General features: G+C 44.4%; 6 protein-coding genes and 2 long non-coding RNA genes across 15 annotated transcripts in view; 4 read left to right on the forward strand and 4 right to left on the reverse strand.

The window, feature by feature from the left end:
• Positions 1–2,230, forward strand: part of MC2R (melanocortin 2 receptor) — a gene marked incomplete at its 3' end in the record, with an annotated part of 20,224 nt that extends 17,994 nt beyond the window's left edge. The window contains exon 2 of the mRNA XM_082668430.1: positions 1,237–2,230. Coding sequence (XP_082524556.1) covers positions 1,337–2,230 — 894 coding nt within the window. The 5' untranslated portion in view covers positions 1,237–1,336. The remainder of the gene's footprint in view (positions 1–1,236) is intronic.
• A 6,769-nt stretch (positions 2,231–8,999) lies between these two features.
• Positions 9,000–35,503, reverse strand: RNMT (RNA guanine-7 methyltransferase). Of its 2 annotated transcripts, none has more exons than XM_082667398.1 (11): positions 35,448–35,503; positions 32,518–32,976; positions 29,982–30,117; positions 26,729–26,854; positions 24,149–24,264; positions 22,921–23,102; positions 22,230–22,394; positions 19,120–19,237; positions 17,607–17,708; positions 16,645–16,678; positions 9,000–13,516 (listed from the first exon to the last, which is right to left on the reverse strand). In XM_082667398.1, exons 2-11 carry the CDS (start codon positions 32,932–32,934, stop codon positions 13,479–13,481), a joined length of 1,434 nt encoding a protein of 477 aa, XP_082523524.1. In that variant the 5' UTR covers positions 32,935–32,976; positions 35,448–35,503; the 3' UTR covers positions 9,000–13,478. The 2 variants fall into 2 exon arrangements, with proteins under 2 accessions (XP_082523524.1, XP_082523525.1); XM_082667399.1 differs by lacking the exon at positions 35,448–35,503 and adding an exon at positions 34,409–34,437.
• Positions 35,504–35,590: 87 nt separating this feature from the next.
• On the forward strand, positions 35,591–73,109 carry FAM210A (family with sequence similarity 210 member A). 3 transcript variants are annotated; one of them, XR_014297542.1, is made up of 5 exons: positions 35,854–36,184; positions 60,509–61,022; positions 67,225–67,336; positions 69,288–69,583; positions 71,937–73,109. XR_014297542.1 is itself a non-coding variant. In XM_082667714.1 (4 exons), the coding sequence occupies exons 2-4, from the start codon at positions 60,550–60,552 to the stop codon at positions 69,519–69,521; spliced, it is 819 nt and encodes a 272-aa protein (XP_082523840.1). In that variant the 5' UTR covers positions 35,591–35,775; positions 60,509–60,549; the 3' UTR covers positions 69,522–71,905. The 3 variants fall into 3 exon arrangements, 2 of the variants coding, with proteins under 2 accessions (XP_082523840.1, XP_082523839.1); XM_082667714.1 differs by lacking the exons at positions 35,854–36,184; positions 71,937–73,109 and adding an exon at positions 35,591–35,775 and having other exon boundaries at positions 69,288–71,905; XM_082667713.1 differs by lacking the exon at positions 71,937–73,109 and having other exon boundaries at positions 69,288–71,905.
• A 920-nt stretch (positions 73,110–74,029) lies between these two features.
• LOC309831149 lies at positions 74,030–76,111 on the forward strand. Its single transcript, XR_014297560.1, has 3 exons — positions 74,030–74,318; positions 74,539–74,635; positions 75,064–76,111. It is a non-coding gene; the product is annotated as an uncharacterized lncRNA (long non-coding RNA).
• A 1,692-nt stretch (positions 76,112–77,803) lies between these two features.
• LOC309831148 lies at positions 77,804–84,406 on the forward strand. Of its 2 annotated transcripts, XR_014297559.1 has the most exons (4): positions 77,804–81,487; positions 81,743–81,992; positions 83,509–83,710; positions 84,312–84,406. It is a non-coding gene; the product is annotated as an uncharacterized lncRNA (long non-coding RNA). The 2 variants fall into 2 exon arrangements; XR_014297558.1 differs by having other exon boundaries at positions 77,804–81,992.
• Positions 84,407–85,159: 753 nt separating this feature from the next.
• On the reverse strand, positions 85,160–336,709 carry LDLRAD4 (low density lipoprotein receptor class A domain containing 4). Its single transcript, XM_082668133.1, is given in 7 exon segments — positions 85,160–85,241; positions 85,243–85,707; positions 86,778–86,828; positions 99,613–99,764; positions 201,201–201,341; positions 241,991–242,453; positions 336,593–336,709. Coding segments are annotated over 6 exon segments (969 nt in total). The 5' UTR covers positions 242,088–242,453; positions 336,593–336,709; the 3' UTR covers positions 85,160–85,178.
• A 69,175-nt stretch (positions 336,710–405,884) lies between these two features.
• On the reverse strand, positions 405,885–485,319 carry CEP192 (centrosomal protein 192). 3 transcript variants are annotated; one of them, XM_082667576.1, is made up of 40 exons: positions 484,074–485,319; positions 481,478–481,527; positions 479,271–479,391; positions 477,645–477,793; positions 473,446–473,806; positions 472,879–473,022; positions 467,033–467,097; positions 466,257–466,466; positions 463,946–464,072; positions 463,221–463,339; positions 458,565–459,393; positions 458,348–458,474; positions 452,342–452,513; positions 450,439–451,312; positions 449,339–449,487; positions 447,680–447,910; positions 446,192–446,317; positions 445,856–445,999; positions 445,692–445,755; positions 445,131–445,270; positions 444,939–445,031; positions 444,268–444,386; positions 443,169–443,345; positions 441,783–441,873; positions 441,415–441,591; positions 438,079–438,339; positions 437,706–437,821; positions 436,071–436,180; positions 433,248–433,398; positions 428,952–429,127; positions 428,215–428,338; positions 426,667–426,772; positions 426,025–426,232; positions 423,716–423,795; positions 422,527–422,622; positions 415,487–415,606; positions 414,973–415,094; positions 413,404–413,530; positions 412,911–412,969; positions 405,885–406,282 (listed from the first exon to the last, which is right to left on the reverse strand). In XM_082667576.1, exons 2-40 carry the CDS (start codon positions 481,493–481,495, stop codon positions 406,144–406,146), a joined length of 6,822 nt encoding a protein of 2,273 aa, XP_082523702.1. In that variant the 5' UTR covers positions 481,496–481,527; positions 484,074–485,319; the 3' UTR covers positions 405,885–406,143. The 3 variants fall into 3 exon arrangements, with proteins under 3 accessions (XP_082523702.1, XP_082523701.1, XP_082523703.1); XM_082667575.1 differs by having other exon boundaries at positions 413,404–413,533; XM_082667577.1 differs by lacking the exon at positions 412,911–412,969 and having other exon boundaries at positions 413,404–413,533.
• A 16,856-nt stretch (positions 485,320–502,175) lies between these two features.
• Positions 502,176–524,566, reverse strand: SEH1L (SEH1 like nucleoporin). 2 transcript variants are annotated; one of them, XM_082668512.1, is made up of 9 exons: positions 524,348–524,566; positions 521,756–521,806; positions 518,511–518,657; positions 515,491–515,702; positions 509,845–509,943; positions 508,194–508,334; positions 507,168–507,325; positions 505,797–505,947; positions 502,176–502,946 (listed from the first exon to the last, which is right to left on the reverse strand). In XM_082668512.1, the coding sequence occupies exons 1-9, from the start codon at positions 524,456–524,458 to the stop codon at positions 502,745–502,747; spliced, it is 1,272 nt and encodes a 423-aa protein (XP_082524638.1). In that variant the 5' UTR covers positions 524,459–524,566; the 3' UTR covers positions 502,176–502,744. The 2 variants fall into 2 exon arrangements, with proteins under 2 accessions (XP_082524638.1, XP_082524639.1); XM_082668513.1 differs by having other exon boundaries at positions 502,803–504,546.
• Between the last annotated feature and the right edge of the window lie 22,365 nt (positions 524,567–546,931).

Consider the following 546,931-nt stretch of genomic DNA (forward strand, 5'->3'; position numbering starts at 1 on the left):
CTGTAACAAGAGAAGCCACTGCAATGAGAAGCCTGCGCACCACAGCGAAGAGTAGCCCCTGCTCGCCACAACTAGAGAAAGCCCATGTGCAGCAACGAAGACCTAATGCAGCCAAAAAAAAAAAAACCGAACAGTTCATACAACTAAATAGCAAAAAAAAACCCCAAACAACTGAATCAAAAAATAGGCAGAAGGTCTAAATAGATATTTCTCCGAAGGAGACATACAGATGGCTGACACGCACATGAAAAAGTGTTCATCGTCACTAATTATTAGAGAAATGCAAACCAAAGTACAATGAGGTGTCACCTCACACCAGTCAGAATGGCCATCATTAAAAAGTCTACAAATAATAAATGCTGGAGAGGGTGTGGAGGAAAGGGAACCCTCCTACACTGTTGGTGGGAATTGGTGCAGCCACTATGGAGAACAGTATGGAGGTTCCTTAAAAAACTAAAAATAGAGTTGCCATATGATCCAGCAGTCCCACTCCTGCACATATATCTGGAAAAGATGAAAGCTCTCATTCAAAAAGATACATGCACCCCAATATTCATAGCAGCACTATTTATAATAGCCAAGACATGGAAGCAACCTAAGTGTCCACCAACAGATGAATGGATAAAAAAGATGTGGTATATATATACAATGGAATATTACTCAGCCATAAAAAAGAATGAAATAATGTCATTTGCGGCAATGTGGATGGAACTAGAGATTATCATACAAAGTGAAGTAAGTCAGACAGAGGAAGACAAATATGATATCATTTATATGTGGAATCTAAAAACATGATATAAATGAACTTACAAAACAGAAACAGGCTCACAGACATAGAAAAGAAACTTACGGTGACCAAGGGGGAAAGTGGGGAGGAATAAAAGGAGTTTGGGATTAACAGGTATACGTTACTATATAGAAAATAAACAAAAGAGTATGAAAAATAATATATATATACACACATATATATAACTGAATCATTTTGCTGTACACCTGAAACTAACAAAACATTGTAAATCAACTATACTTCAATTAAAAATAAAAATATATTTAGGAAAGATTTTTAAAAAGATGAGGGTCCAGTAAATTGTTTTATTTAAATATTCCACCATTATATTTTGCAGAGGCAATAGAGCTTCCTCAAAGCTAACATGGCTTGTTTTTATTTTGTGATCTATTTTACAACTGATATTCCTACATACACTTTTTTAGGTGACTGTGTGGTTTTCACCTCAGGTCTTCAGCAAGAACTACAGAGAAGAAAAGATTCTGAAGAATCAATCAAATTTTCTGTCAAGTCCCAGTAACATCCCTGTCTTAACCACGTGCAGGAGAGATGAAACACATTATCAACCTGTATGAAAGCTTCAACAGTACAGCAAGAAATAATTCAGACTGTCCTCCTGTGGTTTTGCCAGAAGAGATATTTTTCACGATATCCATTGTTGGGGTTTTGGAGAATCTGATGGTCCTTCTGACTGTGATCAAGAATAAGAATCTTCAGTCACCCATGTACTTTTTCATCTGCAGCTTGGCTATTTCCGATATGCTGGGCAGCCTGTACAAGATCTTGGAAAACATCCTGATCATGTTCAGAAACATGGGTTACCTCGAGCCTCAAGGCAGTTTTGAAACCACAGCAGACGACGTGGTGGACTCCCTGTTCATCCTCTCCCTCCTTGGCTCAATTTGCAGCCTGTCTGTGATCGCCGCTGACCGCTACATCACAATCTTCCACGCTCTGAGGTACCACCGCATCGTGACCCCGCGCCGTGCCCTTGTCGTCCTGATGGTCATCTGGACGTGCTGCATGGGCTGCGGCATCACCATCGTGACCTTTTCCCATCATGTCCCCACGGTGATCGCCTTCACAGCGTTGTTCCCGCTGATGCTGGCCTTCATCCTGTGCCTCTACCTGCACATGTTCCTGCTGGCCCGCTCCCACGCCAGGAGGACCTCCACGCTTCCCAGAGCCAACATGAGAGGGGCTGTCACACTGACTGTTCTGCTCGGGGTCTTCATTTTCTGTTGGGCGCCCTTTGTCCTTCATGTCCTCTTGATGACATTTTGCCCAGCTGACCCCTACTGTGCCTGCTACATGTCCCTCTTTCAGGTGAACGGTGTGTTGATTATGTGTAACGCCGTCATTGACCCCTTCATATATGCTTTCCGGAGCCCAGAGCTCAGGGACGCATTCAAAAAGATGACCTTCTGCAACAGGTACCAGTAGAATTATTGGTCCCTGATTTTAGGAGCCATGGGGAAATACTGTCAAGGGACAGAGTAACGTGACATACCAACAATACTAATGCTCCAACTGTTCTTTCCTTCCCTAAAGCACACGAGGAGAATCTCACTGACTTGTGTTGTAATAGCTCAGTTCCTTGTGCACAGCCTTGCTGTAGGTACAACTTCTATAGCTAGAGAGACAAAATATTTACTAAAAAGAAGGACAAGATACAAAGCACATACAGCAATACACATATGAGAACTCTGGGCTGAGGAAGAAGTTGTTCTTCTATAGATATCTAGCTAGCCTATCACTGGGGTGGCCTTTCCAAAGTACTAGGACAAGTACTCAGTGTATAAACTACAGGGTCTTTGTAAGCCAAGGTGCCATTAAGTTGCTGTAGCTGAATTTGCCTGTCCCAGACTGCCACACAGAATCCCTGCTCGCCTGCTTTCCCTTCTGCCTGCCTGCTTTCTTGTATGCCATCTCAGATCTTTCTGGAGGCAGGCAGGATGCACATTATAAACGTCAAATAACCAGTGTTGAGTTTCCAATAATAAAGAAACCTTCTCCGTTAGTCTTCTTTGCTAACTCAGTATCCCACTGGCCTTAAAGTATTTTCCTGGTTAAAACTCCTCAAGCTTTAGGAGAATAAATTTCAAAGGAGGAAGTAAAAATTTAATCCATTTGGTTCCTATGTAGGAATAAATAAAGGTCAGAGGAAAATTGTGAAGTTTGTAGAAGATATAATCAATCCTTGTGTATCTGTCCAAACACAGAAGTAAATGAAAAGACGTCCCAAGCCCCAATATGCATTTTGTGGACTAAGTCAAGAGTGTGTGTGTTCACCATGTTTTTGGACTATGGGGGAAACCAAGACCAAAACATACTTCAAGACAGTGCTATTATTGAGACCCAAGCCAGAGAGTGATGAAAAACACTTAAACTCATTCCACAGATGAGTCTGAGAGGCAGATAACATCACTGGAGAACTTCATCCTACCATCATCCACAGGAAAAATGCCAGATAGCGAAAAGCAACATCCCAAGTAGGGTAAAGGAAGCATAAATTGCAAGTTCATATGTTTTTAATAGCTAAAGATAAAGCTTAAAGAGGAAGCAAATTCTGATCCTAAGCCCTTGCTGAGATGGAAGAGAGAAAGAGGCCAGGTCTGCAGGTGCATGGAGCTGAAATGCTCAGGATCCACAGTGAGGGACGGCGTCTCGGGATGAGGCAGTTCTTGGCCCTCGGAGTTTTCCCTGAGCTGCTGAAAGGAGAAGCAAGCCACAAGCAGGACTGCTGGCTGGGTGATGGGTTGGATATTAGGTGTGGGGAGGGACAGGGGCTTAAGAAGCAGAAGAGAAAGCACAGAGTTAAAGGGAAGGCAGCTGTGGGCAGGTGTCCAGAAAGCCTGTGACACAGCTTGAAGGTGAAACCCACAGTGTGTCTTCTGGTCTTCCATTCTCTAGAAATCCTTCTTTGGTCCTTCCCTCTCACCAAATGAATGATGATACCCTTTTTCTCCTCTTATTTCTCTGGCAGAACCTCCAGGACAAAGGCAAAAAGAAGCAAAGATTGAGGGATTCCTTACGCTTTTCTTCACTTTAATAGAAATGCTTTTAAAAATTTCACCAATAAGTTTACTTTTTGAAAATTACCTTTCATCAAGTTAATAATGTTCTTTTTCTGCCTAGTTTCTTAACAGTAATTTTTAATCACTAATCAATGTTGAATTTTATTTAATGCTTTTTCAGCATCTATCAGATGATCAGTTTTTCCTCCTTTAATTTCTTAAGGTGGTATATCACAATAGATTTTTAACAGTTGGGCTATCTTTGCAAACTTCAAATGAAGATTGATATGTAGTATACCAACCATGGTCATATTTACAAAGCTAAAATATACTGTTTGACAAACAACTTATTGTGAATTATACTTTTACATATTTGAAATTACCTATAATGATATAATTTAATTTATATTTCATGAATGACCTCTAGTGAATTTTATGAAAAATGAGAACAGTACCAAAAAATACAGATTCAAGATATGTGGTTTTGAGGGAATTCCCTGGCTGTCTAGTGGTTAGCGCTCAGGGCTTTCCCTGCCAGGGCCTAGGTTCGATCCCCGGTCTGGGAAGTAAGATCCTGCAAGCTGTGCACTGCGGCCAAAAAAATAAACAGATATGTGGGTTCCATAAATATTCCCTTTAAAATAAAGGAGAAGAAATTATACATGGAATATTTAGTTGGCTACTCCTTTACGTATATTTAGTGATTTTTAAAATCTATTTTGTGCAGATCCCTATTTGCTACACATGCAACAGTTTGTAGCTAGAAATTCTCACACTCAGGGTGACAACCTCCCATTGACATTACAATATGATCATTGAAGAAACAGCAAACAACTGTTATTTATTTTGCCAACATGTGTTGTATATTTAAGATCTATTATTTGCAAAGTATTGCTGAAAAAAGAATCCAGTTAACTCTTCTTTGCAAATCTACATATATGTTTCTTTTTTAAAAAATTTTATTTTTATGTATTTTTGGCTGTGTTGGGTCTTTGTTGCTGCACGTGGGCTTTCTCTAGTTGCAGCGAGTGGGGGCTACTCTTCTTTGCAGTGCGTGGGCTTCTCATTGTGGTGGCTTCTCTTGTTGCGGAGCACGGGCTCCGGGCGCGCGGAGTAGTTGCGGCTTGCTGGCTCTAGAGCGCAGGCTCGGTAGCCGTGGCTCGCGGGCTTAGTTGCTCCGCGGAATGTGGGATCTTTCCGGACCAGGGCTCGAACCCCTGTCCTCTGCGTTGGCAGGTGGATTCTTAACCACTGCGCCACCAGGGAAGCCCTACATACATGTTTCTTTATCCACATAAGTGTAGTCTGTATTACAATTAAAATTTTTGATAGTATGTTAAGAGCCCCTAAATACCTATATACCCTCGTGCAGAGAAAGCACATCTTTTGTCACATCCCCTAATGTCTCAGGTCAGACTTCGACCATGTTCCTCAGAACTCTGAAAATAAGGAGGGCAGAGGGCAGGAGGACCCACAAAAGATTAAGAATACCCTTCAGAACAGTGAGTGTCCCTTGTTTCCATTAGGATATTAATAAATGTACCTAATTTAATTTTTTTAAGAAAGTTTTATGTCAGTAGAAGCTGTACTATATCTGAGATAACAAATCCCATGAGCTTAAAATCTGTTAAAAGTCTTCATTTTATCTGTCCCTACTTAATCCTTTTCAATTTTCTACAGGTTCTAGCAGTCTGGGGTTTGTTGAACAAGACTGTGATGTCATACAGACTTTAAGCAGGACCCCTTACCGCCCTTGCTGAAGAGCGCTGAAACTTTTCTCCTGCTCCCTTTCTCCTGATTCTTTGATGATATCCAACCCAAGAGTGTTGGACACATTGAAAATTGTCCCAATACCAATAAAGCTAAAATGTTGATCAAGTAAATTCATAGAATATGTCTAAAAGTGGCAAGAACTTCCTTTTACAGATAGAAAAGCACAGTCATGAGAGGTAAGAGAACGATTCAAAATTCACGTCATTGAGTTCAAATCCCAGCTCCATGTGTACTATTTGTTTTTGTTTGTTTGTTTGTTTTTTTCGGTACGCGGGCCTCTCACTGTTGTGGCCTCTCCCGTTGCGAAGCACAGGCTCCGGACGTGCAGGCTCAGCGGCCATGGCTCACGGGCCCAGCCGCTCCGTGGCATGTGGGATCTTCCCAGACCAGGGCACGAACCCGTGTCCCCTGCATCAGCAGGCGGACTCTCAACCACTGCACCACCAGGGAAGCCCTACTTAGATCTTTAATTTCCCTCAGCAATATTTTATAGTTTTAAGTGTACAAAACCTATACTTTTTTGTTAGATTTATTCCTAGGCATTTTATTATTTTTCTTAAGATCATTTTTGAATTGTTCAGTACTAGCACACAGAAATATAACTGTTTTTTGTACATTGATCATGTATTATGTAACTTCGCTGAACTCATAGTTTTTTGATGGAGTTTTTAGAATTTTCTATATATAGTTATCTGCAAGTAAGACAGTTTCACTTATTCTTTTCCAATCTGAATGCCTTTTATTTCTTTTTCTTGCATGATTACACTGGCTAGAACCTAAGTAGCAAGAGTGAACATCAGTGCCTTATTCTCAATATTCTTTCAACAAGCATAATGTTAGCTGTAGGTTTTTGTAGATGCCTTTTTGATCACAGTGAAGTTTCCCTTCTATCCCAAGTTTGTTGAGAGTTTTATCATGAAGGGATGTTGGATTTAAAATACTTTATCGAAATGTTCACGCTGTTTTCTCCTTTATTCTATTAATAGTGTTATATTGATTTTCAGATATTAAACCTTCCTTGCATTACTGGAATAAATCCTACTTAATCATGGTGTATAATCCTTTTTATATGCTGCTAGATTCTGTCTACTAGTATTTTGTTGAGGATTTTAATCTCTATATTCATAAGAGATATTGGTCTGTAGTTTTCTTTTCTTGTGATGTCTTTTCCTGGCTTTGGGTGGTATCAGGGAAATACTGGCCTCAAAGAATGAGCTGGGAAGTATTCCCTCCTCCTCTGTGTTCTTTTTATAAAAAATATTTATTTATTTGGCTGCACCAGATCTTCGTTGCAGCATGTGGGATCTAGTTCCCTGACCAGGTATCGAACCCAGGCCCCCTGCATTGTGAGCTCAGAGTTTTAATCACTGGACCACCAGGGTAGTCCCTCCTTTGTGTTCTGTAAGAGTTTGTGAAGGACTGGCATTATTTCTTCTTTATATATTTGATAGAAATCACCAGTGAAGTCATCTGGGCCTGAGTTTTTCTTTGTGGAAGATTTTTAAGTATTAATTCAATTTCTTTACTATTCAGATTCTCTAATTCTTCTTGAGTGTTTCAGTATTTGGGGTCCTTTTGTCTTTGTAGGAATTGGTCCATTTCATTTGTCTGATTTGTTGACATAAAATTGTTCATATTATTCCCTTATAATCCATTTATATATTGTAAATTTGATAGTAAATTCCTTTCATTCCTCATTTTGGTAACTTGTCTTTTCTTTTTTTCTTGGTCAAGTGTGTCAATTTTGTTGATGTTTATAAAGGATTTATTTCACTGATATTCTCTGTTGTTTCTCTGTTTTCTATTTCATTTATTTTCCCCTCTAATCTTTATTTCCATCCTTCTTACTTTGCGTTTAGTTCTCCCACCCCCTCATTATTTAAGTGGAATCTTAGGTTATCGACTTGAGATCTTTGTTTTCCTTCCCAATATAGGTGTTTACAGCCAAAAATATTCCTCTAAGCAATGCTTTGGCTTCATCCCATACATCCTGATGTGTTCTGATTTTCATTCAGTGCAAAATATTTTCCGATCTTCCTTGTGATTTCTTCTTTGACCTACAAGTTATTAAAATCTTTTTTGGTTTAATTTCCAAATATTTGTGGATTTCCCAAATTTTCTTCTGCTGTTGACTTCTAATTAAATTCTACTGTGGTAGTAAAAATACTTTGTATGGTTTTAATCCTTTTAATTGTATTGATATTAGTTCTATGGTCTATTCTGGAGAATATTTCATGTACACCTAAGAAGAATGTACATTTTGCTGTTGTTGGGCGAAGTGTTCTATAGATGACATTTAGTTTAAGTTGGTTGATAGGGTTGTTCCAAGTCTTCTGTATCCTTGCTGGATCAGGGTTATCTTTTAAAAACAGAATAAATGACCTCATTCATATAATCTTCTTGTGGCTTTCTACTGACTTTAGAATAACAGATTTCTCCCACTCCTACCTATCTCTATGCATTCATCATGTACCACTCTCCACTTTGCTCAATTAACTCAATTAGCAAGCTAAAGCTATCCTTGTATTGTTATCGATAAGATCCATTATAAAGATACAATTAAAATGGTGTGGTACTGGTACAAGGAAAAACAAACTGATCAGTGAAACAGAATAGAGTCCAGAAACAAATTCACACATATATGATCACCTTTTACATGACAAAGGTGGAAAACTGGTATCGTAAGAGAAGGATGGTTTTTCTCAATAAATAATGCTGGGACAACTGGAAATCCATAAGAGAAAACTTCTACCTTAAATCCTATTAACAAAAATAAATTCAGTAAGATTTCTGATTTAAAAGTGAAAGGTAAAACAAAAAAGATTTTAGAAGAAGACACAGAAGAACATCTTCATGATCTTGGTTGGAATATGCAAAGACTTCTTAAACAAAATATGCCAACTATAAAGGAGAACATTGGTAAATTGTATATTAAAATTAAGAGCTTCTTTTCACCAAATATATCCTCACAATATGATACATTCCACAAAGGATTCATATCCAGAATAAACATATTTTAAAAACCAACAAGTCAACACAAAAAAGATAGTCTACCCAATATAAAAATGGGCAAAACTTGAACAGATATTTCACAAAGGACAAAGGCCAATAAGCATATGAAAAGTGCTCAATGTCATTAAGAATCAGTAAAATGAAAACTAAAGCCACAATGAGATACCACTATGTGACACTACTGAGTGTTGGTGAAAAGTGGGACAACTGGAACTTGGAAAACCTGTTGGGTAGAGTCCAATAAAGCTTAGCATGATGTCTGTACTATGACCCTGCAATTCTACTCCTAGGCAGAGAGGAGTACCTGTGCCCCAAAGTTCACGGACTAGAATATTTGAAGCAGTGCTATTAATAGTATTTCCCAAACTGGGAATGAACCAAACATCCATTGGATAAATAACGTGGTTTATTCACGCAATGGAATACTATACAGCCACGAAAAAGAACCATGTACAAATACATGCAACAAAAATCTCACACACTGTAGACCAAATAAGCCAGTACAAAAGAATATATACTGTTTGATTCTTTTCATATAACATCCAAAAACAGACAAAAGTAACCTATGCTCTTAGAAGTTGAGATAGCGGTTACCCTTGGGAGGCAGCTACTGGAAGGGAGCAGGAGGGGCTTCTGTATTGTTTGATATGGGTGCTGACCATATGCATGTTTTCCGTTTGCGAAAAACACCAACTTATATATATATATGTTACTCTTCAATAAAAAGTTAAAACAAAATAATGTGCCTCTGCCTGGATAATCAGCTCAGACTGAAGAGATGATTCCTCTCGGCCATCCTCTCAACTCCTAACTGCCACTCCCAAATGGTGTCAGCCCCTAACAAACTAGATTTGCTCTAGGTCTGGCTGCTAAAGGAATAGGCCTACCAAAATGTGAAATCCTAGTTTAAACCTCTGCCTTCCTGCCTATGAATTATTCACTTTTTACCCTCCTCCCTAGTACACTCAAGGGCCCTCCTGCTCTCTCTGCCCCAAATCCTTACTCAGGAGTAAATGCTCCTTTCAGGGAACATTTAAGTAAGTATCAGTTTTGCACCCAAAGGATGGAGCTCCAATAGTTAATGTTTCCAGTTGCAGGTAGCAGATGAGCAAGGAGTCCTTTAGGCCTAACGCCCTGGAGGCATGTAATGTGCAACTGCAGTGCAGGCCCGACCTGGGGGTTATGGGGTGTTCAAATCTTGGCTTTGCCGTGGGCAACTTTGTGTCCTCTCTGTCTCTCGATTTCCTCATCATTAAAACAGGGATAATGGTGCTTACCTCACACAGTTGTTGTAAGGATCACATATAATACATTTAGAAAAGTGACTGACATAAGGGAGGAACTTAGTAAATGTTAGCTGTCAACATGGCTTTACCCAGGGTACACTGTCCCCAAGAACACATGGCCTAGGGTAAGTCTAGGTAGCAGAGGGCTTTGGAGCTCACCCAAGTCTCGCCAGGCAAACCCAGGAGAGTACTCCTGTGTGCCCTATATTTGTTAGGTAGTGCAGTGAGAAGCAGGCACACATGCTCCAGGGCTAAATGGGAACGGGGGAGGAACTGGGAAGGACATGAGGTGGAGAAGAGCTGGCTGTCCCCCAGCCCCACGTATATCTACTAAATAAGTCTATCATTAAATAAATGCATGCATCAGCCACTGTTATTGACTGCCTTCAATGAAATGCTGTTGTCAGAGGTTGAGAAATGAAGAAACTTCCTATCACGTGTGTAGCATTTGATGTAACATCGACCAGGGAGGTGGTGATATCATACATCCATGCTTCCTGTTTGACCAAACGGCCATGGGCATTACGGTACAACTGTTACTACAGGGCCGTGGTCCCTGGGTCTGGCCTCTACTTTGAAAACCTGAGGTAGACAACAAAAAGTCACTTCCTATTAATCATGTTCAGTAGCTAGAATATTTACACTGGCAGTACTTCCCCACAGGCAGATTTGCACAAGAAGCCAGATCCTCATTAGGATACTTGAAGACTTACCAAAATAACATAATGCAATAAACTAAGACAGGCTGAATAAATACCCAGAAGAGCTAAAGGGACTGCAGATCTAGACAGCTGACAGCTGACAATGCTTCTGTGGTCTCTCCTCTGCTGATGCACATCACTCCCACCTACAAGCCCATCTCACTTGTACCCCACCACTCTGCTCTGATGCCCTATAAATACTATTAACGTGAATTCAGGCAGCAATCATACTTCCTCAATTTCCAAGTTTGGGGAGGGGTAGGCTAGGAAACCCTGTACTGATAATCTACCTTTCAGAGTCATCACAAAGATTAGTTAATTTAAGTCACAGTCTCTAATCAATCCTCTCTCTGAAGGCAAATTTCTCTGGGAAGTCACACTGGAGTGGAGGCTTGGTGGCCCAAGTGCACAGTCACCACCCGCAGGTTACGACAACCCCCTTAGAATGCAGTGGGAAACGGCCAGGTTCTCTCCGTGAACACTGGCTACGTGGGGCCCTTGCTTTATTGGATTCCAGGCCCAAAGAGTTCCATTTGTATGCTCTCAGTTACACCACAACCAGCCAGTTTCCCAGCCCATTCCTCACGATTTCTTTCCACAAATGCTGTAGCTGATTCTCACTTCTACTTTCATCCGCAGAGGACAAACTGAATGGCAGGTCTGAAAATGCCCTTGAGCCACTTCCAAGAGCAGCTTACATCACTGGCTTGACAATGAAAAGCCATCCTACCACTCCTAACAGTTTCCACTAGTCTTGGATAGAAAATCACCAAATATTTAGACTGCAGATGTGTGTGGAATCGTCCCACAAGCTTTTACCCTGGTGATGGCAGTTCTTCGTCAATCACTGCCCAGACACCTAACTGCAGCAGGAGACGTCAGGAAGGAAGAGCAGAGAAGGCAACAAGGCCACCAAAGCTCGAAGGGCAATGGCTGGGATGCCGCACCCTCTGGCGAGGCTCCACACACCCCTCCACACATGCCAGACCGCTCAGACCGAGAGCCCACTCCAGCTCTCTGTGCACCTTTCTATCCACTAAAGGCCTGGGGACCCCACCTTCCTTTCCTCTTGGTTTTGCCATCACAAATTACTCCATCCTTTGGGGATTCTTCTCTCTCCCAAATTACCCATGGAGTAGGAGAGAGCAGAAGAAGGTTAAAAATATGCCTTATGACTTGCTTAGAATAAACTAAGACCATTACATGAGGACAGTGGTAGGAAATAACAGAGAAGTTTTTCATACTCTACCCAAACTATCACAATACTTTCTGGCACCTCCCCCAGAACTGAAATGAACCTGGGCATGTAACACCAAGAGCTCACCACCCCTACCTCCCCAGCACCAGCACCAAACTGTAGCTGGTGAATGGCAGCCACCAGGCAGAACTGCTACTATTTATTTTCCCCAATGACTTATGGTGAACCACCACTAAGGCAAATGACCATCTCTGTCAGAAATGGTAACAGTCTGGAGATGGACAGATTGTGGAAGGAATGGAAGTTAGGTAACCTGTGTTGTCCTGCTAGAAGGTCTGCTACTCTAACACCGTGAACAATCAACACACATAAACAAATTAAGAGACTACAGTTTTTTAACAAGTTCTCTGGATAATTACAGAAAGAAATGTCTTTAAAAACCATGCATGAAATAAGTGATTTTTAAAGGAGCATGTATAAATTGCTCTGCTTTGCTCTTTAAATTTTTCACTACATATAAAAAACTGGCAAGTTTTCTAAACAGTGATAAATTAAGAAAAACAATTCACACTGGTGTCAGTTTCCGAAGAGTCACACAAGAAGCCAGGGCTGATAACTCTTAAGGGTTCTGAAATGGCACATGCAAATTGTGAATGGGGACGAGACGCCAGACCCACTGTGCCAAGTACAACGTGGTGACAGAGGAGCAGGTACTGGTTGTTTCTCGGCCAAAGGGGGTAACGGATCTACAGCATGCAGCACTCGTAACCCAGACCCATCATCAGGGTGAATTCCTACGAAGTCTCTCAGTCAGCTTCCTTTACCACCACGCTGCCGCCTGCTCCCCACCCCGCCACCCCAACTGCAGTTCCATATATAAAGCTGAAGAAAATGTGCAAACAGGTTCACATGGGAGAGGTTCACCAAACGTTGAGAAAAGCACCTACGGCATTTTGGTTCAGTAAAGATATGAATTACATCCTTGATAATTAGAAACATTCATTGCTATTGTAAGAAACTCTTAAGAGAAAGCTCCCCAAATCCAAAACAATTTTATGCTGGAATTTGAAATGTTCTATCTAGTTCTAAAACTGCATCATATTAGCAAATGAAGTAGTTATTATTTATAATAAAATTTAATAACTGGTTAAAATTCTAGGTAATTTTTATGACCATCTAAAATTTAGTTTTAAACTTATAATTTTAGCAATACATATTGAACACTTACATTCAATTGTACAGAACGCAATTCATTTAATCTTGAAAAACACTAACAAAACTAAGGAAATAAGTACACACACCTCCGAATCAGTACACTCTCTCACCAGTTCTACAACTGCAATAAATTTAATACTGTAAATAAACACTGGACAAAGCAGAGCACTGGCGAAAGAACTCAGAGGTTTTAACAAGTCATTTTATAATTTTTATGAGCTAAGAGAGTGGAGGCAAATGGAATTCTTAGAACATTACTTAAAAATAGATTTTTAAAGACAAAGGTCCCGACTCACTCTTATATACACACACAAAGTTCATCTGTCACAGACAGCAAATGTTGAATTTATACACTGTAGTTTCCAGCAGCATCCTGCACGTTGAGAATAATTAAATTAAACAAGGATGTCAGATCTATGGAAGATGGACCATTCAAATCTGTACAAGAAAGAACACAGCTGTTCTGGTGCTACTGCATATGTGATGTGCTCACTGCTGCTTCTCAAATGCAAAAACCAAGTAAATACCTGAAAAGAAAACCAATAAAAGTTAGAGCTTGGTTTCTCACATCCTCAGGGCAACAATCTTGGTCTCGTTCATAATTTGGTGAAAATTCTCAAGCAGCTTTTGAAAAGGAAAAGTTCCATTATTTCTAGGAGTTCTTCAATAATTTTGAGTCATACTTAGGCAGATATGGGATCATATCTGCTTACTTGAACACAAATATCCACTTACTCCACATCACAGCCCTGGAGAAAACCAATTTAACAGCTCTAAAAATCTCTACTGACCGTTTGAGGAAAAAAAAAAAGTATAAAAGCAAAGAAAATGAAAACTGGAAAACCTTATGATTTAATTCTTTTTACCTGGAATAACTGCACTACTATGAGTGCAGGGGTAATCTAAGTTTGCTACTCAGGAGGGGAAAAAAACCCTAATAAAAATGGTAAGGAACACATATAACGTGCATGTTAAAATTCATCCAGTTATCCAGTGGTTGTGTCGTAGGGCCTGGTAAGGAAAGTGAGCCAAAAGCCACATGACAATCGACAGTCCCAGCCCCAAGAGCACTCTCCCTTAAATAAGGTTTCCGGCTTTGATGTGTTCACTCAAAGACATCTAAATGCATCTATGGTTCCCCATTCTGAACCACACTGAAGTTCAAACTTATTATATCTTCTTTTAAGATACTGATAGATTTTATGATTATGAAAACGACTGAGAAGACAAATCCTCAAAACATCACAAAAATGTTCAGGGTGTTCACTAGAACATTCACCCAGCAAGTCGAGATAAGAAGCCACGTGATGAGGAGGCCTCGCCCCTTGGGTCAACTGTAGAACAGGGGACGGATGAAGGACAGCAGACCACATAAGGGCCTCCCAATCCTCGAGTCCTCGGCCTCTCCAACCCAGCCTGCACAGGAGCACCACGGCAGTCTCCCCTAACATCATTCTGGTCATGCTATTCTTTACTCATTCTCTAGCTCCTGAGTCTTTTAGGAGAAATAAATATGGCTGGCAGCAGAATAGACAGATGGGGAGAAAATAGGCAGGGTGATCATCAACACTGTGGATTCTTCTTGAGGGGAAGGAAGCAGAGCAGCCTAAAGCACTCACTGGCAAGTCCTGAGGCTCAGGACAGGCCGGCATTGCTGAGCTTGCCGTGCACTCCAAGTGCTCTTTCTGCAGCAAACGCTGCCAAACCCACCTCAAACACATCTATACCCACTGCAGATAACCTGGCAGTCCTGACCTGCCTGGATCTAGGGTCATATAAAACCAGCGCTTAATTTCAGATCAGCAATGAATAACTTTCTCTCCTTTCTTACTCAAAAATTCTGGAAGTCTCACTAATTATATAAAACACCTTCTGTGCCAGCATTTCAACTGGGATTTAAACAAAAGAAACTTAAACCACTTCTAAAAGCAGATCAGCAACAATTCTCTTTTCTTCCACATTTAAAGCATCTTCTAGAGGAGCAGCAGGCTCTGGTAATACGAGCTAAATGATTAGACCAGTAGGAGTCTAAAATATAGCTTCTTAGACTGTGGCACCAGCCCACAAAGCCCTCCAGGTTAGAAAAATGTAATTCATCACAGGGCAGATGGACCCTGACACACTGACCCTGGTTGCCCTTTGGCCATTGTTCCTTTCCTATTGCTTTTCTCCTCTCTAACCCACCTCTTCTTCAACTGTCTGGGAGCATCTAATTCTTCACTTGTATATTACTGCTAAAGTCCATGTTTAATATAAAAATACAGTGCTCATCTGCAGCCAGCACCACCATCACGACCTTTGACCTAGGTCGTTCTGTTACACGGCACTTTGGAATTGGTGGGACATCTAAGGTAGTTGGCATATCTCCACTCCAGGGAAACCAAAGAAATGTGTCGGTTTCTGCACATATTTCTACGTTTGTCAGAGATTACGTCTCTAATATCTTCCAATCCCATTTCTACCGAGGTCACCAATATTCTGAAACTGGATCAAAGTGTGCCTTCTTCCCTTTTCCTCTCTCTCCAATTCAGCAAGTTCTAAGAATTTTCCTTTCCGTGGGTGTCCATGAGGCCATGGCTACGAGTGTGGAGCACCTGGGCTAGCTCTCTGACCTCAGCCAAGCTATTTGCCTGCTTTCCTATCTGTGAAAAGAAGACAGAATTAATAGTAGTCTACTGACAAAGCTGTGAGGATTAAACGAGGCATAACACAGGAAAAGTTTTGAACAGTGACTGGGCCCAAGCTAAACACTCAGTAATACGAACTATTATTATTTTCCAGATTTCACTAGTTTTTATTAAGCTCTCCTTCATCTGTTTTCCCCATTACAGGAACTTCAGCATGTAAAACAGTGTGCCCAAAAGTCACTTATTTATGTCTGTTTCTTCTACTGGATAGTACACTTCTGGAAGGCAGAGAGGTAACATTTATTTTTTTTATCGTCCAAAGCCCTTTCATAGATCTTTATGTAAGTTAATATTCAAAATGTTTATCAAATGGGTTATCTCTGATTACCTTTGATTTTTCCTTCAACATAATCAACAAATATTTAACCAAAGAGTGGGAACTACCTTTTAAGTCATCAGGGCAACCATATAAGGGTATCACCATCCTGGCAGGGAGGCTCTGGGACTTCACAGACTGGCCAGGCCTCTGACCTCTCCTCCAAAGACAGGTGCCTCACTTCAGAATGTCTCTACATCATGGCTGTTCCCAACCACACACCCTCTAAAACATCCTGCTCAGTGCTGCTTCACTAAATGTTCTAGTATTTATTATGACCTCACTGTCAACGCCAGAGAGGCCAGAATCAAATAAAATACACGGAACTGCTCCATAAGCCAAAATTTCCAGCAGAAATGTAAGGTAAAGACGTCAAATACAGATGGCTTCACAGTAACAAGTAGACAATGAAAATGTTTAAGAATGCTCGTCAAAGTTTACGTTAAGGAACATCCTGCATATATTTTCTCTTGGCACTAAATAGCCGTGCAAGATGGGGAATTAGACATTTATAGGAATTTTGTGCATAACACAATCACCCCCTCATACAAATTAATATATGTCAGAAAAATTCTAAAGTTTTCAGATTTTAACAATCACTTTGAAGCAATTTTTGAAAATGTCAGTAAATCTACACTGATGATATACTCACTTGTAGCTTCCCATTCTGATTTACTTAAGGTTCCCTAAAATTTAAAAAAAAGAAAATTTCAGATTGAATATGCAAGTACATATATACTTATTTTTCAATAATGGACAGAGGTCTCCAAAACCCTAACTTCATTATAAATACACATACAATTTACTGTTAATATTATTGTGATCTGAATATAAAATAAATCAATGAGATTAACCTTTAATGCCATCTTCTCACCACTTTTGCGCTCCTGCCAATTCTCTAAACCACTGATTCTCAACCAAAGGGTGAATCTGCATAAAGAGGGTATTCGTGTGTAACTGGAAAAATTATCTAGCTTACATTTTTAACTTGGAAAATGGAAAAAAAAAAAAAAAAGAGGCCTATCTTGAAACATCAAATAATACTGCAGGAGGGAATAAGATTTTTGTGTTTTTACAAAGGAAATCACAAAATAAAGTATGTATCATACAAAGGAAATAAATTGTATTTAGTGATGTACTTGCTACTTTGCAAAGGCCCTGAGTAACAAGATATACAGTGGCAAGTTTAGTGACTAATATAATTTTGAAGAAGTGATAATTATGTAGCATTCATAATTAAGGAAAATGTGAACTTCCACATAGAAGTCAGAGAAAATGAAGATGTAATTTTTCCCCATCTAAGTTCATAAGCCCCTGAATTTTATCTATGGAACACCACGAGTCAGTAGTGTCCAGGTAAAGATACAATGGTATAGCAAGAAAACTCTCAAGCCAAGCCTATAACTTTTCTCCCATCCTTATTTCCTCCATTCTCAGTTCGTTAAAGTACATTTTATTCTATATTCTACAGTTATAAAAAGTTATCACAACTTAGGGGAAACAGACTACTGTATATCTGATTTGCAACTCAGTGAACTCAAGTATTATAAATCAGTGAAATAATTTCCTAAGTTTCCATTTTTCTATAAAGCATGTTAAAAAATAAAAACTTACCAATGGCAACCTCACTTGACTGTTCTTCATGTACTTTGCTGCATGTTCATAGTCATCCGCCTTCTCAGATGCAAGTTTGGAATTCTCGTTTGCAGGATATGGCTAGGGAAGCAAGTGAAACTCCTAGTTGAGACATTACACTGAAATTTACAATTCAGAATTAAACACACAATCACTGAAATAAAATAATTAAGACAGTAATCTTTAAGTATTACTTCAGGAATACAAACTACACATGCTTTTGAAATATAAAAAAAAAGGAGTGAAGGGAATCCTCTCTGAACAAAGCAGCTGCCATGGTCAACACTGAGCATGATCAGAGTATCTACAATCACAGAGTCTACACAGGGACTGAATAGCATCCTGAATTGCCACCAAGGACCACTGGCTGCAAACACCTTTACCTACCTGACTCCTGGTCAAAGGCTTTTTCTGTTATGACTCTAAGCTGAAGGAAGTTATCAGAAGGGCTAAACATTCATTTGAACATTATGGTGACTTAGCAGCCATGGAAGTATGAACAGCAACTGGAAATAATACAAATGAAATGCTCAGTCAACAGAACCTTGGGAGTTCCAGAAGAGAAAGAAAATATGCAGCCTCCAATACAGGTCGTCTCCATATTTACATAAAATCTGAAGAAGGGCCTCAAAACAATGCTGTTCTAAAAGGTATGCTGGACAAATGTTTATTCAAATTACTTTGAGCACTATTTTTAATCCATTTTAACATCTCTTTATACTACAAAGTGCTTTGTAATGCATGTAAATAAAAACAATGAATTACACACTCATGTAGCAACCATCTGCTCTGTAAAGGTTATATACTCTTTTAATTCCTTTCTTTGCCCTGTTACAACAAACTAGCTAGCAAGGAACCACTTTAGATGTACATCTTCCTGAAGAATTTTTAAGAAACTGATCCAGGAATGTTTACCTTGCTATCTTCTTTTTCCCCTTTATAAGTATCCTACAGTAAAATCAGACATTAGAAATTTATCTACGTGTTTGCTGTTTAAAAAGTATTTAGTTTTTTGGACTTCCATAGTGGGGAGAGGCCAGGGTGCTGCTGAACATCCTACAGGGCACAGAGCAGCCCCAAATGCCAACAGTCCTGACGTTGAGAACTCTTATGTTAAAGCTCTGTCCTAGGGCTTCCCTGGTGGCGCAGTGGTTGAGAGTCCGCCTGCCGATGCAGGGGACACGGGTTCGTGCCCTGGTCCGGGAAGATCCCACGTGCCCGTGAGCCATGGCCGCTGAGCCTGCGCGTCCGGAGCCTGTGCTCCGAAACGGGAGAGGCCATAACAGTGAGAGGCCCACGTACCGCCAAACAAAAAAAAAAAAAAAAAAAAAAAAAAGCTCTGTCCTAGGTGCTGAAGAGTCTAGAGTTGGCACCAATAAGCTGTGTAACTTATATAAATACTGAGTGTGTACATGGCCTTGAAAGAAATCTCAGAGACAGCCAAACAAGTTTATTACCACCTGGAATTTTTACACCTTTTCTAAATACTCACCTCCAGGGCCTGCATTCGTTTTAACAGCATTTTATTTTCATTGTTCTTAATCTTTTCCTCATAGAATTCCAGAAATGTTTTTTTGTAGACTAGTTTCATATTGTACTTCTTCGCCATTCTGTCCAAAAAAGATTATTTAATGAAAAGGCTTCCAAAATATTTGTAATTCCACACGCAACAGTAACACCTTCTGGGCTTAACTAAAAACCTTTACAAATTCACAAGAGGACCATGGAAAATGAGTGAAGGGCAACACACCACTGACCTGAAGGAAATGTGCAATTAAATCTCACTGGGTCACAGGGAACTCCAGTAACATAACAGGCCAGGAAATGAAATGAAAGGCTGTGAGATGGGGACCACAGGCTGTAAGGAACACTTTTCTACCAACTCCATTTCATTTGACTCGATCCCTCACAGTGGCATTGAAAATAGTGGCCAATTTCCTTCTTAAAATAGTCTCTTTCATCTACTGGATTCCCTGGCAAGACACACTATTAATTTTTATCCTACATCTTGAACTGCTTCTTCACAGTTTGTTTTACAGGTTTCTTTTCCCAACTTCCAAAGGTCATGGTTCTGAAAAGTGGGGCCCAGAACCTTGCTCACTGTCACTCCCTGATGTATACAGCTTGCCAACAGCTATGGTAGCTCAGTCCTGGCCTCTGTCACTGCACTGCTCCCTAGAAATCTCCACCAGGACTGTCACAGGTGTGCTCTAACTCTCCACCTCCAGGGCTGAATCCCACTAGCCTGTTCTTCTGCCAGTCTTTGCTATTTCAGTAAATCTATCTAACGATCCACGTCTCCCCCTCTCTATGCCCAGTGTTCAGCACACCACTATGTCCTCTCCATTTACCTATACAACACACTTCAAACAGGCCCACTTCTGACCCCGTCACTCGCCACCATCCTGCTCCAACACCATCACCACACAGCTGTACCACTTCGCTCGTTTCGCTGCTATTCTTACCCTCCCTCAACCAATTTTCCAACTGCAGCCAGATTATGCTTTTAGCAGTGCACAGGTCACGTCCCTCCTTCACACCCTTCACTGGCTCTCCAGCACACTTAGGGCACAATTCAAAAGCCTTTAACATGGCCTCTAAGGCACTCATTTATACAGGAGTGCTGCCTCATCTTGAGCCAGCTGGGCCCTGATTCCTTAAGGCCCAGTCACAGTGGCTTTCCTTCAGCTCCTTGAACTAGCCAAGCTCTGTCCATCCCACTTCGCGGTCCCTTACGCCTGGAACACTCTCCCTTCCAGTCTCCAACTGGCCAACTAGACAGCCTTTAGATGTTGACTTAAACATCACTTTTTCCAAGGTGGCTTCCTTAAATCCTCAATGACATTAGGTCTCCCGTTATGCTTTGCGTGTGTTATTTTTTCCGAGTGCATTTGCTGAAGTTGATTACTATGTAGCTGTAGACAACAAAAGGGAACCTGAGGATGATTTCAGGTAGCACAAAAGGAGGAGAGGAAGAAAGGGAAAAAGTCTGAAAGGGGACTTGTGAGGTGACAGATGAGGGGACAGAGTGAAGGAAACATTTGCGGGCCACTTGGATTTGCATGTAAGAGGCATACGTAAGGCAGGAGTCCCTGTAATTAGCATTAGCCCTCCTTGGAAAGACAACATGAGTAAATATAAAAGCCTCTTCTATTCCAGGTAGTTCATTTTCTATCATAAATATCCAAAATGAGACTTTACAAATGAAACCAAGCTTTAACCCTAAGACATACCATAATTACAAAGAACTGAGACTCAATTTGACCAATCTGAATAGGTTTGCCATGTAAAAGCTAATTAACGAAATGGCAGAAGGGTATCTCAAAATCCCTATGCATTTTCTGATTGTCTCCCTGAATGAATACCTGTCTTAAATAATTTAAAAAAATTTAAAATATTAAAGTGATACTTTATGACTTTATATGTTTATAATCATTAGGCAATATAAGCAAAAAAAATTGTTAGTGTATGCCTAGCATTTTTTTAAAAAAAACTTTCATTTTATTCTTTATATTTTGGCGTATACTTAAATCACCAACTTTGTCAACCCCAAACACCAAGCTAACATACCAAACATATAAAACAACATACTAAAAATGTTTAATATTTTTCTTTCATAAAGTTGAAGAGCATAACATTTCCCCAAAGTTTGCTAATTATAAGGAAAATGTGATATAAATTTTTTAATTTTATAGTTCATATTTATAAATTGTGCATAGTATTTTCCATGTTTAGTCACATGCTACTTCATTTTCTCATATTATTGTATATAATTTTTATATATTGTAGAACTCCTGAAAATCCTACACCCATAATTTTACAAGCTGCCTGAGACACAATTCAAATAATCAGCAGCCAAATATAAGTAAAAAAAGTAAAGCTCTTCCTCTTCCTCAGTTAATAAAGGCTTTGTTTTAAAAAGAAGGAAATGCAGTTTGGTCAGCTGTGACATGGCCTGCATTTAACTGGACTCTTCCACGTTCCCTATCAGGGAGATCCCCAAGACCAAGAAAAGGCCTTGGGGCCTTACCTGAAACCCCAGCTTTCCCTGTGCCTGTGGTTTGCCAGGACTCCTAGGAATTCAGGTGCATGAGTGAATACATTCCTGAATCAGGAATTCCTGATTACTCATTCCTGAATAATCAATTTATTCTTGCCATTGCCCGTGAGACAGAGGCCATTTCATAAGCTATAGCGAAATATAAAACAACTTTTAATACCTATCCCTGTCAAAAGGAGGATCTCTACTTTGGGAAGACTCATTTTATGTTACCAAAGTACCAGCAGTTACCTAAAAACAAGTCTTTTGCTATTTATAGTGTCAGTTATTTTCTTCCACAACTTGCAGGCAACAGGCTCCCTTTCTTGCCTACAGGATGAAATAATTCCAGGAATAAAAGAAACTAAATGAGTAAGGCTGCAAGAGACCTATGCCACCAACCCTGGATTTGAAGTTATTATTATTATTTTTTTTAAATAAGGCTATACTTCTTCTTAGGATTCCACTTAAAATAAGAAACAAACATAAATACTGATTTTTTTTTCCTTTTCTTTCTCTCTTACGCAAAAAGAGAATAGTTAACAGATTAATGACATTCTTACTCATTTAGCAATGGAAAATAGACCAAGAATTCAGGGACATCCACAACACCTTCCAAGTTGAAGTCATATTTGCAGCCAAATAAAGGATAAGCTCCTTTCTTCTGAAATTTCACAGTATATATTTCATTTCCGAATGATTCTGTTTCTGAAGCTTCAAGGCGTCTTCTATAAAAGTTATCCCCAAACCAAAACAAAAAGATTAAATTTGTTATTAGGTCAAATTTATTTTGATCAGATTAAATATGGGAGGGGGACACACACATGATGCAATTTTATAAAGATTAGCTTTTAATTGGATTTGAGCTACTTTTAAGAAGCGATACACTAAAAGATCATTAACAATCTCACTAATAAAATTATGCTGGAAGTAGGTTTCACTATCATGACAGCTGGTTAAGTCCCAATGCCTCACATCTGATCTGGAGTTTGTCTAGCAATACCACCTCTGGCTTTTTGGCTGGAAGTAACATCAATCTCCAACTTACACAGAAAGATGTTTTAAAGGTTCATCTGCAAATCTAACTTTTTAACTTAAAATTTGAGTATCTACTCAAATACATTATCAAAGTGCTCAGCCCTTATAAGATCAACACGGCATGTTCTGTAAACTTTATTCCTAATAAACACTTGCTACTCTAAAATAAGCTTAATTTTGAGTATTTTATAAACCACAACATATAAAAGTACTTACATCAATTCAAAGCTATTGGGAGTGGTACCAATAAAATAGCCTCCAGGGCTCAGTCTCTCACATGCATTTCTGAGCATGACGTCAGCCTGCTCATAGGACTCGAATGAGTAATGGCAGACAAACTGACAACTGCAGATGTCAAAGCACATTTCTGGGTCACGAAACTTATCAATCAAAAGTTCCTGAAACAAATTAAAATGGGTCAAGACTTTGAAGTTGGCTGCGACATAAAAATTTAGTGAATTAATTTCTAGAATTAGGATCCTTAAAAGTAGACATGACCTCCCACCAACCTACTCTTTCTCATTACATATCATAAAGATCATAATAAAAACGTTCTTTCTTTCTGATTCAACAGAATTTGATTCCCATTTTCACAGTAATTTTAAAAACTAGGGATTCTGAAATAATGCTAAAAAATATATCAAACGTGACATTTAAAGGAGTTGAACCTTTAACTGGCTTTACTTGAAAACTAAATAAAATGATGTTGAACAGTAACTTGGGTTTAAAAAAAAACACAAAGCTGGTCTTTGGGACATTTTTTACTTTTTAGGCTGCGCCATGCAGCTTGCGGGATCTTTAGTTCCCCAACCAGGGACTGAATCCAGGCTACGGCAGTGAAAGTACTGAGTCCTAACCACTGGACCACCAGGGAACTCCCTGGGACATCTTTTTAAAACGTAGAAGTGTTTTTAAAGGTTTCCAACTTTCTAGCACTTTTCCTTCCACTTTCACAACTGCAAACAAAATGTGTAGGGTTACAGGTATCTATAATAGTTCAATGAGCTAAGGAGTCAGAAAAGAAATGTTCAAGGGGGGGACTTCCAGCATTTCGAGTGCCTCTATAGTCTTGAACTTCAGCTGTTAAAGAGATTTGGAAACAGGTGTCACCAGACTGTGATATGTTGGGAAACCACCCAAACAAATTACAAGGTAAACAAAATGAAGTGCAGATCTATTTCAAAATACTAGAAAATAAATCGTGTCCAAACAGAGAAGCAACAAATGATTTCCAAAGTAAAAGTATTAAAAGCTAAAAATTCCCAGAAGTATTCACTGGGTCATTTAAGGAAATTTATCATTAATGGAATTTCTAGTTGAAACTCAAAATCCATGTCCTAAAGATTTTTAATGTTTCAAAGCAAATTTTTAAAAAATGAGCTGATTTTTAAAGCAAACCATTTACTCATACTAAAATATAAAAACAAATAAAAAAAATACATACCTTTGAACAATCAGCAGTTATAAATTCTGCACTGAAAATATATTCATTATCACGACAACGATTTTTCATGTCCTCGTACCGTTGCTGACACTGTTTGACAGAAACATCAGCAATATCTGGAAGGCGGACGGGTATTAGTAATGTCAACAAAGGCCCACAGAGTTAAAACGGAAATGCAAAAATGGCACAAATCTAGACTTCATCTCAACTTTTAAACTTTGGCAGCGAATCTAGCCTTAGAAAAGCAAAAAACGTTCTATTTCCTTCAAAACAAAAGAGAAGAAAGTCTTTTGTTCCAATGGAAATGCCCTCTTATTTTTCAAAAGGAATTAACCACTTTCTCAATAGGTAGTGACAACAGAAAAGTTCTACCATGATTTTTAAATGCTTATTCAAAGTTAAAAGCAGAAAGTTTAAATTCCAATTTGGATTATAAAACCTAACACTATACGCTCAGCTCTTTATAGTTTCTTAATAAAATGTTATTTGCCTTTTCCCAGTGTTGACATTTGCACTGCAGGTACAAAAGCAACGGTGGGTACTTTGTCATGAATACAAGGTAGGGGCACCAAAGGTACTGGTAATACTTGATATATTCTTCACTGCTATAAGCCAGCACAGAAAGAAAAAAGGGGGAAAAAAATCCAATTTCATTTAAGAATGTCCTTGATAAGCAGTAAAAATTAATTTTATGAAATCTTCAAAACATTTCTGCTACATAACAAAGTCTGCCTGAACAGGACTGGTGTGACTGCACTGTAAGCTGTACTGCCCACTTTTTTCACACAAAATTGTTTCACTTAAAGAACCACTGACAGACAAACTGGTTATTCAGACTTCGGAATTTGGCAGACCTTTTCTTCATAGTGAAAAAAATGAGCCTGTCATTTCATGAAAACTACAGACTGTATTTGTTACCAATGATAAATTTGAGCTTTCAAGTGAAAGTTCCAACTCTGATAAACTTTTATCTACCACCACCGGCTGGGCATCTTCCCAATACTTAAGACTTTTCTGACCGATGGTAATATTAAACAAATGTGATTTCCTGATGTCAACATTTAGAAGATTTGCATAACTTTAGTGAACATTGTTTTCCAAATATTACAAAATCTTGCAGGGCGAAGTGCAAGATAGACCAATGGATTTAAATATAACAGAACACAAAAAGTTCACCAATATGGTTTCAGATTCCACACTGTAACTAACCTTTAAAGGAACTACCACTTGCCGAATTTTGATGTAGTATCAAAGATGAATATCCTCAATTATCTGAAAAGGCTATTAAAATACTCCATTTCACAACTACTCATCAAATAAAATAAGACATCAAAACATATTGATGCAGAAACAGGTGTGAGAATCCAGTTGTTTTCTATTATTCCAGACTCTAAAGGAATTTGCAAAAGTACTTTTAAAATGCCAGTCTTCTCACTACATTTTATCTGTAATAAATATTTTTTAAATTCTTGGTTTTAATGTCTATAATCAGCAGATATAACCACATATGCAAAAGCTTTCTGGGGTCCTCAATCATTTTTAAGAATGTACTGTGGTCATAAAACCAAAAACTCTGACAAGTGTCGATTTAGGCAATACTACTCCACAGGTGGTGCTGGGCACTTCCCACAGCAAGGAACATGACATCATCTTGTCCCTCTTCAGGGTTAAGACTGACCAGCAGATTCAGGCACTTGATTCATCCAGTTAAGTTCCTATCAACTTTTCACCTAATAGCTTAGATCTATTATTTTACCAAGAGTGGAAAAATTTATTCATCATGATTTTTCAATAAAGAGGTATTTTTCTTTTCAACCATTTGGTTACGTTGAAATATGGTTTATACAGGGTTAGAGAAGATAAATACTCGCCACTTCCTCCCTTAGTTTATGAATTTCAGAATGAGTAAGTTTCCTTGCTCCCTCCAAGTGTGAACGAGATTTTTCCCCTTTATTTCATGTTTCAATCCACTGTAATCACTGTCTTTTTAAAATAATTAATTAATTAATTAGTTAATTAATCTTGGCTGCGTTGGATCTTTGTTGCTGTGCGCGGGCTTTCTCTAGTTGCGGCGAGTGGGGGCTACTCTTTGTTGCAGTACACAGGATTGTCATTGAGGTGGCTTCTCTTGTTGTGGAGCACGGGCTCTAGGCACACGGGCTTAGTAGTTGTGGCGCACGGGCTTAGTTTTAGTTGGTCCGCAGCATGTGGGATCTTCCCAGACCAGGGCTCGAACCCGTGTCCCCTGCATTGGCAGGCGGATTCTTAACCACTGTACCACCAGGGAAGTTCCTTGTAATCACTCTCTTTTTTAATGAAGAAACTATCCTATCTTTGACCAGTGAAAGCCTTTCCAAGTTTATGCTTCAAACATGGAGTCCAACATGACTCCAATCATCCTTATTTTTAACACCATCAGTAAAGTCTCATTACTCATTTTAGAAAACACCCATCTCATGCCTAGCCCCCAGACATCTTCTGGTAAGGTATTTTGGTATTATGTCCATAATGAGGTCTTTCTTATTTACATTTACCTGACAGACCACAAATTATTCTTTCCCATGCCATTATCTGTCTTACCAGTACAAACGAGCTTGTCAATTCTTCCCTTTTTCCACTTGAGCAAATCTCCACCTTTACCACATCCCAGGTCCAAAACAGTGATATCACGTTTTTTTTTCAGTCGCACCTTTTCTAAAAATTCTCCTAAAAGAGAAAATTAAGTCATAATAAATGATCTCTTCTCCATTTTTACTAAAGCATAAACTGTTACTCCTAATAACCTACTAACTTCTGCCTGACACGTACAGTAAGTCCCCTACATTCAAACTAGAGAACTTTCAAAGATGTGAATGTGTGTTCGTTATGTCCAATTATGTAAGTTAGTTCATGTGTCTGGCGTACATTGTCACATGCATGCTCTACAAGTGATTGTGCTTTTGTGTATTTTACGGTAAAGTACTGTACAGAGTACAGTAGTACAGTATTATTTCAAGCCCCGAAGGTCCAGAAGCTATTGTAAAAGCAGTGGTGATGTAGCTGGTACTGCTAAGAAGGGCAGGTTGTTGTAATGTACTACTGTACTTTTCAAGGAACTGTACTATAAGTTTAAAAATATTTTATGTTTGTTTTTTATGTATTATATGTGTGAGAAGTTATGATAACCTATTACAGTATAGTACTATAAAGCAATTGTGTTAGTTGGGTACCCAGGCTAACTTTGTCGGCCTTACAAACAAATTGGACTTATGTACATGCTCTCAGAACAAAACTCGTTCTTGTGTAGGGGACTTAGTGTAATATAAACACATTCATTTATGTAATTAATTCATAACTTCTAGAAAATATTTCAAAATTTGACTAAGAGTTAATTAACTTGATCCTTCAGCATTAAAGATGAAAGAGTATGTGTCTGGTATTTTAGAAGCTAAGACAGGTTTTTGAAGGTTATTTTCAGAATTTGATTCAACATTAAATAGCAAACATTTTATTTTTTCTCTCTCATTTTATTAAAAAGAAGTTTAATAGTACAAAGAAGCCACATGACCTTGGTGGGTCAATAGCAAACATTTTAAATTCTAATTAATACAAGAATACCCAACACTTGCTCATGATAAGAAAAAAATTATTCATAATTTTTTGTAGTTCTCTTTCCAAAGCTAAGTGTTTAGCTTACTATACATGTAACAATTATGGGATCACAAGAGACCTTGGTTTTGATAAAAGATGTCAAGCTTACCTCTAAACTAGTCAAAAAACTATACATACCTCTTAATTTTACTATCATCAGAATTCTTAAAACTCTGAAATAAAAATGGAGTCTTTTATCCCAATCTACCAAATCACATTAAGATCCAAGGAATAACATTAGCATGTCCCTTACATCAATAGCCAAATGGTTCAAACATAAGTTAAAGGCATATTAATATTCTTAGACAATGAAATATTCAGCAATTCTAAAATTGGATAAAATACTGAATCCTAGATCTACTCTTCCTGTCTATCATTCTGAGTTTAATGTTTTCTATTTCTTATGTGTACTATTTTGACTGCTAGAATATTCTGTATAAGTACTTCTGCCTTTCTCTGTCACAGAAGTACAAGTGTTCCATATTCAACTTTCTGCTATGAATCTTAAAAAAAAAACAGCATAAAGTATAATACGGAAAGAGTGAAAATAAGAATTATAAAATCTCTTTATTTCCACATAAGATTAATGAGAGGGGAAATCTTCATGAAACATTATTCAAAGATATCTTTATCACATTCAAGCATCATACTCAACTATCACTAGCTATAAGTAGCAACAAGGAAGCGAAAATGAATGACAAAGAATGGGTGTTGAGAAGAAAAAGAAAAAAGGCAGCAAGGGAATTTGGCACAGACCACACTGATTACAGCAGGACCAGAAAGACAGGTGCAGATAGCAAAGCACCCATTGAGAGAGTTGCTGGAACAGCTGAAGAAGAAATAATACCATAAATATGCAGAGAGATAAATTTTTGCCAAGTCTGACATACGTGTTTTTAAAAACTACCCATTTCCCTGTTTATAAAAATAATACAACTAACAATGTGAAAAATAGTGAACTTAAAAATATTTACTCAATGAATAAATACATAAATAAACAACACATTAGGAAAAATACTCAATGATAACTTATCTGCATTACTGAGGATGATGAGGAAAGGAAGAGAAAAACTGAAAAGAAATTAGGAACAGCAACAAAAGATTACGAGTATAGAGCAAAAATGCCATAATAAGTAACCTAAAAAAAAAATAAATAAATAAAAAGAAGTTCGTTTATTTATTTACCCTGGCTGACAAGTAGCAGAGTCAAATAAGTCTTATTTTTATAATAAAACAAAGAAAAATATTAAAATGTGTTCGAAATAATGAGTCTAGTTCCCACTCCTGACACTTCTCAGAACGGATAATTTATCTTTTAAAATTACTAAATTATTGTTAAAACTAGTAGAAAGTAGCCATAATTAGCACTTTATTCTTTTCAGTGTAAATATGAAAGCATTCTCACTTTTTCTGAGGTTGGCTTTTTAGAAAACAAAAACAGAAACCAAAATTTAAAAAAAACCTTTTTGTGAAAAACTCCAAAATCTACTGGCTTTTAAAAATTCTCTAATCTCAGGTAAGTGACTATTTAATATACTTGATACACAAAGCAATAAATATATTCTGAATCATATTTCCTCCACTGACTTCCATTTTAATATCAAAGGTGAGTTTCCATACATAAAATGCTGTCTAAAAAGCTGAATGTCTTCATCAATCCTCAAAGTAAACTTTATTTCTCCCCAGAAGAAAAAACAAGTTCAATGGACAATCAATACACATGATGACCTTTACCAACTCATTAAAGGCCTAGAGATAAAAGATCATGGCACTGTCCATTTTCTTGACCTAATGGAACCCAAATGTTTAATTCAACAATATATCATTGCTCCAAAACTATTAGAGTAAAATAGATTATTTAATAGCACTAGGTTAGCTTGATTCTAAATGTAAATTAGAATCTGAAAGAATCTAAATGTAAATTAGAATCTGCCTTCTGAAAGCCTGATTAACTCATCAACTTAATATTAATTAAACACTCATTGCTATCTTATGTAGTCAATCATAAGTAAATATGAAAAAAATTTACCTAAAAGGCTTAGTTTCAGTTTTGGCTCCAGTCTTATAAAGCCAAGCTTTGATGATTAAATGAATGGTAACTAAAGACCTAGTAGCTTTGTGTATGATTAACCATTTGGGGAGTAAAAATGAGACATAAGCTGAAATTAAAAATTCAAAACTATAAATCAAAAAACAAACATACCAATGAGGACACTTTTCATCCAATTATTAAAGTTTCTTAGGTAAAAAATTCTACTTTGGCTACGCTTCTCCAAACCAACTTCCTGGAGTTCATTGTAGTGAGCGGCCACTGCTGAGCTGTGTCCTTCTTCCAAGTTCTGAAAATAAAAGAATTGAATAAAATTAAGAAGCTGAACATGAAAAAAATTAGTCTAAAAGAGCATCTGACCTATATACGGATAAAATACTACTGAAATTGGTAAACTTCATTAAGCAATGGCATAACCACAGAAATCCTAATTATAATCACAAGGAAGATTTTCCCCTGTTCCCTATTTTTAAAAACATCTCCTGATTTAAAAAATTTTCATCTTGATTTTCATCTATAGAATTTTGGTGTTAATGTATTAATAAAACCAGTACTCTTCCAGAGTTCTGATTTATTCAATTCAGTAAATGTCAGTCAGTGGATGAAGTTCCTACAAGAATATAAAATAGAAATAATACATTTATTATATTACTATAAAATTGTTGTGGGCATTAAGTGAGATAATATACACAAAGAGATGGGAACTCAACAGGCTATGTTCAGTGTCAGTGATTTCTATTATTTGCTATTAACCTAATTCAAGTTTCAATTTGTGCTCTCTATCTAAGACCCTAAGCATTCTGCAAAAATGCCAGGAAGGTAAAGGGCTTCAGATCCCCCCACTCCCCTGCTCAACCAAAGTGTTTCATCTGACATGTAAAATAGGTAAAAGGTTTACGATTTTCACTTGAAAAAAGGGTTCCACTGCTAGTAAAAGTTTAAAAACTACATTTATGATACAAGCTCCTCTCTGTTACAAAGATTTGCATTCCACCAATGACAAACATGTGGCTTATCTGCTACTTTCTTCCTGAGGAGTGATGGCAGAATTTTACTCATTCATTGAGTAATCCAGATTCCAACTCAGATCCCGCCACAATATAGTATTTCCAGATGAAAATGACTTGCTATCCCTTGCTTTATAATATTCTTGCTAAATACCAGGCTTAGCTAAAATTGTATGTAACTACCCTAATAAGAAGTGGAAACACCATAGTTTAAGGAATTACATTAAGAAAAAAATGTAAAGCTGGGTATCATCTTGATATTTATCATTGTAAGTGATAATCTCAAATACTTCAGACACAAAAGAGATGAACACCTAATTACGAAGGAAAAAAAAGGATGAACACCTAATTAAAAGAAAAAATAAGAGATGAACACCTAATTAAAAAGGGAAAAAAATGAACACCTAGTTAAAAGGGAAACAAAATTTAAAAATTAATTAGGAACACCTAATTAAATCATCTGGACCTTACACTGTTGTGTTTTTGAAAGTACTAAGAAAAAGCAAACTATAAAAACTACCTTTCAAGTTTCTAGTTAAATAAGATTTCCGAAATAAGATAAAAATTATCTCATTAGTAGAAGTTGTACCTACATAGAAAATAACTAAATTACAAGAGTTAAAACCCTACTCTATCTTAAGGTGATGTCTATTAAAAATAGAACATTCCTACAGATGGTCAAAAAGCACATGAAAAGATGCTCAACATCACTAATTATTAGAGAAATGCAAATCAAAATTACAGTGAGGTATCACCTTACACGGGTTGGAATGGCCATCATCAAGAAGTCTACAAACAATAAATGCTGGAAAAGGTGTGGAGAAAAGGGAATCCTCATACACTGTTGGTGGGAATGTAAACTGGTACAAACTGTACAACCACTATGGAGGTTCCTTAAAAAACTAAAGATAGAACTACCATATGATCCAGCAATCCCACTGCTGGGCATATATCCAAAGAAAACCAGAATTCGAAAAGATACATGCACCCTAATGTTCACTGCAGCACTATTTACAATAGCCAAGACATGGAAGCAACCTAAATGTCCATGACAGAGGAATGGATAAAGAAGATGTGGTACACATATACGGTGGAAAATTACTCAGCCATAAAAAAAATGAAATAACGCCACTTGCAGCAACATAGATGGACCTAGAGATTATCATACTAAGTGAAGTCAGTCAGAGAAAGACAAATATCATGATATCACTTATATGTGGAATCTAAAAAATGATACAAATGAACTTATTTACAACACAGAAATAGACTCACAAACTTGGAAAACAAATTTATGGTTACTGAAGGGGTAAGGTGGGAGGGAGGGATAAATTAGGAGTTTGGGATTAACATATACACACTACTATATATAAAATAGACAATCAACAAGGACCTACTGTACAGCACAGGGAACTCTACTCAATATTCTGTAATAACCTATATGGGAAGAGAATCTGAAAAAGAATGGATATATGTATATGTATAACTGAATCATTTTGCTGTATACCTGAAACTAACACAACATTGTAAATCAACTATACTCCAATATAAAATAAAAATTAAATTAAAAAAAGAACATTCTTAAGTTATTAAAATTATGTAAAAAAAAGGTATTATTTCACAACTGCTCCAGATTTCAATCTGACATATTCCATTATGAATAAAAGAAAATACACTCAAAATACCTTTTGCTTTTCAGGAACATCTTCAAGTTCTATTTTTCTCCTTTTCTGAGTGCCATCTCCAGTAGGTTCATCTTCTGGAAAACCATCAGTTTCCATTCTTCTTTTCCTTGAAATGCCTTCATCACCACCAGAACCTTTTTCCTCTGGGGCAATTTCAGCATCAAGTTTTCTTTTCTTGGATGGAGTGTCTTCCCCACAACTAGAACTTTCCTTTACAAGATCATCTTCAAACTCCATTTTTCTCTTTTTTGGAGTGTCTACTTGCCCACAATTAGGAGCCTTTTCAGAAAGCCCAGTCCCAGGAGAGGTTGCGTTTTCATTAACAATGCATGAAGACTCTGTTTCTGAATCTACTGATGTTTTTGCCTCTTCACGAGAGATCTTTTCACATTCCTCTGCTTTTGCAGAATTTTCCATTTTTGATTACTTAAATAGATGGTAAAACTTCATGAACTAACACTGGAATGGCAAAAATTTCATATTACTTGTAAACGTAATGCTAAGACTTTAAAAACAATTTAAACCAGAAACTAGTCATTTAATTTCAGCGATCAACTAAGAGTTTAAAAAACCTCATTAAAGAATATTGAAAACAATATTGATATATATTGCATATGAATTTCTGAAAATGCTAATGTGGAAGTACTAATTATAATCCCGGAACACTTCTACAATCTTGTCCATAAAAGTTACCATTGGCATTAAAACTGACGAAGTCGTGGTAAATGAAGTCAGTTCCATTTCTATCCTGATTCTTACCCTACAGCCTTGGTTCCCCAAATGTGCGATGGACACTATAACAAACTGATATGGGCACGGGAGAATATTTCAAAATTTAAGGCAAAGGTAGTGACATCTGACATCTGGAAAATATCACAGATACAGCTTCAAATAGAGCATAGTTTTAACTGAGTAGATTGCACTACATTTCTTATGTATACTACTATATATAAAATAGACAATCAACAAGGACCTACTGTACAGCACAGGGAACTCTACTCAATATTCTGTAATAACCTATATGGGAAAAGAATCTGAAAAAGAATGGATATATGTATATGTATAACTGAATCATTTTGCTGTATACCTGAAACTAACACAACATTGTAAATCAACTATACTCCAATATAAAATAAAAATTAAATTAAAAAAAAGAACATTCTTAAGTTATTAAAATTATGTGACACCAGAACCTTGTGAAGCTGAGACTGGTGGTACCACAGAAAATCAGTGTAAAACAGGAAACGAAGTTGATGTCAAATCCTATCTCAAGGCTTGAGAAGATATCCAGTACTCAACAGATGTACATATTCCACTAGTATGCATTCGTGGTTAGCTAAGAATTAAACACAATTTTTTTTCAATCCATGCATTATTTTTAAATACAAAGTTGTTAGGACACGCTTATTAAATTGTTTGGACTAAACTATTTAATAAGGGAAACTGCTAGGTATTTCTTTTGGCCTAGGGACACTGAAAGCCAAGAACAGGAGAAGTCTGGGAACCTACAGTTGACTTCTAAAATCCTTACTTCGTAATGGGTGTCAGAATTAGGTAGAAAGTGAAGAAAGTAGAAATGGGTGGACAAGAAGTTTCAAGACCCAGCCTGCAACTTAATGACCATTAGTCTCTTTCAAATGTTCTTAAGCCTATGTGTGAAATGGGAGGGGGAGAAAAATAAGTGAGCTATTTATTGGACAGGAATTTATTAAGTCATTCAACAAGTTGAGTGAACGCCTACTACAGAGAAGCTCAATAAGACACTATGTGAATTAGTCTTCAAGAAGTTTACAGTTGATATACTATTAAAATGTTAGGCTGTATTATTCAATCCAAATGTAAAAGAAAAAGCAAAAGTCCAAAAATCAGTGAGATTCAGCAAATTCAGAACCTGAAAATTATGAAGCAGGGGGTGTTCCCTGTAAAGAAACAGAATAAGAAATAAAGTCGCTTAATGGAATGGGTAAAAACAAGTCACTCTAAACCGGGAAGGGTTTCAAGGGATATTAACTTTCACTACCCAAGGTTTGAGGTAACAAAATACCAAAACGTGCCAAAACAGGAAGAAATGACTCACAGAGAAAAAAATTACCCAGAAATGTAATTTTATGAATACTACTTAAAATGATTATCTAGTAAAACTATCCACCAAATTATCAAGTCCCTATCCTCTCCTCCCTACCATTTATTTCTTAATAAGGAAATAGAAACTGGTTTTAATTTCAAATAAACCAATGTAACTTATCCTTAGCTATAAATAATTTTAGCTGTAAATGTAATATCTAAATTCACTGTTGGGAATAAAAGTTAATTTTATTTATATTTATCTGTGATATTTCCACAGATGAGATGCTCTAAAGACAATTCGGTCAGAATAAACGACACGGATTTCCAAACGAACCCAGAGATGGATAAGCCTGAGGCCGAGCGTCTAAGGTGAACAAAGAGTAAGGTCCAGACCCAAGAGGGCTGTCCTTCGGAACCCTCGAGGAAGAACTCAGGTACAGAGTCGACAGATACACAGATGCGCATGAACGACCACACCTGCATCTCGGTGACCTGCGCGGCAGTCACACCCGAGGTTTCACGGGAACCGCCGGCCTGGGGACTCGAGCTCAAGCAGGTGAGCTCCACGCCCAACCCGCCGGCGGGCCGGGTCTCCTCGAGCCCGAGGACTCACTGAGCTGCCCCGGCGCCGCCCGGCTCAGGTTCCAGTCTACTACGCAGGCCAGGCGGCCGGCCGCTCCGGCTCCGGCAGCCCGGCGGGCCTGAAGCCGCTCTAGGGCCTCCCGAACCCGGGCCGGCTCTGCGCGGAGGGGCGTCAGCGCCCACGGACCCGGCACTGCCAGCGGTCTGAGGGCCTCTTCCACCGGGTCGGGCGCGGCTACACACAAAGAGTACGAAACCCAGCGTTGCAACCAAACACTCACCGTCCAGCCATCCGCGACTCTGTTTGCGGAAGCGGCTCCGCGCCACGCGCACGCTGTGACGCCACTTCCGGAGACCGCGGGTCATGCGTCCCGGAACCCCGAGTCCCGGCGTGCCGCGCGCGCCGTGCTGAGGGCGCCGGCAAGCGCGGTGCGAGCCAGTGGTTGGTGGGGCCGGTGTGTTGGGCGGGCGGGCCGGAGACTGGGTCGCCTGAGCACGCGGCTTTCGGCGCCCTGACCCACGCTCGGCTGGTGGCTCTGCGGAGGGACACGGCGGGGGCTTCAAGCGGCCGCACGGCGGGGAGCGGCGGCGGCGGCCTCAGGTCCTGAGGTATCCTGGGTCGAGGCCTCTGGGGGCGGGGCCGGGCAGTCGGCTGGGCCTCCTCAACGTGGTACGCGGCGGTGAGCGCCCCCCGGGGCGGACAGAGGTCACCCCGCCCTTCGCTGTGCGCCGGTGTCCTGCAAACCCTGTCTGTGGAGCGGTTTTCCAGCCTCCGCTCTGCCACCTTCACCCTTTGCTCTGCCTTTACTTGGACGCCGGCCGGGAGGGGCCTGAGAGCCCCCGCGCTCGGACTTGATTCGGAAACGCGCGGCGCCCTACTTCTCCCCGGGGACCGCGTGTCGCTCCCTACCGCCGCATTCGGGAGGTTCAGCCAGACTTCTCTCGAGAGGGCCGTTCTCATCTGTCAGACTCTGAAGGAAGGGGCAGCCCACACCTGTTTAGGAGAAACACCTTCCTGGTAGTATCTGTGTTTTCTGGATTTTGGTATGGGATGGTTGGGGAGTCAACACGCTTTGTTTGTCCTTTCCCTTAAATATCTACTGGAGAGTCGCAGGTACCTGCTTACCACCCCAGACTAGGGTCAAAACTGTGCCTGTGGACCTAAAATTGTTGATGCTTTGTGCCTCAGCACCTCCCACCTGAAGGGTGTAAAACGGGATCAGAAATACGTTTTCCATTATTCTTCACCAAAATTGATCCGTTTAAAAGCAGCTTTGGAAATAGGTTCACTAGCCTGCATACTTGTCAGTAGACGCAGTTATATTGGCCACTAGACTTCGCCTGGGGGAAAGCAACATTCGCAGCATGTACTTTACAATCGAGTCAAAATTCTAAATTGTGGGCACTAACCTTTCTGAGGTTGTTGACCACTTATAAACTTTGGACCAAGAATGAAGTCTGTTTTTAATGAATGAGGATGAACCATCCATTTCAGATGACTGTACTTGTATTTTTTTTTATTATATGCAGTGAGCTAAGTTGAGAATTAACCAGTTCATTATTTTTTTTTTCGAGGTTGATTTTTTTTTTTTACCATAGTGATGCATGCACCTTTGATACTTACCGCCCTCATAACACAAGTAAGATTACTTGAGTATGTGTCTGTAAATACTCTTTATGCATACAAAATAGCCAGTGATCCTTCCAAGAACGTTTAAGCATCAAACCTAAAAATTCAGTTAAATGTATCCTTATTTATTTCTCTAAACATAAATTAGTGGCCTGCCACAGCTGACGTGTAGAAAATCACTATGACGAAATGTCTCTTCCTCAGTGTGATTTAGTAGTACTTGTTACTTTTCACAGCGTATTGGGAAAATATATTTTTCTACATGGCATATTTTTACTTTTCTCTTTGTTGTTTATTTTTATAGTAGGTTGTTTTGCTCTCCACCTGAGTTCATTATTATTGACAACTGCAAAGGTTATCCTAGAGATTGAATGTGTTATTGCGTATTCATGCATTTAGAACTGGCTAATTACATATCCATACATGCTGGTTCCAATGCTAAAGTTTCTTATGATAGTTGCTGTTGTAATTTTATGGAAAAGGAATCTAATTTTGACTTTTTAAGAAATTTTCTCATTAGATTAAAAGCCTCCTAACTATATGTTTATACAAACTCTACCGTGAATTGATGTTGTGAATGAGATATATAGAGATCACATTTTGTAGGTTTTATTAAAGTTAACTAGAAGTCAAGTAGATTCCGTTGAGAATATTTCTGAACCAGGTTCGTTTTGCCCAACTCCCAGCAAGCCAAACACTGAGATGCTGAGGTTCGCAGCAAAGAGAGGGTTTATTCACAAGGCAAGCAAGTGAGGAGACAGGAAAACTAGTCTATCTATCCTAAAGCGAAGGGCTCTGGGTATTTATGGGATAAAGAATAAAGAAGTAGGGCTGTCTGAGGTGGGAGTGTGGGGAAAGGTAATTGGAAAAGGGTGTAAGGCAGGTTACAGGTGAAATGGATTTAATGATTACCCACTGGTTTCAAGAATAGAGTATGAACTCTTGAAGGTAGTAGTGATGGAGAGAGTAAATGGGCTAGATAAGAATATTTTAAAAGTTACCATTGGTGTTATGTTTCCCACCATTGCCTGAGTAATAAACGGTTTTCTGGAAGTTGAATTAAAATAATAATAGCTGATAGTTTAGTACCTTCTGTGTGCCAAATTAAGTGCTTTATACATTTGAAGTCATTTAACTCTTACATTTTCAGTGGGATAGTTGTTATGATTATTTTTGTTTTATAGGTGAGGGGTAAGTAACTTGTCCAACGTTATGCAACTGGGAAGTAGTGGTGGGCTAGGTTTTGGATCCAGGCAGCCTGACTCCAGAAATCAGACTCTATGCTAATGATGAAACAGTGCCAGTTTAAGGCCAGACTCAGAACTGGAAGTTGACTGAAACATAGTAGATTTTCAGAAAATGTTTTGATACTTCTTAATGCTTGGGTTATTATGTTCAGAGAGAAAATAGCTGGATAAGGATGTTGTCTTGCTAGCGTATGAACTCTAGCAAGACAGGGATCATCATTTTGTTCAGTGGTTTAACCCTGGTGCCTTGAACAGTGCCTGGCACATAGTGGGGTGGTAATGGATGAATGAATAGCCTAGAGAGGTTTTTAAAAATCCCATTTTTTTTTTGAAAGGACATACAGGATTTATTTCAGCCTATTTATAAGATTTCTTTATGTGCTGTTTTGATTATTTGGTCCATTATTCACCCAGACTGGTTTGGATTTCTCCTGGTTTGTATTGGGTTGGCCAAAAAGTTCGTTTGGGTTTTTCCATAAGATGTTATACTTTTGTCAGTGAGAGAAAATGAAGTAGTAATTTGTAAGTTTTCTGGTCAGACTAAAGGCAAGCAACAGTTTCAATAGATACCATCCCTTAAAGTGAGAGCACTCAGAGGTGGGTAATTTTAAGGTGTCATTTCTGTTGTGGAGTTGAAGATCACATTTTTGAAACATAAAAATTGTTTTTAAAATGTAGATACAATATTATAGCTTCCTAGGAATGATAGTGTTCTTGGAGGTAGGAAAGAGAGGTGGTTGTAGAAGCTGTGTTTCTCCAAATAGTTTTGGAAGAACTGTTCATTCCTTCAGTCCGCTCAGCCGAAGTGTCCCTACTGAAATTTTATTGCCTTTTTTGAACACATAAGATATTATTGTTTAAAAGGTTTTTCCTGTAATAGAAAGTAAAGATTTGCTTTAGAAATCTGTAAGTTTATATGTGTGATGATTAGTTTTATATGTTAACTAGACATGGCTATAGTACCTATTAAGTGATACTGTGATGGTATTTTGAAAATGTGTCAACATCTGTAATCAATTGACTTTAAGGAGATTACCCTTCATAATACAGGTGAGCCTCATTCAATCAATTGAAAACCTAAATTTCAAACTGAGGTGCCTCAAGAAGAAAAAAATCCCAAGGCTGTGGCATCAATTCTTTTTTTTTAAAATTTATTTATTTAATTTATTTATTTTTCGCTGTGTTGGGTGTTCATTGCTGCACGCGGGCTTTCTCTAGTTGCGGCGAGCTGGGGCTACTCTTCGTTGTGGTGCACGGCTTCTTACTGTGGTGGCTTCTCTTGTTGTGGAGCATGGGCTCTAGGCGCACGGGCTTCAGTAGTTGTAGCAATCAGGCTCAGTAGGTGTGGCTCGTGGGCTCTAGAGCACAGGCTCAGTAGTTGTGGCGCACGGGCTTAGTTGCTCCGCGGCATGTGGGATCTTCCTGGACCAGGGATGGAACCCGTGTCCCCTGCACTGGCAGGCGGATTCTCAACCACTGCATGTGGCGTCAACTCTTGTATGAGTTTCCAGCCTGCAAATCTGCTCTACACATTTCAGATGTGTAGCCCTCACAATTGTGTGAGCCAGTTCCTTAAAATAAATATATCTATTTAAATAAACAATCTAATAATAGATTCCCAATAGGTAGATATAGATATATGTATATGTTTTTTCCTGTTGGTTCTGTATCTCTGGAGAACCCTGTCTGATTCAGATTTTGGTACTGAGAGTGGTTCTAGAGGAACAGAATCTTAAGGATGAATTTTCTGGATTGGGTATGGCATTCCTGAAATTGGTTCTCTAATCTGATTAGATTTAAAGGCACCCTTGACTATTTTCAGTGGTAAAGAAGGCAGGCACTGTAGCCCACGATGTGATATGACAATAGAGATATGCAAAATACCACCATTGGATACTACTACTCAGATACTTAATGAAAGACCAGGTTCTGGGTGATCATGTATTTGAAGATTTAAAACATTTTTCCCAGATGATGAACAAGTGTAATGAGACTGACTGGTTGCTCTGTTTTCGGAGAAAGGGGGGTGGGAGGTGGAGAGTGATGAGCTCAGGTCTTGAAATTCCCAGCTCAAGCTCTGTATAAATGACCAGAAAGTTTCTATGTCTGCCCTTCTCACATAGATGCAGAGCTGAGATTGCTGAAAACCAAACTCTTATCCTGCAGAGTGGCTGGATTACAATGCAAAATGAATTCCCATTCTAACAGGGTGTCTGCTGTTAAAATGAGAGCATTGACTGGGGAAGGTTGAGATCCTCAAATTTGGAATGGAGTATTGAACCCCTAAGTTTTCATTAGTCTTCTTTGGCGGTAGAAGCAGTCTTTCCACTCCTGTTTGAGGAAGTTAACCTGTAATGACCTTCCCTGAAGACTAGACATTGCTGATTGATTCTCCTCAAGAACTACCTCTACCACACTTCTTTGCTTCTAGACCTATAAGTAGATTCCCACCCTAACAAGCCCTCAAGGGTCAGCTACAAAGTGTGACCTGAGGGGGTGTGCCATACTCTTAAAAAATGGCAGGAATGTTTATTTGTTTATACACATGGAAATCTGGGGGATATGTTTAGGAATGGATATTAAGGATGTGGGATAATGGTGGAAGGAACATAAAGTTGGGCCGGGCTAAATTTACTGATATAGGCCCACTAAGCAGAGATTCTTGATTCACTTTTATAGCTTGAGGGGTTAGAAAGGGCTCTCAACAGTTTGGTTGGCTGAAGCATGGACCAAAAGGTAACCCACGCTAAATGAAGTTGAAATGCCAGACCTGCCTTGGTACACTAAAGAGGAAGGGGTCCAAAGGTTTAGAGACACTGGAATGGTAGAGTGGATTTAACACATAAGAGCAGCTCACCCACTCTGGGGGAGTCCAGAAGAGAAACTTTTCACCGTGACTGGGAGAATTAAATTTGTGAGGGGAGCCCCAGCATCCATGAAGAGCTCTATGATTGCTCTTCTCTGTGGGTCAGAAATTACAGTGACTTTGCTGCCACTAAACTGGGGATCCTTAAATGAAGTGAAGGTAATTGGAAATTGGGCAGATACTATAGAGAGACATATTTTCTTAATTGCATATGTATATGCTGAAGGAAAGAAGCCAGAGGAGAGGGCAGTTGGAGTACAGGAAAAAGAATAGCAGTAGAAAAATACAAGGAAAACTTGGTTGAGCAGAATTCTTGGAAGACACAGGAAGAGTTTAGATCTAGAACACAGATGGAGGAATGGGCTTTGAATGGAGGGCTAGTTCATTTTCTGAGGAGGCAGTTAACTAACGCTGAGATGGGTTTGGATGCAGGTAACTGGAAGGGAGAAGGCTGAAGTTGAGAAAATTCATCCCCTAATAATTTTGGTTCATTTTTAAGGGGAAGTGGAGGATAGCTTTATCTAATTATTCATTTAACAAATATTAGGTGCCTCCTATGTGCCAGCCAACCTTTGTTGTCGGCACCTGAGATGCAGTAGTGAACAAAACAGGGGAAAAAAAATTCTGTCCTTGTCAGTCCTTAAATGGACTTAAATGATAATAATAAGTGAATAATAATTATCCTAAAACAATAATAAATAAGTGAATCATGTAGGGTGTTAGACAATAAGTGCTATGGAAAAAGAAACAAATAGAGCAAGATAAGCAATATTGGGATGACAGGGCTGGAAGAGAAAGGATTGGGAGCAGTGACCCCATGGAGCGGGTACCATTTGAACAAAGACTTGTAGGAAGTGAAGGAGTTAGTCATGCAGATATCTGGAGAAAGACTCTTCCAAGCAGAGGGAACAGTTAATGCAGAGTTCTTAAAGCAGGGGCCTTTTTAGCATGTTCGAAGAGCTGTAGGGGGGCTAGTGTGGCTGGAGGAGAGTGAGCAAGGCACAGACTGAGAGTAGGTGATGTATTCAGTGAGGGAAAGGTAGAAGGTTGTATAAGGCAGGGGTCCCCAACTCCCTGGCCTCGGACCATTACCGGTTCACGGCCTGTTAGGAACTGGGCCACACAGCAGGAGGTGAGCAGCGGTGAAAACCTTCATCTGCCACTCCCCATCGCTTGCATTACCACCTGCACCTATCCCCACCCCCGATGCCCCGCCCCCAGTCCATGGAAAAATTGTCTTCCACAAAACTGGTCCCTGGTGCCAAAAGGGTTGGGGACTGCTGGTGTAAGGCATTGTAGGCAGTTGTAAGGACTTACCTTGGGAGAAATTGGGGAGCTTTAAACAGAGGAGAGACATGATCTGATGTATACTTTATATTTTACCATCTGAAAGTGAAGTATGAGGCTTGAAGAGATTGGGAAAAGTGAGGAATGGTGGAGGAAGCTCATCTGATCAGAAACCATCATCGGTTGTCACAGCACTCAGAGCCTTTCTGAGGTAGAATGATGTACCATCAATGTATGCTGGTACTAATTTACTCAGTTATGTGGCTTTTGTTAGTGCTCAGCTATGATTGTGGGATGTAGTTGTGGGAAAAACAGATGGTTGGACTGGCTCTGGATTAGATTTTGTGGTCTGGTGTTGCAGAAGGACAAAGTAGTGATTCAAGTAATGCACTGTAGAATCCAGGCTGGATAAAGACTTAAGAGTGAAACCAGGAGGAGCTGTTGGATTTGAAGGAAAAGGAGGGTAAAGTGGGACAAGGTCCTGGAACTAGAGTCCAGAGAGAGTAAAGGAGTGGAAGCTGGAAGAAGAAGAGGCTGAAGAGAGTGGGATAGTATAGTTTGAGGATTTCAGTTGTGGGTCAGTAACAGATTATTTCAGTGACAAAGGTATGACCAGTGGAGTGTATTGCTAGAGAGGCTGGGATTTTGCATGGGTCAAACAAATGGAATAATGGCAGAAGTTTAGATGAAGGAAGACTGTGAGCTTGGTTTGACCAGGTCAGTAGATGAGACGATGAAGAAAGAAAGCTAGAATTAATTATTGATCCAGCATATTAAGTGCTAGATACTATACTTTATCTCATTTAATCATATAAATGCAATATGATAAAAGTGTATTTAACTCCATTTTAGGAATGAGGAAAAGAGCTAAGTAAAGTAATTCCAGAAAAGGTCGGAACTAGTCTTTCTGACTGTAAAGCTTGCATTCTTCCCATTGCAATGGGATAACACCTGCCACAGCCCAAAAGGGAAGTGGGTGGAAGTCTGGAACCACGTGGATTCTGGACCAGTGTTACCATAACAAATCACCCTGACTTGCCTTGTTGAACTTAGAGCCTCTGAAAAGAGATAAAAAAAGAGAAACATTTTGTGTAAATTAAGATATTTGTGTAGTAATTTTGGAAAATTTGATTTTCTTTACAAGCTGGGGAAATCAATGAGTCATTAATGAAATTCCTTGGGAATTCACTAGGGGGCATAATTTAACCTTTTCTGAAGATTAGAAATTTAACAATGGCTTCATCATTGCCACAGCTTTAGTGGCTCAATTTTGGTAATAGAAAGCGTAAAAGCAGAATAGATTGAAGAAGATGGGTTATATAATAGAAATTAAGTTGAAGCCATCCAGTGCCTTACGGAGCAGGAAAGTAACAGCCCAGAAAGTGCTGCAAATAAATTTGCATCCTGTGACTTTTTCTAAACAGCAAACTCAATTTGATTTGAAACAGCAGTCAAGGTGTGATTAAGAGAGAGATCAAAATGAATAAATTAGAATATTAATCTGTTGAAAGGAGAAAATTCGAATTTCCTCCTGTTTGATGGTAATTGAGGACTTTGTATAAGTAGAGGCAGTTCTTTCCTTCATTTATCCTTTTTATTATGTTTCAACCTGATGAGTTCTACGTTTATCCTGTTCTCATACCTGTACTTCAAGTTAAAGTTATACTATGTATCAGTTGTATTGGGTAAGGCCACAGTGTACTGTCTTTAAAGAAATTAATGAATGGACTATTTTAGCGAAGTTTAGGTTTATAAAAACATGGCGCAGAGATAGTACAGAGAATTCCCCCCTTATCCACCCCACCCACCCACACACTGTTTCCCCTATTATTGACATCTTGTATTAGTGTGGTACGTTTTTTAGAATTGATGAACAATATCAATACATTATTAACTAAAGTTCATAGTTCACATTAGGGCTCACTCTTTGTGTTGTATATTTATTTTTGTGGGTTTTAGCAATTGCATAATGACATTTATCCACCATTACAGTATCATACAGAATGTTTCACTCCCCTAAAAATGTCCTGTGCTCCTTCTATTCATCCCTTCCCTCCCCCACCCTGGAAACCACTGATCTTTTTACCACTGATCTCTATAGTTTCACCTCTTCCAGAATGTCACACCTCTTCCAGAATGTTGGAATCATACAGTATATCAGTTTGTTTATCCACTCATCTATTCAAGGACTTCTTGGTTATGTCCAGTTTTTGGCAATTATGAATTAAGCTGCTGTAAACATTTGTGTGCAGGTTTTTGTGTGGATGTAAATTTTCAGCTCATTTTGGTTAAGTACCTAGGAGTGCTATTGCTGACTCATTGTAAGCCTACGTTTAGCTTATACGAAACTGCCAAACTGTCTTCCAAAGTGACTGTACCATTTTGCATTCCCACCAGCAATGAATGACCGTTGCTGTTGTTCCACAACCTCCGCAGCATTTGTTGTCAGTGTTTTGGATATTAGTCATTCTAATAGATGTGTAGTGGTATCTTGTTTTAATTTGCAATTCTCTAGAGACATGCTGATGAGCATGAACATTTTTTCAATTGAGATATAATTGATATGTAACATTGTGTTAGTTTCAGCTGTATAACATAATGATTCAGATATTTGTATATATTGCAAAATGATCACCACAGTCTAGTTAATATCCATCATCTCACATAGTTACAGAATTTTTTTCTTGTGATAAGAACTTTTAAGATCTACTTTCCTAGTAACTTTCAAATATACAATGCAATATTAATTATAGTCACCATGCTGTGCATTGCATCCTCATGACTACTTACGTATTTTATAACTGGAAGCTTGTACCTTTTGAACACCTTCATCCATTTCACCAGGCCTTCTTCCCTCACCCCCCTGCCCTCCCCAGCAACCACCACTCCATTCTCTGTATGTACAAATTTGAGTTTGGGTCTTTGTTGTTGTTTTTAAGATTCCACATATAAGTGAGATCATACAATATTTTTCTTTTCCTTTCTGACTTACTTTGTTTAACATAAAGCCCTCAAGGTTTATCCATGTTGTTGCAAATGGGAAGATTTCCTTCTTTTTTTTTTTTAAATTGAGGTATAGTTGATGTAGTGTGTAAGTTTTAGGTGTACAACATAGTGATTCACAATTTTTAAGGTTATATTCCATTTATAGTTATAAAATATTTGCTATATTCCCTGTGTTGTACAGGATATCCTTGTAGTTTATTTTATCCATTGTAGTTTGTACCTCTTAATCCTCTACCCCTATTTTTCCCCTCCTCCCTTCCCTCTCCCAACTAGTAACCACTAGTTTGTTCTCTGTGTTTCTTTTTTGTCATATTCACTAGTTTGTTCTTTTTAGATTCCACATATAAGTGATACCATACAGTATTTGTCTTTCTGTGACTTATTTCACTTAACCTGATATCCTGCAAGTCCATCCATGTTGTTGCATATGAAAAAATTTTGTTTTTTTATGGCTGAGTAGTATTCCATTTATATATACCACATCTTCTTTATCCATTCATCTGTTGATAGACATTTAGGTTGCTTCCATATCTTAGCAATTGTAAATAATGCTGCAGTGAATGTTGGGGTGCATGTATCTTTTTGAATTTTTTCAATATTTTTCATGTTTTCATTTTTTCAGATATATACTTAGGAGTGGAATTGCTGGGTCATATGGTAGTTCAATTTTAGTTCTTTTGAGAAACCTCCTATACTGTTTTCCACTGCACCAAATTGGCTGCACCAATTTACATTTCCATCAGCAACGTACAAGGGTTCCCTTTTCTCCATATCCTCGCCAACCTTTGTGCATTTCTCTGATGATTAACAGTGTTGAGCATCTTTTCATGTGCCTGTTGGCCATCTGTATGTCTTTGGAAAAATGTCTATTCAGGTCTTGTGCCCATTTTGTAATTGGGTTGTGGTAGTTTTTGTTGTTGTTTGATATTGAGTTTTATGAGCTATTTATATATTTTGGATATAACTCCTTATCGGTCACGTCATTTGCAAATATTTTCTCCCATTCAGGAGGTTGTCTTGTTCATTTTACCGATGGTTTCCTTCGCTGTGCAAAAGCTTTAAGTTTAATTAGGTCCCATTTGTTTATTTTGCTTTTATTTCCTGTGCTTTAGGAGATGGGGCCAAAAAAATAATGCTGCAATTTATGTCAAAGAGTGTTTTGCCTGTGTTTTCCTCTAAGAGTTTTATACTATCTGGTCTTACATTTGGGTATTTAATGCATTTTGAGTTTATTTTTGTATATGGTGTTAGAGAATGTTCTAATTTTTTTACATGTAGCTGTCCAGTTTTCCAGCACCACTTACTAAAGAGACTCTTTTTTCCATTGTATATTCTTGCCTTCTTTGTTGTAGATTAATTGACCATAAGTGCAGGGGTTTATTTCTGGGCTCTCTATTTTGTTCCACTGATCTGTGTCTCTTTTTGTGCCAGTACCATACTGATTGATTATTGTAGTCTGAAGTCAGGGACTGATTCCTCCAGCTCTGTTCTTTCTCAAGATTGTTTTGGCTATTTGGGGGTCTTTTGTGTTTCCATACAAATATTGAAATTATTTTTTCTATTTCTGTGAAAAATGCCCTTGGTATTTTGATAGAGATTGCATTGAATCTGAAGATCGCCTTGGGTAGTATGGTCATTTTAAAAATATTTTTCCAATCTATGAACATGGTATATCTTTCCATTTGTGTCATCTTCAGTTTCTTTCATCAGTGTTCAAGTACAGGTCTTTCACCTCCTTAGGTATGTTCTCATCCCCTTTCTCTCTGTCTTCTCCTTCTGGGACCCCAATAATGTGAATATTAGTCCACTTGATGTTGTCCCAGAGGTCTCTTAAACTGCTCTCATTTCTTTTCATTGTTTTTTCTATTTCCTGTTCAGAACAGTGATTTCCACTACTCTGTCTTCCAGCTCGCTGATCTATGCCTCTGTATCACTAAGTATACTGTTGATTCCTTCTAGCGTATTTTTCATTTCAGTTATTGTATTCTTCATTTCTGTTTGGTTGTTCTTTATATTTTCTAATTCTTTTTTAAAGCTTCTAACTTATCTCTCTGTGCATCCATTCTTCTCCTGAGTTATTTGATCATCTTTATGATAACTGTCCTAACTTTTTTTTTTCATTTTAACATCTTTATTGGAGTATAATTGCTTTACAATGGTATGTTAGTTTCAGCTTCACAACAAAATGAATCAGTTATATATATACATATGTTCCCATATCTCTTCCCGCTTGCATCTCCCTCCCTCCCACCCTCCCTATCCCGCCCCTCCAGGCGGTCACAAAGCACCAAGCTGATCTCCCTGTGCTATGTGGCTGCTTCCCACTAGCTATCTACCTTATGTTTGGTAGTGTATATATGTCCATGCCTCTCTCTCGCTTTGTCACCGTTTACCCTTCCCCCTCCCCATAGCCTCAAGTCCATTCTCTAGTAAGTCTGTGTCTTTATTCCTGTTTCACCCCTAGGTTTTTCATGACATTTTTTTTTCTTAAATTCCATATATATGTGTTACCATAAGGTATTTGTCTCTCTCTTTCTGACTTACTTCACTCTGTATGACAGACTCTAGGTCTATCCACCTCATTACAAATAGCTCAATTTCATTTCTCTTTATGGCTGAGTAATATTCCATTGTATATATGTGCCACATCTTCTTTATCCATTCATCCGATGATGGACACTTAGGTTGTTTCCATCTCTGGGCTATTGTAAATAGAGCTGCAATGAACATTTTGGTACATGACTCTTTTTGAATTATGGTTTTCTCAGGGTATATGCCCAGTAGTGGGATTGCTGGGTCATATGGTAGTTCTTTTTGTAGTTTTTTAAGGAACCTCCATACTGTTCTCCACAGTGGCTGTATCAATTTACATTCCCACCAACAGTGTAAGAGGGTTGCCTTTTCTCCACACCCTCTCCAGCATTTATTGTTTCTAGATTTTTTGATGATGGCCATTCTGACTGGTGTGAGATGATATCTCATTGTAGTTTTGATTTGCATTTCTCTAATGATTAATGATGTTGAGCATTCTTTCATGTGCTTGTTGGCAGTCTGTATATCTTCTTTGGAGAAATGTCTATTTAGGTCTTCTGCCCATTTTTGGATTGGGTTGTTTGTTTTTTTTGTTATTAAGCTGCATGAGCTGCTTATAAATTTTGGAGATTAATCCTTTGTCAGTTGCTTCATTTGCAAATATTTTCTCCCATTCTGAGGGTTGTCTTTTGGTCTTCTTTATGGTTTCCTTTGCTGCGCAAAAGCTTTGAAGTTTCATTAGGTCCCATTTGTTTATTTTTGTTTTTATTTCCATTTCTCTAGGAGGTGGGTCAAAAAGGACCTTGCTGTGATTTATGTCATAGAGTGTCCTGCCTATGTTTTCCTCTAAGAGTTTGATAGTTTCTGGCCTTACATTTAGGTCTTTAATCCATTTTGAGCTTATTTTTGTGTATGGTGTTAGGGAGTGATCTAATCTCATACTTTTACATGTAGCTATCCAGTTTTCCCAGCACCACTTATTGAAGAGGCTGTCCTTTCTCCACTGTACATTCCTGCCTCCTTTATCAAAGATAAGGTGACCATATGTGCGTGGGGTTATCTCTGGGCTTTCTATCCTGTTCCATTGATCTATATTTCTGTTTTTGTGCCAGTACCATACTGTCTTGATTACTGTAGCTTTGTAGTATGGTCTGAAGTCAGGGAGCCTGATTCCTCCAGCTCCGTTTTTCGTTCTCAAGATTGCTTTGGCTATTCGGGGTCTTTTGTGTTTCCATACAAATTGTGAAATTTTTTGTTCTAGTTCTGTGAAAAATGCCAGTGGTAGTTTGATAGGGATTGCATTGAATCTGTAGATTGCTTTGGGTAGTAGAGTCATTTTCACAATGTTGATTCTTCCAATCCAAGAACATGGTATATCTCTCCATTTGTTTGTATCATCTTTAATTTCTTTCATCAGTGTCTTATAGTTTTCTGCACACAGGTCTTTTGCTCCTTAGGTAGGTTTATTCCTAGATATTTTATTCTTTTTGTTGCAATGGTAAATGGGAGTGTTTTCTTGATTTCACTTTCAGATTTTTCATCATTAGTGTATAGGAATGCCAGAGATTTCTGTGCATTAATTTTGTATCCTGCTACTTTACCAAATTCATTGATTAGCTCTAGTAGTTTTCTGGTAGCATCTTTAGGATTCTCTATGTATAGTATCATGTCATCTGCAAAGAGTGACAGCTTTACTTCTTTTCTGATTTGGATTCCTTTTATTTCCTTTTCTTCTCTGATTGCTGTGGCTAAAACTTCCAAAACTATGTTGAATAAGAGTGATGAGAGTGGGCAACCTTGTCTTGTTCCTGATCTTAGTGGAAATGCTTTCAGTTTTTCACCATTGAGGACGATGTTGGCTGTGGGTTTGTCATATATGGCCTTTATTATGTTGAGGAAAGTTCCCTCTATGCCTACTTTCTGCAGGGTTTTTATCATAAATGGGTGTTGAATTTTGTCAAGAGCTTTCTCTGCATCTATTGAGATGATCATATGGTTTTTCTCCTTCAATTTGTTAATATGGTGTATCACGTTGATTGATTTGCGTATATTGAAGAATCCTTGCATTCCTGGAATAAACCCCACTTGATCATGGTGTATGATCCGTTTAATGTGCTGTTGGATTCTGTTTGCTAGTATTTTGTTGAGGATTTTTGCATCTATGTTCATCAGTGATATTGCCCTGTAGTTTTCTTTGTGACATCTTTGTCTGGTTTTGGTGTCAGGGTGATGGTGGCCTCGTAGAATGAGTTGGGGAGTGTTCCTCCCTCTGCTATATTTTGGAAGAGTTTGAGAAGGTTAGGTGATAGCTCTTCTCTAAATGTTTGATAGAATTCGCCTGTGAAGCCATCTGGTCCTGGGCTTTTGTTTGTTGGAAGATTTTTAATGACAGCTTCCATTTCAGTGCTTGTGATTGGTCTGTTCATATTTTCTATTTCTTCCTGATTCAGTCTTGGCAGGTTGTGCCTTTCTAAGAATTTGTCCATTTCTTCCAGGTTGTCCATTTTATTGGCATAGAGTTGCTTGTAGTAATCTCTCATGATCTTTTGTATTTCTGCAGTGTCAGTTGTTACTTTTCCTTTTTCATTTCTAATTCTATTGATTTGAGTCTTCTCCCTTTTTTTCTTGAAGAGTCTGGCTAATGGTTTATCAATTTTGTTTATCCTTTCAAAGAACCAGCTTTTAGTTTTATTGATCTTTGCTATCGTTTCCTTCATTTCTTTTTCATTTATTTCTGATCTGATTTTTATGATTTCTTTCCTTCTGCTAACTTTTGGGTTTTTTTGTTCTTCTTTCTCTAATTGCTTTAGGTGCAAGGTTAGGTTTTTTATTCGAGATGTTTCCTGTTTCTTAAGGTAGGATTGTATTGCTATAAACTTCCCTCTTAGAACTGCTTTTGCTGCATCCCATAGATTTTGAGTCGTCGTGTCTCCATTGTCATTTGTTTCTAGGTATTTTTTGATTTCCTCTTTGATTTCTTCAGTGATCACTTCGTTATTAAGTAGTGTATTGTTTAGCCTCCATGTGTTTGTATTTTTTACAGATCTTTTCCTGTAATTGATATCTAGTCTCATAGCGTTGTGGTCGGAAAAGATACTTGATACAATTTCAATTTTCTTAAATTTACCAAGGCTTGATTTGTGACCCAAGATATGATCTATCCTGGAGAATGTTCCATGAGCAGTTGAGAAAAATGTGTATTCTGTTGTTCTTGGATGGAATGTCCTATAAATATCAATTAAGTCATCTCGTTTAATGTATCATTTAAAGCTTGTGTTTCCTTATTTATTTTCATTTTGGATGATCTGTCCATTGGTGAAAGTGGGGTGTTAAAGTCTCCTACTATGAATGTGTTACTGTCGATTTCCCCTTTTATGGCTGTCAGTATTTGCCTTATGTATTGAGGTGCTCCTATGTTGGGTGCATAAATATTTACAATTGTTATATCTTCTTCTTGGATCGATCCCTTGATCATTATGTAGTGTCCTTCTTTGTCTCTTCTAATAGTCTTTGTTTTAAAGTCTTATTTTTTCTGATATGAGAATTGCTACTCCAGCTTTCTTTTGGTTTCCATTTGCATGAAATACCTTTTTCCATCCCCTTACTTTCACTCTGTATGTGTCTCTAGGTCTGAAGTGGGTCTCTTGTAGACAGCAAATATGTGCGTCTTGTTTTTGTATCCATTCAGCCAATCTGTGTCTTTTGATGGGAGCATTTAGTCCATTTACATTTAAGGTAATTATCGATATGTGTGTTCCCATTCCCATTTTCTTAACTGTTTTGGGTTCGTTATTGTAGGTCTTTTCCTTCTTTTGTGTTTCTTGCCTACAGAAGTTCCTTTAGCAGTTGTTGTAAAGCTGGTTTGGTGGTGCTGAACTCTCTCAGCTTTTGCTTGTCTGTAAAGGTTTTAATTTCTCCATCAAATCTGAATGAGATCCTTGCTGGGTAGAGTAATCTTGGTTGCAGGTTTTTCTCCTTCAACACTTTCAATATGTCCTGCCACTCCCTTCTGGCTTGCAGAGTTTCTGCTGAAAGATCAGCTGTTAACCTTATGGGGATTCCCTTGTGTGTTATTTGTTGTTTTTCCCTTGCTGCTTTTAATATGTTTTCTTTGTATTTAATTTTTCACAGTTTGATTAATATGTGTCTTGGCGTGTTTCTCCTTGGATTTATCCTGTATGGGACTCTCTGTGCTTCCTGGACTTGATTAACTATTTCCTTTCCCATATTAGGGAAGTTTTCAACTATAATCTCTTCAAATATTTTCTCAGTCCCTTTCTTTTTCTCTTCTTCTTCTGGAACCCCTATAATTCGAATGTTGGTGCGTTTAATGTTGTCCCAGAGGTCTCTGAGACTGTCCTCAGTTGTTTTCATTCTTTTTTCTTTATTCTGCTCTGCAGTAGTTATTTCCACTATTTTATCTTCCAGGTCACTTATCCGTTCTTCTGCCTCAGTTATTCTGCTATTGATCCCATCTAGAGTATTTTTCATTTCATTTATTGTGTTGTTCATCATTGTTTGTTTCATCTTTAGTTCTTCTAGGTCCTTGTTAACTGATTCTTGCATTTTGTCTATTCTATTTCCAAGATTTTGGATCATCTTTACTATCATTATTCTGAATTCTTTTTCAGGTAGACTGCCTATTTCCTCTTCATTTGTTAGGTCTGGTGGGTTTTTATCTTGCTCCTTCATCTGCTGTGTGTTTTTCTGTCTTTTCATTTTGCTTATCTTACTGTGTTTGGGGTCTTCTTTTTGCAGGCTGAAGGTTCATAGTTTCTGTTGTTTTTTGTGTCTGTCCTCAGTGGCTAAGGTTGGTTCAGTGGGTGTGTAGGCTTCCTGGTGGAGGGTACTAGTGCCTGTGTTCTGGTGGATGAGGCTGGATCTTGTCTTTCTGGTGGGCAGGTCCACGTCTCGTGGTGTGTTTTGGGGTGTCTGTAGACTTGTTATGATTTTGGGCAGCCTCTCTGCTAATGGGTGGGGTTGTGTTCCTGTCTTGCTATTTGTTTGGCATAGGATGTCCAGCACTGTAGCTTGCTGGTCGTTGAGTGAAGCTGGGTGCTGGCGTTGAGATGGAGATCTCTGGGAGATTTTCGCTGTTTGATATTATGTGCAGCTGGGAGGCCTCTTGTGGACCAGTGTCCTGAAGTTGGCTCTCCCACCTCAGAGGCACAGCACTAACTCCTGGCTGCAGCACCAAGAGCTTTTCATCCACACCGCTCCTTAATTTGGGATGATTCGTTGTCTATTCATGTATTCCACAGATGCAGGGTACATCAAGTTGATTGTGGAGCTTTAATCCGCTGCTTCTGAGGCTGCTGGGAGAGATTTCCCTTTCTCTTCTCTGTTCTCACAGCTCCCAGGGGCTCAGCTTTGGATTTGGCCCCGCCTGTGCGTGTAGGTTGCCGGAGGGCGTCTGTTCTTTGCTCAGACAGGACGGGGTTAAAGGAGCCCGCTGATTCGGAGGGTCTGGCTCACTCAGGCGTGGGGGGGGTGGGTAGGGAGGGTCTCGGAGTGCGGGGCGGGCCTGCGGCGGCAGAGGCCGGCATGACGTTGCTAGCCTGAGGCGCGCCGTGCGTTCTCCCGGGGGAGTTGTCCCTGGATCCCCGGACCCTGGCAGTGGCGGGCTGCACAGGCTCCCCGGAAGGGGGTGTGGATAGTGACCTGTGTTCGCACACAGGCTTCTTGGTGGCGGCAGCAGCGGCCTTAGCGTCTCATGTCTGTCTCTGGGCTCCGCACTTTTAGCCGCGGCTCGCGCCGGTCTCTGGACCTCTCTTAAGCAGCGTTCTTAATCCCCTCTCCTCGTGCACCAGGAAACAAAGAGGGAAGAAAAAGTCTCTTGCCTCTTCGGCAGGTCCAGACCTTTCCCCAGACTGCCTCCCGGCTAGCCGCGGTGCACTAACGCCCTGCAGGCTGTGTTCACGCTGCCAACCTCAGTCCTCTCCCGGCGCTCCGACAGAAGCCGGAGCCTCAGCTCCCAGCCCCGCCCGCCCCGTCCGGCGAGCAGACAAGCCTCTGGTGAATGCCGGTGAGTGCCGGTGAGTGCCGGTCGGCCCCGATCCTCTGCGCTGGAATCTCTCCGCTTTGCCCTCCGCACCCCTGTTGCTGTGTTCTCCTCCGCGTCTCCGAAGCTCCCCCAGTCCGCCACCCGCAGCCTCCGCCCGCGAAGGGGCTTCCTAGTGTGTGGACACATTTCCTCCTTCACAGCTCCCTCCCGCTGGTGCAGGACCCGTCCCTATCCTTTTGTCTCTGTTTATTTTTTTCTTTTGCCCTAACCAGGTGCGTGGGGGGTTCCTTGCCTTTTGGGAGGTCTGAGGTCTTCTGCCAGCGTTCAGTAGGTGCTCCGTAGGAGTTGTTCCACGCGTAGATGTATTTCTGGTGTATCTGTGGGGAGGAAGGTGATCTTTGAGTCTTACTCTTCCGCCATCTTCCCGGAAGTCTGTCTGTCCTAACTCTTTATCAAGTAGATTACCTGTCTCCACTTTTAGTTCTTCTTCTGGGGTTTTATCTTGTTCCTTCATTTGGTATGTGTTCCTCTCTTGCCTCATTTTGCCTAAGTTGCTGTTTTTGTTGTAACATAACTGATAAGTTAGTTACATTCCTGACCTTGGAGAAGTGGCCTTTTGTAGGAGTCATCCTATGTGTCCCAGCAGTGCACTTCCCTTTCATCACCCTAGCTTTCTAGGGCTTCCCCCTATGAGGGCTGCATGGGTCCTTCTGTTGTAGTGGGCTATGTGGGCAGTCTGGTGGGCTTGGTTGGCCCCTGGTCTGGTTGGTTGCCAGGCCCTGCCTTGTGTGGAGGCTGCTGGCCACTGGTTGGCAGGACCAGGTCACAAGGTGGCTGACGGCAGAACCCAGGGGGCCCTGGGGCTAGGGCTGGCTCACTGGTGAGCAGAGTCAGGGTCCAGGAGACTCTGGGGCTGCTGCTCACCCACTAGTGGGTGAAGGTAGGTCCTGGGGTTAGTGCCAGCCTATTGGCAGACAGAGCCAGGTCCTGGAATCTGGTTGCAGGGCCCAGGGGTCTCAGAGCTAGTGTCAGATAGCTGGTGGATGGGGCTGGTTCCTGACACGGTTGGGTATGGAGTCTGGGGTGTCGCAAAGCTTGTGTTGTCCTGCTAGTGGGCAGGCCCCAAGAAAATTCCAATATCTGTTCAATTTTCCTTGGAGTTTCTTATCTAGCCTGTGGAGCTCAGGAGCTTCAGTAGGAATAAGTGCCTATGTTGTGACTGGTGGGAAACTGGCAATTAGGCAAAGTAGGACCAACATTCACAGAGATTTTGTTTTCACTGTTAGGGCTTCTGTGGCTGTGCCCTGTGAGCTGGAGGAGGTGGGGGCAAACCAGAGGCTCCATTCCTCTCACTCCTGCTTTAATCTGAGCAACTTTGCTTCTAGTTATTTCCTTTGTTGGACTTACAAATAAGAATTTGTTTGACAAAAGAGTTACTTTGAATTCACATAATAGACAACCAGGTTCTGCTATTGAAATTTGTTGCTTCAACTCTAACTTTTTAGTCATTGTTTTTTTATTTCTTATGTAAGAACAGAGTATAAATTAGTTAATTTTTGCAGCTATTGTATTTCTAGTGCTGCTTGAATGTTTTAGGCTTCCAGGTGTGAGGAACAGAAACATGCTCATATAACCTTGAGCAGTATGGGTATGGTAAGGATATAGAGGGAGGAAAGGAGTCTCATAAACTAACTCATTTGGCCTTATGGAACTGCAATTTCAGGATATAGTGGCCCTAGAATCCCAACAGCACTCTAATATTTGTGCTTTCTCACTGGCATTTGTTTCCAGTCCATCTACCCTCCCCTTCATTCCTTTAACTCAGCTCCCCTCTCCCTTTCCCCATCCCTCTCCCTCTCCCTCTCCCTCATGGTTCCCACTGCTTCCTTATGCCTTTCTTCTTTTTTAAAAAAATTTATTTATTTTTGGCTGTGTTGGGTCTTCGTTGCTGCATGCGGGCTCTCTCTAGTTGCGGCGAGTAGGGGCTACTCTTTGTTGCGTGGGCTTCTCATTGTGGTGGCTTCTCTTTTTGCAGAGCACGGGCTCTAGGTGCATGGGCTTCAGTAGTTACGGCACGCAGGCTCGGTAGCTGTGGTTCGCAGGCTGTAGAGCGCAGGCTCAGTAGTTTTGGTGCACGGGCTTAGTTGCTCCGCGGCACGTGGGATCTTCCTGGACCAGGGCTCGAACCCATGTCCCCCGCATTGGCAGGCAGGTTCTTAACCACTGTGCCACCAGGGAAGCCCCTATGCCTTTACTCTTGACCACTGTGTCTTCACTCTACTTTGCTCTGCCTCAGGACTACATGAGAGGCTCCTGACTTTCAGACATGTGTGTTACTGCTTCCTCATGCCTGGTCCTGAGCCCTGTCTCTGAAAGGTTAGGTATTAGGGAATTGATTAGTTACAGTTTCATATAAATTTTAAATTTTGGGCCAGACCCATCCTAAGCAACTGTTTATCCTATAGAACCTCCTTTTGGCTCAAGCACTGATCCTCAGGCTTTACCACTGCAAATAAGGGCAATAGGCTATTTTGCTTACTTATAATAATAACTTGTAACATTTCCTGAGCACTTGCTGCATGCTAAGTATTTTCTAAACCTTTTACATGTATTCATTCATTTTATCCTTACAACAACCCTATGAAGTAGGTTCTATTATTAACTCCATTTTACAAATTGGAAACCGAGGCATAGGGAGGCTGATAAACTTGTCCAAAGGTTACATAGTTTATAAATAAGGTTTTCAGAATTTGAACCCAGGCAGTCTGACCTCTCAGATTCCAAGCTTTCCATTTTAAGTTAGATGCTATAGCCTGCTTACTAAAATTAAGTAGGTCATTAAAAGAACCAGGCTTTACTTAGAAATTATTCTAAGCAATTCAGAACAGTGCCCTCATCTCTAGACATGAAAGTTTCATGCTGCTGGAGCAGGAAAATAACGTGTCACCGTTCTGTAGGAAATAAGCTAAGTCTCATGATTTAAATATTTATTACTGGAATTACTGTATTTCACTGGAAGAAATTCAAAATTAAGTTCTCCAGATTCTCCCTGTGTATCAGAAATATTTTAGGTGCCTGTTAGTTCACAATTTCTTCAGGCCCACTCATTCACCTGTCCAGATATAGCTGACTTGATCTGGGTAGGGCTTAAGAGGAATGGCGCCTCCGTTATTGGCCAGTAACCAGAAACTTTTATCTTTAATTGAAAATATGAGCAGACTAGTAAAATCAAGAAATGGAAGCTGCCAGTGAGCTGAGGCCATTATACACAGGTGCTGACTGTGAGACAAGAAAATTTCTACTTTGTCATTTTATGTTCCTGAAGCCTGTTCACTCCAGAATATTGAATATACTACTCAGTCTCTGCCTGCCCTCTACTTTTTTTTTTTTTTTTTTTTTGCGGTACGCAGGCCTCTCACTGTTGTGGCCTCTCCTGTTGCAGAGCACAGGCTCCGGACGTGCAGGCTCAGCGGCCATGGCTCACGGGCCCAGCTGCTCTGTGGATGTGGGATCTTCCTGGACCGGGGCACAAACCCGTGTCCCCTGCATTGGCAGGCGGACTCTCAACCACTGCGCCACCAGGGAAGCCCCTGCCCTCTACTTTTATTTGCACTCATCTGAAGTAGGTTTGTTCCTTGAAATCGCATGAGTCTTAATGTGTATGTCACCAGTATTGTGATTGGATACCTTTGGGAGTCTAGCCATCACCCACCCATTTAAATTTAAATTGATTTAATTTTAGTTTTTAATGTAAAATTTGACTCATTTTTTGGGCCCTGTGTTTCCTTAGAGAGCTTTGACCATGTGTCTTATATGACTTGGTTTGCTGAAAATTGGCACTGTCTCTTCCTTCTAGAAGTGGCCATGTTAGCTTAGTGACCCAGTATGTATGGGCCTGGGATTAAACTGGGTTTGAATCCCAGCTCCTCCACTCAGCAGTTGAGTGACATTGGGCAAGCTATTGGTTCAGTGTCCTCAAATGTAAAGTGATGACAGTAGTCCCTCTGTCATAGGGTTGTTACAAAAATAAAACGAGTTAATACGTGTAAAATGTTTGTAAAGCACCAACCCCATACTAAGGGCTCAAAATCAAAAACATCTTACCATTATGATGATGATGGTGATGATGGATGATATTTTTGCTGCCATGCTGCATCTGGCACTGAAGCCATTTGATGGGCTTAGAGAAATGGTTCTTAAGTTCATATTGTCAGGTGTGATTTGACTGCAGGACATTCTGATTTATTAGGTCTAAGAGAGTCCAGGAATCTATTTTCAAACCACCTCCACTCCCCCCACAACATCCCCAGCTCCCCATGATTCGGAACAAAAGATAACATAGTGTGATTCCATTTATACGAAGTGTCCAGAATAGACAAGTGTAGAGACAGAAAGTACACTAGTGGTTGCCTGGGACTGGGAGGGTGAGGGAATGGGCAGTGACTGCAATAGATTTGGAGTTTCTTTTGGGGGTGATGAAAATGTTCTAAATTTAGATTGTGGCGATGGTTGCACAACTGTGAATATACTAAAAATCAGTGAATTTTACACCTTGAATAAGTGACTTGTATATTATGTGAATTATATCAATAAAGATGTTTTTAAAAATGGGAGGGGAATAGTTGAAACCGGGGGAAAGGATGCAAACTGGAAGCTTGGAAAGAGCCTTTTTAAAAAATCCTTTTTCTTTTTATTCACTAACACAAACACATAATAATCCAGTTATCTGAAAGTTAGACTTCTGGGAACTTCACCTCCTGGGAAACTGCCCTGTAAAGGAAATAAGTTTAAAAGAGAAAAAGAAAGCCTTTTGAGTTCAGAAAACACCTGTACTCACACCAGGGACCGGAATCATTCAAAGGTAATGAATGGTGCTGGAGAAAAGCCTCAAAATAAATTCATCTAAAATAGAGACCAAAAAATTCATAGTAAAAGTTTCTAAATGAATTTTTATATTTGACAGATTTTAGGTTATAATTCCAACTGAGCTAATTCTTAGAATAAATAACCAGTTGGTGTTTTTTCCCCTTGGCATAGGCATGGCATGGATTTATAGATAAAATAGGGGTGGTAGGTGAGCACAGTAAGATATCCTTTACTTACTGTCTGACTCACAACAAAAAAATAGTCAGTTTTGTAAAAATAATTACAGACTTAATCATTTCTCTGAATGGCCTTAGTCATTTAGTGTTTAAATCATTCTTTATTTGAAGCACATGTCATTACCCTGTAGCTTTTCTCTTTGGTTATTAACTGGTCTGAGTCTTCTGTCACTTTTCACTGGCTTTGCTTTGATTCAGCCATCTCCAGTATCACCTTTAAAGGCTTCCTGGGAGCCTGTTTGTTTTGCAAGATTTGCAGTTTCATTTCACAGCCCATTTGCCTTGTGTTGTTGGATCATCTGTGAGAGCCTGATAGAAGCTAAGTTAATTATTAATTAGGAAGGGATGAGTCTGGGATTAATTTTATAAGGAGACAGTTTGTTAGTAGTTGTTTTAAAATGACAGCTTTGTATCCCAGGTAACAAACATTCATGTAAGATGGTGTATCTGTATTTGTTGGAGTGCTTAATTTACTGAGGTGCTAACTCAAAACTTGTGATTCTTATTAAGTACACAGTTTATAAAAAATAAGATCATCTATTCTCAATGTATTAGAATTGGAGAGGTAGCTGTTGCAAGGTGCGGGTGAAGATTAGGGGTTAGGTGGCACTGCCTGATGTTGAGGGAAGGGAACTGATTTGCTATATAATAATGCATACAATAATTCTATTTTACCAGTGGGGAAACTTTGTGTCTAGAGATGCTAAGTAATTTGCTCAAAATAATACCACTATTAACTCAATTGGGCCCATCTTATTTCAAAGTCCATGTTTTTTTAAAATTATACTAGCCTGTCTTTTTTTTTTTTTTTTTTGTGGTATGCGGGCCTCTCACTGTTGTGGCCTCTCCTATTGCAGAGCACAGGCTCTGGACGTGCAGGCTCAGCAGCCATGGCTCACGGGCCTAGCCGCTCCACGGCATGTGGGATCTTCCCGGACCGGGGCACGAACCCGTGTCCCCTGCATCGGCAGGCGGACTCTCAACCACTGCGCCACCAGGGAAGCCCTTCTATCCTGTCTTTTAACAAAGTTGTAGCTATCTGGAAAATTCTGTTCTCACCAGTTAATAACATATGTAATTTACAATTTTATATAATTTAGTCTAAAAGCATTATAGAATAAATGGTATTGATGTCAACTGTTCATCAGACCTTAATATTTTAATAACTAACACTTATATGATGCTTGTTAGTTTACAGAAGCACTTCTTTTCATCATACATTTCATATAATTCCTGTAAAAACCTATGAAGTAATCCTTGTTTTACTAGTGGGTTTAGGCTTCAAATCTAAAAGACAGTTGCATAGAATTATGACCCCAAAACATTAGGGCCCAGCTCTTTAGCTTCCAGATCTGATTTTTCTGTTATACTATACTGCTTCTTTGTAGAATGACAGAAGCCCTACAAATATGCCTTTTGTGGCAATAAAATAGCCTGGAAATCTTACTGTCCATGATGTCTGTTGGACTGGTTTACTATATCATATTTAAATGATGTGTTTTAATGAAATTCTAAAATTTGGTATGGTAGAACTATATACCTTAACATTAATTTCTGTGGATTTGGTAACAATGTCTATCCTTTTACTTCTTAATAGTTAATGATATATGTTGAAGTAGATTGGTTTATAATGGAAATCTATGTATAATCTAATTTTTTTTAATCTAGTCTCTATAGAAGCTGAAATCCATCAAGCTCCGTTCTTCAGAATGCAATGGAACGTACCAAAGACTGTATTCCGACTGGCACATAGGACATGCATGGAACCAGATAAAGCTGGTCTTTTGGGACACTGTCAAAACATGAAGGGACCATTACTTTTGTATACCTCAGAATCCAGAGTGGTTTGGGTACAGGGCCCTCAGAAACGATGGCTGCACTTACCTGCTGCCCAGTGTGTTGCAAAGGAAAGGAAGCCATTCATTGCTCACCCACCCCAACCAGGGATCCTTCATAAACAGTGGGAGCAGGATATCTTATCCAAGAGGGTTCTGTCATCCAGTGCTACATCCCCAGGAACTCCCTCTGAAAAAAAGGAAGAACCTGATCCTTTACAAGACAGATCAATTAGTCTTTATCAACGATTTAAGAAAACATTTAGACAATATGGAAAAGTTTTGATTCCAGTGCATCTAATAACTTCTGGTGTTTGGTTTGGAACGTTTTATTATGCAGCCATAAAGTAAGTTTTTGCTTGATTGAGCGCCTTTCCCCGTTTTATCAGAATGTTAATCTTAATTGTACTAATGAAAGCCTTTAAGTAGTTTTTTAAATGCTTTAATGTCTTCAATTGATAGAGGATGACTATTTTTTCATAGCAGTTTTCCACATTTTAATAACAGTAGCTAACATTCGCTTACTGTGTACAGCAGGTATTATGCTAAAATTTTTATAACTGTATCATCTCATTTAATTCTCACAGCAACCATATGAAGCAGGTAGTGCAATTATTCCCAGTTTATTAATGAGAAAACAGATTAAGCAGGAATAAGTCAGAATAACTTAGTTTTTCCCAAAATAACTCGGAGTCTGATTTCAAGCCTTAATCACTATGCTTGTGTCCCATCAACATATAGGATAGCATAGGAATAAAATGACAGTTTCCAGAGATTTGGCAGCACCGTGAGTTAGTTCTGTACTTATATGTTTCTTACAGTGCTTATCAATGTGAAAAGATAACTTATTTTGCCATGTGTATGGTTTTGGTTGGAAATTAGTAAGATTTTGCAAAGCCTGGCTTGTATCTGTTGTAGACACAAAAATGAACAAATTGCAGACTTATGCTTTAATGTTACATCTGATGAATGTCAAGGTAAGGTCTTTTGTTCTGATCAGAAGTTGATTTGTTGTCTGCTTAAAATCTTAAGAGGGTATATCTCGTGTTAGGTATTTTTTACTACAATAAAGTAAATGTTTTTTAAAAAGTTAATTTAGTGGTCCTAGCCTCCAGGTATATAAAACGTTGAATTTCTAAATGCACCTTTCTTGTTAATTACTCTTCCTTTCTTTTAAAGTGAGTTGTATCATTCACACTGTTTTAGGAGCAGGAGTACACGTAGAAACAGATTATCAATGATTTCCAGTTTCTTTCTGCCACCAGCAGAACTGAGTGTGCCAGCGTGTGCCTGTCCCGAGTGCTGTGTGGCTTTTCTTGCTGTGGCCTGGGTGTGACCTATGAACAGTATGCTCACCATCCTGCAGGCAATGAGATGCACAGTGAAGACCACTTTGATGTTTTTGTAAACTCCTCTAATGGGTTTAGAATTATTTTATACTTTCCAAAAGTCCACTGATTGTCAGTTTTGGGTTATATTTAATGGTTTGACAGTAAGGTATTAAATATTTTAATGTAAAGCTCACTCATTGGAAAAAGCTTATCATTTATTAAATTAAAAGATGATGGAATGGAGACTATTCTTATTCTTGGGAAACATGGGATTAGAAATGTTTCTTTACAAAAGTTCTGTTGAATAAAAGGATTTTTTTTTAACCTTGTATAATTGATGCTGTTCTGTTTCTTTTCATATCTTTCTATTTAGTTCTTGTTATTCAGTTATTTCCTCTTCATTATGTATCATTATTTTCTTTAAGAATTCCTTTCTTTGCAGAGATTCTTATATGTGCATTTTATGGAATTATTTTTTTATTAATGACATTTTCTGGACATGTATAAAAATATTTATAGAAATCTTCAGAACTGCCTTTAGTTTTTTAACAGAGCCTAAAATCGTGTACCATTTTGAATAAAAATTTCATAGGCATTCAGTTCTTCTATTTAATGAATAGTTTTCTACATATTGAATTTTCTTTTTTGAGCCATTTAGGATTTTTCTGATTTGGTGTTGTGGATGATGATGAGTTTCTTCCATGTTTCTTTTGCCTTTGCTAGGTTGCCTTTAATAAGCATTCAGCCTCCTGGCCTCAGGGGGAGAAATCTAAGTTTTTAATAATTGAATATGAGATTCTTGTTTGGACTATTAAAAAGAGTACTTTTGTTCCTTTTACTTTTCCTTGCCTTCAGTAAAAGAGTTCTATAACCAAAAAAACAGACCTTCAAATAACCTAGTAATATTAATTAGACTTAGGACGCTTTCGGTGGTGTCTGCACTGATGCAGTTGTGGTGACGTTCTGCTGTCCCCTGTGGAGTCCACCTTTCTTGGTTTTTTCCTTCCCCCTCTTTTTTCTGTGAATGCCTGTGTGTAAATGTGGTGGGACTGTCCACTTTAAAGTCGTATACCTCATCCATCACCGCCTGACTTTGGCTCTTTGTCAGCATGGAAATTTGGTTCCCAGACCCAGCTCTACTGCCCCACCGTGACCACTGGTCCAGTTCTGTTACAGCATCACATAGCTAAGTTATATTAGGTAGGATGTGTTGCTTTCCAGAACAGTCCTTAATGTTTTGTTAAGTCCTTAATGCTTGAGAAATTGAAAGTTGATTTGTTCTAAGGGAAGTGATACTTAGAAAATATTAGTTTATGCTTGTATGGCACTGTATCTTTCACTGTGAGATGATTTTATTGTGATGTTGGAGTTGATTGTGTTAAATACAGGTTTTCAATTCAACTGACTAGAGGCTGGGTTTATTTTATTTGGTTTTAGCTGAAAAAAGTTCTCTGTTATTTGCTTGTTGCCTACTTACTATTAAAAGAAAAGGGAAAACATAGTTTGTAACTTGAGGGACAACTAGCATTACTGCCTCTCAGCACCACAGAGCAAAATGCCATTCTGTATTTAGGTAACACAGTGATGAAGATCTCAGGCTTTTGAAACATTTTATTTCAGGGAGATCTAAATTGTGCGTCTTCATAGATTTTATTTATTTATTTATTTTTTAATTAATTTATATTTTTGGCGGCATTGGGTCTTTGTCGCTGCGCACAGGCTTTCTCTAGTTGCGGCGAGCGGGGGCTACTCTTCTTGCGGTGAGCGGGCTTCTCATTGTGGTGGCTTCTCTTGTTGCGGAGCACGGGCTCTAGGCGCACGGGCTTCAGTAGTTGTGGCGTGTGAGCTCAGTAGTTGTGGCTTGTGGGCTCTAGAACGCAGACTCAGTAGTTGTGGCTCACGGGCTTAGTTTTGGTTGGTCCGCAGCATGTGGGATCTTCCCAGGCCAGGGCTCGAACCCGTGTCCCCTGCATTGGCAGGCGGATTCTTAACCACTGCACCACCAGGGAAGTCCATACATTTTATGTTAAACTAAGCTTTGTTGTTGCTTCTCTCTGGAAAAGTTGCAGAGATCTTTCATCTTCTAACAAGAAGTTCTCTGGTCAAATGAAGCTCTTTGAGGATGGTTTTGTCTCTACGTTTAGATGCCTTGTATTTGGGCCTCAAATTTCTAAAGTTACAGATCCATTTTGAGGCACAGTCCTGACTGGTTTTCACTGCACTTCATCCAGACTGTGGATATACTTTTGCATCATTTGGAACATCCATAAAGCTGGTGGTTTGTGAAGCACAGGTTTCTGTCAGGCTGAGGGAACTTTTGTGACAAGAGTGGATATTACTATTTGGATCAGACCCTCATTAATGCTTCATGTTTAGTAATTCCAAAGGAAATGAAAGTTATTTTTTAAAAGTTAAGTCATCAAATCAATAGTTTAGAAAAAAGTGGGACCAGGTGGTTGCTTCTTTATTTTACACAGGATACTTGTGCAAGATATCTTGGTCATTATTATTTGTTTTTATGATAGTTCTTTTTTTTTTTTTTTTTTTGCGGTACATGGGCCTCTCACTGTTGTGGCCTCTCCCGTTGCGGAGCACAGGCTCCGGATGCGCAGGCTTAGCAGCCATGGCTCATGGGCCCAGCCGCTCTGCGGCATGTGGGATCTTCCTGGACTGGGGCATGAACCCGTGTCCCCTGCATCGGCAGGCGGACTCTCAACCACTGCGCCACCAAGGAAGCCCTATGATAGTTTTTTTTTTAGATTTATTATTCATTTATTTATTTATTTTTGGCTGTGTTGGGTCTTAGTTGCAGCACATGGGATCTTTGTTGAGGCATGTGGAATCTTTCATTGCGGTGCGAGTGCTCTTCGTTGTGGTGTGCGGGCTTCTCTCTAGTTGTGGCCTGCGGGTTTTCTCTTTAGGTGTGGCGTGTGGGTTCCAGGGCACGTGGGCTCTGTAGTTTGTGGCACACGGGTTCCAGAGCGTGTGGGCTCTGTAGTTTGTGACACGTGGGCTACACGTTGAGGCGCACAAACTGAGTAGTTGTGGCACATGGGCTTAGTTGCCCCGTGGCATGTGGGATCCTAGTTCCCTGACCAGGGATCGAACCCGCATCCCCTGCATTGTAAGGCAGATTCTTTACCACTGGACCACCAGGGAAGTCCCAGTTGTTTTTTTGTGTTTTTAAATCACTCGGTTTGGTCTTATATTTAGCCACATGTTGTCTTTTTTCCCCCCTGCATGATTGCCGTTAAATATGTAGATTTTACATACAGGGCTTAGTCTGAACTAAGAAATGATTAATGAAATAATTTGGTAATTGTACGGGTACCAGAAGAGATGATTAGCATGTTATGGTAGGATGTTATTGTACCTAGTGACTTGATTAGATCCACAGAATCGCTAAATCTTTGTAGTACTAAGTCTTGCTTCAGTGGGGTTCTGTTGTTTAAGAGATTTGAAAAGGAAATGAGGGTGGAGATAAAAGAAACTGGATTGGACTTGTAGTTGATTTTTAAATCTAACTCTTTAAAGTTTCCTTCAGTTATCTGGTTTCCTCTTGTATAGATGGCCAGTAATTCCTGGTGATGATCATCCGTATCTATTGAGATTAGTCTCTAATCTCCTAGTATTATAGTGAAATCAGAGAGGGACAGCTTTTCCCCAGTTAAGCAAATTATTTTTTACTATTAAAAATAAACTAGGAGATTACTACTACAGTAATAATAATGGATCCAGGCTGTTCCCTTTCTTAATTACAAAGAGAAAGAGTACTTGTACAGAGGAGCAACCTGTGGACCCGACCTTAACCACAAGTCAAACTCACACAAGTCAAACACCAGGTCAAACTCACAGGACAGACTGAGTGTGTGGCTCCTGTTGTGATGCTCTGAGATGGACATAGAATCAATTCTGCAGCTTTCCTGTCTGAAAACATTTACCTCAAATTTAATCATGAGGAAACAATCAGACAAATCCAAATGAAAGGCTGTTCTACCACAAAGCTGGCCTGGGAGTTTCAAAAATCTCAGCATCAAAAAAGAGGTCCTGCCTTCCTCCTCAACAGAAAGTGCTGAGCAGCGCTTCTGGAGAAGAACTGGAAGACATGACAAGATAGTGACAAGGGACTCACCGGACAATTCAGGGAATTTTTTTTTTTTTTTTGCGGTACGCGGGCCTCTCCCGTTGTGGAGCACAGGCTCCGGACACGCAGGCTCAGCGGCCATGGCTCACGGGCCCAGCCGCTCCACGGCACGTGGGATCCTCCCGGACCGGGGCACGAACCCATGTCCCCTACATCCGCAGGCGGACTCTCATCCACTGCGCCACCAGGGAAGCCCCAATTCAGGGAATTTTAACATTAAATAACGTACTTTTGTATTAACTATATACTGTCCTACATGTTAAGTTTCCTGGCTGTGATGATTATATTATGTTTATGAAGGAGAAGCACAGAACAAGAACCTTGTGATTTGAGGTGAAGGCTCACAATGTCTGCAAAACTACAGGCAGTGAGGGAGAGAGTGGGAGAGCACGAGTGTTCCGGCGTGGCAAACTTGACACTCAGGGAAACTAAAAAGAAATTAGGGTTTACCAGTTGGATTAGAGACTTTTTCTGCCTTCTTTCCCTCCCTCCAAAAATTTGTTGCAATTCATGGTAATTGCTTCTTTACCTGCCTTTTAAGTCTGATAATAGAATAGAAGCATCTTTTTAGAATAATTGAAGTTTTCATGAAACCCATAGAATCATTTATTTTTTGCATAATACAGTAAGTGGTGTTATAATATCACTTGTTTTTATGATAATAGTATAGTTTGACATGTAATTTTAGAGGTAAAAAATCTTAGGTCTTAAACTTTGAGTTGGATCATTCTAAGGAACTAAAGATTATAAGATCAGGAGAATGATTAGAATCATTTCTGATCATTTCTCTTAGGTTACTTAATGCTATTAATTTTTCTCTGATAAATGATTCTATTTTTCTCAGTGTGCTAATTAGGGATGTCCATGAACAGAAGCTGTGAACAGTGAGACACAGCAGGACGCTGGTGTTCATGCACATGTTGTTCCTTTAGAGTGAAATTAGAGTGCTTGGTGGTGCAGGATTGACTTTTAAACAGAATTTGGTTTTGATGTTTTCAGATAATCTTTTGAAAATATTTATCCCTAAAAGTTTATCTATATGTATATATAAATTACTTTCTGTTTCTTTCTTAGAGGAGTGAATGTCGTTCCTTTTCTAGAACTTATTGGGTTACCTGACAGCGTAGTAAACATTCTGAAAAATTCCCAGAGTGGAAATGCACTGACAGCATATGCCCTGTTTAAGGTAGGTACTGCTGTGGGTAGATGGCTCCTCACACTGAACCTCTGTAACACTCTGTGCTTGCTCCCAGGGTTACGTTTGTAACTTAAAATACCGTGTTTCATCTCTTACATGTCTAATGATTAAAAGTAAACTAAAATTTTTAAGGGTAAATAAAATGGTGGTTTAGGAAGAATTGCCTTAAGAATAGGTAGGTTTTTCATAACCTGCTGTGATGAGACAAAGTGAGACTTCTGAATTTCTAATGAACAGGTTGTCTCTGTGACATTTCTCCTATTGATAGTACATTAATTTTCCTTATTCAGAGATCCACATGCCACCTGACATGTTAGTGAAATTTAGCATTTATTTTACTGTTTATAATAGTTTATCTTTCTAAACAGTAAAATAGTAAAGTTTAATCAAATTGTTTTATGTGATAAACCTTAGACTTAGTTGTTGATGTAATGTATGTTTCATTTTGGAGTTCATTGTCTTTACAGTTGTTGTCTGGATTCAGAGAATGACATCTTTGTAAATAGATAGTTTTTACAGTTATGGGTCTTTATTTTGGAAGAGAAGACTCATATTGTAAATTGTGGAATTTAGCTATATTAATCTAATTTTTCTCAACTGACAAAAAATTAGGTTCTATGTAGCTTTATCCTAAGAAAACAGGTAGAAGAGATTGGGAAACTAGATGTTATTTTACTACTGTTATGAAAATACTTAGAATTATGGGTTTATAGTAGTATTCAAAAATAATGTTGTTTTATTCTGTCATCCTCATTAAAATCCTCTGAAATATTGGGAGATTTCTTATATGATAATTTTGACTAGAGGGCTAAAGCTTAATTGCTGAGTTTTTCAACATTAAAACTTATTAAATTAATAAATTATCAAGTTTTTAGTTACAGTGTATATAATTTAACCTTAATCCAACTGTCATGATGGTTGAAACCATTTCCCTAATTATAACTGTTCCTTATCCCATGCTCTCATTTCACAGTCTGTGTGTTAAGTCTTTTTTTAATGTCTTGTCTTTGATCATGAGCTCCTAGGAATTTAGAGTTATGTCTTCTTTCTTTGTATTTCCACTGTGCCTGTGCTGTGCTCTGGAGGCACATCAGTGCTCAGTGCCTGTTGGCCTGCTTGGAATTGAAACACATGGTTGGCACGCAGGTGGGCTGGCGTCAGCAGGGGCTCTGCTCATGTTCCTGTGCAAGGAAAGAGGTGTGGAGGGTCCACCTGGGTGTTTGGTTTCTGTAACCTGGTTTCTCAGGTAGAGCAGCAGACACTGAGGTTTCTTGCCTCAGAATGTGATGCAGCCTGTGCTCTTACAGTTCTCCCTTTGTACCAGTTCATCTACTAGTTAGTTTGGGACCTTAAACCTCTGGTCAGTTGACATGTGTACATGTCTCCTATATGTGTGCCATTTTACCACTTTTTGGCCTCATGGAAGTTCCTGGTTGGGATGCCAAGCCCAGCATGGACTGTAATGAGAAAGTAGCATAAAGCCTGGAAAAGCCAAAGAAAAGAGATTTGGAAGTGAAACTAAACTAAACTCAGTGAAGAATAAACATTTGGCCCGTGCTTGTCCCTCAGTTTGGTTCCGGTTTAGATGAATAGTGTGTGCAGGTCGGCAGGGTTTCTGGGGAGTGGAAACGCATGTGCCTTTGTTATAGGGAGGGTCCTGAGCCCTCCCTCTGGTTCTCAGTGAGTCTGCCCCCCAGGTTCACTAGCACATGGGTACAGAACTTTGGTGCTGCCCCTGTGAATGTTCTCTAATCCTGGGTCAGTGTCTAGGTGACAAATACGGAATGTTAGGAGGGAAAACCATATAGGATGTAACAGCCTTATGAAGCAATAAAGTAATTGATAGTTTGGTTATTAACAAGAATTTTAACGTCACACTGTTTTTGCTTTAGACAACAGTTGTAATCAGTACTGATCTGTCCATTTCATTTTCCCACAGATTGCAACGCCCGCGCGGTACACTGTGACCCTGGGGGGGACCTCCTTCACTGTGAAGTATCTGCGCAGCCGTGGCTATATGTCGACACCACCCCCTGTGAAGGAGTATCTGCAGGACAGGATGGAGGAGACAAAGGAGCTCCTCACAGAGAAAATGGAGGAGACAAAGGACAGACTTACTGAAAAACTGCAAGAAACCAAAGGAAAGGTTTCTTTTAAGAAAAAAGTGGAATAGGGTGCCTTATATACCAGATTATAGACAGTTCCTGCACTTTAACCCTTGGGGACTGGACAAAGGTACATGCTCTTGATTATATTTTTGGTTAGCAGCCTAAATATAGCAGTTCTCTGAGGGTTAAAGAACTAAGATAACTTTTTAAAGTTGAACATCACTAGAAAAATCAGTGTTTTTTGAAAAGAAAAAATGAACCCAGTATAAGAATTTCATGTCAGTAGCAGCGTTAAGCAGTGGTCCATGTCTTCAGTCATCCTTGCTTTGTGTTTAGATAGCTGCTGACTCCTTGAATAGCTGGTGCGGCCCTACACAGATTTAACACTAGGTCTTCATCTTTTTTGTTATTTGAGGTTTTAACGATATTCACTTCTCAATGTGGAGACAAACTGTTATCATCAGAACTGCCTGTGAATAAGAGGATATTTAGTCTTTCTCTAAAGATAGTATATAACGGTTACATACCAGTTAAAATGTAGACTTCATATAAAGAAAGCTGAATGAAAATTGGGTCATATATATGTAAATAAGATGTATTGGTTATATGTAAATGAAAAATTGACCCTTTAAAAATGATTTTTACCTGAAGCTTGCCATAATCAAATTTTTTAAGCAAATCTGTGCGGTCATAGCACTTTCTCACCTAGAATGTAAAACTGTTATTCCTGCATCATGTCCTCTCCAACTGATCTCTCAGAGGAAAAGGGAAAATCATCACACCTTAAGTTTATGGTGGAGATCAGATACGCTTAGCAGTGCCTGCAGCTGTGGTTCTCGGCAGTGCAGGTTTGGGAGGATGGGACCTGCCTGTCCCTGCCACCTGGTCTCCACCAGCCAGAGTCGGTCTTGATTCCATTATGCAGTAAAATTATAAGATTGTAGGCTGCTGTTTTCCTCTTGCATTGAAACATCCTTACTTGAGCATTTTACTTGAATTTTTTAAATAGCAAACTGTCATTAAAACCTGCTTGGAATGAAATTCAGTTGTTTTCAGATGTGAAAGTTGCCACAATTTGTGTGGGTGTGTTTGAGGATGTGTTTGTGTGTTGCCTTTTGCTCTAACTGCCTTTACTTCAGTTCTAACCTTTGAGTTGAAAGAGGGAACGGCCTCTTTCTAGATTGTCTTTGTTGTGAGTGATCTGATAAGGCCGCAGGCATCACTGCTGTGAGGCAGGGTTTCCGTATTAAATACTGAGTTTGGCCAAATTTAGAGAATACTTTAAAGGGAAAAAAATGTTTGCATTTGATATGTCTCATCATTATATTGGCTGTGCTGTGCTTGGACTCTTCTTTGTGGGGGTGGGTAGAGTGGTGAGGGGGCAGGGCTCACTCTGCCACATGCAGGCCCGATCAGGCAGGATGGTTTGTCTCCTGATACAGATCAAACGTGTGATTTCAAATTGACAGCACATTTTCAAATTCAAAAACAGTGAACATGTTTTAGCTTGTTTATTAAATAATTCACATTTTTGCATATATTAAATGCTAAGATGGATATTAACAAATTTCTTGTTTGTTTATTTTTAACCACTGAGACTGCTCGGTTTAAAATCATGTGTTATGTGAAACTTTCTTTTTACTTTTCACATTGCATAGGGCGTGTTTTCCAATGAGGATAAATTGTGGGTCTTAGAAGCACTAATAACCCTGAGTTTCCACCTTTGGTTCAGCCTGTTTGAGATTTGTTGCCATCCAGTTTCATAATTGTGTTGTGTTTGTCCAGTTACAGAAAGTGAGATAATAGGGAGTGCTTTGAAATGCTCTAGTAAAACATTCTCTGAAGGTGTAAGAAGTTCTTTTGTCATTATTTGGTATCAGGAATATCTGATCTTGTCAAATGCTGCTGCTCTCATCTTACTAACCTAGTCCTTAAGGGAAGCTACAAAGAGCCGAAAGGGGGACCCCTGGAATATGCGTGTGGAGTATTCATAGCAGGCCAGCAGCACATAGTGGGCATTGAGTTAAATTATCCGTGTGTGTGTGTGTGGTAAATATCATAACCATTTCATTTACAATAAGCCTTATACTTGCTGTGTCTGGTGTGCACATCTGTATTTAAGTAGGATTTTTGACAGGGTGAAGACGGAGCCATGGCTGAGATTTAATTTAACACCTATAAAATAGATAAAAAGTGTTTGCTCAGCAAATTAACAATTGAAATGAAAAATAGATTAGGTAAAAAAAGACTTAGTTTATTCAAGAAAAATAGCAAAACCAACCTTTTAAAGTACCACAAAAATGTCTCTTACTGAACCAACATTTTGCATACAGTAGGGTGCTATTTGCAGATTCCAACAAAGGAGAAAGAGTTCATGTATTAAGGTCACCTTCCTGCCACTAGTAAAAATAATAAAACTATGCCTTCAAATATAATCTTCAGCTTATTTGTTATAGAATCTGCCTTCCATTTATTTACAGATGGAAGACGTTACTGTAGTCCTTTATGCTCTAGGAAGCAGTGGAGCTATTGGCTGTCTTATTTCAGTGACCTCAGAAGGTAATTCCAGGAATTTTATAAACATCTTAACAGTTTGGGCAGAAGAGGTGTTTGAAGAAAAGAAGCAAGTTGTACGTTAGACATATCTAGCTCTTTCTTGTGTTCTTTCCACTTGGTTCATCTTCAGGATTTCTTATCCAAATTCAGATGTTCTGAACAAAGCCACTGTAGAAGATTGTAGAGTATGGTGATGGTAATGAAATGGACAGAAAATGTTTTAGCAAATGAGTCAGAAAGAGTACGTGCATCTTTCCTGATACCTTTGAGATGATACCATTTTTATAAAATGCGTTGGTAAGATATACATTTCTGAATTATTAAAGGATTCTGTCTGAAAAATACTTGCTTTCATGGTAATATAGACATATTTCTTCTGTTGGCTACATCTTACTTTTTAAAATGGGGACCTTCATTTATTTCAGATTTTCAAAATTGAATCTCCATAGGGAAGATATGGAGTTAGTTTAGAAGAAAGTAAAATACATTTAGATTAAGTGTTACCAACATTGGTTTGAAGTGGTTTTTGGTATTAGATGCTTACTCAGTGGGCTTTTCCCAAGCCATGGTCTACGGTGCGTCCAGTCACATTGGCCTAGAGGCCGGAGTTGCACAGGAGTGTTTATAAAAAGTATGGGCCTCTCTACTGCCTTGGAATTTAACCACCTGAACCAGAAATCTGCAGAACCAGAGGTGGGTGCTTTTAATTATTCACTCCGCAAATAGGAGCTTTGTTTGGTCTCTCCTGGTCCATCTGTATATTACGGAGTACCCAAAAGATTCTGCCTCCTTGACCCAAAGGAACAATAGAGGCAAGAATTCTCCTTCTCTTAGAGACTTGGCCAGAATTTGTCTTCAGCCGTGAATTTTGGCCTGGCTTTCTGATTTTTGAAAGATATTTGTCCTGCATTTTGAGCTTGTAACTTACATTTGAGAAATGCTAAGTTTGTGCCGATTGGGTATAGTTTTCCCTCTGAGATTTTTTTCCTTTGTGACTTCCATGTCAAGCTGGTTCATTTTAACTCATTAAAACAAGTTTTTGGTTGTCTTGCTTCTTCGGGGTTAGGCTTTGAAAATCAAGCTGTATTCTTCCCCGTAAATCGCTGGCAGCCACCAACAGTAATGATGACAGATCATAATTATCTTGTGGCAGTTATCTGGCTATTTTGATAAGAATGATTCTCTCAGCAGAGAGAATGTGGCTTGACTTCAGAAGCCTTCAAGGCAGAGTATGACATTATTCCACTGACTTGGATAGTGCTCGTGGGAAGTGCACAGGCAGCCCCAAAGTCCTCCTCAGCGCTTGTGTTTTCTCTCTACAAGTAAGAGGGCTCATGGAGCCTGAGACGAACAGAAAGCACTTTCACGTTGTGTTTTCTCTGAGACAGCATGGTCCATAAGAGCAGAAGTTGTAGGACAGGTCAGAGATGTTCCACGTGTAGCCACAATATATTCTCATTCTTCCTGGCTGTGAGGTATGCATAGAACCTTTCTTCCTTCTTTCCTCACCTCTCCCTCCCTCCCTATGTCCAGCTTTTTCTGCTTTGAATTTTGACCATTTTAAATGGTAGAAAACTCTCTTTGAAGTGAAAAAGAAAAAGGCAAGTTTGCATGCAAGCGTGCCTGGTTGTCCTGCGGTAGCCGGTATGTGGTTCTCCCTCCCTCTGGTGGGCAGGCGCTATGGCCCACTCCTTAGTAAGAGCGGGACAGAAAGCTTGCAGGTGTTTCCTGACTTTCTAATCAGGTACCTGCTGAAAGTCAGCCTTTTACTCCATTTGGGTAATTTCGTAAGATTACTTTTAAGTGTACCATATATGAAATATATCTAATATAATCTACATGAAATCTACCTAATATAATCTAAATAGGGTAAAACAATGAGATGTTTCAGCTCCTTAACACTAATTGAGGGTTTGTTTGTTTTTAAAAAAAGAACATACAGCATTTCCTCTATATACACAAATATTAAGCTGTTATTTTGTATGCACCTCTAAGTATGAGATTTGAGATTCTGTAATGATTTGAAGCGCATTTTGACTAATTTGTATTTTATTGAGTTTGAGTCAGTATTTTCTTTGGATACAATCTTGCGACTTACTTATGGCTGTTGCTTTACTTCTCTAAGAATAGTGGCTGTTTGGGTTCTCTCTTTGCAAGGGTCCCAAAGGCACAGTTTGTCCAGTCCTCAAACACTGACTGCCCTGCCATTCACCTTGGTCTGGAGGTAGAGTTACAGGGCTTGGTTGCCATCGTGCTCCATCACCATGTGCTTGTTATTCCCCTCCTGAAGAAGATGGAAGATACTGGTAGGTTGTAATTGCATTCCTCACTTCTTTTGGTTTGGAAATAAGGGACAAGTTTTACTTTCCAAAAAAAGTTGAAAATATTATTATCAGTAAAACACTTGTCCACAAAACCTAATGCAACTTCTGTTGAGAAATCTAGATCATTTTGTAACTGCATTATTTTGGAAGCATTTTAGATTAATAGAAGTTTTCTCAGTCATAAACCCAATTTTCCCTCTAGTGGGTCACTTCAGAATGTTGAGGCCAGTAGCTGTAGTTGAAGAAAGGCACAGGAGAGCCGGGTCAGACGTTCAAATCCAGGAACTAAGAAAGGTAAAGTAAGTACCTGCTTTGGAACTTGTAAAATTCTTTGTATTTTTGGAGCTGAAGCCAATTTATGAATATTCCTAATCCTCTGTCCTCTTCTGGTGACTTCTATCGTCTTTTCCCTTTTAACTTCATAATTTTCTTTTTTTAAATAAATTTTTATTTGTTTGTTTGTATTGGCTGCGTTGGGTCTTCGTTGCTGCACACGGGCTTTATCTAGTTGCTGTGAGCAGGGGCTACTCTGTTGTGGTGCTTGGGCTTCTCATTGCAGTGGCTTCTCTTGCTGCGGAGCACGAGCTCTAGGTGTGCGGGCTTCACTAGTTGTGGCTTGTGGGCTTAGTAGCTGTGGCTCACGGGCTCTAGAGCGTAGGCTCAGTAGTTGTGGTGCACGGGCTTAGTTGCTCCGTGGCATCATAATTTTCTTTAATTCTTTCTTTAGAGTGATATTTCATTATCCAAAGAGGATTCAGCCTCAGAAAATACCCCATCCTCCCGTGGTAAGAAAGTGAGTTTGCTTTTCCTACTGAACTTGTGTGGAGGGTCATGGTGGTGGTCACAGCACCTGAGCCTGCATTTGCGACACTTGGAACAGCTCAGATTGGAATTTTCCTTTTCCTTGGGGTCAATCGATGGAACATCTGAAGCATCAGGAGCTGGCTTTTGTGGTTACTTTTCTCACTGGGAAGTTCAGTGTATCCCCGACTAAGAACTGTTAGGCTGGCCTCTCTGGGAGTGGAGAATGTGTGTGCGGGAGGTTTACGGGAGGTTGACAGTGAGGCAAAACCATGTGCTCGTGGATGGTTCTGGAAGGAAGGGAGTGTGCCAGCATTGGTGAAGAGGATGCATACGTGGTACAGGATCCCGGCACCAGGAGCCTGGGGTCCTTGCGGTTTCCTTGAGGCTGTGACAGCGCTCAGATCAGTGTTAGCTCCCCCACCCCTCACAGAAAGGAAGCCAGAGAAGGAAAAAATGGGGGCAAGGTGGGAAGTTATTTTTTTAAAACTATTCTTCCTTCAGATTTTCACATTTTATTGCTAAGGTTGTAAGAACACTCCCCGACACACACACAACATGGTTTTTTAACCAAAAATACTGTCCACATCTAGAGTAATGAGAAAAGAAACAGATGTATTTTACTTAAAACCATGGCGAGGAGGTTTGGGTCCTGGTGGTTCAGTCTCTGCCTTGACACAGGTGCTCCAACCCCCTTGGCACTAACTTGGCCCGTTTCCGTCACTGGCATTTTAAGCTGCAGTGTTAGCGTAGAGAGCATGCCAAGGCAGAGTGCTATTTACAAGTCTGTAGGAATTGGGTGAACCTGGAAAGTGAAAGCTGAGCAGCACAGCTCCCTCTGTGGGGGCCGCATGTGGCAAGCACACCCTCTCCTCCAGTCTTCGCGCAGGTGACCCTGTTGTATGCGTGACATTTGAAGACATTAACCTGAGACAGAGCTAATACTTGAGGCCACCAGGTCTGTAGGCTCCAAAGCCTGTGCTGCCCTTGAACTGTAAGCAGGAAATCTCAAGCAGGACTTCAGGGTCCCCCACCGAAGCCAGGGTGGCAGACACAGCCTGGCTCAGGTGGGGCCAAGGGGATGGGTTCCTGGCCTGACACGTGGGAGAGGCCAAAGTCAGCACTTTGATTTGAAGGCATGCTTACTCTGTCTGCTAGTGTAGACTGCTAGAATATTTTGTGCTTCCAGATTCTGGTGGTAGTACCACAGTAAACTCTATAAATGCAAATGGCTTTGTAAACAGGTTAAGTCATATAGGAGCAGTATACTATACACAAGTGTGTGTAAATGTATATATACTGCTTCCTGGTAAAGCCTTTTGAAAGTCTGTATTGCAGTTAACACCATGCTGTGTTCAAATGACTAAGACTGTAGCTTTTGATTTTTTTAAAGTAAGGTGAATGAGGTTTACATTATTAGCACAAAAGCCCAAAGTCTGGACAGACACATGCCATCAAAACAATGAAATTTACAAATGCACAACTTTTACCTTTTTGGCTGTTATTTTTAAAACATGTATTTTAATTAGAATCCATTCAAAGCAAAACGTCAAAACAGTGTAACGAGAGAAATTATGATGTTTTAAGTAACAGGCTCGTTATAAACTGTTTTGTGCAAGTGTCATCATGGAGAGTCAGAAATAAGTGTTTGTTCCAAGGCCACTGTGAGTGGCTCTCTGAAGGATTCTGGAGGTTTCTTTCGAGCACACTGCTTTTCTAGATGTCCTCGAGGGTGCAGGGAGAGGGCTGCCTGAGTTGCTAGTCCGTCTTAGCTGTTGGCAGCTCTGCTGTTTCACAAACGATCCAATGAACAGAAGTTGGTCCAAGAAAGCCTGAGACTGGTGGGGTATGGGATCCGGTGCAGGCCCTGAAGTGCAGTGGGGGCTCCCCATGTACCAGGTGGGTCAGCAGGGAACCTATCGCCAGGGAGGGAGGTGTTGGCCTCTGTTATGTCCTGTGCTGAGTGTAGCCTGAGCAGAAAACAGTGGGTCCAGACCTTGGCGTCTCTCTCCCTGGCTGGCGGTGCCTCGGCTTTCGAGGGCCCACAGGGCCTCCTTGGCCTTTGGCACTTCAGCTCCAGCCTGATGGACAGCTCCTGGGTCACGGGCAGCCTCCAGGCCTATTGTCTGTTTTTGGCCTGGGGCTTCTTCTGAAGTCTTCAGAGCCTTCTCAGTGCACAGCCAGGGCTGTGGGAAGGGCTCCCACAGGCCCCCGACAGTGGAGATCAGTGTCCCGCCTCCTGTCCTGCAAGAGTGCAGTCTCTGGTTTCTCAGCGCCACACTGAGCCCCGCTGCCCAGATGGACACCAGTGGGCCCCCCCTGACCATCTCCTGCCTCCTTCAGAGCAGCTCCAAGTAACCTCCCTGCACCCAGACCCAGCCAACCAGGCGACCTCATATAGAAATGGGTTTACTGAACCCAATCCAGTAGGAATCAAGCCTGGAATCTCCTCTCCTTCTGTGACGAAAGTTTATACTGGTCTTACCTTCACTGAGGGATATAAGTTTGGGGAATATTCTTTAAAATTTCTCAAATATCTGCTGAATAAGAGATTATAGAATTTATTCAAGAGCATAATGTGGTTTATCAGTGACTATTTGCTGTTTTAATAGAAAGAAATCCTTTTCTTACAGCTGTTTTCCTCCTTATAGCTTTCTAATCCCCTTTCCAAAATTGTCTTAAAAAATTAATTCAGAATCTAAAATGGGTTTTATGGGAGCTCCTTGGCGGTCCAGTGGTTAGGACTTGGCGCTTTCACTGCCGTGGCCCAGGTTCAATCCCTGGTCAGGGAACTAAGATCCCACAAGCTGCGCGGTGTGGCCAAAAAAAACGTTTTATAACTAGAGTTTGGGGCCCATACAGTTATTTAAATGGTATTTTAAGATTTCAGTTTCCAAAGTTCATTTGTTTCCACAGTTCATTAGTAACATATAGAAATGCAAAAATATTTTATTTGTATTTCCTGTAACCAAGCTAAACTCACTTATTCTAGTAGTTTGGTAGGTTGTATGAAGTGTTTTTTTGTTTGTTTGTTTTGGGTTTTTTTTGCGGTACGCGGGCCTCTCACTGCTGTGGCCTCTCCCGCCACGGAGCACAGGCTCCGGACGTGCAGGCTCAGCAGCCACGGCCCACGGGCCCAGCCGCTCCGCGGCACACGGGATCCTCCCGGACCGGGGCACGAACCTGCGTCCCCTGCATCGGCAGGCGGACCCCCCAACCACTGCGCCACCAGGGAAGCCCTGTATGAAGTTTTATACATTCACAGTTAGGTAATCTGTGAATCCATATACTTACTTAGAGCTTAGAGATATCATTCTAATCTCTCAGTGAAGGAAACTTAGATTCCTTTTGCTCCATCATCACGAACTGAAAACCTCTGATGCCAATGACCTTATTAGCCTCTGAGGGTGTCTGCTGAACAATTCTCTTTAGAAGTCTTGCTCACGTTTTGGGCTGAGTTGACTCAGTTTGTCTGTGACAGCTTCCAGAAGCCTGAAGGTGACACCTCAACTCAGGTGACGATCCCTGAGTGTTCTGTGTAGAACCCAGAACTGTATGATGTGATCTGCCGGGGTTTATAGCAAATATAATGATTTCTGAAAAGTCAGAGTGAGTAAGAACTGAATGGGACGGTTACCTGGGGAACCGTAAGAACCGTTTCTGAGACGGGTTTTTAAATGCAAGTAGTTTCCCCCCCCCCCAACATATGCTTTGTCTGTGAAATATTTTTTTAAAAAAACAGGAGACGTGTATCAGTGATCTTTTTTAATGATTTTGAGCTGTGGTTCGAACACAGCATTAAGAACAAGCAGAAGAGGCTGATTTCATAACACACAGCACTTAGAGCAACATCTTCCTTTAAAAGTCCGGATTGCGGTTACAGACCTTGGGTCTAAGAACTACATCCCCTCGCTCAGTTAAAGAGGCAGATACATGACAGCTGGAAATCTTTCTCTGTGTATAAGTGGGAATTATGTTGAACAGTAAGCACAAATGTCTGTTTAAAAAAAAGACTTTAACAACTTCAGATTATTATAGATCACGTGAACAACTGTTGAAAAGTTCAGATAAAGTTGTACTTTTTCATTATAAAGCAGCCTAGTGAAAATTAAGTGAATTAAATGCTATGAATAGTATTGTACATATTTAAAAATAGCTTTTACACCAGAAAGTGATTTTTGAAAGCCATGAAATGAAGAATAGCAATATACCAGCAAGCACATTAAGATGAACCAGTATAATTAACAGTAAAGTTTAAGCCTCTATTAGTCCTGTAGAAAAGCCATGACGTGGTAACAAATTTAGTGCCTTTGAGTCCAGAACGTCCTCAGATGACACTCCTGCTTAGCAGTCCTCCCAAGAGATGAAGCCTGGGGGAGTTTTTCTAACAGGGAGGAGCCTCCACCCTTGACCTGAACCACCAGGGCCACTGCCATTGGCAGTGAGCAGACAGCGGGGGCAGTGGGTACAGAAAACACAGATCCCCATCTTCTTGTGGCCTTGCAAAGCACAGTCAAAGAAGGGCTGACCTCTGGTCCATTAGCATCAAGAGTTGCAGAGGTGTTTTCAGTTTAAGGATAATCAGTAATTGTTTTGTGAAGGACAAGAGTATGACTCCGTCGTGATTCTCAAAATCAAAACATACACCACGGAACAAATAAAAAACAAGGAATTATTAGAATTTACATCCTCTGATGACAGAATAAACTGGAAATAGGGATCAGGTGGGCAGAATTTCACGAAACTGGATGGCACTGGGAAGGATGCCCACACCCACGATTTCATCCACGGTTTTGTGTTTTTTTTGGGGGGGTTCGCGGGCCTCTCTCACTGTTGTGGCCTCTCCCGTTGCGGAGCACAGGCTGTGGACGCACAGGCTCAGCTGCTCTGTGGCATGTGGGATCTTCCCGGACCGGGGCATGAACCCGTGTCCCCTGCATCGGCAGGTGGACCCTCAACCACTGCACCACCAGGGAAGCCCCTCATCCATGGTTTTAATGAACATTGTCATAGGCTCTTCATTTTTCTATTTTCAATATTAGAATATCTGAAGATAAATGCAGAGGTCACCGTCAGACACTAAAGACAGAGCTGTAAGCAGATGCTGAGTCAGGGGGTGTGACATGGTCCCTGGTCAGTGGCAAAGCCTAGTTTGTTTCTGGGGTCGTAATCACCAGGAGACACCAAAAGGAAGGGACAGGACATGAGAATTCACTCGGCTGGCTGATTGCCAATCTGCTAATTATAACCCATAACAAATCTTTCTGAGACTGGGGTCTTCTCAAGTGGACTGGTTTGTCCTAAGTTATTTTTCCTGCAAATGCTACTGTTCATTCATTGGTTCCACAGCTTCCGTTTGTCAAAAAGGCACAGAAAGACAGATGGTCACAAATGCGTCTGGACTGCACAGTCCTCTGCTGCACGCTAATGTGCTCACTCTGACCTAAGTTTTGCAATTTCAGTGAAAAGTGCACTCTTCACTGGGTTTGCCCTCTTCATTCTACAACATGAAACAGAATATTTTTTCATAAAGCAAGTTGAAAGATCCACATTTTTTTCTGATTATAGCTAATACTGGTCCAACTGAACATTATCGAAGGGATTAAAATAAGCATCTGGTGGCTCCAAAAGGCTGTGGTATTTTAAAAAATTATTTAAGTGTTTTCACAGCAAAGATGCAACTCTGATTGCTGTACATATGTTGTTCATAGGCTGTGCTTGCCTGTTCAGACTTGTTTCCCTTGTGTTATAATACTGATATTTATTAATAAACTACATAGACTTTTATCTGTATGCATCCATTCGCACATTTCCTTATAAAAGAGGACAAAGCACATAGGCATTCACAAATTCTATGCCATTTCTCTTAAAATTGGTATCTATACCTTACATTGCAGTATTAACAAAGTTTTGTTCTACCCATTGGGTAGGATTATGTGCGTAATATAGTCAAGTTATATACAGCACCTTACAAATGAACGCCTGACAGACACTGAAAGCACCATTGTGAGTGAGGCACAACAAAGGGGGCTGGGTTCCTGCATCTGCAGAAGTTAGAACATGAAACATCTTGGCTGCTTAAAAACTACTGCCACGCTGAGCTCTATGAAAGGACGTGGATCTTCACCATCTGCATCTCTGTACAGCTCTCACCCCAGCACCTCACACACACTGAAGACAGCGCTGCTCACAAGGTGTCCCTCCCTGCACACCAGCCTGAAGGCAGGAGCAGCAAGTGGCCGTCTAACCCTGGCCGTGAACATAAACTTGAACTGTGCAAGATGCAGCACTTGGGGAGTAAAATAAGCTAAAGCTGAAATCCTGATTCCTGTGGAATTCGCACAATTCAGGTGAGCTACTGGGACCCACTTGTGGTCAGGGTGAGAGCAGGTCTTTCATCTGCTTTTGTTGGGCCCCTTTAGACACAGCGTCCTTACACTGGGGGGGACTTGCCAATGCATCTCCATTTCGCCAAGGCCAAGGTGACCGTGCAGAAGGGGAGCCTGGTCCCTGCTTCTCCACCAAGGTGCGGGGTGGGGGTGGGGGGCTGTCACCGCAAGGCCCCGCGCCCAGCACAACTATCTTTCCTAGTTTTTCCTTCACAGACACTGCTCAGCTCTGGAAATTTTAAGAAAAATGAACCGTACACTAACATGTTGCTGTTCTAAGCAGCAGACCTCAAGCAGCAGCCTTGGCACAGCAAACACAAGGCTTGGGGAACAGCCCCTAGCCTCTGCCTCACAGCCAGGCCAGTGTGGGAGCCTGGTGGCCAGCAGCAAATGGAAGCTGCTTTGGAGGGGCTCGTGGACCTGGACAGTCTCTGCAAGGACTCTCTGGACAGAAGAGCAGGTGGAGGTAAGATCCAGGCCCAACTGTCAGGATGCAGCCACTGGTTCTGAGGAGGGCGGGGATTTGAATGGATTCTCCCAGATCTGAGCTGCTTTTGAAAAGTGCTTGCCTTTGAGCCCTTCTTATTCTTATGATGATAAAATACAGGTGAAGAGGGGGATAATTTGAAGCTAGAGACACGCTTATCTGAGTACAGGTCCCTATGCTGGGGTAGAAGGCCCCCCGCTTCCTGCTGGCCCCTGTGTCCTCCTCTCCCAGCTGCAATTAGTGGACTTAAGTGTCATCCTCATGACAAACCTTCCCAAGTTTTGCACATTTTCCTCTGCTGTCTGAGCTGTGTGTCCATGTGTATTTGTGGTATGGAGGACAGAGGGTATATGCTTGTCAAGCTTTTTTAACACTGAATTTTGGTCCCAGATAGAACGTCGTGTTGGGTTGGCCAAAAAGTTCGTTCAGGTTTTTCTGTAACATGGAAAAACCTGAACGAACTTTTTGGCCAGCGCAATAAATGCACAATTTCTTCAGCAAAATCTCTTTTGTAGTAAAGGACAACCTTAGTGTCTGAGGAACACTAGGCTTGCTGAAAAAGCCAACAGACACATGAGTGTTCCTATAAGTGGGACTCAAGGTGCCTGGGGTTCATATCCAGGGAGTCGCTAAGACGATGGAGCCCAGCTCCCCACCCACTGCTCACTGATCCCCTAACCCTCTGGTTTCTAACCTGGACCCTTAGGCCCCACTGATCAAGCTGCAGCTTCACAGTCACGCCTCTTTCCACACCATGTCAGCCACAACCTTCGAAAAAGCAGAGGTCTAAATTACCTTTTTCCTGTGTTGAAGGGAAATTGACTATTAATTCAATTTATGACCTTGGCTTTTAAACTAATTCATTACAGAGCCCCAGCCTCAGAGACCATTCAGGTCATGGTTTGATATGTCTGCCTCATTAAATAACTATTTACATTAGAGGCAATTATCTAATAGGGTGGCCAAAAGGGAGCAGTCTCGGTTTTGAAGAACAATTAAAGTTATTTGAATTAAATAATTGTTTTACCAGTACTGTGAACATCTGCAAAATGTTCAGGTGCTTGCAAAGTGACTAAGGAATTTATAAGTTTCTAAGCATAACTCACCATTTTGAGCTAGAACTACTGGGTGTGTTCACCCACTCTACCAGAAGTGCAGGTGAGGTTTGGAATGATGACACCATCAGCCAACCTCCTCATTCTGCACCTAAGGGGGAACGCCTGACCGATAATCTGCCCGAAGATGGGGAGGACAGGCAGTTTCCCACCTTCACCAGCAACACAAGGGGAAACCTCACGCCACGCAGAGTCCCAGCCTCCTTTAAGCACAGGCTTGAGGTCGAGGCCATCTGATAACGGTGGGTGGGTGGGTGTCCTCTGGTCAGGCCCCCAGGACTCTGCCCGTCCCAGAGCTCCTGCCATGGCCCTCAGCGTGCACACTGCTCAACAGGGTCTGAAGCATGAGTGACAATTGTTGACCACCATCTTCTTTTAAGAGATTGACTACTTGTGTGGATGTTACTGTGTGAAATGGATGAAGATTCCAGTTCTCCAAACAAAACCCAGGGACCTACCAACCAAGAGGAGCCTTGGAAAGGAGCAGCAGAAAGCAGTTTGAGAGCTTTCTGCCAGCAGCACGAGGGCACCTCACCGGGCAGCCACCTCCGAGACCACAACAGCAGACACCCGGAACTGCAGGTCAGGGTCCCAAGTCATCCCTCCAGCCCTCGGTCCCTGTGAGAGCAGGCAGGGGCTGCACAGAAGCACCCCATCTGGGTGCAGCAAAGGCAGGTGCTTCTGTGAAGGAAGTTACTTTAGGTGAGAATGAATGTTACAATAATTAAGGTTAGTTTTCTAGTTGATTTTAGCTGCAAGTTGTGCTTTTTACCCTGTGCTCTGAGTTGCTCCCCGCCCAGTTCTGGCCTCCACTGCAGAGGCTTAGTGACCCCTGGGAGCGCATCTGGTTCTGAGCACTGCATTCCTCCCGGGTGCTGGTCCGCATACTTGGCCACATGGGTCCCTTCCTCAGTCCCAGGGGCTTCTACACAGTATCTGCAGCCAGTGTCACGCACATAACAGGGCGGTGGGCTGCACAGAAGCGACTGCTGAGTCTTGTTGACCAGCCATCCAGGCCTGAACTCCACTATCCAGGGAAGGAGAGACCGCAGGAACACACTGAAGTCATGTGTTTCAACAGTATAAAAATAGCCACCTTGCATTTTAAACAATTTATTGCATAAAATAGTGTATTATCTGAGTATATTTCATGCTACAGTGAAAAAAATCTAAATTACCACAGAAACTGCACTGCTGGAGGGCCAGGGCAGCACTGCGTGGTGTGTAAATGCAGGTGTAAAACACGCAGCCTGAGGCTGGAGGGACTCAACACACCAGGGATGCAGGAGTTTCCTCTGCTCCATCCAGAGTCTCCAGGTGCCTCAGTGACGCATTCACTGCTGTGTGGTGACTTTCTTGGTGAATGTAAGTAAGTGGTGTACGTTAGGCTACCTCCCCTAACACCCTTTCCTGCATGATTATGGGGGAGATGATTATGGGGCCTAATTTTAATCCACAGGTGAAAAGACAACATACAGAACTTCGAGTAAAGCTTCCTCATTATCTTAAACATGAAGATAGTGCAACTTTTAAAACACAGCATCACAACACTGATTAACCCCTTGCATTCATCTGACTTCTCCACTTTATACCTTGGCACACAAAACAGGAATTTAGAATCATATTTTTAAAATAAAAAAGAAGTTCCACAGTTTAGGGGTGGGAAGCAAACTGGCGATTCTTCCCCATAATGTATAACAACATTTTCCTCTGTATTCAGTTAATTGTAAAACAGGCCATTCTGGCCTCTTCCCCTGCTGCGTCTGCTTTCATAGTCAAGTCAGATGCCTCTGTGGGTTTTATTTCATAATGTCTTCAAAGCACCCCTTTGTGTTCTCATGCCCACCCTTTGCCAAAACCTGCCCTTTCCTATCAATCACTGCCCCAGATGAACACCGTTTGCGGCCAGACTGGAGGAGGTTTGTACTATTTCAGCCTGCGTGCGGCTCCTGTGGAAGGAATCATTGTTTTACTGAACTTTCTGTGCTGGGGACGGAGGAGCAGTGCCACCGCCTCCCTCCTCCTTTCTTAAGTCAGGTATGCACGCAGGTCAGATGAGGTTCCCGGGCTTCCTGTCCTTGCCCTGAACGGGCAGCTTGGTGCCCCCCAGGGCCGTCCCGCTGGAGTGGCAGTCTGCTCCCCCTGTGCGTGCTGTGCTGGGGGTGGAAGAGAGTGGCACCCAGGCAGTGGCCCATCACCTCGCTGTAGGCCGGGGGTGGCCCCTCCATCCTCCTGTTACTGCTGCAGGTGCTGGCACTTATGCCTGAATTGCTGCTGGGTGGGCGTGGGCCCCCGCTGTAGACGGACACGTCTATCAAATCGCTGTCAAATATGGTTCGGTTGGGTGGGGCCCTCACAGACTCTCGGTTGAGTTCCATCTGCTGTTCGGGGTCCCGGAGCTGCAGGGTGCAGGGCCCCTGGTAAGGAGGCGGCTCCTCCCCGTCCGACAGGGAGATGGTGGGGGGAAGGTCGATCTCGTGCTGCACGTAGGGGTAGGTGGGCTGGAAGCGGCTGAACCGATCCCTCTGGAGAAAGGTTGGGGCAGTCCCCCCATTCCTGGACCGCGGTGCGTACATGATCTGCAGGGAAAAGAGCAACACCTGGGAGATGTTCTTGGCACAGTGATGACCACGGACGTGATGGCAGCAAGGAAATTCACGTCTGTTCTCACCCATCTGAAAACTTTTCCCCCCAAAACACATGTAAAGGCTATTCCAGAAAAACAGGTTTTTCGTTCCTAATGACTTTACATCACTCACCTTGCCAAACCCAGGACGGTTCAGCAACGGATAATTGCGGTTACCTGAAAATGTAGGTTTAATGGAGTTATTGTGTACATTTCCCACTGGTCAAGGAGAACACAGGAGCCCCCCCACCCCCACCCCGGCCTGCCCACCATGTGACCTTCTCTGGGCCCGGCTCCTGTGATTCAGAGGAGTATAGAGGGTGAAGAATTTTCATTGTAAATGTAAGTTGTAACTTCACAGGATGGTACTTGGAGCAGGTACAAGACATTGGGTCAATTTATGAGTTATTTATAGGAGCTGTTGCCCTATCAATTACTTAAAAATATGAAACAAGTGACTTTCTTTCTGGATAAAAGTTTCCTGTAGTTATTTTTAGCAACTGACATGAAAACTATTTTATATTCCAAAGTAAGTATAATTATACTTTTTTCCCCCCAAAAGAATCCAGGTACTCTCTTGCATAGCTTCTCATCTATTCCACCATCTCACTTTCTTCTAGGGGAAGGACATATGTATATAAAGATATACATCCATCTGTCAACTTCTCTCACTTAAAGGCAAAAAATGTTATTTTTACAATCATACTGTTAAACTGGGAGATGGGGTGAATCAAGCGGTGATGTTTATAAGCTACACCGACAGCCACCACCTCATTATCAGCAGCCTAAGGCATCAAGTGAAGATCCTGGATTCTCGACCTGTTTTCCGGAAGGAGCTCTGGCCAGGCACAAAGAATCCTTGGGAGAGTCTAGGGAAGACCCCTCCCGCACCTCTTAAACCAAGTTACAGGCACAGGCCTTGATCTTCATCTGTGCTGACACGTTCAACCCTTCCACCAATTTTGTTCATCCCCCTCTATGCATCTCCTGCCACCCACACCCCACCTGTGTCCAACCCCTTACCTCCGAGGTGGGCCGAGGTCCAGATCTGTCTGAAGGCCACAGGCGCCCTTCCTGGTTGGGGGGTGGGGGACATCACAGGAAGATCATTAGTTTCATGCAGCAGCACCCAAAGCCAAGGGATCACACTCAGCTGAGCGCAGGCTGTTTAACACCCGGAACCACAAAGCCCCAGCCTTTTGTTACCTGCACCCCCAGAGGAGTCGTGGCCACAGGAAAGCCAAACAGTTCGGGTCTCCCCACAGTAGCCTTGAATGGCGTGCCCATCTACACCGCTGGCTTTCAGACTGAGTTTCCCAAACCTAAGAGCCCTCTGTGCCTCTTCTTATGAATTGATTCCTCAGTACAAATGCTCACGAGGAGTGTGGAACCTGACATCTAGTTGCTTAGTAATCTTTCAAAAATGTTTGGCCAGGGACTTTGCTGGCGGTGCAGTGGTTAAGACTCCATGCTCCCATTGCAGGGGGCCTGGGTTCAATGCCTGGTCAGGGAACTAGATCCCACACGCATGCCACAGCTCACAGTTCGCATGCCGCAGCTAAGGAGCTGACGAGCCACAACTAAGGCCCAGCGCAACCAAAAAAAAAAAAAAAAAAAAAAGCCAGACCAGCAAGGTGATGAGCAAACAGTAGGCATGATTAAGGATCACTTCTAACACCATAAACTTGTCTACAGAGCATTTCAGTGTGGTATCCCTTTTGAACCCCCATTGTAGGCTATAGCAGGGTCTGCGGGGCTTTTGTGACTACTAAGAGAAGAACGGGGTGGTGGGTAGAGAAGTGCCTGTATTTTTGGATTCCCAGGAATGTGCACATACGACCTCCTGCCATCATGGCCTCCTGTGACCTGAAAGTGCCCACCGGTGGACTTGGGAGGTCAAACAGCCCCAGGTCTTAAGAAGTGAAAGCGACCTCCCCTGCTCCTTGCAGGCAGGCATCCACCACGGCCCCCCTCGCCGTGAGCAGGTGGCATCCCTAGATCTGACTATACAACTATGTAACGGCAACAGAGTGGCTCTAACCAGGTGTCCGAGCCCTAGGCAGTGCTCCTTTGCGTCAAGGGCGATGTCACTCCCGCGTTGAGAACAGCACAGAGCATCCTCCACTGTTCCTAAGAATTCCACCCTTGGCAACAGCAGATTAAAGCACAGGGCACAGCCTGACAATCAGATATCACAGCACCAAATGAAGTGGGCAGGAAGGGATCCAGAAGACGGGTAGTAGCACGTTTTCTGAAAACGGCAATAACTATTCTCAATGGCTTTATTTTCCCAGAAATTAGCAAAACTGGAAAAGTGCCTAAAAGAGATCCACACCAAGCCTTGCACAAGTGGAATGTTGTGGTTCTGCAGGGACCCCCTCCTCTTCAGGGGCCATCGTCACGGGACGGGTCTGCACCACCACAGCCTCCGCAGGGCACGCACCCGCTCCTCGGCCGCCGCCCCTACTGCTCACTCAGCTGCTCGCTGGCGGCTGCCTTGAGCTCAGGCTTCGCAGGGGAGGCCATGAGGTTGGCCTCTTCTGGTGCACCAGAAACAGCCCGGCGAGACCAGGGCCCAGCCACCCCACCACCCTTCGCAGGAAGCCGGGTCCTCTGACCACGACGGAATAAGCTGGGAAATAAGATAGCAGCTCACAGAGTTTTGAGCAACAGGAACAAAATCTTGCTAGTATCGCTATTGCGGGCCCATACACACTGCGTCTTTCGTAGCTGTTTGCTTGTGAGAACTGTTCCCTCATGCCGCATTGCGTCCACAGAGCACCTCCGGCGCCCTTGCGTTCCTGGTGGCCCTGAAGACACCCCTGTGGGTGCCCCGGGGAGCATGGCCACCAAGATCCAGGCCCACGAAAGCCTTGGGCCACCCTGAGGGGCTCTAGTGAATCTGCATCTTCTGAAAAAGGGACACAGGACAACTCCGGATCTCACAGGCTTGAAGATGTGCATTTTCAGGTTCCTTTACCCTCAAGGAATCTGCATTGTATTTTCCCCCTTCTGAATGGTAAACAGCCACGTGGCCAGAAAATTTTCCCATAAGTTGAATCTGCCTGACACTAAAACGTCTGCATTAAAGATAAAAAAATCACGTGCTCTTCCAAGTGCTTGTCTTTATGATCCCAACGATCCAGATGTGTCGTCTGCAGACCTGGAATACAATGACTGGAGTTTTTCCTTTTAAATCTGTTTGGCACTTTCTGTGGGCTGGGTGGTGAGTGGAAAATCAAAATTGTCTTTTCTAAAGTTGTGGTAAATTATACATAACATTTACTATTTTAATCATTTGAAAGCATACAGTTCTGTGGCATTAAGTATATCCTCGTTGCCACGCACCCATCACCCCCATCCATCTCCAGAATTTGTCTTCTTCCCAAACTGAAAACGCTGTACTCACTGAACACTAACACCCCATTCCTTCCTCCCCTCATCCCCTGGTGACCACCATTCTACCTTCTGTCTCTATGAATCTGACTATTCTAGGAACCTTGTCTAAGTGGAATCATACAATACTGTCCTTATTTCACTGAGCATAATGTCTTTAAGATTCATCCATGTTGCAGCCTGTGGCAGCATCTCATTCCGTTTTAAGGCTAATATACTCCATTTCAGGTACATACCATATTTTGTTATTCATAGATATCTTGGTGGTTTCCCCTTTTTGGCTGTCATGAATAATGCTGCTATGAACAGGGGTGTATAAATATCTCTTTGAATCTCTGCTTTTCATTCTTTTGAGGATACACCCAGAAGTAGAATTTCTGGATCATACGGTAATTCTATGTTTAATTTGGGGTTGGGGGGAACCACTACTGTTTTCCATAGCAGTGGTACCATTTCGGTTCTAATTTCATCACATCCTTGCCAACACTGGTTATTTTCTGGTTTTTTGCTAATAGTCACTCCAGTGGGTGTGATGTGGCATCTCACTATGGTTTTTTTAAATAATTAATTTTTGGCTGAGTTGGGTCTTTGTTGCTAAGCGCGGGCTTTCTCTAGTTGTGGCGGGCGGGGGCTACTCTTCGTTGCGGTTTGCGGGCTTCTCACTGTGGTGGCTTCTCTTGTTGCGGAGCATGGGCTCTAAGCACGTGGGCTTCAGTAGTTGTGGCTCACGGGCTCCAGAGTGCAGGCTGAGTAGTTGTGGTGGACGGGCTTAGTTGCTCCACGGCATGTGGGATCTTCCCGGCCCAGGGCTCGAACCCGTGTCCCCTGCATTGGCAGGTGGATTCTTAACCACAGTGCCACCAGGGAAGCCCCTCTCACTATGGTTTTGATTTGTGTATGATTAGTGTATTAAGTCAGGGTTCTCCAGAGAAACAGAACCAATAGGAGATTGATTGATTGATTATAGGAATTGGCTGCCTGTTTCTGGAGGCAGAGAAGTCCCACAATCTGCTCTGCGCAAGATGGAGACCCAGAAAAGCCAGTGGTATAATTCAGTCCAAATACGAAGGGCTGAGAACTGTGGGGGGGGGTGTCCACTGGTATGTCTTGGACTCTGAAGATCCAAAAACCAGGAGCTCTGATGTCCAAAGGCAGGAGAAAATCGACATCCCAGCTCAAGAAAAGAGAGAAAGAAAGAACTTGCCCTTCCTCCATTTTTTTTTTTTTTTTTTTTTTTTTACTCAGGCCCTCAAGGGGTTGGATCATGCTCACCCACATTGGTGAGGGCAGATTTTCTTCACTCCGTCTACTGAGTCAAATGGTAATCTCTTCCGGAATTACTCCCATAGACACATTGCTTAGCTCAGTCAAGTTGACACATAAAATTAACCATCACAATTAGTGATCTGAGCTCTTCTCATGTGCTTATTGGCCATCTGTATATCTTCCTTGGAGAAATACCTACTCAGGTCCTTTGCCTATTTTAAAATTAGGTTCACTTATTTTGTTGCTGAGTTGTAAATGTTCTTTATATTTTTTGGATATTAATCCCTTATCAGATACCTGATTTGCAAATATTTTCTCCCATTCTATGAGTTGCCTTTTCACTCTCTTGATAGTGTCCTTTGACAAATTTAAGTTTTTAATTTTTGAAGTCCAGTTTACCTATTTTTTTCTTTGGTTGCTTGTGCTTTTAGTGTCAGATCCAAGATATCATTGCCAAATCCAATGTCATGAATCTTTTGCTCTATTGTTTAAGAGTTTAATAGTTTTAGTTCTTACATTTAGGTTTTGATACATTTTGAATTAATTTTTTGCATATTGTAGCAGATAAGGGTTCAATGTCATCATTTTGTAGTGAATATCCAGTTTTCCCAACACCATTTTTTAAAAGATTGTCCTTTTTCCTTGAATGGTCTTGGCACCCTTGTTGAAAATCATTTGACCATACATCGGAGAGTTTATTTCTGGGCTCTCTATTCTATCCTGTTGGTCTAAATGTTTGTCTTTATGCTGGCACTACACTGTTTTGTTATTGTAGCTTTGTAGTAAATTTTGAAATCAAGACGTGTGAAACATCCAACTTTGTTATTCTTTTTCAATATTATTTTGGCTGTAGGTGGGGATGGGGGTTCCTTGTGATAGCACATGAATTTTAGGATGGGCTTTTCTATTTCTGCAGAAAAACATCATTGGGATTTTGACAGGGATTACACTGATTTTGTAGATTGCTTTGGGTAGTACTGACATCTTAACAGGATCAAGTCTTCAGGTCCATGAACACAAGATGTCTTCCATTTATTTGTGTCTAATTTCTTTCAGCAACGCTGTATAGTTGTCAGTGTACAAACCCTTCATATCCTTGGTTAAGTTTACTCCTGAGTATTTTATTCTATTTGATACTATTGTAAATTGAACTGTTTTCTTAATTTCTTTTTGGATTGATCATTGTAAGTGTAAAGAAATGCAACTGATTTTAGGGGGCTGACTTTGTGTCCTGCAACTTTGCTGAATTTATTAGTTCTAGTGGAGCTTTTTGTGTGTTTATTAGTTAATTGGAATGTTTAGGATTTTGTACACATAAGATCATGTCATCTACAAAGAGAGATAATTTTACTTTTTTTCCTTTCTAACTGAATACCTTTTCTTGCCTTGTTGCTCTAGCTAAAACTTATAATAAATACTATGTTAGACAGAAGTGGTGAAAGCATGCCTGCATCCTTGCCTTTTTCCTGATCTGAGAGGGAAAGCTTTCAGTCTTTCACCATTGAGTATGATGTTCGCTGTGGGCTTTTCATAGATGACCTTTATTATGTTGAGGTAGTTTCTTTTTATCTTAGTTTGTTGAATGTTTTTATTATGAAAGCGTGTTGAATTCTGTCAGATACTTTTTCTGCATCGATGAGATGATCATGTAGTTTTTTTCCTTTCATTCTGTTAATGAGGTGCATTACATTGATTGATTTCATAATGTGGAACCATCCTTGTATTCCAGGAATAAACCCCACTTGGTCATGGTGTATAATCCTTTTATTATGCTGCTGAATTCAGTTTACTAGTATTTTGTTGAGGATTTTTGCATCAGTATTCATATGGGATATTGGTCTTTGGTTTTTCTTTTCCTGTTATGTCTTTGTCTGGGGCTTTGGTATTGGAGTAATGCTGGCCTCATAAAATGAGTTAGAAGGTGTTCCATCCTTTTCAATTTTGGGGAAAAATCTGAAAAGGACTGGTGTCAGTTCTTTAAATGTTTTGTAGAATTCACCAGTGAAGTCATCTAGTCTAGGAATTTTCTTTGTTGGGAGGTTTTTGATTATTGATTCAATCTCCTTACTAGTTACAGATCTATTCATATTTTCTATTTCTTCATGAGTTGGTCTTAGTAGTGTGTGTTTCTAGGAATCTTTCCATTTCATCTGGGTTATTCAATTTGTTGATATACAATTGCTCATAGTACTCTTATAATCTTTATTTCTGTATCTCTTAGATCTTTTTCCACCCAAAGGATACAATGCTTAGAGCGTTGAAAGAGAGTCATCTGTGACCATGACTCACGGGCTTCTGCTGTGAGCTGCGGCTGAAGCCTGCTTGCTGCCTTGGGTCCTTGGGCACCACATGTGAGAGCACCCCATGCTCTGAACTTTCTTGGTTTAGCTCTTAGCTGCTAAACTCTCCTTTCCACACACAAAGGACCGCAGGGATCATCAGATTTGGGGAGTGGAAAGACCCAATATAGTGTTTTTCAAACTGTGAGCTGCAGCCTCTTAGAGAGCTGGAAAATCAATTTAGGTGGGTCACAGCCAGCATTCCAGAGATAAAACAGACAGAAAACATCTTGAGTACATTTTAAGTACTGTTTGGTGAAAGTTCTGCCTCAGTTGCATGTGAATATTGTGGATTGTGATGTAAAATGTGTTTCCTACACATTTGGTCAGAGGGGTCAGAAACAATCTGAAAGGTCTCTGATCTAAGCCAGTTCTCCCTCATTTTGGATGGAAGGAAACTGAAGCCCAAGGAGGGTGTACGACTCACTGGAGGTGACATGGTCAGTTTGTGTAAAGCAAGGCCATTGCTGGATATTCTGGCTTCTACCCAAGGGTTCCTCCCAGAGAATGAACATATCATATGGCCTCAAATATTTGAAAATCGATTTTACTCCCTTTCCCAGGGTGAATTTCAAAGCATAGGTAAAAATGATGTTTGGATATTCAGCAACATCTTTGCCTTCTGATAAAATCACTTTTCTCTTGTTTGTTCCCTTTTCCCAGGCAACCTCTCCACCATCCAGATGCTTTAGTAGTTCTCACTTTTCCACCCTTGACAGCAGTAACAGCTTAGATGCCAATGACTCTTCTCTCCAGCATTTCCCCTTTATCCTCCTTGGGATTCCATCATCAGACTTCTCAAGACTATTTCCCTCCCAACTCTACTCAATCTAGGGCACGTCCCTTAAGAGAAAGACAAATCAAGAAGGAAGTTCTGCTGGGAAGAAAAGAAAGGGAATCCTTTATATTTCCACAACAATCAATAGCTCAGGGAGGCCCACAGGCCCCTAAGAGCAAGCAGAAAAGGAGGAATGTGATGCCTCCGGGGGTTGGTGGTGGGGGAGAGTGAGCAATCAGGCTTCAAGAGAAAGCAGCCTGGAATCAGAAAGCTCAGGGCAACGTGGAACCACACACTGTGAGCCTCCTTTCACGCGTGAGGGGCACAAGCCAAGTGCCTTCCCCGCGGTCTCGGAGTTGGTAGGGGAGTAACAGAGCCGGATCCCAGCTTCCTCCCATGCAGTCTCTGACGGTCCTGTACACCTCCCCAGCAAGGGCCTCTCAGAATTAGGGTAATTTAGAGAGCCATTTTTTCCCCCCAGAACAAACCACACCAGTTTTTAAGGACTAAGTAAAAACAAAACAAACTTTACCATTAGATTATTAATGCTAATGCCTATTTAGAAGGTTACTAAAAATTGTTTATGAAATTTTTTATCAATTTTATTAAAAAATCTGATTTTAGCATACCTTTGTCACAATACCAGCTGTGTTCAAATGCGTTACCTTGGGAATCTACAGATTACAGATGCTCAGAATGTTATTGAAACTGTCTTCAGCATCAGTTTATGTGAGCATAGTGTGTCTTTTAATTGCAAAAGTAATGCATGAACATATCCTCATCACAAGAGCCTTAACAACACAGACCAGGCCCTCTGTCCACCTCCCCCTTCTTGGGTCCTTCCTGGCCTTTCTCTGCACCATCAGCTTGCAGCGTAAACATCAGCCTTACTAATGGTCACACTTGACTTTGCACCAAAATTGTATCAGTAACTTGATGAGCTACATCTAAATGGATTTTGGCTGGTACCAAAAATCAAACCCAGCCTCAGAGAACAAAGTAAAAAAAGGAAGGCTTGCCAACATTGAGAATTTTTTTAAAATGTCTCTTGAAAATTTTACTAAAAATGACCTGTAAGCTTTGAAGGTAATTTAAAAACTCTTCTGAGCACCATCAACAGCAGAAGGATGATCTAAGTTACTAGCTTTAAAGATCTCAGAGATTCTGCTGTGTAACAGCTATGGCCCAGGATCCTTATCCAATTTTCGCCAGCAACTTGGCCTCCTTTCTCTTACTTGAAGGAGACATTCTCATTTCAAGCTGTTAAAATTGTTTATCTTCTAATGCTTCAAGGGTAAAACCTTTTAAATGGCCAGTCTGCAAACGCCCTGCTCCTGCTGAGACAAACAGGAGGTAGACAGTAGGATCCCATGCTTGATGCTTAAAGGAGGCCTGACCTGCTGCCCGTGGCCTCTGGACACTTGGAAATGCTCATGAAACAAGGTGGGCAGCAACCCCCCCAGTCTCACAGTGCAGCAAGAATCCACCTGCTCGCAGGGAGCCTGCGCCCTGGACCAGCCGATGCTACACTCAGACTGTCACAGACTCGCCTGCTCCACCTGCATTATCAGGCAGGCCCTCAGCTCATTTTTTGCGCCTTCCTGAAAATGGTTCCTTCCTATCGTTTTAGAAATGCTTTCCTAACACAGGCTGAAGTAGGTAGAAATGAGACTAGGCAGGTGCGCAGTTGCCGGGCTCTCAGCCACAGTGGGAGTGAGCTGTGTGGGGCCCCAGGACACACCTGCACGGAACTGCCGGCCCTGGTTCGCAAGGCGTCCGGGCCAGTGGAGAGGAGCCCAGGCCCCGTCAGAGAGGAGGGCCCTGCTCCGAGCGCGGGACTGGTCAGCAGGCCCGGGACACACTGTCCTGTGACCCAGACTCACCTCACCTGGCCGAACCACTCATCTCATAGGAATGATCTTTACTTCCACAAAGAAGTTTCCCCATTTTTCGGAAGCCAGTGGCCCCCTTGGTCCATCTGTTTTCACCTTTGTGGTAGAGGCATGAATGCAGAAGAATGTTTGCTCCAAAAACAATCACCTCTGTGCAAACCGGCCCACCTCTGAGGCCCGTGCAGGGGCTGGGACCACAGCGGAAGGTGAGCACAGGCTGCTTGGCAGCCCTGGCCTGGGGGAGCCAAGCGGGAATACAGGCCAGTGTGGCTGATATGCTCACTTTTCAAGGAAAGATGTAAATTTCTATTTTTACGTGAAATCTCCCAGTTTTTTCAAGTTGGATCAAGTTTTGTCAAAACACCCTGCGGGGGGAACCACACACACACTGGCCACACCCTCGCCCAGGTCTGGCCATCTGCAGGGAGGGTCTTTGGGCCCGGACTTCCCCCACACCTGAGTTTCTGCACCACAGACCCGTCCCTCCCCGCGGGGCTGGTGCACCCACTGCCCGCCAGGCGCTGCTCTGGCTCCAGGGAGGCCGGGCACCGGGCACCGCACTTTTACAATTGATTTAATTCCTGTAGCATTTGGTCATGAAGAAAAATGCCTGATGTGACTCCTTTTGTTGATTTTTAAAATTGAAATTGCTGCTTTTATAGGTCAAAATGGCTGAACACCCACAATTTTATATGATTCAAACTAAGTAAAACGTTCCCATCCTTCTGCTGTTCCTAGTAGATGGGCGGCCACCTCCGCCTTGCCTGCCGTCCAGGCAGGTTGGTGGGCCCTGCGGGGTGGCCTACAGGCAAGGCTGTCAGAAAAGGCCATGCGGGCCTCCCCTGGCTCGGGAAAGAAAGGCTCCAGCGACGTGTGTGAACATCTCTCAGGGCTGTGTCTGGAATATTTATGCCCTTTTATTGTTTTCCTATTACTTGGCGGTCTAAGATGATGAAAAGAAACCTAGACAGTCTCAAAGTGCCGAACTCACATAAGCCAGGCTCTAAACACTAAGGCAAGGCTCCCTCAGAAAGAACACGTACGGCTTTTTATCACAAACCCACTCACTGCTGCTGCCACTATTTAAGCATTTACTTTTGTCGTAACTTAACTGAAGCGGATCACTCTTTTTCATTTTCATCCAGAAGTGGCTGCTTCCACCAAATTCAGGGCCGGTCCATCCCATCGCCCTGCTCCCCTGGAATGGCGTCTCAGGGACGCTGTGGTGATGCAGGCCGACTGGCCTCGGCCAACACAGACTCCATCCGTCCCTCCCTTGGCACAGAAGTGTGTCTGCCCACAGGCAATGGAGGTGGCAAGGGGCCACGTGAGGAAGGGGCTGTGACTGCACAAAGCAAACCCCCCGAATCAGAGCAAGCTGGGCCCAAAGGGGCAACTGGTCCAACCCACCTTTTTCCAGAGGACTCTCCCTGGGAACCAGGGAAAGCCCATTAGTGCAGAGAGGGAGTCACGTTTCCTCAACCACATCAGAACATCTACATGTTCAGCCTCTTTCTCAAGAACAAAGGCCAGGGACTTCCCTGGTGGTCCAGTGGTTAAGAATCCGCCTTCCAACACAGGGAACATGGGTTCGATCCCTGGACGGGGAACTAAGATCCCACATGCTGTGGGGCAACTAAGCCAGTGCGCTACAACTGTAGAGCCCGCGTACTCTAGAGCCCACGTGTCACAACTAGAGAAGCCCGCGTGCCGCAACGAAGATCCCTGTGTGCTGCAACTGAGACCTGACACAGCCAAAAAAAAAAAAAAAATCCCAATTACTGTCCTATATTTTTCCATCTTGACTATCAAGTCTTCCATAGGAAATACATAAAAGTAACCTTAACCAATAGTGTTAAGCCAGATCACCTAGAAGCTGACAAATTAGATGCCCAGCCCTTCTCACAGCAGTTTAAAATAAACACACTTTTTACTGACATGGTCGTGGAGACCTCACACAGTTCTGGAACAAACGGGCCAAAAGGCCCCCAGAAGCGTGGGGGTCCCAGCAACGCACAGGCTCAGAGCCATGGATGCTCATCCACGGTGAGGCCGGCAGGGGGCACCCCACACCCACCAGCTGCCAAACAGCAGGCACAGCAGCTCCTGGGATGCTCTGACAGCAGACATGGAACCACCTTGACAACGGCGACCCCAGGCACCTCCAGCCTCGGCCACCTTCTCCCTAGGAGAGCACAAACCACACGAGGCCACGGGCAGCCTGCCCCTCTAAGCCCCTCGGGAGGAGGCTGGTTGGATGCTGGGAGCGGGGCAGGGGGCCACCCAGAAGGGCACCTTGAAGCTGCTCCACCCCACACCCTTCTACGGTTTACGGCCTCCTGATGTACACCCCTCCCCACACACAAATGGCCCCTGGAGACCCCTTGGCCTCCCCTGAGATTGAGAAAATACCACCAAGCCAGGTGGGCGCTGCTGATGGGGAGAGGCTGGGGCTCGCTGCATCATTTCTTCCTTGTCTGGTGGGTGCCAGGCTCATATCCACTGATTGACAGTGAGCAAAGGAAGACAGAGCCCAGACCAAAACCGTCTGATGGGGCAGGTTCCCTGTGGACACCTCCCACCCCCACGGAGCTGTCAGCAAGGGCTCTCTTCACTCTGCTGACGCCCCTGAGCCTGCCATGAGATCCACGTGTATTAACAGCATCCCCGTCTCACGCTGAAGGGCCCCCGGGGAGGAGGGCAGGGCCGCCCCATAAGCTGAGGACGTTCAGAGCATCCCTGCAACACCGTCCCCAAGCTATGACAGCCAAAAACATCTCCCCGCATCGCCGAAGGTCCCCTGGACAGTGAGTATGAAAGAAAGGATCACACTGCTCTCCCAGAGCGTGATGAAGGGAAGCAGCATCTTTTAGAAATCGAGAGGGAGGAGGAGGTACTTAGGAGGCAAGAAGCCCAGCCCGGTGGGGGGCACGTTCCCAGGCAGTGACCCCCAGTGCTCCTGGGATCTGGATCTATGTCCCTGTCCAGGAGAGTGAGGCTTCTCCTCTGGACTAGACATGAAATGGAGGTCCGGCCTGCGCCTAAACTGTCTCTGGTCACCGTGTAAAAGTACATCATGAGTTTGTGAAACCTTGATGAGCAGTATCCACAGTCCCATTTTATCAGAAGGAAAACCCAAGCCTCGGGACACACCTGCCCTGCACTGGCCGGGCCGCACGGAGGAAACAGCAGGGAGGGGACGGCGGAGGATGAGGGGAAGCCAGAGGGAGAGAGCGTCTTCCTCAGGGCTGAGCTGCAGCCCCCAGCACCCATCTCGTCCCTGTGGGTCTGGGGGCGGCACACAGCAGCCTCACCCTTCCCCCCAGCTCTGCCTGCCATGGACACAGGACACTGGGCAAACCTCAGCTCTACCCATGGGGACAGCAGACCCGAAGGCTGGCCGAGCGATTCTGGCCCCGATGAAGTGTGAGGGGGTCACCCCAGGACAGCTGCCCCCACACTCAGGGCAGCCTCCCTAGGCCAGTCACCAGGCAGCCCTGGTCCCAACATGCTTGGGGATTCAGCCTCCTCCATCCACCACAGAAGCCAAGAATATATAATTGTTTAAACTCAGTGTCCCCAAGCTCTCACTGACAGCCACTGGAACCACAGACAGCAAAGCCAGCTTGCACCTGAACCTTCCATGGCCCCTGGGCTCCTGCGTTAGATCATAGAGCAGTTTAGCTGAATATCAGTGTTTTATTTCCCAGAAGAGGGTAGTGATTCAGGGCAGGAAGTAGCTAGGAATTTTTTTTTTAAAAAAACCAACCTGAAGAGCCTTGCTGTTCTGTGAGGCCCACACAACCTGCCCACCCTTGTGCCCCAGAGGGTCCAACCCCCTCCCTGTCCTGCCCCGCTGAGCCCCTGTCTCATGGGCGTAGGTGGGGATGCAGGATGCGTCGCTGACCCTGGGCCATGTCCCAGCATGGATGGAATTCACACGTATGACACTGAGGGAAGGAAGCCAGATGTGGAAGGGCAGGGACTGCACGGTCCATAGAGTTCAGAGCAGGAGAAATGAGTGTGCTGACTGCCGTCCAGGCAGTGGTGACTGTGTTGGGGGGTGGGGGTGGGGGACTGGCCTCATGGTCGGGCCCCCGGACTGGGCTTTCTGTGTGTGGGATTCACACGCCGAGCCCAGGGCCGTCCTGCACCCAGGCTCCCGGCCCCGCTCAGCCCACACTTACCGGCTGCGGCCGGTCCTGCCTCCGGCCCTGCCCCGGGTGGTGGATAAAGGACCGGGTGGAGACTCTGTAGTGGTTCAGCAGGCAGACGACAACCACGACCATCACCGTGACCACCACCACCACGACGACCACCTGGGCGAACTCCAGCTCCGCTGTGACGAAGAGGAGAATGCGTCAGCCAGGCCCAGGGCCACCCTGCTCCCCAGACCGTCCTGGGACAGAAACGACTTCCCCCAGGCCTGCTGCCCGAGAGCCCCACTGTGTGGCTAGCAGATGATGGAGGGAGGCCCAGCTGCACAGACAGACCTCATCTTCGCGGTTCTGTCCTGAGAAGGGCCTGGTCGAGCGTGTCCCACTGGCCCCATGGGACCTCCCGAAGGCCTGCGCTGTGATGGGCCGGCATCACACAGGACACCAGGTCCAGCCCCGTGTGCACAGCATGGGGAGCCACCACACAGGGACCTTCCCCAGGGCAGGCAGCTCCTGGGTGCCATCTCCTGGGACACAAGAAGCTCTGGGGCCCCATCCCTGCCAGATCCCCCAACCCCCAGGGGGGTGGAAAGTATGATTCCCAAAGCACCTCCACGCAGGGGCCGTGTAGCACACTGGAGGGAAAACACGCTGACAAAGAGCCCCAGCTCCGCTCTCAGAAGGCCCCACCAGGGGAGGTGATTGAGGAGACGCATCCCCATGGTCTCCAGTCCTGTGGCACCACTGGGTTCTGACCACACCGTTACAGAAGCCTGTCTAAACCGCTACCACGTGCTCCCCACTGGGCACCTTCACGGGCAGTTCGAGGAGAGGGTGCCAGCCCTCGGCTTCTCAGGGGAAGCAGAGCCCAGGGCCAAGGTCAGTCCAGACTTCCCGCTCCCGCCGGGCCGAGTGCTGCCCTGTTCTCCTCACACTTGGAGCGGAAGTGGCTGTGCAGGGGGTGGGCACAGTGCAGGAAGGGCAAGAGGGGGACAGCCCTGTCTGCGGTGGTGCTGCCTGGGACGCACACACGTGTGGACACGGGCACACGAATGTGCACACACGTACACACACACGTGCACGCACGGCACACCCTCTTGCTGCAGCAGGGCTCAGGCCACCGGCCAGTGGGTACACTGCTCTCAAGTGCAGGCTCACACCTGCGCAATGCAGGCAGGGGCTGGGTGCCGCCCCACATCCACCCTGTTGGGGTAGAGGGAGGGTCTTCCTGGATCCCACTGTGTCCTGTCCTGTGGAGCCATCCTCCACCCCAGCCCTCCACCCCGCACACCTGATGGACAAAGACTGACAAACATGCCTGCTGGACCGGGCGGGAAGGCCAGTGGCCCCAGGCAGGGGAGGGGGTGCGCTGCAGAACAGATGATGAGTGTGAGGCCTGAGGACCCCACAGCCCCCCGTGGGGAGCAGCAGGGCCCAGGCGGGTGTGCTGGACGCACCCCTGGCTGGAGGCTGAGCAGGTTCAGGAGGCAAAGCCCCAGCAGCAGGAGGGGCGGGGCCGCTGGGCCCACACGTTGGGCTCCCCACCATAGTTTTCTGCTCTGGACGCCCAGAGGCCTCGTGACTGATGGGCAGGAGATTGCGCTTGTACTTCCTCTGGGGAGGGAGCCCCCAGGGAGCCACCCAAGTGCCTCCCAGGGACGATCAGAATCTTCAAGGTGGAGTCTCCTGGAAACTGAAATCACTCTCTGTCGGAGGGTCTAGGCTGGGACTTTGCAGCTGGAGTACAGACACCAGCGTGACCTCGTTTATCCTCATGCGCTATGGGGTGTGTGACACACCTGTGAGGGAGAAACACGTCTTCACAACCCCCTGCCTTTGCAGACAACTGTCCCGTGTCCAGGACACCCTGTGTCACAAGGTGCCCACGCATCTGGACCCCAAACCTCGTCATCGGCGACACAGGATGAGGCTGTGTGCGTAAGCGATGAGGGACCTGCCTCCATCACCTTGTGTTCCTGGCATCAGGCATGGGTGGGCCCAGCGTCATCATGAAGAGGTGGACTGAGGACAGGCTCTGGAGCCCACTGCACAGGTGCCCACCTAGAGGACGGCTCCCGCAGGCAGGGGTGAGGCCCACCCTGGCTGCCAAGCACAAGGGGGCATCTCAGGAGATGAATGGAGGGTGAGCCACCAACCCACAGACCCCTGCTCCAGGGACAAGCAGATAGGAAGCAGGCAGTCAAGGGCGACTAATGCAGCATGAAGACTGAACCCAAAATAATGCTTTGTTTTACCAACTTTTATTTTTATTTTGTGAATGAACAGCAGAGTATTCAAAACTTGCCTTTCAGGTTAAATCGTGCCCTGGAATTGACAAATGTTTCCTCTTCTTAAGAAAACTGCTTTGCTTTTTGGATGATGATTACGACGAGGGGCCCCGCACCCATCTTTGCGTGTTAATTCTTCACTGGGAGGATGTCATTCTAGGTCATCTTTTCCTGAATATGGAAGGCTATGCAGATGACCATTTGCAGCAAAACAATCAAATTACATTTTCATAATTCTATGCACATTTGGGGGTATATATGTGTTTCACTTGAAAAGCATTTTTATTATAAAAATAATGAAGACTTCTTTAAAATTCAAAGAACATAGATGGAAATAGTGTATAATGTGTAAGTTCCCCTGCACAGGCCAGCAGCTCTCACTGCGACCCCCGCACCCACGCCGTCCGGGGCACAATTCACCCGTTGTGTGTATCTGTGTGTTGCCTGTTGAATAAGGGCTTTCTTCTTTTTAATGAATGGAATCACTGTACAAATATATTGTTCTTTTTTCCACTCAATACATCACAGACACCTTTAAACAAGAAAATACGTGAACCAACATCATTCCCCTGTGGTGCTGCCAGTTCCTAAACACAGAACACTGGGACTTGCATTCTCCAAGCGATGGGTGTTAGGTGGTTGGGTTTTGTTTTTTTTTCTACCGTGACCAAAAGATTGTGTGTGACCCACATTTGTAAGCATCCCTATGAAAAAATTCCAAAAACTGATACAGCCTTGTAAATGCTCCTCTTGTCAAGGAGAGGGCAGGGCGTCTCCTGCCTCATGGCCCCAGACCCTCGGTCCTTTCCACATGTACTAATCTGATGGGCAAAAACACGTATCTTGTTTTAATTTGTATTCCCCTGGTTACTAGTGATTGTGATCTTTCCCTATGATTACTGGTAAATTTGTATTTTTCTTTTTCATAATATTAGTTTATATTAGTTTATTTGTAGTTTTCTCATTTATTTTATTTGTAAACAGTCTTTACATATTATGGCTATAAATCTTTATCTGCTACATGCGTTGCAAATATTTTCTCCTGGTCTGTCACTTCTTTAAACTTTGGTGTGAGTTTCTCTGTAGATGATATAAATTTTTTTAATTTTTATGTCATCAAATATTGTCTCAATCTTTTTCCTTTATGGCTTCTAAGCTTCCCATTGATTAGGAAGGTCTTCTCTCCAGTATTCTAAAAATATTTTTCTTCCAAGATTTTTCTGTTCAGATCTTTACTTGCTCTGGATTTTATTTCTTCTGGTCTGAGACAGCATGTAGAACCCTTTATGTTGTCTGATAGGCATGAATCTTCTGATCTAATATCAAACTAAAAAGTTCAGCACAAACAAGGGTAAGACAGACTTCAGCTGTGGGAAACTGTTATAGAAGCTCCCACCTTTCTTTCAAAGGGAACCACCTGCTCTCAGGCTGTGGTCGGCGTGCCCTGTGCCCTGGGCCCTGCTGCGTCCCTGCTGAGGCGCCAGCACCAGAAGTGTCCCCCCGCCCCCACGTGTCCAGACTGGCAGAGCTTCCTCCCCAGGCCCTCCCTCCTGCTCTGAGATCAGCCGCCCTCAAGGGCTTTGGTCCCAGGGCTGCTCTGTACCCCAACATGACCAATTACCCCAAAGAGCTCTGTGTGGATGACGTCTACCAGTCTTTGCCATATTTGAAATTAAAACTTGAAGATGTTAAATATTTATTCATTAAAAAATAAACTCACCACATGTTAACACATGTAACAAAATAACTTCCCGTTGCCACACTTTACACAGTGCTCACCTCTTTACTCCCAGTGGCCTCCCCTCTGCTTCACCTGCACCGGCGGGACATGTGGCTGAGGTACAAGGAGGAGGTCCTGCCTCACTGACCCCTGGGAGGGTCTTGGGGTTCCTGGGGGTCCTGTGGCCACAGTTGGAGGACGGGTGGTCCACACGGACTGATGACAGGCCCTCTAGTACAAATGCTAACGCCGGGACTCGAGATGTGCTCAGAGCAGCTCCTGGGAGCCCGGGCACAGGATGGCAGGAACCGGCCCCCAGGGTGCCACTAGCTGAGGCCGGCAGCCCTGGGTGACAGAAGCCCTTCACTTTGAACTCTGGGTGAACCAGTCCATGAAAACAGACTGCTTTTTCAAACGCTAACGACTGGAAAGTGCGAGGCTTTACTCTCTTTGGGGCCACACATACTCCCCCTCCCTCCCCCCCAAGAGTGGTCCAGAGTGAAAACTGGAGGAAATAGAGACGGTTCCTGGGGAGAAGCACGGTGTCATCCAGACCCAGGTCCTGTGCTACCAACAGCCCCTCCGAGCTTAGGAGGGGGTGTGTGGGCACCCCTGTCCTTCCACGGCCTCCTTCACTTTAAGCAGGAACATCCTACTAAAAACACCTCATAAAAGGCCAACTATGTAAAGACCACACATGGCAGGACATCTGAAGCTGGGATGGTAGGTGGGAAGGGGCTCAGAGACCCCCAAAGCCAGCTGCTACCCCCGCATACATTCTGTAGTAACAGTGACAGATGAGTGACTCCTGTCCCCTCTTCCTTCACGATTCCTGAGCCCCCCTCCCCCTCCCGCCACCCCGCTGTGGAGACGGCTCAGAGGCACTCAGCCCCAAAGTGTTTACCAGCCCCCCAGATGTGGCTCTGTCGCCAACGGCCTGATTTTACACCTTCTCAAGAAAATAACTTCCACAGAACAAGTAGAAGAAGCTTCCCATTAAAAAACAAAAACAAAGCCCTGCATTCCCCACTTTTGAATGCAAGAATCGGATGAAATTCAGCACACCTGTTCGTCACGGTGTCCGTCTCCAGATTTCTCACTTCTGGTCTCAACCACAGACGTTGTGGGGCTTCTGGGGCCCGAAGCCCAGCCACTCCCTGGACTGCAGTCAGGCCTCCCCGCGTCCTCTGAGACCACCGCCCTCCTCAGGAGCAGTTTCCCCACGCGGGTGCACACACACCCCCGCCACCTCACACCGCATTCATTTCTGCCCAATTTCCCCCCAGCCCAGGGGGCGCACACACACCCCCGCCACCTCACACCGCATTCATTTCTGCCCAATTTCCCCCCAGCCCAGGAGGCCCAGGGTGCCGGCTGGGCACAGCGCTGCAGAAGGTGCGGTGAGGCCTGTCACCTGCCCCCCGGGGAACTCCCAACAGGCCCTGAAGAGCTGCACCCATGGGACAGACTCGAGCTCACCACGGCTTCCCGAGAACCAAGGGGGCACCCAGCCCTGGGCCCGGGTGACACAGAAGTGTGGCAGGTGGGGCCCTGCTGCCTCTCCCGCCCTGTCCGCCCGCGCCCCGGCCCCGCAGGATGTGGCGGGGGAGGGGATGTGCAATGGGGGTACACGGAAAGGAAGGGTGGGGAGGCCAGGGGAAGAAGAGAATGAATTCTGGAAGAACTGTTAAAACAAGTATACAGGAATCATAGCATTCTGAGAAAATAATAGGATCCCTCAGGGTTTCCAAATTTTCAAAATGGAGTCTGGACACAGCCCACTGGGCAGTTCTTGATTCCAACAACCACCGACGTCAGCAGAAGGACGCCAAAAAGCAGGCCATGAAGGGAAGACTTTTAGACCAAAGTCAAATGTTTACACCCCCTGCTTTCCAGGGGCTGTAGGCTGATGATGCTGTAGTGATGAGTCACTGCCACCCAACCAGGGGTTTTACAGCATCGCGTCTCAAGTTCACAGGAAGACATCTCAGACCCTGATTTCATCTCTCACAGTGACAGGGACAAGGTGATGATGGCATCTCCCTATTTTTATGGAGACATCTCAAAGAAACTCCAGGCTGCACGGAGAATTCCAGCAGCAAGAGAAGCACATCGTCCAGGGAGAAGCTGGGCTGACTCTGCCAGAGGCACGAGTGTCTGAGCTATTTTTAAAGAACGCGGGGCCTGGCTCTGCTGCCTGAGGCTCCCAACACGACACTCGCTTCTGCTTTCGGGAGGGTGGACCCCCCATTCCACGAGGCCTGTCCCCCAATGAACGCATCATCCTCCACACACGCCCTCTTCTCAACATTTAACTACTCTGAAGCCCCAGATGTATAGTTTATGCCCTTACAGCCCTGATAATGGGGCGGGGGGCAGGCGGACACCTCGGCCTCACTCAGAGGAGGCATCACACAAAACGTGACGTCACAAGGCCTGGGGTTGCTGTCCCCACCCCCCATGGCAGCACCCCCATCGCTCCCCCAAGTGCTGGAACCTACAGGGACATGGAGACCCCAGGGCTACCCTCCAGGTGGCTTCTCCCAGGCCCCCCGTGTCCACTGGGGCACAGGAACTGTGCCCTGTCCCCCTGGGCATGGGTGTGGTGATGACAGCCTTGGGGTGTCTTACTCTTACGGCTCTGTGACACTTGTAAAGTGCTAGATGTTCCTAAAGGCCAGTGAATTCTTTCCCAGATCCTATAGACATGGGGCAGTGGGGGGCAGGAAGACTGTGGGAGCAGGGGGTGGAGTCTACAGACTAAAATTGCCTCAAGTCTGTGAACTCAGTATAAAAATACTCTTGGAGACTTTAGCGGCTGAATGAAAATTCACACTCATTATACACTGTGGTCAAGGAGGGAAATTCAGCCTGTGTTATATGAATAACTTCACAGTTTGAAGTTCAGAAGGCAAAACAGTTAAGAGCCATCATCAGGATGATTATATTCCATACTTTGAATTTTCTTTTCCTTGGGGTGGGCTGGCTATTCTCATCCATCCTACGACAAGTAGAACAACACAAGGGGCAAAGAGCCACCCCCAAAACCCCAGCTACGGTGCCACCCTGGCTTCCGCTTCCTTCAGACGCCCCCTCACGGCCCCTTAAGAGCGGACTTGCAGCCCCGGCCCAGCGCCAGCATGGAGTGACCCTGGGACACATTGCGCTCTGTTGCAGGGTCCCCGGCAGGCAGCACACCTCAGGGCTTGTGACAGACAAAGCGAGGAAGAAATGCCACCTGCTCTGGACAGTGTTGGCACAGAACCGCACTCCACCAAACCCTCGCTGACAAATTCCGTGCTGCTCAGGTTCTGCTAAAGCCTCTCACCTGTAACCACCATCCCGCCATCCCGCTATGCTGTTACTACTCCGCGGGACCCCATGGTTAATAAAAGTTACTGTTTCTATTCATATGTTTACCTAAAATGTCTTGCCTGATAATAGAAGTGGGAGGTGACACCTACTGTCTGTGGGAGGAGAGAGGGGAGCCGAGCACAGGGATGGCACAGGGCCACTGGGGCAGGTGTGCCCGCACCACACCTGCTGACTCCAGGCCAAGGCTGGGGGACGTGGACGCACCAGCGGGCAGGCGGTGACAGTTGCACTGCGAGTCCATCTAGCTAGAAGAGCATCTTTCTAATCTACTGAGGTCCAAGCAGGCACCCAATACAGCTCTTCATGCATTTTATAATCTAGAGCTTCATGATCTCTTCAGAAAGAAATTTAGTTAAATATGTTCCCATCAAAGATGATTGACAGGATTTTCTGAAAACACAGAAGAGGACTAAGCAATTACAAACCTTTTAAACGTCTATCCCTTTGCTATCAATAGGGGAAAATGCATACATAAAACCATAATTTCCTCCACAGCGTTCACTTAAAATCCACCCTCACCTCCACCCCCACATCATTAATTTAGGAAAGTGTATCAGGAAGAAACACAGCTGCACAAGTCACCGCCTTGTTCACGGTTAAGAGCAGTCGCCTCTGAGGGCTCCCAGCTGGCATCCATCTGTCTGTCCGTCTCTCCCTGTCAGGGTCACGGTTCTCCTTCCTAACCTCTGCTGTTACTGCACTGCTGACCTGAGAAACTGCCCAATAACCCCCCACATCCTGAGAAATGCATCTTTCCTTTAAAATGCTGTTTTCAAAGAGTCAGGGTGAAAAGAACAGTACCCACACGTGTGGCAGCAAGTGACAGAATTTCCAGGGGAGGTTTCAGCCTCAGGCACAGAGCATCTGAACAAACAAAACTCCAAACTGACAACCGTGTGCACTGTGCTCCTCCCACTATAGGAACCAAAGAGCCTAGAGCACACCTTCCTCAGGAGGGCCAGCCCTGCAGGGTTCCCAGGGCGACAGACCCTCCAGGCAGACGCCAGCTTCTCGGGAAAGAGTTTCTACTCTTCTCAGCTCTGTTCTCAGACCAAACTCTGAGAACCACCGCAAGCCCAAGAGCAGCCTCCCCGGCTGGTCTGGAATGTACCTTTTTTCAAGACCAGGTTTTTAAATGGGGCTTCCTTCAGGGTACCATTGCCCAGGGGCTCAGTGGACATAATCAGTCCTCTGCCGGGGGTCCTGCCCTGACGCAGCCCCCTACCCCCCTGCTGAAAGCATCCCTTCGGCTCCAGGCCGCCTCCTCGACTCTCGGAGCTACAGTGGGAGACAGCTCGCCTCTCGGAGCTACAGTGGGAGCCGGCGGGCGGGCGGGGAGGGAGCCGTCTGCCTGTCCCCGCCTCACCTCATCACATCATATCGGCGCCCAGCCCGGGTGCCAGACTCAAGCGCTGTGGCTCCAACCACAGGCCATGGCCACCAATTATCAACAGCCGCCCAGGAATCAGGACTGTGGCGGGAAGCAGGGTGTCACAGGGTCTCGGAGCGCCCCGCCCCCCGGGGCAGCTGACCACCCGGCGACAGGCTGACAACACAAAGCAAGGACCCGCCTGCACCAGCCGCCTGACCTCCCTCGGGCCAGACAAGGCAGAAAAGGGGGAACCTGCCCGTCAAATACCACACTCCTGCCCTTGATCTCCGCTAGAAGCTCGCCGAGTTGGAGAAGTGGAGAGAGCGCCCACGGAGCGCTAACCTTGGCAGGTTGGGTCCCCTGGCTGCGTGAGCACGGCATCCCTCCCGCAGCCCAGAGCCTGGCCAACCGGCTCCTCATGCCCCAGGGCCGCTCGCCGCTGAGAGCAGCTGTAAGGCCCCTGCGGCTAAGCTCTGGCAGCCGCAGCCCAGCTGGCAAAGTCAGGGCCACAGCAGGGAACCCTCACTGGCTGCCTCCCACCACCCCCTCCTCCCTCCCCCCGCCACGCGTGTGTCTCTCTCTCTCTCCCCTTTCTCCACCCCCCACCCCCGCCTCGGGGAGCACAAATAGACCACAGAGAAGTGATACAGTGAGGACTCTCCTTACTACCCAGTGTTACTTTACAAGAACCACAGGTAATGAGAAGAGCAGACCTTGTCCCCGGAGGAGACTTCTCCCTCTCCCCAGGGTCTAGACAGCTTGTTTCATGCACAGAAAATACCTCCAGTGGTTCTGCTACCCTGGGGCTGCGGGGAAAGGGCATCAGGCCAGCCCCCGCCCAGTAACGCCGCCACAAGCTCTGCTCGGGGCCCAGAAGAGCCTCTGTTTTCCTTATTTAGGGTATATAGCGATGGCACGTGGGCCATAGGACGTGTGGTCAAAGCAAAACTAAACTCGTTTGGAACAACCAGCAGAGAAACAGGACAGTGAGTCGGCCCCGCCCCGTGGTCAGCCGTCAGGGGCTTGATGTCCACCGGTCCCGGGTCGGCCAGAGACACCACCCCTCTGTTCTAACTACTGGGGGACAGGCAGGGAAGGTACAAAAGGATCATCTAGAAGATTTTTCAGAGATTTCACGTGGATAAAAGAAATGGGAATCTCAGTAGGAAAATTAACAGTTGTACACATTTGCACGTGCCACTCAACACAGCCTGACTTTTCTTTTTTTTTTTTTGCGGTACACAGGCCTCTCTCACTGTTGTGGCCTCTCCTGTTGCGGAGCACAGGCTCAGCGGTGGCCATGGCTCACGGGTCCAGCCACTCTGCGGCATGTGGGATCTTCCCGGACCGGGGCACGAACCCACATCCCCTGCATCGGCAGGAGGACTCTCAACAACTGCGCCACCAGGGAAGCCCCAGCCTGACTTTTCTTGAGCAAAAATCCTAAAACGTAACTCCCTTCCCTGTGTTACACTTTCCCTGATTTCTTCGCAGTCACAGGCTGGGTGAGGACCCTCCCCGTCCCTGCAGCTGAGGTCCTGGCCGGCAGTTCTGGTCAGCTCAGGCAGGGACATTCGTAAGACCCCAAGTGAATTGGTTCTTGAAAAGTAGGGGTTTCATCAACTTGAGACCTGAAAACCTGTCCTTTGCTGAGAGACATAATTGCATGTTGAAATGGCTGCAAAGAGTCCACTTTGGGGTTTAACATTATTTATTTATTTTTATTATTATTATTTTTTTTGAGGTACGCGGGCCTCTCACTGTTGTGGCCTCTCCCTTTGTGGAGCACAGGCTCTGGACACGCAGGCTCAGCGGCCATGGCTCATGGGCCCAGCCGCTCCGCAGCATGTGGGATCCTCCGGGGCACGAACCCGCGTCACCTGCATCGGCAGGCAGACTCTCAACCACTGCGCCACCAGGGAAGCCCTAACATTATTTAAGATGTATATTTCATGCATCAAAACAATCAACATTTTTTCATTTTTGGTGGCTGCTGGGCCCCCTCTGCCTTTACACACCCACTTGTTGGGCTAGCTTCCTCACCACGGGGCATTTGGAGGCAGGGGAGTCTATCTAAATTAAGCTCCTTGTGCATTTTGTTTAATCGTTTAAAAATCACTTAAACAGGCTTGTCCTTATGGATGGCAGGCACCCACACCCCAGAGCAGGTGCACGCTGTCTGGCTGCGCCCGGCCGAGGGGAGCCCAGCAGGGCCGGTCTGGCCTGTGAGCCTCGCTGCCTGGTTGATGCGGGCCTGGCCCCGCTCCTTGGCCTCAGTGAAGACTGGCAGGGCTAAGCCTCAGGAACTGGTCTCACTTTTGTTCCTCTGCCCTTTTAAGCAGTGGCCTCAGGAGGACGCTTCGGGAGGAACGCAGGACTGCCTGACCTGATCCAGCAGTCCGGCCCTAACAGTCACTCACTCCCGCTGACCCTGACAACATGTTTTTAGCTGACAGGTGCCAGGATTTCTTCTCCCTTCACTCAGAGAACACAGCAGCACCCATGCAAGAAGGGTGTGGGGAAAGTGCTCAGCTGAACACAAACACACAAGCAGGAAAGTGTAAAACCACACGCGGCCAAGAACTCTTTCCTCCCTCCTCACTGTACATGTACATCTTTAAAATGAGTGCTCTGATGGGCTGATTTCACTGATGTGACAAAACGTCTCCGAGCTGCCTGAGGCTGCCTATGTGCAGCGAGGCCCTGGAGACGGTGCCAGGAAGGGGCACCTAAGACACACACTTTCACGAGGGGCTGCGATGGCAACCAGGACCAAAGCCTCTGCCTTCATCCCCAAGATTCCCTCTGCAAAGGTCCTCCATTCATTGATCCGTGTGACACATACACACCACGTGGACAGTCCTTAGGAGGAAACGTATGGACCTTGAACGTGACTGACAGGCAGGCAGTCGCTGTCGGGTGGACTCGTCCTGGGTTCTGTCTGCAGACAACTGCTGATCTAAGGAACTGAATAAGCTCCAGGCATTGGCTTCCAGCCAAGATCCAAACATGACAAGCGGAGTGACCTGAATCGCCAAACGAGGCAGCACAGGGCAGGGATTTTACCTCAGAGCTCATAAGCTTCAGAGAAAATCTCGGGTGGCAAAGAGCTGCTCTGCTAGGCCGGAATCTCTGTCACAGAGAACCTGGGTCGGCGTCCAGCCTGGTCCAATCTTCCCATTTATTCACCATGGGCGTCTCGGCCCTGCCTCCTGTGTCCCCACCAAGTTCCACACCCCATGGGTGTCCCACAGAGACTTTCACAGGTAAACACCATTTGGAGAGTTAGGAATGTCTTTACGTGGCTGCATAGCAAATTAGCATCTGTAAACCTTCAGGAAGAGGCACTGCTCAGTTCTAGGTACTTTCAAGCAGGGCACATCACCTCATTCCCACCTTACAGGGGAAGGAGCGAGGCTCGGGGAGGTGAGCATGTTGTCCAAGGTTCAAGGGCTGCCGAGAGGCAGGCTGGGAGCTCAGAATTCCCCAACCACAAACGAAGGGCCCTGAAACTAACCGGAGGAGGTCAGCAGATCGCTGTGGACTTACTTGTATTCCTTTGAGGCACTAACTTGCAAAACCATGTTAAAGATTCTGTATCTCTACATGTTGCCAGAGGCCCTTGGAGCCACTTACGTGTCTCGTATGCCTGTTAACGCGACTCCAGTAAGAGTCGATGCCTCTGTCCATTACAAATTCCCGTTCTCTGAGGTTTATGACTACGCTGTAAAATTCTGCCCTGAGATGAAATTTTCCACATAAAACTTAAGCCCTGGAATTTGGCCTTTAAAAAACAAAACAGTACATTTTAGTAAGTTTGCAACACTTAAAGTCATGAATGAGGATTTTAAAAGAACACAAACTTTATATTCCTGCAGACTCAAAACACAGTAATAGTTTATTTGATATTTGTGGACTTCAGCCTATAGCAGGGAATAATTCACTAATGTATTCTTAGTGCTTAAAAAACTGCAACACAGAGAAGTTCTTGTATAGAAATGCGAATGCCCTATACGTGCTCCGACCACAGCACCTGACGCCCCTCATTTTGTAGAAATATCATGCAGCATGACAGAGCTAGCAAGCTGACGGCGGATTAAACATTTATTAAATAAATCAGTCTAAATTAAATAGCCCTAAATAGTTTCCTAACATGCAACGATACCCCTATATTAACAGACCATGGAGTTTACCTACACACTGTCGATGCTACTATGGTACTTTTTCCCTCTATTGGGAAAAAAAATTACTGTTATTCTGCGTTTATGGCAGTATTGATTTTCACAACAGCTAAGCTACTCCCTACTAAGTGGCTTTTACTCCTGTGAGAATAGCAGCTACTCTTGCAAACCCAGAAGAAAATGGAAAGCAGTATGAAGTCTTTATAGTGGATAAATTCAGGGCAGTTAGACCCCAGTCTGGGTTCCAGTCCTGCCACCTGACTCTATCAGCTGTGAAGCCCGTTTCCTCATCTGTAAAATGAGACTAAGAGTCCTCCATCAAACAGCCATTGGGAAGGTGAAATAAAACAACCCATCTAAGCCTTGTACTCAAAGTGTGGTCCAAGGAGCTGGTTAGAAATGCAGGATCTCGGGCACCACCCCTACCCTGGCTCAACCAGAGCGTGCGTTTAAACAAAACCCCCAGGTTGCTTCTGAAACTTTGGACCAATCCAAACTCCTCATTTGGATTAAATTAGCAAACTGGGGTTCGGAGAATCTGTGACCTGTGCACATCACACAGAGGAAACGAGGCAGAATCAGGGCCCAAGTGATTGCTACTCAACACAATTTTCAAGAGTGGTGCTCAGCATGCACACGTCTGTGTGCACATGTGTAAACTGGGCATGCTGCGAGGGCAGCCCTGTTCCACAGGGCAGGTGTTTCCCGCTGTCCTCCCACCGTGCTGACCCATCACACCCTTTGGGCGGACGGTGCTGTCAGGGCTCACGAGAACGGCACAGCCAACCAGCTTGTGGTAACAGAGGCTATGGTGTCGGAATACAATTTCTGGGATATTTAGCACTCTTCATAAGAACTCCAAAAGTCCCTCAGGAAAGAAGGAAGAATTCTAATTTTGCCTCTGGAAAAACTCAATTGCCAGAAGTAGACTCTTTCTAAAGACAGAATTATGCAGCTGCCATCGGTCCACCCCTATGAACCGGCCTAGCTCTCTCACCAGCCTCCCCAGCCTGAGAAAGCCAGACGCCAGGAAAGTAGAGTCCTGGCTGGAAAGTTCCAGAAACAGCTTCCACGTCTGCTGCATGCGTTCTGCCAGTGGTCAGCTCAGGGCACCCCCAAGCTGCCTTCCCCACCAGCAGGGCTGTGTCGTGGTGCCCTCACAAAACTGACACCAGGGTCAAGGGAGGCTCTAAACTGACACCAGGGTCAAGGGAGGCTCTAAACTGACACCAGGGTCAAGGGAGGCCCTAAACTGACACCAGGGTCAAGGGAGGCCCTAAACTGACACCAGGGTCAAGGGAGGCCCTAAACTGACACCAGGGTCAAGGGAGGCCCTAAACTGACACCAGGGTCAAGGGAGGCTCTAAACTGACACCAGGGTCAAGGGAGGCTCTAAACTGACACCAGGGTCAAGGGAGGCTCTAAACTGACACCAGGGTCCAGGGAGGCCCTAAACTGACACCAGGGTCAAGGGAGGCCCTAAACTGACACCAGGGTCAAGGGAGGCCCTAAACTGACACCAGGGTCAAGGGAGGCTCTAAACTGACACCAGGGTCAAGGGAGGCTCTAAACTGACACCAGGGTCAAGGGAGGCCCTTTCAAGAGGTGGTGGAAATGGTCCTTCCTGCCACTTCACATTTCAGGTGAAAGGTATATGTATCGTAGTTTAAAACACACTGAATATTTTAATATTTAAAATATTCAAAGTGGCTATTCAGAAAAATGTTTTATTTTGCTTTTCAAATATATTACATTTCTCAATTTCATCCAAAAGCTGGAAGGCTGAAAAACCTTCACAAGTCTGGGCGGGCCATAACTATGGTGTAACTCAGATCCTAGACACAACTATGCCAGTTCCCACTGAACTCCGACTGTCCCTGGAGAGCCGGCACCCACTGCATTAGCCTGCACTCCACGTGGGTGCCGTGACTCTGCACACACGGCTGTGGCACGCGCGTGTCCACGTTTGGTGTGTGTTGTTGCTAAATTACAGAGCAGCGCTGGGATCGCTACTCTGGAAGATTCTAAGGCAGTGATCACTCCTCAACCACAAGCCTTTCTCGGAGGATCTGAATGTGGAGAGAGGTGCCCGCAATTGTCTCTGGGGCTCCTCTTCATCTTGCTTATAAATTCTGGGACGTGTCCAGACAGTTCTGAGACCTTTTAGGTTCCTGGTTTTGGCAAAAGCATTAATTTCTTCAAAAGTTGAGATAAAGTCATGGCACATTCCAGGGTTTTAGTTACTGTGTTAGAGCACAGGCCAAACACTGGAAAAATCACAGGCCAAAATACCGAGTTAACCTCAGTCTCCCCAGACTGGACACCTGCCCTCTGCTCTCACCCTCGGCTCCTCCAGCCCCGCGAGTCACACAGATACTCCAAGACAAGAAGCACGGCTCTCCGGTCTCAGTCACCTTTGAAAACGGGAGGTCAGTCCAGAGCCGAGCAGTGACCACGTGCCAATCAGTGTGAGGGGACAGGGGTACAAAGAGAGACACAGCTGTCCTCTTCCTTGTCCAGGTGAGTGGGCGGGTGGGTGAGGGTCCCGTGGGAGCAGCACAAAGCAGGACACTTAACCTAAACAACCACATAAACCCCGCACGACGGGCACAGTGCTTCCTTTGTGTCAGGCAGTGTTCCAATGCACTCGACTCGTTTAATCAAGCCAGGGAACCCCTACGAGTGTCTCAGGAGACCGAGGACACGTGACTGCCCGTCTCACAGAGAGAGAACGTGTGACCTGCCCGGTGTCACACAGTGACTGTGGCCGTGCCGGGACCTGAACCAGAAGTCTCCCCTGGCATCTACTCCTGACCACTTGTCAGAATGGCTCTGCTCATGGCAGGTCCCAGGATGACCCCTGAGCCAAATCCTATTTTTAGAAGGGCCCTGGTATACAAGCCCCATGTAGAAGATTCAAGGAATGAATCACCCCTCTGAGACCCAGGCTCCTGAGTGGGCTGGAGTTGCACAGACAGAACCTTGACCTCCAGCAGTGGAGAAGGCAGTCTGCACACCTCAGGGGAGACAGTGCTAGACGCAGAATGAACTGTACCCGTGAGCATTTCCTTCCTGTTAAGTTAGACCTGCCCTCCAGTAAACTAAGTATCTATCTTACAAATGTAAAAAGGATTATAATGGAATATACATAAACAACGGTATGCCAACAAATTAGACAACAGATAAAACGGAAAAATTCCTAGAAAGGCACTACCAAAACTGACTCAAGAAGAAATAGAAAATCTGAATAGACTTATAAAAAGAGATTAAATTAGTAATTTCATAACTTCCCACAAAGAAAAGCCCAGGCTAAATGACTTTATTGGTGAATTTTACCAAATATTTAAAGAAGAATTAACACTAAGTCTTTACAAATTTTTCTGAAAAATATAAAAGGAGAAAACACTTCTCAATTCATCCTATGAGATTAATATTACCGTGATAACAAAACCATAAAAAGACATCACAGGAACAGAAAATCACAAATTAGATGCAAAAATGTTCAACAAAGGTACAGCCACTATGGAGAACAGTATGGAGGTTCCTTAAAAAGCTACAAATAGAACTACCATATGACACAGCAATCCCACTACTGGGCATATACCCTGAGAAAACCATAATTCAAAAAGAGTCATGTACCAAAATGTTTATTGCAGCTCTATTTACAATAGCCCAGAGATGGAAACAACCTAAGTGCCCATCATCGGATGAATGGATAAAGAAGATGTGGCACATATATACAATGGAATATTACTCAGCCATAAAAAGAAACGAAATTGAGCTATTTGTAATGAGGTGGATAGGCCTAGAGGCTGTCATACAGAGTGAAGTAAGTCAGAAAGAGAAAGACAAATACCGTATGCTAACACATATATATGGAATTTAAGAAAAAAAAATGTCATGAAGAGCCTAGGGGTAAGACAGGAATAAAGACACAGACTTACTGGAGAACGGACTTGAGGATATGGGGAGGGGGAAGGGTGAGCTGTGACAAAGCGAGAGAGAGGCATGAACATATATACACTACCAAACATAAGGGAGATAGCTAGTGGGAAGCAGCCGCATAGCACAGGGAGATCAGCTCGGTGCTTTGTGACCGCCTGGAGGGGTGGGATAGGGAGGGTGGGAGGGAGGGAGACGCAAGAGGGAAGAGATATGGGAACATATGTATATGTATAACTGATTCACTTTGTTATAAAGCAGAAACTAACACACCATTGTAAAGCAATTATACCCCATAAAGATGTTTAAAAAAAAAAAAGTATCAGTGGGAGACAAAAATAAAATTACTTTTCTTATTATAAAAAAAAAATGTTCAACAAAATACTAGCAAACTGAATCCAGCAATATATAAAAAGGATTATGCATCATGACCCACTGGGATTTATTCTAGGACTGCAAGGTTGGCTTAACACCCAAACATCAATTAAAGTGATACACTACTATCAATAAACAAAGGACAAAAACCACATGATCATCTCAAAAGATATGGAGAAAATATTTGGCAAAACTCCAACACCCTTTTATCATAAAAACACTCAACAAACCCGGAATAGAAGGGCATCTATAAAAAGTTCATAGCTAATATCATACTTAGTGGTGAAAAGTTGGCTTTCTAACTAGATCAGGAATAAGACAAGGATCTCCACTCTTACCACTTCTATTCAACATTTTAATGGAGGTTCCAGCCAGGGAAAGTAAGCAGCAAAAAGAAATAAAAGTTATCAAGATTAAGAAGGAAGAAGTAAAGCTATCTGTATTTACAGATGACATGATCTTGTACGTGAAAAATCCTATGGGATCCACTAAAAAACTGTTAAAACTAATAGGCCCATCAAGGTTGCAGGACATTAGTTCAATAGACAAAAGCCAAGCATATTTCTATTCACTAGCAATAAACAACTTGCAAGTGATATTAAGAGAACAATTCCACTTTCAATAGCACCAAATAGAAGAAAATACTCAGGAAGAAATTTAACAAAAGAAGTATAAAACATATACTCTTCCAATTGCAAAATATCATTGAAAGAAACTGAGGAAGACCCAATTAAACGGATTATTCCCCATACTTATGGATTGGAAGACTTAATGTTGCTAAGATGCCAATACTTCACATATTAATCTAGAAATTTAACATAATCCCTATCAAAACCCCAGTTGGCTTTTTTTTTTCCCCCAGAAATTGACAAGCTGATCCTAAAATTCATATGGAAATTCAAGGGACCCAGAATAGCCAAAACAAGTAATCCAATGATGACGTACTGGCATAAGGCTGAGCATTATCAATGGAATTGAACTGAGAGTCCAGAAATAAACCCTCACATTTGCAGTTCGTTCATTTTGACAAAAGTGCCATGACCGGTCTTTGGGGAAGGAGAGTCTCTTCAACAGATGGTGCCGGGAAAACCGGATGTCCACACTCAGAAGAGGGAGGCTGAGTCTCCTCCCCACACCAAACACAAAAAGGATCACAGATCTAAATGTAAAAACTAAAAAACTAGAACTCTTAGAAAGAAACACACCAGTAAATCTTTGTGATCTGTAATCGGGCAAAGCCTTCTTAGTTATTCCACAAAATGCATAAGCAACAAAAGCAAAATAGATTGGACTATACCAAAATTAAAATCTTTTGTGCTTCAAAGGACACCATCAAGGAAAAGGGAAAAGACAGCCCACAGAATGAGAAAATTTTTTTACAAGTCATAGAGCCGATAAGGGACTTATATCAAGAATATATAAAAAACTTTTACAACTCAATAATAAAAAGGTGCAATTAAAAATGGGCAAAGGTTCTAAATAGATAGTTTTCCAAAGAATCTGTACAAGTGGTCAACAAGCACATGAAAGATGCATTATTACTCATCAGGGAAATGCAAATCAATGCCACATTGAGATTCCACTTCACACCCACCAGGATGACGAGAATCAAAAGACAGTAACAAGTGTTGGTGAGAACATGGAGAACTGGAAACCTCCTGCATCATGTGTGGGGTGCGAACGGGGCAGCTGCTGTGGAGAACAGTCTGGCAGCTCCTCACCAAGTTAGACAGACAGTTACTACACGACCCAGCAAGTCCACTCTAGGTATACACCCAAAAGAAATGAACACATATGTCCTTACAAATCCTGTAATACTCATAACAGCCAAAAAGTGGAAACAACTCAAATGTCCATCCACAGGTGAACGGATAAACAAATGTCACATATCCAGAGAATGAAATATTGTTCAGCCATCAAAAGAAATGAAGCACTGATACATGATACCACATGAGTGAACCCTGAAAATATCATGCTAAGTGAAAGAAGCCTGTCACAAAAGACCATTTATATGAAATGTCCCAAATAGGCAAATTTACAGAGACAAAAAGTAGATGAGTGGTTGGCTAGAGCTGGGAGCTTGGGAGAAAAGGTAGATGACTGGTAATGGGCTGGAGGTTTCTTTTTAGACTGACAGAAATGTTCTAAATTTAGACCATGGTGATGGTTGTGCAATTCTGTGACTATACTAAGAACAACTGAATTGTACACTTTAAATGGGGGAATTGTATGGCATATGTGAATTATATCTCAATAAAGCTGGTATAATAAAAAAGAACTATGAAATGAAATTACTTTAAACACTAACAATTAACAATCACTTTTAATTGATGTTTACAATTTTTGTATTTCCAGGTTTAATAATCAATGGGCTTGTTTTTGTAATATTTCTGTTTTGTGCCATTGATTGCGAGCATCTTTCTAAGCTGTGGATGATCTTTATTCTCAATAAATATAAAATTAACCTGCATATAATTATCAACATATTTTTCCTCTTTAACATTAAATTTTGAAAAATCAGAAACCAGAAAAACCAGAATAGTATCATTATTCTGATATTCCATTATCAGTATCATGGAACACAGAGACCTGAGACCACACTGAAAGAAATCTGCAGAGTGATTATGATTTTTAACATCCTCACTAGTATTTCAACATTAGTGTTTCTTTGTTAACCAGTGGTTCACAAAGGGTATAAATTAAACAACATTGCTTAGAGGAAGGTCTAGTTGAACCAGTAGGGTCAGAATCCACCGTGGTGGCTGGCAGTGTCAGCTGAGTGGCAGACGGACCAAGGGACAGAACCAGGAGCTGCCTCAGAGGGGCGAGCGGCCCCCCAGTACCGCTCTGGAGATACAGGCTCTCTGGGACCCTGGGACGGGTGTGCACATACGATATGGGCGAAGGTTAAATGAGGTCAGTGATGGAAAATCAGGGTATAAGGAAGTTCGGAGGGAAAAGAAAAATGTAGAAAGGCTGCCGATGCCCCCACCCTGTGCTCCTGCACAACCCTCCTCCATTTCTGCCTATAGGCCAGACCCCCAGGATCTGTAACCACCACCGTGCAGCATGTGGACGAACAGGAACTGCCACGGCCAGGCGAGCTCACAAAACCTCACAGTCTTGCTGGGGAAACAATATTAGGCCCCCCCCAAAAAATGTCAAGCTATTAGAGAAATTTTAAAAAATACTATTATTTTGCAAATAGCACTTCATAAGTTTAAAAATATCTCTACATGTAAATGCTCATTCCTACAACCAAGTTTTAAACTATAAGAGTCAGATAATAAATTCATAAGAAACAGCTCGAACTTAGATCACTTCACCAAGTTCTGGTTTCCTTCTGTACTCCAACTGGGAACCATGACTTCCAGAAGAAACTAAATTCCTTCTAAACTATTTGTAGATTATAAATTTTATCTTTTGTGGCCCTGTTTCTCATCTTGGATTTCCAAGAGTTAAATGTAACATTAAAAACTGAAGGGCTCACGCCGTTCATCATCCCACCTTGGAAAAATCATACCTACACTCTTTATCGTGTAAGAATTTTCCTTAAAAGGGTTAAAAGCCTAGTTGACCACCCAGTGCCAAGCCCATCAAGCATACAAGTGACAATACATCTTATACACTCTACCAAATACTACTAATGCTTTGGCCCAAAGCACATCTTCCCACGTGGCTGTGGAGAGAAAGGAAACCGAACAGTGATTTTTAAGCCCAGGCTCGCTATCCACTAGGCAGTCAGTGCAATAGTGCATTTCAAGACACAAAATAGAATGGAAAATATCAGAGAGCAAATAGTGAGGATAAGCACTGTGGAAGGTGTGCTTGGGCTCTGCATGTATGCATCTGTGTTTGAACTGGGTTGGGATAAGAGATGTATTTCTCACTGTAGGTCAGGGTTAAAAAAGTTTGAAAGGTACCCATTGAAAAAGTAACTGACTATTCAAGTATTTCATTTCTTCCAATTAAACAAGGTAAGTCAGCTTCTTCCCCAAAACTCCATCTTCATGGGAAACGTACTATAAATACATTGATGATAGTCTGACCTGCATGAGTCACACAACCTTCTTCCTCTTCACCCCTACATGCACTAAGAGTGTCATAAAAGATCAAATAAAACCACGTGTGCGTGTGTCAGACAACTACAGGATGCGTCACGTCTCACTGCCTCAGCCACAGGTGACCGCTGAGCTCTGCACTGTTGTTGTCATGCCTGCTAACACAACAAACATTCTGCAGCCCAAGGATCAAGGAGTAAGTTTTGACTTTCAAGGCTTATCATTTAAGAAATACATTTCTTAAGACTATAGCTGCCATGGTGATTCCTCTGATGGATCTGGGCACAGTAAATTGAAAACCTTCTGGAAAGGATTTACATTCTAGATGCCATTAAGAACATTCATGATTCATGAAAAGAGTTCAAAATAACATTAATAGGAGTTTAGAAGAAGGTGATTCCAACCCTCAAGGATGAGTTTGAGAGGTTTAAGACTTCAGTGGAGGGAGTAACTGCAGATGTGGTAGAAACAACAAGAGAATTAGAATTAGAAATGAAGCCTGAAGATGTGACTGAATTGATGCAATCTAATGACAAAACTTGAACAGATGAGGAGTTCCTTCTTAAGGATGAGCAAAGAATGTGGTTTCTTGAGATGGACCCTACTCCTGGTGAAGATACTATGACTAGTGTTGAAATGACGACGAAGGACTTAGAATATTGCCTAAACTTAGTTGACAAAGCAGGGGCAGGATTGGAGAGGACTGACTCCAATTCTGAAAGAAGCTCAGTGGGTAAAATGCTATCAAACAGAATTGCATGCTACAGAGAAATCGTTCATGAAGGGAAGAGTCCATCAATGCAGCAAACTTCATGGCTGTTTTAAGAAACTGCCAGAGCCACTCATCCTTCAGCAACCACCTCCCTGATCAGTCAGCAGCCAGCAAAAACGAGGCAAGACCCTATAACAGCAAAAAACTGTGACTTGTTGAAGGCTTAGATGATGGTTAGCATGTTTTAGCAATGAAGTATATTAATTATGTATTTTTTGGATATAATGCTACTGTACACTTAATAGACTACAGTATTGTGTAAAAATAACTTTTATATGCACTGGAAACTGAAAAATTCATGACTCACTTTATTGTGATATTTGCTTTCGTGCAGTGGTCAGGAATCGAACCTGCAATATCTCTGAGGTATGCCTGAATATACAAATAGCTAATCATTATTTTGTATACCTGAATCTAATAAAATGTTATACATTAGTTATTTCTCAATAAAAAAGAAGTTATCATGGTTTAAAAAAAAAAAAAGACAGTAGGGGCTTCCCTTGTGGCGCAGTGTTTGGGAGTCTGCCTGCCAATGCAGGGGACACGGGTTCGAGCCCTGGTCCGGGAAGATCTCATGTGTCATGGAGTAACTAAGCCCGTGCACCACAACTACTGAGCCTGCGCTCTTGAGCCCGCGAGCCACAACTACTGAAGCCCACGCGCCTAGAGTCCGTGTTCCGCATGAAGAGAAGCCACCACAACGAGAATCCTGCGCACTGCAACAAAGAGTAGCCCCCGCTCGCCGCAACTAGAGAAAGCCTGTGCGCAGCAACAAAGACCCAACTTAGCCAAAAATAAATAAATAAATAAATTTATTTATTTTAAAAAAGAGACAGAGTGACCAGAAACAGTAACCCTTCAGGTACCCAGGGTAAGCCATCAGGTCTGTGCCCAAACAGTCAGAAATGGGAAGTTGGGGTTTAAGCTTCCTCCACTCCTAACCAAGGAATGACCGTGCTAGGGACACTAGAGCAAGCGGAACAGTCTCAGCCTAGAGGGGAGAGCTGTTCAAGTCTCATCTACTTTAAGTCTGCAGCACAGGAAACCTGGCAGCTGAACGTTTCCAGAAGCCAGCGCACCACTTCCCGCCTTCAGCTCACACACGAGGGCACAGCCTGGGAGAAACAGGGGTTCCATGCGCGGGGGGCGCCAACTCAGAATTTGCATCTCTCATAAGTTCATCAACATCCTGTCAATGGCCTTTACTGAAATTTTTTTTAATTGAAATTCATTGAAAACAAATTTGAAACGGAAAGGACATAATTAAGAGGGTGGAGAAATGAGAGGAGCTCAGATTGAACTGAGTTACGTCAGTTTCAAAGTCCCAAGGTGGCCAGTCTGGGGGCCAGGGATGATGTCGTCCAGGGCAGCCCCTCGACCAAACACAGGGCTCATCATCATCGATGCCCACGGTCTACCTATAAAGCAGGCATGCTGTCACCTTTCACAGATGAAGAAACAGAAGTGTACAGGTACCAAACAACTTGCCTGAGGGCACACAAAGTCATGAATCTGGGGCCTGAATCTCCTTAACCCCAAGGTTTTCAATCACTCTGCCATCCCAGAGGTGATGCCAGACAGCTGAGTGAAATTAAGGACGTATATAACGCTCACTAGATATTTTAGACTTTCTACTTTTTCTTTCTTACTATTATTCGCTGTTGTACATCCTCGGTTTTAAAGTTTTTTCTAGTATATAAAACAATAATTATTTATAATTACACGAGAATTTGACAGTCAGAAGAACCTTTAGGTTCATAGTGTATCCTCCTAATATGCTGGATCACTAGAGTAAACCATGCACATTTTCATGCCTGATCTCCCACAAGGCCCAAGGACCATCAGTGTAAATCCTCCATCAAATAAAGGTAAGTTTCACGGCATGTGCTCGTAAATGGGCGTCACCACACTCTAGGTCTCTGGACAGCTGTCCTGAACTACCATTAGGACAGCCCTTGGGATGGTGGTGAAGTGCACTTCCAAAAACACCTCCTCTGCTCATCAAGCATCTCAGCCGCACTGTTTAATCACATGGCAGAAACCGCTTATCCTCTCATATACTTCTTCCTGAAAAATCTTAATTATCTCATCTACTCCAATATAAAAATGGTGCTCAAAAATTTAATTACAAGCACAAGATCTTAAGGAGCTGTAAGTGTGCATCTATCTCTCATTGAGAAATTTTCAGAATTCCAAATTCTATGACCTGAGGAAACATAAGTGGGTGGTGCCCTAAGGAAAGGGTAAAGTGCAACAGGTACACTAAGAGGCCCATTTCAAAAGGACAAACAAAACAAATTATCTACTTATTGTCCCCTAAATAACTTTACCAGTTCATGTCCAGTTAAAAACCCTGAAGTCTTTCAGCCCTTCAAACACAGAACCTAAAGAATAGCAGGGCCCCTAATACCTACTTGGGACGTCCCCTGAGACGGTAAGACCTGCAAACTGGGGTGTTTTACACACCCCCGAGGCACAGGACACAATCAGAAGCCATTTTACAAGTGAGAAAACAGAGCTCTCTGGACTCTCCTACGGTCATACAGGTCATGTGGAAACACAGGATGAGATTCATGGTCTTCCTTTATTCCACACATACTTGACAGCTTTGTGTCAAGAGACCACAGTTACAGCACCAACCAGCTCACTGCTCACCCGCAGACTCTGACGGGTAACTTCAACCCCAGCTCCACGTTCTAGGCCCCACATCTCATCAACCACATCAATAGGAGCTGCTGCTTCCTGCACATCAATGCTGAGGTTGGAGTCTTCTTTAAATATTATTCTCAAAATAAAAGGTCAAGATTGAAAAAGGAGGCTTGATCTCATTAAGACCCTTTCACAGACAAGCTAAGAAGATAAACTGATTTCTTGTCTTGGGAAAAAAGATTAAATTCAAAACTCATGGAAGAGGAAAAAAAATTTTTGTTTTCAAAATCCTGTCACTTTAATGACCCACTTAGTCCTGCTGGGTCATGTGAAATGCACGTCCTCAGGGGTCCCCTGGAAGAGGAGCGAGCCCCACTTCTTCCTGCCAGTCCAGAGACAGTACTTAAGATGCAGGCTCTTTGGGGGCTGGCAAAGACAGAATCACGGCCCAGGAAGTAAGAACCAGATTCCCTTTGGTTCTGAGATTGTGCCGAGTTACCTATCACTTCCGAAAACCTGCTCAGAAGCCACAGAGGAAAAGCCAGCAGCCAAACAGACTCTTAGTGATTTGGGGTTCTTGCTGTAGCCGCCTGGCCTACAGTATCTGGGGACGTGGCTGGCACCTGCCAACAGACACAAAAGCAAAGGGACACTCGTGCAATCACCTCACCTACTGAGGGCTTCAAATCCCTGAAGATAATTCCCTGGTTCCTCTATTTGTTTTGAACAACATAATTTTGGAAAGAAAAAATAAAACCAAACCAGGAACTGAGGAGTTCTACCCTTTCTGCTAACACTTAACCTAAAAGCTAGAAAGTGCCAAGCAGATGAGAACACTATCAGACGGAAGGACTGGTCAAGGGATCCTTGCTGCAGGTTTCAACACCCAACCCGGTAGATTCCGAATGGCAAACTGGACATTTCACAGGCAGAGACTGACACCCTGCCCTGGTTAGAGGGCATTAGGGCGCTGCCCAGATACAGGAGTAATCTCAAAAACCATGTGATCTTGGAACTAGAAGAGGCCTCACTGATCTCTATCAGCTCCTGAGACGAGGAATCTGAGGCCAGGAAAAGGCATGATTTAGCCAAGATCATTGAAAAAGTAATTTGTGGAGCTGCTATGAGAACTCAGTTTCCTGATGCTCAAGCAGTGTGACCTTGGTATCCAGACTTCGAGGAAGTAATATGTAGATTATATGTACATATATGCACACACACACATACACATATATACAGACATGTGTTTATCCATATGTGCATATATACATACAAACATGTATATGCACACACACATATATATATTTAGAAATTCCAATTCTAGACAAATAGAGGCTAATACTCCTGTTGCAGTTTTTAGTGGACTGGGCTTCATATGTAATTAACAATTTATAAAAATAACTTGGCTGAAGCATCTAGACATTTTCCATGAATGCTGTTTTAAGGCAGGTGCCATTCCCAGGTCCCTGCTGTTCCTTCATCCCTTCCCAGGCCAGGAGTGACTCCCACAAGAAGCTGGCAACGCCTCAGAGCCCTGTCGTGAAGCTGCTGTTGTTCTAATCACCACTGGGCTCTGGAGGAACCCTTCGTTAGTAATTAGTCAACAATTATTTATTGAGGAAAAATCAAAGTAGGGATTCGCTCTTTTTTTCAAGAGACCTTCAGAGCCACTAACGATTGGTGATTTACCGTCTAGACTCGTGGGTTCCTTTCGGCTACAGAGCTCACGGCGGCCTTGCCGACAGCAGAGGCAACCGCATTCCCCAGGAGCAGCGCCTCTCCCCAGCACTTCAGCAGCTGCCCCGCTGGCCAGAGAAGCCGGGTGAGGACTGAGAAGCAGGGCCACAGCAGTGCCCATCCTGGGGTGGTCTCCCAGGGAGTGTTCCTCCTCGTGAGAACTCATTGCTTCTTGTTTTCTTCTTCCAGAGACACGCCTCCTGGAAGGTATGCTTGAGTGCAGTCCTGCTCCATTCTCCCTGGTCTATATTTGTACAAGGGTAAAAATTTCAACCAGCTTGGATAACATACAAGTTGTATGATGTGCAGATAAATCTGGCAGTGGTTGGTTAGGAACTGATTAACAGTGCAATCAACAGGCAATCTCCCAGAGTGGCCTATACCAACACCTTTTAAAGTGCCAAAGTTTGCAAAAACCATTCATTATGTGAATGGCTTCAACATATGAAATTCCTTATACCTTGAAAAATGATTAGATTTTGTTTTTGTTTAAAAACTTTTTTAAAAATTCAAATTCAAAGTGGAAATAATGAGATTAGTTATCAAGAATTTGGGTATGCTGGTGTCCAGTATCTGGGAGCTTCAGCTATTCAATGAGAGCGAGGATGATGATGATGATAAAGGTGATGTTGGAAATGAAGCCTGACATTTTACACAGTAATGAGTCCACACCAGTCGCTAAGACAAGTGTCATTTCTTAACTCATTTCTTTAACAACTTCTGGTCTCCCTATAACAAACCTTGCCTAAAGGAAACTACCTTTAGGTACTAGTTTTTGAGAAGGTCAAGTTTAGATGAGGATCTTTTTCAAAGTGTACGTAAAGTTTAGTGTTTGTTTACTATTTTCTTAGGCCTGATAACTGGTCTGGAATATCCATGATTTTCATCACAATATGTTGATAATACCTATGTTTTATAGAGCATTAACCACCCCTTAAAGGGTGGCTCCCTTTGGATAAGGGGAAGACAGTAACTTTACAGTGAAGCGAGCTGACAAACACGACCTCAACCAGGTTGAGGGCCAGCATCCACAGTCATAAATCACATTGGCAATATCACCCTTGATCTGATGTACGAAGACTAGGAGGTTCAGCAACAGCCAATCCCCCATCATGGAATTTTCCAAATATATTTCAACTTTCCCCAGTGGTATGTCTTTCTTTAACAGCTGAAATTCCTTTCTCTCCAAAGGCATCCTGCACCTCTGGAAACCTACTGACACTGAAGACCAAGCCTCCAGGCCACCGGCTCCACAGAGCCATCCTTGCTCTCAGAAAGAAGTCCCTATGTGGCCATCTGATCTAGGCCCATAACTCCTCCTCTTATGAAAACCTTATCTGATTCAGGCAGAGCCAAGCCCACCTCTCCCAAAGCATCCTCGTTACTCTTCACCTACGTATTTCACACGCTTCAGGAGACATATATTACAAGTAATCATGTGCTTCTTTGGACTGCAAAGTTCTTGAAAGCAGGGTTTATACCTATCTAATTTCTGCCAATTCAAACGTACTCATTCCAGTGAGGCCCTGTGACCTCCTGACAACATGAAGAAAGGATGATGACCCCATCACAAGAAGGAAAGCTCTGCTCACTAAAAATGTTCCCTGATTGAAATGATAACCAATAGTTTCAGAAATTCAAAGTGAAAATAAATAGCTCATACTTAAATCAAGTTTCCAGACATGACGAATTATAGAAAACAACATACACTGATGCTTAAGAAGATAGGGTGTTTTTACCCAATTTATGAGTATGCAAGTTATCGCTCTCAGTGACTGACCAGATAGGGCAGGAATGCTTTCCAAAACCATCATCTGCCTCAGGCCAGATGGGTAATAAGTCTAACGCTTAACACAGACTCACGCTCTCTCTATAATAATGAAGCCACAAGGAAGACTCTGATGAAGCTATTAAAACAGGATGCAAGAGACTAATCCATACACAAAAAACTACTTACCCACCTTCTCAGAAGATAATACAACTGCCAAACAAGCTCTACGTTATCATCTAACTCTGGATTTACTCCACCTATGAAGTAAGATAATTCAACTATATACCCTATAAGCTTCTCTCTCAACTTATAATTCTGAGTCTTTGTCTGAAAACAGTGAGTTTCTCTGAGGCATGCCTGGCTTGTTTATTAGGACAGACCAAGTAATTTTTCAACTCAAAACCCAGCTCATCTACATTTCTTTGTGCCCTAAGGTAACAACTGCTTTCCATCTTACTGAGCCACACAACAAAATTTAGACACTTAGAGTCTACTATCTTCTAGCCCATTTCAAATGAAAATAGTAACCTGAAAATCAGCAGTTTATCTAATATTGCATCCCACAGGTAAGAGAACATCAAGACATTTCACCAGAAGTAATCTAGCAGAATAATTTCTTAAAAAAGGAAGAGGAGAGAAAGAGATGAGGAGGAGGTGGGAGGAGGCGGGCCACGACGGATCTTATCGCAACCATTCTGGATGCTGCGTCCCGAACTAGCTCAGAAAGGCAGCAGGACTCAACTGGATGCCAGCCTTCCTCTTATGGATCACAATTCAAAGAAAAATCAACTGAAGTCCACAGTGTATTTATATTTCCTTTTTTACATAATGTCCTTTTTCTGTTCCAGGACCCCGTCGGGGACACCATGTTACATTATGTCACCACATCTCCTTAGGCTCCCCTGGCTGTGACAAGTTTCTCAGACTTCCCTTGTTTTTGATGACCTCGGCGGTTCTGAGCAGGGCTGGTCAGGTATTTTGTTGAATTCCCCTTGACTGGGATTTGTCTGATTTTTTTCCCCTGTGTGATTAGAATGCATGTTTGGGTCTTGTGGAGGAAGACCATAAAAGCCCAGAGTCATCTCTGTCATGTCATATCAAAAGCCAGTGCTCTCAACATGCCTCATCACTGCCATCCTGCCCTGGCCGAGCTTGTGGCTGTCAGGTCTCTCCACCGTGAAGTTCCTCTTCCCCCTTCGTGTGCCACACACTTGGAAGGCAGGCAGTACGTATAGCCCCTCCCTAAGGAGTAAGGAGTTAGGCTCCATCCTTGGGGATGCAACATTTACATAAATTACTGATTACCTTTTGCAAATATGTGCAAGTTACTCATTAAAATATTATTTTTAGTGGTCAAGGTACCAAAATTTAAATTGTTATCATATTCCTGAACATCAGTTTTCCCTAAAGGAAATAATAATATTAAAGGGCAATAGTTCACTGTAGCAAAAATTAAATAGCTCATTTGCAGGTGTCCTTGGCCCCTGAGCCTTTGGTGTCCAGACAGCCCACACACTCCCTTTCCAAATCAGACTTGAAGGTGAACTATCAACAGAAGAGGCCCCGTTTAAAGCCATGTTTGAAACTAAATGCTTGAAATAGCACTAAAAATGTACAACTATTTTATTGAACATACATGGGCTTCCTGACTTAGAAAAACACATAAACAACTAATCTGTTACATTCTCAGTTATATACATTACCATGGTCTAATTTTCAATTTTGGCCATAATTTGTAATATTTTTACACGGGAATTATGTTTTTAAGTTCGAACACCTGATGTTGAGCTAACAGCTGGAATACAGAATGTATGTAATGCCTGCACGGTCTCTGACCCGTCCATCAGTCTATTGGCTTAATAATCATTCGTGTATGAGCGCCCACTGTGCACCAGGCTCAGGGAAGCAGAGAAAAATAAGGCAATTCTATGATCTATTCAAGCACAAGACAGACAACAAGTGGGATAATGGGATTAAATTCCAGCCATGTGACTAGAATAATTAGAAGAAATAAAACATCCTGGGGGTGAAAATGGGCTAGGCAGAGACATCCAGACAGAGCCTTGGACGGTGAGACTTACTCAGTAATTTGCCATATGAATGGCAATTTCAGTGAACAAATACCAGATAGACTTACAAAAGGGACAGATCAGCTAACCTGACCTGCTCCCAGGTCAAGACCACATCATGAGAGCAGCCAGGACTGCCACCTGTCTTGACACCCAGGCTGTGGTTTTATGTTGAAGGACACTGCTGTCAGCAGGAGAAATGGAGTAGAGCCACTGTGTCTGAGCTGGTCAGGATCCAGATAATCAAGGTACCAGAGAACTGAAGATTAATCAATTTCCATGTTTTTAATAGTAATTGCCCCTGTTCTTGGTTCAGCTCACGGAACATAATGTTTCAGCTTCAGAAGAGGAAAAAGTGATGTTCAAACCATGCAAATAATTATTTTCGAAGACACAAATCCTTTTAATTTAAGATATTTCTAGGTCTGTAATTTAATTTACTTCTGTGTTAAGAGGCAGTTTGCAGACATATTTTAAGAGTGTCATTCTTTAAAATCCTGTCTCATATTTTCAGACGGTTTTCTGTCACTATAACCAGAGTCTAGACACCCAAATTAAGTACTGCAAACCCAGCAATGACCAAAATGTCCTAGTGCCTTATATAGTGTGTACACAAGGTCATAAACACTTCAGTGTACAAATATTTTCAACATGCACAAAACAAGGGACCTTTATTTGTGGACAAAAATATTGATGTTGCTAAGTGATACTGAACAAATCACTAACTATAAGTCTTTTTTATTTACTTCCATCTATTTCCCACTCATAAACAATTTCAACACTGTTCCAAGTCTTAGACTTAACACCACACTTACTAAAAATATAAAATAACAAAATACCAACCTTTTATCATTTTTCAATCCTTTCTTAAGAATATTTTAAGAATGGGTGAATTCTCAACTAATCCACATAATAAAGTAAATGAAACAAATAAAATGATTATGGTTAGTTTCAACCTAACTCCATGTCCTTTTGGCACAGCAAACTCTTACTTTTTCTTAACAAGAGAGAAATAAATTCAGGGAAAGAAAACCCACAGGGCAATACCACCAGCTTTGACTTATGCCAGCATCAAATCCCTCCACAGATCCATTACAGGTTCCAGATCTTCGTTTCTATCCATCAAAATTTGCATAACACAAATCAGGTGAAGCTTTTCTTTTGCTGGCTTTTGCTTTCTTACAGAAATTAAACAATTCTGTGGGTGAAGTCATCCCCTGTTAATGAGCAGAGTCTCTGCTCAGGGCTGTGTTTTTAGCTCCTCGCAAAGCCATGCTTTACTCTCCACAGAACCAGCACAACATTCTGTTGGAACCTTTTATGTGGTCTTTCTCACTTTCTGATGTAAACTGTTCTCAAGTCTTACATTAAGTAGATAATAAGCCCTCTGAAGGCAGCAATGGTGTCTGATTTCTCTTTGTGGACATGGCCAACAGTCCCAAGGGAAGGTCTGAATAATGAAGAGGTGCTGGTTGGATGACGGCAACAGTTCAGAACTACCCACGAGGCAGGTCATAGCATCTCCATCCTACAGGGTAAACACAGCCCAGAGAAATTAAGAAACTTGCCCACGTTCTCTGGCTTCTCAAGGGCAGGGCCCAAATTTGAACTTAGTTTTGCTTGATAGCAAAATTGCCTTCTTGACCACCCTGCTGATGGCTCCACTGGAAAAACCCAAAAAGCAAGAACTAGAAAAGCTGGGAGCTGTGAAAGTCCACAGGCTAACCCATGACAGCCCTGCCTGACCAGGGCACTGTCAGCACCCGCACCCCGGCTGACCTGGACGCCCTCGTCCTCCTAAGTTTGTCCCCCGGGGCTTCACAGAGCCTCGCGGCCACAGCCTTTGAACGTGTCACTCTTCCAGCCCAAATACTCAGACTCAGTTCCCTTTGCTTAGATGCGTAAAAACACAATTATGTATTTGTTCCTCAGTTTAAATACCTCTCTGTGAGTAAAATAAATTCAACAGAACCACTGGTCTTTTTGAATTTTACTCACAAAATCCCCTGCCCTTTGGCGCCCTGGCCAGACATACCCCCAGCACCTCCCAGGAGCTGCATCTCAGCCTGTGCCGGCTCCCCATCCAGTGCTGATTCCTCCACCGTGTGACTTTCACTGCTTCTGAGAGATGAAGACAGCTGTTATCATTATGGTTTTAGCCTAAACAAAACTCCAACTTCTTATTATAAATGTTTAATAAAATCAACAGGGCATTAAAAACTGCCAGCAGGGACCTTAGCGAATTAGAGGCTTGCATGGTGCCTCCCTCTGTGCCTTGATGCAAATGTTTCTTATCTAGACTCAGCTTCTCTGAGGCACCACCGTGCTCTCCCATCCAGGCACCCCCCAAATGTGACTGCCTCAGCACCACTTTACAACGACAGTGAAATTCAACTAGGCGGCTGCTTGCTTTGGGGGAAATTCAGGAAGTTGCTTTAAGACTGGAAATGCTTACGAGAGCCCCAACTGGGGAAGAAGAAAGGGGAGCATGCAGTACTCCCTCCACGATGCCATCTAGGACTTATCACAGACTAACTGCTAGACATTGATGGATTTTCCAACAAGTTTAAAACTGTTCTCATGCTCGAGTAGCTTCTGCAGAAAGTTAATTTTTCAGATAGTTGTAGTTTTCAAAGACCGGAATATGTAATTCCAACTTTAAGGTATAAAGAACCATGTGTTCTAAATGGATGCTACTCAAATAAACAATGGATTGCATTTTCACCAAAGTTCACCAAGCCCCTCCCCAACTTTTACTTCTGAGGAGCAGCGTGGCTCCGTCCAGGCCCAGCAATTTAGACTCTGGGCCAGGACTGAGGGTGCGCGGGGCTGGGCTTGGTCCCATGGCGACTCCCAGCGCGCGCGCACGTGGGCCGGCGTCTTCAGCCGGCCTCGTCCTCGCCTCCCTGGGCACCCACCCCATGTCAGGGCTGCGCTGGTTCCCCTCACAGACGTTTCCTTAACTACCGTCCCAGCAGCCCTGCTGGAGGTAGTCGTTAGGTTGTTGAAGAAACTGTGGCTCAGAAATGTTAACTGACTTCCCTAAGGGTGCAAAGCTGATGATAAAGGGTCGCGTTTGGATTTGAACCAGGGTCTGGCTGACCCCACAGGCTGCCTCTCACTCACCAACAAATTCCAGGTGACTCCACCAATCCAGCTCTGAGACCTGATGTAACACAGACCAAGAGGGTCAAGGCACAAAGGCAGCTTATAAATGCTCATCAAGGGATGGGACACTAAGTTTAACAATAATGCAAAAGTGCAAATTCTCTCCAGTTGAAAAAGGTCTCTTTCTTCAGTCTGTTAAGCCTCCTTCAAGGTCCTCAGACCTTTTAGACCCTTTAACCACCCACGTCCCTGGCCCCTGGCCCCACCCGCCCACATTCAGTAAACAAAAGCACTGCTGCACATGGTCGGTCCAGGGGCTCAGGAGCAAATGGATAAAACCCTAAGGAAAGAGCCAGATGATCTTGGAATTCACATGGCTCCGCACCCAGAAGGCTCCCAGCTGCTGGGAGTGTGCCTAACAGGAGAAGGCTGCAGAGGCAGGTGGAGGTATTTTAAGAGCAGGTGCCCAAGGCCTTCAGCTCCAGCCTGACTCAGACCTGTGCTTGTCTCGGGAGGGCACCAGGACACAGGAATCTGCTGCTCGCCTGCACACTTGTACCCTCATCCGACAGCTTCCAAGGGGGGACTGAGATTTAACTGGTAGGACTGAATAGGAAGAGCCACACTCAATAAACCTGCAAGGAACATAAACGCATGATCCCTGACCTGCCTCCATGAGCACCCCCCCAGCACAGCAGGGGTGCCCTATCATCCAGGTAACGGTCCTGATCCATCCAGAGAAGTGATTCTCCCTTAACACCTGGGCAACCAGGCTAAATGGAAAGGGGAACAACATCAGGAGGGACTCAGAGGGGGTACGGGCAAAGAAAAGGGAGGCACCTTCTATGCCTTGGAGCTTGGACGCACGAGAGGCCTCTCTCTTTGCAAACACAGAGAACCAGCAGATCTGTGCTCGAACCAGCCTCACTGGCCAAAGGAAAACTCCAGGGAGAGGTTTTGTTTAAAAACACCAAGGACTCACAAGAAAGAGCAACACGAGAAGGAGGATGGAAGGGGTTTTGTGTTTCTGGAGCAGAACGCCTACCCTCACCCCCACCCCAGCTGTTCCTGAGGCTGCCACGGAGAGCACAGGTCTGGAGGGAGACGGTGCCAGGATCGTCCTAGACACCGTGGAGACCGAGGAGGAACCAGCCGGTTCTGCCTGCAGGGTCAGGGACAGTGTTGCCAAGGACGGGACCCGATCCCATTGGGGGAAAGAGGTGCATGGGGTGGAGGGGAGGCGCCTGGGAAGCAAGTGGACAAGAGGGAGCAAGGGAGGTGGTGCTGTGGATGGCAAGGCCTGGTCCAAAGTGGCTGTTAAAGAACTTCTCCACGAAATACACTGGCTCACGTTCTGAATCAAACAACTTTTTAAACCACTAACTGAATCCCCAATGTAAACCACACAACATCAGTTCTGTGAGTAGAGCCTCACTACTGTTGGAGGTAGGATTTGAGTAAATTATTTTTTCACATTATATTGCATATGCTAAACTTCTCAAAGCAGACGAGGTCCAAAGGTAGCGCACACTTTACAGACTGAGAGCATTTCCAGGCACTGTGCTGGTGGGAGAGTGTCCCGAGACACCTCAGCTGCAGCAGCGTCCAGTGTCAATTGGAAACACGCTGGCCACTGGGCACTTCCAGTGGGAAACATCAGTGCAGGTCTCCGTGAGCTCATATCTCAGAGGAAGCCAGGCACTCCCACCACCTGAAAAAGCCACCACCCACGTTTGGTGGTTATTCTTCCTCACATCTCTGTGCACACTTGTGTGCACACACACTTTTACATAAGAGATCAAAGGGCTCTTGCTGCCTTTTTTTTTTTTTCCACTCAACAATCTGTGCTGAATCTCTTTCTGTAATTTCCTAAACCAAGTCCCCATTGTTGGCACTGGTGTGTGAATATGAGTTCTCAGTAATTTAAAGGGAACCATTTTAAACTGTTATAACAAGCACCATTAAATATTTATCTTTTTGCACTGGTCTAAACTGCATATTTTACATTTTGCTACACCTTTCCCCAAATCTTCAAAAATGGCAGCCCCAGTTTATACCCTGGTGGGAATGCCTGTTGGGTCAGGTTGGTCCTGCAGGTGAGGGAGAGACCTCGGCTCCCTGCCTTTGGAGGGGGACCCCAAGGGGCAAGCCCGTCACAGAGAGTGGACAGTGAAGACCCCGTGCATCTCACGCCTTCCACCCCATGCACAGGCGGCGGCAGCGCCCACGAACAGGAGCCGGCACTGCCTCTGCCCCGTCCCCAGGTGGGAGCGTCAACAGACTTGACGGAACCAGAGTGGGCAAATCTCCCGGCAGCCCCGGAGTAAGAGCAAACACCGTGCTGAGACACAGACAGAGACTCCCATCTTAGATCCTTCTCCTGACACACTGTAACTAAGAACACTAACAACATGTGCAGTTTCCTTCAAATTACCTTTCCTACTGCTCCTTACAGTCTGAAGCGATTTACAATGTTCCCAAGAATCATACTGGTTTAGTTCCAGCCAGCAGCTGTTGAAGCCCAGCTGTAGAAGCCCCACTGAACTTTCAGAAAGCTGTAAATATATTTAACAACCCACAGCATAAACACATCTCCAGCCCCCAACCAGGACTGAATCTCTTTCAGAAACTGTTACTTAGGAACATACATGAAGGAAAAAAGACTCTATGGGACACATCTGGAATGCCGATTTCTTCCAGAAAAAATACAAGTCCCAGTTCCCCTTACCCTGCCCTTAACAGATGCAGACATCTGCAAGCATGAGTGCCCTTACACACACTAAGTTTATTCAATGTCCACTTAATTTTAGATACAGATCTGCTTTACCTTAGAGATTAAACAAAGAATTATGGAGTTCTCAGTTTCTTGGCCCAGGGCTCTTACCAGTTTTTCTTTAACTTATATCTTTTAACAAAAAATAAATACAGATAAATCAGAAAGATCTGGTGCAAAAACCAAAAAATCAAACCAAACCAAACCAAACCAAAAAACCAACCCTGTTTTACGTAACCTCCACTGGTAGCTGGTCGTGTAATTTTTAATTGTGTTTTTCTTATTTCCTTGTTCTTGGGCCAGAAAGAACCCTAGCATGTTGATGCCTGCCATTCGGTCTTCCCACACCCCTCAGGGATGTCAGGGCCTCCAGAGCTGTCCCAGTGGGCCTGGCCGTGGTTTTCAAGGGCCCAGTAGGCCACAGCTAAGCCCAGGGCACAGCCGCCTGGCCTCATATCAGGACATCTGTCTACCATCTCAGCACCTATTCTTCCTCTCCAGTAGGACACTGATTATACTTCCTTTTCACGCACCTGAGATTGTCTTTTTGAAATAAGAATTATATTTAGAGTGTGGACTCTTTACCTGTTGCATGCACTTAAATCCAGGACATGACTAAGCAAACACGCAAATATTAATCCTGATGTTAGTCCCATAAATCTCTGATGTAACTTCTTTCCTCCAACAAGACACAGCGATCACAATATCTAATTCATGTGTTATTCCTATTTGGGCAAGAAAGAAAATGCAAATACTCTAACAGTGATGAATACTGAAATAGGTGGAGGTGGGAGAGGTAGTATAGATTGTCTTTAAAGAGGTGAACCGGGGTGGAAAATAATCTCTGTTTATCTGCAGCACACACAGAGCTTTCTACAGTGAAGGACGCTGAGTCAGAAGAGCTCAAGTCTGCGTTTCCTGTTGGCAAAACTCAAGCTTCTTCAAGCTCTGGTTCCTCCCTTGAGTAGCTCTATTTCTATGCCAATAAAACAAGATGAAATTGAACTGCATTTAGTGACTGAAAAACTACTCTACTAAACTTCCTCCTTCAGCTCCTCATTCCTCAGACAGGCCCCCAGCTGCTCATGGTGTGGTCTCCACATGCACTCAGGACCCCAAATCCCTCCAGAGGCCTCAAAATAAAGTGCTGCTAGGAAGGCATTACGAAGGCTTTCACTACTCCAACAGACCTGTAAGAGTAATCTACCTTGAGAAAAAATGTGGCAGGAACCACTTGAGCTTTTTTTTCCCCTTTGTGATCAGGGGAGGAGAATTAAAACCAAAGCAAAGTTACACCAAAGGAAACTGAATTTCTCATTAAGAACCTCAATGTACCTTTTAGGGACAAATAAGGAAAAGATGAGTCATCACGCCTTCAAAGGTTTCATTAAGTGGATAAACTCTACGGCCCTGAACACTAACCAGAGCCAAATTTCCCTAAAGAAAGCTTTTCACGGTCACAACAAGAGTCAAAGAAAGAAATCAGAAATTTAAATGACACCCTTCACATAAAAAAAAATCTATGAATGGAAAGCTGTCTTTTGCTCCCATTTACACTATACTGTCCCACTCTTTAAAATAATTCTTTAATGGTGCTTGGTAATCTGCACAACTACCCACATACATGAATTTGGTTTGAGATAAATACAAATGTATTCTTATCCTCACTTCACAGGTGAAGAAATCAAGGATCAAGAGTATGATCAAGATTACACATACTATATTTATCCTGGATTGCAGCAACCAGGATGCCTGATGAACTTGGTCCAGAAAACCCTGACGTGGGCTTCCCTGGTGGCACAGTGGTTAAGAATCTGCCTGCCAATACAGGGGACACAGGTTCGAGTCCTGGACCGGGCAGATCCCACATGCTGCGGAGCAACTAAGCCCGTGTGTCACAACTACTGAGCCTGCACTCTAGAGCCCGTGAGCCACAACTACTGAGCCCGCGTGCCCAGAGCCCGTGCTCCGCAACAAAAGAAGACACCTCAATGAGAAGCCCGCGCACTGCAATGAAGAGTAGCCCCTGCTCGCCATGACTAGAGAAAGCCCGCTCACAGCAACAGAGACCCAGTGCAGCCAAAAATAAACAAATAAAAATAAATAAATAAAGTTATTTTAAAAAAGAAAAAGAAAAAAAGAAAACCCTGACCAAAATGCCGGTTCTCACTTCCCTCAGTTTCCAGGCAGTTTCTCAGTCTCCATTCCCATAAGACACTTTTCACTTTTCTCCATACCCCATCTAATTCTTTAACCAAATATCACAAATAAACAACAGCTTCAAGTAAATCGACTGAAAAGATATACAACACAAATAGTGAGAAGGCTGGAAGGACAATGTTAATATCAAGTACATGGACTCCATGACAAAAAGTATCATCAGAGATAAAAAGGGAAATTTCACTATGATAAAAGGTCAATTCATCAGGAGAACACAGCAATCATAAATGTGTATGCAGCTCAAAAAAGAAAAACAAAACACACAAAGCAAAAACAGAATCAAAGGGAGAGAGAGATGATTCCAACTATCATTAAAATAAGGTTTTAATCCTTCCTCTCACCAGTCACTGGGACAACTTGGAGACCAGCAAACTTTTTCTATAAAGGACCAGACAGTAAATATCATAGGCTTTCTGGGCCATACAGTCTCTGTCACTATTTAACTCAGCTTTGGTAGTGCAAAAGCAGCCAGAGATGATATATAAAAAAATGAGTGTAGCTGTATTCCAATAAAACTTTATTTATAAAAATAGGCAGCAGGATACATGTAGCCCTGTAGTTTTCTTACTCCTAAACTAATACTAATACTAATACTAAAAATGAGAAGACGAAGAAGAAGAAGAAGAAGAAAATTGCAAATACATAAAAGATCTGAAAAACACTATCAGCTACCAGGATTTTTTTTTTTTTTTTTTTTTTGCGGTATGCGGGCCTCTCCCATTGCGGAGCACGTGCTCCGGATGCGCAGGCTCAGCGGCCACCGCTCACGGGCCCAGTCGCTCCGCGGCATGTGGGATCTTCCCAGACCGGGGCACGAACCCGTGTCCCCTTCATTGGCAGGCAGACTCTCAACCACTGCGCCACCAGGGAAGCCCCCGCCAGGACTTTTAAAAACATTAAAACTGCATAATAGACATTCTTTTCAAGTATATGTGGAAAGACCATATGCTAGGCCTAAAAACAAGTAGCAATTAATTTTAAACACCAAAGTCATACAAAATACACTGTCTGAACACAATGGAATTAAATTTGAAGTTAACAACATTAAGATACTAGGAAAGCCCCAAATACTCGGAAATTGAACAATTTATTTCTAAGTAATCCATGGGTCAAAGAAGAGATCATGAGGGAAATTAGAAGATATTCTGAAATGAATAATAATAAAAATAAAACATTTCAAAATTTGTGGGATACAGCTAAAGCAGTACTTACAGGCGTATCTATAGCTTTAAATGCTTATATTAGAAAAGAAGATATAGGGCTTCCGGGAAGATGGCGGAAGAGTAAGACGCGGAGATCACCTTCCTCCCCACAGATACACGAGAATTACATCTACACGTGGAACAACTCCTACAGAACACCTACTGAATGCTGGCAGAAGACCTCAGACCTCCCAAAAGGCAAGAAACTCCCCACGTACCTGGTCTGAGCTCTGTGGATGAAAGGCTCCTGGTGCTTCAGCCAAGAGTCACTGCTGTGCCTCTGAGGTGGGAGAGCCAACTTCAGGACACTGGTCAACAAGAGAACGCCCTGCTCCACATAATATCAAACGGCGAAAATCTCCCAGAGATCTCCATCTCAATGCCAGCACCCAGCTTCACTCAACGACCAGCAAGCTACAGTGCTGGACACCCTATGCCAAACAACTAGCAAAACAGGAACACAACCCCACCCATTAGCAGAGAGGCTGCCTAAAATCATAAGTCCACAGACACCCCAAAACACACCACGAGACATGGACCTGCCCACCAGAGAGACAAGATCCAGCCTCATCCACCAGAACACAGGCACCAGTCCCCTCCACCAGGAAGACTACAAAACCCACTGAACCAACCTTAGCCACTGGACACAGAGACACCAAAAACAATGGGAACAACAAACCTGCAGGCTGCAAAAAGAAGACCCCAAACACAGTAAGATAAGCAAAATGAAAAGACAGAAAAACACACAGCAGATGAAGGAGCAAGATAAAAACCCACCAGACCTAACAAATGAAGAGGAAATAGGCAGTCTACCTGAAAAAGAATTCAGAATAATGATAGTAAAGATGATCCAAAATCTTGGAAATAGAATAGACAAAATGCAAGAAACATTTAACAAGGACCTAGGAGAACTAAAGATGAAACAAACAACGATGGACAACACAATAAATGAAATGAAAAATACTCTAGATGGGATCAATAGCAGAATAACTGAGGCAGAAGAACGGATAAGTGATCTGGAAGATAAAACAATGGAAATAACTACTGCAGAGCAGAATAAAGGAAAAAGAATGAAAAGAACAGAGGACAGTCTCAGAGACCTCTGGGACAACATTAAACGCACCAACATTCGAATTATAGGGGTTCCAGAAGAAGAAGAGAAAAAGAAAAGGACTGGGAAAATATTTGAAGAGATTATAGTTGAAGACTTCCCTAATATGGGACAGAAAATAGTTAATCAAGTCCAGGAAGCACAGAGAGTCCCATACAGGATAAATCCAAGGAGAAACACGCCAAGACACATATTAATCAAACTGTCAAAAATTAAATACAAAGAAAGCATATTAAAAGCAGCAAGGGAAAAACAACAAATAACACACAAGGGAATCCCCATAAGGTTAACAGCTGATCTTTCAGCAGAAACTCTGCAAGCCAGAAGGGACTGGCAGGACATATTGAAAGTGTTGAAGGAGAAAAACCTGCAACCAAGATTACTCTACCCAGCAAGGATCTCATTCAGATTTGATGGAGAAATTAAAATCTTTACAGACAAGCAAAAGCTGAGAGAGTTCAGCACCACCAAACCAGCTTTACAACAAATGCTAAAGAAACTTCTGTAGGCAAGAAACACAAGAGAAGGAAAACACCTACAATAACGAACACAAAACAATTAAGAAAATGGGAATAGGAACATATGTATCGATAATTACCTTAAATGTAAATGGACTAAATGCTCCCACCAAAAGACACAGATCGGCTGAATGGATACAGAAACAAGACCCATATATATGCTGTCTACAAGAGACTCACTTCAGACCTAGAGACACATACAGACAGAAAGCAAGGGGATGGAAAAAGGTATTCCATGCAAATGGAAACCAAAAGAAAGCTGGAGTAGCAATTCTCATATCAGACAAAATAGACTTTAAAATAAAGACTATTAGAAGAGACAAAGAAGGACACTACATAATGATCAAGGGATCGATCCAAGAAGAAGATATAACAATTGTAAATATTTATGCACCCAACATAGGATCACCTCAATACATAAGGCAAATACTAACAGCCATAAAGGGGAAACTGACAGTAACACATTCATAGTAGGGGACTTTAACACCCCACTTTCACCAATGGACAGATCATCCAAAATGAAAATAAATAAGGAAACACAAGCTTTAAATGATACATTAAACAAGATGACTTAATTGATATTTATAGGACACTCCATCCAAAAACAACAGAATACACATTTTTCTCAACTGCTCATGGAACATTCTCCAGGATAGATCATATCTTGGGTCACAAATCAAGCCTTGGTAAATTTAAGAAAATTGAAATCGTTTCAAGTATCTTTTCTGACCATAGCTATGAGACTAGATATCAATTACAGGAAAAGATCTGTAAAAAATACAAACACATGGAGGCTAAATAATACACTGCTTAATAATGAAGTGATCACTGAAGAAATCAAAGAGGAAATAAAAAAATACCTAGAAACAAATGACAATGGAGACACGACGACTCAAAATCTATGGGATGCAGCAAAAGCAGTTCTAAGAGGGAAGTTTATAGCAATACAAGCCCACCTTAAGAAACAGGAAACATCTCGAATAAACAACTTAAACTTGGGCCTAAAGCAATTAGAGAAAGAAGAATAAAAAACCCCCAAAGTTAGCAGAAGGAAAGAAATCATAAAAATCAGATCAGAAATAAATGAAAAAGAAATGAAGGAAACGATAGCAAACATCAATAAAACTAAAAGCTGGTTCTTTGACAAGATAAACAAAATAGATAAACCATTAGCCAGACTCATCAAGAAAAAAAGGGAGAAGACTCAAATCAATAGAATTAGAAATGAAAAAGGAGAAGTAACAACTGACACTGCAGAAATACAAAAGACCATGAGAGATTACTACAAGCAACTCTATGCCAATAAAATGGACAACCTGGAAGAAATGGACAAATTCTTAGAAATACACAACCTGCAAAGACTGAATCGGGAAGAAAAAGAAAATATGAACAGACCAATCACAAGCACTGAAATTGAAGCTGTGATTAAAAATCTTCCAACAAACAAAAGCCCAGGACCAGATGGCTTCACAGGCGAATTCTATCAAACATTTAGAGAGGAGCTAACACCTATCTTTCTCAAACTCTTCCAAAATACAGCAGAGGGAGTAACACTCCCAAATTCATTCTATGAGGCCACCATCACCTTGATACCAAAACCAGACAAGGATGTCACAAAGAAAGAAAACTAAAGGCCAATATCACTGATGAACATAGATGCAAAAATCCTCAACAAAATACTAGCAAACAGAATCCAACAGCACATTAAAAGGATCATACACCATGATCAACTGGGGTTTATTCCAGGAATGCAAGGATTCTTCAACAGACGCAAATCAATGAATGTGATAAACCATATTAACAAATTGAAGGAGAAAAACCATATGATCATCTCAATAGATGCAGTGAAAACTCTTGACAAAATTCAACACCCATTTATGATAAAAACGCTGCAGAAAGTAGGCATAGAGGGAACTTTCCTCAACATAATGAAGGCCATATATGACAAACCCACAGCCAACATCATCCTCAATGGTGAAAAACTGAAAGCATTTCCACTAAGATCAGGAACAAGACAAGGTTGCCCACTCTTACCATTCTTATTCAACATAGTTTTGGAAGTTTTAGCCACAGCAATCAGAGAAGAAAAGGAAATAAAAGGAATCCAAATCGGAAAAGAAGAAGTAAAGCTGTCACTGTTTGCAGATGACATGATACTATACACAGAAAAGCCTAAAGATGCTACAAGAAAACTACTATAGCTAATCAATGAATCTGGTAAAGTTGCAGGATACAAAATTAATGCACAGAAATCTCTGGCATTCCTATACACTAATGATGAAAAATCTGAAAGTGAAATCAAGAAAACACTCCCATTTACCATTGCAACAAAAAGAATAAAATATCTAGGAATAAACCTACCTAAGGAGACAAAAGACCTGTATGCAGAAAACTATAAGACACTGATGAAAGAAATTAAAGATGATACAAACAAATGGAGAGATATACCATGTTCTTGGATTGGAAGAATCAACATTGTGAAAATGACTCTACTACCCAAAGCAATCTACAGATTCAATGCAATCCCTATCAAACTACCACTGGCATTTTTCACAGAACTAGAACAAAAAAAATTCACAATTTGTATGGAAACACAAAGACCCCAAATAGCCAAAGCAATCTTGAGAATGAAAAACGGAGCTGGAGGAATCAGGCTCCCTGACTTCAGACTATACTACAAAGCTACAGTAATCAAGACAGTATGGTACTGGCACAAAAACAGAAAGATCAATGGAACAGGATAGAGAGCCCAGCGATAACCCCACGCACTTATGGTCACCTTATCTTTGATAAAGGAGGCAGGAATGTACAGTGGAGAAAGGACAGCCTCTTCAATAAGTGGTGCTGGGAAAACTGGACAGCTACATGTAAAAGTATGAGATTAGATCACTCCCTAACACCATACACAAAAATAAGCTCAAAATGGATTAAAGACCTAAATGTAAGGCCAGAAACTATCAAACTCTTAGAGGAAAACATAGGCAGAACACTCTATGACATAAATCACAGCAAGATCCTTTTTGACCCACCTCCTAGAGAAATGGAAATAAAAACAAAAATAAACAAATGGGACCTAATGAAACTTCAAAGCTTTTGCACAGCAAAGGAAACCATAAACAAGACCAAAAGACAACCCTCAGAATGGGAGAAAATATTTGCAAATGAAGCAACTGACAAAGGATTAATTTCCAAAATTTACAAGCAGCTCATGCAGCTCAATAACAAAAAAACAAACAACCCAATCCAAAAATGGGCAGAAGACCTAAATAGACATTTCTCCAAAGAAGATATACAGACTGCCAACAAGCACATGAAAGAATGCTCAACATCATTAATCATTAGAGAAATGCAAATCAAAACTACAATGAGATATCATCTCACACCAGTCAGAATGGCCATCATCAAAAAATCTAGAAACAGTAAATGCTGGAGACAGTGTGGAGAAAAGGGAACACTCTTGCACTGCTGGTGGGAATGTGAATTGGTACAGCCACCATGGAGAACAGTATGGAGGTTCCTTAAAAAACTACAAAAAGAACTACCATATGACCCAGCAATCCCACTACTGTGCATATACCCTGAGAAAACCATAATTCAAAAAGAGTCATGTACCAAAATGTTCATTGCAGCTCTATTTACAATAGCCCGGAGATGGAAACAACCTAAGTGCCCATCTTCGGATGAATGGATAAAGAAGATGTGGCACATATATACAATGGAATATTACTCAGCCATAAAAAGAAACGAAATTGAGCTGTTTGTAATGAGGTGGATGGACCTGGAGTCTGTCATACAGAGTGAAGTAAGTCAGAAAGAGAAAGACAAATACCGTATGCTAACACATATATATGGAATTTAAGAAAAAAAGAATGTCATGAAGAACCTAGGGGTAAGACAGGAATAAGGACACAGACCTACTAGAGAATGGACTTGAGGATATGGCGAGGGGGAAGGGTGAGCTGTGACAAAGCGAGAGAGAGGCATGAACATATATACACTACCAAACGTAAGGTAGATAGCTAGTGGGAAGCAGCCGTATAGCACAGGGAGATCAGCTCGGTGCTTTGTGACCGCCTGGAGGGGTGGGATAGGGAGGGTGGGAGGGAGGGAGACGCAAGAGGGAAGAGATATGGGAACATATGTATATGTATAACTGATTCACTTTGTTATAAAGCAGAAACTAGCATACAATTATAAAGCAATCATACCCCAATAAAGATGTTTAAAAAAATGGAAAAAAAAGAAGATATAAAAATAATAATCTGAGTTCACACTTAAAAAATCAGAAAAAGAACAAACTAAATCCAAAGTAAGTAAATGGAAGGAAATAATAAAGATAAGAAGTGAATCAATGAAATAAAAAACAGAAAATTATGAAGAGAAAAGCTGGTTATTTGACAAGTTCAATAAAATTATTTATTTATTTATGGCTGCGTTGGATCTTCATTGCTGCATGCGGGTTTTTCTCTAGTTGTGGCGAGCAGGGGCTACTCTTTGTTGCGGTGTGCGGGCTTCTCTTGTTGTGGAGCACGGACTCTAGGCACGCAGGTTTCAGTAGTTGTGGCTCACAGGCTCTGGAGCGCAGGCTCAGTAGTTGTGGCACACGGGCTTAGTTGCTCCGCGGCATGTGGGATCTTCCCGGACCAGGGCTTGAACCCGTGTCCCCTGCATTGGCAGGCGGATTCTTAACCATGCGCCACCAGGGAAGTCCCAAGTTCAATAAAACTGATAAACCTTTAGCTAGACTGGTCAAGAAGACAGAAGACACAAATTACCAATATTTGGAATTAAAGAGGAAATACCACTAACAGATCTTACAAATATTGAAAGGATAATATGAAACACTATGAACAATTCTGTGCCAATAAATTTGACAATGTAGATGAAAAGGGACAAATTTCTTGAATGACACATGAATGCAAGAAAGAACAGAAAAAACGAAGAGCCCTACATCAATTAAATAATTTGAATATGTAATTAAATATCTTTCTCCCTTCCTCCCTCCCTCCCTCTCTCTCTCCTTTTCTCTCTCTCCCCTTCCCTCCTTCCCTCCCTTCCCCCCTTCCCTCATCCCGCCCTCCCTCTCCAGGCCCCAGATGGCTTCTCTGATGAATTCTATCAAATATTTAAAGAAGAAACAATACCAACCACACACAAATTATTGCAGAAAAAAGAGGAGGGATCATTTCTCATATCATTTTATGAGGCCAATATTAGTGTAATACAAAACCTGATAAAGACATCACAAAAAAAGGAAAATGATAGGTCAATTTTTCTCATGAACCCAGATGCAAAAATCCTTGACAAAATATTATCAAATAGAATCCAACAATATATAAAAAGAATACTACACCTGCCGAAATGGTTTTTTTTTTTTTTTACATCTTTATTGGAGTATAATTCTTTTATAATGGTGTGTTAGTTTCTGCTTTATAACAAAGTGCCAAACGGGGTTTATCCCAAGAATGGGAGGTTGATTTAACATCTGAAAATCAATGTAATTAATCACATTTATAGAATAACATTTTTTAAACCGTATGACCATTTCAATAGATGCAGAAAAAGTATGTGACATATTTCAACATCCATACATGATTAAAAAACAAAATAAACTCCCAGCAAAGTAGAAATAGAAGGGAATTTCCTCAACCTGATTAAAAGTGTCTAGAAAAAACATACAGCTAATATTTTATATTCAGTTGTGAAAGGTTCAGTGCTTTCTACCTAAGATTTGGAATAAGGTAAGGATGTCCTTTTTTTATTTTAACCACTGTCATTCATCATTGTACTGAAGATCTGGCCAGTGTGATAAGGCAAGAGAAAGAATGGGAAGCATATAGGTTGGAAAGAAAGAAGTAAAATAGCCTCTCTGAGCACATGATATAACTTTGTACAGAGAAAACTCTACAGAATCCACCAAAGTGATGCTAGAACAAACAAATGAATTTACCAAGTCCCAGGGTATAAGGTTAATGTACAAAAATCTATTGTATTTCTTTAAACTAGCAATACTGACTTTAGAAATGAAAATTTTAAAACAATTCCATTTACAATAGCATAAAATATTCCTAGGAGTAAATTTAATGAATGACCTGTATGCTGAAAACTTTACATAGGAAAATCAAAGTAGACCTCATAATATGGAGAGATATACAATGCTAACAGACTGGAAGATTCAATATTATTAAGATAGCGATTCTTCCCCAATTAATATTTAAATTCAGTCAATCACAATTAAAATCCTAGCATGCTTTTTCGAACAGATTGACAAACTCAGTTGAAAATTTATATGGAAAGGAAAAGGACCTAAAGCCAAAAGCATCGTGAAAAAGGGTAAGGTTGGAGGACTTGTACTATCTAATTTCAAGAGGCCTTATAAAGCTGCAGTAGTCAAGAAAGTGTATTTAGTGTCAGAATAGATATACAGATCAATGGAACAGAATAGCGTGTCCAAAAAAAGACCCATCCTTCTATGGCCTACTGAGCTTCAATAAAGGTGCCATGGTTTTTCAATGGGGCAAAGACAGACTCTTCAAATGGAAATGTATGGATAAAAGTGAATTTGACTCTTACACCACACACACAGATTAACTCAGTAGGGATCATGGAACTAAACACAAGAGCCAAGACTATTAAACTTATAGAAGAAAATATAGAAGAGAACCTTTGTGACGTTAGGTTAGGCAAATATTTCTTACATAAGCCACAAAAACTACAACCTGTATTTTAAAAATTATAAAATAGACTTCATAAAAATTAAACTCTGCTCTTTGAAACACAGCTAAGAAAACAAAAAGCCAAGCCACAGCCTAGGAGAGACTATTTGCAAAATATATTTTTGACAAAAGCTTATATACAGAGCATATACAGGTGTCTTACAAATCAATAAAAAAGCAAACAACCCAAATAAAAATGAGCAAAAGATTTTAACAGACACGTCACAAAACTAAATACAGAAATAACCAATAAACTCATGAAGAGATGCTCAACATCAGAAATGCTCAATCAGGGAAATGTGTTCCAAAACAGCTTGATGTATTACACAACCACCAAAATGACTAACAGTAAAAAGACTAACCATGTCAAGTGTTAGAATGTGGAGCAACTGGAACTCTCCCTCATTGCTGGTTGGGATGCAAAATGGTATAGCCATTTTGAAAACCAGTATGGCATTACCTTTTTTTAAAAACATATACTTAAACATACACTTACCATAGGACCTGGCCAGTCAACTCTTGGGTATTTACCAAAAAGAAATGAAAATATATGTCCACACAAAACATATATTTATAGAAGCGTTATTCATAATCGCCCCAAACTGGAAACAATTCAAATATCCATCAACTGATGAAGGGATAAACAAATTACAGCATAGCCGTACCATGGAACACTACTCAGCAATAAAACAGAAAAAACATTGATACATACCATCACATGGATGAATCTCAAAATGTCATACTAAATGAAAGCAGTAAAACTAGAAGGATGACATAATGTATGCTTCTATTTATATTATATTCTACAAAAGGAAAAAAGAGAGTGACAGACAGCAGATCAGAAGTGGCCTGGGGCCAGGGGAGGAAGTGAGTACAAAGGCAGAGAGCAAACATAAACACGTATGTGTTGACTGGCCCAGTGACCACTGTGGTTAAAAACCCATCTGTTCAGTCAGTGACAGTCTCCACGGTCAAGAGCAAAGGAAGTAACCCTCTGGGGGTCTCCGGAGTGTTCAGTGGACAGGGTGGCTTCTCAACGCTAACCAGAGGCTTTTATGTCTGTCTCTCTGCCTACCCTTCCTTCCTTTAAAGGAGCCAACTAACATGTAACTAAAAGAGATGAGGATCCAGCAGGCCTGACGCCTTCACGGAGAGAGCGAGCCATGCCTCCAGCTGCCCCACTTCCCCCTCGGCTCGACTGGACCCGTGTGGAGCAGCCAAGCAGAGACAGGGATCGACTCCAGCCTCAACCATCAGAGGTGTTGCTGGAGCATTTCTGCTGCTCTTCAAGAGAGATCATAAAACTTTCTAGTCCTCTTTCTTGAAGTCTTCCCTATTTCAGGGTATTTTCCTTCAAACTGCAAAGGAATATAAGCAAACCTTCTCATTTATTTAGGCTAAAAAATGACATTCCTCTTTACAAAAAATATAAACAGTTTCTGTTTACAGGGTAATTTAACTATGGGTCCCATTAAAAATTTAATCAGGTTTCTGAAAATAAATTTGACACGTGGAGCATCACCAGGAAGCCCAAATAGCAAACATACCCAGACTTGCAGTGAGCCAACTACCCTTTGATTTTAAAAAGTGTTGATATATTCATGCAGATGCTACATTAAAGAGAAAGAGAGTTACAGGGAAGTGCAGGTAAGAACTGCCTTGAAATAATCATCTATAAAAACTAAAGAAGGCAGCAAAGTATAAAAACGCCGGGAGTTTCAGTGGCAGAAACCAGAAGGTAATGGCTGGTCCTAACAATCCACAGGAACTACAAGGAGGAAGGCAGCTGGACATCCAGGAGACACACCTGAAGTTACTCCAGGGAACTAAACACAAACACAAACAGGAACCCAACAGCTTCACGGACCACTCAAACTAAATGCACCTTAAAACTGCATTTTAAATTACTGTGTTTCATACAGTTTTTACAGCATCATTCCATTTTGCCTCTTGTCAAGTAAGAGAGCTGTGCAAGTTTCCTTAGACTTCCCTCAGTTCAGGGAAAGACACATTATGTTCAAGAGAGAAACTGAGAAGTCCCTTTAATCCCCAATATAGAACATCATTGAGGCAAGTCTTTAAACTCAATTGAAAAAAAGCCTACCCATCCCTCCCTCCCTCCCTCCTTCCAGCTATAGACATAGACATTTTTAAGCCTCTATTATATAAATTCAGATACATGGAATACTACTTGATGGTAAGGATCAGAGCACAATCCCTTCCAAATTATCAATGGTCATGGGCAACTGGGGGTACCACCCATAAATAAAATTAATATTCAAATTAAAGCCAGATATTTAAAAACTTGCTAGGCATAGTGGGGAAATGCTCTAGTTTGTGCAAAAAATGTGAAAAATTGAGATCATAAGCTAAATGTAAATATTTAATTCTGTTTCTACTTTCTTTCCCATTAAGCCTTTTCTCCTTGAGATGTTCCACAATCCCCAAATCTACTAATTTCAATGTTATTTTATCTTCCCTTCCTTCCTTACTCTTTCAAAGAAATCATGGAGAGCTAAGCAATCAAATGTTTGACAACAGTTGGGGACCAAAAATGTATCAAAATGAATGGATTATCACTCTGACAAATCAATTTTGGTAAAAAAAAAAATATCCCTCTATGCAGATTAATGTACACAAGTTCATTCAGACAGAGGCTCCTCTGGCTGATACTAAACCTGAGCCCATAACTAGAACAAAGAGCGTTAGAGGGGCCCTTGTTCACCAGCTTATCCCTTAATCCTTGACACACAGAAAACATGCTCAGAAAACATGCTCAGAAAACATGATGGATGAATTAATGGAAACAATGGATGAATTAATAGCTGTTATTAACCAAAACCAAGAAAAACACGATGCATACTATTTTGGTCAAGTGAAGCTCACTTCTATTTCACTGTTTTGTTTTGCTTTCCAGCCAGCAGATCTGACAGGGGGACTCTGAGCTCCTGACCAAGGGCTCCTGCTACCGCCCCCGCCCAGGATGGGACCCACTGGCCCTGGCTTTGGGGCCCAGGGCCGAGTGTGCCACTGCGTGGTAGGAACCCAGGCACAAAGAGGGCTATGCCCTAGGGGCTAGGAATCCAAAATGTTTTATAAGCACTCCTGCTATTAAAGATGTTACACTGATGAACACACCTCTCTTCTGCTTCTGCCAAGTCTGCCAGCGGCTGAGTCTTCTCCACGAACATAAAACCACATTCGAGGCAATAAGCATCAAAATCTGGGGGTGAGATCAGACTAGTTATCAAGGTCATCTGGTTGCCTGACTGTTTAATTCCTTGGACAAATGTCCTTACTCCAATGCCATCCACCTACCCCTTTCATGCTTCTTTAGCCTGTTAACTTCCAATGGTGTTGGTAACATTTCTCTGCGACCAGTCGAGTTTATGGGAATATGTTTGCCTGGGGACCCTGACTGGCTAGTGTTCCAGCTGTCCAGGATTACTGGGATGATGTCAAAGGCAGACCTTCTAAAGTGTTTAAATTTTGAGACTTCAATGGGAGATTCCAAGGGCTGACTGAACACTACACTCTTCATCATCCAGCAAAACACAACGTTGATGTTCGTGTCTCCATTTTACAGACAGGGACACGAACACTCTTGGATGTTAAGTCACTTGCTGAAAGGGACAAAAATAAGAAGTCAGGTCTGCCAACTCCCAAAGCACTCTCTCTCCACCACCATACACTGTTTTCCAGAGGAACACAGCTCAGTGCACCTGAGCACCAGTGTGTCCATGCTTGCCACGAGCATGCACCCATGCAAACCAGGCACACTCATCCTCTCAAACCGATACTCAGTCACGGGAGGAAAAGCAGCTGTAACTAGGGCAGCCTTAATTTAGAACTGGGGCAGGGTGGAGAGCGACACAAGCCAACTTAACTGTCATTTTAATTCTCTTTAACATCAAAAAGATCAAGTCACACTTAAAGCTTCAGAAGCTGAGCATAAAATCGTGGGCTTAGTTGTGACTTAAAGAGTGAAGGGCTTCAACCACAGAGGTCCTGCATCGATCAGCAGCCCCCAGTGAGGTGCTACACAGTCCTCTCCCCAGATCCAACGCCACCGCTCCTGCTGGAATGAGCAGGACTTGCAATGAAGACGGGGGGGTGGGGGGGTGGGGTGGGGTGGTGACTGAGTGATAGTAAATGATCTTTTTTTTATGAGCCCCGGCCCCAGGGTTTCTGGAGTGGTTTGCTACGTGGTATCACTGAGGTACCAGCTAAGTGATGCTGACGCTGGAAGACAGAAGCTTCCCTTTCCAGCACTAAGACGACTCAGCAAGTCAGGGCCAGCCTTCTTCAGACTCTACTGCCAAACAGGAGTAACCACTCTGCTAAAATACGAATCAGAAGATATGCCTCTATTTAACTGGCTTCATTTTTTAGAAACATCAAGAAACTTATATTAGTTTTCTTTAGAAAAAAAATTAAACAAGTATGACAGGATGTGAAATTGGAAGTTTTGAATGAAGCATCAAGATGCAATAATATGTCAAAGGGAGGGTACAGATCAAGTGCATATTTTCAAAGGAAAGCATAAATTAAAAATAAACAATCAGCACCAGACAGCTGTAAAAGCCTTCAACGCCCACCTGCACCAAAGCACGGAAGGGCCAACAGCATCGACTGGGAAGGCTTCTCTGGCGCTCGAAGGGGAAGAGGAGGGGGCGCCGGGTCCAGACTAATCCAGGGGCCCTGACTCTGGAAGAACTCCGAGAAGAGAAATTCCTCTGGAGAACGTGTGCCGTGCGCCTCACTAGGACCCCTGCCAGGGCACAGGCTCATGGGACCATCCAGAAAGTTTCCAACAGGCCAGGGAGGCTCAGTGGACTGCTGCCTGGTTCCCACCTGAGAAATCTAGAGACAGAGAACCGGGCTGACTGGCTGCTTTGGAGGCAGGGAAGGAAAACAGCTGCTCCTGCTGCCTGGGGTGGGGCAGAGGGTTTCCCAATCTGTCAAAGCAAAAGACGAGGGTCACGAGGGATTAAATGCTCCCCAAACAGTCCAACCGGAAAAGCAACGGGATCCCGATAGAAAGGGTCCACTTGCAGGGGGGTCATCCAAACAGCGGGGGTGTGGCCACACCAAGGAAGGGCAGGAGAAGGCTCCCAGTGGGGCCTGCAGAAGCAGCGGGGCGACTTCCCACTGCTGCACAACCAGTCTCCAAAACACGGTGCTTAGCTCTCAAATCACGGTGCTGCAGGCCAGCCCTCTGCTCAGGGTCTCTGAGGCCGCCTCTCGGCTGGAACTCAGGACTCCCTTCCATACTCCTCCACACTAGTGGCAAAAGCTGGCTCCCAGCTGTCACAGGACTAAGGTCCTCACTCATCTCACTTCTTCAAGTTGCTTCTTGTCTCTTTTAAGGACTCATCTGATGAGACCAGGCTCAGACAGGACCTTCCTCACATCTGCCAACTACTATAACCCAATCACGGGAGTGACAATCCTGTCACGGTCTCAGCCCCCACCCCACACTCAGGGGAGAGGCAGGAATGTTGGGGACCATCTCAGAAATCTGCCTCACATACCATGAAAGCACACAAAAGAGTCAGCTATAAACACACAGAGACCCAAAGAGTGCAACTTGCAAACCATCCCAGGGCCTCGCCAGGCAAGAAGGGCATTTCTGCCCCCGCCCCCCCCACCATGTGCTCAGGACGTGGGCAGGGGGTGGAAGGATAGCTGCTCCCTCCACCGCCCCCAACTCACACACACACACACACACACACACACACACACACACACACCAGCTGGGGGGGGTTGGCGGGGCAGGGGATGGGTATAGCCTTCAACCACTGGTTGTGACTGACCAAGGTCCTGTTTATTGCCTGAAAATGAAGAGGCAGGGGATGCTCCACCTAAGCAGGAAGGTGGAGAAACCAGATGAAGATCTGAGTCCAATCCTGCACCCAAGCAGTGGGTTTAGAAGACGTTTAGTTTTCTTCTTTATGCTTCTGAACTTTAAACACCTAATAAATGTATTAAACACATAGTTCTATACCTTATATATTTAAGATAATATTGTAAAATATTATTTACAAAAAAGGTTGGTAATGAGTTTCTTACTAAAATTCCAAAACCAAAACTAAAATCAAAAGCACCCTAGAGGGCTTCCCTGGTGGCGCAGTGGTTGAGAGTCTGCCTGCTGATGCAGGGGACACGGGTTCGTGCCCCAGTCCGGGAAGATCCCACGTGCCGCGGAGCGGCTGGGCCCGTGAGCCATGGCTGCTGAGCCTGCGCGTCCGGAGGCTGTGCTCTGCAAAGAGAGAGGCCGCAGCGGTGAGAGGCCCGCGTATCCCCCCCCCCCCAAAGAAAAGCACCCTAGAATTCACTGCTGGGTTTTTATGAACTTGGGCTCATTCAAAGAAGTAAAGCTACCTCTGGCCCAGATAAAGAAGACAGGTCTAAACATACAGGATATGGCTTTGTGGCTGACGTCGCATCACTGGCTCCTTTCTGCTGTGGGCAAGCTTCCACCTGAACGACGTCGACAAGGACCGGTGAGTATTTCCAGCAGGTGCCCTGCTCCCCAACGCCTCAGAACACACATCTCATCTGCACAGTAATTTCTTAACTGGAATTCAGCCCTCAGTACCACCCAGTGCAGACATGAGGACTGGCCCTCCAAGTATCTTGGAAAATAGGATGTGTACACACATGCTGTTAAGTGCAGTATCATCTACACAAATATAAAAAACTAGTCTGTTGTAGAAGATTGTCTAGACCCATTTGTGGATAATGTTCCATCTCAAGGGGCTCCCTGGGCAGTGGCATCAGAGGCCCGTTCGTTCTGTGTCACAGCACGGCCATCAGACAAGCTTATCCAGGGAGCAAGAACTCAGCCTGGTGCCACCAGTGCTAAAGAGTAGATTAGACAGGAAAATGGAAGCATTTCTTACTTCAAACAAAAGAACCGGATCAGAAATATCTTCTTTTTTCCCCTGCTTTAGGTAAAAATGACATAAGCCAACATAATCAACAGGTAACATTTGCTGGTGTGTTGAAAGAGCCAGGAGCAAGCAGGGCTTCAGGGGAGCCACTGCCTGTGACCCCATGAAGGAGGGACAGGAGGCCCGGGCATGGTCCGTAGAAACGAAGCCCCGGGTCAGAGAGGTTTCCTTGCCAGCCTTAGAGAAAGCAGGATGGCTACGCAATTTCAAATTACAGCTCCAGGAATGACTGTTACTATTTTATAATTTAATTTTTCCACAGTTCTCATTCTTGTCCTAAGTTATCTCCCAAATTTAAGGTATTTTCAAAAGTCCAAAACACAGAGCAAGTAAGCAACAGGGCTGAGGTAACGCATATGACTCCTGGTGGTGTGTTCACTGCTGTGGACCCCGGGGCAAGGACGGCCCCAGACCAGAGGCCCCCCCTGCCCCCCGCCCACTCACCATACACCAGAGCAGTGACCAAGGGTGACTGTGTCCTGGTGACTCTGCTCCCACCACCCCGTTCATGCCCCTGACAGGAGGCCCAGCACAGGACTCATGGAGGAGGTGGACAGAGGCACTAGCGGGCACCTGCCATCTCCTGGTCTGGTTTAGCGCCTCCCACCTCTGACGAGAGCAGGAGCCAAAGCCCTCAAGGCTGCGGAACGTCTCCCACTGGTGTCAGTGTGTTTCACAAGACGAGAATCCATCTTCCCAACCCATCTCCCAAACAAGGATTCATAGTTAAGACACAGAACAGCTCCGTTGAGGAGGTTCAGAGAATACACACACACACACACACACACACACACACACACACACACACTCTCTCTCTCTCTCTCTCTCTCTCTCTCTCTCTCTCTCTCTCTCTCTCTCTCTCTCTCTCTCTCGCTATCTCGTTACCACAGAAACACTGGAATCTATTGATACAAAAGCAGAACCTGAGGATAAGGGTCAGTCCTGCGTGGAGAGCATGGATCCAGATCCATCACAGGCACATGAAGGGAGTAAAAAAAGGATGCCGGGAGGGGAGGGCACAAGTGCAGGACGCTCGTCCCACATCTGGCTCCAGTGAGACCCTGTATACATGCGCCACCAGCAGGCAGGGCTGGGACGGGGCCGAGGGGAGTGCGTATTCCCCATCAGCAACATCCTCTCTGTTTTTTGCCAAATTACTGTCTTCTTAGTCTCATGTAAAGTTCTATGTGAGTGCATTTTTCAGTTGCTGTCCTAAAGAAAAGGCATTCCTAGATTAAGTCACCCCATATTTTATACTAAGTATAAAATAAGCTACAAGGATATATTGTACAGCACAGGAAATACAGCCAATATTTTATAATAAATGGAGTACAACCTTTAAAAATTGTGAATCACTATATTGTACACCTGAAACATATAATATTTAACTCAACTATGCCTCAATTTTTAAAAAGCTGTAGAACACTATATATAGTGTATCATTTATGAAAAAAGATAAATATGCTTATACAAAAACAAGAATAGCCACCCCTAAGCATTTCCCAGGTGGCATTCCTGAGCAGCTGGGTGCATTCCCACTGTCCCCACCTTGTGTGAATATGGCACTCATTTGTCAGGAGAAACCTATTAACACGTCAGCAAACAGTGCTAAAGGCTGGTGGGACACAGCTCAGGAAAACCCAGACAGGAACTACTGAGGTGCTGACTGCCACTCTGTCTCCACCACTAGTCCAGCTCATGCTTCTCGTCACCAGAGAAACCCAACTGGGCCACTTTCCACTGACACTGGAAGACAGTACTTAGCAGACTTGGAAAGCTGCCTCCAACTTAACGGTTAAGAAACCTGGACTCATCCTCTTGAATTCCTCTGAGGGATTATTAGTAGCTTACTTCATTGCCCAAGCTCCTAATAAGTGTATTTTCAGAAAGAACTGGTAAACTATAGGGCCTTTAGAGGATACTTACAGTTAAGGACTATTCTTTGTTTTCAAACTCATACACCCTTCCTACTCTGTTCCCATGTATTCATCACCTGTTGCTAGCACGTTTCATTTTACCTAGTAGATTCCAGATATCTACTTTGCACAAGAATACTTGGTTATAAAATACCCTTACAACAACTTGGAGCTCATGATAATGAAAAAACAGTACGATCCAAAGCTGAGTGAGGGTGCACCGAAGTATCTGGAGGATGCAGATGCATGTAGCCCCTGGAAGAACCCACCTTCAGCCTAGGCCTCAGGAATTCCCACAGATACAGTTCTAAGAAATATAAGCTCACATTAAAAAAAAAAAATTGCATAACAAACAAGAAACAAAGCTCTATGAATGATAGCCAGCAGAAGCATAAAGTTGAATAAGACCCACAAAGACTTCAGAAATGAAAAGTATCAGATCCAGAAGGTAAAATTAGTATGTTAAAAAGAAGGGATTTGGAAACTCTGTATAAGGAGCAAGACATAATTTTTAAAAATGACCAATCCAATTTGAAAAAGTACCCAAAAAAACTTCTAAAATGAAAAATATAATAAATTAAGCAAAACTTTATTGGATGGATTTAGTAATATATTGACACAGCTCAGGAGTGACTAGAAGACATTATCCAGAATGAAGCACAGAAAAACAAAAATGAAAAACACAGAAGAGGATGAGCCATGGAGGACAGAGTCAGAAGGAATAACAGCAAATCACAGGAAACAAGAAAGAACAAGGCAGGGACAGTACGTGGGGAGGCAGAAGCTGAGGATTTTCCAGAACTGTTGAAAGATATCAGTCCACAGATTTGGGAATCTCACAAAACATGGAGGAAAAGAAGGTGAAGGTGTGTGGGGGGGTGCTGGGGAAGGCAGGAGTGGAGGAAGAGGAGGAGGTTGAGGAAAAGGAATCTATGCAGATGTATTATAGGGAGAACAGAGTATCATATATGAAAACCTTAAAAACAGCTGGAGAGAAAAACTGCCCAACAACTGTAAACACCACTTTCTTTCCAGGGGCCCCTCATGTGCCTCCAGGACTATGCTTCTTGCCACCCTCTCCAAAACTGTCACTTGCCCCTTAGAGGTGGACGTAGGAGACCTCAGAATGTCTAAGGAAACACCAGCAGTAGATCCTGTAACCCTCAGGTCCCTGCAGGTTCTCTCCAAGATGAAGCTTCCCTGGGTTACACAGGGGACTTCTTGGAGGAGTAACCGGTATGTTATTTACATGGATCCTACAAGGGGAGTCATCCAACTAGAAAAAGTGGAACAAAATTTGTCCCTGAACTTAGTGAACAGTGGTCACCCCCGGGGGTCCCAGATGAGGAAAACTTGAGAATCTGCCGAGGTTCATGCTCTTTGTTCTATGAGCAATAAAGTCTCTAACCCAGGAGTCTGGGGTCTTCTGCCAGCATCCCTAAAACTGGTGACTACAGTAGAACTCAGACTCTTCACAGATCTTGACCCAAACAACCCACAAGAAAATGGGCAAAAAGCCCTGAAGAGGCATTTCACATAAGAAAAACCAGAACCAATAAACATAGCAGGTAGATGCCAATTAGAGCTGCAGTGAGTCATTCTTTTACCCTCGACAGCCTGACAAAATCAGAGTCTCACGGTGCTGGCGAGGCACAGAAGGAACTCACCACTGGTGAGTGTAAACTGGCACAGGCCCTTTGGAAAACACTTCACAACTGTCTATCCCCGCATCCCAGCAACATCATTCATGGCAGGTACACGAGTGACTCTCTTGCACACGGACACCGAAAGGCTGCCCTTGCTTTACACAGTTCAGATGTGAAGAAACTTCAGTGACCACAGTTTAGTTAAATAACACCATGCCTAGCAACAGGGTTCAGATTGCAGCCGTCAGGGTGTGTAACTGTACCTGCAGGAAGCACCAGTGGACAGCCAGCTCCTGGGCCCACAGGTCGCTGTGTGATCAGCCGATGAGGAGGATGACCGGGACCAGTCACAGCACTTCTGGGAGCCGCCGCGACACCCAAACAGCCGAGCGGTAGCTGCTGTGCCCGCCTCCCAGGGACACACAAGACGCTCCCCAGAGATGGGTAATCAGAAGAGAGAACCGGCCACTAAGATAAAAGCAAATGGAAGTGACCATGCCTGAAGTGAGATGTGACTCCACCATAAACGGAGGCACAGAAGAAACAGCTGCGGGGGCCGGGGAGACGGGCAGCCAGAGGGACCCGCCAAGGTAGCCTGGCGTCACAGAGAAGGGGTCGGGGACAACTGCAGAAGCCAAGACAGAAGTTAGGAGTGACCTGCTCCTACTGCCTAAGGCAACAGAGAGACACTGTTCCATTTCTTTACTCAGAAGAAACCACCATACCTTGGAGTCCCCACCATGTCCGGGTCTCACCGTGTCCGTGTGAGACAGGGACTCGGAGACTTGTCCAAGCCACATGGTGGAGCTGGAATCCAAAGCCAGTTCTCCAGACTCCAAGCCATCCTCTCTGCCCACCCGCCCAAAGCCAGCCCAATCCTCTGGCAGGAAGCATGGATATTCCCAAATCAGAATCCATCACAAACAGCAACGGCAAGGAACGGGGCATCTTCATGGGAACATCACCACCGGATTATTAACCCATAGCCAGGCCAGGTCTCACACTCCTGCCTCTCACAGAAGGAAAAAATCTGTCTTCTACACAGTTTCCTTACCTCTGAGTACGCAGCTGCTCACTTAAAGACGACGGATACTCTGCTTTAAAGCATGGCCTTTCCTTTGTCATCTTCTGCTGACATAGTCTACAATGCTCTCCCAGAATGAAACAAAATCCCCTTCAGCCCAGGCTCTGCTGTCTGGTCCCTCCAGCCCACATGGATTCCCCCCACCTTCGATCCTTCTGTTTATGTGGAGCTGCTTTAAACTGAACCCACAGTCTCCTTTGCAGCAAGAAAGCCCCTTCTGATCTTTCTTCCTCTTTCCTTTTCATATCTGTTTCCCTTATTTGATACTTAAAGAAGAAAAATGCAGAAGATATTAAAAAGTCTCAATTCCCATTTAGAGTCTTTAACACATTTTTACTTAGAGAGGGAACCTCACACGTGTCGGCTCGTGTTCTGGTACCTGGTGATGGGATGCACGTTGCCAACCGTCTGCAGAAAAGGGTTTCCAAAGGTTGCACAGAACAGGAATAGTGCCGGAGCACAAGGTTCAGTGTTCTTCAACAACACCATTTATAACAGTATGCTGCACCATGTTCCATGTAACTGAGGGGAAAAACCATGGAGTAAAGTAACTTAAACAAAAACCCTCTTAGTGTCCTTTCCAGTATATAAATTGTAAACATTCTTATCACACATCATCAGTTGATAGTGGCCACAGATAAACGCAGAAACAGAATTCACACACAGCCAAAATTTAAAGCTCCACATAACACCCTCAGCACTCACACTCGTGTCAATACAAGCAAATAACCCTGACTCATACACCAAACTCTGCTGTTGCCCTTCATTCTCACACATTTCCTCCAAATTCTTTCTACAACAGCAGACGCTTGCTGTGTCCACTGACCGACAACCACCATCTGGACATGAAGTCCCTGCAGGACAGAAAGGACCCACCCCATGGGGCCTTGGGGAGCCGTCTGAGGAGGTTGGGGCTCAGCCTGTGGACCTGGGGCCGCTCCAGGGACGACCACCCGTTCCAGGGACGATGTCCTACAGCTGAGCTAGCTCTCGGAGGCCCCTGGGGAAGTCGGAATCCGCCCGAAGCATCGGGAAGACCTGTTCCTTAAGCAGATCACCTCCACAGGCTGGGCCTGGCAACCCTCCCCGCGGGCAGTCCCTCCCAAGATGGCCGAGAACACGTGAGAAGCAAGCTCCAGAGCTGGGCCCACTCTGCCAACAGCAGGAAGTGACTTCATCTTTTCGCCAAGATATATCTGTCTTCTGTAAAGAGTGATTAAGAATTAAGAATTTATGGGCTTCCCTGGTGGCGCAGTGGTTAAGAATCTGCCTGCCAATGCAGAGGACACGGGTTCAAGCCCTGGTCCGGGAAGATCCCACATGCCGCGGAGCAACTAAGCCCGTGCACCACAACTACTGAGCCTGTGCTCTAGAGCCCATGAGCCATAACTACTGAGCCTGCGCGCCATAACTGCTGAAGCCCACATGCCTAGAGACCATGCTATGCAACAATATAAGCCACCACAATGAGAAGCCTATGCACCACAACGAAGACCCAACACAGCCAAAAATAAAATAAATAAATAAATTTTTTAAAAAGTAATACCGTCAGTGAATGGATCTGTATAAACATATGTACCTTCACATGCACTAAGACTTAGTAAAAAAAAAAAAAAAAAAGATAAGAATTTACTAGATGGCCATCTTGTATATCTATGAGCTTAGTACTTACATTACTAACATTTTTTTTAATGATTTAGTGGCCGGAATGAACGTCATACACAAAAATTTGGTAATACTCAGGCCAATAATTAGTCTTCACTTGTGGGTGTGTAAAGAAATTAGTACAACTTAAACTCAAATAAGAGCATTTTATAAAAAATTTTCACAAAATGCACCTCAATACAGTCCTAAGAGCTGGTTAATAATCAGGGCCAACACGGAGGCGATTTAGGAATTTTAGAAGATGTGACACCAACTGATAAAACTAAGTCACTTAGTAGTAATAGCACAAAACCTATGTGATGTGAAAGTTTGAGTCAAGATCTAAAGAAAACAAAAGGCAAGCTGGTCCTAGGAGCAGAAGCATGTTTTTCCATAACCTTTTTGGAAAATTTACAAAATATTTGGTACTTTAGTGACAGTTCAAAGGCTTCTCAATATTTTCAATATTACCCAAAGATTTTACTTTCTAGCTCAGATTTGCCTACTGTGCTTACCTAGAACTTCTATACAGTATACAGTACTAATTTCAGAGAGGTTTGAGGCCAGTGGAATAAATTATTGTAACTGTTATGTTTTCTTAGAAGTATCAAAAACACATTTTAGCATAATTACAAATGTTTCAAAATATTATTTTAGTTGCTAATTATCTTGAAATTAAACCTCCTTCATTGTGGAATGCCCCATGTATTTATCATGAATTAAAACAAACCAAAACAAAACAAGAAACCTGTTTCATTAACCTGTCTCTGATTCTTACAAAGTGAGAGAAGCATATGTGCCTGAGTGTGGGGACGTCTGCACACACACATACAAGCACACATGCACATACACACACACACACACACAGGTACTTCACTTTCCTCCCATTAATTCTGATCTTTCAGCTCTCTATGTGTATTAATACCTGTCCACCTGGCTGGCAGATCTTTTCACAATGTACCCTTCAAGATTAAAAAAATGTGCCCTTCAAGATTAAAAAAAAAAAAAATCAGCAATTTGAAAACAGACAATGACAACCCTAAGGAGGGCTGGAGGGAGAAAGAAAGGAACTAAGGGTAAGACCCAGACAGACAGACAGAGACGCTCAAAGAAATAGCTTCCCACCAGGGTCTGGGCTATGTAGCCAATCAGGCAGGTACACGCAGCTCTTCACTTCTGCAGACTTGCTTAGCATCGCAATCGGCTGTCTGCCCAGGAGGATGAGGTAATGTCTAGGTTTAATGCCAAAATCTCTCTAACTGGCAGGACACATTGGGTAAATATTTCTACCACAGGAGACCACATTCATTCGATGCTGCTGCCAGTTTTATTATTGTTATTATGCTCATTAATATTAATACTTAACCACTGTACCTGTTTAAGACTGAAGATGGGAAAGTCAGGGTTTTGCTGAAACCACGTTAGCAGGTATGGGAGGAAAAGAGTCAGCCTCCCGCCCCACTCCCCACCCTCCAGTCTCCCTGAACGATGAGGGAGGCAACTCTGGCCTCCTGCAATCCCTTTCACACACCCTGGGTCGCACACAGACCCCTCTCCCCCTGCCTGCAACTGCCTGTCCTAGTGGCTATAAATCTGGAAACTGCTGGGGTTTCCTCCATTTCATCCTCTCGGTGAGAATGGGAGAGGGTCTTGAAACCTACTTCAAGCTGCCTTGATAGTTGTAATATCTGGAAACACAGTAGATTGCCAAGTTTCTTCTCCTGTCCAGAAAACAATCTAAATCTGCTCCACCATCCATTTTTGACAACCTGCTTTATGGCCTCACAAGTTACAGCACCACAGTGCGGGGACCCACGGGCCTCCCTTGATGGTCCATCTCTGCGGTTACCGTCAACAATGCACATTTCTGCTGTAGCAGATCAGCTTAGAGAAGAAGCATTGACAGAAATGCTCAAGGCTTCTTTAATTTAAACGTTCCCTGTTGTTACTGGATGAGGCCTCTGACATCAGCCTTAGTTCAGTTAAAAAGACAGGACTTCTGCTCTGGGAGTCAGCACCTAAGTGCCCATCTTCACACAAGTTCACGAAAGACCCACTACAAGGCACAGTCAAAGCCTTCACCAGTCTCACCTCCGCTCACCAGAGAGTGGGGAATAATGTTCCCCTCCCACAGGTATTATTCCAGGAAGGGGCAAGAAAGTGTGATATCGAGGCAAAATCTTCCCCTAAAGGCACTGAGGGCAATTTGTGTGTGAACTGCAGGAACAAACACCTGAGGCCCGAAACCCTCCATCTGCGTCTGCACTCTGACATGCCTACATTGCCGCATGGGGAGAGGGAGCCAGGAGCCCACTCCCCACATGTGCCAAGGGTCTTGGTCAGGGCTGCCCAGCCCAGCCAGCTGCTAAGACCACGTGCACAGTGGTTCCTGAATGTTTTTTAAAAGAGCAAAACATCCTCCATACAGAAAGAGTCTCAAGTCATTCCTAACTTGTCCAAATTTCAGAGTCTTGGACAACATGTCTATACACCAGAGGTGTGCCTCTGAGTGGGAAACCAAACTTCCCTATGAATCAGGAAAGTAATGGAAGGTAATCCATTGTCAACGGGAACAGGAACTGGAGGTGGGAAGCAACGGGACTAAGGTGCTGTCTTTCACATCATCCCCCCTTATCCGAGTGGGATATGTTCCAAGACCCCAGTGGATTCCTGAAACCGCAGATAGCACCGAACCCTAAATACTCTGTGTTTTCCTATATATACTTACCTGTGATAAGGTTTAACTTATAACTAGGCACAGTAAGAGAATATCCGAATTACCAGCATCACTACTCATGTGTCTTGGGGCCATTATTAAGTAAAATAAGAGTTACTTGAATACAAGCACTTGGATACCATGACAGCCCATCTGATTGAGATGGTTATTAAGTGACTAACAGGCAGGACAGGGGCACAGAGGGTGATTCACATCCTGGGAAGGAGAGCACACGGTTTTGTCAAGCTACTCCAACGGTGCGCAACTTAAAGCTCATAGATTGTTATTTTCCATGTAATATTTTTGGACCACGGTTGACCACAGTAACTGAAAACACAGAGAGCAAACCTGTGGATGAAAGGGGACGACTGCGTCACTGGCAGAACAGAGAGCTGGCTGCTCGTCCCAAGAAGAACATTGGAAAGAGAGCTGAGAATGAAAGAGGAAGGGCCCAGGAGGGTCCCCATGGCTGGGAAGGCACGTGGGCAGAAGGGTCTCTTCAATGGCCCCCTCACCAGGACTTCCTCTATCCTGACAGCTGAAAGGACCTCTCCTGCCCCCACCTCCAACCCCCTAGCTGACAAAATACTTCTCATCATAGCTTTGGTTTTTAGAAGTCATCCTCCTTTCTTCCCCAGAGGGGGACTTTTGCCACATGAAAGAAAATTAAGGCTCCCCAAATGTGTTTTGATCTCATGTTATGACAAGAAAGGTTGAAAGTGTACAGCATTCACCCTTTTAAAAATGCTAAAAGACCCCTTTTTAAAGCAGTGATGAAGAGAAGCGATAGGAAGTTCCCAGGAGCTGAGAGCCTAAACTTTACTTAGACCGGAGAACACCCAGTATGAGGCGGCGACAGGCTGGATGGAAATTACTGATTAATTGAACATTAGAGCTTTAAAACTCATCGTTTCATCCTACTTAACTGCGTTTCCTGAACATATGCACATTTTTAATGTTTTTTTAAACTAATAAAAACACAGTCCTAAGATTATTAATGAAGAGGCTGGATCCCGTGCTGCCTGGTGACCATGTCCCGGCGGTGCTGCAGGCCTGGCCGCCTCCAGACGTGCTGGAGCAGGTGGCTGTGCACCTGACCTTCTACACGCTGGCTTCAGCCCGGGCCAATGGAACACAGCAGCGTGGCCGTAACCACCACAAACCTTGAAATCACACTCTCCCCCGAACTCCCAATTCCTTTACTGACCTCAACACGGAGACCTCGACTCGAACACCAAAACCAAGAGTCAAACTCGTGTGATGTCTTTCTCTCTGAGACCATCACATGATGGGACCCAGTTCAGTGTGGACTCGAGTCCCCTAACTCTAAACACCCCCAATTTAACTGGACACATTAAAGCTGAATTTCTATCTCCTAGATTCTTTATCTCCACTGGAAACATGGCTTAACTTCCACAGGAAAGATTCAGGTCAGATGGAAAGGTCAACAAAAGACTTGTGAAGCATGAGGCTGCACTACTGACTGTGAAACCTCAGCCCATGAAAATCTTTTACTAGAATTGAGAGTGAGGATGGGGGGCATCTGGGTCACCCCGACCTCCACACAAAGACCCCACTACACTCATTCTGGGTAGGGAGGCCGCCCGACTTTAAGGTGGTTGTTTTCCCACGATCTTAACAATCTCCTCTAATTCCTGACAGTCTTCAGGACTCAGGACTCATTTCCCTGTGCTTCACAGATGGCGCGTCCCTCATTCCCTGTGGGGCCCCCCTCCCACAATGGAAAAGGCAGAGACCCTGTCCAGCCTGCTGCACACCATGTAGGGACGTTAACGATGAAGGGTCGAGATGTGCTGTGTTGATACGAGACTGTTTTGTTACAAATGTCTACCTGGAAGGCACCTGGGATAATTTTAAAATTCCAAGAATTATTTTTTCTGGGACCCAAGCCTGGTGGCTGGTGGTCACTGACTCTCATAGAATGCATCCATCATGTTCACTTACAAACATGTGTGTGTGTCCAGCTTGAAGACAGAGGCTTTGGTCAGATGCCCTAAGACAGACACATTTAAAGCTGAATCAGTACTTTATATGTTTGAAAACCACTGAATCTAATTCGTGTACTTCCCTGGTGGCGCAGTGGTTAAGAATCCGCCTGCCAAATACAGGGGTCATGGGTTCAAGCCCACGTCCGGGAAGATCCCACATGCCGTAGAGCAACTACTGAGCCTGCGCTCTAGAGCCCGCGAGCCACAACTACTGAGCCCGTGTGCCACAACTACTAAAGCCTGTGCGCCTAGAGCCCATGCTCTGCAACAAGAGAAGCCACTGCAATGAGAAGTCCACGCACCATAACGAAGAGCAGCCCCTGCTCACCGCAACTAGAGAAAGCCTGTGCACAGCAACAAAGACCCAACGTAGCCAAAAATTTAAAAAATAAATAAATTTATTTAAAAAAAACAAAAGAACCTAATTTGTGTCTGTTTCCTTTAAAGATCAGTAGTGTGGAAAGTGTAATATAGTAACCTGTGGTTAAGATGCTAACCTTTGATTTTACAGCAGAAGCAGTGCTGGAGTGTACCGAGGTTTGTATATAGGCAGTAATAAAGTTAATGTCACAGGGCCCAAAGGTTGAGTTTTATACCCATTTTACAGACAAGGAATAGGATCTAGAACTAAAGGGCAAGAAAATGGATCTCCTCTTTCTCAGTCCAGTATTAGGGGACAGTGTGAAGGTCTGTGCCTTCTCAGCCAAAGCTGATGAGCACATTGGTGCTCTTGGGTCACTGGCTGTGCAGGACAAAGGGGCTTGCATTAGTCACTGACGGAGAAAAAGAGGTGTTTCCACCACCAGTTTGTGGATGGCCAGTGGTTTGACTGGCTGTATCAAGCACCGCATACTATCTTTTATGCATATAACAACACAATAGAGATCACTGACGTTGCTGCATAGTTCTGACCCCGATTCACTGTCAGTCCACAGCAGAGTGAATACAGGTGGACAGGCATCCAGGGAGGACTCAGACATGCAGTTCGTCATTCTGTAAGGTTCGCGGCCCCACAGGCCAAATCTGGCCAGGAAAAGGTCATGTTTATGTTCCTTCAATGGTGGGGGTGACTCTCGGAGACCCAGGTGTTCGTTCAGAAGGTGAATCTCCGTGTTTCTCCCCCACGTTCCTGAGCTCCAACCAAGCAGCAAAGCCTGAGGGATGCCTGCAGCCAAACGCCCACCTGCAGGCATCCTGCAGGTAAGAGGGGTGAACGGCCGACCAGGCTGGATGGGCGCCAGGCCACCATGGAGGCCGGTGCCATGCTTCCTGGAGATGGGGACCAAAGTCTGTAAGTTTGCTGAGCTGGAGTCTGGCTGGGAAATGGAAGAAAAATGACTGCCCTCGTAGAAATTTTACAAAGGAAAAAAAGGTCTTTATTTAAAACAGAATTACAAAAATTAAAATGACTAATAAACATAGGAAATAGTCACTAAGTCATCTAGGAAATGCAGAATGAAGCCTCAGTGTAACACCACTGCCGCCCCCACTAGCGGCTGAAGGATGAGGCCTGAGGACACCCGGCTTGCGTCTGCCGCCCCAGGGGACGCCGACACCACTTGGCCCCCGCAATTCTGCTCCCATATTCCCAGAAAAACCCAGTTCGAGGGAGCTCCATAGGTGGCTGGTCCAGTTCTGCTACTGCTTTTTTTTGGGGGGTGAAATTCACATTAATATAAAATTAACCACTTTAAAGTGAACATTTCAGTGGCATTTAGTACAGGTATTCAATGTATAAAAAATACAGGGTTTGATATATGCACTTTTCTAATGTATACACTAATTTAATAAAAAATTTAAAAACAGAGAGACATAATGGGAATGAGGGCTCTTTCCTTGCTTCCAGCCCTTGGAGAACGCCTACTGCAGACGGGGACAAGGCACATGCGGTACTTCTTCTTTTGCCATCTCTCTGTCCTTTCTTCACTCTCCCTGGCAGAACAAGCTTTGGTCACTTTTGGTTACATCATATCCCTTCTCCTGAACAATTTATGGGTTTTCTGTGCATGTGACAAAACCCATCTGCAACCTTTTCCACACGGCTTTTGTTTTCAGTCAGCTGCAAGTACACTTCCAATTCTTTGGAGAAAGCAAACTGTTTCATTCAGTTCAGGGACAGCTCATAAAAAAGTAATAATAACCAAAATAAATGTGTAGCAAAATTATTTTGTATGTGAAAATCACCTATAATGTCACATATCCCCAGGAACTACGTCAGCAACATGCAAGAGCTTTCATACCTGGCACTGGCCATGCTAACAGTGCTCAGGGTGCCTGGGGAAATAACGGTGTGTATTTGGTAACTAATTCCTCATTAGATGGTCTCCAAAGCTCCATCTGGTTAGTATTTGGAGAGCAGATAGTGAGGTTAAAATTCAGTTTCCAGGATTACTTCTTAGTTCTTGATCTTTCCAAGTGGCTGGCACATTCCAGACCCTGGGTAATTATCAACAGCTACTTCAGCAGAGGCAGCTTCTGGATTACTACAACACTAAGCCAGGAGAAAAGAAGGGAAAAGGCTCCCTTTAAAGCAATTAATAAGACTTTATCTTTTTGTATTTTCAATCACAATTGATGATTCCTGTTCTTCTTTTTTGTGGTGATATTATTTATCCTGGGTCCTTAATATAAAAATTATATCACACAGTACTCTCTGACGTATGGGGAAAATTATTACATTTCTAGCACTGAAGCACCTAAGCCTGTCAGCAGTGAGAACCCAGTGAGCGGGCAGGGCACCCAGGCGTGCTGGGCCAGGTTAACCCCAGGGTTAACCTAAGAAGTCAGGCCACTGCGGGAGCACAGCCGGAGTCCAACCTCAGCCTCCATCTGCAGAGACCTTGCTCCTCAGGGCTGCGTGCAAATCACCTCATCTGTCCAGCGAGCAGTCATGGGTTAGGGTCTCCTCGTCCACGCTTCCTCAGCCAGACGCCCTCTTCCCCGGAGGCAGTGAGCCCACCCAGCTCAGGACGGCTGTGGAAGGAGTCGGGGGACAGCTGGACATGCTCAGGACTGAAGCCAGTTCCCCGCCGGCACGACACGTCTGCCTCTGGCCCTAAGACCCGCACTCACTGCGTCCAGGTCAGATCTCCTGGGAAGGCTGACAGGGCTTCACCAAATGCTGGATTTCTGCTCAGGTGATCGCTGTGTGTTCTTCCTTGGATGCTGATGCTGGCCGCGCCCCTCTGGCTGACGTGGCGACAGACTGGACATAGGGGATGTGGGTGTGTATGCAGCTGAAGTGACTTTCTATGTTCTACTTCAGGTCCTTTGTTTCTGACACGTGTCATCACATGTCATGGCCCAAATCTAACTTAAAAAAAATTATTCTACATTATGAAGCTCTATTCAGGATGTTGTTAATTAAGAGGAAAAATTTGAAAAAAAAAAAAAGGAAAAATTTGAAAATACTGAACTTTTACATGATAGTAAATATTTACACAATATTTTTAGTAATTTTATTTTGGTATAAGTTACTCTATGATTCCCTCCTTTGCCAAAGTAATCAAATACTTCCCCAATGAGAATAAGAAACCTAATTTGATTTTCCAAATTACAATTACATAGTTATATGTCAGACTCATTTGAAATAGAAATCAATAACCACAGCAACAACACTGCACATGGCATTCTAGCCCCAGGGGCAGAAATGGCCGGAGCCCCCGCGTGAGGTGATACATGTGCCTGGGACAGTCGGCTGGACCCAGAAGACCCAGCCATGAGAGCCGAAGTGAGTGCCTGCGTGGTTTGACAGTGTCTTACCCCAAGTAACTTTCAAGGCAAGGAAGCCATATAATTTCATCATGAGAGATTATTTTCCCTAAAATAAAGAAGCCAAAAAAGCACCTAACCCTGCTTGTTAGAACAAATCTTTAGTTTTTTAAATCCTGAAAAGTACTATATGATGAAGTCCACTCTTTAAGTCATTCACCTTGACACCTATCCGTCTACTGTGCTTCCTGTGAGTCCGCAGCTCCTGTCTACACGCGTCCCCTCCACGCGGGCCTCTGTGCTCCCCGAACACTCAGCATCAGGGATGATGACACAGAGCTGCCCCTCCGAGGCCCAGCCTCTCTCCCTTTCCTTCCTCAGTCCCCGGACGACCCCAAACCCGCAGCCACATCAGACTCCACTCCAACCACAGCCTTCAAAGCTCTGGGAACAGTTCTTTCCTTCCTCCTGAGGTCTGGGCACCCAAGTTTCTATTTTTAAAAAGGCAAAATCAGAGGATATTGGTTTAGACCTTGTTAGGAGGTGAGACATTTACAAAGAACTTCCCAGAATCTCCGAGCTCAGGGGCTTGGCTTATCTTGGTCGCCACTCAAACCAGCATCATGAAGGCAGGCCAGGCCACCCAGCACCACTGCAGAAGATCCTCATCCAGAAACCTCTGAAAGGCCCAGGCAGCTCTCCAGGCAGAGGGATGCACAACACTAGTGACTCTCAAGCTTTTCTCGCGGAAAACCTGATGCTGAACTTGGGGTCTAATAATCCACTGCTGTGGCTCTTTTGAAACAGCCCACTCGGCTATGGGGGCTGTCACCACACCCTCAGAGCAGCCTGTGACCCTGCAGAAAGCATATACATGCTGGCATCACAGCAGCCCGAGGGCCACGTGGACAGCAGGCACAGAGCCCACGAGGGCATGGCGCTCCAGAGGGTGAAGTCTGAGCAAAGCCTCGAAGCAGGATGGGTGCTGAGCTGAGGGGTGGGGGGAGGGGAGTCCTCCATAAGCCAATCAGTGCAAGGGACTCAGGAGATCACAGAGGGATGAGGGGTGCCGGGGAGTCAGGTGGGGGCCACTGCCAAGGGGCTCATGTGTGGTAAGCAACACGGAGCCTGGTGAGGATTCCAGGCGAGGAACTGGCACAGCTGGACTGTTTTCCAACCAGAACCCTGGCTGATGGTCAGAGGGGATGGAAGGAAAACAGGAGTTGGGGGCTCACCCAGGGTGGCATATCTCAGCCTGGATGTGCATGCTCACCACCGGGGCCCATGTTCAAGGGAGGAGTGGGATGCTGTGGGTCTGAGGGGGGGGCCCAGGGTTCCGGGCTCCTAACAAGGTTCTCAGATGACACAGAGCCACCAGGCCTCGGGGAGAGAGCGCACAGTCCGAGCCCAGGCAGTCAGGGAGGAGGGGACACTGCCTTGTCCCTATGCTGTTCCCCTGCACCCGATTCTTAGAAGTGGGTCCAGAGCAGGACAGAGGGAGCCCAGGGGGTCTGTGAACAGTGGATGAAGGGAACGCGCCTTTGGTGCCCCTGGCTGGCCTGAGACGGGGCATCAGAGCCAGGGACCAAGGAAAAGCCGCTGCCGTCCCCCCAACCACGGTGCCTGCACTGATGTGAAGGATGCCCTAGCTTGCCCATCATGGAGGGCGTGTGCCTTTCTCCCTCCTAAATGTGCGCATAAGCTCACCAAGAGGAATGATGACCTGATGGTCAGAACAGTGGTATCACATCTGTACCTGAACAGCCCCCGGGCTCACCACCTCGCTTCCAGACCACAGCTTTTCTCAGCTATGAAAAAAGGGGGGCTGGACTAGAAAATGCCTCCAGTCTTCTGTCCATAGTCCTAAAGCTTTCGAAAGCCCCCCCCCTCTGCCCTAAGCACCCTCCCATAGGCTGCTCTGCCTGCTCAGTCGGCTTCACAGCTCTCAGCCTCCAGGTGGTGCACAAACTACTCTCCCCAGAAGCATTCCTGCTTCCGCACTGGTTCTAAGGGTGGATGGGTGGGTGGGGAGGAGCTGCGGTGCTACTTTCCCAGGCAGGCCTGTTTCCCATCCACAAACACCTCTTCCTGGGAACATCAGAGCCCCTGCTTCACCCAGACCGAGGAAAGGAAATCTAACACCATAGCCATCTTGCTGGAAGGCAAAATGGGTTCCCCTCTTGGGGAAAATCAGGGCACAATCAGGGTTTCTCACTCCTGGTGTTCCTTCTTTTATTCTTTACCTCAGAAAAACTCCACCAAATTATTAAAGCATTAATATAAATTTAGTCTCCTAAAAAGCTTAGTCCAATTGTGGGGTTAAGTTCAAACATGTCTGTAAAAATTGATTTAAGTAATAACCTTTTTTAAAGATTGATACACAGTTGACACGTAACATTAGTTTCAGGCGTGTAATACAGTGATTCTATATTTGTATTTATTGTGAAGTGATCACTACAGTGAGTCTAGTTAACATCCATCCCCACACACAGTCAACAATTTTTTTTCTCGTGATGGGACCTTTTAAGATCTACTCTCCTAGCAACTTCCAAGTACACAATACAGTTTTGTTAACTGCAGTCACCATGCTGTGTGTTACATCCAAGGGCTTATTTATTTTGACCCCCTTCATGTGTTTTGCATAAGCAACTTTACTTGATACGTCCAAAAGGATAAGACAAAAAAAGTTAGTCAGTAGAGAACCTTTCTCATATAAGGCATGATCTAATCTAACAAATACTATCCACATCACTTCATTCTCTTATTTTGAAATATTAGGCCAGGCAAACACATGCAGGGCCAGATGCACTCACTGCCAGTTGTCCGGCCCGCGATTCAGCGAGTGAGGTGCGCTGGGTGGGAGGGAACAGGAGGACATGTTCCCCATGACACCCACCCTTAGCTTCTGTCGTTCACGTGGAGGAGAACCGGCTGCTCCTCAACCCCCACCCAGGACCACCAACAATGCTGGCCCAACGGCTACTACATCTGCCCATTTTTCAAAAGAGAAATTTGACCAGATTAAAGTTAAATCTCCTAATTTTTTCAATGTTGACAGTTTATTCATAATTTTTAAAACCCTCAGAGACAACAGCATATACAGTAAACCAAACACGTGTCTGGATCCGAAGTGGCCCGAGGCCAGTGTGCAGCCTCTCACAACAAAGCGACCCCATCCTCAGAAGCCACGTCCAATGGCCACATCGAGGGTTAATGCTGTCATGCGCTGGAAGATCTTCACTGTCTGAGCCCCGGATTAATCCAATTTATGGTGCCTATTCCCCCACAAACTCCATTCTGGTGAAACCAGCCTTTCACCACCACCAACACGCCGTCCTCCTTTCCAACTCTGTTCCTCCCCACATACTGTTTTGTTCCCAGAAGTGGTCTCTCCCCACCTCCAGTCGTGAGGTACCATCACACAGTTTTCCATGACGCCTCGGTAAACAGACCTTTTCTCATCAGATCCACTGGGACGTTTCACGTGGATTCATTCTTTCCTGACAAAGCTGTGAGCTCTGGGTGGTGGGGCGAGGTCTAGATGGCCATTCGTAAGGTCTCATGTTTTTTAAGAGGGTAACAAGGATCCACATGCACCCTATGACATGAAGGCCTCTGGGACATGAGTCCCAAAACACACGACGTTAATTAACCCAGAAGAGATCAGCCACAGCTAACCTGGCACTCCCTCAAGTGGGAGGCAGAGTTGTCCAGCCCATGTGAAAAAGGTCTGGTTAACAGTGCAAAGCACAGAACTGAAAACAGCACCACGTCCACGCCCCTGGATTCGCCCACCTGCCCTATTTCCCTTTGGAGACAGGTGAGCGCTTGACTGGTCTAAACGTTAGGGACTTTCCAGAAACCAGAAGGCACCATGGCAGACCCAGGGCAAACTCAGGCCCCAAAACTGCGGTTGCCCAAAGACCATGAACCCCTTAACCCCAGACCAAACAGGACCCATACTCTTGCCAATTAATAGACTCAACTGGAATCCTGAGCCAACCCCACACCCGGAGTCCCCGGTCACCCGTTTCCTAGATCAGCCTGAGTCCTCAGAACCGCCAGAGCATATGCTGAGTCAGACACATCCCGCCTGACCTATGGATGCCAATACCCTGAAAGTGTTTGAATTTGTCTGGGATGCTGCATTCATTCAGAAACCCCCGACGATGGACAAGTGCCTACAACAAAACTAGAGAAGGCGGAGAGGGCAGAGGGCACAGGGCAGGAAGCACCCAGGCAGCATGCGCGTCCCTTCCCACCCAGGGCTGCAAGTGGGGCAAGATGACAACTCACCTGTCATATGATCATTAAGCTATAATTAGTTTTGGGTTTTCATTAACTATATTCTGCCTTCAAGTGTTTAAATCCATCTGATGCCCTGGGGCGGGGATGGGGTGGGGTGGGGCATTTGCTATACTCCTGTAAAGTATTTTCATTTCAGTTGGGAAGCTTAATTAATGTTGATTTCTACAAACAAATGCTGTTCAGAGAACGTTAATGACATGCTAAGATTATGAGTAAATTAAAAACATTATCTTTGAACATTTTTATTTATTAAAAAAATTTTTTTTAATTTATTTATTTTTGGTTGCGTTGGGTCTTCGTTGCTGTGTGCAGGCTTTCTCTAGTTGCACTGAGCGGGGTCTACTCTTCATTGTGGTGTGCGGGCTTCTCATTGCAGTGGCTTCTCTTGTTGCGGAGCACAGGCTCTAGGTGTGAGGGCTTCAGTAGTTGTGGCATGCAAGCTCAGTAGTTGTGGCTCGCGGGCTCTAGAGCACAGGCTCAGTAGTTGTGGTGCATGGGATTAGTTGCTCCGCGGCACGTGGGATCTTCCCGGACCAGGGCTCGAACCTGTGTCCCTTGCATTGGCAGGCAGATTCTTAACCACTGTGCCACCAGGGAAGCCCCCAAATATTTTTTTTTCCCCAAATATTTTTTAAAAACAGGTAGACATGGGCTTCCCTCTCCATCCCCTTCTGCCAACATTCAGGTCCGGCACGCTAGGCAGGTGCATGTTAGGTAAGAAGCCAGTGAGGACGGGAACAGAGGAGGAGCCCGTCTCATCTCGGGGGCTGTGCGTCAGCCGGGGGCGCCCACACCCTCAGGTTCGTCTCCAGCCTCCGCAGGTCAGGCTCCTGCAGCTTCCATGGCGCCGCTGCTTTGTTCAGACTCCAGTGTGTCTCACAGGGCAGAACGGAAGCCACACGTCGGGCACCCCCTCTTCTGCTGCCTCCCCAGCTCCCTCGTGCTTCTGCCCTTCTGCCGAGTAGTCTGTCGAGCGTGGTCCCTGCAACATGGCGGTGGCGGCAGCAGCAGCATCTGCAGACTCGTAAGAAACACAAACGCTCAGAACATCCCAGGTCTTCCGAATCTCAGAGGATGGAGTCAGCTGATGCATGGAAAATTGGAGAACCTTTTTCCAAAATGCCTCAGCCCTTTCCTCCCTCTTTCTCCCCCTTAAAATAGAAAAGCAGTGCTTGGCTTCTTCCTGATGGTGACGCCGCCGCCTTCTGTGGGGGAGCCTGCTAAGTGCTTCACACCCTCATGCGTGCGGCACTCATGCAGCGACAGACTGTTACGGTGGGATCCTGATCCACGTTCTATGATGACTGCACCTGGCCTCAACCAGACCAAGGTCGTGAGCCTGAGTCTTAGAGATGCCCATTTATGCTGGGCCCCTCTGAGGCTACAAAAGGCAGCCTTCAGTCTGCGGCAGACACTGGTGGTAAGACACAGGCATAGGACCCACTGAAAGGCCACAGATCAGCCCACAGGGAGACCAGCACCCGTCGCTGGAACACACTAAGGGCTGCATACCCATGATGCCACTGTCAGTGATCCAGAGGACTTCCCACAAAGCTCTGCACCTTCAGGAAAGCACCCCGGAGGAGGGCGTGCAGACAAGCTTCTCCGCCTGTCAGCCTGGCAGGGGGCAGGGAGCGGGCAGCACTGAGCATGGCTGCAGCGTCAGCAGCAAGAGGAAGGGGCACGTGTCCCGGGAGGGGTCGCAGTGGGCTTGCTGGCCTCCCAGCACCTTGGGGAGAGATGGAAGCTGAAGGCAGGGTCAGCACCGGCCAGTGAGGAAGATGCTTCTGCGGCCAAGGGGCAGGCGTCAACTGGGGGAGGGGGACATGACCTCCTCACACCCTGTCTTTCAGCACTGGCATGGGGTGACAGAAGCAAGAAGCTGTGTCCCCACGGCAACACTGAGCTTTTCAGATCACACTCCTAATTTCCACTCAGAACCTTGGAAAGTAATCCTGCACAGAACCACCACGAGCAGGCACAGATTGAGGGCTGAGGTTTCAGCTCCTCGAGAGTGAGGAGCCATCCACTCACTGCAGGTACCTCCATGTCCCACGCCCAGCGGGGCAAAGGTGACCGCATCCTTCGTGGAGCTTCCGACCCAGGGGCCTCAGGCTGGGCCATTTTGCTCCAGCTTGAATCCGAGTCGTGAGCTGTGAGGGTTGTGCTCAAACCCCAGGCTGGCGAGGGAGTGGCTGGAGGGCTGGGACCTGCATTTCAACCTGACGATTTTACTCTCTAACCATCCTTACACACACTTGCAAAATGCTGAAAATGTTTCTTCTTCATGAAACATGACCGTTAAACTTGAGGGTGAGAAAATACACAGGAAACACTTATTTCTCTGAAAATTCTGGACAGAAGGAGACTCTACAAACATTTCTGCAGCCTCCTATTCAGAGATCTGCAAAAGTCTTCAGGTACATCCCTTCAGATGTCGAGGGTCTACAGAATATTACTTTCTTGTCAAATACAGTCACAGCAGAAGGAGTTTATTATTCAATCTCTTTCGATCCCCAGATCTGTGAGACAGACTGGAGAAGGAGAAATAAAACTCAATGTTATTATTTCCATTCCAAATAATTCCGTTCTTTTTTTAATCTTTTGTGATAAAATATATATAACAAATTTTGCCATTTTAAGTATACATTCAGTGGTATTAATTACATTCACACTATTGTCCCACTATCACCACTATGTGTTTCCAAATCTTTTCCAGCATCCCAAACAGAAACTCTGCAACCAAGTAAGTTCCCACTCTCCCCTCTCCCAGCTCCTGGTAACCTCTAATCTACTTTCTGTCTCTATGAATTTGCCTATTCTAGGTATCTCATATAAGTAGAATTACACAATAATTGTCTTTTTGTGCCTGGCTTATTTCACTTAGCATGAAGTTTTTCAAGAATTATCCATATTGTAGCCTGTATCAGAATGTCATTCCTTTCTATGGCTGAGTAATATTCCAGTTTATACCCCATTTTATTTATCCATTCATCAGTTGATAGACACTTGGAATGTTTCCAGCTTTTGGCTGTTGTGAATCATGCTACAATGAACACTGGTATACAAATATGTGTTCACGTTCCTGTTTTCAACTCTTTGGGGTCTATAACTAGGAGCAGAAGTCCTGGGTTATATGGTAGTTCTACATTTAGCTTTTGAGGAGCTGTCAAACTTTTCCACAGCAACTGCACTTTTTTTTTTTTTGCGGTACGCGGCCTCTCACTGTTGTGGCCTCTCCCGTTGCGGAGCACAGGCTCCAGACGCGCAGGCTCAGCGGCCATGGCTCACGGGCCCAGCCGCTCCGCGGCATGTGGGATCTTCCCGGACCGGGGCACAAACCCGTGTCCCCTGCATCGGCAGGCGGACTCTCAACCACTGCGCCACCAGGGAAGCCCAACATCTGTCATCTTACACAGACAAAAACAGAAAAAGAAAATGGTTTTTCTCCTTGTGATGAGAACTCTTAGGATCTACACTCCTAACGACTCTCATATAAACCACAGAGCAGTGTTAAGTACAGTCGTGTTGTACATTACATTCCTTGTTCTTATTTATCTGATAACTGGAAGTTTGCACCTTTTGACCACCTCCCTCTCATTCCCCCACCCACCCTCCGCTTCTGGTAACCACAAGTCTGATCTCTGTTTCTATGTTGAGGGTTTTTTCTTTCTTTCTTTTTTAGATTCCACATATAAGTGAAATCATACAGTATTTGTCTTTCTCTGTCTGACTTATTTCACTTAGCATAATGCCCTCAAGATCCATCCATCATTTTGCAAATGGCAGGATTTCCTTCTTTTTGTGGCTGAATAATATTCCAGACACACACACACACTCACACACACACACCCATTATCTTTATCCATTCATCCGTTGATAGACACTTAGGTTGTTTCCATGACTTTTTTTTTGGGCTGTGTTGGGTCTTCGTCGCTGCGCGCGGGCTCTCTCTAGTTGTGGAGAGTGGGGGGCTGCTCTTCGTTGCAGTGCGTGGGCTTCTCACTGCAGTGGCTTCTACTGCTGAGGAGCACGGGCTCTAGGCACGTGGGCTCAGTAGTTGTGGCACGCGGGCTTAGTTGCTCCGCAGCATGTGGGATCTTCCCGGGCCAGGGCTTGAACCCGTGTCCCCTGCATTGGCAGGTGGGTTCTCAACCACTGCACCACCAGGGAAGCCCCTGTTTCCATGTCTTGACTACTGTAAATCATGCCAATAAACATGGGGTACAGATATCTCCTTGACACAGTGTTTTCATTTCCTTCAGATATATTCCCAGAAGTGGAATTGTTGGATCATATGGTAGTTCTATTTCCCATTGTTCGAGGAATCTCCATACTGTTTTCCATAGAAACTGGACCAACTTACATTCCCACCAACAGGGCACAAGGGTTTCCTTTTCTCCACATCTTCGTCAGCATTTGTTATCTCTTGTCTTTTTGATGATAGCCATTCTGACAGCTGTGAGGTGATACTGTGGTTTGGATTTGCATTTCCTTTATGATTAGTGATGCTGAGCATCTTTTCATGTACTTGTTGGCCATTTGTATATCTTCTTTGAAAAAATGTCTATTCAGGTCATTTGCCCATTTTAAAATGGGATTATTTGGGTTTTTTGCTACTGAATTATATGAGTTCTTTATATTGGACATTTGGATATTAACCCCTTATCAGATATACCATTAGCAAATATTTTTTCCCATTCAGTACGTTGTCTTTTCATTTTATTTATCATTTCTTTGCTGTCCTATGCCCATTTTTAAATTGGGTTGTCTTTTTGTTAAGTTTTAGTAGTTCTCTATATATTCTGGATAGTAAGCCCTTATCAGATATATGAGTTACAAATATTTTCTCCCATTCTGTAGGATGTCTTTTCACTTTCTTGATAATGTCTTTAGATGCACAAGAGTTTTTAATTTTGATGAAGACCAATTTATTTTTTCTTTTGCTGCTCATGCTTTTGGTATCATATCTAAGAATTCACTGCCAAATCCGAGATCATGAAGATTTCCCTCTATCTTTTCATTTAAGAGTTTTGTGGTTTTAACTCTTATTAGGATAATTTTTGCATCTGGCGTGAGGTAGGGTTCCAAGTTCATTCTCTGGCATGTGGAAATTCAGTTGTCCCAGCACCATTTGTTAAAAAGACTATTCTTTCCCCATTGAATGGACTTGAAACCTTGTCAAAAATCAGTTGGCCATAGATGTATGGGTATACATTTCCAGACTCTCAATGCTATTCCACTGAGAATAGAATTTATGTCTATCCTTATACCAGTACCACACTGTTTTGATTACTGTAGCTTTATAAATTTTGAAATTGGGAAGTGTGAGTCCTCTGACTTTGTTCCTTTTCAAGATTATTTTGGTTATTTAGGACCCCTTACAATTCTGTACAAATTTGAGGATCAGCTTTTGCATTTCTGTGGGAAAAAAAGGCTGCTGGAATTTTGGTAGGGGTTACACTGAATTTGTGGATCGTTTTGGGTAGTACTGACATCTTAGCAATATTAAGTCTTCCTGCCCATGAATATGTGATGATGGCTTTCCATTTAATTAAGGCTTCTTTAAATTTCTGTCTGCAGTGTTTCATAGGTTTCACTGTACAAGTCTTTCCTCCTTGGTTGAATTTATTTCTAGTTATTTTCTTCTTTTAGATGCTATTTTAAATAAAATTACTTTCTTAATTTCCTTTCAGATTGTTCACTGCACACATATAGAAACAATGGGTTCCTCTGTGTTAATCTTCTTCCCTGCAACTTTGCTGAATTTGTGTATTAGCTCTAGTACCTTTTGTGCGGATTCTTTGGGATTTTCTGCAACAGGATCGTGTCATCTGCAAATCGGGATCGTTTTAGTTCCTTCTTTGTAATTCGAATGATTATTATTTCTTTTTCTTATCTAAGTGCTCTGACTAGAATTTCCAGTACGATACTGAATAGTAGTGGTGAAACTGGCATCCTTGTCTTGTTCCTTATCTTAGGGGGAAAGCTTTCAGTCTTTCACCATTGAGTATGGTGTTAGCTGTGGGTTTTAATAAACGTCCTTTATTTTGTTGAGGAAGTTCCCTTCTGCACCTGTTTTTTAAGTGTTTATATTATGAAAGGATGCTGGATTTTGTCAAATGCCTTTTTTGTTGTTTATTGAGATAAGCGTGTTTTTTTCCTTCATTTTTTAAAATGTGGTGTATTACACTGGTTGACTTCTTTATGTTGAATTACAATTTCATTATTTCTTAAAAAGATAATTAATTTCAAAAGATGTATTACTATATAAAAACTATGCTCTGAGCATCATTATTTCATTCAACACATGTTAACTGTACACTCTGGCACTGTTCTAAGTACTGACTGTAGTTCACACCAGTAAATTAAACATACATATCTACCCTCCTGGAGTAACATCTGGGAGAGGGGACAAAATAAGAAAGATAAGTAAAATACAGAGTATGTTAATTAGTACAAGTGATAAGGAAAGAATATAAAGCAGCAAAGGGGGCAGAGAGCATGACGAGGTTGAGATTTTAGATAGAGAGGGCTATCTAACTTGCAACATTACAGTTTACAAACATGTCCATAACTCAGCACTGCTTGAGAAATAGAGAAAAACGCTCTTAGTGAAGAGGAAGAAATTGCCTCAACAAATGTAGTGTCTTTCCCACAAAAATCCCCTGCCAAGCCAAAAGCCTTATTAGGAAATCCCGTTTCCTTTTGGCTCCATGTCCTCCACCAACAGGTACTGAGCCTGATGTCAAATATAATGTGGGTTTTGTGTGTTGTGAGCCAGTGAGGGCATAAATGGCACAAAATACTGCCCTCCACAACCAGAACAAGGATGCAGAATCCATCAAGTGATAAAAGAGTAGGTCTCCAAAATCATAACCCACCCTTCTAATTGTCATCCCTTTTACTTATTTTTAATAGCTGAAAATATTCAGGACTGTGCATTTGTCCGTAACTCCCACAGGCTAGTTTCCTGACACTGAATGATTCTTTTAGAAGTTATAAGAAGTTAAGTCATCTTTTCATTTCTGACTCCAACATGCTAACAGAATTTGAACATATTCATCTGACCTTCAGAATAAATGAAAAATATAGCATGAGAATGAAGAGCAGGCATGCTGTTTGATACACTGATTTTAACATGGAAGCTGCAACGGAGTGCCAATTAAGTGAATCACAGAAATAGACAGAAAATATATCCAGGGTTTTTAAGCAGATATTATACAGGTTAAACATGGCCTAACTTCAATTACAAAACAGCAGCATACTTCTCAATAGCCATGTAGATTTTTAATAGGGAGCTTCCTAGAGAAGACAATCATCTGACTTTGCATCTGAGCAATGTTTCTTTCAGCCTCTTCCAGCTCACTCTCCTCTCTCCCATCACAGCAGGCAGGATGGGCCATGAGCAACGGGAAACTGCACTTCCCAGCCCCGTGGCCAGGCCGACGCCAGGGACAGGTGCACGCGGGGATGTGAAGTGTAGCCCGTCAGGCCATGAATTCACTAATCCAGTTTTGTCTTAAAACCCTGGGGTGGGGTGGGGCTGAAGGGAAGGAGGGTTTCACACGCCCCATCTACAGGCCCCATCTACAGGGATGTACACCTCAAGCAGTCCGGCTCTGAAGGCCCCAAAGGGTACTTCTGTAGGTAATGGCTCCATCCTTCCACAGCCAGTCACTCCGAGTGGAAGGCCCTAGGTGCACAGTGACCTCCAAACTATCCCCGTGGCAGACAGTCTTGGTTACGTCGTTCATTTACACACAGAGAAAAGAAAGACTTGCTGTTAAGATTTTGCGCTTTAAAAGGCAACAAGTACAACCAGACATTTAATAAGGAAAACTGAAGCACTGAAATGAGGCTACTGGTTGACATGAGCTCAAAAAAATGTAGGTGAATGAAAATATGCAATGCCTAATTTTATTAATCAGATTAGAGCAACTCTGTAGAAAATTACTATTCTTTGCTCATCAACACAGATAAGGCAATGTAAACACTTCCCTATTGCTACTGTGCCCAAACACTTCTCTGCTGAGCTATTAGCCAGTGTTTCATATTATAAAAATCGTAATAGAAAATTGTGGCCCAACAGCTGGATGCAGAGTTCCCAGCAATATGGAGAAACAGTTGTGTTTATGCAGAGATCAGTCTTTCAAACTGAGAGATCTCCAAAGCTCCATTTGTACTTAAAAGGCTTGTTTTTTTGTTACCCAGTAAATAACTCATTCATATTCTACAAAGAAAACCCTCTAAAATGGGAGAAAAACCCGTATTTAACATTAGGGAGGGAAATGGGGCTGAAAGCAAGAAAAGCAGTCTATTTCCCCCAGCTTCTTGGACTAGATTAAAGCTTGTCTTTATAATTTAAAGTAGCCTCTACTTTTTCCACATTTGTAAGAGGCAGAAATTTCATGAAAGGCTGAGAGGCACTATCCACAAGTGCAGAAATTATGCCAGAGAACATGCTGAGAAACACATTTTTAAAAGAAGAGATCATGCGTCCTTTTCTCTTATTCTGCAGCACATTTTCCTTAGCTGCTGTGTTTCGCCAGGATGGAGGGGCAGTTGTCAGGATGGTCTGAAACCTAGCACCCTGCCAGTGGTCGTCAGGAGTGTCAGGGAACCGTGCCGAGTCAGGATCAAGCGTCAGAGTTGTGCTGGGAGTGCCCACCACAGGGTGTAAATCAGAGTCTCTGGAAGACACGGTGTATGTATGCTCGTCAACTATCTCAAAAAAAATGACAGTTTGGGAGATGAGTGTCAAGAAGTGTTTTTAAGCCTGTTTGAATATAAAATAAAACAACAGAACAGAGCTGCTTGTTCACAGGCAAGAAAGGGAGTACATCCTGTTCGTCCTCAGTCCCGCGGCCGCTGGCTGCCTGGCTCTTCCAGACCCAGGCTGGGGGATGGTGCCAACAACTGGACGGCGGGGCCTGGCAGGCTGTGCCCTTCCATAGATGAAGGAAGAGAAAGGCGTTCTCTTCGGAGACCAAATAGAGGCCTGGGGAAAGGAGGGCCCGAGAGTCTGTCCTGCCCATGCAGGTCCAGGAAGAGGTCAGCCCTCCCCAACAAGCACACACGGCACTGAATCTGGAAACTGCTGTCTGCAGGGAACCATCAATCACTTCAGAGATTCTGAAAGGCGACGGGCCTGAGGGCAGCAAGTCACCCTCGGGCTGCCGCCAAAGGGCTGCACTTGCCTGTCAGCTGCCCCCCAAGAACCAGGGAGGCCCTCAGGGCAGCCCACCTCCACACAGATCCCCCAGGATCTCCCCCCAGAGAGCACCTTTGCCCTCCTCCAGTCTTGGCAGCGAACTGTTCACCAAAAGGTCTGAGCCCTCTGGCTCCTTCAATGGACAGGAGTTCCTGGATGGGGCTTTGCTTGGGGTCTCTGTACTTCTGGCCACATCCTTACTGTCTCCGCTCCGCCCCTGAAAAGCCACCAGTACCCAGTCTGCCTGGCCTCCTGGACCACCTCCCTGCTGTGCTTTGCGGCCATGTTCATCTCAGACCACACCTCACTTCTCAGTATTTATTGACTGACAGTGTCTGAGAAGATCCTAAAAGGACAGAGGCCATGGACAGGGCAGGCTGGGCGCAGGGCTTCCTGGGGCCGACTTCCTTCCCTGGAGGTTGAGGAGCACTGATACAGGGCCGCACACCCTCTGGGCATCTCCCCTTACCCCTGTGCCCTGACGCCTCTGCTGAAGCCCTCCTTACACATTTCATTTGAAACAGCCCAAAGTGCAGATGGCAGATATCACTATCCCATTTAAGAAAAAAAGAAGGAAAAGAAGGAGAGAGAGAAGTGGAGGGGAGAGTCAGATGGGAGAGAGGGAAGAGGAAAAAGATGAGGGAATATATGTGTGTTTCGAAGTTTAACTCTGGTGCAGGAAGGTAGGAAGCAGAAAACTAGACGTGTTGTAGCAAAACCTCCTCCCAAAACACTGGGAAGATGTGTGAGGAGAGCCTGGAGAAGGGGTGCCTGGGCTCTGACCAGGATCCACGATGAGTTTCCCACACACAGTAGAGCCCTATAAAAAGTTTCCTCAACTACAGTAGTGACTTGACTCCAGGTGGGGCTCTCTGTAGAGAGATGCTCCAGAAGAGCTGGCTCCCAGCACAGACCCAGGCTGGCAGTGGCCCCTTTCTGTCCCTGCTCTTCAGGTGAAGGGGCACCTTCTCCCACCCCCTGATGTGTGCCTGGGCCGGGCTGGGTGCTGGGACCCAGGACACCTTCCTGGGCAGGTAGAGCTGTGCAGAAGCCTGGATGCCCGCCCAGAGGGGCTGGGCAGCTCCTCCCTAGGGAGCAGGTGGCACTGCAGGCTGCCCAGGGCCACGCCAGCACTTTCGGGGGCCACACCACATCCCATGGGAGACGATGGCTGGGGTTGACTAGTTGATGTGCTGTTGAGTCCTGTGACCTTTCGTTACATGTGTTCATTTCCATTTTGCAGCTTTCTTCTCCTCTCGTGGGGCAGTATCATTTTTTCCCTGTTTCCGATATTTGCATGGGCCCTCGAAAAGGTGGGAGACTCCAGGCTCTCTGCCTACATCCTGCTCGGATAGAAACCCGGGTCCTGGAGCCAGGACGCACAGCAGCTGAAGGGTCCTCCGCCCGGCTCCGCTGTGTGCGTGTGCGTGTGCGTGTGCATGTGCGTGTGTGTACACAGGTAACCCAGCATCAGTCTACTTTCTATCCTCTGCAGGTGAGGACCACCAAGTCTAACAGAACCTGGATCGCCCAGCACAGTGACAGGTGCACACGAACCCACTCACTGAACACTGACGGGATACCTGCGAGTTTCCATGCCCTATGCGTGCCTTGGGGACCCAGCAACGTGCACCAAGAGGAATACCTGATGAATGGATGAGTGACCCACAGGTGATCGTGACTGTAGCTGTGGCCTCAGGGCTGCTGTACGAAAGCAGGGCTTCCTCACTCCCCAGCAGGTATGCCCGAGCCCTAAATGCCATGCACGCGGCACCCTGCCCACCTCACTTCTGTCAGGTGCCAGGCCCTGAGGCTCAGGTGAGCTCTGGGGAGGGCCAGGTGGGCTCCTGCACCCTCCTCGCAGAAACAGCCATCCTCCAATTTCGACAGACCCAGCGATCTCAGCAGACAAGCCCTGGCTGTCGCCCACTCACTCGGGTGTCTTTCACCTGACTGACTACTGCAAAGTGAAAGCAAGCAAATAGGGGAGGGTGCATCTTGGTGTTCAAGATTATGAACAGAATGGAGTCATTGGTTAATATGAGCCAGGACAAAACTGCAAGGCAGAAATTCAAAATTCTATATATTTAATTTACTGTACGGCATTTAAATCATCCCTTTAAACTTGGTATACTGGAATTCTTTTGCGCATTTAAGTGACACATTTAGAACCTCTTTCTATAACTCAGATCAACATGTCATCTAGAGAAACATCAACCACGAACAGGACAGAAACTGATCTATTTGGTCAAAAGGCCACCTCCTGTCGCCACTGCAAACATCTCTCCTCCCCGTCAACTGCCTTCAGCCCCAACAGTCGTACTAAGAGGCTCTTCTGTCTCCGTAGTTCCAGAAAGGCAGCACAGCTCATCAAGGAGCTGGGCGGTCCCTTTCAGAGACCACCACCACGTAAACAGAACCCACCACCCAACGTGGGGCGGGAGTGGCGCCCTCCTGCTCGGCCCCATTCGAGCCACAGCAGCCCCGAGCCCCCGCGGCTTGAGCGTACTTCACTGCTGCGATCACAGATTTCCATCTCCGCCAGTGTGCAGCTAGGTGCCAGACTGGATTCACACACTGCATCCTGACGGTCCCCCGTGAACAGATTACACAAGAACACTGCGGGCAGGGGCTGGCAAGTGATGAAAGGGGTCACAGTGGGAAAGGCAGACCCGGTGACGACGGCCGGAATGAGGGGCACAGGGAGGCACTTGTGTGACACCAGGAAATGCTGTCTGCCTGGTGACTTCCAGCAAACACCTGAAAATAATCACATGATTTACAAAGAAACACCTCTTCTGGATAAATGTTGTGTCCAATATTTATCTCATTCAAGTTAATAACAGACATAAAGTCACTGATTCAGGTGCTTTTTTGAGCCACGGGGATTCCAGGGATCACAATCGTTTTCCCTGCCCAGGTGGAGAAAACCCAGGCCCAAGGCGGTAACGAACCAAGATCACTGCCCAGAGTAGCAGACAGAGCCTCTGACTCTGATTCTAAGCCACTCGTGTGACAGGAGCAATGCACAAATCTATTGTCATCCACGATAAAAACAAGTTTCAGTGCTGGGCTTCCAAAAAAATATCGTTAAGGGTCCTTCCCCTTGCAAACGTCACACCCAAAGTTCCCAAGTAACACCATGATACCATGTCACACTGCAACAACTCCCAGGCCTCCTTACCTCTACAATGTGGGCACTTGAACACACGGCAGCAGCGAAACAAAGTCCATCACTTGTTTCCAAAGGGAAAAGAACTGGACCGTGTATCTTTCCTCAAATACAGCCCCTGCTGTTATTCAAATGTTAACATTCACACACAATAAAACCCTGTGACACACTCTCACACACATGCGTGCTCACACACATGCGTGTGCACACACACACCACAGGAGTTAGGAGGGGAACAGGGAGGAACTAACTGGTAAAGGAAACAGACATCCGGCTGTAAGATGAACAAGGTCTGAGGACCTACCGTACAACACGGTGACTACAGGTGGCAACACTGTTGTACAAATGAAACTTTTGCTAAGAGTAGAACTTAAATATTCTCACCAAAAAAAAAAAAGGGACAAAAGCGGTAAATATGTGAGGTGATAGATGTGGTAATTTACTAGGTGGCGGGAATCCTTTCACAATGTGTACATATATTAAATCACCACAATGTACACGTTAAACATCTTACAATTTTGTCAACTATACCTCAATAAGGCTGATGTTTTAAAAAATTTAAAGCAAGCTGCAAAGTACAACCATGACTTTTGACTGTTCTGACTGTGTTTCTTCAACTCCCAGCCCTGGCTGACTGATAACCGCAGACCCCAGACCCAAGCTCCCTGGTGGCTCCGCTCGTCCCCCAGCCCATGAGCTAAGCGTCTGCCCGAGTCTCCCGGGATCAGGCCTCTCCCCTCGGAGGCTGGATCACCCTCCAGTGACTCCACTCCACAGCCTCCGCCCTGAAATAACCACACTCCCCTCCCTCACTCCCCAGCAGTGAGACCCCCGAATGGGGGCAGGCTGGGGGGGGACCCCTCCTAGCTGGTGCAGCTCTGACTATATATCTATTCAACTCCTGATGTGATTTCACACCCATTCCTTCAAACTCTTTTTTTTTCTTTTTTTACATAATCATATCACAGCAATAAGACTCTTCTCAAAACCTGTTGAAAAGCCAGACCCCTCCCCCCTTTACCTTCCCTGTCGTGTCTCAGATGGCAACTTCGAGTTCACCTGAAGGTCACCTGCTCTGTGGACAAGGCAGGGTCCTTCCAGGGGCTCCCCCTCTGTTCTCCGTCTATAAGTTTCCCTTGCCTATAAGGTGGGGCTCAGAGCTACGTGCTCTCTCAGGACCTGCATGGGTATAACTGCCTTGTCTCACAGCCTCACTCTCCTACTCAAAACCCTTCAATGACTTCCTTCAGAATAGAGAATAAAAACTACTTGGCCCGACATCCTGGCTTTCTGTAATCTGGCCCCAATCTACCTTTCTAGTAATGCTCCTTAAAATCAGCCCTGACCTCCAAGCAAGTTGGCTTTTTGTGACCATTCCCCCACATGCCAGGCTGCTCAGGAAAGAGAGTTCTCCAAGGCCCCCACCCACGATGGGTCTGCCTTGTGCACCCACGCACCAGTGCTGTCCCACACTTGGCACTGGAGAAATTGCCCCAAACCTCTATGGATCTTCTCAAGGGCACCAGTTTACCACTAGATGGAGACCACATCCTGTACCCCGGCACCCCCCCATACTCTGCATCCTGTGCCCATCACATGCTCAACAATCACAAAAATACTCTCCACGAAATATACCCCCCAAAAGGATGTGTTGCTACTACTCAGGGTACCATTTTCTATGAGTAACCACCCCAAACACATTTTCTCTAGAGCACTCTCCAGCCCCCTGTCCTGTTCTGAAAATTAGTCCTGGCACCTGGTTTTTCTGGGAGAAGCTACCTGCACTGTCCATCAGTCCCTGTTACTCCAGGTTAAATGTCCTGACACGAGAACGAATGCAGAGCCACAAGGGACTGAGGAGGCAGCAGCCATTGCTCCTGCGGCCTTGTGGGGTTGCAGGTGCCCTGGGACATCTTTAAAACCCTCTCCATTTTTTAAGGTCAGACTGGTCTTTAAGAACTTGGATTCATGCAAGTTCCCTCCGCAAGAAGCAGACGACACTCGGAATTTCTATCTTCCAAGCACACATAACAGGAAGGGGCTGCACTTTCTTGGTTGTCCTTCTGTAGAAACTATATCAAGTCACAGACATAGACCTGAATCAAGTCGCAGAAGGTATATCACTGTCCTTGCCTGGCTCAGCCGCCCGCACCTCCCAAGACAGGGAGAGCAGCCTGCTTCCAACCCTGATGGCTGGAGAGACTGCCGGTCTGAGCACGTTCCCAGGAACAACACCTGGGTTCCCCCAGAGATCTAAGGAGAAAAGGGTCAGAGGTTAGTTCAAGTTCCTTTTTCTCCCATTTTTTAGAATAAGTGAATAAAGGAAGCCCAGAAGCCCCAGTGAAGATGAAGGGATAAAGATAAGGAGGCAACACGCCCAGGCATCCCTTCGGAAACAGGTTCTGCCAATGTGAGGGTGGGGCCTCTTCCCAAAGAGGGGAACCACACCTCATTGTTCCAGCCAAGTCCCCCCAGGAAATCTCGGGGGCCCCTGACACGGGCAGACAACGTTCTGCTCCTCTGATGACGTGAACAGAACCAAGAGGTGTTGCGGTTCACTCTCCAGACACCCAGGCTGTTGTCAGCTGGTATCACACCCCGCATGGCACCCAGATGCCACGATGAGCGCTCCTTGCAGCTTGTCCAAAACGGGGAGAATTTATGCCCTACATGTAGCTGAGGGGATGGCAGGCAAGAGATTCAGGGAAGGGCGAAGCATCTCTGAGAGATGGCTATGCCTTCGGGACGACCCAGAAGACACTTCTAAGAGCCACTCTGGGAGGTCGGCTCGCTTGCTGCCTGTGGCTCCAGCTCCCGAACACAAGAGCTCATTCCTTCTTTTCCAGGGATCGTGTGCTTCATGATTAGTTTTCACCTTTGATTTCCTTTTTCTTTCCAGGCAGGATGAAGCAAAGACCACCTAGCTTTCCCGCTGCTGTTAGCTCTTGGGACATGACAAGAATGGATGAAGGAGTGAAAAAATGATTATTGCTAAACTTAGGTTGCTGGGAGTTTTTTCCAAACCAAAAGCCTATGTTGGCGTCTGCTCTGAGACGTAACTAAAAGAGCTCCAAGCCAGGTGGCTGATTCCGTGGTTGGGCCTCCGGGGCGGGGGGGGTGGGGGGTACCTTCTGCAGGACAGGACACATGCTGTGATAACTGAATCTCAGTTCTATTTCTGCAGTTCCTCAAAGAGGGTCCCTTCCAAGCTTTACTGCAGACCCTTTTGGGTAATTTTTCTGAGGCAAATACATGACTAAGGACATGGAGTCCAACAACAAGGCCCCTCCCAGCTGAGCTGCATCTGCTCCGCCTGTCAGTGCCCCTCCCCCCATAACTTCATCCTGAGAGCACAGACCCACCCCGCCCCCACCCCATTCAGACTGTGAGTTTTCATGGGTATAAAGTCACTACTTATGTCACATAAATCCCACTCCTAGCACTGGGGAAACACTGAGCAAAGCGACCATCGGAAGGTGCCGTGTCCCAGGGTGCAGCCGAGTGGGTGCTCGTGAGGGCTCCACCTCTCTGCCTCCAGCACCATTAGCAGAGTGGCCGGTCAAAAGAGCCAGCTCTGGAACGTTCTCAGAGATTCATCAGAAAAGAAAGCATGCCAGGTGAGTCTCTAAAACCCTCCCTAATTAAGAAGCTAAACCCTGGAAGAACAGTCAGGACACACAGTGTCAACCAGAGCAGCACCAGGCTCAGCAACACACACGACTGATCCGGTCCCTCGTCTGTGTCCCACCGTTCAGGGCAGGGCGTGTCTGGGTGAGATCACTCGGCATCCTGCAGCGGCGGAGCGCAGTCTAAATCAACAGCACCATCCACTTACACCTCTCCCTTCACGCTCTCTCTAATGCCTGATATTAGTTGAGTTTGTACGAAAACTGATCCGAAAGAGAGGGCCTCTTCTCTCCCCCGACACTGCATCCCCCTCCCCCAGGAAGCAGACTCGCATTGATTTCTGTCTGATTACACGAGGGCCTGCCCTGACTTTCCCGTTACTTAAGCCGGCGTCTCAGTGCGTGTCCTCAGAGACCGGGCTCCGCTCAGGCAGGGCCGTCTAGACAGTATTCATGACCCATCTGTCTGGCAGGCCTGCGGACGGCAAACTCTATTAGAACTGAAGCCGCGCCTCCCGCCCGCTCTCCCTTTGCAAAGCAGGAATCTGACACTGAAAATTACTATCATTGTTGCAGTTCTCAAAATAGCACTGCCAGACTTTCATTAACATCCACGCTAGACTACTAAATATTTAAAGAAGTGGCTAAATTTCATCTGAAGTGGGACAGCCCCGTACACATGAAAGCAGTAACAGAATCAAAATGTAAATCTAAGAGGTAGTTTTTATCCAGTAAATTTAGTGTCACAGCAGGAGGAAAGGAAGCCTAGGGTTTACTGAAAGTCCCTCCCATTTGTTCTCTGCCTTTGTTTATTTGAAAAGGCAGAGTTGCCTTCCAAGTTCTTACAAGATTTTAATTGACAGAAAACCGTCTTGGAGAAACAGAGGCACAAACCAAAGGGGCGGGCGGGGAGGGGCCCTTCTGGCATGAAGGAGGAGGGTGAGCCTGCCCCTCTGTGGGCGGCGGGGTAGCTGCTGCCCCCTGACCTTGTTTAAATGCCATCCTGGGTCATTTACACACAAGCCAGTAATTGTTTTGCCATGGATTCCTTTTTTAAGTTGAAAAAGGGGTGGGCAGCCCTGTCAAAAGAACACACACTGCTGTGCAGAACAGCTTGGTTCAAGCCGAGCGGCCTCTACTACTGACCTTGACCAAGGCAGGAGCCACCCCAACATCCCTGCCCTGGGGCTACACAACGCACTGGGAGACCATCCCACCCTCCCTGTGGAGGCCACATCAGAGTGTGATCCACTGAGGGCATCTGGAGGGGCCACAGAGCTCACAAGACCCAGCGGTGCATCAGGGGTACAGGGCTAACAGTCCACGTCTGACCAAGGCGGGGCTCTGTGCTCACAGCAGGTGAAGGGGAGTAAGCAGTGGCAGAAATGGAGGCACCCTGTTCACTGGATCCCACCAGCTCCCGTGTTCACATTTCCACCCTCCTGATCAGAAAGGAAAACGGAAAGGGGAACTGACTTCCTGCAGGTCATATATATATAGGACACAGCCGGGCGGAACTGAAGAAGGGATTAATTACTCCAACAATCTGTAGAGGAAACCTGAAGGAACTCAACAAAACCAATGATCCCTGATACAGTAGGGATCCTGGGTTAATATTTTGGAATCTACTTGAAAATCCAGGATGAAACGAAGATTACCATCGTCTATATATCAATTAAAAACTGCCATATAAACAATTGCTCTTGGAGCCCTCACTTCTATGGGCCTTCATAATAATACATTGTTTGTTTGATCTCCACCCTACAAACCTTTAAAAACTGATGCGTAAATCCTTATCTTACTAAAAAAAATCATGAAAAAACAAAAAACAAACACCTAGAAGCAAAAACAAACAAACAAAAACCACAGCCTGAATTTAGTTCCTCGCTTCAACATGTTCTAGCTGGGTGACCCTGAATAAATTACTTAACCTCTCTGAGCACTGTTCCCTAGGCTAGATTTCTAGGTTTTGAGATAAATTACATGATGCATGTAAACAGCCGGCACTCAGCAAATGGCAGCTCTCTGCCCACCTCATCCCCATCCTAAGAAGCCACAGGCCTTCAGATAAACTCCTTGCACCGCTAATCATCAGAGAAGTACAGCTATGTTGCTGCTTTGCTTTTGGTAAGTGGTGATGAGATGAGTGGGAAGCAGCAGCGGGTGAAGCCCCGGCTGGTGCGTCCTGGCGCCCGGCTGTCAACATATAAGATGAGGAGGGAGTGGAGGGCTGGCCCAGCACAGCGCCCTCCGCAGCAGCATTCGGGCTACTCTTCCACGGGGCCTTTGCTGAGAAACACGAACTACTTCGAAAGACAAGATTGAGGGCAACAGCAAGAGTTTAATGTGGACTGTCTGTCAGAAAGTAGTACTGTGTCAACGTTACATTTTCTGGGCTTTGGTAACTATACTATGGTTATGGAAGAGAATGTCTTTTTCTTAGGAAATACACATTTAAGTATTTTTGGGTGAAGAGACATGGTGCCTGCAACTTACTACGTGCAAGGCATTATTCTAACTGCTTTACCTAAACTATTTTACTAAATCCTTAGAACAATCCTTTGAGGGAGATACCAATACTATTATTGTCTTTGTTTCACACAGGAGAAAAATCAAGGTATAAGGAGGTTAAGCAACTTGCCTAAAGCCACAATCAGTGAGTGGGGACTGCAGACTGTAACTCAGGGCCTCATCTTGGATTTTCTAGTTGGAACAAACTGCAGGCCCAGCACCGTTTGCAGGGCTGTTTACAGCACAGCCAGCAGCAGTACAAAGCCGGTCCCAGGGACACACTGGCAGGAAGCGGGACCTGCGCTGGTAGACTGACCAGGTCACTGATGCGACAAGCAGCACACCCACACGTGCCAGCACACGCGCACCTAATCTAGTCAAGTCACCTCTGGGCCCCGCACAAACCAGCCCTTCCTGTGCCCCAGGAGGGCTTGTCTCCCAGGGGCTCTGCACTGGGAAACCGAGACCCCAGTAGAGCACAGGGCATCCTGCCACACTGCTGGCCACAGAATGAACCCCAACTAGAGTAGGGACATACTCCAGTGAGTTTGGGTGTTGGCAGTAACCAATATACACCGTAATGACAGACAATTTGGGGAACAGACCTTATGTCCCCTCTCTCTGTGTCCTATCACGCAGGCTTCCAGGGCTGAATAAGTATTCTCACCCTCCAGGTCTACTTGCAGGGCACTAGGCCACGCAAAACACAAGTTTTTTTTCATCCTCCGGTCCGACTTGAGTTTTCAAAAATAATCACATTCAATAATCTGCAAAAATACTGATTCACTATGCTGTACACCTGAAACTAACACAATATTGTAAACCAACTATACTTGCATAAAAAAATTTCTTTAATTTTTAAAAAGCTTATCAAATAGGAACAGAGCCCTATAGCTAATATAGAAATTAAATTTGTAGTTAAAAGCATTTGTACAAAGAAAACCCTAAGCCCAGATGGCTTCAATGGTGTATTTTATAAAATATTTGAAGAAGAAATAATAGCAATTCTACATAATCTCTAAACTATTGATGCATATAACACAGAGGAAAATCAAAATAATTATGCTGGATGAAAGAAGCCAAACAGAAGAGTGTGCACATTATGATTCCAGTTATATAAACTCTAGAAAATACAAGCCAATCTATAAAGACACCAATCCATCAGTGGTCGCCTGGGGTGCAGACAGGGAGCTAAGACAGGAAGGGACCACAGGAGAGTGACAAAGATGTTGGGCAGATGGACACACCATGGTTAACTTGTGATGGTTTCATGGGTATATTCCTATGTAAAACTTACCAAATTGTAATTGCTAAATATGTGCACTTTCCTGTGTGTCAATTATTCCACAAAAGCTGTTTAAAGATAGATATATAGCCAACTGAAAAAACATAAAGTAAAAAAAAAAAAATCACATTCATCCATTCACTCAGCACGTATTTACAGGGCCACTCACTGAATATTGTATACACCACACACTGTATACTATATATGCCATGCAACGTATACTATATATGCCACGCACTATGGGAGGCACTAAGGCTACAGCTGAAACCCTTGTAGTCACTGTTCAACTAAGGGCCATGCTGACAGCTTGCTGGGAAGTAACAAAGGAAGGATAAATGGTTTTCAATTCAATTCAACAGATCCTTTTCAAGTGCCGACATGTACAGTCCATGCTTCGTTAGGAGTGTCAGGGCTTCCAAAGATGTGAGCACAGCCCCTGTCTTCAAAGAGCTTAACACTTGAAATCATTCTTGTCCACATGTGATGATGAAGCAGAACAGTCAACACCTTAAGAGGGACACAAGATGTTGTAGGGTTCCAAGCAGGAGAAATTATTTCTGGTAAGGGTTAGTGACCAATCAGGAAAGTGACCAACCTGATGTAACTGGCAAAACACTAAGAGACAGAAAATACCAAAAGGACGGTCTGGTCTGGGGGTGGAGGAAGAAATAACTGCTTCAGCTTTGAATGCTCAGGAGTTGGAGAGGTTTGGGAGAAGCCTTACGAGCAGAGTTGGATACTTCGTCTGAGCTGGAGATAAGAATACGGGCGTGGCTTTGATGGCAAGTGGTGTCTAGAATCCCACAGACAAGGGCAAGGACCAGGCTGGAACCTGGTGGACAGAGGAGCCGCCACAGAGAAGGAGCAGCTGGAGGTGTCCAGGGAGACCTGGACCCTAAGGGAACGGAGAATCTCAAAGAGAGGATGATAAACCTTACCGACTATGGAGAAAAGGCCAGAAAGAGAAGAAATGGGAAGAAAAAAAAAAAAAATCCATGGGATCTGGCCGTGAACAAGCAACCCAGCAAAAGCAGCCAGGGGAGAGCAGTGGTGAGTAAGAAGGGGCTGGAGAGGGCGGGTCGGGGCGAGCTGAGCTGCTCCGGGAGGGAAAGGGACAGGGCAGGCCCAGCAGGGCAAGCGCAGGGGAGGGCAGGGGAGGGCTCCACCCAGGAATGGCAAGGACCTGAGGGCTGCTCGGGCCCTCCCTAACAGAGGCCACGCTGCCCTTGGGTCTGCGAGGCTGATGCAGCAGCGGGCAGTGGGCTCAGAGGCACAGGGCAGTCAGAAGGCACTTGGGGAAATCAGAGGGAGGAAGGTGAAGGTGAGGGGCCTGGAGGAGAAGGAAGGATCAGCCAGGGGAGGTGACAGAGCGGCTGGTGAGACCCCTAGTGCTGGGGAACAGGACTCTGCACTCCTGGAGTCTCACTTCCTTGAAGTTAAACAGGCCACTGAGAATCACAGAATCCTAGATAAAATTGTAACAGGGAGGAGCCAATCCTGACTCCATCTTGGATCTGTTTCTTTTACTTTAACCTTTGCTGCCCGCTGCTTTTGTTCACTAAAAGGATACTGTCTAGCAGACCTACTAGAGAATGGACTTGAGGACGTAGGGAGTGGGAAGGGTAAGCTGGGACAAAGTGAGAGAGTGGCATGGACATATATATACTACCAAACGTAAAATAGATAGCTAGTGGGAAGCAGCTGCATAGCACAGGGAGATCAGCTCGGTGCTTTGTGACCACCTAGAGGGGTGGGATAGGGAGGGTGGGAGGGAGGGAGATGCAAGAGGGAAGAGATATGGGGGGATATATGTATAGCTGATTCACTTTGTTATAAAGCAGAAACTAACACATCATTGTAAAGCAATTATACTCCAATAAAGATGTTAAAAAAAAAAAAAGGATACTGTCTATACACAGTGGCCTGCCTCAGGGAACCCTGTCCCTCTGCCTGAATGTTAAACCAAAGTGCCTTTATTCAGCGAAGCATTCGGACCCTGTCCACCTGTGGATGGCTGCAAGGAAGAAGAAATTAACACATCCCCTCCCCAAGGCTGGCCATTCCAGGAGATATTTGCAAAACTTACGGCCTTTTTACTTTACTTCCTCATCTCCTCCCCCTCTCTGTTCTATGAAAGAAACAGGCATCCAAACCCCGATAAGATGGGTTTTCGGACACACTAGTCTGTCATCTTCTCTGTCTGCCGGCTGTCCGAATAAAGTCGTATTCCTTGCCTCAACACCTCGTCTCCCAATTTACTGGCCTGTCATGTGGTGAGCAGAGCGAGCTCGGACTCGGTGACAAAACCTGGGAGCTGGTCACACCCAAGTGCAGCAGAGGTTGTTCCTAAAAAGGTTCCATGTACACAACTAGACATTTTAATTCATCCGTTCAGAATGACACTGATCACCTCTGAAGCGCTAGAGGGAACCTTCTCGTTATTAAGAAAACTGATGCAGTATGAGATCTACTTCCTGGTAATCACATAGCAAATGGGAGTTTCTCTTTATAGAAGTATCCCCACTAGTAAATGGAGAAAAAAGGGCAGAATGAGGTCATGACTGCTTTGCAACCCCCCAATGACTGACGATAATCACATAACAGAACGAGCCCCCCGAAGTGGACAGCAGGACCTCAGAGTGCCTTCATTCACACCTGAGCCTCCCCAAACTTGGAGACCCGACCATTGACAGACAGGAAGCCTGAGAGGTGGTGAGCACACGTCCTGGGGAAGCGGGGCACAATCTGGAGCGTGAGACACTGCCACTAGACAGTCCAGACCTTCCACCCAGATCAAGGCGGTGGCTGGGGTGTGTGTGTGTGTTTGTGTGTGTGTGTGTGTGTGTGTGTGTGTGCGCACGCGCATGGCCCAGATAGGAAACACTCCTCAGGGGACAGCACAGCATCCTGGAACAACGCTTAGGGCCCCTTTGGATCCTGCTTCAAACAAACTGTAAACATAACAAAACAATTTATAAGACAGCTGGAGGAATATGAATGTTATTAGAGAATTATCGTTAATGAAATAAACAGAAAAAATAAAGGTCCGGTCTCTGTGAAGCCTGGTTGTGAATAGGTTTCTACATGGTTACGAACATGGTCCCAAATACACAGTGCTGATGTTCAGTGACTCACTGTGTGGATGTCTCTGTACACTGCACGCGACTCAAGATGCCACGCTGACACCTTGAACTCACAGTGCTGTGTGTCGACTCTATCTTGACAAAGCTGAGTGAGTGGGTGAAGGAATAAAGTCCTGGGGAGGCAGGGAGCAGACAGCCAGACATGGGGCACAGGGGAGCACAGCTCGGTGACAAGGAGAGTGCCAGTCCCTTTGGAAAAAACTGACGAAGGTGGGAAGAGCTGGAGAGCTGGTTTGGGAAGAAAGACACTCAGCTCAGATTTTAATGTGCTGAGTTTATCTTATTTGGTAGTTATTACCCTAAACAGCCCTGGGCAAAAAAACAGTTTCCTTCTGAAAAGTCCTGAAGTTAAAATCCTGGCTGAATCGGGGAACTTTATTAGCATCTGCTCATCTGACTTTGAGATTAGGTTTACTAGGCCACCAATGAAGAAAGAAGCAAAGAGCCACCAGTAACGGTGAGAGTGCCACCCTCTCCTCCCACCGCCCGCCACATGTCGGACCCCCTCATTCACTGGAGGTGAAGCTGTCGCAGGGACCCCTCTGTGCTCACCAGCTCCAGGGCATGACTCCTGAGCAGTGACTGAGGAAGGCCTGCTCTTGCCAATGCCTTCAAAGCACATGGTTCCTTCAAGGCTGCTCAATGCCTGCTTCTCAGAAGTCAGAGAAACTGCTCCCGCCACCAAGATGTGGCACAGGGGCTTCAAAGAGTAGTGGATTTGCGGAGCCAAAGCCCAGTGAGGAGGGCCAGCATCACAGGCGACAGGCAGGCTGTGCAGCTGGGGACCCGAGGTCCGTCCCTTCAGTGACAAGGGCAGGAGGTGTGGCGTGACTGGCTCACTCTCTGCCTCCAGCCACCCGCCAAGGCCTCGCTCACCCACACTCCACCGTCCTTGGCCCTGACACCCAGCACACCTCCTCTGCGAAGCCACCGTGACCACGTCCCAGCAGAACGGTCCTCTGTGGACTCCTGGACCACGAACTGCTGGGACCACTCGGCTTGGCAGCCTGTGTTCATGTTGAGTCGTCTTTGTACGAGTGTCTTTCAGTTCCCCAAAAGACACTGCTTCTCATTGAGGTGGCTTCTCTTGTTGCACAGCATGGGCTCTGGGTGCGTGGGCTTCAGTAGTTGTGGCTCGCGGGCTCTAGAGCACAGGCTCAGCAGTTGTGGCGCACGGGCTTAGTTGCTCCGCAGCATGGGGGATCTTCCCGGACCAGGGCTCGAACCCATGCCCCCTGCATTGATGTTCAGTGACTCGCTGTGCGGATGTCTCTGTACACTGTACGTGACACCAGGGAAGTCCCTCAGAAGTACAATGTTTTGATGGAGGAACAGAAAAGACATGGGAAAAGCTGGCCACAGCATTCCCCTCTTCTGTAAAAAGATGAACCAGCAAGACGCCTTCCCCGTGAAACACTCGGCACAGCCCCGTCCCCACATCTGTGCAGGGCCTCGGGGCCCACTGAACCAGGGCCTCACCTCAGGCCACGGATCAGCAAGGCGGAGAAGCAGTGAGACCACTCAGGAAGGAAAAGTTTCTTACAGCTACTATAAGGGCTTCTATTATCATTAGCACTGCTGCCTTCACAAATGACAGTGACATTTTCTTTCTAACCTTAATTCATTCTAAATTTTAGCAAATATGAAATGAGAGAGAGGACCAAGACACCTGAGCCAGGGCGCATGCCCACAGCCAACAACACAGGCAGAAAACTGATTCCACCCTGCTTGAACCTAAGTGCGATCAAAGAATAGAACACTGAGTGTTTCCCTTACTTGGGTACAAAGCAGATCAAGTAAATGACTCTTGTTCTTAGACAGGAATAAGGAGAAAGCACTCTTTGTTTTCTTAGAATGCATCAGTCTGTAGACAAGAAGTCCTGTAATATTCCAAGTTCCCAAGGCAGGGAGGAAGTGGCGCCCCCAACAGAGGTACGCCTGCTGCAGCCGCAGGCTGGTGGGCCCTGCAGACCCCCTCCCAAGTGGAGAGCATCCAAGCCCTGCCGGGCAGCTGAGGAGGAGTAGAACAGCCTTTGCTCTGTGCTCTTGCCTGGCAGACCAAGGGAAGGAGAGTACAGTCATTCGGTACCCAATCACCCTCCAGCAGCACAGAGGACAGAGCAGCCACAGCAAACCCATATGTGATGAAAGGCCCCTGAGCCAGCAGGGGAGCGAGGACTGTGGGCCAGGCCCAGCAAACCCCCTTCAGCTGGCGGCTCCCCAGCAGGCCTTCTGCAGGGGCAGAGGAAGTGGGAAATGCCCAGAACTTCTGAGGATGAACTCGCCTGTGGATGCCTGGAACCCATGCTCCACCTGAAGGAGGCTCTGCCGTGCAGACAGACGGCAGCAGTCACGGAGGTCCCCTCCCCAAGACGTCCCAAACGGCAAGCAGGGACGAAGACAGCAATGAGACGATGATGCAGACCGCACTCTTCATGTGTGTTATTTCATGTAAATCCTCATAGCAACCTTATATGGCAGAAATTATTCTCATTTTGCAGACAGAGAAACTAAGCCTTAAAGGGGTTCAGGTGCTTCCTTAAGCTAGAACTAGAACCCAGGTTAACCTGAAGCCACAGCCCTCATCCTGCCCTTTGTCATTGTGTCTCCTGACTTTCCAATCTTCTTAAAAGACAGCATATTGTAAACAGCCTCCCATTTTGGCTACAAGGGCACAAGCCTAGTTACATCTGAACACTAGGGACCAATAGTTTGCCAACAGGATCTTAAGATTCCTCTATTAGGATACAAACTACTATATATAAAAAAAATAAACAACAAGGGTCTACTGTACAGCACAGGGAACTATATTCAATATCCTGTGAGAAACGAGAAACCATAATGGAAAAGAATATATATATGTACAACTGAATCACTTTACTGTACAGCAGAAATTAACACAACACTGTAAATCAACTATACAGACTCTCAGAGCTCCCTGGGCAACGCTGAGCCATTTACAGATGTAACGGCTTCACCTGGCTTCTAAGCAAAATTAAAGTGTTCACATTTTAAAAAATGAATGGAAAAGAGATCTGGAAATCCGCTTTATAAACCAGGAAATACTGATGAGAAAGGGGAAGAGGCTGGGAGGAAGGGACACCGCAGGACTGCAGCAGTGGCACGACCTACGTGAAGGGGAAACACCTCCGGGAAGTGCCCCTGGGCAGAGGCCAGAGGTGCGTCCTGCCTGCTTTTCACAGGAGCTCCGACCAGGCGAGACCCCACGCAGGGTCCTCATGTCCTACCCACCATTTGCTGTGTAAGTGTGTACGTTACTCAAGTCTAGAGAACACAAGTGAGATGTTGCCTCCACTCTGCTCTTCTCCTTCTAAGACCCCGGCCTGAGGCTGACTGGCCTGTATCAAGTGCTCGGTACCAACCAGACTCTAAGTGCTTCCTGTGGACCATCCCACTTAATCCTCACACCCTCCATGCAGATGAGGCTCAGAGCTGCCGGACGGGGCCACTGAGGGGTCCCTTCCTCCCCTGGGTCTAGGCAGGCATACTGAGCAAATTACAGTGTTGACGACCACAAAGGCTACTGCAGAAAACATCGCCAGAGGAAGCATATGGACTAAACACCAAGGAAGCACACAGCTCACCTTAAACTGTCTTCTCAAAGTATCAAGATGGGACTCTATAAGAAGGCTCAATACAAGAAAATGCAAACTGACACAACAGAAACGACAGCACAATTAGACTCCCGATTTAGCAGGAATAAGTAGCAGGCTTAAAACTCACAGCTTTCCCCCAACATAAAAACACAGTGGGAATAGAGAAAACTGCTTCTCTTTTAAAATCCCCTCCCATTTCACATTATAGGATCAGTATTACATAGTCTGATCTCTAGAACAAAAATTTTAGAATCTGTAAATAAAAACAAATATAACTTCTCACAATAATGTCAGTAAAAGTGGGGAGAGAAGTCACATATTTCCTGAGATGATCTCAGTGGGAAGACCCCTGACGAGGGTCAGTGCTGTAAAACATCCGTGACCGCAACCCGCTTCCCTCAGCCCAGGAAACACAGGAGGCAACAAGCCACTTCCCTACGAGAAGTTTTCCCTAAGAGAAGTTCGGCAGTGTTTCCAAACCACCTTCTTGCTCCTTCCGCTTCATAAAAGCCATGAGATCAAAAATGAATGAACTTTGTACTCGGATTTCACCTTCTTCCAGTTCAAGAAATGCTCACAGCCTCAGTCTGGGAATTCACACAGGGAAACATCTCACTCAGGGTTGCTTTCCATCCAATACCAAATAGAAAAACACATCATCGCAACCTTTTTTAAAAGTCCCATATAAACTTTTTCTATTTTCTTATTTTAATTACAAGTTTAATTGTGGACCCTCTATGTACCTTTCTTTGCTTATTTAAAATTATTTTTAAATTACTGTTTAAAATTACTCTAAAAAATTCTACAAAACCAGTAGGAAGAATACTAAGTCAATATATTATTTCTTGGGATCAGTCACTGCTTCTAAGATAAGCAGTAGAAAGCCTCTACCAAAACACAGGCCGCTCAAAGTGGAAGAAACTTCTGACTCTCAGACACACCATATTTCTATCCTAAAAGAAAACATTCCCTTTGTGAAAACACAAACCTCTTCTCTTAACCAAAAAACAACATCCTTCCCACTTCCCCAGGTCGCTGCCTCCTAACCATCCCCAAACACAACCAACTGAATGATACCAAGGTGAGCGGGAGGGACTTACAGCTGAAGATGCCCGGAGGTGGATGTTCAGTCACCAGGAGACAGTTTTCTTCATCACTGTTGTCCCCACAGTCGTTCTGTTGGTTACAGACCAGTGAACCAAGATACAAGCATTGCCCGCTGGTGCAGGTGAATTTGCACTCTGAAAAAGCACAATATAAAGCATGCAGTTGTCAATGCCAGCCTGATGCTCTTCAGCTGCTACTTCTCCTTCCCTATCTGTGTGCCGTGATGGTCTGGGCACTCAGTCTACCTGGGGAGTCCAGGGAACAGAACGCAGACACGGACTCTTTCCGTTAAGAGCTCAGGGGCACTCGGGGCCTGCCATACCTCACTCACCCCACGCTTCTGACCCACAAAATAGTAACATGATGTGCCCAGCAAATCATGACTATGGGACTCTTCCTTTGCTTGAAAAAATCCTTGGCGGTTTTCCCCGCCACCAAGGATGAGGGAGCTAGTGCAGCAGCAGCCCGGGCGGCATCAGGACTCAGGAGCTCAGGCTGGACAAAAGGAGGCTCATACATTTTATTTCCAACTTGTCACTGGATGTTGTGAGGCTCTGGGCAAAACATTTAACCTCACTGGTGTTCGTTCATCTCGTGACTAAGAAGAACCAGGTTTATTACCAGGCAGGGGCAGCACTGACTTTATAACATAAAACATGGGAACACAACATGTGCCCTCTGCTGAGAAGCATCCGTACCAAGGGCCCCGTAAGTGACTTAAAGAACAGGATGGAGCCCAACCCAATGCCTGTAGGCTTACTGAGCATGGGATGTCTGCAACCTGTGAAAATCAGTATTTGAAAATAGAATTTACTTTTATAAGACAAAATAAATTTGCAAACTTAACACATTACTATAAATTTAAGCAATTAAGGATAAAGGAAATTACATACACATGGGCGCATAAACATCTATGTATATCTTACATCGACTATCACCCTAATTCTGACCGAGAGCTTTTCCCTAGGAGCACCCACAGAAGCTGGTGGGATTCACACAGGACATCCCACTCAGTGAGCAGCCAGTAGAAAAAACCCCACAGAAAGAGACCAGGACCCCCACTGACACTGACCATCACAGCCTCTTCATTTCTCCTTGGTTTTGTCTGTCTAGAACATGGGTGGCAGGTCCTTTCCACTCTAAAATTCCATTATTCAAATAAATAATAAAAAGCTAGACATCAGCACACAAGACCTCCACCCACTATGCTAACGACACAGAGGGGCTGCAAAGAGAACCCCTTATCTGCAGTAAAGAGACAAGTTAAATCCTCAGTATTTCTGCAACCCAGTATGAAAATGCCATCACAATTCTCTGTGTTCACATCTTCCTAACAGAGTCTAGAAAGAGACAACAACCAAAGCCCTAACCTAGTTCAGACCCACACGTAAACAACCCCCAAATGCATATCCACAGCTGGTGACTGGCTGCAACGTCCAGGTGAAAATTCCATGTGCTGACTGTGAACCAGGCCACATGTCAGGAGCTCTGCTGAAGCCCAACTCTGCTGCCATAAGTGGCACAGACTCAAATCCAGCTGCTTGAAATTACATTGATGAAGTGACTTTCTTTTTTTTTAACTTAATGGAGAAAATGGATGTCAAGGAAAGAATTTATCTTCCTTTCCAAAAGAAATATTGGAGTTTGGATTACTACCCAACATGAAAAGGACAGTAGCCAAAAACAGTACTCCTGATGTTGTTGAAACAGTGATTGGAAAGAAGGGAACACTAACCTAAACTGAATCGAACTCCAAGTAAAAAGTTAAGCACCGCTGCGGTTTGAAAGGATCCCAGGTTAAACTCCCACGTTCAAGTTCGTGTGGAACTTTAAACGAGCGCAGAAACGAAACCACATCCACACTTCACTCTGATCTCAGCTTGTTTAAAGGAGACCCTGTCTAGAGTTACAAAATATTTTCAAGGAAATGAATTATGTGATTCAGTTATTCATACAACCAGTATTTTAGCTCCTTCTGTGTTCACTGCCAGGCCCAGAGACACAGAAACACAGAGATGAAAGAGCAAGCCCTCTTCAAAGGACTACAACACGAACTTTTGTAAATGTGAGCAGCAACTAACACATGTGCTCACTCCTTCCGAGGACCCATTTTCCTTCTTTGTGTCCCTCACAGTGAGACCGCTGCCCAGCGAGGAACGGGCCCTTGGTGAGTCACCTGTTTGTTGAATAAACATATGACCTCATCTGAGCCTCATAAGAACCCTGTGAAATTATTAGGGTAGATACTATTATTCCTATTTTACAGATGAGGAAATTAAGACTCAGATTAAGTGACCTGCCCATAATTAAACTGCGAATAAATGGGAAAATGCAGACGTGTGTCCAGATCCACCACCTCTGGTCTTAGGCTCTCTAATTGCTGCCTCTCAGTTTCCAAATCTGTTTTCATGAATGTGCAAAATTCATTTGTAATGAGGATGACATGTATGTAACAAAGTTCTCAAAACAGTTTATCTTAAGTAGGCTTAACATTACTCAGAATGCATTAAAAAGGCCTGTGCTACTGATGTGCTTAGAAAGCTTTTAGTTCTTAGATAATGGAAATACCAACATCAACCCACTGAATTTCAATTTCATAATATCTAAATCTTCTCAGTGGTGAGTCATTAGCTGAATATCAAACTAAAAAATCTCTCCATCTCATGGCCACTTGAATCAAAACAACTGAATTGAAATTTTGCACCAACTTCAGCTTCTTGATATATCTAGAAATCTGCTATAATGTTATTAAGTGTTAAAGATTAATGCTAAAGCTGGAATGAAACTGCAGACCAGAGTCAAACGCCTGTCCAAGGTAACCTAATTGTATTGATCAAGGCAGGCTTCCAACTCAGTCCTGACTCACCCTGCAAGATCATCTCTACCACACTTTCTACCCCAAAGCCCAGTGTGTTCAGACATTAGGGGTGGTCCCTAGTAACTAGGTTATTGTGATAGTTCAAACAAACTAAGAACCCCAAATGAGAGGCTCTAACCATGGCTGCCTATGGAATCCCTGGGCTGATCTTTCAACACCAGCCTGGACCACTGTGCTCCCTGGCGTGAAGTGTGGCCTGGATAGTGGGTGGTTCCTAGGGATCCTTAGACTGATTCTGATGGGCAGCCAAGAAAAGCCACTGCCTCGTAAGAAGCAGAGAACTCATTCATATGAAGCCCGCACTCTAGCTAATAGTATTGTGTAGCTAGTATTGGAATGTTTAGTTGGTATTTGCTAATTTACTTTAAAAAAAAAACACCTAATATCTTAAAATGGGCAGGTATTTTGACGACTCCAGGATATAGGGCCTGGTTGCTATAACTTTGTACTGTCAATGGGATGTTTCAGAAACTTTGGGACTACAAGTATGACCCGCAAACTACATTTTGACACACTATAGAGCCAGGAGTCATCCTCAATGAAATAAAACAAGTCAGAGAAAAAAGACAGAAGAATTTTTCCAAATGTTTTTTTTTATTTTGTCCATTCTTTGTGGAGCTTGTTGAGTATTCCTGCTAAGCAAGAAGTTGAAGGAAAGCAAAGACTGTTAACATCAGAAACATTTTGGTTACAAATTCATGGTGATTTCAGATGTATAATATTGGAACAGAATATAGAATCAACAACCAGGAACCAGCTTTTCCTGCAAGAGCTATATATTTAATTTTAAAATTTGTAATATTTAAATAATTCCTCTTCTTTAAAGTCAGGGTTTTTTAGGTAAAGAAAATGGCATTCCCTTCTGCCATAATTCTCTTTGATTTATTTTTAAAAATCTAGAATCAGCAATAGATTTTAGGATCACTTTATTTGCTTTTAGTAATACAGAATTTTCTCCAAATTTGGAGAATTCTTTAGCTTCTCTACACTCCTACATTAAGCTTCTGATGAATTTCAGTGACTTTGAATTGTCACAGATTCATAAAATTCTAGCGCTGAGAAGGCCCTAGAGACACAGTGGACCGCCCTCTCAGGTCACAGATGAGAGAATTCCTGACTCACCCAAAGTCAGGGAACAAACCTCCTGTAATGGAACTTAACACCCACAATTTCTACCGAATTTGGGGAAAAACACTTTTTGTCCTAAATGTCATTCCTATTAGGTACAAACTAGTACTAACCATTTGGAGTATACCATGTGAAAAAGGAGAAAGGAAAAGAATGATTAAGAGAATTTCCTTTGTTACTTTGAATTTTATTACCGTTGGAAAAAACAAGCAATTTTAAGAGCCCTGAAAGCAGGAAAGAAATGGAATATCCTAGAGTGGTCTGTGAATTCCAAACTTTTACACACACAAAAAAAAACTATATTAAAGAAAATTTTTAAGGACCAGTAGCTTAACAATTTGAATATTCTAAAACTAAACTTGGACAGGGGTAAATACTCAATCTTGACTTGCAGGAGAACAAATCTGCATCTCAGAAGCCAAAGTTAATCCACTTGGTAGAGTCAACATTCTATTAGTTAAAAGGCAAAAAACAGGTACTTGAAAGTTGCTAAGAATAAATCTTAAATGTTCTCACCACAAAAAAAAGAAATAGTAATTAGGTGACATGATGCAGGTGTCAGCTAACCACTGTGGTCTTCATTTTGCAATATACACGTGTGTCAAATCACGTTGTCCACCTTAAACTTACACAATGTTGTGCGTCAATCACATCTCTATAAAGCTGGGGGAAAGGGCAAAAAAAGTTGTTCTCAATTTTTCCTATGCCCTTTTTAAAGCCTTAGTTTTCACAGATATGACCTCAGTCACAAAGTAACGCAGCACTGCATCACAGCCATAGAATCAGCCTCTTTTGTGAACAGGCAAAGCGGTCCACGGCAGCTATTTCTGTGAGAGTTCATACAGCACCATGGGCTCACTCAGCTCACGTGTCCGTCACTCACACACCAGAAAACTGGGAATGATTCTGGCTCCAACATTTCTGATGTTAAATCTAGAACTTGCTCTCAGTAATGGGGCCTTCTTAATATACTTACATTGTAGATAACAGAGACTAAACTTAGCTGCTAGGGACCTATAAGTGAAGGACTAATAAGGTTCTAAAATTAGCACAAATAATTTTACCACGACCAATATAAGTTTCCTACTATCGCGATGACAATACTTTTATTGATTTATTCATACACTGCCTACTCCCCTGCAAGGCACAAGATTATCTACCATAAAAGCAAAGTTGCACAGAAATGAAAACAGTGAGTAAAAGACAAAAACCACGAACCTAGAAATGCAGGGGACGGAGGAAACCTGTGACCGTAGAGAGCTCTAGTGACCAGTCACTAAACCCAGCTCCAAGCAAAGGGGCTGCCGCGGACCGGTGGAGACCAGAGGACCGGTGGCGAGCACTCACTGGTCCACAGCAGGAGGCGCTGCAGTCAGTCGGAAACAGACTTTCTCCTGCTTCTCAGACCTGAGAGGATCACTCTTCTTATTACAGGGCGCTGTACAACAACACGGAGGTAATCTTGACACCAACTCTGTCCAAAAAGGGAAAAGTGCTCCTCTTTCCTGTGTGACCTCCTGTGAGGCTGGAATATTAGACTGGTTTCTATTGAAGGAGCCAGAATGACAGGGTCCAGAAAGTAGCTATTTAGCAAATTATGAAGATAGAGCTTCGAGACTCTTCAGAAATGAAAAGTTAATCCTTAGGGCTATTCATCTCAAATGTCAGCTTTTGACAGCATGTGAAAGGCAGATGGATGATAAATGCATGTTCTTCTGCAACATTTTTCAACACAAGGAATACATTTTGAGTAACCCGTAAGAGACTCAGTATCTCGCATAACATCAACACTGATCTCCACGCACGTCTGAGGAAAGACGTCTGAGACACTGTGGGTGCCTCACCTGGCATCACACGGTGACCTGAGCGGCACACCGAAGGCCCCACATGAAGACTGCGCATCACTAACAACGTGCTCCCCTCACTCAAAGACGGTGCTGACTTTGCCGGTCATAAATTTGAAACAAAGGAGAATTTAATTTGAAGGTTTACGTTCTATGTAATGAATTAAATTAACAAGCACTTAATAAAAGTCGTATCTTAAGTGGTGCTATTGAAACCATAGTTATCCTCCAGAAAGATGACTGTGACATGATAAAAGTACATTTGCCCGTATAGTAAGATTAACAGACAAGAATCTCCCATCAAAGGTAGTAATAAAATTTTTTTTAACTCAATCCATTTTATGATGTGGCTTATTGCTCTCACTATGGTGCTGGAAAGATGGTGCTGAAAACATTTTTAATGTGTCTAAAATTCTCTAACAACCATGAGTGAAAAATGTGCCTTTAAAAGTCCAAGGTACTTTGGCTTTAGACTTCCAGTCTTAAAATTATCCTTTAGAGCAGCTTGAAAAACTTACCCAACTTTCATCAAAGAACGATCAGGTATTTTAAAAGTCAGTAAAAGTCCTCTAGGACTTGAATTGGCAAATAGCACTATTTCTTTTCTATGTTTAAAGGCACTGAATGAATGAATTCTTTTCTGCGCTTTTCTGTATATAAAATGCGAAGAGGGGTTCTCAATTAGCTTTTTAGAACAGTACTGGAAGCAGGTAAGAAACACCTTAAAATACTCTGCAGAACAAAAAGGTGTATCAATATATGCAACGCACATGGGAAAATACTTTGAAAAGACGCTGAGCAAAATACAAACAATGATACCTCTGGGTGCTGGGATCATTAGTAATTTGTAGTTCCTTGTGAGTTTTATGTATGATTTTATAATCAGGAAAATAAAAAGCCTATTTTAAAGAGGGAAATCTCTGTGAAAACCAAATATTTGTAGAACTCTAAATCCACCATAATGAAGTACCTAACTCCCCACGACGTCATCCAAACAGAAATCCAGACATACAGCTCCAGCCCCACTATCTCAGTCACATTTCAGCACGAAGCACATGTGGGACACCCCCACGGGCGGAGCAGCAGTAACAGCACACACACCAGCTGGCAGTTCCCACCTGAGGACCTGCTGGGGGAGCTCTGGGGGGTGGGGGAGCCAGTCCCATAGAGCTGCAGCCCACAATGTGGAAGTAAGGCCGAGGGCCAGATGTGCGGTCATGGTGCGCCCTGGACACCCTGCTGAGGAGCAGGCCCAGTGCTCCATCCACAGGCTTTAAGTAAAGGCCTCTGAACAGGATGTAACCGCACAGCCCTGAGCATTTAATGCACACCTGTAAAGACTAACCCTGCACACCCCGCTCAATACAGCTCCACGGAGCAGCAACAAGAGTTCTAAGCTGTCCAGTGACATACACGTTTGAGGTGCACGGCCGTGAGGACCACACTGCAGGACCCACCTAGATGGATGTACAGGTGTTTACTGCACAAAGTTGGACCCCAAGGGGGAACCACAGGGGTGAAAGGGTGGCATAGATTCTCAGGTACTGAAACTGCTGAGCCTCGGGACTCTTCCCCTCAAGCCACTCTTTCATTCATTCTTTCACTCAAGAGTCCTCCACTGCTCTAGCGAGGAGCATGGCCACAGATGCCAAGGACAGAATAGACAGTCCATTGTCCTAAGACTCAGGAAACTGGCTTCTCCTCCAGCTCTTAAACTAAATATTGTGTTTATCCTCAGGCAAGAATAAGAATCTTAACCTCTAAACTCCTTCCTGGTAAATGTGGTACCTGGATTAGAGCAGTAGTTCTGCATCTTTCCCTGACAGCCCCAGGGACCCCTTGAGGACTCAGGGTCTCCAGCAGGAGGTGGGTTGCAGGGTCAGTGAGGAGTCCCTGCAGGATTGCTAAATCTGTGTGCAGGGTACCTTTCCGTGAGATTGCACTGGAAAACAGCATCCCCCAGCTAAAAAATCTGAAAGCTACCTACTGCCTTACATTCTAAAAGTCCTTTCAGTTCTTAGGATCCATGATTCAACAGAATTTTAAGAAAGAAATTTTAAAGAAAGAAATTCTACTTGAGCCCTTTGGCACTTCTGTTGCCCACTCTTGATTATTCTAATGATTATCCAAATAACAGGTGCTTTCAAAGTTTCTGAGTTCTGGACATTTGGTTACACACTGAGTATCAATACCACCTCTAGGGGATCTTTCGCATCAGCTTTACAAACATGCTATAACCTCCCCCATCTTTAAAATAAAAATGCTTTGGGCCCCACTCTCCATGTCTCCACTCCCAAGGCTCAAGCCTGTAGCTGTGCAGGCTTTGGCCCCATCACTGCACACCCTCCATCACTGCGCCAAAACTGTTTCTCCAGGCCGCGAAATGACCTCCATGTCATTAACTCCAGTGCAGCCATGCAGGCCGCATCTCACTAGACCCGCCTTTGACAGCCAGCCACTCCTACCGCCTGGAACCAAGTGCTTGGTGGGTCCAAGGACATGTTACCCCCTCACCAATCTCCCTCCCTCCCTGATTTGCTGCCCTCTTTTCTTTGCCATACACCCAGGCCCTGTGGTCTCAAGCCATCCAGCCTCTCCATGCCGATGACCACATGTCACCCGTTGGCATCTCCAGGTGGTGTAACACACCTGAACTCACCACAGCCTAGCCCAAAGCACCATTTCCCGTGCCAGCTGGCTCTGCTCACAACCCCGCATGTCTCAAGAACACATCCTCCCAGCTGCTCAGGGAACAACAGTGCAGTCACCTGTGACTCTTTCCTTTCTCTAATCCAGTAAGAAATTCTGTTAGCTTCACCTTCAAAATATGTCTGGAAACCGGCCCCTTCCCACCATCTCACTACAGTCACCCTGGTCTAAGGGCCATCACTGCTCACCTGGATGACCCCAACAGTCTCCTGACCAGCCCCCCAGCTGCTCCCCGTATCCTTCCCACCAGAGTCTGGTCCCGAAAGGGGACCCAGGACGACTCTGCTCAAAACTCTCAAATGGCTTCTTCTATTTCACTCAGAGGGAAAACCAGGGTACCTACAATGAACCCCACACAACCTCCCATCAACAGGCCCCATCCACTCCCTGGCCTCTCCTGTCCCCGAGTTGGCCCTGGGCACACGGGCCTCCTCGCTGTCCCTTGAACACACCCGGCTCACTCAGGCTCGCTGTTCCTCTGCCTGGAACACTCTCTCCTGAGGAATCTGCTATGCTAATAACTCCCTCACTTCCGTCAGGCCCACGCTCAGACGTCACATCTCTGTGGGCTTTTCTCTGACCACTCTGTTTAAAGTTGGATCCCCTCCCCAAAACCCCACCCCTACTTCTGGCCCTTCCTATCCTGCTTTCCTGCTGGATTTTTCTCCACAGCTCTCTATTTCCATCTAACATTACATCTAATGACATGCATAACATTTCTTACCTTTTTTTCCCACTAGAACATGAGGGCAGGTAGGGATTTTTGTCTGCCTGGTTTTACTGATGAATTCCCAGAGTCTGAACAGGGCCTGGTATACAGTAAGCATTCAATAAGTATTCGTTAAATAAATCAATGAGCAAAAGTAAAAGCTTGTCAGGAAGTTCTTCCAGGAACCACAATTTACTACTGCTATCCCTTTGAGTGAGAAAAGTGTTCTCTGCACATATATCCTCAATAGGGTGCGTGCGTGCGTGCGTGCGTGTGTGTGTGTGTGTGTGTGTGTGTGTACATATGAAAAATGAGGTAGAAAGAAGACAAAAAGATGAAAATAAAATTCAAATCTATCATTAGCAAATTACACGAGAATTTTTAAAGCAAAGGGTTAGTTAAAATTATTAGCCAAAATAGATCTTTAATTACCTGTGGTCTTCATTGATGGAAGCAATCTCTCTCTAGTTGTCAATGTCATAAACGTTTAGGCTTTTTCCCATCTGTCCCTTCCCTGTCCTCTGGCTTAATTCCTAAATCACAGAGTTCCCTCTCAGGGCAACCCATGTGTTCTGGCTGAAGCACTGGCCTGTCTACCCAGGAAGCAGCAGCCCCTCACACACAGCTGCCAGCATTCTGAGAGAGAGTTGGGCATGGGCACCGACCCCCGCCCCCCCGGCCCGCCACCGCATGTCTTACTTTTAATTGCCACAAACAGGCTCGGGGGCCGGGGAGCAAGGCAGGTGTTTAGGATTCATAGCATTGCTGACCCTGCGTCGTCCTCAAGGTGACCCCACCTAGCTATTTTTACTATTTGGGTGAAAACCGCCTCACCTTCTTGCCTTGAGCCTCCTGTGGCTGTCTGCCTTGGGTTCTCCAGCTGCCATCAAATTCGCCCTTTACGAATTTCCCTTCTTGAAAACGTCCACCTTTGGAGAACTCCACAGAATCAGACCTGGCTGCCCAAGTGCTGCATGAACCCCTGTGTTCCCTGCCACCTGAACGTGTGCGGTGGTATCCTCGTGCTTTCCGATGGACAGCATGGCACTCTACTGCGAGGAGAACTCCCCTGCCCCGTTTTGTCTTATTTCCCCTACTGGTTCCTTAGAAGCCCTTCTTTGTCCCCTCAGATAAACTTCCTACTTCAGGCCTTATTCAGCCCTCCTGTCCCCCAGGAGACGCTGACGGCTGCATGTTCTTGATGGCGCCCCACCCAGCCAAGTCCCCAAGCTCCCCCACCACACACGGCCCTCAGGGATGTTGGTAGACAGAGCTGTCCCTTCGTCCCCCAAGGGAGACCTTCAAATACTGAAAATAATGGCCTTTGGTTTCCATAACTAATCAAACTCCAAGTCAGGGATCAGTGTGGGTGGGAAGCCATTGCTATACTCCCTGAATGCCACACGTTAGAGGGAAGAGGCTCCCTCTGGCCCTGCACTCCACCACCCCCTCCCCATGCTCACTGCTTTACTGGAGAAAACGGTCTATGTCTGATGATCTAGCCCAGGTTAGAATCCCACATTCACAAGGACAAGACTTTTGTGCCCTGAACATGCTCATCTGAGGCCTTTCATAAAGAACTTTTCTTTACAGCACAGTGGGCCAATCTAGGATTTCTGGAACCCCTCTGCCCGTCTCCCCAGTAACCAGAGAGACTGCTTCTGGTAGAAGATGTAGGAGACTTCAGAACAATCTGACTAATAATCAGGACCAGGGTCTTAAACCTGCCCTCCCCAGTGGAGAGCACGTGCTGGTAACATTCTTACCTTCTGAAATTAACAGCCCACCTGACTTTCTGCTCACCTCTCCCAACGGCACACCAGCAGGGTCCTGTTCCATGGGTGGTGTGACTTGACACCCAGGACCCAGAGCTCTGGGCATCCTGCTGCTCTTGGTCATCTGGTCTCAAATCTCCTCCCGCCGACCGCCCTCTTGGATCTGTGTCCCATCCCAGGCTGTCACCACGCTCCACCTTCACCCGGCTTCCCTGCTGGCCTCCTTGTGACAGGACGGGCCTCAAATACCTCTATGCCCAACTCCAGGGACCCACTCACTGCTGCTATGGCTGAGCCCCAATCAGCTGAACTGGTCACCAGAGCAGTTCACAGTGACCCTCTAAGTGTGGAAGCATGACCACCCACTCCTGTGTAGACAACACACGTCTGTCCTCACTCCAGCCTCGACACTCCCACTGAAGCAAGCCCTTTCCATCCTGTTCTGTCCTTAATGCAGACAGAATAGCTTGTCCAGACCGAAAACTCCTCCCTCGAACACAGTTCCGCTTTCTTATCTCCAGACTCCAACCTGTCATCCTGTCCACATCACTGGAAGGAGCAAACACACAAAGTAGACACAGAGTCAGGGTCTAATTCTATTTTACAGCCAGTAGAGGAGGTCTTCCCAATACTTTTTCTGTAAACATGGTTATAAAACAGCAAGAAGAATGGACGTGAAAAAGAGACAAATGTGGGTAGAATCTGAGTTCTAAAACACACACTGAAAAATTCATTGAAAAAATACAAAATAAAGTAATTTTTCTTTATATTCAAGTATAACAAAGCACCCTGATTAAAAACGTACCCCTTATCACCTGTGTCCAAGACTCCCTATCTACATTCTTTGCTTTATTTTTCCGTAGCACTTAACACCTTTTAATAAATCCCATAATTATTCTGTTTTGCTCACTGTCTCTCCTCACTAAACTATAAGTTCACCTCAATGTACATAGGGCATTTATTGTTTACTGTTACTCTCCTGAGGCCTAGAACGTCTGCATGTAACAGCTTCTCAAAAAACATTTGGTGGGACTTCCTTGGTGGCACAGTTGTTAAGAATCTGCCTGCCAATGCAGGGGACACGGGTTCGAGCCCTGGTCCGGGAAGATCCCACATGCTGCAGAGCAAATAAGCCCGTGTGCCACAACTACTGAGCCTGCGCTCTAGAGTCCACAAGCCACAACTACTGAGCCCGTGTGCTGCAACTACTGAAGCTTATGCACCCAGAGCCCATGCTCCGCAACAAGAGAAGCCACCGCAAGGAGAAGCCTGCGCACCGCAATGAAGGGTAGCCCCCGCTCACCGCAACTAGAGAAAGCCCGTGCGCAGCAACGAAGACCCAACGCAGCCAAAAATAAAATAAATATTTTTTTTAAAAAACAGACTTTAATTATACATTTAAAAAAATTTTTGGTGGATGAAGGAAAGCTTATTCTATCAATTGTTATTTCTAAAACATAAATATCATGTCATCCCTTTACTTTAAACCTTCAGCACGTAGTTTGTGTTAGCTGGGCACGTAAGAGCCTTCCTCCTGACATGGACCTGACCATCTTTCCAACCTTACTTTCCAGCTCCTCTACACATGCCCTGGAAGCCAGACACACCAGAACACAAGGACGATCTTCAGCACATACAGCTCCTGTCACAGTGCCTTAGTGCACACTACTGCTCCTGCCTAGAGTGACTCACTCCCCCCACTTGACAAATGCTGACCACCTTTCAGCCAAAAAAAAAAGGGGGGGGGCGTGTCTGTGACACCTTCCCCAACCTCCCCACCCCATCCACAATTAAACACGGCTGCCTCTGTGCACCCATGGCAACCTGTGCATCCGTCCAGTACAGCGTTTGTCACATGGCTGTCATTATTTCTCTATTTGTCTGTCTCACCCACGGCAAGACCTCCAGAGCCCAGAATACATGACATCATTGTACCTCACCTCTAGCGCGGTAGGTAATTAACAATTGCTTTGACTTAACTGAATCAAGAGCATGGGGGGCGGGGCAGAGAGAAATGCACTTTGGGGTCAGTTTTCTTTCTTTCACCTGAAATCTGTCCTTCCACACAGACACACCAGGTAAAGAGAAGGGTGTCAAGAGAGCAGGATGTGCCCCACGCCACAACTTTCAGGCTGAACCAGCAGGGCCATTTGTCTTTGATAATCCGAGGGGTCAGAGCTGTGTAATCACACAAACTAGCATCCACGCCTCCTCTGCACTTCATGTCCAAACCAGGAGCCAAGAGACACTAGAAGGTAACTTAAGTGCATACGTGCGCACACAGAGGAAGAACCTGAGATAAACCAAATACAGACTCAGAACCAGGCAAAGCAAGATCACTGGCCAAAGGAAACCCGGAAGAAATGCCACACATAAGTGATTCAGACCACCACGAGGGCGCTACTCTCTCTCTGAGCCCACCCAATGTGTCTATCCACATGTACTCTTTTTCCTCCTAACAAACACTTTACTTATTTCAGTAGTTTCTGCCTCTATGTGGAAATTCATTTCTATTCAGCTGATGGGCCAGGGCCTTGTCCCTGGTGGTCTAGTGGCTAGGATTCAGCACTCTCACTGCCACGGCCTGACTTCAATCTCTGGCTAGGAATTGAAACTCTGCTTCAAGCTGCCATATGCCGAGGTCACCGAAGATCAGAACCAGAAGCCCCTTTCTAACTGTGGCTCTCCCCTTCCCCTACCAGTGAGACCCCCTTGGGACCAGGGCGCTGAGGTGTTTTTCGATAATGATGAATATTTGATGAATAAAGGAATGGCCCGTCCTCCCCTGAGAACCACAACAGCAGGGCTGGAAGGAGCCCCTGAAGTTGTGCAACCCAACTCCCTCACTTCAGACATGAGGACTTTCAGGCCCAAAGAAGGGAGGAGCTGAACACGGTGAAACTGAACCAAACTGCCAGGCTCAAACCCCGGAGCGACCTTTCTCACCTGTGCAAGCTTGGGCAAGCTGGGTCACCTCTCTAGGTCACAGTCTGCATGCCTGGACAATACAGACCACAGTCTCTACCTCACAGGAATGTTTTAAGGATAAAATTATATAATTCATGTAAAGAACTTAGAAGACCCCCCAGATACACAATATTATACTTGAAATGAAGTTTGGGCCAAACCATGATCCAAAACTTTGATTTTTCAATGACCTCCAGGCTAACTGCTTTTCTACTTGGATCATCACTTATAATGCACAAACGTGGTAAAATGACACAAAGACTGAACATCAAAGCGTATATCCATGTTACTCACGTCTGTATACAGAGGTCCTTGCCCCACAACTTACGTGTATTCCCAAATACCACTATAGCATATTATTTCCCCAATAAAGTGCAGCAAAGTATAACTGAAAATTTTAAGGGACCCCTTTAGACAATGATTCTATAAATAAAGCCCTAAGATAATTTATGAAGCTAATAAAACACATTCCACCTGAAACATTTATTGCAAGTTTATACTGTTGGCAACAAAAGTACATGAGGAAGTTTTTCTGTCATACAATCAAGCCACTACTGAATTCAATAATCTTTGCTTTCATTTATACAAAATTTCTATTTTCTGGTCTTGAGACCCATACAGAGTCTGAAGGTGGCAGGGCTGGACTGAGAGCCCCGAGGTGGGAGTCACGTGTGACTGGCTTGCACACCATCTCTGGCCCACGAATAGATGCTTCTGAAACCAAACTGTTGTCTGGCAGGGGATGCTGGCAAACCATGCTCAAAATGCGTGTTCATCAGCCGCTGTTAAACTCTGAACCTGGCACACCAAAGGTGGCTTAGGGGCCTCAACATGCAATGTGCAGGAGTTCAGCTTATTCTAAAGCTGACCACATTAGCCCTGAGGGCTCTCCACAGGGACAAGGGCCTGCAGCGAAAGACCCAGAACCATAAGACATGAGGCTGGGGACAGAGAAAATATGAGAAGACATCCAGAGCAGCAATGGAAGACACAGTTTTAAGGGCCCTTCAGGCAGAAAGAATGATCTGGAAGAGGCCTGTCTCAGGCCAGGTCCCATGGCGTGAGCCTCCATGTCCCATGTGGCAAGTCAGATGGAGCACAGGGCCTGTGAGTCACTGGAACCAGGTGCCTGGAACCAATAAAGATGGAACCGAGCTGGCCCCTGGAGGCGAGTGTCCAGGCAGGGTTGCAGTCCTAGCACAGACTCAGTGGCCAGGAATGGAGAGTACCATGGAGCCTGCCCCCCACACCACGAGCACCCCCAGGGCTGGGCTGGGTGGCGGAGGAGAGACTCACAGGGAAGAGGCTACAGACGGGGTGGGACAAAACTGTGAGGGTCTCGGGTGACCAGCAGGAGTGCCAGGGCTCAGCGGGGACACAGGACTCCTAACCATCTGGGAAGCCAGAACTCCAGGACTACCGATGCTTAAACAGAGGTGAGCTGGGGTCTGCAAAGGCCTCTCATCTCCGAGGCCTCTCCTCCTCAGTGGGTGAGTGTGGTCGAGCAACACAGACCAGGCCAGTGGCATCAGGATTTGGCATGTTGTAAAACGTACAGTAAAGAAGGTAGATAAAAAGAAACACACAAAAAATTACCTACAATAAATGAATTGAGCTAAAAGGAGTCCTGACACCTCCAGGCAACTGCAATGAGGGCATGATTTTGTGTGGTTTGAAATATTTCAAATCATTAAATTATTTGCAAATAAAGAGATATGTTTAGGCCATCATGCCAAAGTAGAAAAAATGGTTTGGTGGCCAGCTGCATTCCTGTCATTTGGCCCGAGAGCGGCCCTCTGACCTCTGACTGGCCAGTTACACCAAAGGAGGGTGACCGTGGACAGAGACGCTGGCATAGCCCCTTCCCGGGGATGGAGAAGGGTGACTGGAGACACCTGTGTAGCCCATCGCAGGGTTAACACAAAGCCTCAGCACTGCCGGAGTGCTGCAGAAACTGGGTCAAAACTACCCAAGACAACCCCACCACCCTCAATAAACCCACTGTTACCAGAAGGGGGACCGTGGCATTTCCCTGTAAGCTAGATTACGTGTATGTCTCTAATAAAAATGAAACTAGAGCAGCTGTGGAACCACACTCAGGTCGGCCTTCATGGTAAGCAGGTGATGTACAGCAGTGATGCACAGTAACACATGCGTTTAAAACAAGCCTGGGTGCCGTCCACAGAGCTTTCTCCCACACTTGTTCTCAGATTCTCCAACAACCTCTTCAGAGGAAAAACAGTCAGAGTCTTTAAAATCCACAGCACCACGAGCTTTGTTTATTATCCTCCGCAGTGCTTCAGACCACGTTAAATTTATGAGCCCCATGGAAGAGCAGAGGCCAACAGTCCTGGCCTGAAATTGCCATTAATAAACAGTCACTTGCTGTTATTGCTGAATCAGTGTCTGGGCTCCAAAGGTCAAGGACTCAAATCCACCTTCAATCGCTGCACCACCTGATCCTTAGCACCCTGACAATCGTAACTCACCTCACAGACCGACGGCCTGGAGGACACGCACTTGGCCCTGTGAGCCACCTCCCACATGTCCCCTCGCCAGTGCACGTGGGGACCGCACCTGAGGTCCCAGGGCAAGCAGGGGCAGGCGAGAGTCACTGCGGAGAGTGGCGGCTCTGTGGCTGGCTCTGCCCCAGCCCCACGCAAGTTTCCCCTTCGGGGCAGCAGGACAACTGAGCGCGTCTGGGGCTCCAGGGTGGGCAGGTCCAGCACTACAGGAAAGCACGCTCCCCAGAAAGCAAGGTCTCCATGTGCTCCCCAACGTGGGTGGGACGGACAACAGTGTTCTCTCAACATACCATGCTGTCTGGGTTTTGCACAATGCTAGACCTTCCGTCGTCCCTGTAACAAAGAAAATGTCCCGCTGGCATTGCTCGTGTCACCTCTTAATAAATATGGGTTTACAGGCCACTGTCATTTCAGAAAACCACAAAACCTCAGGACCATTTCCCAGTCAAGACACTCGATCCTCACCAGCTGGGGTCTCGAGGTCACCTGGGGACTGGGGACTCGCCAGGTGTCAGTGGTCAGGAAGGCGGGTCTATCTGGGTACCAGTCAGACCACAGCATGAAATGTGCTGTACAACCAGAGGCGACTTTATCAGCTGCCATAAAGACACGTGAAATTGGTGTTTTGAAAGTTGCATAAGGATCATCACAAAACCTTCACTCAGTCCAAAGAAAAGGATTTAGGGAGGAATCATCTCTCACAATGAAGTAAACCGTCTGCTTTAGAGGAAAGAAAAGAAGTGTCAACGGAAGAGGGTCCAGGAGCACCTGGGTGCTCATGCCCACCCTGGCACCATAACACACCTTCCAGGTGGGCAAAGGCCAAACAGGTCAATGGTGAAACACTCACAAACCCACACACCAACATTCTCTCACTCAAAGTAACTTTTGTGCCCACGGTACTGACATATGAGATAGAGAAAAAGACTTGTGGCTGAGATCAAATTATTGTGACAGAGTTGTCTTTAAAGAGGTGGTGACACCCTCTTGTGAGTTTATAGCCTCCATTCTTTCAGAACATCGTATATACTAGTTAAGGTTATGGGTTTGCATACAAATTCCAACTCTGCCATCAACAAGCTGCACTGCACTGTCTCCTTAAGCCTCAGTTTTTTTCGTGAATGAAATACCTACTTATTAAGGTTGCTGCGAAGATTAAACAAAATACTATACATGCAGTGCCCAGTACAGTGTCTGACCCATGGCACATGTACAATAAAATGGAAGATAACAACATATTTGATATTATCATTATCATCACCTCAAAAAACAAATTGGGAGCTACAGTTAAGACATCCATGCAATTTCCCCAGTGGTTCCCTCTGCATCAGGAGTGGCAGTACCATCCTTCAAGAACAAGGCTGCTACATCACATCTACTTTTTTGTTGTTGTTGTTGTGGTACACGGGCCTCTCAGTGTTGTGGCCCTTCCCACTGTGGAGCACAGGCTCCGGACGCGCAGGCTCAGTGGCCATGGCCCACAGGCCCAGCCGCTCTGTGGCATGTGGGATCCTCCCGGACTGGGGCACTATGTAAGGAAAGAACTGCCAACATACCCGTGTCCCCTGCAGCAGCAGGCGGACCCTCAACCACTGTGCCACCAGGGAAGCCCACATCTACTTTTATATCAAATAAAAGTATGTCTTCACTAGGTTTCTCTCACACTACATTTTTCTTTCATTACTTTTATAACCCATGTATTAGTGATTTCTGTTCTTTGCATGCATTTCTAAAATATTACAGACAACTGAAATGAACATTTCAATAGTTCCTGAATTTGTATAATTACTTTAAAAAAATCTAAACGTAAATTTTTTTTTGTTTCAATTAATTGATTGATTGGTTTTTGGCTATCTTCAGTCTTCGTTGCTGCGCGCGGGCTTTCTCTAGTTGCAGCGAGCAGGGGCTACTCTTCGCTGCAGTGCACAGGCTTCTCATTGCGGTGACTTGTCTTTGTTGCAGGGCACGGGCTCTAGGCACACGGGCTTCAGTAGTTGTGGCACGCGGGCTCAGTAATTGTGGCTCACGGACTCTAGAGTGCAGGCTCAGTAGTTGTGGCGCACGGACTTAGCTGCTCTGCGGCATGTGGGATCGTCCTGGACCAGGGCTCGAATCTGTGTCCCCTACATTGGCAGGCGGATTCTTAACCACTGCGCCACCAGGGAAGCCCCATAAATTTAAAATAACAACTAAACGTAGATTTTTGGGAGAAAATCTTGCGAAACAACAGTTCCCGTGGACCACGCTCTGACAGGTGAGCATGTCCGTTGACTCACACCATGACCAGCTCCACGCCTGGCACAGTGGACGCTCTCGTGAACAAGCCAGGCCAGGGAGGGTGCCAATGCTGAGCCCAGGTCGAGGGCACAGGTCACCGCACCCCATGCCCTCAGACATCTGGACACGGCTTTAGGGGGCACAGCAAACAGCGCAGATACGGAGCAAAGTGACAGCAAAGCTGCCTAAGACACAGAACACACCTCTGACTAGAGGGTTCAATTCACAATGTAAAATCACACATCCAAAATGTTCAAGAACGGATTCCAGTCTCCAAGGCACCTCTCAACCCTATAGGACATTGATCAAGAAATAACAGAATTTGAAATCTCTGGCTTCTTAGTAAAATATACTTAGAAGGGGAAGTAAAAGTCATTTCCCAGACCACACTAACCATGGGAGTGAGGGCTGGGACTGTGACCTTGAGATTTATAATAAGAAATATATATTTGGTCTTAGTCACAGTTTCTGGCACAGAGCTCCTAAAACTCTTGGAATTTCCTAAGTGATAAGAGCCGTAAAGGTATCCTTCGTTATTCATAAAAAGGCCCTGGTTAATGAGGTGACTTTTCGGAAGCCCCTAAGGATGGGGCTGGTTGCCAGGGGAACCACCTGTGATCAGAGAGGGTTGGCACTTTCAGTCCCACCCCCAGGCCTCTGGGGAGGGAGAGGGGCTGCAGACTGAGCCAGTCGCGAATGGCCAGTGAGCTCACCATTCCTGCCAGTGTAATGAGGCCTCCACAAAACCCCCGAGGACAGGGTGGGTGGGCTGCCGGGTTGGTGAACACGGGGGTGGGGGGAAGGGGGGAGATTTAAGGAGGGTGGTGCCTGGAGAGGGCATAAAGTTCCGCACCCTTTCCTTATACTACCTTGCCCTCGTTTTTCCCTGAGTTTCATCCTTTAAAATAAATCAGTAATCTAGTAAGTAAACTGTTTTCCAGAGTTCTCTGAGCTGTTCCAGCAAATTTATCGAATCTGAGGAGGGGCCATAGGAGCCTCCAATTTATAGCCAGTTGGTCAGAAGCACAGGTGATAACCCGGACTTGCGACTGGAGTCTGAAGGGGGCAGTGCTGTGGAGCCGAGCCCCGGACCTGCGGGGTCCAGGCCACTCCGAGCAGACAGGGTCTGAACTGACAAGTCGCAGGACAGCCAGCTGTGTCGCAGAGTTGCCTGGTGTGGGAAACACCCACACATGTGGCGGCCAGAAGTGTGAGTGTTGTGTGTACACACGGAAAACAGAAGAGTTCTTTCCTTTACCAACAAAAACCCGAGCCCTGGCCACCAGCCTGCATTCAGCACCAAGGCTGGCCAGTCTATTGTACCCGGACGTCCTCGTCCTCCTCCCGGGCCCTGCCACTCTCCCGTCATCCTGGGCTTACACACAACAGGCAAAACCCACTTTAGGGCCACATACTCCCCATGCCTTTCTTGTAGAAATAAAACCTATGAGGAAGAATCTAAGCTCTGCTGCTTATACTCCGGGTCCTATAAAGACACAGCCGTGAGGTTTCTGCACAGCAGGAAGATATCCCCCAATGAAAGACAACTGCAGAAGGTCGGGACACAGTGGTACAGAATCATACAAATCACACAGTTCACCATCATATTAATGCCTGATTTCACAGAGAAACTGAGGTCCAGAGAAGTTAGGTAACTCACCCAAGTTCACAAAACTACGTAAGAAAAGAACTGCCAACATACCCCTCACTGTCCTCCGGTCCCAAAGCAAACAGCCAGGGTTTTAGTATCTGTTCTCAGACGTACTCTTTTAATAATAATAATATTACAAAGCAATAATATTAAACTATACTAGGCACATGCAAATGATTGTTTTTTTACCACAAAGGAACAGTTATTACTGGCTCATTATTTTTGTAAAGCATTTTTATTTTTACTTAAAAAAAAATTTGGAGGATATGGATAAGTAAGTCTAAGAAAGTAAACCTCACATCTAATGCTATCGCTCAGAGGTAGCCACTAGTAATGTTTTGGTGCACATCCATCTATACTGTCTTTGTTCCTTGAGTATAAAAAAATAAAAGGATCATCCTCTTCATATTGCTTTATGACCTACTTTTTTTGCTTAAAAATATAAGTGTTTCTCCAGGACATGAGATACTCTGCTCAAACATCCTTTGTAATAGCTGCAGGGAGTTTCATCATAAGGACGTACCATTATTATTTAACCATGTGCTATTCTGGGACTGGTTCATCATATTTTAATATTGCTATGTTTCTAAATTTCAATTCTGTCACCAGTGATAGCAATTCCTTTTAGTCTCCTGTCATCTGCAAATCTGATAAGCATGTTTTTTATCACCTTCGCCCAAGTGCTTGACGAAAGCATGGGGATGCAGCCATTAGAGAGTCCCTGCCTGGTTGATGCTATTCATTCATCGACATGCTTTGGGATCACCAGTTAGGAATTCAAACTATGCAAGAGTTCCCCAATCATGACAAGTATCTGGTGTTTCATTCATTCACTATATGTACTAACTGCTCTCTATAAAGAGCACTGACATAGGAGCTATAAAAATGTCTGCAAAGTGTCAGGAATACTTACATAAATGAGAATTTCTATGGCTCCTGATCACAAAAATACACCCAGATTTGGCATTCCAAAAGTTATAATGTATTTCACTTAAAAATCAAAGAGATTTAAAAATTTTTTCATAAACGTCTTTTTGATTAAAAAATATCCCTGCAATGCCAGAAACTGTTTTGGAAACATATCTAGATTATTAAAATCGTTCAAGTTACTAGAGATAAAAATCTTATAATTCAAGATTTAGCTATTGGGCAACTACCATTGCTAAGCCATGAGCTTCTGGAAATGGGTGATTATATGAAAGCATGAATTCAGACCACAGTAGCAAGGTCCTGTAACCAGAGCTACAGCTTTGTTTTTGAAAAAAGGGCAACAAGCTGTAGCGACTTCTTCAAAGAAACAAAGAAACTCACATGGTTAAGGCAAAAAGGAACCAAGAGCCAAAAGCCTCGAGAGAAGAGCTGGAAGAGAAGGACAAAGAATATTTTTGGTTCATATCTCTTTAAAAGGCAGTATTTAATCCTGAAAATATCATGAAAAGTGCATCAGATGTTCTCATTTTAACTGAAAAGAGACAAAGTATGGCAAGATTAAAAACGGATTTGGCAAAGTCCCTTGGTGCTGATTCCCATCACTATTTTATGATGTCGTTTTCCCGGATAAGGACAAACTACGCTTGGAAACTGCCTGTGAGGTCAGTCCAGCAGCCCAAGAGCAACACATCCAGTGTGAACTGGTGGTGCTACCTGCCAGCAGGGTGGCGTCTGCAAGGAGGCATAATGAGACAGCCTTGGTGTTGGCTGAGGGGCCCGGTTTGGAAGAGAACCAGAGTTGGAAACAAATCCTGTTCTCCACCTATCTGGTCCAAAATGACGCCCCTGCCCCTGAGGGACAAAGTTGGGGTTCTGGGCCTGATCAAAGTGTCTTTCCGGCCCTCTTGCCCCTGGGCCTCTGCCCAGCCCTCACGAGCGTCTTAACGCCCATGTCTCAGGGACTGAAGAGACACTGCCGAGCCTCGACATGCGCTTGTTCATCTCACACTTGTACCAACACTGCCTGAGCAGTGTGCTTGGAAAGTGCCAGAAAATAGAGACTGAAGGCCAAGAACTGACTTCGAATATATAAGTCCTTCTAGTGAACTCAGTGTTTGGGAGATGGACAATATTTAAACAGCAATGATTCAAAATGAGACATAATTTAAATGTACTAAACATATAGCAAACAGTGCTAGCCAAAATCCACAGATTCTCACCCGCATTTGAAGCGGACAGTGCCCCGAGCCCTCCGCCCAGAACTCCTTCCCTCCCTTTTCCTTGGGGAGGCCTTCCCTGGTCACCCCTTCAGTAATGGTCACTCCTCACCATCTCTCATCTCCTTCCCCACTTGATTTTCCACCTGAAATCACATGATTTGCTTATTTATCTGTCTCCCTGGTCAACTGGTAAATTCCTTGAATGCAGGGACTTTCTCTGTCTTGTTCACCCCTGTATCCTCAGTACAACTACAGTGCCTGATATACAGCAAGTGCTCAATAAACATGTGTTAAACAGATAAATCTAAGAGTGAGCCTCATGCTGTGGACCCATAAGTAAGTCACAGCCCATTCCTCCATCATCCCTCAAAGTAGGGCTTTGTCCTGGTCAAAGCATTTTCAGAGAACGTACGAGAGAAGAAAGATCTGCTCCCACACACGGTCTCAATCCTGATCAACTTATAAAAATACAGGTGAACACAACTGGGTTTGTTAGCACCTGGTTCATTTCCAGCCATGGGCTCCCATTGTAAAAACTCTTTTCTTGGAGTGTCTCCTTCCCTGTTATAACACTTAAGAGTCCTGTCTGCTCACCTGTGAACGATGCTACTTAAACACAGGGACTCGCCCGGTGCCAGCAAGTCTGGGCTCCACACCAAGTACCAGCTTCCTGGGGGTGCAACCCGAAATTCACCCCTCTGGACTTTGACCCAAGCCCAAATTCCTGCTGCAAACGGAAATTCCTAAAGGCCTCCAGGATCTTAAAGGGACATAGGGAAGTACATAAAAACCCTCATGGCGCTCTTTTAAAATGCAGAAATAAAATCACCAGATCGTGCATGCTTCTCTTTCTCTTTCTTTCCGCAGTTAAGAATAACTTAATTGTACAAACGTATATGACATGGGCATGCTGCCCAGGAGAAGCCTGCGTTCAAGTAAACTATACAGTGCTTTTATTAAATAAAACGTTGTCCTGTTTTGTAAGTCATTTCGCCATTATAGTCCCAGTGCCTAGCTTGGTGCCTGCATGAAATTCAGTAAAAATCAATGAGAGAAATAGCGCTGATGGGCTGGCTCTCCAACCCAGGAATGTTCTTCTGCACATCAAGCAGGAAGAATAGTAACAGGAAAGATATAGAATCTAAACTGCTTAGCAGCATGTATGTTTAAATTACATTTATGCTTTATTATAAACTATAGCAAAAATGTATTTAAATGACAAATATGTACTAAAGGTTCTCACTGTGGGGGGAAATCCATCTTCATAGAACTCATTCAGGACAATTAATTGTGTGAGAATATTAAGTTCAACTTACAAGGAGTAACCAAGATCAGAGGTTTGCTTAGCAAATGAACTAGAAAGGCATATATTCACATGGTATATTCACACCACAAATTTCAATACCGTCGCCATCATTCAAAACCCTTTCGAACAGCTCTTCTGGAAATGTCCTCAGATCCCATAGGCAAACTCCACTGACAGTGGGTTGAGGTTTTCAGAGGCAGCAAAATTCATTTGGAGACCAAGTCGTGTAAATGAGATGAGTCTACAGCTAACAACTGCCTGTTGCCGTACAGTCAGGTGTTGAGTAACAGCAGCATCCTTGAGATAACAGTAACTATTTATCACATATTTACCATATGTCTGAGTTTACCTGCATAAACTCATGCATTTTCCAAACAACAATGATAATGAATATTATCATTATTCTCATGTTATATGTGAGGAAAGTGAGGCACAGAGAGGTTAAGTTACTCACCCCATGCCACACAGGCTGCTATGGCAGAGCTAGGATTTGAATCCAGGTAGTCTGGAAAAGAGGTCACGTATGTTTAAGCACACTACTGTCCTAACTCTCTCTAAAAAAAAATAAAATACGCACACACACACATACATGGCATGACTTAAGATGACTACTACTTAGAATATCACTGATTTAGATATCAAAGTTTTAGATACCTTGTGGAAAAGGGTCATAAATGAGATATGTGTATGTTATGGTTGGGGAGTGGGTAGAAAGAGCTCTTTCTTCTTCCAGTGAGACTCCTGAGAAGGCAGCCAAGAATCTAGCCACCATCTCACTGGTGGGCTTTACATCCTGGTTTTGTGAGAATTAGCATGACCAATCTTATAGGCAGATAAGAAACACTAAACAATCAAAGCAATCTTAAGAAGAACAAAGCTGGAGGCATCATGCTCCCTGGTTTCAAACTATATTACAAAGATTTACTTAAGACAATGTGGTATTTATTGACATAAAAACAGACACACAGATCAATGGAACAGAACAGAGAGCCCAGATATAAACCTACACATACATGATCAATTAATTTACAACAAAGGAACTGAGAATATACAATGCGGAAATGATAATCTCTTCAATAAATGATGTTAGGAAAATCGGATATCCACATGCAAAAGAATGAAACTGGACCACTACCTTACACCATACATAAAAATCAATTCAAAATGGATTAAAGACTTGAATGCAAGACCTGAAACCATGAAACTCCTAGAAGAAAATATAGGCAGTAAGCTCCTTGACATCAGTCTTGTTAATGATTTTTTGAATCTGACACCAAAAGCAAAAGCAGCAAAAGCAAAAACAAATTAAGTGGGACTACATCAAACTAAAAAGTTTCTGCACGACAAGGGAAACCATCAACAGAATGAAAAGGCAACCTACGGAATGGGAGAAAATACTTGTAAGTCATTTATCTGATAAGGGGCTAATACCTAAACTATATAAAGAACTCATACAACTCAACAGAAACAGAACAATCAGATTTTTTTTAATGGGCAGATCTGAACAGACATTTCCCCAAAGAAGACATACAGATGGTCAACAGGCACATGAAAAGATGCTCAACATCACTAATCATCAGGGAAATGCAAACCAAAACTAGGAGATACCACCTCACACCTGTCAGAATGGCTATCATGAAAAAGAAATAACAAGTGTTCGCAAGGATGTGGAGAAAGGGAGCAGTTGTGCACTGCTGTGGTAAAGTAAATTGCTGCAGCCACTGTGGAAAACAGTATGGAGTTTCCTCAAAAAATTAAAAATAGAACTACCATATGGCCCGGCAATTCCACTCCTGGGTATTCATCCAGAGAAAATGAAAACACGAATTTGAAAAGATACACGCACCCCAATGTTCACTGCAGCATTATTTACAATAGCCAAGGCATGGAGACAACCTAAGTGTCCACTGAAGGATGAATGGATAAAGACAGTTATGTGTTAACTGACTTTCCAGACATTATATATATGGTGTGTGTATGTATGTGTGTTTGTATGTGGATGCATAGAGTGAGGAGAGAGAGTTAATATATATACTGTCTACACATTTTATACCATTTCCCACTACAGGCTTGTGGTGAAAAGGGGCCGGTCCCCCTTGGCCAAGCTAACACAGCCTTACCCGACACGCGCTTCTAGTGGGTGCAGTCTGCCCTCGATATAACTGATTCATACTTTCCTTCTCATTTTCACTCTCTTCTTTCCTCTCTAACTATTCCTTTCACTGTTTATCAATCTTTGTCTTTTCTTAAATTCCCTCATTTCAGAGTCCAAAATGTTATACCAATGGAGAGATTTTATCAGGGTTAGGTTAGGTTTGGGGTTGGTGCTGGAAGAGACAGTTTCTGGTATAAAACAACAGGAACAAAACCCAATGTCCTATCCTCTCACCATTACTTCTGGCAAACACAGTAATGCTTTTCTGTTCACCAAGCTAAGCCCACTGTCCTCTTTGTAGCTAAATGATCTACATACAGTCGCCCCTCCATATCCTCGTGGGACTGGTTCCAGGACCCCAGCAGACACCAAAACCTGCGGATGCTCAAGTCCCACAGTCAGGAGTCTGCATCTTTTGATTCAGTATCCAGAGGCCATGGACAAGGAGCCAACTGTACATAAACTTTCAAAATATTATGAGGAAAAATATTACAAGAAGCTTAATAATACAGATATCAGTATTCCTTAGCTACAAGCAATAGTAACAAATTCAGTTGCTAACTAAAGGACAGAAGAAAGAAAAGAGAAAAAAAAGAAAGAACAAGCAAGCTGGCCAGGTGGATTTATGGTCTGGTGGCTGAAGAGCCAGGCACGGGCACTGAGGTGATCTGTACAGCAGGAGCTGCCATCAGATGGTCTGGTTCTAACTGCCTTCCCGGCCTGCATGTCTGTGCTCTTGACCGCTCTGGCGTAGCTGGTCTCTGGGGCCCGTGGCTGACAGCTCCCTAGAACCAGGCAGAGGGCCAGAAGGACAGCGCCCATGAGGAATGGGTGCTGGGAAAGAGACAGAAGTCCACACATTCTAACAACTGACTGGACAACATACACACATGCCCTTCTTTCCATAAACACTATTTGTAAATATTTCCAGTATAATGCAAATCTTTCAGGAAAAAATACACTAAACAAAGAAAAAACAACTCCCCCTACCCCACACTGCCTGACTGCCAACCTCATGTTGTCATGTTGCTGAATTCCCATGAATCGGCTCTACAGTGGTTCTGTCCACCACAGCTGGAGTCACTGGGGGCTGAGAAGTGCGGGGCGGGCAGTGAGGAGGTGGTGCAAGGGCAGAGCTGGCCCAGGACCTCTCTCTCCAGACCCGGAGGGGTTGGTGGGTTGTCTCCAGCACACGTGGCCACACACGGAACCTCTCCTTAGCTATTCAGAACCAAGGCGTGGACCTGAGGAGTCCGGTCAGGTCCGGTTGGTCGGACCTTTCCTAAGAGAGCGAGGAGGCTGTGGCAGCTGTAGGGGTTGAATGGGGGGGCCCAGAAACAAAGGCTACTCTCTGCTAACTTCAAAGGCAGCCAAGGATTGCCTGGGCTGGAATAACACACGGGGCACCGGTACGGAATTCCTTCTCCTGCTCCAGGCCAGACGGCCTGCCTGTCTGCCAACGAGCTCCCGGACGTGAGGTGAACGCTGGGAAGGAGGGTCTCAGTCCCTCCCAGAATCTGGTCTTTTCTCTCCCTCCGGCCTAGGGAAGGGCTTCATTTCCACCTCACAGCCATGCTGCTCCCCTGTGGAGCCTCCTCTGCGAAGGTGGGAAGAGGCAACGATCTGGCCGCCAATTGCTCTGAGGGCACCCACGACCCCGTGTGTCTGAATCTAACATGTGCTTTCTGGCAGCCTGGTCCCCGTACCTCCTTCACCCAGCCCTCCCCCTCAGCCCTTCCTCCGGCTTTGAACTTCAAGAGACAGCATTGTGCACACTCCCTGACTCTGCTTCCTCAGTGCCCAGCCCCACATCCACCCAGTCCCCTTGGGCCGCATCCTGGCAGCTGCCCTGAACAGCCCATGCCCTGCTGAACCCTCCATGGGGCACATTCCACCCCAGCCCCTCTCTCTTTGGCTCTGAGCCATCGCTCTGTAACTTCATCCCCTCTTGCCCTCACTGATTACCCGATGAAAAGTACCCTGTTGCTTCCATGCAGAAGCACTAGAAATAAGATGAAGCTTATGAAGCGTGTTATCCAAGATGAGGCCCATGGAGTGGACGTCTCTTTCAGAAAGGCCCAGTGCAGGCTCCACCTCTCAGATGCCAGTGGGCTCTGGGCGAGGTCTGGAAGCATGTGTGTGATGATGGGCAGCAACAGAGCCCATGGGCTTGACGGTCTCTGGGCGGTAAATGCAGGGTCCTCGGGAGACGTTGAGTGTGCGCACATGTGCACATGGCTGCAAGGAGAGCCGAGGACTCGGGAGAAATGGGGACACAGCGTCAGCTCCCATGGTCCCGAGACCACGGGGGAACATGCTCTGGGGCACCACCCACAGGGACCTGGCGGCAAGGCTCCACTTGACGGTGGAGTTCGTGGGTCCTGCTCCATGATGGGGGGGCGTGGATCCCAGGGTGACGGAAGCAGGAAGCGGGGTCTCCTGGAAGGGAGGAAGGCATTTTACAGGGAAGGCCTCAGACATCTCTCTGAAGAGGTAGAGACAGAGCTGCGTCCACACAGGAGGCAGCAGGAGGAGGCTGTGCCCGTGAGAGGGTCACCTGTGAAGCCTGCAACCTGCTTTTCTGCCTAAGTCTGTAGATCTCCTTATTTGATGTATTCAGTGCGCATTGTAAATGTTTTCCTCCTATTCTGTAGCTCCAACCGCTACCTGCAGTCATTGGTAAAGCGCTGGCCTCACCTCTGCGAGAACGGCTGGCTGGTCAGCATGGGCATCGGCTGGAGGGCAGCCCCAGGCTCGCCTGCGGGAGACATCGAGGCGGTGGGGGGTGGGGGGCGAGCAGGCCTCTGCGGTGCACACAGTGCTCAGCCACACACTGCCCATCCCAAACCCCACGCCCGGCCTTGATGACAACTGGACACGCAGGTTCACACCCCACCACATGCCCAACGTTTCCACCAACACGTCCCGAAGTACCTCGATTCAATTCAACCGTGACTATGCGAGGCGTCCCTGCCACACTTTGTCCTCCCCGTCCCACCTGGCTCAGGAGACCCCCATCTGTCCTCCAGGCAGCTCAGCTGGACATCTCGCCCCAGCCTTGGCACGTCCTCTCCCTCGTAGCCGTCTCCAGGCAGTCTCTGCGCATGAGCGCCTGCCCCAGAGTTGGTCGTCTCTCGCTCACACCCCTTCTTCCCAGCGCCAGCAAGGTCTGGCCCTGCTCACAGCCTACCTCCCTGCAAACTCTGCTCCTCCTGGGATCCCCCTACCCCACCCACTCCCTCACTAGGTCAAGGCCTACCTTTAACTCTGTTCCCTGATGCCCTGATGCTGTGCAGCTGACCCTACCAGCTAAGCCTCGCAGCCTGGACAGGGTGCTGGGGACGGGAGCAGTCTCCCTCTTCAACCTCTCTCACACCCTACACACCTGCACACCCCTGCAGCAGAGGGGAGCCTGGTCACCCCTCCTCACCAGGCTACCTACGTGCAGCCACCGTTCCCAGTGGCGTTTAACGTGGATGAGCTGAGGCCACGCACATACTCTTCAATATGAAAGTCCTCTCTCCAGCGAGAGCCTCTAATATTTTGATAACTTCGTTGAGCAATTTTCTTTTTAAGGAAGATACACAAAGTCTACCAATAAAAAATAGGAACATTGGGCTTCCCTGGTGGCGCAGTGGTTGGGAGTCCGCCTGCCAATGCAGGGGACACGGGTTCGTGCCCCGGTCCGGGAGGATCCCACGTGCCGCGGAGTGGCTGGGCCCGTGACCCATGGCCGCTGAGCCTGTGTGTCCGGAGCCTGTGCTCCGCAACGGGAGAGACTGCAGCAGTAAGAGGCCTGCGTACCGCAAAAAAAAAGGAACATTAATCCCAACTTGGTTTTGACCGTCCCACTTCCTTCTTCCAAAACACTGAGCTGAGTGAAGCGCCCAGAGTTGTCCGCCATCTCACAGCCACCTGAACAACCAGATAAAAGGTGCTTTTAAGACAATGCGTTCCATTCTATTAGCTAAACTTATACAACTTATTATTTGCAGGTTATTCTACTTCGGGGTAAAAATTATATTTATGATGTACGTATCTTAACTGTTTTTCATCCTGACCACTCTCTGAATGCTGACAGGTCTTCACCAATCTTAGTCATGCTCTGGCTCTGAGCAAGAGGGAAAACAGGTTCTTTACACTCAGAAGAAGTGTGTGCCTTTGAGATGGAGAGACACAGCTTTGAGCCTTGCCTAGGAACGTGGAGGAGAGGTGAATGGGAACAGAAACATGCCCCCGAGCTGAGCAGCACCTCCTCCCTCCTGCCCGGGCTCCATCCCTGTGCCCTCTGGGGACGTGGCTGCCACGGCAGCTCTGAGACAGTCACTGCACCTGACATCTTCAAAGGCTCTTCACTCGCCTCTGAATGAACCCCGAGCCCGCCTCCACGTGCCTGCCCTGCTCCTGCCTGCCTCTCCCTCTCAGGGCTCCGGGCTCCCCTCCTCCTCCCTGAGCCCCCAGGAGCCTGCAGAGCCGCATCAGGGCATTGCCTCGCACCCGGAACCTTCTGCTTCAGGTTGCAGTTGTTCTGTCCACTGTGCTGGTTCTCTCTCCTCACTGCTCCTCCGTCTCTGGCCAAGCACAGCTGATCAACAGAGGCCGGCAACAAGCAAACAGTGGCACTAGGCACTGAAGCAAGACCAAGGCCTCTGCTGATGAAGCAAAAACAAACTGAGCAGTTTCTGTGGTTCGTGATGAACTCCTTGGCGCTTCCCCTCGGCTGCCTCTCCCCTTACTCATGACCAGGCACCCAATTCAGCAGTTCAGTCAAAGTGGAACATCATACTTACCTAGTGGATAGTTTGGCTTATAATTCTTTTTTTTTTTTTTTTTTTTTTTTTTTTTGCCGTACGCGGGCCTCTCACTGTTGTGGCCTCTCCCGTTGCAGAGCACAGGCTCTGGATGCGCAGGCTCAGCGGCCATGGCTCACGGGTCCAGCCGCTCCACGGCATGTGGGATCTTCCTGGACCAGGGCATGAACCCGTGTCCCCTGCATCGGCAGGCGGACTCTCAACCACTGCACCACCAGGGAAGCCCTGGCTTATAATTCTTAACGTTAAAAAAAACCAAACTTTAATTCCAACTAACATTTACTTGCACACACATGTGCTTATGCAAGGCATTCTGCTGGGAACTTTGACAAACCCCTGAGGTACAGGGGTGGACCCCACTCTCACCGCCACAGCTGGTCTGGGGCCCGGATGCTGCGATGGTGGGTCAGCACCACTCCCACCGTATCTCGTTGCTGAGAGTTGACCTCCCAGTTACAAATGCTTCACTGACTAGAAACCTTTATTTCTGAGAAAGCCATCTTCACACATGGCTGTTGCTGACGAGGCAGAGTGAAGACAGGCCAGGAGAGCCCAGAGGAGAGACACTACTCCTCAATACTCAGAGCCAGAGGAGAGTCGCTCCTTTGTGGGGCCATCAGCCACTCTGGATGGATTTAAGAGAGACAAAGCTGCCCGTCAAATGCATCCATATCTAAGCCCCTCACCCCGTCTGCCTATGGGTCCCAGCACCTCAGTCACCAGGACAGGGGCAGCACTAGCCAGAACTGATTCTTTTTTCATAACTTTTTGTTTTTATTGTAGCAAGATATGCGTAATACAAAATGTACCATTTTCACCACTTTCAGGAATATACCACCCTGCGGACTAAGCACGTTCACAGGCTGGGCAGTCACCACCACCCTGGTCCACACTTGCTCCCACCCCTCAGCACTGCAGGAGCAGGAGGACATGGCCTGGGAAGGCCACATCAGGAGGCAGCCACAAAGCGGCTGTGTTTTCCAAGATGGAACACAGACAACACTGACAAGCGCTTCACCAGTGAGCTCAGCGTGGGGCGTCACCACCTGTCTCTCCCCACACCACCCCACTCTGCACTGGATTCTGAAGGACCCAAGTCTCGGGGGAGCTGAGGCAGCAGGTGGGAGACACCGGGATCCAGCTCCATCGCGGGCAGAGCTGCGGCTGCTGGTCCACGTGGCCTCAAGCAGGCCTGCTTCAGGCTGTGCTGCTCCCTCATTGATAAACCTGGGTCGCTATGCACATCTCCCAGGGCTGTCACAAGGGAGGTGAATGAGACCACGTGTGTGAAAGCACCTGGCGTGACAATTAATGTTCACTCCCATCAGCCCTGTGAAATATGACATCTGAGCTCAATGAGAGCATAATTCCAAAAGGGCAAGGAAAACAAGTTTAGACAGTTTTCCGTCTTACTCCTGGCAGAAGGAGCCTGAGCCCAAACACTGCCACCAGGTGTGGACCATCCACTGCCCTCCTGCATCTGGAGCCAAGAGGTGCCTTCCTTACGCTATTCTGGAAACATTCTAGAATAATACCAAAGTGATTATTCTCTGTTACCAGATTCATTGCTGTTGGTTCAAATTTTAAAATGGAACCACAAAACATCCACCCAGACGGTAAACGTGTTTATTTCTGCATCCCGTTTCTGGGTTTTCACGTTTGAATATGGTGTCCCAAAAAGTAGCAGATGAGATCTGTGACCCCATCTTAGGCCCAACGAGGCACATGACACCCTCAGCCTGTGTGACACCTGTATAGGTCACTGCCCCCAAGGCCTCTGGAGGAGAAACCATCCTCCAATGGCCATCTCTGAGCACAGGCAGGTCGAGGGTCCCGAGTGTGAAGGCAGAAACCCTACCACATGGAATATAAGTGAATGAGAGAGGAAGCCATGCGCTGGAGATTTCCAGGAGCAGAGGCCGGGGTCTGAGCAAACTCCTCAGCCCTCTGGACCACGCTCCCAGCTCCAGGACAGCACGTGACACGACTACACTGCACCAGGTAACGGTATAGCTCAGGATGCCATCAGAGCAGGCACCTCAGGGAGAGGCGTCAGAGCGCCGGTCGTGAACCCCCCACAGGTATGGCGTGAGCTCCCACCAAACATTGGCTCAATGAGCCCCCAGTTTTTCTAAGGTCTTTATGTGTAACTAACCTCTTGAAGGTGGTGAGGGGAGAAAAAGAACATTTACTGAGCAACAACTATATGCCAGGCTCTATGTTTGATACTTTGCATGCCACTTCATTCAATCCTTCTCAAAACATTACTTCGTACTTATTATTATTTCCACTTGGCTGTTGTAAAAAGTGAACCTCTGAGAGGTCAGCCACTTTGTCAAGGTCATAGAGCAGGAACTGGGGGGAGGACTACCCAGGACCTTCCTGCTGGAAGCCAGGCCCTCTCTGGCCTCGGAGCTCGTCCTGCAACAGTAAGCACGGGAGAGTCCACGTGAAGACTCTAGAAACACCTGCGCACCAACAAAGCAAGAGTCTAGGACCCAAGAAAAAAATTCAGGAGGCCACACGGTGAAGCAGTCGCTTGCCTTCTGCACACGTCTCTGACTTCTCCCAAGCTAAATGGCTCCCTTCAGGGGTAACTTTGACATCCAAGTTTCAGAAATATGATGGACAAAAGCCAACATTTTTCCAAGAACCCAGTGAAATTTGTAGGTCATTTTTGACCCTGGATATCCAACGACAAGGAATTCATCTTAAACCAACACTGATTAACTTAACTGATAGTAAAAAGCCCTGACTTTTGTGTATATATCCTAAAATCTAGCAAGGAGTTGCTAGATTAGAGTTGCCCTTTAGGATTTACTGTTATAAATAAAAAGAACTAGAAAATGGAAGGTTTCAGCAAAACAAAAACATCTGTCAGACTAAATAATAATTTGAATGTTTTTGACCTTGTAATCCTTATAATATTTATTTTAATGTTATAGCTATTTAAGAGCTATAAAAATAAGGAGTTTATAATTATCTTTATGTTGTACGTATTTAAGTAACCTTAAAATGAATACAATTTCAGGCAACATTGCAATTTCTTCCTATCCTTATTTAAAATGGGTATGCACACTCTCCTCAGACATTAGGCTACCGTAATACCATAATGCCTCTAGAAAAGAAGATAATCACACTTGCCACAGCAGGAAAACCCTGGGAACAGTGGTGAATGATTTACAAGGAAGACAGTAGGGCTGCGTTTGGGACTGTAAATTATGTTACTTACACAAAGAAACGACGTTATTAAGGAAGGGGCAGGTTTGTAACCGAGGACCAGATGCCAGCCTATACGGGGTGACCTAAGACCAGGCACGCACCAGTGTGCTCTGACATCTCTCAGTAAACTCACTTCCTTCAAGCCAGAGCATGTGAGATTTTACAGAATGCCATTGTCATCTATCTTTTTACATCTATTAAACCACAATGAAGAAGATCACCTGGGCTTCTCCCATGCACATCACAAAAGATTCCATGGACCTGAGACAGACCTTGGAGACAGAGAGGAAGATGGCAGAAGGACAGAGTCTAAGTGAAACTGCACAACCCAGATTGGGACTTGAACCCACTGTCTTTTAATTGAGATCATACACCTGGTCTCAGGACTTAATGAAGCTCAGGTTCTTTATCACAGAAGCTCAGGTTCTCATCACAGAAAGAATTCAGCAAGAGGCAAAGTGATAGGTAAGAAGTGGATTTATTTAGAGAGAAACACTTTCCACAGACAGGTGGTCTGTCTCAAAAGGTGAGAGCAGCCCTAGGGTATGGGGTCATCTTAGAAAGTGAGAGCAGCCCTGGGAGAAACATACCCCACAGACAGAGTGTAGGCCATCTCAGAAGGCGAGAAATCCCAAAACATGGGGTGGTTAGTTTTGGGTTTTGGAGGGCTTTTGGGTTTTTTTTTTTTTTCCGGTACACGGGCCTCTCACTGTTGTGGCCTCTCCCGTTGCGGAGCACAGGCTCCGGATGCACAGGCCCAGTGGCCATAGCTCACAGGCCCAGCTGCTCTGCGGCATGTGGGATCCTCCCGGACCGGGGCACGAACCCATGTCCCCTGCATCGGTAGGCGGACTCTCAACCACTGCGCCACCAGGGAAGCCCAAGGGGTGGTTAGTTTTTACAGGCTGGGTTATTTCATAGGCTAACGAGTGGGAGGATTGTTCCAACTATTTCGGGGAAGGGACGGGGATTTCCAGGAATTGGGCCACCACCCACTTTTTGGCCTTTTCTGGTTGGCCTCAGAACTGTCATGGCACTGGTGGGTGTGTCATGCAGTTGATGTATTACAGTGAGTTCAAGGTCCACTACAAGTTGAATCTTACGCCATCTTGGACCTAATTGGTTCTAACCAGTTTATGTCACACCCTCAAGGGCTATGTCATTCTTTTAGAGGTTGTGCCCTGCCCCCTTCCCTCCGATTTCATTAGGGGGATGAGAAAGCATCACTAACAGTATCAAGGTATTTCAAAATGCAGAAACCATCTGCGAATGGACAAGGGGTCCACTTTGTCCAGAACTTCAGTCACAGCAAGAGAACGAAGAAAGACATCACCAGGGGGCCTTGAACTGTGGGCTGAGGAGTCTAGACTCCTTAGGAAGCAAGAAGAAGCCACGGAAAGTTTGGGGGCAAGAGCAGGTATAATTAAAGCTGCACTTTCAAGAATATAGGCGGAACTCAGACAGGGGAGAATGGAGACAGTAAAGCTGCCTAGGTCCTACTGGCAGCACCTACACACGTCTGGCAAGAGCTCCCTGAACGGGCCTGGGTAAAAGCAGCCCCCCTACGGCCCAGCACCAGCAGGACAGGGTCGCCTGAACTACAGACACAAAGAGAAGCACATGCTGTGGGGAGCTGTCCCTCTATGGTTTTCTTTCTAAAAAGCCTTCAAGGTCTTGTCACGGGAAATATTGCCCACTGGCTGCCCATTTGGAACCTTCATACTTTCATACTGTAGTCTCTTTCCTAATAAAGAACTGAAAAAAGTTATGCAGTAAAGAAACCAATTTTTCTTCTAGAATTTGGCCATCAATCCATCAATCCCTTTTATTGAAAAACAGCTCTCTATCTCCTAAAACTAGCATCCTCCAGGCAGCTTTGGAAAGCATGGGCTAATAACCAACCTGGCAGCCTTGAAGGGCTGAGTAATGAGCTGAAGGTCAGGGTGATGGGAAGCGGGTGGTCAGGATCCCACAGGGCTGCTCCACGCCTGGAACAGTACAGACCTGTTCAGGCCACCAGCAGGGTCCCGCGCCCCTGCTGGTGTGAGAAAAATCCCACTGTGTGGGGGTGCGGACAGGCATCCCAGCAGCTCAGTTCAAGTGCTTCTTGCATTCTGCTCATTAGGCTAAGAAAACCTCGTCAGCAGCATCCTAGAATGGCTCTCTTTCAGATGCCTGAAGACTTATATCCACTCTCATCTTTCTCCTTTATGAGTAAAATAACCTTAATTTATTTAACAACTAGGTCTGGTTATCCGTTTCACAAGAAAGACTTGTAAACTCTGCAGAAATTTGGTTCATCTACCCAGTTATCCAAAGTTGAACGTCTTTCTGCATTGAATGGAAAGATTCAGAGCCTCAGAAGGTTAACTGAGCATCTAAAGGCGGCCCTGGGGGCAGGGAGGAGCAGGGTCTCAAACCCGCATCAGCTTTAGGTGACAACCCAGGCAGGATGCTTTCCACGCACCAGAGTACAGTGAACCTCAGAGGAAATCTCCCACGGCTGGGACGCTTCAGCAGAGGGCTGGCTGTACCCCGCTGGAAGGATTTCCATTTCTCTCTGCCCAGAGGCGCTGCAGGTTTGATGTCACAGGAGTCTATCCACTTACATCACTGCCTGTGTGAACCAAAGCTCAGTGGGAGGAACCAAAGCAGAGACCCCAGGTCACCTGCCTTCTCACCTGCCTGAATGAAATAGCAGCACTGTCGTTGGGCCTTGCCATACTCAGGAGACCCTCCTGGGGGGGGCATGCTACAGAGTCACCAACATGTGTGACTCTCAGGACAGGCTGCAGCCGCCGTGGACGGGCACCTGGGGACTGAGCTCAGCCAGCCTCAGAAGCTGGGACCAACCAATCCCTTCAGAAATTCAAACACACACCTTAATAAAGTTCACATCTTTGACCCAATAATTCTTTTTCTGGGAGTTTATCCAAAGGAAATAGCCCAATATACAGAAGAGATTTTGCACAAAGGTGTTCACCAAAGCATTATTTATAAGGATAAAAGCTGTCCAAAACTGCAATATCCAACAATAAGAGCACAATTTTGAAACTCAAGTACACTTACATAAAAGAATATTATGCAACAATTTAAAATCAAACTTATAATGAAAATACTCATAATGTAAAGTTAAAAGGGATTGAGCAGATTACAAAATTGAATATATATTATGAACACAGTTCTGTAAGAAGAAACTTGCACAGGAAAGATTGAAAGGACACAAGCCAGAATGTTAACAATGGGAAAGCTTCATATGGCAGGACTGTGTGTGGCCAAGTATTTGTCTTCATTCAACTTTTCTGTGCTTTCCAAATTTTCTTACAATGAGCAGGCATTACTTGTAAAAGGAAAAACTTGAGTTTGTTAAAAAGAATAGTATCTAAGTGATTAAAATAATTTCTAAATTACATGTGCTGAGAAAATTTAAAACAATGTATAAATTCCTGTATGCAAGGATTAGCCGAAGAAAATCATAATTAGAAAGCTGCCTTTACAGTACGTATCCACGTGGGTACACCTGCATGCACACAGGGAGCAAGACATAGAGGGGACTTCTAACCACGTGGGCGGGCAGGCAGCCAGCAGTGCATGGGGGAGGGGACTTCCCAGCTTCTACCACCTTCAAGGTAATTTCACACGCTCCAAACAAGCATGGACTTGCCATGCAAACACAGCTTCACACAGGCCTCCCAGGCTCCCTCCCAGCCAGACTGCAGCCGCTAAGCCCTTCCTTACATCCTAAGAAATCTGGAGCCCCTCCCACCCCTACTTCCAAGAGAATCAGAACATAAAATACAAACTGATAAATTTTTTTCAGTGGAGGTATGGTTAACTGTATAGTGACTTTTGTCTAGCAAAAACAAGATTTAAGCCAAGGAAAAATGCCTTAACCCCTTTATCATTTAAGATACGTAAGGCAAGACTTTTTTCATTAGCATCTTCAATTCCAGAAGCTAAGATGATAGTTTTCAGTTGCCCTGGGATAAGAAAGACTAAAGTCAAAAAACATAAGAACAGTAAATCAGGTGGGGAGGGGAAGCCCCCTGCTCACCTCCATCTGAGACCACAGCTCAACCCGCCCACGGGGCAGGGATGCAGGTTCAGCCCCTTCATCCTACGCCACCGTAAGTAACTGTTACCAACTATGCGGACAAAGAATGACGAAGAGCAGACAGAGAACAAATCCGTAAGCTGAGTCCCCAGGGACCCACCCTGAGAGAAGGCCATCACTTAGGTCTCCTTCCTTTTATCACTTGTTACTTCCTAGAGATACTGGGAAGCTAAAACCACTGCCCCGGTGTACCCAGCTCTGATAAATAACAGTCAGCACTCAACAGCTTTCTGAAGGGTGGGCCGATTAGTTAATTCAATCATTCCTGTTGAAGGAATAAGGACAAGTCGGTTTCTTTTATCAAGAACTGACTCTGGAACCTGCCCCTCAACTCTGACACCTGCCCCACGATGCTCCCGGTGCTTCCCAGACTTTCCTGTGCCCCAAGCACCTGAGCTCTTGTTAGGATGCAGCCCTAACGTAGCAGGACTAAGTGAGCAGAGACCAGTTAGCTTCCCATCTCTGAGAATGAGACCCAGTCAGTGGTAAGGCTCCCCAGGTGACCCCCGTGTGCAGCCAGGGTCGCACATACCACTAGGAGGTTTGGAAAGGCCACCGGCTCAATCTAACTCCTGGCTACTCTGAGTGTGCCCCCTGCGCAGTGACACCGGCACACCAACACCGGCCTCAGAGCTGCGGTGAAGAAGGGCGGGGCAACACAGCTAGAACATTAGGTCGGCCACAGTTATCGTTTCACTATTGCCAGTAGTATGATTATTATTCAGGTAGGCTGACACAGCTGGGACAAGGCCAAATTTGTAAAGAAACAGAGTTCTTGGGAAAACTATGAGTTAAAAGCAGATAAGAAAATAAGAGCTGGGGAGGAGCTCCAAGACGGTGGCTCAGGGCAAGTGTGTGGAGAGCTGACAGAGGGCAGTGTGCATGGCCCACAACTGGGGCAGGAACAGTCACAACTGCAACCACGTACCTGGGCCTGAACTAACGGGGCAAGCACTGTCCTAACTACCCCCAGTTCTCCAGGCTGAACCATTCTTGCTTTCCATTCTTTAGCGCCTACTATCCCAAGGCCCCCCGACGGGCTGGGGGCTTCCCCTCCCAGGGGGCAGAAGAGCTGACCACCTAGGAGAAAACGGCAGTGAGCTGGGAGCCTCGGGAGCTAGGCGGGGCACGCTCTTCACCCCTGCGGGGGCAGTAACACAGCTGAGGAGTGTGGGGACAGGCTCGTCTACATTTTGGACTGTGAGCTGCGTGCCCCTCCTCAGGTTCTTTCTGTCCCACCCTCTTCCTTCTCTTCTTCCCTCTTCCTCTTGGAGCTGCTTTACGAGCTGCCTTCCATGGCCTCACAGGCAACTCTCTCGGCAGCTGCGTCCCAGGGCTGCAGCTCCTGGGATGGACAGCTGAGGCACGACCCCTAGGGAGGACCGGAGGGGGGGTTTCCGGTTGGGCTGGCCAGCTGAGGAGGGCCTAGAGAGCTGGGCTCCACGTACTCTTCTGAAACAGCCATCTCACTCGTCTTCCTGGGCCCTGACCACTCTGGGGGACCTTCCCCAACTGGCCCCCAGGAGGGGGGTCCCCTGTTACACATGCCCGGCTCCTCCAGCCCTCATTCTCCTGTGAGAGCTGCACGTGACCACATTCACTGTCAAACCAGCCAGGGGAGCAGGAACAACACGTGACTATCAGCAGCAGAGCTCCAGCCGGAGGGAGGAAGAGCCCCACGCTCTCTCCCCAGCAACCCGAGCTGCCCGCTACACACGACTGGAAAACCTGCCAACTTTTAGGACTCACAGGGCCAGAGAATACAGGCACTTCTTGTAATTTTCCTATCATCCTTCCTTTAAAAAAAAAAACAAAACTCTTTTTACATAAAATTGTTTTCCCTGGATTCCACGAGGTCCTTCAACTTCACGGCCCACATTCTATAAATAAGGAGGCAGAGGCCCAGAAGCATTAGTGGCTTCCTGGGATGTTAAGTGAATCAGACAAAGAACCAGGATCCAAATTCAAAAGCTCCGTGGCTCAAGCCCTGGCTCTGGGCACCAGCCAGACTGAGTGGTTCCCTATGAAGGGAGCAAATCAGACCTGGGGGGAGAACATCCACGTGGAAGAGTGACACGGGGCTTCTCCACGAGTCCTTTACAGGAGAAGGTCAGTGCTCAGAGTCGCCACCCCACTACCGTCTGCACACGAGCGAGTCTCAGGAAGAAAACTAACGACGCAGAGGGAAAGGTTACTCATCAGCCATAACTATTCCCTCCAAGTCTTCCCAGCTCTGGACAGAAAGACACCCCAACACACCGCTCTGCAAGGGATGGATTTTCTTCAAGGAACGGTGGCTCGCCAGATACTATGTGCGCCCTACAACTCAACAAAGCAGAATCGTAAAATGTCTGATGCGCTTTCAAATTCCTCTCTACAGAAAAGGAGAACATGCCAAAGTTTTGCCAAAATCAGTCACCACGGCAGCCTGAGCCCCTTGACGTTGTGTGGGCTTCAGTTCCTAAATGTAGACATACATTCATTTCATAGAGTTGTTTGGTATCTTATTACCTATCGACTAAGAGATGAAATAAAGTTTTCAGTTAAGTGGCGGATTCTCACCTGTGAAAGCATTTGTGGCCTGAAAGCCAGCTTCCTGCATACTGCTCCCCGGCAGGCCTGTGTTCCAACCTGTCAGCTGTCCCGTCACCAGGAACATCCAGGAGGCCTCAGGTCACCTCCATCTCAGCTTGCAGGAGGCCATCACTCTGCCTGTCTGGTTTCTGGTAGCATCGGACACCAATCTGCCCTGCTCCCAGCCTCTGAGAGCAGGTGGTAGCTGGGACGGCACCCAGTCCAGCAGTGTGCACGCTTGGGGCACCGGTCACATCAGCCGTCTAGCCAGAGAGTGGAGGCCATGGTGGGCCCAGGAGCGAGGAAGCTGTCCCACGGACACCGGCCTACCCACCTCAGAGGAAGGACTCCTTCAGCCGCCTGGAAGCCAGCATTCTCCAGGGGTCTCACTTGCTTCGGGGGGTTCAGGAGGGTCTGATCTGCAGCTCTCTATGCTTCGCCTCTCCCCTTGCTGAAATTAAAAAGAAAGAGATCATTTTCCTGATGACCAGTAGAACATGAAACTCAGTAGACCCACAGAAGCCAAAAAAGAAAAAGAAGCAGCCCCCAGAGCTGTGCCCATGACCACACTGTGTGGGAAGTGGGGCATGTGTAGCACTTCTCCTGCTGCCCGAGAAGGGGTGGGGGGCCGGGGGGACTCCTGCACCCAAAACAAGATGGGGCCAGCTGCTCTGAGCCATTCTAGGAACAGTTACAAAGGTCACACGCATTCAAATGTACTCCCCAGGCTACACTAGGCCACAGACACCTGAAGGAGAAATCCATTTCCTAAGCAGTTTTCTGAGGTCTTACAAGTGGGATCTGAGGTTCATGCCCACTGCTGTCAGCACGCCAGAAAGGACTTGGGTTGAGCTGTTTCACAAAGTGACTCTTGGGACTTCCCTGGTGGTCCAGTGACTAAGACTCTGGGCTCCCAATGCAGGGGGCCCGGGTTCGATCCCTGGTCAGGGAACTAGATCCCACATGCTGCAACTAAAGATCTTGCATGCCCCAACTAAGACCCCGGTGCAGCCAAATAAATAAATAAATAAATATATTTTTTAAAGTGACACTTAAGTGGGAAGAAAAGGTCAGTGATAATTTTTTTAAAAGAATAGGAAGGAAAAGCAAATTTAATCTATCAATATAAACTGTTCCATATATATTACATATCCCATAATAATAAAAGCATTTTACAAATACTTATCATATATTTTAATGTTGTTATACTAGCAACATTAACTACAAGAATGTTAGAAGTCCAAAGGACCAGACTTTTTTTTTTTTTTTGGCTGCGTTGGGTCTTCATTGCTGTGCACGGGCTTTCTCTAGCTGCAGCAAGTGGGGGCTACTCTTCATTGTGGTGCACGGGCTTCTCATTGTAGTGGCTTCTCTTGTTGTGGAGCATGGGCTCTAGGCGCATGGGCTTCAGTAGTTGTGGCACGTGGGTTCAGTATTTGTGGCACGTGGGTTCAGTAGTTGTGGCTTGTGGGATCTAGAGCACAGGCTCAGTTGTTGTGGCACACAGGCTCAGTTGCTCCGTGGCATGTGGGATCTTCCTGCACCAGGGATTGAACCCATGTCCCCTGCATTGGCAGACGGATTCTTAACCACTGCACCAGCCCAAGGACCAGGCTTTTGTTTTTTTCAATTTTATTTTTATTTATTTATTTATTTTTAACATCTTTATTGGAGTATAATTGCTTTACAATGGTGTGTTAGTTTCTGCTGTATAACAAAGTGAATCAGCTATACATATACATACATCACCATATCTCCTCACCCTTGCGTCTCCCTCCCACCCTCCCTACCCCACCCCTCTAGGTGGTCACAAAGCACCGAGCTGATCTCCCTGTGCTATGTGGCTGCTTTCCACTATCTATCTGTTTTACATTTGGTAGTGTATATATGTCCATGCCACTCTCTCACTTCGTCCCAGCTTACCCTTCCCCCTCCCTGTGTCCTCAAGTCCATTCTCTACATAGGACCAGACTTTTAAAATAGAATCCCAAATATGAATCTCTGGTATTAGAGAAAAGGAACCTTTTCCATTATTATCACTTCATCCTAAACAATTTATAGCTAATTTTTTAAAAATGTAACTTTATTCCTCTTTTTCACCATCAAACTAGAGAAAAGAAAAAAATTTAAGAAAACAGCACATAACAGAAAGGAACCCTCTGTTAAAGCCCTCTTGCTGTAAACATAAGGTAATAAAGTAAAACATCACTAATACAGACTAATTGGAAGGAAGCCCTACTGGATTAAGGAAGCACCTTAATTACATTAAGAAAGAAATTCAACTGCATTGCCTTCATGTACTTGCAGTAACAATCTCAGTTAATAAAGTGCAGCCCAGTAGGAGTCCTCAAGTTTAATGAATAGGTAAAAAATTTAATTAAAAATCATTTATGTAAATGGTGGTTCTGAAGTGCTTGAAAATGTGAGAAAATGTTTGTTCTCTGAATTTAAACATTCTGTATCAAATGACCAGTACAGTTATCAATGTCCCAAAGTCCTACACCAACATCCAGAGTAAAGGACCATGTGCACTGTAGTTATCTACTTTAGGGAATGGAATTGCCAGTTAAAAATGAAAGCCCACCTGCCCTAAAACCTTGATTCTCTTTACTCTTTCTATGATGCTTTCAACGCACAGAAATACTAGACTGTATTTGTTCTCTTTTCCTGAACTCAAGGACAAACTAAAGTGTGGTGATGTTTTTGTTGTTTTATTGAGGGGTTTTGCTTAATTATCTTGTTTCATTGCAAAAGGCATGCTCCCACAATTTTTTAAAAAACCAAGCTATACATTTCAAAAGGCTATGGGAAAGATTGAGGCTGATGTGGATAGAAATAGAAGAAACAACAAACTCTTCTTTTTTTTCTCTTACTGTCTCTGTCACACTCACCAATACTTAACTTTACTTCTAAAAGAGAGGGAAGACGACAGGTGTGTAACAGCTCCCCCTGAGGTCTTGGGCATGGTCCTGGCCTGGATGTTTAGAGCATGACATGTGTGGTTCCCAATACAGGCTGAAGGGCCAAAATTTATTTTAATTATCTTCATTAACTGATGACGTGCATATTCCTACATACATTTGGAGTCTCCTTAATATGCAATTTTCAAGTGAAAGTGAACCTGTAACTGCCATAAAATGTTTTTTTCTCACCACTAACAACACAGATAAGATACCCTTTCTAGAAACACACAAAAAAGAGGAGCGGGTCCCCAGAACCTGGAGTCTGTTTTGTTCAGCGAGGGACTGACCAAAGGGAACGGGGCCAGGCAGCCATGCTCAGGAGGAAAGTACAGATGATCCAGCAGGCTGGAGAACAGGTGGGTAATTGGGACCTAGAGTTGGCAGAGGTACCACATGTCGGCTTTCACAGCTCGGCAGCCAACCAAGAGTCAGGAAAAAGGCGCAGAAGCTGAACACATCGCTGTCCTGCCTGCCTCCCACCTTCGAGGGCCCTGCTTACCTTCTAGTCTCAGAGGTGGCACCTCGCCCACCCCTGGGACTAAATGCAGAGCCCGGTAACCTGGCTCGCTGGCCCTGGCCGCAGCTGTGGCTGCATGCAGGGGTGCTGATCACTCAGCACCATCTCTCCGCTGAGTTGTAAGCCCCACGGGGACGTTTCCCTTGAGCACCTAAGGCGTTGCCTGGTGCCCAGTGGACGTCAGTAGGACGAGTCTACTGAACGATGGATGGGTGGACCAAGGCTGCTGGTGTTTGGACGAGGCACACAGAGAGGCTCGGCAGACCCTGCAAACCAACCCACTGCCCCGAGCCATGCTGATGGATGCCATCCCTGGGCTGAGAGGCTGTTCACACCTCTGGCTCTGAGCCTCTGAACTGGCAAGGCTTTTGCTACCACCCCACTAGTCAAGGTGAGACAAGGATAACGAGCAGTGACTCCCCTGCACTCACACTTCACAGCAAAGTACCCAGCACAGGACCATGGAGGTCACTGCTCTAAATCCTCTCAAGCCACAGAGAAAACTCTAGCCCCACAGAGGTTACATGACTTAGTCCCAAACTAGCGCTCAGGAACTGGGACTAACACCTGGTCTTTTGCCCCTCCAGCCACTGTTATTCCCATGCTACTTCTGAATCTCAGGTAGTTTCCTAAACCGAAGTGCCTTAACGCTGGTAATGCTCAAATCAGGAAAATCTAGAGGGGGAAAGAGGAAAAATAAAGAGAGAAAGAGGCAACTTACCCAGGATGCAAGGTCACAGAGTAACCCTGAACCCATTCAAGAGCCCCTCTACAGCAAGCACACTACCACCATCCTGTCATGGACATATGGACACACACACACGCACACACACATGTTCTACTTACACTGGGAAGATGGGCAGGACTAACCAGGAAATAAATTAATTCAATATTGCACTTGAAACATGTTGTTAAGTCCCTCCCATAATGGAGCAACAGTTACTAAGGAAATAGAGCACACAAAAGGGAAAAACACCCCCACAACAAGGGACGTTCTTAAAAACATGAACGCCCACGAAACCTAACCAAATAAGTTGTATAGGAATATGTTTGCTTTACCACTTGTTCACAAAAACTCATACGACACACAGCTTCTCTAGAATCACTGGGGAGTGAAAAGAACTGCATTCCACAGATGACACCTATCGTGAAAGTTCAGTGCGGAAAGACTTGCGATTCAGGAAACATAGGGTCACACGCTGGGCACAGAGGTCAACTCAACAGAGAAGTCAAACAACCTTTTCTCAAAATCTGGTAACACTAGTATAAGTGTAGTGCATAAAGAATCAATATCGTAGGCTTCCCTGGTGGCGCAGTGGTTGAGAGTCCGCCTGCCGATGCAGGGGACACGGGTTCGTGTCCCGGTCCAGGAAGATCCTACATGCTGCGGAGCGGCTGGGCCCATGAGCCATGGCTGCTGAGCCTGCACGTCCAGAGCCTGTGCTCCGCAACGGGAGAGGCCACAACAGTGAGAGGCCGGCGTACCGCAAAAAAAAAAAAAAAGAATCAATACCGCAGTTTCATTTCTGATTTCCTCGCACCATGGACAGACTGCCTCGCTGGTACATTGGTTACCTAGGTGACAGCCACCTGGGTGATTGCCAGACTGAGCAGCCGCAGGCTCCAGGCCGCAGAGGTCCCACGTGTCTGAGGACGGGCGCTGCTCCACCCTCGGAAGAAGGAGCGTGGAGAGGTGAAGGGATGGTCCCAACCCCGACAAACCATGACACTGTTGCAAAACTCAGAAAACAGAAATAGGTTGAGAGTGTGCCACACTGCTTACTGGAAAAAACTCAACTACTGGCTTGTTCACCTAAGGTCAAAGTGGCAATGGATTCTGAGCGAGACAGAGGTGAGGAAAAGTGGGACAAGAAACCTGAGGGTCTGCTTCTGCCCAAGCTTGGAGCCCTCCGCCCTGTGGATAGACACGCAGACCTGGGAAGTGCCGGTCAGTCTAGGTATTCCTCATGGCAGCCACTGGCTCTGCCCTGCCCTGGGCCAGGCTCAGCCAGGCTACCACATCCTCATGCACCATGAGGGGTGAGAACTCGAGGTCCCTTCTGATCTGAGCAGGCCCCAGTGCTCATGTCTCCAATCAAGGGAGACAGGACAGATGTGCATGAAAAGGACACTGTGAACCAGCACAGAAAATCTGCACAGAAACCAAGTCTGAGAACAACTCAGACAAAGGGCCATCTGCACAGCAGTACAGATCCTTCTCACTGCTCTTAATTTCTGTGATTTGGGGTGTATGACAATTGCAGCTTTTATAACACAACCTCAAAGCCATCGAGCCCTGGGCAGCTCAATGGGCTCCAGGTACTCAGGTCACCACTTCAGGAAGCAAGTACAAAATCTAAAACCCTCTTCAAATATGCACACAAGATGCAAACAGGGAAGGTAGCAATTCTATTAGACCATCCTTTAAAATGTCACCTCGAAAATCTGACACTTGATAAAACCTGAAGAATCTACAGTCTGAGCTCTACTCAAACCAAGCTGGAGAACATTTCCCCCAGATAATTAAGTAGGAAAACTGCCCCTAATAATCAGTACAGGTACCACTACCTCCTCACACTACCTATGGGCAGGGGGAGGCCATGGGGTCGCCGTTCATTTCATGGAGGAGGAGACGGTGGCCCAGGGAGAAGAGGGAATACACTGTAGGATGAGGGCAAAGCTGGACCAGAACCAGGTGTCAGTCTGGGCCCAAGCTCCAGGCTCTCCCGTAGATGCAAACTGGTCAAAGGAAGAAGCTGAGAAAGGGGCACAGGGCACACATGGACCCCTGCCTGTGGGGCTCAGGGGATCCTGAAACGATACCCACTTTCCCAGGCCCAGATCGGGCCATGCCCATGACACCAATACACCCCAAAGAGAAGGCGCAGAAGGGCCAGGGCCTTGGGGCAGGGGCAGAGTCAGAGTCCTTGGGCGGACGTGCACTGACCGGAGGTCCCCTGACCTAGTCTGAGCACGTCACAGTCACCTCGACAGTGGATGCCAGCTGAGCAGAGGTCACTCCTCCCAGCCTGGTGTGAGGGATGCAGACCGGCTCTGCTTAGCACTTAGCTCTCTCCTCCACCCCAATTTTCTTCAGATAAAACCAGCTTACAATGGGCATGGCAGGCCAAGAAAAGGGGGGCCTGCAGGGGTAACGAGTATGAACAGCAAGGAAAGGGGGCTGAGAGCAGAAGGGAACATGGGCCCACAGTTCCACCCTCCCTGCACATGTTCCTGGCACCCCTGTCACCCATCAGGGCTGCTGGGCCAGCGCCTGCACCCCGGTACCTTGCCCGTGACCTCCTCCCTGCTCTCTGGCCTAAAGAATACCACACAGCTGCATCTTCTCATTCAGCTGCTTGTGGGGTCACTACTCTAGCACGGCACTATTTGAGGTGCCTGCACTCTCCTATCTCTGTCTATGGAGGTATTTCTAACGGAAACCTTTTCTTGCTAATCTTTGCATCCACAGCACTGTCCATGGGGACTAGCATACAGCAGGTACCCAATAAATGCTGGTTATACTGCACTGAATCACATCTGAGCTTCAGCTGGGTCACCCCCTTGTCACTCTACTCTCTCTGCCCTGCCTCAGCTGCACGAAGCACCAAGGGCCTGCGACCAAGGAGGCTGCTGGCCAGAGGGCATATACACCGGGAGGGTGCTCCTTGTGGGAGGGTCAGGCTGGGCGTCTGGAGCACAGGCAAGGCCAACCCTCCACCACTTAAAACACACTGGAAGGAGAGCTTTCCATGCAAACAGGCCAGAGGACAAAAGGCCAGACTCTGAGGCAGACCGCCTTGGGTGCACCTCATTCTAGGCCACATGCAACTCTGGCAGTTACTTAACTCTGAGCCTCAACTTCCTCATCTGTAGAGTGGAAGCAACAATGACACTCATAGATTTATTGTGCATTTAATGAGGGGCCATGTACAAAACACTGGTCTCCAATCAATGTTAAAGAACAGTGCACCTGGGCAGATGCCTGATGCAGGGTTGGAGAGCATGGCCCACCCTCCCTCCTCCAGCTCCATCTCACCCAGCCGAACACGACAGAGCGTTCGACCTCATATTTCCTCACATGATTTGTCTTGATATTTTTTAAGTTCTTGACAGATAAAAATCTAAGCTCACAAAGCTCACAAACACCCTATGTCAGCTAAAGTTAATAAAAGGAAGAAAAGGGAAAGGATACAAAAGTAAAGAAAATGTGTAGGTGAGGTATTTGGTATGAAATGTGGTAGAATAACCTTTTGTTATTATTATTTAGTTAAACAAATGACAAAAAAGAAACTCGTCTTTAAAAGGAAAAAGAGTCTCGATATTCAATTTTTCTAAATGTTTACATATTGAAATATCAAATTTTAAAAACAGCAATAGATGGTAATAAATAAAGTTGACCCAGGTTTTACATCTCCTTACTAGAAAATAACCATGCAGGGTCCAATCTGCCTTTCTTCTGTCCTTCACCCTGTTTGGTTTGTACCTTTGTAAAGTGCTGACTTTTTAAGTCCTTTTATGTATATTTCTGAAGCTTTCCCAAGGCCTCAAGAATGAAATTCTGCACAGAGAGGACATCTCACCAAGTGCCCTCTGCATGACAGGAAGTGTTGGAACAGGGCCACTGGCACCTGAAAAGCTAATATAATGACCAACAATGAAACAGCCAGTGCTCCTACAGAAACGAACCATCTGCACAATGCCAGGCACTCGTGTTAGCAAACGTTTCCTAAGTGTCCCTTGTGCACGAAGCCCCAGACCAGCTCCACATCTGCTTTCTAATCACACAGTGGATACCTAAACGTTCATCAAGTAGCTTTGCCTTGTATGCTCATATTCATTTTCTGAAAAATATATTTCTCTAGGAAAAAGAAAACTTTCCACATTATATTACAATTCAATAACCTGTTTGAGGTGGGTGGTAGTGGACTGAACACTCCAATAATATTCTTCTTAGATGTTTCCAAAGAAAGGTCCACATGGTCTGGGACAGACATGGGAGAAGGGAGATGCGTGCTGTGAGCCCTGATAGGCACTTGCCCACACTGGGGCCCACGAGGCTCCGACCAGAGGCCAATTTAACACAGGTGCACTGAAGGTCACACACACAGGGCTGCTTAGTGACCGGTGCCCTGGCAGAGAGACAACGAAACTGAGGAGGAGCCCGCTTAGCTCTGCAGAGAGGAGGTGGGCAGAGAGCTCATGGACGCGGACCCACCTGCACCCTCTCAGGACCTGCACTTCCTTCCACTTAACCACCCCGCTGCCTCTCTCGTTTAAGGGAAGCAGAAGCAGCAGCACACGCCACGTATCCACCATCCGAGGAGGAGGAAGACCCTGTGACTGCCCCAGACAGACCACAGGTTCACAGAGAACTCAAAGATCATCTCTGGACCAGCCTCCCAAGACGACGTGGAATTCAACCCAGAAAGCCACCACGGGAGCCACGCCAAATTCTGGAAGCAGAACTCATTTAGCCCAGTCAGCACTGGTGGAACAACTCAGTCTGATCACAGAAGCCCAAGGACACATTTCAGCAGACGTCCAAGGATACAACACAAAATGGTACAGTCTGAGGTTGGCCCCTGGAGCTGATGTCACTGCAGCAGCTGGCCCGAGAGTGTGACACAGGGGCTCTGGGTGGCAGTGGAGCACAAGAGTGAGCTCCCACTCTGGGAAAGGCCCCAGCACACTAAGCCACAGACGAGCGGTGCCCAACTCCACAGCCGTTAGGGAAACTCTGAGAGAGTTTCCCGGCCTCCTGGAAGGCTGGATGGGGCAGGGCCATGACAGTGCACCTGTCCTGAAGAGCAGCTGCTGAAGGGGCAGAGAATTCAGGGGAGAGCTTGAGTGGTATTTGAGTAATGGGACTACACAACCCAACCCCGTGTGTCTGGAGGCCTCCAGCCAAGCAGACAGGGCTCATCAGACCAGTTTCCGCTGCCTTGGTAACAAAGGCCCACGCGTGTGCTCGTCACAGCAGAAGCAAACAGGTGTTATTCATGAGGGAGCCACCACCGCAGGTACCATGTGTCCCACCAAGCGTCCCCAGTGGGGGAGACATACCTCCTGTAACACAGGATTGGCCCTCCTGACACGGTGCCCCGCAGCACCTAGGCCTGTGTGTTTGCAGTCCGCTGAGTTTCTGCAGCTTCAGAGCACGTACCACCGCTACAGAAACCACCCCACCCTGAACAGTGCACCAAGCCCATGTCAGTGTTCCTGACACTGAGTGAAGCTGTTTGTTTAACGTGTCCACCATCAGATCTGGACAAGAGAGTTCCTATGAAACCACCCAAGAAAACCACAGGGCTCTGGGCAGCAGGAGGAAATTTTTTTTTTTTTTTTTTTTCTTGCGGTACGCGGGCCTCTCATTGTTGCAGCCTCTCCCGTTGCGGAGCACAGGCTCCGGACGCACAGGCTCAGCGGCCATGGCCCACGGGCCCAGCCACTCCGCGGCATGTGGGATCTTCCCGGACCGGGGCATGAACCTGTGTCCCCTGCATCGGCAGGCAGACTCAACCACTGCGCCAGCAGGGAAGCCCTTGCAGGAGGAAATTTTAAGCACCAAGTTTGGAGCCTGACATCACTGCTCCTGTTCTCATCACTCCCCATACTTGGCCAGTGTCTGATGGTGTTGCAGGACTAAGTACTCTGCGGCCCCGCCAGCATGACCGGCAACTTTCTTCCCATTGAAAAGAGCATCTTCTTTCAGTTCTTCCTTTCCCTCTAAAACCAGCCCTTATTTATTCCCTTCCCCTCTGGAGCCAATGAGTAGGAAGTGACCCATTCCCTCCTGCTCTGCAGTGGGCCCTCAGGAGCCTCCGGCAGTGGTGGGGTGGAGGTCGGGGGGAGCAACAGGAGGCCTCACCACAATCACAGCAGCACCTCCCGTCCCCTGGCCCCCACTGTGCCCTCTAACAGCGAGGAGGAGGATGTGATCGTGCTCCTCACAGAACGGCAAGCTATTACTGCTTTTAACCCAAACACTCTCTCTAAGCCAGTGTTCCCCCTAATGTCCCTAGAGGAAACATGCAATCATCAAAACTAAATTTTGCCTGTTTTGACTGAAAAACTGAATCCATTGATAAATACATTTGAAATAGGAAAATAACCGTAAGTAAATACACCAGACTAATGTCAAAGAGCAAGGAGCTGCCTGTTTATTTGGGCTGGGGTCAGAGGCCACGATAGAGAGAGAATGAGGGTCGGGGCTGACAAACTCTGACACAGCCGCTCACTCCACAGAGGTGCTGTGCTCAGAGGAGCAAGCACAGCTTTGGGGTCAAACAGACGGGGCTCAGAATGACCATTCTGCTGAGCAGCCTGCCACCCTACCCGGGCAGGCTACACAGCCTCTCTGAGCCTCAGTCTCCTCATCTGTCAAGTGGGACATTAATGTAGCTGTAAGGCAGTGGTGCTGAGAAAATACACAACAGCATGGACACAGCCTCAGAACACCCAACAGGCCCTCAAAACACAGCAAAGGGAGGAACGGGGAGCAGGGAAGAAGGGCAGGGGCAACACTGCCCTGGATGTCAGACCCTTGGGAGCCGTGTAGATGGTGTGGTCAGTCGACTGGGCTGTAAGCGGGTGGGGTCCACTGAATGTCACTCCATGGATGACCACTCAGAGTTAAAATCTAGGGCGTGCTAGACTGAAATTTAACATTCTCATCTTCAAACAATTATTTAAATAGGTCGCCATCAGGTACGCTTCTTTTTCCTTACCACAGGTCAAGACTTCCATCTGACTTGGCCCTACTGTTCACCCCACGAGGCCCTCATCTCCACCCCAACACACGAGCCAGGCAACATTCACAGCTCATCCACCAACCGTAGGGATTCCACACATCAGAGAAATCACCACTATTGAAATGACTCATCTCTTCACTTCCTCTGAATAAAAACATGTTGTTAAGTTCAACAGAACCATACAAGAAATAATAGCTAAGGGTGACACTTCAGTAACTTAAACCAACACCTAGAAATGGTGGCCTAGGAGAAAATGAAGCGACTGGCACCTTCAAGGGTGTTCTATGAGCCCTGTCTTTCCCCTCCCTGACCCACCGTCCCCGGGTGAGTCCCAGCCACACTCAACCACATAGGCCCTGAGCCCAGAGGTACACTTGGGCAGAAGAGGGTTGTGTGTGAGGACGAGGCTGCTGTTGAGACTGAAAAGCAGTCTAGCTATTCCACTATCATCCCTTTCCCTTCTGGTTCCCATGGTAACAAACAGACCTCAGATCCCCAAAACAGAGTAAAGATAGCACTGTGCCCAGTTTCCCTGCAATCTGTTTCCATAGGAACTAGAAGAGAAGGGGATGGAGGCTGGGTAGCTGGAGTGCCTGTAAATCTGTGTTCCCATCAGGTGAGCTGCACATGGTGGCTGGCACGCTGGTCCAGTGGCCTGCAGGCCTCCAGGGCTCTTCAGGAGTGACACGTCCACTCAGGGATGGAGGCCCAGAGAAAGGGAAGCTCACAGCAGGCTAGACGTGGGTCCCTCCCAATGCACACTCAGAAGGTGATTCACCCTTTCTCTCAAAGGGCCCTCACCAGCCAGGAGTGATCCATTTCAGACCAGCAGTTCCACATCTGGCTGGGTCACCCCAGACCTATTGAATCAATCTCTCAGGGGGCTGGGAATAGGATTCTGTAGTTTTTAACCAGCTCCAAAGGTGATTCTGATACTCAGCCGTCTGGGACACCAATGATCTGGACCTGAGCTTCCTGAAGTTTGAGGCAGTCATGCAACCCGAGGGGACCCTGGTGAAATGCAGATTCTGGGTCTGCAGGTCTGCATTTCGAACCAGCTCCCAGAGGATGCTGATACTGCTGGTCCTTGGGCCACATCTGAGTAGCCAGGATCTAGACTCCAGTGAGTCTGGCTCTAGAACCTTCTCACAGACCCAAGACTCAAGCCATTCCCATGGGGCAGCCTATTCCCATCTTCAGCCATCAGTCCACACTGGGCTGGGCCACAAAGGCAAACAGCTCTGGGGTCAGGGCCTACAGAGGAGTTGAGCCATGCTTCATATTACCCTCCCTCTGCCTGTTTTCTCAGCCTCCAGAGACAATCCTGTGTGGATAAGAAGGTAACAGAATAGTCAAAATTTATGTACAATCATCAGGGAAAACATGATTGCCTCCTCTAAATCTGATTCCTCGAAGAAAGGTAAAAGCAAATTCTGCGTAGTTGAGGATTACACTAGTGGTGGAAAATGTGTAAATAGTTAGAATATTTGTAAATATAGATGTATCATCAAAGAAGAATGGAAGTGTTCACATATTTTAAAAGAAATGAAAATTTTGAAAAACTGTACAATTATTATAAAGTAGCTCAGCTAGCCTTAAAATCCCTATCCTAAAAAAAGACAGTAAACAAGCCAGACTGCACTTTTCAGCTAAAAGTATGCAGAGTAATCAAAAGTAACAGTTATTTCAATATTGAACCCACAAAATAGTTTTAAACCACATAAAATGCCAGTGTGTTACTCAAAAGCAAGCTACTGATTTTCTGTAATATTTTAAGAAATCTCCATTTTGCTTATATATAAAAAGGGAGCTTTCAGTTTGTTTCATTTAATACATTTTATATCTTTTTCTTCAAAAAGCATAACATAGGGACTTCCCTGGAGGTCTAGTGGTTAAGACTCTGCACTCAGTGCAGGGGGCACAAGTTTGATCCCTGGTCGGGGAACTAAGATTCTGCATGCCACACGGCGTGGCCAAGAAAGAAAAGCATAACATATACCAATCTTTGAAAATTAAAATATGAACAAAGAATCCAGCTATAAATCACTGAATTATGTTGTAGCTTACTTGAAAAGTAATCTTCCAATTCTAAACATGTAAAAGGGAAAAAATCAGTTCTTTGATTAGTCAGCACACAAGCAACAAAGAGAGCTCAGCGTCTGCACAGCCCTGTAACTGCGGGCCGCCAAAGAAAACTTCACACACACAGTCTGTGACACACATTTTCATTCCCATGAGGCAAAAATATACATATATTTATTTATACATGCATGTATAATGTCACACATAAACTTTAAAATAAACATGAGTTAGTTTCGAGACTCAGTTGTTTTTAGTAAAGTTCCCAAAGCACATGAAGCCAGTGTGACAAGTGCTGTGATGAGAAAATGAAGTCAGAAATAGGGATTTCTGCATTTGCTTAAAAGACAATAAACACCCCCCCACAAAACCACGGGTGACACAGCCACAGTAGAGGACACCGCTGGGGTGTGGGCTATCAAGTGCGCCATTAAAAAGGATGAGAACAGCTGGGAATAAATGCAGAGACATGCTCACACCCTGCTTCCTGAACCCTGGGAGTCCAAGACACTGGCCAGAGAATCCGCGGTGGTGTTCACTGGGTCCGTGAGTTTACTCCCTATTGACGTGAAGAAGCAACACTTCCTGTGAATGGCCGGACTGCAGCTGGTCTGCAGGGCCCGCAGTCTCTGTCCCTACACCCAACACTGTCTTCACAGTGCAGACCACACAGCACAAGCTCGACGCGTCACAGGGAGACTCACTTCAGTCAGACAAGCAGCGGCCAGGCCACGGCCTCTGACGGCACACTGCCTCTTTGGGGGGAATGTCTCATTCGACTTCCTCATCACAGCTTCAGGTACGGGGAGGGTGGGGGAGGCTGCTGGATCTGTCTCAGATCCGGTTCCCGTTGCCCCAGGAGCCCCTGGGCTCTCAGGAGCCCGAGTGTCCCCGCGCTTCCCTGGGACCCCAGCCCTGCGCGGCCTCTACTGATGGACATCTGATGGTCTGCCGTGTTCTGTGCTCTTCATTTATCACATCTCCTTCACAGATTCTAACAGTCTCAAGGGCAAGGCTTTTTTATTTGCATTTTCCCTCCAAATTTAGCCTAATATTCAGCAAAAGATACTGCTGACAAATTCTCCCTTCTTCTCAAAGGGTAGGTAAAACTACGGCTAAACAGAAAAAACCACCACCACCTTTTATGTTGACTCCCATGCACCCGCGGCAGAGGATGATGGCAGGTCTACCCTGTGAAGGCCCTGAGGCTACTGCTCGTGGAAACACCCCCTGAGTTCAACAACACACACGTAGAGGGGGAACTGCATGGTGAACTAATCTGACTTCATACACTGGAACAAAACTGTGGGATCTGGGAAGAGAAAATGCTCTAAGATATCATCCAGTTCAACTCATCGTCCCATGTAAATAGAAATTACAGCTCAGATATCACAAGTCATGCAGAGCTGAGTCTAGAACAGAGTATAAAATTGGGCTAAATCCAATGCCCTTTAAACATAACACAGGCATATCTCGTTTTATTGCGTGTTGCTTTATTGTGCTTTCGCAGATACTGTACTTTTTACAAGTGGAAGATTTGTGGTAACCCTGCATCAAGCAAGTCTATTGGCACCATTTTTCCGACAGCATCTGCTCACTTCGTGTCTATGTCACATTTTGGTAATTCTTGCAATATTTCACTCTTTTTCATTATTATTATATTTGTTGCAGTGATCTGTGATCTTTGATATTACTATTACAATTGCTTTGGGGCGCCATGAACCACACCCATGTAAGATGGCAAACTTAACTGGTAAATGCTGTGTGTGTTCTGACTGCTCCACTGTTCCCCCATCCCTCTCTTCAGGTCTAATTCCTGAGACACAACAGAATTAGAATTAGGTAAATGAGTAACCCTACAATGGCCACTAAGCATTCAAGTAAAAGGAAGAGTCACACATCTCTCATTTTAAATCAAAAGCTAGACATGGGCTTCCCTGGTGGCGCAGTGGTTGAGAGTTCGCCTGCCAATGCAGGGGACACGGGTTTGTGCCCCGGTCCGGGAAGATCCCACATGCCGCAGAGCGGCTGGGCCCATGACCCATGGCTGCTGAGCCTGCACGTCCGGAGCCTGTGCTCCGCAAGGGGAGAGGCCACAACAGTGAGAGGCCCACGTACTGCAAAAGAAAAAAACCTAGACATGATTAAGCTAAGTGAGGGAGGCATGGCGAAAGCCAAGAGAGCCCAAAAGCTAGCTAGCCTCCTACACCAAACAATCAGCCAAGCTATGAATGCAAAAGTAAAACTCCTAAAGGAAATGAGAAGTGCTACTCCAGGGAACACAGGAATGATAAGAAAGCAAAACAGCCTTACTATTGATATGGAGAAATTTTTAGGGGTCTGGATAAAAGACCAAACCAGCCACAACATTTCCTTCAGCCAAAGCCTAATCCAGAACAAGGCCCTAATTTTATTCAATTCTATGAAGGCTGAAAGGTAGGGAAGCTGCAGAAGATAAATTTGAAGCCAGCAGAGGCTGGTTCATGAGGTTTAAGGAAAGAAGCCATCCCATGACATAAAAGTGCAAGGTGAAGCAACAAGTGCTGATATAGAAGATGCCACAAGCTATCCAGAGATCTAGCTAAGATCATTAATGAAGATGCTACACTAAACAACTGATTTTCAATGTAGATGAAACAGGCTTCTATTGGAAAAAGGTACCATCCAGGACTTCCATAGCTAGAGAGGAAAAGTCATTGCCTGGCTTCAAAGCTTCGAAAGACAGGCTGACTCTTGCTAGGGGCTAATGCAGCTGGTGACTTTAAGTTAAAGCCAATGCTCATTTACCATTCTGAAAATTCTAGGGTGCTCAAGAATTATGCTAAATCTACTCTGCCTATGCTCTAGAAATGGAACAACAAAGCCTGGATGACAGCAAATCTGTTTATAACATGGTTTACCTAATATTTTAAGCCAGTTGTTGAAAAAGCGGTTCCTTTCAAAATATTACTGCTCATTGACAATGCACCTGGTCACCTAAGAGCTCTGATGGAGACAGACAAGGAGATTAATGTTTTCATGCCTACTAACACAACATGCATTCTGCAGCCCATGAATCAAGGAGTCATTTCGACTTTCAAGTCTTGTTATTTAAGAAATTCAGGGAGGGTGGGAGGGAGACACAAGAGGGAGGAGATATGGGGATGTATGTATATGTATAGCTGATTCACCTTGTTATAAAGCAGAAACTAACACACCATTGTGTAACGCACCATTGTAAAGCAATTATACTCCAATAAAGATGTTAAAAAAATTTTTTAAATCAAAATCAAATCAAATCAAATATAAATGATCAAAAAAGAAGAAATTCAGTTCATAAGGCTATAGCTGCCATTGACAGTGATTCCTCTGACGGATCTGGGCATAGTCAACTGAAACCCTCTGGAAAGGATTCACCATTCTAGATGTCATTAAGAACACTCATGATTCATGGGAAGAGGTCAAAATATCAATGTTAACAGGAGTTTGGAAGAAGTTGATTCCAACCCTCATAGATGACTTTGAGGGGTTCAAACCTTCAGCGGAGGAAATAACTGCAGATGTGGCAGAAACAGCAAAAGAACTAGAATTAGAAGTGGAGCCTGACAATGTGACTGAATTGCTTCAATCTCATGATAAAACTTGAACAGATGAGGAGTTACTTCTTATGGATAATCAAAGAAAGTGGTTTCTTGAAATATAATCTACTCCTGGTGAAGATGCTGTGAAGACTGTCAAAATGACAATAAAGGATTTAGAAAACTCCATAAGCTTAGTTGATATAGCAGCAGCAGGGTTTGAGAGGACTGAATCCAATTTTGAAAGAAATTCTACTGTGGGTTAAATGCTGTCAAACAGCACTGCATGCTACAAGGAAATCGTTCCTGAAAGGAAGAGTCAATCAATGCAGCAAACTTCATTGCTGTCTTATTTTAAGAAAAAGCCGCAGCCACCCCAACCTTGAACACCACTGCCCTGATCAGTCAGCAGCCAGCAACACTGAGGGAAGACCCTCCACCAGCAAAAAGATTATGACTCACTGAAGGCTCAGATAATGATTAGCATTTTTTAGCAATAAAGTATTTTTAAATTAAGTTATATACCTTGTTTCTTTAGACATAATGCTGCTACACACTTAATAGACTACAGTCTAGAGTAAACATAACTTTTATATGCACTGCAAAACCAAAATATTCATGCAACTTGCTTTATTGTGATATTCACTTAATTGTGGTCGCCTAGAACCAAACTTGCAATATCTCCAAGGTATGCCTGTATAGAAATTCCTGATGTCTTAAGGAATCCTATAATGAATCTCCCCTCATAAATAAAAACATATGCTTGCAGCAACATGGATGCAACTAGAGATTATCATACTAAGTGAAGCAAGTCAGAAAGAGAAAGATAAACACCATATGATATCACTTATATGTGAAATCTAAAATATGACACAAATGAACTTATCTATGAAACAGAAACAGATTCATGGACATAAAGAACAGACTTGTGGTTGCCAAGGGGGAGGGGGTTGGAGGAGGGATGGAGTGGGAGGCTGGAAATAGCAGATGCAAACTAGTATATATAAAACGGATAAATAACAAGGTCCTACTGTATAGCATGGAGAACTATATTCAATATCCATGATAAACCATAATGGAAAAGAATATTAAAAAAAGAATGTATATATATGTATAACTGAATCACTTTGCTGTGTACCAGAAATTAACATAACATTGTATATCAACTATACTTCAATTTTAAAATTTTTTTAAATTAAAAATTAAGGGACTTCCCTGATGGCACAGTAGTTAAGAATCCGCCTGCCAATGTAGGGGACACGGGTTTGAACCCTGGTCTGGGAAGATCCCACATGCCATGGAACAACTAAGCCCGTGTGCCACAACTACTGAGCCTGTGCTCTGGAGCACGCTAGCCACAACTACTGAGCCCGCATGCCACAGCTACTGAAGCCCGCAAGCCTAGAGCCTGTGCTCTACAACAAGAGAAGCCACCCCAATCAGAAGCCCACGCACAACAAAGAAGAGTAGCCCCTGCTCGCTGCAACTAGAGAAAGCCCGCACACAGCAATGAAGACCCAACACAGCCATAAATTAATTAATTAATTAAAAATTTTAAAATTCATACTTTATAAAAAAATTTTTAATAAAATAAAATAAAAACATATGCATTAGTAAAAAGATGTCTGTTCCCTGACTGAGCAGTTCCTTGAATCTAGGTTCTGACAGACTAGGTCTGCCTACTGGAAGGCAGTGTTTCCACAGGGGATTAGGACAGTCCGCAGTGAAGCATAGGAGATGACATCAAGTTGTGGCTTGGGGTCCAGCAGCAGCAGGGATGGAATGCTGTGCCGCTGGGGACGGCCCTGATCTTAGTGCACACTACACCATCCCGTGTCTTAGCTGCATTTCACAGACCTGGCTCCTCAATATCCATTTCTCTGTAGACTGTTCCCAATAAGCATCAGAGAGAGATGAACACAGGCAGCAATTCAGGAGCCATCCAAACCCCAGAGGAAAGCCTCCCCAACAGCCATCTCTACTTCCTCCATTGAAACCTGGTTTCTCAAGGAGAGCAAAACCTTCCTGGTGCCACTAGCTTAGTCTGAACACCTTGGTAGCATATTCTGATGAGAAAAGGTAGAAGGACCAAAAACCATGAAGGAGACATTGCCCACATCTAAAAATGAGGCAAGTCCTGATGTCACAGAAAGCAGACAGCTCCATGTACCATTCTACACTTTCTCTTGGCCACTCTGGCAGAAGAGAAAATGGACAGAGCATCGCCTCTTGCACTTTCATTATGAATAATATATAAAAGTGGCCCTATAGGGCTGATGCAAACACTAAACTACGTAGGGTCTACGTTAAGTGCCTGACAGGAATCGCTCGGCAGTATTATTATCACACTGAGCATCAGCACAGCAGGAATCATCCAGGACAGTCTACATGGTCAACTCAAGTGAATAAAGGCAAAGTGAAAACTTGTTTTCAAATGTGTTCACGTGGGCTCACTGACAACTGCATTCAGCCCCAACTCAGACTCCCCGTGATATCTAACACGGATGCACATGTCCCCCTGCATCCTCCGCTCTGCCCACACACACAAGGAAACGCCACAGCAGTGTCCGGTACCCAGGACTGTACGTTCCTACAGCAGCAGTCCCCAACCTGTTTGGCACCACGGACCGGTCTCGTGGAAGACAATTTTTCCACAGACCTGGGCAGGGGGATGGTTTTGCGATGATTCAAATGCATTGTTTATTGTGCACTTTATTTCTATTATTATTACATTGTACTATATAATGAAATAATCACACAACTCACCATAATGCTGAATCAGTGGGAGCCCTGAGCTTGTTTTCACTTGCCACTCACTGATAGGGTTTTGATATGAGTTTGCAAGTAATTGAATAATTATGGTCTCTGTGCAGTCAAACCTCTCTGCTAATGATAATCTGTATTTGCAGCCGCTCCCCAGCACTAGCATCACCACCTCAACTCTACCTCAGATCATCAGGCATTAGATTCTCGTAAGGGGCGCACAAACTAGATCCCTTTCATGCACAGTTCCCAGTAGAGTTCGCACTCCTATGAGAATCTAATGCTGCCACTGATCTGACAGGAGGCAGAGCTCAGGCGGTAACACGAGAGACAGGGAGTGGCTGTAAATACAGATGAAGCTTCACTCGCCTGCCTCTCACCTCCTGCTGTGCAGCCGGGTTCCTAACAGGCCACAGACCTGTACTGGTCCATGGCCCAGGGGTTGGGGACCCTTGTCCCACAGGACAATGTTTTCCAGCTTTGGATTATGATCCATTAGTGAGCTCTGAAATTAACGAAGTAGATCATAACCAATACTTTCTAACAGAGGGAAAGAGTACATCTTAGTAAGTAAGAGTGAGGACTGCTTCAAGAAACTTCCATCCAGGGGACTTCCCTGGTGATCCAGTGGCTAGGATTCCACGCTCCCAATGCAGGGAACCCAGGTTCAATCCTTGGTCAGGGAACTAGATCCCGCATGCCACAACTAAAAGATCCTGTATGCTGAAATGAAGATTCCGCATGCAGCAACAAAGATCCTGCATGCTGCAACTAAGACCCAATGCAGAGGAAAGAAGGGAGGGAGGGAGGGAGGGAGGGAGGGAAGGAAGGAAGGAAGGAAGGAAGGAAGGAAGGAAGGAAGGAAGGAAGGAAGGAAGGAAGGAAGGAAGGAAGGAAGGAAGAAAGGAAGGAAGGAAGGAAGGAAGGAGGGAAGGAAGGAAGGAAGGGGGGAGGGAGGGAGGGAGGGAAGGAAGGAAGAAAGGAAGGAAGGGAAGAAGGAAGGGAGGAAGGAAGGAAGGAACTTCCATCCAGTGGTGTGTATGTGGGGACTGGTATGTGCGCACTGGGTCACAACATAACATTTATTTCTTACTGTGAATCTTGGTCAGGATATAAAACTCATTTCTCACTGATAAATACTATGTTATCAACACAGATCTCTGAGTGAACAGTCACTTACAATCAGGAATTTGATGACTGTGTTGGCTGAGTATTAAAGATGTCCATGCACCAACTACTCCAGACTAATGGGGACACAGTGTAGTGACAAGAGCTCAGAAATGCCCCAGAACCTCCAGAGCTCCAAGGCTGAGCCTGCCCCTAGGCAGCAGAGCTGGGCTGAAAGGGACAATCTTCACAATTACCCCTGATGTGAAAATGAGGCAGTCTGGCTGCACAAGCCTACTCAGTGTTTATTAGAAGTCTGACATCAGTGGAAAAGACACTCAAGGAAAGGCTATTTATCTACAGAACATGAAGTTCATTTCCAGTACTTATTAAGAGATAACCAGAGCACTTATCAAAGGTCTGGGGCATAGAAGTGGCTCTCTGAAATGCAAATTTCATCAGGCTGCTTCCCTGCTCAATGTTCCTCAGTTGCTCCCCGCTGTCTTGAGGATGTAGCTCACCCTCGGGAGCATCCACGGCCTTTTGTAGTCCAGCCGCTGCCTCCCTTCCGGTTCTCATCTCCCTCCACTCCCACTGCGACCCCCACGCTCCAGCCAATCCTAAGCATCTCCACGAGGCACCCCTGCCAGCAATACCCTCACCTGGACCTGGCCCCCACGCCACCGTCAGCCTGGGCCTCTGCCCTGCAGGGCTCCCATCACACGCAGCCCTCTCTTACAGCACTGCTACCCCATTTCACTTTCCACTTTTCGGTCTCCACCAGGCAGGGTAGCTCCTTGAAGGCGAGAAATACACATCATTCCTATGTCCCCGGCACCAAACACAGGGCTCCAGTGATAACAGGTGCTCTGTAATGCTGAGCAGAATGAAAACCCTGAGTTATAAAGCAGAAACTAACACACCATGGTAAAGCAACTATATTCCAATAAAGATGTTAAAAACAAACAAAAACAAATGGAAACCCTGAGAAGGAGGGTGAGCGGCTGCCATTCCTCAGTCCACACGTGCCCGGCCTGTGTGAGCCTGGCCTCAGCATCCAGTTCATGTCCACTGGCCTAAGGCCAGGCTGGTCTCCATTCTTCATCTTGATGTCCAGCTCACTGTTGGACACACATGCACTGACTTGAGCTCTCTCTCACAGAAAGAACTGTGGCCTCCTTCTCCACTGACCCTCTGCCCCACCTTGAGAGAAAGTCACAACACACACCAATGGGGTGACCAGAAAAGAGAACAGACAGCTGCTAAGGCCAACACACATCTCAGAGATACGGACTTGAGCTGGTAAGAACTGTTACAGGGAACAGGTGAACACATCTTCCTGACATATAAAGACAGTATATTATGTACAAATTATACATGTTATATATTGTACATTATGTATTATATACATAGAGCATTATGTGAGTATGTGAGTGTGTGGAGACAGAGATAAAACATACCCATCAATAATGATGAACTGGGCTTCCCTGGTGGCACAGTGGTTAAGAATCGCCTGCCAATGCAGGGGACACGGGTTCGAGCCATGGTCCGGGAAGATCCCACATGCCATGGAGCAACTAAGCCCGTGCGCCACAACTACTGAGCCTGCGCTCTAGAGTCCGTGAGCCACAACTACTGAGCCCACGTGCCACAAGTAATGAAGCCCACGCACCTAGAGCCTGTGCTCCGCAACAAGAGAAGCCACTGCAATGAGAGGCCTGTGCACTGCAAGGAAGAGTAGCCCCCGCTCGCCACAATTAGAAAAAAGAAAGCCCGCGTGCAGCAACAAAAAATAACTAAAATAAATTTAAAATAATAATAATGATGAATTAATACATGGCTTGGGGAGAAACAGTCACACATACCAGGTTCATCTCAACAAGATGACAAATTCATTCCCAAAATCCAACAGACAACTGACTCTTGTGAAGTTATAATAAACATTAGAAACAGCAGCCATTACAAATGACAAAGCCATTATTGAAAAACACCCCAAACCTGTATCTGGCAAGCTTCTGGGGACAACGCAACATGACTCCACCCAGCCATCGTGCTCCCAATGGCACTCTCACCCGTGACGAGCCTGCTCTGCCCACATTCTGGGGAAGCGGAAACTCATCACACCTGCTCAGCCATGCCACTCACTCACCTGGGTGGGCCATGGGCAGGAAGGCAAATCCGACCTGTTTTTGAAGGACTGCGTGCGATTAAAGGACAGGAGAGCCTGGCTCCTGGTCCTTGTCTCTGAAACAGGAGAACTTTTAAGCAAGAGAGTAAATCTTATCTTCTCGCCCATGATGGGCCAAGCCCACCCTTCTGGCCCGGTCCCAACCCACAGGGGAAACCCTGCCTGCTTCTTCCTAAGGACAGGGGATATTACTACCCAAGAAGACAAGAAGGAACAGGAGCTGCCCCCATAGCTGGGACTGACAAACCCCCAACACAGGTGAAAACTCAGTGTGTCTAATCCAGTGCGTGACTTGTCAGAGCCTGGACACCATGTTCCCTGCTGCAGCACACTTATCCATGGAGATTCAGAGCACTTAGGAACCCTTGTTAACCCCTGCCAGCTTTCACAAAGGAAAGGGAGAGGGGGTTGTTCAGGATGGCACTCAGCTACAAACCATTCTGCACACCAGCAGCAGCATGATCAGCAGCGCTAGGGCATCTCAGAGCTTCCTGCCCTGTGCCCCACCTAGCTTCCTGCCACATCTGCCTCCAGGGTGGGGAGGGAAGTGCGGGGTGAGGCGGACATGCACTCCGTGGGGCTCAGTAGAAGCTCCGCTCCTTCCCAGTCCCCGCCTCTGTGGTGACCCCCTCCAGTCACCTATCCCCAGACGCTCCCCATACAGACTCCCTGAATCACAGAACTTCAAGCTGTCAAACACCTCATCTTAAAGAAGACCCCTGAGTCATTTCTAAGTTCTGATGGGCATTTCAAATAATAACAAAATAATACCTGATTATCTGTATGTATTTCTTTACACTGTAATATTGTTTCACATCTATTACATGGCTGGTCTTTCCCCACAGTCAAGTAATTTTACCCACCTCTCCTTTATAGACAGGTAAGACCAGAGTCAGAAAGCTGAAGGCTGCAAGGTTAGACTGTCACAAGATTCAACTTACAGGATTCTTCCCACTGGAAAGCCAGCCTCTGGACCACACCAGCGTGGCTTCTCCAGAGAAGCAGGACCAGGCTGCAGCACCCTCATGACCTCCCCACCACAAAAGAGAAGAATAAGAGCCCTTCCCCTGCCCGGGGGACTCAGGCCCTCAGCCTCTGCACTCCACACCCCTGGCGACCATGTCTACGCAGAAGCTGTGCAGCTGGCCAAACACCCACAGTAACAAAGAATAAAGAGAAATAAACCAAGAAAGACATACAGTTTGTCCTCTACCTCTCCAACTAAAGTAGTCCAGACAGCATGAACAGCACAAAAAAAAAAAACCACGGAAGAAAGTCCTAGCACTTTGCTGGACAAACAAATTCAGGTGAAAGAGGGGGCAAGCAAGAGGGAGAAGGCACTTGTCAGGTTAGGAGTGCAGACAACGGGTCACTGAGGGTTAGGCTCCTGCCACCCTCCCCGTGACCTTGACAATGAAGCCAACTTCTCTATTTTCAAGTGTCCCCCCAGGTAAAGGGCCAGGTGGAACTAGAAAGCCTGTCAGAGGTCCTTTCCACCCCAAAATGCATGAAAGAAGAAATCCATGGACAGCGCAAATTAAAGCACTTATCAATAGTCTCTATAAAGTTCAAACACGCCTTCCAAAACTTAAGGTGCTCCTAAATGACCTGGTCCCAAAACACGTACAAGAAAGTGCCTAGAGAAATAGCATAAATGAAGTGGATCAGGAGCCATCCAGGAGGAGCCAGGGAGGAGGGGAGGAATGGAGGCTGTTTGCCCCACCCACGCAAGCCCAGGAAGCCTGCTGGGCTCCCAGGTGAGGTCCCCCGCCCTCTGAGACCAGGGGTAGGAGGCACACCTGGGCCCCTTTTGTTCCTTGAGCCTAAGCCCCACCCCCCACAGCCCCCAGGGCCTTTTCCAGCCCTGTGGGTCCTAAGCATTGGCCCCGCCCACCACCCAAACCTCACCCTTGCTTACACCCCACCCTCCACAGCCAAGGCTTTTCCCCGCCCACTTTTTTTTTCTTTTCCCTTCTCCTCTTTTTACTATTTTGGTACTGTTGTACCTTCTGGTTATTGATTCATCTATATTTTTATTTTTATATTCTTCCTAACATAATTGTTAGTTTCCTAGTCTAATTTTATTTTTTGCTTTATTATTGTTCTCTCTTTTTTTTTTTTGGCCACCCTACTTGGCTTGCAGGATCTTGGTTCATGAGCCAGGGGTCGGGCCAAAGCTCCTATGGTGGGAGCTCCACGTCAGAACCACTGGACTAACAGAGAACCTCAGACCCCAGGGAATATTCATCGGAGTGAGGTCTCACAGAGGTCCACATCTCAGCACCAAGACCCAGTTCTACCCAACAGCCTAAAAACTCCAGTGTTGGAAGCCTCAGGCCAAACACCCAGTAAGACAGGAACACAATCCGACTCATAAAAATAAAAAAAAAAAATGACATGGCAAAAAAATATGTCACAGATGAAGGAGCAAGGTAAAAACCTACAAGACCAAATAAATGAAGAGGAACTAGGCAATTTACCTGAAAAAGAATTCAGAGTAATGACAGTGAAGATGATCCAGAAACTTGGAAACAGAATGGAGGCACGGACTGAGAAAATACAAGAAATGTTTAACAAAGATCTAGAAGAACTAAAGAACAAACAAACAGAGATGAACAACACAATAACTGAAATGAAAAATACACTAGAAGGAATCAATAACAGTATAACTGAGGCAGAAGAACAAATAAGTGAGCCGGAAGACAAAAATGGTGGAAATAACTGCTGAGGAGCAGAATAAAGAAAAAAGAATGAAAAGAATTGAAGACAATCTCAGAGACCTCTGGGACAACACTAAACTCACCACCATCTGAATTATAGGGGTCCCAGAAGAAGAGAAAAAGAAAGGGTCTGAGAAAATATTTGAAGAGATTATAGTCGAAAACTTCCCTAAGAAGGGAAAGGAAATAGTCACCCAAGTCCAGGAAGCATAGAGAGTCCCATACAGGACAAACCCTAGGAAAAACAGATGACACATATTAATCAAACTAACAAAAATTAAATTCAAAGAAAAATTATTAAAAGCAGCAAGGGAAAAACAAAAAATAACATACAAAGGAATCCCCATAAGGTTATCAGCTGATTTTTCAGCAGAAACTCTGCAGGCCAGAAGGGAGTGGCAGGATATACTTAAAGTGATGAATGAGAAAAACTTACAACCAAGATTACTCTACCCAGCAAAGGATCTCATTCAGATTCAACAGAGAAATCAAAAGCTTTACAGACAAGCAAAAGCTAAGAGAATTCAGAACCACCAAACCAGCTCTACAACAAACACTAAGGAAGCTTCTCTAGGCAGGAAACACAAGAGAAGAAAAAGACCCACAAAAACAAACCCAAAACAATTAAGAAAATGGTAATAGGAACACACATATAGATAATAACTTTGAACGTAAATGGATTAAATGCCCCAACCAAAAGACATAAACTGGCTGAATGGATACAAAAACAAGACCCGTATATATGTTGTCTACAAGAGACCCACTTCAGACCTAGGGGCATATACAGACTGAAGGTGAAGGGATGGAAAAAGATATTCCACACAAATGGAAATCAAAAGAAAGCTGGAGTAGCAATACTCATATCAAATAAAATAGACTTTAAAATAAAGACTGTTACAAGAGATAAGGAGGGACACTACATAATGATCAAAGGATCAATCCAAGAAGATATAACAATTATAAATGTTTATGCACCCAACATAGGAGCACCTCAATACATAAGGCAAATGCTAACAACCATGAAAGGAGAAATCAACAGTAATACAATAATAGTAGGGGACTTTAACACATCACTTATACCAATGGACAGATCAGCCAAACAGAAAATAAATAAGGAAACACAAGCTTTAAATGACACAACAGACCAGACAGATTTAATAGATATTTATAGAACATTCCACCCAAAAATGGCAGAATACACTTTCTTCTCATGTGCACACACAACATTCTCCAGGATAGATCACATCTTGGGTCACAAATCAAGCCTCAGAAAATTTAAGAAAAATTGAAATCGTATCAAGTATCTTTTCTGACCACAGTGCTATGAGATTGGAAATCCATTACAGGAAAAAACTGTAAAAATCACAAACACATGGAGGCTAAACAGTGCGCTACTAAATAACCAAGAGATCACTGAAGAAATCAATAAAGAAATGAAAAAATACATAGAAACAAATGACAATGAAAACACGAATGACAACCCAAAACCTATGGGACGCAGCAAAAAAGCAGTTCTAATAGGGAAGGTTTATAACAATTCAATCTCACCTCAAGAAACAAGAAAAATCTCAAATAAACAATCTAACCCTACACTTAAAACAGCTAGAGAAAGAGGAATGAAGAAAACCCAAAGTCAGCAGAAGGAAAGAAATCATAAACATCAGAGCAGAAATAAATGAAAGAGAAATGAAGAAAACAATAGCAAAGATCAATAAAAATAAAAACTGGTTCTTTGAGAAGATAAACAAAATTGGTAAACCCTTAGCCAGACTCATCAAGAAAATAAAGGGAGAGGATGCAAATCAATAAAATTAGAAATGAAAAGGGAGAAATCACAACTGACACTGCAGAAATACAAAGGATTACAAGAGACTACTATAAACAACTATATGCCAATAAAATGGACAACCACAAAGAAATGGACAAATTCTTGGAAAGGTACAATTTTCCAAGACTGAACCAGGAAGAACTAGAAAATATAAACAGACCTATCACAAGTAATGAAATTGAAACCATAATTAAAAATCTTCCAACAAACAAAAGTCCAGGACCAGATGGATTCACAGGTGAATTCTATCAAACATTTAAAGAACAGCTAACACCCATCCTTCTCAAACTCTTCCAAAAAATTGCAGAGGGAGACACACTCCCAAATTCATTCTATGGAGCCACAATCAGCATGATACCAAAACCAGAAAAGGATATCACAAAAAAAGAAAATTATAGACCAATATTACTGATGAACATAGACGCAAAAATCATCAACAAAATACTAGCAAACAGAATCTAACAACACATATTAATCATACACCATGATCAAGGGGGATTATCCCAGGGATGCAAGATTCTTCAATATACACAAATCAATCATGTGATACACCACATTAACAAATTAAGGAATAAAAACCATATGATCATCTCAACAGATGCAGAAAAAGCTTCTGACAAAATTCAACACCCATTTACGATAAAAAACTCTCCAGAAAATGGGCATAGAGGGAAACTACTTCAACATAATAAAGGCCGTATATGACAAACCCACAGCAAGCATCATACTCAATGGTGAAAAACTGAAAGCATTTCCACTAAGATCAGGAACAAGACAAGGATGTCCACTCTCACCACTATTATTCAACATAGTTTTGGAAGTCCTAGCCACAGCAATCAGAGAAGAAGAAGAAATATAAGGAATACAAATTGGAAAAGAAGAAGTAAAACTGTCACTGTTTACGGATGACATGATACTATACATAGAAAATCCTAAAGATGCCACCAGAAAACTACTAGAACTAGTCAATGAATTTGGTAAGGTTGCAGGATACAAAATTAATGCACAGAAATATCTGGCATTCCTATACACCAACAACGGAAAATCAGAAAGAAAAATTAAGGAAATGATCACATTTACCATTGCAACAAAAAGAACAAAATACCTAGGAATAAACCTGCCTAATGAGGTGAAAGACTCATACTCAGAAAACTATAAAACACTGATGAAAAAAATCAAAGATGACATCAACAGATGGAGAGATATATCATTCTTGGATTAGAAGAATCAATATTGTGAAAATGACTATACTACCCAAAGCAATCTACAGATTCAATACAATCCCTATCAAATTACCAATGGCATTTTTTACAGAACTAGAAGAAAAAGTCTTAAAATTTGTATGGAAACACTAAAGACTCCAAATAGCCAAAGCAATCTTGAGAAAGAAAAATGGAGTTGGAGGAATCTGGCTCCCAGACTTCAAACTATACCACAAAGCTTCAGTAATCAAGACAGTATGGTACTGACGCAGAAACAGAAATATAGATCAATGGTACAGGATAGAATGCCCAGAGATAAACCCACGCATATATGGTCACCTCATTTTTGATAAAGGAGGCAAGAACATACAATGGAGAAAAGAGAGCCTCTTCAATAAGTGGTGCTGGGAAAACTGGACAGCTACATGTAAAAGAATGAAATTAGAACACTCCCTAACACCATACACAAAAATAAACTCCAAATGGATTAAAGACCTAAATGTAATACGAGACACTATAAAACTCTTAGAGGAAAACATAGGAAAAACACTCTGACATAAACCACAGGAAGATCTTTTTTGACCCACCTCCTAGAGTAACTGGAAATAAAAACAAAAATAAACAAATGGGACTTAATTAAACTTAAAAGCTTTTGCACAGCAAACATAAACGAGATAAAAAGACAACCCTTAGAATGGGAGAAAATATTTGCAAATGAAACAACAGACAAAGGGTTAATCTCCAAAATATACAAACAGCTCATGGAGCTCAGTATCAAAGCACCAAACAATCCAATTAAAAAATGGGTGGAAGACCTAAATAGGCATTTCACCAAGGAAGACATACAGATGGCCAGAGGCACATGAAAAGATGCTTAACATCACTAATTATTAGACAAATGCAAATCAAAATGACAGTGAGGTATCACCTCATGCTGGTTGGCTATTATCAAAAAATCTAGAAACATTAAATGCTGGAAAGGGTGTGGTGAAAAGGGAACCCTCATGCATTGTTGGTGGGAATGTAAATTGATACAACCACTATGGAAAACAGTATGGAGGTTCCTTAAAAAACTAAAAATAGAACTACCATACGACCCAGCAATCCCATTACTGGGCATATACCCTGAGAAAATCATAATTCAAAAAGAGACATGTACCACAATGCTCAGTGCAGCACTATTTACAATAGCTAGGACATGGAACCAACCTAAATGTCCATCGACAGATGAATGGATAAAGATGTGGCACATATGTACAATGGAATATTACTCAGCCATAAAAAGAAACGAAATTGAATTATTTGTAGTGAGATGGATGGACCGAGAGACTGCCATAAAGTAAGCCAGAAAGAGAAGAACAAATACCGTATCCTAACGCATACATATGGAATCTAAAAAAAAAAAAAAAATGGTACTGATGAACATAGTTGCAGGGCAGGAATAAAGATGTAGACATAGCGAATGGACTTCAGGACATAGAGTGGGAGGGGGAAGCTGGGGCGAAGTGAGAGTAGCATCGACATATATACACTACCGAATGTAAAATAGTTAGCTAGTGGGAAGCAGGAGCATAGCACAAGGAGATCAGCTCGGTGCTTTGCGATGACCTAGTGGGGTGAGATAGGGAGGATGGGAGGGAGGCTCAAGAAGGAGGGGATATGGGGACATATGTATGCATATGGATGATTCACTTTGGTGTACAACAGAAAACTAACACAGTACTGTGAAGCAATTATACTCCATAAAGATCTATTAAAAAAAAAGAAAGAAAACTCATTGGCTTTGAGATAAACACATAATTTACTGTGAGTCCAGGACTTACAGGAACAGATTTTTACTTTGAATTTCAAGTAATCAGTGTATCCTTATGGTCAAAAAAATAATAAAACCCAGCCAGGGAATCTCTGTCACTTTGAGACAGACAGCCTTCGAACAAAGCGACTTCAATCTAACAGGCTTTTACTATAAGTACATTTCAGTGTTCTATCAGTTTACTCTTATGATATTTCCCCATGTCTAGATACAAATGGGTGTTTTCAGAAGAGGAAACTGTCCGTGGGAAGGATTCATATGCACAGGCTGTCTTCTAAGCGACACTGCTGAATTCTTACAAGCGAAGGGTGAAAAACGTTCTTTATAATGAACTTCACCACCCTCCACAGAGTACGACAAATCCTGACAGTGCTCATTTCTGTCACAGTGACTCCAGAACGAAAAGCGGCATGACTGTGTGGGAATGATCCGTCTGCTTCCCACAACCCCACATCCACTCTCAGGTGGCATCAGTGAAGATGCAGGAGGGGACAGCGTCTTCCCTGGGTCAACAAAAAGGCAGCACCCAGATCTGGTTAATAAAACTTTCCACCCTAGTAACTCTCTGAACTTCTGGACACTGAGCTGACTCCCAGGGACTCCATGCCCTCACCTTCGGCCGCCACCTGCAGAGCTGCGCCACATTCATTCATGCTCTGCGGCCACTCCCTGTGAGCACTTCAAGCACACAGTTCCATAGGCCTGCTTGCCGGACTCCCAACCTTCCTCCGATGAGGAATTACTGAGAGACTCCTACATAAACAATACTATTCAAAGTACCGTTATCTGTGGGAATGCAGGAAACAGAACAAAGTGCCTCTGCTGAGAATTTTTAAATGGACTTGCTACTTGTATAACATGTGCTCCAACACAAAAAATCAAATAATACCTGTCATTAAAGAACACTTTTTTTAAAAAAGCAATAATGTTCAGTGGGGAAAACAATGGAAAAAAACAGATAAATTTTAAAATGAATACATATAATCCCATCACCAAAGCTAACCAGTATTAGTATCATGACGTGTATCCTTCAGTTAACTATGTGTGTAATATATATACTTTTAACAAAAGTAGTATCATATTATAGACTTGTAGAATGTCTTCATTTAATATATATTTAAACTCATTCTACGTTAATTATTCTTTGAAACAGAACATTTATATGACCTCAGTATATTTGAGGACAATCTTTTTGTTTTTTTGTAATTTATTTTATTTTATTATTATTTATTTTGGCTACGTTGGGTCTTCGTTGCTGCACGTGGGCTTTCTCTAGTTGTGGCAAGCGGGGGCTACTCTTCGTTGCGGTGCGCATGCTTATTGAAGTGGCTTCTCTGGTTGCGGAGCACGGGCTCTAGGCCGGCAGACTTCAGTAGTGCAGCACGCAGGCTCAGTAGTTGTGGCACGCAGGCCCTAAAGCATGTGGGCTTCAGTAGTTGTGGCTCACAGGCTCTAGAGCACAGGCTCAGTAGTTGTGGCACACGGGCTTAGTTGCTCCGTAGCATGTGGGATCTTCCCGGACCAGGGATCAAACCAGTGTCCCCTGCATTGGCAGGTGGATTCTTAACCCCTGCGCCACCAGGGAAGTCCTGAGGACAAACTTTTAAAATTCAGAGTAAAACTGATCTTCACTCGCTGCTGATAACAAGACCAGGCCTTGGTAGAGAACAGGCACAGTACATGACTACTAAGAGAACTTCAACACTGACGGGCACTGCAAAAAGTGAAGTGTCGAGCTGTATAATGACTCCACTTAAAAGAGCTGTATAATGACTCCACTTAAAAGAGCGCTCCAGTGCTGTTAATTTGGCAATTAAAATGTTTCACATTTTTTAAAATGATACTTAATTATAAAGACTTAAGGTATCTATGAGGCCAGAACCAATATTTATTTTATTTTTATTAAAGTACTACTCCTGACACTACATATTTTATCATAGAAATGAGAACTACTATTATCTTTGTCAGCTGCCAAAACACGTCCTGAAAGCCAAGGTCATAAGTCAACACTAAGTCGAAGGCAACACGATAGTTAAAAATGCAAAACAGAGATGAATGGATAAAAAAGATGGGCACATATATACAAAGGAATACTACTCAGCCATAAAAAGAAATGAAATTGAGTTATTCATAGTGAGGTGGATGGACCTAGAGTCTGTCATACGGAGTGAAGTAAGTCAGAAAGAGAAAAACAAATACCGTATGCTAACACATATACATGGAATCTAAAAAAAAAAAAAAAAATGGTTCTAAAGAACCTAGGGGCAGGACAGGAATAAAGACGCAGATGTAGAGAATGGACTCAAGGACATGGGGAGGGGGAAGGGTAAGTTGGGACAAAGTGAGAGAGTGGCATGGACATATATACACTACCAAATGTAAACAGATAGCTAGTGGGAAGCAGTTGCATAGCACAGGGAGATCAGCTCGGTGCTTTGTGACCACCTAGAGGGGTGGGATAGGGAGGGTGGGAGGGAGATGCAAGAGGGAGGGGATATGGGGATATATGTATATGTATAGCTGATTCACTTTGTTATACAGCAGAAACTAACATGACACTGTAAAGCAATTATATTTCAATAAAAATGTTAAAAAAAAATGCAAAACGGCCCTCAGAGCTGACTCCTAGACTCCTCTGACATGATGCATAGCAGATTTTGTTCTGTTTGAACAAAGCTCTTTTTGATGCTGGAATAATTAAACCACACAGACACACTTGGGAAATCTGCATTTTAATTTCTACTATCATCTTCCTCTGGTTCAGTCCTAAAGAATTTCATTAAGGGAAGTAACTTGCAGCCTGTCCACTACCCACCCCAATTCTCTATTCTTATTCTCAAGACTTTCTGCCAGTTGGTTTTTTTTTTTTTTTTTTTTTTTGCGGTACACGGGCCTCTCACTGTCGTGGCCTCTCCTGTTACAGAGCACAGGCTCCGGACGCGCAGGCTCAGCAGCCATGGCTCATGGGCCCAGCCGCTCTGCGGCATGTGGGATCTTCCCGGACCGGGGCACAAACCCGTGTCCCCTGCATCGGCAGGTGGACTCTCAACCACTGCGCCACCAGGGAAGCCCTGCCAGTTGGCACTTTTATGGTTAACCTGATAACTACAGCACATAGAACTGGTTAGAAACATGATTAGTTTTCCCCAAAAGATGAGTTGGTCTCTCGTAGTGCAAGCAAAGAAAAAAAAAACAGTAGTTTTCCAATTAAGCTCTTCTCTGAAGGCATAAAATATCCAGCAAGCTCTAACACAGTGATCCACCAGCTTCTCATGTGATTTTCATAATGGAAGTCAGAAAGAACCTTCCTGCCCTTAACACAATTAAAAACTAAATATCACTCAAGAATAATTTATATTTATCATCTTTGCGTTCGCCTTTTCATTTATATTGTACTGGTTTCCATACAGTTAGATCTGTCAAGCTGTTTTCTGCTATATTCACCTTCTGAATTTTTTACTTGTTTTATTCAATTTGTCTTCTAAGGTGTGTTCACATTTCTACTAAGGTCCAGCTGGAAACATGAGGAAGCATACCTGACACAAGCAGATAGAGGCCCAAAGGTCCTCTGGGCCATGTCCCGCCAGGACAGTGGCTTCAGAGCCAGACGGCCACAATAGGTCGGCTCTGGGTTATTCCTAAACAGCAGCTCCAAATCGCACCTTGATCTCATATGTGTCAGTCTCTCTACCCACAGATGTTATTGGCACATCCCAAAGCTCCAAGCATAAGTCTACTGGGCCTGCAAAAGACTCTGAATGATAAGGTCACTAGAACACTAACCTGACACAAATGTATGAAAGTAAAATTGTGATTCACATGCTGAGAGCCCAAGAAATGTTCCCTGACAAGCCATGAGAATGTCGGACTAGAACTGCTGCCTGACGGTCCCACTACACACATCAGCACAGCCCAAAAGCAGCCTTAGCACAAGTTCGTGTATCAGGCAGAGTACCTACAACAAATCCCAAAGCGGCCTCTCTTCTCTCACACCTCTGCTCACACTGTAGTCCAAATACACCTCTGTGGGCAAACAAGCACATGTTTACGCCTTGCTTGCCCACTAGACCATATGTGGTCAACACAAGCCTACTCCATTAGCTTGCCGCCACAGCATGGGGGCAGGGGTCTGGTTCTGCCACAACATACACACACACACACACCCGCTGCCACCACAACTGACGGGGCGAAGCCCAGGAAGGACAGCACGGTGTGCGGCTCACACCACGTCAGCAGAGAGAGGCCCTGAATGGGAAATACGTGCCTCCTGACTCCTCACCCACCGGACCACCACCAAGGCTCCACAGCCCTACCGTGTGGCCTTCATCACTGCGACCACACCTGACATGGGGAGGCAGCACAGGAGCATCCAGACGGCCTGAAAGATCAGGCCAGAGAGCTGACGTCCTCATCTCCCAGTGGATGAGGCTTGGGGCCATGGCGACATGGCTGTCCTGCCTGGGGCCTGTCCTTAGAGCCATGGAGACACCCCCCAAAGGGAAGTGCCCCAGCAAGTGCACACACCTCTTCAAACCCAGGGTCCCCTAGTAGAAAGTGTCCCCAAGAAGGCTGGCAGGCAGCACACACCAGAACGACGGAAGAAATGGGAATGTACATTCAGAGGCCCATTTTGAGTGAACTACAGAAGGGAAGTCTGTGGCCTCAGTGAAGATCTTCTTGACGAGCAATGGGCTCCTTTCACAGGGTTGCTTGCTGCCCAGAAGCGTACACCTGCACTCCTACTCCTCCCCCACACTCTACGAGCCAGTATCTACAACGCATTCAACACCCAAATGTCTGCTGCAAACCTTAAAGGCAACGCTTAATGCAAAATTCAGTGGGGTTGCTATCCTCATCTCCCACCCATCTGCCTCCTCCTCTGGGGAAAAAGGGACCAAATTTAGTGGGGATAAAATGGCGGAAATGGTGGCATAGACCAATAACCAGTTCTCCCCAGGGCCAGGAACGGACACCTCCACACCCCTCTCACTTGTACTACCATCTCTTCTTGTGCTCAGTTTCCACTCCTGAGAGGCCTTGTGTGAGAAGTTGTCCAACTGCCCTGCCTCTCAGTGGCCTTTTCACCTTTTGAAACATGATACTAGACATTTCTTTTTGGGTCAAATTATCTTTGTAAATAACTTTAGATGGCCAGTACATTTAAAGGTAGGAAAATTGCACGTTATATTGACTTATATCCTTTCCATGACTATTTACCATCATTTTGTATGTGTAACCTGGAAATTCCATGACTTAAAAATTCACAGATCTTTTGGCATACTGACTGATTTTAGTGCTGATATCTGTAACAGAGGCCCAAGACCCAACCAAATGAAACTCACGATAGCACAGAGAGCAACAACTCAACAGGATCATCACTGGTAAAGGCCAGTACCTGTCTTTGCTGGGTACAGTGTAATACTGTATATCTCCTCACCTGTATTTACCTTCCTATATCCCTCATTAGATTACAACCTTCTTGAAGGCAGAAAACACATTTTTCTGACCAAAGAAGTTCTACAGGATATTCATTCCTAAAATAAACGTGTTTCCAAAGTGGCTCTGAGATGCGATTTTTTCTCCACTGATAATAGGAGAATGAAGGAGATAAATGTAATACAGAAAAGCTTAGGTAAAAACCCAGTAATCGTGAAATCCTAAATTAAGTTGAGTACATTAATATGAATTCCTAAGATCTTTCATCTTGTGATATGTATATATGCCCAGCTCTGTCCACTGGAAAGGCCTAAAAACAATGACCTAGTATAGTGAGTATCCCTAGTACTCAAACTATATGCTCTTGAAATGCAATTTTCCATTAAAAGAAACCAGGGATTTTTGGAAAAAATGGCTGTTTCCAAGTCTAATTTGCAAAATGTGCAAGATGAGCCTAGAACACCTTGTCATACCAGATAACAAGGAAACCACCAAAGACCACTGCGGTCACATCAAAAGAACTCAGCAGACAACTGGAAGAGGTTCACACTGGTCAAGCATGGGACTGTTTGGACTTTAATAACAGTAATAATTATAGTGAATTGAAACCATTTGTTTAAATCCATAAGTTCAGAATTACTATACTTTAAAAACTAATCAGTCATCTTTTGAGGATGACAGGAAAACTTGGTAGCTAAAACGAGTATCAAGCATTTATATGACCTATACCATTGGGTAAATGAGGGGAAGCATCTCCTTACAAAAATGCTCCGGCTAATAAAAAACCAAAATAACGGAATTACAACTTGACCAGTTTATAGTCCAATAAATAACAGAGCAAGGAACATAACATAAAAACATGGACACAAAGACATTACATGCCTCCTGATGAAAGAAAAACAGCATAACTTCTAATCTTGCCAAAGTGAACAAATTCTGATCAAGCTCCTGGATACAGCTACAATTTACAAGAATTACAGGTAAAAGAAACATGTGCAACTGCACTAGGGCTGTGCAGGTAGCACAACACTGAGTGAAGAAAACTATGGGTCATCAGGCCCCAGATTTTTAACAAATAATCTTCAAGGAAAACAAAAGGATAGAGAGAGAACCTGTATATTAAAAGAAACTTAAAAGACATAGCACTTTTTTTAATTGGGAAAGATTAAACTTGGATGATAAAATCATAAAGAAGTATCAGGAAGTCATTATTATAAAAGTCACTAGTGGCTACTTTCGGAAAGAAGAGGGGAGGAATGGGATGTGATGGGAAAGGGGCACCTATAGGGGCTTCTTCGGGGTGGGGGGCAAAGTTCTATTCTTGACTTCAGTGGTGGTTACAGGCATAATCACCAGAGAACATTTTACTAAACTATGTGTTTGTTTTATATGTTTTTTATCTGTTTTATTTTACAATAAAAAGATAAAACTTTTGGGACTTCCCTAGTGGTCCAGTGGTAAAGAACCCGCCTTCCAATGCAGGGGACGCGGGTTCGACCCCTGGTCAAGGAACTAAGATCCCACATGCTGCAGGGCAACTATTGAGCTCGTGCGCCTCAATGAGAGAGCCCAGGTGCCACAAACTACAGAGCCCACGTGCCACAACTACAGAGCCCATGCGCCACAACTAGAGAGAGAAAATCTGCACGCCAAAACTAGAGAGAAGTCTGTATGCCACAACGAAGAGCCCGTGCTGCAATGAAAGATCCGACATGCTGCAAGTAATGTCCAACACAGCCAAAAATAAAATTGATTAATTAATTTTAAAAAAGAGAGAGAGCAGACTGCTCCATCTCCTAAAAAAAAAAAAAAAAAAAAAAACAAAGTGGGGAGCAGAGATACAAACGAGTAGAGTAATTATATGCAATTGATGTTAAATTCATGTCCATTTAAAATAAATTGTTATGACTTGAGGATATTTTATGTAATCACCATGGTACTGACAAAAAAAATCTACAGAGTATACACAAAGGGAAATAATGGACAAAAATTCTGTAAGACATACAGAAAACAAATTTTAAAAAAACAAAAATAAGTCCTTCCTTAAATGGATTAAACTCCCCAGTCAAAAGACACAGATTGGCAAAGTTTGGAATAAAAAAAGAAAAAAAAAACAAGATCCAACTATATTCGGTCTGTAGGAGACTTACTTTGGATATAAGGAAACAGAGTGAAAATGAAAGAATGGAAAAAGATATTGCAGGCAAATACAAATGAAAAGAGAATAGGAGTGGCTGTATCCGACAAAATAGACATTAAGTTAAAAACAATTACAAGAGACAAAGAACATCATTACATATGATAAAAGGGTCAACAAACTAAGAAGAGGGACTTCCCTGGCAGTCCAGTGGTTGAGACTCCAAGCTCCCAATGCAGGGGACACCGGTTCCATCCCTGGTCAGGGAACTAAGATCCTGCATGCCACGAGGTGTGGCCAAATAAATAAATAAATCAACTATACTTCAATAAAAAATAAAACAAATATTAAAAAATAAAATAAAATAAGAAGATATAACAATTATAAACATATATGGACCAATCATCAAAGCTTAAAAATATGAATCTATATTGACAGAATTGAAGAGAAGAATTAGACAGCTCTACAATAACAGAAGACTTCAATACCCCCCTTCAATAACAGATACAAAGAAGTCAATAGGGAAATACAGGACTTGAACAACACTACAGACGAACTGTACCCTAGCAGACATGTACAAAACACTCCACCCAATAACAGCAGAATGCACATTTTTCCAAATGCACATGGAATATTCTTCAGGATAGAACATTTGTTGGGCCAGAAAACAAGGTAATGAATTTTAAAAGACTGAAATCACTCAAGATATCTTTCTGCTCACAGTGGGAAAAAACTAGAAATCTATACCAGAAGTGGAAAATTCACAAACCTGAGGAACCTAAATAACATGCTATTAGACAACCAATAGGTCAAAGAAGAAATCATAAGGGAAATTAGAAAATAACTTGAGACAAATGAAAATAAAAACACATATCAAGGGCTTCCCTGGTGGCGCAGTGGTTGAGAGTCCACCTGCTGATGCAGGGGACACGGGTTTGTGCCCCAGTCCGGGAAGATCCCACATGCCGCGGAGCAGCTGGGCCCGTGAGCCATGGCCGCTGAGCCTGCGCATCTGGAGCCTGTGCTCCACAACGGGAGAGGCCACGACAGTGAGAGGCCCGTGTACCGCAAAAAAAAAACCAAAACAAACAAACAAACAAAAAAACGTATCAAAACTTGTGAAATGTAGCAAAGCAGTGTTAAGAGAGAAATTTATAGCTATAAATACTTATATTTAAAAAGATCTCAAATCAACAACCTCCCTTTACACCTTAAGAACTAGGAAAAAAGAACAAAATAACCCAAAAGCTAGAAGGATAGAAACAATAAAGATTAGAGATAAATGAAACAGAGAATAGAAAAAAAAAAAAAAATCAATGAAACCAAATGGGTTCTTCAAAAAGATCACCAAGATTGTCAAACTTTTAGCTAGACTACCCAAGAAAAGAAAAGATTCAAAATAATAAAATAAAAGAGGAAAGTGGAGACATTACTGCCAATTTTACAAAAATAAGAAGGATCATAAAAGAGTACTATGAACAATTAGATGTCACATATTGGATACACAGAAGAAATGCACAAACTCCTAGAAACACATAACTAACAAAGACTGAATCATGGAAAAAATAAAAAATCTAAACAGACATATAACAAGTAAGACAACTGAATCATTAATCAAAAAAGCTCCCATTAAAATAAAAAGTCCCAAACTAGATGTCTTCACTGGTGAGTTCTACCAAACATTTAAAGAATTAACACCAATCTTTCTCAAACTCTTCCAGAATATTGAAGATGAAGTTAGGAACACTTCCTAACTCATTCTATGAGAACAGAATTACTGATATCAAAGCCAGACAAAGACACTCTAAGAAAAAAAAAAAAAGGAAACTACAAACTAATACCCCTTATGAACATTGATGCAAAAGTCCTCAAGAAAATACTAGCAAACCAAAATCAACGGCATATTAAAAAGATTATACAACGTGACAAAGTAGGATTATTCTCTGAATGCAAAGATTATTCACATAATTGATAAACATCAATGTGATACAACACATTAACAAAATGAAGGGAAAAAACCACATGATCATCTCAACTGATGCAGAAAAAAAGGATTTAACAAAATTCAACACCCATCCATGATTTAAAAACAAAACAAAAACAAACAAACAAAAAAACCACTCAACAAACCTAGGAACAGAAGGAAAATACCACACATCATAAAGGCCATTTATGAAACACTCACAGATAATATCACACTCAATGATGAAAGACTGAAAACAAAACTTTTCCTCTAATACTGGGAACAAGACAAGGATGCCTACTTTCACCACTTCTACTGGAAGTCCTAGCCAAAGAAATTTGGTAAGAAAAATAAATAAAAGACATCCAAATTGGAAAAGAAGTAAAATTATCTCTGTTCACAAATGACATGATACTAACATGTAGAAAATCCTAAAGATTCCACATAAAAACAAAAAAGAAAAACTACTGGAACTAATAAATGAATACAGCAAAGCTGTAGGATACAAAATCAACACACAAAAATCACTTACATATCTATACACTAACAATGAACAACACAAAAAAGAAATTAAGATAAAAATTCCATTTACAATAGCATTAAAAATAGTAAAATACTTAGAAATAAACTTAACCAAGTAGATGTACACTGAAAACTAAAAAACAATGCTGAAAGAAATGAAAGACACCAATAAATGGAAAGACATACTAAGTTCATAAATTAGAAGACTTAATATTTTTAAGAAGACTTATTATTATTATTCATTTTTTTTTGCGGTATGCGGGCCTCTCCCTGTTGTGGCCTCTCCCGTTGCAGAGCACAGGCTCCAGACGCACAGGCTCAGCGACCATGGCTCATGGGCCCAGCCGCTCTGCGGCATATGGGATCTTCCTGGACCGGGGCACGAACCCATGTCCCCTGCATCGGCAGGCGGACTCTCAACCACTGCGCCACCAGGGAAGTCCCAAGAAGACTTATTATTGTCAAGATGTCAATATAATCCAGTGATCCCACAGATTCAATGTAATCAGTATTAAATTCTAAATGACAGTTTTTGCAGAAATAGAAAAATTTATTCTAAAATTCATATGAAACATCAAGGGACCCCAAATAGGCAAACAATCTTGGAAAAGAAGAACCAAGTTGAAGATCTCATCACACTTCCTGATTTCCAAACAAGCTACAAAGCTACAGTAATTAAAACAGTGTGGTACAGGGCTTCCCTTACTTTAGGGGTGCCAGGGGTCTACTGGTCAGATTACCTCAGATAATTCAAAATTGGCTAGTTTAAGATTCCACTCCTGGGAGAGGCTGAAACTGTAATTAACTTAGGTATTAAGTCTTGGTTTGGTGATGAGGACTAAGCACAAGTGACTCCACTTTAGGCTTGTTGTCTCTTTTTTAACAATACTCAAAATATATAAAGAACACTACAACTCAAAAATTCAGAAAAAAGCAAACCACCTGATTAAAATATGAACAAAAGACTTGAATAGACATTTCTCCAAAGAAGATATACAAATGGCCAATAAGCACATGCAAAGATGTTTAACATTACCAATCATTAGGAAAGTGCAAATCAAAACCACAGTGAGCATCACAGGGTTCATCCGCCCGGCAGCAGGTGCGCCCTCCACAAATCCCAGCCACCTGGGCCTGGGTCTGGCCTAATACTGGGCTGTGGGGGTGGGCCACCCCGGAGCGGACCCAAACCCTGGGCCAAAAAAAGCTCAGGGGCCACCCAAAGGCTTCCCGGGTTCTGAGGGGCTGTGGCATCCAGCTTCCACCAGTACACTGCAGGGGCCTTGCCTCAGGAGGAGAAGGAGGGGAGGATTTACCTATATTCACGGGACAGGCATGCATGGACCTGCACATCCTTCTAGACTGGTTAAAAGGAGAGCACCAGTAAACCAGTGGACTTTGACCCACCCATAGAGCAAGTGGAAAAGATCCTAGATGATCTCCATGATGATACAACAAAAAGGGCAAGAAGATCTTGCAATACATTTGACCATGAAGACAGCTGAGCAAACTCCAAGCACTGAAGATCTGGATCTTTGGCTTTCCCTGAATTCGTCAACCTCCAGGAAATGAGAGAATGGTCAAAAGCAGGGACCAAGAGATTGAATATACAGACAATAGCCAGACCAAAAATAAAAATACAACTCCGATCTACAGTCTGCAGCAATCAGTCCAGGAAGCCAAACAACCCCAATAGCAATCAACACAAAATGGCCAGGACTTGATTAATAACTGACAGCTTTGCTAATTTTTGCCCCTGATATCAACTGAGGAACAACTGGGAAAGCAAAATATGCCTAACCAATCACATATGATGCACAGCTTCTAGTTAGCCCACCTACAATTTCCCCAAGCCAACACTTCCTCCTTCCAGCACACCTTCCTTCACTTTATATAAAGCTTTCCCTCTCCTCTGCCTGCTTTTGAGACTCTGCCAAACACAAGTGATGGGTGGCTGACTCACTTGTAATGGCAAGCTCTGAATAGCCTTTGCTTGATCCCATAAAAAACAAATAAACAAAAAAAAACCCAAAACAACAACAAAAAACCACGAGACACCACTTCACCACCCATCAGATTGGTTATTATCAAAAAGAAAAGAGACCTTCAAGATGGCGGAGGAGTAAGACGTGGACATCACCTTCTTCCCTACAAATACATCAGAAATACATCTACATGTGGAACATCTCCTACAGAACACCTACTGAATGCTGGGAGAAGACCTCAGACTTCCCAAAAGGCAAGAGACTCCCCACGTACCTGGGTAGGGCAAAAGAAAAACTAAAAAACAGAGGCAAAAGAATAGGGAAAGGACCTACCCCTCTGAGAGGGAGCTGTGAAGGAGGAAAAGTTTCCACACACTAGGAAGCCCCTTCACTGGCAGAGACTGGGGGTGGCAGGGGGAAAGCTTCAGAACCATAGAGGAGAGCGCAGCAACAGGTGTGCAGAGGGCAAAGCGGAGAGATTCCCGCACAGAGGATTGGTGCAGACCAGCACACACCAGCCTCAGAGGCTTGTCTGCTCACCCACTGGGGTGGGTGGGGGCTGGGAGCTGAGGCTCGGGCATCGGAGGTCAGATCCCAGGGAGAGGACTGGGGTTGGCTGCGTGAACACAGCCTGAAGGGGGCTAGTGTGCCACGGCTAGCTGGGAGGGAGTCCGGGAAAAACTCTGGACCTCCCTAAGACGCAAGAGACCATCGTTTCAGGGTGCGCGAGGAGAGTGGATTCAGAGCACCACCTAAATGAGCTTCAGAAACAGGTGTGAGCTGCGGCTATCAGCACGGAAACCAGAGACGGGCATGAAATGCTAAGGCTGCGGCGGCAGTCACCAAGAAGCCTGTGTGCAAGCACAGGTCACTATCCACACCTCCCCTCCCGGGAGCCTGTGCAGCCCGCCAATGCCAGGATCCCGTGATCCAGGGACAACTTCCTCAGGAGAATACACGGCGCGCCTGAGGCTAATGCAACATCACCTCTGCCGCCGCAGGCTCGCCCCACATTCCATACCCCACCCTCCCCCAACCCCCACCCCCCGGCCTGAGTGAGCCAGAGCCCCCCAGTCAGCTGCTCCTTTTAACCCCGTCCTGTCTGGGCGAAGAACAGACACCCTCAGGCGACTACATGCAGAGGCAGGGCCAAATCCAAAGCTGAAACCCAGGAGCTGTGCGAACAAAGAAGAGAAAGGGGACTCTCTCCCAGCAGCCTCAGGAGCAGCTGATTAAACCTCCATGATCAATTTGATGCACTCGGGATCTCTGGAATACCTGAACAGACAACAAATCATCCCAAAATTGAGGTGGTGGACGTTGGGAGCAACTGTAGACTTGGGGTTTGCTTTCTGCATCTAATTTGTTTCTGGTTTTATGTTTATCTTAGTTTACTATTTAGAGTTTATTATCACCGGCAGATTTGTTTATTGATTTGGTAGCTCTCTTCCTTTTTTTTTTTTTTTTTTTTTTTTGCGGTACGCAGGCCTCTCACTGCTGCGGCCTCTCCCGTTGCGGAGCACAGGCTCCGGACGCGCAGGCTCAGCGGCCATGGCTCACGGGCGCAGCCGCTCCGTGTCATGTGGGATCTTCCCAGACTGGGGCACGAACCCGTGTCCCCTGCATTGGCAGGCGGACTCTCAACCACTGCGCCACCAGGGAAGCCCCCTTTTTTTTTTATATATAGATTTTTTCTTCCTTTTTCTCTTTTTGTGAGTGTGTATGTGTATCCTTCTTTGTGTGATTTTGTCTGTATAGCTTTGCTTTTACCATTTGTCCTAGGGTGCTACCTGTCCGGTTTTTTTTTTTTTTTTTTTTAGTTTAGTTTTTAGAGCTTGTTATCATTGGTGGATTTGTTCTTTGGTTTGGTTGCTATCCTCGTTCTTTTTTCTATCACGTTTTAACTTTTTATTTTTAATAATTTAAAAAAAATTTTATCTTAATAATTTTATTTTATTTTTTCTTTCATTCTTTCTTTTTTTCTCCTATTTCTTCTGCGACATATGGCTGACAGGGTCTTCGTGCTCCAACCGGGTGTCAGGCCTGTGCCTCTGAGGTAGGAGAGCCGAGTTCAGGACATTGGTCCACCAGAGACCTCTTGGCCCCACGTGATATCAAACGGCAAAATTTCTCCCAGAGATCTCCACCTCAACGTTAAACCCAGCTCCACTCAATGACCAGCAAGCTACAGTGCTGGACACCCTATGCCAAACAACTATCAAGACAGGAACACAACCCCACCCATTAGCAGAGAGGCTGTCTAAAATAATAATAAGGTCACAGACACCCCAAAACACACCACCTGACACGGTCCTGCCCACCAGAAAGACAAGATCCAGCCTCATCCACCAGAACACAGGCACCAGTCTCCTCCACCAGGAAGCCTACACAACCCACTAAACCAACCTTAGCCACTGGGAGCAGACACCAAAAACAACGGGAAGTACAAACATGCAGCCTGCGAAAAAGAGACCTCAAACACAGTAAGTTAAACAAAATGAGAAGACAGAGAAACACACAGCAGATGAAGGAGGAAGGCAAAAATCCACCAGCCCAAACAAATGAAGAGGAAATGGGCAGTCTACCGGAAAAAGAATTCAGAGTAATGATAGTAAAGATGATCCAAAATCTGGTAAATAGAATGGAGAAAATACAAAAAACGTTTAACAAGAACCTAGGAGAACTAAAGAGCAAACAAACTATGATGAACAACACAATAAATGAAATTAAAAATTCTCTAGAAGGGGGCCTCTCTGGTGGTGCACTGGTTGAGAGTCTGCCTGCCGATACAGGGAACACGGGTTCGTGCCCCAGTCCGGGAAGATCCCACATGCTGTGGAGCGGCTGGGCCTGAGAGCCATGGCCGCTGAGCCTGCACGTCCGGAGCCTGTGCTCTGCAACGGGAGAGGCCACAACAGTGAGAGGCCCACATACTGCAAAAAAAAAAAAAAAAAAAAAAATTCTCTAGAAGGAATCAATAGCAGAATAACTGAGGCAGAAGAACAGATAAGTGATCTGGAAGATAAAATAGTGAAAATAACTATCACAGAGCAGAATAAAGAAAAAAGAATGAAAAGAATTGAGGACAGTCTCAGAGACCTCTGAGACAAGATTAAATGAGCCAACATTCGAATTATAGGGGTCCCAGAAGAAGAAGAGAAAAAGAAAGGTACTGAGAAAATATTTGAAGAGATTATAGTTGAAAGCTTCCCTAACATGGGAAAGGAAATAGTTAATCAAGTCCAGGAAGCACAGAGAGTCCCATACAGGATAAATCCAAGGAGAAACACGCCAAGACACATATAATCAAACTATCAAAAATTAAATACAAAGAAAACATATTAAAAGCAGCAAGGGAAAAACAACAAATAACACACAAGGGAATCCCCATTAGGTTAACAGCTGATCTTTCAGCAGAAACTCTGCAAGCCAGAAGGGACTGGCAGGACATACTTAAAGTGATGAAGGAGAAAAACCTGCAACCAAGATTACTCTACCCTGCAAGGATCTCATTCAGATTTGATGGAGAAATTAAAACCTTTACAGACAAGCAAAGCTGAGAGAGTTCAGCACCACCAAACCAGCTTTACAACAAATGCTAAAGAAACTTCTCTAGACAAGAAACACAAGAGAAGGAAAAGACCTACAATAACAAAACAATTAAGAAAATGGGAATAGGAACATACGTATCGATAATTACCTTAAATGTAAATGGACTAAATGCTCCCACCAAAAGACACGGAGTGGCTGAATGGATACAAAAACAAGACCCATATATATGCTGTCTACAAGGGACTCACTTCAGACCTAGAGACACATATAGACTGAAAGTGAGGGGATGGAAAAAGATATTCCACGCAAATGGAAACCAAAAGAAAGCTGGAGTAGCAATTCTCATATCAGACAAAATCGACTTTAAAATAAAGACTATTAGAAGAGACAAAGAAGGACACTACATAATGATCAAGGGATCGATCCAAGAAGAAGATATAACAATTGTAAATATTTATGCACCCAATATAGGAGCACCTCAATACATAAGGCAAATACTAACAGCCATAAAAGGGGAAATCGACAGTAACACATTCATAGTAGGGGACTTTAACACCCCCACTTTCACCAATGGACAGATCATCCAAGATGAAAATAAATAAGGAAACACAAGCTTTAAATGATACATTAAACAAGATGTATTTAATTGATAATTATAGGACACTCCATCCAAAAACAACAGAATACACATTTTTCTCAACTGCTCATGGAACATTCTCCAGGATAGATCATATCTTCGGTCACAAATCAAGCCTTCGTAATTTTAAGAAAATTGAAATTGTATCAAGTATCTTTTCCAACCACAATGCTATGAGACTAGATATCAATTACAGGAAAAGATCTGTAAAAAATACAAACACATGGAGGCTAAACAATACACTACTTAATAACGAAGTGATCACTGAAGAAATCAAAGAGGAAATAAAAAAATACCTAGAAACAAATGACAATGGAGACACGACCACCCAAAAGCTATGGGATGCAGCAAAAGCAGTTCTAAGAGGGAAGTTTATAGCAATACAAGCCCACCTTAAGAAACAGGAAACATCTCGAATAAACAACTTAAACTTGGGCCTAAAGCAATTAGAGAAAGAAGAATAAAAAAACCCCAAAGTTAGCAGAAGGAAAGAAATCATAAAAATCAGATCAGAAATAAATGAAAAAGAAATGAAGGAAACGATAGCAAACATCAATAAAACTAAAAGCTGGTTCTTTGACAAGATAAACAAAATTGATAAACCATTAGCCAGACTCATCAAGAAAAAAAGGGAGAAGACTCAAATCAATAGAATTAGACATGAAAAAGGAGAAGTAACAACTGACACTGCAGAAATACAAAAGATCATGAGAGATTACTACAAGCAACTCTATGCCAATAAAATGGACAACCTGGAAGAAATGGACAAATTCTTAGAAAGGCACAATCTGCCAAAACTGGATCGGGAAGAAGAAGAAAATATGAACAGACCAATCACAAGCACTGAAATTGAAACTGTGACTAAAAATCTTCCAACAAACAAAAGCCCAGGACTAGATGGCTTCACAGGCGACTTCTATCAAACATTTAGAGAAGAGCTAACACCTATCCTTCTCAAACTTTTCCAAAATATAGCAGAGTGAGGAACATTCCCAAACTCATTCTATGAGGCCACCATCACCCTGATACCAAAACCAGACAAAGAAACTACAAAAAAAAAAAAGAAAACTACCAACCACTATTACTGACGAATATAGATGCAAAAATCCTCAACAAAATACTAGCAAACAGAATCCAACAGCACATTAAACGGATCATACACCATGATCAAGTGGGGTTTATCCCAGGAATGCAAGGATTCTTCAACATATGCAAATCAATCACTGTGATAAACCATATAAACAAACTGAAGGAGAAAAACCACATGATCATCTCAATAGATGCAGAAAAAACTTTCAACAAAATTCAACACCCATTTATGATAAAAACCTTCCAGAAAGTAGGCACAGAGGGACCTTACCTCAACATAATAAAGGCCATAAATGACAAACCCACAGCCAACATCATTCTCAATGGTGAAAAACTGAAAGCATTTCCACTAAGATCAGGAACAAGACAAGGTTGTCCACTCTCACCACTATCATTCAACACTGTTTCGGAAGTTTTAGCCACAGCAATCAGAGAAGAAAAAGAAATAAAAGGAATCCAAACTGGAAAAGAAAAAGTGAAGCCGTCACTGTTTGTAGATGACACAATACTATGCACAGAGAATCCTGAAGATGCTACCAGAAAACTACTAGAGCTAGTCAATGAATTTGGTAAGGTAGCAAGATATAAAATTAATGCACAGAAGTCTCTTACATTCTTATACACTAATGATGAATAATCTGAAAAAGAAATTAAGGAAACACTCCCTTTTACCACTGCAACAAAAAGAATAAAATACCTTGGAATAAACCTACCTAAGAAGACGAAAGACCTGTACACAGAAAACTATAAGACACTGATGAAAGAAATTAAAGATGATACAAACAAATGGAGAGATATACCATGTTCTTGGATTGGAAGAATCAACATTGTGAAAATGACTCTACTACCCAAAGCAATCTACAGATTCAATGCAATCCCTATCAAACTATCAATGGCATTTTTCACAGAACTAGAAAGAAAAATTTCACAATTTGTATGGAAACACAAAAGACTCCGAATAGCCAAAGCAATCTTGAGAAAGAAAATCAGAGCTGGAGGAATCAGGCTCCCTGACTTCAGACTATACTACAAAGCTACAGTAATCAAGACACTATGGTAGTGGCACAAAAACAGAAATATAGATCAATGGAACAGGACAGAAAGCCCAGAGATAAACCCACGCACATATGGTCACCTTATTTTTGATAAAGGAGGCAAAAACATAAAATGGAGAAAAGAGAGCCTCTTCAATAAGTGGTGCTGGGAAAACTGGACAGCTACATGTAAAAGAATGAAATTAGAACACTCCGTAACACCATACACAAAAATAAACTCCAAATGGATTAAAAACCTAAATGTAAGGCCAGACACTATAAAACTCTTAGAGGAAAAGAAAGGCAGAACACTCTATGACAGAAATCACAGCAATATCCTTTTTGACCCACCTCCTACAGAAATGGACATAAAAACAAAAATAAACAAATGGGACCTAATGAAACTTAAAAGCTTTTGCACAGCAAAGGAAAACATAAACAAGACGAAAAGATAACCCTCAGAATGGGAGAAAATATTTGCAGATGAAGCAACTGACAAAGGATTAATCTCCAAAATTTACAAGCAGCTCATGCAGCTCAATATCAGAAAAACAAACAACCCAATCCAAAAATGGGCAGAAGACCTAAATAGACATTTCTCCAAAGAAGATATACAGACTGCCAACAAACACATGAAAGGATGCTCAACATCACTAATCATTAGACAAATGCAAATCAAAACTACAATGAGGGGCTTCCCTGGTGGCGCAGTGGTTGAGAGTCAGCCTGACAATGCAGGGGACACGGGTCCTGCCCTGGTCTGGGAAGCTCCCACATGACGCAGAACGGCTGGGCCTGTGAGCCATGGCCGCTGAGGCTGTGTGTCCGGAGCCTGTGCTCCACGACGGGAGAGGCCACAACAGTGAGAGGCCCGCGTACCACAAAAAAAAAAAAAAAAAACTACAATGAGGTATCACCTCATACCAGTCAGAATGGTCATCATCAAAAACTCTACAAACAGTAAATGCTGGAGAGGGTATGGAGAAAAAGGAACCCTCTTGCAGTGTCGGTAGGAATGTAAATTGATACAGCCATTATGGACAACAGTATGGAGGTTGCTTAGAAAACTAAAAATCGAACTACCATATGACCCAGCAATTCCATTACTGCACATATACCCTGAGAAAACCGTAATTCAAAAAGTCATGTACCACAATGTTCATTGCAGCTCTATTTACAATAGCCAGGACATGGATGCAACCTAAGTGTCCATCAACAGATGAATGGATAAAGAAGATGTGGCACATATACACAATGGATTATTACTCAGCCATAAAAAGAAACGGAACTGAGTTATTTGTAGTGAGGTGGATAGACCTAGAGTCTGTCATACAGAGTGAAGTTAGTCAGAAAGAGAAAAACAAATACCGTATGCTAACACATATATATGGAATTAAAAAAAAAAAATAATGGCTCTGAAGAACCTAGGGGCAGGACAGGAATAAAGATGCAGATGTAGAGAATGGACTTGAGGACATGGGGAGGGTGAAGGGTAAGCTGGGACGAAGTGAGAGAGTGGCATGGACAGATATACACTACCAAATGTAAAACAGATAGCTAGTGGAAAGCAGCCGCATAGTACAGGGAGGTCAGCACGTTGCTCTGTGACCACCTAGAGGGGTGGAATAGGGAGGATGGGAGGGAGACACAAGAGGGAGGAGATATGGGGATATATGTATATGTATAGCTGATTCACTTTGTTATAAAGCAGAAACTAACACACCATTGTAAAGCAATTATACTCCAATAAAGATGTTAAAAAAAAGAGAAAACAATGAAACAGAAAGTAACAAGTGTGGACAAGGACATGGAGAAATAGGAACACTTGTGCATTGCTGGTAGGAATGAATAATGGTACAGCTGTGGAAAACAGTCTGGCAATTCCTCAAAAAATTAAATAGGGGCTCCCTTGGTGGCACAGTGGTTAAGAATCCACTTGCCAGTGCAGGGGACACGGGTTCGAGCCCTGGTCTGGGAAGATCTCACATGCCATGGAGCAACTAAGCCTGTGCGCCACAACTACTGAAGCCCGTATGCCACAAGTACTGAAGCCTGTGTGCCTCGAGCCTGTGCTCCACAATAAGAGAAGCCACTGCAATGAGAAGCCATCGCACCACAACAAAGAGTAGCCCCCACTTGTGGCAACTAGAGAAAGACTGCACACAGCAACGGAAGACCCAATGCAGCCAATAAATAAATAAATAAATAAAATCTATTAAAAACAAAAATTAAACAGAATTACCATATGCTCCAGAAATTTGACTTCTGGGTATATAACTAAAAGAACTGAAAGCAGAAACTTGAACAGATATATCTACACCAAGGTTCATAGCAGCATTATTCACAGTAACCAAAAGGTAGAAACAACTCAAGTGTCCTTCAAAGTATGAATGGATACACAAAACATAGTATATACATACAACGGAGTATTATTCACCCTTAGAAAAAGAAGGAAATTCTGACATTTGGTACAACATGGATGAACCTTGAAGACAGTATGCTAAGTAAAACATCCAAACACAAAAGGACAAATACTACCTGATTCCACTCAGATGAGGTCCCTGGAGTAGTCAAATTCATAGAGACAAAGAAGAATGGTGTTTGCCAAGGGGTTAGTGGAGGGGGAAAGGAGGACTTAGTGTTTAATGGAAACTGTGTTTCAGTTTGGGAAGAAGAAAAAGTCCTGGAGATGGATGGTGGTGGTATTTGCACAACACTGAGAATGTACTTAAATGTCATGGAGCTATACAATTAAAAATAGTTAAAATGGGGGATTCCCCTGGTGGTCCAGTGGTAAAGAATCCACCTTCCAACAGAGGGGACATGGGTGAGATCCCTGGTCTGGGAACTAAGATCCCACATGCTGCGGGGCAACTAAGCCCATGAGCCACAACTAGAGAGTCCACGTGCCACAAACTGCAGAGCCCATGCACTCTGGAGTCCATGCGCCACAACTACAGAGCCCACACACCCTGGAGCCCACGCACCACAACTTGAGAGAGAAAACCCACACGCCACAACTAGAGAACCTGAGCAGACCGTGAACCATAATAGAATTTAAAAAAAAAGATCCCACATGCGTCAACAAAGATCCATGTGCCGAGTGCCACCAATAAGAACCAACACACAAACAAAAAAATAAATAATAAGGAAAATAAATTAATTAAATAAATATTTTAAAAAATAGTTAAAATGGGGCTTCCCTGGTGGCGCAGTGGTTGAGAGTCCGCCTGCCAATGCAGGAGACACAGGTTCGTGCCCCGGTCCGGGAAGATCCCACATGCCATGGAGCGGCTGGGCCCGTGAGCCATGGCCGCTGAGCCTGCGCGTCCGGAGCCTGTGCTCCACAACGGGAGAGGCCACAACAGTGAGAGGCCCGCGTACCGCAAAAATAAATAATAAAATAAAAATAAAATAAGTTAAAATGGTAAATTTTGTTATGTATATTTAATCACAATGTTAAAAAATTAACAATTTAAAAAACATTGATGGTTACCTCCAAGAAGTAAGATTATTTCCTTTTTAAAATCGTTTACTCTATTTTCAAAATGTTTTCATAATCTTTTATTATCATCTTAATAATAAAAGAAAAAACCTTCTTGTTTCATTGCTTTTTTCTTTGTTTGTTTCTTCATTTTTTGTTTGTTTGTTTGTTTTGTTTCATTGCTTTTTAAAAAACAATTTCAGGGCTTCCCTGGTGGCGCAGCAGTTGAGAGTCCGCCTGCCGATGCAGGGGACACGGGTTTGTGCCCCGGTCTGGGAGGATCCCACGTGCTGCAGAGCGGCTAGGCCCGTGAGCCATGGCCGCTGAGTCTGCGTGTCCGGAGTCTGTGCTCCGCAACGGGAGAGGCCACAACAGTGAGAGGCCCACGTACCGCAAAAAAAAAAAAAAAAATTTCAGCATTACACTTTGGCACTGTATCTTTTCTAGCCATATGTAGTTTTATTTTTTTTTAATTTATTTAATTTATTTATTGGCCGCAATGGGTCTTCATTGCTGCGCGCAGGCTTTCTCTAGTTGGAGCGAGCGGGGGCTACTCTTCGTTGCGGTGTGTGGGTTTCTCACTACGGTGGCTTCTCTTGTTGCAGAGCATGGTCTCTAGGCACACGGACTTCAGTAGCTGTGGCACGCGGGCTCAGTAGTTGTGGCTCGCGGGCTCTAGAGAGCAGGCTCAGTAGTTGTGGCACACAGGCTTAGTTGCTCCGTGGTATGCGGGATCTTCCCAGACCAGGGCTCAATCCTGTGTCCCCTGCACTGGCAGGCGGATTCTTAACCACTGCGCCACCAGGGAAACCCTTTACTTATGTTTTTATGCTAACTTTTTACCACTATATACGAAAAGGGCACAAAATTGAGAAATAGATATATAAAAGGAAAACAGATTTAAAGAGATGGCATGCTCACCATATAATGCATTAATTTTTAAAAAGCCATTATTTTCATCAGTGAATGTTATTCTCAGCTGCAATGGAAAGTAGTCCCTGATATATGGGAAATAAACCTATCAAATGTTTCCCTCTTACCTACCGATATATGCAGCTATGTCATAAGTATTATAAATTAAGCATAAACAAAATTTTAAATTATTTTATGAATTCTTAAAAATTGTGTCTTTTCCCTCGTCCAATCCCAAAACAGACTCATACCCACAAAAAATAATAATACCCTAGACTCACCTCTGTCCTCTTCAGAGGAAACAAAGTCAATGGAAAGCATGGTTTTGAAACACCATCATCTTCTCTGTCTACTGTCCACCTGAGTCTCTCACAAATCTACCCAGCTAAAAACAAAAAAAAAACACAAGCCAAAATTTGTATACAGGACCCGTACGTACAAGCAACTAAGTCTGATCCTACAATGACCCTAAGTGTTAGCAATTAAGCCTTTTTTTCTTAAAATAGAGTAACAACCACCAATAGTCTCTGAAAACTAGACTGTTCTTCACAGAAATACTAAGATGGAGAACATGGCACAGTCCAATTCGATTTTCACCAGAACCTTATCTTTACAGAGTAAACATATGTGTGAGAGTAACCTTTATACTCTCAGAAACATTCACAAACAAATCCACCAGCACTGTATTTAAGAAGGGCACAGCAATGTTCAGGACTGAGAAGCCTGTCAGAGTCAACAGCAGCAGTTACTCTTTTTAGATCTCTCTGTTTCAGGAAGCTCAACCACTCTAAACTTGTGAAACCAGACAAGAAAAGAAATCTGATATTACCCACTCATCCCGCAGCTCCACAGAAAGTCTGACTGGAGTTCCCCTTTAACAAATCAAAGGGAGAACACATATTAATGAGTCCAGTTTGAAAAAGGAAAAATCAAAAGAAAATAGAAGATGAGAATGAAGAGCTTTATCTACCTATAGTCTCCTTTTTGGGTCACACAGAAGGAACGAAAAAATGAAAGTGGGGGTGGGGGCGGGTGGTGAGAGGAGAGGAAACTTGAAGCTATAGAAGACCATTAAGTTCTCAGTGGTCCACTAAATGAAATTTCAAAAATGTTCCAGGACCATCACTTGCTACTTAGATGCATCTACCTCTGTGACAAATATCCAATGAGACTAAGGTTCCTTTGACCATATAACTGCTCTCTTCTATATTTCCAGTCCTAAAGAAACACCATGGTACAGTAACAGAGCATAAGCTTTTAAACTCAGTTTTGAATCCTCACTCTGCCTTTTGCTGGCTGAAAGGATCAAGTTACTTAATGTTTGTGAAACTACTTTCCTTATCCAGAATAAAAGAAACAAAACTGTTTCCTATTTCGTCTGAATATGAAAAAGACAATGAAAAAAAGTTGTATGAAATTTCAAACTCCATTTTCTTTCTTTTTTTTTTTTTTTTGCGGTATGCAGGCCTCTCACTGTTGTGACCTCTCCTGTTGCGGAGCACAGGCTCCGGACGCGCAGGCCCAGCGGCCATGACTCACGGGCCCAGCCGCTCTGCGGCATGCGGGATCCTCCAGGACCGGGGCACAAACCCACGTCCCCTGCATCAGCAGGCAGACTCTCAACCACTGTGCCACTAGGCAAGCCCTCAAACTTCATTTTCAATGGAACTAGGAGACTTAAATCCATGTAATGAAAGGGCACACAGGACATCCCATGTGACAAGGAAACTGACCCAGAATAATTTAACTGATCCAGACATATTCTAGTAAAATTGGACTTATTAAGCTTGGACTTCCAAAATAAGAAACAACTCCTTGGGGCAGCTGGGCAAAAAGAAAGAAATCAAGTCACCTATCAGAGGTAAATGCATTAATCTGGCTTCATACTTCTTCACAGTAATATACAATGCCATATATCAGTAGAATAAATCTTCAAAATTCTTAAAATATTGATACTTAAGAAAATAAAGTGTGAGCCAAGGATTTCATATCCAGCCTGGTATTCCTTCAAGTATAAAGACCACAGACTAATAGTTTTGAACACATTGGAACTCAGAAACTATTGTCCCCTTGAACCCAAAAGACAACTGGGGAAGCAAAGACAAAAGAACCGGCAACTGAATTCACTTCACTGTAGAACTAAGATTAAAACAAATATAAAGATTAAAGTGATAAGCCAAATGTAAATTTTATAATGTGTGATAATGTAAAAATGATACAACAAACAAAAATTATGACAGTGTAGGAGAGCAGTGAAAGATGGTAGGAGACACGGTAATGCCACTGCCTAGTGGCTGAGAATCAAAAGATATTTAAATTTGACAAAAAAGTAATAGACAGATAAGCATAGGTAACAATATGAAAATAAATACTAATAAGATAATATAATTGACTAACATCAAGCACAGAAGGGGACAGATAGGACAAGAAGGAGGAAGACGGGTGCTAAACATCATTGCTCATAGTAGGAGTTTCTCTCCAACAAAAGAGAGGAGTAATGGCATTTAATTAGGTTATAATCAAAAAAGTTACTACTAGAAAAAGATACAAACAACTGTAAATATCAAAAAATAAAACATAAATTTAAAAAAGACTCCATAACAAGAGACTTAAAATTTTCTTAACAGAAAACATAAAATAGCATGACAGAACTCAGGCCAAACATATAAGCATAAATAAATAGGTCACATGAAAATGACTTAAAGAAAACCATAAAAACATATAATGGAACAGAATTTAAACCAAATATACCTATCATATCAATAATGAACTTAAATACAAAGTAAATAAACAATTCACCAATTTAAAATTTTTTCAGATGAGGCCATGAAGCAAAATTCAACTCATTCTCACCAAACTAGGAATAGAGGGGAACTTCCTCAACTTAATAAAGAACATCTAGAAGAAACCTACAGCTAACATCATACTTAATGGTGAGAAACTAGCTTTCCTGCTAAGATCAGGAACAAGGCAAGGATGTCCTCTCTCATCACTCCTTTTCAACATTGTACTGCAAGTTCTAGCTAATTTAGTAAGACCAAAAAAAAGGGGGAGGGGAGGTCAACAGATTGGGACAGAAGAAATAAAATTGTCTATGTAGAAAATTTTAAAAAAAAAGATGAAAAACTCTTGAAAACTGATAAGCAATTATAGCAAGGTGGCAGGACATAAGGTTAATATATAAAAGTCAATCACTTGCCTAGTGCCCAGCAATAAGTAGAATTTGAAATTAAAAACAATATCATTTAGATTAGCACCCCCAAAATAAAAAACTTAGGAATAAATCTAACAAAATATGTACAAAATCTATTTGAGTAAAACTATAAAACTCTCATGAATGAAATTTTTAAAAACTAGATAAATGGAGAGATAGTCCATACTCCTGGAAAGGAAGACTCAGTATTGTCAAGATGTCAGTTCTTTCCAGCTCAGTCTAAGGAGTCAATTAAAGCTCAATCAAAATCACAGCAAGTTATTCTGTGGACATCAACAAACTGATTCTAAAGTTTATATGGAGAGGTAAAAGAACTAGAATAACCAACATGATATTGAAGGAGAAGGACAAAGTCAGAGAATAGACACTACCTGACTTCAAGATTTACTATAAAGCTATAGTACTCAAGACAGTGTGATACTGATTAAAGAATAAACAGACAGATCAACAGGACAGAATAAACAGCCCAGATAGACCCACATAAATACAGTTAGCTGGCCTTTAACAAAGGAGCAAACACAATACAATGGAGGGGAAAAAATAATCTTTTCAACAAATGATGCTGGAACAACTGAATACCCATATGCAAAAAATAAATCTAGATCCAGACCTCACACCTTCCACAAAAACTAGCTCAAATTGGCCTATAGAGCTAAATGTAAAATGCAAAACCATAAAACTCCTAGAAGATAACATAGGAGAAAATCTAAATGACATTGGGTATGGTGATGAGTTTTTAACACAACACCAAAGTCATGATCCATGAAAGAAATAATTGAGAAGCTAGACTCTGCTAAAATTTAGAACTTCTCTCTGTGAAAGACACTGTTAAAAGAATGAGAAGACAAGCCAGACACTGGGAGGAAATACTTGTAAAAAACATATCTAATAAAGGACTATTATCCAAAATATACAACGAACTCCTAAAATTTAACAGTAAGAAATGAACAGCTTGACTAAAAAATGGGCAAAAGACCTGAGCAGATACCTCACCAAAGAAAATATACAGATGGCAAATAAGCATATGAAAAGATGCTCGACATCATATGTCATTAGGGAATTAGAAATTAAAACAACAATGAGATATCACTAAACATCTATTAGAATAGCCAAAACCCAAAACACTGACAACACCAACTGCTGGTGAGGATGTAGAGAAATAGGAACATTCATTTATTGCTGGTGGGAATGCTAAATGGTATAATATTCTAGAAGACAGTTTGGTAGTTTCTTACAAAATTAAACATACTCTTACCATATGATCCAGCAATTGTACTCTTTAGTATATACTCAAATGAGTTGAAATCTTATATCCACACAAAAACCTGCACATGTATGCTTACAGCCACTTTATACAACATTACCAAAATTTGAAAGCAACCAAGACGTCCTTCAGTAGATAAATGGATAAACTGTGGTACATCTGTACAATGGAATATTATTCAGCACTAAAAAGAAATGAGCTATCAAGTCATGAAAAGACATGGAAGAACCTTAAATGTGTATTATTAAGTGAAAGAAGCCAATCTGAACAGACTACATATTGTATGATTCTAACATTATGACTTTCTGGAAAAGACAAAACTATGGAGACAATGAAAGAATCAGTTGTTACCAAGGATTGGTGAGAGGAATGAATGAATAGGCAGAGCACAGAATATATTTAGGGTAGTAAAACTATTCTGTATGGTACTATAATGGTGGACACGTGTCATTATACATTTATCAAAACCCACAGAATGTACAAAACCAAGAGTGGACTGTAATGTAAACTAAGGACTTTGGGTAAGAATCACGTGTCACTGACAGGATATCCCAGGACAGCATAAGAAGTAACACTGATTCTGCAACAATGTGGACACCACTGTTTCAAGTCAAAACAAAAATATTTCAGGAATTCCCTAACAGTCCACTGGTCAGGACTCCATGCTTTCACTGCCAAGGGCGAAAGTTCAATCCCTGGTCAGGGAACTAAGATCCCGCAAACTACGCAGTGCGACCAAATTTAAAATATATATATATATATATATATATATATATATATTTTTATGGCCCATGAATTAGCCATATACAGCTCTTTTGGTCTTGTTTTCTTCTTCATCCCCTCTTTCACTGGGGAATATAAGTCAAGAATTCTTTTATTTGTAAAATTATCATTAAAAAAATAGTAACAATTCAACATAGTGATCCTGAGTAATGCCTCCTGATCTGAGCATTAAACCACATCAGTTTTAGAGCCAGAAACCAACCACGTCCTGAAATACACACACTGAGAGGTCATTTCATTCAAGGTTCCCAAAATTTCAGTCACTTGGGTGCCCTCTTTTCTGTTTCTACAATAGCTACAGACCAAGTGTACTATTTACTATAAATCTAATCACTTTCTGGCTGAAAATAAGATTATGTAAAAGAAGAGTTCTTGTTCCCGGAGCTAGTGGTGCCGTAGCTGACTGGCTTCAGCCTCAAGCCCTGTGTGAATTACCCACCCCAGTGGGCACAGACGCACCCGTGAAGGCTGAACACCTCTTTCGGAAGCAGCTGCATCTGCTTCAAGAAGGATGTCAAGGACAGGACTTCTCATCCTGAGCTCCTAGGAAAGTACAGCTTTGAGCCCACACAGGAAGTCAAGCTCTTCCAACCATACCCCCAAGAACTTCCTATGCCAGGAGCAGAGAAGCAGTGACCACTGGGTTTGCCTGTGACTTGAGGACTGCTCAGAACCATCCTCACCAACCACTAATCCTGGGGAGGGCAGGGTACACATAGGGAGACATTTCCCTCATTTAGTTTCTATTAAAGATCTTGGCTACAATACCAAAAAAAGGGAGCTATCAGTACCATAAACAGAAATCCAGTATCACCAGTCATAAATTAAAAGCAAATCTAAAAACAGATAACAATGAAAAAAATAATCCAGTAGGGCTTCCCTGGTGGCGCAGTGGTTGACAGTCTGCCTGCTGATGCAGGGGACACAGGTTCGAGCCCTGGTCTGGGAAGATCCCACATGCCATGGAGCAACTGGGCCCGTGAACCACAACTACTGAGCCTGCTCATCTGGAGCCTGTGCTCCGCAGCGAGAGGATGCGATAGTGAGAGGCCCATGCACTGCAATGAAGAGTGGCCCCTGCTCGCCGCAACTGGAGAAAGCCCTCGCACAGAAACGAAGACCCAACACAGCCAAAAATAAATAAATTAATTTAAAAAAATCCAGTAATAACTTTTAGGAAGAAACACTTAAACTGAATGTTAACAAGTGTCTCAAATGAGTAATGAACTTGGCTTCTCTGCAGGGAGAGCGTTCAATTCCTGCTTTCTTCAACCTCTAAAACTCCAGCTTTCCCGATCCACTGGGGGTCCAGAAGCAGCTTGATATCTGCAAACAAAGTATCATCAGACCAAAACTAGAAAACTCAGGCTCTACTCCTGGCTGTAGGACCCTGGGCAAGCCATTCTACCCCCGCACACCTGTTTCCTGTCAGTGAACTGGGACTAATAACACCTCCCATCGCTACTTCACAGGGCTGTTGTTCATTGTGAGGATCAATTCATGCTTTTATAAACCATAAAGCCCACACACACAAAAGGTGGTGCTGCAGAGAGGAGTAGCAACAGATTAATCGATACATGTAAAATATTTAACCAACATTAAGGGCTTTATGAAGAATAAGAGCAGCAACAGCATTTTAAAAAATCCAACCAGTGAATGACCTCACACACTAATAAGCTTGATGTGTTACAGATGCAGTAGGACCCGAGTCCCCCAACAATTCTTGCAAGCATTTTTCCCTATTAGTTCTGGGCTTTCCTCATTTAGACCCTGAGAACTTTGTGCAATAGTCAAGTCCTCCTCCAACTCCAAGCCAAGATGGGTGACTGTTAGGGCCAGGGCCAGGCTAAGGAATCAATAAAGCCGTTAATGCTCAAATGAAGAGACGTTCCTTCAGCCATCACTCTCTGCATACAAACTGAGCTCTTCGGGAGGAAGTGTGGAACTCCAGCTGCCCGGAGGAGATGCGATTGCAGGGGAGCTGCACCCAGAACCAGTAACCAGAACCAGGAAAAACAAGCTTCTGATGTCCCCCCAGAGATAAAAGGGGACACTGAATCCAGAGAAAAGAGGGGACCACTATCCTTGATGGAGAGGAAACCTGATTTAGTCCGAAGCAAGAGGGCTTTTCTAACCTGGGTGGCAATAGCACTGCCCACGTTCACCCACGAGTCCACTTGACAACAACTCCAGCAACAACTCAGGACCCAGCATCCTCCTTGGGTCTGTGGCCTTTGTGACACCACATCACCACATTGGTTTGGAATCACTGGAACACCTAACATCATATTAAAAGTAGCACGGGGCTTCCCTGGTGGCGCAGTGGTTGGGAGTCCGCCTGCCGATGCAGGGGACATGGGTTCGTGCCCTGGTCCGGGAGGATCCCACATGCTGTGGAGCGGCTGGGCCCATGGGCCATGGCCGCTGAGCCTGCGCGTCCGGAGCCTGTGCTCCGCAACGCGAGAGGCCACAGCAGTGAGAGGCCCGCGTACTGCAAAAAAAAAAAAAAAAAAAAAAAGTAGCACGAAGCTTCCCATTTTCATCCAGGTCCATTTAACAGTCAGATGAAGAAAAAATAAGAACTTTTAGCCTTACTGATGGGCATTTATTCTAATTTTTGAGGACACACTGAAGATCCACCAAGAATTAAAGCTCCATGCCTCAAAACGCAGATGGCCACAGGCAGAAGGGAAGGCAGGAGTGGTGCTATAAACTGGGAGCTACAGACAAGGGCATAGCCTCACCTCTGAGGGGCTCCACTCCTGTGTCAGAGAAAACTCCTAACACTGACAGCTAAAGGAACAATCCGCTTAGCAAGGGACATGAGGAGAGGTCAGGTACATTGTACAAATGGGTCAATTCATCCAAAACAGCAGATATTCAACTATGTGATAATACAAAATATTCTATTTTTCCAAATGACATTAACAGAAAAATATTTAACACAATGTGAAATCTAACTATGTACATTAATAAAGATTAAAAGAAGACAGATTCTCCTGGTAGAAATAGCTGGTGTCATATAATAAAGTGTTTTTTTCTCAAATAATTTTTATATTTAACACCTGAGTAATAAATGTTTGTTGGAAAAAATACAAAAGTACCGAAAACAGGGAAGATAAAATCACCCATAATCTTTTCATTCAGATAGAAACATTATTTCTATTTTGGTGCATTCTCCCAGACTTTTTTCTACATGAATATAACAGACACATTTTTAACTCAAGTGGGATCGTAGTGTACATACTGTGTTGTAACTTGCTTCTTTTAACATTTTCCATGTTCAAAGATTACACATCAACAATACTGTAAGGTCTTTCTAGCGGTGCCACAGAACAGACACAGGTTTACTCAACCAATCTCTAATTGTTGTGAATTTATTAAAAAGATAGAGGATAACCAATTTCAATTGTTAACTTTTTTTAAGTGATACATGCCTCCCAGTGAAGAAATGCTGTTTGTAAATCCATCAAAATGAATTCAGACACACTTGAAACACTCTTTCTCCTTTAAAAATAAATAAATAAATAATCTCAATAGCTGAGCAGGCAAGTCTCTTCTATCCAAATTGCCTTTAGGGATGTGTGCATTATGCTTAAGGCTGAAGAAGTTGGGAGTCTTTACTGACTGAAACTGTCCCTAAGAGCTGGGTATATCTGGGAGAAATTTAAGGACTATCCCTTTGTGGCTACAGATCCTGCCTTTAGGTTAAATTATCTTCCTTGGGAATTCACCTTCCCTCATTATAAAATGTCTCTATCTTTAGCAATGTTCACTGCCTTAAAGTCTACCTCATCTGGCATTAGTGTACAGCTATAACATTGTTTTGGCTGGTGTACTGGCATAGTGTATCTTTTTCCATCCTTTTACTGTCAAATCCTTCTGTGTCAAATACCTTTTATTTAAGGTATACCTATACTAAACAACAATTGTTTGTTTAAATACCCAGATCTACAATCTTTGTCAAGTAAACAAAGTATCTAGTCTAAATGCATTTCATGTCTGAGTGAAAATCGACCATGCTGCTATTTGTTTTCTGTTCAGTCACACTGTTTGTTTCTCTATCTCTCCTTTCTTACTTTCTTTAAATTGATTAAGTACTTCCTACCATTTCAATTTCCCTTCTATTACTACCTTAATTATACATGATTATCACAGTGATTACGATGGAGATTACAACATTAACAACTTCTCTTAACAATGGAAGTGCCTTCAACTCCACTCTCATCTTTTATGCTATTATCAAGTATTTTAAGTCTACATACATATTACACCCCCACAAGACATTATAGCAGTTGTTGTTCTATGTTCAATATTCATGCAGAATTATCCACATATTTATTGTTTGTGTTACTGTTCATTTCTTCCTTCATTTCAATCATCCATTTAGGACCATTTTTCCCTCTGCCTGAAGAATTTTCTTTAGTATGTCTTTTCCTACAGGTCTTCTGAAAATTCTCTCTGCCTTTGTTTGTATGAAAATGGCCTTCAGTTGCCTTCATTTTTTATTTTTATTTATTTTTTAAATTAATTATTTATTTTCATCTGCATCAGGTCTTTCTTAGTTGCATGACAGTGCGCGGGCTTCTCTCTAGTTGTGGTGCATGGGCACAGGCTTCTCTCTAGTTGTGGTGAGTGGATTCCAGACCACGTGGGCTCTGTAGTCGTGGCGGTACACGGGCTTAGTTGCCTTGCGGCATGTGGGATCTTAGTTCCCCAACCAGGGATCGAACCAGCATCCCTTGCATTGCAAGACAGATTCTTAACCACTGGACCACAAGCGAAGTCCTGCCTTCATTTTTTAAAGATATTTTCAGAAGGAAGTGAATTCCAAGTTGACACTTTCTTCATCACTTTAAAGGTTAATCATTTCAGAAGAATGTGTTTGAAATGAAAGAACAAGGAAAGTAGGTAGGGGATTAAGAGGTACAAACTATTAGGATAAAATAATCTACAAGAATATACGGTGTAGCCCAAGGAATATAGCCAATTTTATGATAATTATAAATGGAGTGTATAACCTTTAAAAATTGTGAATCACTCTGTTGTACACCTGAAACTTATATCGTAAATCAACTATACCTCAAAAAAAAAAACACCTACGGGGGGCAGGGGAACCCTAATGAAACTGAGATAGTTTACCTAATAAAGAGTTCAAAGCAACAGGCATAAAAATGCTCATCAAAAAGTGAACTCTCGGGCTTCCCTGGTGGCGCAGTGGTTGAGAGTCCGCCTGCCGATGCAGGGGACACGGGTTCGTGCCCCGGTCCGGAAAGATCCCACATGCTGCACAGCGGCTAGGACCGTGAGCCACGGCCACTGAGCCTGCGCGTCCGGAGCCTGTGTTCCACAACGGGAGAGGCCACAACAGTGAGAGGCCTGCGTACCGCAAAAAAACAAACAAACAAAAAAAAAGTAAACTCTCCTACACTGTTGGTGGAAATGTAAATTGGTGCAGCCACTAAGGAGAAGAGTACGGAGATCCCTTAAAAACTAAAACTAGAGTTACCATATGATCCAGCAATCCCACTCCTGGTCATATCATATATCCAGAAAAGATGAAAACTCTAATTCAAAAAGATACATGCACCCCAATGTTCACTGCAGCACTATTTACAATAGCCAAGACATGGAAGCAACCTAAATGTCCATCTACAGATGAATGGATAAAGCAGATATGGTATATATATATATATATATATATATATATAATGGAATATTACTCAGCCATAAAAAAGAATGGAATTATGCCATTTGCAGCAACACAGATGGACCAAGAGATTATCATACTAAGTGAAGTAAGTCAGACAAAGGACAAATATTATATCACTTATCATTAAAAAAGTGATACAAATGAACTTATTTACAAAACAGAAAGAGACTCACCAACACAGAAAACAAACTTATGGTTACCAAAGGGGTAGGGGGGAGATAAGTTAGGAATTTGGGATTAAAAGATACTATACATAAGGACTTCCCTGGTGGCACAGTGGTTAAAGAATCTGCCTGCCAATGCAGGGGATATGGGTTCGATCCCTGGTCCGGGAAGATCTCACATGCCGCAGAGCAACTAAGCCTGTGCACCAAAACTGATGAGCCTGCTCTCTAGAGCCTGTGTGCCACAACTACTGAAGCCCGCGTGCCCTACAGCTTGTGCACCACAACTACTGAGCCCACACACTGCAACTACTTAAGTCCGCGTGCTCTAGGGCCCACGTGCTGCAACTACTGAGCCCACATACTGCAACTACTGAAGCCCACACGCTGCAACAAGAGAAGTCACCACAATAAGAAGCCTGTGCACCACAATGAAGAGTAGCTCCCACTTGCCTCAACTAGAGAAAACCCATGCACAGCAACAAAGACCCAATGCAGCCAAAAAAAAGACACTACATATATATATATAAACTAAATAAACAACAAGGACCTACTGCATACCACAGGGAACTTTATTCAATATCTTGTAATAACCTGCAATGGAAAAGAATCTGAAAAAGTATGTGTGTACATATGTATATGCATATGTATATATGTATGTATGTGTAACTGAATCACTTTGCTGTACACTTGAAACACTGTAAATCAACTATACGTCAATAAAAATATAAATTAAAAAAATGTTCAATGAACTCAGGAGAACACAGGAACACTAGTGAGAACTTCAACAAAGAATTAGAAAACACAAAAAAGAACCAATCAGAGGTGAAGAATACAATAACTGAAATTAGAAAAGTACACCAGAGGGAGTCAACAGCAGACTAGGTGATACAGAATAATGCATAAGCAATATGGAAGACGGAATAGTGGAAATCACCCAATCAAAACACCAAAAATAGAAAAGAATTTTTTAAATTACCTTAAGGGACCTCTCAGACAACACCAAGAATACTAACATTCACGTTGCAGGGATCCCAGAAGGAGAAGAGAGAGAAAAGGGGGCAGAAAACATATCTGAGGAAATAATGGCTGAAAAGTTCCCTAACCTGGGGAAGGAAACAGATTTCCAGGTCCAGAAAACACAAAAAATCCCAAACAAGATGAACCAACGAGATACAAGACAAATCATAATTAAAATGGCAAAAGTGAAACATAGAAATAGAATTTTAAAGGCAGTAAGAGAGAAACAAACAGTCACATACAAGGTAAACTCCATAAGGTTATTATCTGATTTAAAAAAAATTTTTTTTGTAGTTGATGTACAATATTATAAAAGTTACAGGTGTACAATACAGTGATTCACAATTTTTAAAGGTTATACTCCATTTACAGTTATTATAAAATATTCACTATATTCCCTGTGCTGTATAATGTATCCTGGTAGCTTCTTTTATATGTAACAGTTTGCGCCTCTGAATCTACTACCCCTATATGTCCCCTCTCCCACCCACTCTCCCACTCCTCTCCCAGCCCCTCTCGCACCCGCTCTCCCATCCCCTCTCATCCCTCTCTCATCCCTCTCCCACCCTCTCTCCCACCCCCTCTCCCACCTCCTCTCCCACCCCTCTCCCATCCCCTCTCCCCACTGGTAACCACTAGTTTGTTCTCTTTATCTGTAAGTCTGTTTCTTTTTTGTTACATTCACTAGTTTGTTGTATTTTTTAGATTTCACAAATAAGTGTTACCATACAGTCTTTGTCTTTCTCTATCTAACTTATTTCACTTAGCATAATACCCTCCAAGTCCATCCATGTTGCAAGTGGCAAAATCTCTTTCTTTTTATGGCTGAGTAGTATTCCATTGTATACATGTGTGTGTCATCTTCTTTATCCATTCATCTGTTGATGGACACTTGCTTGCTTCCATATCCTGGCAATTGTAAATAATTCTGCTGTGAACACTGAGGTGCATGTATCACTTCAAGTTAGTGTTTTCATTTTTTCAGGATATATACCCAGGAGTGGAATTGCTGGGTCATATAGTAGTTCTGTTTTTAGTTTTTTGAGAAACCTCCATACTGTTTTCCACAGTAGCTGCACCGATTTACATTCCCACCAATAGTGTACGAGGGTTTCCATTTCTCTACATCCTTGCCAACATTTGTTATTTGTGTTCTTTTTCATGATGAACTATCAGAAAGAGAAATTAAGGAAACAATCCTATTTACCATCACATCAAAAAGAATAAAATACCTAGGAATAAACTTGCCTAAGGAGGTAAAAGACCAGTACTCAGAAAACTAAAAGACACTGATGAAACAAATTGAAGGAATACAAACAGGTGGGAAGAGATACCATGTTCTTGGACTGGAGGAATTAATACCATTAAAATGACCATACTACCTAAGGCAATCTACAGATTCAATGCAATCTCTATCAAAACACCAGTGGCAGGCTTCCCTGGTGGTGCAGTGGTTGGGAGTCTGCCTGCCGATGCAGGGGGCGCGGGATCGTGCCCCGGTCCGGGAAGATCCCACATGCTGCGGAGCAGCTGGGCCCGTGAGCCGTGGCCGCTGGGCCTGCGTGTCCAGAGCCTGTGCTCCACAGCGGGAGAGGCCACTGCAGTGAGAGACCCACGTACCACAAAAAACAAAAACAAAAACAAAAACCACCAGTGGCATTTTTCACAGAACTAGAACAAATAATTCTACAATTTATATGGAAACACAAAAGACCCTGAATACCCTAAAACAATCTTGAGAAAGAAGAGCAGAGCTGGAAGAATCACGCTTCTTGACTTCAGACCATTCTACATAGCTATGGTCATCAAAACAGTATGGTACTGGCACAAAAACAGACACATAGATCAATGGAACAGAACAGTAAGCCCAAAAATGAACCCACACTTATACAGTCAGTTAATCTACAACAAAGGAGGCAAGAATATACAATGGGGAAAAGATAGCCTCTTCAACAAATGGCGTTGGGAAAACTGGACAGCTACCTGCGAAAGAATCAAACTGGACTACTCTCTCAGACCATATACAAAAATAAACTCAAAATGTATTAAAGCCCTAAACGTAGGACCTGAAATCATAAAACTCCTAGAACAAAACTTAGGAAGTATGCTCTTTGACATCAGTCTTAGCAATATTGTTTTCGGGTCTATCTCCTCAGGCAAGGGCAACAAAAAGCAAAAATAAACAAATGGGACCACATCAAATTAAAAAGCTTTGGCACAGCAAAGGAACCTATCAACAAAATGAAAAGGCCACCTACTGAATGGGAGAAGATGTTTACAAGCAATATATGCAATAAAGGGTTAATACTGAAAATATATAAAGAACTCACACAACTCAGTATCAAAAAACAAACAACCCAATTAAAAAATGGGCAGAGGACCTGACTACACATTTTTCCAAAGAAGACATACAGATGGTCAACAGACACATCATGAGAAGATGCTCAACATCACTAATCATCAGAGAAATGCAAATAAAAAACACAGTGAGATATTACCTCACACCTCTCAGAATGGTTATTATCAAAAAGACAAGAAATAACAAGAGTTGGCAAGAACGTGGAGAAATGGGAACCCTCATGCACTTTTGGTGGGAATGTAAATTGGTGCAGCTACTATAGAAAATAGTATGGAGGTTCCTCAAAAAACTAAACACAGAATTACCATATGACCAAGCAATTCCACTCCTGGGCATTTATCAGAAGAAAACAAAAACACTAACTAGAAAAGATACATACATCCCTATGTTCACTGCAGCATCATTTACAATAGCCAAGATATGGAAGCAACCCAAGTGCTCACCAATAGATAAACGGCTAAAGAAGATGTGGTATATATATACATATATATATATATACACATACAATGGAATATTACTCAATCATAAAAAGAATGAAATCTTGTCATTTGCAATAACATGGACAGACCTAGAGAGTATTATGCTAACTAAACTAAGCCAGAGAAAGACAAATGCTGTGTGTTTTCATTTATATGTTGAATCTTAAAAAAACAAAACAAATGAGTAAACAAAACAGAAACAGATTCAAAGATACAGAGAACAAATCAATGGTCTCCAGAGGGGTGAGTGGAAGAGAAATGAGTGAAATAGGTGAAGGGGATTAACAGGTCCCAACTACTGGTTATTAAAAAAATAAGTCATAGGGATGTAATGCACAGCAAAGGGAATACAGTCATAATATTATAATAACTTTGTACAGTGAATAATCTATAAAAATATCAAATCACTGTTTTACATCTGAAACTAATATATTTTAAGTCAAATATACATCAAATTTTTAAAAGATTAATCATTTCATTGTCTTCTGATTTTTTCTGAAATGTCAGCTGTCAGTCTTATAATAGCCTCTTTAAGATAATGTGTGTTTTTTCCCTCTGGCTGCCATTCACCAAGAAAATGAAAGACTCTAACAACTGGGGTATAAAAAGAAACACAAATTAATTTTAACATTAACTATAAACTGAAAAAGTCACTACATTTTCCCCTCCAAAAAAACATGAGCATTCCAGAGCCAGATAAAAATAATCTTGTATTTTCCCCCTACCATATATAATATAAAAACAAATATATTTATACTTTTGTCTTAAGAATGAAGGCATTTTTGAGCCTAGAAAATATGTGCTTTCATATTTTGCGTAATATACTACACAGTTGATGCTTATTAAATAACACTGATTTTAGCACCAGTAATATTTAACATACAAAAATATTTTAACCCATATATTACATAGCAACTGTGTTCTAAGGTTTGCCAAATTTTTCCCATTTATATCTAACAGGCAGACTATGCCATTTTCTAATAAATGGAGAAATTTAATCCTTATTTTCTTTGTTTTTCAAGACTGGACTTTTTCAGTGTATCCCACACCTGAGGGTCTTCTCATAAACTGCTCAGGAAGCTGAACTTAAGGGAGTCAGCAGTCGTTTGAGCACGATTCTGTCCTCCACCACGGCAGAAATCCTCATTTACACATATGGGAATAACTTGATGGACTGACTTTCATCCCTAAAGCCCAAGGATTCAAGTTGGCTTTAGGTCCTCAATGTCACAAAGTTGTCTGGGGACAAGGGCCTTTGTCAGAGGAACTCCTCAGAGTTGCTGTGACATGGTGTCACCTCCCCAGGGTGCAAGGAGCAGGCTGCCGCTGCTGGCAAATGTGCAGGCCACTTAGTCATGCTGGCTGCACTGAGAAGGCTACAACCACAGCCTGAGGTCTATATAGGTGGATCACAGGGTCACAGGATCCTTTAAGCAAGGGTGATTCTCAAGTGAGAGTCCTTCCAGGCTGCTATATATACAGGTAGAGGTGAAGGGAAGGAGAATAAAATAAGCTCTCTGAGGGTCTTATTTGCGTACGTTCCTGGAACCGACCTTTTGCCAACTATGCCCAGGACTTCTCTCTCCCTTTTTCTGTGGTAAGGCTGGTGCCCCTCACTAATCTGAAATTAAGCAAAGGTAATCACAATCTGCATCTCAGTCTGACACATGAAGGTTCTCCTCTGTGTGCACAGAAATCCCTTGTTGGTAAGGTGTGCATACTTGAAGGTACTTATTGTATAACATGCACGAGGCCACACTATCACAAAATTGGCGATTTGTTTGTCTTGACTTCGCTCTGCAATCAATTTAAACACCTTTAAAAACAGAATCAGAGTATATCATTATTTTACTAGGTACTGTGGATTGAGGTTTGGGTAAAATAAGAGAAAACACATTCCTATTTCTCCAAAGACCACAATCCAAATTTGACAAGAAAGGCTCGTGACAGACAATACACTGCGATACAACCTATTTCACTTCCCAACACAATAGCACTGGTAGGTCAGCCATAGGCTGAAAAGATTTACTCAAAGGTAAGACGCTCCTCTGAATTCTGACCCAAGAAGGGGTCTTTCTAAACACCAAGTTGTGCTGAGCAGTTGTCACTGGTCTTATCACTTTGAGCACATCGCTGCCTCTTTATCTATGAAATGTTTCTGAGGACATTATTCCTAAGGACTTGACAATGTTTACTTTCTATAAATCAGTGGACACAACTGCTGCCCTGACACCCTTAGTACCCAAGGTCACCATCTATGTGGTAAGTGAATCGACAACCCTCCACCTAAGAGATGTGTGTACTGAGAGGATTCCAAAGGAAAAACAAAAATTACCTATAGATAGGGTCAAAATGCAGGAAGATATCTGGAAGACGACAGCCACTGGATTATTTTAAGGCCCAAATGGCTAAAGTCTGAGCTGACTGGACAAATAGCAAAACACCTTCTGAAAGTCATTCAGAGCCTCCTAACAGCCGAACCATTAAATTAACATCAACCCCAAAGACGAGGGAAGGAAGAAGGTCTTCAAAGTTTAACCACCACCTGCCAGGGAAGGCAGATATGGCCCCAGTTCTGAAGTTGTTGAAAAAGCGAAGGAGAAGGAATCCCAAGGGAACATTTGGGGGAGCCCTGAGACATAAGACAACAGTGAGAATTTTTTAATGCATTTCCTGGTCCACATTCACACGTGGAACACTGGAAAGGGAAGGAACTAAAACTGAATATGAATCCAACTCCCTTCTGGCCAGGTGAAAAAGCTCCTGGCAAGAGAAATGTCTCAGAGCTTGGGAGCTAAAGCGTCCACAGCCTCCCCTTGAGGGAGGCTGTGGACACTTCGCACGACTCCAGACTCTGGCTACCCACCTAGAAGCCTCAGAGAACGTGTTCCTATGAATTCAATGTTGGGAGGGGTGGGGAGCAGCAGTGACCTGTTTACACCCCTCAAGCAGGTCTCTTCTTCCCCATGGACTCCAAGGCACACAAGCCTGTGGTCCATTGCTCCAAGCACCATTCCCTCTGCTAGTGAACCCACTGTGCTACACATACACTAGTGCACACACTTGGCTACAAAGCCTGCCTTACACATCACAGAAACAGGAGTTCTATGGGACTTTGGGAGTCAGCAGACTCGTATTTTGAAGGCTTGGTGCCTCGTTAGTAACTCTTATGGCCTGAAGGAAATACACAAGAAAAAATCGGTGAAGCTTGCTTTATTCAAGCCAGTGAGCTAAGACGCTGTGAGATCCTCCAGGAAGGTGAGCAGCTCTGCTGGGTCACACAGAGCCAGTCTGTGCCCCACTTAGCAAAGTTCTGCTGCCTAGACGCAGAGGGCACAACGTTCTGATGGGAAGTTGAACAGCTGGTTTCATGGTCATCTCTGTGACGTGCACCCAACACGATGAGCTACCATTCAAGCAGCTCTAAAGTGCACTGGGCCGACAGTTCATGACACTTTTCCATCAAATATATGGGGTTTTATGTTTGTTTATTTATTTATTTATTTATTTTTGGCTGCATTGGGTCTTTGTTGCTGCACGCAGGCTTTCTCTAGTTGCAGCGAACAGGGGCTACTCTTCGCTGCACTGCGCGGGCTTCTCACTGTGGTGGCTTCTCTTCTTGCAGAGCACAGGCTCTAGGCATGCAGTCTTCAGTAGTTGCGGGACTTGAGTTCAGTAATCGTGGCTCGTGGGCTCTAGAGCACAGGCTCAGTAGTTGCAGCGCATGGGCTTAGTTGCTCCACGGCATGTGGGATCTTCCCGGACCAGGGCTCGAACCCATGTCCCCTGCATTGGCAGGCGGGTTCTTAACCACTGCGCCACCAGGGAAGTTCTATGTTAATTTTTAAAATGTAGTTAAGACTCCCTCTTGCGAGAGCACCGGAATCACAACTAACTGCTGAACAATCACTGACAAGAAGACACTGCAACTCACCAAAAATGATATCCCACATCCAAAGACAAAGGAGAAGCCACAATAAGATGGTGGGGGGGACACAATCACAATAAAATCAAATCCCATAACCGCTGGGTGGGTGACTCACAAACTGGAGAACACTTATACCACAAAAGTCCACCCACTGGAGTGAAGGTTCTGAGCCCCCTGTCAGGCTTCCCAAACTGGGGGTCTGGCAACACTAGGAGAAATGCCCAGAGAATTAGACTTTGAAGGCTAGTGGAATTTGACTGCAGGACCTCAACAGGACAGGGGGAAACAGAGACTCCACTCTTGGAGGGCATACACAAAGTAGTGTGTGCATCAGGACCCAGGAGGAAGGAGCAGTGACCCCACAGGAGACTGAACCAGCCCTACTTGCTAGTGTTGGAGGGTCTCCTGCAGAGGTTGGGGGTGGCTGTGGCTCACTGCAGGGACAAGGACACTGGCAACAGAAGTTCTGGGAAGTGCTCCTTGGCATGAGCCCTCCCGAAGTCTGCCATTAGCCTCACCAAAGAGCCTGTAGCCTCCAGTGCTGGGTCGCCTCAGGCCAAACAACCAAGAGGGAGGGAACTCAGCCCCACCCATCAGAAGACAAGAGGATTAAAGTTTTACTGAGCTCCACCCACCAGAGCAACACCCAGCTCTACCCACCACCACTCTCTCCCTTCAGGAAACTTGCACAAGCCGCTTAGATAGCCTTATCCCCCAGAGGGCAGACAGCAGAAGCAAGGAGAACTACAATCCTGCACCCTGTGGAAGGAAAACCACATTCACAGAAAGACAGACAAAATGGAAAGGCAGAGCACTATGTACCAGATGAAGGAACAAAATAAAACCCCAGAAAAACAACTAAATTAAGTGCAGATAGGCAACCTTCCAGAAAAAGAATTCAGAATGATGACAGTGAAGATGATCCAGGACCTCAGAAACAGAATGCAGGCAAAGATCAAGATGCAAGAAATACGTAACAAAGACTTAGAAGAATTAAACAACAAACACCTAAAAGAATTAAAGAACAAACAAACAGAGATGAACAATACAATAACTAAATGAAAAATACACTAGAAGGAATCAATAGCAGAATAACTGAGGCAGAAGAACGGATAAGTGACCTGGAAGACAGAATGGCAGAATTCACTGCTGCGAAACAAAATAAACAAACAAGAACGAAAAGAAATGAAGACAGCCTAAGAGACCTCTGGAACAACATTAAATGCACCAACACTCACATTATAGGGGTCCCAGAAGGATAACAGAAAGAGAAAGGACCCAAGAAACTATATGAAGAGATTATAGTTGACAACTTCCCTAACATGGGAAAGGAAACAGCCCCTCAAGTCCAGGAAGCGCAGAGAGTCCCAGGCGGGATAAACTCAAGGAGAAACATGCTGAGACACACAGTAATCAAACTGACAAAAATTAAAGACAAAGAAAAATTATTAAAAGCAACAAGAGAAAAATGACAAATAACATACAGAGGCACTCCCATAAGGTTAACAGCTGATTTCTCAGCAGAAACTCTACAAGCCAAAAGGGAGTGGCATGATATACTTAAAGTGACGAAAGGGAAGAACCTACAACCGAGATTACTCTAGCCGTCAAGGATCTCATTCAGATTTGAGGGAGAAATCAAAAGCTTTAAAGACAAGCAAAAGCTAAGAGAATTCAGAACCACCAAACCAGCTCTACAAGAAATGCTAAAGGAACTTCTCTAAGTGGGAAACATAAGAAAAAAAAAAAAGGACCTAGAAAAACAAACCCAAATCAATTAAGAGGGCTTCCCTGGTGGCGCAGTGGTTGAGAGTCTGCCTGCCAATGCAGGGGACATGGGTCTGTGACCCGGTCCGGGAAGATCCCACATGCCACAGAGTGGCTGGGCCCATGAGCCATGGCCGCTGAGCCTGCGTGTCCGGAGCCTGTGCTCTGCAGCGGGAGAGGCCACAACAGTGAGAGGCCCACGTACCACAAAACAAAACAAAACAAAACAAAACAATTAAGAAAATGGTAATAGAAATATACATCTCGATTATTACCTTAAATGTGAATGGACTGAATGCTCCAACCAAAAGACACAGGCTCACTGAATGGATACAAAAACAAGACCCATATATATGCTGTCTACAAGAGATCCACTTCAGATCTAGGGACACATACAGACTGAAAGTGAGAGGATGGAAAAAGATATTCCATGCAAATGGAAATCAAAAGAAGGCTGAAGTAGCAATATTCATATCAGATAAAATAGACTTTAAAATAAAGAATGTTACAAGAGACAAGGAAGGACACTACATAATGATCAAGCGATCAATCCAAGAAGAAGATATAACAATTAAAAATATATATGCACCCAACATAAGAGCACCTCAATACATAAGGCAAATGCTAACAGCTATAAAAGAGGAAATTGACAGTAACACAATAACAGTGGGGGACTTTAACACCTCACTTACACCAATGGACAGATCATCCAGAGAGAAAATTAATAAGGAAACACAAGCTTTAAATGACACAACAGACCAGATAAATTTAATTGATATTTACAGGACATTCCATCCGAAAACAGCAGATTACACTTTCTTCTCAAGTACACATGGAACATTCTCCAGGACAGATCACATCTTGGGTCTCAAATCAAGCCTCAGTAAATTTAAGAAAATTGAAATCGTATCAAGCAACTTTTCTGACCACAATGCGATGAGATTAGAAATCAATTACAGGGAAAAAATCGTAAAAAACACAAACACATGGAGGCTAAACAATACGTTACTAAATAACCAAGAGATCACTAAAGAAGTCAAAGAGGAAATCAAAAAATACCTAGACAAAAAAAAAAAAAAAATACCTAGAGACAAATGCCAATGAAAACATGATGATCCAAAACCTATGGGATGCAGCAAAAGCAGTTCTAAGTGGGAAGTTTATAGCAATACAATCCTACCTCAAGAAACAAGAAAAATCTCAAATAACAATCTAACCTTATACCTAAAGGAACTAGAGAAGAAGAACAAACAGAACCCAAAGTTAGTAGAAGGAAAGAAATCATAAAGATCAGAGCAGAAATAAATGAAATAAGAAACAAAGAAAACAAGAGCAAAGATCAATAAAACTAAAAGCTGGCTCTTTGAGAAGATAAACAAAATTGATAAACCTTTAGCCAGACTCATCAAGAAAAAGAGGCAGAGAACTCAAATCAATAAAATTAGAAAGGAAAAAGGAGAAGTTACAATGGACACCGCACAAATACAAAGCATCCTAAGAGACTACTACAAGCAACTCTATGCCAATAAAATGGACAACCTGGAAGAAATGGACAGATTCTTAGAAAGGTATAACCTTCCAAGACTGAACCAGGACAAAACAGAAAATATGAACAGACCAATCACAAGTAATGAAACTGAAACTGTGATTAAAAATCTTGCAACAAACAGAAGCCCAGGACCAGGTGGCTTCACAGGTGAATTCTATCAAACATTTAGAGAACAGCTAACACCCATCCTTCTCAAAATCTTCCAAAAAACAGCAGAGGAAGGAACACTTCCAAACTCATTCTAGGAGGCCACCATCACCCTGATACCAAAACCAGACAAAGATACTACAAGAAAAAGAATATTACTGACCACTATCACTGATGAATATAGATGCAAAAATCCTCAACAAAATACTAGCAAACAGAATCCAACAATACAGTAAAAGGATCATACACCATGATCAAGTGGGATTATCCCAGGGATGCAAGGATTCTTCAATATACTCAAATCAATCAATGTGATACACCATATTAACAAACTGAAGAATAAAAACCATATGATCATCTAAATAGATGCAGAAAAGGCTTTTGACAAAATTCAACATCGATTTATGATAAAAACTCTCCAGAAAGTGGTCACAGAGGGAACCTACCTCAACAAAATAAACGCCATATACAACAAACCCACAGCAAACATCATTCTCAATGGTGAAAACTGAAAGCATTTCCTCTAAGATCAGGAACAAGACAAGGATGTCCACTCTCACCACTATTATTCAACATAGTTTTGGAAGTCCTAGCCACGGCAATCAGAGAAGAAAAAGAAATACAAATTGGAAAAGAAGAAGTAAAACTGTCACTGTTTGCAGATGACATGATACTATACATAGAGAATCCTAAAGATGCCACCAGAAAACTACTAGAGCTAATCAATGAATGTGGTAAAGTTGCAGGATACAGAGTTAATGCACAGAAATCTCTTGCATTCCTATACACTAACAACAAAAGATCAGAAAGATAAATTAAGGAAACGATCTCATTCACCACTGCAACAAAAAGAATAAAATACCTAGGAATAAATCTACCTAAGGAGGTAAAAGACCTGTACTCAGAAAACTATAAGACACTAATGAAAGAAATCAAAGATGACACAAACAGATGTAGAGATATACCATGTTCTTGGATTGGAATAATCAATATTGTGAAAATGACTCTACTACCCAAAGCAATCTACAGATTCAATGCAATCCCTATCAAACTACCAATGGCAATTTTTACAGAAGTAGAACAAAAAAATCTTAAATTTTGTAATGGAGATACAAAAGACCCCGAAGAGGCAAAGCAATCTTGAAGGGAAAAAACAGACCTGGAGGAATCAGACTCCCTGACTTCAGACTATACTACAAAGCTACAGTAATCAAGAAAATATGGTACCGGCACAAAAATATACAATGGAGAAAAGACAGTCTCTTCAATAAGTGGTGCTGGGAAAACTGGACAGTTACATGTAAAAGAATGAAATTAGAACCCTCCCTACATCCATACACAAAAGTAAACACAAAATGGATTAAAGACCTAAATGCAAGACTGGACACTATAAAACTCTTAGAGGAAAACATAGGAAGGACACTCTTTGACATAATCACAGTAAGATCTTTTTTGACCCACCTCCTAAAGTAATGGAAATAAAAACAAAAATAAACAAATGGGACCTAATGAAACTTAAAAGCTTTTGCACAGCAAAGGAAACTATACACAAGACGAAAAAACAACCTCAGAATGGGAGAAAATATTTGCAAAAGAATCAATGGACAAAGGATTCATCTCCAAAATATATAAACAGCTCATGCAGCTCAATATGAAAAAAAAAAACAACCCCCAAAAAATGGGCAGAAGACCTAAATAGACATCTCTCCAAAGAAGACATACAGATGACATACAGATGGCCAAGAGGCACATGAAAAGCTACTCAACATCTCTAATTATTAGAGAAATGTAAATCAAAACTACAATGAGCTATCACCTCACACTGGTTAGAATGGGCATCATCAGAAAATCTACAAACAACAAATGCTAGAGAGGGTGTGGAGAAAAGGGAACCCTCTTGCACGGTTGGTGGGAATGTAAATTGATACAGCCACTATGGAGAGCAATATGGAGGTTCCGTAAAAAACTAAAAATAGAACTACTATATGACTGAGCAATCCCACTACTGGGCATATTATACCCAGAGAAAACCATAATTCAAAAAGACACATGCACCCCAATGTTCATTGCAGCACTATTTACAATAGTGGAAGCAACCTAAATGCACATCAACAGATGAATGGATAAAGAAGATGTGGTACACATATACAATGGAATATTACTCAGCCATAAAAAGGAACAAAACTGGGTCATTTGTAGAGACGTGGATGGACCTAGAGCCTGTCATACAGAGTGAAGTAAGTCAGAAAGAGAAAAACAAATATCGTATATTAACGCATATATGTGGAATCTAGAAAAATGGTACAGATGAACTGGTTTTCAAGGCAGAAATAGAGACACAGATGTAGAGAACAAACGTATGGACACCAAGAGGGGAAAGCAGTGGGGGGATGGGTGGGGGTGGGGGTGGTGGGATGAATTGGGAGATTTGGATTGACATATATACACTAATATGTATAAAATAATAAGAACCTGCTGTATAAAAACAAAATTAAATTTAAAAAAATAGTTAAGTCATTTTTATTCCTCACACATACATATATATTATTATAGGAGTAACAGCCATGTCATAGAAGTGTTAAAATTAAGAGAGCACTTTTAAAATAAATTATTTGGCATGGTTGAACAATATAAAAACAATTACTTAGAACTTTTCCAGAAAACAACTCACAGCTCTTTGCTACCTCTAATTCATAAAACATTCCACTGAGTCAGGTCAAAACAGTCTCTTTTAAAGTGTCCCTTGGGACAAACCACTGGTGACTGAGAAATCCCAAGCCATTAGGAAATGCAACAAAACCACCATAAATCGCACCAAGATATTTCCCGTTCAGCCCCACTGATTCCCAAAATCATTACAGAGAAGACCTGAAGGTGTTGCTTCTTCACCTGATAACAGACATTTAAATACTGACTTTGGGCTGAATCTCTTCAGGCCACATTACTAAAGCATGGATAGAGAGCAGTGGAAAGACATTTTTTGGTTGCATTTAGTTCACAGTAAAACAATTATGATTTCTCCTGCTTTCCTCCCTTTCTGATTTCTCAGACATAAGAACTGGAAAAAGAAACAACTCTCCTGAACCCAAGCACTGAAATATGCAGGTAGGAGAGGAGCGGGCCACCCCAGCACGCAGCTGGGTTAAGAACACAGCCATGCAGACTGGCATGAAACCGTCACAAACCGTCATTGTCCTCAAAGTCCTTGTGGTTTAGGAGAGGAAAAAAATTCAAAGAAAACAGCTGTGAACAATTAAAAAGCAGTACATCAACAGGTGCAAAATGTTCTTGTTCAAATGAAATGCACACAAGAGTGCCAAGGAAACTAAGTTCATGCTCCCCGACAGGGAAGAAGGCAGTCCTTTAAACAGCTGTTTACCTCGGGGAAATCAGGGTCACCCAGATATGGAAACACCCCAAATTTGCACTCTTGACACAGGAAGAAAACGGCTCAAGGCCACGTCTGAATGGTACTTGCAGCCCACATCCACCTCCTTTTCACTGCACAGCTGAGGCCCGGGGGACTCAGTAAGCTGCCTGCTAGCTGGCTGTTTATGGCACAGTAAGAATCTGGAATAACTGACTCCAGTCTCTGCTGCCAGGCTAGCAAGGCAAGCGTCCTAACCCAAACAGAAAGGCCGGACACCACACGCTGACTCACTCAGTCTCTGTGCAAATAAGGACACAAAAAGCTTTGCAAGCTTGTCCTTCCCTCCAGAGACTAGAGGTGATGTAAAATGAACGCAGTAACAGATCCCTTCCAGTGGCCCCAAAATTCTATGAGGCACGTGGCCCTCTTTAGCACTTAGCCTTCAAAAATCCTTCCCTGTGTAGACCAAGCCCTGCAGCTGAATGCAAAGCAGACCAACCCCCACCATTGTTAACCAAGTCAGTAAAAAGATCATAGGTAAAAAACAAAAATGAAAAACACAAACAGAACTTTGTGTTATTTTATTACCATCTTTTTCAAGCTCTAGGCTTAAACAGTCAAAAAATGTCTTGTGGGCTTCCCTGGTGGTGCAGTGGTTGGAAGTCCGCCTGCCGATGCAGGGGACACAGGTTCGTGCCCCGGTATGGGAAGATCCCACATGCCACGGAGCGGCTGGGCCCGTGAGCAATGGCCGCTGGGCCTGCGCGTCTGGAGTCTGTGCTTCACAACGGGAGAGGCCACAACAGTGAGAGGCCCGCGTACCGCAGAAAAAAAATGTCTTATAAGACACATATAATGCAACTGAGGCTTAGAGTTTTCCCCAGTGGTTTTATAATTATGATTATTTAAGATATCTCATTCATATAAATGTAATGGGAAAATTATGCAGTGTTATCTTTAACCCTGAACTCATTTTTTAAAATTTATTTATTATTTATTTTGGGCTGCGTTGGGTCTTCATTGCTGCACGCGGGCTTTCTCTAGTTGCGGCGAGCAGGGGCTACTCTTCGTTGTGGTGCACGGGCTTCTCATTGTGGTGGCTTCTCTTGTTGCAGAGCACAGGCTCTAGGCACCTGGGCTTCAGTAGTTGTGGCTCGCAGGCTCTAGAGCCCAGGCTCAGTAGTTGTGGCACACGGGCTTAGTTGCTCCGCAGCATGCGGGATCTTCCCGGACCAGGGCTCGAACCCGTGTCCCCTGCATTGGCAGGCAGGTTCTTAACCACTGCACCACCAGGGAAGCCCCTGAACTAATTTTTTTAAATGATGCTCTCCTATAGCTCCTTTAAGTACACAGCTATTCCTATGGACTTTTATTTTCAGGTTAGCCCAGGCAGCCTGAACGACTAGGAGGATTTTTTCACAGCAACCTGACCATGCAGGACTCCCTCTGGACAGGCCTGTGAGCACTTCCTCCACCACCAGGCTAATCCACCACCTTCCCTACAGAGTGTGACAAGGAAACCAGACACACAGCCAGTTGTCACTGCGCCAACACAGTCAGCTTTTGAAAACCTCCATAAAGGTTATTCTGAAATCTCCCCTGAGAACACTGTAATAACCAACTGAAAACAGCATTCCATTCAGTGGTTTGCATTCCTGAGGATGACACTGAAGTAAAAGTCACCTCCGCTGGCCAATGCAAGGAGTGCCACCTACGACCGGGAAGAATAACGAGAATTGATGGACATCAGAGCTTCTCGCCGCCGCCACCCCGCCTGGTGTTGTCACCAGGACACACAAGGACCCTCCCCCATGAAGGACGGTTCTACAGGTAGAGAGTGTCTCAGGGCCCGGAGGGGACTCCACTGACCCACGCTGACAAGACTGAAGTCAGTCCCCTGAGTATCTCTTTGTCAGTGGGACAGAATTTCATTTGTGTTTGTGTCCCACCCATCACAGATCCTGGCATATAGGAAGCTCCCCATAAACTCTGACTCAACAGTAAAATGGATAGATGAATGAATGGATTTGAAATGTAAAACAGGAAAGGTCATGTGGACCCTCTGCCTTCCCCGAAAATATAGTCATAGCTTTTAATTTGTTCCGATCTTAACAATAGCCCTCCTGGTAGGCACTGCTCTCCCCATTCTGTGGAGTAGGGGACTGAGGCTCAGTGAGTTAAATAATTTGTCTAAGGCCACAGTAATGCTACGGGGTAGAACACAAATGTGAATTTATATCTCTCTAGTTCCAAAACCTGCACCTTTCCAATATACCAAATCGTCTTAATGAAAGTATGACTCTGCAAAGTTTCCCAAGTAAAACAAAAGAATAAGCAAAGTAAATATGTTAATTTCAGAATTAAAAAATATTTCTCATACTGTCCACTGTAAATAATATAAACCAGGGGCTTCCCTGGTGGCGCAGTGGTTGAGAGTCCGCCTGCCGATGCAGGGGACACGGGTTCGTGCCCCGGTCCGGGAAGATCCCACGTGCCGCGGAGCGGCTGGGCCCGTGAGCCATGGCCGCTGAGCCTGCGCGTCCGGAGCCTGTGCTCCGCAACGGGAGAGGCCACAATAGTGAGAGGCCTGCGTACCGCAAAAAAAAAAAAAAAAAAAGGCCCATCTGGAAGCTGTTATTCCAGATGGAACAGCAACTGAAGCCTGGAAACCTCAGGCCCAGTGAGGAAGAACTCAGGTCTGGGCGAATGAAGAGGAAGAATCTAGGGGATGAGAAAGGAGCATGGCTAAGGCTGCCTCCGCCCACCCTCCCTGAGGGAGAATTTACTGATCGGTCCACACCAGTGCCCATGGCCTCTCTGATCAAATCAGACTGTAAAATCTCTGAGGGTAAGAACTGTGTCTTCTACCTATATATTTTTTCTGACCAGATCTATCACCACACTGTACATATCACAAAGGTTCAAAAACAGTTGGATTAGAATTAGCAAATGACTAAATGAATGGTGAACTCTGTAAGCAAATCGAATAAAGTAAAAGCAAGAAAGAACTGAAGTGCTCACTGGCAACTGAAAGGGTTATGCTTTCTTTTGGTTATTAGAGCAAACACAGTCCTGCTCTTCCCTCTGCCCTGACCGCAAGCCCAAGTGGGCCTACCCTCAGCTCCTCTCTCCATTCTGATAGTAAAGAAGTGGGTAATGTCAGTCTGAAGACCACAAACACTATCATCTTGGCCATTTATCTAGCTCTGTGACGTGTCCTGATGCATCATTCAGTGACCTGTCATCATTCTATCAATGGTTTAAAGTTCAGTGATGGGCTTCTCTGGAGAATATACATCCTGTAGAGTGAAGGCCATGACAAAGGGCAATAATCCACCCAAATTCACTCCTGGGTGTCCTCATAAATCTCAAATAGAAGCTATTTTTTTAAACTCCATGTTTGGCAGTTGGTTGGAGGTAAATCACATGGGAATTGTACATTCCACCAGCAGACCCAATGACAACTTTGTGAGCACTGACGGAGTAGTTCGCAGGCACGGACACTCTTGAATGAACGATGGCCTCCACGGGTCAGCCTTTCCTTTCAACAGTGTCTGTGAGGCAGGAAATCATGAAACTGAGCAGGATGTTCAGCCTTCATCCCACAGCCAGGCTTCTGGAAGTGCTCTGGCAAAGCTCTCTGGCACCCTCCTAAGCTCCAAACCCAAAAAGCCTCATCAGGTCCCCGTCGCCTGTGCCTCTCAGAAGCACCTCATGCGCTGACAGCACCTGCCCGGCCCTCCACAGTCACCAGGACTCCACGTCGCCTCCCTCTGCTCATCCGCGTCTCTGACACCCTCACCAGCATCTTTCCTCCACCGAGCCCCTAAAATTTGCTGCTGTCTGGAGTGCTGTCCTCAGCAAAATCGTCCTTGCTGAATTTTACTGACTTTACCTAAATTTGCTCACCAGTGGAGAAATGCTACCTGGACAGCAGGAAGAAGGGAGTGAGAGAAGGAGGAAGCAGGAGAGGATGGACCAGAGGCTTGCTCAACTACACCCGTGTAACTGCACCACACGGCTGACATTCAACCGTGTACAAATTTAGTTCTGGCTGTCCTGTGGTAGGAATTCAAAGCCTAACACTGAGAAACAACCTTCTGTTGCTTTGTCATTGTATTTGGTTAAATGATATACAGTTAAAAGGGCCGCCTGCTAACAGACAAGCACAGCAAGAGAACCTCACTACAGGTGACACAACAGTGCCCAGGACAGGCTGACAGGAGCCCCAGCAAGGACAAGCTGAGTCCTCAACAGATCATTCTTCAAAAAGGCAGGCACGGGACCACCCAGTGTTTTTCAAGTCTTAAATACAATCATCCCAAAGTCCATCTCTCCCATCTCTCCCACATCCCTCCCTGTGTCCCTGAGACCCAACTCTCATCCAACATTCCAAGTCGCAGAAAATGCTTACTCCACAGAGACAGATCCTACATAAGATCTTATTTTAAGTGGTCAAGATCTAAACAGTTTTCCGACTGATGTTAATTTGTTTTTTAAGGTCCTTAACATCTTTAATACATAGTATTAAGAGTGCTGAGAGCCTGCTGGAGGTGGGGTGCTATGTCCTATGAGACTCATCCCCACAAAGCAACTCCCAAGTCCTCAGTTAACTCACAGAGAGAAAAGTAAAATTATAAGTAATAAACATAACAGGCTGGCACATCTAATAATTACTTGCAAGAGAAACTGGAACCAGACTGCACAGAGAACAACCTACCTGGAATTAGATTTTCATTGGCAAATCATCCTCATCCAACTTATCAATTCCCAAAGCCACTTGTTAGGTATTTGTTACCAGCATTCTGAGGCCTCAAGAGCCACATTCAGAGCCTACTCCCCAGCAGAGCTGAAGGTCTCTCCAGTGACACTGCACTGTCCACGCCAGGGGGCACATGGAGGGCAGGGCGAGTCACTCACAGGCCTCCTGGCCACGTACACCAACAAGTCTAATCCACCAGACTGAGAGCGTTTCTACTCTGGGTGGCAACTACAATCTCTTTCCAGTTATGGGGAATGGAAAAATGCAGCAAAGATATCTTATTATATTAGATAAAGTCTAGCAGAGAGGACAAAAGCAAAGTATACAGGAAACAAAAAGCAAATATAACTTGAATAACCTGTGTTATTTTGGGGAAACCAACAAAATATCTAAAACCAGCTAATCCTAAACAACAGGGTGGTTCTGCAGCCATATTGCAAATTCCTTCCTAACGATAACTCAAAATCCAGAAGCCACAAAAGATTGATAATATAACCACATAAACATCAAAAACTTCAGCCTGGTAAAAATCAAAGTTAAAAGACAAATGACAAAAACTTGGAAACAGTATTTGCAAATTTCATCACAAAATCTACTTCTCTAACATATAAAACGCTCCTAGAAATCCGAGAGAGAAAAAAAAGTACAACAACCCACAAATACAAACGGCTCTAAAACTCATATGAAAGATGCACACTCACTCATAAAAACAGAAATGTAAGTTAAAAGTACATTTAGATCACATTTTCCACCTATCGGGTTGGTAAACTCCAAAACCGTGGTAACATGCTCTATTCCTGAGGATGTGGTAAAACAGGCACCCTCATCCACTGCTGACTGATGGGGTGTGCTAGTGTCACCTCAGGGAGCTTGACTGGCAATGTCAACCAAAACCACAAATGCACCTGCTCTTCGACTTGACAATTCCAGTTCTGGTAACTTATCCTAAAGGTACACTTGCACATAATTAAGTACAATGAAATTAAGCAAAATAAAATATTTACTGTATTTTGTTTGTATAAGCAATTTGGAAATAAGTCAAACGTTCATCAATAAAGAACTGGTTCAATAAATTATGGTGCATCTATTAAATGGGACACCAGACAGCTGTAAATAGGGGGAAAGGGAGGGGAGGGGAAAGGAGGAGAGAGGAGAGGAAGGAAGCTTTCTATGTGCTGATGTGAAGGGTCTCCAAACCATGTTAAGTATAAAAAGCGGTGCAGGAAAATGGGTGTGACACGTTCTAGATAAACAGAGGTGGTGATGGTCAACACACTTTCAAGTCTGTCATGAATGATTAAAATGATTCTAGAAAGATACGTAAGAAACTAATGACAGTGATTGTGGGACAAGACAGGCACAGAGTGGACAGAGTAGACCTTTGAATCAATACTTTTTTTTTTTAAGTCTTTAATGAATTTGTTACAATATTGCTCCTGGCTTTTTTTTTTTTTTATGTTTTGGTTTTTTGGCCGTGAGGCATGTGGGATCTTAGCTCCCTGACCAGGGATCGAACCCGTACCCCCCGCATTGGAAGGCGAAGTCTTAACCACTGGACCACCAGGGAAGTCCCAAATCAATACCTTTTGACAACTGATTTTATTTTTGAACCATGAGATGATATTGCCTAATTGAAAATAAAATAATAATAATAGTTTTTTACACATGACATGATAGCTGTCTTTCAACCCAGACTCCACATCAGCAAGCTGCGGCTCAAACGACTGAGTCCACCTTCCTCAGACGACCCTCTGTCTCCCACATTGTTTACAGCCCCCCATCCGCAGGGGACCCTTAACATCCTTTCACAGTACTTGGTTTGCCAGTCCTCTATCCTCAAGTCTGTTTCTATGACAAGGATTTTCAGAAAACATAAATTATTCTTGAATATCATAATTTGAAACTAAAACAGAAGGAATCCCTTTTCCTAAGCCTGCACCAGGTAAACCTGAAAGAGCTGAACCCTCTTGGGTTAATCGTGAGAGCAGCTGGCTGATCTCCTTACACTGAGTGAGTCTGAGAGACACCCATCCTACCCAGAACTTTTCCAGGAGCTCTAACCCACAGCCTGCACCGTGCTGACCTTCAGGGACATGTAAGGTCCAATGCCTTGAACAATGTCAACCAAGACTGGGGCTGAGCACAGAAACCTGGAAGCCGTCCACACCCCTAGTGGGAGAGCCTCTGCACTGGGGTCCACGACGACCACCAGGACGCAGGTGCCTACATCTTCCCCCACACCACAGAACTGCACTCAAACCTTTCCAACTATTCACCTTTGCTTAAAAACCCAGAAACTACTCTCCCTGCTGGCAAACTGCACTGTCTAACAACACTTCAGGCCATAGTTTTTGCCTATGGCCTCTGTACAATCTAAGCTAGCTCCTTCTTATCATCGTATCCTACAGAACAACTAGGACCATTTTAATTCTTTTACTATTAGAACCTAGCGCCCATACATCTAAACCGTTTTATCAAGAGCTGCACAGAACAATACATATGCATCCCTTTCACAAGAGAGTTTTGTTTGTTTGTTTTTTAACTTACTCCCTCTTTTGTAGAGTCGGGGAGAGTAACGGCAGGAGGGTCAGTTTAGAAAGATTTAGCTCATGCATAAAATAGCTTTTGATGAATGAAAAAAGGAATTAAGTCCTCAGAGGGCAAAGTTACTTTATTTCCCTCTCAGTGGAAAGGAGAAGACAAATGGGAACCCCCAAGACAGCTGGGCCTAAGGCATGCTCGCTCTGTGCTCTACTCCCGCCCGCCTGTCCTGTTGGCAAATCTGGGGTCAACAGAGCAGGCAGAGTAAGACAGCACACACCCTGGAGAAATCCAGAGAACCCCTTTATTCATTAAATACTACCCCAACAAATCTTCTAAAAAGAAGGAACCAAAAGCTTTCCTTTGGGACCATGGCTGAGTTCTCTTATAGTCAGATCCCAGCACTCCAAAATAGAAACGGTCACTTCATATTTTCCTCTTTTCCCTCTGCAGCTGGAGGGCTAGCATGAAGTCCGGAGGGAGAGGCCACAGGGGCCCCGCAGGAGCCTCTTGCCCGCCTGCCCCTTTCCAAGGAACCACTGCAAACATTTTCCTTTCACTCCAGAGAACAAAATCCCAAAAGGCACTCATCTGCATTTGGCCTCCACGAACATCAGTAAATATATAAACTACAAATGTGAAACATCTCCCAGGAATAACAGTGCAGCAAATAAAACAATGTAAGCCTCTTTACCCTACCCCCAAATTACCTGTTCTCCTCCTCAAGAATCACTCTCCTCAGGTAGCATCAAACCATCCTGAAGCAGTTGCTTCTAACAGTTTTCTTGGAAAGTCAATACCACCCAAGCAAGCTGTTACTCCCCTCCGCAGAGCTGCTGGAAACGAGTCCCCAAGCTGCCAACACCAGGTTTGGCAAACTTCGGCTCCAGAAAACCATTAATCTCGTTATGGCATTTGGAGGTCTCAACAAAATCACATTTCCAAATGAAATAAACCCAGTCTCCCAAACTGGGCTGCATTGGAACAAGGAAACAAACAGCAGGGAGACAGCAATGAATTACAAATGGCATGCTAATTACCAGTCTACTTCCAGAAATAGCTGAAGACTGCAGGATTTTTGCTGTTGTTGTTGTTAAAATAACTACAGCCTTTATTCTAGGGCTGGGCAAAAGCATCTGATTTATTCAAATGCTTCAGCTTCTAAACATAATCACATTTATATGTACTTATCTGGGAGGGGGAGTAGGTGGAGACAAACCTTGGGGGCTGGGGCATGGGTCCCCAGAGACAGCAGTGGGGGCCAGGGGAGAGCGGACCAGCCGTGATTAGGCACGTCTACCGGCATCACCAAACCCACCAACAGTGTGGCTGACAGAGAGGGACCCTCCTGCTTGCTCTCTCAGTGGAGCCCATCTCAGACCATATGGAGAAAGGAGGGGGGCAAAGGTAACCATATCTCGACAAAGTGTCTCAGCACTTTCAGCACTTACTCCGAGTGGTAGGTGGATGAGCAGCAATGGTGCCTAGCGAGTTTTACAGAATTTAGATTAGAGTCCTGCTTTCAAGAAACAATCTGCTAAAGAGAAAAACAGGAGAAAGTGCAAGAGCACAACAGAAACATGGTCATTTCATGCCACTGCCCTCGGTTCCCTAAGGACAAGATGCACACCTCTCCCTGTGTGAGTGCAACTCAAGGGATGAACACCTCACCCCAGATTCCTATTTGTGCTATGGATGCAGAGCCTACAGGTTTAACTGCAGAATTTGGAGTCTGAGCCCTGTTTAGAGACCAACCCACCGCGCCCCACCCCTGCCCCAAACCTACTGCCACCTCCTTATGCCTCTAAATATGTCCCATCCTCCCACCCCGGCTCTCAAATTTCAGAATGTTCCAGCAGGAAGTCTCCTTCAAGCTCATCTCTTCCAGCAAAAGTTCCCCCAGGTTTAACAAAGCCATAGGAAGAGTGTTCTTGGGTCAAAAATGTTTAGGAGAGGGACTTCCCTGGCGGTTCAGTGGTTAAGACTCTGCACTTCCAATGCAGGGGGCGCAGGTTCCATCCCTGGTTGGGGAACTAAGATCCCACATGCCACGCAGTGCAGCAAAAAAAAAAAAAAAAAAAAGAGAGAGAGAGAGAGAAATTTAGGAGATTCTGGGTTAAACAACACTACAGCTTTCTTTTCCGTCAAACTTCTCCGAGCCTCTAATATGCTAAAGGTACGTTAAGAATCTCCAGGAAGGAGATCTAACAGGCAACTTTTATAAACTTGATGGACTAGAAATCTTTTCTCTTTGCCACCTCCTGAGACCAGTACTCCTCTGAGTGCCACACGCTCTCCAGCCACCTTCACTGCCGAGCAAACATCTGCTGAGCACCCATTCCAGCCAGGCACACAGTGGCTGCTGAGGACACAAAAATGGAGAAGACAAACGGGCCTCCAGGCACTCACGGCTGAGGATTCTGAGACTCTGAGGGGTGAGCGGCTCAAAGCCATGCAGATAATTACTGGCTGGTCTCAGAGCTCAAACTAGTGGCCAGCTCCCAGTCCACCACACTTTGTTCCTTGCCACATCCATCTCTGATTAGAAGAGGTGTTCAGCCGTGGAAATGTGTTGATCAGATGGAGTTCTCACTCAGCCTCTCTAGGCTTCAGGTTTTCTTCTTTGTACAATGCAAAAGATGGAATCGGTGACCTTCACAGTTACTTCAAGTTCTGAAACTTTAATTTTATAATGTCTGCCTTTGTCAGTGTGTGCAGTGCTCAATCTTCCACACAAACACAAATTAAACTCTTTTTGTACAATCATTAAAAGCACACACACCAAAATATACATTAGAGTTCACTTTTACTGGGAAAGTCTTAGAGCCTCATAAGAATATGTATATTAAACAACAGTGGCTATGCCCTTTGTTCCAAATATTCAAGAACAGGTATCACCCGAAACAACAGTATAAAGATTCTCTACCCACTTAGAAGCCAGCAGACCCCCACCCCTCCACAGTGTACTAAGTATACAGTGCTGACCACTTCAAGGTGTCAGCTGATCCTTTAAAATTCATTCTACTTCTACAGGTCTAAGCTCACATACAAGCCATCTGGAGCTATGTTTCATGTTGAGTGAAATCCCAGCTACAGGCTGCCCTGTGCCCACACTTGGACTCCAGAGGCAGGAGCCGCTGGTTTTTCCTGGGTAGGGCTCGGGCACCTCCGGGGGGATGAGTCTACAGAAGGGTCAACTTCTAGGTTTCCCCAGTCACCAGGTTCATCACAGCTCCCCAGGATGTTGGGCACATTACGCAAGGTCACAGGTGCTGAGGGAAGGTCCCCTGTATGAGGGAAAATTCCAAGCGAGAGAGTAAATGTCTCGAGCTTCTACAAAGTCCAGATGCCAACAGGGGCTTCACTACTGCTGATGCTTCTGTCGAAGCCACTTCCCTTAGAAAAGCGTTGGTGTTTAACTCCTCAGTTGCAAACAAAGATTGCACAGCTCATTTCTTTAAGGGAAGGAAGGTTTACCTACAAATCAAATGCTTGATTTTCACTGTGCTTGATTACTATATTTTTATGCATGTCCCAAATCTGACCAGCCAGTTACCAAAATGCTCTTTGCTCCTAAGCATTTTCTAATAACTAATGAACAAATCTGACAGAATTCACTTTTATATCCCTTGAGAGTACTGACAATCTCACAGCTATTCCATGTAAGACCAAACTAAAAAGATACACATTTTTGACTACTCTAAACAATGGGCTGGCACGCAGACAAGTAGGTAGGCTGTTCTAACGTCAATTACAATGTAAAAAAGAGTGTAACCAGAATTTTCCTAGCAACCATTAAAAATACCATTTTCAGGGTTTCCCTGGTGGCGCAGTGGCTGAGAGTCTGCCTGCCGATGCAGGGGACACGGGTTCGTGCCCCGATCCGGGAGGATCCCACATGCCGCAGAGCGGCTGGGCCCGTGAGCCATGGCCGCTGAGCCTGCGCGTCCGGAGCCCGTGCTCCGCAACGGGAGAGGCCACAGCAGTGAGAGGCCCGCGAACCCAAAAAAAAAAAAAAAAAAAAAAAATACCATTTTCAGCTGGCCTTACAACATCCTCCATCCATATCCTCCAGTGTAGGATGGGGTCTACAAGGGCAGAGGCTGCAATGAAGCCTCTCACGTCAAGGCTTACTCCACCACTTACTAAGGGTCTGACCTTAGGCAAGTCACTTAAGGTCTCTGACTTCCACTTCCTTACTTGTAAATGAAGTTTCTGAATACATATGATAGCTGTGGTCTCTTTCCCTCTAAAGAAAAAGACATAACTTCCTTTCCAGTTAATAATAATACCACAGACCTCATCCTTCTGATGAGAAAAATCTCTTGCTATGTATTTAGATTGAGTTATTAAGACTTTTTAAGAGACCATTTGTCATAATTATCTCCTATTTAAGCCATTTCTGGTCCAATCCTTCTGATGTGCTCCCAGCCTAGAGCCTCAAAGTGACAGTCACCTTGACCATCATCAGCCCTTTCAGCATGGGCAGAAACTAGTGTTTAACATGTATATTCCTCAGCTTACTTCATAGAATTAAATAGCCAGAGGTTAAAAGTAGAGCCACTAGGACAAATCTGTCATTCCAACCTCAGAAATCATTTAGTGTAAACTGAGAAAGAGCTAGCACTGAACTTGTTCTAAAGGACTCCTCCAGCCCCCAGCCTGTGAGCCTGACTCCTCCAAGATCCCTAAGAAGGATGGGACAAGCTTCCAACAGTGCACGTGGAAGCAAGCTTCCAACAATTTACATGTGATTTTCTGGGACTGAAAGCAAGGTAAAATGCAATTTTTAAAAATGCTTAAAAGGAAATTTTAAAAGTAGCTTCAAAGGTGATCAGGAGAGATGACAATGACTAACGAGGTAATACTGACACCTGAAAATTCACATGCAATGTGAAAAAAATGAAGAAGGAAGGTGACATCCATCTAAGACTTCTTACTTAGTTAGGCAGTCACTTTTTAAAAGAAAAAGTATCCTAAAGTTATGATTTAATCCAAAAGTGAACCATAAGATAACTGTACTCCTATATTTCTTCTTCTGTGATACAATGAAGGACTGGTGTGAAACAATATTCCAGTCCAGCCAAGCCAGCTCATTTGTACAGGATTTGCATGTATTTGCATAACTTCTGCATGAGTAGGTATTCTCGTCATGCATCTAAATTTTTTAAAGTATTTTTTAAGATATTTATTTATTTAGGCTGCACTGGGTCTTCGTTGCAGCATGCGGACTCTTAGTTGCAGCATGCATGTGAGATCTAGTTCCCCGACCAGGGATCGAACCCGGGTTCCCTGCATTGGGAGCACGGATTCTTACCCCCGGACCACCATGGAAGTCCCCATGCATCTAAATTTAATTAAATAATTTCCATATCTGTAAAATGCCACAAACTACTGCCGACTTAGAGAAAATGCACACACACATACACCAACACATAGGATCAGCTACAGTTTGTAGTCTACATGGCAACAGCTTCCCAGCAGCAACCTAGAAATAACGTCTTCTCTCCACCAAATTACTCTGTCCACAAAAAGACCAGGTTTCCAGAACTGGAAAACTGATTACTTCTACAGAGACCATAGAAAAGATGTAAAATTGAATTACAAGAAATGCCAACCCATGCCAACTTGTCAAAAAATACGTAACTTTGCCAAGACCTAAACCAGTGATTTCAGGTTCACATTTTCATTATGTGTCTACCTTAAAAGAAGTCAGCAATGAAGGTTCACAGTATTCCTTTGATGGGGTGCCCAAGCCCCAGAACCAAAGCACATATGGCATCTGCCTCAGGAGCCACCTCACCAATGCCCAGGAACCAAAGCATCTGCCTCAGGAGCCACCCCACCAATGCCCAGAATTGACCTCCTAGAGTCCACACTGCCTCCACTGTCATCCCATTCCCAAGTGGCCCCTGAATTGGAAAGATCCCAGATCTCTCTCCAGTGGTCTTTGTACCCCGGAATGATCAGGGAACAAGCAAAGGGGTAGCAAAGAAAAAATCTTAGATCAAGACTGTTGATCCTAAGTCAAATGTCTAAGGACATTTCTAGATGCTAAAAATGTTTTATAACTCAAGTTTCCATCATCTATACTCATCTCAAGCCATATGATCACCTGAAGTGGCTGGCGAAAACAACAGGAATAGAGTATGGGTCACAGAATCACAAATACACACAGAACACACCCAGGAATAATGTCAGCAGCCTACTCACGGATCACCTATGTTCGCACCCAACACTGTTGTTACTGTTTGCCATCTGCTTTTGAAACACCTAAGACAATGAGCCAAGGAAAACATCAGGCCTTCAGAAATGCTGCATTATTCTCTCTATCCACTCTACCATCCAGCCAAACAGCAGCCAAATAGCTCCCTGAGGCCAGGAAACTTCTGAACCCCACCGCACTTCCTTATCACCTGCTGAGCCCTTGATGGCACACAACTAGTGCATGAGGACTGACTAAACTAAAACACCCAACGCTGAGCATTTCTTTTTGGTACCCTAGAAGGGAAAGTTTTATTTTACTGGATATTTTCCAAAATTTCATCTGATTGGCTCAAAAGTACCATAATCAGCTAGACCAACAGATCTTGGGGCAATATTTCCCTGGTAAACAGGAAATGCCCTATGCTGTGGCCTCTACTTGGCGACACCCTGTCCACCTCAAGCATAAAAAGCACGATTTTCAAAAACAGAATTGTAAGAGAAATGGAAGAGAAAATTACACTGGCCATGAGATGACACATTTCTATTCCTCAGAAACACTGCTTTGTCCAAATTCAGTAATTCTTAAAGATAAACCACATTTACATTGAATGTGATGCTCACTGTTCCCAAGAATCCTAAGATCTTAGTGGCTAAGGTTTGGAACAGAGCAGCTGCGATTCAGACCAGGCCAGTCTACAGGGTCTTCTGTGGGAGAAAGAAGGGCTGAGCCTGAGGTGAGGCAAAAGATGCCCGAGGGCCCCAGAGACCTGAGCCAGGTCCCTGCAGCTCCATTCGAGGGCGCTGTGGCCGCGAGCAAATCGCTGCACCTGCCGGAGCCACAGCCTCTCTAACCACTTCATTCCATTTGTAAAAGGCCTTTGCCAGGACTAATACTGTATGGTTTCAATCAAGTACGCAGTAATTATTTGCTGAGTGAATGCATGAGTGAACATATAAAAAGAATGAAAAAACTAACAGCCGATTTTGCCTTCAGATGCCTTTCCTGGTGGCAGAGGTGCTCTGCTGCCGATTATACTGTTCATCATTCTGTTTGCTGGAGCACAAGAGGCTGAGCCTGAGTTGCGAGGTGTGAGGACTTCTGTGAACACAGACTGGCTGGGGTAGGAGGAGGAGCAGGGTGTTCACGCACCTGCTCACACATACTCCCTGGAGGGGCCCAAACTCCATCCAGGCTTGATACACGGTCCCTTTCAGTTTTGTTTAGGTTCTTATTGCCTGGAAACTGAGAAAATACTTCAGAATTTAGTTAGCCTCAGGAAATTAAAATCCCTGTGTGTCACAACAGGTCCAGATGTGGCCCCTGCGTGGGCTGACTTTCTCAGGGGGCCGCAGTGCAGAGCGAGGCCTCCGATTTGCCCACTGATGCTGGCAGTGACAGTCCTTATGCCAGTGACTGTACCCTCTTATATTCTTACAGGTCTACCTTAGAGGCAAAGGTTTGGTATAAATCAGCTACGGTTTAAATTTAGGAATAAGAGACTTTTTCATTTGTGTGGTATACTGTAACTTCTTAGAATATACACAGCATTTGACTTTTACTTAGTTTTATATCTCACTAAGTGCTTTGCTGCTGCCCACGAATAAGCAGTAGGTCACACATCTGATGGTAGACAACAGAACTCTTTCAAGATACTGTGATTTTTGCTTCTTATCAAAAAAGAAAATACACACACAGTCATACAGAAATAAGGCATAAAAAGATGCCTAAAACAAACCCTTTTCTTTTTTTTTTAAGAATACTTGCCTGGAGAATAAATAAAGAAAATGATAAAACTGTAGAAAGCAAATAAATAGAATCTTTATTAGTTATCAATTCTAGCCAAGCAAAGTTTGGATAGTATTCTAATGACTTCAGGATTATTTTATCCAAAATAAGTTAGATATGCAAAGAAGTAGATGTTGAGATAGTAGGAGAAGACTTAGAATATAAACATAATCAGATTAATGAAGAAGCTGCTGAAAATTCTCCAGAGAAACAGGACCAAAAGGACGGACACACACACACACACACACACAAAGAGAGAGGAGAGAGAGAGATTTATCATGAGGAGCTGGCTCACACAATTATGGTGCCTGAGAAGTCCCTCGATCTGCCGTCTGCAAGCTGCAGATCCAGGGAAGCCAGTGGTGTCAAAGGCCTGAGAACAGGCGAGCCGACGGTGTAAACCCCAGTCCGAGGGCAGGATGTCACACCTGAAGCAGGCAGGCAGGAAGCAAGAGGGCCAAATTCCCCTTTTCTCCGCCTTCTGTTCTATGCAGGCCTTCAACGGACTGGACGATGTCCACCCACACTGGGGAGGCCATCTACTGAGTCTGACTCATCTGGAAACACTCTCACAGACACACCCAGAAATGTTTAATCTGCCCACCTGCAGACTACAATGGGTGCTTTAAGACCCACTTCACACGTCACCACCTCCGTGAGTGTATCCACAAACCTTCCCAGTAGGGTGCACACGGCCCTCTCTGCCCTGGGCCCCTTCGGCACCACGTGTTGAGCGCAAGTCACTGTGGACTGTGACCAGGGACATGTGGGTCTCCTCCATCAGATCACGAGTCCCTCTGTGAGGCAGGGCCTGTTTCCCAGTCATCTTTGTGCTCAAGCCCCCCAGAGGGCCAGCACACAGCTGGAGCTCTGATGTGGGTTAAAGATAAACTTTATCACCAACAGCTGGTGGTGACCCTGCTCATTGTCCCACTGCTCCTCTTCCAATAACAGCTTCTCTGTCTTCCCACACTTTTGAAAGCCAAGGTTTGCCCAGATTGAGACGAACTTCCCTATCCTCTCACCTGTTAGCTTTCTTTCTTGATTTGACCAGGCAATTCATGCTCTAAAGACAATGGAGGCACAGGAGGGAGGGTGAGGCTCCCACCATGCACACAGACGGCGCTAACACTGTAGAAAACCTTCCCACTGCACAGGATTCTAGAAGTCATTCCAGTAAAAGTCTTGTGGAATTCTTATCACAAATAATGTACTGTTATCCATAAAAGGTCACAATTTAAAATTTTTCCAATTCTCAGGAAAAACAAGAGTCTGACCAGAAATTCTCCCGTTTTTCCTTTTTTTTCACATTTCCTGTCTGTCTCCCCATCAGCACCCCTGACAACACAAGAGCAACATGCAGGCCGAGTGCGTTGTTCCTGGAAGTTGGCCCTACCTGGAGTCTTGTGTAGGGAATAATGCTTCACTCAGAACATGTACAAGAGGCCTGCTGGCCCGAATAATATTTATTACCTCTATAGGAAAGGATAGTTCTCAATTCTATTCTTCCACTTCCCTTTAATTAGTTCACATTTTCAAATCTTGTAATTTTAAGATCACCTCCATACTTCAGCATATCTTTCTTTTGGATTCCTAATGGTGTCTAATCGAGAGTGTGCTTTTAAAAATAAGTTTGGGGAGTATTTTTTTAAAATGAGGATACCCAAAGAACTGAAAGCAAGGACTTGAAGAGATATTTGGACACCCATGTTTAGCACAACAGCCAAAAGGTGGAAGCTACCCAAGTGTCCACTGACGGACAAATGGATAAACGAAATGTGGTCTATATAGACCATGGAATATTATTCAGTCTTAAAAAGGAAGGAAATTCTGACACTTGCAATAACATGGATGAGCCTTGAGGACACTATGCTAAGTAAAGTGAGCCAGTCACAAAAGGACAAATACTCTATGATCCCACTTGTATCAGGTCTTGAGCAGTCAAGTTCCTGGAGACAGAAAGTAGAAGTGGTTGCCAGGGGCTGGGAGTGGGGGGAATGGGCATTAGTGTTTAATGGGAATAGAGTTCAAGTTTTTCAAGATGAAAATAGTTCTGGGGATGGATGGAGGTGATGATTGCACAACAATGTGAATGTACTTAATGCCACTAAACTGTACACTTTAAAATGGTTAAAACATACTGTTTTCCACAGCAACACTATCTTTCATAACCACCAACAGGGTTCCAAATTCTCTGTTATATATTTTCCACCACACTTTTTGAAAAAGGGGAGCAGCAGGATGTTTGAGAACCAATTAAAGATCAAATAATAGACAACTGATTTAAATACCACAATACTAAGTGGTAAAAAGTTCTTTTAATGATGACTCAAAAGCATCCTTATATCTCGCAAAGTACTAAAAAATACTTCACAAACCCACCTGAACCTGTAAAACAAATTTTCTCAAATGACTGAAGAATCTCAGCACATTCTCTTATTTTTATGAAGTCAACAGGGGTACCGAGAGATAGGGACTGAGGTGACAGGACATGTGGCAGCTGCCAGACTAGCACCACAGGAAGCAGAACTCCCTGCCCAGTCATTGCACTGGGCAAACATGGATCAATCCAAGCAGAGAAATAAAGAAAGCCAAAAGCATCATTATTCTTGGAATATAACTGCATAGGTGAAATATTACAACAGAACAGAACCTGCATATCAGGTAGCAACTTTGGAACTTTTAAAAAGCAAAAGTAGACACAGGTCGTGTTTGGGACGAGTCCTCCCTGCTCTAATTTGCTCTGGCTCCAGGGCACCCCTGACATCCTGCTCCGAAAGAGAGGTGCCTGGGTAACCTTCCCGGCTCCTCCGGCTCCACCCGAGGACTCAAGAGAAACATTTCTGCCCCTGGTGGACCGTGAGGCCCAGGCAGCAGGGGCACCACCCCTGACCTGGCTGAGGCACTCTCGCCCACACGGTCTTCGGGCAGCTGTAACGCTTTGTGTTTGCAAGTGATCTGCACACTTATCCAGCAATCCTGTCCCCCAAAGGCGACTGGCCACTCAGACAGAAGGCACTGAAGTGGGCACCACTGAGTAGCAACAAAGCCACGGCGAGCTGTGGATGAGGAGGTGAAGCACTCGTTGCCTGAGGTTTCCTCCACTGTCCTCTGGACAGCTGCTGGCCTATCATAATCACCCCCAAGCAAGTCGCCAGAAAAACTAGAGAACAAGGCACAGCAGATCCAGGGAAAGAGGGGGAAACTGCTGATTAAATGCTGGGCTGAATCCACACAGACCCCAGATGACCTGCGAGCAGCCGGCCCCCCTTCCAAGCACCAAGCTTGCGAAGGTAACCAAGCACTGGCAAGCGGCCTTCGGCAGGAACCATCCCCAACACAATATTACAGGAAGTTCAAGAAGAAAGCCCACAAAGAAAACCCCCAATTGTGTTGTCACACAATTTACTAAGCGGACCCCTCTCCTCCTCTGCCCGTCCTCTTCAATCCTGCCAACACCTCCCTCTCCCGACACTCACTATGCTTCCAAAATGATTTTCCCGAGTTAAATGAACTTTACCTTATGCTCTACTGCAAAAGCTCTTAACCTTTCTGGAGGTCAAAATCTTACCGAGAATCCCATCAAAGCCCTGGCCTTCTCTGCAGGAACAGGCACAATTTCCAGGAATTCACATATGTCCTGGGTCCCATGGGGGTTAAAAGCCTCTGCCCAGTGGTTGCCTCCTTCCATTTCCTTCCTGCATTGAATCTGAGAAACACTGGGCAACCGACCTCCATCTGTAAGAATTATGTAACTCTAACAAATGTCAAGAATCCTTCAGGACTCCTTTTGAAGGGGTGGCCCACCAAACCCGCTGGTATTAAGGCTCGAAGGGGAGGCCATCTCACAGAGATTCAGGAGGCCCAGCCAGTCAGACACTCAGAAGCCTTGGAGGACGCCCTCCCAGATCACGACCCCTGTGCCTGGCACCTGCCCTCGCACGTGCACCAGTGTGACTTTGTGGGGATCACTGAGGCTCCGTCTGCTACAGCTGGCATCCGCTGCCACAGGCACATCCTCACAAGAGCCTGACCTTGGCGAGCACATTCACACGTGAGCGCCATTCACCCGGGTGACACCCGCCGGGGCGGACGGGCAGGAAGACAGATAGGCGCTGCCCCCACCCCACGGGCTGCAGGAGCCGTCTCACCCACACACACAGATTGAGCCCACGAAGCCACATTTTTGAGCTGCTGCTGAGAATCCCATAAAAAGCAATGCTATTTCTAACCTCCTGCACCATGGAAAAATACACACGCCACCAAGCAACCCAGGATCTCTGAAAGATTTATTTTTATACTCTCCCCCATGCCCCCCACCTTTACCTCCCCGACAAAATTTTTAGGTGGAAAATTTGCTAGCTTTTTAGCAGTTTAACGCTGTGCTAGGCACTGACTGATGAAGTTGCTGTGTTTCAGTTTAAAGCGAAACATAAAGGTGTTTCTCTAATACAACTCTGAATGTCTACTTAATAACAAAATAATATAGTCTAACAATAGAAGGACAGCGTCCAACACACAGGCAGAGAAAATTCCCAAGTTCCCAGGCCACAGGCAGAAACAGCAGAGGTAACGAGGTTCTCTTCCCAGCCTCTAAGTGGTGTCCTGCCTGCTGGCCTTCCTCTTTGCATTGCTGGGTTTTCCTAACTCAAACACAGCACATGGCATCCCTGATGCCCTTGCTGAGTTCCAATTTTTCTCAGTGCCACTCTTAACCTTAAAGTGGAAGAATGAGGGAAAAGCAGTGAGATGGGGCTCAGATCTGAATCCCCTGACGCTGCACAGACATGGGGTGGGCAGGAGGAAGGGAGGAGGAGGAGAAGAGAGAGGAAGCAGGAGGTGGAAGGGCCTGAATGAGGCCTAGAGAACCCAGAAACTCTATCACAAGCCAAGAGGGACCCTGGAACTAGTCTACCTGGGATCTGTCCCAGGACCCCTCCCACTGGAAACCTTGGTGTCACCTTGGTTTCAATGTGCTCACCTTGACTTCCTTGATGACAACCTGGAAGGCCAGAGAGGCACCAACCCACCACTGCCCAGCTTCTCACACAGCCAGTATGTCTTGGTGCAGCCTCTGAATGACCCCAACCTAACTGTGAGGCAGAGTTTAAATCCTCCTTCAAGTTAGGGAACTCCCAACACAAACCTTTCATGGTTTAATCGACTTTACTGGACACTGGCAAAAATACATTTGGAGAAAATAAGCATTCCTGTAGACAGTGTAGACAGCAGAGACCTACATTCAGAGGTTATGCTTCTCGCAACACTACTGATCCTCTGTGATGTACCTTGAAAGTTTAAATTTAACACAAAGACAGAAGTTCAGGTCAGGTTGCATCACCTGTATCTACGGTTATTTTTTGACTGCTAGAGCATCTCCCCACTGGGACCACAGGTCTCACAATGCGGGACTCCCACTTGGCTCCCTGGTCCTCACCATCCACTTCAGATCCCTTAAGGACATTGAAGGAAACCAAAAAAAGAGATGGGACTTTCCCCATCTGAACCTTTCACATCTGTGCTGAGAGCCAACCGGGTCTAAGTCTCACAAAGAGGACAGGAAAAGGTGCAAAAAGCTCGAATTAATGGTTTGTTTACCTCCATCCCAGCCGCTTTGTGCTTGGCCAGGGCACAGGCACTCCACCCACCTGACTCCAGCAAGATGCCCCATGAAATTACTCAGCAAACCTCCTTAGTCCTGCAAGAGGACAGAAAGCTCCGCCCCTGCTCTCTTCCTCGGATCCAGCCAGCCATGGTCCTTGGATAAGAGCTGGCATTTCGATGGAAAACAATAACTGACATTTCATCAAGCTCCTACTACGCACTGAATGCTAAGTTAGGCATCTTCACAACAATTCCACAAAACAATTACTATCCTACTTAAAGATGAGAAAACCTGAGACTCAGAGGAGGTTAGGACTTGCCAGAGTAACAAAGTGAGTAAAAGCACAGAATTCGGGCCAAAGGCCATGTTTCCAAATATACCTTACAGATATGATAAGGCAAAGAGGGACCTGTCTTCATATTTATCAAGGAGGTAAAATTTTTGAAATACACTTAATAACAACCTAGACATGGGGACCCAACCCGATTTTAAAACCAAGTCCAAAAAAATCCACTGTACAGTAAGACAGGCACATTCTGCAGTTAACAAAAAGCCCAGAATTCCTTGGGCCTTCCCATCCCAGCAGACAGAGCAGAGTGGTAATGCCTCCAGTCTGTCCTATCAGCATGTAGGAATGTCTCCCGGTCCAGCTGTGAGCTTTAAGGGACAGAATTTTACAAGTAACGGAACAAATATAAATTCCAGGACAATCAGCTGTAAGAACCTATCTTAGAGGTGCGAAAGCTCTTACAACACCTCTGAACCCAAGTATGTACCTGGAAATGACCTGTACTGTACCAGGTGACATGCAGTTCTGCAGAAAGGAATCTGTTCTTAACCACTGTTATGTTCAGAAGGAGCAATGCACTTTACTTTTAATTTAAAATCCATATACAGTAATGTAGTCAAGAAAAAGTTTTCCATTACCAATTCTGAAAGTTGCTTAAAATAGCTGACAGAATGAGGTAACTCCATATACGGGAGAGAATAGGGTAGTTATGTAATTTGCAAGATTTCTACTTCTGTCAAAATTCTGCAAATCAAGCTGCATAGTCCTTAGGGGCAGAATCAGTGGTGTGTTCAGTTACCCAGTAGAATTCTACATGAAGACAGTTCTAGTTTGTGGTGGGCAAAGTCAAAGAGGACTACATCTGAGATGATGATGAGAAACCACGCTGTGCCCACACTCTCTCTGGCTCTGGTGTAGACAAGCTGCCACCTCCTGCTTCAAGCTGGTGGTGGGTATGCCAATTTATGGAAGAAAAATGGCGCACCTCAGCAATACCATGTCTGGGAAGGTAAGGGATTCTCAAACATCACACTGTCCTGTCAGGTAATGAAGAACCACGTGAACGAAAAGTGTTCCATCAGTCACTGACCACTGGCGAGGCGTGCGGCCTGAGTGCCCCCCACAGAAGCTTACCACCGACCCTGTGAGACCCTACTGAATGGGCTCCACATTTGCATATCCCTGACTGTGAAATCCACTCAGGAAAGAACTACGTAGGAACTGCACCCAACAGTGACTCAGGGAGTCTGTTAAGTACAGCATGGTTCTGAGCACCTACAATTTCAGGAAGCTTCCAACCTGTGAAAAGTCCACATAAGTTCAAGGGTCTGTGTGCCTTAGTGAGGAAGCACATTAAATCCCTCGTGATTCTCCAACTGCCTCATCTATTTCCAACAACCACCATGAATAAAAAGGCTTGGGTAAGCTCTGAAAGCCTCCGGGGGATCTCCATCAATCATTTCCTCTGACAAAAGTCTCATTGAACTCCTCCTAGTTAGCAGGCACTGTTTCAAGCCCTGGAGGAAAAAACAAGTGGGAGGGAGGGACATTCTTGCCCTTATAAAGCTTACATTCTAGTAAGGAATATGGCATAAACAATGAGTCATGCCTGGCACATTAAAAATTTAGGGAAGGGACTTCCCTGGTGGTGCAGTGGTTAAGAACCCCTCTGCCAATGCAGGGGACATGGGTCGAGCCCTGGCCTGGGAAGATCCCACATGCCCTGTAGCAATTAAGTCCGTATGCCACAGCTACTGAGCCTGCGCTCTAGAGCCCGCAAGCCACAGCTACTGAGCCCGCGTGCCGCAACTACTGAAGCCCGCGCACCTAGAGCCCGTGCTCCGCAACAAGATAAGCCACCGCAATGAGAAGTCAGCACACCACAACAAGAAGTAGCCCCCACTCTCCACAACTAGAGAAAGCCGCGCACAGCAACGAAGACCCAACACAGCCAAAAATAATAAAGAAAATAAATAAATTTTTTAAAAATTTAGGGGAAAAGAACCTTATGTTGTATAGAATGTTTTTACTTTGCTGAAGACTCTCATATATTTCTTCATTTGATGTTCTCCACAGCCTAGCAATTAGGCAGGACAGGAATCACTAAAATACTTAAGAGTTGACAAAATAGAAGCAAAGAGAGGTGAAGAGACATGCTAAAGGGTAAAGCTGGGCAGGTAAGCTGAGGCAGGTAGGATGCTCCTGGTACCATCCCCCGCCAGGCACCTTCACTAACTGTCCCCAACTGGGGCTGGCTCTGAATTGGGCTTTGGGTCTGAGGATGCGCAGAGGTGACCAAAACATGTGTGTCATCTAAGCTTCTACTTCCAGATACCCTGAAATTTATACCCCAGGCCACTTACTCCCCACCCTTCAAGAAGAAACACACAGGAACACAAACACAGCAAATTAGGAGGTCAACGCCCCCCTACAGTACAGATCACGTGTGCTACCAACACACAGAGAGGAAAACCTGCTCACTTGCTGTTATAACAGCCAGGAGAGAGAGAAGCTGACATCCGTTCAGTGTGCACTACATGCCAGGTGCTGTATGAAGCATGGTGGCTCATCACGTCCCACGGCAATCCCGTGATTATTCCCATTTTATGAAGTTGGAAACCAAGCAGAACAAAAAATTTAGAATGAGAAAGAAAGAATCCCGTTTCTCACCAATCTTAAATGTTTTTAAACATCTGGGTATTAAATGCTCAGGCTCAGCAATAAATAGAAATTGAATAGTAAGATTATTTTCCTTCAGATATTCTAGTAAATCTAGAAATATGTATTTTATATACATTCACAGCCCACTATGAATACACTTGGGTATTAAACAAAAAAGAAAAGTCACATTTAATCTGATATCATGCAACTTTCCTCCAATCAGAAAAAGTTACATTGGGAAGATAGTTTTTGCACCTTGGAGTTGGGACCACTTTCTTGAGAGGGACACAATCTCAGAACAGTCAGTGCTGTGACAAGCTCTGCTTCACAAACATTATCAAAGAGAAGAGTCTCAAGCTCTACTCACCTTTTAAGCTGTTATGAAAACTGATGCGAGTTCCTGAAAACGGTCCAATCAGGAGACGGCACTTTGATGTTACAGATATAGAGCTTGAACTGCTGAAAGGAAAAATAAAGAATTCCAGTGAACCATTTCTTGGTTTCTTTAAGTGTACCATCCCCTTCTCCAAGTTCTGAAAAATACTTGAGGACTGTCACAATAAAAGGCACAGATACCAAAATGAATAAAATAAGCATCATATAATAAACAGAAGAGAGAAGACCCCCAGCACACAATCTGGGTACGGGGTATGACTGAACTGGGGATAAATTCTCCAGCAGCCACAGGGCCACAGGTTCTCAGCTTCCAATCAAAGGACACACATTTGTTCCTTCAAAGTCACACGCTTTTTCTTCAACGAGGGGTCATGAACATGTAATTGACAATGTCTTTATTGGATTAGGGATTTTTTAAATTATAGACATCCTAAATATGGCTGTCTTAAGAACCCAAAGTATCTTGTCGACCACATGGATCCACTGATCCTTAACTATAAAGGGAGGCAGGCCCAGCAGCACTTTTTCCTCCCCTGAAACACATGTTTAATTTTGTGGGAGCAACAGTGACCCCTGCTTAGTGAAGACCTAGCTAAGGTGACAACTTCCGTGATTGTGTCTGCTAGGCTATCTTAACCCCTGCCCTCCACCCTGTTGGCAGGACGTCCTCCCGACTCTGTTTGGTTCCAGTTCACACAACCTGTCACCAGCATCCTCCTCTCAGCCTGATGAGTACACTGTCCTTCTCGCCACTCCAGGTCATGTCAGGTGACCACCTCATGCCTGACAAAGCAGTTCCAGGTAAACTCAGTTGGCTCTGCCTCAGATGGCACAAGCACCTCTCAGCACCCAGCTGGCCAATGTGCAGGATTACACTCTGGTCCAAGGGTGAATAAGCCACCATCTGTCTAGTTTGTGTGCTGCAATGTACTCTCCAGGAGACTTGCCCCCCCGAAGCATGTTCCTGCCATATGTCACTCCTGAGTGATCAGCCAATGCTAAGACATTCAGATAAAAAATGACTGCGTCTAGCCAGAGGACCCCTGTGAAATTCCTGTGGACATCCACCCCAAACATATGAGCCAGACACCCCACTGTTTTTATATAACTCCTTCCTACCAAAGTGGTGAACCTACAGACATTACTTTGTCCTCCTGACTTTTACCTATACTGAGAGAAGAAAACAACCCACTTCTGACTTTCCGGATGATAGTTTTATTATTCAACTGGGACTACTCTCATCAGTCTTCCTGAGATTCAAATGCTGATTTTGAGGGAACAGAAGTCAGTGGAATAACCAGAAATGTATGTAGTCAATAGAATTCTAAGGTGACCCCCAGTGGGGCCACACCTTTGCATAATTCCCTCCTGTTGAGTGCAGGCAGAACCAAAAGAACATGACAAAAGTAAAGGGATGAACCAAAAGAACATGACAAAAGTAATGGGATGCCATCCCCTTTATCAGGTTACGCTATGTAAGACTCCACGTCAGCCTACTAGAAAGTGAGGGACTCCCTTTCTGGCTTTAAAGAAGTGAGCGACCATGTCTGAAGGGCCTGGAGGCCACATGGCAAGGAAGTGCAAGGGCCTCTAGGAGCCAAGAACAGTCCCCAGCTGACAGCAGCAAGGAAACAGGGACATCAGACCTACAGCTACAAGGAACTGAATTCTACCCACTTAAATGAGCTTAGAAGTGGATTCTTACCACACTCACACCTCCAGAAGAGAACACAACCAGGCTGAGAGCTTGTCTGCAGCCTTCTGAAATCCTGAGCAGAGAACCAACTAAGCCATTCCCGCACTCCCAACCCATGGAAACTGTTAAGATAATATGTGAGTATTGGTTTAAGCTATTAAGTTTTTGGTCATTTGTTTTGCAGCAAAGGCAAATAAATTTAATTTGGCAATTAATTAAATATAGGAGTATATAAAACACATATGTATATATTAAATGCACACATAACTAACACATCAAAACAGCCCTCCCTACCTGCCTCATCCCTCCATAAGCAAAAACTCATTTCTCCTACTTGACTATGAGCTCTCTGTGGGCAAGAACCAACATCACCATGACCCTGGCATCACCAAGACTGTGAAGAGTATGTGGCACGTGGGATGCCCTTAATATATTTTTTTAAATAAGCCAAATTAAAAGAGTTATGGGGCTTCCCTGGTGGCGCAGTGGTTGAGAGTCCGCCTGCTGATGCAGGGGACACGGGTTCGTGCCCCGGTCTGGAAAGATCCCACATGCCGCGGAGCGGCTGGGCCCGTGAGCCATGGCCGCTGAGCCTGTGCGTCCGGAGCCTGTGCTCCGCAACGGGAGAGGCCACAGCAGTGAGAGGCCCGCATACCGCAAAAAAAAAAAAAAAAAAAAAAGAGTTATGATTTGTCAATCTCTCATTACTGCAATAAGGCCAAAACAATAGAATTTGTGCAATCCTTCAAAGCAGAGCTCAGAGCCACAAAATTAATGTCAAAATAGGTGGAAGATACTAAGCCTCATATTCTACCCCCAAATGATGAATGGACAATTTCTCCGGGACTGGTTATGTCATCTTACCTGTGAACCTGAGTCACTGCTTAGAAATTTTGCTCTGCAGTTACCACGTTAGCCAAATATCCTTGCCCCTTCTTGGGCATTTAGCTATCAGCTGAAGGTTAAAAACAAAAAAATTCCCTAAGAAAATTTCCGAAGTAAAAATGTGTGAATCACTCTTTTTTAAAAAATAAATTTATTTTTATTTATTTATTTTTGGCTACATTAGTTTTCGTTGCTGCGCGCTGGCTTTCTCTAGTTGCGGCGAGCGGGGGCTGCTCCTCGTTGCGGTGCGCGGGCTTTTCTCACTGCGGTGGCTTCTCTTGTTGCAGAGCACGGGCTTCAGTAGTTGTGGAGCGTGGGTTTCAGCAGTTGTGGCGTGCGGGCTTCAGCAGTTGTGGCGTACGGGCTTCAGCAGTTGTGGCTTGCGGGGTCTTGAGTGCAGGCTCAGTAGTTGTGGCGCACGGGCTTAGTTGCACCGCGGCATGTGGGATCTTCCCGGACCAGGGCCTGAACCCGTATCCCCTGCAATGGCAGGCGGATTCTTAACCTCTGCGCCCCCAGGGAAGCCCATGTGAATCACTCTTAATTTTCCATTTGTATTGATAATTCATTCCCAACCACAACGGAAAAACCTGTGTAGGTCAAATCCCCTGACTCTAATTCTGAAACAAAATGCTAACGTCAACTTCATGACAACCTATTTCAAAGGTTCTTTAAGATTTTTTATTTTTAAACTGCTGATTTGTAATTCTTTTAAGCAAGATTTTATTTAAGCTCTGCTTAAAATAAAAGTTGAATGCATAAATCATCCAGTTTCTGCTATCCTCGAGAGATAAATTATTGGTTTTTTAATTACAAAGAATATTGCAACTCAAGTTGTGTCTATTTTAGATGTCAAAAGAACTAGTATAATAAAAGAGAGATTTTAAAATATTCAAATCAGTTAAATTACTGAAGGGAGTACAAAATAAAAACTCCATTCATTACAGAAGCACATCATACTCTCTTAAAATCTATATTCAAGATCTTATTATAAAAAAGAAATCTTATTATATATTCCTACTCCCTCATAAATCACTCAATAAACCTGAACATTATCTCCAACGTTTACCCCTTGGTGCTCAGCCTCTCAGGCAGCAGAATGCTCACACTCAAGCCAAGAAAAACTAAAAACACCAGTTCCATGACATATGAGGCAGAGAATTTCAATAAACTCACCACTTCTCGGCATAATTTTAACTCTCTTGGGCCCATCTCTATGTGTGAAAATAGCCAATGACCCACAGCAGGGAACAGGAGGGGTCACTGAGCAACCCCTCCCCAGGCAGAGGAAGAAACAGGCCCAGAGGACAGAACCCACCCAGTTCCCTCCACACTCATCTCTAGTTAAGTGCAGGCCTTTTCCATCATCTCACAAAGCACAGCTCCACACAAAGCCCAATGCTTCAGAGAAAGAAAACTGCGCAAGAATATTACGCCCACACCCAGGAAACTAAGCCTTTGCGAGAGTGGTTCACTCAAGAGAATTAGTAAGCACAGGCGCTCATACAAGGAGCTGGCGGCGGTCCTCCTGTACCATGCCCCGTGCTCCGATCACCTGCATGTGGTCCTGCGGGGCTGAGGATATCACCAGCCCCAAACCGCCTCCTGAAAGCCACCTCCTGACCCGTTTCCAGCAGTCAGTGGCTACAGCTGGGGAGCCGGTAAGAAGCAGGGCGAGAAGCGGCGGGGCGCTGGTATCCCTGCTGAGGAGCACGCGGACAGAGCCCCTCGCACGAGAGGGGCCCACACGAGGGGCAGAAGGCTGAACTCACGGGGGAAGTGAGGCACGATCCTTCTTAACCCTCACAACCTCCTCGCTTTCTCTAAGGTAACAGAATACTGAGGTTGGGAGAGAAGCCCGGCCGCGGATCCTGGGCCCCAGGACGAGGGGCCCCTGAGAACATGACGTCCCCGGGGACAAGGGCAGGGTCTCCGCCATGGGCGGCCGGTCTGTGGGACGGGGACGAGCACGAAGCCGTAGGTGTGGACTTCAGTTACGGAGAGATGAGGGAAACAGAAGGCCTCTCCTACCTAAACTGTCGCGGAAGGCAGAGGCGGCCAGTGGCACGGCCCGAACGGACGCAGGACCAGGCGCAGGCCGCATCCGGTCCTCTGACCACGCAAGGGTCGTTTTCTCCCTGGGGCCAAGCTGTTCCAGAGCAAATGGACCGAGGTGGTGCCGGCCTCCTGGGAGCCAAGCCGAGCCCAGGGCAGCCCCTGCACAGGCCGGGCCCACAGCCGGAGTTGCCTCCAGAGAAATGTCGGGCCTTCTCAGAGCAAACAGCCGGTCACCTGAGGCGAAACTGCACAGGATGGTGTTCTGTCTCCGTTCCGCTCCGGACCGACTGCCTTGAGCTGTTCAGAAGCTCCATCGCCCAACCTTACACAGGCCAGAACCACCCGTTAGGGAACCAGGCCATGGCCACCAGGGAAACGCTGCACTGCGAAGCCACACCATGTCCGACATGGCAGCCGTGCGGCGCTTCTGAGGCGTGCGCAAGCACGCAAGCACACGCACGCCCCCAGGGGAGCGCGCACACGGGGGCGCGCACGCATTTGCGCACACGCAGCAGGGTCTTAAAAGCCCTTAGGGCGGAGCCTTCCAGATCCCAAAAGCCATACGTAAACGTTCCGAAGCCAGAAGAACAAAAGTTTTCAGCAAAGCCAGAAAGAGCACCTTAAGGAAACATCAAAAAAGATGCTGGTTTCCTTTAAGTGATGTTCTGGTCCAAGGGGGTTAGCTTCCTGCTTACAACTGACCCTTGAACAACAGGGGTTTGAGCGGCAGGTCCCCTCAAATGCGGGGTTTTTTTCCAGCTTCCTCTTTACAGATCTTTAAGGTCACTAAGTGTGGGGGAAAATCTGTGTTGGAGTAGAGGTCACAGCGTGAGGAATCAAAAGGAGGAGGGTCCAAGTCCTGATTCCACTCAAACTGTTCATCTTCCTGCCCTTGGGCCGTTACCCGTCCATCCCTTTGTTTCGGGGGTAGTTCGCGGGTTGGCGCCCCAACCCCAGAAGCTTGATTTCCAAACTCAAGGGAAGAAGAAAGGCAAAGCCCGACGCCTCCACAAAAGATCACCAAGCACTTGAACGAAAGTGTGACGAGGACCGCAGGACGTCAAGGTCCTTCTCTGATCTGGAGCCGTGCTGTCTGGTGTCCGGGCCTCCTGGAAGGACCTCTCGTCCAGCTGTCCTCTGTACAAGAGGCCTTGCACACATCCAAATGCAGATGCTGTGGACCACGTGGGTGGGCCAGAGTCCTGACCCCCAAAGGCTGGGTGGGGTTGGGGCCACAGCAGGCTCAACCCAGGCTGGAGAAGCAGCGGCATTTTGAAGACCTCTTATGTCCCAAACTTCCTGCAACGTGCTCTCAGAAAATAAGGAAAACCTAGGTTGTCATTCCCCTGATAACCCAAAATGTAACGGGAAGCAGGACAGACACAAGCAAGCCTGTGCTGTCATAATAAAATGTCAAGACCGGTTTTCATAAGCCAGAGATAAAAACTGTCCTCCACTTTTTACCGACCTCTGTTAATAGTTAACATCCAAAACAAACCCAGTTCTTGGTAGAGAGCTGTTCCTATGAGCCAGGTCCCTGGTCCTGGGAGGGAGCGGATGCTCAACACCAGGAAGAGACGGGAGGCGGGAAGCAGCAACCCGAGCGCGTCCAAACCCACCCGAACCCCTGAACCAGCATCAGGCAGGCAGGTGCACGAGTGCCAGATGCGACTCAGCCTCACTCCCACCCCCGGGCACCTGGGGGTGGAGGTGGCCAGACTGTGGAGGCGCCCGTGCAGGCGGGGTGAGCGGGCGCATCCCCGCAAGGCTGGAAGGAGGCCAGAGGTTGACGGGGGGTCTTGGGACGAGGTTCCAGAACAAGGACAGGTGCTGATCAGACTGAACGCAGACGAAGGTACCGGAGATGAAGTCGGAGAGGCCGTGGGCCCGAGGCTCGTATGCAGTCGTAGGGACTGGCTTTGACTGGAGAGGAAGGAGGAGCCGTCATTCCACAAGGGCTTCCACACCTCAACAACCGGGCCCTGGGCCAGATGGCTGAGGCCACGGGAAGAGGCAAAATCAGGCTCTTCCACCCTTAGTGGCGGCTACGGTCTCTATTCAGTGGGCTGAGTAGTGGGGGCCTGGGAGCCAGCATCCTGTTGGCTCCTCTCCACCCTTTACTCATACAGATGCTGAGCCTTCACCGCAACCAGAGATACAGGAGGTCCTAAAGGTGTCCAAACCAGCATGAAGCAAATTAAGTTCAAGATCATTTTAGTCTTGACTATACCTAACTGAATTCTAAATATTTAAGTCTATCAACGGTAGTTATGCTAGTTCTATATTAACTACAAAGGTTTGAAAATCATAACATCCTATTTCCCAACATTTCTGAACAGCAAAAAAATGTTTACTGTTCACTGCTATCTAGATACGAATTTGTCATTTTGGTAAATTGAGCCAATAATAAACATCTATGCTTGGTCTTTCTCCTTCATTAAACTACATAGACTATATCTTGTAATACTTCCTCCATAACCCCTCCATAATATTAGTCACGTTGTACTTTCATTTTTAATGCAATATATGTGTGCATGTATATGCATACACACCTATATACACATGCATAATATATAAATACACATGCATATATATGTGATAGTAAATATTTATATACACTTATCACATGTATAGCTTAAAAGTTTCTGAAACTACTCAGCCTTACTATGTGACCTACATTCCACCTTCCACTGCAAGTCACTTTTTTTAATTGCTGGTTGTGAACTAATGAGTTCATGACCTGCCAATTAGTTGGGAGGTAGTTCTCAAACCCTGGTTGGGCACTTAAATAACTAAGGCACTTAATTAATGACTATTAATGAATTAATAACCCCATGTTCATCACAACATCAGCTGTCCCCTCCTGTCCCCCCTACCCTCCCAACCCACAGAGAAGAGCAAACTCCAGTCTACCAGGAAAACTTCAGGGTATCCTGAAGAACCATCCCTCACAGCACAGCCCTGCAGACTAACCAGAAAGCAAAAAGGAGCCAAACAGAAGTCACCCATCTGCAATAATCTGTGCATAAGCTCTTCACATAAAGTCTGGGATCCAGTATCCTGAAATAACTTAATGAAAACACATTCTACTGCTAAAGGATCTTTGCCTTTGGCTTTCAATGCTTCGATAAACTTGTAAATGGTCATTAAAATAGGCCCAGCATGGGCACTACTTTGTACCCTAGAACAGGACAGATTCACACTCAGTTGGTCTGCAGTGAGCCCCAAGAGTCTGTATTTCTTACAAGCTCCCAGGGGTCCCACTGCGGTGACCCAGTAACAAAGCACTAGACAGCCCTGGTCGTTGTCAGGTCAAGATCCCCCCTTAGCCCCCTAATAATATGTGTTCATTGCACAGCGGACCCCTCAGCAGAGAGCACCTGCTTGAAGGCAGGTATTCAGGTGACACCCACAGCATGTTCATGTTGGCTTCAGGTGACGGGAGCACCACTGACGGTGATGGAAGGGCCACCTGGCCAGAGTGGAGGTCAGCACCCAGGTGAAGGAGTGAAAGAATGCAGGGCCAGGCCCAGTGCAGAAACCTATAAACCGCCCAAGAATGAAAAGAGACATCTGTTTGTAAGTAACTCAGACACAACAACTCGGATACACTACACGTGAGCCACGTCCCATCAGATGGGCTCGCGAGAGCTGCAGCAGCTGGAAAACGTATGCTGATGATGAAACCATTGTTCAAAGAAACGTCCATCTACCCCATTTTATGTGAAAGAAATACAGATGCTCCCAATACTCCCATGTTAATCAATCATTTTAATTGAAAATAGATACATGGTTCTACTACCTCATTAGAGGTCAAGTTCGTTAGAGGTCAACGTCTGGTGGTAAAGACTGGTTGGTCATCAGCCAATTGCTTATATTCCATTAGGTCACAGTTTTTTCTTAAAAAATTACCACACTCCACTTCATTTTAGACTATTCTTAGAAAATATTTCCCAACATTTTCTCCATGAGATCATCAAAAAATAACTATTGAAGTTGAAATTCTACCCACTTGGAAGCAACTATTAACCAACTAGAGCCTGAACATACTGTTCTACATGCTACTGAATTAATAAGGATAAAAATAAAATTCCAGAAAACCTACACAATTCAGCCTTCTCTTATTTGAGGCCATGGAGTCTTTCATCGTTCTTGCGGGTTTCATTAAACTAAGCACAGGACACTGTAAACTGATTTGCTAGTTTCCATACTTGCTGCCAAATTTCCACTTCTGCAAAACCGATTTCAACCAGAAAAAAAAGTAAAGCTAATCTTCTAGTTCTTCACATGGTCCAATTTATTCAGAATGTGGGGTAAAAAGTTGGAAGAAAGGAAATCAATCGTTGGCAAATAATGCAAATGTTAATTTATTACCTTTATTATTTTAATCACTACATTGTCTCAGATCATTTCCTCCTCTGAGTTCTGGAAAGCTTTAAAAACATGAACACTGCCAAACAATGACCTTGTTATAAGCCAAAGTTCAGTTATTTTAAGGAATTTACTACCTTTTAGCTAAAGAAGTTCTCCTGAAAATCCTTCCAAACCACTAACTTTGTTAAGAATTTATACAGGTTTACAATATAATACTGCATAGCTTCTAAACGTTTTAGAGTTTTACTCTGTGCATTACTTTAGCCTTTAACAAAGCAGTACAAGCTAAGATTAATGACATAGGTGAGGGGAGGGGAGATAGGGAAAGCAGGAAGTGACTTTAGCACAGCAACGCTAGTTACAGAGAATCAAGCCAAGGGCAGGATGCGATGTGTGCGGGATGCTTCAGCTGCGAAGTACCAGAAGGAAGAGTAGTTTTGAAAGCATAACATTTTGCATCCACTGACTTATCAAAAATCTCCCTTCCTCAGCGTCTTCAACAGTAAACTCAGATAAGCACCAAGTTTTCAGATCCTCAGATGAAATTAAATCCACTTAGCCAGAACCCAAACAGCTGAGAAATTCAAATAATTGGAATTTTTGTGAGAAGGAAAATCATTACAACCACAAGACCTTAACACACAAAACGACTGGCCAACTTCCCAGTTACAGTGGCTGCCAGGACCAGGAGCGAGAGGGGAGAGGAAGGGAGGGCCAAGCCAAGAGCAGAAAGCCACAGGAAAGGGACCAGATGCCCCCATTTGGAGAAAACTGAGGCATAGGGAGAGGAACAGACTGAGGGGAAAGGCCAGGAGTCAGCCCTGTCTGCACCCATCCCCAGAGGCACAAAGTATTCTGCCACTGACGAAGATCACAGAAATCATCGTGACGCTGGGGGCTCAGCTTGAAAAGCACGAGAATAAAAAGTCTGGTGAAAGAATGCCCTGGTCTGCACGAGACTTAAACCCAAACTCAGAAAGGACAGTTAGTTTACATCCATTAATCCCATACTTCGCCACCTCCCTCTTCCCTTTGACATCTATAAATTTGTTACAATCTGCCATACATAAAATAGGTAAGCAACAAGGATTTACTGTATTAGCACAGGGAATTGTAGCCACCATCTTGTAATAACCTATAATGGAATATAACCTACAAAAACACCACAAAAACAAAACCGAAGTACTGTGCTGTACATCTGAAACTAACACAATATTGTAAGTCACCTATACTTTAATGAAAAAACACAAAACAAAAAACCGACAGTTAGTGACTCACAATCCAAAGCAAGCCACTACCTGGGCCCCAGCACTGCCGCTGGACGCTGCTGCTCGCACAGGGGTGGCCCCAACCTCCCGAGAGCTGACAGACAACGAGGATGAACGGGGACGAGGCTGAGGGGCACCCACGTCTGAAGGGAGGGTGGCTGGTCTCAAGCTACAAGGCAACAGGAGCCAGGTCTGAGCGCAGGGAAGCATCCCAGGCATGTGAGCTGCACAGGTTGTTTTTAGAAAGTGAATTATCATGCGTAGGCTGCCCCTGGAAACCTCCACAATTCCTGAGAAAACTATCCTTATTCTGCTCAAATCCCACCACGTGTGAAGGGGGACTGGTGCTGCTGCTTCCAAACAAGGGAGACAGACCACCTTCTGGTGACTGTTGTGCTGCAGGCCTGTGTGTGCGCACACGCCTCCAGGGGCTGCAAGTACAGTTTCCAAAAGTAACAAACATTTCTTTGATAATTTAAAAGTGCATGACTCTACATGATCACATGCAGAAGCTGTTTCAAATACACTTAATTATTGGGGTGTTTTTGCAAATACAGGTATAACTGAAGACCGTGACTCAATTTCAGAAGTCATCTCTGTAACTCAGACTTGCAGTCCGAGGAGCTTCTACTAGCCTCCCGCTTGCCACAGGCACCCTGCTGACTGCGGCCAAGACCTCGGCCAGGACTCGGGAGATGAGGTTATTCCATGTGCAAGAGGATTTATTGGGCAGTAAGCACAGAAGATTTTCAATCTCACTGAAACAGAACAATTGCAGTCAGATTTGCTCTTACTCAGAATTACGTTCATGTCAATTCTACAACCAAGTCAGTGACTCCCACCCATTGGGGTTGGGATGAAACTGTAGATAATGCCGGAAGGCAACCCCAAGAAGGGAGGGGCCAGGAGCCCTGCAGGACCTCCCGGCTGAGTGTACTTTAAAGCAGCTCCCTGCTTTCCATGTACAAGCTGTCGCCAGCTACCATCTCAATGTGAACATCACTTCGGCAGCTTTCCTTTGATCTAAGACCACTGTTTGGCAATTTAAAAACATCTCATTCTCAGCCACGCCCAGCAGAAGCCCAGACCTGGAGTCGGCAGCCACCGCAGACCCTCATAATTCTTCCGGCCTCTGGACACAGCACCATCACGCAGGAAAGAAAAGAAAAGGCGAAAGCCCCAGTGTGTGGCCTTCCTCAGTCTGTGGCATGCACTGCCCAGACTATCTGAGCAGAAGAATAAAGCAAATGTCCTGCCCTCAGGGAGCCCACCATCTGCTTGGGAGTCTCCAGCCTCCAGCCAGTAGCAGGAAGATTTAACACTTTGTAGCAAAATGGCCTTTTATGCTTCTGGGTCCAAAGGGACCCAGAAGGGGGTGGGGTCTGGGCAAGTGCTACTCCCTCCGGCCCGGACCCCACCTCCTGGGCACTGTCTCAGCTCCCCTGAGTCAGAATCTCTAGGAATCTGAATTTCAACAAGCTCACCAAATAATTCATCAACATACCGACATGTGGAAAACAGAGGTCTAAACCCAAATTAAACTGACCTGAGGGAGGGAGGGAGGCAGGCAGCTTAGCAGTCAGAGGTGGGAGGAGATGCGGGGCTCGGGGCAGCTGAGTGAGGACTGACACCGAGCCACCCCGCCTGGGTGACCCCAGGACCCACAAAAGACCGAGGAAGCCACTGGGGAGGGGGGAGTTCACATCCTGGGTACACACTGCATCCCCAAATGACTGAGGGAGGCCCTCTTACCTTTCCTGGTGATGTAACTGCTCTGGAAAAACAGAGAAGAGGCCTGCCCTGCCCTGAGTGTCTGGAGCAGCTCATTCCAGCCGCTGAAGATGAGCCTAGAGGAGCACGCTCCTCTCCAGGCGACATGCGGCTGCACAGCCAAGGAGGGTGGCCTCCAGACGGAGGGGCCAGGAAGGGTGTGGTCCGTTGGGTGTCGCTAGAGAAACAGGGTGCCACAGGCTGCAGAGGGAGCGGGGCCCAGAGAAAGAGCCCCAAGCCAGGCCACTGTGACCGCATGGTCAGCTGAGTGTCGCTCTGGGGGTCCCAGACCAGGAGCATCAGCTTCCCTGGGAAACACATGAGAACAAAGTCTCAAGCTCCACTCGCCACCTGCCAATTCAGAAACTGCATTTTAAGGAGCCCTCCAGGTGATTCTGACACACACTGAAATCTGAGATCCTCTTGCTAAAGCACATAAAAGACACTCAAGGAGGGAGAGAAAAACTAGAGGTCAAAGGCACAGCGGTCTTGGAACCTCCCTGGTGGCGCAGTGGTTAAGAATCTGCCTGCCAATACAGGGGACACAGGTTCAAGCCCTGGTCTGGGAAGATCCCACATGCCGTGGAGCAACTAAGCCCATGTGCCACAACAACTGAGCCTGCGCTCTAGAGCCCATGAGCCACAACTACTGAAGCCCACGTGCCTAGAGCCCGTGCTCCCAACAAGAGAAGCCACCGCAGTGAGAAGCCCGTGCACCGCAACGAAGAATAGCCCCCGCTCGCCACAACTAGAGAAAGCCCGCGCACAGCGACAATGACCCAACGCAGCCAAAAATTAATTAATTAATTAAAAAAAAAAAAAAAAAAGGCACAGTGGTCTGTCCCGAGGCTGTTGCGAAAGTCCAAGCAAGAAACACTGGGACTCGAAGGCAGTAACGAGTAAGAATGGAAATGGTCAGGTGAAAAAATACTCAGAAGTAAAACCACAGGACTTGGTGACACGGAGATAGACTAGACGTGCAGGGAGGAGGGGGCAGAGCCTGGCTAGGGTACCCAGCTTTAGGTCAGGCCAAAGAAAAGAAAGCTTTTATGTCATTGCACAGACAAGTCCTGCCAACGTCTGCCTCAACTTTGAAATACTCAAGTCTGTTACAAGCCACCTTGGGATCCTCCAGATTCAGGAAGATTGAGATTTAAATGCTTTTATACAACAGCACAGGTGTGACACGCACTCAGGTGTCTTCTCCAGCTACATTCTCCAGCAAGGATCTCGAGAAGCTTCATAAACAGAAATCAATCCAGATTCAGTCTTGGAAGAAGAGAAAGGCTACAGAACTTCACACAATCCAAGTGTAGCCACTTGCAGAGAAAAGTAGGAAACAATGCTTGACACTCACCCTAATTCTGAATAGAAAGGAAACAGCACATTGTCTAATACAAAACACATGTTAAAGGCTTCTCTGCCCAAGAATGTCATTTACCCAAGTTATTGGGCTCAGGATATGTATAAAAAACGTCCATTCTTAATTAGCTACACTCATGAAGGACACTGTAACTGAACAATGGCAAATACTTCAAAAATCATTCATTTCTCGCTTTATAAAATGATTTTACACTTATCATTAAATCTGGGTGTGTCTAATGTTCTGAATATTCTCTTTTTGAAGAGGAGCAAGGCCCACTCTGAGGATGTGACTCCAGGGAGCTGGGAAGCCATCCAGTCTCCAGGCCGCATCCTTCCCTCGGCGGCTTAGCTGGGACCAGCAGGACCATAAGGCCTGCCTCCTCCTCACTGTGCCCGCCATGCTGAGCCGCAGTACGCCTGGCTGGAGGCCCACTATCTGTGAGCGCAGCCATCCACGAAGAGAGCTCGCAGGGCTGTCAGGAAGCCAGAGAAGGAACGGGGAGGGCAAGCCACCCAGCCCAGAAGAGGAGGCTCACTGGGGCCTCAGTGGTGCCTGCAAACGGCTGTGGGACCCACGTGGAAGGAAAGCCAACCTGGTCTGAATCACAGGCACGTTTCAACCCATCTGCACTGGCCTTGAAGGGGCGGTGTTTGAGGTGATGAGCTCCCCATCGGCAGGGAGGTTCCAGCCATGGCTGGAGGGCTCCTTTTAGTCAAGTGACAGGACAGAGGGACGTCACACTGATGGTGCAGGTGACGACTCCTGTCCATGAGGCAGAAGGTCAAAAAAGACAAGGCAAGTCCTGGAGAGAAAGACATCTTTGCAGAGGGAAGGAAATCGTGGGAGAAAGAAGAGCAGCAACAAATAATCGGCCAAGTCCAAGATGCTACACGGAGCATCTCGCCATTTGCCACTACTGTCATGTGCAAATTTGTGTTTGTGTAACAAGTTTGTGTAAAACCACTACTACTCAGCCATTCGTCAAGCAAATTTGAGAAAGATTTGCCAAGTGCTCTAATCCATGTTAGCCATTTATGACCAAGCCAGGGTCCTGGGCAAAGAAGAGCTGGGGGCGTGCCCTGTTCACAGACATCCAGGGGCGTCAGCCAGGAGAAAACGTTAGCTGTTGTGCTCAAAAGAAGCTGAGGGGCTTCCCTAGTGGCGCAGTGGTTAAGAATCTGCCTGCCAACGCAAGGGACACGGGTTCGAGCCCTGGTCTGGGAAGAAACTACATGCCGCGGAGCAACCAAGCCTGTGCGCCACAACTGCTGAGCTTGCGTGCCACAACTACTGAAACCCATGCACCTAGAGCCCGTGCTCCGCAACAGGAGAAGCCACCGCGTCACTGCGCACCGCAACAAAGAGTAGCCCGCTCGCTGCAACTAGAGAAAGTCCGCACGCAGCAACAAAAACCCAAAGCAGCCACACACACACAAAAAAAAGCCTTATTAAAAAAAAAAAAAAAGAAGAAGCTGAGGCAGCAAAGACACATCTACCGGCTGTAGTACAGGGGCCGCTCAACGGCCAAGCAATGACCTTCAATAAAAATCAGCATGTGCTCTCAGGAGGTTATTCAAAAATAAAGTATAGCCTTTTCTCTTAGAGGGGAAGATGGAATGAGTACCCCTTGAGTTGTGTGAACAGCACAGACAGACAGGCAGGATAAGTAGACAGAAATAGATATAAATAACAGATAAAGATGATAGAGATGATTGATAGATAAACAGACAGAAGGTGGATATAAATAGACGATAAAGATGACTTAGATATAAAATCAGAAAACAAGCTAAAGAAACAACTGGAAGAAAATGAATCAAAAGTGTATAATAACATAGGACACACTTAACAGAACATTCTAAGGCTTGTGGTTCCTTTCACTTAGTGCCCCTCTAAGAGCTACAACTGTGGGACGTTTCAGTATTAAGGTTCATTTTACCCAAAAGTCAATTAGAAATTAGGAAGTACCCACAAACTATGCAAATTCACCTTTCATTGAAGGAGGTGTTATGGGATTATACAAGCACTCCAGGAAAACAACAGCCTCCAAAACCAGAGTACATTTCAGGAACACACGGTCATCCTGATCTGAGGATAATATGACAAACTGCAACCCCCCTGCCCCAGGGGTCACTTGTCTGTGTCTAGGGGTGAACAGCGGCAGACCTGCCCTTTCTGCACAAAATTGTGAGTCTCCTTCAGAGAGCATTTTCTGGGACCTTGTTTTACAGAGGTTAAAAGGCCAGTGGTTCTGACCCAATCCTTTCTCTGCCTCCTTTGAACACTATCGTATCCAGCTAAGGAAAGAGGAAATACGCCTCTGGACAGACCAAACCACGGCCTTAGTAACAGGCTAGAAAGAAATATTATTGGCCTAAATACTGAATTGATGAACAACAAATTTATCAACTGCAAACTTCTATGAGGTGTAATCAGATCACAAAAGCTTTTAAGGGACCTGGTAAAAGAAAGGAAAGGCAATTGTGAGAAAGAATTTAACCTTGAGGGCGCCCGTGACAGAGTCCATACCCTGAACTTCCCTCTAGTCATGTTTAAACATTTGTGTAAAGTCAGACAGAGGAAGACAAATACTATATGATCTCACTTATATGTGGAATGTAAAAAAATACAACAAACTAGTGCATGTGACAAAAAAAGAAGCAGGCTCCCAGATATAGAGAACAGACTAGTGACTGGTTACCAGCTTGGGAGTGGGGCAACACAGGGGTGGGGAAGTGGGAGGTACAAACTATTGGGTATAAGACAGGCTACAAGGATGTATTGTACAACACCGGGAATATAGCTAATTATTTTTATAATAACTGTAAATGGAGTGTAACCTTTAAAAATTGTATAAAAATTTTTAAAATTAAAAAGAAAGATGGGTTTCGGACAATGGAATTTCTTTTCTGAATATTAAGTAAACAACAAGGAATAGAAGCAGACACTGGAGCTCTCACATCTTTTCAGCTGCTACCTGGCCAATGTATGTGTGCTAACTTTTTTTTTTTTTTTTTTTTTTTTGCGGTACATGGGCCTCTCACCGCTGTGGCCTCTCCCGTTGCAGAGCACAGGCTCCGGACGCGCAGGCTCAGCGGCCATGGCTCACGGGCCCAGCCGCTCTGCAGCATGTGGGATCTTCCCAGACCGGGGCACAAACCCGTGTCCCCTGCATCGGCAGGCGGACTCTCAACCACTGCGCCACCAGGGAAGCCCAGTGTGTGCTAACTTTTACTCGCTATCATCTGTCAAAACTGCCACCAGCACTGGAGCAGGGTTTCCCAGCCTCGGCAGTACTAACATCTGGGGCTGGATAATTCCTTGTTGTGGGTGTGTCCTGTGCACTGTAGGACTTTTCTAGGCTCCCTGGTCTCTACCCACCAGATGCCAGGAACACGTCCCCACTACCAGTTACGACAACCAAAGATGTCCTCCTGACACGGGGAGGCAAAATCGCCTCCAGTAGGATCTGTGTTATAAAGCCTCCAGAGCCACAAAAAGCACCCCTCATGATGCTTAGTTTCTCACCATTCAAGGCCCCAGGCTGCACTCTGGACCCCAGGACGTTATCTTGCAGATGCCTGCCATGAACAGGTGGGTGGGTCAGGGCAAATCCACCACCATGAGTGGCACCTTCTACCAAAGGCCAGTCTAACACACGCGGCCATAAAGGAACAAAGGCAGGCGTGGGATTCCTCTCTGGCCATCAGAAGAAGGGCTGCATCTCAAATGCATGCCTTCACACCGGGCTTCTGGGGACCGCTAAAAGGGAGATTTTCAAAACAGTCCTTTTCCACAGGAGCCAGGCCTCTTCACTCTTTACCATTCAATTCACTAGGCCTCGAGGCCTGGGGCCCGGCCCCTGGCCGGCAGGTCACCCGCACCCCACCCACAGCTCCCCGCTGCTCCTGCACTTAGCAGAAGCACCTTTAACTAGAAATGATTTGTGACAGCTCATAAACAGCTCTGAACACAAACCACTGTCAAAGGAGGTATTAACAAATTTGCACTTCTGAGCTCCCACACAGGCAATTTTCTCATCATTCTGACAAGAGAAACGTTTAAGGAAAGCGCAACAAACAGTTCTGAGATCTATGGGCAAGGTTTTCCAAATAAGCGCACCAACACTCGTCAAACAGCTATTGCATTTCAGCAATTTCCTCTCACCCCAGCAGGTGCAGCTGCGACACAGGTGCCAACACCTGGGCTCCCCCTGGGCAGTCCCCCTCCTGACCCTTTCCGTAGAAGAGAGAGGGCTCCCTCCAGCGTGCCAACACCCATTCCGGCTCACCAGGCTCAAAGCATCTGTGGCTGCCAGGCCACCAGAGATGCCGTGGGGGTCCCTGCCCACAGCAGCCCTACGACCCGCTGGCATCCAGGGGATTTAAGCCTGGATCCCTGGGGAGATACTGCCCCGAAGCAGGACTTGCCTCACTCAGCCCCTCCAGTCCCCGGGACCCTGTTAGGAGGTAGATTCTGACCGTGGGTAGGGGTGGGGACCAATGTGCATTTCTAATCAGTGACTCAGATAACAGAGGCAGGAAAGGGGCCTGAATTTAAGAGGAGCGATTTCTACTCCCAACACAGAGAGGCCCCACCTCAAATAGAGAAGGAGGTTCCAGAGGAAGGAAGCAGACTTAGATCCACCCAGCCTCCCGCTGCTGTTCGGGGCGCTTCCCGGATCTCTGTCCCATTGACACATAACCGCTGCTCTAATTCCAACAGCACGCAGGGCTCTGGAGCTGTGTGGGAACATGGCGCCCTTTTCCTGGACTTGAGACTGTGACAGCCTCCTCTCCCTTGTCCCGACATCACCCAGAGGCCCCGTGAGTCCTAAGACAAGACACTGCTGTCCCAAAGCCTGGACCGGCTCCTTCCACAGAGCCCTGGGGGCCATCCAGGACTATGCATGCACAAGTGCACACGTACAAACATGCACACACACATGCCTGCACACGCGCACCTGGGCGCCCTCCCGGCTCCTCTCCCGTAGCACAACCTGCAACACTCAGACAAGCTTTGGCCTCCAGGCCTTTGCACAGAGCTCCCTCGGCCTAGGATCTTCCCAAATGCCATCTGGGCCGCTCAGGGGTCCCTGCTCAAATGCCGCCTCACTGAGGAGGCCTGCCCTGACCCCCAGCCATGGAAACCCACCTTATGTTTAACAGTAGAGGTTTTGAAGTTAAAAGAATCAGGGGGTTTTCTTCTAAATGTTCTGTTCTCATCTCGTTACCTGTGAGCATGTTTGCTGGTTCAGGTCACTCTGGCTAGAGTAGCGCACATCCTGTTCCATCCCAGCCACGAATGGAAAGACAATTTTGGACGTGGCTGCGAGAGCAAACTCCACGGCTGGAGTTCTAGGCCCGGCTCTGCCCCAGGCAGCCGAGCGGCCCCCAAGCAGCCCGGCCCTGTCTGCACCCGGCCTCCCTCTTCTGTGCCCGGGAGAGCCTCCCCACACCCCCTGCCAGTCTCCCCACTGCGGCCAAGAGAAAACAGTTCATCATCCACTGCACAGTCTCAGGAGGGGAAACCCTTAGCCAGCCCGGCACCCAGGCAGCTCTCCCCCACTGCATATCCCTCCCAGGGAACCAGGGGACCCCTCCCATGTTCATGCCCTCCCGGCTCTCCCAAGGGGCAGGTCCACCTTTACTCACAGTACTGCCTGGTCACCACGCCCCCCCACCTGACGGTCAGCTCTGAGGCAGGCTGAGCTCACAGAGCATAAAGGGACAGGTACAGCCCTGTGCCCAGTCAAGAAAGTGTGCTCATTCCTACAGAAAATGAAAACGTGATAGATTCTGATCAGCAGGGCTTTAGGAGAATATTAGAAAGACTATTCTGAATTCCAGGGTGTTCTGTTTTTGATGAATCCATTCCTCTTTCCTTCCTGCCTGCAGGATTTACAGGGCAACACACCACACCTCCCCTTACCAGTCATAATCAACCCAGAGGAATCTGCCTGCTGAAAACAAATCAGTCACAAGAAAGATGTCTCAGACACCCTGATGCCAGTTTACCCTGCAGGCTTGGGAATTCCTTCACAGAGTGGGGAAAAGGAGAAGAAAGAAAGGGCTTTAAATATCCCTCTTTCTAGATCCACATTAGTCTCTAAAAAGAAATGGAGGAAATGACACTGTCAGTGAAGACCTGAGCGTGTTCCTGCTGAGATGGCAGAAGACACAGGAGGCTGTCTGCCTCCCCCACAGAGGCTGCCTCCGGTCAGGGGAGGCCACTTCCCCAGGATGGCAGCTCCCTGAGTCCACGAGGCTGCAATGCCCATCGCTTCTTCCTTCCTTCCGTCCTTCTCCTATGGCACCGACAGTGCATCCAGGCGGTGCCCCTCTGGGATGGGGCCCAGGCCAGAAGAGGCGGTGGCCAGGAGCGTGCAGGCCAGGACCCTGGGCCCTGGACCCCCGGGTGCACATTGGTCTTACACCATCTGTGCCCTGAGGCCTCGAGGCCCAGGCAGAGGTTTGGAAAATGAGCAAAATGCCAAGACACAAAATAAACAGAAGAAAAGCCTGACAGGACTACACGACACAATGCCAGGAGCAAGGACAGCCCCTCCACAGACCCCCCTGCAGACCCCCACCCCCCATGCAGGGCCCCCCCCAACCCCGCCTGACTCACACACCAGCCCATGGCATCGCAGTTCCTTGCCCCATGTAGTTCAGTGGTTGCCACACGCCTCATGATCGTCCAAGGCTCCACCCTGTGGGGTGTGGACCCGGTCCCATGAGGACAGTGTGACCCACACTTATGTGACAGATGCTTCAGCATCTACCCATAAGGAACTCCTGACACTTCAGATGATTAAGTGTAGACGCCGGGCCTTGTCGCCCCCTTCCTGATGCACTAGGACCCACCAGGTTGGGTTTCCACCCACAGTTGCAACATCAGCAGGGCCTGCAAAAGCGCACGGTGGGCATCCAAGGCCCCCGAGGCCAGTCCCCCAGTCAGCACAGGGCTGGGGTGCTGCCCAGGTCCCCAGCACAGTAAGTGACCACAGCAGGGACGAACGCACATCTGCAGATGAGCTTCAGCAATGACATCAGCTTTTCGTCAAACTTCATTCACAACAGCAGACCTATTACTCCATCAACACGCACTGTTCCCTGCTGGAAGACCCAAGTCCCCTTCAGACTATCCGATTTCTATGGATCCACAAGAAAAGCATTCTTTTCAATTTGCCTTCTTTGGTCACCAGGGCTGAGTTTTCATACAAACACTAACTTGCCTTAAAGACCAGTAAGAAAAGCGTCTGGCCTCCTCCAGGCACTGGGCACAAGGTCTGGAATTCCACAACTGGGTAAAGGAACTGTTACATCTCCTTAAAATGTAAATAACCCCAAGGGATCAACATTGATAACACTATCGCTATTACCACCTTTGTGTGAAGTAGCTTAGCAGTTAAACCTATAGACCTATTTACTGATAGGCTGATAGTTCATTCATTCACTCAACAAACAATTATCAGATAATGCTAATGGGGGAGATGTCTGTGTCAGGCACCAGCCAATAACTGGGGAAAAGCACAAGAAAAAAGGAGCACATCGGAGCAAGGGCATCAGGGTGACTTAGGGATCCCCGGCACCTGGGGAAGGTGGGCACAGAAGCCAGGCCACGGTTCTCCCGTTAAAGAGAGAACCTCTCCTCTCTGAGCTGAGGTCTGGCGCCTACAATCACACAACTTGAGACAGTGGAGTGACGTGGAGCTGGGGGTGCTCACGCCGAACAACAAACGTAAACTGAACGTGGCAAAGGCTCTGGAGTGAGGGTGTCTGCCCGCAAACCGTGCTGCTCGTCCCTCCCATTCAGAGCATTCTTCCTGGAAACTAGCTGAAAGCAGGGAAGGATCCGACCCGGTTCTCACTTCAAGGTGTTTCAGGAGCAACTGCAGAGCATCAGGAAGGGGCCCCGTGATGACACACGAGGAGCATGCGGCCAGGCACAGACTCCACAGGCCTCCTGCGCACACACGGGAAGGGCACCCCTGAGGTCACAGTCACTCGCTTGAGGCCAGCTCGTCCAGCAGGACATGATTACTGATGGGGACAGAAGTGAGATAAACCACATGCCGATCGCAGTTGAGAAAGGGGACCAACTCGGACTCACTGCTCTTCTCTACATTCAGTTTGAAATTTTACCGTAGTAAGAAGTTGAAAATAAGGCGGTTGGAAGAATGAAAAACAGCAGTGGCTGAATGCCACACACATATGGGACTGAGTCTGGGAACAGAGAGGGTTTAGTAGAAGAAGTGGTTAAGACCCAAGTAAGCCTGTGCCGCTTTGTGCCTTGTGACGCAATCACCATGGCCTGATGTGGTATCAGGCGCCAACATTGAGGGGAGCTGGGTGAAGGGTACAGAGGAACTCTGCATCGCCTTCGCAACTCCTCTGTAAATATACAATTACTGCAAAGTCATTGATAGAAAGCTTTAAAAAAAAAAAAAAAGCAGAGGCGTAATGGTAGAAAGGGAAGGGATGTGGCTTTTAAAACCCTGCAGCCATCCTGAAAACATAACCCATAATTCCTACTACCTCCTGGCACCTAAAAGGCTGCCCAGGTTGGGGACTTCCCTGGTGGTCCAGTAGTTAAGGCTTCACCTTCCAACGCAGGGGGTGTGGGTTCCATCTCTGGTCAGGGAGCTAAGATCCCACATGCCTCCTGGCCAAAAAACCAAAACATAAAACAGAAGCAATATTGTAACAAATTCAATTAAGACTTTAAAAATGGTCCACATCAAAAAAAAAAAAAATCTTAAAAAAAAAGCTGCCCAGGTTGGAATCTGAAAGTCTGTGTGGTGAGAATGGATGTGTTTCCAGTTACGATGTTTGGAGACCTTGGGTTTCCCTGGGCCTTTTTCATCCTGAGTTTGTCATCACTGTACCTGCCTGCAATGAATAAGCAGTTGCTGTTAGGAAAAATTTTTAAGAGCTTGTGGATAAAAAGGCATCACAGACTTTCAGGAACAAAGCTAACCTAGTTTTTAAAATCTCGACATCACTTGTGATCTACCTGCAGGACTGTTTAACCCTGAGGGTTAAGTGCAAATGTTTTCATTTCTAAGTGTGACTAACAGAACATCAGGAGTGCACCTGGGCCTCCGAACAAACTGGCCAAACACTGCACTAGGAGACGACAGTCCCTAACACAGCTCCCTCCACGGCTCAGCTCCAGAGGCCAATTTTCCAAGTCACTGACAAAAACGGGGATTCTGTCACTGTGGATCACGTTTCTTTACAGAACCCAGCCCGCTCTTACGCCTAAGCCAGCCAGTCAGCAGCGGCCAGCTGTCCAGCGGGGGCTGAGGCATTTGTGTTTTGCATTATGTGGGGGACTGAAGGGAACACCTTACAGACACCTGACCACAGATTTCTGCAAGTGGTTCAGACACGGCCATGGGAGAGCCCACACGTGTCCCAACACAGGGCTGCAGAAATGCACGAGTGTGGGAAGCGAAGATCCCCGGGGCCAGCTGTTGGACACAGTGTGCTCTCAGCATGGGCAAAAGCACGCAGGGCTTGATGGCCATGACGGCCACGACCTCAGGACTCTCTGCGGATCACCAGCACAGTGTCCTATGCAGTGAGTTCTTCAGTGAATGCTTAACGGTGATTTTAGACGATATGGGTTATCTGGATTTATCGTTGTTCACGCACTTTAATTAGCCTCTAAAAATACAGGGACCGACCTTCATGCCCATCTTTGTTCACACTTGAACCCATTTTCAACAACTCATTTTTAATTCGCTCTTGAGCATCTACTTATACAACTGCAGGCACCTACCTCGTAATCCAGGCAGAACTACTCTGTGGCAGAATAGCCACAGCTCCTGGGTTCTGGGCCCCTTCCCGGTCCTCCCAGCCAGCCCCACGCACCCTGGGCAGAGCTGTCAGGGCTCGGTCCCTCAGCCCCTGTGGGAGCCTGGCTCCCATCCCACCTGCAGGAACTCTGCTGAACATCCCTCCTCGGGAGGCAGGCAGGGCAGATGGGGCAGGCACTCAGCCTGAGCCTCAGTTTCCTCATTTGGAAGCAAGGATAACGACACTTGCTACCCGTGCAGTAAGCATTTGGCCAAGGCCCGTGTGAATGTTAATTAGGGGTAGTAGTACTTCCTGCCAGAAGAAACTCAGCAAAAAACTCAGGTGGCCCCAAAACTGACATGGCTTAAATCCAACGCGTGGGCCTGTCTCCCTCACTGGCCTGTCTTACCTGAAACCTCCCACAGAGACTGGCACTGACCGAGGACCCACCAGGGGTGGGCTGGGTAGAATCAGGCTGGCCCCCTCCCGTGGTGGGGCCATAGTACAGTCAGCCCTGCAGGGTGTGGAACTGCAGGGGGGCGGGTACAACACGGGGCTCTTCCTGGGCAGGGAAGTAAACGCCCAACACCCTTACCCACACCTCCCCTGAGGCCCTGACTCGGGCACAGCTCCACTTACGGGACCCCCAGAGTCCACCCAATAAAGTGGGGGGGGGGTCCACGGAGGTGAGCCAGCGACAGCACCGCCCCAGCACCTCGTGTGCATGAGAGGAAAGCCCCCAAAATGAGAAGGTCCAGGGGACACGGATAATTCATGAGCTTTCATTCTTTTGTTTCCCCAGGATGACTAACAAAATTGCTAGTGAGGCATACGATACATGCTTTCTAAAAACTTATTAAATGTAACCTTAAATGAACACTCCAACCAGTTCTACAGAATCCCAACCACAGGGTCCACCCGTGAGCTCTGCAAGAAGTACAAACTCCACACAGGAGCACTCACACATAAGGCTTGCTGTGCGTGTGCGCAACTGTGTGTGTATGTGTGTGTGAATCTAAACATATACATGAATGTATGCGTCTGCATGTGTGTGTACGTGTGTATCAGAAAGACACCCCTAAGCTTTTGATGGCAACTCCTGAAGGTGTAAAAGTGATTGTATTAACCACAATACACTCCATGTGGACCAATAAATAATTTTTAAAGATTTCAAAGGTTAATTAGTAACTATAATAACAAAAAGAGGAGAATGGGCAGGTAATAGAGAAAACTGGGGCCTTTACCATAACATCAATTTAATTTATGGCAGTTAAGTTTAATAAGCGATAGCTAGCTAAGTGCGTGGACTGGATGGATGGATGCTGACATAGTGTCAAGGGCTGTGCCCATATTTTGTCTCATTGTTCCTCCACACTGTCTGAGAGATGGTTTTATGCCCAGTGGACAGTTAGTAGTGCACCCAAGGTTAAGAGCCGGAAGGTGGCAGAAGCCAGGACAGTTGGCCCTCAGCAAGGCGGCCTCGCCCCTTAGAAAGTCCAGGTGTAAAGTGGTTGGGAAATTATGAGCTGCTGGGATCAGACACAAAGTGCTCAGATGTAAAGGGCAGCTCCAAGCCACTCAAAGAGGGGCTTCAGAACAAGGGGTGTGGGGACAAAGACACAAAGGTGAAGGGTTCGGAAGAGGGGCCGCCAGACAGCAGACGAGGCCTCACTCGGGGATGGGGGCTGGGGCTGCTGCTCCCTGAGCAAAGGGGGGCGACCGGGGCTCCGACCGGATATCAAGCCAAGTGAAAGGCCAGAGACTGAACTAAACGACTTGGAAAGCTGCTTTTATTAGAGTCAAGTAAAACACTTCTTCTACCTACCACATAAAAGACATCTCTGCCACAACTACCATATTTTAAAGGTAAAATACTAACAATCTCTGTATCATTGTTCTGAAAGATCCATTTCTCAATGAAAATCATTAGGAAGTGCTTGGAGGTGCTTCTGCATCTGAATAAAGTTATGAAGCTCCTGCCTGCCTCTCTGTGCCCCCACCCATCATGATCAGACATCACTAATCACCCAAACAGTTCCAGGCCTGAAACCACAACACCAGAAGGAATTAAACGGCCTCTGCATCTCAAACCTCAATTCCTAAACTGTAGAAGAAATGTGAACTGGTGCTGCGGTGACCTGACATTTCCTTCTCTTGAGTAAAACTTGAAATACCAAAATCCTAAACAGAATTGTTTCAATGGACTTTCCCAGACAGTCATAAATAAAGGGTTCCTGCAAGTCAACATGTCTGAAGTACTTTGCTTATTCAAACTCATATTTTCTCTTCCCTAAAACCTTCCATCTTTTGTTACGATTTTAAGTTTATGCGTATTTTTGTAGCTATCTTTAAATCACTCCTAGCAGAAGCTGGGCGTGCACAAGGAAATCAACAGAATGCCACCAGTGCAAGAGGGACAGGCCAAGACCTCCGCAATGCATCCTCTAGAGACACGACACGAGCTACTCCCCAGCTAGACTGCAGGGTCTGAGCCCTATGCCCACATCAGAGGGCGGCAGGCCACGGGAGCCTTTCCGGACATCTGTCTCCTGCAGGTAGCGGACGGGACGTGTATACCCATCCATGTCCCCAGAGCCCAGCCTACCTCTGTGGACATGAGAGTCTGAACCATGACCCCTGCAACATTCATGTTAAATGACAGTAAAATACGGAGACACAGCAGACAGCAGGTGATCATCTCTGTAACCTGGGCCCCCAGTGAGAGTGCTCAGTAAGGTCCCAGGATACCAGCCTCTGGAGGCCCGGTGTGAGGGGAACGGGGGCCAGGATGGAGCAAGGCATCTGAAGGAACTGCCCCTGCTGGCACCGACTTCGAAGGGGCCCCAAGGTTCCGAGGGTCGCCCCTGCACCTGCCCACCAGTCGGTTGGGGTGAGAAGCTGCAAGGCTGGCTGACCATCAAGACCCAGAGACAGCAGCCTTTTGGCAGGAAGGCCTCAGGGCCTGAATCCACCGGCTGCTTGCTCTGCTCCTGAGACACCGTCTGACCACAAGGAAGTCAATTTTGCCAAGGTTTTGCCACCTCCATCCCTGGGTGGGATCTCTGCCCCATGTGAATTCTCTAAGTATCAGAACCTCTTCGTCAGGTTGATGCTGGATGTGACACCTGCTGGGACTCACCCCTGAGGAGCACTCAGGATGAGCTCGCCAACCACAGACGGCGGGAAATTACACAGGACCCGCTGTGGCCCCCATGGAACTTTACTGTCTTCAGGTCGCTACACATGTGAGGTGTGAACAGGGTTACGAAGGAAGGAGCGCGGACCAGGTCTGCCTGAAGCAAGGCTGATGCTTTCTTTGGCAGAAATCACGAGAAAACCACCATTTGCCTTGATCCCCAGCGCTGGCCGTGTCTCCTCCATCTGTTCTCCAGCATCTCTGCAAACACACTACGCGCCAGGCCCTGCGTCGGGTACTTGGAATATAGAAGAGGGCTCAGAGGTCGTGGTCTGTGCGGAAGGCAGGTATGAGAACAGTCAAGTGGGAAACAACAGTGTGAGCAGGCGTGCACACACACACTATGGTCAAACTCTGAGCACAGGGGAGGGCAGGGACATGCCGGCCTGGGATGCTGACATGGGGCACCTCATGGGAAGGGGCGGGGAGGCAGCACCTCCCAGAGAACGCAAAGGAAGGCGGGGCGGTGGGGGGGAGTGAGAGCCTGCAGAGGGCACGTGGGAGGGGCCGGGCCAAGAAGCCTGAACCCCCAGCACCTGCAACTGGACCACACAAGGCCGCCCCAGCTGCTCTGCGTGTAAATGAACCTGTGACCTCCTAGAACACCTTCCTTGGCCACGCATGGGACCCGTCTCCATCACTGAAATGGGTCTGGCTCGGGTCTTTCAAACCACTCCTCTTTAAACACAGGGCAAGGCTGTCTGGAACATGGCGAGGCCGAAGGAAGATTGATACCCTCTGAGCTCTCCTCACCAGCCCACTAGAAGCAGCCCCCCAACGCGGCACACTGGGGGGCGGGGGGCACACAGGGCTCTGGAGCCCCACAAACCAGCGAGGAGAGCGAGGCATCCCCACCCCACACTGGGTTCTAAGGGTAAAGAACGCAGTGTGCAAAGAGAGCACAGCCTTTCTGAGACTATTCAAAGCCCCCTGGACACCAGAACTTTCATTTGCTCATTAATACCTATAATTCATCCTAACTAATCAAAATTCATACTAAGTAATTCACCAGCTAATTAGAATTTACAAGGGCGTCAATGCCATTCAGGGCAGCTCATTTAGAAGCCACCAAAATCCTTACACAAAACATGGGGGAAAAGGAGAACTGAGTCTGTTTAAACTTCTAAGTGGTCCCATCAATACTCTTTATTCCCTCAAATCCCATAGCCCAGGAGGCTGTTCTCACTGGATTAGCTGCGTCAACATTTCCAGTCCCTGCTCCCCTCCCCCAGCCCCCCCCCCCCCCCCCCCCCGCCAGCCAGCCAGTCGAGGACACACACCTTTCATCCACACTCAGGAGCTGTGCTGGGCAGCGCTGGGTCCACACTCCTAGTACAGGCTCGGTCTCAGCCCCACCCCAGAGGTCTTCTTGTTCGGTCTCTGCAGGACCCTTAAAGTACCGCACCTTGGGTATGCATTTCCACAGACGGGAACCTGGTCGGTGGGCCCCGCGCCGCCCCCTCGCACTGCCCGCTGGTTCAAGGTCTCTCTCACTCACCTTTGCTCTTGACTAACCACCAACTCTGAAACAACCCAGTTTATCACGGAAACTCAGCAAAGATACAGAAGTCTTCCTTTTGTGTGAAAATCTGCCGCCCAAATAAAGAAGTCGGTTCCATCCAAAGGAGCTTCAGAGACGGACATCCAGGACTGCAGGCAAGGCAACTCCAGTGTCCTCCCAGGTGAGCAAAGGAGGTACCGACAGGACGTGACACATTTGGGGATGAGCCAGACAGCGGAGTCTCTGCCTCTCTGTGAATTCAGCAGGCGTCCTCAGAGTTCTGCCTCTGGTCTCTGCCCCAGATAATGACAGAAACCCTGGATCCGTCCCGTGCTTGAGTGTAAACGTGACCAGAAGCCCCTCCAACTCGGGAAAGGCAGATACTGGGAGCCTTGTCATGTCTGCACCTCCCAGCAGTTCCTGGGGTTTGGGTGGGTTTCCAGAGCACGTGCTGCACGGGCAAGGATGGAGCACGAGCAGCTCCGCCCCGACACCCGTTTTTCCTACATAAACAGCCCAGGAACCGGGGCTCTGAGGAAGCAGGCTCCCCGGGGAGCACCAGACTCCACGGCAGCCACTCATTTTGGAGACAGATCTTAACAACATGTGACCTTCGACAAGTTGCTAACGTTGTCTGGGCCTCAGTGCCCTCATCTGTAAAATGCGAATGATCGTCACACAGCGCAGCCCCACAAATGAACAAAATCCATCAAGAGAAATCCTGTGTGGGGAGTGCTGGGGGGAGGCTGGCACGGGGCTCTCAGTGGGGAAACTGAGGCCAGAGGTATTGAGTGACTGGTGCCTGACCCAGGGTGGTCGAGCAATGGTGTCTACTGAAGGAAGGGGCTGGGAGCAAGAAGCCACATTTCCTGAATGTCTTCCAGTTGCTTTTCCCATTAAAGCAGAATCACCCTCGTTCCACCAGACCCTGCGGCTCCGAAGGAAGTTACCACGTCGTCTCCAAGGCAGGAGGACAGGGCATGCTGGCCAGTCCCTGCCCCAGCCCGTCGGTCACCACGGCCTTCCTTTGTAGATGGCGTCTAGACGAGAGGAGTGGGTGCCACCAGGGCCTCTGCATGGGGAGGACACTGCGGAAGCACAGGACCAGCCGATGGCAGGACATGGGGCAAGGCGCCTCCCACAAGCCCAGTCCCCAGTCCCTGAAGCAGACGCCTGAGGGTCACGATCACCCCACCTTCCGGGCGGGGGAACCGGAACTCAGCCGGACCTAAGACCACACCCCACATGGACAGCAAGCACAGCCCCAACACAGGGGGGCAGGGAGTCCCCCACCGGGACTCTAGGACCCCCGCCTCCAACCTGCTCATTAGCCTCTTCCTCTGGGGCAGCTGTGGACGCCCCTCCCCCTTCTCTGTGTCGCTCTGCCTTGCTCTCCCTCAAACAGGAAACAACTTTACTGCTCAAGTCACGACGTCCCCACCGTGACCCAGGACAGACACTTACAACCGTTTCTCTAGATCAAGGTGGGACCATGTTGGTTCTGAGCAGCTGCGGGAGGGGTGCAGATGCCAGCACAGGGGCAGAAGCAGCAGCTAATTCTACCCACACCGGACGCTGGGCACCTAGTCAGGACGCTCCAGCAGCGAAGATGGAGTCTCAGAAGGCGGGCAGGGCGGTCTCGCAGGTGACCCCAGTTGACCCCAGGCACAGAGCAGGCAGAGGCTGCTCTTAGATCAAAGCCAAATGGTGATTTGAGGGGAAAAGATGGAATCATGATTCTGCATGTAATTGTTTTCACATCAAGGAGAAAGTCCGCTGTACGTAGGGCGCTGGGGGCACGTGTGGTGCCAGATGGAGCCGCTCTCCGTTAGAGTAAACCTCACCGTCCCCATAGCAACTCCCTCCATGCTTCCAAGATGCTTAAAAAGACACACATCACATTGTTTTCCACAGTTTTTCAGAAACTGACTTTTTGTTCCATGGCCTGAAGAAATCAAGTTCACTGGTGATTTTCTTGCTATAAAAAAGATCATTGTAGCAAATACGGAAAAGGTAAAAAGATGGGATTTCAAAATCTCCCTCGGGGCTACAATGGAGACATCCATTTTTAAGGTCCTGGTGCATCTCCCTGCAGCCTGTTTTCCAGAGGAAGGCACGTGTGCCCGCATCAGTCCAACCAGATTCCTGATGGAGGCAGAAAGTGGAGATCGGTACTCGAGACAACCCACCCCCGCTGGTCGGGGCAGGACCGCAGATGTGTCCCCTGGACGTGGGGAGACCCCCACCTCACCATAGGCACAGCTAGTGTGTGGTGACACATCACACGGGCTGAAATCCATCAGCGGAAATGAACCACAGTGTTACTTGCCACTAACTGGAATTTGTCTTATTCAGGATTTTTTCCTTGTTCCACTAAATACTTAGTTTTCACATCCTTGTGGATTTTAAATCCAAGGCAACAAAACACAACTCAAGAAGACGTATCTAACACCAGAATAAAAGCACAGTCAGGTGTCTGGAGGATGAGTCAGGCTCCCAAGTACCTGTCAAGGACTTAGTCTTCTTTGAAAAGATGGAAAAACAACGCACAGATGATAATTTTCTCTACTTAGAACTTTTCCGGATCCCAAGAACAGAAGAAGACAGCTAAGGAGAACCAAGAAAATAATAAAGACACTTTGTCTAAAGGGAAAATCTCTACCTATGATGATCTTAATAAAGTTAACAAGTCTGATGATCTTTTATAGTTTGATTAATTTGCTTGAAACAAATAGGTAATATTTCATTCGTCTGCAGTTTATCTGGCCAGCGGGTTAAACTGGCGGGGAGGGCGGGTAGGGGAGGGAGATCAGGTCAGGCAAACAATCGCTTCTCTCTCGGGTAGGTCACTTTGGGGGAAAATGGTAAAATAAAAGTTAATGTAGGTGAGGAAACACCTGAGGGGCGAGGGGAGGGGGACAATGTGGATGCTGAGCTGTGCCAGACCCCACTCAACCCCCCAGCCTGCAGCTCTGCTTCAGCCTTTCCGGCAGGACCGTGTGTTTGCAGGGAGGCCCGGCCTGACCCCTGACGACTGTGGTGGGACCCCCGGTGCCCACACTGGCCCCCAGGAGTTGCCGTCCTGCCGCGTCCAGCACGCGCTCCCCAGTCCTGCACTCACGGTCCTGGGCACCTCCCCCTGCACAAACAGAGGAAACCAGGACAGCGTATGGGCAGGATGCCCAACAGACGCCTGAATGAAGTGAGAGACAGACACACAGCCCTGGCGGGTGGGTTTCAGCAGCAACCACAAGGCCCTGTGGGTGAAGCTGGATGGTGAGGAGCCTCAGGGGATGGCGGCCAGACCCCCGGGCCAGGCGGAGCAGCCGAATCCCAGGTTCCCTGGCCTGGTTCACACGGCCGCTGGGCTGAAAGCAGACTGTGTGGCGGGGAGGCGAGTGGCCAGTCGGGAGGCCCCGCATGAGGCCATGGAAGGGACACACTGAGCTACTAGCGACGGTGACAAGTGACCAGATTTGGGGGAGCCCAGGAGGGCTCCAAGATGTGTGTGTTAATCACTGGGTGGGGAGGGGCAAGTACATGGCTCTAGACACAGGCTTGGAGATTCCCACTGGGCAGTCGGGCATGAGTGTGAAGTCAGAGTCTGGGGCAAGAGCCTCCACATAATACAGAGCCCACTTCAATCCACACAACAGAATTCTAAGCTTTCCAGGCGTGGGTGGGAGGTTCTGGGGTCAGAAAGCTTCCCCACTGACAGATGAGGGGGAGACCGCACTGAGGGCCACTCTGACACCAACCCCAACTCCTGGCCACATCACCAAGCACCCAACCACGTCTTGTCACAAGGCAGTTGTTAATAAAACCACGCCAGAGTCAGTGGCAGAGTCAAAGAAAGGAGGGCTCAGATAAGGGGCACTCGGTCCCCCCCGCCGGCTCGCCAGGCTCTGCTCACTGTCCCCATCACGCCCGCCAACCGCCTGCCCCCTTCTCTCCACAGTCACCACTCCACCCAACAGCAGAGAACATCCAAACAACACAGGAGACAAGCGCCTGGCTCAGCAAGGAGGGGCCATCTTGCCCGCACCATCCTTCAGGGTCGGGCCGTCCCCCGAATGCCCCGTGGGCTGCTGACCCTCTGCAGTAGTTACTGATCCCACAGACTCAGTACCCCAAGGAGGGCGTAAAGCACTTCCTTCCTGCCTAAACCTTTGAGCGACACCTACCCCTCATTAGTGGTTTAGTGGGTGTCCAAGCAGGAGACCCTGCAGCCTCTGCCTCCATCACCAGCTTGGGACACACTTGGACTCGGGGAGAAACATGGCACCTCTGGGGACTGCAGACGAGAGAGCAGAAGACTGCAGAGCAAGCGTGGCTTCCGCCTGGGGTCCAAGAAGGGGACAGGACGCATGGTGCCCATAGAAGAGGAAAACTGAGTGGAGAAGAACTGCCGGAGGCCGAGGCACAGGGGAGGCCGGGCACCGTGAGGGCTGGGGCTGCCTTATGTCACCTGAAAAGGGCCCCAACGCAGCAGAAAACTACTCTGCTAGAAGCGGAGAGACAGAACCGGCAGTAACTTGCATCCACAGCTGAACAGACGGACACCAGGACAGCAGCCACGCCATGTCAGGGAAAAGAAGCCAGGGCTGAAGGACACTGGACACACTGCTCGACGCCGGCTCCACTGCGACCGCCGGACGACACTCCAGGTTTGCCAGGACCTGCTGTAGTTTAAGTGCCACAAAGGGCCACCAGCACACCTTCCTCTAAGAACAGAGGTGAGAGCGGCTGCCCCACGCACCTCGCCTCACCCCATGTCTTTTTCTGCACAACCACGGGGAAACGACTGCTCAGCACAGCCCTCAAATGGCCTTGTACTTCTGAGTCTGACTAGTGTTTTGCCCTAACCTCTCAAAATCATGCTGCCCAGGCTCCTGCCCATCCAGCAAGCTGCAAAGCCTTGTCCCTTCAAAAAACCACCCGCCGTGCGGCCTGAACGACTGCCAGCCACCTCTTCCCAGGAGGTTTTGCACATTAAGATACACTCTGATGTGAATCCCACATTCAGCAAACAGCCGCACTAGAGATCAATTACACTTCCACATGCGCTTCATTATTTGTTTGTTCCTTAAAGCCAAGGATCATGAAATTAGATGCTGTCTGTGAAGAGCTTTAAAAAGTTAGTGTTTTGCAAATAGAAGCCACTACTGTCACCATATGAAAGTGACAAGCCTGGCCCCCTGGTGTGAGCTGCGTGGAGCACGAACATTTTCGCATTTTGTGAAATGTGAACAAGTACCCAGTACTGGAGAGCTGAGGCCAGGACAGGGCCCCCAGGGCAAACAATCAGGTGTCCCGAGGGACCCATTTCTCTTCACCGACATGGCTGGTTGATTCGGTTTTCAGCAAAGATGGGCAGAAACTTTGCAAGAGACTCAGTCTGCCAACCTCTCCGCAGCACCACGACTGTCCCCACTGGTGACAGTGACGGCGCCTCGCCGCACACGCCTCCGAGTCCCATCTCTGCTCATGCTCATCCGCAAGCCCTCTTCCTGCCTCTCCACCCTCCACCACGCAGGTCACGGTCACGGGTCAAGTGCCACTTCTTCCCACCACCTGTGCCCCTCCCCCGAAAGCCCCCTCTACCGCCACATCAGCCCAAACCCACTCCTGCCGCCTGTCCAGATGGGGTCTCACCAGCAAAGCTCCAGCCACAACCCACGTTCTGCTTGGGCAGGACGAGAACCAGCGTTTCTCGGCCTTACAACCCAATGTACTCACTGACCTGCTCCACTGAGTAAATCATCTCACCTTCTGGACGGTCAGCTCTCGACAAATCTGTCCTGCCGGCACTGCACATTACCAAATCGCGTCAAAATCCGCCCGGCTCCCACCGCCTGGAGACTCAGGAAAAGGGGCCACACACAGGAGCCAGGGCTGCAAAGTTGGGGGAGGGGCCATGGAGTTTGTGTCGCCAGCCCTTACACACGAACCACCGCATAGGGTTCCCTGCGCCCTCCCGCAGGGGTGCGTTAGAGCCCTAAACACAGGAGCCACATGGTCACTGTGGACCCGCGGTGCCAGCCCTCCCCACCACAGCTGCTCCCTCGCGGCAGGTCCTGAACACGCGGTCCCGCTGCCAACAGTGGCCCCAACTGTTCACACACGTCCTCCTATGAGCAAAGAAGTGTGGGCAGCACACACGGGTCATGCGTACTTGATTATAAACTACACACGTGAGGACGGAAGCAGGGCCCCGCACACACTGTACTGAGGTTTACGCCCTTGTCTGTGCCTTCTAGACCCCAGCGTGCACAGCTCTGAGAGCCCTGGACAGGGGAACCCTCTCCCTGCTGTCCGCCCCGCAAACCGGTCTCTGGCCACCTCTCAGCCCAAAGCCAGCCTCTCCCTGAAGTCTCCTAGGTTGCCCAGAGCGGACCGTGTGCTCGGACATCGCGGGGCCCCGTGGAGCAGAGGAGGAGGGGAGGGAGGGCGCGTGAGGCCGTCAGAGCTCATAGGCCCAGCGGCCTTTGTCCCCCCCTCCCCCAGGTACACAATCTTTCCCGATGAACGAACGGCTCAGATGGCATTTCCCGCTCTTAAACCCAGGGCTTGGCTATAAGTGCCTGTCCTCACTGCTGGCTGCTTCCTGTGCCAGACTACTTGCTCCTTGAGTTCTGGGGGAAGGAGCGGGGTCCCCGCCTCACAGGCTGGGTGGGTGCTTCCCAAATGCTCCTTTGACTGGAGGCAGCCACACTTTACCGAGCTCTCACTGAGGCAGCGCTGGGCCCCTCCCTGCTGGTCTACATGAGCCTTATCTCGTTTGATCCCCTGCAAACCTAAGAGGCAGGAAAATGGCTGTTTTAGGGAAGGGCAAACTGACCTCCCCAAGGTCACAAGCCTTCCAGGGGCTTGGCTGGGCAGGGGGGCTGTGAGCCACAGACAAAAGCAACCCCCTACAGCAAAACTTTCCTCAAAACCAGGAGGTGATGCGTATGCGCGCTATGAACAACAAATCCCCTTGGGTGGCTCAGGCCCACACTACGGCCCTGATGCTGCTTCTTTGGGTGGCCAAGGACACAACGGGAGCCGTTCCCTCAGGCACATAAATGTGCCCCAATTCCTAAAATCCATTGTATGAACCACGTTATAACAATAAAAGCGTGAACATTCACACGAAGCACTCAGTACAGAGGTCCATCAAATAACAAAATCTCCAATCCACGGAACAGCCAACTTCTTTTATCAGAAATAAACACTATGTTTTCTCTGGACTAAATTTACTACATAAGTTATATAGTTATGACTGTGTATATATATTTATTATTTTTACATTACTCTTCAGATTAAAAAAAAAGTTAAATCCCAGGACCTACCTCTAGTTTGGAAGTAAAAAATTGTGACTCTTATATTTAAATACCAGTAGGATGAAAGCTAAGTTCTGAAGGGGGCAATATTTATCTTAATAGACAAAGTAATAGAAATATAATAGTTCAACCAAGCCATCCAGCTGTAAACATTACCCAACCTTGAAATCATGCTGCATTATGTCCAGAAAGGCCCTCTGTTCCAACTGGAAGATTCCAGCATTCTATCATCCTGCTGAAGGAGCACACCAGGTTGAATTAAACCCAAGTGTGTGAGCCGCGCACACACGAGCCAGCAGCAAACAACGCGGAGGGACACAAGGGGTGTCAGCAACCTATTCCATGACATCTATTCCATGACCAACTCCCTGGGAACTCCTCTGCTCGCTCCACCTCCAGGGCTTTGGCCCCGTCTGCCCTGCTAGCCACGTGCAGGGTGTGTTTGCACCTGGAAAGCGTGGTGTGGCTGCCCACATGGCCAGCAGGGGGACCAAGCAGACAAGACAACGGCCAGGGTGCTCCCCACAGGCTGTGCCTGGAGGGCCGGGGTCACTCACCCAAGCACCAGCGCCCACCTGGGCCCCTCGGACCATACTCTCTGCTCACCAGGCCACGCCCGACAGTGCCGGGCGCTCCCAGCATGCACCCCGGGGCATGGTAAGCACCCACACCTGCCCCAGCACCGAGGCACGAAGGTGTGTGTGACCAGAACAAGCTAATTGGGGCTCAATTACCTCAAGATGCAGGTGTCATGTCTTGCTCCCTCCAGCTGTTCCCAACCTTTCAGCCAAAAAGGCTGCCTTTCGAGGAAAACAAAACCAACTTTAGTTAACTGCAACGTACTGAAGATACTGAGATGGTTTTCCTTCTCTGGAGCTTCCAGACCAGCCAGTGTGGGCGCCAACACCCTCAGGCTGGAAACAGAAGTCTGCGAAAGCATAGAGGGGACCAAGGGAGAGGCTCCCAGCAGAGGGCATCCAGGCCAGGTGTCTCCCGTCAGCCATCGAGTGAAACAGTAAGAAAATGAATTTTATGTTGGTATCCTTGGGCAAAAGGCCAGGGAAGAGTTTGATCTCAAAAAGCGATCGCTGAGAAGGGAGAGGAAGGACTGAGGGAAGTGTCACACAGCTTCTCAAGCAGCTGCTGCCGAGCCACCCCTCCCCCACCTCATCCCTCCACCCGGGGCCCACGTTACCCAGCCGGTTAGGGTGAGGATGTTGGGGAAAGACCAAGCATAGTCTTTGGCCATAAAATCCCGTAATTTTATTTTAAAATGTATTATTAGACTGTTTCGTGCCCTTAACCTACCTGAGCAGGTTTAATTCCAATTTAAAATAGCACAAAGTTCTTGAGTACATTTAATTCGAATTTAAAACAGCACAAAGGTCTTATCTCCATGCTGGAAGCATCCACTAAAATCACTGCATCTGCCCACAGCAAAGCTCTAGCAACAGCAAAACTCTCTTCACCTGTGTATCCCCAGATGCCACGCCCTGATTTTCACAACAGAAGAATGGGAAGAAAAATTTAAACATACCATTTCATTGCCAAACTTGAAAAGATTTTTTTCATAACAATATTCAGCACTGGCAAGACCACAGTCACCCCCGTGTCCGTGTGCAGTGTCCCAGCCTTTCTGAGAAGCAACTGGTAATACTTCTGGAGGAGCCTCTAAAAGTTATACCCACCACCTCCTCCTTGAGGAAGCTATCCAAAGGACGTAATCAGAATGTCCAGTGCAGAATTATTTATAATAGGGAAAACTGCTAACAGCCTCAGCGTCCCAAAACGGGCTTAGAAAAAAAAAAAACAATATAACCACAGAGTAGAATTTAATAGTCATCAGCAGTGGTATTTTTGGAGAATATTTAAATTACATGAAAATATGTTCAGGATGGAACGTTAAGTTTATAAAAAGTATACAAGTTTGATGCATGATTTTATAATTAAGTCTGGAAAGAATCTACAAAACTGTAAATAGAGGTCATCTCTAAAGGTAGTGGAATTATAGGTAATTGTAGTCATTTTTATTTTCTTCTTGTTTCTTTTTTTTTTTCCTCTTCGTTTCATAGTTTCCTAATTATCTTCAATAAGTATATAATCAGGAAAAAAAAGGATTTCAGAGACTAGATCCATGACACTGGTTTCAGCCAGGCCTGAAAGAATCTCTGGAATAAAGTCAGGTTCAAATAGAGGGTGGAACCCGGTCTAGGGCCAACCCGGGCCCCTATATGCCTGACAGGGGGACCAGACAGGAACTCTCCCAGGCCAGTGCAGCCCCCAACGCAAAAGAGCACCCGTCCAACCTCACCCCAGGGACCAAATTAGACAGAGGCCCACCAGGCCCCACAGTGTGTGGCCACCACAATCCCCTCAGAGGGGACGGCATCACGCAGCCACTCAGGGGTGTGAAGAGGCCAGGTCCCACCTGCTGCCGTGGGAAGGTTTGCAAAGGGCTGGGGAGCCGTCTTGCAGGACCCTGGACATCCGCACCTCCTGGGGCCTCACTTCAGGCCCCATAACCTCAAACACTTAGGTCTGTCTGGGATGAACACAAGAACTGCACGCAGATACATGTGGTTGATTAATCCACGCCCCCTCGGAGTGAGACAGAGAATCTGAGAGATGTATCATCTTTTCATTTCACCCCACTTTCAGGGACTTGCTGGATCCTGCTGAGCCGGGAGGGCCTGGGCTACCTCAGTCCAGCCCCGCAGGCCTCGGGTACCCCTCGGAAGACAGGACCGACATCCGACAAACCTCACCCAGAGAAGACCAGCGGAGGTGGTTCCACAGAGCCCAGGACCACAGGCATCAACTCTCTGGCTGATTCCTCCTGGGATGACGAGGTTCAACATGGACAAAACAGAGCCACCAATGGCCCAATTCTTGAAACCAAGGCTGTGAGCACAGGCAGGACAGGCACAGGAGCAGGGTTTAGAAATGGGGGTGGGGCCGGGAGGTGGGGTGTAAATCAGAGCCATGGACAAAGGTAGGAAAGAAGGAGGAGCCCTGGGCCCTGCTTGGGACGAGGAGAGACTTGGTCTCCCTCCGCCCGCCGTGAGTGGTCCCTGAGGAAGGGCCAGCCCCAGGGTCACAGCCCAGGCCCCAGCGTGACGTGGCCACCTCCACCTTTGCTCACGAGACAGCGATTCTTCACTCCGGCATTTCAGGCTTCTTGCTGCCTGTGTGCCAATGGCATGGTGGCGGTGCCCACGTCCCAGGGCTGCTGGGGGGCTTCAATCAGCTAATATAACGCTAAGGACAGCCTGGCACAGGGGCGGTGCTGCTGTCGCTCTGACCACTGCCCGGGGGAGCCCTCCCGAGCACGGCCTGGCCTTCCGCCTTTCGAACAGTGGGATTTCACTCTCGAAATTCCCTCCCAACTCTGTGCAGAGGCTGCTGGTCCCAGGGCCATGGACCAGCCACCAGAGGCCCAGTCCACTTCTGGGGAACCAAGGAGGCAGCACTGGGAGCCTGCAATCCACAACCCCAGGGATGGGGGGGCACCTTGCCACACCCCACAATATGGCTGGATAGCAGGGTGGGGGGGTAGGATGGGATGGGGCCTTTTTGCAAATTGGACAGAGCAGGCTTACTTCTTTTTTGTTTGTTTGCGTTACGCGGGCCTCTCACTGTCGTGGCCTCTCCCGTCGCGGAGCACAGGCTCCGGACGCGCAGGCTCCGTACGCGCAGGCTCAGTGGCCATGGCTCACGGGCCCAGCCGCTCTGCGGCATGTGGGATCTTCCCAGACCGGGGCACGAGCCCGCGTCCCCTGCATCGGCAGGCGGACTTCTCAACCACTGCGCCAGCAGGTAAGCCCCCAGGCTTACTTTAAAGAGAAATTCTAGGTCCATTTAGGGACCATGTCGCTCACACCCACCCAATTCCTAGCCAGTCCAGGCTCTGAATCCTGTCTGCACAGAGAAGATCCTGCGAGTCATTTGGCCAGGGCCCAACTTAGGAGGTGGCTTTGTAATACAAGCAGTGTGTCCGCCAGCAACTAGAGCAAGACCATTAAGTTCATTACACCTGTCACTCTGCCAGCTGACTATCCACACGCCAGGGATGAAAGTACACTGTGCCCAAGGAGTGTCACCCAGCCCCCTCCCAGGCAGCTCACACACTTATGTCAGACAATTTGTTCTCAATGCCTGCACCTGCAGAAAGAACAGCAGCCAAAGTTTAGTTTCATCGGAAGCTGGACCCTGGATGGAAGACGAGGTGCCATGTCCCCTGATGCAGAGGAGGGGAGACATGGGGGTAAGGGGCCATCGAGAGGCAGGGCCACCAGGCCGGGAAAAATACAGAGCTGCTCCCTGGATTTTGCCGCCTGCAGCCCTGGCGAAAATAAAAGCAAGAGACACACCCTTTTCGCTTCCAAAGCAAGTCACAGAATTCCAGGCAGCGCGCAGAGACCTTCCACACACCCACGTACTGCACATCCTGCATGCTCCTGGGTGCCCAAGGCCCTGCCCACCGCTCACAGCGGTAATTTATTTATCCCCGTCATGTAACGTTAGCAATCTGTCTGAAGCTTGGCAAGCACCAACTTGCACTGTCATATAAACTGTCTGACAAACTTAAAGTTTCATAAGTGCTTCTTTTTTCCAGCAGACAATAAAGCATCATAAGAAAAAAAGTTATCTCCTTTTCTGTTCCTTTTCTCTCTTCCTCTTCCAAAATAAAGGCGGGTGGGGGCAGGGCTGGGAGAGAAAGAATGGGAAAAAAAGAAAGCCAACCACAAAAGAACTCATGCAAACAGAAATGATCCCTCAGCAGGATTCTAAACCTTGAAAGTCTCAACACTTTTCCAATGCCAAGGAAATGAGTAAATGAGTGGGGGAGGGGTGGCACCCGTGTCTGTTGGTCTTGAGGGGGTGCAGAGCAAAATCTGCAAAACAAAAGTACGGTCATTAAAAATTAATAAAGGGTGTGGACAGCAGCCTCCACCCGCTTCTGCTCGTGGGGATTTGAGCCAGACACTCTGCGTCCTCATTAAGTGGTGTCTGGCAGGCTGCCGGGGTTTTAGTGGGTTCTGGGAATGCCAATATATTAACCAGAGGACTCTTTGCAAACCCTTTAGAGTTTTTATTCTAGAAAAGTCAACCATTTGGCACAGAGCAGCCTTATTTTTGTCCGGGAAAGCGCTCTGCTGCCAATCAAGGGAGAAATTATAGCTATGTTCTTCGTAATTTCCAAGACCTATCTGGAAAACAAGCCTGGTGGAAAGAAAAGTCCTTACAAAAACAGCTTAAAAGGCCAAAGTACCATTTTTAGTGGAAATTCAAAGAAAAGCAATCCATACTCAAATCACATGGATAGGAGACAACACAAACATTATTTTCAAGTCCTCCTATGATAGAAAGAAAAACAGTATTAATGGGAAATACGAACCCAATATTTCTACAGCAATTAATAGTACAGGTGCTCACCTGTGTCCCCTAGCTGCCTAAAAATAAAGCTAATAACGCCACCAAAAAATCTCCCTAATACATGGCAGGTCTTGTGGCCTAAATTTTCAGATGGAGTCAGAAGCTATACATTGCTATTTAAAAACTGAAGATTCACTTTCCATCACACCCATGGTATAGGTCACGGTGTAACTCTAAGCTAACAAATCCCATGTAGGCAGAAAGTCACTTTGACGTGAGAAAATACTGGCTTCCAGGAGAGTGTTCTGTGACCTAAAAAAGGAGGGGGTGGAAGCAGGGAGAGAGGGCACTGGGGACCCCGTAGCATTCCACACCGTTTACATTGAATAGCCACAAATCTATATGAAGTACGTCAAACGTTTCTAAAAATTTTCCAGGTTAACATGGAATGATCTTTTCATTTCTTTCTTCCTTCTCTATTAACTCTCACCCAAAAGAACAGACACATCACAGAGACGCCATAAGCCCAGACACAGAAGAAAGATAGGAATAAACTTGCAAAGGGCCGCCAGGAAGATCTGAACAGTCACAGTTGCCAGTGTCCCTGCCCTGAGCGCTGAGTGGTTGGTTTTACGTGATGACAAAAAGCCATGACCTCCTGCCCAGACCATGGGGGTGACTGCACAGGGATCTGGACAAGCTTAGGGGTTTCTGCTGGACCACAGGCCAGGAACCGCACCCAGGGCACTAAGTCACTGTCACCTCCCTATGCTCCTGTCAGGCTGGGAGGCAACCCTCCAACAGCCCTGAGGAAAAGCCAAGCACGTCCCAGGAGATGCGGGCCGCTATGCCAGGCTGCTAAGTCAACCCACACTGCAGCCCAGGCCCAAACTGTAAACACCTCTGCAGGCGGGCGGGTCCTGCTCCCAGCGCCAGGCAAGAAAACTATTCTTAGAGCACTGTCAGCATTGGGGGGGGTGGGAATAAATATTTGTCTATATACTCTGGCAAGTGGGGGCAGGAGACTTTGACTCAAACAATACGCCAACAAATGGGCACAAAATCCCTTAATAAGCAGCTGGCACTGGCTGGGTTCCTCTGCAGGACTGTGGTCATGCAAAGGGCCCCAGAGAGGATTCTAGAGACAGCCCTAATACCTGCTGGGAAAAGCCTTCTCCATCGTAAATACAAGCCTCCACAAACTAGAACCACAGCCAAGACTCTTTCGAGGGTAACAGCAGAATGTTAAGAAATTAGAGGGGGCTTTTAAAATAAGGGAGGAAGGCAGCTACAAGTCCATTGCAGCAAATCCCTTACTGGCACTTACAGTCTCAGCCCTAATTCCTAACAGTGTGCTCAATGTCAATAGCAAAGTGAAGCTCTTAAAAGAATTAAGCTCTCAAAGATAATGAGGAATATACCCCCATGTTTTAAAAAGCACTTCTTTGCAAGAGCCATCAAAGAGCATCCAAGGATAGGAAACCAACTATTATAATTCAATACATGTACATGGATAATAATCAGATCTACTCCTTTGTACAATGACTCAAATTTGACATGACCCTTCACTGAACATAAAGAACATGTTCAAGAGAACAGTGCAGAGTACAAGGGCAAATGTACAGGTGACAGTAGAAGCAATATAAGTCCTGGTAAGACTAAACACTCCTATGCAAATGCAGACCTGACTGGATGCAATGGCAGTTTCTCAGTGCAGATCCTCCAGGACCTGTCCTGTAACTCACACTGTCCTGCAGCTTCAGGGGAGACAGACTAGGAGAACACCCTCTTAGCTAGCCAAACAGGCGGAAGGACCATTTTAAAAGGAATCTTCCTGGTCTAGCCCCCAGGGCTGCACCAACCTCCATGCCAGCCACAGGACCACATATTTCCAAGAGCCAGGGTGGCTCACCATCGCCACCCACCTCCACTGCAAGAAGCCTACTAACAGCAGCTCTGGAATCAACACGGTGCAGCTTACCTCACCTCATCCCACAACACCTACACACAGTAGGTCATCCAAAAATATTACCACCATCATAACTAACATTTAGAAAGCAGCACTGAACTACAAGCGAAGGGTCCAGGAATGCGAAGTTGCCAAAAAAAAATTAGAAAGGAGAAGGAGAAGGGAGTAGATGGAACACAGAGAAAGAGAAAAGAAGCAAATCAGGATTATCCAATTTTAGTTAATTAAAAGAGTCTCTGGGGAAAACAAAAATTACGCTAGTTTATGTGTCCACCAGCACTCAGTAATCACTCCGGCGTCTGGGTCCCAGCTCGCTACGAGTTTCCCGCTGTGCCAACCCGCGCGCGCTCACCCGGGAAGCGGCCCGACCTACCCGCCTTCTCCAGGTGCCACCCACCCCGCCGCGGTCCCCGTCGTCCTCCAGAAACCTCCGCCTAATCGGAAGCCTCCTCCTTTACCAGTTAAAAAAAAAAAAAAGTTTAAAACCAAGGATTTGCCCTCGGGGCCAGCGCGGCGAGCTGCCCAGCACCGAGCCCAGGTCTCGGGCGACGCACTTACGGGGCGCGCCTAGCCCCCGGGGGGCCGGCGGGGGTCCCGGGAGGCGTCCTCTGCGCTGCGCCCCGCAGACCGCACAACAAAGGCAGGGCGGCTGGGCTGGGTGCTCGTCGCTTCCTGTTTATTCCGCCGTGAGGGTCACAGAAATTCTGCCCACGCCCGCTTCCTGCGGGCTCGGGGCTCAGCCTGAGGGCCAGCGACGCCGGGACAAGCTGCTTCCCAGCCGCCGCTGGAGCCCCTGCGGCCCGCGCCCTGCTCAGCGCGCGGGGTGCCCGGGACGCGGGGTCCAGGGTCCCGCCGCTCTGCGCCTCCCTCCCCGCAAACTCTGGCAATGCCCGCACAACCTGCCCGCAGACGCCGTCCCCCGCCGCGGTGGCGCACAACCGTGCGGGGCACCGGGAAGCAGACTGTGCGGTGGGGACCGCCCTCCTGCGCCCGCCCCCGGGAGCGCCCCGGGCGCCGCCGTGCCCACCGCGACGCCGCCGGGACTCGCGGGGGTGGAGGGCGGCCCGCCGACGGCTTGGCTCGCGGACGTCCAGTTCCGGCGCCCAGTCCTGCCGCTCGCGCCCCCGGTCCGCGCGGCACCGAACTTGGCCGGACGCCGGAGCTCTGGGTCGGCACTCACCTGCGGCCGCGGCTCTGTAGTGAGGCTGCCGGCGCGCGGGGCGCGGGGGGGCTGCTTTAAGGGCCGGGATCGGCCCCGGCTCCCCGCGTTCCCCGCCCCCTTCCACGCTCCCCGGACGCTCAGCCGGCCTGGCGGCGGCAGCTCCTCCCTGGTTCGCAGGAGATTCCCGGCCCGGCCGGCCGGCCGGCCCGCTGCGCCGAGCAGGGAAGCGGGAGACGGTGCCGCGGGTGCCGCCTCCGCCTCCGCGCCGTCTGCCTCGCTGTCCGCCGGCCTCTCCGCTCTCCCCATCCCCCTCCAAGCTGGACCGGCGGCGGCCGGGCGGGGGCGGAGTGGGCTGGCCGGACCCCGCGCGGGCCGCGCTGACCTCCGCGGGCCGCGGGCACCGAGCTGGGCGAGCGGGCGCCCGGGCCGCGGGACCCCCGGCTGCGCACGCGGCTCGGCTCGGCCTCGCTGGGCGTGCGCCCACCGCCGGCCGGACGGGGAACTCCATCCCGGAGCCGGGAGACGACGGCGGCGGGGGGGGGGGGGGGGGGGGGTTGCGCCGCGGGCAGCCGGCCTTCTGGCACTAGCTGAGATGCACAGTAGGGCTGCAGGGCCTTTAGTGGGACGGATGAATCCTTCTATCCCCACCTAGTCAGCCCCTTCCCAGATGGGGAGTTCAGGTGGATTCTTACCACTGCGACCCTTTCTCCTTGGAGGACCTACATCTCTCCTAGGAAGGCCTTTGGGACTTAAACTCCACTTGAGTGCGGACAGTATACATGTTGTCTTCCAGAAGTACTAGCATTCACACTGGCCAACCTGACTGTGTTTGATAGGGGTTTGGTTACTGCCACAGCATACGGGCATTTTAACCCAGCTTTATTACAGCCACCAAAATTAGACAAATTAATTGCCAAAATTAACCCCCCAGCAGACATATCAAAATATACCAGTCTGGGGTTTCAGGCCTGGTATAACAGAAGGGCAGCTAATTAAAGCAGCTAATTTTCAATGTCTCCACCTCCCCGCCAAAAGTTGACCAGCTCATGCTTCCATAATATCAGAGAAAAGAATCTTTCGAAATCTACATTAACTTATCAGTAACATTTTAGTTAGTGAAATGTTAGCTTAATTCAACTTCCTTTAAACAGTCCTCAGCTGTCCTCAGCTATGATGGTAACTGCTGTGTAGGATTTGATCAGTGCTCATAGGTGATACAATATTAACTACCATTTATTGTGCCAGGCCCTGTGCTAGGAATTTTACGGAGATTATCTAATTCAATCCTCAGGACAACTGTGGCAGCTAGTCTTCCCCATTACACAGATGAGAAAGTTGAGGCTGTGAAAGATTAACTTGTCTCCAGACCACAAAATCCCGAACTGGCTATGCACAGTGCGGGAGCTGAACCATACTGCCACCTACAGCCGCGCTGACATCCCTCCTGCTCAGCTCAGCCCAGCTCCCAGGGAGTCCCAGGCCCCAGGCAAATGAGGAGTGTCTACAGCAGTGGGACAGCTTTGAATCTGGCCTCCACGGAAAACTTCTTTAAATGAGAAGTGAGCTAATCAGTGCTTAATACAGGTAATCTGAATCTTGACAAGCATCTACTTGCTAGCCTATATTTAATGTGCCAACTAACAGCAGCTATGGGGTTGGAGAAACTGTTTTCTTGCCCTCTTGAGGTCAACAGAGAAATGGCGTTTTCCTTCTAAACCTGAAACTGCCCATGGACAGTGGAGAAAATGTTTTTTCCAAGAACAGGAAACAATTCGTTCTTCTATTTCACTTGGGCATCATTTCCTTGCGTACGATTTAACCCTCTTAAATTGAGACCCGAATTTTACATCTTAGCCTCAGCTTTACCATTTATGATGAATCTTAATTCATTCTGCATTCCCATTTCTTGCTGTCTTCCCTAATTTATAACTAGAAAGTGCAGGTCTCTGTTTCTATTTCTGGAAAACAGCTATGGGAGGAACGCTGTCCTCATATTTGTTCTGCATTTCAGCTGCCCCCTCCCACAGCCCTGCACACACACACACACTCGCCACAGCAGTGGCAGAGCCAGAGGCGTCTGGATGCACGTTTGCTCTCTGTAAAATCCGCCAGCTCACCTGACCGTTAGTAACCTCTTGTGTTCATGCCAAGGGCCCAGGCAGAGGCCAGGAGAGCAGCACTTGCTTCTGCTCCGAAGAGTGGAGCACATGTGTCCGTGGTGGCCAGAACTGCACCTGCTGCTTAGGAAGGGCCCCGGAGAGATCGGGGAAATGAATGGAGCCTCGTATTGTGATGGACAAGAAATAATATTGAGGTAAAATATCACTAAACTGGGTGGAAATCAACTGAAAATGGTTTCAAGGAGTGGGATGTGAGAAACATTCTTTCTCAGTATAAATCCACTGCAGTTTACCTGGTGTCCATTAAATCCCGACTGTACTTAGTCTACAGAAGAAGGTCAGTCATCCAAGGAGACAAAAATACAAGGGTAACCATGAGCAAATGTTGAAAAAAGATTCTGAGGGCCCCAACCAACCGCAAGATAAATGTGAATCGGAGAATATAATTCGGTTATTTGGATCTCATGTATAACATTTGGATGGGACTCAAGCTATCCAAAAAAGATCCACCCTACTCGCTGTACCTTTTAAATTAATAAGAAATGGAGAAGGAGTGAGAGATGCTTGCATTGAGGGTAATTCTGCTGGGGAAGCGAAACCCCATCCAGATAAATACACGGGACGGGACACGGATGAGCTCAGCTCCAGGAGGGAGGCCTCTGTCCCGTGTGTCTCAGCCGTGTCACGGGCACATTTTGTTGTGCTGTCTGCACCATCAAACTGTCTCAGTGTCCAATCTGTAAACTGTAGATAACAATTCCCTCCTCACCTGATCTGCTGTGAGGTTGGCCATGTCCGCATCTCCATGCAAATACCCGCTCTGGGATCTGGCTGCCCCCACTGCTCCAGGACCCACAAACCTCACTCCCCCCTCTATGAGTGTAGATTTTAAATCACCAAAGACAGAAAGGAAAATATTTTGCAGGCGACTTCTGCTTTCAGCCTTGCTGCAATACTCTCCTTGGGCCAAACAAAAAACATCTGTTCTCTCTCTTTGAAGGGGAGCGGGTATAGGAAAAGGAAGAATACGGCAAGTAAAAGATGTAAACAATCACCTCAAAGACTGTCCATCCAGATGCACTTAGGTGTGGCTGCTACGCATCAGTTATCAAAAATGATGGAACAACTCCTGAGCGATGAACGTTATTTTCAAACCACCTGCAGATAGTAAAGTGTAGTGAAGTTTCCTTGGTCTGTTAAAGCCACAACAGTTCACAGCTTCTGCCTCCTCTGGTGCCGTGGTGACCCCCGTCCACTTCCCCCATGTCCAGCAGAGCCCCTCAGGGCTGGCTGGTCCCTTGCTGAGTTTGGGGCCTGCTCTCCGTTGCAGTGACCAGCAGCTGGGTAGAAGGTGGCTGCTGCAGCCCCCACCCTAGCACACTGCTTTCTGACACACGGTCAGTCAGCGGGGTACAAATGGTCAGTGAGTTCAGTGTTCAGCACAGAACCTGGCCCAAAATGTCCTCAGTAACTATCAGCTTCCTTCACCCTTTCTCATCCTTGCCAGCAAGGACAGGCTCTCCGGTGACTTTGTACTGGGTCAACTTAGCCACAGGGGTCCGTGCTCCCCGGAATTCCCTTCCTTGGGGTTGCAAGTGTTGAAATAAATTTCTAGGCCGAAGATGGAGACACTCATGCCTGGGGTGACCTGTCAGCACACCGAAACGTAGATGACTTTCATGTCCTACAAGCACTCGTTTGACCAGAAATGCAGGGCATCCAGCCAGCCGTCCCCAGATGCACTACTAGCTCTGGGCCTCCTCACCCCAAACAAGGCGGGCTCTGCAGCCCCCACTGATTGCGTGCTTCCTCTTTGTCTCTTCTTCGTTCTTTATTCTTTATCCTGTGAGAGCTTCTTGCCTTCTGCCCCATTTTGCAATTTAAAAGGTCCACTTCATAAAACATTAAAGTTTGTATTACCTGAATTGTCCTCTTTAGTCTTTTTCTAAGGCAGGTTAGGGATGCCATAGAGAAAGTTGTGGGCGACGCGGAAGGAGGGGTCGAGCAGTGGCCAGGACCTGCCAGGAACGCAGGGCGCCAGGCACCAAGCAGCCCGCACACCCCTGACCTGCTCTCCCTGTGTCCCCTCATCCCCTTGTCTTGGGTCAGGGGTGCGTTCACAGCCTCGTGGCGAAGGACGCCAGCACCTTCTGCCAGTCGCCTGTGTCCTTTAGGCTGAAGGGACAAAAGACAGACAGGGTTTGTTTGCTCTGTGGGCCCAAGTGGTGCTGTGAGTGCCCGTCTATCCCTGCCCCCCCTTCACAGCCAGTTTTCCTGCCCACCTGCCAGTCCTGCCAGGCCCTGATTCAGTGCCCTTCCGTGCGCTGCTCACTACCACTACTGCCTGTAGTAAGTACCGACTCCGTGTCACTTACAAATGTTCTGCTTTTGTGATCCAACCCTGACCGACACAGAATCGTGGGCCAGGGTATCTCCCCGTCTCAGCCAGAGATCAACTGTTTGTGGAGAACATAACCCCCAATCTAGCTTCTTTAAGGAAAGGTGTCCCCCCAAAACAGTCAAACTATTTGAAAGGTACTTTACAAAAGAAGGTATGAAATAGCCAGTAAACACGTGAAAAGGTACTCTCTCATTAGGGAAATGTAAATTAAAACCATAATGAAAGGTTTTAAATGACTGCAAAGTTTAATCCAAGGAGACTGATTAACAGGAAACAAAAATAAATTAATCTCTCCTTCTGACCTTTCAGGTGTCAGTAAACTGATTGGAAAGGTTCTTCGGCAAACTTCCTCATGTTCCCGTAATCACTGGGCATGAGCAGCTGCCCTTCTGAAGCAGTCCTAAAATTCATCTTAGTCCTATAAATACTCAGGACAGGGTGAATTGTAGGCTGAGAGGTTCATATTTCAATGGCTGACAGCATATTATTTACAGTATATCAAAGTATCAGTGCGAAATCAAAGTAGAATTTGGGAATTCTGGTAAGAGTCTTTGTTGTACAAGAGGAAGAAATAGGTCCATTATGTTAAAATAATTCTGTGCCGATGCCCTCTGTTGAGCACAGAGGCACCCCGACCAGAAGTTACATACTTATTTCATCCTTAAAGCAAACCTTGGATCTCACGTATATTAAATGATGTGTCAAATCACATGACCACCACGTCCGGGGAGCTGGGCCCCGGTCCTTCTGCCACACCACGGCTGGAAGACAGTCCATAGTGGCTGCCCATCCTGGCGTCTCCAACGCTGGGGTATCACTTTCCCCTCACACACACACATGTAGCATAATGTTATTGGAAGAAAAAGCAGTTAAAACCAATAAAATAACTTGCTGCTGAAACCACTGTGGATGCTTCAGTATTGGTCATTCACAACGAGCAGTGTCTGATTCCAGATTGGGGCCAGGAGCAGGAACATCTTCTGAGCCCATCATTTTAGAGCCCGGGCTGCAAGTCCAGTCCCTCCAGAGTCATTTGCCCTCACCACCACCCCTTCCCCATCCTCACCTCCTAGAGTCAGGCATGGACAGGGCCCGGCGACTGCAGACGGAGCAAGGAGCCCATGGCAGAGGATCTGAAGCATCCCCCACCCTGGGGTCGTCCCCACCTCCCTCCCCGTCACCCCTCCCCTCATAACCACCACCACTGCCATATACTTTCCCTCCGCTGTGTCAAGGGGGAAAGTCTGAAGACCAACAATAATAATAAAGATACCTAAGCTGTAGGAGTATCAGTTTTTCCATCCAGCAAACTTCGTGACTGCCTCCTATGAGCAGAAGTCAAATCCTCAAAACATGGTCATTTGACCTCCATTATTTTAAAGGGTAAAAGTAGGAAGATTTCACCCAAAGATTTCAAATTTCTGCTTCTCCGGAGAAATGCGAAGACCTAGCTCCTCAACCTTTCATTCCCAGCGGCGGCAGGGCCAGAGCTGACTGCTGCTGCCCTGTGGGTGGGGTTCCCCACACCCCAGTCTCCTGCCCAGTTTTAAACGAGGAAGTGATGTGCAATGATTCAGGTTTTATTTTTCTGAGTTTTAAAAGTTTCCCCTGGCTGGATTGTGGACTTAGTTTGGATGGAAACTCAGGTGGCTACATCCAGAATCCGCATGCTCCTCAGCAGCAACCCCCATCTCCCTCGTCCAAGCCACCGACTCTCCCACCAGCAGCCCCGAACCTCCCCCTCCTCTCTGTGCTCAGTCCCCATGGGCAGCCTGACCAGGCCATACTAGGAGCTCCGGGGGCTCCCATCTCCTGGGACCCAACCCAAAGTCCTGCCCCCAGCCCGGCACCCTGGCCTCTGGCTCCGGAGCCAGGCTGCTCTTGCCCAGTCCCCTCTCCTGTTCCCCTGGCACCCTCACCCCTGTCCTCACCCGCCTTGTGTTGTACTCTTCACACACTCGTCCCAACACAGAGGTTGGTTTGCTGTCAGCTGACCCAGGTGCCCAGGAACCGGCACCGTCCGGGCTCAGGCTGCTGGGCGGGGCCGGGGCCAGGGGAATGCGGCCGAGTGTTTGAGAGCCACCAGGAGAGGGGCCGACAAATAGCTGGGCCAGGTCACTGTGAGAGGCCCAGGCAGGGAGGCTGGAGCTCAGACCCAGCTGGTGGACACTGGGCGGGAAGCACGAGCTACAACGGATGCCCGAGGACTCACTATGCCACTCCAAGGTCCTTCTGATCGGATGTAGGGTGTGAGAGGAGCCCCAGGGCGATGCTGGGACCTCACCGCCGCTCCCCCCGCATCCAGAGTGCAGCCCCAAAGCTGCTCAGCTTAGAGGAGGGCCAGGGGCTCGAGCTGCTGGCCCAGGAGACCCAGTGGCCTTTAACAAAGTGAAGATTTCCTTTCTCTGAACTCTGCGGGCAAGCCTTTTTGACAGAAACCAATTCAAAGCCTTGATGTGTCCACAACAACTTCGTGTAGGGCAGCAGGATGGGATCTGGAGAGTGATGCAAAAGGAGGACGAGGCCCCCGGGCAGCCTGATGGGGGCACTGACATTTGGGGGCTTCTAGAAGAGTCAGCACAGTAGGACCATAAAGATGTTCCCTCACACGGTCCTGAGGACGTGTTGCACTGGATGTGGAAAGAGATTAAAAATGAAAGCAGGGGCTTCCCTGGTGGCACAGTGGTTGAGAGTCCGCCTGCCGATGCAGGGGACACAGGTTCAAGCCCTGGTCCGGGAAGATCCCACATGCTGCGGAGCAACTAAGCCCATGTGTCACAACTACTGAGCCTGTGCTCTAGAGCCTGTGAACCACAACTACTGAGCCCGCGTGCCACAGCTCCTGAAGCCCGCGTGCCTAGACCCCACGCTCCGCAACAAGAGAAGCTACCGCAATGAGAAGCCCATGCACTGCAACAAAGAGTAGCCCCACTCGCCGCAACTAGAGAAAGGCCGTGTACAGCAACGAAGACCCAACACAACCAAAAGTAAATAAATTAATTAAAAAAAGAAGTAAAGAAGGGTATGATGCCATTGTCATATCAAATAGAAAATACCAATAAACAGATAGAAATTATATATTAAGAAAAGCAACCAAATGGAAATTCTAGAGTTGAAAAGTACAATAACTGAGATGAAACTTTCACTGGAGGGGCTTAACAGTAGATTTGAGCTGGTAAAACAGAGAATTAGCAAACTTGAAAGTAGGTTGATAGAGATTAGTAATCTGAAGAATGGAGAGGAAAAAAAATGAGGAAAAATGAACAGAGCCTAAGAAGAATATGGGACAGCATTAAGCAAACCACTTATGCATAATGGGAGTATCAGAAAGAGTGGAAAATATTTGAAGAAATAAAGAGCTGAAAATTTCCAAATGTATTAAAAAAAAAACACTAAACACCCAGGAAACTCAACAAACTCCAAGTAGGATAAGCTCAAAGAGATCCACAAACTGACACATTATAGCAAGAATGCTGAAAGTCAAAAACAAGGAGAAAATATTGAAAGCAGCCAGAGAAAAGCGACTCTTCACTTACAAGGGAGCCCCAATGAGATCGACAGCTAACTTATCAGCAGAAACAATGGAGGCCAGAGGGAGTGAGATAACATAGTCAAAGGGCTCAAAAGGAAAACTGTCAACCAAGAATTCTATGTCCAGCAAAGCTATCCTTCAGAACTGATGATGAAATAGGACATTTCCAGATAAACAAAAACTGAGAGAATTTGTTGCAGCTGACCCACCTTACAAGAAATAATAAAAGAATTTCTTCAGACTAAAAGCAAATGACCCCAGACAGAAATTCAAACCCACAACGTGACTAAACCTTGAAAACATTATGTTAAATGGAAAAAGCCTGACACAAAAGGTCACATATTGCATGATGCTGTTTTAAAACGTATCCAAAGTAGTTAAATTCATGGAAACAGAAAGCATATTGGTAGTTTCCAGGAGCTGAGGGAAGGGGAGAAGAGTAACTGCTTAGTAAGTAGTGTTTTCTTCTGGAAAGATGAAAATAGTTTGGAACTAGATAGAGGTAATGGTTGCACAACATTGTGAATGTGCCAAATGCCACTAAATTGTTCCCTTTAAAATGGCTAATCTTATGTAAATTTCATCTCAACAAGAAAATTGAAGCAAAATTTTTAGAAAGTAGAGAAAAAACAGAGATGAACATGATGAAAAGTAATACGAAAGAAAAAAGAAAGGAGATCCAATCTATAGATTACAGGTTTAAGAAAGAAAACTCATTATTGTTTAAAAAAACTCATTTCTCTGGGATTTTTAAAATGTAAGTTCACTTTTTAATTTAATATTTCAGACATACCAAAAAATATAGAGAATATAATAAGGGCATATATACTATCACATGGCCATGTTTGTTTCAGAGCTTTTTCTTGAGAAATGAAATGTACAACCTCCCTTTGACCCCTCTTATTCCAGGCCCCTTCCTCCCTTCCTAGAGACAACTCTTAGCCTGAAGGTAATTGTCAACTGTTATGAAGAATCTGAAATTTTACGCCATTTGTAAGCTGATACTATCGCCTGTTACAGTTTCTTGGATGCTGGCAGAAGGCATGCGACTCCAGGGTCAGAGACAAGGGACCATTCATTGCCCACAGCAATAGCAGTATTAGCATTTTTGCACCAATATTCTGAGCCCCAATTCTCACAGGGCCATGCCAAGAGGGCCAGATGGCACCTGCCAGCACAGTGGGCTGTGTTACAGGAGAGGAGCTGAAGGAGACACATCTCTGTCTGGCAAGTCTGTTACCTACATGAACATCCTTCTAAAGATAGTGCAGAACACAAGGCAGGCAGGGCCTCGCCTGCAAGATGTGCTGACATGTAGAAAGTCAGAGAACTGTCTCTGGACATCGGTCCATTCCTCTCCATCCAGGTTTTTATACCTATGCTGCATATAAACATATTCTGAAACTATATACATGCTTATATGGCTTTGTATGTTTCTAAACTTTATATAAATGCTATCATAGTGTACATTTGACCTTTTCACTCATTTACGCGTCAAAATTTATTCAAGTTGGGCTTCCCTGGTGGCGCAGTGGTTGAGAGTCCGCCTGCCGATGCAGGGGACATGGGTTCGTGCCCCGGTCCGGGAAGATCCCACATGCCGCGGAGCGGCTAGGCCCGTGAGCCATGGCCGCTGAGCCTATGCGTCTGGGAGAGGCCACAACAGTGAGAGGCCCGTGTACCGCAAAAAAAAAAAAAAAAAAAAAAAAAAAAAAAAATTCAAGTTGACACATCGTTTTAGTTCATTTAACTGGTAATAGTATTTCACTACGTGAATAGATCACATTCTTCTTGATGACATTTAAGAGTTGCCATTTTTTTCCACTCTTACTCCATTACTACAATCAACATCCTTGTTAATGTCTCTTTGCACACAGGTGGGAGACTTCTTAGTGTTTAGACACGCAGTATATAGACATTTAGAATGGGATTTCTGGGTCTTAAGTAATGTTCATCTTCAATTTTTGCTTGCTTTTTTCTAAGCAGAACCTTGATGAAATTACGTTTTTAGTGGCCATCTGTGTGCCTTCCTACCGGCAGCCCCATCTCCTTTTTGGATATTCTTTCATCATGCCTGCTGCTGGAGATCTTCCCTTCCCACCCCATTCACCATGGGGGCGACACTTACCCCAGGTGAGGCAAATCAGATGCTCCCATGGGGCTTACATGCGGGTTTAAGGAAGTGGACACAACTGGATGTCCAGTTCATCACAGAAGGGGCAGGTCTGCTGGGTCCCAGCTGTGTTCCCTGTGCCCAGGCCCCCTGTCTGTGTCCAAGCCTAGTTCTGGCTCCGCCATCGAGAACATGCACCAACAAATCCCCGCTGTGTTGAGTGCGGCGTGGAGTCCTGTTGCTGGCAAATGAGAACTCTGGTTGATTGATTCTGGGGAAAGCAGAGAGGTAAGGAGGGAAAAAGAAAGAGGAAGAGTGAGGAGCAAGAGGAGAGAGGAGGAGAATCAACACAACTTTTGCTTTTTATTTTATTCAGAGAGCAAACTTCGCCAAGTAAGCAGGAAAAACGTCTCTTCAGCACTATTAGAAAAGCTTTACTGGCAAAGTTTTAAAACATGTAAAGGGATAATAAAAACAAAGCAATTACAATGTACTGCCTACCAAATAGGCCATGTAGCTTATTTTGCAAAAAGAAGATTGTTGCCTCTGGTGATGAGTTTTTTCCCCCAAATATCAACACTATAATACTTTTTACATAAAACTTAATAACTTTTCCCTTTGTTTTCTAATGTAAATTGCTTATTTGACTCCATTAGTAAATAGAGAGAGATTTTTGGTTAAAAAAAAGTACCTTCACATGTTCTATAAAAAGGAACTAAATGATGTGAGGGAATAGCAGAAAGAGACTTTTTCCTTATAGAAACCAAGATTGCTGCATAACAAAGTACCCTAAAACATTATTTTGTGCACATTTGCGTGGGCCAGGAATCTGGGGAGCACTCAGCCAGGATGACCCAGGTGCAAGACAGTTTCTTGCTCACCTGTTGGCACTGCAGGGCCTGTGGCCTCTCTCTCCCGACAGGGCTCTTAACCTCCACAGCTTCTCACAGTAGGATGTTTTCAGGATACTGTATTTGCATCTCTTACGTGGTATTAACGTACATACATATATGTATATGTATACATACGTATAGCTATATGTAATGGTGCTTTCATTTTTATAAAATAGACTCCCAAAGGTTGATTGCTGGGTGAAAGGATTTTAATTTTTAGTAGGTATTTGTAGATTACATCCCCCAAAAGTTTTAGCAGTTGCATTCCTACCAGCAAAGGATATTTCTTATTCGTTTTAATTTTTGTCAATTTGATGAGTTTAAAAAAATGGTATTTATTACTATAATTAGCATTTCCCATACCAATTTCCAGCAATTCACTCACCAGCAATGTAGGGATGCATGACACATTTTAATTTTCAATCTCATGGATTAAAAAAAAAGTATTTCATTCTTGCTTTCATTTGCATTTTCTCAACCAATTTTCAGATGTCTACTAGCCATCTAAAATTATCATTCTGTGAAATGTCTATTTATGTTCTTTTATCCACATTTCTATTGGATTGCCTTTCCCTACCAATTTATAGGATTTCTAGCACTCGGGGTGCTAGAAATAAAGTGTTGTTAAACGTCTTTGCCCAACATATGGTTTGTCTCTTGTCTTTATTTATGGTGTCTTTTTGCTGTTCAATATGTTAAACTTGTGTGTTAAAATACATCTGTTGGGAAGATGGAAAAGCCCTGGAGATGGATGGTGGTGATGGCTGCACGACAATGTGAATGTGCTTAATGCCACTGAATTGTACACTTAAAAACGGTAAGATGGTAAATTTTATGTTGTGCATATTTTACAACAATTAAAAGAAATTTATCTGACTTTCCCTTATAACTTCTGGGTTTCCTTTCCTGCTTAGGAAGTTCACTCCCATCCAAAGTTACAGACATATAAAATCTAATACAGTTTAATCTTATAGGTTTTACATTAAAATTTTCAATCCATCTGGAATTTACTTGTACATATGGTATGAGGTAGTGGTATTCCAGCTGTTTGTCAATTATACCATTTTGATATTTCTCTTTATTTCCATTACTACATCTATTTTCTGGCTTTATTTTTATGTAATAACTAGAAATTGCTGTTTTTCTACCAAAGTCAACAAGTTATTTTCTCTGAGCAGACTATGAGATTTCTATAATTGATAGGACTTCTAATCACTCTTCTTAGGGAAATAAACAAACACATACATACATAAATTAAATCATGCCCAGTGAAGTTATCCTTTAGATAATTAACTTGCACTCTTCTAAACAGATGATGAAGAGTATTTTCCTTAAAGTCTGCACTTACGTAACCAAAATGAAGTTGAATTTTGCCAATTAATCAGTATGAATGATAAAAAATGAGTGTTGAGTCTTGGATTATTTACTTTCACTAACTTACAACAGATCAATTTTTATATTGTATATACAACATAATCACTCTTGAATATTAACCTCATGTTTTAATTTTCTTCATTTCATAGTTTAACAGAACAAGATTAGAATTAAAATAATACAACTGTAGGCGTGTGGCCACGGCACACGTGTCCCATGTCTCTTTCCAGGGGCGCTACTGCCAATGAGCTAAGACTGCTTTGGGCATTTTCAGTGGAGAAGGATGGAAATATGGATTTTTAAAAAATCATGAGTGCAAGCTAATATTTCTGATTTAAATTTAACTTCAAAGGGACTTAATATCTTGACTTATCTTTGAATTATAACATCACATTTGTCTTCTACTAAAAACCTTGGTTGCTAACAACCTCAATCTATTTGCTTTATCTTGATATGTACATGTATATATAGAAATTTAAAAATATACTTAAACCTATAAAATACAGAAATACAAATTTACGTTATATATTTTATATAAAATATAAAAATGGGCTCTCTTCATGTCCAGTGACTTCGGCGTAGAAACAGGCAACCCTCTTAGTGGCTTTAACATCGACATTAAATAACAAAGGGGAAAGCAAACTTGTAGTGGGACCGAGTGATCCCAAGTGAACAGAAGGCACAGGATTGGTTAACCCTCCTCCTCCCAGAGGCAGGGCAGGTGCGGGCGGCAGCCCTACAGGTGAGGCTGACAGGAAACCTTCAGACCTCAGACCCGCTGGCACCTACTCCACAAAGGCCCCCTGGGGGACCGGCCCTGCTTCCTGGACACCAAACTGAAACACACGTCACAGCAAAGCCGAGGGGGAGCATCTGCTGAGAGGCCGCGACACCTGTAAGGACCTCGAGGGTCTCCACGCCTGAGCTTCTTCAGAAGGAAAGGTAGAACTTTACTGTGAGGTGTCATTTCAAAACCTTCTGAGAAAGACTACTGTCAATACCCTAATTAATAAGTGATATTCCATTAAGTTTACTGAATATTGGCAGAAAAAGTGATGTTTGGATTTTTAAATCTCTTATTAAAACAATTCCTTTGTTACATTTACCTCTTTAAAACATTTTTTATTACAAAAATAGTTAATAGTTGAACCTGGTGGGAAGTGGAGACAGGCCAGTGGAAGGCAGGCCTCCTCCCGCCTCAGGGCAGGGTTGTGAGGACAGAGCCCAGGGGGGCCCGGGCGTCACCCTCTGCCTGCCACTCCCAGAGCCATCTGCCGTGCACATTTGGTGTCCACAGGAAGGTGGGTCCCCTCCACAGGGGTCTCCTCAGGGCTCAGCTGCAGGGGACCCCAAGAAAGTGGCCTTGAGCAGGTCCACCCTCTTTGCTGGAGGCTCCCAAAAGAAGCAGGGGAAGGGTGGCTCCTGGCAGTCACCCGTTGCACCTGCCTAGGTGGGCTCTGCCCACAGAGTCAGAACCAGCGCACATCAGACCAGACACAATTACTCACTTACTAGAGTAGGAAAAGTTAGTTTGCTAACATTGTTTTGGCAAGGATGTAGAAAAACAGGCAGGAGACAAGTCAGCAATGTCCACTCAAATTATACTGCCCCTGCCCTGCCTTCCACCCGCTGTCCATGCTTCAGTGCTTTACCCGACAGGTGTCCTTGGAAATACATGAAGTGACAGCTGCAGATGGAGAGTCTGTGTCACTGTTTGCAGCAGAAAGACTGAAATGGCCAATGTGTCCATTAAGACTCCCAGTTTGTCATTTATCTTTTGATTTTGGTTATGCTTTTTCCACCCAGAAAATTTTAATTTGTATGTCGTTGAGTTGATCTCTTTCTTATGTGACTGTCAGTTTTTATTCCAAAATTAGAAATTAATAACTGATATTGTTTTCCATATTTTCTCCTGGGACTTTTATACTTTCATTGTTAACCTATGATTCACCCGGAAGCTAATCTGGGATAACCCATCTTTTCCCTACTGAGGTGCCACTTTTACCTTGCACTGAATTTCTGTACGTATTTGGGGCTTTCGGATTCATCCTGCACATGCTAGTCTCACCCAGCTACTTGCAGTCCTGTCGTTAGTAAGATCTCAAGGGGTATTCGTGCTACAGAGGAGCACCCGGCAGCAATGTGGACACATTACCCCCTGCCCAAACCTGCTGTAACCTCCAGTGAGATTTTAAAGTTTTCTTCACGTAAATTTTACATTTCTTTATACGTTTATTCATAGGGGTTTTATTTTTTCCATTACTATTTTCTTATATAGAAAAACTGTTGATTTTTGTGTATCAGTCATGTAATCCAGTCACATTACCGAATTCTTTTTATGATCTTTAAAGGAAACCCTCTTGGAATCCCAGGTCGACAATTACATCACTGTCCTGTGCATTTCGCCTCCTCCCTGTCTATCTCACTGGCCGCTGGGCAGCCCCCAGGGCCATGCCTCATACAGCAGTGGGCTGAGCAGTCCCGGCCTGCTCCTGACCAGCCCTTCCAGCGTTTCTCCATTCGCACAACCTGCTTTTGACTTGAGATATAAAAACATTATTGTGTGAAGCAACCTGTCATCCATTTGTAACATAGTAATATTATCCATATGCTCTCGATATTTCCATGGAAATACTTAGACACAGAAGCTCAGTGGATGCATCCACTTGTTCAAAGCATGAACCCTCTCCCCCACACCCCCATACTTTACCCACTGAGGCTTCAGAGGTGAACCGCCTTCGGCATAGGTGCCCATCAGTCGGCTGGGCACCTTCCCCGAGCACCTGGAAGGCAGGTAGGGAAGGTGCCCCATGGAGGGGCAGTGCTGGGAGGTGCCCCTCCCCCTACCAAGAAGGACAGGCCTGTGGAAGCACAAGGGAGGGGGGACCAGGCCAAGGAGGAGGATCCGAGCTGGCCCGGCTCTGGTGGCACACGGGTCTCCCCTGAGTTTAGGAAGATGGCTCCAGAGAAGCTGACGCAGAGTTGCCCTTGTGCCCGAAAGCACAAGGGCAATGGTGGCGGCTGTGGGTGGCACCCTGGCATCTGGCGTGGCGGGGTCTGCGTTGTGCCTGCTGGCCTCACAGCTCTCAGGGAGCAAGTCTCACATGCAGCCAAGTCCACAACGTGGCATTTCCTCAGGCCGACCCCACAGAACAGCCATTTTGTGGGTCATCCCAAACGCAGGGAGGACCTCCTCAAGCGAACAGCGTGGGGCTTCCCACCGACCTGAGGGCAGGTCAGCACAACAGTGGCCCTGGGCCTGGGTCAGCCTTGCTCATGGAGCAAACACACAATCACCTCCACATGTGTCCGTGCATCTTCTGGGGTCAGCACCGGGCGCAGGAGAAGTAATGGTTATAACACCCCTGGGAGGATTGCGTTTCCAGCCACACTCTCACCACCGGCCTCTCCTCACCTCGTGTCACAGCCCATGCTGCTCCGAGGTCGTGCCTGCCCCTGCGGGGCGTCCGCGCCGCACCCCTCCCGTCTGCACGAGCGTCCACGGGCGTCAGAGATGGGAACACGGCCCAGTGCTCAGTGGGCTCAGGGCGCAGTTAAAGACTTACAGGATCCCCTGTCCCAGATCTTTCCCTGGGCATGAAATGAAAAATCTAAAGAGGAAACAAAACAGGGAAGTGTCCACTTTAGGAGTGTGGACATTGAAGAGAGCTGACACTGAAGGAGAGCAGTTTTAATCACAGAGGGATCAACAGTTGTGGGACTGCCTCTACCCTTCACCTGTGATTACTGACCCATGTGGCAGACGTATAAGACTGTCTTAAATCTGTGCTCAGGAAGGAGAGTGTTTCTCTGTCGCGGTTGTAAATGCTGGGGGTTAGAGCCCTCCTGGCAGCTCTGCACACCCTCCGAGGTCCTTCTGCTCCATCGATAATACCCGGCTGCGACCCCCACGCTGCTGCACAACCACTCACCAGCAATGGCCACAGAGCAATTAATACTCACGTCTCTCCTGGTAGAACCAGGGAACATCACAGCAGGAGAGCACTCCGTCCCCTCGGGCGGCTCACTGCCCTCACTCCCTGTGCCCCGGGTCCCTCTGGTACCTGATGGCAGTGCCCTTCTACACCGGATTCTGGAGTTGTCCCATCCAGCTTTAATTTCAATAAACGCTCTCTTAAAATATACCATCAACCTCTCCAATGTGTCTGCACAGAACGTGGAGCCTGCCCCACTCCGGAGAAAGACAATTTCTTTGAAAGGAAGCTTTCCTTTCTACTCTGGGCAATTAGCTAAAAGACAAAGGAACCAAGAAGGAATTTCTTAAGGGAAACAGAACTGTAATGGAGGAGAAAAATCACAGAACAGACCAAGGCGCTTGGAAATAATTAGCAGAATAAAGTGATATTCTAATGTCTACATGACAGCATATAAAAAACCACCAAATTCAATGGAAATTAAGTTTATTTCTGGATATACCAACTAAAATATACGCCATATTTATTCAGAATATCATAATCAATGCAAAAATAGAACTCTCTTCTCCCCTGTAAAAGTTAAGTACAATACTGTAGGATAGTTACATGATTATTTTAGTCAGGTCTTCAGTATTAGCTTCTCAAAAGAACAAATCTATAGTTATAGACATCCAATTTATCATACAAAATATATACAAAGGCGTAACTGTAGTATAGAAAAAAATGAAGTTACCAAAATATAACTTATGTCATTTACTTTACACAAAGTGGACTCTAGTTAACTTTTCCCAAGAGCTTCACCAATGAGTCGAACGGCGACACTCTTGCCTTCGTCGGTTTGAACAACGAGCAAAGCTTCAAACTTGCCCACAGACCTGGGCTTGAACTGCACAGGCATGTTGATGTAGTGCTGGGCTCTGCAGAGAGAAAGGGGTGTCAACACCAAGGCCACGGCACACGGAGCCCCTCCAGCCTCACGATGCCTGGCGGAGAGCAAACACGGTCAAGGAAGCAGGAGCCAAGAGGCCCAGGGCCTGGTGCTGCATCTGTAGAAGCAGGAGGCCACCGGCCCCCGAAAGGTCAGGGAGCACGTGCCACCAACCGCCCCCGGGGCAGCAGGACCAACATTTACAGGGCTGGTGGGTTTTGCTCCAAATTTCATATGAAACCTTCCAAAAGTCTTCTTGAAAATTTATTTTCAGATTCTATCGAGGCAGGTAATGAATGCCCTGTGCTTAAAAGTAGTACATGGGCGGGGGGTTGTTTTTGCTCATAAAACGAGGTCCCAAAAGCTTCAAAAATACACCTTTATTCCCAGGGAATGAGACAAAGGCACTTTCCCACACCTGTGTGATGTCACCAACTTTCTGTCTTAATCATTTTTGAGTGAAACTTTACAGCTTTCAGACTCTCCTCAGAGGGCAGGGGCCCCGCCCTTGATCTCAACCACACGTGTTCAGGATCAGCCATTGGATCTGACCTGTGCTTTTGTTTCCAGCATGTTTCCTGATGAACCCAGCACAGTGGGCTAGAAATTCAGAAAACAGTCTAAGTATTTCAAACCCCTTTTCCTGCATGTAACTGATAACGCAGAATATACATATTTAAAGTCTGGGTCATTTTCCCCCAATGCATTTACCTCATTTCCCCACATCAAAGTTAAGGTGCCTTTAAAAAAACTGGTACCTTTCGACGGCACTGACAAAGGACAATTTTCTCTTTCATGTTAGCATCTCAATCCTCAGAATGACGTAGTACAATCTGCCAACCTAAGAGGCTTTTTTAACTTATGAATTACTAAAAGCATTAAAATACCCCAAGTAAATCTCTAGAGGATCTCATTATTAACATGGAATAAAGAAACCCATATTTAACTGAGGAAGGGTTTTGAAAAACATATTATGACAAACATGTATCCCCTGCTTTAGATTTACAGACACTGAATAAATGGGGGGTGCAACTTAAAAAGAACCACGGATTCACACAACTCCAGCACCAGCAGTGCGGCGAAGCAGTGACTGTGCTGTTACCAAGAGGGCTTTACGCTCTCTCCACACACATGCACACTCACATACACATGCACACTCCCACCCCCCCACAGCACACACTCACACCCCACACACATGCACACTCACACACACATATACACACGCACACTCACATACACACACCACACACATATAAACACACTGCACACACACACACACACACACACACACGGGAACACGTAATAGGAAAGCACATAGACACAACACAGAGATCTAGTTCAAAACCTCCTACCATCCAATGACGAATTTTGCAGCAGAGGCCCCAGAGCAAGCAGCAGGAGGTACAGAGGCAGGGCCGGCGGGGTGCCCGGAACCCCCTCACCCCTCATGCCCATGAACCTACAAATTACAGCAACCGTAATTTTTCTTTTTCTTTAACTTAAAATGAGCACTTTGCTGCTCCCTGGCTTCCCTCTGAAGGACACAGCAGGGCCTGGCCGCTCAGCCGCAGGGGCTGGCTCACCAGGACCTGCATGCGCTGCTGTGAGCCCAGCAGACGGGGCCTTAGCTGCAATGTCTCAGCAGAGATTAGACTTGAACAAAGTTAACAGAGGATGCTTTCGGGGGTAAGTGGAAACACAACAAATTCTTCTTAAAAAGACATGAGAAAGAGATGATCACCTACAGCCCAAGACAGAACCTTTACCAAAAAACTGCTCATTAATGCTCCTTTTCCATTAGCTCCTTCACAATCTACCGCTTTCCGTGGATGACATAAACCTGCCCAACACACGCCCTCCCCCAGCACCTCCGCCTAAGGCAAAACCCCCAGGACGTGCGGGGCTCCCGCCTACTGATCTGCAGTCAGCTGACAGTCCCCACCGCACGAGGACAGCCCGGGAGAGGGGCCTCCTGGGAGGGCGTACCCGAGGTGACGGAAGCCGCGCTACTACTTGGGGAGTGGGGTTCACGGGTCCCAGGGCAAGCGGCCCCTGAGGAAGAGAACGTGACCACAGGGGACAGGGAGGGGCTCCCCAGGAGCCTCGGCACAGACTGTCTACCCGCCACAGACTGTCTACCCGCTGAGGCCAGCCTCGCCATACTGGCCCCCTACAGCTCATGAGCCCGTCCAGGGTCCAACAGTCTCGTTCTCGGGACAGGTACAAAGCCCTCCGCGCCTGCACTGACAGCAGCCCCTGCCTCAGTTTGCGGAAGAATTCTCAGGTGAGCTCCACTTTAGGAGAGTGGACACTGAAGAGAGCTGACAAACCGCTACTTCTCCGAAATAGAAAGAAGTCATTCTTACATATGAAAAAACCAGCTTTCCCACCTTCCTTTACGTAAGACTTAAGACTTAAGCCTACGGACATGTCATGAGAGAAGACTTTTCTACGACTTAGAGTTTACTTCACCTTGTTGAACAGATCAAAGTTACTGCTTTGCACGCATGGTTTTCTTATTCATATTTCATCAAGTTTACACTGAGTTGCTAATTATTAAAGTTGATGCTGGAATCTGTAACATTATATATTTATCCTAAGTTCCATAATGAAATGCATCAGAATAACTTTACCTGCCACCAATAAAGTATAAAATTACCTTATTTAAATTTCTTTTCAAAGTATAAAAAGTTAAAAACATTTTAAAATAATATGTTTGAAGAGTATAAGCAAACAAAATGTATCTTGTGATGCTATTTTAAATGCTAGCTTATGTAAACTGCCCGAATTTTGCTTAATTACAAAATAGTTTCTCATGTTTCTAAGTTCTCTTAGATGTTGTGACATGACCTAGGCTGCAGAGAAAAGCACTGAGTGTCTAATTCAGGACAGCTTAAAATGTTCTAGCACTGGAATGGCAAGTCACCAAGTTCAACTCTATAAAAATGTCTACTTTTAGATTACTAGAATGAACACATTTTATATTTTAAAATTGGTTTTTAGACAAGTTGAAACTAAGCAAAACGCCATCTCATTTATAAAGGTTCCTTGTTAGGAATGCTTTAAGCATCACGCCTGTCATGTCAACAGCACTGCAGGGAGCTGTGCGTGATGAGGAGGAGGAAGTGCTGCTGGGACACAAGATGGGCACCCAGGCACACGAGGAAGGAGGACACTACCCGCTGGTCACAGGGGTAGGAGAAGGAAACTGAAGGTGGCAATTATGAAAATACTCTGACATGTTAACTGCCAAAATTACATTTCAATTTAGGTCGTGTGGTCTCCTGTGAAGGTCTAACAGCTCACTGGTGACCACAAACTGCCTGTGGGCCTCACTCAGCTGGCTGGTCCCTACAGCCCTGCTAGGCCAGAGGCTGCCGCATGTAATGCTATTGGGATCGAACACAAACAGGTTCTTTTTCTACAAAGGATCAAGAAGGAGCTGATTTACAAATTTCAGCTAAAATATAATTCACTTTTTAAAAATCTGTGAAAGCAAATTAAGCAAAGAACATAACATCAGAAGAGAATTTGAAACTACAGTGTATTTAATGATGAAAGCTGAAAAAGGAATGTTTATCTCCAGGTAAGTTGACTGCATCATCCTTCAGCCATAAAATGGGCAAGTGACATAAAGCCAAGTAATTTAACAAGTTATTGTAAGTAATGAGTCCTTACCAAAACTGTAGATGAGCTGAATGCAAACAGTGTTTTTTAAAAAGCTGCTAGGCTCTTCAAGGGAATTTTTTTTAAATCTGAAGGTTTCTTGAACTTTTTTTAAAAAGACTTTTTTAAAGATAAAAGCTCCTTGAAACAAAAATCTGAAGCCCGTCCAGTAAGCTGTGACAGGTATACACTGGTTTACACATAAGTATTCCACCCCCTCTGCTTCACGTTTAAAGACACACACCTGCAAAACGCTGACCAAGCTCAGGGATGTGAACGAGACACAGAGTAAACGGGAAGCAGAGTTAATAAGGCCGTTATGATAAAGTTCAAATTCAGATAATAACGGTGTTCAGGACAGATCACTTACTATCAATTTGTACTCTGTTACTAAAAAGTGTCACAATTGGGAATTTAAACAACCTATTTTTAAATAGGTGAATTGTTTCTGCAGCTCTGCCTCAGTTCAGCAGAGCCAACCTACTCTACTGACTGTGGAATGTCGCCAGTCTCAGGCCGTCATGGGAGGGACCCACAGACAAGAGCTCAGGGCAGAAAAGCGGGAAAGCTCAGCCTTAGGAGTGCTGTAAACCCAGGCCCCCCTCATCCATGTTCTCACTGAAGGGACCCGCTGGGAAAGCACCGACAGAAACCGTGATGCTCTATCGACATTGTGGGTCCTGCTGGGGCTCCCCAGGACCACCTCTCACATACTCCTGTAACGAGTCCAGGCTGCCAGTGGCTTTTCATCTCCATTTCAATTAGGAAACTGAGGCTCAGAGAAGTTAAGTCCATGGTAGCTTTCTAGGTATATTCATTGCTGACTCTGCACAACTCGTGCCTTTAGGTTGGGCTCCTGAGAGGCAGGTTTCATAGCACATGGGATGGGGGAGGGGGGACGAGAAGGGGAAGAAAGGACGAGAGGTGGAGAGAACGGTCCCCACGACTCATCTTCCAGTATCTGGAGGTAAGTGTAAGCTTCTGAGTCAGTGCTGCTGGGCTAGTAACTCAGAGACAGCCCTTGAATGCCTGCAAGTGGGCCAAGTTTTCACAAAATATAACATGTTTCTGGGACAGCCTCTTGATGCTAAAATGAAAGATCTTATAATAACTAAATTGTTTAATTAAAGATTCAAAGATGAAGATAAAATTATTTTTCAGTATTAAGTGCAACAGAACTCTACTGTTAAAATTCTAAATAACAGTGACAACCCAGTTTGAGATTTCAGCCTTTATGTACATCATATGGAAAAAGAAAATTAGCAAGACCCTAAAACAATTAACAAAATGGCAGTAAGTACATACCTATCAATAATTACTTTACATGTAAATGGATTCAATGCTCCAGTCAAAAGAGCAGCTGAATGGATACAAAAACAAGGCCCGTATATATGCTGCTACAAAAGTCACTTAAGATCTAAAGACACTCATAGACTGACAGTGAGAGGATGGAAAAAGGTATTATATGGAAGCAACCCAAGTGCCCATCAACAGATGAACGGATAAAGATGTGGTGTAGATACACAGTGGAATACTACTCAGCCATAAAGAAGAGTGAAATCTTGCCATTTGCAATAACATGAATGGACCTGGAGGATATTATGCTAAGTGAAATAAGTCAGAGAGAGACAAATACTGTATGATTTCACTTCCATGTGGAATCTAAAAAACAAAACAAATGAACAAATATAACAAAACAGAAATAGAGTCATAGATACAAAGACAAAACAGGTGGTTGCCAGAGGGGATGGGGGTAGGAGGAAGAAAGAAATAGGTGAGGGAGATTAAGAGATACAAACGTCCACAGTTCCAAAATAAATGAATCACATGTATGAAATGTACAGCGTGGGGAATATAGTCAATAACTATGTAATATCTTTGTGTGGTAATGTATCATCCTAGATTTAGTGTGGTAATCAGTTTCAAACGTATAGAAATAAAAACATATAGAAATACAGGAATTAACAGTGTTGTAGGTCAATTATACTTCAAAAACAAATGCATAGAAAAGATCAGATTTGTGGTTACCAGAGGCAGGGGGTTGGGGGAGGGAGAACTGGATGATGAGACAGTCAAAAAGTACAAACTTCCAGTTGTAAGGTTAAGTACGTACCAGGGATGTGATGTACAACACGATAAATATACTGAACATGTTGTACATTATATATGAAAGTTGTTAAGAGAATAAATCCTAACAGTTCACATCGCAGGAAAAAAAATTTTTTCTATGTCTTTAATTTTGTATCTATACGAGATGATGGTGTTCACAAAACTTATTGTGATAATCATTTCATCATGTATGTAAGTCAAATCATTATGCTGTATACCTCAAACTTACACAGTGCTGTATGCCAATTATGTCAATAAAACTGAAAGAATATATATACATACATATACCTTAAAAATAAATAAAAACAAACACATTTTTAAAAAAAGAAAATAAGCAAGGATGACAAGAAAATGTAGCCCTGATTTAAGAACAATACAGGGTTATTTGAAGAATGACAACTGGAAAATAGGATAATAAAATTTTCCCAATTAATCTGGGAAGGTTTTTGTCCTAATTAGTTAAAATTTAAATCCCTGATTCTCAGTGTAGTGAAAATAACATGTGACGCAGAAATCACTCTAAAGTTAATCACAAGATAATTAAGGTTCTATGTAAGTATATGGCTGTCAAAATACTGGGAAACAGGAGTCACGCACTAAGTCCAAACACTGCGCAAGTTTGAGTTGCTACTCGCCACACGTACCCACAGGTCACGGACTGTTTCCCTAGCAGGTTCCTTGTCTCCTTCACCACGTTCTTGGTGCTCTGTGGTGTTGGTGAGGAGGATGAGGGGTTGCAACAGAGACAGACCTCACAGTCCTAACCCCCAAGAGCAATCTCAGGCTCCTGAACACAAAGACCTGCACTAGGATGAGAACATTTTGATTTATGATAAACTCACCTCAAAGAATATTTTGAATGTTTGACGTAGAAAGGTTCTCTGGGACTTAAAAACTTGAGCTGGAATTTAATATGAAACATTTTATGAAGTTATACAAGTTAGATATTTGTGCATACTTAAATCAACATACCGTATAGCCACAAAATGAGGTAAAACAATAAATGCTCATGAAAACACTTAGGGGAAGTTTAATGAGTTTATTCTAGTTCTAACTGGAGTAAATGTTATCCAGAAATATGTTGGTGTGATAGTACAGAAGAAAACAAGAGGAAAAATTAAAAAATGAAAATATGAAAACAAATACTAAATAATTTTCAGGTAAAGGATCATGAAATTCACTTGAGTTTCTTTTCAAATAACGGTATTAAGGCATTTTAAAACTTAACTATTATAACTTAATCTATAAAACAAGCTTCTAATTATCAGGAAAATGTTTATCAAATAGTAGAATACACTTACTTTTCCAAAACCCACAGCAAGATTTCCAACTTACCAAGTGTGTAATAAAAGAATTATTTCGCAAATTGACTTTCAACGTCCTTGACTCCCCAACTCTCGTTGGCAGAAACCGATACACATCTTCTGGGGCATAAACTCCACGGTGGATGAGGTCAAGCTGCCTGCTATGGAGATAGGTCTGAAGGTTAACTATTTAAAATCCATAGTAACTTAAACTATTTGTATATATTACATTATGAAGTGTGGCTTTGTTTTCTTCCGCAACTCAGTTAAAGTAGCTCTGTAAAGGCGACTGACTAATGTGTGTTAAGACAAACTGCTGGCGGCAGGAAGTGTCCAGGGGTGCGGGGAAGCAGCTGAGACAGCAGCAGCGCTTCCTCCTCCCTGAGAGGAACTTAACATATTTTCCTTACAAGCACCTTCCTCCACAACTAAGTTAGACCTAAATGTTAGTTAACTAAAGATTATAAGAAACATTTTCATGTAAGTCAGAAAGAAAAAGACAAATACCATATGATATCACTTATATGTGGAATCTAAAATACGACACACATGATCATATCTAAGAAACAGAAACAGACTCATGGACATAGAGAACAGACTGGAGGTTGCCAAGAGGGAGGGGGGTGGGGGAAGATGGAGTGGGAGGTTGGGGTTAGCAGATGTAAGCTTTTATACAGAGAATGGATAAACAACAAGGTCCTACTGTATAGCACAGGGAACTATATTCAATATCCTGTAATAAACCATAATGGAGAAGAATATTAAAAAAAGAATGTATATATATGTATAACTGAATTGCTTTGCTGTGCAGCAGGAATTAATACAACACTGTAAATCAACTATACTTCAATTTAAAAAAAGTTAAAAAAAAACATATCCCTGAAAAAAAAATTTTTTTTTTCATTAGGTAAAACATTTACATACTACCATTAAAGCTTTGTAAGCTGCTGGTATAACATACATTTTTCGAAGTTTTTAAGAATCTACTTTCATACACTGTGTTTTGGAATGTAAATTGGAACAGCTACTTTGGGAACATTCTTTGGCAGTTTAAGGTTAAATAAATTTCTACCGTATGACCCAGCAATTCTACTCTTAGATATTTTTACCCAAAAGAAATGAAAAAATATGTCCACAGAAATACACATATAATAATATTCACTGCACCTTCATTCACAAGGGCTCCAAGTCAGAAGCCACCAAATGCTAAAAGGAAAATGAAACAATCGTGATGTGCTCCTATGATGGGGAACGAGAACTCAACAACGAAAGGAACAAACCATAGGTACACTCACCAACACGGATGATCCCGAAATCACTACGTTAAGTGAAAGCCAGACACAACTTGAGTGCACATGTGCATGAAATTCCCCAAAACTATGGCAACACACAGGAACAGAACAAATCCTGGGTGAGGGTGTGGGTGGCTGCAGAGAGGCATGCATGTGAGGACGCTCCAGGAGAGAGAAACGGTCTCTACCTGGCTGCAGTGGGGGTGACGTACGTCAATCACAGGTAAGCCACTGGGCATTTTACCGAATGTAATTATACCTCAATAAAGCCCTGGGAAAAATTCATGAGAATGACAGAAACAACATACCCAGGTATGAGAGCAGACGCCTCTGATACAGGTTGTCTTCGGGGCTTAAGTAAATTATCTATTTTAATGAGGCTATTTGTGGAAATGCGTGAATTTTCAAGCTCACGTTCTGCTTTGACACTCTGTATAAAAAAAACACAGGGTGGAGGAGGAGAAATAAACATGTGGACACTTACCTATTTGAATTCTATTACTTCCTTCCTAATTTTTAAAAAGGAGATTTAAGATTTCTAAATTCCTTTAATCACAAAATGCTTTATCTTGCACTGTTTCTTTCTCTCTCTCTTTCTCACACACACACACAAACACACAATCTTACCTAATTAAGGCAAACAAATTTCATAGAGCCAATCAATAAAGACACGTAAGAAAACTAAGATGGTAAGAATCTATAACAGAATTAATGGGATAACAATAATACCAAAAACAACAGGCCAGTTTTTCATGCCAGTTTCCCTTGGTGTCTTTAAAAAAACACACCCAATAATTTACTTAAATTCAGTGTAACACTCACGTGTCCAGAGAGCTGGAATCTCAAGGTGTGCTTCAGGTGAGGCTCTTTAAGAGGGTGACACTCAACGTCCCAAAACTGGGCATAGTCTCCTCTATCTCTGGGCAAAAACGTGATGGAGACCTACAAACAACACATCCAGGAGAGAAATTCAGACACGGAACCTTACACACATGCAGTTAGATTACCAATTCAAAGTGTGGTATGAAAAACTTGAAGGGAAAAATGTCTTTGCTTTGGCTAATTCTGCCACTAATCAGATCCAAGTATACTTTTCTTTAAGGCTTTAAGTAACATATTCCTCAAAATGTAAATTTTTTAATTTAAAAAAAGTTATTAATTACTGTAGCTCTGTAGTACAGTCTAAAGTCAGGAAGCCTGACTGCTCCAGCTCCATCTTTCTTTCTCAAGACTGCTTTGGCTATCTGGGGTCTTTCGTGTTTCCAATCAAATTTAAAAATTTTTTGTACTAGTTCTGTGAAAAATGCCATTGTTATTTTGATAGGGATTGCACTGAATCTATAGATTGCCTTGGGTAGTATGGTCATTTTAATAATATTAATTCTTCCAATCCAAGAACACAGTACATCTGTTGTCATCTTTAATTTCTTTCATCAGTGTCTTACAGTTTTCTGAGTACAGGTCTTTTGCCTCCTTAGGTAGGTTTATTCCTAAGTATTTTATTCTTCTTGATGCAATGGTAAATGGGATTGTTTCCTTTTCCCTTTCTGATAGTTTGTTGTTACTGTACAGAAATGTAACAGATTTCTGTATGTTAATTTTGTATCCTGCAACTTTAGCAAATTCATAATAAGTTCTAGTTTTCTGGTATAGAAAATCTTCAGGATTTTCTAAGCATAGTATCGTATCATATGGAAACAGTGAGTTTTACTTCTTTTCCAATTTGGATCCATTTTATCTCTCTTTCTTCTCTGATTACCGTGGCTAGGACTTCCAAAACTATGTTGAATAACAGTAGCGAGAGTGGACATTCTTGTCTTGTTTCTGACCTAAGAGGGAATGCTTTCAACTTTTCACCGTTGAGTATGATGTTACCTGTGGGTTTGTCAAATACGGCATTTATAATGTTGAGGTATGTTCCCACTTTCTGAAGAGTTTTAAATCATAAACGGATGTTGAATTTTATCAAAAGCTTTTTCTACATCTATTGAGATGATCATATATATTTTTTGTTTTTAATTAATTGATTGATCAATTCATTATTTTGGCTGCTTTGGGTCTTCGTTGCTGTGCGCAGGCTTTCTCTAGTTGCGGCGAGCAGGGGCTACTCTTTGTTGTGGTGCACGGGCTTCTCATTGCGGTTGCTTCTCTTGTTGCGGAGCACAGGCTCTAGGCACGTGGGCTTCAGTAGTTGTGGCGCACAGGCTTAGTTAGTTGCTCCACGGCATGTGGGATCTTCCCAGACCCGGGATCAAACCCGTGTCCCCTGCAATGGCAGGCGGATTCTTAACCACTGCGCTGCCAGGGAAGTCCCTGATCATATGGTTTTTATTCTTCAATGTGTTGATGTGGTGTATCACACTGACTGATTTACAGATATTGAAAAATCCTTGCATCCCTGGGATAAATCCCACTTCATCATGGTGTATGATCCTTTTAATGTATTGTTGGATTCAGTTTGCTAGTACTTTTTTGAGGATTTTTGCATCCATGTTCACCAGTGATATTAGTCTGTAATTTTCTTCTTTGTGTGATATCTTTGCCTGGTTTTGATAACAGGGTGATGATGGCCTCATAGAATGAATTACAAAGTGTTCTTTCCTCTGCAATTTTTTGGAATAGTTTGAGAAGGAGAGGTGTTAACTCTTCTCTAAATGTTTGGTAGAATTCACTATACCACAAAGCTACAGTAATCAAAAACAGCATGGTACTGGCTCCAAAACAGACACATAGATCTATGGAACAGGACAAAAAGCTCAGAAATAAAACCACCCATCTATGGTCAATTATCTACAACAAAGGAGGTAAGAGTATAAAATGGAGAAAGGACAGTCTCCTCAGTAAGTGGTTCTGGGAAAACTGCACAGCTACATGTAAGAGAATGAAATTGGAACATTCTTTAACACCATATACAAAAATAAACTCAAGATGGATTAAAGACCAGAAACCATAAAACTGCTACAGGAAAACAAAGGCAGAACACTCTTTGACATTAATCATAGCAGTACTTTTTTTGGATCTGTCTCCTAAGGTAAAGGAAATAAAAGCAAAAATAAACAAATAGGACCTAATTAAACTTAAAAGCTTTTGCACAGCAAAGGAAACCATCAACAAAATGAAAAGACAACCTACTAAAGGGAGAAAATATTTGCAAATGATATGACCAGTAAGGAGTTAATATCCAACATATATAAAAACCTCACACAACTCAACATCAAAAAAATCAAACAACTGATTAAAAAATGGGCAGAAGAACTGAATAGACATTTATTCAAAGAGGAAATGCAGATGGCCAACAGGCACATGAAAAGATGCTCAACATCACTAATCACCAGGGAAATGCAAATCAAAACCACAATGAGATATCACCTCACACCTGTTAGAATGGCTATCATCAAAAAAAGAACACAAATAACAAATATTGGCGAGAATGTAGAGAAAAGGAAACCCTAGTACACTGTTGGTGGAAATGTAAACTAGTGCAGCCACTATGGAGAAAAGTATGAAGGTTTCTCAAAAAACTAAAAATAGAACTGTCATATGATGCAGTGATTCCACTCCTGAGTATTTACCCAAAAAATTAAAAACTAAAAACACTAATTTGAAAAGATACATGCACCCCAATGTTCACAGAAGCACTACTTACAATTGCCAAGACATGGAAGGAACGTAAGTGTCCATGAATAGATGAATGGATAGAGAAGATGTAGTAATATATATGTGTGTGTGTATGTGTGTGTATATATATGTATATATATACACACACATACATATACACACAATGGAATATTACTCATCCATGAAAAAGAATAAAATCATGCCATTTGCATGCCATTTGCATGGATTTGGAAGGCATTGTACTAAGTGAAAAAAGTCAGAGAAAGAAAGATAAATACTGTATGATATCACTTATCTATGGAATCTAAAAAATGCAACAAATAAAAAATAAGCAGACTCACAGATGTAGGCAACAAACTAGTGGTTACCAGTGGGGAAAAGGAAGCGGGGAGGGGCAACATAGGGGTAGTGGATTAAGAGGTACTAACTCTTTAGGTATAAATAAGCTACAAGGATATATTGTACAACATGGGGAATATAGCCAATATTGCACAATAACAAATGGAGTATAACCTTTAAAAATTGTGAATCATTATATTGTACACCTGTAACATATGCTATTGTACAACAATATTTCAAAAAATAGAAATAAAATGTTAAAATAATGCAAACTCTTAAAAAAAAGTTATTAAAAAATTCTAGAGTACAAGACCTAAATGAGGAAGGTCTGACACCCCCCAAAATACAATGCAGACTTCCATGGAAATGCTTATGGGACCCACTGCTGGCCAAGTGGTGAAGGACTAAGGCCTCACACCTCACTGACTGCAGGGGACGAGAGGGTCCACAGGAAGGAAGGGGTGGGTGTGGGAGCAGAGGCAGAGGAGCCAGGATGCTGTGCCCACCAGAGCAGCTCTTACCCTAACTCACTTCAGAACATCACCCCGACCACACAGCTCCAAGTCAAACACACAAAATCTTTGTGTGCAGCATGTCAAAGGTCAACAGTGAGGAAGTTGAAGTATTTTAAAACAGTATTTTATAAATTTTACCAGCGTTAAGAGCTTTTTAATTAAATGTTTAGTGTTAAAAATACTGATTCCTAGTTAGGATAACAATAAATCGGTATCTTTGAGTCTGGACTTAACATTAAAATGCTTCATTGACCTAATTTCTGTGGACACGGAATCTAAGAAACAACTGGGCCTGCAGGCTGGGAGCACAGAGGCAGGAGCTACCGGGGTGGGGGACATGGATGACAGGGCAATGGGAGGATTCAGAAAGGATGGATACAACCATGCCCTGAATGGTGCAAGCACACAACCATCTGGAGCCACTGGAACCACAGCACCACACCTCCTACAAACCCCACTTACACTTCCTCTAACACCAATGAATAAAAAACAGAGGAGGGAAAACCACTACTGCATGTTCTACAACAAGCCCTAACATGCCTTAGGCTCATTTAGTCTCATCTCACACTGACCAACGTTTCACACAATTATGGTGTCTCAGTCATAACGAACTAATTGTTTTTTCCTTCTGGATCAGTACTCTATACAACCACAGTTGTGCTCTTTGGTAATACTTCCCTAAAGGGTCCCAGAGTGATGTGCTGTGCACATAAATTAAGTATCCAGACCTAGAGTGCATTTGAGAGATGTGATCTGACAATGTGGTGAGCAGCGACTTCAGTCCAGGATACACAGTGACGCACAAAACAAAAACCACAGACCTCACGGAGGTTACATTTCCATGTCAACTATTATAAGACGAGAAATTCCTGGGAGACAATCTATTCCTCATTTTTCTTTTTTTTTTTACAGCTTTGTTCACATACCACATAATTCACCCATTTTAGGTGTAGTCAGTGGTTTTTAGTGTATCTCCAGAACTGTGCAACCATGCCCACAATCTAATTTAAAATACTCACAACAATCCCAAAAGAAATCCCATGCCATGAGCAGTTGCCCACCATTCTCCACCCTCACTCCCAGCCCCAGCAACCACTAATCTACTTTCTGCCTCTACAGATTTACCATTTTAGATATTTCCCATAAATTGAACCTTACAATATCTGGCCTTTTGTGGTTTCACTTGGCATGTTCATCCACGTGATAGCATGTTATTAGTACTTCATTCCTTTTATTGCCAAATAAAATTTCATTGTATGGACACACCACATTTTGCTTATCAGTCGATAGACACTTGGGTTATTTCTACCTTTTTGAGCTATTGTAAACAAGGCTGCTATGAACATTTGTGTACAAGTTTGAACACTGGTTTTGAATTTTTTTGAGTATTTATCCAGAAGTGTGATTGTTGGACCATATGGTAACTCTACCTTTAACTTACTGAGGAACTGTCAAACTGGTTTCACTGTGGCTGCACCCTTTTCCATTCCCACCAGCAGTGTATGAGGGTTCCAATTTCCCCACATCCTTGTCAACACTTGATATTACTATTATTATTATTTTAAAATCACAGTCATCCTAGTGAGTATGAAGTGATCTCACTGTGGTTTTGATTTGCATTTCCCCAATGACTAGTGATTCTAAGCATCTTTTCATGTCTTTACTGGCCACTGGTATATCTTCTTTGGAAAAATGTCTATTCAGAGTTTCTGCCCATTTTTTAAACTGGGTATTTGTCTTTATATTATTGAGTTGTTGCACTCTGGATACAAGTACTTTGATGCACTCTGGATACACTTGATGCACTCTGGATACAAGTACTTTGTCAAATACATGATTTGTAAATGTTTTCTCCCATACTCTGGGTTTTCTTTTCACACTCTTAATCGTGTCCTTTGATGCATAAAGTTTTACACTTTGATAATTCATCTATTTTTCCTTTTGTTACTTGAGCTTTATTGGTGTTACATCTAACAAACCAATGCTTAACCCAAAGTGGTGAAGATCAACAGTTATCTTCTAGCAGTTTTACAGCTTTAGCTCTTACATGTAGGTCTATGGTCCACTTCAAGTTAATTTTTATATATAGTGTGAGATAAGGGTTGAATTTAATTCTTTTGCACATGGATATCCAGCTGTCCCAGCACCACTGTTGAAAAACATTCTTTCCCTGTTGAATTGTCCCTTATTGAAAAATCAGCTGACCATAAATATGAGGATTTATTTTTGGGACTTTCACATCTACATCACATATTTTATAGGTCTATCTTTATGTCAATACCACACTGTTTTGATTACCGTAGCTTTGTAGGTTTTGAAAATGGGAAGTGTGAAACCTCCAACTTTATCCTTTTCCAAGACTGTTTTGGTTATTCTGGGTCCCTTGCACACCCACATGAATTTTAGGACCAGCCTGTCAATCTCTTAAAAACAAGCTGGGATTTTCATTGGGACCTGTAGATGAGTTTAGGGAGCACTGCTGTTTTAATACCATCAGGTCTTCTGATCCACGCACAGCTCACGACTTTCCTGCTGGGGCTTCTCTGCACCTTCCTTTCAGATGCAGAACTTCTGCTGAGCAACGTGTGCTCCCTGCTCAGCTGCTTGTCGTCTGGGAAGTGAAATAAACTACGCTGGTAGAACTCTGTGTCTTTACAAGAAAGTCAGAAACCCTCTGGAAACCTGTTACACAGATCCAGTGAAGCACACAGAGTTTGTGACTCTGTCATTGCTCAAAAATTCTCTCATGGTCAGTTGCAAGCTCACAACTATGTTCTAATAAACCTTATTACAAGTTTGAATCTCTGAGGAACTGGACCCATATCAAGTAAATGCTATAGTTTAAATGAGTTTTGGCTATTAGAATGAAAAAGGAAAAGTGTATTACTGAGGCCACGTGAACAACTAGCATCCCTGCGAGATACATGAAGGGGCCAGGTCAGGGCTACAAACAAACCAGAACTTACCAGGGCAGTGGTACTAAAGGGACCTGTCACACTTGCCCCTGAAGACACACTGTTGACCCCACATGAACACTGAGTGGTCTGCAACACTGGTAGAGTTTTCTGACTACAGCTGGTGAACAAAACCACTGTCTAGATCAACGCTACCAGAAGCGTGTTCTAAGCACTGGCAACCTGAGGCCACTTGAAGTGCTTACACCAGAATGTAAACCAACCGCATCACCAAGCACGGTGTTTTGTTTCACACAAGATGTCCCGCTGAAGAAGCAGAGCGCTGACCTGTGCTGCAGCTGCTCCTGCAGCAGCCTGGCTGTGAGCAGCACTGGTCCAGGTGGAGTGAACTCTTCTGGGTGGAAACAATGAGGCACTCCTGGCCAGCCAACACTGTGTTCTTACCAGACGGCTGTGAAAAGGTGTCAGAACTCACCTTCTGGACTCCATGGCTTTCCAGTACACCAGAAATAGGAGAACATCTGAATGCTGCATAGGTAGCTCTAAAAACATCTCCACTTTCATCAACTCCCTACAAAGACACCGTTTAAACAATCAAATAAAAAAACAAAAAAGTAAGCGGATCTATTCCAGTGACACCATTGCCTTCACGGTCATTGAGGTCAAACCAGCCTGTTTCATGGTGGGCCAGGAGCACCCTGGGCTTGGCTCACACCAGGCCTCACCTGACGCAGACCCTCATCCCACCACTGGCGGCAGTGCTCTGTAGGAGAGGAGGCTGCTCCCGCATCGGAGGACTGCCATTTCCTCAAAGACCCTGAAGACCCTGCTGAGCATGTGTTTCAACACTCCATACGATACCTGTGCTTCATTTTTTGTCAGTGGGCCCAGCACTATCTTTTTTTTTTTTTTGCGGTACGTGGGCCTCTCACTGCTGTGGCATCTCCCGTTGCGGAGCACAGCCTCCGGATGCGCAGGCCCAGCGGCCATGGCTCACGGGTCCAGCCGCTCCGCAGCATGTGGGATCCTCCCAGACCGGGGTACGAACCCGCGTCCCCTGCATCGGCAGGCGGACTCTCAACCACTGCACCATCAGGGAAGCCCCCAGCACTATCTTTTACACACGTCTTGTTAACATTATGGCTCATAACCATGATGGTCAAACCAAGAAAAGGGCAGAGCGGCCACATCACACGTGACCACACACTTGGCTCGGGTGGTGCCCAGTGGCGGACACCACTTGCAGGGCACACAGGCTAAGACTCACTGGCAAGGAAGGTTCAATCCCGTCTCTGCACTCGCTCCCACTAGGTGAAAACACACAGCAGCACTTGGAACTCAGGATAGAAAAGCACACACACAATGCCCTGGTATAAAACTTTTATATATTTTTCAAAATAGTTATTTCAGATAAAAAGCAGAGTTGCAGGAGAGAGCATGAAACAGAGCAAGCACGTATTTTCACATACATTCTCTAACTTGACTCTCAAAACCACCTTGTGAACACGACTGGGCAGGTTAGCCCCACTTACAAAGATAATTAAGTAAATGATGCAGGGGAACAAAAACCAGTAATCTCAACATATGCTCATAATTCAGATTTTGAAACATCCTGCATAAAGTTAAACATTAAAATGAGTATATCTGAGGCAATTATTACTGACCTTGACGTAAGGTGGGGCTAAGGATGACAGGTGCCACCTCACTTCTGTGTCACCGTGATTCTCAAGTTCCAGGTAACTTCCTAAAAGGAACACATTTAACAACTCAAACTCTTTGAGGGGTAAATAAACAAGCAGATTCGTGGGATAATTTGTGGAAAAATACTGTGTTGACCTCATCACAGGGAAAAAATACACTTAGATCCCTTGGAGTCCAACAGGAATAACATTATTTTCTAACGAAGTCCTGTCAGACAGATGCCCTATCTTGTATTTAATGGAAGTGCAATGCAAAAAGCTACTGAAGAACTACAGCAGGGTCTTCACCATGCGTGAACCCCTGGTGCTGCACAGGTTAAGAGGCTGCACGGGGTCAGAGTGCGGGCAGAGCCTGGCCCATGTCACTGTGGCCCTCGGCCGAGATGCCGCACAGGGTGACCTGCATGCACCAGGCCTGCTGATGGCCAAGGGAGGAAAGTCAGAGGGCAGATGTGGGGTTTATTCTGAAGACAGACTGCAAAGGACGTGCTGACAGACGGGACAGGTGAACAGAAGGGAAGAGACATCAACTGTAGGGATTTGGCTCAACCAAGTGCACAAGCAGTGGTGCCACTGCTAACATGGGAAAGGCTGGAGAAGCAGGTTTCGTGGATGTGTGGGGTGCACATCTGGGGCTCAGGGCAAGCAGAGAGAAGGAGCGGGATGCAGGCGTTAGGAGCCGGAAGAGGAGGAGGGAGCAGCACAGGCTCAGGAGGGGCCCTGAGGCAAGGTGAGCCCCGAGAGCTGCTCCAAGGGGGAAGGAGTGGCTGCCAGTGCTAAGGTCAAACTGACACAGACACACAAAAGATGCCCTGGATTTAGCAAAATCAAGCTTTCTAGTGACCTTGATGGGAGCAAGTTCAGGGCCTGGTTGGTGGCAGCAGAAGCGAGGGTGGGAGCACAACCCTGGCAGGAAGGGGCCAGGGAGGAGGGCAGCCGCAGCAAGGCGAGGGGCCGAGGGCTCCCTGTCCATGAGTGACGGCAGGCATGCTGCCTCCTGACGGAGACGCTTTGGCAAAGAGGAAGAAATGCTGACAAGGGGGTAGGAGGGCCCGAGGAAGCCCTGCCTGAGATGGCAGGAGCAGGTGGGCCCAGGTTCCCAGCGCAAGAGTCACCTGGGATGATCTCTAGATTTTCAACCATGTGTGAGGCAAAGGCAAGAGCCGGAAAGAGCAGGAGCAGGGAGGAGGGGGCAGCGGGGGCTGCGGCAGAGAAGCCTCAGCTGCTGGGGGTGGGGGCAAGCGGGGAGGAGGGTTGCAAGGGCCGCTGGGGAAGCCTGTGCTCAGGGCGTCTAGGGGCCCAAGTTGCGCAGCACTCAGGGGCAGAGACAGGGCCGGGGAGACAGTCAGGTTTAACCAGGGCTGGGATTTTGCCAGACGGGAATGCAGAGGGTGAGGGGCACAAGGCAGTCACGAGTGTTTGTGAGGGGTTACAGGGACAGAGCACAGAAGTCGAGGAGGGATAGGGGAGAAGTGCGTTGTGGGTGGGGCGATGGGCAGGGGAAAGGCCTGGAGGTCTGAATGTGGTCAGGCAACTGCTGACCCCTGGAGTAAGTGAGCTGGGAAGAGCCAGAGGGGGTGATGGGCAGAAGTGACAGGCTTAAAACTGAGTGAAAACACGGTACAGATCCTGGTGCCGACGAGATCCAGGAGGGACCCTGAGGGCAGGAGACTGAGCTGCAGTGGAAGACAGACCGCGAGAGTTGAGGAGCTGGGGGGCCAGGCAACAGGTGGCCCCAGACCCTATCTAAGTTGTCCATGTGCAATCCTAGACCCCGAGGCCGCAGGGAGAGCGCCCACAGGGCAGAAAGCACTACTCCGGCCCAAGGAAGCTCAGAGGTGCTTCACACACCACGTCACCATCCCCAGGCCCTGGGTGGTGGGTGTTAATCACAGCTGGGGAGGCTGGGCAAGTTTGGAGCCTGTAGTCAAAGAGTAACTGACAGAGCCAGGCTCCACCCACCTTCCTCTCCTCTTCAGCCACTAACTTAGTAGCAACTCTGGTCAAAGACCTAGTGAGAGTCGGGGAGGGATGGTTCTGATAAGAAAATCTAAGCCTCCTGGAACAGAGAGTTATTAAAGGCCTAAGTTCAACACGGTACAATTTTTAAGCATCTGCAAATCCAGCTCATAACTGAAAAGATTTCCAGTGACTAACTGATTTTCTCTTGAAGTAGCGGGAAATCTGCACCTATCACAAACTACAGTTAACTAAGAGCGTTAGATCCAACGTACTAGCAGAAGTCTGAATTACGTAACCTTGTGATACAATACCTGAAGTCTCGCCAGGTTCTGTTGTAGGAAAAGTAACAGTCTTATTTCTTATCTCAACTCTTGTGGAAGGTGGTTTTGTCACTGGTTTTACCAGATGATTAACTGAAGGCTCTGTTTCTGGGGAAAGGATTCTAAATGGGCTGGAGGTCAAACAAGTGAAAAGTTCTTCTTGGGTCAAGTCTTCTCGAATTTGAACCTTCACAATTTTCTGAAATGAGCCAAACAAAAGGATAAGATGCAAGTGAAGCTGTTGTTTTTTTTAAAAAAAATTCCTATTTTTAAATTATGGTAGAGAAAAGTAATGCCAAACGAATGAAACACTGGTGAATTTAAAGTCCATTCAGATCCCAAAGTAGCTCTTCGACTTTATCCTTTCTCCCAACTCCCCTCTTTTTTCCAAAGCAAAATCTTCAAGTTAATGATGGCTTCCAGGCCCCACTCTCCACTGCTGCCCACCCAGGACACTTGTTCAGCTCACTAGTGGAAAAACTCTGCACTAACTACTCTATTTAATTAAGTCTATTTGGGCTGAAAGGACACCTCAATTCGATTTCTGAAATGTTAAGTGCTATCAGTGAGGATTACAAAACTTAAACTGCAAAAAAAGAGAAATGTTGATCAAAAAAAAGTTTAAAAAATTACCTTCTGTCCATTGTCACAGTGTATATAGATCAAGCCACTCCATGGGAACATTGAATGTTTTGTGGATAAGGAGGAATTAGGACTCACAAGAATTTGTAGGTTGCTCCTTGAAAGAAGAATTGAACACTGAGAACCAAGAATACCCTGTACTGGAACAGCAGTAACCACAAGAGTTACAAACACTGTCCTGTCAGTCACCAACTATTTCCTCACTGCTCAGAAAGAGCAGATAACAGAGGTAAGCTACCAGGCGCATCTGATTTGGCCTCAACCCCAACCCAGTGGCTGACAAAAAGCTGAGTGGTGTGAACCCAAGAACCTAAGGGCAAAGCTCATGTGAAAATGGACCACATCACTGAAATGCCATCTAAACAGCAATTCAAGTTAAACATTTCTGGAGCAAAAGACCAGTAACACAAAGGCTCTGAGCCGCCAATGATAAAGAACGAGCCGTCACGGTCACACAGCGTAACTGGAAGGGAAGAGAGGGTGGGAAAGGGGGTCGGTCAGGTTTTCTGTGCTCACTGTTCTCTTCAAGAGCTATGGGATGTCAAAGACGTAAATGTGGACGATGTAACTGGATTTGTGACTTAAGAGAAACCACCAGTTATAAAGAGAGGTCAGTACCCACGTCCAAAATGGCCAAGATGACCTCCCACTGCTAAAAGCTCAACGTACAGGGTGATGGACAAGTCTCTGAATAACCTGTCCAGTCGTCTCCCAGCTTTTCACCCATTAACAGACAAACATTTAATTGACTGCTTTGGTCCTAGGAACCTTTCTCTGGAGTGTCCCCAACCATACCTTAACCCGGTCTTGGTCAAATCAACTCTCCTGAAACGCATACGCCATCATTTTGCAAAAGCAAATAAACTTCATGTTGCTCTTGTGCAAAGTTGCTATTCCCAAATGTGAAGCAACTTTCAGATGTGCGTATTCTGTGCCAACCCAGACACAGTCCCTGAGAAGCTGCAGAGCTGAGGCTATATCCCAATAATTAAGCTGCACAGAGAGGGCAGTTGCTCATCACCATCTGGCCCCCAAAGACTTCTTTTTACCTTAAAATATCCTTTGTAGAAAACGGCAAACTAGATTATGGCTCAGACATATCAGAAGCCAGGAATCTGTGTCTGTAAAATGTCCTTAGAGAAAACCAGCAGAATAAGCTGCTAGACCCAAGGTGACAAAGGCAAGACCACCGGAGCTTTGGAGACCACTACCCTCATCACGTGCACAGCCACATCCCTGTGCTGTAATTCTGTAGGCAGAGCTACATCAGTAACTCTCCCCCGCCTCACACGTCTCTCCACCCTGTTAGGCTGATACCGTAAACTGGCTGTGGACATGGTCTCCACCCGCTAAGAAGCATGAGTCTTGAACTCACTGTGGTCCCACAGAACCATGCATGGTGCTCTTTACAGAGTCAGCACACTGCAAAATTCTACTGAATAAATTAAAATGGCCTATTATTTGAATGGCCTATTATTTAAAAAGTCACCATGCTAAAGCATCTAAATAACACCCAGGGGAAAGGGAGGTCATACTTACTTTGGTGCGATAAACCCATGTTGTGGTGTCACTGTAAGACAGTGTGCTGGCCAGTACAGCTCAAATTTCAGTAACCTAACAGAATTGTTTAAAATCTGGAAACGTCCAGTTTTTGCCATATCACCTATGACAGCAGATAAATAAAATGTTACTTACATTTAGCATTTGTGAAAAAGACGAAGGGTAATAAACAGTAAAAATAAATCCTAAATAAAAACACTACCATACTAACTCATTTTGTTTTCCCAACTGCCCAATTACAGAAATTTCAAATTCCTGGTAAAGCAAGACCTTCATTTACTCTTGGAAACTACAATGACACTGAACAAAGTTTAGTAGTGAACAAAGAAGAAAAAGGAAATCTGGTAATTGTTACTCCCTGTCTTGGGCACAGACATAGGTACTAGATTTGTTCCTACTCTGGACCAAGGGTATCAACGTTAAGGGTAAAAGAGGCCAAGTGCCAAATGCATTCTCAGTGGGGGATGGGGGCGTGGGGGGCAGGAATCAAGACCCCCGGATGGGCAGCTCTGCCACACAGGAGCTTGGCCTGGGGTCCAAGGCCTCGTGTCAGGATGACACTCTGGCTGGGTCTGTAGCAGGCAGGGGAGGCCTGGGCAAGCCACCAGCCACATCTGCATGGAGCCCAGGTCTGTCCTACAAGAGCCCTGAGGACAGAGCAAGTACAGCCCGGGCCCCAGACGGACTTTCTGTCCTGTCGTTGGGGGCATACTCACAAGAAGGGGCGACTAAAATCAAGTGTTCAGGTTGGACAGCCCACACTTCTTCCGAGGCCGATTTATCTTGAGGTGGGCGAACAGCTTGTGAAAGAAGTGGAGACCCCTGAGGACCTTTCACTGGTAAAACATCCAAAGAAATGTTACCACCATGTGTCCCACAACTGCCAGATTCACTAGAGAGAGAGAGAGAAAAGAAATTTAAAATGATAAAGCAGACTGTGTCACATTTTTATATTAATTATTCATAAATCTGAAAACATAAAAATAAAAGTGCATTATATATTTTTCAGTGAATAAGAATCCTTCACATTGGGGTTTTCTTAAAGAAGTGTATAAAAAGTAAAGTACAGTATAGGTTAAATGTTACTAATCTTTAATTAGAATCTGCAATGATTTGTTTCCTGCCTTGACTTCTGCTGCCATCTGAGGTCTCTTAAAAGATTTACTAGAGGGACTTCCCTGGTGGTCCAGTGGCTAAGACTCCGTGCTCCCAGTGCAGGGGGCCCGGGTTCGATCCCTGGTCAGGGAACTAGATCCCTCATGCCACAACTAAAGATCCTGCGTGCCGTAACTAAGACACAGCACAGCCAAATAAATAAATGTTTTTTAAAAAAGATTTACTAGAAAACTACCCAGGGCTTCCCTGGTGGCACAGTCGTTAAGGATCCACTTGCTAATGCAGGGGACACAGGTTCGAGTCCTGGTCCGGGAAGATCCCACATGCCTCGGAGCAACTAAGCCCATGCGCCACAACTAGTGAGCCTGGGCTTTAGAGCCCGTGAGCCACAACTACTGAGCCCACGTGCCACAACTACTGAAGCCCGCGCGCCTAGAGCCTGTGCTCTGCAACAAGAGAAGCCACTGCAAATGAGAAGCCCGCGCACTGCAACAAACAGTAGCCCCTGCTCGCCGCAACTAGAGAAAAGCCCGCGCGCAGCAACAAAGACCCAACACAGACAAAAAATAAATAAAAAGAATTTCCTTCCTTAAAAATAAACAAAAATAACCTACCCAATATTAAGAATTTAAGAAAAACAACAAAACTCTTCAAGTATCTATAACTGAATAATGATAACTGGCTTTACAACGCTAACACCAAAAAACTTTAAAACAAAATCTTCTTGGCAAAAAACTACAGTTAAGAAATGCTAATAAAGTTTAGGAAGTTTTTTTACTAAGTGTTGAAATTGGGTTTTCTAATAAGCCTTAGATTACTAAAAAATTGTAATTCAACTAAATTTCGTAATCACGTGAACACATGACAACTGAAGTTCACTGGTGCGGTGACCAAGTTCACCTACCACACAGCAGGGCTACACCTGGACTCCAGTCAACACTTGGCGGACAGAGAGAAATCCCTCTCTTCACCCCTAATTCACTGCCCTCTGACCACCCCCCTTTCCAATCAGACCTATACCGCCCCAGAGAAACAAAGGGGGCACCAGCCAAACATCAGAAAACAATTTAAAAAACAAAGTTGATTACTGTTTGTTTAGCTTCCTAAGAACAAGTTCCTCACAACTGAAGTAACTGTCAAGGTAATTTTTTTTTTTTTTTTTTTTTTTGCGGTACGCAGGCCTCTCACTGTTGTGGCCTCTCCCGTTGCGGAACACAGGCTCCGGACGCGCAGGCTCAGCGGCCACGGCTCACGGGCCCAGACGCTCTGCGGCATGTGGGATCCTCCCGGACCGGGGCTCAAACCGGTGTCCCCTGCATCGGCAGGAGGACTCTCAACCACTGCGCCACCAGGGAAGCCCTCAAGGTAATTTTTAATACATGTTAATACTATCTTTGACTATCTTAGAAAAAAAATTAACACGAACAGCATAAGGATTAAAGAAACCAAGTTGGCGTGAGTCAGAGGCACTAGGGTGATGGGGATGGGGGGAGTCAGCCCTCAAGTGGTGCCACTAAGACTTGCTGGTGTGAGTTGGCCACACTGGGCCCAGGGAGACAGACCATGTGAAGACAAGATTGGCTGAAAACAGGGAGACTGAGTAAAACGTAAACATATTGAAAATAATGGGGCCAGGCTTCTCAGTACTGGAGAAAAAAGGTACAATTATGGGAAGGAGGAAAGGAATCCATGTGTTATGTTAGATTAGAATTGGAGGTATCAGTGTAAACTCAAGATTTTAACACATTTATAAACAGAAGTAGATATAAATTGCACGTGGATTTGTATATAAACTCATATATTTCCTAGCTCTGTCCACTGAGCGGGCCTAGAAGCAAGGACACCTCAATAGCAATGAGCACGTTGCTGCCCATGTCCTCGTTTCCAGGCTGGACAGGCAAGTGAAGGACGAGCCTCGACCATCCTGCTGTACCTGTGAATAAGGAGGTGCCCGGAGGTGGTGTGGGCACAGGCAAAGGACCAAGGAGCAGGTCAGGGGACTAAATAATGACAACAAGGATTAATCTTGAATCCACGAGTCGGTCCTAATATATGTGAATAAGAAGAAAAAGGAAATTCCTTCCTCAAAGTAGAAAGATAACTAATAAATGCAGAAAGATGGGATAAGAAAATCACCATTTAGTAACCAAGACAGACATAATATGATTCAGGAAGCAATCCTCACTGGGTGCTCAAAGTCTCACGAGAAACAAGATCATTCATTGTCTCCAAGTTGTGTATTATAATATCCCTTCAAGATATTTATTAACTTTACAGCAGAGAAACCTGGCAAACACCACTTAAACAAAGTGATAAAAATACTGCTAGTAACAGGACAAATCAGCACTGTTCACCACTGAGGAAGCTTCACTGAGAAACCAACAGCATCATTCTGCAGGTCCTGAAGCTGTGAACTGAAATCGAGAATATTTTACAAAGTAACTGGCCTGTATTGTATAAAAACATCAAGGTACCTGGTAAGAAAGAGTTAGCAGCTGGCCTGCAGCCTACTTTTCCCTTTTTACCAGAAACGACCAGAGAAAAAAAAGAAAGATGGGTTGGTTAAATCACCTTGTAATCTTGCAAATGCCGGATACCACAGCAAATGCACTGGGGTCCTTAAAACAGGCAGCACCTGGTCTGTCTCACATTGCTTGTGGTAAAGAAATCTGAAACTTACGAATTTATGTGGCACAGCTGTTTGAAAAGCATCACATAAGTTACATAGTTATCAAAGCATAAAATACCTTTCATGATCAAAATAGTCTCTTGTGTGACACAACACACCCACAACTTATGGACCTTGTGTTAAATCTAAGCCAGAGGGGAGTGCTGATGTTACAAAGTAGATCTAGAAAGTACCATGGGCAACCCCAGGTTTCTCTGTGTTTCACCCCAAATTAGTACTGAAGCTTCATTCTGGAAAATACCTTTGATTCTGTGGATCGTACTTGATAAGCAAACCTTGTGTGTTTTCTCTGTTGTGAAAGACTGAGGAACTTTCTTCATTGAAAGAGAGTAAATGGACAAGCCAACCAAACGCACGTGTGATCTCAGATTAGATTCTGGACCAAAGAGGAAGTGGAAAGAGGCAGTTTCTTGTTTGCTGTTTGCCTTAACTATACAGGACACCACCGGGAGACTCCGTGGACCAGATGGTGGTCCTGTATCACCGCATCAGTGTCCTAACCTTGACGGGCTTGCCGTGCCTATGAGGGGGAGCATCTACAGCCAGTTCAGGGCTACTGGTCATCATGTCTGCAAGTCACTCCTAAATGGTTCAGAAAAACCTGTATATACATGAAAGACCATAAGGCAGATGTGGTAAAACGTTACCAACTGCGAAATCTCGGTGCAGATAGCGTATGGGAGTTCTCTATAAAAGTAACTTAATTAATTTGTTTCTGGCTGCGTCGGGTCTTCATTGCTGCACATGGGCTTTTCTCTAGTTGCAGCGAGTGGGGGCTACTCTTCATTGCCGTGCACGGGCTTCTCATTGCAGTGGCTTCTCTTGCTGTGTAGCATGGGCTCTAGGCACGCAAGCTTCAGCAGTTGTGGCACATGGGCTCAGTAGTTGTGGCACGCAGGCTCTAGAGTGCAGGCTCAGTAGTTGTGGCACAGGCTTAGTTGTTCTGCAACACGTGGGAACTTCCCAGACCAGGGATCGAACCCTTGTCCCCTGCATTGGCAGGCGGATTCTTAACCACTGCGCCACCAGGGAAGTCCCTCTGTATTGTTTTTAAACTTTTCTGTAAATTTGGAATTCTTTCAACTTAAAAATAAAGATGAAATAAACAGTTTGAGACAAAAATCCAACAAAGCACAAGGTAAAAGATCAGCTCCAGTGTGAATCAAATAATCTTCAACTCAGATAAAAGATGTTTTGTTAGTTTTACCTTTTAGATTCCAAGCTAGGTCTGGAAGAAGGTGGAAGAAACTCTCTGTTAGAAACAGAATCTCTAAATTCTCCAATTACTGAAAGTATAATTTTACGCATGTTTCCATAAAAGAGCTGGACGTCATTGGGCCGCTGGGGAAGGTCATACACTGAAATAGAAAATAATGTTTGAAATACATGAATCTTCACATAATCACACCACCAAGTAACAGAGGCACTCATATATTTACATATTTTCTTGTATCTTCTTAGTTGGGGGTAGGTGACATTTGGATTTTTAACACTACGGATTAGCATCAATGACTGGCAGCTCAGGCTCTGGCACTGGATTTGGATTACAGCCACGCCAACGCTCAGCCTGGGACCTCTGGCAGCTTCCTTCACCAGTCCGAGCCTCAGTCTCCTCACGGGAAGTACGAGTAACAACCTCTCTCAGGGCTGTGGGCACTGTTCTGACCCCCAACATAAACCAACCTGGTCAGTTTCCACAGCTCTCCGAGGCATCATCACCTCCACCCCAAATGAGGGGCCAAAACACAGAGGCTGAGAGCACACACTTCATAAGCGGCAGTCTCATAAAAACTTAAGTAAATCCAGAAACAGGCAGTATTAGTATAACTACATGTATTTAGATTGATCAGACAGTGCTCGAGGTTTATCCAAAGATAAACCTACCTGAATTTATATATACAAGAAATTTTAGAGAACATGCTTGTATTCTACATATAAATTAGATATTAAGAATTAAGTATTTTTAAGATGGAAACTCAGAAAGAACACAGGAAGTGTAAATTAAAATTTATATTAAATACATCTGACTATAAAAGTTTAATTGTGAAATTATTTGCCACAGTAATTACACATTTTACAAAAGTAAGATCGCTATGAATGCTTAATAGTAATACGCTCAAATGTTTTTCAAAATAATCATGTAAAAAGTTCAACCGCAACATTCTTATAGGGATCCATTACACCAACCAGCAGAAGACCAAGTGGGGCTGCTTCCTCCCCTCACCTGGACAGCATGCACACCACCTCCAGGAGCCCAATACTCCCTGATGTGCAACCTGGCCCCAAGGACCCACCTGAAGCCCCCACTCAACCCCATCACAGGGGGGTCTCAGCAGGTCACCTGAGTGCTTGGTCAGGTTTGTCAACATAACCCTTAACACACCCACTTCCTGAATGTTTGCACATGCAGCTCCCTCTGCCTGAATACCCTCCCCCACCCTGGTCCACACCTTCTCCTCCTTGTCAACCCCCTCCCCGCTTTCTCAGCAGAGTGCCACTTCTCCGCAGCCCCCAGGTCCCTAAGGACAGTTCTGTCACAGCACTTTCATGCTATACTTCGATCACCTGTCTCCCCCTTGGCCTGTAAGCCCCTAGAGGCAAGGGCGGCACCTTCTTCCCCTGTGACTCATGCCCTGCACTCCCCACCAAGTCCACTCAGCCATAGAGTCGTGAAGCTGCGAGGGCTGCACACTCATGCTGCCTAGTTCTCATTAGACTTCACTGCTGCTGCTATGTGTCTGGGTCCATCTCCATGGCACAGTTCAGGTTAACTCTTTCACGTGGATCCTTCCTCTGAGGAAGGGATATGGAAGGTGAAGCTCGGAGGAGCTGAGGTAGCAGAGCTGGGCTATGAACTGAGGTTCAGCTCCAAATCCAACGTTCTTTCCAACCATTTCAAATCTTTTCATTATTTTTAACTAACCCACCCTTGAAGCAGATGATATAGTCTCCCAATTTGCTGAAAAGATCATAAACTATTCTATATCACCTCTACATAGGCATAAATATCCTTTTCCTTTATCATTTCCCACTTCAGGAGTGTGTATTTCATCATTAAAAAACTAGAAAATAAAAATGGGGGGAAAAGACACTACCACCTGAAATTCTACCACCAGAATATAACCACTGTTAATATTTTGGTGTGTATACTCCTGCAATTTTACCTAGGTAACTATAAATAAGACATTAAATTATTTTTACCAAATGAGCTGGTGGGGAGTGCAGGGCATGAGTCACAGGGGTAGAAGGTGCAGCCCTTGCCTCTAGGGGCTCACAGGCCAAGGGGGAGACACGTGATCTTATATGCAAAATTTTAAAATAATTCTTTTCTTAATAAATTGAGGAGCTTTCCATGTCACTTGATATAGAATCATATTGTCTGAATGCCTTGAAGATATTCTATTGCATAATTAAACGATCCCCTACTCTTGGGCGTTTAGGTTACTTCTAATTTCTTCCTATTATAAACAATACTGTGGTAAAAATCTGTACACATACTTTTACACAATTTGCATGTTTCCATTCTTATATTTTGTATGAGTCATAGATACCATTAAATATCTGAATTGCTCAGCTAAGTTCAAATAGGGCTAAACATCTAGATTAGAGTCACACTACCACTATCACATCCTCCATAAACTGCACAGCAGTCACAAGAGCAGAGAAATCTCAAAATGAGTGTAAGTTTGCAATCATGAAATCTTAAACGTAATAACTTGAGTTTAATCATAATCGTTCTCCTCCTCTATTCACAAGTCCACCCAAAGACTAGGTGCAATAACATATTAATAACATCTAACATTTACAAGGCAAAGCCCTCTCATCTGATCTTCACAAGAACTCTGTGTAGAGAACACAGACATTATTCCTCTCATTTTACAGCTAAGGAAACTGAATTTCAGTGATGTAATCTGTCCAAAGTCATAGAGTAAAGCTGTGACTCAAATTCAGCCTGATACCACATCTAAGCTAACACTCTTCCTCCTCACACACTGGACTCAGAAGATTTAAAATACGCTGAAATTCCTACCTTCAGTTACGAGCAGCTCGTCCTGAAATGCTTCCGCGAAGTCGATGTTCTGCAGCATGCTCTGGGTGGGAAGGAACTGCTTCCTCACCCCTGGTGTGTGCAGCATGGCTCTGCCAGTAGAGATTTTATTCAGAAGTCGTTTATATATACAAAATAACCTTAATTAGATTTTATTCATGCATCTGGAAAATCCCACTAACATGATACATTACTTCATAGATATTACGTCCTAAATCCCAATATAAGTAATTGAAAAAAAAAACCCTTGTTTTGGAAATTCCCTTAAAAGTTATACATGGTAGTACAATCATCAGTTTCAGTTAAACACATCAAATCAACCACTTCCTAACAGAAGAGTAGAAAAAAGATAAAATTAGATTCTTTTCGGGTCATACATTTTCATTATTTGTGAAAATTTGGTCAGTTAGAAATTTGTCTCAGAAAAAATAAGCCAAGAAAATGATACAAATAAAACATCAGAAGGGAATATTTAAATTACCATGTAATTCTGTTACTTTGACCTCTTCTAGAGAATTTTGAGGTGAGAGAACTAAAAAGTAAATTTCTCTATAAAACACAGATGTTCACAAACGAACGAAATCTCATTACTATAAATTAATGGCAAAGAGGAGTTATAAAGGAGTACGCTGATTTCTATATCCCAGTAGAGAGAAAGGAAAAAAACCAAAAAACTTGTGATCTAATTTCTCTAAATGCCAGTTTCTATTTCTAAAATACTCAACTGAGAGAAAAAACCACATTCAAAGTTGAGCTCTTCACTTCAGGTCTGTGCTATCATCATGTAGCAACTCATCACTAAACTCTTCTTAAACATTCTAACAGTCTTTCACAGATTAAAAATAAAACAGTTTCCTGAACTGTGTATCAGAATAAAACACAGCAGAGCACAAAGGACTGGAAGAAGGAAAGACTGGCCCACGCACACGCCCGCCCTCCCGGGAGGCAATGACTTCCTGCGAACCATGAACTGGCAGGAGCTTCACTTACCTCATACTCAGCTTTAGGCTAGGAAACAAGATTTTGTGACACAAGAACTCTGAATTCAACACACAGAATGTCTAAATCACACCTAGACCTAAATATAAAGTTGACAACATTCCAGCATATTAAACTACATTTAGATCACATGTACCAAATTTTTTACAAGTACAAGCTTAAGTAGCTAGAGTTAGACACCCTACACATGTCTAAAATATGGCTTAATCCTCTGAAATGATTCTCAACACTCCCAGAAATGTTCCAAGTCAGGTGCGTTTACACAATATACTCTTTTCAGTAGTTCTTAAATCTTTTCTGAAACTGATCTGCCATCATTACAAAGACCGTCCTACGATGAAGTCCAAGGTCCTCTCTGAGCAAAGGAGCAGAGGCCCCTATATACGTCCAGAAAAGGATACTGCAAGGAAACCTGCAGACGAGTTTCCTACAGGTATTTCTACCTGTATTTCTCCTACAGGTAGCTTATCGGTCACACAAATTTTACCAAGATTTTTCATCTGCCAGTTCACTAAAAGTAGTGAAACATCTTCTATAAATTCCAAATCCCAAACCACTGTCACAGCCTCTTTATTTCCACTGAATGGTCCCCACCATCATGTAAGGTAAGTGACCCACCTTCGGTACTGCTGTCTTGAAATTTCATCTCCACCAAAAAAGTATATAGTTGACAGTTCTGTGGTGTTTTTACAATTGTTTTCTCTGTCTGATGGATTATATATTATAGTAACATCCTGATGCCAAGAAAAAAATCAGGAGTGAATATTAAATATTTCTGAGTAAGTCATTTCACTCTGAATAAACTGTCACAGGAGCACAAACAGTCACTATAGACAAAGATGCACATGAAGAGTATTTCCAAGATCAGATAAGTCCTTCCACTCATACGTTCCTTTCAAATATGATTTTAGCTCTCCACCATAAAATACATAATTATTACTTTAACCTAAAAATAAGCTCATATTTTTAGTGCAGAGACTTTCATACTTACTTCTTGTGTTCTTTCCTTGAGCACAAATTTGTCTGGAAAAATCCTTAATACTCGAGGATTCAGCAAAACTTTTTTCTGAGAATCCTTAAAACCTACAGCTTTAACAAAAGCTGCTCGAGAGCCAGTGTTACGAACAGAAAAAACAATTTTACTTTCTTTGCCAGGCACTAAGTCATTCACTGTTACCAGGTAACTGTCAGATAACTTTTTAACATCTTCCAAAATCAGGTTACTTGTGCCTCCATATCCAGACAAAGGTATCTAAAAATACAGAACACATACATCCAAAATTATTTTTATGTAAGCAGAAAATAGAAGATTAAATTACGGTCAGAGAAGACAATAAAAACAGATTTACTACAATTAAAATTATTAAGCTTTGTGTACTTTGGCTAGTAGCTTCCCCACAGTCAATCTCTAGCCTTATAGTAAGGACTATGTTTTAAGGGAAAAACAAATCAATGAGCTACAAAATTATTTACCTTCCAATATGCCAAGCTTAGATGATAAAAGAACAATAAAAAGATTAATATTGATATGTTTGCTTAAGCAGTGTTCAGCATGAAAGACACTGGTATTTATAATTTACTCTGAAATGCATAAAATAAGATAAATTGATAGACGGTTAAATATGTGATAAAAGAAATATAGCACAATGTTAACTGTAGAATCTAAGTGGTAGGGCATGCAAGTGTTCACCATGTAATTCTTTCAAATACCCAATAATTGTGAATTTTCAATATGAAAAGTTTGGGGGGCAGAAAAATCTATGAGCATATAATCCTGTTAACTTCCGGTCTAGCAGAGTCAGAGGACTGTACCAAAGGGACCAAAGAGAAGCCCAGAACTCAAACAAGCCTCAGAGCACAGCCAACCCGGTAGCGAGGGGCAGAGTGGAGGCTCCAGTGCTGACCAGGGCCACCCTTGAGCTACAAGGCTCCCAGGGGGCTCAGCACTACCAGGAAACAAGGATTCACAGAACAAACTCTATGAATAGGAATGTAAGAAATAGGTACCCTGCTAGGAAACAAACGTTTCATACCCTTTGACATGCATTCCCTTAAAAATGAGCTTTCATTCCTAATTATTGAAATAAGTTCCAAAGAATCCTTTGCAAACTTAAAAACATCAGTAGCTTATTTCAAGTTGTTATGTACTAAGTAACATTTTGAAAAATTAAATTCAGGCTGATCAAAAATCAGTATTGCTTGCCCCTTAGTACAAATTAACAGCATTTTTAAAGGGCTTCAGATGTGAAGTTCCTGCAAATCCCACCTCATTCAGGGTGAGCTCTGCTAGTTCCAAGAGCCAAAAGTGTTTCTAATTTTTCTTTTCCCACAGAGATTTGCAAGTAAATCTTAGGCAAGAAAATAGAAAGTAACAGGGAAAGTCAGCTTTTGAAAAAACTCAAAATCAGTATTCTTCCTATATTTTCAAAGTCTAAGGAGGGGGCTTCCCTGTTGGCGCAGTTGTTAAGAATCTGCCTGCCAATGCAGGGGACATGGGTTCGATCCCTAGGCCGGGAAGATCCCACATGCTGCGAAGCAACTAAGCCCGTGTGCCACAAGTACCGAGCCTGTGCTAAAGAGCCCGCAAGCCACAACTACTGAGCCCACGTGCCACGACTACTGAAACCTGTGCGCCTAGAGCCCGTGCTCCACAACAAGAGCAGCACCCCCTTGCCACAACTAGAGAAAGCCCCGCGCACAGCAACGACAACCCAACACAGCCAAAAATAAAAACAAACAAATAAATAAATTAAAAAAAAAAAGTCTAAGGGAGTCACAAATAATTACTGACTAAAAGGTTAAGAAAAAGAATGATTAGGGCTTCCCTGGTGGCGCAGTGGTTGAGAGTCCGCCTGCCAATGCAGGGGACAAGTGTTCGTGCCCCGGTCCGGGAAGATCCCACATGCCGCGGAGCGGCTGGGCCCGTGAGCCATGGCCACTGAGCCTCCGCGTCCGGAGCCTGTGCTCCGCAACGGGAGAGGCCGCAGCAATGAGAGGCCCATGTGCCGCAAAAAAAAAAAAAAAAAAAGAATGATAAAATAAAATGAAATTTGACTAATGCCCACTGATCCAAAGTTTCAACCAGAGAAACTGCTGCTCTAGAGCAGGCTTCTCAGGGACTTCCCTGGTGGTCCAGTGGTTAGGACTCTGCACTTACACTGCCGGGGGCCCGGGTTCAATCCCTGGTCTGGGAACTAAGATCCCGCAAGCCTCGTAACGTAACATAAATAAAATAAAATAATAAAAATAAATAAAATAAAATAAAATCCATCTAGAGCAGCGTTCTCAGCCTCGGCACAATGGCCCTTGGGCTGCGCCATTAGACATGGGGAGCCCTGTGCACTGTGGGTGTCTGGCTGCACCCCTGGCCTCTACTCACCAGGTGCCAGTTGTATCTTTTCCCACTTCCAGTGTGACAACCACAAATGTCTCCAGAAATTACCAAGTATCCCCTGGATGGTGAAACAGTCTCTGGTTGAGAACCGCTGCTCTGCAGGCCTCATTCTGAAAATGGCCATTTACACCTTTTAACACCTCTCCCCACCAAAGCTCATGGGGCCATGTGAAGAGCTCCATAGAGAGTGTGTCCAGCTCCAGCATCAAATAAAGGTAAATTTGCCATAAATATCCATCCTTTTTTAAAAAAACTTCTAGGTGTTGTTAATCTTGTAATTTATCACACATCCACTCTGACACTAGGAAACGACCAACATCGTAGTCCCAGCCCCACTGCCAACTAATTGCTTGGATGTTAGCTACTTTCAGGGAGCTCAGGCTTCATCCGACTACCCTGTCCTTCTTTCCTCTCCTCCAGGATTCATCATTTTTCTCTCTTAGTGCCCTGAATCTAGCTAAAGAAATGACTTGAAATCTTTTGAAATTATGCTGGGAAGAAACAAAATAGAAAAGCTCTTGTCTTTGTATCCCTGGTGTACGGAACAGAGTCTAACAAATGATGTCAATAGATACTTTGCTGAATTGAAAGAATAAAATTTACTTGGAAAGTCAACATCTTAAACATTTCCATCTGGATTTACCAAAAAATGGATTTCTGAAAAGTTGAGTACATTTCAAAATTTTCAAACCGAAATGAAACTTACAAGCATTAGCCAAGACCATTACTTACAGGAATACTCTGGTGGCTGCTTTTAAAATAGGGTAATCCTACAAGGTATATAATTACTCCCTAACTTGTTTGTAAATCTAGGTAATCACATATTTTGACTTATAAAAAGCAGAGTATATGTAATTTACCAATATTTAATCAATAGTTACAACATGTCATAAACTCCATGGGAGGGGAAAAAAAGCTATAAAATTATCTTACCGTGAACTTAAAGCCTGGTTGTGATCGAATTCCAAGTTGTTTAATTTCTAGTTTGGCCAACATACAAGATAATCGAGTAGGTGCAAACAACACAGAGATGTAAATGTCTTCTTTTGGACGAATCCTGATCTCACAGTTACTGGTCAATCGCTCTTCTGAACCAAAAGTGTGCTGAAACTACAATTAAAAAAAAATCTCTGCATTAAACAGAGAAGCAGCACAAATAAAACATACCATTAACATGAACTCCTCGAAGATTAAGATCACAAGATGGCCTACATTAAGTGTCATGTATCTAGATGTTAAGTGTTAAGTGTCCTGGATCTAGAGAGAACGTGAGACAGAACAGAGCCATGCACTCCACAAACCTGAAAGCAGTCCTGGTCTTGTCCTCTAATGAGCAGTCGTAAATGTTGGGCTGAAGATGTGGAATTATTTCTTAAAGCTAGTTTCTGAAGCCTAGAAACAATGACACAACTTAAATGTGGTTTTCCTCCATGGATATTGCTACAATCATAAAAACAAAGCCAATTAAAACTGACTGCAGTGTTTGGAGATGGACTGACTACACAGGCCCCTTGAGCAGCCTGGAAGTGCCTCCACAGTCCCAGAACTCTACATTTGTGAGAACGTATGCTCAAGACTCACCTTATCAGAGAAGATTTTGGGTTTAGTCTCTCTCCTGTTATAGCTCCTTAGCTGCCCTTATTATTCATTCTCTATGTATAGGAATTATCTGTCTTATAAAATAGTAATCAATGAAAATTCAGATTACCAAATTCATTAAGTCATTAAAGTCAATACCATCCTCAGCTCCAAAACCTATCTTTCGTGGAAACAAGGGTCCTAAGCACATTGCTCAGATTTTTTACTTTAAGAGACTCATTTGCACAAAGTAGTCTTTTAAACAGCATACTGAACTAACCTTACTTTAAAAAAACTTACAGTGCAAGTAGAATGGATGTATGAATAGCAACTGGCTCACAGGATGAAAATCCTTCAGTCTTTGAAAATATATGAATCCTCTCTTCATTAGAGAATACAGAATACATGAATAAATCTCCATTTTACTCAAATTTTGAAGACTGGCAGTTAAATTATTTAAGCTGTGGTCTATGCCTTGTGCATTTGTGTTAAAAGGGAAAGGTTGCTGAGTTTAACCTCAGAATAAAATCAAAGACCTTTGGTTATCAGCACACCTGAGTACAATGGTTGGGAAAGACTTTCTGAAAAATATTTTTTTCATAAAAACAAAGCCAATTAAAACCAAGTACAATGTTTAAAGATGGATTGACTGCACGGGCATAGGAGCTACTGAGGAGGGCACAGTTCCTCAAACTCACGGCCATGCAGGACATTTCAGGAGCCTAGCTGAGAGGGGTCTTCACTGAGAGCTGCGTAAAGAACACGTGCCCCTTCATCAACTAGACTCTAACTCCTTAAATAGATGCAACATCTCTGATTATTTCTTCTTCCCACCAGTCCCCAGGGCTTTCCAGAGAAGGAACCAAGACACACTTAATTGCCTAAGTTTGGTCATTAGCACAGAATTCACCAGAGCTTAAGAAAACTGAAACCTAATTTTTTTGGCTTGTATTTTAAAAATAGGTTAAAAATTTACTAAAAAATTTGTATTCATGATAGGATGAATAATGAATATGATAGTTTTATTTCAATTCTAAAAACATTAACATGGTCATCATCAACACAGGGAAGACTAGCATTATGTGATAACAGCTACAGTGTATACTCACTGTGTCCTGCCCAGGGGGACACCTCCCCACGCCAGAAACTGCTTGTTGGATAAAATCAAAGGAATATCTGAGCAGCAAGATGCAGGCATCAGAGGCTTGTTTCCTGAAGAAACTACTTCACCTTTTAACATCACTTCATACTGAGGGCCAAACGACTGCACAAATATTTTCAAGATCCTAACAAAGAAAACCATCTAAGTTCAATATTCAGAATTCAATTCTTTTGACAACTATTGTCCTATGCGCTTCCTTCGTCCAAGAGACTGAGCTGGTCGGTGCTGAGGCTACACTGCATTCTCACCCTCACAGCTTACATTCCAGAGGAGAAAACAGACAGAGAAGGAGACGGGTACATGCCACAGGCCCATGCCATGAGCACAGCGGGAGAGAAGTGTATGGGTCACGGGAGACAGGGAGGGATCTGGGAAGGGATGAGGAAAGCCTCCTGGGTGGGGGTGCTACCCCGGTGGGCAGGTGCAGGCGAGTCCTCCCGGCACAAGTGTTCGCGTCCGAGCAGCCAGCACCTCTGCACCCAGGGCCAATCAGGCGGAGGACAGTGAGGCACTCGGGGGCTCAGGAACCAGTCAGGGGGCTCGGCAATCAGGCAGGGGGCTTGGCAATCAGGCAGGGGATGGGCCACGTGCGTCTGAGGACAGCGGGCTAAGCTACATTTATCAAGCAAGTTCAAAAGCTGGTGACAAGGGTGCTCCGACCACTGTAAAGTGATATTCACTTATGATTTGGGTGCCAAAAAGTCACTGGCCTGGAAAAGATACAACTGTCAGTTGTATCTTTAACAACTGACAAGGTCAACTGAAGATTTCCTTGGTGAGAGAGAAGAAGTTAGTGAGAAACATCAAGATTGACGTGTTATTATTTACTTTTGTCAGAATATACTTGAAAATAGTGATTTCTTACTTTCTAGTCAGCTAGCTGGTTTAAAAGGAGATTTTCAGTAAGCAGAAAGATCTGAGGCTAAAGGAAAGAGGTGAAGCGGTGCTGTATAGGCGAGGTGAAGTGTGTACTCTGTCCCTCAGGCTGTGGACCGGAGCACACCTAAATAAACACAAATTCGCCATGATCAACAGTCCTACGTTACCTTTCCTCACAGGCTTTGGGATCCTTTGGAGAAAATGAAACTATAACTTCGTGCTCTTCTCCAGGTTTAAGGAATAGTTTCTCTGGATCCACTGAAAAGTGACTTCCTTGATCTGGGATCTAAGTATTTACATAATTATAAGTCAACGCTGACCTGCAGACATGGCTTTCACACACTCACGTGCCTTGTCTCTCTCACTGACCACAACTGGGTATTCTACTCCCTCCCTGCCCAGCAATGCCCCGCCATCTTACTTTCTTGGAAAGGATACATCTTTCTTCTCTTCCATAACAAACTATCCCCTGCCCCATCCCTAATTCCTGGCCACCAACACCCCCTCACTCAGCCACACAACTCAGAAATGATGTCTACACATGTGGCTCCCTCTCCTCCACCCAGCCACAGGATGACTCAGTCTTCAGGAACTAATCTAGAGCTTGGTTCTTGTACCTATTACATTAGACATCCCAGCTGAACTTCCTAACCATCTGTTTTATGCTCGTGTAACACCAGCTCTGAAAGCCCGGGCTCAGATTCTTCTGTCTGACCACCCTTGCCAATGCCCCCAGCCCTTGAACAAGGTCAACAGCAGAGCAACCTTCAGAACCCAAGGAGACACTCACAGTCTCAGCCCGAGGAAATAAGTTACAGCCTCAGACACAAATTCTTACCTTGATGTCCAAGTGGACATCAATATTCCCAGCATTTTTCAAAGGTAAGTACTGCCTTGTTGAGGAAGCCACACTGGCAAACAAGTGCATAGTCTAGAGGATGGGGTAAAACAGGCATGTTTTAAAAATGTCACACTTGGAATGAAATCAACCTGAACATAAAGTAACAGCAAAGTGAGGAGTTTAGGGTACCTGTAGGTCTCTCGGAGCGTGTATCCTGGCTATTCCTGTTCTTGCTCGAAGATTGATACTTTTAATGACTGGTGTAGGGTTTGGACTATCAACTTCTATATCAACTCTTGCCAAGAATTCTTCTGCTGAGTCTAGAATCTCTGTAAAAGGTCCTTCTTTTAGTTCAGACACCAGAGTTATTTAATTCTAAATGCCACACATGGCCCAACACTATGCCATCAGGGGGCACAAAAAAATCTTCAAATGACTGTTTAAAGAACTCAGAGAGGAACAGAAATGAGTGGAGGAGAAAAAGGAAGAAAACATCTAATTGGTAGAGGAGGTAACATCAATTAACAGAAAAGACCCCAAAACGTTTTCAGTGGTACTTGCTTGGATTATCCAGAATTGGATGGGTTTGACCCAAAACAGCATGCTCTCTGCCCAGCTTGAAAACAACATAAAATATCTGACAAATTACAATAAATATTTGACAATTTACTGACAGGAGAAATAAGCCTCAACTTTGTAGTTTATTTAGCTACGGAGTAAAGAAAATCCCATAAAACGTAAACATGATACCTGAAGAAGTCATCTGTTTCTTTGGACTATGGAAAAGAACCCAAATTATCAGAAATTCTGGATCCTGTAAAATAAAAAAATATTTTCATACACAGTGAAAGAAAGTAGTTGGAAACTTAACTTCCTCCTTAATTCTAAATCAGTCCTTCAATCCCCCAGCTCACCTGTCCGTCATCGCTGGCAGGCATCAGATGGTTGATCACCGAGGGGGCGGCCAGCTGAGCAATCGCATGGGCATACGGAACAGCTTTCAGAGCTGTGTGGATGGGTTCCTTGGAAAAGGTGAAGCAGCGCCAGGCTATGGCGTTCTGTCAGAAACAGGAGAAGACGCTTCAGTAGAGCCAATGGTGTCATGTTGGTGTGATGCTAAATTTGTTCAAAGATCCTTAACAAAAATATCTACTTTCCTAAGAGAAGTTAGCCAAGGATTCTACTAGCTGCATCTACAACTCTAAGTCAGTGTGCTCTGTAAAGGTTTCCTCCCCGAGCACAGTACTTACAGCATTAATAATGAGTCTAATTGGGATGTTGGCGTGCGTCTTGTTTACCAGCTTTAAAGGCAGAGCTTTCCAGCTTCCATAAGTCAAGTCACCAAAATCAAGAACATCTTTCTTTTCTGTTTCTACCTAAATTATGGGAAAAAAGGGATTTATAAAAACAATATATTAATAAATATCACAGCTTATGTTCACATCACTGCCCCTTCCAGCCACAAATAGTCAACATTACAGGTAAACTTACCTAAGACTCCTGGGGCTATTTTACAATTCCTATTTTCAACACAAGTAAATTATTTTTTTGAGGTAGTCCACGTACCCAAATACACTACAGAACAAAGCAACAGCTTAGCTGCGTTACTGTGAGAAGACAAACTGACAACTTTACAAAACACACAGCCTCCCTTCCACTAGCTCTACTGTTATACTACCGACTTCTCAATTCCCTCCAAAACATATGTGGGCATTTTTGGATTTAGTCCAAACTCTGACAACACTGAAAATGTTTACAATAATATCTAGGGACTTCGCTGGTGGCGCAGCGGTTAAGAATCCGCCTGCCAATGCAAGGGACACGGGTTCGAGCCCTGGTCCGGGAAGATGCCACATGCCTCGGAGCAACTAAGCCCATGTGCCACAACTACTGAGCCTGTGCTCTAGAGCCCGAGAGCCACAACTACTGAGCCTGTTGTGCCACAACTTCTGAATCCTGCACGCCTAGAGCCCGTGCTCCGCAACAAGAGAACCCATCACAATGAGAAGCCCACACACCACAACGAAGAGTAGCCCCCGCTCACTGCAACTAGAGAAAGCCTGCGCACAGCAACAAAGACCCAATGCAGCCAAAAAATAAATTAATTAATTAAAATTTTTTTAAAAAACAAACCCCAGTTATTCCGATGTGCAGCCAGGGCTGACAGCCAGTGTCCTAAAGAGGCCTGCAATCCCACAAGCATTTTGTTGCCCCAACCTGGCTAGACCCAATTTCTTTCACTTCCAGAAAATGAGCAACTGTACAAGAGGAAATTTTTCAGTGAGCAGTCTTCAGGTACAGAAAAGAGGATAATCTGAATGTGGTGTTTTCCTCCACACACATCAAACTATATGATGGAAACCAGCTGGAAAATAGGGTTTAACGTTATACTTTGCTTACAAACATCTTAGCGAGCATATCTGTGCTTCTATAAAACAAAAGAAATAATCTTAATTTTTTTGGCCTCGCTGTGCGGCTTGCCGGATCTTAGTTCCCTGACCAGGGACTGAACCCGCACCCTCGGCAGTATAAGCGCAGAGTCCTAACCACTGGACCGCCAGGGAATTCCAGAAATAATTTTAAATTTTGGAATAAGAAAATATTAAGAGTAATGTTTAGCTCAATTATAACTTTTGGCACATTCATCCACAAATTCATTTTACCCAAATTTTACTTCTAAGGTTGAACAGCCTCATTAAAATGCCAGGTATGACAAAGACCTGCTTACAAACAGTCACCTCGATCACGGGGGTCTCGGCAATGGCGGTGAGGACAACCCTGCTTGCCAGTGCTTCTGCCTGTGCCACTGTCTCTGCATCAGCTGAAAACGGCCAAGAAGCAATGCTGAATATACATCGGAAAATCCCAGGATCAGACGGTATGAAGAGCACTTTTATCTCTTCTGTGGCATGAGGTCTTATGATGACTTTATTCTTGAAAACTAAACAAGGATAAGCTGAAAGATCCACCTTAAAAGAAGAGCCACATGGTCCGTTAAGAAATAACTTCACAATGAAAATCAGGAAGAAGAACCAACTAGTTTAAGATCCCTTTTCAAAGTCACTCAAACTACCAAATCTAGATATGTTAGCTCTTGAAAAATACCCAGGCCTCATAACTCATTACCTGGAAAATACAGTTAGTCAAAATTATAAGGAATTTTTTTTTTGGGCCATGCCACACAGCTTGTGGGATCTTAGTTCCCAACCAGGGACTGAACCTGGACCACAGCAGTGAAAGCACCAAGTCCTAACCACTGGACCACGAGGGAACTCCCATAAGGACTTTTGAAGATACGTTATTTTTACCTTCACTTTTTTTGAAAAGGGTGCTGAAAATGGCAGCACCTCCAGCCTTGGACATCACCCTGGGACCTGTCTCCCACCCTGGACATCACCTGGGACCTGGTCTCTGCAGCTGTGTAACGTAGGGGGTTAGACTGATCTCCAAGGTTCACTGTCAGGCCTCCAAGTCTACGATTCTGACTCACTCCAATCTCTCCCTCCTCACTGTGAACAGGGATCTTCTTTTCTACTCCCACTTCCAGAGACATCATTACTTCCTACATGCTCCTAAAAAGGCCTCCAATCTCACCACCTTTCACCCTCAACCCTTTCCTCCAACCACCTGCCTTTCCTCTACCCTCAGGATCAGAGGGGAAAAGCTGGGGAAAGGGAGAGGGAGAGAAGACAGTCTTATTTTATCAAGTAAATCAAGGTTATCACTAGGACGTAAGAGGGGAGAGTAAACCCGTCCACCAATGTTTGTCTGCAAGAAGCTGCTGACCTTCTTTCCCACTCTCCCTACTCACCAAGGCCCACAGGGTCTAGAGTCTAGAACCTCAGCAGCTTTAACTGATCATGCGAGAGACCCCTGCTCTAATGTTAAAACTGTGTTTCCAGGTATTTCAAAAGATCATGTAAGAACATGATCAGATAAATTAACTTACTAAATGAAGGCACAGGTTGCAAGAGTAACTTGTTTCTTTTTTTTTTTTCCTTTGGAATAAACGACAATAACTTATACTCAATCACATTTAACAAAAACAACAAATAGAGACCAGAAACTTGGAGCTCCAGTCAGTGGTTTAAGCCGACAGCACAAAAAGCACATTTACGTGATTTTATAAACAAGTAACAATGAAACATAACGGTTAATAAATAAATAGTAACACCTGATGAAATCTGAGAAACACATTCAGATTTCACTTTCACTGGAAGTACTGCAACAAAAGGGGAACCAAGAAAAAGATACGATTCCAACGATTCTGTGCAAAGTATATGGTGGTGGACATGCTCCCTGGTATAAAAGGAAGTACTAATACTAGGCAAAGGAGAGCTTCAGCATTAATTGTACTGCAATCGCTAAGTCAGAGGAGAAAGACACAGAAAGCTCACCTTTTCACCGTTGACACTAACACTGAGGACCCCGATGCTGACCTGCAGCCAGCGGTCGGCGGGATTCAGGACACTAAGGTAGGTTTGTGACGCGATGCCAATACAGCAAGCATGAGGAAACTTCAATTCCTCAGGCACTCTTACTTTCCCTGGGTAGAGTTAAAGCAGAGTCAAAATGCATACCCAACACCCCATCAAAAGCACAACTGGTTAAATGGAAATTTTTACAGAAGACGACCTGTTGACATCGAGAGCTATGGTTTTATAAAGTGCCCCAGATCTAAATAGGAGTCCCCAACACTGCATACGCCTCAGCAGAGACTGGTCACTAATTTTCTCCTGAGGCAACCAGCCCATGAGGAAAAACAATCAAAATTGATCAAACTAAAAAATTTACAGCTAATCAACTCTTAGATGTTATTGCTATCAGTAATCTCTTCCCTTTTTCTCCTATAAATATAAGCCACTGCCTAACCTAATGAGAAATGATGGAGGCTCTAACTGACTTTTAACATGATGACCAAGCTTTTCACCATTCTTATGGGGTGACTGTGGAATTTCCTTCAGAAGAAAAAGAAGGCAAAACTGATCGTGCTGCAGTGGCCATGAGCACCGTGTCAGGAAAGCACAGCACCAAGCTCTGCTCCCAAGAGTGACCATCAGCACGAGCACAGGCAGCTCAGCCACTACAGGCGGGAGCGGAAGGGTGCTGCCTCTCACTCCCACACGAGTCACCCCTGAAGACTTAAAAACTGGCAGGAGACTCCCTCCTTCAGGGGGGTGATTCTATACTAGACGTTTCCTAGTTGAACCAACAATAGAATTCCAAGTTTGGAGCACAAGAGAGAAACGGAAAGACAAAGGCAGTGGGAGTTTTACCCGCGTTAAGTTTTTATGTTTTTCTAAGGCCACTCAGGGACCCTTGCACAGAAATACGTTATGGTCTGTGTTCCAAATTCAGGATAAAGAGAAAAGTTTACAAGAAATTCAGGCTAATCAGTATCTCCTTAAAACAAACTAGTTTTATGGTCCCAATTGAGAAAATTCAGTTTTTAAATAGCAGCAACCAACAAGCAGTAGCAGAGAAGAAAGCATCTTACCAAATCCTGACATCACTCCTGAATCCCATGGATCAATTCCACAGTTTGGACCAAGAGACTGCACAGTAAAAGGTTTGGCTGTACTTAGAAGACTCTGATTGAAGGCGTTAGAATACGGGTTACAAAGGGAAGAGGCAGCCAACAACTCCGAGCTGATGTTCTGTCCAAGACAAAAGCCCATGGCCACAGAGTTCTGGACGTGCTCTGCTGTGACGACAGCAGGATGACAGTTTCCCGGGAGCCCACAGGCTGTGGCGCCGCCGGTCTGGCACCGAGGCAGTGCTCCTGAGCTCAGCTGGGCACAGGGAGCCATTGGGAGGGGACGGCGTGCTGAGAGCGCGGGGCCCGAGGTGGGCACGTGCTGCCTTGAGGGAGCAGGGCCGCAGTCCTCGGTGCTGGGGAAGGTCTGGGGAGGGCCCTGGCCAACGAACGCACTGTCGGCAGCAGACGTGTCTACAGGAGTCACACGTCCACTGTCGGGCACAGGCCCCTGGCGGGACACGGGGAGGCGCGGCGTGGCTGGCAGGGCCCACTGGCCAAGGCCCAACTCCCTTGGCAGAGCCAGGCTGACCTGGTCCAGTTCACTGGGATTTGAGGTCACACCTGCCACAGTGGTTTCTGATAGATCTTCGCTTTTGGAGGAAAGCTCTCTTCTCGATCTAAAGTTCGGTTTTACATCTTCAAGTTCACTACTCAGAGAAGCAGTTTCAGTTTCTTTTTCTGTGTCCAAGTTCTTCTGGATAATATACGGTAACGCTCCTTTTCCTCTACTTTGAAATGGACTTTTTTCTCTCAACTTATCCGGAGCCTGCTCCTGAGATGGAACTGGACTGGCCTGAATAATTGTGGTGCTCAACGTACTGGGGACATCACTCTGTGTGACAAAAAATGTTTAGAAATTATCCACAGATAAAGTGAGTACTACAAATGCAAACCATGCTGATATACTCTCAAAGAATAGAGATCTACATGATGTTACCTCTCTGAAAAAAGGACGGCTTATACAAAGTACTTCAGTGGCTGTGAAATGCAGGATTAAAAGTTAGAAAATCTGCATTCATTGTTCTTCCTAATTTACAGGACAAGAAACGAGTGGTTTTGTTTAGTAACTTAGTGGGTAGGTTTAGGCACAGCTTAGCGGAGGAGGCCTGCACTGCACACCGCAAGTCATACGCAGCTCATTACAAACTGAACACTGTCACGTTCACGAAACACACCTAGGTAGTAAAATTCTAGCTTCTCCCACACAAATCTCTCAGACCTCTCTGCTTCCCTCCCACCCCCATGGCCATGACCCTGGCCTGAGCCTGTGCTGCCCCTCGCCTGACAACTCCGGCCGTCTGGTGTCAAATCCTCCTGGTTCTAACCTCACCCCTCAGTGCCTCCTCCACTGCAAGGAGCTTTCAAAACAACACAGAGCAGGTCTGTGTCCTACTTAAGAGCCTTCAAACTCCCAAATGTTACATCCACGATGTCGTGGTCTGGCCTCCCCTCCTCCATGTAGATGATTCACCGAAGCCATTCCAAACTTCTTGGGGGCTCTCAAATGCAGCGTGTTTTGCAATTCCCTGCCTCCCCCATGCCTGATTCCAGACAGTCCTCCCACCAAGCTTCACTGGACTCGCCACCTGGTCAGATTATCAGTCGCCTCCTGAATCTCTCACAGTGCATTTCACTACACGGCATGTCTTGCACGGCCTCCACCAGACTGAGAGCTTTTTGATGGCAGATGCTAAAATATTTGTACTTGTAGTGCCTACCCAGCACGAGCAAAACACACACACACACTTATTTTAAAGTTAAAAGAGCAACAGAAATTAGGCCTGAACTCAAGTCTGAGTCCTACATCAGTAAGACTTCAGCTCCAGAAGCCTGAGTAAAGAAATAACAAAAGTGCTCCCACCTGGTGGTCCTTAAGGCCACGATCTGAGGCCGTGGCGGGACAGGTGCTCTCTCGTTCAGACATGTAAGTCAGCCTGCTGATGCTGGCCTGTGGACTCGTCAGCTGGGATGACTCCCTCTCACAGGGGTGCTTTTGCAGGTGAGCTGCTGAACTGAAAGACTCCAGGGCACACCTGGAAGAGAGAACACCTGTGCCTGGACTTATCCATCCCTTCACTTAACATCGTCTACACTGGCAGAAAGCCCTTCCTGCTTGCCTACAACCCTGTCAACCTGCACTACCGTCTGTCCCAGCTGCCATATACAACTCAACCCTAGACTCAATTCTTTTCACCCTTAATTATCTAAAACTGTAAATCATAGTCCTACTGAATGAAGTATCTGGTAAGCTACTGAAAAAGAAAAATGTTGTGGCAGTTTCATTAATAAATTTCATATACAGTCACATAACATTGTTAGCTGTTCATTCAGCAAAAGTTTACTGAATACCCGATATAGAGCAATGAGCAGAGCACTCGCCAATTCCTGCCCTCAAAGAGCAAAGATGGGGCTTCCCTGGTGGCGCAGTGGCTGAGAGTCCACCTGCCGATGCAGGGGACACGGGTTCGTGCCCCAGTCCGGGAAGATCCCACATGCCACGGAGCGGCTAGGCTCGTGAGCCATGGCCGCTGAGCCTGTGCATCTGGAGCCTGTGCTCCACAACAGGAGAGGCCACAACAGTGAGAGGCCCATGTACCGCAAAAATAAATAAAGATCTTTGATACAGATTGTTAAAAAAAAAAAAAAAGAGCAAAGATGAAAACAATCAAAGAGATGGGAAGAGCCACACCACGGGCAGGAATAGGAGCAGTGCAACTCTCGGCTGAGCTATCAAGCATGCATAGCAAAAGCCCTTGACTCAGGTGTTATACATCTAGAGATTAATCCTAAGAAAAAAATTAGTGCTAATTATAAAGATTCGCTAAAAGGATACATCATATATCACTATCAATAAAACGTAGGCAATCTTAAACGTCATGTAGGAGAAAGGAGGCTATTGAAATTATGGCACAGACACACAATAAAACACTATGTAGCTGTTTTAAATCATGCTGTTGACTACTAACCATTGACTCAGAAAGATGTTCAGAATATATTAAGTAAAAAAAAAGTTATAAAGCAATAAATAATAAGCTCCTGCATCTATTTAATACATGTGCCATATTCTGTCAGGTAGTCCCCAGCACAGGGCCAGGCCAGCCCAACAGAGGAGAGGGCCAAGCTGCCCCTCAAGGCAGAGTGCAAAATCACACTGGGTGGGAAACACCGTCACAGCCGCCTCTGGAAACAGCTGCCGCATCCCCTGAATACTCTGCCATTTAGTTTCAAGTCAGCCCTTAATCTGACTGAATTTTACCCATCATTTTTGTGCACAAAGTTCAGAATACTCAGGTGGCCAGCGGACACAGAGAGAAAATCCTATTTTGAATTCTGGATTTTTAAAAGGACCAAATCAAGACAGCCCTGACACAATACTAGTTAGTGAATCTCTAACCAATGGAGACAAAATATTAACCAAATTGCTTCAGGTCCTCTTTAGTCACTGAATAACATGCACCTGCGTGGGTTCTGTATGCACATGCGCACACACACATGCACACACATACTCACACAGACACCATGGGGCAGCAGGAAAAGAGTTCTGGGTACTGGGGTACGTGCTGAGTCTAGCTCCTTTGGTCGAAATGAACGAATGCATTTAGGTTGTATTACTTCAAGCAATGAGAAGTGAACTGTAAGAACACACAAACAAAAGAAGAGAAATTTCAGTCCGGATGTCAGACTCCAAAGGAAGCCAAAAACTGCCAAGGTGCCAGCCACACAGAACCTCAAGGCAATTCTGGAATTAGAAGCTCTAAATCAGCACTACGGACCTGCTGGAAGCTGGCTGGACGCTGGAAGACCAGCCAGCAGGAAAACTGGTGAGCAGCAAACTCAGTAGATAAAGGGCTCTCACCAGAAAGATGTGGCCACTCAACAGATCAACATTCTGACCAACATTTCACCGTGAATATTAAGAAACTTAATGAGTATGGGACTTCCCTGGTGGCACAGTCGTTAAGACTCCACACTCCCAATGCAGGGGGCCCAGGTTCGATCCCTGGTCAGGGAACTACATCCCACATGCTGCAACTAAGAGCTCGCATGTCACAACTAAGGAGCCCACCTGCCGCAACTAAGACCCGGCAGAACCAAATAAATAAATAAATATTTTAAAAAATTACATAAAAAACTTAATGAACTGGAAAAACCTGAAAAAAACCCATGAAACTCATTTTACCATAATACAAAAGTACAAGAAGGATTTCAATAAAAAGAAATGAATACAAAATGAATGTCCACATTGGAAGCCATGAAAGCATAGCTGATGCTACAGAAAATCAGTGATATAAAGGATAAACACTTGAACAGCTCGGCTACCCCGTAACACAGGGAGAACACATAAAGAAACGAAGATGAGGGACTTCCCTGGTGGTCCAGTGGTAAAGAATCCGCCTTCCAATGCAGGGGATGTGGGTTCGATCCCTGGTCGGGGAACCAAGATTTCACATGCCTCAGGGCAACTAAGCCTGTGCGCCACAACTATTGAGCCTGTGTGCCTCAACCAGACAGCCCATGTGCCGCAAACTACAGAGCCCATGCGAGCCCGCGCGAGACAACTAGAGTGAGAAAAGCTGCCCGCCACAACTAGAGAGAAGCCCGTACGCCGCAACAAAGAGCCTGCACGGTAAAACAAAAGATCCTGCGTGCCGCAACGAAGACCCAACTCAGCCAGAAAATAAAATAATAAAAAAATGTAAACAAACAGACCAAAAAAAAAAAAAAGCACAAAGATGAGGAAAAAGAAAACAGGCATGGATGCCCAGAGAGGCAGTACCAGCTGCTGGGTGCAGGAGGAGGAGGGAGTCACAGGCAACAGGAAACAAAGTCTCCTCAGTGGAAGAGAGAACTGTGCGCAGGAAAATCAGCCACAAGACACCAGCATGTTCATTTAAGCTGATGAGAAAAAAAGGAGATGAGCGAAAACAGGAAGATAAAATGGAGCTGGATGCTCGGCCTCGGCAGGAACGCCTATCATGCAGCAGGAGAAGGGACAGGAGAACGAACCTCAGAATCTGCTGGTGTCCAGTTTCTTTCCCCCTAACGCTGCAGTCTGGCCGTGGCTGAGAGGTGGGGGTGTGGGTGCAGGTGGCTGACCCGTAGGAAGAAGGAAGCCCACCAACAGTCACTTTAGAAAGGTCAACGTGACGCTCTCATTCAAAATATCTGACCAAGTTCATGAGAAAGTTCAGTATCCCCCTAAGATATGTTTCCTACACTTAATGAATAAGTGTATTTTCTTAGGGGCAAAAGAAAAAACAGGTGGGTTCAAAACTGAGACCATCCAGCCCAGCATTCTGTCTCTGATCATGCAGTAAAGGGCAGGTGAAGGAAAAAAAATCATAACAATATGTCTTTATAGAGCACTTATAGTTGTTATTAAATGCCTTCATATACAATTTTTTAAAATGTCAAGATCATAGAAAACAAGATGAAACTGGAAAGTACACGGGGGTTAAGAAACAAAAAAGAAAATACTACAAGGAATCTAGAAATCAGAAATGTGAAATGCAAACAAAATGAAAAAGTAAGAAAGAGGCAGGTCACTGTGGTGATGGCAAAGTTCTATGTCTCTGATTGTGGAGGTGGTTACACACATTCACACCTGTGATAAAATGACACAATTCTACCCACTTGCCCTGCCCAGGACAAGTGATTGCACAAGTGGTGATTCTGTGCAGCATCTGGGGGAGCTGGGGAGGGACATGGGGTCTCTCTATATTATCTTTGCAACTTCCCGTGGATCTACAATTATTCTAAAATAAGTTCTTAAAGAAAGGATTACAAACAAAATAAATGCAGATCCCACATATGCAAGACTAGAGTTCCTGGGGTCAGGACCAATATCTTAATAAGTAATTTAAAAAAAAAACCTTTCCTAAATAAAAGAATGCTTGACTCCACATACTGAAAGGGTGCTGTGTGACAGGGCAAGGTGGCCATGAGGTCAACATAGAGACATAGCCTAACAAGGTTACTAGACTTGAAAGATCTTATTAGACTTGAAAGCATCTTTGGCATAAAGCTTACAAAAAGATCAAGTCAATTCTGAGGCAAAAACTGTTGCCATACAGAAAGTTTATTTTATTAAATCTATGGATTTTTTCTTTTATGGCTTTATAAAAGATCTTTTATATGTTCCTCTATGGAAAGGTTTTAATAAGCAGAAAATTTTACCTAAGCAGTGAAATTATCATAAATGTTCAATAGTTTGAAACAAATTGAAATTATATTTGATATCCAAGTTACCTATTATGTGTTTCCCAAGATGCTCCTGGATTTTGCATATTCATCAGAAATGGTGTGGGTAAGCTAGAGCTAAGTATCCGGGAGAGCAAAAAATACAAGAAAGGAAAAAACCTTCTAAAGACTAGGAACTGTATAACTCATGTCACAAACAAAGGGCTACCCACTTTCCCTAATACGTCAAGGGCTCCGAGAAATGGAGACAAAAGAGACTAACAGTTCATGAGAAAAATGGGCAACAAACATGAATAGATATATGATACAAAAGGAAATATAAAGGAAAAGATGCTCATCATCACTCATGATTTAAAGTTATACTGAAATAGTTTTTTTTCACCTATCAGACTGTCAACAAAAAGTTTGATAAACATTCTGTTGGTGAGGTTGTGGGAAACAAGCTCTTTCCTAAACTGTTGGTGGAAAATTAAACTAACACAACCTCTACAGAGGGTTGTACTAATTTAAATAGGAACGTGAATGCATATACTCTTCGACCCAACAATCTCATTTCCAAGAATTTATCCTGTAATACATCTGCATGCGTGCAAAGTAATACAGATAAGGCTGGGATAAGTAACCTTGTGTAGCAAAACATAAGAAGTGTGTAAAGGACCCTCTATTGACTATAAAGAGGGATGAAAATAAGAATATACACTCATATCTGTGTATGTGCACAAACAAAGACCAGAAGGAAACCTAAGAAACCAGCAATAGCAGCTCCTGGTTAGAGGACTGGAGAACGAGGCAGACAATGAGCTTAATGGAGGGAAACACACACACGTGCACATTTATACACAAATACACAAACACATCTGATGAAGCATTACATTCACACTGTTCAAAGTTCTATGGACACACACATATACCTGTATATGTGTAAACTTTTGAAACAATGTTGACTTAAGGCATTTTTGAAAAATTAAAAAGATCTTATAACTTGAAGCTTAAGTTACCCTACAGGTTGTGCTAAAACATGTAAAATATTAGGATTCTTATCCTAACCTTTGAAAAAGCACTTATCAATCTCATTAGTATTAAAAACACAAATAATACTGTAAGATAAAAAAAATCCAAAATTAAAAGTTATTTAAAATGCTGATAAGAAAACAGCAGAATGCACACCTTCAACAAACACAGATGGTAAGAGTGCAAGTCTTTAAGACTCTTTTAGAAAATAGTTTGCTAATCCAGAGAGCCTGAAAATATTCTTATCCCTGACTTGGTAATTTCACTTCTGAGGAAATCAGTTAAAACACAGGAAAAATTTTATAAGCAAAGTTGTTCATCTCAGTATCATTAAAATGGCAAACAAACAAAAAAGGTAAAATATAGTATCACCAGTATCGACCAGAAGCACCAAATAAAATGTGACAGATTCATTATGCAGTCTATAACATTAATTTTCTTTTAAATGTAGGAATTATTTTAATAAGTGAAAAAAGCAGGGTATGAAAATTTGCAAAGAAAAATATCTTGAAAGAAGTTCACAAAATATTTATAACAGTTACTTCTGAGAGACGAAGCTATAGATAACTAATTTTCTTTACACTTTGTTCCAATTTTCCTACACTGAGCATGTATTTTAGTACTTAAAAAAAAAAAAAAAAGGTTAAGCACCTACCCTGATAAACTATTTCCAGAAATCTCACTAGGAGAAGAATGACTCAGTGGAGAAGTGGAAGGTCGGAAGCTATCCTGGTCATCCTCCGAGCCACGTCCACCACACTCAGGAGAGGGATTTTTCAAATCTACCAGAAAGGTGTATTTTCCAATGAGAACAGAAAAAAAAAAACACTCTGTGTAATTTTTTGAATGTGACCAATTACTCTGACACTTACCAACACTTTTAGGTGAGATTATGGAATGGTTTTCAAAAGTCACATGCTTTTCACTGTTACTTGTCTCACTAACATACTCATTTTGCCTCTGATATTTTCTACTATTCTGTGTGTCTTCATGCTCTTCTGACAGCCAGAGGGATACTACCCTGGGGTTCCTGACTAATGAGCTATCAAGGGCTGGAATGGATACGGAGGCAGCTTTTTCACCATCACCAGAATCTGGTGATTTATGGTCAATGGAATGTGTCTTCACATCAACCCCTGCACCCTCTCTCTCTCCCATATTTGTAAGAACTGAATTTGAAGAGTTTATCGTTCTCAGTGATGCCTGGTCCACGCTCTCTCCACTTTCACCATAAAAACCAGCTGCTGTGTCTTCTTCTGGCTCCCTTACACTTACGCTAGTAGCACCCAGGTCCACTGCATGGATGTCATGTGTAGTCCGTTCTTTGGACAAAGATAAATCCCAAGCATCAGACACACCAGCTCTTGAAAAGTTGTCCATTCCACTTTCGTATCTACTAATTTCTGTTTTTTTAAGGTATTTCTCCATATCAAATGCGTTGGATCCATTACTTTTTTCCAGCTCATTAGGTAAGAAATGAGACACAGCCGAACAGTGCTTTTGTTTACCATCGTCCTGAGAAGTCTTCTCTCGGGTTTTATTTGAAAGTGCCTTGATCATGGCAGCGAGCTGGGAGGGGTCAGCGTTCACTGATGCATCTGCGATGGCAGAAGCAATGGTGCTTATCCTCAGCACAGAATCACCACCGCTAGGCAGTTCGCCTGTGCGTCTCTGGGGTTTGCTGTTGATGAGGAAAGTGTCCTAGAAATGAGAAAGTTCACATCAGTTCCATGGACAAGCACATATTAGTTTAAGCTTTATTTGTAAGTGCTACATAAGATCTGACGGCAACAAGAAATTAATGGTATACCAGTTAAACCTCCTAATGAAAAAAGACAGCTGCTATCAACTTGATTTGTAGAGTACTCGGTCACTTACAAAGTCGGTTCAAAAAAAACCCTTCAGGAGTTAAAGAAATGCTAAAACTGAATCAGAAAATAATTTAAAACCAAAAAATTGAAATACTGAAATTGAGAAGCCATTGAGCCACAGTGACTGCAATTATGATTACTGGTAATCTCATTCAATTGTTAGATTTATAAGCAAGACATAAATAGAAACCAGGGGTAAAATAATGAAATGGAACCAACAGCAAAGCAATATTAAAAAATGCAAATTAAGACTTCTGCCTCTAGTAATAGCAGACTAAGTGATGCAAACCAACTCTTGCTGACAGCAATTAGACAGCATATCCGAAAACATCTCTTAGAAGGCGCTGGAGAGCCAAAAAAGGAATAAAAAACTATGGGGCCAAAATCCAAGAGAAGAGAGCATCCCATAGAGGTGAGCCCAGTCCCAGGGATGCTCCACCCCAGGGTAGCTGCTTTAGGAAGAGGCTACTGCTAAGACATCAGGAAGCTTAAGAAGCTAAGAAAATCTTTTTTGAAACGATAATTTTTTAAAAAGAAGCTAAGAAAAGCTGCTCTATGGGAGTAAGGGTACAAAAATCAGGTTCAGAGTTTGCCAGTGATGAGGGGAAGGCGGTGACCATGGTAAACATCCATGCTTTAGGACGAGACCACAGAGGGCTACTCCCTAGGAGTAAAGGTGGCCCTCAGGGGGACTGGAGGCCAAGCTCCAATCAGCTCAATCCCAATAACTGAATTAAAGCAACCTGAGACTGCTACTGTTCCTCGCTCAGAAGCAGCCAAAAATCCTGCCTGGAAGATCTCCCATGGCCTCAAATATTTCAGCAACTTTTCCTGTAAAAGTCCACTCCTCTATCAAGGAATGACACACAATGTTCCAAGGTAATGTGGCCCACATCACAGAAAAACACAACTGTGGGGCTTGCAGACAGTGGATTATCAGAGTCTAAAACACATCTAAATCTAAAACATACTTAAGGAATTAAAAACAACATTAAGAACTCAACGGAAGACTAGAAATTATCAAGAAAGAACTAAATGTAAATTCCATAATTAAAAAATACAATGAAAAATTAAGAATCCAATGGACAGGGGGTTCCCTGGTGGCACAGTGGTTAAGAATCCATCTGCCAATGCAGGGAACACGGGTTAGAGCCCTGGTCTGGGAAGATCCCACATGCTGCGGAGCAACTAAGCCCATGCGCCACAAGTACTGAGCCTGCACTCTAGAGCCCATGCTCTAGAGCCCCCGAGCCACAACTACTGAGCCCACGTGTCACAACTACTGAAGCCCGCGTGCTTAGAGCCCATGCTCTGCAACAAGAGAAGCCACCACAAGGAGAAGCCCGCACACAACAAAGAGTAGTCCCTGCTCAACGCAACCAGAGAAAGCCAGCATGCAGCAACGAAGAACCAACACAGCCAAAAATAATTAATTAATTAAAAAAAAATTAGCATGTCTTACAAAAACCTTCCAGAAAATAAGAAAAATGAGACCAGCAAAACCTTGGTACCAAAACCAAACAAGGACATGGTAAGAAAGAGCATCAACCCACTTGTAAACACATATGCAAAATTCTAAATAAATTATTATCAAACTGAATCCAACCATCTATAAAAATGATAATGTATCATGACCCAAGTGGAGAAGAGCAGCTTTAATATTCAAAACCATGTCATGTAACTCACCACATCACCAAAAGAAAACTCATGTTCACCTAGATAGATGCAAAACAGCACTGGACAAAATTCAACCTCCTTATCAATTAAAATAAAACTAGCAAACAAATATTAGAAGGGAATTTAAAAAACCTGATGATAAATAAAAACCTAGAGCATCCATCAAATTTAAAGACAAAATACTATTGAAAATTTTCCCTCTGAGTCAGGGAAACCCAACATCACCACTTCTATTCACTGTTCTAAGATGCAGTCAAGTAAGGCCAGACAAAGAAATGAAGGTATAAAAATTAGAAAGGAACAAAACTGTTGGTATTCTCAGATAATGTAAGTGCATATACAGAAAAATCCAAAGAATCCATAAATAAAAATGAATTTAGCACGCTTGCTGGATATAAGGTAAGTATATTAAAAAACATGTATTTCTGTTTAGCCACAACAAAGGGAAAATTAAGTTCAGAAAGATAATATTAAAATACCACTTCAAACAATTCAGAAAGAAATCTAACAAATGATGTGTTAAAATCTCTGCACAAAAAAAGCCCCATAAAATACTGAGAGGAGGGCTTCCCTGGTGGCGCAGTGGCTGAGAGTCCGCCTGCCGATGCAGGGGACACGGGTTCGTGCCCCGGTCCAGGAAGATCTCACATGCCACGGAGCGGCTAGGCCAGTGAGCCATGGCTGCTGAGCCTGCGTGTCCGGAGCCTGTGCTCCGCAACGGGAGAGGCCACAACAGTGAGAGGCCCGCGTACCTCAAAAAAAAAAAAAAAAAAAAAAAAAATACAGAGAGGAATTAGAACTTAAATGGAGGGACCTGTAATCTTCTTGGATTAGAAGATTCAATATTATAAAGATGTCAGTTTCACCGTTCTACAGATTAAACACAATCCCAACTTAAAGCTCAGCAGGGTTGCTAGTTGGTTGTGAAAGGTGACAATCTGACTTCAAAATATATATGGGAATGTAAAGAACAAGAACAGCCAAGATACTTTTAAAGAAAAATAAGAGGGGAAGACTTATTCTGCTAGATATCAAGACCTACTATAAAACTACACTATTTTAACAGGGTCATATTGACATAAGACAGATCCCAAATATCCATCAACAGTAGGGTGAATATATCAATGACAGAATATTCGTAATAGAATACAATACAGCAATGAAAATTAACTATTATACTTATCACAGTTGCATCTTGCAAACCTAAGTGGAAAAAAACGAAGACAAATATATGCTACTGGGACTTCCCTGGTGGCACAGTGATTAAGAATCTGCCTGCCAATGCAGGGGACACAGGTTCAATCCCTGGTCTGGGAAGATCCCACATGCCACGGAGCAACTAAGCCTGTGCGCCACAACTACTGAGCCTGCGCTCTAGAGCCCACAAGCCACAACTACTGAAGCCCACGTGCCTAGAACCTGTGCTCCACAACAAGAGAAGCCACCACAATGCAATGAGGAGCCCACGCACCGCAACAAAGAGTAGCCCCCGCTCACCACAACGAAGAGTGGCCCCCACTCGCTGCAACTACAGAAAAGCCCACACGCAGCAACAAAGACCCAACGCAGCCAAAAATAAACAAATAAATAAATTTATATTTAAAAAATATATATATATGCTACTACATGATTTCTTGTATATAAAGTTCACAAACGGGTGAAACTGATACAGTGTCATAGGTCAGACAGGAGGAAGTAGTGTTCCGGAGGAACAAAAAAATGGCTCCTGGGCTGTGGGCAATGCTCTCTTTCCTGACCTGGGGTGTACATGGGTGTATAAGCTGTGATAACTCACTGACTGTAAGTTTGTTTTATAAACTCTTCGTACATTTATTGTACACTGATAATATTTAAAGGATACTTGTAATAAAATTGAGTAAGAAAAATGTTATGCATTTTTTACATGTGACTTTATCTTGATCTTGTATGAGAATTATGACAGCGAGGTTTTAGCTTTCCTTCATGAAAGGCTTAAAATACCTCTGTTTTCCCTTTATTGGCAGTTAATGTCACATCATTTTCATCCACTTGTGAAATACTCTCCAGTTCTTCAGCCTGAAGTGTAACTGATCCTTCACTTAGCTGTGCCTTTAAATCTCCTGTAGAAAATATGTAATATTCAACTTACATCTATATACTATCTCACAGAAACAATCCGTGGGATAAGGACCACTAAATATCCCAACCCCCCCACCCCCCACTGGAATATAGGCTCTTTAAGGACTAAAGCACATTTTATACAATTTCATGATACAATGCACGAGGCATTATACTAGCAAAAAGTAGCTGCTTGATAATTGTTATGTTAACCAAGAAAGTCTGATTTTAAATATTCATCACAATATTTATCATATTTATACTATCACAGTCCAAATCTGAGAACTTCTCTTTAAAAGTCCACCTAAATAATAAATATAATAGCTAAAATTCATTAACTCAGCAGTTTAATAGGCCAAAGTTAACCCAACCACTTGAACAGATTGTATTTCATTTACTTTTGTTTTTACAAAAGGATTTAGGTGAATTTTGGCTGACTTGTTTCTACTTTAGATTGAAAAGGCAATGTGAAGTTATATAAAAATCAAATCTGTAACTAATGCTCAAAAAATTCAAAGTGGTATATACATTACTTTCTTCCACATAAAGAACATGATCACACAACCACTAACTTACAGGTTAAAAAAAAACTTCATTTAATCCATTACCTGAAAATAGACCATGGTTAAGATGAGCCATTTCTTTCTCCAAATTACTTCTTGATACATCTGATTTTCTTATTAGAGCAATAGGTTCTCTCTTCTCTGGTGATCTAATAAAATAACCAAATGATGGCTACAAAATAAACATGCCAATTATTTCCTTAGTTTTCAACTGCTTTGAGAAATTCTAGACTATTTTATCCTAATAGTGGTAACCTAGCTAAAATTGATTTCAACAAAATGATTCTGATTTTTCCATTTAAACGTATGTTGGGACTTCTCTGGTGGTCCAGTGGTTAAGAATCCACCTTCCAATGCAGGGGACACGGGTTCGATCCCTGGTCAGGGAACTAAGATCTCACATGCCATGGGGCAACTAACACCCCACACCACAACTACTGAGCCCACATGCCGCAACTAGAGAGAAGCCCGCGCGCTGCAGTCAAGACCCGACGCAGCCAAAAACAAACAAACAAAGAAACACAAAATAACATAAATTACTAGAAATGAACTTTACAAGTCCAGACAGGACCTTTTATTTCCTTACTGCTAGCTATCTTTAATCATCAGAATGAATATTATCAAATAATTTGCCCTTACTAAGAAATCCAAATTAAAACAACCCAGAAATGATACTTTGTTCCTCCAGTAATTGTTACTGAGCACCTGCTATGCGTCAGGCACTGGTAATAATCATCAGTGACATGTCAGTGAGAAAAAAGATATAAAACTTCCTGCCTTCCTGGAACTTACAGTACTTACAAGCGTATTTTATTTTACACAATAAATATGTCCTTGAAAATCTGTATTAAGATGAGATACATTCCTACTGCCCTAGATGAGCGTTCAGAAGGTCACATTCACGGACCTTGCTCAAGGGCAGGGAATTCCCACCTGGCTTCCTTCCAGAGCTCTCATGATAGACCTGAAAAGCAAATTCACTAATGCACTCAATTTTTGATCAATCTTCACTCGAGGATTTCCTCCCTTGATCCAGCAACTTGAACCAAGTAACATTTCATAACTAATACAAAATGACAGACCCATCTTTCCACTGTATGGTGTTTTGTCCAGCTGTTCAGAAAGGAATTCAGTTATGCTTCAACTTCTCTTATAATGTCAAAACCAATCCATCCAGGCAGAAAAATCTGCCTAAGTATTTACTCTCATTCTTTAATTCACTGCATAGACAGGACCCACAGTTCAGTTTCAAATTTTCCTGTAAGTCAACTTCTAACACCCTAGCTGTTTAAAATTATACTCTTAGTGAAATCCTACTTTAATACACACTCCCTCCGACAGCACTATGTCCCTCCATGAAATTCACCAACAGGTCCTTCGACTCTACCTCCAGAGGAAATCCTGAACCCTAGAACTTTTGTTTCCGTACTGCCATCCTAGGCCTCGGCCTTCATGGCATCTCCGCCACGTGCTAAGCCTCTGCCTGCTTCTCCTCCTCTGAGGCTCAGGAACCTCCTCCACCCGGCTCCTGTCACACCTGGAGATGGGCCGGGCACCCTGCCTCCAAGCAAGTTTCCTTGAGATGAACCCGAGCCCTGCAAGGGCCCCTGATGACCTGGCCCTTGTCTACTTCTGCCATCAGACCACCGACCCGAAGCCCACTCACACGAGCTGTGGGCCTACTCTCTGCTTCTCCGATATACCCTCCAGCTCCCACCTCCAAGACTTTTCTGGGAACACGCTGCCTCCTCCCCACCATTCGGGCACCACCCCAGTGCCCCTCCTCAGACACCACTCTGACCCTCACAGGCGACACAGCTTCTCCTCACTCCTTCATACAATCTACCACTATCACTTGCATTTAAAACTTTTTACATGTACATTTTAAAAAACCAAAACACTCCTATATTTCAAAACATGTTTTTAGACCAGAGGTTTAAAAAATGAATCTTTGAATTCTTCCCACAACCAATGATATAACATCAGCAACCAATGAAACAGCAACTAACAGGGATGGAGTACTTAATGCACTTGAGGCCGTGCTAAACACTGTACGCGCACTATCACAGTATCCCCCCCAAAACTCTATAAGGCAGTATTCCATTCTAGAAATTGGAAAATCAAGGCACAGAGGAGTTAAATACATTGTTCCATGCCACAGAACTAGTTAAAGGACAGAGCTAGGACTGCAGTCAGGGTACAGCCACTAAAAAACTGAAGCTCTTTACCACTATTCCACCATGCAGTCCCTATCCTGTCTCTGCTTTAAAGATACTCTGATCTAAGCTACACCATCATAACCTTCAAAACATAAGGGCAAGTGAATTTAACCACTTCTAGAACACACGGTACTTACTCTTTTCACATTGTAACCACCACCAAGGCAACCGAGAGCTTCAGACCTTTGAGCAAAGAACTCTCCTAAAGACAGACGTAAATAAGTGGCATCGTCTTTGTCCAAATCTGATGTGCTAAGTGATCTCCTCAACAGACCATAATTGACTGAAGTTCCCCACGATGTATCCCCTAGGGCAACTGAAGTGTTCTGGGCATCTATATTTTCTTCCTAGGAAGAAAGTCATCATTTCATTTCATTTCTCCAGCAAGCCTTCTGTTTTTCTAATATATAAAAATACAAATTTCACTAAGGAAATTTAAATATTTAAAATTTTTTAAAATGTGGACAAATTCAAGCTTAAGCAGCTAATAAAGGTAATAAAGTCCAGAAAAAGAGAAATTTTTTAATACCTGAGTTATGATATGCATTGTTTTAACATATTGCTTAAGTCAAAGACTGATTGTCATTAATACAAATCTTTAGAAAGGAGTACATCTTCAAATAAAAACGAATAGCACTAAATTCCCTCATTTTACAACATGGTAAAAAACAATATCTTTGAAGCCTATTAAGGCAATTTTAAGTGAACTAATAAACACTATTTCAGTATGCCAGCTTTTTCTCAATTAATAATTTAGAGTCTGAAGGAAAAGGCAGAAATTGTCTAAACATGAGAAAAATCAAGATATAATTCTATACTCACTATGTATCTTTTCAGAAAGAAATGAACATTTTGCCTACATTTAAATACAAGAAAAACTCTAAACTTTGGTTAATGTCAATAAAATACAAACCTGCATAAACTGATGCTCTTTATTAAATTCTTCTTCATCTTGTGCAATCAAATCCAATGCATCAGCTTAAAAAAAGAATAAGTTTTATAATTACATTGCACTGATGCCTAATTAAATACTAGCATATAAATATAACATAGTTAGGAAAATGAAATATTAAAGAAATAAAACTGAAAGAAGTATGTGAAAGCTTCCATCACAGAACTGATGCATCTGTATTAAGCACAGTAAGAGCATGTGGTTCTGAAACTTTTGGTAATAAACACCCTACTGTGATTGATTTCATCAGGTACTAACTTGTCCTAACTTACTAATGGGGCTTTATAATGTAAGCTTTTTATAAAAGATTCACATTAACTTCAGCCTTGCAGTTTGGCACACATGAGTTAAGGTACCTGCCCATGAATACCCATGGAATTTCATCTGGAACATCAGATGGACAAGCCACTATGTAAATTTGTCATGAAGATGTCTGCTGGGGTGCCAACTACCTGTTTGTCCCAACACCCAGGACTGTCCTAGTTTTTGTTTTTGTTTTTGTTTTTTGCGGTATGCGGGCCTCTCACTGTTGTGGCCTCTCCCGTTGCGGAGCACAGGCTCCGGACGCGCAGGCTCAGCGGCCATGGCTCACGGGCCCAGCCGCTCCGCGGCATGTGGGATCTTCCTGGACCGGGGCATGAACCCGTGTCCCCTGCATCGGCAGGCGGACTCTCAACCACTGCACCACCAGGGAAGCCCCTGTCCTAGTTTTTGAAAGGAAATATCCCACATCCCAGCAAACCCCATAGCCTAGGCAAACAGGAACAAGTGTTCACCCAGTGTCTGCCCTCAAAGTTCTGAATGAGCAACTCAGTTCACCTTAGGGAAACCAATGGGCACGCAGCCCTCAATCTCTAGGCCAAGGCCACAAGGCTGTGGTAAGTGAGCAGAGGGCCAGGTATAACACAATGGGGAGAGAGGACAGAGGCAGGCTGAACAGCAAATGATCCTGCTCAAGGCATTAGAATTTAAAAAGATTTTAAACATGTTGGCTGAATCAGAAAAGTCTGCAGGTTAGACTCTGGACTTCCCATCTGCTACCCATTCTGCCTCTGCCTGGTGCTTCCAGACAGTGGCTGGAAGGGGAGGAGTGAACAGCAACCCAGAAGGGACAGTCCACTCGTGGCCCAAACAAGATAGATGTCCCTACTCTCATCAGTCCATCAGGGGCTAACCCAATCCAAACTACCCTTCTGGAAGCCCTGAGGGCCCAACACTAACACCTTGAGAGACAAAATGAGAACAGACACAGGAGGCTGTTTCCAGCAGGGAGAGGAGAACACCCACCAGAAGTAGCTCAGGATTCTGACTTGTCAGGGCAGTGCTGGTTCCTTACTTTGCGATCCCACCACCTCCCACATAAACACGTTCTGAGCCTACAAGTCTATGAACGAGCATCGGGAGAGCCAGGAAGCTCCAGAAGTCACAATATTTCCTTCTTCCACAGGAAATATTTTTCTATGAAGATTCTCTGTGGGGTCCATGACTCAAAGTGTTAAAAACCACTGCTCTAAAGTGTGAAAAGTATCAACCAACCAAATCTAAAAGCCAGGAGAGGGTAAATAGGAAATCAGATCGTAAGAAGGTAACCCAGAAAAACTTAATTTACTTCAATGAGTTAAAATATTGTATTTTTAAAATCATTAAGTAAACAGCTCCAAATGCTATTTTATTATACTCCTGAGTACTTTTTCTCTGGACTTTAAGACTCTTCAATTAAAGAAAAGTCTACAGTGACATTGTTACCATGTATGCTCATCAGAAATCACTCACAGATTATAAAAAAGCAGAACTTCATTTCTTACAAGAATCTCTGCCCAATTTTTTGCCAAATCTGCAACCACAGTCCTCTCCAGTGCCACCTGAACGCTTTTGTTGTTAAATTCTGAAGCAGCAATACCGTTCCCCATCCCCTGCCCGATGTTTAAATCCTAGGCCACAAGCAGAAGTGGCAGCTCACATGGCTGAGCTGTCAGAGAGGGGGAGGCAGAAATGGGGAAGTGGGAATGGGGAAGTTTTAAGTTTCATTCAAAACTACTTTGAGGACTTCCCTGGAGGTCCAGTGGTTAGGACTCCGTGCTTCCACTGCAGGGGGCATGGGCTCGATCCCTGGTCAGGGAACTAAAACCCACAAGCTGCATGGCACAGCCAAAAAAATTAAATTATTCATTTATAAATAAATAAAACTGCCTTGTTATTATAAAATTATGCCCTTGGTCCAAGCTTCCTCTTCTGAGTATCTCCTCTTACATTTTCAACATTTCTTTTCCCATCGTATAAAGTCTCCCATTCCATTCACGCTCCCCCAGCCCAATTCCCCTTGACTACTTCATCCTTTGTTCCTCCCATCAAACTTTTCCATAGTTTTCAATAATCATCTTCTCCATTTCCTCACCACCAGTGCTAGTCATCCTTTCCTACTCAGCTTCTGTTCATTCCCTAACCACACAGATGGTTTCATGAAATTCCTCCACTATCTATTTTATCATATTTCTCCTTTAATAGTAACATGCCCACGTAGTTCTAAATGCAGAAGGCATAGGTACATTCTGCTTCAATAAAGAGTTCTTAGGGCTTCCCTGGTGGCAAAGCTGTTGAGAGCCTGCCTACCGATGCAGGGGACGCGGGTTCATGCCCCGGTCCGGGAAGATCCCACATGCCATGGAGTGGCTGGGCCTATGAGCCATGGCCACTGAGCCTGCGCGTCCAGAGCCTGTGCTCCGCAATGGGAGAGGCCACAAGAGAGGCCCACGTACCGCAAAAAAAAAGAGTTCTTAGAAATTAACCAAAAGACGTAACAGAATACAATACTGCAAGTCTCCCTCATCACTGGCCCCACTTCCCACACCTCCAGAAGCAACCAACATATGCAGCACCCCGTGAAACCCCTCACTAGTTGAGAACCTACTGACCTTTGAGTTCTACAAGTAGCTAGGGAGCCCTGTAATTAGTTTCTTTTTTTTTAATCTTTCCACTGTATGTATTTACAAATATGTATGTCTTTCCTTCTTCCACCTCTTTATGCAAATGTTGGAATAAGATTTTAAATAATTTATTTTGGTGATCTTTCCCTTACCAGTACCTAAAGAGCTCCGTTTCCTTTTATTACGGCCACAGGGTACCCCCTCGTATGGATGTACCTTATCTAATTAGTCCCTGTTTTGTACATCCACGTTGCTTCCAACCTTCTGTGATGATGAACAATGTACACACACATCCTATATATCTGTGCAGGTGTAGCTGAAGAATAGTTCCCAGGGGAACTGACTTTTAATTTCCTTTTCTATAAGCTGTTTACACCCTTTGCCCAGTTCTACACTGAGTAGTTGGTCTTTTTCTTGTTTATTAGCACAATTTACATATTTGGGAAATGGGCCCTCACTCTGTAATATGAATTGCAAATTTTTTTCTCAGCTTCATCACTAACTTTTAAAAACTTTTTACCAAAGTATAATATACATTAAAAAGTGTACATAAGTGTGCAACTCAATGAATTCTCACAATCTGAACACATCTGTGTTGCCAGATCAACACCCCAGATCAAGAAAGAAAACATGCCAGCACCCAAAACGCCCCCTGAGCTTGCCTCCTGTCATGGCATGCCAACCCGAGGGTAGCCACTATCCTTGCTTCTTACTCCACAGAGCTGGCTACATACACGGCATATATTGCTAGTCAGCCTTATCTCATTCAACATGTTTGTGAAATTCATCACGCTGCCGCAAGTAGCTACACATCCTTCATTCCCGTTGCTACACAGCATTCCAAAGTAGGTATAAACACAATCCATTCCAAGGTCAATGGGAATTTGGGAGTTTCTAGTTTGAGACTAATACACATAGTGCTGCTACAAACATTTTAGTGTATGTCTTTTGGTGAATATATACACCCTGAACACTGGGTATATACTTGGGTGTAGAATTATTGGGTCATAAACTATGAAGTTCGTAAAGTTCACCTTCATAAGATACTGCCAAACAAGTTCCAAATGGTTTTATCAATTCACACTCTCACCAGCAACACATGAAAATTCCACAACCGATGACTTTTCAAGTGACAGGGTCCCTAACCAGTGTCCAGCCTGTGCCTACTGTCCTTTGTAAATCAAGATATCACTGACAACTATAACTTAACCTCCAATTTCTGACTCATATTTCCAACTACTGAATATCCCCACCTCAAACCACAATCATCCAAAATTTTACCATGTCTTCTGATTTTTCCCATCTCAGTTAATGGTACTGCCATTTTCTCAAAATAACTTAGACCCCAAACCCCCATCTTTACTTACCTCTCTACTATCCGCTGAAATCCAGTCACCAAATCCTAGCAATTTTATCTCCACGTCCCTCATGAGCTATTTTCTTCTCATTCTCACTGTGACACCCCGATTTCTACAACACCCTAAGGAACCTACCATTTAACCGACCATCGAGGCCAGAGGGAGACTCACAAAGCAAGCTGGACAAGCATCTTCAGAGGCTCCCAAGTGCCCACCAGGCACGGCTCAGCATGCAGTCCAGCCCCACCCGATCCCTGGCCCAGTCTTACCACTCTGGCTTCATCTCACCATGTCGCGTTACTCTCCCCTTCCCATGTCTTGCCGTAAATGCCAGCCACGCTGGGTTATTTACCATTCTCAAGACACGCCCATGCTTCCTCATTTCATCTTCTTTCTTTGGGTTTTCTATCCACTTGGAACTTCTCATGCCCAAAATATTTACCTGTTGAAACTCTACCTCAAAATCCACTTCCTATATAAAATCCTCTGCTACCCACTCATGCAAAAGTTATTCCTCCTCTCAACTCCAAACGATGCTGTTGTTCTGTATTCTCATCTTATCCCTCTTAGCTGATGGACAGTTTCCTAAGGGCTGGAAACATGCCTTATCGACTGATCTCTGTACTTCCACATCAATGGACATTAGGAACAGCTTAGTACAAGCAGCTGTTAAAGTAACTTCTTCCTCTGGCACCTTCTGAGCCTATTAAAAATAAGACTGAGGGGGGCTCCCCTGGTGGTGCAGTGGTTGAGAGTCCGCCTGCCGATGCAAGGGACACGGGTTCGTGCTCCGGTCTGGGAAGATCCCACATGCCACGGAGCGGCTGGGCCCGTGAGCCATGGCCGCTGAGCCTGCGCGTCCGGAGCCTGTGCTCCACAACGGGAGAGGCCACAACAGTGAGAGGCCCACGTACCGCAAAAAAAAAAAAAAAAAAGTACGACTGGGCTTGACAGGCTCCTGTTGTCTTTCCTCATTCCAGGTTTAGAGGCGCTCAGGCCCTAGAGGCCTCAGTGGCACAGCAAATGTCCACAGGACAAGGCTCACAATGCTGTGCGTTCTGCAGCGTTTTCCTTTCACGGTCAGAGATTCTGCTAATTAACAAATCTAACTGAGGTTCCTAATGCTCTCATCCTCTGAGATTTCATTTATCTTTCTCGACACTTTTCTCCCATTTCTTCATTACTGAGCTTTTACTCTAAAATGGATTGGCTTTTGTTACTGCTCATTTATCAGAATAGTTCTTTTGTTCAAGACAATTTATAAAGTGAGAAAGTAAAGCCTAAGGTGCTACTAACTGCAACACACATGCTCTAAAGTGACTCACTGTCCTTACTTAGGGAAAGGCTCGGCTCAGTCCAGTGATTAGCAATGACTGACTCAAGCCTCTGTTCCTAGAGGAACAAGTGAAGTGCTAAGTACGTATCCAGAAGGGATTTGATGTGGCCGACCAAGATGTACGTGGTAATCTCAGAACACCGTCAGAAAATGAAAATGGTTCAGAGCAGAGGCTATCAATACACTTACAGCCAGATCTGAAGTCTTCATTCATCTCATCACTTAGAGACACATTTACATCTTGTTCTTTATCAAAAGCTGTGTAATAGGCAAGATCAGTGACCCATCTGCCCTCCTCATTCTGATAGACCACACTCTGTGATAGATCCGTTTCTAGAAAATAAAATTCCAGAGACATCCAATGACACATGCAACAAATAAAATGATACAATATTCTTAATTTTATTTAGTTGACTTATCTTAGTTATCAACTGAAATCTGCCCAAAACTAATTAAAGGAAAATCCATTTCCCCAAAAGAAAAGTATCTCTCTGATGGTGAAAAATCCAGCCTTAATCACAGTAAAAGTCCATCATGGAGGAGAGGGAGGAAGGAAAAGATGACTAATAGTTAGAAAGGCACATTTCCACCAGATCTGTGAGTAAAGACACCATTTTTTAATCCACAGAACACTTAAATATTTTAATATGAAAGATTAGGGAAGTTTCACTTGGAAATATATCCTATTCAAAATGTGTATAAGCATTTTTACATATTTCTTACTTTTATTTTGGAAAAAAAAAAAGGCCCACTTACGGTCCTTGCTCTTTCCAACGGATTCATAACATTCACACGTTTGCCTTTCACTAGTGGGTGACCACAGAGCGTCAGCAGAATTAAATGCATTGTCACTAACAGACTTCAAAGATGCTACATCCACATTTTTTTGAATGGACACTTGAGGCATCTCAGTGTCTAAAAATCTATCCACAGGCAAAACTGTTTGTGAGTCTGACGCCAAATGCTTATTTTGATGAGGAGATCCTGCATCCAGCTTTAAAGGGTCTATCAATCCAAAATCACCTTTACTGGCATTTGTGTCGTGAAAGTAAACCGGGTTAAGTTTCGCATTAGCAGCCCTGAGAGTCTTCGCCAGAACTTCTTCTCTTCTGCTTTCCTTTAAAAATTAAATAACAGACCAGAAATAAGTTTTGTTTTTCATAACTCGTTCCAAAACAACCAAAAAAGTTATACAGTTGACATAATATATTTATTCTAGAAAGGAACAGACTACACAATATTCTTCCAGACTATATGTGGACCAATCGTAAGGAACTTACCAAAACCAAAATTCAAAATGTGGTCATGGCAAACACACACCAACAGATTCAGATACCAAAAGTGGGGCCAATATGCTCACTACGGCACAGGATGTTAGAAATGTCAGTTTAACTTTTGTAATTATCACTGAAAGTCTCTAAAATGATGGGAAGCCCATCAGTGTGGCCAGACTCATAAAATTAATATTATTAACAGACTCTGAAAACACAAATATTAATAACTTTAAGTTATTTTTATTTTATTTATTCATTCATTCATTTTTGGCTGCGCAGGCTCTTCGTTGTGGTGCATAGGTTTCTCTAGTTGCAGCACGCGGGCTTAGCTGTGGTATGTGGGATCTTAGTTCCCTGACCGGGGATCGCACCCGGGCCCACTGCATTGGGACCATGAAGTCGTAACCACTGGACCACCAGGTAAGTCCCTTAATAACTTTTAATAGGAGTAAAACAGCAAATACTACAAACAACCCTGAGGAGTTCAAGAACAACTGCCTCAAACACGGCAGATTAAGCCAGTGCCTCAAAACCACGCTCTCCAACATACCTTCCCAAAGGGCACTGCTCACTCTTTCCTAAAATAACAACTGCTGAAAGGGACTTGCATGCCCACAACCCTCTTCTCAGACACTCAGCCACCACTATCTCAAGTGCCAATGAAGCCTTAAAACAGCAGTCTTTTCTGCTGTAAGATGTATTAACAACAAAAACAGCCTCATAGGCAAGGTTTTTCAAAGTTAGGATACTAAAAGGAGGTAGTTCTATATAAAAGACAAGACACAGACTTTGAAATAAGATCATACATTTAAATTCCAGTGCCACCATTTATTAACCGGGTGATTTTGCAACAACGTTATACAAAAAATAAACAATCTCTACCTTATCTCAAAATAAAACTCCAGATGACTTAAAGATTTACATGTAAAAGTACTAGGAGGAAATACAGATGGATAGTTTTATATTCTTCAGTGAATAATATCTTCGTAGTATAAAATTTCTGTGGGTTAAATTGAATCTCCCAAAAAAGATGTGTCCAAGTCTTACCCCCAGGTGATACCTGCAAATTGTGACCTTATTCAGAAACAGGGTCTTTGCAGATGCAATTAAGTTAAAGATCTTGAGATCATCTTGGATTTGGGGCAGGCCTTAAACCCCATGAGGAAGACCTCAGAGGGACACAGAGAGAGAGGGACAGGCCACATGAAAATGGAGGTGGATACTGGAGTGACGCTGCCCTGAACTAAGGAACACCAGAGCCCCAGAGGCTGCAAGAGGCAGGAAGGAGCCTCTGGTGGGAGCTTAGCCCTTTCAACACCTTGTTTTCAGACTCTGGCCTCAAGAATTGTGAGAAAATAAATTTCTGTTGTTTTAAGCTAGCAAAATTCTGGTAATTTGTTCTGGCAGGCCTAGGAAACTAACAAAAACACTAAAGCCTGAAATACATGAGGACCAGGAAAGGGAGACCCTGTGAGGACGCAGGGAGAAGCTGCCGTCTCCAGGCCAAGGAGAGAAGCCTCAGGAGGAACCAGCCCTGCCCACACCTAGATCCGGACTCCCAGCCTCCAGAACTGTGAGGAGATATATGTCTCCTGTCCGAGCCAAAAATCAAAATAAAAAAATAAAGATCAAAATATCTCCTTAACACAGAAAGCTTATAAAAACAAGAGTTAAAATATGAATATCCCAATAGAAAAAAAGACAAAGGAGACAAAGGACTGACATTTAAATTAGACAATTATTTTTCACATAGGATACTAACAAAGACTAAAAAGAACCAGAACATAGGAAACCAGCTCTCTCCTCTGCAAAGCACCTGAAAACACTGAATAAAGAATGCAGACAATCCATGTGCTCTGCAGGCCAACAGGGCGAAGCTACCACCTGTGGGACTGTGACTGACCATGGCCATGTGACAACCCTCCCAGGTGGAGGCAGAGGAAACCTGAAGTGAAGCCACTGGTTGGTGACCAATTCCAGGTAAGGGTTTCCTACGGAGCAGAGCAGCTCCCTCGCTGCTATTGAAAGTCACAAGGGTTTGTCCAAAAAAAAGCGGAGGGGGGCGAGTCGGGGGTATACAGCTGCTCTGATAGTTTTGAAACCTCAACACAAAATAGGTCTCTGTTGGGACTTCCCTGGTGGTCCAGTGGCTAGAACTCCGCGCTCCCGATGCAGGGGGCCCAGGTTCGATCCCTGGTCAGAGAACTACATTCCACATGCTGCAACTAAGAGTTCCCATGCTGCAACTAAAGATCCCAAGTGCCACAACTAGAGATCCCACATGCTGCAAGGAAGATCCCACACGCAACAACAACAAAGACCCGGCACACCCAAATAAATAAATTAAAAAAAATAAAAATAGGTCTCTGTCTACACTTGGACAGTGTAACTCAGCAAAACTGGAGAGTTAGGAAATGTGAGGAGAAGGGGAAAAATAAAAGCAATCCAAAGGTCTCTTAGGAGGTGGGGTTTCAGGAGGAGGCAATGAAAGTAACTGAAATCCCACAGACTACTTCCTGATAACAAAGGGGGTCAAGGAGGCATCTGGCCAACACCATATTCATCAAGATGGTCCAACAGCATCACCAACAGGAGACAAGTGGGCTGACAGGCCTCCCAATGGGACACAGAGTATACAACAATGCTTATGTTTAGAGTCAATCTGTTCAAGGGGAAAATGTTCAATCTAATCAGGAGGAGGAAAGCAGTCAGCTATATCTACCATATGGGTCATTTTATAAAACAACAGGCCTAGATTTTACAAAAAGTTTAATGACATGAAAGAACTCCAAGTCATGGCAACCAAATACAAGTGTAATCCCTGATTAAAGCCTGGATCAAAAACAACAAAAGTAAAGGACATTTGGAGACAAGTGGATAAATTTGAATATGAACTGTATATTAATTTAAATCACAATATCAAAGTTAGATAAGAGAATTGTGATTATGTAGGAAAAAGTCCTTATTCACAGGAGGTAAATGCAGATGTATTAGGGTGAAATGTCATAATATCTGCAACTTACTTTAAAAAATAAATTTATTTTATTTATTTAGTTTTGGCTGTGTTGGGTCCTTGTTGCTGTGCGTGGGCTTTCCACAGCCGTGGCAAGCGGGGCCCACTTCCTGCTGCGGCGCCCAGGCTTCTCACCGTGGTGCCCTCTCCCGTTGTGGAGCACGCGCTCCAGGCGCGCGGGCTTCAGCCGTTGTGGCACATGGGCTCTAGGGCGCAGGCTCAGCAGCTGTGGCACACAGGCCCAGTTGCTCCGCGGCATGTGGGATCTTCCCGGACCAGGGCTCGAACCCATGTCCCCTGCATTGGCAGGAGGACTCCCAACCACTGTGCCACTAGGGAAGCCCTGCAACTTACTTTTAAATGACTCAGTAAAAAAGTACTTATGGAGGGACAAAGAAAACACAAAGATGGCAAAAAAAATGTTCACAACTGGCTAATCTGGACAAGGGTATACAGATGTTCAGTGCACCATTCTTTTAATTTTTCTATAGGTGAGGGAAAGGTAAGCAGTAGCAGGAAAGGACAGGAAAGGTATTTCTCATCAGTTTGTATCTGGGGAAAACAGAATCCAAAGAAAACCAAAAGCTTAAGTTTTATTAATATCCATTGAGTCCAGTAATGATTTTCTAATGTCAAATTTCTGAAAAACCAAAAAGTTTGGAATATACCTGACTAGGATCACTTGCAGGTAACTTAAAATAATTTTCTGAAGATTCCTGTCCTTCTAGGCCTTCATACATCATTCCGGGAATTGCCAGTTGCTCAAAATAAGCCTCCAAATGATCATCATAAAACTCTTCATCATCGATATCATCATCTAATTGGTAAAATGGAGGAGAAAATAGGACAGGCTTTAAAGTAGTGACTGAACTGTAAATAATATATAATCAAAAAGGTTGATAAAACACATGGGTCAATAGTCTACATGATTTTGCCTTAACATTTGACATGAAAAAAACCATTGTAATTTCAGTCTATAAGTCATCATGAGCATTCTAATATAAACTAATATTTAACCTTCATTGAGAAGACAGCACAGAAGTCCTGGCATACATCAAAAGTTAGAATATAGTAAGTGTGGCAATGGAAAAGGGCAGATTATTCAGAAAGTACTGTGGCAAGTGAGTCAAAAAAGAAAAGATAAGCCTGCCATAGAAGTAAAACCAAATTCCAGGTGAATTAATAATTAATTGTAAAATGAAACCTCAAACAGTATCTGATCTTGAAAATGAAGAAACAAAGAAAGATATAACAAAGCTGAATACTCACAGATATGATAAAAATTTTTTCCACCTCCACTAAAACCAAAAAGTTGCAAATAGACAAATAAAACAATAATGGCAGTGCTTTTCATTGTTCTAACACCCAGCCGGGCAAGGGAGGACAAAATTAGAACACTCAATCACTTATAACGGTATTGTAAGCCTTTTCAAGAGGATAATTTTCCAATCATCTCTGAGAATCTAGCCTACTAAAACAAGGATCTGCATAAATTCAGGTCAACAATTCCTCATCAACAATTCCATAATCTAAAAATACCTAAAAACTAGCAGCAAAACCTGCCCTGATTTTATAGCTTCTATCTATCCCACTTGGCTCACCAGCCTGGCCTTCAAAGCCATGTATAATTTGGTCTCTGCCTATTTTCTGGGTTTATTCCCCAATTCATAGTCCTACAGGTGCTATAAACCTGCCACACAAAAGCACTGGCTATTCTCCAAACATGGTCTATATGCCCCACCTTAGTGTCTTTGCTGAAGCTGTTCCTGCTTTTTGAATGTACTTCTCTTCTGGTATCTACATTAGGGCCTATCACGGGCCTCCTTTTCAAGAAGGAAGAATTGTATCCTCTTTCAATAAAGCCTCACAGATACCTTCCTCAGTCAGAATTAACTTGTCACCCTCCTATGACTCCCACACAACTTGTACCGTTGAGATACACTTCTCACAATCGGAGGTCAACTATGCATCTCTCTTGCCACATGCAGTTCTTTCAGAGAGCAGGGGCTAAATAGTTCACTGTCCCCTAATTTCTTAACACAGTGCTTTATACTTTATACCTTAATGATACTCAACTGAGGGATAAGCATAATCCTATCAGGATTGCTATAGAGAAATAAGTCTCAAATCCCATCACTTAACACAAGTGGCTACTTGAGTGCTCGTAAGTAAGAGGTAAAGGAGAAGGCAGAGAAACAAAAAGGTGCATAATAACTACGGCAACAAAGCAGCAGAGATACGTGGAGTGGCAAGGTCAGGACAAGGAAAACACCAGTTGAGCTTTGTGATGCTACCAGAAGAATCTTCCAAGCTGGCAAGTGACATCAGTTTCTCATTTTCTAGGAAACTAGTATGGCTTAAGTCATTGTTTGGATTCCTCTCTTCAAAATGTTTTCCAGCATCAGGAACAACAACCTATAAGAAATAAAACTGCAATGAGAGCAGCACACTCACTACTGTGAAGACCACAGCACAGGCTGCAGAAAGGCCCATCAATGTGCTCAAGGTCTGTGGTTCACAGTTCAGGCAATGAAGGGCTAGCTGTTTTACACATATTAATAACTTTCTTCCTGCCCCCATGTCACCCCCCTCCCTTGACCCACCCAATGAGACATCCTTAAAGTTCAAGGTTTCACACTGTGTGCACACACTCAAAGGACCTGGTAATATAGTTCGTGTACTAACACACAAATGAACTGGGGCAGCTCAAGGCCTGGACAGGAGGTGCAGGTAACAGCAAAGCTGGACTCTGCAGCCCACCCTGGGCAGTGGACGTCCCTGCTCCAACTAGGGACCACAAGGCACATGGCAGTTTGCTAGGACACTTCAAGGCCCAGAATAAAATGTGAAGTTCCTCAAGTGTCAATCTTATTTCACCATCATATTAAATATATATCAAATAATACCATCTCAAGAATTAGACTGCAAAATGCGCACTAACATTTTGGGAAAAAACACGGGCTCTCAACCCATTTACACACTTGTAGAGCACAGTGCTGAGTTATGCACTCAGTTTGGACAATCGCTGCCATGGCTGCCAGGACAGCTCATGCTAAACCCAAGGCCAATGCAGTGGTGGCCCCACTGGTCTAGGTTATCTAGTGTATTTATTTTCCCCCTGCTCTTACTTCTTCACCTTTTGTATCAAGTATCTCATGTGTCTATACTTGTCTTCCTGCTTTCTAGTTTTATGGTCCTTCTCTTTGTTATCAATGATTTCTAATACTTTTAGGAAGTTAATTCTTCAACCATCCTAGGGAAATAAAATTACGTATCACAGAAAAAGTTATGATCTCTCTCTTAGAAACCATTTTTCTCAGTGTTCAAGAAATCAAGCCTTCTGACTGAATTTCAAGTTGACTACACCTGAAGTTCCTCTAAAAAGCATCACTCACATATGTAAGTTACTAGTGGTTACATAGAGGAAGCAAGTGTACAGAGCAGGGGTCAATAAACGTTCTCTGCAAAGGGCCAGACAGTAAACATTTCAGGGTCTGCTAGCCATGCAGTTTCTGTCACAACTTCTCAACTCAGCTGTTGTGGCACAAAAGCAGCCATAAACAATAAAGAAACAAATGGACACGGCTACTTTCCAATAAAACTTCACAAAAACAGGCAGCAGGTTGGATGTGGGCAATGAGCTAGAGTGTGCCAACCCCTGGCACACGGAAACAACTCTTACTTTAGACCTCTTTTAATCATTTTACAAAATAATGTTAAAAATTCTTACGAAAGTAGAATAAAATAAAAATTGCATTTCCTTTTTTTAAGTTTAAAAGTATCAATACTTGGTTCATACTTTATAAACAACTCTCATGAGACGGTTTATGTTGAACACAAACTGCTTATCTGCTCAGTGCCTGTCCTCTGAGGAGCCCTTCTCTTTTCACTTCATGTGGTCCGGGGGGTGGGGTGTGGGTGGTTTCAGTCACATCCCTCTATCTATGCACATATATGCACTGATGCACACGCATGCACACACACACAGAAGTGGACGTAGGGTCCAGCCTCATAAATCAGAGTTTTATCCCAACCCATCCGTTGGCACAGTGATTTACAGAGGGGAGGATGGACCCAAGTGAGCGCATTAGAATTGTGCTTTTTTTTTTTTTCATGTTCTTGTTTTTTTGATCACAACACTTGGGTTGCCTACAAATGAATTCAGCTTCCCTATCATTCAACAGATTATCAAGTGCCAGCTATGTGCTGGACACTCAGGATGCAACACACGAAACAAAGAGAAACCCTCACTCCACGGAACCAACATTCCAGAGGAGTCGCGTGGAGTGAAGCAGAGCAGAGGTGCAGACAGCCCTGGAGACACAGGAAGCCCCAGACCAGCCCTACTGTCAGCTTCCCGGTTACTCATAGCAGTAAGGTGGATTTCTCCTATTTACAAATAGAAGACTTCTAGGTAATATTAATACTACTTCATTCATATTTGTGAAGTAGGTACTTTCACTCTCCTAATACTAGAAATTGGTAACATATAAAAGATTACCTTGTTCTCCTTATTCATCCAGGATCGTGAACAAAAATCAATAGGCGAGTCTGTTAAAGTAAACAAAAACAAAAACTAAGACCAAATTAGTAATATTTTATCAACTAAATACCCAATAACACTCAAAAATAGCAAATTAATGAACTATACATTTTTTCCCTTTTAATAGAATAGAGCACTTTTAAATGATGGTATAGGAGCCCATCACTGGTCAGTTAAATTAAAAACCTGTTAGGGTGGGGAAGCTTAAAAAATTATACATATGCCAAAAACACCTGAATAGGAATCTGACAAGGCTTTAAAGCTAACTTCTGCTTTACAGAGGATGTGGGGAAGAGAGAAGAAAAATGACACCATGAGTGATCAAACAGACAATGCCAAACAGCAGGACAGCTCCAGAATGACAGACCTAAGAGACACCACGACAGATGGAGCAAAATACAATGGAACCCTCCTTGGACCCCAATCCAAGCAAACCAACCAAGATAATTAGTAAACTGAATATGGGCCAGAGTACTATATGATAATAACAGAATTGTTGGTTAACAGTATTAACATCACTATGGTTATGTAGGAAAATGCCCGTATTTTTACGGGCAAATGCCCATATTTGCAAGCTAAAATATGTAGGAATAAAATGATGTCTGGAATTTTTTAATATCAGGAAAAAAGGTAATAGAAAAACAGAAGAGATAGCAAGTGTGACAAATCTTATACTAACTGAAACTGTGAGAGAGGTATATGGGGAAGTTTTTTTTTAACTGATATAAAACTTACATACCATAAAATCACCCTTTTAAAGTATACAATTCAGTGGGTTTTAGTATATTTACAAAGCTGTTCAACCATTATCACTAATTCCACAATATTTTCATCATACCAGAAAGAAATCCTGTACCCATAAACAGTTACTCCCCATTCTCCCTGCCCCCCAGGCCCTAGCACCACTAATCTACTTTGTCTCAGTGGACTTGCCTGTTCTGTACCTACAGATTCACCTTCAGATAAATGGATAAACGGATTCACCTTCAGATAAATGTGGCTTTCTGAGTCTGTCTTCTTTCACTCAGCATGCTTTCAAGGGTCATCCTATTACAACAGGTATCAGTACTTCACTCCTTTTTATGGCTGAACAACACTCCACTGTATGGACATACTGCATTTTATTTATCCATATATCAGCTGATGGCGATCTGAGTTGTCTCCACTTTCTGGCTACTCTGACTAATGCTGCTATGAACATTCATGTACACAAGTTTTAGTGTTGACACACGTTTTCATTTCTCTTAGGTGTATGCCTAGGACTTGCTGAGTCATAGGGTAATGCTACGTTTAATGTTTTGAGGAACCGTCAAACTATCTTCCACAGCAGCAGCACCATTTTACATCCCGACGAGCAATGGATGAGCGTCACAGTTTCCAACCAATACTTGCTATTTCCCATCTCCTTGATTCTAGTAATTCCAGTGGGTGTGAATTGATCTCTCCTGGTTTTGAATTTCCCTGATGATTACAGCTGTTGGGCATCTTCTCATGTGTCTATTGGCCATCTGTACAACTTCTTTATAGAAATGTCTACTGAACAGCCTCTGCCATTTACAGTACTGGGTTATTTGTCTTTTTATTGAGCTATAACACTTCTGTACATATTCTGGATGCTGCTCCCTGATCATATACATATGATTTGCAAACATATTCTCCCATCTTTGGGTTGTCTTTTCACTGTCTCAAAAGTGTCTTTTGAAGCACAGAAGTTTTCAATTTTGAATAAGCCCAATTTGTCTTACTTTCTTTCATTTCTTGTGTGAGGAGTTAATCTAGTCTACTTTCATACATATACATTTTTCATCAAGAGAAATACAAACATCCCGTAAAAATTTTAACTTAGGAACAAAAATGACTGCTGACAAGAATACAAAGTAATTGGTAGGGGAAATATGACAGGGGTATTAGAAACAGCCTCCTTGTCTTGAACATGAAGTGTGCTGTGACCATCAGACAGCATGGTTTCCACAGGAAAGGAGATTTCAGCTTAATCAGTATGGATAATTAAGAGATTGATTAAGAGATCCTTTCCTATAAAAGTATTATAAACATGGTATTAATAGGTAAGTGCCAAACCAAAGCATTTTCAGTTTATAGTATCATAGTTTAAGATAAACACTGGTCCAAAGACCAAAAAATAAGAAAGGAGATTAAAACTGTACGATATCACTTATATGTGGAATCTAAAAAATACAACAAACTAATGAATATAACAAAAAAGAAGCAGACTCACAGACAAAGAGAAAAAAACTAGTGGTTACCGGTGGGGAGAGAGGAAGGGGAGGGGCATTACAGGAGTAGGGGATTAAGAGGAACAAACTATTAGGTATAAAATAAGCTACAAAAATATATTGTACAACATGGGGAATATAGCCAATATTTATAATATTTTATAATAAATGGAGTATAACCTTTAAAAATTGTGAATCACCATACTACACACCTGTAACTTCTGTAATTTTGTACATCAACTATACTTCAATTATAAAAAGATTTTTAAAAAGGAAATTAAAATATATACAATAAGGAATGATTTCTAATAGTTTAGTACCTCGCTCCTGCTCCAGTGGTGAAATCCCATCAGAAGGATCTTGGCTCTGAAAAGGTTTTGCAGCTCTAACATGCTCCTCTTCCGTTCTTCCTCTATCACTTTGAAAAGCTGACTCTTTGAGGACAGCACCTGACAAATGTCGACCTTCTGTCTGATTCTTTTTCTTAGAGATAGAACTTTTAAATTAGGAAACAGAATAATAATGAAATATTAGTTATCTTAGGTGTATCTATAAAATATCCTTTAATCAGTTATTTCTTAAAAAGAAAAAATGGATAGAGTGAAAAGAAACATTTCTGGGACCAGCCAGGCGTCCTGCGAACAATACCATCATTTTGGGTCCAGTGATGTACATCTACCGAAGTCAAATATATTGCTACTCTGCCTCTCAAGTGATAAGAGGCAGAGTTTTCTTCTTTCCCAAGTAAGTATCTGTGAATCTACCACATCTAGAGAAAACCTCGGCTTTTCAAAAAACAAGACAGACTTAAAGGATACTACTGTATATTTGCCAAATAGCTACTGCTCGGAACTACAAACGCTTTGAAGCTGTACTTTAGCCCCTGCCACTGTTCTATCATCATCTTCCATTTGCCTCTGTTGTTTCTATGGATGGAAAGGTTCTTCCTTAAAGGCAACTTTCCACCCAACCTACTGCAAAAGCTCTTGAGTCTGTCCCCGCTCACCACAGCCATTTCACCAGCAGATGGAACTTCAGGAAAAAGCTGCTAAATGCAACAAATTCATCATGTGACAAACCCAGGGCCAGACTTCAATCTGGCCAGGATGAATTAAATGAAAATGGCTCTTACACAGACTCCAAGTCCTAACCCTCTGCCCCTGAGGCAAACTCTAACTTTCCTCCCAGTTTCTCCACCTCTTTATTGCGGCTGTAATACACAGAGAGTCAATCACTTAATCCAAAGGTGCATATGCAGGCAGGTATAGGAAAGCTTCACCCCAATCAAACAGAAGTAAGTAAAACAGAGGGCAGAGGGGACTTCCCTGGTGGCGCAGTGGTTAAGAATCCGCCTGCCAATGCAGGGGACACAGGTTCAAGCCCAGGCCCAGGAAGATGCCACATGCCGCACAATAACTAAGCCCGTGTGCCACAACTACTGAGCCTGTGCTCTAGAGTGCGTGAGCCACAACTACTGAATCCATGTGCCACAACTACTGAGCCTGTGCTATAGCACCTGCGAGCCACAACTACTGAGCCCGTGCGCCTACAGCCCATGCTCCGCAATAAGAAAAGCCACTGCAATGAGAAGCCCGCGCACCGCAATGAAGAGTAGCCCCTGCTCGCCACAACTAGAGGAAGCCCGCGCAAAGCAACTGAAGACCCAACGCATCCAAAAATAAAATAAATAAATTAATTTTTTTAAAAAAACAAGAAACAAAGGCCAGGGGCGGGTGGAAAGGCTATAAATGGATACAAAGTCACGTGGTAGAGGAAACAGAAAAAGAGGTGTGGTGGGGTGGTACACAGCAAAGGAAACGACAGGATGAAAAGGCAGCCTACTGAATGGGAGAAGATATCTGTCAGTCATATACCTAATAAGGGACTAACTTCCAAAATATACAAAGAACTCATACAACTCAATAGCAAAAACACAAATAACCTGATTAAAAAATGGGCTAAACACCTGAATAGACATTTTTCCAAAGACATGGAGCTGGCCAACAGGTACATGAAAAGATGCTCAACACTGCTAATCACCAGGGAAATGCAAATCAAAACCACAATGACGGACTACCCTGGTGGCACAATGGTTAAAAATCTGCCTGCCAATGCAGGGGACACGAGTTCGAGCCCTGGTCTGGGAAGATCCCACATGCTGCGGAGCAACTAAGCCTGTGAGCCACAACTACTGAGCCTGCACTCTAGAGCCCGTGCTCTGCAACAAGAGAAGTCACCAAAATAAGAAGCCCGCGCGCCACAACGAAGAGTAGCCCCCGCTCGCCTCAACTAGAGAAGAAGCCCGTGCACAGCAAAGAAGACCCGACGCAGCCGATAGATAAATAATTAAAAATAAATAAATAAATAAAACCACAATGAGTATCACCTCACACCTGTCAGAATGGCTATCATCAAAAAGACAACAAACAGCAAGTGTTGATGAGGATGTGGAGAAAAGGGAACCCTCCTACACTGTTGTGGGAATGTAAATTGGTGCAGCCGCTATAGAAAACAGCAAGAAGGTTCCTCAAAAAATTAAAAATAGAACTACTATATGATACAGCAATTCCACTCCTGGGTATTTATCCAAAAATGAAAACACTAACTGGAAAAGATACATGCACCTCTATGTTCACTGGAGCACTATTTACAATTGCCAAGATATGGAAGCAACCTAAGTGCCCATCAACAGATGAACAAGGAAAATGTAGTGTGTGTGTGTGTGTGTGTGTGTGTACACACACACAATGGAATAGCACTTGGCCATAAAAAAAATGAAATCTTGTCATTCACAACAGATGAATCTAGAGGGTATTAAGCTTAGTGAAGTAAGTCAGAGAAAGATAGATACTGTACGATCTTGTTTATAAGTGGAATCTAAAAACACACAAACAAAAAAACCAAGCTCATAGATACAGAGAGCAAACTGGTGGTTCCCAGAGGCAGAGGTGGAGGGAGAAATGGGTAAAGGGGGAAAAAAGGTATAAACTTCCAGTTATAAAATAAGTCCTGAAGGATGTAATGTACAGCATGGTGACTGTAGTTAATACTGTATTGTACATTTCAAAGTTGCTAAGAGAGTAGATCTTAAAAGCTCTCCTCACAAGAAAAAAAATTTTTTTGTAACTCCGTAAGGTGACATGTTAACGAGACATATGGTGGTGACATTTCCCAAATGTATACCAACATCAAATTAAGCTGTACACCTAAAACTAATATAATGTTACATGTCAATTATATCGCAAATAAATAAATAAAATGAGAATATGAGGAAACAAAAAGACAATAAAGGTCTCTATGTAACATATTTTTAAGAAAAGGGGTGGTGGTAGGGGAAGCAAGATGGTAAAATGAAATAAAGAAGTCAGGACATTTAGTTAATTTTCATATCTTAAACCTCCCCCTGCCACTCCCCACCCCTCGAAAGACATGTAGTGTGACCATTAAAACTTTAGGACAACAGAGACAGTTGAGGGCACTCTAAATTAACCACCACCATCACTCCCCCTCAAAACTCGACTTCCTCAAACCTACAGCTATCATTGTTTTTACTGGCCCATCAACATTTTTCAAATTAAATCTTAAGCAAAAGTCTTTCAGGCAACCACCCCAGACAGCCCTCCACTTCTGCTCCCCAACCCACCCACGTACATCAGCAGTGCCAACACGACCCTGTGCACCCAGGAAGAAGGCTCTTCTCCAGATTAAGGCCTAAGAAACGCCTGTGCAGAGTGGAGTGGCCAAGAACACCACACTGAACACCTGGCACTTACCAAAGACCCCAGCCTGCCCGCCAGGCTGTGTGCTCCCCACCTCTGATCTCTGTTCCTCCACTCCTCTCCTCTCCTCTCCTCTCCCCTCCTCTCCTCCACCTACCGGCCCCTTGAGAACCCACCTTCCCAAGTGGTCATCATGCTTACAGTCTTGCTTCCCAGCAGTCTATTCTTCACTGGTAGCCAGAGGGGGCTAATCATATCAGAGTTGAGATGGAACCCTTGGTGGGTTTCCCACCTCACCCGGAGTCAGAAGCTTTGCCCACCCCATGCTCCTTCCTGCTCATGGACACACCAGGGATGCTCTCACTCAGTGCCCTCCCGCTGCTGCACCCTCCTCCTCCTGAGGCCAACTGGGCTGACTATCTCCTTCAAGTCTCTGCTCTGAACTCACACCTCCTCAAGGAGACTCACAATGACAACACCTTTCATCCCTCCTAACTTCCCTCCTTATCATGTTCTGTTTTTTCCTATCACTTTTTCTCTTCTAATATACTGTAAAACTGGTGTATTTTGGTGTCTTTTTGTGTAATGTCTGTTTTGTCCACTGCTATTTCCCAAGCCCTTGGAGAGGTAGCTGGCACACAGCAGGCACTCAGTCAAAAACACATGTTGACTGAAATTGAAACTGTGATTAACAATCTTCTAACAAACAAAAGCCCAGGACCAGATGGCTCCACAGGCGAATTCTATCAAACTTTTAGAGAAAAGCTAACACCTATGCTTCCCAAACTCTTCCAAAATACAGCAAAGGGAGGAACACTCCCAAACTCATTATACGAGGCCACCATCACCCTGATACCAAAACCAGATGAAGATCTCACAAAAAAGAAAACTAGAGGCCAATATCGCTGATGAACATAGATGCAAAAGTCCTGAACAAAATACTAGCAAACAGAATCCAACAGCACATTAAAAGGATCATACACCATGATCAAGTGGGGTTTATCCCAGGAATGCAAGGATTCTTCAATATATGCAAGTCAATCAATGTGATACACCATATTAACAAATTGAAGGATAAAAACCATATGATGATCTCAACAGATCAGGAAAGAGCTTTTGACAAAATTCAATACCCATTTATGATAAAAACTTTCCAGAAATTAGGCATAGAGGGAACCTACCTCAACATAATAAGGGTCATATATGACAAACCCACAGCCAACATCATTCTCAATGGTGAAAAACTAAAACCATTTCCTCTAAGATCAGGAACAAGACAAGGTTGCCACTCTCACCACTGTAATTCAACATAGTTTTGGAAGTTTTAGCCACAGCAATCAGAGAAGAAAAAGAAAAACAAGGAATACAAACTGGAAAAGAAGAAGTAAAACTGTCACTGCAGATGACGTAATACTATACACAAAGAACCCTACAGATGCTACCAGAAAACTACTGATCAATTAATTTGGTAGAGTAGCAGGATGCAAAATTAATGCACAGAAATCTCCTGCATTCTTACACACTAATGATGAAAAATCTGAAAGTGAAATTAAGGAAACACTCCCATTTACCATTGCAACAAAAAGAATAAAACACCTAGGAATAAACCTACCTAAGGAGACAAAAGACCTGTATGCAGAAAACTAAAAGACACTGATGAAAGAAATTAAAGATGATACAAACAGATGGAGAGTTATACTATGCCCTTGGATTGGAAGAATCAACATTGTGAAAATGACTATACTACCCAAAACAATCTACAGATTCAATGCAATCCCTATCAAACCACCAATGGCATTTTTCACAGAACTAGAACAAAAAATTGCACAATTTGCATGGAAACACAAAGACCCCGAATAGCCAAAACAATCTTGAGAAAGAAAAACAGAACTGGAGGAATCAGGCTCCCGGACTTCAGACTATACTACAAAGCTACAGTAATCAAGACAGTATGGTACTGGCACAAAAAAAGAAATAAAGATCAATGGAACAGGACAGAAAGCCCAGAGATAAACCCACGCACCTATGGTCACCTTATCTTTGATAAAGGAGGCAAGAATAGACAATGGAGAAAAGACAGCCCCCTCAATAAGTGGTGCTGGGAAAACTGGACAGCTACATGTAAAAGAATGAAATTAGAACACTCCCTAACACCATACACAAAAATAAACTCCAAATGGATTAAAGACCTAAAGCAAAGGAGACCATAAGCAAGACAAAAAGACAGCCCTCAGAATGGGAGAAAATATTGGCAAATGAAGCAACTGACAAAAGGTTAATCTCCAAAATTTACATGCAGCTCAATATCAAAAAAAACCAACAACCCAATCCAAAAATGGACAGAAGACCTAAACAGACATTTCTCCAATGAAGATATACAGATTGCCAACAAACACATGAAAGGATGCTCAACATCACTAATCATTAGACAAATGCAAATCAAAACTACAATGAGGTATTACCTCACACCAGTCAAAATGGCCATCATCAAAAAATCTACAAACAATAAATGCTGGAGAGGGTGTGAACCCTCTTGCACTGTTGGTGGGAATGTAAATTGATACAGCCATTATGAAGAACAGTATGGAGGTTCCTTAAAAAACTAAAAATAAAACTACCATATGACCCAGAAATCCCATTACTGGGCATATACCCTGAGAAAACCATAATTCAAAAAGAGTCATGTACCACAACGTTCACTGCAGCTCTATCTACAATAGCCAGGACATGGAAGCAACCTAAGTGTCCATCGACAGACGAATGGATAAAGAAGATGTGGCACATATACACAATGGAATATTACTCAGCCATAAAAAGAAACAAAACTGAGTTACTTGTAGTGAGGTGGATGGACCTAGAGTCTGTCATACAGAGTGAAGTAAGTCAGAAAGAGAAAAACAAATACCGTATGCTAACACATATATACAGAATCTAAAAAAAAAAAAAATGGTTCTAATGAACCTAGGGGCAGGACAGGAATAAAGACACAGATGTAGAGACTGGACTTGAGGACATGGGGAGAGGGAAGGGTAAGCTGGGACGAAGTGAGAGAGTAGCACTGACATATATACACTACCAAATGTAAAATAGATAGCTAGTAGGAAGCAGCTGCATGGCTCAAGGAGATCAGCTTGGTACTTCACGACCACCTAGAAGGGTGGGATAAGAGGGTGGGAGGGAGATGCATGAGGGAGGGGATATGGGGATATACATATGCATATAGCTGATTCATTTTGTTATACAGCAGAAACTAACACAACACTGTAAAGCAATTATACTCCAATAAAGATGTTAAAAATAAATAAAACGAAATCAAAAAACACACGTTGAGAAAATGAATACACAGAGTTAACAACTTTAACATACAGAAAGTGCTTATATCTAAACGTCATCAAGAGGTAATTCACAACAAAAATATAAGTAATGAATAAACATTAAATTATGTTCGATCCCATAAATCCTCGATTATGAATTCAAACAGAATACTTTAAGACTGCCTGTAATACCGCCATCGAGACATAACCACCATTTACATTTTGGTGTAAAGCCTTCCAGACTTTCTTCTATTCACTTAGGCATGCGTATAAATTCTTTTACTTCTAAAATTGAGGATCAGGGGCTTCCCTGGTGGCATAGTGGTTAAGAATCTGCCTGTTAATGCAAGAGACATGGGTTTGAGCCCTGGTTGGGGAAGATCCCACATGCCGCAGAGCAACTAAGTCCGTGTGCCACAACTACTGAGGCTGTGCTTTAGAGCCCGCGAACCACAACTACTGAAGTCCGTGCACCTAGAGCCCATGCTCCGCAACAAGAGAAGCCACCACAATGAGAAGCCCATGCACCACAAAGAAGAGTAGCCCCCACTCGCTGAAACTAAAGAAAGCCCAGCAACAAGGACCCAATGAAGGAAGGAGGGAGAGAGGGAGGGAGGGAGGGAGGGAAGGAGGAAGAAAGGAAGAAAGAAAGAAAAGGAAGAAATTAATTAATTAATTAATTAAAAATTGAGGATACAAAATAACACCACCAAATGTCAGGGAGGGCTCAGAGAAGCAGGCATTCTCATGCACATCTTCTAACGGGAATGCAAACTGGTACAAACCTTCCAAAGAGCAATGTGGTAATCCGCAGTGGTGTTTAAAATTAAATATTCTTAACTCAGCTATTTTGATCCTAGGATTTTATCTGAATAAAATAACCTACTAGATGCAAAATGTATGTATAAATAAGGAAGTTCACTAAATTTATAATAGTAAAATTCCAATCATCTAAGCGCCTAACATGGTGCAGCTGTTAACATTATGATACATACCTACATTAATTGTAATGGAAAGATGACACAATCATTAATTTTTAAAAGTTATAAACAGTATGTACAGTTTAATCCTATTATTGTTAAAAAATTAATACATATGTACATGTGCATAGAAAATAGTCTAGCAGACTAAATAAAAAGATAATCAACGTCTTACTGGGATGACAGGGCTTTGTTGTCTGCCTTATAATTGCTTGTATTTTATAATTTTTTCAATGAGCATGTATTACTCTTGGAATCAGAAAAAGATTTTGAAAGACTAAAACTGTTTGCGATTAATATCATACAAAGAAAACTGTTAAAATTCTTATAAACGATCAGAGACACAATCACGTGTTCATTTTCCACAAGACTACGTGAGACTCGCTCTTAACACAGTGAAAGCAAGATGAAGTAAGAACTCACTCATCATCCGGGAAGACAAGCTGTAACCTCTCTCTTGGTTCAGCTTCACTCTGGCTACTGGGAGACGACTCTGATGGAATTGAAAACTTCCCTTCCACTAAATAAGACGCCTGGACATCAGAATTCCTACACACAAAAATTTTGTTTTAATTGTTAATAACTAAATTATACACATTTAAAATTCACCATGACATAGGACTGTATGACTGTAAAACCAACCACCAGGGGGTAAAAACAAATAGGGTCCCCAATGTTCAAAACCATCACCTTATGTGCAAAGCACTGAAAACCTGTGCAGCAGCAGAATGTGTGTATTAAACAAGAGAGTTGTGGAAATCTTAAAGCCAAAAGTTTTTAAAGAGTTAATCCAACCCCTTCATTCCAAAGGTAAAGATGGTGCTCCATACAGAATGTTTAGGTTAGGAGGACGGGAAAGTGGTTAGATATTCAGGCATAGGTAAACTTTACAAGTTACACAAGATGAGTGAACTATACACATCACATTTGGGGGTGTAGCTCAAATCACCAGCCACCAGGAGTCTGAACTAATAAAAGCCAATATACCACGGACAGAAAGACCATTGGTAAGCCAAAAGGTCACTGGCGTTCAATCCCAAACCTACCCACCCACCACTGATAAGCGACTGAACAGGAAAGAGATGGTTTTATCTTCTATGCTGATTTTATATAAATGGTCATCTGCCTCAGATAAAGCTAAAGCTCAAGCTTGGCTGAAAAATTTCACAGAAGTATCAGTATATAGTAGGCTTTAAGAATCTAAAAAAAATCATCTGTTCAAACAATTCTTACCTGTTATCAGTGCTGGATCTATTTCTAGCAAGCGTTGAAACAGCAACAGGCAAGCCAAGATTGGAAGAAAGAGTGACATTTTCCAAAATCTCACTATTACCACCAAGTAATGAATTGGTTAAAAAGCTTGGAAATGACTCATCAGTTATACCTCGAAAATCTTCCATCTCACTGCAACAATAAAAGTATTCTTATAAATCATATATTACCATAAAACTTTTTCAAACGATTAAGAGTACAAGTCCCATAAATCTTAGAAAATTGATAAAATCCTTTTTTTGGAACAGCTCTAAGAGGGGATACTATAGCTGAGAATATAAACATCAAACTATCTTCTTATAATTAACATAATAATGAAACAACAGCTTAATTTACTCTTGGATTCTGAATTTATCGAATAAAGAATCGAAGAAGGCACAACACTAATGGCATATACAGACAATTTCTGGACGTCATACAAGCTGGGCACACATTCTAACAGGGAATAGAATAAATAGAACTAGCAAAATCTAATCCCTGATTTCAAAGATTAAGGATGAGTAAATGGTTTAAAAAGTGAATCTAGGGACTTCCCTGATGGCGCAGTTGTTAAGAATCCGGCTGTCAATGCATGGAACATGAGTTCAATCCTGGTCTGGGAAGATCCCACATGCCGTGGAGCAACTAAGCCCATGTACCACAACTACTGAGCCTGCATGCCACAACTACTAAACCCCACGCACCTAGAGCCAGTGCTCCACAAGGAGACAAGCCACCACGATGAAGAGTAGCCCCCGCCTGCGCAACTAGAGAAAGCCCACACGTAGCAAAGAAGACCCAACGCAGCCAAAAATAAATAAATAAAGATAAAAATAAGGTATATTTGGCATATGGACAAGGCAAAAATGGTAAAAGTGGAGCACAAAGGCTAAGTCTGGAAAACACTGGCACAGTCTGTACTACTAATAGAGAACCTACAGTGCATGCTGGCCACTCATTCAATGGACCCTGATCTCAGAACTCAGGACACATTACTCAATTTTAAAAATATTTCAGAGTGCTTATCATGTAAGGGCTGTGTGGAATTCAGTGAAGAAAATAATTAAATCAGGAAAGACTCAAGAAATGAGAGGATATTGGCCCTATACCTTGAAGAATGAGCAGGACATTTCAGGCAAAGTATGAGATAAGAGGGCTTTTAAAGGTGACAAATAAACATAAGCAATGGTGGAAAATTAAAATTTATTGCACACCTACTACCTTAACTCACTTATCCTCATTTTACAAAAGAAGAAACAAACTCAGAGACTAAACTAGCTAAACTGACCCAAGTTTGTGCAATTAGTAAGATTCGCGCCCAGGTATGACTCCAAACTCTGCTCTAAGTGCTGAGGGTGTGGTGGCCATAGCAGGTGCTCCACCATATTCGGGCAACGGGTGAGTAAAACCACAGAGCCAGATCCTACAAGCCTTAAATGGTGTATTAGGAAGTCTGGCCTGATCCCATCAGCTGAAAGCAGAAGAAGGGAGAGGGCTTAGCGCCTGGACAGATATTCTAAGAGCTGCCACTACTGATGAGATGGACAACAATGCAGGACTGTGCTGGGGTCAGTGGCAAATCACTGACGTGTGAGTTTAGACATTATGGGCTAATTTACTCTACAAAGTAGGAAAAGCCTTAAGACCACTAGAAACCTACTAAACTTACCTGATCACAGATGAAGGATCCACACTTCTGGTAGAAGCCAAGCCCTCCCATTCCAACACCCACCTCGCCTCCTCGACACTGCTGCATCTCTCGGGGCAGTCCTCCCCATGAGCACAAGAAGCCTTCCTTGACCTCAGCCCTGCAAACCCCCCACAGCTACCGCCACCTATATCCGCACTACCTCTACCACCCAGACCTCCAATACGAGTCACTACCGGCCACCCAGGTCCACCCCTCATCCAAGCCCACTCCCAGCTGGCTTCCGTCCCACCGCCCCACCAAGGGCTTGTCAACATCACCACTGATCTCCCTGTTGCCAAACCCATAACCCCACGGTCAATTTTCAGTCCTCCTTGTCTTGGACCTAACAGAATCGAATTCATACTCCTCCCTCACAGAAGTACTTTCTTCACCTGGTTTCCAAAGCACCGCTGTCGGCTCTTCCTCCTCCTTCTCTCCTGGACCTCCACACAGCGAGGGCTCCAGGGCTGGCTCCTGGGTCTCCTCCATCTACCCAGCCTCTCTGGATGAGTGCCCTCAGTTTGAAAGTTTTAAATCCCATATGAAACTTGTATTCCAGCCTGGGTCTCTCCCCTGAACCTCAGATGTTCAACTACCTACCTGACATTTTCACTTAGGTATCTAACAAGCACCTAAAACATCAATCTTGATTCCATCTCACTGCAACCCCCTCAAGAAAAGCCTGCTCTTCAATCTTCCCCACAGAGAAAACGACAAGTCCATTCTCTAGTTGCTCAGATCAAACCATCAGTGTGCAATCCCTCAGCAAATCCCAATGGCTACACCACAACCATATAACCAGAACCTGCCATTTCTCACGACTCCTGGTTGCTACCGCCATGGTCAAGACACACCCTCTCCGACCGGGACCCTCCCTGCAAGACCCTCTATCTTCCTCCCCAGACTACCCTCCACACACTCAGGTTACCCAGTCAAACACGCCAAACACTCACTGCTTAGCTCAGAACACTCCACTGGCTTCCCATCGCACTGAGAAAGTCAGTCTTGCTGGCAACGGGGGACTGAGTAACTCTGACCTGGGACCTCCTGCTCCTCTCCTTTGCGCCTTCCACCCCAGCCACTCTGACCTTGCTGCCATCCCTGGAACCCACGGAGGCTCCTGTGCCTTCAATTCTTTCAGGTCTTTGTGTAAATGTCCACTTTCCCACCAGCGTGTACAGTCAGGCTCGGCATGCCAATCTCCTTGCCCTGCTTCCTTTTTTCTGTGGTGCTATATAGTTCACCAGTTTAACTATATTCCCCACACCACGTTAGAATTTAAGTGCCATGAGGGCAGGGACTTGACCTGTTTTACCAGTGAATCTAGAGCAGTGCCTTGCACAGAGCAGACCCTCAATAAATTTGCTGAATGAATGAAGATTTTCAAACTGGGTCAAACCCAGCAAACTTATCACCAGCTATCACGTAAGCACCATCTTCTCAGACCACAGCCCAGTGTTTTCCTCTCTTTGACATGTCTAACTATCTACATTTCCTCTTCTCGATTTCTACAAACACTTTCAAACTCTCTCACACCAGGACACAGGAGGTGGAAAACCTATCCCCACCCTTCCTTTGCACCCCTGCACCACCTTCTCACCTCCTTTTCACAGCCAAGCATCTCACCTGACAGCCTCCCCTTCCATGTTAGAGACACCCAGGATCCTGACCTCAGCTCCGTCACGCAGTGCACATCTTATACAGACAAATCTCAAACTCAAATGCCTTCAGGAACACGCACCGTCAGACAACAGGAAAATACAGACTCCACCTGAACCCATCTAAACACAGTAAAAACACTGTTGCCAATCAAAACACATCTAGTGGAGTCTATTCCTAAAGGCAAAACAGGCCTTGTCTAAAACAATCCCTGAGTCATTCTACATCTTTCTGACTCTACTACCATCCTACCCTACTGAAAAACCTCCTAACCAGTCTTCACAGTCCAATTCTTGCCACTCTACAATTAATTCTCCACATGGCAATCAAAGGGATCGTAAACCATAAGCCAAGTACCATACTCTTCCTGAAAACTTCAGTGAGCCACCTCATCTGCACACCCCAGCCTCACTCACCACATAACGGCTTTTCTGTTCCTATAATACTGAAGCCCATCCCCACCTCGGGGCCTAGAATACTATTCTAGATGTCTGTACAGCTAGCTCCTTCCTGACATTCACCTCAATTCAAAGCTCACCTTCTAAGAGAGTTGATCCCTTATCGTGAAGTCAAATGTACCCTAGAGTCCATGGTCATTTTTATTTCTGCCAGCACTGATCACTGTCTGTTTTTGTATTTGTCTGTCTTCTTCCACTAAAAAGATTTCTCCCTAAGAGCAGAAACTTTGCCTATCTTTCCATCAATCTTTAAACTCCTGCACAGGGGACTTCCCTGGTGGTCCAGTGGCTAAGACTCTGCACTCTAAATGCAGGAGGCCCGGGTTTGATCCCTGGTCAGGGAACTAGATCCCGCATGCTGCAACTATGACCCGGTGAAGCTAAATATATAAATAAATAAATATTTTTTAAAAATGAAATAGGGCTTCCCCGGTGGTGCAGTGGTTGAGAATCTGCCTGCCAATGCAGGGGACACAGGTTCGAGCCCTGGTCTGGGAAGATCCCACATGCTGCGGAACAACTAGGCCCGTAAGCCACAACTACTAAGCCGGCGTATCTGGAGCTTGTGCTCCCCAACAAGAGAGGCTGCGATAGTGAGAGGCCCGTGCACCGCGATGAAGAGTGGCCCCTGCTTGCCACAACTAGAGAAAGCCCACGCACAGAAATGAAGACCCAACACAGCAAAAACAATAAATTAATAAAAAATAAAATAAATTCCTACACAAGTCTTCCAAGTAGCCTCCCCACATCTAGTCTTGTAGTTACTAAGTTACTCATTCACTTAAAAATATATAATACCACATCAAAATGTATACCATCTCTTTAAGGGTTATCTCCACTTAGAAAGAATCACATCTAAGAAAATCCAGATATCAAGCAAAGATCATTCATGCAACAATCATTATCAAAAACAAATGGTGAAAGACACTCTGCCTGGCTGTGTGAAGCAACAATAAATAAGGTGGCTCCCCTCAGAAAGCTGACAATCCCTACCCACTATGATACAGTACTAAGTGCAGGAATAGAGCTTTGCTGTGGGTGCAACAGTAACACAATCCAGGGGAAGATTCCTCCAGATGTAATCTACCGCCCAGTCTCTCTTTTCCAGAAAGGACTACACTTGTTCTAAGCCATCTATGGACATGCCACATTCCTAAAGTTTTCCTAGAAGGGAAGATGCCCTAACTTCCGTCCCTATTGCATTACCCAGCCCTCCTCCTCATCTAAAACGAGGACAATACAATATTATCTTTCCTTTTACTGCACTTGAACTAAGCAGCCAGCTTTGGGATTCCTCTTGGTATGTCCTTAAAGCAGTAACTTCAAAACATCCTGCTCGAGTTTACTGATATTTAATTGCTTTAATTTCATGCCTGGATACATAAAATATCATCTGCTGTAGTTGTCGACTGGAAGCCTACGTGCACAACTGAACACACTTAAAAGTATGAGCTGTGGGAAAAAGCCAAAGTCAAACTTCCCCAACGTTCTAAGATACGCTTTACCATTAGGTAGGCATCTAGCATAACAGTTTTCAAAGCTTACCGTAAACTGCCCTAAAAACTGGAATCCGGAGAAAAAGTTGACCTTGGAGCAGTAAAAACTCCAGTCGAATGACCTCAAAATGATAACAGCGAGTGAAAACACTGTCATGAAAACAGCTGTCCTCCAGGCGACGGCCTCGAAAGGGACCTCATGCTTCAGCGAACAAAGTCTGCCGTCGGGAAAAAACAAAAGCAAAGCGACCTCAAACACTGTCACCTTTCCCGTTTTTCCGTGAAACGACCCGCAAGAGGCCGGGAGCCACGGTGACGCGGCCGCATCCGCCGGTCAGCAGCGCGTCACCCCCGCCTGGCCCGGCCCGCGAGCGGGGAGCGCCGCGTTGGGGAGACAGGTACCAGGACCCGGACAAAAGACCCGAGTCCCGGAGGCCCCGCTCTCACGGCAGCCCGACTCGCCCGCCCCGCCCCCCGGCGACCCCTCACCGAGCCCGCGACGCCGGCCGCGAGCGCCCAGCCGGCAGAAAGTCCGCGAAAGAGAGGTCCGGCGTCCAGCGCCTCTGCCAGTGCGCGTGCGCGCGTCCCCAAAAGGCGGCCGGCCGTACGGTGCGCCCCTGGGGTTTACGTCGGTTCGCCACACGGACCGAGGGGCGGGGACTCCAAGCCAGCTTTGGATTGGACGGCGCGAAGGGACGAGCCCGCTGATTGGACGAGGGCGGGCATCCCGGATTTGAAGCGGGAAGCCGCGCCCGGCCCGAAGGCGCCGCACCTGGCGCCTCGCCCACTGGAGGACGCCACGCCTCTCTTACCTGGTGCTGCAGAGCAGCGGCACTCGCCTAGAGCACAGAGAACTACTTCGGGTGGACCAGGCATCTGACACACCCCGAGTTCGGAAGTGTTGGCACTGTCCCTACGGGAGCGGATGCTGACGTGTGGTCACCTGCCGCATGTTTACACTGACAGTGCTGCGGTTAGGAAGTCATCCCCGGGGTCCGCGCTACACCAAGTCGCCCATGGGGCGCAGTAAGGTTGGTTCCGGGTGAAGAGGGGCGAGGAGATGAGACGGTACGTCCCTAATTATCTTCCTCTATTTCCCGTTCTCCTTAGGCCACGAGTCCCATCACCAACGCCTGCTCACCACGAGGTCCTAACTACTGCTTTACTGAAACCACACCTTTCACTTTTCTTGATCTCAGAATTTCTTCCCTACAGTTCCTCTTTAACAAAGTTAACTCTTTAACTGCATCCATAGAATAGCTGTTGAATGTTGACGATGCACACTTGGGACTTCAGCAGTCCCTACTCCTCATTTTAGCCTGGTAGGAAAAGACATCTGCTTATCACAACTTTCTACCTCCTCCAAAATATTGCTCAACAATCATTCCTGGATGCCCTCTTCACTCTCTTCCTTTCTGCCTTTGGAAACTCTGCATCTCTCTGCAAAAAATAAAACACCCTGGCTTCCCTGGTGGCTCAGTGGTTAAGAATCTGCCTGCCAATGCAGCGGACAAGGGTTCGAGCCCTGGTCCAGGAAGATCCCACATGCCGCGGAGCAACTATGCCCATGCGCCACAAGTATTGAGCCTGCGCTCTAGAGCCCACGAGCCACAACTACTGAAGCCCGCGCGCCTAGAGCCCACGAGCCACAACTACTGAAGCCCGCGCGCCTAGAGCCCGTGCTCTGCAACGAGAAGCCACCGCAATGAGAAGCCTGCACACCGCAACGAAGAGTAGCCTATGCTCTCTGCAACTAGAGAAAAGCCCACGCGTAGCAACAAAGACCCAATGCAGCCAAAAATAAATAAATAAAACAAATAAATTTTTTAAAAAATGAATAAGACACGCACCCTTCCTTGATTCCATTTTATCACACAAAGACCACTCTGTCTCTCCTATCCTTAACTGCCTCCTTTCACACCTCATTGTCACTCATTCTGTTTCTGGCTTGGCCCTGAGTACTACTTCCACACTTGTTTTAGTTTATCAGGACTGGCCTCCCATCAAACTCAGTGATGTCTCCGCAGTTATCTTGACATCTCTTCTTGAAACCTTCCAGCCTTGGCATTTAACCACGCCTGTTCTACCTGTGTCCAAACTCAATGAACACAGATTAAATGGCGAAAATCTCAATATTTTCTGAATCTTGAAAAACAAATCAAATCCTTAGCTCTAGAGCTGAAAGGATGCTATTTGAGTGTAATGAGCAACGCTCTGCCTACACCATGGCCACACGCTGGCAGTGAACTGCTGGAATGTGTCCACTGTTCCAGACTGTCACTCACCCTGAATCCCTTGAACCCAACTCACTGTCCTTCCTTCATAAAGATCAAGTGACTGGAGGTCTCCCCATGGCACCCAGCAACCTGACAGTGACAGGGATCTACACTCCAAAGTATTTGCAGGAAAAGAGCCTTCACTGAGATGCCAGACTGCCCAAATATCAATGCTCTCACTTCCTAACTGTGCAGCCTCGCACAGAGCTTAAACCTGCAGGTGTCCTCATCTGTAAAACGGGGATAATCAGAGCACTTGCCTCAGAGTTTGCTGTGAGGATGAAGTCAGTTAACTTGCATCTAGAAGAGCACTGGCACGTGGAGGCACTCAGCAACATTAGCTATTATCTGACCAACTGAAAAGGAAGAAGTAGTGAATTCCAAATCTCCAATTCCAGGAAGAGCTTGAAGTGGCCCCATGGCCAAGTGTACCTTCCGGGGAATTAGAAGAGACACCCGTCCAGTTAGGAAAGGCGGACGTCTCACATGGCTTCCCTTTACCAACTGCTCTGAGTGGTAACACCTCAACCTCCAATATCCAGCACCTTCTACAGTGTGACCACAAGGTATGCGTCCAGGTTAATCTCCCACTAGCTCCCCAAATGAACCTTGTTCTTTCATTGGACTAAAACTTAATCCTCTGCCTGCACACGCCCTGTTCTCTTCTACATTTGGGCCATCACCCTGGACTCCGCTCTCTTCCACTTTAAGTACTCCAACATGTCACAATCCCACATCCCTTCCAAATCCTGCTGACATATAAATCACTTTCTTTAATGCCTCCTGTACCGTTCAACCTTTTTTATGAAGCTGAATCCTCACTACCCTTTGTAAATTCTGTAAATGCCTTCTCCCACTAGAATGAATGTGTGCCGACTACCTTTCTGTTTTTTTTTTACATATCCCAAAGTGTTTAGCACAGTATCTTGCATATAGAAGATGCCCAATGTTCACTAAATGGGAGGGCCTGTCTCAATTCATTACCCCATCCTACCCCACGTACCTTGATAATGACTGAAATCTAAAAGACCTGAATTCTTAATTCTGAGCTAGATCCAGACTTAAAGTGAGACCTCTTGCTTTGAAACTCGACTAGTCTACCGGTCTAAAACAAGTCCTTTAACAGAAGGAAGACCTTGCCTTAAATTAAAATACAATATACTTTATAAGCTCTTTATCCTTTGCATGTTAAGAAGCTCTAGGGGTTTGACAGGAAAGTGTCTATTGATAGGAGAGTGTCTTTGAAAATTAGATTATAAGTTATAATATATATTTATAACGACTATACCATCTGTGTGATCAGCTGATAGACACACATGCTGTTCAAATAGCAGTTCAAATGTCAAGTAGACATTTGTTGATTCTAGATGTTAGTCTGCATACTAACTTTCTACCTTCTAAATAAATGCCATGATCATCCCCTAATTTCTGATTGTTTGGATCTTTTTTTAGCAATAAGATATTTTAAGGAGATATAAATAAGCTTTACCAACCATCAAATAAACTACATTCTATTTTTATATGGCAACAGATTCATATCTTTAAAAATATATTTTATTAAATAATCTACTTGGAGAATAATTACAAAAGCTTTAAACAATAATTCCAAGTAGTGAAAGGCAGTTTCCTTTAAAAGAAAAAAAAAAAAAGACCAAACAGTCCATAATATGTTTTGCTGCTTTATACACAGGAATGATTTATTTTACAAACTAGTCAGTTGCAACATTAGCCTGTAAAAATCAAAAACATTTTTTATCATGTCTCAAAGGCAAAGTTAACTCTATAACGATATGCTTTCACATTAACCAGTATGACAAACCATAAGAAACTTAACGCCATAACAGTTCAAAATAAAATGTACAGAACAGGCACTTTGAAGTCAGCTATTGTGTGTAACTCTCACAGTTAATGTTATGTGTACACATCTCATATTTCATCAAAGGTTATCAACCAATGAAGCAAATATTCCTTTGATGCAGAAGCACAAACACATTTAGGTTCCAAACACCATGTTCTGGTTGTAATACATGCAAGACAGACCCTAAATTAGAAAAATCTTCTGAAAGAAAATGAAGAAAAACAAAAAGCCAGGAATGAAAGCATTTACAAGCACTTGAATAAGGCCTTTAAGTGTTAAATCAGTGTTTTTTAAACCCCTTCATTCTCAGGTAAGGGATTAAGAGGCCGAGAGAGAGATCGTCTGCGAGGGTGAGGATACTGGAGGCTGGCAGTGTCAGCATCGCAAGAGTGCTCTATCAGAGGAGGAGGAGGAGGAGGAGGAGGAAGGAGCTGGGCATAACTGGACCATCTCGATCCAGCCCGTGGGGAATCCAGAGGGGGAAAGAAATACCTGAAACAATGAAGACAGGAACAAAACACCAAAACAAAACAAAAACAACAGAAAAAAAAAAAAGAAAAAACAGAAGAAAAAGAGAAAAGTAGTAAATACAAAGAGAACCAAAGAGGAAAAAACACATGCTAGAAAAAAAAGCTTTACTATATTCATGCCAAAACTAACGGAACATAATAGCAAAATCAAGACCCTTACTCAAATCAGGCTCATTTAAGCAAGTATAGAAACTTGAAAAAAGAAATACAATCTGTTAAACTTAAAATGTTAAAAAAAATTATCAGTATGAATGTTACAAAAAAGACATTAATTTTATAATTTAAAACATTTTCTAGTCTCTCAGAAACATATTGATGCTCTCCTGTAATTTACAAATCAAATAAGCTTTTTCTTTAAGCAACACTTCACTTGTAGCAGCAGCACATTTTTTAGTGCATACATGATACTGAGGACCAATTCAGATAGACTTTCACATAGTATGGCCAGCTATTGCAACATACTTTTGAAGAAACACAATCTTTGAATGTACTTAGATGTTTTTCTGCAAAAAGACTAGTACAAAATTTTGATAAGTAAAAGGGCTCAAAAATATGTCCTATTGTTATTCTTCTGCCATTTTAAAACTTACCCGTAATACTTTAGCATTTTCTCAAAAAAAGATTTATAGCTTTGTTATCAGAGGATATGAACTAAATGAAGCAGCCAACAAAATTAAGAAAATCCTGGGACATGGAATGTGGAGGTTAACATGCATGCACAATTTTAGCAGAGTTTTATCTGCTTCTTATACTATGTTTCCAAATTTTGACTTGAAGGAAACCTTAAGCCATGAAATCACACCATAAAAATATACAAGCACATATTAGAAACATTTATCTCTTTAGTGAATATGAACTGAAAACTTACAAAGATGTTTTCATTTTACTTCTAAATTATAAATGAAGCAATACCAAATGTTGTTCGGCTACAAACTGTACAGTCAAGTTACTTTCACTACTACTTCTCTCACTCCTTCACTAATACTTTTTAAACATTACAAAGAAATAACAGAGTTGTACTGAATAATATCATGTATAAACCAATTCTACAAAAGGTAAACAAATTAGCACTCAAAACAATCTTTATGAAAAATATTCAATCTTCAAATTAAAATTATAAAAATTCATTTTAGCTTACTGTTTTAGAAAATAAAAGACGTAAGTCTATATATAGTCTCCAGATGGAATAGAGTGATATTTTCCCTCCTCCCAACTAGCAATGAGGATGGTAACAATCCTTTAATTTTAAAACCCATGTTCATTTCAGAAACATTTCAAAAAATTGTTTTGGTGACAATGTCTCAACAAAAAGCCTCTCCATTTATATTTCAAAAGTTTCAAATAATGTCAATAAACTGGCTAGCACAAAAAAAATGATATACACTGTATTTTTAAAGGCCTTTTGGACTGCGTTTAGTAGTAAGCAGGCTGTTGGTGTATCTTGGGAGAGGTCAAACGGCGCTGGGGAAGGGGAAAAGGAGCTTGCTTCCCATTCCTGTGTGCATGCAACAAGCAGCAAAACAGCAAAGTTACTCCAGTTAGCTGGTACTCAGCTGTGCTTTCTGTTAAAGGACATAATACAAATGGAGAAGGGAAAATGCATCACAGATCTAACACACATGGTTATTGGCACAATAAGAATACATCAAAACTTCAAAGCTCTTTACAAAAGAAAATGTGCAGTACAGGCAGCAACCAAAAACCAGATTTTTTTAAAAAAAGTTAACACTAGTATCTTTGCTTCATGGAATAATCTTTATAATCTGATATCTTCTATGGTGACCTGAAGTTGTTTTCATGCAAATACTTAAAAATCAAAAAGCAGGACTCCTTTATAAAAATATAACAATACAAAAATAGTTGAGGAGGGCTTCCCTGGTGGCGCAGTGGTTGAGAGTCCGCCTGCTGATGCAGGGGACACGGGTTCATGCCCCGGTCCGGGAAGATCCCACATGCCGCGGAGCAGCTGGGCCCGTGAGCCATGGCCGCTGAGCCTGTGCGTCCGGAGCCTGTGCTCCGCAACCGGAAAGGCCACCACAGTGAGAGGCCCGCATATCGCAAAAAAAAAAAAATAGTTGAGGAAATTTAAAATACAATTCTCTTCTTTCATTTAAGTTGACAACAGGACAACCACGTGACAGTTTGTTAAGGCTGTGCTTTGAAGTTTCCTAAATAGTATTCCAAATTATTCACAAAGGCATATTAAAATAATTTTACCTTACAAATTGAAATTTGAATATGAAAACAAAAGGACAACTCTTTAGATAACACTAAACATTCTTTGAGAATCTAAAATATACTAAAAATTCTAAAAATCAAGAACTCAGAATTTACCATATCCTCTTACAATCTCCATGAAAATTTTAAACACACACACAAAAAACATTTAATTTACTCACTTTTACAAAGCTTTAGTTTGTGTGTTTTATTTAAAATTTCAGCTTAACCTGACTCAAAGGCCACCCTACCAGCACTAGCAACACTAATGCTCATCTGGGACTACGATCCTCAGTACTGTCCCAAACTTCCTCTTCATCTCATTACTTCAAAATTATATATGTTTCTGGAAGACCACTAAATTTCAGCATATAATTGAGTTTGTTTAACGGCCTCAGAACCTACCTGTAAATATTATGACCAAGTAATAAGCCAAATACAGAGCTACCAAAGTGCCTCCTTCTCTTCTAGTGCCACAGTTACGTGTGAATTTCTTGATTCAATCTTAAAATCCATGAAATAACACACCTTCAGTATGGCTACCAGAATGATTTAAAAAGAAGATAATTTCTAGTTTTCTCACAAAACAGCCTACCTGCCAGCAGAAGATCCATTTAATGAATTCTGAAGATTTGGTATATTTGAACCTAGAGAAGGATTTGAGTTTCCCTGCTGAGAGCTCCCATTTACAGGGCTCCCATTACCTTTCAGAATACCAGTACACTTCCAGTTGTCCATATAATTAGCTGAAAGGAAAATGGTCAAACTCATTAACATGACTAATACCTATGTTCCAGGGCACAAATCTACAATTAAAGAAATAAAAGAGACCTACAGGCTACATATCTCTCAGGATAAATGGTAAAGACATTTTTTTAAATGAAACACATATATCTCAATTTTAACAATTATTTTTTGAAGTTTTTAAAGAAATACTAATTTAAAAACAAAGCTCTCACCACCCATTTCCTTTCCTTACTAGATAAATATTAACAGAGACAATTCTCTAAGCTACCACATTATTACATTAAGTTAATATCAAAATAAAATTCTGTCTTCATTATAATGAATTTCAGTTCTGATGTGTGGGTAACGGAGTCACCGTCTCAGTTCAGCGAGTACAAGTCAAGTCCTCATGGATGTAGGTAACAGAACCTCTGGGGTTTGAGTGGCTTATCCAACTTGGCCTAATTGTTTGGATGCAAAACTGGTCACTGCAGACACTGAGCTCAGGAAGTCCAAGTTAGGCAGGACGGGGCAGCAAAGACCCTGAGGAAAGGGACACCTGGGCTGGTTCTACCACAGCCTAAAGCTGACCACAGGAGACTCAGCCAAACTGCAGTTTGGGAACAGTAACTCCTCAGGGGAAATGAACGAAGCTGTAACTTCGAATCCTAAAGATGGGACGCCACCGACTAGAGTGGTACACAGAGCCAGTGGATAAACATCCGTGGAGAAGTGCAGACCACGCCACAGCACCCACAGTCTGTGTCGACTGTCCAGACCACTTCCTCTGCTTGGCATTTGTAAGAAACTTTTAGAATCAGTGGCCTCAAGATTCTCTAACTTTTGGGAGCTGTAGAGAAGAAGTGGGGAAGATACTGGATTTTTCTTCTCTTAAGGGCTTGTTGGCTAAAGCAATTGTTTAATCAAATAAGAGATGACTATATCCTGGGTTTGTAGAGAAGTCCCACAAGTTACACACATAGCAAATGGTATCTTTGGAGGTAGTGTATATTCTGTTACAGTTAGTTTTACTTTGTTCCACATGGAAACGTAAACAATTCAATTAGTCAATTACTGCTATGAACTAGGTAGAATAATAAAGATTCAACACAATATGAGACATTAATTTAAAAGTAACTGTAGAAAGATAATTTTTTTCAAAATACTTCAGAGTTTACATTTCTAAGTGAAAATTCTAAAGTAGCATCATAAAGCAACAATTCCTCCAATGAAATCTTACCTTTCCACAACCTGACACAGCCATCATCTCCTGAAGATGCCAGCACTGTCCCTGTTATATTCCAACTCACTCGCCAGACCTGAGAATTATGATTATCAAACTGAGCCACTATATGGATTTCAAATTTTGTTGGCCCACCAGAGGAAGTAAGTTCTTTCCTGTTAATAAAAAAATTTTCCTGAGGAATTCTGAGTGTACACACACACACACACACACACACACACTCACCGTTCTAAATTAAAAAATACAAATGGTCTCACATACACGCCATATCAATGTCATATCCATACCTGCCCCCCAACCTCCATAGCTTACTGAGAGATGGGCCATGTCACTTTCACTTGATTCCCCAGTACCTGGCATGATCCTACCACATAAAAGATATTAAGTGACTAAAGAGGATTTTATTCCCCCCAAAAAGTTGAGGAATAAAAGAGATGACAATGATTAATTTCAAAAGAAAAAGTAGTAGGAAGGGAAGAATAGGAGGAGAGAAGAAGGAAAAAAGAAAAGAAAAAGAACAGAAACTCACAATTCCAAAGTTAAAGCTAAATAGATTATTCACAAGAATGTCTCAGTTCTAATTTAATTTTCCCTAAGTAGACTGCCACCTCTCATTCCTTCAAACATTTATAGAGTGCAATTATATTCAGAGGATCCAATTCATTTTAGTATCTGCCTAAATAAAACACAACTAAGAAAACATAAATCTCCTCTCTTGGGCTTCCCTGGTGGCGCAGTGGTTCAGAGTCCGCCTGCCGATGCAGGGAACATGGGTTCGTGCCCCGGTCCGGGAAGATCCCACATACCGCGGAGCGGCTGGGCCCGTGAGCCATGGCCGCTGAGCCTGCGCGTCTGGAGCCTGTGCTCCGCAACGGGAGAGGCCACAGCAGTGCGAGGCCCGCGAACCGCCAAAAAAAAAGAATCCATTCTTCAGATCACTGTTGCCTCTACACTCTCCTCCACAAATGAAAATAAGCAAGAGGTAAGAGAACTTTCAAATTAGTAATTGTTTCAAAAACTCACCTCACAGGCTTTAATGTAAAAATTCTCACGTCTTTGGTTGCTATGGCAAGAATGTGGAAAGACCGTCCCAAGTTTGGAGCAAAGGCAATATCGTGGACAGGATCCGTGACTGTCAGGAGGGTTTCAGCTTTTGCATATTTCCTAAATGAAAAAACAATTTACGTTAGAATTATCAGAAATGAAAATTTTAAAAATCCACATGTCTAGGTATCTCCATTTTCTCCATCTTGCTCACAATGAAGTAGCGTTTATCTCTGCAATATAGAATATGTCCAGCCCCAATCCCCAGAAACTGTGAATGTGACCTATCGGAAAGGGCCTTTGCAGATACAATTAAGGATCTCAGGATGAGAGAGAAACAGACATTAGAGAAGAAGCCATGTGAAGACACAGGCAGAGATTGGAGTGATGCAGCTCAGCCACGGAACTCCTGGAGCCTCCAGAAGCTGGAAGAGACAAGGAAAGAGTCTGAAAGCAGCACAGCCCTGACAACACGTTGATTTCAGATTTCTGGCCTCCAGAACTCTGAAAAGAAACATCTCTTTTAAGCCACCAGTTTGTAGTAATTTGCTTTGACAGCCCTAGGAATGTAATATAACCTCCCAGGTTTCTTCCTTTAATTTTTTTTTTAAGTTTAGCTTAAAACAGAGTAACTAAAACTTAATTAGAATGAGATCTTGATTTGTTAGCCATTAACATCTTTTTTAAGAAAAAGGGTACCTGAATTCCCTAAAATTTGAGTGTAAAGAAAAAAGTTAAGCTGACAACAGCAAGAATTGAGTTTTTTAAGTGATGATAAAGGAAGCTACAACAAAGTCTATTTCCACACCTCGGGAGTGTTAAACTACCATCTGATCCTGTTATTCTCCAACTGAGAAGTCTTTCAATGGCTTCACATTACCCTTAAGATAAAAATTAAACGTTGAACAGTAGGTCTTGCAGGTATAAGCCTTCCAGATTTCTCATCACACTCCCTTTTACCTATTATGTTCCAAACACAGCGAAAATATATTGGCTCTCTCTCAACACATGCAGTTTTCTCCATCTGGAATGTTTTGCCCTCTTTGTCTGGCTAATTTCTACTCATTCTATGGGTCTCCATTTTTTTTTTTTTTTTTTTTTTTTTTGCGATACGCGGGCCTCTCACTGTTGTGGCCTCTCCTGTTGCGGAGCACAGGCTCCAGACACGCAGGCTCGGCGGCCATGGTTCATGGGCTCAGCCGCTCCACGGCATGTGGGATCCTCCCGGACCGGGGCACGAACCCATGTCCCCTGCATCAGCAGGCGGACTCTCAACTACTGTGCCACCAGGGAAGCCCTATGGGTCTCCTTTTGAATGAATCTTCCTGGCCCCCTCCCCCTAGGCATAATCTCTGAACATCCTGATTCTCCCAGTTTATAAAATTCATCACCATTTTTCACCTTTTTTTTGTTTGTTTGTTTTCCCTTCATGACGGTACATACTGGGAGATCAATTACCTTTTCCTCTACACCACTCAATTTTATATTACCAGAGCAGAGAACTTAGCGTATCATAGGAAATCAGTAAATATGTGACAAATAATGCGTAACTGAGTTAATGAATAAAGAAATAACATTTTAAAAAATTAAATGCAATTCAGAACAATAACTTAACCAAAGCAGTACTGACCTGGTGTTTTCATTATATTCGAAAATCTGAACCTTGGCCATTGCGTTTGGGCTGCTGTCATCACTTCCTACAGCGATCATGGGGGAATGAGCACGAGAGCTAGAAAGGAAAAGTAAAAGATATTTTACATAATTGTAAAGTTAATGCACATTTAGTTCAGAGAATTAAAAATGCGTTCAGCAGCCATGCAACCCACCAGTCAGCGTGTCACTGCGGACTAGACCCCTGCCACGCCCGGCACCACACACCCAGGAGGGGTACCCCTGAGTTCTCAGCCTGGGGACTGAGGACACTGGGCTTTCACCTTGTTTTTAACCACATTTTCTTATGGCTTAGAAAGTAGTCCTTTTCCCAAAACAAAAGGCTTCAAGCAGTCAATAGATTTTTTTTTTAAAGACACTTAAGAGGCGTTAGAATTTTTCTTTCTAAAAGATCTGGTCATTAACTATAGAATGAAAAGTAATTTTACGGTGACCAAATTCATGGCAAAAAGATTTTTACATGCTTCGTACAAAAAGAACCCCACCCCGACGGAGAAGGAAAAGTAGAAAAAGACCACCCTCAGGAAGGCATGCCTGTCATTCTCTAGTCTCCAGACTCATTTGTGGTCAACTGCGTTTTGACAAAGGCAAAAGATAAGCAATAAGAGAGTGAACTCCACTGACGTTGACTCTAGGTTGAATCTTTTTTTTTCATTTCTATGTCTAATGTCCTAGATATTGATTTCCTTTGCCTCCCCCATCCAGATTAAGTAATACCTCTATGAACATGACATAGAGGTATTGTTTAACCTTTGATCTAGATATTGTGATCTGCCAATTTCATAAAGCTGAAAACAAAATGCGATAATTAAAAAAAAACGTTTAGGTGTTTATTACTAAAGCATCTGATAACGACATCACCTAATATAAGGAAAAAACCAGGTAGGGACTTCCCTGGCGGTCCAGTGGTTAAGAATCCACCTTCCAATGCAGGGGACACAGGTTCGATCCCTGGTTGGGGAACTAAGATCCCACATGCCTTGGGCAACTAGCCCACGTGCTCTGGAGCCTGCACGCCACAATTAGAGAGAAGCCCAAGTGCTGCAACTAAGACCCGACACGGCCACAAATAAACAAACATTTTTTTTAATTAAAAAAAAAAAAGAAAAATACCAGGTAAACTACAAAGTCCTATAGTAATAAAATAAAATTACAAGTTACTTATTATAATTCTTGGCTATTCAAAGGGATGTAAATTATAGTAATTTCTATATCTCACAAAATTTCTTTTTTCAATGTTCCACAAATGTATTTATTTGATCAAGGACAAGTACATTTATAGTAATATATTCTAAAATTACTGAAAATATAAATTTTTAAAATATTCTAAAAATTAAATTGTGAAACATCCAGATAACAACCTGAATTAAGGATTATCTCATTTGTATATCCATAAATAAGATGATCACATTTAAACCATTTTCCAAATATGACTCATAATTAAACAGTGAGCAAAACCATCCAACTCTGACTGAATACAGGAGACTGATCACCTGCATCTCCTTCCTACGCCTCCATGGAAATGATGAAAAAATAACACTGTAACAGTGCAGAAATCAGAATGTGCCATCAGAAATCATGAAATCCGGAGGATTCCAGAAAGCAAAAGGAGATCAGACAGTTAAAATGCTAAGGGAAAAAGAGCTCAACAACTATCATTAAGGAGGAAATTCTAGCAGCTCCAACCTCTAATCAATAAGTAAATAACGAATCAATCAATCAACCAATAGTAATGAGTAATGGGGCAATCATGAATTGATTCATTTAATAATCTGCAATCAGAAGACCCCCATGGGTGGCAGCTGACTCTGCTCTAGGCTAAATAAAATCTGAGAAGGATCTTAGTGAGATGATTAGAACTTATGAGGAGAGATATGAACTTGAAATAAAGTAGCACTGCAAAGCCGGCAGGGAGAGGGACAAGAAAGAAGAAAATACATTAAAGTGCTCTATCCCCCAAGTCAAAACCTCCTGACTTTGGCAATTTGGGGGTAATGCCCACCTGCCAGCTCCCTCTTGGTCGCCCTACAAGGAAACCCTGCCAAACCACTCCACCTACTTAGTCAAAACTCAGCCAACCCCCTAAGTAAGAGAATGAGCTGTTAAGAAAACAGCATCTAACAGGAGAAAAATACCAACACCAGTTCTCTCTAGCAGCCATCACAGTCTCCTGTTCACAAATACATGAGCAAAGACTAACATGCACTTGAGAAAAAGAAGGAGTGTGACAGTTAAAGACCAAGGCATACAAACAGTTCTTTGAGAAAATAGATCTTTGAGAAAATATAAAACAGCCTACAGTCCACATCATATGCAGATTCTACATTTGTAAACTGACCTACTTGCTAAAATTTATTTGCAAAACCAAAAATCCAATACTTAGGGCATTCATGGGCCTTCCTGTTTCAGCTTTATGCTGAAAAACCAGTGCCTGCTTTGCACTCTATTTACCATCATGTTTTCTGCATTTTTGTTCTTTGTGTTGATGATTTCACTGTTTAAAATGACCCCCAAGCTTCCCTGCTGGCGCAGTGGTTGGGAGTCCGCCTGCCGATGCAGGGGGCACAGGTTCATGCCCCGGTCTGGGGGGATCCCACGTGCCGTGGAACAGCTGGGCCCACGGGCCGTGGCCGCTGGGCCTGCGCGTCTGGAGCCTGTGCTCCGCAACCGGAGAGGCCACAGCGGTGAGAGGCCCGTGTACCGCAAAAAAAAAAATGGCCCCCAAGCGCAGTGCTGACGTGCTGCCTTGTGTTCCTAAGTTTAGCAAGAAGTTCATGATGTTCCTTATGGAGAAAATACCTGTGTTAGATAAAAGCTGCATTCAAGTGTGAGTTAGTGTTGTTGGCTGAGTTCAATGTTAATGAATATATGCTAAATAAGGTGGCTTTAGACAGAAAGACACATAAAACAAGGTTAAGTACTGATCAGTTAACAAAAATGTGATCAGAGGCTGGTAGCACCTAATCCTGTATTTCCCCTGGGAGGGGTGGCTCAGTATTAGCTAATTCAGTGTTGCAGCAACTTGATAGAACATAACTACTGCAAAAAAGGAGACTTGACTGTAAATCAAAAAACATAAAAATTTTAATTAGGATCCTCAGAGAAATGTTGTATCCATGTAACAAAAACTGACAGGCATAAAAAAGGAGTTATCAGAGAAAAAGAAAGAGTTAACAATTAAAAATGATTGCCACTCCCCCCAACCCCCAACATCACTGGATGGTATAAAATGTACACCTGAAGAACAAGTTGGAGATCTGGAAGACAGAGTAGTAAATCTCCAAACAATTTTAAAGAAATAGAGAGTAAATCCAAGAATAATCAAAGATGAATTCCAGAAGGACAGAATCGAGAAAACAGAAGGATAAATTATCAAAGAATCCTAAAATATCCCCAATCTGAGACAAGGACCTTCACCTTAAAAGGGACCACTAAGCATCAAGCAGGATGAATTCAAAATAGACCAACATCTAATAGTGTATGTCTGGATTTACTTAAAAATAATCCAGTTTTTTTTGTTTTGTTTTGTTTGTGAAGGTGGGGAGGCATATACAGATTAAACAAGAGTAGCTTTGAATTACTGTAGCTGGGTGATGGATATTTGAGGCTCTGCCTATTATATACTTTTAGTATATTTGAAATCTTCCCTAACAGAAAAATGTTTTAAAAGAAAAAACACCTGGAAACATCCTGGTATATAAATTTTAGAATTCTACTACCTTAAACCATACAAAGCAATTCCAGGAGTTTTAATGACCCAAGTGTGAAAGGCAAAACCAAAAACCTTTCAGAATACACTTGACAACATCAAGGTGGGGAATTTTTCAAATAAAAAAACAAAAAGCACTATAACAAATATAGAAAGACTGTTAAGTGTGGCTATATTAAAATTCAGAACTTTCTGCAGACTATCAAAAGTCATGATAGTGTCAAAATGACGAACCACAAACTCGGAGAATATACTTGCAACTCAAAGTAGTAATGCAAAATCCTAAAATCTTCCAGAAAGACTAGTCTTCCTACAAAAGATCCAGTATCAGACTGACCTCAGACATCTCACCACCTAAAGTTTAAAAGATTCAAGAATAGTAATTTGAAACTTGGCCGAAACTCTTACATTTGGAACTTGGCCGAAGTTCTAAAACTAGTCAAACTATAATTAAGCATGGAGAAAAATTAAGACATTTCTGGGTATGCCAGAATTCAGAAAGCTTGCCATCCATCCCATATAGGAAAAAAAGTTACTTTAAGAGGTATGTGACCAAAATGAAAACAAAAAATCCAAAGGCAACTCGTGATAAGAAAATTGTGACAGCCAAGTATAACCCAAAAGTAAAGGAATCAGTAAAGAGAAAAGAGCACCCATCAGGAGTTAATGCCATATTATTCTGTGTGAACGAAAGTTTTCATGAAACAGATTACATTTATGTCTGTAATGAATATTTACATAATCTAGTCTTATAAATTTGGTTGCTACTTAATATTTAGAATCAACTTGTAGTCAAAAGATAAAGTACTTATATGTGTACTTAACACATATAACTTAATATTATTAAATGTTTACAAAACGTAAATACAAACATTGTAAATCTTGTCACTGTATAAGCAATATAACAAAATATTAGGAAATGGGAGGGTGAATGTGTGGTAGAAGCAAAAAAAAGCTGATTTCCCCTTTTTTAAAAGAGAGGTGAGTCAATATATAGTCTAAAAATTGATAAATCACTAGAGAAATAAATATTTAAAATTAAGATAATTACCAATACAACTAAACAACTATTAACACTTCCACAAATAAAATACCTTGTCATACCTTCACAAGTGGAAAGCTTTGTAAATGTGCTGAAGCCATCTTTCACAGAATGAGTATAAATACTGTCTAAAGATAACACAGCAAGAACCAAAGGTATAAATAAATCATTTAAAAATAAAATAGTGACTACCAGAATTAAAATCTAAAAACAAAACTACTAACAGCATTTGTTTTTAGGGAGTAAGGGAACTTTTACCTCTCATTTTGTACTCTTCTAGATTATTTGAATTTTTTTATCAGGTGACTCATTACTCTTTTAATTTTAAAAAGTTTAATAAAAATCAACTATGATACAGTCTTAGAATCATACTCTATACAGCAGTTAAAGGAGTAAGGAAGAACTAGTTATACTAACACATGGGAAAATGCCCATGATGTATCTGTAAGTGAAAAAGGCAAATTGCATGAAAGGAAAATGTTATGTCTAAACATGTCTGTGTGTTTTGTGTCCACTTGTACATGATAGCATATACCTGTATTTGCATATATTTGTGTGTTTATAAACACACAAATTAAATATTTGTTATTAAATATTTATTTTATATACATGGAAAAAGTCCAGAAGGCGCACCAGAATATTTACAGTGGTTGGCTTCTTCTGTGGAGTAGAAATAGGGGTATAAGACACATGACAGGGTGGAGAAAGGAGAATTTTTATTCTACATAATATACATTTTAAAAAATAATGAACAAGACTACTTAAGAAAAGCATTTTCAAAAAAATAAACCATCTGATGCTAAGTGTAATAATTACTAGGCTTATATCACCAGAGGATTGCTGTGTAAGCATACCTTGAAGGGTTCCAAGAAATACAACTACAGCTTAGCTTGCATGAGATCTCATGTTGCAGAGACCACTGGCTGAGATTCATGACGTCTGGTGCCTCGTAGATTCTGACTATACCATCTGCTGAGCAGGTTGCTAACATAAGACCCATATGCTTAGGAGCAAATTTCACGTCGGTAACAGATGTTCTGCTGTCCACTAGTGTTGTCCTCTTGACCTGAAAAAAAATTAACAATTTAAATTAAATACAGGGACTTCCCTGGTGGCGCAGTGGATAAGAACACACCTGCCAATGCAGGGGATACGGGTTCGATCCCTAGTCTGGGAAGATCCCACATGCCGCGGAGCAACTAAGCCTGCACACCACAAGGAAGAGTAGCCCTGCTCGCCACAACTAGAGAAAGCCCTCGCGCAGCAACAAAGACCCAACACAGCCAAAAATTTAAAAAAAATAAATTACATCTTAAAATAAATAAATTAAATACAAAAAAAAAGGATGGCAGAGTGGAAGGAACACAGGCTCTGAAATCACACAGAACTCCTCTGCCACTTACTAGGTATATAACCTTGAATAAGGTATTCAAAACCTGTGTGGGCCTCAATTTCCTCCAAAGCACTTAACAAAGTACCACATACACAGCTAGCAATCAGTAACAAACCAGTGACCTATAATCAATTACTCCCTCTATGGCAGAAGAAAGAAGGCCTTACGAAGTCTAACTTTATTAAATTAGGTTAAGTACTCTCTTCTTAAGCAGATAGGTCAGTAAACCAGAAAATGTTAGAATTTTCATATGAGCAGTTCTGTCATACAAAGCAGGCCGCAAAGTAAAAGAATTAAGATTCTTTAACAGCAGAATGGAAGGTGTGAAACTTCTTCCATCAAATGTAAGTGTTAGTCCTACTCAGACCGCTACCATCCACTTTTAAAAGAAGGCATGTAGTAGAGACCAAGCGAATGGTACGAAGCTGGCATTCTGGTAATTAGAGAATCCCAGCATAGCATGTACCAGTTACTGTCTGGCACCTAGATGAGATGATTTTTGACTGAAAATGTCAATAAAATTTAGAAATCAAGAGTTTACTGTCTATGGTTACTAAAATACATCTTAAGGTGTCTGAATATCAAAAGAATATCAAACTTCAAAGATAGCAGAGCATCTTTGCAAACGTTTGTCTAAAAACACCACTGAATAATTAATAACACGAATGCTGAAATATTAAATGTATTAATGACAGTGGATTTAACTAAAGACAAATAATTAAGTTCGAAGAAAAATCCTTTCTATGCCACCACTCCTAAACCCAACCTATAGGATGCTAACTGATCCATCTCAGACTGACTGCTAGAAAAATCCTTTCTATTCAAGAAATGTCTCTGCTCCCCTGCCCTTAAGCAACTGTTTGCCTGAGGAAGGCCCCGGTGCAAAGGCAATGAGGCCAACCCCTCCCATCATTTGAAAAAAAAAATGTCAAACAATATGAATAGTATGCAAGCTACAAACCTACAGTAATTAAAGCAATTTGTTATGGCCTAAGAATAGACAGACACCAATGGAATAGAGTCCAGAAATAAACTCTCCATATATGGTCACTTGATTTTCAACAAGGATGTCAAAATCATTCAATGGGGAAAAGGCAATCTTTTCAATAAAAGGTGTTAGAAAACTGGATATTGACATGTAAAAGAATGAAGTTAGATACTTACCTTATACCGTGTACAAACATTAACTCAATATGAATCAAAGACCTAAACATGAGAACTAAAATTACAACACTCTTAAAAGAAAACTTTGGGGAAAAGTCTCCATTACAATGAATTTGTCTATGATTTATGATACCAGAAACACAAGGAAACAAAAGAAAAAAATAAACTGGACTTCATGAAAATTTTGTGCACCTACGGACACTATCAAGAGAGTGAAAAGGCAAATCACAGAATGGGAGGAAATATTTGGAAATCATGTATCTCTTAAGGAATTAATATCCAGAATACTTAAAGAACCCCTACCTACAACTCAACAAAAAAAAAAATGTGCAAAGGACTTGAAGAGACATTTCCCTAAAGAAGTAAAAGTTTCTGGTAACAATTCCAATTCCGGTGGGGGTGGGGGGTAGAGGCTGTTCCCCACATAATTCTGACACCAGCAGGGTGTCCAAGGAGAATTCAACTCAATTTTGACACTAACTACCCGGAGATAGCGTCAGATTCCACGAGCTCAGAGTTCAGTCCCACAAGACCACCCTTCTTCAGATGCCAGTCGAAAACCCAGGTTGTTATCTGTGCTTCTGACTGACTGGTGTAACTCAGGGACAGTCACATGGAAGAGACGCACAGGCTGGGGACAGATACCCAAGGCTGGGGACAGGTGTGGAGCTTCCACGCCCCCTCCAGGCACCACTCTCCCCAAATCTCCAGGTGTTCACCAGTCCAGAAGCCTCCGAACCCTGTCCTCTAGGGAAGGGGTCCCCAACCCCTGGGCCATGGACCAGTCCCGGTCTGTGGCCTGTTAGGAACCGGGGCGCACAGCAGGAGGTGAGCGGCAGGCAAGCGAGTGAAGTTTCGTCTGTATTTACAACCGCTCTCCGTTGCTCACATTACCACCTGAGCTCCGCCTCCTGTCAGCATTACGCTGAGTTGTATAATTATTTCATTATTTTATTATTACAATGTAATAGTAATAGAAATAAAGTGCACAACAAATGTAACGTGCTTGAATCATCCCAAAACCATCCCCCTTTGCCCTCTCCGTGGAAAAACCATCTTCCACGAAACGGGTCCCTGGTGCCAAAAAGGTTGAGGACAGCTGCTATAGGGGTTTTATGGAGACATCATTACACAGGCGTGAATGACTACCTCATTGGCCATTGGTGACTACATCAATCCCCAGCGCCTCTCTCCTCCCTGGAGGTCAGGGTGGGTGGGACTGAAAATCTTACCACCCCGAAGTGTTCTTGGAAAGACCACTGCTCCTCGGGTGCTCATGTTCCCCACCCACCAACCCACCACTAACAAATGTCTCACCCAATGGCTCTGTCCACGCAGTTTATCATTTGATTCTCCTACTATTTCTTCCCAGACAGCAGCTGTTCGGTCAAAAGAACAGGAAGCCAAAACCTGTCCAAATTCAGGATGGGCCCATGTCACACGCCACACAGATCCACTATGTGTCTGAGGAATTAAAAAAGCAAAAGATGAAAAAAGCTGAGTTTAGTCACTTGAAGAAACAGAATACAGGTATTTTTACTTCAACAAAAGGAGAAAGCTATTCAATTTAACATTTAAAAAGTTAAATTCTAGGGAATTCCCTGGTGGTCCAGTGGTTAGGACTCCACTCTTCCACTTCAGGGGGCATGGGTTTGATCCCTGGCCGGGGAACTAAGAGCCTGCATGCTGTGCAGCGCAGCCAAAAAAAAGTTCAATTCTAGCACTTTTAACGTTTAGAAGATACTCTGTACTTAAGATTGCAGCCCTTCTAGAGTCAAATTCTTCTAACATTTTACTAATAAAGAAAAATCCAGCTGGATAAAGTTGACCTCTTTCCGTGCTAATGATAGTTGGAGACTTGGTTCAGAGTTTAGCCTAACAAAGCTTTTAAACAGAGATTCTATCAGTCCACTGTTTTTTTTTTTACTTGCAAATTTCCTCTATAGGAAACATCCACCTGATAAATAAGAGTAATCAAAATTATATGCTTCAGGGCTTCCCTGGTGGTGCAGTGGTTGAAAGTCCGCCTGCCGATGCAGGGGACACGGGTTTGTGCCCCGGTCCAGGAAGATCCCACATGCTGCGGAGTGGCTGGGCCCGTACGCCATAGCCGCTGAGCCTGTGCGTCCCGGAGCCTGTGCTCCGCAACGGGAGAGGCCACAACAGTGAGAGGCCTGCGTACCGCAAAATAAATAAATAAATAAAATAAAAAAATTATATGCTCCAAAAGCCTGACAGTATAAGAAACCATAGCAACAAAATGCTTAAATGATTCTGATGTCTGGCTAGACAATGGACTATTCTAGGAAAAGAGGCAATGAGAACAAATATAGAGAAGTCCAAATCCTTGTATTCTGAGGAAATAATTTAAAGTTCAATAGCATTTCTCTATAGATGAAAAATGTCAAATTAGTTCAAATTTCTATTATCCAACTTTTTGTTGACAAAAAAAAAGGCAGAAAAGTCTTAAAGCATTTCACATCAACAGAATTCATTTGTGCTTTCCAGTAAAAATAATGTATGACAACAAGCACCAGTCCACCAATGATGCTTACAAAATCTGTTTCAATCTAACACTTTTATACTCAATAATCTCAGAACACTTTCATAATCCAATAATTTCTACATGGTAACAGTGTCATCATCCAATGGTAAACTTTGCACCGCCCCCCTTTTTTTTTTGGCCGTGCCATGCGGCATGCAGGATCTTTGTTCCCCGACCAGGGATTAACCCATGCCCCCTGCAGTGGAAGCACAGAGTCTTAACCACTGGACCACCAGGGAAGTCCCTGCACCCTTATTTTATTTTTTTTGCGGTACGTGGGCCTCTCACCATTGTGGCCTCTCCCGCCGCGGAGCACAGGCTCCAGATGCACCGGCCCAGCGGCCACGGCTCATGGGCCCAGACACTCCGCGGCACGTGGGACCCTCCCGGACCAGGGCACGAACCCGCGTCCCCTGCATCGGCAGGCAGACTCCCAACCACCAGGGAAGCCCCTGCACCCTTATTTTTTATCCTTTGTTCTGTCCAGTCTTTTTCATTTCACCTTTCTTATTTTTACAGGCTATTAAGTAAAAGATGCACTAGGGCACTGAGATTCTGGTAAATGTTAGATTCCCAGTAAAGCACAATCTAACTAAAGAATAAGGATTGCACAAAGGTGTTCATAACAATAAAAAGGAAACAACTTAAATATCCATCAGCTAAACAAAATAGGGTATATTTGTTGTTATATTTGTTTTGTTGCTATAGTTATGTTTAAAAACAAACCAAAGTACTTATGAAACATGCTGTTAAACTAAAAAGCAAGAAATACGAGTCTCCTTTTGGAGTGATAAAAATAAGTTTTGGAACTAGACAGAGGTAGTAATTGTACAACACTGTGAATGTAATAAATGCATTCACATTTATTTGTTTACTTGAAATGGCTAATTTTACGTTGTGTGACTCTCACCTCAATTTAAAAAAAGGGGAGAGGACAAAAGATTTGAATAGACACTTCACCAAAGAAGATAAATGAATGGCAAATACGCACATGAAAACACTATCAACATAATTAATCATTAAGGGCATACAAATTGAAACCCAGTGAGACACCACTTCACACCCACTAAGATGGCTATAATCAAAAAGACAGACTGGAACCCTCATACATTGATGGTGGAATATAAAATGGTGCAGGCACTCTGGAAAAGAGTCTGGCAGTTTTCAAGAAAGTTAAAACATACACAGCCCAGCAATTCTATTCCTACATATCTAAGAGAATTGAAAACGTTTGTCCACACAAAGACTTGTATGGCATGTTCATAACAGCATTATTCATAAGTGCCAAAAACTAAAAACAATCAAATTGTCCATCAAATAGTGAATGAATAAATAAAATGTGGCTTCATCTATACAAGGGAATACTACTCAGCATTACAAAGGATCGAACCACTGACACATGCCACAACATCAATGAACCTCAAAAACATGCTAAGGAAAGTAGGCAGAAACAAAGAACTACATACCGTAGAATTCCATTTATATGAAATGTCTAGAAAAAGTAAAACTATACAAATAGTTCAGTGGTTACTTGGGGAGTACGAGGGAACGAGGATTGACCCCAAAAGGCACAAGGGAAACTTCAGGGTTGATGGAAGTGTTCTAAAATTAGATTATGGTTATGGTTGCATAACCGTGTAAATTTACTAATACTCGTTGAACTGTACATTTAAAATTGATGATTCTCAAGATACATAAAAATGTACCTGGGTAAAGCTATTACTTCTAAAATACAAGAAATAAAACTATGTACAAAACATCACAACTATTAAAAAATATATAAAGGAAAAAGGTAAGAAATACTGAGATGCAAAAAATAATTAGGTTAGAATGATACAGAATTTCAGATTTCTTATTCTTAAATATTCTGAAGTGTATTTGTTACTTTAATAGTGAAAAAAATGTAAGTAAAAGATATAAATTTTACAATTCTCTCAAAGCTGAACAGCAAGTCACTAATGCTACTAAATAGTAAATGTTTCAATTCTTTCAAATCACTGTAAAAATAAATACTAACCTTCCAGCTAGCAGTGCAATGCCAATCCCCACTTTCACTTTTATCCCAGACCTGTAAGAAAAAAGATATTTTATACCAAGAATTCCTACAAATTAATATGAAAAACATAAACATTAGTCACTATGAGGGCAAAGGAGGGGAACATAAATTCACAAAAGAAAACAATCAGTAAGTAAACATTCACTCATTCAACAAAATATTTATTGAGAAACTTGGATACGTCAGGCACTGTGCTGAGCACTGGGGTCAAGGAACCTTTGCTCTACTAGTTAATGGAGACAATATCAGTTACAGTCAAGTCTGGTTACTTATAGCCATTATGTCCTAGTTATGTCCTAGAATGTCACTGTAAGCAGTAAATTGGCGAATACCAAACCACTCCTCCTGAGGAAAATACTGATAGGTGAGATTCACAGGAGCATCTGGTCACAATATATTTGTCAACCAATCGATACATAACCTTGTTTTATGTGTGTATGTCTAAAAACACCGTATTTGGTATACATTATTGATTCAATAACACTGAACTCACTGCCAACAGTAGCATAACTCACGTCTGAATGAAGCTTCCCTAACACACACTTTCTCCATTGGGCACATCACAGCCTTCTTGCTTGTGGGAACTCTATGCAGCACTACACTTGGGGACCACTTCAGACAGTGGAAATCACCAAAAAAAGAACAAAAATGTGAAAAATGTGACACTAAATAGACAATGAGAAGGATGCTTGTTTACATTATGAAAGCCTGAATCATAAGGCAGAGTGTCACCTGTCCAACCTCAGCTGGGAATGCACATCCGACAACTCTATAATATTTTTTGCCACCCAGCTCATGTCAACAAACAACCATAAGCATTGATTTTGGGGTTACAAATAAATTTTAAAGAATAAGCAAATTCACAAATACAATATTTGCAAATAATGAGGATCAATTGTATATATAACAAACAAAAACAAAACATTCAACATTACTACCAACAAAAAATACAGATTACAATAAGACATTTTAACCTGTGTTAAAAAAGTGTAATGATAAACAGTATGGTGGCTCCTCAAAAAACTTCGAATAAAAATAGGATTGCCATGTGATCCAGCAATTCCACTTCTGGGTCTGCACCCCAAAGAGTTGAAAGCAGGGCCTCAAGGAGATATTTGTTCACCCACATTTATACCAGCATTATTCACAACTAAAATGTAGAAGAAACCCAACTTCACTGACAGATGAGTGATAAGTAAAATGCGGTATATGCAATATATATTTTTAGCCTTTTAAAAAAGTTTTTAAGTTTAAACATTCCCTTTTTCACAAAGGAAATTATGACATATGCTACATGTATGAACTTCAAAACATTATCCTAAGTGAAATCAGCCAGTCACAAAAAAGACAAATCCTGTAAGATCCCACTTAAATGAGGCCGCTAGAATAGCCACATTCAGAGACAGAAAGTACAAGGGTGGCTGCCAGGGGCGGGGGCCGGAGGGACCGGCTAGTTATGTTTAACGGGGACAGTAAGAAATGAGAAGGTTCTGGAGATGGAGGCAAAGATATGAACATACTTAATACCCCTGAGCTGTACGCTTAAAAATGGTTAAGGTAATAAATTCTGTTACGTGTACCTTACCACAATAAAAAATAATTAAAGAAAAAAAACTGCAATGATAATGCCCGACACGGACAACTATCACACTGATACTCTTCACCAGCAGTATTGTAACATAGTACAAACCTGCAAAAAGCTAATTTGCCAATTACTCTCAAAAACTTTTAAAATATTCACTAATTTCTCTACTGTAATGAGCCTAAGGAAATCATCCAGAAAACATAAAAAGCTGGGTTAACGAAGATTTTCACTGCAACACCACGACAGACAAAAGCTCCGTACTGGACGACCCACTAGGTCCTAGTGACTTAGAGGCTGAGGTCTACTCGGATAAGGAAACCCACTCGGTTAACGGACGCTAATTATTGCGACACTCCCACGGCGGGGCGGGCGGAGGGGTGGGTGAGAAAACCTGGGCCTCGCAACGCTTGCAGCCCGGGAAGTGGATTCCGACCCGCCCGCGAGGACGTCGCGTACGGAGCAGACCGGCCGTGCGGCTCCCCCCGCCCCGGCACTTCTGTGAGGAGCGGGCGGACGGCGGGGAGGGGTCCCGGGACCCCGCTCCGGATGGAGGGGCCGCGGTGCGCGGGGGCCGGCTCACCCCACCCACTGTGCCGGCGCCCCCGCGACCCGGGTCCCAGCCTGACCAACGAGGAGCAATGCCACGGCGCCTGGGGCCCAGCCGGGCGGCCCTGGCGAGTCGACCTGCCCCGCGCGTTCGGCCTCCCCCGCGACAGGAGCGCGCACGCCGCCATGACGCACGCACGCCCCCGTGACGCACGCACGCCCCCGCAACCGCGCGGAGGCGGCCCAGGCGGCGTTGACTCCACAATAACTAGGAGGAGGGCGCCCGCCAATCGGCCTGGGCTCCGGACCTCGTGTCCGCAGAGCGCCTCAAGTCGGGAAGAGTCCACTCTCCACGCGCCCCTCCGCTCGGACAGCGGGCCGCGCACGCTCCCGCCTCCTTCCGGGCTCGGCCCCGCGCGCACCTTGACGCTCTGGTCACTGGAGCAGGTGGCCATCCGCCGTCCGTGGAAGTCGAAAGACACATCGTGGATGAGATCTTTGTGGTCCGCCGCGATGCTGCGCGCCACGAACATGGCTGCGCCAGCCCCTCCCTCCTCCAACAGGACGGCGCGGCGGCGCGCGGACCACAGCCCACCCGGACCTGGCTCCGGGGCGCGCACCGCTGTGCTTCCCGCGGGCCGCTCGCGCGCCCCGGCTGCGCCGCGCCCCGCCCCCCGGCCCATCATACCCTGCGGGACCCCGCCCCCGCCCCGTCATACCCCGCGCGGCCGTGGCTACTGGACTTCTTGGGACGCCGGTCAGTCTCTTGGATGCGGCGCTGCCTGTACCCTGAGGAGAGTTAGAGGACTCTCTGACCAAGTGTGGAAATTGGGGAGAATGCGAAGGTTAAGACTGTCGTCTGCGGGCCTCGGCCCTGAGTCAGTCTCGTCCGTGTTTGGGCGTGTGTCCCCGGGAGACGGGCCGGGCCGGGCGGGAGTGGGAGCGGAGAGTGGGCGCGGAGAGTGGGCAGTGCGGACGGGGCGTGTGTCCGGGGCTGTTCCGGGCGGCCGGAGCGCGGGCTCCCAGACGTAGCGGGTGGGCCCGGCCGTTTCCCGCCCCCCACACCAACCCCGGGAGGTGCGGAAATGGCTTAGCCTTGCCGTTAGTTCCTTCACTTGCCTTCCCCCCTGCGCCCCCCACTAAAAATAGTAAGATTTTATTGGTACTTTCAGAGGCAAACTCCCAAACCTGTGAGCTGCAGGTATGATAACTAAGAACTACTGTAACTGCTCTGAGGTCAAAGACACTCATTTCCAGAGAAAGTACTCACTATCTGTGAAGGTTTGATAGATTTATAAAAGCTCCAAACCTTAAAAAACTTCGTATAAGTGAAGTTTAGAGACAGTAAACACAGCGGTTGTTGCCAGAGATTATCCGGGTGAGAGGTTGAATAGGAGGGATTTTTTTTTTTAAGAGACTTCATTTTTTAGAGAAATTTTAAGTTCATTGCAAAAGCTGATCAGAAAATACATAGAGGTCTCATATAGGCAACTACCCTCCCCACTCAGTATTAGCAGCGCAGTCGTACATTTGTTACATAGCATATTACTATCACCCAAAGTCCATAGTTTACCTTGGGGTTTGCTCTCAGTGTTGTACATTCCGTGCATTTTGACAAATGCATAGGGACATGTATTCACCGTGGTAGGGTTGTACGGAATGGGTTCACTGCTCTAAAAATCCTCTGTGCTCCACCTAGTCATCCTCCCCTACCCCCATCCCTCAGTCTTGGGCAAACACTGATCTTTTCACTGTCTCCATAGTTTTGCCTTTTCCAGAATGTGCTATATAGTTGGAATCATACAGTATGTAACCTTTTCAGATTGGTGACTTTCACTGAGTAATATGCGTTTAAAGTTCTTCCATGTCTTTTCACGGCTTGATAGCTCATTTCTTTTTCACCCTGATTAATGTTCCATTGACTGGATGTATCAAAGTTTATCCATTCAACGTCTGAAGGACCCATTGTTTGCTTCCAAGTTTTGTCAATTAAGAATAAAGCTGATACAAACATCCATTTGCAGGTTTTTGTGTGGAGATAAATTTTCAACTCCTTTGGGTAGATACCAAGGACCATGATAGCCTCCTCATATGGCAAGTATATGTTTAGTTTTGTAAAAACCCTCCAGACTGTCTTCCATAGTGGCTGAATCATTTTACATTCCCACCAGCAATGAATGAGAGTTCCTCACCAGCATTTGGTGTTATCAGTGTTCCAGATTTTGGCCATTCTAAGAGACATGTAGTGGTATCTCATAGTTGTTTGTTTTAATTTTCATCTCCCTCATGTCATGATATAGAACATCTTTTTATATGCTTATTTGCCATCTGTATATCTTCTTTGGTATCTGTTAAGGTCTTTGGCACATTTTTAAATCAGGTGGTTTTATTTTCTTACTGTTGTGTTTTAAGCGTTCTTTGTATATATTGGATAACAGTCCTTTATCAGAAGTTTTTTGTTGTTGTTTTTCGCAAATATTTTCTCCCAGTCTGTGATGTGTCTTCTCCTCTTGACCATTTCTTAAAATTACATAATTATTACATAATTATTAGGCTGTTTACTGTAAGAAATGTCTTACAGTACAGGAACATACAAAGGAAAAAGTTAAAGTCCCCATTCACCCCACAATCTAATCTCCCTGCCTAAAGAATATGATTGTTGCTGTGTATGCCTCCACACATTTTCTGTGGGATTATAGAATACAAAGCATACATGTGTACCTAGTATCAGAAAGTTTGTTTGGATTTTTTAAAGTAAATTTACTAGCTTTTGCTTTTTAAAAAGTGTCTCGTATGTCTTAGACACCTTTCCACATGGGTCTAGTTCATTCTTTCACTTTTTAAAAAAAAATGTTTATTCATTTATTTAATTTTTGGCTGCATTGGATCTTTGCTGCTGCACGCGGGCTTTCTCTAGTTGCAGTGAGCAGGGGCTACTCTTTGTTGTGGGGCTCAGACTTCTCATTGTGGTGGCTTCTCGTTGCAGAGCACAGGCTCTAGGCGCGCGGGCTTCAGTAGTTGTGGCGCATGGGCTTCAGTAGTTGTGGTTCGCGGGCTCTAGAGCGCAGGCTCAGTAGTTGTGGCGCATGGGCTTAGTTGCTCCGTGACATGTGGGATCTTCCCGGACCAGGGCTCGAACCCATGTCCCCTGCATTGGCAGGCGGATTCTTAACCACTGTGCCACCAGGGAAGCCCTCTTTCGCTCTTTTTAACATATACATTCCCGAATACGGACCAATTGTGGTTTATTAACCATTCTCCTGCTAATGTACTAACCTGTAAAGATCACCATAGGCATGCTTTATTTCTTTATTCATATAGGTTTTATTATATGTGCTTTTTTATAGTTCTAAAGGTTTTCTTCATACAATTTTACATGTATTAGGTTTATTAAAAGTTTTAATAGTTTTTAATACTATTGTGAAGGGCTGTTTTTCTATATTGTTTGTAAGAAAGCTATATTTCTATATTTATTTTGTGTCTGTTCCCTTAATGGACTAAATTCACTTAGCTTCTACATTGACTCTCTTGGGTTAAAAATCATACGAGCTGCTAATAATGAGTTACAGATATTTTCTATCAGTCAGCATTCGATCACAAAAACAGTATCCACTACAAGTATTTGAAACAGGGAATTTAACACAGGAAATTATAATTATTATTATAAATATGTTGGAAGCAAAAATTAAGAGCATAAAGGGAACATGTGAGGTTACCCAGAGATTAATAACTGCAGGAAACAGTCCCCCTACCAGGGCAGGAAGAGTGAAAGGGAAAATAGGGCCTGGCATTACTGACCCTCGGGCTGCTGGTGCTGGAATGTTCACCACCAACTGGCAGGAAGCTGGGAGCCAGCACCCCGGATGACCCTGCCAGTGTCCAGCAGTAGCCACAGCCAAAGGAGCAAGGGATACAAGCTCTGCACAACCGAGGTTCCTGGAGCCCCTGCTGCAACAGCGGCATCCCAGCTTATGGCATCCTACAAGTGGTTGCATTACAGCACAGATTGAAACCCAGCCTCACAGGCAACCTCTGCTATTAAAGGGCATGGATTGGGAAAAGAAACAGTTGGAATGGGGGCATAGGGGCAGGTCCTGATGAAGTTGGGGACGCTGAGGCCTAAATTCTGTGAGTGCCAGTAGAAGCAACCCTTCCATTCCATCTGAGGACAGTGATCCTGCTTTGCCTGAGGAGCCTGTAATAACCTCTTCTGCGGCAGTTGCCTTGAAAGATACTGCTGATCATCCTCAAGACTGGCCAAGGGCACCCCTCTTTACTTCCAGACCCATAGCAAAACATGTCCCAGTAAGCCCAAAGGGTGAGGCACAAAGTTTGACCCATGAGGAGGTGTACTATGCTCCAAAAGAAGTGTTACTTTTCTAACTTATGCAGACATAATTCTGGGGAATATCTGTGGGAATGGATATTAAGAGTGTGGGATAGGGGACTTCCCTGGTGGTCCAGTAGTTAAGACTCCACGCTCTGAATGCAGGGGGCCAGGGTTCAATCCCTGGTCAGGGAACTAGATCCCACATGCTGCAACTAAGACCCGCCACAGCCAAATAAGTAAAGAGTGTGGGATAATGGTGGAAAGTAAATAAAGTAGGATCAGGCTGAATTTACTGATATGAACCCACTAAGCAGAGATTCTGGATATAGTGTTGTAACTCACGGGGTTAGAAAGGGCTCGTTTGGGGAGGTGAGACACTGACCAAAAGGTAACCCACACTAAATGAAGACATGCCAGACCTGCCTTGGTCTATCATGAGGATACACCCAAAAGACCTAGGAAGGTTGGAGTGTGAGAGTGGATTTATCATGTAGGACCTGCTCACCCACTCCAGGAGGGCCCGGAGGACACACCTTGCACCATGACTGTGAGAAATACATTTGTGAGGGAGCCCGAGCATCCTTGAAGAACTCCTGTGGTCACTCCTTCCTGTAGGCACAAAATTACAGTGGGAACTGCCACCAAACTGGGATTCTTAAATGGGAATAATTGGATCCAAGGAGAGCAGGATAATTGCCAAAAACAAGGTGGAGCCAGGTACTGTAATGGACAGCAGATTCAAAGCAGTAATGAGCATAGTCTTATTGGCAGAGACCTATGGCACTGACCAGTTTGATCATGGTGTCCCTAGAAGAAAAGAGGTGGGCAGTCTACTAAATTCTTACTTGTTCTGTGTCACAGGAAGAGTTCTAGGTCAAGTGCACAAACTTGTGTCATACGGCCTTACAGTCAACGTCAGACTTGACCCAGTTTACAGACCCAAAAACACTTGAATAAAGGGGAGGCCAGATCCCCTTGAGGAAAGACCCTGCTGTGCTGGCAAAAACAGACACTGAATCTTCCTCCCAGCCTTCCCTCGGGGTCTGGGGCCTTTTACCACAGTGATTATGCTCTGAGGAAAAGGAAATAATTAGACTTTTCAAGAATTACTGAACACTAGCTCCGAACTGACCCTAATTCAAGATGACCCAGAGCATCATTGTGGTCCACCAGTCAGAGTAGGCCTTGTGGAGGTCAGCTGACCAGAGGAGTTTTAGCTCATGTGTCTCGGGTCCCCAAGCCAATGCTGTGGTTATTTACCCAGTTCTGGGATGTGGTTGAGGTAGGCAGCCGGCAGAATCCTCACGTTGGTTCCCTGACCTGTGGAGGGAGGGCTATTTTTTGGGAAAGGCCAAGTGGAAGCCACTAGAACTGCCTCTACTGAGGAAAGTAGTAAACCAAAAGCAATACTACAGAGATTAGTGCCACCAACAAACGCTTGAAGGATGCAGGAATGGTGATTCCCATCACATCCCAATTCAGCTCACCTACTTGGCCTGTGCAGAAAACAGGTGGATCCTGGAGAATTGACAGTGGGTTATCGTATATTTATCCAGACAGTCACTGCAATTGCAGTTGCTGTTACAGATGCAGTTTCATTGCTCAAGCAAATGAACACATCCCGTGGGAGCTGGTTTGCAGCTGTTGGTCTGACAAATGCTTTTTCCTCAATACTTGCTAATTACCATTTCCACCAGAAACAGTTTGCTTTCAGCAACCTTGGCCAGCCATGCACTTTCACAGTTGTCTTGGTCAGCTTGGGCTGCCACAATAAAATACCGCAGACTGAGTGGCTTAAACAACAGAAATGTATTCTCTCACAGTCCTGGAGGTTGGAAGTCCTGGATCGAGGTGTCGGCAGATTTCATTTTAGGTGGGAGCACTCTTCCTGGCTGGCAGACATCCACCTTCTCACTGTGTCCCCACACAGCCTCTCCTCTGTGTGCAGGAGAGAGATCTCTGACATCTCTTCCTCTTTTTACAAGGACACCAGTCTTACCAGATTAGGTCCCACCCTTTGACCTTATTTAACCTCCCTCCCTCCCTACAGGCCCTATCTCCAAATACAGTCATGCTGGGTCCCCAAATTCATCTGTTGAAGCCCTAACGCCCACTGTGGTGGTGTCTCCAATTGCGGCTGCTGTACCAGATGTGGCTTCATTGCTTGAGCAACTTACACATCCCCTGGCACCTAGTATACAGCTATTGATCTGACAAATGCCTTTCTCGCCGTACCTGTCAGTAAAGACCACTAGAAGCAGTTTGCTTTCATCTGGCAAGGCCAGCACTGTACCTTCACTGACCTACCTCAGGGGTGTATCAGCTCTCCAGCCCTGTGTCATAATTTAGTTCACAGGGGTCCTGATTGCCTTACTCTTCCACAAGATACCACACTGGCCCATTATTCCTGACATTATGCTGATTGGATCTAGTGAGTGAGAAGTAGCACCTATGCCAAACTTACTGGCAAGACATTTGTGTGTCAGAGGGTGGGAAATAAATCTGACAAAAATTCAGGGACCGTCTGCCTCAGTGGAATTTCTAGGGCTCCAGTGGTGTGGGGCATGTCAAGATAGCCCTTCCAAGGCCCCTCCTGTAACCAAAAAAGAGGCACAATGCCTGGTGGCCTCTTTGGACTTTGAAGGCAACATATTCCTCACTTGAGTGCTACTCCAGCCCATTTACCAAGTGACCCAGAAAACTGCTAGTTGTGAGTGGAGTCCTTGCCCCCCGACCACACTATCTTCTCTGTTTCAGTCCCTGCCTGTGGCCTCATGGGGCATTGCCCTCAATCAGTTGACTGAGGAAGAGAAAACTCAGGCCAGATAGACAGACGGTTCTGCCTGGCCTGCAGGCACCAGCTGCAGCACTGCCGCCCATCTCTGGGACACCCTCAAAGGACAGCGGTGAGCAGAAGCCCTCCTGGTGGGCAGAACTTCCAGCAGTACATCTGGTTGTTCCTCGAAAGAGAAATGGTCAGAAGTACAACTGTACACCGAGCCCTGGGCTGTGACTTGATGGTCAAGGACTTGGAAGGAACATGACTGGAAAGTTGGTGACAAGGAAATTTGGGGAGAGATATGTGTATAGACCTCCCTGAATGGGCAAAAAACATGAAGATATGTGTGTCCCATGTGAATGCTCACCAAAGAGTGACCTCAGCAGAGGAGGATTTCAATATTCAAGTGGATAGGATGACCCGTTGTATGGACACCGCCCAGCCACCCCTGTCATCACCCAGTGGGCTCATGAACGTGGCTACAGGGGCAGGGGTGGGGGTTACACATGGATTTCCACTCACCCAAGGCTCACCTGGCTATGGCCACCACTGAGTGCCCAGTCTGAAGCAGCAGACACCAGCACTGAGTCCCCAGTATGGCATCATTCCCCAGGTGACCAGCCAGCTACCTGGTGGCAGGTTGATTACGTTGGACCATTTCCATCATGGAAGGGGCAGTATTCTGTCCTTCCTGGAAGACACATTTACTCTGGGTATGGACTTACCTTCCCTCATGCAGTGCTTCTTCCAAAACTCCCATCCATGGACTTACAGATTGCCATCATGGAGTCCACACAGCATTGCTTCTGATCAAGGAACTCTCTTCACAGCAAATGAAGTATGGCAGTGGGCCCCTGCCCATGGAATTCACTGGTCTTACTCTGTTCCCCACGGTCCTGAAGCAGCAGTCGTGATAGAATGGTGGAATGGCCTTTTGAAAGACTCTGTTACAGTGACAGCTAGGTGGCAGTCCCTTGCAGGGCTGGGGCAGGGTTCTCCAATATATGGTGCTGTTTTTCTCAAAGTCAGGAATCAAGGGGTAGAAATGGGAGGGCCACCACTCACCATTGCCCCTAGTGACCCACAGCGACATTTTTGCTTCCTGTTCCTGCTCTGCCTCTGCTCTGCTGGCCTGAAGGTCCTAATTCCATCAGGAGACACAACAATGAGTCCATTGAATTGGAAGTTAAGACTGCTTCTCATCCACTTCAGGTTCCTCATTCTTGTGAATCAGCAGGCAAAGAAGGAGTTACTGTGCTGTCTGGGGTGACTGGGCCTGATTCCCAAGGCGAGATTGGGCTGCTCCTCCTCAGTGGAGCTAAGGAAGAGTATGTCTGGAATACAGGAGAGCCCTTAAGCTGTCTCTTAGAATTACCATGCCCTGTGATTAAAACCAGGGGAGGACCACAACCCAATCCAGGCAGGACTACTAATGGCAGGAATGAAGGTTTATGTCACACCACCAAGGAAAGAACCATGACCGGCTAAGGTGCTTACTAAGGGCAAAGGGAATACAGGATGGGTAGTGGGGGAAGGTGTGTTACAACCACCAGTGATCAGTTGCGGAATTGAGGATGTGGTGGTTACATGTAGTGGTTACATGAATATTTCTTCCTTATTTGGTTACAAATAAAGATATATAGATATAGATATAGATAGATAGATCTATCTGGTAAATAGCTTTGTCTTCTTCCCCTCTTATTCCCTTATTATATGACATAAGAGTACAGTATTAATTTACATCATAGAATTATGAGACATCAAGAGGAGTAAACATCACTCCAGGACTTTGCATCCTCTCCTGGGGAAAGAGTCAGTGCGTTTTTCGGTTGTTCCCAGGATGTTTGTTGTATCCCTGTTCCCAGGTTGTTCGTTGTATCATGCGAGGCAGATGCTAGAGAACGCAGATGGGCCTCATCCATACCGTTGTAAGCCTTAAGAGCAAAGATGGAGGTTTCCCAAGGAAGCAGGAATTCTGCCTCAAGACTGTAGCACAGAAATCCTGCCTGAGTCTCCAGCCTGACAGCCAGTCCTATAGACGTCAGACTTGCCAGCTCCCACAGTCACGTGAGCTGATTCCTTTAAATAAATCCCTTTAAATATAAATTATATAAAAATATATATTGGTGTTCTCCATGCCTACATATAGGGACTTATTTTATATAAATTATTATATATTATTTTATATAAAAGGGATTTAAATAATATATATTCTATTGGTTCTATTTCTCTGTAAAACTCTAATACAATTAGTTCCACCTGGTTTTGTAGTTTTGTAAATTGTACAATATGTACTTTTTTCATGTAGCTTCTTTCTCTCTGCATTATATTGGTGAGCTTCACCGCTGCTCTGCATGGTCCCCCACTGCATTGGGTGGGCTGTGGGGTACACCACCTGTCCGTCTGCAGCGCCTCCTGAGACAGTGACCTGTAGATGGCACTAAAACACCTCATGCAGAACTTTGAAATGCATGGCAACGGTGCAGATTCCTAGCTGTTGGCAACGTCTGAAATGTTCCATGGTTTATAATAGAGCAGACAGCATATAACCAAATTGGAAATGAAATCTTCCTGTTTCTAAATTCAGTGCTCGTTGACTGAATACACTTGAAGAGCTCAGGATTCAGAGGCCGGGGCACAGCTGCCCTGAGGCCAGCCCCAGGGAGGGGGCCACGACTGGGAAGGGTCCTGCAGGCTCTTGGGTTCAGTGGCCCTGGGTCTCCTGCCGGGAGGAACCTGTTATCACCCACAACAATAACAGCAGCGAGAGCACCTGCATCCTCCTGCACCACCTCCCGGAGCCCTGACACCACCCGGCCAGGGGTCACAGGAGCACCGGGAGTCCCGATTCAGAAGAATCTCTGAGCCCGGGGACCCTGGATATCTGATGACGAGCAGGGAGTCTGCTTATTCTCTACCTTCCAAGGGTGTGGGCACACTGCCTTTTCTCTGAAGAAAGGCTGCTCGCTGTACAAATGTTCTCAAAAAAATAAAGCAAAACAAAGGGAAGCCAGTGTCTTGCTTGCAAGACACACAGAAAAGTAAGACCCATGGAAAATCAGCTCCGACAGGAGGGGCGTGGGGGCGAGAGATGGCGTCACCCGTGGGAGGCTGGGTGAAGGAGAAAGAGGGGCACCTCTGGACTCACAGGTGGCTTCCAAGCACGACATCCTCAGTCCTCGGGGCCAAAGGCTGCCATCTGGGGAGAGATGCTGGCTGGGTGTGGCCTTCTATGTGTCCCCTCCTGAGCATCTGAGAGGTGGCCTCCTCCCTCCATCTCTCTGCAGCACCTTAGGGAGAAAGCGGTCCTGCAGGCGGGTGTCCTCTGCTTCTCTAGCCCCTGACCCTGGGAAAGGGGAGCCCAGCTAATCCAGGGGCAGAGAGCCCAGGGCGAGCTTTCCTTTCGGTTGGGGCAGAAGGAGAGCAGAGCAACAGCCGTGCTGAGCAGGGCAGAGGGAGATAAGCCTGGAGGGCCCAGCTAAGGTACGGTGAGAACAGAGCCTGTTTCCAGAACACCGGCCAGGTTTCAGAGGGAAACCCTTGCCATTTGAGCCTCCCTCTTGGTGTAGAAGCAACAGCATTTGGGGCTGGGATGAAGGACGCAGCCTCCTTCCTGCACCGGGTTCAGAGGGCAGCTTTGGACTGAACTGCCAAGAAGGCTCTGTGCTTCAGGACCAGGGTGGCTGCGTTGCTGGGTGTAAGGAAAGCACACCCCCAGGAGCTGTTCTTCCCACTCTAATTTGTATTACATATTAAAAGGACACAGTAGGAGTAAAATTACAGGATAATGGACTTCTACTGGTGGAAAGGACCTCAGAGAGGGCCCAGACCAGTAGTTTGCTAACTGGTGTCCATGGCTGGGCTCCAGGGGCCCAGCCCTCTGCCAGCAGACACATCTGACCCTTAGGATGTTTGTCATTTGACAGGGATCAAGCAGAACAGACGGGTCTGGGGAGTTTGGGCGAAAGGAGGTTGGTGTGGCTGGGCGTGGCCGGGTGGGAGGTGGAGGGGTGACCAGAGGATGGAGCCAGTGTGGACGGGACCCGGCGGCCTCGGAGTCCTCAACTGGGATGTGAAGGAAGGATACTCTCTGATGTTCCTTGTCAGGAATTTAGGCAACAAAATGAGAGAGGGAGAGGGTGAGAGTGAGGAGGAAAGAGAGTGGGAGGGGGCACCTCACAACGGGTCCCGGCACACGCTACTCTAAGAAGCAGCTGGTCTCCACTCAGTCCTCAGGCCGAGGGAGAGGCGGGGCTGAGCTTCTTCTGTGTCCCCCGTCTCTCTCTAACTCTCCCCCTCTCTCGAGTAACGTTGTAACTTCTCTCCGCTTGGAACGCAGGGCAGGTCCTGTCTTCAAGTTCTCATGTCATCATGGGGCTTGTCCTGGGACCTGAGAAAGAAAGTGGAGTTTTCTGTTCATGCTATCACTGCCCAGCTGGTTATTTGGGATGCTGATGCGCAATGCTGAGGAGCCTAAGGAGATGGGGAAGTCTTTTGCAGGTCACTTTTCAGAATCGTTGGAGATGGTTGTGGAAAATTCCCAAGCCCTTTGCATTCCAAGATTCCAGACGAGGGGTCAGGTCTCCCTCCGACATCTGAAAAACTGCATTTTGAGTAGCCGGTTAAAGGTCCCTCAGGTCTGTGTCCTAATCCCCAGGGCCTGTGAAGAGGTTGCCTTACATGGTAAAGGAACTGGGCAGATGTGATTAAGTTAAGGGTCTTGAGATGGGGAGATTACCCTGGATTATCCAGGAGGGCCTGATGAAATCAATATAGTCCTTCTAAAGGGGATGCAGGAGGGTCAACATCAAAGGAAAAGGTTATGTGATGAGGGGCAGAGTCTAGTGTGAAGTGACTGAGAGCCAGGGAATGTGGGCGCCTCTGGAAGCAGATGCTCTCCTGGACCCTCCAGAAGGAACAAGCCCTTGGTTTTAGCCCCTTAAGACTCATTTTGAACTACTGGCCTCCAGAACTGTAAGAGGATAAGTTTGGGTTGTTTTAAGCTACAAAATTTATGGTAATTTGCTACAGCAGCCGTAGGAAACACACACAGCGCAAGCACTGGGTTCTATCGAAGGGAATTACACAAGCCTTTCCCTCCCCTCAAGGACAGACTCAGGCCTGGTGCAGATGCCCCCATCTTTGCTTTATGCTGGAATCACATGGGGAACTTTTGAAGCCCCAGATTAACTGAGCCACAATCTCTGGCAGTACCAGCACCCAGGCAGCAGCAGCATCACTTTTTTCTTTAAATAGAGAAATAGTCCGCATGACAACAAAATGTCCATATCTTAAGTGTTCAGCTCAAAGCATTTTCACAATTGTACACACCCATGTATCCACCACCCAAGACAAGATACAGAAAATTCCCATCACAACAGAAAGTGAGATCACCCCTCTGTAGTGAATTCTGACCACTCACCACGCCGAGGCAACCACTTTCTGACGTTTATCACCATATCACCATCGTGAGTTTTGCCTGTTCTTGGACTTCATATAAGTGGAATCACACAGTGTGTATTTTTTGGTGGTGTGGCTTCTTTTTTTCAAAACAATGTTTTTGAGATTCATCTATGTGGTTGTACATTCATTTTTATTGCTAAATAGTATTTGATTATATGAATATTTGCAATTTATCCATTTTGATGTTGATGGATTTTTGGATTGTTTACGGTTTGGGGTTATTATGAACAATTACATAGTGATTTTAAAGGATGGTCACAAAGTGGTCCTCACATCCCCTCCTGCTGGAGCTACTTCGACTAATAAAGACAGTGGAAGTGAGATTGTTCTAGACTGAGTTGTGTTCCCAAGTTCATATGTTGAAGCCCTAACCTCCCCCCCTCCATGTGACTGTATTTGGAGATAGGGCCTATAGGGAGTAATTAAGGTTAAATGAGGTTGTGAGGAGGGACCCTGATCTGATAGGTCTGGTGTTCTTATAAAAAGAGGAAGAGAGACCAGAGTTCTCTCTCTCTGTGTACAGAAGAAAGGCTTCATGAGAACATGGTGAGAAGGTGGTCATCTGCAAGCCAGGAAGAGAGCCCTCACTGAACACCAGTCTTTGATCTTGGACTTTCCAGCTTTCAGAACTGTGAGAAAATAAATGTCTGTTGTTTAAGCCATCCAGCCTGCAGTATTTTGTTCTGGCGGTCTGAGCAGACTATCACAGACATTACGTTACTTCTGAGGCTATAAATGAGAGGCCACACAGCTTTGCAAAGCTGGGACATTTCTCGGGGAACACTTGCCTCTGAGCCCAGGCTGCCATGGAAGCAGTCTGGCTATGCTGTGCCCACCCTGCCTGAAAGGCTACCGTGGACAATGGCTGAGCCCAGACTTCAGCCAGCCCTGCTCCAGGGCCAGGAGAGAGCGAGGAGCCATGTGGGTGGCTCTGCCAGGCCTGGCCATGGGTGGGGGGTGGTGGGGGAGCTGTATCCCTCTCAACTCCTGACCATGGAATCCATGAGCATGAGCAATGGTGGTTATACGCTGCTGGCTTTGGGGGTGGTTTTTCAGTCACACTGGATTACTGGAACAAGGCTTGGAAAAGTCTCTTTTGGGAACCTAGTCATTCATTTCTCTCCATTAAGTATGTCGGGGTGGAATTGCTACATTGAAGATTAGATGGGTTTGTGACTTTATATGAATCTGCTAACATTGTCCAATGTTACTGGGCTACTTACACACCCAACAGTGATGTACCAGATTGCTCCACATCCTTGCTCAACGTTTGGTGCTGTCACTCTGCTGTTAGCCCCCACCCCCACCCCCACCCCGCCCCAGTGGGTGTGAAAGGACACTCATTGTCCTTTGGTTTTCAGTCCTTTTGTTGCTGTTGGTGTTGAGCCCCTTTTCATGTGCTTATTGGCTATTCAAGAGTCTACTTTTGTGAAGCATCTGTTCAAGTCTTTTGTCTATTTTTAAACACTGGATTATTTGTCTTTTTGTTCTTCATTTGTGAGAAGTCCTTATATATTCTGGATGCAATGCTTTTTTCAGACAAATGACCTGGGGATATTTACACCCCTCCCCCCCAGGTCTATGTGACATTATTACTTTTTAATCTCCCTACGATGCCCAGGTGATGCCAAGGTTGAGACCACTCACTTGGTGCTTGTTTCCTTTGTTTTCTGGAGGACGAGATCAGCGTCCATGGGGCAGGGCTTGGAGTCAGAAGGCCTGGTGTTGACGTGGCTTCGACCCCAGCCTGCCTCGTCAACTTCGGCGAATCCTGTTAAATGATAAAATGAGGCACATTAAACATTTCAAGAGTTTATTTGAGTGCATGAGTTGGAATGTGGTTAGGAGCCCTCCACAGCCGGAGCGAGGTCAGGTTTTTATAGAGAAGACGCAGAAACAAAGCGAGGGAATTATTTGCTTGGCTGCAGCTTACGCCGGGGCTCTATTTGGGAGAGTTGAACTGTCTGTGGTTGTTCTGATGCTTCGTCCTCTGGGATTCGATGCCCTGACTCTGGCTTTGGTGTGGGTTTGCTCATGTGGGCTGCCAAGGCATTGCAGCCATCCAGTCTGTCGGCCTCCGTGTTTAATTACTTTACCAGTCAATTAATAGCTCTGTACCTCCTCTTCTCACCACTACAATGGAGTTAATAATAGCACTAGGAAGAGTGTGGCAATAATTAAAGGCAATCGAATGCAGAACCCTTGGTGCTAACTGGCTCTCGGGACAGTGTCAGGGCTTCAGATCAGAATTTCTCATATTTACGCAGAATCTTAGGCAAAATTTCCAGGTCACCAATATTCACCCTGCGTGAAAGCCTGGTGAGGGAGGAGGGGACGGTTATAACGCTTTAGATACATAAGGAAATCCTTGAAAATAACGTCTCCACTGCGTATTTGGTTTCCAAACACCTGTGCATCAGATTCTCCAATTGACAGTGGACAGGAAAGGAGGCAGCAGCGGCTGACAGTCACACAGAGTCTGGCTTTGCAGGTTTTTTCTAAATGCAAAATTCCAAGACTGAAGGTGGCACTGTGCATGTCAACGATTCATAGAGCTGAACCAGGTCAATCTCACGACCAAGGCTCGTGTCTACCCCGCACTGCGTGAGCCTTGACACACAGATGAAGCAGCTTTAGTCAGTGTGCACACTTTAGAGAATGCTCTTTTGTTTTTATGTTAGGTTAACTGACTGCGATACTCTTGTGGAAGGGATGGAAAGGAATGGCATGCTGTCTGCAGCTGCACACAAGGAGCTGGACTCGGAGGTCACGCAGCTGGTAAAACTCAGACCTGGCACCAGAGCTCGGGTTTTCCAGTTCCAAGCCCAGGGCCTTGCCCCCTTTACCAGGGTTTCCCAAACTCTAAGGTGTGTCACCTAGAAGTCTGAGAACTGCAGATTCTGGCTCAGGGGGCCTGGGTGGGACCAGGTTCTTTATTTCTGATAAACTCGCAGGTGATGGTGACACTGACCCCCGGACCATATTTGATTGGCAGGCATGACACCACCCTTCGTTCAAGGAGTCAGCATGTCCAGAAGCCATGGTCCCATGCTGCTGCCCTCTAAGCAGACTCATGGAGGTTGGCTTCCAGCCAGGACCACCATCCAAGGGGGAGCCTCACTAATCACCAAACCACTGTAGTTTTCCCTTAGCTGTGCTCCTCCTTTTCTGGGATGAACTAGGGGAATAAAGCAAGAGGACATATCCAGGTGATGAAAAGCTCCTTGTGCCACAAACGTGTGACCCTAAACTTTGCCAAGAGCTCTGCCTGGAGAGGGGGCAGGAGAGGGCCTCACTCCTCACAGGAGCTCTGTCTGGGAGGAAGTGGGAAATGGTAGAGAAGATGTGACGTGTGGCCAGAAGTGCAGGCAGGTTACCATTCTCATTCTGGAATCTTCCTGCGAATGTGTGAGGATGTATGTTGGTGTCAAAACAGGCAGGAATTAATAAAAAGATGCAAACAAAATAAAAAGGCATAGATTTCTCTAAAAGCAAAGGACACAGAGACTTTTCCACACCAAGAAGGTGACACAGAGGAGGAAATAACGTGGCCTCCGCCCCCTGTACCCCTGGCTGGACATGCGGGTCCCAGAACTCCTGAATCCTCCTAGGACATGCAGCTGCCACTAAAACTTGCTCATGGAAGAGGGCATGTCAGGCACAGGGAGACCGTTTGGACGTCCTGAGGGGCCTATGCCCTCTGAATGCTCCTGATTGTCCCTGGAAGCCCAGCGCCCTTACTGCCCGGCCACTGTCCCACTACCTGGCAGGACCCAGGCGGGATCCAAGGAGTCCCTGATGGCTGTCCCACCAGCAGGTGCCTGTGTGTGTCCCTGTTCCTTTTTTATTCCCCTTTCTTGGCATTTCACCTTTTTCCTGCTGTTTTCCGTGAGGCTCCTCCTGAAACCCAGTCTCCCTAAAACTGAGTTCCTCTGCTGAATTTATGATTCCAACACCTGTTCCCCTCAAGACTGAGGAGTTTCAAAAGGGGGGTTGAAACCGAGAGGACCCTGTGGGGCCTCCCCGGTACAAAAGCCTTTCCAAGTCCTCTGTTTCTCACTTGTGGGAAAAAAGCTTCAGCCTCCTAGACCTTCCCTGAGTTCCAAGGGGCAGATTCAGTTACCAATTAGGGAAGTGAGGGGAGGCAGAAACAAAGGAGGAGCACTCACAGACATAGAGCAGGATGGGGCAGGGTCCTGGTTCCCCCTTAAGGGATGCATGTAACCATCTGATATAGATCTCTGAGACTTTCTATAGCAACTAAGGCCCACACCCAGGTGGAGGATGGTCACTTCAAGCCAAGCACAAGCATGTGGACCCTAGACTGGTTGGAACCAGAAGGCTGATGATTGAGATTCCTGGAACATCACTCAATACCTCCCCATCAACCAATCAGAGGAAGGCCACACACCCTGCAGACCTCCCCCCGGATTTTGCCTATAAAAACTCTTCCCCAGGGGCTTCCCTCTTGGCACAGTGGTTAAGAATCGCCACGGGTTCAAGCCCTGGTCCGGGAAGATCCCACATGCCGCAGAGCAACTAAGCCTGTGCACCACAACGACTGAGCCTGTGCTCTAGAACCTGCGAGCCACAACTACTGAAGCCCGTGAGCCACAACTACTGAAGCCCGCGTGCCACAACTACTGAGCCCGCATGCCTAGAACCTGTGCTCTGCAACAAGGGAAGCCACTACAATGAGAAGCCCACACACTGCAACGAAGGGTAGCCCCCTCTACAATGAAAAGTAGCCCCCGCTTGCCGCAACTAGAGAAAGCCCACGAGTAGCAGCGAAGACCCAAAGCAGCCGAAAATAAATAAATAAATAAATTTATTTTAAAAAAAACAAAAAAACTCTTCCCCAGAAACCATCAGGGAGTTCAGGTCTTTTGCGCACAAGCTGCCCATTCTCCCTGCTTGGCCTTGCAATAAACCTTTCTCTGTTCCAAGCTCCAACGTTCAGTGCATCAGGCACATGGACTTGGGTTCGATAACATTCCTACCCTGGTTTGGAACACAGCTCCCACATCTCCTTCCCAAGGCCACATCTCCTGGAATGTTCTGCCTACTCTTTTGTACCTGGAAACATCAAGGGGCCAGAGGAGGGCGGGAGTTCGAGCAGGGCAGACGGTTCACTGGGAAGCCCCCATTCAGCCTGCGGATGGGCGTCCATCCTGGCTCTTCCACATTTCTCATGCCTCCTCTGGGCCTGGGGATGCAGAAGTACAAGCAGCTCTCAAGGGGGACCAGGGAGGGTCAAGCTCAGCACAGGCTTTGCAGGCAGAGCCATACCTGTACCTGGGCTCCTGCTGCCATCAGCCTCTCATTTCTGTGTCTGTGCCACACATGTGCTCAGAGAGCCAGGACCTGAGCTCACTTAACCCCTCAGTTTGGAGAGAGTAAGGAGTCTGGGCCTCTTTCCCTTTGACCCATCTTTAGAGCAGCAAGGACGTTGCTTATTCTGTCCCCTGAGGCTTTCCTGCATCAAGAAGCTCCTGAATGTGACAAGAATAGCACTGGGCCATCAGAGAATAACTTGCCAGGCAATTACTGTCTTCGGAAAGTGATGTTGCTTTGCAAAATGTTTTAAAATAAACTGCATGTGCACTTCCACTTAGAGAGTAAAAGCTTATCATTTGGTTTCATTTAATAATGATTTACATGATGGTAAGAAAAGCAAGCAAATTCAAATGAAATTATTGATTTTTATGATTATAGATGAGAACTTCAACAAGAGTAAACGACAGTTTTCTATCTGAGTAAATGCTAATTCTTAGAAAGCTGCATGAAAAACACATATTAGCCACTGTATTTGATGAATGGATATGCTGACATTGCTATTTATAAAGTCCTTGTTGAGCGCAGACCTTCTCAGTGAATTAGCAGATGGACATTTCCTCTGCAGATGCTGGAGGACGACGTCATGGTTCTTCTGCATCTATTCCCGTTGGTCAGGGCTGCACCACCTGGTGACGGATGCTTTCCAGGCAACTAATAGAACTTGCTAGTAATAACTCAGTATCCGTTGAATAATCTGAAGTAACAATGAAATCCAATTCAAAAACAAACCTCAGTCTACATAAATGTTTGTGATTCATCCATCATTATATTGATTCCGTTTCTCACATCACATCCACAGTGTTTTTTAATGGGGGAGCCTTATTTATACTACGGCTGGAAGACAGGAGTGAGATGGGAAATTTTATATCCATAGAAGTTTACTTCCAGGTGAGAGATTTGGAATAAGGAACTCTCACCTAGAAACAATTTTCCCATCTCTGGGAAACAAGGAGCACTGACTGCCAAGGTATTTCATTACTCGCTATACCTAGATCATAGTTTGTCCACCTGGAATGAATGATTAATACATTGGCAGGCGCAAATGTATTTGTTCAAATTGTAAACAAATGAAAATCAGCTCCATATATTCTTTCATGCTAAAATTTTAAATCATACTCATATCCATGAACAATTTACGCTGTTTCTGCCTATAAGACTAACAGAAAGTCCTACATCATACTAAATATATTCCTGGGATTCTCATAAACTAAATAAGCCCCTAGGGTCTCGGACTGTCTACAACTTGGGATGTAACTTAAGTCCCACCTTCACTTACCTCTGCTCACTCACTCACTGTAACAGAAGGCCTGGAACAAATTCCAAGTCCAGACCAACAGCCGCCAGATACCTCTGGTCTTCTCCAAGTGCTTGTCTCTGCTTCCCACTGACCTCAGGCAGGTGCCATCTCACGGCACTTGGCTTCCGTCTGTCCCTCTGGCCTCCTGCCCAGGCTCTCAGTTGACAAGGAGGCATGGGATGAGTGGACTCACCCTCAGTGCCCATGTGCTATGTGGGCGTTAACTCCCTGTGAGGTGATCTTCTGCCCAGGATGCTGGAGCTGGCGGCTGTTCTGAGGTCCAGTTATTCAGCCGCTTGCAGGACTGTCCCAGGGATGGTCGCCTGCACTCAGCAGTGCTGACTCCAAGCCGCTGTCTCCAAACCGCTGTCTCCAGCCAGCTCTTCTTCCTTCTGGTTTGGTTCCTCGGCCTTGACCTCTGCTCCCTGCAGCTGCACCCCTGAAAAATGGAGCACTTGACCCTTTGCCCCAGGCTCTGCCTTCTGGGCCTTCCAGGCAAAAATGGATTCCTTTGATTGAGGCTTGGTTTCCCCATTTTCAAAATGGGGTAATACCCCCCCTTAGAGGGTTCTTTGAAGATTCAATACAGGTTATTTAGACAACAGCATTTTGTAATGCATCATGTTCCTGCTGTACCTGTTCTCCCCTCAGTACAGTCGGGGCTCTCCCTCCTCCCCATGATGTCCTGAGCCCTGCAGTAGACAGCTCCTGTCCATTCGTCTTGACCCCTGTGTTTCTGCAGTTTCTTTGTGTCCTGCTCAGCTGACCTACTTGCTGCGCCCAGACTTGTGCGCCTCAACTGTCGCCACCATCGTGCATCTTTGTTCATGTGGGAAATTCATGATCTCCCAGAAGCCGTCCAAATTCCTGTGCTGCGTTGCATGTCAAGTGATAGGATCTCATTTTATTAAACCACTTATGGGCTGAATTGGGATTTGGTATATCAGAAAATGAGCAAACTGATTCAAAATCTGTACTTTTATAATTATGCTGGAACTGAAATATTGTACTGTTTACTGTAAATGGCATTTGGTATAAAGTTAATTTGGTTTTTTACCGCATTTAGTGTATATCCATTGGGTTTCTTGGTTGCCACCTTAAACATAAGCAGCATTTATGGAGAGATATTGGGGTCCACAGAACCGACAGGAGGCTAGACGATCCAACCTGGAAAATAGGCGGGACCTGGAGTTTTGGAGGCAGCAGAAACTGTAGCAAAGCTGAGGCCATAGGAACGGTTTGGTGCACACAAGGCAGCTGCGTGTTACCAAGAAGATAGCATGTGTCAATTGATCAGGATACGTTTCTTGCTTCCTCAATGGTCCTCAGGCCAGTGCTCCCTGGGACAGCTCCTGTCCACGTAGGGACTCGGGGCGTCAGTCCACTTACCTCCTGCAGCTCCCAGGCTGTCTCAGGGAGGTTCAGGGAGAGCTCGAGGGCTGGAAGGACATCTCATTGCCTCAATCTGCAACTGACATGCATCACTTTCTTTCATGACCCATTGGACGTGATAAAGTAAAATACATATTTTATGGCAAGACAAGAAAAATTTAAACATAAAAATTTTCTCTGCCTGTTTGTGCCTCCTTCCTCCCCTTTAGTGTGTGTTGTGCACCTGCATTAACCAGACCTCCTTAGGAGATAACATTCCTTCCTAATGCTTTAAGGTATCACAATGACTCACTACTCACTTTGTATGTGCAGAACTGGACTAGGTAAATTGTCAATACGTCATTTGATGTATAACCCTTTGCCTCAAAAATGTGTATAACTGTGCTTTGACTTCTAATGGGCAGAACAGTCCTCGGAGCTTTCTGAAAGACTGTCTCCCAGGTTATAATCCTCAGGTTGGCTGAATAAATTTCTCCATTTCTTTCTTAGATTGACTATTGATGAATTTTTCCTCGACAGACAGAACTGGTCACTGGCTAACTACAAGGCTGCCAGGAGGATAGTTTGTCCTATTCCTGAAGTGCTCCTCTGCCATCCCTCCTCCTAGCAAACTTTCCTATTCACTTCATAGTGCAGCATAAGCATCCTGTCCTTTGTGAAGTTTCCCAGCTACATGGACACAGATGACAGCCACTCTCTCCTCTGTGCTCCCAGAAGCCGTGGTTCACAGCCTGTGGTCTTTAACTTGCAACCTAAGTCTCAGTGGGTCAGCCTTTCTTTCAAAGGTAAATGAAATATGGCTCAAACTAAGATCCCTATAGGACGGCTGACACAGCTACCCTGGACCCCCCCTCAAAAGTCCTACGCTGTTCACTGGGGCTTGACGTTCCTCCCAGTCACCTTGTTTCCAAATTCGGCTGCCATGAATCCTCAACCTCTGTCGCACCCGGGTTCCTTTGCTGTGTTGATTAAGTTCCCTAAAATAAATTCACACAAAATATCTAAGTCACTGGCAAAATTCAGTGAAGGGTTGGGGTTATGGAGGACATATACATCACATAAATACCATTTAAAATTGAATACCAGACATATTTGTCCTTTGATTTTGTTTAACCTTTGTATAAACAATTTACTCTAAATAGCAACACAGACAAAAAGCTATATAAACACAAAGGAAGTCATGTGGAAATGAGATTGTTTACTCTTTTTATTATATAAAAGTATTAAATGGTCATGATTTTAAAATTCAAAAAACAAAGGGAAAGATAAATACCCCTTTAGCACTTTCTCCCTTCTTCCTTTTCTGCTTTCCAGAAATAACCAGAATTATGTTTTTTAAAATGTATTCTTCCAGAAATTTATTACACACATACATTTTTTCAAAAATTGGATCCTATTATAAATAAGATTACTTTGTGATTTGCTTTTTTCACTCAACATTATATCTTGGCCCTCTTTTAGGTATAGGTGTATGTGCATATATATATATATGTATATATATATATTTAACATGCTCTAAATGTTTCATTTTATGCATGTACATATGCATTCATTCATTCAATAAACATTTAGTGAGCATTTATATGTGCCAGGCATTGTGACCAGTCTCCCACTGGTGGACACTTGGGTCCAGTTTGTTGCTTTACACACAGCGCATAATGAGCATCCTGGTGAAGCCACTGGGTCACAGAGCAGGTGCACTGTGAGCTCTGACTGGATGGACCCTTTGCAATGTCGCCTCGGTCATAGCCTCACCAGCAACATCCCCATACCCTCTGGAAGTCCTGGGGTATCATTGTGCTTTTCCATTTTTCCTTGCGTGATAAATAACAGTGGCCTTACTGCTTAACTCTGCATTTCTCGCCTTCTAAGTGAGGAAGTACATCTCTCCACATTTGCTGGAGACCTCTTTGTTCTTGTAAGTCTGGAACTCTGTCACCAGAAACGTTCTCCTGGCCCCTTTACTCCCCAGTCCCATTGGATTGTTGGCCCCTCTGGCTCCTCTCCAACCTCTTTTTTCTCTAGTTGCTCTACCCTGCCTCAAAATTCCTTTTAAGGGATTCAGGTCAACAATTGTGAAACTGCTACACATATATTGAACAATTTAGTAAATGGAAGATATTTGGTGGGAACCACGTTCCTCAATGTTGAAATAGGAGGTCACAGATAAGAAAAGGCGTGGAGTGGTACTTCCCTGGTGGTCCAGTGGCTAAGACTCTGCGCACGCAATGTAGGGGGCACGGGTTCAATCCCTGGTCAGGGAAATAGATCCCTCATGCTGCAACTGAGTTTGCATGCCACAACTAAAGATCCTGTATGCCACAACGAAGATCCCGCGTGCCACAACTAAGACCCAGCACAGCCAAATAAATAAATTAAAAAAAAAAAAAGACAGAAAGAAAAGGGGC

This window comes from Grampus griseus, assembly GCF_964374135.1.
Source record: "Grampus griseus genome assembly, chromosome: 12".
NCBI lineage: Eukaryota > Metazoa > Chordata > Mammalia > Artiodactyla > Delphinidae > Grampus > Grampus griseus.

Coding starts and splice junctions, on each gene's coding strand:
- RNMT (XM_082667398.1), bottom strand. CDS start 32,934: ATGGAAAATTCTGCAAAAGCAGAGGAATGTGAAAAGATCTCTCGTGAA. Junction 30,118..32,517: donor ATGTTCCTGAAAAGCAAAAG/GTATTTTGAGTG, acceptor TTTTATTTTCAG/AACTTGGAAGAAGGACACAG. Junction 23,103..24,148: donor TAACTGCTGATTGTTCAAAG/GTATGTATTTTT, acceptor AATTTGTTTCAG/GAACTTTTGATTGATAAGTT.
- FAM210A (XM_082667714.1), top strand. CDS start 60,550: ATGCAATGGAACGTACCAAAGACTGTATTCCGACTGGCACATAGGACA. Junction 61,023..67,224: donor TTTTATTATGCAGCCATAAA/GTAAGTTTTTGC, acceptor TTTCTTTCTTAG/AGGAGTGAATGTCGTTCCTT. Junction 67,337..69,287: donor CAGCATATGCCCTGTTTAAG/GTAGGTACTGCT, acceptor ATTTTCCCACAG/ATTGCAACGCCCGCGCGGTA.
- CEP192 (XM_082667575.1), bottom strand. Junction 443,346..444,267: donor CCCAAAGCCTGTGAGGAAAG/GTAACGTAGGAC, acceptor TTTCTTTGTTAG/GATCTTGAAAATATTTGTGC. Junction 437,822..438,078: donor TCAAGGAAAGAACACAAGAA/GTAAGTATGAAA, acceptor TCTTGGCATCAG/GATGTTACTATAATATATAA.
- SEH1L (XM_082668512.1), bottom strand. CDS start 524,458: ATGTTCGTGGCGCGCAGCATCGCGGCGGACCACAAAGATCTCATCCAC. Junction 509,944..515,490: donor ATTTCTTGGAACCCTTCAAG/GTATGCTTACAC, acceptor TTTCCTTTCTAG/CTCTCGTGCTCATTCCCCCA. Junction 508,335..509,844: donor GAATATAATGAAAACACCAG/GTCAGTACTGCT, acceptor TTTTTCATTTAG/GAAATATGCAAAAGCTGAAA.